At 40.4% G+C, this 576,500-nt stretch overlaps 15 protein-coding genes and 1 long non-coding RNA gene across 44 annotated transcripts; 7 read left to right on the top strand and 9 right to left on the bottom strand.

Moving 5' to 3' along the window:
* Window positions 1-3,307: 3,307 nt before the first annotated feature.
* CCR9 (C-C motif chemokine receptor 9) lies at window positions 3,308-6,456 on the top strand. The gene is made up of 2 exons (XM_038128562.1): window positions 3,308-3,416; window positions 3,912-6,456. Exons 1-2 carry the CDS (start codon window positions 3,399-3,401, stop codon window positions 5,070-5,072), a joined length of 1,179 nt encoding a protein of 392 aa, XP_037984490.1. The 5' UTR covers window positions 3,308-3,398; the 3' UTR covers window positions 5,073-6,456.
* Window positions 6,457-8,656: 2,200 nt separating this feature from the next.
* FYCO1 (FYVE and coiled-coil domain autophagy adaptor 1) lies at window positions 8,657-54,495 on the bottom strand. 8 transcript variants are annotated; one of them, XM_038126832.1, is made up of 20 exons: window positions 54,157-54,494; window positions 46,527-46,605; window positions 44,809-44,985; window positions 43,171-43,277; window positions 41,940-42,065; window positions 38,666-38,772; window positions 37,668-37,811; window positions 36,842-36,935; window positions 33,813-36,443; window positions 32,913-33,005; window positions 31,762-31,880; window positions 30,694-30,861; window positions 30,128-30,277; window positions 28,492-28,697; window positions 27,997-28,141; window positions 19,109-19,192; window positions 16,175-16,270; window positions 14,280-14,490; window positions 12,892-13,001; window positions 8,657-12,464 (listed from the first exon to the last, which is right to left on the bottom strand). In XM_038126832.1, the coding sequence occupies exons 3-20, from the start codon at window positions 44,861-44,863 to the stop codon at window positions 12,389-12,391; spliced, it is 4,722 nt and encodes a 1,573-aa protein (XP_037982760.1). In that variant the 5' UTR covers window positions 44,864-44,985; window positions 46,527-46,605; window positions 54,157-54,494; the 3' UTR covers window positions 8,657-12,388. The 8 variants fall into 8 exon arrangements, with proteins under 8 accessions (XP_037982760.1, XP_037982763.1, XP_037982757.1 ...); XM_038126835.1 differs by lacking the exon at window positions 46,527-46,605 and having other exon boundaries at window positions 44,809-44,913; window positions 54,157-54,495; XM_038126829.1 differs by lacking the exon at window positions 46,527-46,605.
* Window positions 54,496-58,577: 4,082 nt separating this feature from the next.
* Window positions 58,578-61,874, bottom strand: XCR1 (X-C motif chemokine receptor 1). The gene has a single exon (XM_038129951.1). The coding sequence runs from the start codon at window positions 61,797-61,799 to the stop codon at window positions 60,795-60,797; it is 1,005 nt and encodes a 334-aa protein (XP_037985879.1). The 5' UTR covers window positions 61,800-61,874; the 3' UTR covers window positions 58,578-60,794.
* Window positions 61,875-77,988: 16,114 nt separating this feature from the next.
* On the bottom strand, window positions 77,989-98,008 carry LOC119698019. 2 transcript variants are annotated; one of them, XR_005256034.1, is made up of 5 exons: window positions 97,937-98,008; window positions 93,472-93,565; window positions 91,480-91,657; window positions 83,546-83,609; window positions 77,989-82,926 (listed from the first exon to the last, which is right to left on the bottom strand). It is a non-coding gene; the product is annotated as an uncharacterized LOC119698019 (long non-coding RNA). The 2 variants fall into 2 exon arrangements; XR_005256035.1 differs by having other exon boundaries at window positions 91,549-91,657.
* On the top strand, window positions 78,543-95,760 carry LOC119698018 (C-C chemokine receptor type 8-like). Of its 2 annotated transcripts, none has more exons than XM_038129466.1 (2): window positions 78,543-78,584; window positions 92,885-95,760. In XM_038129466.1, exon 2 carries the CDS (start codon window positions 92,894-92,896, stop codon window positions 93,947-93,949), a length of 1,056 nt encoding a protein of 351 aa, XP_037985394.1. In that variant the 5' UTR covers window positions 78,543-78,584; window positions 92,885-92,893; the 3' UTR covers window positions 93,950-95,760. The 2 variants fall into 2 exon arrangements, with proteins under 2 accessions (XP_037985394.1, XP_037985393.1); XM_038129465.1 differs by lacking the exon at window positions 78,543-78,584 and adding an exon at window positions 89,356-90,695.
* A 7,596-nt stretch (window positions 98,009-105,604) lies between the features above and the next one.
* On the top strand, window positions 105,605-115,213 carry LOC119697801 (C-C chemokine receptor type 5-like). Its single transcript, XM_038129081.1, has 3 exons — window positions 105,605-105,717; window positions 111,540-111,692; window positions 112,329-115,213. Exon 3 carries the CDS (start codon window positions 112,340-112,342, stop codon window positions 113,408-113,410), a length of 1,071 nt encoding a protein of 356 aa, XP_037985009.1. The 5' UTR covers window positions 105,605-105,717; window positions 111,540-111,692; window positions 112,329-112,339; the 3' UTR covers window positions 113,411-115,213.
* A 1,541-nt stretch (window positions 115,214-116,754) lies between these two features.
* LOC119697802 (C-C chemokine receptor type 5-like) lies at window positions 116,755-130,634 on the top strand. Of its 4 annotated transcripts, none has more exons than XM_038129083.1 (3): window positions 116,755-116,889; window positions 122,035-122,133; window positions 127,228-130,634. In XM_038129083.1, the coding sequence occupies exon 3, from the start codon at window positions 127,239-127,241 to the stop codon at window positions 128,307-128,309; it is 1,071 nt and encodes a 356-aa protein (XP_037985011.1). In that variant the 5' UTR covers window positions 116,755-116,889; window positions 122,035-122,133; window positions 127,228-127,238; the 3' UTR covers window positions 128,310-130,634. The 4 variants fall into 4 exon arrangements, with proteins under 4 accessions (XP_037985011.1, XP_037985014.1, XP_037985013.1 ...); XM_038129085.1 differs by lacking the exon at window positions 116,755-116,889 and adding an exon at window positions 121,450-121,638; XM_038129082.1 differs by lacking the exon at window positions 116,755-116,889 and adding an exon at window positions 121,451-121,638 and having other exon boundaries at window positions 121,830-122,133.
* A 1,843-nt stretch (window positions 130,635-132,477) lies between these two features.
* On the top strand, window positions 132,478-157,156 carry TOPBP1 (DNA topoisomerase II binding protein 1). The gene is made up of 28 exons (XM_038125325.1): window positions 132,478-132,518; window positions 132,857-132,944; window positions 133,530-133,664; window positions 134,174-134,317; window positions 134,837-135,018; window positions 135,139-135,332; window positions 136,152-136,331; window positions 137,247-137,416; window positions 137,965-138,128; window positions 139,053-139,300; window positions 139,589-139,914; window positions 140,373-140,545; window positions 141,583-141,794; window positions 142,381-142,670; window positions 143,436-143,609; window positions 144,517-144,626; window positions 145,322-145,445; window positions 145,828-145,977; window positions 146,436-146,544; window positions 147,138-147,330; window positions 148,140-148,366; window positions 149,463-149,626; window positions 150,551-150,665; window positions 151,180-151,343; window positions 152,240-152,380; window positions 153,298-153,387; window positions 153,849-154,010; window positions 154,379-157,156. Exons 2-28 carry the CDS (start codon window positions 132,864-132,866, stop codon window positions 154,520-154,522), a joined length of 4,566 nt encoding a protein of 1,521 aa, XP_037981253.1. The 5' UTR covers window positions 132,478-132,518; window positions 132,857-132,863; the 3' UTR covers window positions 154,523-157,156.
* CDV3 (CDV3 homolog) lies at window positions 157,119-173,638 on the bottom strand. Of its 5 annotated transcripts, none has more exons than XM_038125363.1 (5): window positions 173,181-173,638; window positions 170,686-170,765; window positions 168,369-168,511; window positions 167,228-167,390; window positions 157,119-159,348 (listed from the first exon to the last, which is right to left on the bottom strand). In XM_038125363.1, the coding sequence occupies exons 1-5, from the start codon at window positions 173,415-173,417 to the stop codon at window positions 159,324-159,326; spliced, it is 648 nt and encodes a 215-aa protein (XP_037981291.1). In that variant the 5' UTR covers window positions 173,418-173,638; the 3' UTR covers window positions 157,119-159,323. The 5 variants fall into 5 exon arrangements, with proteins under 5 accessions (XP_037981291.1, XP_037981284.1, XP_037981311.1 ...); XM_038125356.1 differs by lacking the exon at window positions 157,119-159,348 and adding an exon at window positions 160,473-166,186; XM_038125383.1 differs by lacking the exon at window positions 157,119-159,348 and adding an exon at window positions 160,473-166,005 and having other exon boundaries at window positions 173,181-173,637.
* Window positions 173,639-180,574: 6,936 nt separating this feature from the next.
* Window positions 180,575-201,265, bottom strand: BFSP2 (beaded filament structural protein 2). Of its 2 annotated transcripts, none has more exons than XM_038125346.1 (7): window positions 200,627-201,218; window positions 193,295-193,377; window positions 191,267-191,423; window positions 187,617-187,778; window positions 182,382-182,513; window positions 181,624-181,844; window positions 180,575-180,819 (listed from the first exon to the last, which is right to left on the bottom strand). In XM_038125346.1, exons 1-7 carry the CDS (start codon window positions 201,080-201,082, stop codon window positions 180,816-180,818), a joined length of 1,215 nt encoding a protein of 404 aa, XP_037981274.1. In that variant the 5' UTR covers window positions 201,083-201,218; the 3' UTR covers window positions 180,575-180,815. The 2 variants fall into 2 exon arrangements, with proteins under 2 accessions (XP_037981274.1, XP_037981266.1); XM_038125338.1 differs by having other exon boundaries at window positions 180,582-180,819; window positions 187,617-187,784; window positions 200,627-201,265.
* Window positions 201,266-204,145: 2,880 nt separating this feature from the next.
* Window positions 204,146-365,683, bottom strand: TMEM108 (transmembrane protein 108). 8 transcript variants are annotated; one of them, XM_038162407.1, is made up of 7 exons: window positions 365,258-365,520; window positions 357,695-357,845; window positions 352,621-352,772; window positions 289,184-289,265; window positions 214,614-215,723; window positions 205,898-206,052; window positions 204,146-204,491 (listed from the first exon to the last, which is right to left on the bottom strand). In XM_038162407.1, exons 4-7 carry the CDS (start codon window positions 289,221-289,223, stop codon window positions 204,369-204,371), a joined length of 1,428 nt encoding a protein of 475 aa, XP_038018335.1. In that variant the 5' UTR covers window positions 289,224-289,265; window positions 352,621-352,772; window positions 357,695-357,845; window positions 365,258-365,520; the 3' UTR covers window positions 204,146-204,368. The 8 variants fall into 8 exon arrangements, with proteins under 8 accessions (XP_038018335.1, XP_038018317.1, XP_038018325.1 ...); XM_038162389.1 differs by lacking the exons at window positions 352,621-352,772; window positions 365,258-365,520 and adding an exon at window positions 365,556-365,683; XM_038162397.1 differs by lacking the exon at window positions 352,621-352,772 and having other exon boundaries at window positions 365,445-365,579.
* Window positions 365,684-448,137: 82,454 nt separating this feature from the next.
* On the top strand, window positions 448,138-473,027 carry NPHP3 (nephrocystin 3). The gene is made up of 27 exons (XM_038130189.1): window positions 448,138-448,759; window positions 449,367-449,492; window positions 450,714-450,864; window positions 451,626-451,778; window positions 453,120-453,253; window positions 453,505-453,665; window positions 455,086-455,233; window positions 455,778-455,852; window positions 456,464-456,643; window positions 458,020-458,123; window positions 458,803-458,917; window positions 459,996-460,139; window positions 460,675-460,772; window positions 461,255-461,357; window positions 461,968-462,050; window positions 463,062-463,200; window positions 464,000-464,164; window positions 464,633-464,730; window positions 465,584-465,706; window positions 466,050-466,239; window positions 466,382-466,623; window positions 467,048-467,123; window positions 468,307-468,434; window positions 470,043-470,283; window positions 471,306-471,431; window positions 471,753-471,868; window positions 472,054-473,027. Exons 1-27 carry the CDS (start codon window positions 448,406-448,408, stop codon window positions 472,232-472,234), a joined length of 3,954 nt encoding a protein of 1,317 aa, XP_037986117.1. The 5' UTR covers window positions 448,138-448,405; the 3' UTR covers window positions 472,235-473,027.
* Window positions 473,028-476,023: 2,996 nt separating this feature from the next.
* UBA5 (ubiquitin like modifier activating enzyme 5) lies at window positions 476,024-483,740 on the bottom strand. Its single transcript, XM_038130185.1, has 12 exons — window positions 483,559-483,740; window positions 482,492-482,537; window positions 482,309-482,398; window positions 481,479-481,588; window positions 480,983-481,069; window positions 480,346-480,430; window positions 479,420-479,524; window positions 479,125-479,252; window positions 478,590-478,725; window positions 478,050-478,125; window positions 477,169-477,275; window positions 476,024-476,605 (listed from the first exon to the last, which is right to left on the bottom strand). The coding sequence occupies exons 1-12, from the start codon at window positions 483,702-483,704 to the stop codon at window positions 476,522-476,524; spliced, it is 1,200 nt and encodes a 399-aa protein (XP_037986113.1). The 5' UTR covers window positions 483,705-483,740; the 3' UTR covers window positions 476,024-476,521.
* Window positions 483,679-513,136, top strand: ACAD11 (acyl-CoA dehydrogenase family member 11). Its single transcript, XM_038130183.1, has 20 exons — window positions 483,679-484,124; window positions 485,902-486,001; window positions 486,227-486,352; window positions 487,709-487,870; window positions 488,292-488,456; window positions 490,192-490,339; window positions 490,914-491,035; window positions 491,442-491,548; window positions 491,689-491,812; window positions 493,490-493,567; window positions 493,946-494,087; window positions 494,200-494,307; window positions 495,449-495,547; window positions 507,194-507,260; window positions 508,764-508,849; window positions 509,038-509,109; window positions 509,650-509,804; window positions 511,670-511,786; window positions 512,193-512,302; window positions 512,756-513,136. Exons 1-20 carry the CDS (start codon window positions 483,703-483,705, stop codon window positions 512,868-512,870), a joined length of 2,625 nt encoding a protein of 874 aa, XP_037986111.1. The 5' UTR covers window positions 483,679-483,702; the 3' UTR covers window positions 512,871-513,136.
* Window positions 495,561-507,176, bottom strand: ACKR4 (atypical chemokine receptor 4). Of its 3 annotated transcripts, none has more exons than XM_038130186.1 (3): window positions 505,051-507,176; window positions 502,447-503,883; window positions 495,561-499,536 (listed from the first exon to the last, which is right to left on the bottom strand). In XM_038130186.1, the coding sequence occupies exons 2-3, from the start codon at window positions 502,521-502,523 to the stop codon at window positions 498,456-498,458; spliced, it is 1,158 nt and encodes a 385-aa protein (XP_037986114.1). In that variant the 5' UTR covers window positions 502,524-503,883; window positions 505,051-507,176; the 3' UTR covers window positions 495,561-498,455. The 3 variants fall into 3 exon arrangements, with proteins under 3 accessions (XP_037986114.1, XP_037986115.1, XP_037986116.1); XM_038130187.1 differs by having other exon boundaries at window positions 502,447-502,745; XM_038130188.1 differs by lacking the exons at window positions 502,447-503,883; window positions 505,051-507,176 and adding an exon at window positions 501,766-502,432.
* Window positions 513,137-514,085: 949 nt separating the features above from the next.
* On the bottom strand, window positions 514,086-570,932 carry DNAJC13 (DnaJ heat shock protein family (Hsp40) member C13). Of its 3 annotated transcripts, XR_005256138.1 has the most exons (58): window positions 570,681-570,932; window positions 562,828-562,908; window positions 558,680-558,755; window positions 558,045-558,194; window positions 557,658-557,699; window positions 556,375-556,575; window positions 555,100-555,306; window positions 554,920-555,015; window positions 554,688-554,779; window positions 553,718-553,884; window positions 553,539-553,618; window positions 553,290-553,459; window positions 552,366-552,465; window positions 552,007-552,114; window positions 551,346-551,501; window positions 550,548-550,604; window positions 549,181-549,302; window positions 547,961-548,036; window positions 546,797-546,892; window positions 546,515-546,658; window positions 545,308-545,322; window positions 544,714-544,796; window positions 543,387-543,540; window positions 541,258-541,361; window positions 541,020-541,179; window positions 540,022-540,084; window positions 539,583-539,684; window positions 539,328-539,432; window positions 538,725-538,927; window positions 538,193-538,277; window positions 537,556-537,710; window positions 536,596-536,641; window positions 536,263-536,417; window positions 535,468-535,669; window positions 534,695-534,810; window positions 533,773-533,851; window positions 533,086-533,221; window positions 531,788-531,972; window positions 530,273-530,347; window positions 529,948-530,067; window positions 528,504-528,683; window positions 528,007-528,174; window positions 527,275-527,388; window positions 526,824-526,940; window positions 526,140-526,317; window positions 524,980-525,071; window positions 524,532-524,631; window positions 523,575-523,649; window positions 523,301-523,413; window positions 522,709-522,878; window positions 522,301-522,343; window positions 521,187-521,360; window positions 520,036-520,215; window positions 519,645-519,785; window positions 519,063-519,206; window positions 518,176-518,275; window positions 516,339-516,450; window positions 514,086-514,923 (listed from the first exon to the last, which is right to left on the bottom strand). XR_005256138.1 is itself a non-coding variant. In XM_038130181.1 (57 exons), the coding sequence occupies exons 2-57, from the start codon at window positions 562,893-562,895 to the stop codon at window positions 514,826-514,828; spliced, it is 6,738 nt and encodes a 2,245-aa protein (XP_037986109.1). In that variant the 5' UTR covers window positions 562,896-562,908; window positions 570,681-570,932; the 3' UTR covers window positions 514,086-514,825. The 3 variants fall into 3 exon arrangements, 2 of the variants coding, with proteins under 2 accessions (XP_037986109.1, XP_037986110.1); XM_038130181.1 differs by lacking the exon at window positions 516,339-516,450; XM_038130182.1 differs by lacking the exons at window positions 516,339-516,450; window positions 545,308-545,322.
* Between the last annotated feature and the right edge of the window lie 5,568 nt (window positions 570,933-576,500).

Genomic DNA, 576,500 nt, shown 5'->3' with positions numbered 1-576,500 from the left:
TGATGAACATGAAACCAATATATTTGTAAGGAAAACAGAGATGCTTAGTTTTGCATCAATATGAGCTGAAGGGAAATCACAAGTTATCTCACAATGCATGCTGATATTGCAAGAACTGACTACCTTGTCTCTGGTTTTGCTTGGAAGGATTTAACGATGGATGGCATTGAGTGAGCATACAAATCAGGAACCAGTTTGGCAGAAATTTGGTAAGAGGACTAACATTCACACTGTTCTGCTTCTGTTCGCATTCTTGGGGGCAAAAAAGCTCCTGATGTCAGCAACACTCACTTAACAAATGTTATGTGGCAGAAAAGTGATGAACAGGATGAGCAGCTGCCTGTGTTCTGGTCTGGAGGTTTATCTACCCTGGGGGCTTTTAGTACAGTGGGACTGGCTCTGTAAAGTGGTGAGTTAAATTATACTTATTGCTTTGCTGTGGGGTTTCTACCCCGGATTGGGGTGACCCCGAAGGATGGAAAAGTCTCTCCTCCAACCCGTGCCTTCAAAGAAAGACTCAGTAGTCCTTTGTTGTCCGTTCTCAAGGTTGTTTATTGTTGGTTATCTAAAAGATTCTTCTCCTGAACTGCTGTGGCCCGTTCAGCAGGTCAGACAAAGGCACACTGCCCTCCCAGGGGGCTGGTGCCATCTTTTATATCATATATTACGTACTACATGTTTATACTTTTTTCCCCAATGCCTATCATCTATATTGAATGGTGACTTTCTACTCTAGACCAATCTGTGAGTGCCAACATCACCAAAGACATGGAGGCTAGGAAGGAGAAAGAAAGAGGACAGGGCACACCCAAATCCCTCCATCTTAGAACTCCTGACCCCCATGTACAAAACTTGGACCCCTGCGTACAAGGCTTAAAACCCCCTTGTACAGCACTCAAAAATCCTTCCTTTCACTTCGTGACTACTTCTACTATGCTATCTAAACTTGTGTGTTTGGCTTGTAATTCTTCATACAGAGTTAGTAATTTGCTCCACGGGCTAAGATTGAAACCCCATGTGTGTCTTTGGCTGCATGTCAGGGTCTCAGAGCTCCCTGCCAGTGGCTCTGGCCATCCAGGGCACCCAGAGGGACGTCCTGGACTCCGACACTTTGCTTCCTGGAAGAATTAAACTGTCCGCTTAAAATCACTTCAATCCTGAATGTGTTTTCTCCATAATTGGAACTGACCCTGAACTGCGATTTGGACATTTCCTTGAAGTCTGAGTCAAATGAGCATTGGTTACAGCTGAACACCATCATTAAAGCAAAACCCCTTCGTGCTCAGACTTCCTGCAGAGAGGGGAACTTAAATCAGCATAATTTGCATGCCAGTTTACCAGAAAGAAGACATAAGATGTGTAAGTTCATACGTTTATTAACCACTTCTCACTGCCTTTTCAAAGTCTCCCCTGCCACACTCTTCTGGATGGTTGTCACATAAAGATGTGCTACCAGTAGGGACTTCATGGGGCTGCCTGCTGTCCTGCCCTGGGTCTCCCCACTTTCTGCAGCAGGAATAGCCTGGCCTTTCCTCTTGAAGGTGGTTTTGGTTTGCTCCCTTTTGCTCTTGTTTGCAAAGCGCCTGGTGTTGCAGGGCATGAGACAGACCCCACGATCTTCACTACCTGCTGGCAGCCTTGGCAGGCAGCAGTGGGAAGCTGTGACCTTGATGTGGGTCATCCTGGAGAGGGCAGGACTAGACCCGGCTCCTTATTCCTGTCCCAGCCTCCCAAAAAGACACTGGAAGCTGCCCAGAGGAATCCAGTTCTAGTTCAAGTGAAAGTGTTTTGCAGCAGGACACAGCCTAGGAGCAACATCTGATTTGCCCTGTGCTGGATGATGCACATGAACAGAAAATTAATGGTATGAGACATTGTCATTTTGGTATCAAAAGAGCTTGCCAGGAAAAAAACCCAAAATAAAAATAAAAGAAAGAGAAGATTACCACATGTGTTTGAGCCACCTAAAACATGAAAACGATGGAGTAAACAGTCTGCAACAGGTCTAATCAGGCTGAGGCCCCAAGAGCACACACTCAGCTCAGCCTACAAAAAGGTTAATTGTCAGTGTAAAGAGCAGAGTGTGATTCCTGGGTGCCACATCCAGGCTGCCCCCCTGCAGCAACTGTCCTGATGAGTCCCCTCACTCCTCCACTATTCATGTCTCTCTTTCCCATGAGAAGCCTCCATGGAAAAGGAACTAAATTACAAATCACCTATTTTTTTCCCCCCCACCAAACTGGACCAGTTACAATGATCTTTTTGTTTGCAATTTAAGGTAGGTCTGACAGCTAGAAGAAAATAACATTAAAAAGCTCCCTGGGGATACACAACTCTGCACCCTTCACCAGATGCTTCAATGACATATTAGAAGTAAGTTCTGGGGAGAAATCAGGAGCTTACTGACTGCTGCCAGCCACAGCCACAGGTACTTTTTGTCAGCCCACAAAGCAGTCATAGGGAAGTCAGAGCATGAACATGGGCCATTTCCCCATGGAGGAGGTTTGGCTCCATCCACTTCTGCTGTGGTTTCTGCAAGGTGACCTCTCGGTTACATGAGCTGCTTTTGAAGGGGTCTGGAGGAAAGGTCTGTGCTAGTTGAAGGTCCCCAGTAGCACTGACTCACCTTGTGTTGTCACCAGGCATTATTCTGGACAAGCTGGTGCAGAACATGTGGAATACTTAGGTGCATTTGTCTTGCATCGAGCCCACCAGGCTCAGCTACCTTTTGTGATGGTGGACTGACTAGAAAAGCAATCTACAGCAGAAAAAGCCCAGTATTTTTTGGCTTACTGGGGCTTAATGATCAGCTTTGCAGACCAACAGCAATGAGCAGTGTCTAAACTCACAGATAAGAAAGAGAAGTTGCAGGTAGAGATTAATCACTTGCTGCAGAGGATGCAAATATTTAAGACTGCAAAGTACTACTAAAGCCAGGTACTTTTCCTTCTTAGTTGCAAGATAATTTAAGAGGAAAATTTCAATTTTTCTCATGAATCTTTTGCAAGATACAACAGTACTTTTAGATTACTTTTTGCATGTGCACACTGGGGAGCCTACAGCTTGATAAAAATGAGATAGCAGTAACTGTAGTGCATCCAAGGACTTAATCAGCACAGTGCCATAGAGAAGCTGAAGATCTAATGTAGGCTAAATGTAAATTTGTAAAATGGAAATAAGTAAGTAATTCAAATCAGCGACATCAATTTCTGTGTGGTTTATTCATCTTCCGGCCAGAGTCGTTTCAGAGTTGAGGTTTTTATTAAAGGTAGAAGTAGAAGAAGTACAGGGAAGAGAGTCACAGTCCTGCTTCAGAGTTGTGTCAAATCAAGTTGTTTTCCTCCATCTTTCCTCTGCAGATTACAGAGCTTCAGGACCGAAGAGTGATCTGGCTGAAGATGGCAGCGGCAAGTGTTGTGAGTATACAGCTATGATACTGTTCATCTCCTTTTCCTTCCCTCCCTCTCTGTCTCCATCGGTCTTCTGCCTCTTTCGAGCCACTGGTACCATCCCAACATAGCAGTAACACAAACACAAACACAGTAACGCTTCTTCTCCACCTCTTTCCAAGCTGGGCATTTTGCCTTTTGTTATGTATTTGAAGCCAAGCAAACCATGGTTTGAATTATCCGACAGACATAATGCTTTCACCACCTGCCATTTTAATAACTGGAGTTGGCTGGATGTCATGAACTGCTCTTTTGTGAGTTTTTCACTCAATGGGTCATTTTTATAAATCTCTGCTGTGGAGCACACTCCAAGCAATCTGAAATGACCTGTTTCACTGGCATCCTTTGCACTTTTTCATTTAAATGGAACAAATTGAGCATCTTAATTGCATCTGGTGGAGAGGGGCAAATGTACATTTTACTGAGCCACTCAACACAAATTTACTAGATGTCCTATTGCAGGTCACACATCCTGGCAAGAATAGCCTGGATTACTACAGGAATGACAGCGTGGTGCTGTCCCTATGTGAGAGCCCAGTGAACAGCACAGACATCATGTGTGACAAGAGGCAGGTCAGGCAGTTTGCTCAAGCCTTCCTGCCAGTGTTTTTCTGGCTCATCTTTGCTGTGGGCACAGTGGGCAACACCTTGGTCGTGCTTGTCTATTGCAAATACCACTTCAGGAGGAGCATGATGGATCTGTACCTGCTGCACCTGGCCATCGCCGACCTCCTGCTCCTTTTCACCTTCCCCTTCTGGGCCAAGGCTGCTTCTGATGGATGGATCTTTAAGGACTTCATGTGCAAAGTTGTCAACAGCATGTATAAGATCAACTTCTATGGCTGCAGCTTGCTTCTAACCTGCATCAGCTTTGACAGGTACATCACTGTAGTCCAAGCGATGAAAGCTAAAACTTGTAAGCGAAGGTGGCTCCTGCGCAGCAGGCTCATGTGCCTGGCTGTCTGGCTGACATCTGTGAGCCTGTGCATCCCAGAACTCATTTACAGCCAGAGCACACAGGTGGGTGATGTAACAGTTTGCAAAATTATGTACCCACCAAATGTCAGTGTGATCTTTAGAGTTATGGTCCTGGCCTTGAAAGTCATCATAGGATTCTTCCTCCCGCTCATTGTCATGGTGATTTGTTATACCCTTATCATCAACACCCTCCTACAGGCCAAAAGATTTCAAAAGCAGAAGTCGCTGAAGATCATTACCATGATCCTCACGGCTTTCCTCCTCTCTCAATTCCCATACAATATTGTTTTGCTGGTCAAAGCCATCAACACCTACACTGGGGTGGAGCACAGTTGTCAGGCTGCCAACCAGCTGGACATCGGGCTGCAGGTCACCCAGATCATCGCCTTCCTCCACAGCTGCCTCAACCCCTTCCTCTATGTCTTTGCTGGCGAGCGGTTCAGGATGGCGCTGGGCAGAATGATGCAAAGCTGTGGCTGCTGCTGGAGCAGGGGCCAGGAGCCCTCCTCTGCCTGTGACAGCCAGGAGCACAGCTCAAACTGGTCCTTTGCCATGCTGGGGGGGCGGCGGGTCAGGAGCTCCCTGATCCTCAACACTCACTGGACCTCCTCTGTTATGTCCCCTCCTTGCAAAGTCATCCTGTAAGTTAGTTCTCACCTTCTCCGCTCCAGAGAAGTGCCAAGCTCTTTGAAAACCATCTGTATACCCCACAGATTATCCCAGAGGGGCAGAAAGGGTTGGGTGCCTGCCCTTGACATGTGGGACCCAACTGAGGGTTGCTGGCTGAGAGAACAGGAAACCTTAGGCAGATGGGAAAATGGAACATTTGGAATGGAACAAAATGGAACCATACTTGCTATAAACAGAACTGATAGATGTCAAAAACTATCTTTGTGACAGCTGACCCATCTGCAGCTCAGACCACAACCTGAAATAACAAGACTCACAGCAGGTGGTAAACCCAGCTATGGCAGCAGCACAGGCAGATGAAGCATTCTGTCCATAGGAAGCAGGAGGAGGGGGCTCAGCCTTCATTTGCTGTCACACCAGGTTCCCCTATGGATGTGGCCTGACTTGGGAGCCCTGCCAGATTCCTACACCAGATCCTGTCCCATGTGAAGGAGAATGGCCTTTAGCTCTGACCCTGGTTTGTAGCAGTGAGCAAATGCTGCTCTCTGTGCCTGGGCAAATGCAACTCTGTTTGGCTGCATAGGTGTTTTTTCTTGCAAAGAAAAGCCAGTTGTTCATGTACATAAAGTGGGCATTGCAGAATGTGGTCTTTCTCCTGTATTTTAGCTGTGTGATGTCAGGTATGATGGCTCCTGTTTTGATACTGGGAACAAATCACCCCTCATAATAAAAAATTAAGGGCTTCGAAGACATTGAGTTGTCTGTCCTGAGGATACTTGCTGTATGGTGCAAAGCTGTCATAAACCAGAACACAGAAACCAAACTCATGGTTCAGCTGACCACCAGTTATGCACCAATATCTTTGGAAAATATATTTAACCTAGGACCAGCAAGACAGGGAGTAATTAGGTGTCAAACGTAACGAAATTTGGAATGAGACAAATTGTGGAGGCTGCCATTCCCAGAAGTGGTGTGCTGTACTGCATCCCAAAACCTGAGCCCACAGGGCATCATTTATCTGTTCCCTTTGGCTCATCCCCTCACAGGGACATGGCCTCTCCTGTCCTACCTGACCGCAGCCTGCACCTCCCACTCTTCAATTGCAGGATGTAGTGCTGAGGAGCTTTGTTTTAAATGATCTCATGTAACCTGGTTTGCCTTCTGGTACTTAGCTCTTCCAGGGAAAAAGGGTTTTCATGGTGCATTTATCATTAAAGCATGTTGGTAAACAAGAACTTTCTGCACAGTTTGGTGCTGCTTTTCTAGCTAGTAGGGTATACCTAGGCAGATGGGGCTCAAATTTCATATACATTTATTAGAAATTTTTTTATTTTACCTTTTCCTTAGAAAGAAGAATGGTCAAAGATGTATATGATTTTCACTGTATTTATAAGAAGAGTGTGAGGGGTTTTTGTAATTTGCGCTCAGTAAACAAGCCAAAATTAAATAAAGGCACTGCCACATACACCAAGGGGATGAACTGGTTGTTTCTTGCCCACACACCCTTCCCAGTTCGGATCCATACACATAACCTGTTTGCAATCACAGCAACTACCCCTCTCAAAAGAGGCCAAAGGAAAACTTTGCTAAGAGGGTCTATTTCAAATATCTAACCCTTGTGGTGTGGAAGCTGCAGCTGAGAATGCCACAGGCACCAGAGCAGGTTTAGGCTCCTGAGGCGAGGGCTGGGGTGCAGTCTGGGGAGGCAGGGCAGTTTTCTGTGGGTAGGGGAGGAGGGAGCACATTGGGGGCAGACGCTTCCCCACGGCAACTCAGTCCCACTACCCCTTTCTGAGGGTTGGGCTGATAGGGCTCTTACTCGGAGGGTTCTCCTGGCCCCCAAAGAGCCCTTGAGTTATGCAAGCAAATAAGTGCACTAACCTCAGCAGCTGCAAGCTCCTCTTCCCTGCACTATATCTCACCAGCCCCAGGAACCTGAACTTTGTGGCCATCTTACAGAAATAAAGCTTCTTCAGTCCCCAAAACACAGTGGGAAACATTCATGCTCAATCAGCAGGTGAAACTGCTGCGGGTGGTGAAACAGCAATGAATTTGCAGCAGTTTGGGGGGATGGGGTTGTCCCTGGGTCATGCACATCCTGCTCTGAGTCAGGCTGCTCCCATCACTCTGCCAGGGGAAGCTGGGGACCAACCTCCCTGGGGGTGGTTTTCCCTCTTGGGGTTGGTTCCACCACAGCTGCCTGCAGTCCAGCAGCTGCTGGTGGCTCCCGAAGCTACTCTCACCACACAAACTCGGGGGGAAGCTGCCTCCCTGCACCCCTCTGGCTGCAGCCTCATCAGCAACCCATTCCTGTTGGTCAGCACACAGCAGGGACTCAGTCATGGAAGTGCTTTCTGCCATTACTCCCTCTTGCATCTGCTGGGGGCCTCTGTCTGCCAGCAGCACAGCTCCTTGTAGTCAAACCCTTCTTGGGCTCTTCTGTCCCTCCGCCCTGATATTTTACTCGGATTTATCCCACCACAATCCCTCTTGTGCCTGGCTAGGGTGTCCCCAACCTTCACCTGATGCTCTCTTCCAGGATGGGAGGTTTCCTCACAGGCAAAGGGTATTGCCTCCCTTGCTCCATGAGCAGTCCCAGGGGACTCTGCTCATGTTTTACGCCCATTTCTAGCAGGATGGGCACCCAGCAGTTGCTGGAAGTCCTGGGAGTGGCCTGAGATCTTCCACAGCTTGGGTCCCCTCCCTTCTCTTTGAGGCCAGTTTTTCCTAGATGTTCCCAGTTTTGGGCTGTAGTCTGCTATGCTGTTGCCCTTCCTCAAAGAGGCAGCTGGATGCGTCCCTGCCCCAAGTGCTGCGTTGTCACCGTGGTGCAGGCAGTCACGTAGCGCAGCACCAGCCTGCTTGTGGTACAAGGAGAGGAAGCTGGGAGAGCCATGGGAAACTTTCACTCTCTGCAGGCAAACCCGCCTACCTGGTGCCTGCTCTGCCCAAAACAGAGACATCTTTATGGAAGCACCTCTTCCAGAGAGCAGGGAAGCGACAGAAGGGTGAGAAAGAACAGGAATTATTACTATATTTGGACTTCAAAGCATCCCTGTGAGACTTCAAGGACTAATGCAGAGGATATGACAGCCTTGTGGCAGCTTCACATGGTCCCCACAGAAAAATGTTATCCTTTGTGTGCCAAGGCCTGTTCTTGGGGCACAGAAATAGAAGTAGGGTTGGGAGAGCCTTTCCTCTAGCACCAAGGGAGGGGATATTATCCAGAATGGATAAAAATGCATTACTGGAGCTGGACACAAAGACTTTCAATGGCTGCAGCAGTTCCCTGCAGAGCTGAGGTACAGCAAGGTATGGTCACTTACACATGTACTGGCTATATGCAAAACTCACTCTTTGCAGGTCCCTCATACTCCAGATTAGGCTTTGCTGGAGCCTTTCCTAAAGGGAAGCTTCTGAATATGGAGCCAGGACTCCAGATTTCTCTGGAAATGCTCTGAACCTTCTATTGGTAATTGTAGCTTTGAAATGAGGGGATTGAACAATATAAATTTCATAAAACCCCCAAGTAGGTGATATAATTATCAGATTTATCTTCCACACAATGCTACCTCTACAAAGCAAAAAAGGGACAAACATTTGCAATGATAAAGAATTTTATTCTTAAATTCCTGAGGTTAAAAAAGGAAAAAAAAAAGCATCAAGGAAAACATTCCAACACAACCATTAACATTTCTGTAACTGTACAGACACTGGTATACATGATTTTTCCCATATCTGGAGCAGGAAGTTTGATGTGAACAGGGCTTGCAATTATTTGGCAGTTAAGACCAAAATATGCTTCTGAACAAGTTACAACCTCAGTGATTGAGCATAATTAAATCTATAGTGCAATTTCAGTTTTAGGAAAGAAGTCAGGCTTTTGTAGCTTTGCTATTTTTTAATGTGGTACACTCTTGTGCAATACCTCTTTCATTTTTCATAAAGAAACATTGAGTAATGTTGAGTAAAGGAACACTGTCATTTTCTTGAAAAACTACATTCTTTCCTTCACATAAACCTCTCTGTAATAAAAAATCTTACCCTCCATATATCCTTACCCTTTCCAGCACCCAAAACAACATCTAATTACTTATGCTTACCACAATGTATAATTTCATTGTCCTATGAATGTGACATCTCCTTCAATTAATTTCATGATCAATTAAAAATATTTTTCTCTTTATTGCATTCCTGCAGATAATAAAAAGCCCAATTCAACAAATCACCTGAGCACCTATAAATAAACAGATTTTTCAGCATTGCTGGCATAGCTCACATGAACAAGAATTTTATGAATGGAAGAATGAAGTGCTTGAATGAAATAATCTCTTGCACAAGCCTGCCCTTGTGTAAACTTGGTTTCCATGATTCCAGTAATGAACTGTCTGGGACATTTAAACAAAAGGTCTCTACTAATGTCAGGTTCTTTACTGTCTCTGTACAGCCTCTTCCAGCAGTTATGATGGGATTACTGCTCCTGGGAAACTTCTTTCACCAGCTGCACTCCTGTCCACTTGCACCTTACCAGCCTGATATTTCATCATTTGAAATTTTTTCTCCTTAGGTACTGTCTTTGGTCAGAAGCAAACATTTTCTTTCCATACTTAAACTACAGGTTCTGACTCCCACTCTTAGTCCTCTTTCAGAGAGAGAAAAAAAAAACAGTCATAAAATTACTCTCAAAAGGCAGGAAAACCTGAAGAAAAGGGACCATAAAGACTCAAATGCTAAATGAGAACAATCCAGTGGATTTACTCCCCTTCTCCCAAACAAAGGCTTCAGCCAGTCTCAGGACTGTCTACATGACAGACCTCCAGAAAAACATCTGGCTTACTACATGGAGACAATTATTTTGAGAGCTACATGAACAGGAGCTTTAAAATATTTGCCACAGGATAAAAAGATGTCAAGAACTGGATGTAGAGAGAAATCAAGAGGCAAGGCTGTAAAATTATTTTTAGTAGAAAGACTTCAAATACTTTTTAACAGAGATGTCATATTATGGCTGAAGATACTTGACAGTGTCCCTTTACCTTACATTTGGCATGTTAGAAAGATATCTCAGTAAAATTAGTATTCTAAGTAAACAACAGCAAATTGTTTTTTAAAACCACACCTAAAAAGCTTAAAAGAAAACTGCAGCAGACTTCAGTAACAGCTCAGTGAAATTGCATAGCATATGGTACATAGTACTCCATTTTTAAGCAATAAATAATCTCTTCTTGCCTAATTAAATATAAAACATAGCTTCAAGACTGAAATATACTGTAATTCATGAACTGATCCATGCCATTTATTGCTGTTTATTGCCCACGTCAGTCTCTCGTCCATCTCATTTCCATGCACACAGCCAGGTCAGGGCTTAATTACACTGCAGCCTTCAGGAGCTTGCATCTTCCACAGACCACTCTGCCTGGTAGAGGGTTGGGAGCACACCACCACCATGGGGAAAAAGGCAGCTGAAGGCAAGGGAATGCTATTGATGAGCCAGAGACCTAAATCCTAGGTACTCCATGAAAAGTAGTCATTCTTTCACAATCTTTTTCAGGATCACTGTATTATAGATTGTTAACAATTGGAACAAATGATTTTAACTTTAACTTTAGCTTTAACTGCTATTATCTTCTTTTCCATGATCAGAAATTTCCCTCTGCCGCAGCTGCTCCTGTGTAAATTTCCAACACTTGGTTTGTGATCTCCACCTTTTAAACAACCAGTCCTTTGGGGTGGGAGATCCCTTATGGGTATTGGATTGGACCAGCAAAATATAAACACCAGCTGGTCCCTTCTGACCACCTTCCCTGAGCTCATTCCTCCAATTCCCTCTCCTTGCTTTTACAACTTTGCCCCTTCCCTCTCCCCGAACCATTTGCTGCAGTCTATCCTTGCCCTTTTTAGTTCTTCCCCCTCATGCTTTATTTTCTGTCTCCTACCATGACCCCCGTATGTCAGCTACAGCTGCCACCAAGTCTCTACAGGGTTCCTCACAGGTTTTGCTGGTCTTCTACCAACTGCTGCACTAAAACCCTCCAGGTCTGAGGTTTCCTTGGGAGAACAGTAACATGAGAAATCAGACACACTTAAATTATGAGGAGGGCTGGTTGGGAGAAAGAGCTTTTCTTCTTTCTCTTGTTAAATGTTTTGCCATTCTGTTGGAAGACAGGGTTTTTTTTGTACAGAAAAATCCACTTTCAGATATTTTGACAAAAGGCTGAAATTCTATATGGAAAGCAGATGGTTTGCATAGAAATTTTGTATAAGCGAGAACCCAGTCTTCCCTTAAAAGGCAGTATTAACAGCCCCCAAATGAGAGATGGAAAGTTAGCAGTTGGATAGGACAACTGCAAGGCTTAGGAAAGGGACAGAATGCACTAACACCACTGGGTGCAGAGCTCACTAGGCCTGGATATGCATTCCATTTTGGATGGACATTTTGAGACCCGTTCAAACATTATTGCTGCCTTCCACGTGGTCTAGAGAGAGACGCAGCTGATCTCCTCAGAAACTGTGCTTTTCTGTGAATGCTGATGACTAAGGTGCTAAGGCAGGAAAAAAGAATGCTCCTCTTCCCAATATCTCCCAGTGAGCAGAACTTTATTCCACAGGGGATGTTGTGAGTTCTGCCACTGGTGCTCACCCTAGGAACTGGGTGCCGTGGGCCAACGTACAGAGTACGGTGAGCCAAAGTGAAAGGAGTTGCTGCTTTGTGTTTATTATTTTGTAACTGGTATTCAGTGCCAAAGCACTGGAAAAAGCCAGTTAAGACTCACCAAATCTTAGCCCAAAATTTATAAAACTCCTATGGTTTGCTGCTTATAAAACTTGGAAAAGATAAAAAATTCTAGATGGATTACAATAATTGTGAAGACTGAATTATTGCATAATTGCTGCTCTGACTGTAAGAGCAGTACAGCAGAACAGAGATGGTTATGTTTACACCTCAGTGAAGAGGTCAAAAATAGGCATTTTTCTTTACATTTCCTTTTGAAGGATATTTTTGGAAGAAAAATCGCTCAATTTTCAGCGGTGAATTTCAGTTTGCATTTAGATACCCCCACACTTATTTTTCTCCCCACTGAAAAAGTATTGGTTATTATTGACCTGTTAAACCAAACAACATGGCTTTTCAGCAATCTGTACACAGTACAGAACCATTAGTGTTCCTGAAAAGGCTTCTGTTTTTAGTGTACACATCTCCTCTTAAGTGCATTAGAACTATTGCATAGTTTCAAAGTCTTCAAACACAGTGGTAATCAGAATGCTTACACATGTACATAAATAATAGCATATCTTAAAAATTTAATTAAAAATACACAGTATAGTAAAGGCTATGGAAAATCACTTCCATCATAGATGACTGGTCGCTCAACAGCCAAGTGATAAAACACTCTTTTTGAGATAAACCTGTTGAGGAAAGAAAGAGAGCAAAAAGATCACATTAGCTGAAGCCAACAAAGAGGGGAAGACTTAAAAGTGTACTCAGTCTTTCAATTCACTGCTGACAAAAAGTATGCCTGTGCAAGGGCCATAGGTTTGTTTTTGTTAAAAAGATGACAATCCTGACTGAATTGTCTTGGAATGAGTCACCAATGACTTTCTTACTTCTGTTAATCTTCCCAGGGGTTCAGAAAGAAGAGTGGAATTCTGCTGTGGGGGTAGAAAAAAAACCCAAACAAGAACAAGAACCAAAACTCAGTCTTGAAGACTTCTTGGCAAGCAAGGAAAATTTTCTTATACTTATTTCTGAATGGCAGAATAATGGTACATCTGATCAGTTCCACAGCCTGTAAAACCCAGCTTATTTCACCTTTTATGCCTTTCTAGGACCTACCTAGAGAATGTGTTGTCAAATATCAGGGTGTAGATTCCAGCGTTTCTGACTTTCACCTGTCCTCTGATAGTTTCCTTGTGAGAGTTGCAGCGAGTCATAGGGATAAGAACCTGGAATTAAATACGAATCAAAATGAAGTTTGCTATCTTCCCTATAAATTGGCATTTTCTTTCAGAAAGCCTTGATTTCAGCCACCTTGAAACTCCCGAAGTGCATGCCTGTAAAACTAATTACTCTGATTAGCATTAAAAATTCCCCCAAACTAAAATCTCACAGTGAGACATCTGTTTTCCTTGGATTATATCTTTACAGCACTAACCTATGGCTATTCATCTCTGCTTTAGAGATAGAATCAAATCCCGAACTTTTGAATGTTAATCTAAGAAACTTTAATAACTTAATCAAGTGGTATATTAAATCCATATATCCAAGAGTAGGATTTAGCTAAATGTATCTTTTAATATGTTTTTATACTCCCCGTGTTATAAAATAAGCTTTCTCAGCAAATCTTAATTTTTTATCTGAGCTTACAGCAAAAAATGTGTGTATCTGTGGTTCTATGTGAGTCTTGCTGTAAAACCCTAGCACAGCTGTCAGAAGAACAGCTGACATAGATCAAGGATGACCCTATACAACACAAAGTTTTACCAAAGAAATATATCGAGACAAAAGCAGCATTCACACTTCATTCAGCTTTCAGATTAAGAAAAAGAGATATTTTACATGGAGTTAATAACTGTGCATTGAATTAGTAAAAGCTATATAAATGTCTTATTCCCCCAGTAAATCACAGTCATAGAGTTCACCCTACCACAGTGGATTAAACTAACAGCTACCTTGTCTTCAGCAAAACTTTGCAATTAGTTGAGTAAAATAAATTCACTTAATCTGTAATCCTCATGAAATATGGACAGCACATATAAAACCAGGTACCTTGGGCACTGGCTAAGAGATTTTGCACACCATCCAGCACTTAAATATATGCTTCATTTTAAGAAATGTAGGTAAACCAAGAAATTAATCTCTTTCCCTGTGGCTTCTTCTCAAGAGCTGGCAAAACCAGCCTTAAAGAGTTTACAAACTAAGTAAAATTGAGAAAAAAAGAGAATTTTGGACACTTGGACAGTCAATTCTGCTTAATAATACTGGGTGAATTTCAGATGCAACCAGTAGAAGCTACAAGGCTTTTAAACTCAACTTTTGCAGGCAACATTAAAGATGTAGCTTTGCCTTTAGCAGAACTGCAGCTTAACTGGAGAAACAAATCCTTAATGCCTTAGCAAGTGGCATGCTGGTGAAGACCTCCTAGCAATACTTGTCAATTCCTGTAGGCTGGATGAGTGTAGAGCACTACAACCTCTAAGGTAATAAGGAGACAAAGGCCTTACTTTGCACTGATCCAGCGGTGTGTCTTCAGACTCTTGGTAGACAACGCTGAAGGATATGCTTTTGGGGTCTGATGAGAAGATCCAGCTGATTGTTAGTCCCATCTCTGTAACAGTGATGGGAATGATACTGTAGGTGCTGGATTTGATGAATAGCTCTCTGTTGCTTTCTCCAAAATTCATGATCTCTTCTACTGTAAGGGGCAATTTCATCCTATGAGGGAGAAATACATGATTAATTGAAGAGATCCAATCCTCTTACTCAGGCAAAACTACTAATCATTGATTTTTATTTTCCATCTATTTCAGGTAGACTCCTCAGTGTATTTGGGATACGTCCAGAAAATGCATGAAAATTCAGCCTCTGATGAAGGTAAAAGCTACAAAAAAGCTGACTGGTATTAAGAACCTTCACTGCTCTGGCACGAGTGGATTTTGTTCACTTATTTAACTCATTTCAACTGAAGAAAACCAGTGCTGGAATAAAGCTTTTTAGAGTTACTACAGGTAAGAAAGGAGGGCTGCCCTCTACTGTTCTTTTTAAACAAAAAGCAAGTGACCTGGTTTATTCACCTTCCTAGTTGAATATAAAAATTTGCACAGGAAACAGGAGGGATCAGGATTACAGAGGGGACAGATGGATGAAATGTGAGCAGCAGCTCTGTTCTGAAGCGCTTAACGCTACATCTGGGTCTGTTTTACCCAACCAAGCTGCAAAAAAACTGACTCAAAATACTTCCAGTTAAAAAGGAAACTCTTAGCATCTAGGTGATGCAGAGTTCTACAGCATTAGATGAGCCGACTTCATTCTGGTATCTGTTTAAGACTGTGATCAGTGAGGCCCTGAAGCATGAGAACACTGGTTACTTTCTTCAGGGGAAACCTGTAATTTCTAAGATCTGTGGGATCTCACCTACATTACCCTAACTAAAACTAATCTCATCTGTCACTCTTCAAGCCAAATAAACTGCAAATCAATGAGATCAAAGTAAACCACAGTCCTGTTGTGTCTCATGTAACCTTTGATTTTAATAAACTAAATATCATTCTCGGTTTTGCCTTACCTTACAGCCCAGATATGATTCTAGTTACTGCTTCATTTACCTGGATCTCTGAACCAGGCAACAACAAGGTTGAAACATGGACTGATTTATCTACTTGTAGTCACTAGTTTAAAACCTTTCCCACAACTAAGGCAAAATTTCAAAGCTAGGTTTAAGGGGACAGTGAGCAAAGGTGAATTTCTCTAAGTCATGTGCATTTCCACACATTGGATTCCACTCTTGGCTGTGCAAGTGACATGCTGTATTACTACTGCATGTAACTAGGAATTTCAGAGCAGGACACCTGCAGAGAATTGTGCACACACAGTACACACAGAGCTTGAGCTGAAGCTTAGACAAACATTTTATGCAATGGCATGTATCAACCAGAGCAGGCAAAACAAATTCTGGGAAGCCACCAATAAATAACAGATACATGCTCCTAAAGGCCCTGAATTCCCTCCCTTTAGCAAAGATCCAACTAGAGCTGCATTTCCTGATTTGCCCTTGCAGTTTCTTTCACAGACTGCTAGAACTGCACAGCCTTCTCTCTAAACCCCCTTCGTGTTGACAGCAATTCCTGTAATAAAAATAGGAAATGTTTTCTCATGTGATGTGGACCTACATCTTTCCTTCTAATTTCCCAGTTGCACTGGGACTGAAGAGAGAGGACCTGGCTCATTGCTGCTATTCTATGTGGTTGAGTTACACCCTCTCATCCTCCTCAGACCAAATTCCACCGTGGGACACAAGTGAGCAGCTCTTCCAGGAGCCTGCAAGGCTTGTGCTCACATAGCTGGTATCTGAGCTCAACCTTTATGCTTTCACCTACAGCAATGAAATTGTTCTGCTTACATAATTTCTCCTGACTTCAACAAGCATATCTCAGCATCTTGAGCAACTTGCCAGTCTTCGGATTCATCGAAAGTTGAAGAATTACACGTGCTGTTTCTAGAACAAGGAAAAGAAGGAAAATCATGATTCTCTGAGCAGTATGTGATCAAATACATGCATGATGATGCCTTCCTATAATAGAAATGTTTTGATAGTCCTGATACCAAATTCTAGGATTCTTAGTTGGCCCATTCTAGTGACAAAACTGGGCAAAACCGCAGCCCCCTTCTGCTCATCACTGTGCACAAACGTAAAACTGTTTTTATCCTGGTTTCATGAGCTAAGAGGAATACATAAATACATCCAGCAAATCTTTTCTGCAATCATAACATAAATTTCTAAATGAGATGATGACAGGTTTTGAAGATTCTCTGGCAGGTGGGAACTTCAAGGGCAGACACAAGCAAAAGAGTCTGCACTTGTCCCTTAAACAACGCTTGCAAAAGGATAAAACGTCTCCCTGGATTTAATCTGGGAGGTGTTTTACAGACATATTATCCAGTTTCTTACTCTGACAATTGTACACAAAACATATTCTATTGCTGTAGAATTGCTACCATGTGTCTTCTTTTCCTACAAAAAATACTGCATGATTCAAACACAATACACCAAAGATACTGTTACAAGATGACAAAGCAGGATGTTTCCTCCACACCACAATGTGTCCCAGCCAGCAGTGAAGCAGAGAGAAGAACCTGCTATCCACTCCTTCCCTCAAAAAAGGTGCATGCTCTGGGTGAACACTGGAGTGGCACCACGTATGAATTATGGGGCTGGACACAGAGAGAAGGATGAGTCTGAGAGTCAGAAAACAAACACTGATTGTTTCCAAGTAAGTTAGAGCTTCTCTGACTGATTCTTGTTTTGTTTCTCTGCATTCCAGCAGTTTTAGAAAATTAAGCTCTTGTTCCCAGAAAAAATGCCAAGGATTCTTATTTACAGGGAACCAGCTGGCTGGTTCCTTTCAAAAACCAGCAGAATCTAATAAAATGTTAATACCATATGTGCTTCTGAACCATCAAGTACAGTTATGCCCCATGAGAGCATAATTGCCATACTTCCTGTAGATCAATTCTCAAAACTAATGCACAGTTTAGCATTTTCTTTTAAATCCAATGGCACATTGCTCTACAAGCAGCATTGCTGAGCAGAAGAGCATGAGAAAATATCTCCTTCAGGTGGTCATGAGCAGCATCTGAATATACTGGGTCAACAACATGCAATCACATGCCAGTTTAGCGCAGTGACATTATGGTTTGGAAACAGGACGAATTTACTGTTATGACTGCAAATTAAACTGCACCCACTGTCTACACATTTCCTGAACTGTTATCTTGGTATTCCCTGTTCTTTTATTTTTGAAGTCTCTTGAATAACTCTTGACTTCTTCAGTCCCACCACTACTGTAAATACCCTAAAGTGACAGCTGGGATGTGCGAGGGAGACTCAAAGGTGTAATTAAGTGCCAAAACCTGAGCTGCAACCAGACACAAGGAATGTAGGCATGAAGTACTTACGGACGTGTTGGTCCATAAAGGTTAGTACAACATCTGTGCAAATACTTGCTGATACAAATAATTTCTTGTTAACTATCTTTATACAACCAGATAAGAAAACTGATTCTGAAAAAAATACCAACAAACTAGAAAACTAAACTATAGCTTGTAAACCTCCATGTACATTTTGCTTGCACAGTGGGAACAGCAACCACCTTCATGCTGTGATCCACATATGTCTCCCATCCCACCAGGTTAGCTACACAACTTTAATTTCACAGCCTTGAATTCATGCAGAGCAAGAGAACTACACAATTACAGGCTTTCCAGAAGTGTCAAACTCCATGCCATTAGAGTTCTTGATTTAGTCCATTAATTTCATCTTTCATTTGGAAACCTGAAATGTAAATTAAATCCCAGGACCAATATATGTTCGTGTTCTCCTCTAAAACATGATTTTCCTTATTCCTGCTGCTGCAACCCAGTACATAGTTAGGTGGTCATCTTGCCACTTGGTTGTTCCAACCAATACATTCACCACACATCTAAGCCTAAGGGAGTGCTAAGTTTCCTGATTTGTGTATTAAACCAAAGTGCCCACAATCACAATGAAAATCCTCCTTCTCTTTGTGATATCTCACTGAGTCTAACAGTCTAAACTAAGGTCTGGTAGGCCAGATATAAGAAACACTATCATGATTCAACTGGAGCATTTTTCCCCTGACAAGAGAATTCATTGTTGCATGACCCATTCACTCTTTGTGTTAGCACTAAGGATGTTCCTACAGTTTGCCAGGTCCCCAGATTATGAATATGCAGCCTCTGGTGTATCTATTTAAACAGTTTGTATTCTTTCACTTCTTCTTCTTTTTAAAAGTGAAATGAAGTAGGGCTAAAAGCAGAAAGAACTGAAACATGGAAAAGACACTACAGCAAGAAGAGAACAGCTCTGATTCAGCAAAGCCTCAAGACAAAGATTGTTGGAAGCTGATAGAGCATTTTGAAGAATTACTGCTTCATGCTGATCTTGTTCTTATGCACTTCCTCAGGCACCTTGGTCACTGTCCCTATGGTCCCTAAGCCTTGTCCACTGTGCCTGTTCTTATACATGGAAAGCACTTCTTACAAATTATACTAAAAATACTGTGGCCAATGTCATAAATGGCTTGGGGAGTTAAAAGTTAGAAGTCACTTTTAGAATTAAAACCTGAAAAAAGATGGTTCAAATCTAGACTCAGCAATTTTCTGTTTTCATAAACACCAGAGCTCTGACAGCTGTAGCTACATGTCAGAGGTGTCGGCTTCATGTGGCTGAGCAGTGAAATCCCAGAAGCCATCTGCCTGTCAGCAGTGCAGTGATTTCTGGAGAGAACTTCTGTCATCCAGGTGAGAGTCTTACCGAATTGTGTGAAAGGCAGAAACCTGAAACGGAGACTGGAGGCTGTACAGAGCCCCTAACAGCTGCTTAGCCCAGCAAACACATCTGAAAATGCAAAGAAACAATCAAAGGCATTATGCTGAAGTGTACCAATGATTCCCTGCTGTTATCTAGCAGGTCAAACCCACCCCAGGCACTTTAACTTAGTTATTAGCCTTCCTCTCCAACCCAACAGAGAACAGTAAAAATAGAAAGAGGACAGTAAAGGATCAGAAGAAAGGATACCAGATAGCCCTTGACATGGGCAAGAAAAATGGCATGATTTGGGATGGAGCAAGAGGGATACAGAGCTCACTGAGTTTTTAACAGGGTGCAAGACAGTGTCTTGCATGAAGGTGTATGGGTGGGAAAGGGATGGAAGTGTTAAGGGCAAACCCTGGCATATGCTGAGATGGGAAAGTGTCACACAGACAAGTGCAAAACTACACAGAAAAAGATGGATGGACATGAAGATCCATCACTGTGTGCTATGGGTGAGATGCTTACTGCTATAAATGAAATCCCAGCTATTTCTCAAAGAAGTATCTATGACTTAGCTATGCTACATCCTGTATGAAACAAAGAAAAACAATCAACAAACAATACAAAAGGACTCCCCAGCCTTAAAACTGATCACACTCTATCTTCAAGACAAGAGACAATACAGAGAAAGAAAGCTAGGGAAACAATCACGACAAAGGAATATTTCTGTGTTCCAAGGGACAACATGCAAATTTTTCTTTTTTCTTTGTTTTTTTTTTCTTTTTTGGTATTGTGATAGGGAAGATGTTTGGCAAAGGCTCTGAGATGAAGATAGCTTTCAAACATTGCATTTGGAAAATGTTCAGAACCAGCAACTGGGGATTACCAGGGTGCTTTCAAGTCCCCTTCCCAGCAGGAGGCAGCAAACAGATGACCGGAAATCAACACTAAAAATACTGACAAGCTGCTGCCAGTATAGCCCAAATACTGCAGCCTGTAGATCACCAAGGCTACAGCCACCTCTGTGGGCAACACTAATTCAGACACCCTTGAATTTTCTTTTCATACAGTTCTTTAGAAGCTGTTAAGGGCAACTGAGGCAGAATTATAGGAGAGATATAGCAGAAGCAGTTTCTGGCCTGAGTTTACACCAATATCCACCAGGAGCCCCATGTCCTTTCAGCAGAGCTCCTGCCCAGCCCTCCCTGCTCAGCCTGCAGCTCTGCAGAGGCTGCTCCATCCCAGAGCCTGCAGGTTCCCTGCAGCCAGGGTGTTTTCTGCACCCAAGGTCCTTCACAGCTTTACAAACAAATGTTCTTCCGACTGACCCATCCGGGAGTAACAGCTACTCTCTCAGCCCACTCCCTATAGGGGATAAATTCGCATAACCCAGATGTTTCTACATAGCTTAACCACTGCTGTGTCATCCTCATACCTTCTTCTGCATCTCAAAATAACTGATAGAAGCAGGTGGTTATGACAACGTATTGCTCCCCTGTTTGACAGGACAGCTTGTGAATATTTAGCACCTTGCTCCCAGTTTGTTTCTTAGAGGCAGAGAAATTTCTATTGCATGCAATGAAGCACAAGGGAGAACTCATTTTTAAAGAGCATTACACAGCCTTACATTTCTTGTGTAAGTAGTGTTCTTTCAATAAATGATGTTGCAGAAGTAAGACAAATTTGGTGCTGTTTTTATTTATACACACTTGCAGGTACCAAACTCAAGCAGTCAGACATACAAGCTCACTGCTCTACAAGTCAGAGTTCCAGAAGCACTCCAGCTATGGTAGCACAGGCTGCTGCAAAGATCTGCCTGCCTGGGCTCGTTTCTCTCAATGGAGTTTCCCTCTCTTGCAGAACCAAGGGACACTCGAACTGCTGTACATTAGAACTCACTGGGTGAGGCCTTTCAGGCAATCTTGAATCAGAGGTGAGTTCTGCTAATCTTATGCTGAGTAATATCTTGTAGTAGGATTAATCTCACAGAAACATGGTTTTTGTTGCTCAAAAGAGAGGACATTTAGCTTTTGGGCTAAATCTTTAAAAAGCCAATAAACCTATCTTACAAAAGACTTAATTTACCAGGTAAACAGCTTGCAAGGATCACTAGTCTTAGAGCTGTTACTTTTATGTGCTGGCAGCAACCCTGATTGCAGGGCTGTTAAGGAGAGGCTTAAGGAGTTAAGCCTCTCCTTAACTTGGAGAGCTGGCACTGCAAAACCCCATCAACTCTTGCGAGGGAGTGTGATGGAAGGGGCTGACAGAGGATTGGTCACTCCTCCCTCTGAGAGTAATACAAATGTAGTGCATTAACGAAAATCCTCCATGTTTCAGTAAGTTACTTGAAACGGGGAAAGGAAGCAGTGCTGCCATTCAATGATGTGACTGACATCTAAAGAACAAGACGGGGCTTAACTGAACCACAAGTTCTGAAGTACTCATTGAGACTCAAACCCTGCCTTTTGGGACAGGTCCAACCCAAACCAAACAACTCTGATGCTCAGAGTCTGCAACCTGAGCCTAAATGGCAAATTTGGCAAAACAAATTCTATTTCTCTCATGGGTTTCCCCATAAACCTTCAATCCAAGCACTAAATCACCGATGTATTAGAAAGCTTAATCCTTATGCTGTTTTCAGAAGCCTCTTTGCAATTGCCTTTTGAGTATGCTTTTGAGTCCTCATCAATATAAATCTGGTAACAGATGATGCATTCAAATCCACCAGCTGTTGTGTTTGGGTCCTGACTGTCAAGACAATCCTCTTCAGCAAATAAACAGATTTGCTTTTGTCTGTCATGGATGCTTTACTACAACTCTTATCTGTTAGCACTTAGGATTTTGTCTGTCTCCTGGATGCATTAGGATTTAATTATTTGCTGAGTAAAAAATCTCAATATGTCTCCTTCCAGGCTGCCATTAAAAAGAAGGCAACATGGCAACTACAGATACTACTAACTTTTATTATAATTTCTCCATCACTGACCACTATAAAAACAGAAATGAGAATTTTCATATTAATAAGAGTCTTCCTGCCATGTATGTATTCTGTTGTTTTCATCCTTGGCCTAGCAGGAAATGCACTGGTGTTTGTCATACTAAGTTTCTAGACAGAAACTGACAGTATTTTTGCTGAACCTGGCTATAGCTGACTGGGTTTTTCTGTGGATGCAGTGATTCTGAGCATACTCTGCTGCTCAAGAGTGGATTTCAGGCACTGTGGCATGTCATGGGGCTTGCATACACTTCAATGTTAACTCCAATGTCTATCACCTTCTACCAGCTTATTGCTGTTACTTTTGCCACCAAAGCACATGTGTCAAACCAAACAAATGGCATGGGGCAAATTAATCTCTGTCTTGATCTGGGTGATCTCACAAGCATTTGCTGCAGCACACTTTGTTTTTTGGGAGGTGTTAATTTTGATAAGCCAGTATATCAGGAAGAATACCCAAACTGTCGCACAGAACTGGTTCTTGAAATGATCCAAGTGACTCTTGCTTATTTTATTCCCATGCTAGCCATCTGCTAGATCATCTGCTACTCACTAATTATTAAAACCTTACTGTATGCTAAAAGTCTTCAAAAGAACAAATCTATAAAAATATTTTCTGCACTTGTCCTGTTTATCCTTACCCAGATACCCTATACTTTCTTCAGATTGATAAAAATCATAGACTGGAGCTTTTAATTGAACATCAGCTTTGAATATGCAATTACCATAACAAAAGCTCTTGCTTATTTTTATGCCTGTCTTAACCCTCTATTTTTTCATGGGAATGAAAATCAGGAAGTACTAACACAAAGTTATCAAAAAAATCAAGATGTGCCAAATAGCAAGTTACAGCTCAACAGTGGCAAACCACCAAAGAGGAAGATTCTAAATCTTTTACTGCTTTTTATAGTGCAGATGCCACAAACATGTACCTACTATAAAACTGCCTAGAAAATCTGGCAACTATTTTTCAGCTTCTTTTTTTCCTGTTTGTTTTGTTTGTAAATACTGATGTAGGGAGTCTGAGTGAAAGAGGAAATACCATTAGTAAAAACACTGTGATCAGCTTAGAACCAACCTATTTTCATCATGATACTTCATTGCTTCCTGCTTTTTCAGTCCAAGCTGGTAACTGAGTTAACAGTGCAGAAGATCTCAAAAGTATAAAAAACAATGAGATAAAACTCCACTTTTCATGACATAAAGGTAATTTGAATTTCCTGACTCCCAAACCTCTGCCCTGCTGGTTTTCTATGAATGGTGTTTGTTTTAATAAAAGATTTTATGAGTTGTTTCAAATATATTACATATTTTAGTTCAGCCCATTAATTTAATGAGAATTCCTGAATTTTAAACATATATATTTCAATCTTAATGCTGGGTTTCATGTGTGGTTGGGTTTTTTTGGATATTTTGTTTTGGTTTTTTTTTTTTTTCCATCTAGGACAAGGTCTGTAAACAAAATCCTCTAGCATTCATCTAAAATTTCTGTAATAAAGCAGCATTTTCATCTGCCTTTCACCTACTATCAGGTTCACAGTCTGAATGTCCCATACACATCTTTGTATCTTATATCTGATAACAGAGCTCATGTTGCCAGATTACCAGGCCCCTTGTGAACACCAGGAATATCAGATCACACACACATGGGCTCCAACACTGAGCAGCGTTTCTGTAGTTGCACACTCTCACACCCTGATTCCCCACACATTCTTTGCATCGTGACATCTTTCCAGTCTGTTTTTCCTGGCACCTTGGTTCCCTTATCATGAAACTGTGGATTCCTTGGTTGTTTTCCAACCTTGTTCAGCCAGTTCTCCCTTTCCACCTCTGGTCTTTTCCCTTCCCAGCTGGAGGGGAAAAGATGTGCAGGGGGGGCAGAAAAGTGTGCAAAAGCTTGCACAAAGTAGTAGAACAGGTGTGGAGACTGGAACAGGGAAAAGAATGAAGGGATGTTGCAGAGGAGCAAAGGGAAGACTTTATACAGCTGTGGGCTGCTTGCAATAAAGGCAGGGTTGGGTCAGGCCCAAAGGGTCAAAGTCCTTTGCATTACAGCTTTGAAATACAAATTTTAACTGCTTCAAACCATTCTTGCAAAAAACACACTCTCTGGATGTTCCTTTACTCCCCATTAATACTACTCAGGCCTTCCTATCAGAGCACTGCAGCTCAGAGGTACCTGACCCTTTTTGCCAGCAGTGTGCCCATCTCAACACTTTTCCCTTTAGGAAACAGCTCTTTAGGCAATCCTTTTCTTACTACACAATCGCTTGTTTCTCCCACAGTGAAATATCTTTAAAAACTACGAAGCTACGAAGCAATGTGTTGTGGCTGCATGTGTAAAGGTGCCATCTCAACACACAGCTACAATGCAGGATTTGCCAGCATAGGGTGGCAGGAGGTGCTCCAGTCCCTTCTCCTTCTCAGCTGGTTCTGCACTGGGCAGGGAACGCTTCAGACCACATTCAGTTCCCCCTTTCGGCTACACCGCACCCTGCCCGGCCACATGAGTTGTAATGAGGCCAGCAAAGAGTGTTATGAGTCATCAAGAAAAAAACAATCCAAACCAAAGCAACCACTGTGCAGACAGGCTGAGATGTTCTTCTACCATTACCAAGGTGTGAATAAACTCTTTGTTCCTGTACCAGACTAGTGGTAACTTTGGGGTTTTTTCACTCTTCTGCTGTCTATGATCTTGATTTTGCTGCTGCAACATTTATTGCAGGCATGTTATGCCTACAACACATAAAAATGGAAATACAGTGCACTGGTTTATCCTAGGGCCTTTTGTTTTAGAATACAATATGCAAATGTGAATGCTTTAGAAATAAGAGTTCAAAAATACAACACTTCAAAAGAAAACCCATGTGCCTTGAAGTAGCAGGATGTATCGCAATTGCACAATTAATCTCAGCTTCTCACATTCAAGATTTAGATCAGGTTGGTCCAAACGCACGTAACAAACCTGAAAGGTTGAAGTAATTGCTGCTTAAACCTAACCTTTAGGAAATAGCTACTTCAAGGTCAGCCAGAGTTATGTTGGTACAATCATCTCTCTTATTCTGCCATACACCTCTGCAGTTGATGACTAAGGTGAGTTTTAATTGATTCTGAACTGACCTGTACCAATAAAGGCAGACTCTCAAGATCTGCTGTTAAGAAATAATTTTGTTGTAATTGTGTCATGTCACTTCAAGGAACGAACAACAGTGGCAGGGCTAAGACACCAAGTGAAAAATAGAGTAAAAGTACAGTAGGCACCAAAAGGGGCACAAATAGGAACACGAATGTCCTTCAAGATAATTCACTGCTTTGAGGACCAACTTGCAATTTTAGTCCAGCAAGGACTCACACCTAATATTCTAGGTATGGTCAGTGTGAAAATCTCTGCTGTCCATATAGAGAGATCATAAGAAACTACGTCAACAGAGCATGTCAGTTGCAGATCTTCTACTTGGACAGCAAGCCTCCCTTCTCTTCCCTCTCCTGGCTACTCATCTCCTTCATTTTTAAAGCTCCACCAGCTGGTTCAAATCTCTGGCAAAACCAAAATAGCTTGGATTATTTTCAGCAGATCTCAATAAAGAAGTTTAGCCTGAAAACTGACTTATTTGTATGCCTTCCTCAGATTTGTATCTAGCAACCACAATCTTGGATCCTTTGTGTGTTCCCCAGACACTATATCTAAGCAAATTCTGATCCAATTATTCAATTTAATGCAAAGAGAACATTATTGGAATGTCAGTGGAGACTATGTGAAGTTTCCATCTAGAAATCAGGCCACATTTAGCTGGACACTTTAGAAAGAGAAAGAATAAAGATGGTAAGTCTACATGAAGTTCAAGGTGGTCAGCCCAGTACAGCCAAGAAATCTGCAGCAATCAAACCAGTAGCTCAGAAAGTCACTGAACTGTAGGTCCTTGAACTGTGGGAGGAAACACAGTGGAAAATTTTCAGCGCATCTCTCAAGGGCTGCTGTCAAAGATAGGACAGAGGGTCAGCAGACAATACCGTGGCTCTGGTACATTTACTCACAAACAACTGAAGTATCTCATGCTGCACTTCCTGCTCCTTCCTGTGCTAAGTGACACTCAAGCTTTTACACATGCATGCCTCACCACAGAAACAAGTGAGAAAACCTGTGTGCTGTCACAATCAGCACAAACACAATCAGCACTGGGCCCTGCTGTTTTTCTTTAATGTGCACCACAGGCACCGCACCATCATCTGACTCACGTATCAGTTTCTAGATCTCTCCCATAACACAAACCCACAATCAACAAGTCATCTGCAATGCAAGAAGGCCATTCTCCTCTCCACTGCTCAGGCTAGTGAGACCTTCCAAACATTACAGGTGCCATGGGAAAGGCCAGGCGTCATTTGTGTTCTTTGCAAAGAATGTCTCAAGTTCAAAGTACTGCCACAGTAGGACTCACCCACCTGCTCATGAAACTGTTAACAAAAAGCAACAGAGGACAAAGCATTATTTCCTGGCTCTCCTGCTTATAATCTGACAACAAGGGAAGCTGGACAACCTTTACAAGTTTACATGGTGCAAGTAAGTTGTTCCATGGGTGCTCTTCAAGAATAGTATTCTCTTGTTAGTGGCAATCCTTCCTTCCTGCTTGAATACTTTGTAATACAAGATGAATTTAGACCAATCTTCAATTAAAACAAATGGTGACCCACACTTATTTCTCATCTCCTGGTTGTTTTCTCCAGAGCTAACTCACCTGTAATATACCTCCCGCAGGTAGCATGAATTAAAAGAAGTAGTATACTTCACTTTTTTCTTCATAAAACAAACAAACAAACAAAAATTCCCCCCCACAAACTGTCCTTTTGCAAAACAAAGGCAATACTAAATTCACAAGGGCACTATGAAGCTCAGTTCCTTCATGTCTGCCCAGCACATGATAAGCAGGAATACACTGTCAGTGTTAACTGTCTACAAAGTAGGCAGAATATATTTACGGTATTTACCAAGAAACAAATATGTAGAATTTTGAGAAGTCTTTTTACCAAATAAACAAGTCTGTACTGTCTGTCTTCAACCCAAACTGCAAGTCATTGTGGTTTATACCGGAAATGTGTCTGTTGGGTGCAAAAGAGTCTAGGTCTGCTTTCTCAGCAGCAGACTATTTACTCCGTGACTATTTTCAGTTGAGCATTTATATTTATCCTGTCTATCTTTCTGCTTAGAAGCAAAGCAAGTACATAGTTTAGGTGAAATTTCTCTTTTTGTTTTTTCTTCTCAAAAGACAATATATTCTAAATAACAGAATTTTTGTAAAACACTTGAAAATATCTGAACAATGGTAAAACAATATTTTGCCTAAAAAATAGATACAATTTAAACTATAATACTACAATGTCATTTGCAAACCAAGTATTTGGACATTCAGATGGCCTTAAATCCTTTTCATTGGTAATTTAGGTAGAATTAAATATTAAAAAATTACTGAAATCTGCACTCACTCTCATTTTCTTCAAAAAGAAAAGAACAAACTTGTGCCAGATGTAGCTACACAATTGTTCTTTTCTGTAAGCTGTCATCTCTAAGGCAGTAAGGAAGTCTACAGACACAGAGAGCCTGAATGCTGACTTTAATGGTGACAGCTGGCTTGATGACAGCACAGAGCTGGGACTACTCCCCTGTGTTGTGGCAAAGTAGGTGGAGAGAGAGCATGGAGTGGTTTAGATTTACTAGATTGAATGCTGACTGTGCAAATAGACCAAAATGATTTTGTGTTGTTCTACTGAACACGTGGCCTGGGAACAAAGGTCTTCACTTTACACAGAGGTTGACTACTCTCACTGAATGGGAGAAAAAGAAGAACATTCTAAAGCAAATCCCAAAGAGTCCCCTCTTTGAGAAGTAGTGTTTACTCACAGATCCGTCACACTTTGATCCAGAGAGTCTCTTTCCATCTGACTTTCATTGTGGAGAGAGTCTGATTCCTGTACTTGGCACAGCTCCTCATCAGTGATTATATCAAAAGCTGCATCATCTGGTGGTTTAGAGGCTTCACTTGCAACTGTGCCGCAAAAAAAAACATGAGAAGAAACATAAATACTATTAGCTGGTTGTCTGGAAAACAAACTAGCAAAACCCTTAAGGGGCAAGCCTGGGCCATTCCTCTTCATTTACAGAAGCACTATGTAACTATTAGAATTAATGGAAAATCTTGGTCTGACTGACACCCATTTAATACATTAATGTTTCTCTCAATATCAAATAAATTCAAAGACAGGGTCAGTCCCACCCTGAAAACACTCCATGACCTCCTGCAAGTCATTGGAGCAGGAGGTGACCATGTGGTTTCTTGGAGACTGTTGAAGAACAGTACTTATTTCTCCACGGCATGCAAACAAACAATCAACTAACCAAAAGCCCTCTCAGATGGTGACACAGGCGATTCCAATGAAGCTGGTGATCCTTCCTGGTTGGCACTGGATCCAGAGTCATCTGTACTGTCCACAATGACTCTAGGCTTATTAAAGCAAGCTCTGCAGCAACGCTCCTTTTTTCCACCAGGCTTTGTCACCATGTAGTTGTTGCAGCAGTAGTAGCAGAAAATGCGGCCACACATTCTAGAAATGATTCAAAACCAAAGGTGTTAGAAAAGTACCACACACAGCCGGAACACATCTCTGTGGCAGAGGCTGGGGCTGTCTCATAATGGTCTTGTTTTCTGCAAAAGCATGAAAGCTTCACCCACTGGCATAACTCATAACAGACCATGCTCCTTTCTGAAGTGAAGCAAGTCTTCTTGACAAGCACAGGACAGAAATTCACATTCACACTTTGCTACCTTAATAAACAGGTAAAACAGAAAAAAACTAAAAATACAAAAAAAACCCCAACCAAACAAAAAAAAAAATAAAATGTCCACAAATATACAATGCAAATAAATAATATTTATATTAAGTATGTAAGAAGAAAATGAACTTAATACTACACAGGCCAAATCTCACAGACAGGTAGAACAAAACTTGATTTGATTATAAGGACTTTAAAAACATATCTGTGTGTCTCTGCTTCATAATAACCCCTCTTCCCTTCAGAAAGGAAAAAAATCCAATATTGGACACATATATGTACATTCATTCCTCCTGCCCTCTCCACTCTGAAGCCTCGCAGTATTAAACTTGTCAACTACTTTTTAATGAGCATGTTGACATTTTCATGAATTAAAGCATCCATCAGGGATGACTGCTACTCAGGAAATTTTAATGGTTTTGTTTTTCTTAACCATTTAAATCATTACTGGGTGAAGACAAAAGCACCTTCCAGAGACCTTAGCAGAAATGAGTAATTTGGAAGTTGTTACCCAAAATGATTTCACCATTCACTAATCCCTATAGAATGTTGTTTACATTCACATGAAATGGAAACAGTTCCAGTGCTTCCTTCTTTCCTTACATGAGATATCAGGTCATGAGGCTAAGGAACAGTAAAGAGCCAAACCAAACATATCACTAGGACCCCGAAATGTATCAATTTAAATACTTTTTAATAAATCTAGATTGCAAAACTAACTGTAGGGTAAATAATTTCATACCCACTTAAAAAAAATAAAAAAAAAAAAAAAAAGATTATGCTGCAATATTTGTCTCTGAACGCACCTAGTGTAAGTAAACAAATTTATAATTGCACAGTCATGTTCTGGAATACTTCCACCACAGCAGCAAAGCCATCCTAGTGAATATTGTGTAGAGGAAGAACAGAGTCCTTCAAAGAAACATACTGTACAGGGTATGATTATATTTGTTTCCAGAAATGAGAAGCTAACAGACTCCTCAAGTCAGAGTTGCATCCAGATCTTTGTCTTAATAAATGCCAAGGGATCTTTCCAATAATGTCTTATCCTCTTGTAAGCTCATGTGTTCTTTCAGCCTCCACAGTGTCATGTATCAACAATTTTGATCACTGAACTGTGAATTTCAAGAAATATTTCCTCCACATAGACAACCATACTGAGTTTTACTTCTGAACAGTGCAATACAGTTCAACAACTGACCTGCAGTGGTGTCGGCGCACCATCCATGAGAACTCTCTCTGGCAGTCCAGACAGTGATTAACTTCTGTGTCCCCCTGCCACCTCTGCTCTGCACTAAGCTTCTGCTGGAACTCCAGAGCATCAGACTTTTGCCACAAAGCATCCTTATCTCTGCAGTGACACAGTTAAAAGAAAGAAAAACACATAGAAGTTGTCACAGTGTTGGTTTATCGCTAACCAACCTCAGCTGGAATGCTGGTGAAAGATTCACAGTAAAAATTCCTTTGCTCTTAAAATTGTGAGGAGCTTTCAGACATAAAGGTAGATGAAAAAACCTACTGAAGCTTCTGCAAAGACATGCATGCAGAGAACTACATATTTTTTCAAAAAGACAGCAAATTAAGGAGATATTATTGAGTGTTACATTTTTGACTATATTATGGAAATGCAAAATTTCAACTGCTAATGAATTTGGCCTTTACTTTTATCTTCAATTTGGGAATATATGCCCAGATGTCCTATGCTGTATCCCTGAACATCCTAAGTAAGGATTTTAATTTCTGCTTGCTGTTTATTTTGATGCCAACCTGATAAGTTCTATCAAACGTTCTTCCAGGAACTGCTTTGTTCTTGTCAGGTCATCCAGCTCAGCAAATAACTTCTGGTCGCTGCTATCTTTATCTGCTGCCACCTTGCTGAGCTTCTCAGTGTAATCCAGGATCTTCTCTTTTGCTTCATCAGCTTCTTTTTGGATTCTGATCAAATAGAAAGGCAATTATGAATCATTTTTAGCTCATGTAAATTCAAGTCTTCCCTGTAGAAGGAAGGGCTCTTCCACCCTGATAAACAGGCAGTTTCAGTGAAACTTTTAAACTTTTCTCAGTGTGCATATTTTTTAGAATCTCCCCAGTTATCTGCATCACTGAAAAAATACACATAGATCCACTATCTAGTGAACACAGGCAGCAACCAGCAATTTCTTGGATGTCCCACTTATAGTAAAGCTTATGATGGCTACCAACTAGAAATAATACATATGATGTCAGCACAAATGTATAAAAATACATAGGCTTTGGTTAACCTATTAAGACTCTGTGTGAACCCACACCTCATGAAGGTCTATTTCTGACTGCCAGATTATCCACACCACACAGACCCACGTTACAGACTTTGAAAACACATCCTGAGTTAGATTATTAAAGCTGGTGAGAAACCTGGCAAAGACATGCAGGATGTGGTCCCATTCAGATAATTCTTACTGATTCCCTGAAACTTCACGAAGAGGAGTGAAAAAAGAAACTGTCCAAAAGTACAAATTTTCCATTTCTTACAAAGAACCCCAATATTATTTTAATTTTGTGCTTAACCTATAAGGTAAAAAGAGATTATAAAAATGTCTCACATTAATTTATATCAGCTAAATTAACAATACAGTAAAAACTAAGCCATGCATTCATGTGTGCTGCATAATTTCCATGTTTCTCATGTGAAGTGTCAATCTGATATTCCCTGCCAGTGCCCATGAGCTCTTTGTTGTATACAAACCCTGTGACATATGATACTTCATGAACCATGATGATTTTCAGTATGTTTTGATTATTGTCCCCTTGCTTGGCCTACAAATTAACAGCTCTGTAAAGAATCCAAACTCTCACCTTTCCAAGAGTTCTCTAAGAGAAGTCACTTCCTCTTCCTTCTGCAGCCGAGCAGATTCTGATTCTGACAGCTGCTCTCTGGCTTCATCCAGCTTTCTACATAAACTCGTGTTTGCAGCCTAGTAAAATGAATTACAGTATTTCCTTACATATAAAAACAAGACTTTACCATGCACAGGACAATGACCAAGACAGCTAACGATGTTTTAAAAGAATCAGTTACAGCCAAACGACCAATTAAGATATTACTGTATAAGCAGGCAGTAATTAGTTGTATACTAGTGACTGATTACTTCTGTCACACTGAATAAGGGATACATGCTAAAGTAACACAGTGTTAAGCCTGTAATTCTTGTTAGCCCATGTCAGTTGAAGTTTTGCCTCCTTATCAAGAAAAAACTCTCAAAAATAATGGCAAAAGAATACACCCTGAAAGCTTTTTCACCACCTAAAAGCTTCAAAAGAGAAAAATTAAATAGGAGGAAAATGTTGTTCATTAAAGCCCGTATGGAATATGAAGGACAATTGAAAACAATGCAACTTCTTTCACAGCTAGACTCTCCAGAGAAGTCTGCCAAACTTGGAGTCCTCAGGGCACAGAGCTAATTGCATCTAAAGTATGTATTTCTCCTAGCAGGTAAGGCCACATCCATTAATCTTAAATTTCTTCTTTCTGGATTCCTTACAACTCAGTATGACCCCTCTAACTCAACAGTTTGATAAACTTATTGCAAAAAATTCTGTTTTTTTTCTGGCTGGGTTATTTCTCAGCCACATTAATTCTCTAATTCAGTGGCCTTTGCAGCCTGTAAATAGATGGGTCTACACATGTGGCTATATGGGAATGTAGGGCCTAAGAAAAACACATCTTAAACCCACATCCCCATTTAAGAAGAGAACACACAGCCATGTCTTACATAAAACCTGACCAGTTTTCAAGGCAGGACAAATCCTAAGTGATATCAGGCTTTTCATAATGTCTGCTTCAGTGGCTGTCAGGTGCTCAGTACTTTGTCTGCAGCACCTATATTTATACAGGGGCATTCTCAGACTCACAGCCAGTCATCAGAAATGCTGCTCACCTTCCAAGTTGTAACACTAATGCCTGCTGACACAAACACCTCTGGTTTTAATTCAGATCAAGCACCTACTTGTAACTCTGTAATCTCTTCCTCTGCTGCATGCTGTTGTCGCTTCTGCTCCTCAAGTTGCTCTCTTACTTTCCCACACTCCTCACTGACAGCCTGGCAGAGAGATTGAGCCAGTAGTTAATAATCCTGCAGCAGCCACCCCTTCACCTACAAAATTCCCAGCTGTGAATTATGAGTGCTCTTACTGCCATGCATGGGATAAATGCAGCGCCACAGGCTCATGAAAAACAGCTAAAAGACACTCTCAAAATCAAGCAAACTCACTTTATGGCAGCACATTGACTGTGTTTTACTGTTACTTTGCATTGGCTGTTGCAATTCTCAACAAAAAGAAGGTCAAACCCATGCAGTGGCAAAAACCTCTGATCAACCACCAATATTAGATGATTTATCAGAATGGCAAAGCAAACACAATGAAATCTTCAGCCTTTAGGTGTGCTGTTTCATATACAGAGGGCTGACTCATGCTTTTCTGGAAGCAACATTTTGATCTTCCCAGCGGCTACCTTGAGCAGCTGATAGCAAAAATACGTGAGGGAATTAAACGCAAAAGGAACTGGTCTCAATCTAAGTTTCCTTTCACCAAAGTCTTCTTAGAAGAAGCAGTGTTATAGGTGTGAGGAACAGGTCTTGAAATGTTCCTACCAAAAAAGTAAACAACCACAGCTGGGACCAGAGGGACAGCAGATGCCACCTTCACCGCCAATGTAAGAAATCATCACCATTTTACCTCAGATAGGCCTAGCTCATGAGCACAGAGATATTTTCAGATTCCCAGGCTAAGGCAGGTTGCATGTTAGTGTCAGAGCCTGACCCACACAAACCTTAGGATTTCATGCAGTAATTGCTGTAGCAGATGGTAAAGCAGCTCCCTCAGCTATAATAATTACATTAATTTACCTTGAATTTTGTCTGATAATTTAGAATCTCTGTGCTCATTTGAAATTTTATTGCAGACAGCTCTTCTTGGCTGGTCTCTTGGAAACTCTGTGCCTGTTTCTTTATTGTCTCCAGCTGCAATTGCAGACTTGGGACAGCTGCGGCACACATTTGAGCCTCTTCTAATTTCTCTTGCAGGCTCTTGTTCTCCTCTGTGAGATTAGAGATGTCAAGCTTCAGCTTCTCCTGTTGCTCTGCTGCCTGTTCTTCCAGTTCTTTGAACCTTTCTGTGGCCTGGGCCAACTGCTCTTCTGCATCCACCTTTTCAGAGGTCAAGGCACAAATCTGAATACCAAGTTCAGCCATATCGGTGTTGGTCCTGTGGAGGAGATCTTTATTTTCTTCGTTTTCCACTCTAGCATTTTCCAAATACCGCTTAACCTTAGATAGCTCTTCCTTTAGGTTCATCAGATTATTTTCCAGCTCAGCTTTTTGATGGGCTGTTCTCTCCTGCTCTTTTTTCTGCTTTTCTTCCCTTTCTTTACATTGCACCAGTTCTTGCACATGATTTCTGTTGAGAGACTCACTCTGCTCTTTCAGCTGCTGGACAAGCATCTTTTGCTCACTCAAGACAGTCTCAGTGACTGCCAGCTCACCTCTCATCCTCTCTCTTTCATCAGTGGCCTGCTGAAGCTTGACTCGCAGATCGAGGACTTCTGCCTGCAGCCTGGACACTTCACCTCTGTTGACCTCCAGCTGCTCTTCACTCATGGTCAGTCTGAAGGCCAGCTCTTTTGCCTCCTTCTCCAGGGACGCTGCCTGCTGTAGTTGCTGTTTTTCCACTGATTCCTTTTCTGATGTGAGAGATTCTATAAGTTTTGTCTGATGAAGGCATGTCTTTTCAACACTGAGCTTTTCTATCTCAAGAGTCTCTGCTTTCTTCCTGTGTCTTTCAGCTTCTGCTCTTAGCTGCTGACATTGGCTCTCCATGCCCTGCAGTTCTACTTCCTTCTGTGTGAGCTGTGACTGGAGACACTCTTTGCTTTCCTTCAATGTGTCCAAGCTTTTTTCCATTTGTAAACTATGCTGTTTGGCATTCTTCAGCTGTGCTTCAAGTGAGGCGTAAGACCCCTTGGAGGTCTCTTCTCTTTGCTTTAGTTCTTCATATTCTGAGTGCAGAGCCTCCAGCTTCTCCTCTAGAATTTGGCTTTGTCTCCTGGCATTCTGCAAGTCTTCATCCAGCTGTTTGTTCTCACTCCGGAGCTTCTTCTCTTTTTCATCAACTGACACCAGAGCATCATCTATCTCACTCTGAAGTTGTTTCTCAGAGGCTCTCAACCTGGCTACATCAGCTTCTAGGGAAGCTTTAGAAGCTTCCAGATTTTTCAGCTTCTCTTCCATCTTCTTCTTAAACTGCTGCAAATTCTCATTCTCGGCTTTCAGTTTCCTGCTCTCCTCATCCAGTTCACTCACTGCAGAGTTTTGCTGCTCCATCTGCTCCTCCAGCTCCTTGACTTTCTGCCTGAGATGCTCCTTCTCAGACATGAGTTTCTGGTTTTGCTCCTGAAGGCTACACACAGTCTGACTCACCTTTGTTAAGCGACCCTCCTGTAGTTCAAGTTGCTCTGCTTGTGACTGGACTTCCTGCTTCAGTGCTCCTTCTCTCCTACCATACTCCTCCTCAAGTTTCTCTTTTTCCTTCCTGGCTTCCTCAAGATTTTTTTCCAGTGAACCCACCTGAGCCAGCGACCCCATTACCTGGGTCTGGAGCTCAGCCATCTCCTTTCCTTTCAGAGTCAGGGCCTCCTGAAGTGCATCCTTTTCCTTTGCCATGGTCTCCAGGCTCCCAGTCAGCTTTTCACTCTCTTCTTTGGAGTTAGCAGTGAGGCTACTGTATCTGGATTCCAGTTCCTTCTGCGCCTGTTCTTTCAGCAGCAGCTCCTCCCTTGCTGCTTTCAGCTGAGATGCATGTTCAGCATTGAGTCTTTGCATATCTGCCTTTTCCTTTTCCATCTCCTGAAGCTTCTCTAACAGTGCCCGTATTTGTAGGGCAGAGTCATACTGGGCTGTGGCTTGCTGTCCCTTTTCATCCAAGGCAGCATCAACTTTTGCAAGGAGGTTGATGTTCTTCTGTTCTGTGGAACTCAGCTTGGCTTTGAGCTCATCAATGCAAAGATCCTTCACAGCAATCAAAGCCTTAGAGGTCTCTAGCTCATGATTTGAAACCTGCAATTTTGACGCACAATCTTCCTTGCTGGTCAACAGCTGCTCCACCTTTGTTGAGTGTTCCTTCTGCTGCTCTGCTGCACTCAGTTCCAGTGACTGTAGGCACTTCTGCAGGTCATGGACAGTGCTCTGAGTGGAATGTGAGACCTCACACTGCTTCTGTAACTCTGTGATCATCTTTGTCAGCCGGGAGTTCTCCTCACTGTAGTTATTGCTCTTCTCCTTTTCCACCTGTACTTGTTGCTTTTGAAGGCTGACAGCTGCCTGGAGCTCCTGGTTTTCAATTTCTAGCTGGTGAATACGATCTTGAAGTTCCCTCTGCCTCAGCTCAGCCTGGTCAAGTTCTAAACGCATCTCTTCGTAGCCCTCAAGGTGTTCAACGTTTAGTGAATTATTTACATCAGGGCTGGAAGGAAACTCTTGTGCCTAAATGAACAAAAGGGGAAAATCAGGAAGTTTAAGCAGCATTAAACATTCATTTAAATGGTGTGTTCAAATGAGAGCAAGTTCAGGTTCATAATGTACAGTGACATTGTGTGTTGCCTTTATAGCACTACAAGATATCAACTTGTAGGAAATGAAGCTTGTTTTCCCAAAAGACAAATGAAAACATGTCTGTCTGCAGGCAGTCTTATGAAAATATTTCTTTCTTTTACAAGATTTGCATGTTAAATTGAAGAGCTGACAGACAATTCTTTTACTTTTAATTAAAAATTATTTTTGCAGTTTAGATTATAAGACTCATAACCATCATAAAAGTTCTCTGAAACTATGTCAACCAAGGATCTATCATGACATACAAACATTTATCTGAATTTGCTTACCTGCAAATAATTGCTCACTAAACTGCTCATGCTGGAACTGCGACTTGGGGGCTTCCATAAATATGCTGAAGATCCAAGTGAGGACAGAGTCCTCCTGTTTATCACACAGAGAAACAATATCTAAGGTAAGTCTGAGCATACATATACGTGTCTTTCTACTTGTATATGTAAGATTTATCTAGTGGTAACTACCACATAAAAAAGGATATAACTGCACCTGCTGTCTCGGCCAGCAACCACTGAAGCTGATGAAAAATAAGATAGGGATATCCAAGGCATCTATAAAAGGTGATGGGGCTGGCAGCACCTCTCTCACCCACAAGAACCAACGCAGCCTTGCTCTAAGGAATTGTATCGCTGTGTGGTGGCAGCTCAACCAGAGGATGGCAGCAAAGGGCACTAAGAAACCCCCATTGATACAAATGGCTCTAGACCAGACCTGGTAGCTTTTGTTATCCCCCACTGGTAGGTGGGATCACCGTGGCTGCAAGTGAAGCACACTGCTTGGCTGTGCAGTCACTACATGCCTCAGCTCTTGAAACAGAAGAAGGTAAGAAGATTTCTTCTTGTGCATGTATACATGAGAATAGCTTGGGATTTGGGCCTAAACTGCAGCTACTGAAGTGCCATATTACAGAGCACCATCTCTGCTGACTGGTGCTCAGTATACTGAAGGACAAACAGGACAATTTGGTCATGGAAAAAGCATATACCTGCTCAAACACAAGTATTCCTACCCTCAAAAGCAGAAGCTTTTACAGATTATTTAGTAAGCAAGTGTTTTATGGCCTTGTTAATATAAAATCACAATGTGGCTACATCTCACCTGGCAAATGCAGGCCAAGCAGCATCTAAATCATAGCCTCGTGATGCCAAGTCAAACTGAACATCAGTGAGCTCATAGAGTTGACCAACAATGTCAGAACTCATTTTGGAATTCAGAAATGGACTTCTTGCATAGTACCAGTCACTTGAAAATAAACAAAAGAGAAATAATACTCATTCACAGGCAAAAAGGAAGCAGCAGTTTCTCTTACATAAAAACCCCTACATCATTATTCACTCCACCACAGAAAAATTATGATACAGTATTTTAAACACAAATGAAAACAATCAGACCCACCAAACACTACTCCATCCCTTCAATGTCAATGAAATGAAACAAATTTAATTAATTTCACATAAATATTAAAGGAGTCCCTGCACAAAATATTTTTTCCTCTAGTGCTTGGGCAAATCACTGACAACACAAAATATTTGCAATACACTGGATAATCACACAGTAACTAAAGCATACATTTAATACATCAAAAATGAGGAACAGAAAGCAGCATCCAGAGTTAAATACATCGTGAAAATAGCAGGCTTTTTCTTAAGCCCTAGCAGTGTCCCTCCAAACAAATACAAACTATCTTTGGAATTTCCTGGCCAAAGGCAAGTTTGGTCCTCTGTGTGACCATCCACAGATACATGTAAATGCTTTTTGAGGCTTTGTGCAACACCTCCAAATGAATCCTCTCTCATGATGAATAGCCCATCACACCCAGGATCTTCAATACTTACAAATACATGACCTTTGAAACTGATGTACAGAAGCATCAGCACAACCCACTCCACATATATTAAGCTGTAATAACTTTCAGTCTTTACAAGCCCAAGATAGGTATGAACCAGTGACCCAGGCCAAAAGGTCTATGATCCTTCATATCCTATTACCAGCTCTCTAAGCCAAACAATTGGAAGTGTTTCAATTTCTTTCAATAACTATGAGGTGATGTTGCTTGAGCAAACACCGATTAGTTAAAGAAGCACTTTGCTATTCACCTGGTCACTTTGGTGTTCATAAAACATTGCTGCAAGGTGTCTGCTAGCCTTTGGTGAACCAGGGAATAACGAAGAAATGCTCTTCCTTTCCCAAGAGAGGTTCGTAGCTTGAAGGGAAAAACCACAAGAAAAGAAAGTTAAATATCATTTGTGATCATGTAGAGACATGTCCAGAACAGCCTACAAAGCAACACAAAAATACTCACAATAAGCCACTGTAAAGGAAAAAGTTGTAAAGGAAGCCTGTAAGAATTGCCACTGAGAAACACCTTTTCCTAAGTCTACTGTTGGGTGGAATGTTTTCAGAATGATTGATTTGTTTCTATAGCTGGCTGTTGTTCACTTTATAATAATATAAAAGGCACCACAGGACTGATGAATCATCTGATATATTGAGTACCTGAGCACAGACTATGCTAAGTACAATTTAAAATATAAGACAAATCTCAATGTGCCCAACAAATACAGAAGTGACAGCTTAAGTTACTGAAGATGTGTATGGCCACAGCTGGAGAGCTTTAGGAAAGATTAAGTCATAGAACAATATACAAATCTACATCCCCATGGACACAGTAACCCCACACAATGCAAAAAGCCTTTCTTAATACTTAGCCGTTACGTTGATTAAAATCTAATTCTTTTTTCAGACCAAGAACAGCTGCATGACCAAAATTATTGGATCTTTTAATGAAAACAGCTGTTAAATCAACATAAGGGGGATCACAAAGCTCAGTTCTGAATTTTTTTATAGCTATTGACTTGAAAAATCAATACTTTGTTTTTACATCTGAACCATTTTCTGTCCTGCAAAATAGTGAAACACTGAATAGTGGTGTTTCTTCTTTCCATCAAAGGCAGTAATCAATTTAGAAATGGAAAATGAGTGCAATGAAAGAATTTCTCACCTAACTGCTCATCTAACTAACAAAGCAAACACATTTATGATTTAAAATAGAAGCCAAGACAAATAATAGAGAGGCTGAGGCACAAGTTAGTAGGTTACTGTAAACTTTGCTTGAAATGTTAGTGTGAAAGGAGGCTCAAAGGCCACACAAGCTTTCTTTTCCAGCGGTCAGTATTCCACTGTGCTGAAGTGAGAGCAATACCCTCAGCTTCCCTGTTTTTGCTGTTACTGGGCTTCTGCTCTGAAGGAACACAGGTTCTTCATTTAGTTCAGTGACTCACTACATACAAAAATGTTCCTTATAAATAGAACCTGAATGAAATGCGAAGCAAAGAAAGCAACACTTTTTACTGATTTTTGGTTTGAATTCGATAGGACCGAAAGTACAAAACAGCAATTTCAATTTACTGCTTGGTTTTCACCCTCATTCACCCTGAAGATACCTGAACATTTCTTCAGGGAGATACTATCCCTATTCTGTGCACAGGAGCTTACATGTGTTTTTTCCTAACTAGGTATATTTAGTGAATATCTTAAGAACTGTCAAAAAAAAAACCCAAACCCTGGAAGCCACAGAATTAATCCTATCCTTATTCCCATTGGTTTATCAATTTAAATTCTGATACTTTCTGTAAGCAATATGGAGAGACCAGAAAAGAAGGTACATGATGAGAACCAGAGGAAAATATTTACATATATACAGCTACAAGTAGCCAAAGACTATTTGACTAGGAAACAAAACCATGCCACCTCCTGCTGGAGCCCTGCTAGAAACCAGGGAGGCAGAGTGTCTGGAATTGACAATATTTCCATGTTGCCAGCAAACATTGTAGCTAAGGTGCAGTATATGGCTGTAAACACTTGGAAAGATGTGTATTCAGTGTAACCACCTTTGGAAAGGGAAAGGGGAATGACCAAAACTCACTGCTCACCTACGGCTCTCAAGAATAAGGCCCTCTACCCAATTAACAGATAACAGCTTCCAGGGTATTCTTATTTGCTTCCTTGCTCCACCTCTCTAGCATATCGTGCACCCTCATATTAGAAGCACTACAAGCAGAGCAGAACAAGCATTTATGCTGTTGAATGTTTGACTGTTCTTTAAGTTAACTGATATTACTCTTTCCTTTTTGTTCATTTCCAGGTTTGAAAGTCAGCTAGTATTGTTCAGTAAGCCAATAAAGGACATTTGGAAACCTTTATGTTTTATCCAGCCAGGTTCAAAAATTTGCTGTTGATTTCTACCTGTAATGAAGGGGAATAACAAATATATATTTATGCCATGTGTCATCTAATTTCTGGGCCCAAGTCTGCCAGCTCAGTTACCCAAAACAGATCACTGATTCTTTTTTAAGAGTTTATATTTCTAAACCACAAGTTAATAAATATTAAAGAAGCCTTCTTCAAGCTAATTTCTATGGCTGCACATGAATTGAAGTAGAAAATATCCTGCTTCCAAACTATAATTTCTGACACTGTGCTAACAATTTAACAGCCAGAGGTACTGAAGAAGGAAAAAGCAGAGCAGCCTTTACAAGTGGCAATATGCAGGTGATACCACAGGCAACAGACTGCTGAAGACTACAGCACAGCCACCTTTGCAGAGAAATCTGCAACCACCACACCACTGCCTCTTCTACCCACTAGGAAAATCTTCTTCAAACAATTCTAAAGACTCAGACAGGATCAATACAGAAAGCTTCTCACAGCTTTTATTTTACTCACACATTGAGCTGAAGACATAATGTGGTTTTTACAAGATTAAACTTCTATTACTAGTCTAAATCTAACAGGAGTAAGGCATGTTGTGCTGTTCCTGACAGCTTACCCAAGGGAATAATGACAATCATCCCTAGTTATTTCATTGTGCTATTTCACACAGAGGAACAGAGTTCAGACAGAAAATGAAATTGCTGCTCTCAGTCAGTCCTCCTCAACTCCATGGACCAGTTAAAAAAGTCTTAACAAAAGTCAAATATGATGAACCTTTCATCTTACACTTAGAGCCAGATCCTGCTGTAAGCTTTGCTGAAGATGGCATGCTCTACCTTGACCTAATTTTTCATTTATTTTAGAGAAAATGGCATTAAGTTTATGAAAACGCAGGGCACAACCAGAGACAAGCAGGTCCATTCACTTGTGTAAATGGCATTTGAAACAGGAATCAGACTTTCGAATCCTACATAATTTAGTGCCCTAGTAAAAAAAGTCATCTTGCATTTTTATACCTCACATGAAAATTGAAAAAAAAAATCCCCAGTTTTTTTTGCTATATGTAACAGCATTTTCTTTTTGTTTGTTGCTACTGTTCTCTGAAAAAACATGGCTAAACATAAACCACATATTCTGATGCTTAACTGGTATACTTACTTCTGTAATAGACTTGACAAAGCGGATTCCATCATTAGCTCCTTTGATTTTTGCCAGACAGTCACAGAAATAATCCCAGTAGTCTTTTCTGTTCCCCAGCAATGTGCTTTTTTCTTTCTGGTCAAACTTAAACCAGGAAAACAAAATACAATGAGCAAAATTTAAATAGAAATATACTTATATAAAGCTATTTGGAATCCTGTTCCTCTCCCAGCAGCATGTGCTCTCATGACTCCTATTAGCTTTAGCCAATACACTCAAAAAGGAAAGAGACACTGCACTGTACCAATGCAATCCAGCAGTTACAAAAGCTACTTAACTGACAGTAAGAGATAATAATGTTCTTTAAAATACAGACATCCATTCAGAACTCCTGAGACAAAGACTGGCAGCAGATTCAGCAGCTGTTCAAGAGCAAGGCACTAACAACCAGCTGCTCAGAGACCTACAATTAAGCGTGGCAGTAGCACACATGTATGTACCAGAAAAACCTGCTCTAGCTAAATCATGTTCAGAGCAGCAATGCAGCAAGGTTATGGACTGCACCCTGGACCATTCAAATCCCAAAGGATTTTCCAGTTTCTGCTCTACAACCCCATTAAAACTTCCTGGCCTAGATTAAGGCTAGATTAGCATTTGCTGCAAATTAGCATTTGTTGCAATCAGCAGCATGATTACGGTATATGTGGACACCACACTATGCAAACTGAAGTTCAGTTTGCCCAGCAGCGTCCTCTTTTACTTAAACCTTAAGGGTGGACAAAAAGTATCACTTCAGATTAAAAATCAGCCTTTTGCCTTAAGCCTTCCATACAATAAAAAAAAGGGTTCCAAAGTGAAATAGTTGAAAATGCTATAAATTACTTATATCCAGTATTTATTTTTTATTAAAATGTCAAGATATCATTGCCACAGTATTTTCAGGATAATTTAGCAAGACAAATCTTTAAAATCAAGCTCAGATCTTTCAGATCAATAAAGAAATGCCTTACATTCCTCAAGTCAAACTTCCAGCACTGCTTTTTGATTACAATTATTTTCACTTGAAATAAGTATAATAGGCAGCACATATTTCAGTCCTCTTATTACACACACCAAAATACAATAGAAAGAGAGACTCAATTGGATATTTATGGTTGTTTGAGTTAAAATCCACATAGTGAAGAGTCAGCAAGAGAAAATAAGGCCAAACTTTGCTGGTGGATTACAAATGACACAAATCACTTTTTACCTGTAAGAGGTATTCAAGCTTGTAGGAGAATTTTTGCAAGTTGACACTGTCATCTGTGATCGGTTCGCCTCCTTCTTTAAATTCTTTACTTAGTTCAGTCACTGCATCTTTAAAACAAGACACCAAAATAGTTAACTAATGCAGAGGACATATAGGACTGGATCCATAAACAACTAAATAAATGCTTTCTTCACAGACACTCTGCATGTGGACTCATTTTCTTTTAGCTGAAATGTCTTAATGACAGTATGAAAAAATGAATGATAAGCTTGCAATTTGAGACCACCTATAAGAAAATAGGAGTTCAAACTGTCTCAATCTGTGGTATGGATTATTTCTTCTTAAAAACACACCTAGCACTTCTGACCTAGCACTTAGCAAAACCTGCTAACAGACAATTGCTAATTGCTGCCTCAGCAGAGGGAAGAGAAATAACTTTTTGCTGTCTCATGTGCACATTAAGGTATTGCCACAGGACAAACAGAATTCTGATTAGAAAGGACAAAGCATGTAATCTGCTAAAGGGGATCAGTAACACGAGAACAGTCGTTCAGTCAGCACATTTATCTTCTCCGTGCTTTATTCAGGAAGGTTCAGCTTGTACTGGTTACAAACACAAATGAAAAAATAATTTACATAAAAAATAAGCATACAGCAACTTCTCTTCCCTGAAATATACACCCATAGTGGGTGAGGAAATCTCAAGTCAAAACACACTTTATTGTCCCCCTGGACACTCTAGCCCCAAAAGGATGTACTTCTCAGCATCAGAAATTACTGATTTTGAGCTTGCTTTCCCCTTGGTCTTACATTTATTTTAGGTGACTGAGTGAGCTTTAGCTCCCAGTCCCACTCAATAACCCTTTGCAAATTAAAATTTCTTCTTGTTAGTAGTCATATAGATCTCCTTTTTTATTTTACAGGAAGATGTAGATTTTCAGCTTTGGTGCATATACCTTTTATTTAATTTAAAATTTAATTAAAATTTTTAATTTAAATTTCCTTTTAATTTAAAAATTAAAATAAAAAATATCAGAATCTTGGTGTAGGCAGCTGATTAGGACAGAAAGAGAGCAGAAAAACTATTAGGAATCTGATACCAATTCTGCCTGCAACAGAACTGTTGAAAATAAGGTTGGCTACTCCTAGCGGAAGACAGGTTCCACTGCAGCGAGAACAGCAGGTGTAATACTCCAGCACCCTTCCTCTGGGTTTCCTTTCCCAGCTAGGTTTGGCCTCCTGTTTTTTTCCCTTCCCACATTAGCATCAACTCCATTCCACCTTCCCATTAAGAAAGGCTGAGTTTTAGGCCTTTCTCCTTACTTCACATGAAGTCTTGCAGCAGCACAGCTCTATGAAGTACTAGTTCACAATGCACACCTCACTCACCGCTTACTTTTTTTTTTTCTCTTGTATGTTTAAATTTAGAGACTTTAAGAATTCAGGGTCCTGCAGGAAGTAAAGCACTTGTCTCACAAAAAAAAAATCAGTCACACTGCACACCTTGAATTATGTTGCTACAATGCTGCAGGAAAGAGTCACACAATAGGAAACACAACTCCTACTCTCAGTTATCTAAATCGTGGAGGATGCAGTCCAGCCTCCAGAACATATCTGTCGGCATGGCACTCAGTGTACCTTGCAAGTCTCTGATAATCCGCTGCAGCTGGCTTTCACCACTTGTTGCTGCCATCTTGGAAACAAAAGGAACTCCCCTCCTGGGCTGTTAACCTTTTCATCCATCTAGATAAAAACAGCAGAGTTCATATCCTTTAAGACCATTGGGTTGACGCTGATTATTTTTCTCTGTGACACCTGCAATTGTAAAAGTTAAAAATAAAATGAAAGTCGTTATTAAAATGAAAGTCAGCTCAAACAAGCAGAAAAGAGGTGCTTTGGCATTTTAGATCCTGTTGAGTAACGAATTCCAAGGCCAACCCTTTTCCAGGAATCTCCTTAATGTTTTCCTCTAGTTTTCACTTTCCATTTCAATTATTTCTTCAGTTATATATTTCAAAAAAACCAAGCAAACCTCAGAGAGCAATTTTCTCTGGCTGAAGTTACAACACAGTTGGTAGTACAGCTCAGCTCTGGCTGGCATTTCACTCAATCTATCTTGTGACTCTGAGGAAGGTTCCAATGACACGTGATTTTCCCTCCCCAAACCCTCTGCCAGATCTTCCCTACGGGCTGTAGAGTAAAAAGATAAGGCAACTTTTCCATTTCAGAAAGACTTCCAAGACACAGAGTAGGCACAAGCCAAGGAGTCAAAAATCATGCATGCTTGACTCTTTCACACTGGAGCATATTTTTAATGTGCAAGAATATTTAAATATACTTAGTAGTGGAGTGTGATTTTAGCACAAGGAGCACCTCTCAACCCCTTCTCAGAACCCACTGTTCCCTACACATGTAAGATGACACCACTTTATTTTGAGCTCTGTTACAGCATCCCTGGCTGGATCACCATACCTTGCACCAGCTTCTTTGCTTTGGATGAGTTATACTTGGCACTCACAGAAAATCTTTCTTAAGGTAAAATTAATTAAAAGCCTCAAACACTTTACTAAAACAACCATGCCTGGGGATGCAATCTTTCCAATGCTAATCTGGGAACAATCATTCAAAGAAAAAAGTCACATAGAAACTACATAGAGAACTCATACTAAGCATCCTGTTCAAAGGTTGTTCAGAATTCTGTCTGCAGAGGTACAGCCAAAGTTTCAAGCAAAGACAATACCCAAAGTACTAAATCTTTAGAAAAATTGTTGTTACACATCAGTGCTTTTGTTATGATTCAAACTGAACTACAATGAAACTAGGTTGTAATTAAAATCTTGCAAACTTTTGAATCTTATGTGATTGTGTCACATTATTGTATCTCCTTTCTCTTCCCATTATTTCACTCCCAAAAGAGCTGCATTGGCATGGCTGAAGTAGGTGTCTGAATTAATCAAACAGATCATCCTTCCTACCCTATGTTTTAAGGTGTTGCTAGGAAGTGATCCCAATGTGATTCTGTATTCTTTTCTGTTTGAAACAAAGCAAACATTAACAAAGTCATAGAGACAGAAGAACATTAAGTATAAAGAGAAGGCTGAAACTAGGCTTACTCCTGAGTTTCTCTGCATACCTGTGCTTTGTTAAAGGCTAGTTTCCATTTCCATGCTTTGATGTTAGTTGTTATGTTATGACACAAGTGTCACGTGGGCCATGTGCTGTCTGGGGAAAGGGTTTTGCCTGCAAAATCCCCACCACAACCGGTCGCTTCAGGGACAGAAGACCAGAACAGCATAGACCACCTGACCTGTGATGCCAAACACAATTTTCTACCTTAAATTAACAATGTAACATACCCAGGATTCCTATCTTCATGTCACCCAGAGACTGTACAAAGTGCCACACTTCTTGGCGACTTGCTGAGTTTGGGTACTACTGAAAAAAACCCAAGAGTAACAAACTCAGCGAGTCAATGTTTCCTTTTCTAAGCACTCACAGTAATATCAGCCTATCTGCTCAGTTTGGCAACTGTTACAGAAAGGAGCTGAAATGAGAAGATTGTGCTGTGCGGGCAATGGAAGCCAAAAAGTGCATCCAAACCAACTGCTTTTCCTCACACAAAGAGGAAAAAGAGCAAGGACCAACAAGGGGGTCCTGCCTGTGCTTCCCAAAGGCCAGAATAAGCTCCCATTCAAGGCTCCAGAGACACAAAGGCTTTGGAAGAGGCATGCCAGGAAAACAGCGACCAGACCAATTGCAGGCCTCTACAGACAGAATAGGAAGTTGGGAATTGAGCCTTTATTTTGCAATAACCAGCAGGGAGTGGGACAATGGGCATCCTACGGCAGTCAGGCACAGCATGGGACCTTGTCAAGTGTTAATTCCCAGCAGGGTGCATATGCAGACATTCACTGGAAGAGGACTAAGGCTGTTCAGAGTTTCCACAGCCCCATTAGCACTGCTTAATTAAGTGTGTATGCCCAGAAGCCACAAATAAATGGCTACTGGATGCACAACAGCCCAGTGGCACAGGGCAAGAGAAGGCTCTGTGCTCCCAGTGGGTTGATCTTGCTGTGCCAAAGCAGCCAAAGATACACATCTTTATTCCTGTTTGGATCTCCTATGTAGAATGTGAGAACCCTGAAAAGAAACCACAACTCAGCTGGAGGCATGAAGCTGCACAGCCCACTCCTCTGCCTACTCCCTGTCACCTCTTAGTACCTGGAGCAAGGTCGCACAGCTTCCCCCTTCCTTGCATCAGCTCCCACAGATGACGCATGCATTTATCCCCTTCTCTTGCCAGAGGTGAAGGGGATCTTTTGACCTGGACTATGACATAGGGCAAATGTGCTGAAACTACTACTTGCTTTCTCCTCTACAAAATGGGGAGAAGGGCTCTTCTCCCCTCCTTGGTCCTTCCAGAGGACCTTCTTAGAAAGCACAGTTCATCCCACAGAAAGGTGCATTGCTCTCAATTCCTATGGCAAAGAAAGTTGATAATGTATCTTAACTGGTTTCCCAAAGTTTCAAAATAGGAAGAGCATCTGTGAACACCTGATCTAGCCCTTCCTGATCACAGAACATTTTGTCCATAATTCTTTAGTTCCTCCAGAATTCCCTGTTCCTCCAGCATTTCCTATTCTACTATGCACACCTGTAAATATTTGCTTTGTGAAAACAACATGATACATTCCTCAGGCATGAGTGACTTGCTGTGGGTCGAGAGCTTTTTAGAAGATGCATTGTTACCTCTTATATAACAGCACTGGACTAAGGCTGATGGCATTAACTTGCCCAGAACTGCTGAGCTGCAATGACACCAGCACAGCTACACTAAGGACCCGGCACAGAGGAGGCAAGACAGGGCATGCCACCAGTCCCTCCTCGCACTCCTGAGCCATGCCTGCTGATCTCTGAAGGTGGTTCCTGCCTTCCCTGCTGGCATAAGTGCTAGTGTGGGGGTGGCAATCTTCTTTACAGAGGAGGATATCCTGGAGATTAAAGAAAGAAGCAGAAAGGAAATAGCCCACATACAGGAAAAGGAAAGATTTACGTGAAGGGGAGTGAGACACATATAAAACAGGCAACAAAGTATAATGACTGTAATTAAACTGGTTAATGAAGTAGCTACAATGACCTATAGTCAATCAGATTCTATAAAATTAATCTATCTTCATTTTTTACATCATGTCTGCATCTCCAACAGCTAGCTTCTTCTTTTTTTATCAATTGGTCAGTTTTAGCCAACTTTGACAGAAGGTAGCCATCTTCAAATTATTACACCTGCAAATTATTACTTCTCCACGTGCAATGAAAACAGGAAGCAGGGAGGATGTCCATGAGCAAAGTGTCTCTGCACTGTTAAAAACGCTACAGTGAGACCTCCGTTATAGCCTGACATCAGAGAGTCCCCTCCCCACCCAAATGTGTTTTCAGTGCGCAGTAAGAGCAGAGCTCACACTGCAGACTTGGTGTAATTCAGATAAACAGTAAACCAGATTTGCAAAAAAATATTCATTGGAAACCAATATCCACTACTTTCTACTGCTTATGGAAATATTTCTTGTTAATATGATTACTCTGATCTAGTCATTCCAAACAAGGGCACTTCATCACATGGCCCCAGATGGTATCACAAGACCTTTAATTATTTGGTGCCCACAATCCTATGCCTTTTCTAACATTCTATATGAAACAAAACAGGCAAGCGAGTATATTGAGAAAAATCCCATGTTTGTGAGTCACAACTTTAACTGCATTATTCCTTTGTGTAGGGTGACCATGATATGTTCTATAAAAGCAGATACTGACTGATAACTGCAAGGCACACTATGGAAAAAAAACTCCAAACAACCTACCTGGTCATCCAGCTGGCTACAAGACACACTGACAAAAGACACTGAATGCAAACCTCATAGCAAAGATGAAGGAAGAACTGGGGGGAAAATCCCTAACTCTCAGAACTATAACAGCATTGATTTAGTTAAATAATGTAATTCCAGTAATTGTCTGAAAAAAACTACTTTGCACTTTGTTGTTGCAGCAAACACAGAGCCCCAGTGAAATTCACAGCAGCTGTGATGCAGCTTTTCTCATTTTGTACCATGCAGGCACATAGAGCTGCATATCCATAAAGCTGAAGAACTATTTGCTGGAAATAAGGATCTGAGGTATAAAAAAAGACAGTATGATTCTTCTGTCATGCACACACGTGCTTTATATAGGGCAACTCAACCCTTTGTGCTTTAACACTGCATACAAAGATACATGGCTGATAAAAACACACACTGGGCTATATTAAATAGGAGGATTAAAAGCAAAAGGCAGGCATAGCCTGAAAGACAGCTAGGGTTTCCATTCCGAGAAGTGAGATTTTCTTTTCAAATTAATCATTTGCCTTCATTTTCTACACCAACAAAACTCCACATTTCAGTGCCAAAAACATGGTTCAGGAATACAAACAATTAGCAACAAAAGACATCTCGCAGAAAACACATGCCCAGAAAAACAAATTCTCAGAGGATCATAACATAGTGGAAGAGAGTAACTAGATGAAAAGCATAAAAGCATTCACATTTCACAAATGCTTGGCAGAAAAGGAGTACTTTTATAGTTAAGGACTCCTTACAGTAAAGCCTTTTTGTGGGAAGGCTCTTGTGCTCTAGGAATATTTGCATTTTATAGCATAAGAACACAAATTATTGACATTCATAAAATACTGCTTGTACTCCTAACCTGACAGAAGAGAATGACACAAAAGAACCAGGAAAGTTTTAGAAGTTTTTTTGTGCAATCTTCTCTATTCTATGGACAACTGACCCACATTCCATCCCTATTCCTTGTATTTGCAACCTCCTCTCAGAAAAAAATCAAAATTAGGCAACAGACAAGAGTATACGGTGGCACGATAAGAACTCCATGAGACTGAGTTAATTTTTAACCTTGAGTGGACAAAGCTGGCACCCTAACATTTTTTTTTTAATACTGCACCTATCAAACTGGATCTCCACTCTAACACCTGGCTAGAAACATTTTAAAACCTTACACTGTACTTTGCCAAACAGGACAGATGCATCAGACTAGGGACACAGATTCCTGACTTGGAGAATATTGTTTTGTCTCTGATATTCCTTCACATCAATAACTGTTGAACAACATGAACTCAAATGACCACTTTCTGCAAACAACACCACAGGGATGACCTACTACATATCTCACAAAGACAACCTTGTCTCAGCCCTATCTCATGATGACAGAACTTCCCTGTTTGAGGAAGCAGTCAGTTCACAAAGAGAAGAGCCCTCTTCTGATAACAGGAATTTTACAAGTATCGCTTTTAACAAACTTGTCTGCCCTTTTCCCTTAGGACACACCACACCTTGCCCCATGTCAGTAAAGCTTCACCTTGTTTACTAACATCTATCAATTAACCCAACCATAACTCTCCCAGAGACTTGCTTCTCCACGCTGCTCCCATCCTATTTCACTCCCCCTGGGAGAAGGTACCCCTGTTGTCTCAATGCCTGTATGGTGAGCTGAAAAGAAATAATTCATTCAAAAGTGAAAAGGTTTTTTTTCCCCTTCATGCTCTCATTCTCCTAAACAATTCTCCCTGTGTCCCTCCCTGCCACAAAATCTGCTCTTTCTCTCTACAGCTCAAACAACCATTTTAATTTCTTACACATTCTTCAAGCCAGGCACATGACACTCAGGTGCTACTCTGAGGAGCACCACGTAGACACCTGCAGAAACAGAAACACCAGAGGACTTTCAGCTGCAGAGGAGCATTTAGTGATTCATGAAACTCAACTTGCCCATCGTACAAGCTTGGAGATGTCAAAAAATCTCTTATTCTTCAGGTTGCCAAAACTGGTCTTTGAGCCTTGTTAACTTCCTCAGCAAGCTTGGCCTGACCAAAGTATCTCACCACGTCTGAGACTTCGGGATAGTTAAAACCAACAACCATTACATCCTAGCTTTTAATGGGACCTTTCCTCAGCAGCACTTTTTACCTCTGTATCTACCGTTGCACACTGTCCCTCCAAGCTGAGGTTTCAGAAGTACTTGAAAAGGCTTCCTCCAGCTAATGGTTTTGGGAAGTCTGGCAGATGGGTGTTGAGCCTTGCCCACTTGTAGCACCTCAGGTGTCCTCCCTCCAGCCAGCAGCTCCCCAGAACAACTCCTGGCCTATATGCAGCTCCCAGTGAAATACCAACTTGCAACACTGAAAATTACAGGTTTTGACCACACGGGGAGACCAAATAGAGGGCGAGGCAAGCAAAAACCAGGCTGAGACAACCCAAACTGACAGGCCACTGAGTGAGTCATGCTGCCCAGAGTCAACAGAAAGAATTCTTGTTTTCCTTCCTCTGTAGCAGGAAGAATGGAGTATTTCCTCTCTCCCTCTTTTCTTGTGAGTTTTCCAGTGAAGGTCACCATTTATGGGGGAAAGGAGAAATCTCAGAGTTAAAAATTCCAAAGATTTAGAAGCATTTGGAGGAGATGCCTGTATGAGACTGTCGTTCTGGGTGGCTGGGAGGAGACAGGCTCACAGATGACGCAGGCTTAGCATGAGCCCAGTTATTTAGGATATCCTGATCCAACCAGTTCACTTTAGAAACCCAAACTGGCTTGTAGCAGTAGCAAGACCATTCCTGTCTTTATCCTTCTTCCCAGCAGGACTCACGCAGGGGTTAACTGCTTGTAAATATCTGCTGAGGTCACTGTGCCACCAACCAACACAGAATAACAATATGGGCAAAAGTATTAAACCAAAGGAAGGGCATACAAGTCAAGGTCCTGTGCTTGCACTGAGATCCAGGCACTTTGCATAAAAGGTTCCACTCTTTCTACCAGTGTTACAAACTGGTAGAAACAAACCTTTTTCAGAATGCATTTGGGCAAAATATTTCAAATTATTACTACTAGAGAATTTTTGGACACAAACAGCCACCTCTCCACAAACAAAATGGAATTACTACATCACAATATGAAGTAGACTAGATACAAGCTGCTAAAGTGTCCCTGCATTGGCAAAACCAAACAAACACACTGTAATACAAATAAATAAATATACTGAAATGATAATGTGTAACAATAAAAACACTTAGGGCTCTTACAGTTCCCTTAAGCTTAATAATCTCAAAAATATATAAAGAGTAGTTGAAGAGTTTGATGTTTACCAGACAAATAAACAATTGTTAATTTTTAAATGTGATCAACTAAGAAAAATAACAATCTGGGTTTTTAAAAAATTCAGTATTACTTTTCCTTGAGTCTACTGCATAATTTCTGCAATTTCTCAGACTGCATCTTGACTTGTTTTCTCTCCCTAGTTGTTTCTTTAGGTCATTCACCAAACAAGAGGAACCTAGCCTCCAGGATGTTAGGACAAATTCCTATTCCTTTTATGTAACCATCTAGCAGTGGAGAGAGGGACTGCAAACATAATACACTCTTTCACTGTTATCAAATGGTGTACATAAGAGACTCCTTCATACATGAAAATCAGGCTCCATAACTAACAAGTTCTTGTGAAGTAGCAGTGAAACCAGGTTTATAACAAACCTGTCAAATATACATACTACAGATATTACATATGTATACTACAACAAGCAGAACAAAATTGACCTCCAGTTGTTTTGCACCACAGTATCTTAAGAAACAACTTTTCAACTGCGGTGCAATCTCCTAACTGTGAATGTTAGGAAACACTATTTGGAACGTCTAGAACATTTTTTAAATTCAAGCACTCCCACGAGGATCATTGGAAGACTCCAAGAAACTGCCTTGCACACCATAAAATCTGGAAAACATAAAACACACTACTGCATGGCAGTAAGAGAGAACACGTTGCCATGCTACTGACCAGAGAACGTGTTTTACTCTGAAAGTTTGCTTTCATGAGCATACAAAGTCAGAGCTGGATAAAATCATCCACTTTCACTCTTCAGCATTAAAGAAACAAAGGCCTGGTACTTCTCCCTCTGTTCAACTACAAATTTAAAACTTCAAGCTTGGTTTCAAGTGACAGGCAAAACCAGGAGAGTGAAGTCTACAGCTGACGATCCCTGTGTGCCAAACCAACCTTGCAAAAATCAGCAGCAGGCTGGAAGCAGTGACCCGGACAGAACACAGGGCCCTGCGCTCGGGCAGCTGCAGCACCAGGGCATTCACCAGCTTCCAGAACACGGCACAGCCCCTCCACAGCCCGACTCACCACCGCAGCACCTCTGCCCGAGCGGAATGCAGCGTCCAAAGGCAGCAGACAAACATTTCACTAAAACCTTGGCTTTTTTCCTTCTCCTTGCTCACTCTGGATTACCAGGATCAACATAAGCCGGAGGAGGAGGGCCGGCTGCAAACCCGGCATCTGCTCTGGAGACAGCCCCAGCCGCCCCGTGTGCCAGTAAAACCCTCTCCCTATCCATCCGCCGGAGATTTGCCGACACAAGGGCAAAGTGGGATTAGGGCCGCGGCAAATATTTGCCTGTCAGCACTTTACAGAGGGGTGAGGGCACGGACGCGGGCGGGTGTTTGGTTTCCAGCAGGGTGACTCCGCTCCCCCTGCAGCTGCAGGAGGGCAGAAAACAGAGGGCAGTGCTGATATCGGCCTAAAGTCAGCGCTCACCGCGGGACACGATGACACTTCAGGGGACTGGGTTTAGCTGGGACGGGGACACCCCGTTCTGGGGGGCTCCCAGGCGATGACAGCCAGCATCCAGCCCACCCCACCCCGGGCTGATGTGCCCCTGCCATGCCCGCGCTCACTCCGCCGCTGAGCCGACCCGGGCACCCCCCAGGGCGCCCGGCAACTATCGCCCCGCCGGGGCTCCTCCCCTCGAAGCCGAGCTCGACGAAGCAACAAGTGGAAGCCGCCGAAGTCACTTCCCCCTCTCCCCTCCAGCTCCCTCCGCCCGCCGCCTCCTCCCCGCCCCCGGCCCCGCCGCGCTCCCTCGGGGGTGTGCGGGAGGGGTCGCTCGGTACCTGCGCGGCCGCCGCCGCCATGTCGCGCAGAGGCGGCCCGGGGTGAGGCTCCGGCGCTCCTCGCCCGACTACAACTCCCGTGAGGCCGCGGAGGGGCCGCCCCACGCCCGGGGCGGTGTCTGCCTGCAGCGCCGGGGGTGCCCGGAGGTGGCGGGGACGGAGAGCCGCGGGGAAAGCTGAGGGGTTTGGAGCGGCTTTGGGGGAGAAATCGTCGCTTTCGGCTACAGCTGCAGCGTTGGGGTGGTTTCCTTTCGGGGAGGCTGGTGTTTCTGGTCACGCAAGGTCGCTCTTTACAGAATCACAGAGTCGTCAGGGTTGGGCTGGACTGCGGAGATGCCTTGTCCAACCCCCCTGCCAAGGCAGAGTCACCTGGAGCAGGTGACACGGGAACGCGTCCAGGTGGGTTTGGAATGTCTCCAGAGAGGGAGACTCCCTGGGCAGCCTGTTCAGTGCTCTGCCACCCTCAGTGTAAAATTCTTCCTCACGCTGAGGTGAAACTTTCCTGTGTTTTGATTTACTGACCATTGCTCCTTGGCCTGTTGCTGGGCACCGCTAAAAAGAAAAACCAAAAAAACAACAAAAAAACCCCACCCCAACTTAATCATTTTTTGTTGTTTGTTTTAATACTTTTTAATATAGTACTGGTTGTTGCTTTTACGACTATTCTATATGGGGGGATTTCCTTTTTTTTTTTTTCCCTCATTTGCACTGCAGTTCATCAAGTTCTTTGCACAAACAACTGAGGCAAATGTGAAAGTCAGGCATGATAAATCTGGTATGCAGCAGATTCCCCTCTCTGCTCTTGCCCGTTGATGAAAGGAAAATCTTCATCCCTGAACTGAAGGGATGAGAGGACGTAGTCTCAAGCTCTGCCAGAGGAGGTTTAGGTTGGACATTAAGGGGAATTTCTTCACAGAGGAGGTGACTACACATTAGAATGGATTGCCCAAAGAGGTGATGGAGTCACCATCCCTGGAGGCATTACAGGAAAGACTGAACATGGCACTCAGTGCCACGGTCTGGTTGACAGGTGTTTGGTCATGGGTTGGACTCGATCTCAGAGGTTTTACCCAACCCAGTTGATTCTGTGACTCTGTGAAAGATGTAGGGAGAGATTAGTATGCCCACGAAAAGTAAGAGACTGGCCGAAAGCGCGTGTGAAACTGGAACAAGAGGTTGCTTCCTGAGACAGGGTGTGGCGGGTACAGGGGCACAGGGTTCCTAACACTCCCAGCACCAGGTTCCTACAAGCAGGCTGTTTCCTCTTTTCAGATTTTATCCCTCCCACAATGCATAGGATTCTCTAAAAGGACATTTCTTTCCCAGTGCCTGAAATAGACTACTCTTGTTTTGCACTTGAAGTACAGCTTTGAAACACTTCCTTTGCTTTTTTTTTTTTTTCACATTGCTTTGGTAAATAAAAGATTTTAAATTAAACTTGTGAGCAAGCAGTTTGTCATCAGTTCTTGCCACAATGCTTGTGACTTTCTTAGCGTCATAAACATCAGCTTAAGCTGAAGATGAAAGCATCAAATTTTCAAGAGTCTTGAGGAAATATATGTAGTACGTGGTCACTGACATATCATCATCATCCTTCACACGTAAGAATGACTAAGTGACCTTAAGTTTTGGTGATTACTCTTCATCTAATGTATGTTTTTTGAATAGCTCAAAAGCATTTTAGTGCCCTCAGAAATGCAGGTTATATGCATTTGGGATGCATGGGATGCAGTGGGATGTCTTACGCTGTTTGGAAGCAACCTTCAGGCTTACTTTTCTTGGCAGGCTTTGCTGAATCATGCAGCAGTGCCAGGAGCGTCTGCTGAAAATGAGTATTTGTTTTCTAGGCAACTGGGTGTCTTCCAAAAGAAATCTCAGTGTCATCAGACACAAATAATGGTAAATCAAATCCCATATAATTTCACTGCGATGGATTTTTTTTTATAAATTTTCAAAAAGTCTGTGTGAAATTCTACTTTTCAATCAAAAATAATCAATTAGAATGGATTGTTCCTCTTTTAAATTATGTAGTAACAAGCTATTTTCAGAAATATTTAGTTATTGATAATAATTATTGAATTATTTTGTACACATCAATTCTGTTTATATACACATCAATTTCTTCAGACAAAAACATGCTGTTTCCAACTAGGTCCATAGCTGACCAACACTTCCTTAGAATTTTCCATATTTTCTCATTTCTTAGCAATAGAAAATGTTAGAGATCTTTCCTTTTGGAAGCTGCAGTAGAAAAAACCCACATTGTCTGCTCCACACGTGTTGCTTTCCTGTATGTTTACTCTGATAAAATTTATTGATTAACTTCTTCATAAACCATGATGGGCTAGATGGGAATTATTTTCAGTTTTACAGCCAGGAAAGGCAATGCTAGTCATGCCACCAAAAGGAAACCCTTTGCTGGGGAAAGTTTTTTCACTGGGTAATAGAGGTAGCCAACTCAATCAACTAAAACAACTAAATTGCTGTTTAGTGGTCTCCTGTGCACCTTATATATGTTTTATGATGGTCTCTGGGTATGTGTCCACAGAATGCATTCCCTCCATCTGATGTTATTGTTACATGTGCTACATGTTTTTTTTTTAATTTTTTGCAAGAGTTAATTGATGTTATATAACGACTGGAAGGGCTTTGCTTCCACTAGCACTTGAGGTATTTTATGAGGGTAGCTAACTCCCAGTTCCCCTGGTCACCCTCAATGGATTAACATACCATTGTAGCTAGACTGAACAACAGGCTGCTGTTCATCATCAGAAGCCTTCTGTGACTGTGGGGAGAAAGCTTTGGAAGCACTTTTTGCATTTGTTTGCATTCTGTTTTGAATAGGTGGACAAATAATTGTCAGTAGGTATAAAGCTGGGAGTAGGCAACATTAAAAGAACCAGCAAAGCTCTGGAAAACATCTAGAAGCAAATGTGGAGTTTTAGACAAAGTGGCTGAAGAGCTTGGAAGAATATTCTGCTAAATATCAGGTCAGCTTCTGAGACTGACTTCCACCAGAGAACATCAGATTTAGGAGCTATTACTAATCAGAACTGCCTGCATTTCACTCCTGTGTGGACAAAGTAGGTACCAAGAATTTTATCTGGTTTGGTGCTGGTTCAACTGCACCAGCAATGATGTGGGAGTGCCAAGACATAGACTCCAGACTGTGCAGTTGAAATGAAACAGGGTCTTTTATATACATCTATATGGGGGGCACAGGGATAAAGAGTTTTTTTTTTTCTTCTTCTTCTCTTTGTTGGAAGAAAGCAGCATTGTTTGGAGGAATGAAACAAACTCATATATGTTTTGGTTTTGTTACCTGAGCAGTTCCTGAATATGGAGAGGGTACTCCACTCCTCACAATTTTCTTTGTCCTTCTCAGTATTTTGCTTCTGTGGAACAAGGGCATTTTCAGCTGCAGAGTAACCATAAGGAGAAGATAAAATAGAATTTTATTTATGATTGCAATAAACTCAATATTTCAAAACATTGAGAATATGAAGATTTCTTGACTCTCAATGAAAACACTTCTGGCAGTAAAGAAGTACAGGCTGTGCTTTGCCAAAATTGCACACATTTATGTCTGATTCTTGCTCTGATTATGATCAGAAGCAAAATTATCATTGATTTTAGTGGAAACAGGGCGTTTCCTTAAACATGGGATTACAGGTCAGCTTTGCCAGAAAATATCTTGGATTTCAAGTGACAAAAAGTTGAACCCAACACAGGCATATGGCCTGGCAGCAGTGAGAACTAACTTTATGGGCCTGTGCTGCCATCAGGCTGAGGGAAACCTTTATTCCACTCTGCCTGACATTATCGTGGTCACTGAGAATGTCTCAGTACTGCAGGTCTCATGATCTGCAGTAGAGTACCTAGTTTTGGGGCTGCCAATGTAAGAAAGAGACATGGACTGACTGGAGTCAGCCCTATGTAGGATCACCAAGATGGACAGGGAGTGGGAGCACATGACGTATGAGGACACTAAATCGGCTGGGATATGTTTAGCCCCAGGAAAAAACAAGGTTTAGGGGAGATCTGATGGCTCTTCTCCATTCTCTAATGTGAAGACACAGAGGAAGCAAGGAAAAAGCAGCATCACCAGGTTGCAGCAAAAGAAATTTTTTTTGTGTGGAAGCAAAAATGTCCACCATAAGAGTTATTAAGCATTGCAACAAGGACTCAGAGGAATTATGGAGTCCTTGTTCTTGCAGATTATCAGTTTGACCAGATAAAGCCCTGAGTGACCTTGTCTGATCAGGCAGATAAAACTTCTGTGAGCAGCACAGAGCAGTGGATCACCTCCAGAAGTCTCTTCCATGCTAAATTAACCTATGACAATTTACAATTACTTCTTCAGTTGAAAATACCTTAATAGGTAGTTATCAGAGGCTGAGAACAATAGTCACAGGGTAGAATTCCACGGGATTTCTGAATGTTTATTAGTACTATTATATCAGGAGGCAGCATATCTACATTCTGAGTTACTTTGGTTATGGCAGCAATACAGTTGGGTAATATCAAGAATTCTTTTTAGGTACTCAGATACACTGTAACAAAATAACAAAATATGCTGAAGTTACAAACATATTTAAATAATTTGCTAAAAACTGGGCAGAGCAGGATCATTTCAGACTTTGTGCTTCTATTATAATTATCAACTTTGTTTTAGACCGATGTAAAAAACATTAACAGTAAATATTTCACAGTCATGTGGCTCCAGGACAATGAGTTGAATGGCAGTTTGTTGAAATTATGTAGGTGCATGAGACCTTCTTGGCACTCATGGTCACAGTATTTTCCTCTTGTGGAGATTTGCTGGTACCAATGAATTGCTCCTGGCTTACCAGAATAGAAGAAATTGGACTAATTTGTCCTTCAATAAGTTATCTCTTCAATAATTGACAGTATTCAGTCCCCAGCCCAAAGTCTCTTGAAACCACATTCATTTCAAATGTTCCTTGTCAGGAAGCAATAGCTAAACGCTGGTCTCCACCATAGCCAGAAAAAATGACAACTTCTATCTTTCCGTGGTTTGTCTGAACACAAGTGAATTGTAATCCTGTAGAATTAATGAGTCTCCTTTTTAATTTTATACATTATAGGCAGTTACTGTAGCAAGTGAGATACCAGGACTGATCTGTTCAGAAAGATGCATTTGGTGGTAAGGGACATGATATGAACACTTTGTTCTGGCAAGTAAACCAAAGCACAATCTAGAAACTATGGACAAGCCCTAGGAAGACTGTATGGGTCTATGTCATATATGTTCATCCCATTCTTATGCTTTTCCTTAGGTATTCTTGCTTCTGGGTATAATCAGAAATAGGATATTGTATTATGGGCCTCTCTGAGTTTCTCCTTTTTGTAAACTACACAGCAGCTATGAAGATTCTGTTGTCTGCTCTAGATAATCTTTAGAGGTCAAATGAAACAGTATAGAAACAGCATAGACATTTTAAGACAGATGCCCAAGAAGCCAAATTGTGGCTTAGAACCTTGCTAAACCATTGCTTGGTGCCACTGCAAAACTACTTTGGCTTTCTATATAAATGCTGGGAAATTAAATATTCTGCTTTGCAGGGACTTTGTCATTCAGCTACACTGGAGTAGGTACTTATGTTACACTGCCTGGGGTTAAAAATACCTATTGAGCTAGAATGAAGAAGGGTATCAGTTTATTAAAAAAAAAAAAAATAAAAAGAAAACCCCAAACATCAATTTTACAAGTAAAACAAGCCATTTTTATCCTGCTATTTAAAAAGCCATTTGTTCTTGCCCTATAACCTATTTATAAGTTTAGGTGTTCTCAGCACTATGGCAAAGGGAGAAAAGGAGGGAAAGTGCAATTAGGGGCAAATATGCTCCTGCTCTGCTCAGGAGATGAGCTGTTGATCTGCTGCAATCATCTGAAATGATATTCAAAGACTGGAAAAATCCTGTGGCAAAGAGCAGTAACAGAAGGAAAGCTGATATCCTAGTGAAGTATCTGTTTAGCGTCTGTGTTCCTTCTAGGGCTCTCCTAAAGTTATCAATTTCAGACCCAAAAGACTACTTTTACACAAAGCTAGTTTTATATATGTGTATCTATCAAAAGATAAAATAACATTTGCCCTGAAAACTTCAGAAACTCTAAGGTCTTGCAGCTGTTGTCAGAACAGTTAATCCAGAGACATCACTCCCCACAACAAAAAAGACCAATGGGTAAACTGATAAACATTGAAAGGCATTAAAATTTACAAAAATATCTATGTGTCTATTGCTATATGCAATCCAAGTATTTTAAGTCAGGTAAGAAAAAGATATGCAGCAAGTTTTATGTTAAAACCTATGTTTTAATACCCAAAGAAAAAAGCAATGTTTTTCTTTTTAAAAGAGAATATAAGTGAGAGAAAATCCATCCCACTGTTCAAAAAATAGTGAACTTAAGACTTTCAGGCCAGTAAAGTAATTTCTTGGCATTTTCATCTCTTCATCCCACTGCAAATACATTTTGTTATTTTCCATACACATCATGTTTGCAAAGAGTAAATTTGTGTCTTTCTCAGGAAAGTGCTTCTAAGAATCAGAGGCTATCCATAGCATGCAAAATCTGAAAGTTCATTCAGGATTAGTCCTTGTAGTTAGGTCTTGCTTCAGTAGAGAGATGTCCCTTCATGCTGGAATTTGCCTTCATAGCAGGTCCTGGGGCTGGAGGCTTGACCATTGCTGCAGTGTAAACACAGACTGCATAACTGTGCCAAATGCCTCTTGAACTTGACTCCAACAAATACATAGAGCACAGGGTTGAGGCAGCAGTGGGAGAAAGCAATTTTTCGGCTGATGTGAAAGGCAAGGTTGGAGTCTTTCACGTACTGGCAGGTAGGCAGTGGAAAAGTAGTCAGGAAGCTGAGGATGTTGTAGGGTGCCCAGCACAGGAAAAAAGCCACCACAATAATGAGGATGAGTCTCACAGTTCTATGCTTTCTGCGGGATCTTGCTCTAAGCAGGATTATGAGTATCTTGAAGTAACAGAATACAATGACTCCAAATGAAAACAGGAAGAGTACATTTCTCACGTAAATATCCACCTTTTTCCAATTCCCATTGGCATAATCACAGAAGCTGCGCTCTTCCAAGTCTTTTTGCACTGTGGTGTGAATCACTTCAGGAACCACAATTAAGATGCTAACAGTCCAAACAGCCAAGGACACCAGAACGCCACAGCACTGTGTCTGGGATCTCAGAGTTGAAAGGGGGTTCACCACAAACAAGTACCTCAGGATAGTCATGAGAGTCAAAAAGAAAACACCGCTGTAGTAGCCAATGGAGAAAATAGCATTTGATGCTTTGCAAAGGAACTCACCAAAAATCCATCCAAAGGACTGGTCCACTACCCAAAAAGGCAGCATGCAGGAGAAGACTAAATCAGAGATACATAGATTCATGATGAAGATGTTTGTTAAAGATGTAAGGTTTTCATATTTCAATAGGATCCATAACACCAAAGTGTTTCCCAGCAGACTGAGGAAAAATACCAGAACGTAGAGGACAGCAGTGAGATAGATGTTAAAGGTGAAATAGTCACCCATTTCACAGACATTGGTTTCATAAGGGTATTCAGATGAGGAGTTATCATAAAAATAATATTCTTCGTTCATTTTTCTGTGAAAATCTTGTGCTGTCCTCTAGCAGCTCCTTCAAAGGACTGCAACAAATCAAATGAAATGTTTTGTGAAAATCGACTCAATAACTAAACTCCCACTTGGAGGCTTCTGTTTTAAGACAGAAAAAGCAGCAGTGAAACTATTCATTTGGGGAGACAAAGGACTCATTTCTTCTTATGACTAGAACATGAACAGGTAGATACCAAAGACTTTGTGCAAAGCACTCAAATACATCAGAAATTCAGTTTCTGAACCAAAATATTGGTGGCAACTTTCAATTACCAAGTTTCTACTATATGAATGTGCATTGTTTTTTAATGTAAATGTCTCAGGTGCCAAGACTTTCAAATATGCTAGTGTTTTTTCTGTTTTCTGGAGTGGTACCCAACTCCTAAGCACTTCACTGGGTAGATGATTCTTGGTCACCGAAGTTCTGCACTGCGTAAACCTAAAAAGCTGAGCAGTACCAGTAGCAAAAACTGTGAGCACTAAGAGCAGAAAAAGTCAGGTTTCTTACAGATTCTCATGTTGAGGTTTGTTGATATCTAAACATCTTGAAGCTGTGGCAGAAGTATCATCATGCTGGGTGCTCTGTGCACCTCTGTGGCCTGATGATTCTCAGGGATGCAACAGGAGCAGAGATCACATCACAGTCCTTTTCTGGGAATGCTGCCTCTCTGTCTATATGCAGGCAGGAATTTAATCCCAGGTGGATGGTGAGTTGAAATTGGCCAACAGGATCAAAAGTTAGTGGGACTGGGAAGATGGCATACAATCAGGTGACAGTAGCCTAATTTCTTTATGAAATTTAGCTAAAAAATAGGCACAGAAAAATGAGTAATGCCTCTGACCAGTGGTACAAAGTCTAAATTCACTTTATCCTAGAAGAAGGCTTGTCTGCAACATCATGTTTGGATCTTGTTTTGACTGAAGCCAGTGAGAGACCTGCCACCAAGTTCTTCAAAGTACAAAGAAACCCCACAGCTCAGCCCAAAATTGCACTGGTGACATTTTCCTTTTTTAATTTGTGAAGGAAGAATCTGCCTGCTGCAGCCAGACAAAGACATGCTGCCTTTGGAGGACAGGAGAGCTATGTCTACACCAGGAAAGCATGTCAGGAGAGCAGTAGAGCCAGGAGAGCACTCCTGGCTGTCAGAATTTAATGCCATCCATGGGGGTAGGTGGTTCAGGTCAGCCAGAACATGACATAGGCAGCACAGGACAGGGATCATCTATCCAGTGGGTTGTGATCTGCAAGTTTTGGAGGCAAGGGATGTGTAGGACTCAGTTCTGTGACAGCAAGTGGCCCTGGAACATTTACCACCAGAGTCACAGTTCTAACTGGCAAGATTTGTGGCCCTCAGTTTGTACAATGCTGCAGTTTTCAGGCATGCAAAGGCAGTCATCCTCTCGGGTTTTACATGATAGTACAGACAACACTTAAGCAATGAATAGTTTAGATTGAGGTCCTGACCATCACTGTGTCCTGTTTCAGCTCAGGCTGGGTGTGCTGCTCCTTAGCAGCTGTCCTAAGGGAGCAGAGAAGCCTCTTTGTGAATAACCAAGGTTCTCCAGGGGTGAGAGGACAGTCCTCACCTGTGTCTTCACCGCTTTCTCTCTCCTTTCGTGCTGACCACTCAGTGACAGGAAGCCCCAGGGCAGGTCTGCCCACAGGCCAGGAGCTTCACAGCCAGCAGGGCTGTTCCTGGGCTGCTCCTGGGCTGCTCCTGGGATGCTCCTGGGCTGCTCCTGATCTTTGCCACAATTGCTGCTGGCCCCTGACACAGGAGCCTTCTCACCACTCTTGCTGCAGGGTAGGCAGTGGTTAGAGAGCAGGTATCTGCTCGGGAGCTTTGCTCACCCTCCTGTTTGCTGTCAGGAGCTAAGCAATACTTGCAAGGCAGAAAGCACCATTTTACAAAGGTGTTTTGAGATTATGTCAGATAACAGTTAACTGCCAAAATAAAGAAGTGTACCGCACATTTATTTTCTTCACAGTTCAGATGATAGGAGATGTTAAATAGTTTCTGCAGTCCAAAAAGCCTCTACTTCTCTCCATCTTCCTCAAGGACACTGATGCTGAGTGTGCAGGCACTTGATTCATGCTGGCAGAATGTGATTGGAAACCCTGTTAGTAACTCTTGCTATTTCCATCTCCAAATTTCCATATGCCATGGCATCTTACCCACCTGTCCCAAAAAGCTCTGTGTGGAAATTTCAGAGGAGCCAGAGGAATGCTTGGTTACATGTGGACAGGTGCCCTCTTTCTGATTTTGTGTCTCTGATTTCCAGAGAATGTAGGAAAATGCTTCTGTGAGGTAGCTTGTTCCTGGTTGATTTTTAATGCTTCAAAGTTAGCCCTTGGATAATACCACATTTCATGGAACAAGTTCATTCATCATATGACATCTTTCCTGGTGCAGGCTCCATGGAATTAGAGATGGAGGCTCCAGCCTACAAAGCATCAGTCCTTGTGGATGGTTGATTGGAATTATATGCTCTGATATTATGTTTCTACCAGCTGAGAAGCCCTCCATCAGGTCAGTTATGGTAAGGAGAACCTTGCAGGAACCTAAGGCACTTAGATACTTTTCTTTTGACCTCAAAACCCCTTAAATCAAAACCTGTATTTTTGTTCTACTGTATTTTATCTTCCCCATTTCAACTCTACAAGTGAGAAAAGCTGTGTATGGATTTTCACTTAAGATATATGCAAAGGAGATAAAAAATTATGTGATTGGATCAACAGGTAAAAAATATGTCAGTGTCACACAAGAAATACAAATCATGCAACTGTTTTCAATCTATATATAACAGTACAAGTGAGAGCAGAAGTTGGTTGAAAGAAGGAAATTACCCTAATTTCAGTTGTCAGGACAAATAGTAACAGAGAAACACATCATACAGTTTAAAGTCATTCCTGCCCTTCTGAAGAGCACATACAACATTCTTTTCACTTTTGTCCAGAAAAACTGCTTCTCCAGAAGCTTCATTTTCTAACAGGGCTGTGCTTTGTCTTGGAGCATCATATAAAAAAAATATTCTGGTACAGAAATGGGGAAACAATACTATGAGTGACATCCAGTTCAATTTTCTTTTCCTCTGAAAATTCAGTTCAACTTCTGTCAGCTGAAGGTACATATTATTCATCAGTTTATTTCATTTTCAAGCTGAGCATTTGAAAGAGCAACTGGGAGGAGTTGTCCACTCAATTTGCAGTCAGTGGAGGGAGAGAGAGGCACTGGCAGAAGCCACATCAGCCCCCACCACTCTGTGCTCTACCAGTCTCCTCGCCAGGCAGAGGCAGCTGAGACAGTCCCATTTAAGAAGATTCCTGGCATTTACACAGACAAGCTGAGCTTAATCTCATCTTAATTGGAAAAGACAAGGGGAGTGCAGTAGAGAGAAGCCCCCTACCATAAGGCATGCACTGATGGCATTTTTTCTTCACTTTATTCAAAAAGCCTCTGAACTTCACAGCTTGTTCTCCATGTTTCTCAGGAGAAAAAAAAATAGCTGTTTTTGCAGGCTGGTTTGCACAGGCAACAAACATTGACACATAAAATAAATTTCTGTTCCCCTAAACTAAATTTATCTGGTAGTTGCTTCCTTAGCCAATCTCTTGTTCCAAATGTGACCTTTTCTGGCAAGAAAAGGCTTTAGTTTTTCAAGCAGGTTTATGGAGTAGCCATTTAATTTAAGGAAATTAAAACACAATAAATAGCATTTCTCCTTCCCTAGCTATGACTGGTATCTGTCTTGAAGCACAGTCTCAGAGCCACAGGTAGGAGACGGACAGGAAGTCATGACTGGCAGGTAGACTTGGTCCAAAGCACAAGTGTACTCTGGACAGTGTGGTCTGTGCTGGTGGATGAACTTTTTTGTTTTCCTAACATGAAATTTGCACATGGTAACAAACTCTTCCAGGACATATAAAGCAAAAGATCAAGGTAAAGTGAAAAGTCAGTAGGAATTCCCTTGCCCAATTCAGTTTTGCAAAGCCTCAAGAAACACATCTCATCAAGGAATCTCTTATCCTATTTTTAAAGATAAACATTCTGTTGGGTTGGGATCATTTTCTGAGAGCAATGCTCCCACTTGTGCCCCATGGGTTTCACAAGGCAGGTACAACACTCACAGAGAGCCCAGAATTTTGGTGCCCTCCTGTTCCCCCTGAGCTCTGCCTCTCAGTCCTGGCCATCACCCCTGTGATAACCACAATCTATGGAAGCAGAAACATCCCAAATGAAGGGGATCTCATCCTGAAGCACACATTTGAGTTCAAATTTCCATACTCAGTTGGCAGCCCATGGCTTGGACAGGTGCAGCTTTGCTGGGTTAAGAACTGGCTGTACAGCTTGGCTCAAAGAATCATGGTGTGAGGGTGCCACATCCAGTCACTAATGGTGTCCCCCAGGGAGCTGTGTTGGACCCAGTCCTATTTAATATCTTTATTGATGATCTGGATGAGAGGATTCAGCAAATTAACAAATATGCAATTTTATTGTGCTAAGGCTGGTCAGAAAGGACGTGGTTCCAGCAGCTGGGCAGCAGCTGGGCAGCAGCTGTCCGACAGAGCACAGGCAGAAGCAACCTTGGCCAAAGAGGTATGTGTGGAAGTGGAGGTGGTTGGTATCCTGCCTGTGGTTTCCTGCAGCAGGCTTTGTGCCAGCAGGATTGCAGCTCTGGGTATTCTCTAGTGTCCCCTAGGGCAAGGACAAGGAGAAATCCAGCCCCTTATTTTTGTGGGATGGTGCAAAGGAGAGCATTGCTCCCTGCTTGCAGCCTGGCAGGGTTTGACCATGGTTTTCCTGGTAGTTCATGCAGGGATGGGAGGAATAAGCAGTTCTGCAGGATGATAACAAGTAGTCTTTTTGGTAATAGTTGGCTGTGAGGAAACAGAAAACAGGAGCTTTCTGGGGTTTTTTTGAGTGGAGAAATTGTCAATTTGTTTCTACAGTGTAGACAAGTGCAGGTTTAAATGCACTTCTTGCAAGCAAAGAGCTTGCATCGATCTTTGTGTCTGACATGTAATTCTGATTTTTCTTAATAGCAGCACTCCTGCCAGGCCCAGAACACCAGCCCATTTCTCTTCGCCAAACAGCAGTGACATGTCATATCACTTTCCCATCTGCTCCCTACAGAACATAAATGCTCCATTATTTGCCCATGAAAAAGAGCATCATTTTGTTTCTTAGTAACTGTGTTTCTCGGCCATCAAAACCAAGCAAAACTACTTATTATTTTTCTTGCTAAAGCAGAACATATCTGCAGGTTTCTGCTGCCAACAAAATGTTGACCCCTCCCCGTCTCTGTGTGCAGATGTACACATACCCTCCTGACAATATACTGGAAGAAGGGAGTGTCCTGGAGAGATCTCACCAGCCACTGCACTATATTTAAATAGCAATCTTAGACCTGAATAAGGAGTCTGTTAAGTAAAATGTTTGTAAATAAGCTGACTCTATTCCATCACAGGTTCTTATAGGCAAAAAACAAAGACGATTATTAAGACAAAGAAGCACATCACAGTTTTGGGAGAAATAACCTCATGTCTTTCTCTAAAGCTTAGCAAAATTCAAGCCTTCACATAAAGTTCATGAACTCATTTTTATGGCTCAGAGACCTAGGGTTATATTTTTCTACAAAATTCCATTCTACTGGTGTATTTAATCTATATTACCCTTTTTATTTTTTTTTCCCCCAAGAGGATTATAAGCCATATGTCTAAAGAATTTGTGTACAACGTTTTGGGTGGGATTTCCAGTGTTCCTGCTGGGCCCATTGCTGCAGGAATGATGCTGAAACAGATGGAACCTGTGCTGACAGCCATTGATGTGACCAGTATGCTCTGCTCCTGAGGCTCCCGACTGCAGACCTGGCATGTGGCCTGGGGAGAGATGATGGGGGGCAGCCTCAGCATCTGTGTGTGCAGGCAGAGGGAGGTGTATTTTCTGGGGAGATGGATGAGAAGTGTCGCTGCAAGAAGCCCAGCTTTGTCACAGAGTCTGTCCTTGTCCCTGGCAGTGCAGGCACAGTCTGTTTTTGTTGACTATTAAAATGGCCTCACTCGTATCAGACCATTCCCACTCATGAAGCCATTCTGATGCTGAAGTCCCAGAGACTTGCAAGGCTTTAGCCAAATGGAGGAAGAAGAGAAAGAGAGAAAATCCTACCCACTGAGCCATGCTTGCACAAAGTGAAAGGCTGGGTGTAGTGTAAGGAAGCAGGCATAGAATGATAGAATGTTAAGGGGTTTGAAGGGACCTTAAAGATCATTTAGTTCCAACCCTCCTGCCTCTGGCAGGGACATCTCCCACGAGACCAGGTTGCGCAATGCCCCATCCAACCTGTCTTTGAACACTGCCACAACTGGGGCACTCACAACCTCCCTGGGCAACCTGTGCCAGTGTCTCATCCCTCTCAGAGTAAAAAATTTCTTCCCAATATCTAACCTAAATTCCCCCTCTTTCAATTTGTCCTCATTACTCCTTGTCCTATCGCTGCAGTTCCCGATGAAAAGTCCCTCTCTGGCTTCCCTGTAGGCTACCTGCAGATACTGGAAGGTTGCTATGAGGTCTCCATGTAACCTTCTCTCCTCCAGGCTGAACAGCCCCAACTTTCTCAGCCTGTCTTCATAGAGCAGGTGATCTAGTCCCCTTATAATTTTTGTGGCCTCATCTGGACTTGTTCCAACATTTCCATGTCCTTTTTTTGTCAGGGACACCAGAACTGTACTCAGCACTCCAGGTGGGGGCCTCACAAGAGCAGAGTAGAGGGACAGAATCATCTTTCTTGACTTGCTGGCCATGCTCCTTTTGATGCAGCCCAGGATTCATTTGGCTTTCTGGGCTGTGAGAGTACACACTATTGGCTCATGTTGAATTTTTCATCAACCATCACAGAACTGTATATGTTACTGCTGTCTTCTCAGCACTTTCTAATCAGGTTTTTTTTTTTTTTGCTTTCCCTTATCACGTCTGTTATGCTTTGCAGAACATCAGAGAGTTTTAGTTTGCCTTATTCACCCCATTTGTACTCACTGGCATCAGCTACTCCCTATCCTGATCCTGGGTGGCTCCTTGGCACTCAGACCCAGCTGGGTAGCACTTTGTGTGCCTCCACTGGTCTCAATGGACTGCCCTGGCCAGGCTGGGAGCTCTTGCACACTCCCCCCAGAACTCGCCTGAGGGAGCCTTTTCATGTGGATGCAAAAGCAAGACTGAAGAACAAAGGGCTGCAGCCAGGTCAATGTATGAAGCATCTCTGTATCCTCTTCTCCTCTGCCTGTATGATGGTCCCTCCTCTGATGGTGTGAATTGCTACCTGCTCTCTTAAACGGACAAGCTGCAGCTCTCATGGAGACTAAAACCTGATTTACAAGCAACCTCTTGTTCCCAGAGGGGTAATGTGCCTCAAGTTCAGGCAAGTGACAGTATGGCACTTACCTATCACCAGGACAAATTTGTTGGCTGCTCTGTCATCCCTGCTTTTTCTCAGAGTGGCAGCTGCTCTGTGTTCTGACAGAGGTTTGGATGAGGCAATCTTTGGCACAGATCTCTTGACACTGCAGACCTGAAGTGCTGCCACTGCCATGGAGGTACAGGACATCTGGGCACACCTTGCTGCTGTTCTGCTGCCCCCTCTGCTGCCACCCATCTGAGTTACTTGGCTGCCAAAACTGCCACTCTGCATTGCAGCCTGTGAAGAGGGTGATGCTAGAAAACCAGATTAAACAATAAAGGAAGACAAAAGAAACCGCTCTGCTCACCACTGACCACTCATTTCCTGTGAGTTTTGGAGAAGATTATATACAGATTGCATATATATAATATACATGTTCTCTTTGCCCCTGGTGGCCCTCTACTTCTGGAGAGAACCAAAGGCTGGGGCTGTTCTTTGGGTTAAATTTGGCATCTGAGAAAAGAGGTGCAGAATATAGGGTAGTCAGGACCATAACAGCTTTAAAAAAAAAAAAAAATTGCAAGGGAGAAGGAAAAATTGCAAGGGAGAATGGCCTGAGGCTTTATTGGATTGATAACCTGATGGCATCTCAAATGGTGGTCAGGAAGTAGCTCAGTGAGGGGATGGCTCAGTCAGACTTTGGGAAAACATAACTGACTGGGGAAAACAAAGCTTTTAATAATTAAAATTACATTTTCTACAGAAGACAGAGTTGGAGGAATTTACTTGTGCAAGGACATTTCCAGAGCACGGCCAGTTTCCCAACACTCTTTGTCTGATGAGTCAAAGCAAAATAAATCACATTTGATAAAACAACCCCAAAACACAGTACATTCAGAGCACTGTTTACGTTAACAGTGAGGCAATTAACAGCTTGCACCAGAAACAATTGACCACAACCGAGAACATTCCTGCCCTGTTTTAGTCCCTACTTCCCCAAACCCCAGCACTTCCTCCTGATGTTCCATGCCTGCTCACAGGCTAGAGGCACAGCCCAGGCATGGTGCATCTCTTCAAATGTCTTCCCCCAGCTCCCCAGAACAACTGCAGCAGCAAGGACTGCTCAAGCTGATCCTGCAGTGACTGCAGTTCAGACAGCCCTGGACTGCATTCGGTCTGTGCCGCCAGGTGAAATCCATCTCCTGGCAGACAGAGTCAGTGCATGCTTTCCTCTCAATAGGCTTTTCAGAGAAATCCTTTCATTTGGCTACCCCTGTGAGCACAGCTGTTCTTTTCAAAGGTTTGGCTGAGATACCGCTGGCTGAAACATTCAGTCTGAGCTCAGAAATTCTTAAGATCCTGCTAGACCTGGCTTGGTCTCACACTCCCATATCTTTTTCTCTAGCATTTTGTGCATTTGTTTGTATTGAGGATTCACTGCTGTTGCAAGAGGCATCTCAAAGTGCTTAACCACTTTGCAGAAGACATCTGCACACTCCCATCTGCCACACCATGCTGCTTGTACACACGTATTTCAGCACCAGAGTATGAGCAAGCAGGTGGCCAGCAGCAGCAAGTCCACCCAGAAAAGGGACTCTTTAGCAGAAAGTCAGCTGTAGCCCACATTCCCCAGCAGGGGACAACATCAGGGGCTCTGTGTGTCAAGCATTGGTGAACCAAGACAAAATCTTAATATTCCAGTTCCTGAGCCATTTTATATTATCTCTGGCCATCTGTCCTTTGGCAAAAGCTTGTGGTAAGTACAGTGAGGGCAAAAAATACTTTATGCAACAAGGGCTGGCATTCTCTTCCCAAAACTGTTCCCCAGCTCCTAGATTGCACTACATTTAGCCGAAGATATCTCCAGTCACTCAGGCCACCTGTGGCATATTCTTCTTCTTTAGTGATATTATGCTCAGCCACTGTTGTGTCTTTCAAAAAAAAGCAAGTTTGTGAGCTGGGAATTGAGCAGCTCCTTCCCACAAATTAAAGGGGAAAACCAGAAAGCAAGAAGCTGAAGGCAGTAATGCAATTAGGAGCTGTTAGCAAGAGTCTCCAGGTCTGCATAAAGGTGAAAGAATCTAGAAAAATGGTCTCCTTGGACACTTTCCCTTTTCAAATTATTCCTTACTTAAAACAGACTTTAAATACATGTGTGGATGATAAGGAAATTCAGGATAGTTAATCATGGATGACGTGACGAATCCACACAGATCGTAGAATTAAAAAACACATTTCCTTCTTCAAATCTGGGATGTGATCCCACCTATTGTCTCCCGGTCCGAAGAAGCAGTTCCATGGTGTCTCAGCACAAGGGAAGCACAAGACTTTCAAGTTCCCCTGCAAAGGCTTTAAGACTCAGAGACTAAACTCTTGAATTTTGCTACATATTTTAGCCACCACCCCAAGTGACCAGAGCTACTTCTGTACATGTCAGTACCTCTTCTCCAGCAGCTGAGCTGACTGGAGAGCAAACCTGATCTTCCAGCAGGCACTTGCAGGGCTGTGCAGTGCAGTAGAACCAAGCACACATTTGTGAAACCACCTGGTGTGACTGCTGAGGCTGCTTCTTCACTGATGAAGAGGCAGCCAAGCACAAAGGATGTGGGTAATGCAAAGCACTTGGTCCTGGGGGTCTGCAGCAGCCTGTCTGTTTTGGAAGGTGTAACCAAAGCCCTGTGCAGTCATGGGTGTGTGAAATGCAGGAAGCAGACTTTGTGAACTGCTCCTGAGCTTTGTGTCAGTTCTTGTGTAACTCTGCCCTAACCAGGGTCGGGACCCTGCACCAACAAACTCCCTGTTCAGCTCTGAATGCCAGGGATCACTGGAAGTGTAAACCCCAGCTCTAAATGTGCATTCCCATCTCAACCAAAATTGAAACCTGCATTATTTCAGAGTAATGTCTGTGTTTTGTTCCTTTTTGTCACAAACTACCTCTTCTTTTCCTGAAACAAAATGCAATTCTCCCCTACTTTGGAATTTCCCACAGCACCAAAAAGGCCAACTTCTGCTGAGCCCTACGCAAGATGCTGCCACCAATGGTGTATAAATTTGGCAGTAGCACTCTGTGATTGATGACAGCAAAGTGGGGTTTGCAGAAGGAGGTTTTTAATGACCAAAAATGACACAGAAATTAAAAACAGGATGCTTGGAGAGCTTGTCTGCTGGTAGAGGAGCCTCAGTAAGTCCTTCCCTTTCATGTTTTCTTCTATGATTGAGATATCAAATATCTCAGCTTCATGCACCCATTGTCGCTTTCCCCACCAATATCTCTTGTTCCAAGCAAAAGATACAACCTGTTGCTGCAGGTGAAGTCTGGCTGACTCAGCTATTAGGAAGAAATTCTTCATTATGGGGATGTTGAGGCACTGAAACAGGTTGTCCAGAGAAGCTATAGGTGCCCCATCCCTGGCACTGTTCAAGGCCAGGCTGAATGAGGCTGTGAGCTTGGTCTTGTGGGGTGTCCCTATCCACGGCAGGGGGCTGGAACTAGACGGTCTTTTCACCCCAAACCATTCTATGATTCTATGACTCCAGGTATAACACAGTTCCCTTGAGCACATGCACATTGTGGGAGGCACCCTAAGATCCAGAATGGTCATTGGGATGTTAGCTTTGGTAGCCATCCTGCTGGGGAGCAGCCCACCCTGCTCATGCCCTTCAGCAGCAGAGAAGCTGCTGTGCTTCTCTATCCAGGTTAAGGGCGTGCATCTGTTTAAGTTCGACTGCATATTTATAGATATTATTATCGGGTTTTTTAGATCTATGAGTGAAGCCGTAGAGATTTGTCTGGTTTTTGCATGAGGACCGGCAGATTTGGCAGGAGCTCCAGGCGCGTTGCTCCTGCAGTGACTGCGGAGGGAAGCAGGCTGCGGGCTGCGTGCACTGGCCATGGTTAGCTATAGGTGGCACGCTTGAACAGGGTAACCCTGCCTGCCCTCGGCAGCCTGAGAGATCCCTGGTAAGGGACCTGACAAACCTAGCTCTCCTCCAGGGGATGGATTAGATTAACATCTGCTCTTCAGCAGGCAGATACACCCGCACCTACATCAGCTGCTGATAAGCAGAGCTGCTGGGAAGCCAGATTTGATGAGGTCTTGCATGTGGCTGCAGGTGACTCCAGGTCCCTTGTGCTATTTGCAGGGCACTGGAGTGCTGGTGGTGTGCTGTCCATCAATGCTGTTAGGACAAGATCTTTTGTCTCCCTCTCCACTCCCCTACACCCGTCAGTCACTCTCAGTGAGCCTCTGCAGGACTTCATCTCCCATCCAGTCTGGAACTCCATCACAGCAGCCTGGAGCTGGCTGTCTTATTGCCGTCTCACCTTCTCCCTCCCTGTTGCCTTCAAACCTGACTGGGATGTTTCTGGGACCTGTGGTTTTTCACCAGATGACCAAGTCTCTTCTGGAAAGCACATGAGTGGCTCTAAGCACTGCATGCATATGCATGGGTAATTTATAGTTCAGCTTGTGAAACCAGACTAAAGCCTTGGCAGCAATAGTGTATTTTCAGACACACTGAATGAAAATATTTGAGGTTTGTTCTTAGTGAAAAAGTAAGAAAAACACCCATGTGTTTGGTACCAAATATTTCATGAGGGGTAGCAGAAGGGCATTCTAATTACCCAGAGGTTTTCTTCTTTCTAAAAATGCAAGCAACATTTTCAAGAAAAACCACAAGAGCAGAACATGAAGAAGGGCAAGCTTTGCATTTAGAAGATGAAGTCTTGGATGTCAACTTTTCACAACATTTATATTTTCCAGCTGAAGCTGTTCACTAAATGCTCCCCAATTCCCAAAGGCTGCTGGAAATGACTCAGGCGTGCACAGGGCTGGCAGGGCACAGCTGTGGCTGGGCAGTGACAGATGCTGCTGACTCAGGCTGGGCACTACCCCATTGCCTCCACCTGCCCAGGCTGGACTGGCACCTCTCCAGGGCAGGGACCCCTTCTTAGAGCAGATTAGGATCACCCTGGCCCCATGGGAGGTGCAAGGGGTGCATCTTGCACCAGCATCCAGGCCATGCATTCTTGAGCCTCACTGTCCTGGTCCCCAGCTTGCTCTTGGGCAAGAAGAAAGATAAATTGTTTCTAGAAGCTTCACACAGTTTCCAAAGAGAAGGAGTCTCAGATGAGAGGCACCCTATACCCAAGTGTGATGGGCAAAAATGCTGTGGTTTTGCTTGAACTTTTAATTAGAATATGGAATGTTTTTCATCACAGCTCCCCCACCAACAGCCACTTTTACACATCATCTGATAAAAATCCCATAGTGTGATAACATGGTAAATAGGTTTCAATGTTCCCTTTCCGAAAGATACCCTCATACTTTGTCCTGTCTTGGCTTCAGCCTGGGTGTATCCACGTTGCTGATTAACCCTAAAGTTCTTAAAATACTCTTAAATTTTTCTTATATTAAAAACCTAAATTATTCTTAAGACACTCTTTGCAATTATTAAACATATTCTTTAAAATGGTCTTAAACAGCTCCAGAAGGCAGGTGATAGAAGCATGCAGAAAACAGCAGAAAGAGACAAAAATATTATATCAGAACTGCAGTCATTAAGGCTTTTTCTACCACGTAGGGACAGTCCACAGTCACTTGGCTTCAGTGGTACTTCCAAAATAACAAGTAAATGACCGTGCTACAGTCAAATGCAGTTCAGCTGGAGAAGAGATTAGACAAATTGATGAAATACTTGATGTGACCTTCTAGTTACCTCTAGTGGCAGATCTGAATTTGTAATGCAGAGAAAACACTATTTGAAATTAAGATATTTTTGTTTCTACCCTTCATCTAGGATTTTTTAAGTCTGTCCCTGGAGGTGTCTGAGCAACAGGGTATAACTGTGTTCTTTTATGCTGAAAGAGCAATGTCTATCCTTTTTTTAATGATGGAAGAGGAAAAGTGACAAAATTTGCACCCTGGCTTGTATATACTTATAAGATGTAAAGGAAATTCAGAAATTTAAATATGGGCAAAAAAGAGGGGGAAACACTGCCTGTGTCATGGCAAATGACAGATTTGACTGTTCTGGTTTTCCTGAAGCGCTCTACAGCTTAGCATGGAGATCTTCTGATACCTGGCAAATGAAACATGACTAATTGTGGAAGTGGTTTACCTGAGTGTAGATTGATTTATTTATTATCTCTCTACCTCAAATGGCAAAGGAACACGTCAAAGAAAACACGTTTGTTAAACTTCTGAGTTTATTTCCACTTCAGAGCTGAGGAAAGCATTGACCTCAGGGACCTCTCCTACTAAAACCAGAATTCTCAATCCCAGTAGAGCTGAGGCAGAGAGTGAGCAAGCTTGAAAAATTCCTTAAAATGGCAGCAGGTTTACATCTCCTGCCACTAAGAGCCAGTCAAAAATGAAGAAAAAACAAAGTTTCCTGAAGAAAACACCACCAAAACAGCTTCTGCAACACTCCAAAGACCGGCCTTGGCCAACCCTAGGACAGGTTTTGCATCCCCTGGTGAGATGAAATATATGCTCACACCTTTGATGCAGCTGTGCAAAAGTCAGGTGGCACAGCTTAAACAGGTTTAAAGGAAAGTGAGTTCAAAACTAGTGCCTACATTTGCCAGCAATGACTGAGCACCCCATTTTGTTGCTTTAGCATAGAGAGGGAGGCATTTGAGCTGCTGGGAAAAGAAGTTAGGAAGCTTTGTTTGACCATGCACAAAATTGATGTTCATGAGCTGATCTAGCTAAAGCACTACAAAACCACGCAAATGAAATCTCAGTTTAAGTCTAGTTATGTCTATTTGTCTATTTATGTATTTCTGCACCAGCTTCTCCCTTTCTGTCATCAAAGCAAGTGAAATTAACATAAGCCACATTTGCGTTAGCCTCAGTATAACCTTTTGTATGCAGGTTTCTCTAAAACCTGCTTTTAAACTGTCTTGAAGACAAACCACCGTACTCATCTTTTCTAGAAACTTAGTCAAAGCATCCCCACATGTTCCTGGAGCAGGGACTGGTACATTTTTGTTTACTTCCTGCACTTTTACTGAAGTCAATATGAAACACCTCTGGAGAACCTCAGCCAGTGCTTTGTGCAGTAGCCCTGTTGTGGTCAGTGGAACTGCACCTGTGGGTCACTGTCCTGCTAAACTGCACTTGGAAAAAGGAAAAATGAAAAGGGAGGAGAAATATGCAAGGGTGGACTAGCATTCTGCTGTTGGAATTGGAGCCATCATAATGATTAAAAATATTTATTCTTAGTTTTACTCTTGAAATATTAAAACCAGGCAGGGAAAATCTAGGCAGGGACAATCTGGACCTTCATGTGTCTTCCTCTTCGCAATACTCCTCTTGCAATTTTAGCTCTGGCCCTCTTTTTCCCGCAAGTTGTTTTGCAACCTCTGCTCCTTGTTGCACTCTGTGCCACAACACAACAGCCCCATGATGACAATCAGGGTCTAATGCAGGATGGTGAACAGTCAGGATATTTAAATAGGGTGGGTTTTGGAGTCAGGACCTCAGTCCAGTAGCTGGTTCCCAAACCAGTTGCATTACCTCAGAAAATTTGTTTTGTTGGCTCTCTGGAAAACTCTCCAAAACTACAGCAATGCTAGAGCACAAGCTTTGCTGTGGCTGACCCAGGTTGTCCCATCTCTTCCTTCTTTGCTTAATTTGGACCATCAGAATCAGCGCTGCAGCCCCCATATCCTGTTGTTTTTTGGGGCTGTGACTGAAACTGTTCCCAGATGGCAAAAATTCCTGTAAAGATTCCCCTATTCCTCTCTTCCTGAGACACCTCAGCTTTTGTTTTGCTTTTTTTTTCTTTTCTTTTTTTTTTCTTTTTTTTTCTTTTTTTTTTGAGAAAATAGCATGTTTTAAGGGTGTCAAAAAATAACACTGCAGAATGAGCAGTTGAGAGTGAGGTACAAGGTGGGAAGACAAAGAAAGGAGTTGGGCTAAGGTGGATGGGGGGAGTTTGGCTGCTCACAGGATCGTCTGCACCCTTGGTTACCGTGACCTGGCTCAGGTTCCCTGTCCTTTGATGAGCAGGTCTGATCTTCACAGTACTTGGCCCACACAGATTTGTGTTTTGGTGATTTTATCCTGTTTTCTGGAGGGCGTGTGAGGAGGAACTGACAAGAGCTGGTAGCAGAGCAGAAGGCTTGTGCGAGTCCTGCCCGCAGCTCTGCAGAGGCAGACAGCTGCACAGCTGCCATGCCAAAAGTGGAAGCCGGGGCACACAGCCAGACTGGCTTTGCACAAAGGGGAACCAATCACATGCTGGGGGCCCAGATCCTGCTCTCTGCTTGCAGTAGGTAAAGTTAAGGGTTAGCTAGTTGCAGAAGGACAGCTCCACACCCAGCTGGCAATGGAGGCAGCAGAGCTTGATTCCTTGGGTCAGTGTGGTGCATCAGAAGAGGAAGAGACACTGGGGTACCTGAGGGCACAAAAAAAGAAATTTGGCAAGATGTTCATCCTCATTGCCTGCATTCCATTTCCTTCTCAGTACTGCAGTTACCATTCTGCTCTCTCCCTGGCTGCCTGTGGCCTCCCTGGATCTCCTCTCAGCATGCCACAGGCTTGTGCTCCATTGCTGAATCCATGATAGGGAAGGCAGACAAGCAGCTGAATGCAGGAGTGAGGGGTTGGCACGGGAATGACTGCACTCAATGGATTGTCGTCCTGTGTTGTGGAGACGTCCCTTGCTGGAGGGCTGTGGGCAGCAGAGGCCCCACCAGGCTGCATTTTGCCATAGGCTGGTGAGCCCCAGAACACAGCTGTCTGTATTCCTCCTTTGGCTCTTCCCTGAGTGCCTGTACAGCCCTTGCCATCCTGTGCTCCAGGCTGCCCCTGATGTCCTGTGGTGGGGTCCAGCAGAGATGAAAGGACTACTCAGAATAGATGGGACACAGGGAAAGAGGCTGTGCAAGTGTAAAAACCCCCAACATGTAGCTGTCTGAACTGAGGAGCTCACACTGTGTTTCCTACTCCGGCATTGCTCCAACATGGAGCATTTTGCCCGTTTTAATCGTGCACCGTGAAATCTGCAGGCACTCTAGGACCACATTCACAATTAGAGACAGAGAAGCTGGGTAACAGCTGCAGCAGTCAGGGAGACAGCAGCTCACGTAGATTGAAACATACAGAAACACTCTTTCCAGAAAACTGGACTATGTCTGACTATTTGCTTAGGGGGGGAACCTCAATGCCCAAAGGCAGCCAGTGCTGTCCCCATGCCAGCTTCCAGCTCCATCTGGGCATCCCTACAGCCTCAGGAGCCAGCAACTGCTGAGCAGCAACACCACAGCACTGAAAGCTGCTCCCTCACGGGCTGCTGCACGGGTCCTGCAGGAGCACAGCCGAGGAGGAGGAGGAGGAGGAGGAAGGCACTGAAGCAAGCTGAGAGGTAGGTAATGATCAAAGGCATGGCAATTTGCTTCACCTACCTGCACTGAGGAAAACTTTCCCAAACCCTGGCACTTTGCTACGAGGCAGCTGACCAGGGGTGGCATTTTATCTTTAGGACAGCCTGTTGTTTTCTTTCTGATGCTCCTCTGTTGTTTTGTTTTGACTCTGGGATGCCTAATTGCTGCTCCTGCAGCTGCTTTTGCACTGCCTTGGAAGAGGCTATGTTCAAAGTTGGTCACTTCTTCTTCCCTGGCTGATCACTGTATTTTTGCACCCATGGCTCTGGATAACCTGATGCAGCTCTGCAGCACCTTCTCCCCTTTGGTAATCCAGTCCCTAGAGTGCCTGTGCCAGGATGTGAAACCACAAGCATGCTGGGGATGTTTTCAGCTCAGGTGCAGTGTGTTCACACTTTGGTGATGGCCAAAGTGTGTGATCCTTTCTCTCCTGTGTAGTTCTCTGAAAACATTTCAAGTGAAGTGTAACATCTGTGTGTCCCTCACTGCCTGCAGAGTTGGCTGCTTTTTATGGCGGGCAGGATTTTCTGTCTGCATGAAGCAATTCCCTGCCCTCTGTTGTGACAGCTCAGGTAAGCCTTCTCTTTGCAGTGCAATGTGCACTCAGTGGCCACGAAGGAGCCACAGTGGGATGTCAGGGCAGCAGTAGGAAGCAGCTGCCTGCCCAGCTGCTTCTTCCCCAGAGCCTGTGGCTCAGCCCTGCACCGCACAGGGAGCCAGTCACTTTGCTGATGCTGCTGAAAACTTTTTGTTTCCTGGAAGATTGGATGCCCTTGCTTTTTGAGTAAGATTGATTTTCAGACAGAGCAGGCAGAGCTCCCTGCTGTGCCCCTTGGAATGCTTCAGGACAGCACAGCCATGCTGAAGCTGGAGCTGTGCTAACTGGAGTTACACCTGTTTCGCTAGACCAACCTCTCTGAATCCCAAATCCTTTCGAGGTTCCTCCATTATTTTTGTATTGATTGTGTGAATGTTTTTCCCGAAAAGTTTCTTGGAGGATCACCAAACACCCTTGGGATCAGCAAGATGGAGGGTGCTGAATGCTATTTCTGATAGGGTTGTGTAAGACCTGAAAGCCATTTGTGTGATCTTGTTAGCCACCAGCACCTTAAGACAGACTTAGGATTCTAGACATAAGGTTAACTAAAAACCAACTTTGTGTTAAAAGCAAGACTGGATGTCAGACTTGCAGATACTCCCAGGGCTGAATTTTAACAATCCTGGTGATTTAATGATGCTCTTTTGTCACAGGCTTTTAGAGAGTCTGGAGATCAATGTTTAATTTTCCTGTGCAGTCACTTCTTTTGTGCAAAGAGGTGTGTTTTATACCAACTGAACAGCAAGAGCATAAATGAACTCATGATGGGAGCACACTCATACTCTTGAATAGCATGCCTTATTGGGATGTACATTGTGTTAACCTCCCTTGGTTTATGTGGTCAGCTGCTGATTGATGTCTTATCACAACACCAATTCACATCTCAAAGAGCAAAGAAAACCCCAAAATGTTGTGCATTTTTTTTTAATGTGATCTCACTTTGTAGCCTTGGACTGAGGATCTATTTTATTATGTTACAGAGAAGAACTTGAAAACTTCTGTTTTAAATTTGCTTTAAATTTTCCAAGCTGAAGTGAGCCACAGCGGGAACAAACAAGAGCTGGTTTGTTCCATCTTCAGACCCATTTTGCTGATAAAAGTCCTAAATAGTGAAAAAGACAAGCTTACTTTATCCCAGCTTATGGCAACTATGATTGACAAAGTGAGGTACAAAGGTTTCCCAGTTCTGACTGCCCCCACCTTCATGCTGGGCTCTTCTTTAAAGAAAGCTGACACTATGAAGAGTTTTCCAAGTTTGGAATCACTCACTTTGCACATATTTTATAGAATAAAGGTAAAGCAAGCAGACAGAATTTTGTGTTAAGGAAACTTAAACATCCAAGTCACTATTTCTTTTGTTTTGAGCATCATTTGAGATTAAACCAAGAGCCTTCTTTTTCTTCTAAGAGTGCCTAAAGCACTGTGACTCAGCTCTTGACTTTGAGATTTCTTTGCTCTGTCCAAGAAATATGGACACATTACCATTTTTCTTGTCTATGAATTAGGTCTGGTCATGAGTTAGGTCCTCCTCAGAAAGACCCTCAAAAGGTTAATGAAACTTTTGACCTTTTACTCTTCTGCCTACCAACTTACAACGTAGAACGTCTTGAATTATTGGTCCTTGGAATTATTTGAGCTTATCAGAAGAGTCAGCAAAAAAACCCCAAAATGTCTTTTGTAAAAGGAAAAATGAGATTTTTAACTATGCAGCGGAAAAGTTCTTTTGCTTTATCCCACTCATTTGAAACCCACACCAGAAAAAAAATAAAGCTGCAGTTTGATATCAAGAAGGAAACCTGACCCACACATCTGCATACCGGAAAGTGACTCGTTCTTCTCTTATTCAACCCAGCTTCTTGCTGGATTTGTTATTTTTTGAACATTTTAGGCTGTATCTATTATCTTCATTGGGCTATGCATGTCCCACCCCAACCCACAGGAAAGGAGGATGGTGTAGGTGGTGAGAATCTGTTTTACTCTGTCTAGCTTAAGGGATCTTTCTCACTGCTGTGGTGAGAAGAGGGTAAGAAGGTGAATGCAGAAAGCAAACTCCTCTCTGTCAGTGCATGGTCAGCCAAAGCCACATTTGCAGCCCCAGGCTGCTGCTGTCAAGCCTTGCATGGCTCCCTGTAAGCAGCAGGTACTTCATTATTTGCTTGGTCTCTCGAGCAGCACCCTGCAGGATCAGGAGAGAGTTTAAACATGGTGAGCACTGATCTCTGCAGGTTTTGTACCTGCACTGCTGCCTTCAGCTTAAGACAAAACAGGGGTAGCTGATGCACAGTTGAACAGTCTGCCCTGCTTGCTCGTGGTGTGTCTGGGCACTGAGAGCAAGGACCATCCCTCTCCCCCACCACGCTCTGGCTCACAAATCCAGCACAGTAGCTGTGCTTGTTTTGCCTGCTTGCAGTGGTGTGGATGGTGGACGTGCTTGGTGTGGACAGCAAGGTGGGTCTTTGGTGTGGAAAATGAGTTCCCAAGAGCCTGGTGCCACACCTTGCTAGAGACCCCTGCCCCTGGATGTCTTGACCAGAAAGGTTTGAAGTTCTCTGACAGTGGTGAAAAGCCCCCACAGGTTGAACACAGCACGAAAGTGTGTCAGTGTCTGCATTCTGCATTGTCAAACTCTTTTAGCCTTACTATGTTCATCGCTGTGAGCTTGACCCTTACACTTCCAGCTTTTGCCAAAGACATTCTGATGCCCTCATTGCCAGGCCCTTTGACTCATCACCTCTTGTAGAGAGGGCTGAACGAACCTTGAGGTTTCCAGTACTTGGTATCTTGCACATTTCCTGCGAGAGTTGGCAGAAAAAAATGTGTTTCCTGAGATGAAGCAAGTGAAAAAGAATAGCTATGAAAATCAGACCAAAAGAACCTAAAAAACTAAGAAAAATAGTAAAGCTGTTCATCAGCTTCCTGTTTACCAGTGACTCAGATAAAGATTTATCAGTGGCGTTGCCAAGCTCTCCTCACACCTCTGCTCATGCTGCAGCAGCTTACGTGTGTGTTACCCCAACAAAACCTCTTTTTGTGCCCCTGGCCAGGGCAGAGGCCTGAAGGAGACAAGACAATGCCACACAGATTTGAGATTTTAGCCACCGCGGTCAAGACGGGAAATGCCAGATGCCCAGATTTCAGTGCATGATGCTTTCATGCTGAGAGCAGCCTGCCAGTGGCAGTTTTGAATCCAGGGCTCCTGAGTCATCAACCCAGTTTTAAACCACACAGACTTCCCCGTTTTAGGAGCATGATTCCATGGGGTTTACCTTTTTCCTTTAAAAATCTGATCAGCATCAGGAGTTTCTTCCAGAGGAGGCTCCTGCAGCATAAATGGAGACAGACACGGGCCCTGGTACCCACATGGGGAGTTTTCCACCCTGAGGCCTCCTGGCTCCTCACAGCCACTGGGCTGGCATGGTCTGAGGCCACTTGAGAAGCAGAAGTGGCACAGCCTGGCTCAGTGCTGGAACCAGAGCTGTGCCCTGGCTGCGCTGGGCAGGGTGGGGCAGCTGCAGCTGGGTGCTACTGGCGCAGGGCCACCCAGCAGCGGTGGTGGTGGCTCGTGGCCACCTTTGCTCTGAGCCAGTGGCAAGGTGTGGTGGTGAGCTCTGGGCAGCCAGTCAGCACAGGGACCCCTGATAATCCATCAGCTTGTGGCAGAGAAGGAATTATGTGCCAGTCGGTGCAATTAGAGTTGCTGGAAAGCACTAGAAGGAATAAGCAGGCTGCAGGAAAATAAAAAGAATAGGGGTTGATAGATTTGCCAAGAGGTAGCTATGTCAAATCAGCCTCAGTTACAGGCTCATGCCACCTGGCAAAGCAGTGGTATCCCACGCCTCAGAGCTAGCAAGCTTTCTGAGCACCTCAAACAGCCTTTATGTGGGTGCACAAGTGCTCAGACAAACTCCTGAGTGGTTGCCACTGGACAGGAGAGCTGCCCAGAAGGATCCTGCACCCAGAACTGCACCCTGACCTTGCAAAAACCAGCATTTGCTGCATTTTGCTGCTCTGGATGAAGCTCTGGTGCACAATTTTGCTACTTTTACACATGCCATCATATTGGGAAGGAGTACAAATGTACTGGGGGACAGGATGACTGCTTAAATTGCCCTTGACAGATGGAAAAGCCTGGCCGCAATGGGCTGCAGTGCATTAAAGACAAATGACCACTTCTCCCCATGGGCAGGGTCAGCTGAGGCCGCAGACACAGCATGGGGAAGGCAGCACTTCTGGGGAAAGCAGCACTTCTGGGGAGGGCAGCATTTCTGGGGAAGGCAGCACTTCTGGGGAAAGCATCTGGGTGCTGAAATCCAGCAAGAAAGAACTGTGAATCATCTGTGCAACCTGACTGCAGAAGAAAACAGCTACTCCAGACGACTCTTCCAGTCTGCTTTGCCAGTTTGGGGCACTGCAATGCAAAAAAAAGACTAAGAAAAATTGGACGGTGACCAAAGAAGAACAGAAACTACAATTAACAATTTAGAAAACATGACTTCAGAGGTAAAAAACATGAATTGCGAGCTGTTTAGAGTGAAGGAAAAACATTGTCTTGTAATATTTTAAAATAGCTAGAAGTAATTGTTCCTCCATGGCTAAGGTAAATAACAGGCTCAAATCATACCAGGACAGTTCCGGATGAAGACAAATTTACCAGGAGTGAATCTGGAGAAGCACTAGGATGGTTCATCAGGAGAAGCTGGAGGAAAGCAGGGACTGTAGGAGCAGGCGGAACAACTGCATAGGAAGAGTAACAGTGGGACAGTGGGACACTGCCCCTGCCTTCAAGACAGGGGACAGACTCCATGATTGCCCAGTGTCCCGTGCAGCCCTGTCTTCTGTGATTTCTCTGTTGTAATTGATTCTTGCTTGCAGCCTTCTCTGCTCTGCACCCTCAGCCAAAGCACTGTCAGATGCAAATCTCAGAGGTGCCTGTGCACTGGTGAACCAAAGATTTGGGACAGCAAAGGTTTAAAAACCTAAAGTGCTCCAGGGTGAGAAAAAAAGCATCAAGTAAGGGACAGGTGGAGAAGATTTTTGTTCTCAAAGACTCCATATGCAAGAGATGTATTTGTTTACTCCTTTGTGTCCCACAATTACCCTGTCGTAACGCTCGGGTGAGAAAATTCCACTCACTGCTGACACTGCTATGAATGAGTTACTGTGCTGGGAGTTTTGCAATGCACTGATTTCTGCTTGGGTGAAACCAAACGATTGTGCAAGGCTGCAGCTGTCAGCCATAATCCTGTGGCTTCGGTGCTGGCAGCCAAAAGCAGAGTGTGGAGCAGAGTGGGCTGGTCCAGGTCTCACCAAACACCTCCAGCTGCTTCTCCTACACAAACTCAGCATTAGTTTTTGGAGGATTCTCTGGCTCGCAGCCTTTTTTATTGCACTGAGCATCTGCTGCAGGAGGGAGAGCCAGAACAATGTCCCCAGTAGGGTTTTCTGGTGCACATTTGTACATGTCTGCATACACAAGCACTTTGTTATGGTAATACAACTCCACATTTTAGTAGAGGGTGTCAATTTTTTTTGCTGATCAAGCTGAGAAGAAAAATAAAAATTTCTGCCTGCTATCAGCAGAACAGACACATCTTAGTTCAACTGGAAAGTTTTTTAAGCTTTGAAGTTTTTGAGAAAGAAGGGTTCGAAGAAGAGGTTATTGATAAAACAAAATGCTACATTTGAAAACGACACTTTTGAAAATGAAAAATGGCAGTGTTCTGTCTGGGTCTTCTCAGAATAAAGTATTGCAATTGTTCTTCCTTTTTCTCTTGATTTGGAGGGGAAAAGTCATTCCCCGAAACAACTTGGCACTTTCAGAGATATTTTAGTCAACAAACATACACTTTTTTCATGTCAAAAAAACCCTCACTCAGAATCTTACCTGGTCACAAAGTCTCACCTCCCTTTGTACATGGGCATACAAATATGTTATTCTCCTCAAGAAAAGGAAGTGAACCATTCTGCCATATGACAGATTTTTACCTCTACACTGGCAATGGTCTGACGAAATGAATTTTCATCAAGATAATGCAGTCCTGCTGAGATGGTGTGTTGATAGCTGATGCTGACAGACCCAAACATTCTGAAAATAACTAAAGCAGGCAAGGATTCCTCAAAAGATAGCTCCTGTGTGGCATTTCCTCTTGTACCTCACAGGTGAGTGCCAGCCCTGGACATCCCAAGCTCAATGTCCCCCTTGCCCACCCCTGCTGCCCTAAGGAAGAGGGGTGCAAGGTGCACTCACTGAGGGTGCTGCAGCTGGGGAAGGGCAGTTGCTGGCAGCAGAGACACTTAGGAGAAGTTTATTGGGACAGAGAGATGGCCAGGAAGAGGAATCCGGGGTGGGACAGTCATCAAAACACTACTTGCCAAGCTGCTCCCACGCTGCAGAGAGCACACTCACCCTGACCCACCTCTGCTGCCGTCTCCTGCAAAACTGAGCTGTCCTCATTGTTTTTCTCACTAACAGTGATGACTGCTGGTATTTTACAAGGCATTTCAGCTGAACAACCTAGCATCTCTGAACATCCCATAAACCCCTATTGCAGTTAATCCTGTTTGTTTTCCTCTGCTGAACTAAGTAATCTCTTCCCTCTTCCAATATGACACAGCAAGACTTCTGAGATGTAAGTTGAGAGTGGATCTGAAAGGGAAAGGCCTCCTTTTGACTAAGAAACTTCTTTATTTTGCTGTTGAGCAAAGGCAGAGGAAAGTGATCTTCTTGGATGACAGCACCTGACTTGGCTGCTCACCGCAGCTCTGAGACAGGTGGAAGCTGAGCATCACATTGAGGTAAACGTGTCCTCCACTTTCTAGATGGGTGCTATGACAGCATGTGGATCCAGGAAATACTTAGCCTTTTCTTGGAAAATACCCTACCAGGTAGGCTCTCCCACTCTGCTTTTTTTGCCATATTTTCCTAATGGCTGCTACCAGAAAGGTGCCTCCCATCCACCTTGGTGAACAACAAGAGTGATAGCAGGGCTTATAGCCCACGCTCCTGAGGCCAAAGCAAGCTCTTGCTGGCGGTGTCTTCTGTGGCAACTACAGTTTCCTTTCTGTGCTCAAACTCAATTCATCTAGACCGTCTGCAGGAAGAAGAAATTCTTACAAGAGCAGGCATAGGGGTTTTGCAGCAGCTCAGCTGACCATCACCCCCAGGCTGAGGAACTGCAGGGATGGCACAGGATAAGGAAACCCTCTGGGACTGATGCCAGAGGCTGAGCTGGTGTGCATGGGATGTCTCCACTGCCAGTGAACATTTCTGGCTGTAGGAGATGGAAATGTGGCCATGCTGTTTGTCTCACAGCAAGATTCCTTTTGTTGCAGCATTTGCCACAGTCTTTCCATGTAACAGAGGGCTGCAGTGAAGCGTCACTTCCCTGACCTTGGGGCTCTGAGTAGTTTGGAGGAGTGGAAGGCTGCATTACTTTGATGTGCTGATCACTTTTGGGCTGCCAGTGTCTTCAGCTATATGAAGGCTTGCACTGGAGTTTTTCCCACATTGAAGCAGCTTTTCTAACAGAAGATAAAACAGCAGAAACTGCACTTCGAGTGCAAATAAAGGAATGGCTGTGGTGGCAGCTGCAAGGGAAGAGTGAGCAGTGTGGTGCACAGACACTGGACACTCCCCAGCCCTGCCATCTCTCTGGGGCTGTGGTGGCTGCTGCAGGCTGACCCTGTCAGCCACTGCCAAAACATGAGCAGACAAAACAGAAAGCTCCTCACACAGCAATATTTTTGCTATGTTTTTAAACTTGAACGGGGACTGCCTGCACCAGCCTTTTCACAAAGTGGTGATGCCATATGGCTCTTCCCTCTGGTACTCACAGTACTGAGTGGGTGCATGGACCCAAAATGGCCCTAGGCTGAAGCACCCTAGGCTGGAACACCCACAAAAAGTTGTCTCTGTTTTGCTGTAAGGTATTTCTCTCCCACAGGAAATCCCATAGGAGTATAGAGAGTATTACTAGCCCTGGTATTAGGGACCGGCTAAAATTGAGCTGGAGGGACACTGCAGGACAGCAGTCAGGGCTCCTGGAGAAGGAAGCTCTAGGTGGATTTTGTCTAGGTTTTTAACAAGCAGATTTGAGAACTTGCTCCTCAGCTCCCATCCAGCACCTCGGGAACATCCTGAGGCCCTGGAGAGGATTGCCTGGTGCCTGCTGTCCTATCCCTGAATATGAGAGCTCCCGGGTCATGCATTCCCTTTAGACATTTAACCAAGGACCATATTTCTGTCAGACTAGCTGCCTGTCTCTCCTCCTACAGCAAGCCTGGTACACAGCCCCAGTGCCCCAGCAGCAAACTCATTTGAGCCCAGGGGGGTAAAAATTGCTGTCATATGGCTGTACTCTTTTTAGGTGAGAAAATCCTCTTTTCCCCTGGCCATGTCTTCACTAGGTTATCTGTATGTATCAACTACATCCTTTCCATGATCTTGCTTTACCACACTGAGCCCTTGCATTGCTTGTCCTGCCACCTTGCAGCCTCTCTGCACCTCTTTCCGCCAGATTTTAGCACTTTCAAGTGCAGATGGCCTTTAACGTCTGTGCTCCTATCTTACCACTCTTGCTGGTTTACCACATTTTCTTTGTTATCTTCCTCACGTGAACTGCAAGGGGCTGTGTGTTGGCTTGGTAGAAAATTCAAGTTTGACTGTAGCCCCTGTGTAACTCAGGGCTTGGTGTTTGCTACTTGCAGACTGAAAAAGTGTTGGGAAGGATACAAGTCATTACAGCCTGGCTCACAGGTGATATGAAGGAAATTGGAAATGTGTACCTCTCCTCCTCCCTCCACCAGCTATTTTCCTCTGAGCTTTCAAGGAAAGTTCAGCACACCTGCATCTTGCAGCACCCCATGTCTGTGAACACGCTGGTGGTTATTTATCTCTACTGCCCTTCCGCCCAGCAAGGCTCTGTGTGCCCATGTCCCTCTTGGATTGCCTGTAGGAGAGCCAGTAGGGCTCAGCATGGGAAGAAGAATAAAATCTATCTGTGGGTTTTTCCTGTCCCCCAACATAGGCATCTCCTATTAGTTTTCATCATTGTAATTATGTCCATTTCAGCCAACATCATAATTATCGTCTCTTCTGTTCTCAAGCTCACCTCTGTAGGTTTTACCTCACACCCACCCTCACACCTGCCGGTCAGAACCAGCACCTTTCCTAAACTCATCTCTACTCCATTCCTTTCACTGCTTTTGACTGATGACATCCTCTTCCTCCTTTCATGAATTCTCTGTCTTTGCTGAGAAGAGCTCAGGTTCTGGCTGTATTTCAGGAACACCAGCCACCACAGAAGCAGTTGCCGTCACATAAACCTTCCTGAAAGCCAGGCAGGGCCAGGGACTCACACCTGTATGTCACTTCCCAAAACACAGCAGAGCTACTCTTGGAAATGTTGCATCAGACTCCATAATTCTACCGTTTTCTCCAAAACACTGGCACCACCACAATTTTTTCCTCCCTCTCCTTATTACCAAACTGCTATCCATGTGCCTTGGTGTGCCCAAAGCACAGCAACCAGCCCAGCCATCCTCCAGCCATATCAGTCACCAGCCCTGCTCACTTCTCCTTTAGCTTTTGCTCTCTTGAATTCAAGCTCTTTTCCTCACCTTTTAGGTCATCTGCATCTTCTCACTTGCTCCAATTTTCTCCAACTCACGGAGCATTTCCCTACTGCCTCTCCCAGTTTCGTGCCTCCCTTTTCCTGACTGTGCAGAATTGTGGCTGGTAAAAGTACACAGCTAGGAGATTTCCCAATTAAAAATATGCATTTTGAATGAATTGAAATATTTTTGCAAGATCATAATTTATGATCAGCAGAAAATAACTCAAGAAAAAATACAAGATTTTTTTTTGATTTTAGAATATGTACTAATGTTTTAAAATGCAGAAATGTTTTATGCCTTTATTGGTTTCATGTCAAACTATTGTGGTTTTTTTATATGTGTTAACAACTTATCAATCAAACTAATGCAAAAAAGCATAGGATGGAAGAGGAGACCTCTTTAATTTATTAATGTTTTGTTCCTAAGAAATAATGAAAGCTGACCTTATTGATTTCTAAACAAATATAAATAAACCTAATTCAAATAAAGCTACATTATGTCATACCGTGTGTCTGTAACACCAGGACATACTACTGACATATTATTAATCATATGATTAATATCTAGAGAATACAATAAAGTAAAGCTCTCTTGCAACAATTTTCAAAAATTAATTCTGGAAAAAATATAAACAGAATAGGAGGAGCTTGTCTCTCTTGTGTAATAAGACCAGTTAGGTACTTGGAGGCAGGATGATGCCCTGGTCACTGTTAATATTTTGAATACCTCATTACAGGACAGGTTTTTTCTGACTGTGCTCCCAGCTAGTGCCAGGTCCTTCATGACATTACTCCTTTTTTCCTCCAGCCTGTTTTCTCACTTTTCTTTTTCTTTTCCCCTGCAGTATTTAGCTTTTCTTCTCTTTGAGACTCTTTCACTACTCACTTATGCAACAACAATCAGTGACCTGTAAAGGTACTTTGGGCTGGAACTGCAATCAAAGAACATCCAAATAACTTAGGTAAAAACCCTGTTTTGGATCTGCCACATACTCGTTTGGGACCTCTTGAGTGAACCTCTGCTATTCCCTGTGTTCTTAAAAGTCAGGAAAATTGTGCCTGTTGAGATGAATAGATAAAAAGTGTATCATTTGTCTGACTTATAAAGCACCACAATGTACAATTTTAGTGTTCCACTAAACATAAGCAATTTAAAGCAACTGAATAAAATACAAAATATCAAACCTGTCTTTGCTTCAATATTTTGTCCTTTTCTATCCTCAAGTTACTAAAATAAACTTGAAAAAACCCAAGCAAAGAAAATTAATTACTCCCACTAAATAAGGACTGATGAAAAAAATATGGCTAAGTGGTATCAGTAGTTTTGAGTTCTTCTTTTGCTCAAAATGCTGATGAGTTTTTAATGGGGAGGGATATAAACAGACTGCAGGATACAAGTTGTTACTAGCTGAAGAAAATGAAAAACTAAAATAATTCTAACTAAAACTGGAAATTATGTATCAGCTTCTGCAAAAAGCTGCAAATTTATTAGGTGATGGAGACATAGGAACTTTTAAATTTTTCACTTAAATGAGGTGAAGCTGTGAAGAAAGGCGTTTTAGAAAACACGTTCAAAGGAGTGTTACCCATTACTGTGTTAAAAAAGAGAGATATTTGATCTTTGTTTCGCAGAAGGTGCTTGATACCCCCCTCACTCTTTTCCTGTTTACCACAGATACAAAATTTTCTATTTGTCCCCAAGCCTATCCTGTGTCTGGCAGCTGCCCATTTGACAGCTGCGTATCACAAAATCTCAGCCCTCTGCACGAGTGAAGTGAAAGCGAATTAAACCTCCTGGACACCCCTGAGCCCAAGCAGAAGGGCACAAGGAGAAGGGGGCCAGGGCCATCTGAGAGAGTAGAGGCTTCCTACTGTCAGAGGTAAAGTTCATCTATATTCAATGCGCTGTTACTGGGCTGACCGTGGCAACCAGGGGACCTGCAGCAGCCACCTCTCCCTTGATACTTTCCATAAAACTGCTTTTTCAGTCGGACTGTTCTGCTGAGTGATGTGGAAAGGGGGGAAAATGGAAAATGCCGTGGCCTGGTTGGGAGCTGTTGAAGGCATTACTGGTGTAAGGGTAGTCTGAAGTAGAGTATCTCCGGTCTCTGTTCAGCCCAGGAAAAACACTTGAATTAGGCTGGAAGTAGATGGTTTTTAGCTACACATCTTGATTTATGTATCTCTACATATCTATCTACATGTTTATAGATCAATATATCTATAACAAAGTATTCATTATTTTTTGACTACTTTTTAGGTTTGGTAGTTGAATCTATGCACTGCTTTTAAGAGGTCCTTGACAGACAATTAAGAAGCGAGAGCCAGTGCTGCATCACTAAGTCATGATGCAGTTTCACACATCAAAAGCATTAGCAGGAAATATTTTCTACCTTTATCTGTTGCTGCAAGAAGAGTCACATTATCTAGTCACTCACCAACTAAATATTTGAAGATTTGAAGATTTATGCCTTATACAAAGTTAAAATTAGTAATGCAGATGTCTTAGCTACAGCTAAGAGCTCAATATAGTAGACAATTACACTGTCGATGTGTAATTGCAGTTGCAGCACGGCTTTTCTCTCATTATTTGTTATTTCTGAACAAGGAATTCTGTGGGGTTGAATGCTGCACTTGTAACAGTTTTCTCTGCATTGCACTTACCAATTGAAACCGTTCTGGTGCCCCAAGGAAAGCTGAGGCTGGTCAGTGAGGCATGAGCAGCATCCATACCTGGAGCAGAGGATGGACACTGGCACTCCTCTGGGCTGTATGTACAGATCGTTCTGTTCCCCTCACAGGTGGCACAGCCAGGCAAGAAGGGGTGAATTGTGATTCCTTCCTATCAGTACAAAAAGTTTTCATTGTTCTCTCTCATTTTGTATCTCCAGGCAGCAGTCTTTAATTCAGGAGAGCACATAATCTACTTCTATAGAATTATCCCCTCCATTCATGTTATTGATTCATTTTAACAGCAGTGATTATTACAAATTATTCTTCCTTCCAGGAAACTCTGTGTCTTTGAAGCTCTTTCAAGATGTGGTCAGCCTGTAAGCAGGTGCAGCAGAGGCGCAGCACAGCCTAAGCTTTCAAATGTCTTAGCAGTGAAAAACCAAACTCTTTTGAAAGAATCATCACTTCTTAAAACGTGAACACTCAAGTCTGGAAACCCGATCCGCTTTTATAGGGGTCATGAACTGACATCTGAAACAATAAAAAAGTTGGCTAAAGCACTGACTCACTCTTGGAGAGCATGTCAAATTATTTTACTATTTTGAGGCTGCCTTCATAGCAATTCTTCAGATATGAGAGAGAGGAGCCACTCCTGCTAATGTTTTGGTTTTCTCTATGCTAAAAAACTGAAGTTGGACAGAACAGGCAGGAGCACTGAGCTGCTGTTTTGTGGCAAAAGGTACAGCCAAGCCGCCCACCAGCTGCCCTGGAGGTTGGTGGCAGCTCAGAGCTTGGCACTGCAAGTGTTGCTGTGCAGCCCTGTGAACTCCTTGTTGCTGCGGAGCTGCATGCAATCCTGGACTCACCCATGGAAAAGTAGCTTGCGTGTGCCAGTACCTAGCCCTGATCAACTCTGCTAAAAATGAGGTTATGCTGCTTGGTGACAGCTTCATCAGGCAAAACACTTTTATGAGGGTCTTTATGCTACAAGAAAAAAGTTTCCCTGCCTCAGGAAGCACAAGAAAATTGAGATCCTTAGATCATATGCAGGATTTGGGGATTTTGTTATCATCATGACTACTCACGGACCTGAATTTTTTCCCTGTCATTGTAATGGTGAGGGGCTGGTCCACTGGCACTAAAGCAGTTTCAGGAAAAACAGAGAGCATCCCAGAGCTCACACATGTGTAGGAGAAATCAGCAGGCTGCAGGGTAGCCCTGTGGGTGGTACAGCTGTTCTCATCCAGCCAGTGAGACCAAAACTGCATTTTGTAGTCCCCCTCTGCCTGGAGGCTGACCCACAGGCTCAACACAGCCCACACAGAAGCAGAAACCATGGTGGGAGTGCTGTGCCAGGACAGCCAGATATTTCTAACCCTTTCTCTTTCCTGCACAGGTACCTGAGATGAATCCCACCAGCCAATTCGTTGGCACAACAGAATATGACTATGGATACGATGAAAACACTGATCCGTGTAACGAAGGAAACAACTTTCGCAGGTTTAAATCCCTCTTTCTGCCAATTCTTTACTGCCTTGTGTTTGTCTTCTGCCTCCTGGGAAACTCCTTGGTCCTCTGGGTTCTCTTGACCAGGAAAAGGCTGACAACAATGACTGACATCTGCCTGCTGAACCTCGCTGCCTCTGATCTCCTCTTTGTTTTGCCTCTCCCTTTCCAAGCCCACTACGCTTCAGACCAGTGGGTTTTCGGCAACGTCATGTGTAAGATAATGGCTGGCATTTACTACACAGGTTTTTATAGCAGTATTTTCTCTATAACCCTCATGAGTGTAGACAGGTACATAGCAATTGTCCATGCTGTCTATGCCATGAGGATACGGACAGCCACTTGTGGTGGAATTATCAGCTTGATCCTGTGGCTGGTGGCTGGCTTGGCTTCTGTACCCAACATCATGTTCAGCCAGGAGCTGGAGATCGAGCAGGCTTTGCAGTGTGTCCCCATGTACCCCTCAGGTGACAATACCTGGAAGGTTACTTCTCAGTTTGCAACCAATATCTTGGGCCTCTTGATTCCCTTTAGCATCCTCATTTGCTGCTACACTCAGATACTAAAAAACCTGCAAAAATGCAAAAACAGGAACAAGGTCAAGGCGATCAAGATGATCTTCATCATCGTCATCGTCTTCTTCCTTTTCTGGACTCCTTTCAACATTGCGCTGTTCCTGGACTCTCTGCAGAGCCTGCACATCATCAATGACTGCAAAGCGAGCTCCCAGATAGCACTGGCCCTGCAGCTGACAGAAACCATCTCCTTCATCCACTGCTGCCTGAACCCCATCATCTACGCCTTCGCTGGCGTGACATTCAAGGCCCATCTCAAAGGACTCCTTCAGTCCTGTGGTCATGTCCTCTCCAGCCCTGCCGGAGGTGCCGGGGCTGGACAGTCATTTTCAGCACCCACTCAGCACTCTGGCTGGTCTGACGGTGCAGGGGTCCTGTGAGCACACCTGAGCCACCTTCTGCTGGTGTGAGGGGCTGGCCGAAGGTCTGCTGCAGCCCTGGAGGTTGTACCATGTGTGCAGCATCCCCTGGGAGGTGCAGTATGCCTGTGCCTCCTGTTGGGATACGCTGTGACCTGCCACGTAAGAACTCGTGACATCGATTTCCCAAGAGAGCCACTGCATTTGTGAAATGGTGACCATACATTGCCACAGAATAATTTTAATTAAGTTTTAGAGCTCCTTTAGTACACTTCAGCAAGCAGACTGCTTCCTCTAGTATCTATTTTCTCCTCTGATCAAAGCGTCGCTTCTGCCTCACCCCCAAGTGTGCTGTGCCTCGTGGAAGCTGAATCCCTATATCCCTTGGACAAGTGTGTGACACACCTCTGGAAAGTGGGAAGTGGACAGGCATGGGATTGCCTCATATTGCAAAGAGGGAATCACCTCAGACACTGTCACAGTTTCCCCTTTGCCTCAGCTCCCAGACTATAAAGCTCCACAGCTCAACACCCTGCTTGTGTGGGATGGTCCCAGGGGCATAGCCCTGGAATCCTTGGAACTGCTGTCACCCAGAGCAGCCTTTGGTAGTGATGCCTCCAAAAATACCACAGCAATGGCTCCAGATGGCCCCTATACTGGTCACTCATGGAAGCTCCTACACTTGAAAACATTGTCCTCAGAGCAAGTGGGGGCTCTGCATCACCTCTGGAGCTGTGGGAGCTCCAACTCTGTGCCTCCAGCACTCGCTGCTAAATATAACCATCATAAAACCCCCTATAGCAAAGCAGGCTCCTTCTCTTTTTCCAAATGTCTTCATTTTCTGCCATTTAAAAAATGCTTTCTTTGAATAAACATTAGCTACACCTTTTTTTGTCTTGGTTCTTGATAGTCTGCCTGATGACTCACAAGCCTCGATTAGAATAAGGAAACTTTGAGTTTGAAAATTTTTGAGTGGGTATCACATAAATGCATATGATGGAATTGAGAGGCATCCTGAAGTTCTTCAGCAAAATAGTCTCATCTCCATTTTTTTTGCTGAGGAAGCTTTGTTCTCCAAATCCCAGTAAAAATTCACAGGGAAAAAAATAACATTTATATTGAGGTAGAATTACTGCAAACACATTTTTAAAAGTTACTCAAGAGAACACCTGAAATCAGGGAAAACACACCCTGGATATTGTCAAAGATTTTCTTTTTTAAGGTATTAAAATTTTAAATATTTTCCTAATTTTACCTTTCCTTCTGAAAATATAATTTCATCTTTTTATCCTTCCTAAAAATTAAAAAAGAAAAAAAATAAACTTGGTGCCAAAATATTCTTGCTATTTACTATATGGTAAAGAAAATACTTCTTTATTTTATTATAGATAGCATAAGTAACATTTCTAGGCTTTATTCCCCAATGGATAAGAAATGCCCGGCAACTCAATTATTATATTGTTTTACTTCTCAGAAAACTTCTATTTAGAAACAAAGCTCTCTCTGCATTTCTGTGGGTTTTTTGGACTGCATAGGGACTTTAATGATTGAAAAGAAACATGGGCCAGCATCTCAGGTCAGGTTATCTTCTCTCTGTGGCCAGATTTCGGAGTTTGGATGAAAGTATTTCTGTTTAAAATATTCAGTGACACTAACCATCATTTCTCCTGTTGATTTTTCAGATTAGGAAGGGACAGGAAACAGAGCTTATATTGCTTTAACTGATGTTTTGAAAAGAAGGGATAATGAAAATATTGTGTGACCAGCCCTCACCCACTGGCACTTCCCTAATGAGCAGTAAGATTCTCTCCAGGTTACAAGACAAGTGTCAAACTCTGGTTTCTTTTTTTTTTTTTTTTTTTTTGGTGCACCTTCTACTAAAATAATGCTCTGTGTGTGTAAATGCAGTAGCAGAATTTAGCCCAAATTATATGTGAAGCCTTAACCAAAGAGCAAAAAATGTTCTTTGCTGGGTTCACTGAAGAGTTCTCCCCGCAACATCTTTCACTGCTGTATTTTAGTGTGTTTAAGTGGTGTTTAAGAATTCAGGAGTGTAGATATCTGCCCAAGCACAGCCAATCTCTCACAGCCCAGACTGCAGATTCTGAGGACACTTGTCCCTACAGCAGGCTCCTCCTCTGTAAAATGTGTCCGTGAAAAGGAATAATACATGTAGGTATTTTGCCCCTTTTGTTGTAAAAACTACCAAAACAAAGACCAGAGACACAAGTACACCCAGCATCACCCCAAAGCACCTCTACATAGCAGAGCACCCAGAAGCATTGTGCCTCTTCTCTAAACATGAACTTTAATTTGTAATGGTTTGGACCACAAGACATTACGCTACTCTTCTTATATGTGATGGAAAGAATCTATGGAGACACTAAACAATGTTAAAAAATTTTTGCACTTATGTGCACTGAAAGAGTTCTAGAAAAGAGCATTACATTCACAGGATAATAATAATAATAATGAGCTGGTAGTGCCATTTCTTCAATTATATATATAAATTTTTAGGCAGAAACTTGTCAACAACAATCAACTTTTCTCTGCAGGCGTAATAATCTTGGAATAAAGCAGGCAGCAGTTGCACTATTTCCTCAGTTTCAAGGTTCTAACACACAGTAAAATTGGTAAAAGAAATTTTGCAACCAACTCATAACCCGATCAGTTAGTTTTCCTGTGCTGAGGTGTTGTCAGCTGCACATACCACTGCAAAAGCACCAAGTAACAGTCGGGTTTAATGTCACCTGGGTTTCCTGGGGCTTGGTGTGATACTGTGAATATATATGTCAAAATATATAGCTCAGTCTCATTCCACTAAATTAGTGGAAATGTGATCACTGTTCAGAAGAGGATGGAATAAGGAAATCATTGCTGTTTGTAGAGCAGATATTCTAACGAGATGTTGCACATCTAAAGCAATTATTGGTTCTCCAGAGACCAAGCTGTGCTGAAACCGTTGATACCAGATTGCCAGTTAAACTACTGAATACCACTTTTCACATTTAGTAACACTTCCCTACCTGGTTCTGAACTCTGTGTGTCCTGAAGGGCTTGAACTTTCTGGCTATTGATTTTCATCTAACATATTTCACTGACTTTTCTGTCTCATGTTTCTCTGTCCTTTTGTAGCATGATGCCTGTGGCACTGTAACCTTACCCAGGTCTGACCTTACTCTACTCCAAGGCCTCTTGGCCAAATGTGCACCTCCTCCAAAACACCTCCCAGACCTTTAAAGTAAGTGAAGCATACTTATACTGTGCAAAGCACTGCAAAGGAGCACTGACAGTTAGAAAAGCAAAATAATGATGTGTATTGTGGTGCTATTTGTGATTCCTTCTGGCTTTTCTCCAGCCTATGATTGCCAAGTTCAGAGCGTTCACAGTGTTCCTCAGTTCTCTTGACTTACCATGGGATAGCCCAAACTTAAGAAGGTGTGAGACTGAATTTCAGATGTCCTCCATTTTGCCCACCCCCCACACTAGGGTTATGAGAAACCTGCCACATGTTTTAGATCCACCACTGAATTCAGTGTGGCAGGATACAGCGCTCATTGGGAAATTCCCAATATTTCCGGGGCTTGACATCAGAGTTAAAAAGATCCAGGTAAGGATTATGTATTACCTCCTTCTCTTATTTAGTTTCCAGTTATAAAGTAGGATAGCTGGAATAGCCAAAATCAATGACATTGCTCATTTGTGGCCACAGACTGTAACTATTTGTAGTCTTTACACTAGAATCTTGGCTACAGAAATACACCTCACACCACCTTCTGCCTCATACCTTGTGTGGGTTTTGCTCTTCTTAATTAAAAATATGTTATAACCAAAATACATTATCCAGTGCAAACCCCAAATGCATTAATAAATTAAACCAGAAGTGAGATACAAAACTTTCTGTGGTTTGCAATTTCTGCTGAAATGACCTCATAATGCCGCTAAGTTCCGAAGCGTGCCTAACTATAACTTTCTTTAGGAACCCAAAACTCTCAGAGGTCTGCTCACCCCTCCGGTGGCCCTTAGATGACTCCTGTGCCCAGCTGCTTGCTCTCTCTCTTTCTCTGTCAGCAGTTCCTTTCCTTCTCTTGGCCTGAAGAAGATAATCAGGTGTCCTCTCTCATCCATCCCAGGGCACTGCAGTGTCAGCTGGCCAGTCTAGTCTCTCCCTCTAGTGACTCAACCTGCTCTCTTCCTTCACACTGATTCTCAAGCTAGCTGACAAACTGTTTTCACTTGTCACAGTGTTCTGACACAGATTCCCCAGGTTGTGGCTCATGTCCAGAACCTTTGGCCTTAATTTTTTTAAGCTTCTTTCTCAGGCAGAGAAAATGTTAGGTTATACCTCAGGAGAGACTCCCTGGTTTCAGATTAAAAAAACACAAGCTGGGGGGGCTTAGACTTCCCTGAGAGTCTTTTTAGTGAGATGTGTGGAGGGAGGGAAGTTGGGAGTGCCAGTGGTGAGCGCTTGTAAGCATTTGATGTTTAATGCATTTAACATTTGAACAACTAGGAGACAAGAAATGGTCCCTGAACAGTGTGAAAAACAGTAATAGACAGTGGATTTCTCCAATATCCAATGGTATTGAAAATACAGTGTCACTTGATGAAGTCTTATAAAATGGAGCACTAGTGTACAAGATTAACTCCCCAAACACGCCAGTGATAGTTATGTTTTGAGATTTCAGGTGAACCCAAGTGCACTTTAGGCAATGAAAATACTTTTTTTTCCCCTAGGATTCATGTAGGTCTTTATGTGGGCGTTTATCTCAGCATACTTCAGTACAACTGAGGCAGAAGTATCAGTTTTCCTTTAAATTATCTTACTTACACAGCTTTTTTGTTGAAGTTATTTTCATCACTTACTTGTGGTTTGCTTTCATCTTAACACTTACACAATCTTTCCAAGAAGAATGACAAACTAGTTAACATGTGCTAAATGTAAAACAACTCCTGCAATGTGATCTGAGAGCTTTACAAATACAGATGGACTTGGCTTCCCATCACTCTTGCTGAGACTGTTTTGCACAGTGGCACAAACAGCCTACCTAGAACCATTCAACCGACAGCAGGTATGAAATATCTCCCTTGGGACAAAGTTGTAAGTTAGTTTTCCCATTCCCACTATGAGACAGCAATTAGTACTGCCTTAAAAATATATATATATATATATATAAAAAAAGGAGATAAAGAGGATGCAATCTACCACAGTATAGAAAATACCACAGTCATCCTTTTTTGCTGAGGATGGAGAAGAATTTGAAGTCTATGGTACTACAGACCGTGTGTGGTTAGTTTGCTGTGGACTGTGGAAAAAAGATTTGATGACTTACCTGAAGCCCTGTGTATTCTTCTGTTTTCTCTATAGAAGTTACAAAGGAAGTGGTGTCTCCACCCATAAATAAAACATGTCAAAGATGACGGACATCAGATTCATTATGTGTATAAGTTGTTGTTGTTGTGTGGCTACCAAGCTGGCTTCAAGCTGCTGGCCTCTCCATGGGGAGTTTTCTCAGAAATACAACAGGGTCTCCTAGACAGGCACACAGGAGTGTGAGGCCAGTCTCTGAGAAGTCTGAAGAGCCATTTGTGTCTTTCAGGTTCTGTTTCACTGAGCAGTCCTGCAGATACCTGAGAAGCAAAATCAGGCAAGACTTGCATTTCAGAGATGCCAAGTCCTGTGCCACAAATAATACTGGAATCTGCTGGCTTATCACAGGACAGGCACAAGTTCCATCAAAACAGTGAGACACTTAGAGGTGATTTTATCCTACCCACCCCAGAGTAACTAATTCTAGCACACAAATTAAGCACCTTCCCTTTCTACTTACACTAAGATCTTCATAGATAGCCTCTGCTGTGGTGATCCTCATGTTCCAAGAATCAATGTGAAGATCAAGAACCAGCAGCCGCAACAGATGAGAACCCTGCTCCAGCACAGCATTTTGCTTTGGAGAAAAACAGCTTCCAAACCAGGTTCCACAAACTAATGTATGCTGGCAAAATGGACATAATTGTATTGCTTCACCGCATAAATGTGCTGAGAAGGCAAATACAGTAATATCTGTGAAGGACTCAGAGGTTAGCCTGATAAAATTAGAGACATGATCATGAGAGAAAAGCAGAATTCTATAGTTCAATAAGGGCCTGGATAATGTGCATTAAATAGGGCCTGCTCCTGCACTGTAGTGATGTGCAAAAAAGAGAACCCCAAATAACCAGTCCCTCAGCTGGGAGGGTGCCTTCTGCCAACTGAGCCAAGCATTGTGACAGGGGACTGAGCACCACAATGTTTGTGAGGAGAGGTTAACATGAAGGGCAGATTGCATTGATACATCCTTGTGTCATTGTTCTGTGAGTAATGCAGAATATCTTAAGAATATATAGATCTCTGACTTTACTTCCATCTCTGTGGCCAAGTCTTACTCCTCCAAGGCTCTTGAAGTGCCCTAAAGCTCTAAGGAAGTACTGTGACACCTGAGCAGCCAATGGCAACTTGTATAAGCCACCAACAGAAACTGTTCTGCTTTTATGTATGTTCCTACCCTCCCCAAAACACAGTTTTAGAACACCTGAATGGTTATGAGGATGTAGGGGAAGAGGAGGACAGGCTTTGCAGCCCTACTTCTGGCCATGATAGGTAACACATGGAGTTTTCATGGGCATGAGCAGAGTACAGTCTTCAGAGTGCCATAAATTTGTTCCAGCTTCTGGGTGCATCACCACCTGGACTGGTCTTTAGATCTACCTTTGCTCTATTCCTCTTCAGCGTTGGAAGTAGACAGCATTATCAGGCTTACCTGCTAAAACATCACCTTGGCCCCAAGGAACAGCAAAACAAAAATATTTGACTTGATGTTTTTCCAAAATAAATGGTTTCTCATCACCAAAAGCCCTGAAGTTTTCATTCAAGTTACCTGAAAGTTTTATCAATGCACAGGTCGGCTGTCTATCCCGAACTTGTCATCTAAGGCTGTTTATATCATTAAAGAGAGCTCCCTACATAAGGTGATTGATTCCAGCCTAAGGTGGAGTTACTGAAAACAGTTTGCCACCCTCTGCAAATACCTACCTCTGTCCCTTGACTAGAGAGGGATCCCTTAGATTAGCTGGCCAACTACAAACTAAGGGTGGGAGAGACGATTCCTGCAGCCTACACCTTCCAGTTTGAAGGAGCTGGGAAAGAATTCCCAACTAACAGACCTTGCAAAGGCGTGCTTTGTGCTCCTCCTTGTGCTCAGCCAAAGTCGAAACTTGAAGACAGTCAAGTAATCCCTGTAAACTTGAAGACAGTCAGCAAAATGTCTGATGCAAGCAGCTGTGGGTGAGGGTGCTCGAGAGGAGTCTGCAGCACAGGTCTCGTTAAGATGTTTATTGAATTCCTCTTTTAGCACAAAATATCACTTTGTTCAATTTCATCATAAGAAATGGCTGAAGCACACTGGAGCAACAGGAAACCAACTCCCTCAGTATGCACCTTCCCTCATGCTGTCCTGCTTGGCCTGAAATTCTTGAACAGGCACAGGGACTGAAGTCAGCATTTCTCCTTCCATGGAAAGCCTAGAAAATGAGATGAACTGCAAGGCCATCTCTTATCTTTGCTACAGGCTAACTGGCATATAGCTGAAGACCAGTCATTTCTGTTTAAGTAATTTGGTTGGTAATATTACCAATATTTTACCCATTAGCGACCTATCTCCAGTATCCCCTTCCCTCCACAGGAAAAGATACTTAAAGAAAAAAAGAAAATTATTTCAGTGCCCTTAAGTGTATCCCCACAGCCTGACTTCAGTATGCACATAACTGTGGTATTCACATTCTCTGAACAGAGAGAGACATAATCCTCTCTCCCAGGATTTTTCCTGGGGAAGGCAGTGAGAAAGCTCAGAGAAAGAAGAATGAAAACAGTGCTTATCACTCTTGCTGCTCCTGTAGTTTGGCACATGTGGAATGTGTTATGGAGATTATTTACCAAAAGGGATTTGTTAATTGGACTCTGCTGATGGTTGTTTGGACTGATTGACCAGCTGAGTCAAAGCTGTGTCGTGACTGGTAAGGGTCATGGGTTTTTCTTTAGTAGTGTAGTATTAGTATAGTAGTAATATAATATAATATAGCTTAATAAAGCATTTGTTCAGCCTTCTGAATCATGGAGTCAGAGCACATTATTCCCTGGCTGGGGGCACCCTGCATCAATACATAACATTGTATTATAGTCACAAAAAGCTAGTTTTCTCTTACACTCAGTAACTGATGGAGTAATATAAGCACATCATGGTTTGATTCCCCTGCTTTAGTTCTCTCAGTGGTGCTGTTGTGACAGCTTGTAGAAAGCTCCAGATGAAGTAAGACAATTTTGTTGCAGACATTCTTCATTCTTTTTTGCTTCTTCCCTTTGGTGAAGCAGTACTTCCCTATTTCTAGAATTTCAATGGATTAGCATGCCGAAGTTTCTGTACCCTTTTCTTACTGCTCATTATAATTTTTAATGGAGATGGAGAACCTAATTTTAAATGGCAATCTTTTCCTGGCAATGTCTCTGACTTTGGGAGACTTTTCCCCCACTGCTTCTATCTCCTAGGAAGTTATATGAATTAGTTAATGTTTATAAAGCCCATTAAACCCATACAGGAAAGATACTATGAGTATAATCATAGAAATCAAGTCTGATAGATCCTCTAGTCCTTTTGCAATCACTTCTCACAGGCCATGCTTTCTAGACCAATAAACACAATTTCTTTCCCCTGGATTTCTTCAGAGTTTCTGAAGAAGAGAAAAAGACACTTTCAGGGGGTTCTGTCTTTTGTAACAGGCTCTATCCTCTATAAGATGATAGTAATTTGGCTACAGGTCAAAATGTAGTCACAGGTGCTTAAAATTAGGTGCCTGATATAAAATGTTTCTTTTCCGTTGAATATGTTTTCTTTTTTTCTTCTGTATTTTAATCTTGCTTAAAACTTTTGAAGCTTCAGATTATTTGCATTACCATTTTGGAAAAAGACCATTCCTGATTTTCAAAGGTTGGAGCAACTGGGGCTCAGGCAGCCTGAAAACACTTGTCCACTTGTTTTCAGTCTAAGCACCCAGCTTGGAGGCACAAAGAATTAAAATTCTTTCCACACAATATGTGCAAAACCAGGCTTTTGTCCTCAAGTTAGGACACTGTTATTGACACTGGTCAGTCAGGAGTGATTCATTCACCACCACAAGCACCCACCAAACCCATTATGCCAAACTCAAAACTGCTGTTTACCTCCCAGGTAATGAAAATAGCACAGAGGTCTTCCAAGGAAGATTTCTCCTGTGATCTTTCCTAGAATTTTTTGGAGTTTGGTGACTCCAGAAAGACTCTGAGCAAGGCAGAAGGAAGCCCCAGTTTCACAAGGCAGGGAGAGAAGAAGTCAAGGACTACCTCTGCTATTCCCAGGAGATTGCACCCACATGAAGACTCTGGACCATGGATTCCAAAGGAGTTTCTCCCTTAAAGAGCTGAGATAAGCCCCTTCTCCAGGTGACACCCTTCCTTTGCATGAAGCAGTGAAAAGGAAGTTCTTTAGGCAGGATTTTGGATCCTGAAAGCCAATTAATTTCTTTACCAGGCATAGCAGTTCACAAAAGATGAAACATGCAAACGAGACTTCTGAACTAGCAGCCTGTACATTGAGTAGGAAGAGACATCCTGAGTGGTAAAAAAGAATTTCAAATTCAGACAGCAACTCAGAGGGAGATGGTATGGAATGGAAGTGTGTCTTGGGTCTCCCTGTTATCTACTGTGTCACTGTAGGGAAGGCACTTTGTGCTCAGGCTTGAGAATTTTCAATGGTTTGCTGTCTTTACTTACAGCAAAATCTACACAGCCCCTTCCCTTATGTGATTCCAGCCATCACATCCCTCTTCCTATGACCTTGCTTAGGCACTCTTTCTGAAACAGCTTTATGAGGCTCTTTCATACACCCTGTAACATGTGTGATCAGATTATATACCCCTGGGTTTATTGAAATAGATTTTATGGAAATGAAAAAATCCAGCTATAATTGTAGCACAAGCCAGTCTTATAGATTTTCAGAGAACACCCTGCAGTCTTAGAGAGAATGATCAAGAGCTGCTGCCAAAAGAGTGCAAATTTGAAATAAGTAGCCTTGCTATAAAATTGAAAAATACTCCATAAGGAGCAGAGAAGTGGTCATATTATTCATCAGTTCTGTTTTATAAAGACCTATGGGACCCAGTGAGATGCATGCCAGAGTCCTGAGGGAATTGGTTGACAGGAGTTGCCAAGCCCCTCTTCACGATACTTGAAAAGTCATGGGAGTCAGGTGGAGTCCCAGGTGACTGGAAAAAGGGAGACATTGTACCTGTATTTAAAAAGAGTAGAAAGGATGACCCTGGGAACTACTGACCTGCCAGCCTCACTTCTGTGCCTGGGAAGAACACGGAACAGATCATCCTGGGAGCTGTGCTAGGGCATGTGGAGGGCAGAGAGCTGATTCAGGACAGCCAGCACTGTTTCATCAGGGGCAAGTCCTGCCTGACTAACCCAGTGGCCTCCTGTGATGGAGTGACTCCAAGAGTGGGCAAGGGAAGAACTATGGATGTTGTTTATCTGGACTTCTGAACATCCTGCTTTCTAAGTTGGAGAGAGATGGATTCAATGGGTGAAATGTTAGATAGATCAGCAAGTGGTTGGACCGTCCTGTCTGGAGGGAAGTTGTCAATGGCTCAGAGTCCAAATGGACCTCAGTGACAAGTGGTGTCCCCCTGAGGTCTGTACTGGGACCATGCACTATTTAATATCTTTATTATCAAAGGGATTGAGTGGACCCTCAGCAAATTTGCAGATGACACCAAGCTGAGTGGGGCTGCTGACACACCTGAAAGATGGTATGCCGTCTGGGGGGCCTAGGCAAGCTTGAGAAGTGGGTACATGGGAACCCTGTGAGGTTTAGCGAGTTCAAGTCCAAGATGCTGCACCTGGTTTAGGGCAACTCCTAGTATCAACACAGGCTGGGGGATGAACTGCTAGAGAACAGCCCAGGGTAGAAGGACTTGGGGGAGCTCATGGATGAGAGGCTGGACATGACCCAGCAATGTGCATTTGCTGTCCAGAAAGACAAACACAGCCTGGGTTGCATCTAGAGCAGTGTGGCCAGCAGGGTGAGGGCAGGGATTCTGCCCCTCTGCTCTGCTCTGGTGAGACCTCACATGGAGTGCTGCATCCAGTTCTGGGATCCCTAGCACAGGAAGGGTATCAAACTGTTGGAGCAAGTCCAGAGGAGACCACTAAGACAACTAGAAGAATGGAGGACTTTTCCTGTGAGAAAAGTCTGAGGAAATTTGGTTTGTTCAGCCTGAAAAAGAGAAGACTTCAGGGTGATTTAATTGCGGCCTTCCAGTGTCTGAAGGGAGCCTCCAAGAAAGGAGAGGAACCTTTTACAAGGGCATGGGGTGACAGGACAAGGTGCAATGGATTCAAACTGGAAGAGAGTAAATTGAGATTAGAAGTTTCCAGAGCAGGTAGAAATATTTATTGACCTGCGAATGGGATTTTATTGAACCAGCCAGTCTTAACCCTGTAGAGATGGAGTAGTTTCAGCTGGAGTAAAACAAGTTGGTACCCATAAAGTCTTCATCCACCAGTTCTGACCTCATCCTGGAAACTGAGCTTTTTCAGAGGAGAAGAAACTTACCCCCCTTTTGCAACATGTCACAGGAAGTGCTGTTTCCTATTTTCAGATATATGTTCGTTCACAAAGAAGAAGCACCCACAGTTAGACCAGCTTGATGAAACAGTGAGTAACTGATTTTTTTTCCTTATCTTTCCATCTAAAGGTGTGTATATTTAGGAGAAATTCACTAAGTGGGGAGTTACTGTGCCTAATGACAGTAGCAGATATTATCTGCTGACATTACAGCAGAGATTATCTCTGACATTGCAGCAGAGATAATATCTTTGGGAACAATTGGGTCTTGTTACTAGCCTAGAGCTTGGGATAAGGCTAAATGCAAAAGTAGAGAATTCAACTGGACAATTGGTGTAGAAAATTATAATCTGTTTTTGTACCAGAAACTTAATGGGTCTTGGTTTTGAAGCAGTTCCAGGAGATTGATAGCTTTAAGTTGCATTCTGCTAAGGATAAAAATTGGTCAGACATGAAATCCTTCATGCTTAACTGAAATACTCCATATGTAAATCACATCTTGCTCTGTCAGATGCAGTTGGCAGGTGTTCTCCATCCCTATCCTATCACATGGTTTCTCTGTATTATTCAAACATTTAATCTGTTAAAAGTGTTATTTCATTATCATGTATTAAAGGGATATTGTGTTTGGGTCCTCTTTTTAATGTGATGTCTCTGAGTCACCACATTAGAAAGTCTTTACTCCATACCTCAGCTACATCTCAACGAGGTATTGGTTTTATACCCAGATTGCAATTTTTGTTAATGAGGTTTTACATGAATAAAAATCATCAGTATTATACTGGAATTTTTCTACTCACACACAAGAAAAGGTGAGCTCCTCTGCTTGGATAAATGAGATTTACCACTTGTATATTAGCAAAAAAAGCTACAATAGCCTACAAATTCTTTTTCTTTTTTTTTTTACATTCTTGGGAGAATTGCACTGCAATTTGCCTGGAACAGCTGACAGCGACAGAGCAGGGGGCTTGAACTTGTCAGTGTAGACACCCTTGGGGCAATAACAGAACATCACATGATCTTATGGCATATGCTGGCAACCTCCACTCCAAGCTATTAGCCTTCCATTTTGTTCTTGAGTTCATCCTCAGAATGATTGTGACTACAACTGCTGCTTGAACTACTCTGAATTCAATGTTTTATCCGATACTGAAAAAAACCCCAAACCAAATCACAGCAAGAAGACCCCTTACACACATACTAGCCCAGAAGTTAGCTTACACAAGAGAAGAGCCTATGTATACATATACTCATGATTTGGAGGAAGATACTTAACACATGTCACAAATTTCTCCTTCTCAGAATGCTAGTTTTCAGTGCTTATGATATTCCTTTACTGTACATTTGTTTAGGTAAGGAGACATCCTCTTCTTTTGTCTTGACGCCCATAGAATGACTCTATTTAACTGCAGAAAAGCTCAGAATATTTGCCAGACTGTCTTTCTGGTTTTGATAGGGAACGTAAACAATCAAATCCTGAGGGCTCAGAGAGAATTAAGCCTGCTCTTTTCCTCCCAGAATATATTTTATTTTCAAAGTTTTGCAGGGTTGAAAAAAACCCATCAGTTGGAGGCAAGTAATTCTGAATGCTTCTAGTGCTCAACTGTTAGAAAAGAGGAAGCAGTCTTCCAGGCAAGGTTTGATTTTGGAAGGGGCTCTTTGCCCAGTCAAATCCTAGAAAGAAAGCCTGTGGTCACTACCACATGAAAAGTTGTTTTTGAGGGAAACTATCAGTTTAGATTCTTACGCAGAGTATTTCGTTTACAGTTCCATCTTTTCCTTCATCTTTCCTGGTAACTCAGGAAAAGTTCTTACTTTTATGCTTGCTCTCCAGCAAGTGCAGGTGTTTGTGCGCAGATTTCTCTGCACTTTTGCTCCTCCTAGAAAGTCAAAGGCAAAGTTAAAGAGGTAGAGCTGTTAGCAGGAAACATTGGGTACCTCTCTTGCAGGGCCTGCTATCAGAATATGTGGTATAACTTTTTGTTATTTAAGTTTCAGTATTACTCAGTGCTGTTGCACTTCTCTGTCTTCAAAAAGTGCCCTAGATGCTGCTGACACATACTTTTAAGCTGACTACAAGTCATTAAGCAATTTCTTTTTCTGTGTGCCAAATGCTGGCATTTGTGAAAGAAGGAGAGTGAGGGTGAGGGCAGTAGCACTGTGTTACCCGCTCATACATTTCAAAAGAGAAATCTCGTCTTAAATTGAAAAAAGGTGAAGGGAACTTTGGGAAGGTCATTCAGTTTTGAGATAAGCAAGTCCATTCATGCACAGATGCTCTTGTAACTTGTAGTTACTACAAGTCCTTGTTTCTGAGGGGAAACTTTGTCCAAATCACCTCTAGAGCACAGCAGACTCATCAGGCTGTGACAAATGTCATCCCTAAATAAGTCACTGCAGCAACTCAGGAGCTGCTTTGCTTGAATGACATGGCAATATCATCTCTGATAGTCCTACCAGCACCTAGACATTTTCTAGCCTAAAGTGACACTGTAGATAGCAGCTAAGGCTCAAGAGCTAATGAGGCTTCTCTCAAAGCAGCCAAAATACAGAAATCTGGGAAGACATGTTTCAGGGCTACACCCTCATTACAAGAATCTCTGATGTTGCCATAAGTGCAGCTTTGTTAACATTTAGAGAAATGAAATTACGTTTATTTGGGCTCACAAAGTTACAAGTATTCAGTAAACCAAATTTGCTCCCATCTAAGATGTAAATCAATGTTCTTTGCAAGAATTTTTTTTCCAGGGTCCTGGTATTTGGGCTATTGCTTGGCCAAACCTCTCAGAATCCAGCTTCCTTGGCAACTCAGAACATAACCAGTTCTCCAAGGGGAAACAAGAGTAGCCTCTTATTGGACTGTTCATGTATTTAGATAGTCTTACATGATTAAACATATGATAAATTAGATAGTTCTTCTCTTACATGTCTACCTTAGCCTTGACATGTTGCCTACTTTTGCAAAAATCACTCAGAATTTCTGTTAGCAACCAAAACTACCCTGTGCATACAGAAACAGTGGGACTGTGGTCAGGACAGTGGGCACTGATGGCCACATGCAGTACAGAAAATGAAAATAATTAAGACTTTCTGAATATTCATGTGTAGTTTTGGACAGAAAAAAAAATTAAATAAAAATAAATTAAATACAAGTTCTCAAATCAGATTTGCTCCAATTATGTTTGAACAGCACAAGAGCAGAGATAAACCTGGAGATCTCTTTGCTGTAACACACTTATTTCTGAAGGTTTACACCTAGATAATTTAAGAGCCAAAACCAGACATCATGTCAAGGGCTACAACTTCTGCAGAAGATGCTTCTTTCTGCACAAAAATGAAAATGGGAAATATGGTTAGAGATAAATGAAAAAAAAATTAAAATCAAGTGCAACCAGTTATAGAGTTTTTTATCCAAGCCAGTTTTCTAGAGTGCTTTGTGATTAACACTGCCTGTGTGCAAAGGAGAAGCATTTTTTAAAAAAGCATCTCAGAAAATATTTTCATATTTTTTGCTTGTTTTGAAAAGGAGGAGCATACAAATACTGTGAGATTTCCTACCAGGTCAGAGCCAGTAAATAAAACAATCACAGCACAGGCTGTCTTTCTAGCCAGGGTCCGTGTCAATCGTACAGGGCATGAGTTAAATTGTGGTGATGGGAAGGTGAACTTGGTCCGACTGGGATGGACTTCCTTTTCTTCCCAGCAGCCCTTAGGGTGATGTCTTTTAGGTTTGTGAGCACAGCTGAGACAGATGACCCAAAGTGACCAAAAGGATATTCTGTGCCATATAACATCACACTCAGGAATAAAACTAGGGGCAGAGGGAAGTTTTTCCAGAGTAGGCATTGCTCAAGGACTGCATCTGTCTGCTTGTTGAACATGGCAAGCATTCGTCCTTGTATTACCTCTTGAGGGTTTTTTCAGTTTCATTCTCTTTTTCAGTTTTTTTTCACCCTGCAAGTTTCTTTTCTTCAGCATTTCTGATCTTGCTGTGTGGAAGTGAGAGGGATGACCAGATGGGACCTTAGCTGCTGGCTGGGGTCAAGCCTTCACAGGACACAAGGCTTGGACAGAGAAGGAGACAAATCTGTAGGGAGTCAGTTAACTTTAGTTTTGTCACTCCCACAATTATTTTCTGCTGGTGTTAAAACTCAAAATAAGTTCCAAACTTTGAAGAAAATAAAAGTGACTTTCTTTTTATACAGATATAAAGATTCTACAAGGCTAAGTGCACCAAGGCAGGTTTAGATCAAATATGAGGAAAAAATTCTTCACTGAAAGGGATATCAAGCTCTGGAACAGACTGCCTAGGGAAGTGGTTGAGTGACCATCCCTAGAGGTATTTAAAAGCTGTGTAGATGTGATGCTTAGGGACATGATTCAGTGTTAAGGTAATGGCTGGACTCAATGATCTTAGAGGCTTTTTCTGATCTAAATGATTCTACAATTCTACAGTACTATGATTCTATATATGTGTGTGTATGTGTATATTTACTTGTGCATATATACACACAAAAAATTGTTTTACTACCATGTCACAAACAAAATTTGTTCAAGAAGGTTATTTGTATTATACATATATCCACCAAGATAAAAATCCAAATCAAAACTATGTCCTCTGGATCCTGAATGCTCTGTAATTATATATCAGGAAAGCAGCCTTCTCTCCAACAGCTGAATAAGCTGACATGAGCTTAAGACACTTCAAAAATTTCACCTGCTGCAGCTCTGAGTGGCCCAACATGTAATTAAACTGACTGTCTACTAAAAAGCAGAGCAGGGGTCTGACTCACAGTCACTCCAGCCATGGGCTGAGTTTCTTCAGTGACATTTAGACTTGCAGAGCTCAAGTGCAGACAGAATGAAATGGTGGAGGTTTTGAGACTGTGGTCTCTGCAAAAGATGCCTGCAATCACACAGGGCAGACCACACCACTGAAAAAAAGTGCATTCAGGAAAGGAGAGAACACTGGGGCATGACATGAGCGTTCAGGGATCACACAGCAACCTGGGCCAGACACTCTGCCTGAACTCTTCTACATCAGGAGCACTCTGTTGCCTTTGTCTAAGAACAGGCATGACATTTCCAGGAACAGGCTGATTTCAAAACTAACACCTTGCCATGGGCAGCCACCTGTCTGTCATGAAGTGTCTGATAAAAGAAGTCATGATGGCACAGGAAGACAGAGCAGCCCTTTAATCAGACAGCAAGTAGCTCTCTCTGAGTGGCTACCAAAGGCATCGATTGCATTTCCTCACTAAGTGACCAGGGAGCACTTTTGGTTCCTCTGACACTTCACAAAACCCTCTGCCCAGTTTCTCATGGGACACACAGGAATTTGTCTGTATTCTCTGGGGGTCTGTGAGAAGACAGTTGTCCTGAGCTTTTCAGAGATCAAGTTAAACAAATCTATGCTTCTACTCACAGTCCTACCAGGGACTTGGGAAAAGGGGAGACACTGGCAGCCAGAGGGGCTGACACCCAGACCTGTTCTTGCAGGGGAAGTCCAGTCCCTCCAACCATTCCTAAACCAAATCAGCAGGGACAGAGTGTTTGCTCAACCCTTGCACTTCCTCATTGTTGCCTTACTGGAAACACTGACTGACAAAGGGCGAAGAACAACATCACATGAAGAACTGTAGTGCACACTCTTAGCTGCAGCCATATCGCTGCCTTTTGCCTTTATGCTCCCTCCAAGACACTCTACCAATCTGAACTTTGCAGCTCCTGGTTAAGGGCTGTAAACAACTACTGAAACAGGGAATCAAAAGTCCTTACATCCCCAAACAGCAGTGGAGAGGCCTTTCAGCTAACAGGAAGGTGCCACAACAGAAACAGGTATTAGAGTTCACTCTAACAGCAACTCTTTTGCAGCATTTGCTAAGGTCTTTGTCTGTCTGTTCTCTCCACAGGACCATGCAGCAATTTCATTCCAGTGCTATCTGAAACCAGCACATTTCCACTGCCTACACATGCCCTAGGCTCTGTAAAAGACCCAGGGTTTGCCATTTTAACCCAGACCAACACTGCCAACTTTCCACTCTTCAATACCCATAATAGCACAGGTAGGTATGTTTAGTACTGTCCTAATTCCCACAGGCATTAAGGCTCTCAGAACCTCACTTGAAGCAACCTGAAGAAGTGCTTGAAGTCAGCTGTTTTTCACCCACTTCACAGTGCCTTTGCAGGCACCATTTACACCTGACCAGTGCCTGGTCCTCCGTGCGTAAAGGCTACAGGATGGACCAGCATGATGAGCAGGTGGCCAGATCCCAAGGAGAAGCAAGACTATGCTCTGCATGCCAGGCACAGTGCTCTCCTCAGGCTGCCTTCCCGGCTTTCTACACTCCTCTGGAAAGCCACTGATGAGCACAGAGGCCCAAACTACCCACAATTCATCAAATTCATCCATACTCTCCCCCTGGGTCAGGCAACTAACAGGCTCAGCTGAGGAGGAAAAATGCACATGACAATATACACGTGGGAAATGACACACTTGTAACATGCACCAGTGTGACTCCCCAGACATATGGATGGTTTTCCTAGGAGCATTGCAATTTCACTCTTTCACACCTTGACACTGTAATGCTTGTGTGCTCATCAGCAAAACTCATTTCAAATGAGAACATCAGCACGTTGCATTCTCTTCACTGCAAAGCTTGGAGATTCCTCTAGTTTAATAGTCTTTTATTCCTTTCCAGACCAATACACCATGGGAAATGAAACCACAGACTACACTGACTGGCCCCTAACAACAGAATTTGACTATGGCGATTCAACACCATGCATGGGAACTGAGGAAAAGCACTTTGCAGCAAAATTTTTGCCACCTCTTTATTCTTTAGTGGTGATATTTGGCCTGACAGGCAACATGCTTGTTGTCCTTATCCTGGTAAAATACAAGAGGCTGAAGAGTATGACTGACATCTACCTGCTCAACTTGGCAATTTCTGATCTGCTCTTTGTATTTTCCCTACCTTTTTGGGCTTATTATGCAGTTCACGACTGGATTTTTGGGGAGGCGCTCTGTCGAATTCTGTCAGGTGTCTACCTCCTTGGCTTCTACAGTGGCATCTTCTTCATAATCCTGCTGACCCTGGACAGGTACCTGGCCATAGTGCACGCCGTGTTTGCTTTGAAAGCCAGGACAGTTACCTACGGCATCCTCACCAGCGTTGTCACTTGGGCTGTTGCTGTTTTGGCTTCTGTCCCTGGGGTAGTATTTCACAAAACTCAAAAGGAAAGTTCAGACTATACTTGCAGTTCTCATTATCCAAGTGATTCCACAATAAATTGGAAGTACTCTTTTATTTTAAAGATGAACATTCTGGGACTTATTGTTCCAATGCTCATCATGATTTTCAGTTACTCACAAATTCTAAAAACATTATTGAGATCTAAGAATGAGAAAAAACAGAAGGCAGTCAGACTTATTTTTGTAATCATGATTTTTTACTTCATCTTCTGGACACCATTCCATATTTCTTCTTTTCTGCATGCATTTCAAAATTCACTTTTCATCCCAAATTGTGAACTTAAAGGTCAACTGGAGAAATCAATTCAAGTGACAGAAACAATCTCAATGATCCACTGTTGCATCAATCCCGTGATTTATGTATTTGTTGGAGAAAAATTTAGGGCATATCTTTATACCTTTTTCCGAAAGCATGTTGCACCTCACTTTTGCAAAAAATGTCCAAGTCTTTATCGTGAAAAGTTGGAAAGAGTCAATTCCACATTCACACAATCCACCGCAGAGCATGACGTCTCTACTGGACTGTAAAAATACATCAGAACATAAGTTAGCAAATTTTGCATCACTTGCTTTGCCTCAAGGAGTGGCACATCCTTACGGCATCCTGGGTTACATCAAGATTTAAATAGGGTCCAGACAAATATGATCATGCTTTTTTACAAAAATCTATCCACTGAGGTTTATTGAGAGAGGAATACAATATTGAAAAGTCTGAGGGGTAATAAGATCACAAGATCTTACTGGGACCATTCAACCCAAGAATTTTTCTGTTTTGCTAAAAGTGCAGTCATTTTTAAACATAATCCTTTAACAGCTATAACAAAGTTATAGCATTTTGGTTTTTGCTTTTTAATTTTATGTCTGCCATATCACCATTCAGTTGCTGACTTTTTCCAAAGTGTGGTTTTAATTAGCAACACTGTGATTTTTGTGGGTGCAATTCTTCAAGCAACTGCACACACCAAGTTTATTGACTGTACGACAAGACAATGATGCACTCCTAAAAAGTGTGAGCTTGTTTCTTACAAGTCATATCCCTCCAACAAATAAAAAAGAACCAAAACAAAATGAAACCAATAAAGGCCCTTCCGCAAAGATCTGCAAGACCTGAATGAAAATTATCTTGGTATGTGCTATGCAAGTTTCTGTATGAGCAAAATATCAGGACCCTCTGAAGGATGTGAACACAGTACAGAGAGCAGGCCTCCCTAGTTCTGGACAGGTAAATCATGTGCAGAAGAAGAGTCTGCACAGCAACACGTGACACTGGTGTGTCAGGTTAGGCTCCTGCATGGGAAAAACATGCTCTTCACATACACAGCAACTCTGACTTTTGGGACACACTTCTAGGAAGACAGCGGCCTTGGTACTGCAAAATCAGCCAATTCCAGACAAGGCATACCTTCCTGCCTTCCCAGCAGAAGAGTGCCTCTTGCCAACTGGTGCCTCAATGAGAACTGCATGGTGATTGAAGACTCGAGACCATTGGCCTACTGGTGTACAATGGCCATATATTTATTCCACTATTGAGAGCTTCCCTGTAAAAGAAGGGAATTCTTGGGGCATGTGGTTAGCAAAGAAGAGGAAAAAGGAGCATAGCAGACAATTTCCTACTTCAAGCTATAAAGAAGTGCAGGTGAGCACTCCTATGCAAGTGAGCTGTCCTTCTGGTTTTTTCCCCATTTGCTTGGAAAGGCACAGCTCGTGAGCATAAGGACTTGCTCATGGAAATCTGGAGGGGCAGGTTCAACTAACCTCTAGCAAGGACACTAGAGGGAATTCCATGCTACTTAAGGTCAGGCATGTGATGTAGATGCCTGAATTAACAGCAAATCTCTTCAAGGTCCCTCAGTGGTCAGTAGAGAATAAGAAGTGCCTGAGCCAGAAGCAGTCATGGGATTTAGTCTCAGGGGAAGATTAACTGTCCAACTGTGGAAGGAACCTGAAAATGTCAGCCTCTTAATTTGGGTATCAGATGCCTTAATCTAGGTGGTGCAAATACTCTTCTTCCTCTTGCCTTAAAATGCCTGGGCACTGCTTCTGTTTGTTAGCTTTTATCCCATCAGCTATTGTAACCTTGTGAGGCTAATAGCCACAGATAGACTACACAAAAGACCAAAAACTATCCTCACAGTAAACTTTCTGGCTTAAAAATAATAGTTTTTCTTTCTTTTCTACTTTCTTTACTGAAACAATGTGAAAGCACCTTTGTAATTTTAAAGCACAAATTGGTTCCGTGCAATACAAATCTGACTGTAATGGTGATATTTCTACTGCTGTGTTGAACTATAAATCCTTCTCTTGTTGGAATAAAATTTCTTCCTATTTTCATGTTAATGCAATGAAATTAATAAAATCAGTGTCTGAAAATCTGAGTATACCCTGTGGCCCGTGTTCTCTTCTGTAAGCAAAAGGACATTGGCTCTGCTCTCAGAGTGGAGATGAGAAAAAGACAAATGGGCACTTGCAATACCACACTGCAAACCAAGCAAACACAGAACTGTCTGCCCAGTCCAGAAGCTTATGCAGCTGGCACAGCTTTATCCATCAGCAAACTTGAGAAGAGTGACCTACAATAGCTTTGGAAAAATCTGGGGCCACAGATTTTAAATTAGTGAGATTTGGAGAAATAGGGTTGTGTGTGTTATAAATAGGGAAAGAGTGGCAATAAAAGAGGGCAATAAAAGATGTCACTGTATTAATATTGGGATAAAACCAGGATTCTCCATACTCTCTGCAGCAAATTTTAGATCTCCTTGCACCATATAGAGTGATCACAGACAAGCAGTGTGCCTGTTGTCTGAAGTTTTATGTGTAAGGAAATTAAGCCCTCAAACCTCAATATGGAAATATTCTTCTGCTTCACCCTGCCATTCTCCCTGTTTTATTGTGCCCATTCCTTTTTTTTCAGCCTATGATCCACACCTCCTTCTCTCCCCTGTACACTTTTCTTATCTATCCACCACAGGATAAGCAATATTCTATAACTAATCCTCCCTCCTCTTTTTTTTTTTTTTTTAATCCGATTTCAATCTTCTATTTTGTGCTGTAGGAGCACAAATAAACTAAACTTAAATGTTATTATTGGGCTATTGTTATGCGCCCAAGCAAGATAATCCTTGATTCTTCATTGCAGCTTTGCACTGCGACATGCCCCTGCATGATAAGAGAGACTTACATTTATGAAGCTCCAAAATAAACATCTCATCTCTCCTTCCAGTGAAAATTACAGGAGGGATAAATACAAAGAATATAAGGACAAATTTACATGGCATCTTATTGCAGTTAATTAGAAACAAAGGAAGTGCCAGGAGAATAACATGACACTGACCATGTTAAATGGCACAACAGGCAGATACTGCTCATTTTGAAATTTAATTTTGCTGCTGTTTTTAACTGCTGATACTTACTGCCCTTCACTAGGAAGTGTTTAGTGTGGTCACTGGGGCCTCAGAAGCATTACTCCCTAATAAAGTAATAAAAAATTTAAGCTAAAAGAGGAAAAAAACCAAACTGGAAAATTCTGGTACATTTAGAATATCTATAGCAACCAGGCTATTGGGGTGCAATATGCTTTGTACACGTATTTTGGTGACACTTGCCTACTAGGAGCTGTACTTTATCAAAAAAATTGAACAGGGGGATTTAAAAAAAAAGGCTTTCAAAGTTTGTGTCACTGCCAATGTGTTTTGTACATTTGGTGACAGTGAGAGCAATGTTGGTTTGAATGTTTGAAGTCTGGAATGACTGATCCTGGGAAGGGGGGACCCCAGCACTGACTGAGAGTGAGGAGGGCAGCACTTTTAGAAACACAGGCCAATATGCAAAACTGCACAAACCTCCAAGTGACGCTCAGCTCTCCAGAACTGTATATAGGGTTGTGCCAGTAGGACGCTACCCATACAACACGACCTATCCTGATACCAGACTTTTTGAATGGAATGCAAACCAAATGGATGGAAATAAAAGAGCCATCTGGACATACCTTGCAGGGACACGAATTTAAGGTATGGACAATTACAGACTATATCTAACCTTTGACTCTCAAAAGTACTTTCTGGTTTCTAGGGGCTGATGCTGTGCTGAGCATGGATTCTTTCACCTGATGTGCAAGAAGCCGATTCACACATGCAGTTTAGATATTTTTTTTATTTTAAATCTGGGCAGAGATGGGTGCTAGATCATGAATTCACAAAGCTAGCACACCTCCAAAATGCCAGGTGATCATTTTTATTCACTTTGAAGAATAAAAGATTGACATTTCCCACATATATACCAACCTAAAGCTGAAGTCCTTGGCTATGTATTCTCTGATCTCCATTTAAGGGAGTGCACACTTCCTTCACCCTGCATGCCCTTTGAAGAAGGGGGTTTTGTAAGAGGCAATCATAGTCTGTAGGCAGGTATTTAACTCCATTAATGACTAAGCAAACCTCTTTGCCTTTATCAACAGTTTCATTTTCTTTGCAGCCTAAATTATAGCGTCCTCCTGTTCTTACTTCTCAGGTTATAGATTTTGGTTCTTGCATGTTTGGTTTTTCCTTAATTTTTCCTAAGTTCTGTTATTTATCCTGCACTATACTTCAGTGAATTTTTAACTCTCTCAAGCTACTTTATTGCCTTACTGGCATATACTTTGTCATCAGACTCTGTTCACCCTTTGTGTGACTTAGTTTTCGCTGGGAAGAAATTAGGTGCGGGATTTTCCCAGCCTGCTTGATAAAAGGCCCAGAAGTTACAGATATATCGGTGAAATTTCGTCCGATTGGCGGGAGGAATGATGAGCAAGACTCCATGATATCAGAAGGCTAATTAATTACTTTATTATACTATGTTATTTTATACTATAGTACACTGCATCTAAACTGAGACTGAACAAGCACTCAACTGAACAAAATATCCTGACTGTCTGCTGACCAACAGTCTGGACAAGCGCTTGGCCCTGACAGGCCAAGGAAACAAAACACCATCACTTTGGGTAAACAGTCTCCATATTGCATTCTACTTTGGCACAACACAGGAGCAGCAAAGGAGATAAGAATTGTTTTGATCATTCTCTTCTCTGCTTCTCTCAGATTCAGAGAATGTGAATACCACACAGGAGGAGCATATCCAATGCACAGATGAGATAGCTCCAAAACACCAAACTCTAGACCTAGAATTTATATACTATAAATTTACCTGAAAAAAAATTAAAGTGTGTGGATTAAAGGTGTATTTAAAAATTTGATTCTGAGAGATTAAATTTTGTGAATTGCATAACTGTGGCCTAAAAGTAAAATCTATTGTATAATGACAACCCTTTATCTACAAATTGGTAGAACATACATCACAAACATGGATAAAAATAGAAGAAGGAAGCAACGCTCTCCTCCTCACTGCATAAGTAAACATTGTTCAGTAAGAGCAGCTTGGAGAAAGCCAAAACAAAAATAATACCATGGCAATAAGAGATAGGATGTGCTGCAATGTATAATGACATATGTGCCAAATTTACAATGAAGAAACAAACAGCATAAAAATAATAGGTGAAAAAGCCCCCAGCCTTTGATGTCATTGACAATAAACAGCAATGTGAAGAAATGTTCATCAACTTTAGAAATGCTTGTGTCTTCCAGAATTTGGTTTTGTAACCCATCTTCTTTTACATGTATGTGTGAAGTGTTTTGGTTTTTTTTCACCAGTCTCTAAGATAGAAATCTTAGGGTGTGGTACCTCATGCTTTTCCCCTGTTCTCCTCAAAAGAATACATCTCACAGATGTTGAGAGTGGGTGTGATTGTGATGGTGGCTCAAATGATGAGTCACCAGAACTTGAGAGCCTGAAAGAAAAGGCTGATAAGGAAAAATAGTCTAAGCAATAAAGTAGTTTGAACGGGATGTTTTTATTCAGCCTCTTTAAGACATTTGAAGACATTTGTTACTGATGAAATAAAATACATGCTAATACTAACTTAGTTTGGACACAGATGTTGTGAATAGAACAAATAACAAGATTCATCTACTTCATGTTCACTTGTCTTCATTTGACCTCCTCTCCAGATGAAAAGAATTAATCTTTGCTGTAGCAATAGACTTTTAATAAGACTGTTGTTCTCTATCACACTGTGTATACCTAAGAAAAGCATTTGTCATTCTGCCCCAGCGTTCCTTCTTCCCCCCAGCCTTTCTTCTTCAGGTGGCGCAAGTTTGCAATAACTTGAATGGAAACCGTTAGTTGAATTTTCAAGTTTCTGTAACCATAATTATACCTGATGACACTTGTGTATCACAGGGGTATGTGAGGTTTTGGTATGTGTCCTAGCAGCCAGTTTGGTACCGGTGTAAATCTCACATAAATTACAGCATCTCCTCTGGGAGTGCCATGCCACTCAGATCCAGACACTTCAGTGTGATGGGCTGATTGCTGTAAAGATGAATCATATAATCAAACATTGGATAGGAAAGATTGACAAACACAGCTTGGCTTGACAGTGTACATGGCTGCACACTTGCTGAGTACATGAGCTTCAGCACCACAGATGGGGAATGTAGCTCACTTCCATTCCAGGGATATCTTTATGGAGGGAAGGAGCATCAACACCACTAAACATAACTCTGACTCATCTCTGAATGAAAACCATGATAGGTAAAATTCAAAGCAATATCAACCCACTGAATCATTGCTTTTGTTATTGAACAATAGCTTCAGTTTCTTGGTAAAATGATAAGGTTCAGCTTAGGTAAAGAGCCTTAAAATCCACTGGCATTCATGAAAAGCAGCAGTGCATTTATTCAAAGAAATGCTTGGCAAGGGATTGAGAAAAACTGAGAAAAAACTGACTTGCAACAAAGGATGTGTTGCTTGCATTGTCCATACCTGTGTTCACACACACACACAGGATGGAGGCAGCAGAGAAGAGAAGGTGAGACAGCATTAAGATGATCAGCCCCAGATTAGTGTGCTGAAATTTCAGACTGGATGGGAGACCAATTCCTGTAGGAAAGATCTTGTCCTAACAGCACTGATGAACAGCACATCACCCAATGCCCCACAGACAGCACAAGGGGATTGGGCTTACCTACAGCCTCCTGCAAGACCTGACCAAATCTGGCCTCCCAGCAGCTCTGCTTATCTGCAGCTGGGGCAGAGCTAATTGTAGATATCCTGCAGGTGCTGACAACAAAGTCACACAACCCAGTACTTGGGCTGCCAAGTGCCATCGTAATTCACACTCTCTGGAGATTTTCTCAGCCAGCTGTAAGATGCAGCTGGTGAGCAAAGCAAGTGCATTCCCCTTATTTAGCTGTTTCAACCGTGAGTGGCAGAGGCCCTCTGTTGGTGTGCAATATTCTTCATCAGTAAATAACATGTCACACTGTGCTTGCTGACCAGACTGAGCTATGGGAACTAAAAGCTATAATCAACAAAATCAAACATATTAATAAAGCAAATGAGTCTGAGGGAACACGGGACTATTTCTGAAGACCAGCCTACCACAGGTCTCAGTTTAAAGCAGTAGTGGTAGTTGTTCTTGTTAGTCAAAATGCTGCAGGCAAGTTTTGCAGGAGCATATTTCAGAATTAAAAGGCTTGATGAAAAACAGGCAAGTCCGGCAACAGATTTGAGACTGTTTCCCCTGTAGTGTGAAATCATGTAAGGGTTTAGAGTCTCCAGTGGGTTAAGTAACACACATCAATCAATGCAGTCTTCATGAAGAGATACTTAAAATATCTATTAATTTTAGTATGTAGATTGTTTAGAAATTATATATTGAAAAAGTCATTTGAGACAATACCTTGTTGCAGAATTATAAGCATTCAGTATGAAAACAGAATTTTTAATCCAGGAAAGTTAGGCAGTAATTGGGAACTTGTCTTAAGTGTAGTGGAAACAGTATTAGAAGCAGCTATTTCCACTGAATGTGCAGGGGGTCTAATATAGTCAGTCCATCAAGCATGGTGGGGTGAACGTACTTTAATTTTGATCCTGAGACTCCAGCCTTTAAAGAGCTCATTGGAACAGCTGATTAGAAAAGGAAGAGAAGAATTCATTTGTACTATGGAATAAAAGTTAGTCTCTCATGCAAAGAAGGGTTGACAAGGAAAAGAGAGTGAGCTTTTCACTCTTTACTGTCTCCCCACAGATCTGAGGGATAACTCAGAAGCCGTGATTCCCTTAGCTTCTGTTAAGAAATGGCAGCATCCAAAGAAAGACACCATTGTGCTTTTGTTTTAAAATCTTTTAAGGATACCAAGGAGTGAGTGCAGAAAAGGCATCCCTTTAGTGGCTTCACTGATGGGATGTGATCTCCAGAATGCTACCAAGAAATGTCAAGGAGAGGCAGGGGGTAGTACTTCACCAGGTATCTTCTCAGGGGCTCTCTCTAAGGGGTTCTCTGGCATGTGGTCAGGCACCATCCCCTTTCTTGCTTTCTGCATTTTTCCTACTTCTTTTGTCATTTTTTGATGTCCAGGAAGGATCTAGAAATCTGCTCACAGTGCAGCTTCAGTTTAAAAGTCAGAGGAATCAGATAGGAGGAAGGAAATTGATAAGAGATCAGATTTTTATCAGGCTTTTCTAAAGTTTAATTCCAAAACATAAGTAACAGTGTTGTTTTAAAAGATCAGACTCAGTACACAGACTAAGTCATAGTCTTACGAGAGGGATTAAAATAAAAAACATAGTCCAGAGGACAAGGTGAAAGAAAAATAGGATTGATCAACTATCCTGAAATATAAGGACTGCAACTCAGAGCAAGACAACAGAAAGTGCAGGTAATTCTGAATAGAAGCATAAACTTTATTCAAAGGCTCCACATTTTCTTAAAGGGCAGAAAAACATAAAAGAAATGTAATGACTTAAAAATGTAAAGGGATGAACCGCATGTAAACTGTTCTTGATTCAAACAGGTTAGCTAAAAGAAAAAGATAAAATAATTATATAAACCGTTTTTCTAAAACTATAGTGCTGGGTTGTGAAACTTCAACTCCTAGGAGGATCCTCTAGAATTTCAACATATCTGCACGTCTCAAGAGTTAGAAAAGTAACATCTGATGACCCATTTTTAGAAAAAAGAGAACCAGAGAACTGCTCCTTCATTTTTATTTTTTTTAATGAGAATAGTTTTTTTTGCTTGAAGTTTTCAAATTGGTACATCCTTCTTCACACAGGAAGACGTGTTTTTGACCTTCTTTTTGTGACGGACAAGTCATTTTAGCATTACTCATATTGTAATAATACAAGACATCACCTGCACCATAAGATACATGGTAAGTCATCTTTGCCTCTTTTATTTCTTTTTACATTTAGTAGCTGCATAGGTAGTACGATGTCTGAAGTGAAACATACTAGTGGAATCCTCCAGTGTACTCATCTTTAAAAATCATACCGGCAAAATGCATTACATATGTTAAATGGAATACACTAGCTTTAAAGGACAAAATCACTAGAAGAGTGATTTTGAGTGAGAAGAGTGATTTGAGTGAGAAGAGTGATTTGAGCAGAGCTTCCAGGTAGGAAAAGAAATAAATCTCTAGTGACTGATCTGAGTAAGAAACATAATGGAGTATGCCTCCCTAATTTTGTCTCTGGAAACGATGTGCAAAGATGGAAATATGGATTTTAAAACTGTTACTTCAAAACAAAACAGTTGTTTGAATGTTGAGTTATTTAAGGGTACTTATGCTTCTCATAGGACGACTACAGTAAAACTAGTGTTGTATTTTAGAAACTGACTCATTGGATCCTGTTTACGTGCAGGACTTTACACTTAGCACTTTACCTCCATTTGCCACAGCCTTAAAATTATTACTATTTTATGGAACTATGCAAATGAACTGAAACTCACTTTAATAAAATCTTTGCCTCTTAAAGCACAGAAAGCTGTGATCTGAAACTCAGCATGAATCAGGGATACCAGTTTACTCAGCTTTTCTGTGGTGAGCCTTTCTTTTAAAAAATGCAGGACTGCTACTCTTCTCAAGCAGAGAAACAGAATTCGTATAGCAGATTGCAGGTTTCTGTAAATATTGCATTTATCTAAACTGTACTCAAAATTATATAGAACTTTTTTTTAAAAATATCGTTTCTTCAGAGATCTTTGTTGACTACCTTTTGGGGTATTTTTAATGATCAGGAAACATAAGCCCAGTCAGATCTCTCTAATTAGGTGAACAACCTACTCTAGTTAGTGAACTGATTAACCCAGTGAAATATTCCAATCTGTAGCCAGTGTCTCCTAGAACATCAAGATTATAGGCTAAAGCACAAACCTGCTTATAGTTCTTTTCTCTGAATTCCAAATTAGTATTTTTAGTCTCCATTGTCAGCATGTGCTGGATACTATACTCAATTCAGAGTAGTAAATACTTTTGCAGAGAGACTTATGAAGCAAAGGCTAGGCTAGAGGAATGGGGCTTGGTTAGCAGAAGCAACTGCTCAACGGGGAAGCCATATATTAAGCATGCAAAAAGGGTTGTAAGGAAGAAGATAAGATGCAGGGAAGATGTGGTAGTCATTCCAGGAAGGCAGAGGAAAAAGAGAGAAGGCATTGAGATAACAGTTAACAGGAAGTAAGGTCTGTCACAAAAAGAATTATCACAGTAATATCAAGGCAGAATTTTGCTATGAATCCTATCAATCGCCTACTCATAAAATCCCACTCTGGGTTCATGACTTAGTTGTTTTTCATACCCATATTTATGCATGACCATCCCACAGGTGCAAAATGAACAAGACAGGGAGTGCTGGGTCTGTCACTCATCCCATAATCCCAGTATACAGCATGGCTGACTGACACATTCTAAATGAGGACACTCAGCTATGTGCAGGGATGTACTGTCAGGGCATACAACATGGATCTAGCAAGTCTAGCTGAAGGAAATCTTAGATATTTACTTGGGTAATGCCTGAGTCTCATAATGTTTTGAAGTAAATTTAATGTTTTAGACCAAACTCACTTTTTCAAAAAAAGTGTTGCTGAAAGTATTTAAGAAATATAAACCCTTAGCTACTTTGAAATCAAGATATTTACTGACAACAGATAGAGCCACAGCCACTTCCTTTACCAACAAAACCATAACTGCTGCAATGTAACAACTACATAGAATGACTATAGAAAAAAACTGTTTCACAGATTGCCAGAATTTCCTAAAAGAATGTCTTTGAAGAGGCTGACAGCACTTATTTGTCATCAAGAAATTGCATCTGGGCAAAGCTAAGACCCAAACAATTACAATTTGCTAATTGTTATGGTTTGACTCTGGCCTAATGCCAGTGCTCCTATGAAAACCTATCTTCTCCTGGTGTCTGCTGTGAGATGTGATTAGAGACAGAGCAAAGCAGGCCTCCACTTGCAAATAAAAGGAAAAAAAACTTTATTAGTACACAATTATAAAATGGACACACAGAGCAGAATGGAAAACCTGTCAAACATTTCTCCTCCCCCCACTCAATTTTCACAGAATGACACAAAACTTCAGTTCTTTATCCAGTCCATCACACTCTTCAAATAATCAACACAGTCTATCTCTACTTTTCCGACAATTACCTCTCATTTTATCAAGGAGAGAAGAGCCCCCCCTTGTGCCACAGGCCAATCCCCGTCACTCAACAACTGCACGTCGTGACTTCTTCCTTCCATGTTCAGTGCTCTCACCACTGCACATGGACCAGAGCTGCTTTTAGGGTTTCCCTTTCAAGAATGCCCAGTTCCAGAAGAGAACGACAGTCTCTCACTGTTTTGGGACACCAGTCCCCCCCAATATTTCACCCCCTGGGGCCGAGGGGTCTCACCATTACTCATCACCTGTCGTCTCCGCTCACGTCACTCCTTGGCGCCGCCTCCTCCTGTTCGGGACACCAGTCCCCCCCAATATTTCACCCCCTGGGGCCGAGGGGTCTCACCATCACTTCTTTGGCGCCGCCTCCCCCTAAAATGCAGTCTCTGTATTACAGGAAAGATTCTGCTCATGGCTATACAAGAAAGAGTCCAGCCAAAAGCCACTCTGTCATCTCCTCCACCTAGGATTTCCTCAGCTTCTCTCCGTCGGTCTTCACTTGCACCGCTCTCTCACCTTTTATATTTCCTCTCATCCGTCTCTCTCTCCTTCGACTCCCGGAGGATCAGCATTTGCCAGGTTTCCACCTTCCGCAGAAGGGTTAAAATCACAGTTTCTGCTCAGCTTGAACTCCCACACTCTCAGCACTCTTCATTGGGCACGGTTTCCATTGCCCCCCCCCCACTTCTCTTCCTCGGCCCGGCCGGTGCTATCAAGTTCAAGATAGTACTGGCACCTCTCTCTCACTCTCTCTCTCCCGAGGAGGGGGGGGGGGGGCTGCCCACTGCTTCTCTAAGTTCCTCCACCCCTCCGTCTCTATAGGGAACTCACTCTTATTCAAGCCATCGCCTCTCGTCTCCGGCCCATGGCTCCGGCCTACCTCCCCCGGCCGCATGGCCCTTCCCCTCCCCCACCCAGCCCGAGGCTGGGCAGGGGAGGTCTGAACTCTTCCATCCACCAGAACCAAAAGAGCTAAAATCTTATGAGCTCTCGCTTTTAACCCCTGTGTTCTCAGAGGCGAATCCATATCCTCAATGGTCAAACCAGGTGCCAATATCTACATCTGGGCACCTATTGGTTTGACTACTACCACCTCCCAAAAACTCATTTCCTCTCAAACCACGACACTAATATTCTCTTACCCCTCATTCTCCAAAAGAAAACTTTACACTGTACTCAACATACAAAAGTAATGTCTGACCATCGATGTTGTTGTTCTTATTATTCTTAGGAGCACAGCTGGTAGCCAGACTCAAAAACTGGGGGAAGGAGCATAAAAACATTTTGCAAAAGTAGCATTTCTTTTTGCACAAGGTGCAGATTTTGCTCCAACAAAACTTCCTCTTTTGGAGCAGATGCATATCTGCACTGTGCAGCATAAGAATCTCCATCAGGAGCTGGCAGCAGAACCTCATTTTTAAGCTCACAGACCTAGCAAATAGCCCCTTCCTCAAGACCTCATCTTAGGTTTAGCTAAGTCAACCACTTTGACACAGATTAAGGACACTGTCATTTTAAGCAATTTATATATACAGCAGTAAATAGTCTATTCTCATGAGGGGTTTTATCTACAAGCACAAAGAGATGCTTTGGAGATTTAACAAGCTCTAAGTCAGAATGGACCACTATGAGCTTGTACCAGAAAGCAGAGCCTGTCTCTCAGTCACTCCAGCCATGGGCTGAGTTTCTTCAGTGACATTTAGACTTGCAGAGCTCAAGTGCAGACAGAATGAAATGGTGGAGGTTTTGAGACTGTGGTCTCTGCAAAAGATGCCTGCAATCACACAGGGCAGACCACACCACTGAAAAAAGTGCATTCAGGAAAGGAGAGAACACTGGGGCATGAGCATTCAGGGATCACACAGCAACCTGGGCCAGACACACTGCCTGAACTCTTCTACATCAGGAGCACTCTGTTGCCTTTGTCTAAGAACAGGCATGACATTTCCAGGAACAGGCTGATTTCAAAACTAACACCATGCCACCTGTCTGTCATGAAGTGTCTGATAAAAGAAGTCATGATGGCACAGGAAGACAGAGCAGCCCTTTAATCAGACAGCAAGTAGCTCTCTCTGAGTGGCTACCAAAGGCATCGATTGCATTTCCTCACTAAGTGACCAGGGAGCACTTTTGGTCCCTCTGACACTTCACAAAACCCTCTGCCCAGATTCTCATGGGACACACAGGAATTCATCTGTATTCTCTGGGGGTCTGTGAGAAGACAGTTGTCCTAAGCTTTTCAGAGATCAAGTAAAACACACCTGTGCTTCTGCATCTGGCTCACAGTCCTACCAGGGACTTGGGAAAAGGGGAGGCTTTGGAGATTGGGGGGGCTGATATCACAGTCACAGCTTTTCTCTGCTCCCAGTGTGTAGCAGAATTTGCCTGATGGCTTTTACGGCTCTGCTGCACACTCACCTCCCAGGCCCTGTCTCCTAGCAAGGGAAGGCCAGTCCCTCACAGAGTGCCTAAATGAAAAGTAGCCATGGCTCAGATTCAATCCACCATTCCTCTGTTTCTGGTTTAGCCAGGCAGCTGACGACCTCTACTGAGAAGGAAAAATGCACATGACAATGTACACGTGGGAAATGATACACTGCACACTTCCAACATGAAGCAGTGTGACTTCCCAGATGTATATGTGGGTTTCGTGGGAGCTCTGCAATTTCATTCTCTTGACATTGTAATGCTTGTGTGCTCATCAGCAAAACTCATTTCAAATGAGAACATCAGCATGTTGCATTCTCTTCACTGCAAAGCTTGGAGATTCCTCTAGTTTAATGTCTTTTTTGTTGTCCTTTCCAGACAAATACACCATGGGAAATGAAACCACAGACTACACTGACTGGCCCCTAACAACAGAATTTGACTACAGTGATTCCACACCTTGCCCTGCAACTGAGGAAAAGCACTTTGCAGCAAAATTTTTGCCACCTCTTTATTCTTTAGTGGTGATATTTGGCCTGACAGGCAACATGCTTGTTGTCCTTATCCTGGTAAAATACAAGAGGCTGAAGAGTATGACTGACATCTACCTGCTCAACTTGGCAATTTCTGATCTGCTCTTTGTATTTTCCCTACCTTTTTGGGCTTATTATGCAGTTCACGACTGGATTTTTGGGGAGGCGCTCTGTCGAATTCTGTCAGGTGTCTACCTCCTTGGCTTCTACAGTGGCATCTTCTTCATAATCCTGCTGACCCTGGACAGGTACCTGGCCATAGTGCACGCCGTGTTTGCTTTGAAAGCCAGGACAGTTACCTACGGCATCCTCACCAGCGTTGTCACTTGGGCTGTCGCTATTCTTATTTCTGTCCCTGGGGTAGTATTTCACAAAACTCAGAAGGAAAGTTCAGGCTATACTTGCAGTGCTCATTATCCATCAGAGCAGAGAAATACATGGAAGCAATTCCTCACTTTAAAAATGAACATTCTGGGACTTCTTATTCCAATGTTAATCATGATCTGCAGCTACACACGAATTATAAAGACATTACTGCAATGTAGGAATGAGAAGAAACATAAAGCAGTCAGACTTATTTTCATCATCATGATTATCTACTTTTTTTTCTGGGCACCATACAACATTTGCATTCTCTTGCGTGATTTTCAAGGTGCATTTTCCATCTCTACTTGTGAAGCAAATGGTCAACTGCACAAAGCAATCCAAGTGACAGAAACAATCTCAATGATCCATTGTTGTATCAACCCTGTAATCTATGCCTTCGCTGGAGAAAAATTTAGGAAATATCTTTGCAGCTTTTTCCGAAAGCAGATTGCAGTCCACTTGTCTAAATACTGTCCTGTTTTCTATGCTGACACAGCGGAACGAGCAAGCTCCACCTACACACAATCTACTGGAGAACAAGAAGTTTCTGCTGCATTATAAGTTGCGCCTAAGCGAAAAAATGGAATTTACTCTTGTGAGATCAAATCTATGATGAAAGCCTGCTGAATCTCTCCTGGATACTGTCTCTAAGGCAGCTGAAAAAAAAAATCACAGAATACAGATTCACCAAAGTTTGCATTTGCTCACAGACTTGGGTATTTGTAAGTATATGAAAAGGATGTAGCAAATTACCTGACTGGGGGCCGGAGCTAGCAGGCTAACAGATTTTCTGAAGTGAACTAGAGGTTATAAAGTTACACTGGTTCTTTGGAAACATCTCTTGACTTTGTGCATCACACAAGATACCTCACTCATTTAAACTCAGTCATATTTTTTACTAGTCTGGTTGTCTGTCTCTGTAAATAATGCTAAATTACTAAGGTCTGTCGTATAGCATAGAATGGAAAATTTCACACACTTAGAATGGACTCTGATATTTCATGGTATATTTTCCTTTGTGTATGGTTGAGTCCCAACCACTTGGATCTTTCTCATAATAGTTCTAACTGCTAGGGGCTAATACCTGAGTGACTTCGAGTTTCATACTTCTGAAGGGTCTCTTTTACTTATCTGCTCTTATATGCTACTCATGCTAAAAATAATATAATTGAACTATCATTAAAAAACTAATGTCCTATAGCTGATCAGAAAATCAGTGTAGTGACAGTATTTTAAAAATAAAGTATTTTCATACGGAGCTTTAACCAGATTGGATCAAATGCGGAGGGTGAGTCAAGAGTGTTTTAGTTTTTTAGTGCAGTGATTTTGCTTGCCTTTTTTGTAGCCTACATAAGAGAAAAACTTTTAAAAAATGGATGCAGGCATAATGGCTATCACCACAACAGCGGTGAAACAGATGTGAAAATGATTTCTGAACTGGATTGACACAGATGTTTTTAGAGATAAGTGTATGTTATAAACATTTAAGTTAACAAAACATCTGAATAAGTAAAATATTCCCTGTTCTACAGAGTCAAGGGCATAGACCATTTCTCTTTTGTTTCAGAAGCTGGTATCATTTGGGGGGCTGTGACAATGGGTTTTTTTGCCATTTAGGAGTTTTACAAGGAGCAAAATTTCCACAATTAGTAAGAATGATGGTTAAATATGACTGATTCTCCATAAAGCTCAGAACCTGTAAAGCATGGGAACACTTAGAAAACATGAAATAAATATTGGGCTACTCAGGTTATTAAGAACATACCATAATCATAGTATTAATTAATTTGGGCCAATTTCTCCACTTAGCAGTTCTTATGTTTCCTCTAGGACATATGGCATTGGACAACTTTGGAGACAGGAAATAAAAAGTGAATATTTTGCTTGCTGTTCCTATCCAGAAGGGCATTTCTGTTTCCCAGCTTCACTACACAGCCTTTTAAATAATATTTTCAAAGAACCAAATGTTTCAAGAAGTTTCAAAGAAATTTTACAGTGGAAAGTGCTTGTGAAAGCAGGAAGTGAAACAGGGAAACCTTTACTTATCAAACCACTTGTTTTGTGTTATTTATTTTGTCATATTAAGTTCCACTTTGGAACTACATCCACATGGGAAGTGTAACAGAAGTATACCACACTTTCTCATCTCATTTACAAGATTTTCAGGTGCATATTCTTCTTTAAGGCCCTGTGCATCAATTTCTGGACTTTGTACATGCTTTTAAAATGGGTAAATATATCAGCATAATGACAAATACATGCCTTCTAGTCAGGCGTGTATTTTTTTTGTTTTTGTTTTTGGTTTTTTTGTTGGTTTTTTTTTTTTTTTTACTCATAGAATACGTTTATGAAAACTGTTTTATATTTTATTCTGCTCTTGAGAAGAACTTTCACTAGGTCTTAAAAACACCTTGCCTTTAGGAAACTGCTTTCTCTGGAGGGCTTTGATGCCAGACACAGTGATGCCTCTTTGTCAGCCCTTCAGGAGCAAAGCACAACAACCAAACGTGCGCGGGCACACTGACAAGCCTTCTGAGAGGCAGGTCTAAACTGCCCTGATCCTTCTACAGCATGGACCTCTACTCACGGGTCTTTCTAAGCAACAAGCAGCTTCCAGAGGAAAGAGGTGGAACTGAGGTTGGTGGCCCAGCGGTTCAACAGCTTATCAAGAGTTTCCATCACTTCACTGGAAAGGGATCACACTTCAGCTCCTGAAAACAAGTCATATTTCAGCGACAGCAATGAACTGTGATCCACATTCAAGGAGACAATTGAAAACACAGTATTTGGTTGTACTGCTGGTACATTCAGTTAAGGACTCTGCCAATAACTGTAATAATACTTTGTATTATACCATCATTAAAGTTGGTTGACTTTTTTGTTAGACTTCTTGATCCTTCCCCAACTCCATACCCTTATTTTACAGAATAGCCCAGAAGAATGAAAAAGGAAAATAAATTCCTCTTCATAACACTGAAAGAACAGGCAGGATAGAACTAGGGGTTTTACAAATGGACTAAAAACCAGCATAATCAAATAACCATCAAGATAACTCCAGTGCTCTTAACTGCTTATCATTAATAATCTAATAATAATTATGCTATTTTGGTTGTCATTACATTTGGTTTTGTTTACTTTTACCAATGGGAAAAGCAGTATCTCAGACAATTCACACTGATCCTAGATGATTTACATTAGTGGTTTTTAAAATAAATAAGCGTATAAAAGAATTCCAGTGTATTTAGTGACCTAAGTAATTAGGTCATCGAGCTAAAATCTAACAATTACAGTGGACGTGCGCACACACTTCCCTTCAGTTCTCAAGATTACAGTGCCATCATGTGGTCTCACTGTAAAATTTGATGCCAACAAACATGCACTACTCCAGGCAAGCTTTTGTGCTTTTCTCATTCAAAACATTTTCTAGGATGAATTTCTTCGCAAAAAGAGTGATTAGGTATCGGAATGGGCTTTCCAATAGGAGGTGTCACTGTCCTTGGAGGTGTTAAAGGACTGGATGTGGCTCTCGGTGTGGTGCCATGGTCTGGTTGACAGGGTGGTGTTGGTCATGGGAGAGACTCGATGATCTCAGAGGTCTTTTCCAACCTAATTGATGCTGTGATCTCTTTTCCTAAGAAAATCTCCTAATGGAATGACTCCCCCCACTACAGGCATTATCAGTAATATGCAAACAGCAGCAAGCCACTGTAGTCACTAAGAGAGGAAGCGAGGTCCATTGGGTGCGTAGGCAGGGTCACCCTGTCTCAATGCAGGCAGATGCCAAGAGTGCGGTTCAGCATTACAGACCCTGCTCTGGAAGGAGAGCATTTGCTGTTCTTGCCCACAGTTTGGAAGCTACAATCTACAAGAATGAAAGTGAAGTGCATGGTCCTACACCTGCGTCACGGCAATGCCAGACACAGCTCCAGGTTGGATGTAGAAGCGATTGAGAGCAGCCCAGTGGAGAAGGACTTGGGGGGTGATGGTTGATGAAAAACTCAACTCACTCCGCTCTTCTCTGGCCACAATTACCACTGCACAACTTTTTTGTTTTCTTTCTTCTTAAATGTATTACCACAGAGGCATTATCGCCATTTCTAATTGGTCCAATCCACCTTTGGATCTGCCAGGGGTTGGCTCTGCCGGACACGGAGGAAGCTTCTAGAGGCTGCTCAAAGAAGCCAACCCAACCACCAAAAACCAGGCCTCGCAAAGCCAATACGAAGTATCTGAAGAGGGCCTGCAGGGAAGCCAGAGAGGGACTCACAGTCAGGAACTGCAGTGATAGGACAGAGTAATATATATAGGGCACAAATTGCAAGAGGGGAAATTTAGGTTAGATATTAGGAAGAATTTTTTTCCTGTTACAGTGGTGAGGAGCAGCTTGCCCAAGGAGTTTATGGATACCCCACCCCTGGCAGTGCTCAATGCCAGGATAGAGTATAGGGTGTTCAGTAGGACGTGTCCCTGCCCATGGCAGGGGAGCCTGGGGCTAGATGATCTTCCAGGCTTTATCCCTCTGCGATTCCCCAAGCTGCACTCCAGCCTCTCCCTGCGGCCCCGCCCGCCCTCAGCGCGGCGCTCGCCCCGCCCTCTCCCCCACGCGCGCTCCCAGCGCCCCCTGCAGGCGGAGCGTGAGCACGCAGCCATGCTGCGCCCCCGCTCCCGCCCCGCCCACATCCGCCGAGGCCCCGCCCCCTCCGCCCTACCTCCCCGTGCCGACCCCGCCCCGCGCCTGCGCAGTGCCAGCACCGCAGCTTTCCCGCGCGGGTGAGGGGCTGGGCCGGCGCCGCTGCGGCGGGGCCGGGGCCGGGTCTGGGTCTGCCGGGGGCTGGGAGCGCCGGGCACCCCGTACCCAGCAGGGACCCTTCCGTGCGGGCATTGGGCCCCGGGGGGAGCGGGCCTCCCGGTGGGGAAGGGGCCATCCGGTGGGGAAGGGGTCTCTCGCTTGGCGGCCGGCCAGTCCCCGCCCCTCCGTGCCCGTTTGCAGTCGGTGCCGCCGAGGCCGGGTGGCGTGTGCTGCGCCTGTGGCCCGACAGGAACAGGGGCGAGAGGGCTTCCGGGCTGCGGCGGGAATGTCGGGGCGCTCACTGGGTTTTGCTTCTTAGTTGAAGGATGAGAAGTAGTAAGGAGCCGTTTTTTGTGAAGTTCATAAAGTCTCCCGGGAGCTCGGAGTATTTTTCTAAGGCTCTTGAGGTAAGTGGGTTCGGTCACCTGGGTGAACCTGGTTAACTGGCATGTGATTTCTTTGTCGTACTTAGCTGCATGTGCCATACAATAAGCTAACTTAGGTCTGTGTGCCTGGAAATAAAGCTGTTTCTATAGCAGGGTGTTTAGTGTGTAATAAAGCTTGTTGAATAAGAACAGTTTTGTTGGAGAACCTCATGAAATAGCTTCAATTTCAAAACCCGCTGACATGTAGGGAAGGGACATGTAGCCTGGAAGGCCTGGATGGTGCTCACTCATCTAAGCACAAACTTTGTAAGGACACTCTGCATTGTTTTACCTCTTGGGAGGTTAGTTGGGAACCAAAGGCACCATATGGCAGGATCAGGTCCTGAAAGGCTTCTGTGCCAAATAGTTAAATCAGAATATTCTGAAGACTCCAGGGAATGAGGGGGACACCCATGAGATGTTTTAGCCCTTTCTTCTGCCAGTGTTTGCATGGTAGCTTTGTTATGAGCTGTTTCAAGGGCGTGCACTTGTGTAGTTTGCACATGATTGCTTCTTTAAAAATTCTTTGCTAATTAAATGAATGTTTTATGCATCATTTACCTGCAGTCTATAAAAGAATTCCAGTCAGAAGAACATCTCCAGATCCTCGAAGAAGAAGCAGTACTCAATATAAAAGAAAATGATAAATCACTGTACATTTGTGATCCTTTCAGTGGCGTGGGTTTCAGTCATCTCAAGAAGGTATGTCACCCAGCAACTTACTTTGAGCTCTGTTCTTTTCTTTTTAGATCCACTTATGTCCATACTTACGTTCCTGCCCTGAGTGTAGCAGTGTGAACTTCATCCTATATTTAGGGAAGATGGTGACCAGCAAAGCATAATGATTATTTTCAAACATTTAGAAAAGTAAATGGTACGGTTGGTTCTGATTGTGCTGGAGTCCCTGAGCTGGGTCTTACAGTATCTATCTTCTGATAAACATGATTTGGTTTGATCTGCAAGAAATTGTCTAGTGGACAAAGGTAGGCTAGCTGGAATTCTTTGGCCATAGCCGTAGCATCAGCTGCTTTTACTGAGGCCAGAAAATGTACAAGATTTGTACAGAGAATTCAGAACTGAAAGTAAAAGCAAAACTGTCAGCTACCTGGAGGTGCTAGAGGGGAAGGCGGAGGACATACCAAGAGCCCTGCCTTCTTCAGAATTCAGGGACTTCTTATTTTCTTTGTGCTTTTCCTGCTCTTTTATTGCAGCTTGGCTGTAGGATTGTTGGACCACAGGTAGTTCTGTACTGCATGCAGTCGCAGCGGTGTGTCCCGAGAGCCGAGCATCCCGTGTACAACATGACCATGGCTGATGTCACAGTGTCCTGTACCAGCCTGGAGAAGGACGTGAGGGTAAGGCCTTCCCAAGGATGGGTTGTTCAGCCGGTTATTGTTGCTGTTTGCTTTGTATGGTTCATTAGTAAGGCAGCAGTCAGAGTGTATGTGTCTCATTGTCACATCACATTGCCTGAGTCTAGATCCATCAAGTCTTCTGTAGCTTGTAGACTTATGTGTAGTTTATCCACATATTAATACACCTCAAATATGATTATATACATTTACTTCGTTCTGATACCTTTTTTCTGATACTGCCTGAAACGTCAACCATCTGCAAAATTTTGCTCATACAGCATAATTGTCATGTTTTTATTTAGGGTATATATTATGTTCAGCTTATCATAAGTGCAGATAAAATGGAAATTACAGTTACCTTTTTATGGCTCCCATATATATCCAGTTAGTATTTTTGGAACAGTTTTTAGGGGAAATAATAGACAATTGAAATCCATGTTTTTCGTCTAAGGCAAACATGACTGTCACATAGGTTCTTTTCTCCCCTGATGATTTTCTCTATTTTTTTTCCCCATCCAGGAAGAAGTTCATAAATATGTGCAAATGATGGGTGGATGTGTATACAGAGATCTCAACGTGTCAGTAACTCATCTTATAGCTGGAGAAGTTGGCAGCAAGAAATACTTGGTAGCTGCTTCCCTGAAGAAACCTATTTTGCTTCCCTCTTGGGTTAAGACATTGTGGGATAAGTCTCAGCAACGGTATGAAAAAAACAAAGCTGATTTTGTTTTGGATAATGGTAATGCTTATGTACAGACTAATTTCTTTTCCTAGCTGATTTTACTTGCAAAATGACTCCTTTCTCTCTTTCATTCCTGTAGCATAATGAGGTACACTGATGTTAACATGGAAGACTACGCCTGTCCTGTGTTCCTTGGCTGCACGATTTGTGTCACTGGCTTAAGCAGCTCCGACAGGAAAGAGGTGCAGCGCCTCACTGCTGAGCACGGTGGGCAGTACACGGGGCAGCTCAAGATGAATGAATGCACTCACCTCATAGTGCAAGAGCCAAAAGGTAAAACTGACGGAATAAATGCTGTTTTCACTTCGGGAGTTGAAGTAGTGTGAAGGTGTGTAAGCACAGGAGCTTGAACTTCCTCTGTCTGCTTCAGAGTTGCTCTTACTTCTTCTGTCTAGGGAATCACTGTTGGTGAAAAGAGTTACACAGGGCACCTTTGCTTTGCTGTAAAGATGTGAGAAAGAGAACAAAAGAGGAAAAAAAGCCAGAGATATAGATAGCATTTAAAGAAAGGAAAAGGGAGAATCCCAGAGGGGATAAAGAAAAAGAAAAATGGTTTTTTTGGGAGAGCAGGATAGGACTTAATTTCTACCATGATTGAAATTGGATTGTGGCCTGATGTTTTTTTAGCTGATTATTTTTTGTGCCTTCCAAATTCCCTACTAAGGTAAAATGAAAGCTCATTTTCCTTTCTCTTGGGAAGGTGAAAAGATTTTAGTTTTATTATGAGAAGACATGAAGGGTTTTCTTTTTTGCTGTGATTTCCCTCTCTTTGCTTACAGTGAAATATGCTGGGACTTTTCCCCCTTTTCTTTTGTGTGCTTGAAAGCTTTAAAGCCTTTTCCCCCTTTTTGTTTCTTTAATGCCTTGTCATACTATGGGTTAGCCATCCATGAGATTTTTCTACTCTAACTTTAATTATAGCATAAGCAGCTTATCAACAGTCTAGTATAACATAATATGTCCATTAAAATCAGCTATTTGAATTTCTAAATTTTCTTAATGTCCAGCCATCTTTCAGCAATCACTATTTGATGCTTTAGTCTTTTAATGATTGTGACTTTGGTTTTTTTAAATTTTGTTTTCATCTGGAAGGTCAGAAGTATGAATGTGCCAAAAAGTGGAATGTGCACTGTGTGTCTGTGCAGTGGTTTTCTGACAGCATCAAGAAAGGCTTCTGTCAGGATGAGACAATGTATAAAATAGAGGCTGGATCAAAACTGAGTAATGCACCCAGTACATCAACACCTACAAATGACACAAGCAAGCCTCCCAGTAAGTAAGATACTTTAAAATGTGTTTCAATGATGTAGGAAACATTTGTATTAAGGAGGAAGAACTGTTTTGAGATGAGTAAGGTGCTTGCTTTTTTAAATAATGGTTTGGTAGTTTGGATTCTAGATTCAGTTTAAGCTTAAAACATGACAGATTGCTTTTATGCACACTGAATATTCCAACATGTGTAGACTTGAAATATGTGGATGATTAATAAAAAAGTAAACAAATTAGGTGTATGATTGTCTGCTTGAGAACCAGTGATGTATACCTGTAAGTCCTACAAAAGTACAATTGTTCATAGATTTAAGTTTAAAACAAGTGATGATAATGACTTTAATCTTACAGAAGTCTTAGGGGTGAGGGGGAACAAATAAGTTTTTATTCATATTTTTCTATTTAATTTTTCGTTATACACTTGCTTTTATTTATTCCATGCTAATAACAGAAGGACAGTTAAAAGTATTTTGTAAGCACACATGCTAGCCTAAAAGATACAGCCAGCTTTAATGTGCATCCACCTGATAATAACTCCTCTTAAATTAGAGTTGATTTCTCTACAGTTAAGAGTCCTGTTTAATTTAAAAAGTATTTCTATAAGGTGTCCACAAAACTGGAGTAACAGCTTCGAAAACAAGTCTCATTGGCTGCTGCGTCATGGATGCCATCCTTTAGGAAATAAACAGAAGATGTATCAGCACTCTTTCTAGTAAGATGATGCTCAATCTGTGTGTAAAGAAACCGCTTGGTTTAGCAAAGGTTTTACTTACCTAGTAATTTTCGTTCTTCCAACTTTACATTTCCTTATAGCATCACAAAATCATAAGTGGCAAGTCTGTATTTTCTTCAGTGAAGCAGCAGAGAGAGCTGAGCCAAATCTAATGCCTCCTTTTTTAATTTTATTTTTATTTAAAGGTCACGCCTTTTCGGATGTCAGCCACATTTCCAATATCAATTTGAGTGGTGTTAATGAAACTGCATGTACTTCAGCTATGAGCAGCAGACTGGATCCTGTTTCTGATGAGCTGGAAAATCTGGACATAAGTTCTTTTCAGGCCGCTGAAGATTTGTTAGATGGGTGTCGAGTATGTTTAACGGTGTATACTTTGAAGTGTTCAGTTTTAACAATGCAAAAGCAATTGTGTTGAAGCACTGGCACTTTCTGCTTGAGTAAATAGTTTCCATGGTCAGCGACAAATACCAGATTTATTTTGTGTCCATGTGCTTGTGTGTGTGTGTGTCTACCTGTCTGTGTGTGTGACTATAATTATATCAAAAATGTAGTGGAAGTATAAAAGTTTATATTCATAGGCATCTGTATTTAAACATTAGAGTGACTGGGTTCTAGAATTAGTGTGTGGGTTAATTAGTTTTTTTAATTTATTTATGCAATTTGAGGGGTTTGTTCCATTAGTAAACATTGACACTTTGCTAGATTAATTTGCAAAGCTAAATTAATCTTTATAAATGCTTAACTTTTTTGCTGCTTCTCAGAAGCTGCAGCACTACTTTCTGTGTTCTGCAGCAGTTGAAACAAATTATACCAAAACATTCTACTTTATTTTTTCTTTTTTTTTTTTTTTTACATTTTTACATTTTTAAGGCTTCATTTGTTGCTCTGTTCTCTTTGTAGATCTATCTCTGTGGCTTCAGTGGCAGGAAGTTGGACAAGATGAGAAGGCTTATTAATTGCGGTGGTGGCGTTCGATTTAATCAACTTAATGAAGATGTTACTCATGTCATTGTGGGGGAAAATAATGATGAGCTGAAACACTTTTTGGACAAGACTGCTCACAGGTTGTGATAACTGAATTGTTCAAGGTCTAGTTACACCTCGTTTTCTTTCTCCCACCACGTCTGGGGTCCCCAGCACAGAAAATGCATCAAACTGTCAGAGTGAGTTCAGGGGAGGGCCACCAAGATGGTCAGAGGGATGGAGCACCTCTCCTGCGAAGATAAGCTGAGAAGATTAGTTTGAGAAGGATTTGGGGTGACCTAATTATGGTGGTCTTCCAGTGCCTAAAGGGAGCCTACAGGGGAGGTGGAGAGGAACTTTTGGCAAGGACACATAGAGACAGGACAGAGTGGAATAGCCATAAACTGAAAGAGGGGAGGTTTAGTTTAGGTATTGGAAAGAAATTCTTTACTGTGAGGGTGGTGAGGCTTCTCTGGTTGCTCAGAGAAGCTGTGGTGCCCCATCCTTTTAAGTGTCCAAGGCCAGGTTGGAGCAACCTAGACAAGTCGAAGGTGTCCCCTCGGGTTGGAACTAGATGGTCTTTAAGTTTTCTTCCAAATCATTGTGTGATTCTTTGAAATCACCTACTGATTTGAAATACTAAGTAGTTCTTGATTTAAATGAGAAGCCTTATAGCTAGTGATAGTAAGTATGTCCACCTAGGCTTTTCAGTACTGTATCTTTGGGTAGCCATGGGTAGAGAAGCGAGTAAGTGTTCTTATTGGTGAAAAGAGGTGGTAATGTGTATTTATGAATGCATTGAGGAGGAAGAACTCGGCAGTGCAACAGTAGCAGATACCATTTATGTTATAGAAAATGATTTTGAAATGCTCTGTTCTCAGACTGAAAGAATTAAAGTCTTTTAAGGGTTGTAAATTATCCAAAGCATGCTTAGTATTAGAGTTACAGACTTTGTGTGTGTATATACTGGTTTTTTTTGGTCTGAAACCTGCTATAAAATGTTTCTATAACATTTTATTTTATAGGCCTCATATAGTGACTGCAAAGTGGTTGCTGGAGTCATTTGGGAAAGGCTGTCTGTGTCCAGTGGAGCATTATATCCCTCTAAACTACCAGCTCTTAGAGAATCCAATTTTAGAACAACCCGGATTGAAGTCAATTTTTCCCAAAAACAACAGTCTTTTGAAGAAAGATGCTGTCAACATTATAAAGCACCAGAAAACTGCTGAAGATGACTTCCTCTCTCAATATGTAGATAACTATTCTGCACTAGGTATGTTCTAGGCTTAGCGTACTGTAGAAAATTTAACTTCTCATAATTAGCATTTGAGCTTCCAGAATTTCCTTACTAAAAATTCATTCACATCTAGTATGTTAACTTCTACTTTTTGTTTCAAAATTCAAATTTAAATAGGCCTATATAGAACAGTTTTTAACTAAAACCTGTCTGAGAACAGCACAGTCCTGTAATTTCTTCATGAAACTGTTTTGGGTTGTCTTTGATGTTCTTGTCAAACAATTATTATGCTTGGTTCTTTTTTATTTTTCTTCAATCTTTCAGATGAAGTTGAAAAACTGACATCCAGAACCCTCAGTGACGTTACTAACTCGACTGCCCAAGGAGAGAATCAACCTTCTGTCTGTAATGGGAATGGGTCTTTGGCAGAGTCTTCTGCACTGGCTGAAGGAGGCTTATTTTTCAGGAAGAGATTTCTTCTTCTGGGTTTTGGTGAAGAGGACGAGTCCTGCATTGCAGATATTATCAAGGACAATGCTGGGGAAGTTCTGCCACTGCAAAGCAGAACCATTGCAGACTATGCTGTGGTACCTTTATTAGGGTGCACTGTGAAGGCAACTGTTGGTGACGTTGTCACAAATACATGGCTGGTAAGGGAGTTACACTTTTTCAATTTCCAAATAAACAGCTATCTCTATTAGAAATTTTTAAAATCAAAGAATACTAGCTATATTTGGCAAGAACAGGCCCATGATATAGACTACCTGCTGTTAGTAACTTTCAGTATTAGGTAACTTCCTGTGAAGTAAATCTCTACAGACTGTCAGATCATGTACTGAACTGGAAACTTCCAGTTTTATGAGAACCTGCAGGGTTGGAACTTCAATACTAAAAAGTTCTGAATAATGCTTCATTATGAAGCAAAATAGACATGGTCTAAAAAAGAGTTTGTCTGATCCAATGGGAAATAATTTGTCTCAGGTGTGATGATGGAAGCACAATTGCTCGTTGTTGAGTCCATAAATGCTGTTGTAGAGTTGCTGAAATCTTGTTGGCTTTGTTACTGTTTGACTTGATTGACATTTTTATGTTTTTCACCTCCTTGCAGATAACATGCGTGGAACAGCAGGCCCTTTTAGATCTCCGATCCAATCCACTTTTCACGCCAGTCCTGGTGATGGAGGGAGCTACCCCTCTGGAAGATTGTGTTCTTTCTTTTAGCCAGTTCACGGGTGCAGAGAGAGACTCCCTTGCTTATCTGGCAGAACTGCTGGGAGCCAGGTACTTCTCCTGTCACAGTTTCTCCTTGTTCTTCAAGACCCAGTGTGCTGCTGTTATGCTTTTCATTTCTTCTATACAAATATTGGAGTTAGAGCTCTTTTGAATTCCATCCATTTACAAAACCTGGTGCTGAAGCAATGAGACATCATTATATAGGTCTTTAATTTTGCTCTCTTTTAAGGAAATACGGTCAGTACTCACACAGTTTAATTTCTACCAAAATATGCTCAGTCTCTTATTTCTCAGTAACTGAGTCTCAGCAACTTTTTACTCTGCTCGTGAACTGATCAATGAAAGTCAGGTTTTTAGATGTGGCCCTCCATGTTTTTCTTGGTTGTCTAGGAAAGGACCACTTCAGTACTAACTGGCTCTGCCTCATAAGCATGGTGAACCCCATTCACTATCCCAGCTCCTAAGAAATGGTGCCCTATTTGCTTGGAGTTCACAAAAATCTTTGAAAAACTTTAGAAAAGCATGTTTAGTCATGACACGACAAAATTGTGTAGCTTACAGTAAATATCATTTGATCTGGTTTGTAGCCTGTTTGAGCTAAATTCTTTGCTGGTGAGTTCTCAATCCTGGCATCTTTTTGCAAGATTGTGTCCTTGATGATGAGAGAAAAACTGTAATATAAAGAAAACTGTTGTTCATTTGGAAGTGATGCTTGTTGTCTCTGGAAGGGAAGCAAGCCTGTTCCATTCATCTTGCTGAAGAATGTTAGGCCCAGTGTAGGGGCCTAATGGGATATTGCTGGAGGTTTGCTGGAGTGTGAAAAATATTGTTTTCAATGCTGGTAGAAGTGAGACATTACTGTGTAACTTTTTTTTTTGTTGTTGTTGTTTTGGGGGTTATTTGGGGGGTATTTGTGGTTTTTTTTCTCTTCTGCAGGTTAGGCTGTAAAGTGTGAAGTGGGTTGCCTTAAATATCTACTTCTATTGGTTCTCTTCTGTTGTGAGAATACAATTTATAATAGTATAAAGGTGCCCTAGATTAATGTTGTTTATGACTAAATGAATGTTTTATCAACCTAATTGTAGAGTCCAAGAATTCTTTGTGCGGAAAGCCAGTGTGAAAAAAGGAATGTTTGCCAGCACTCATCTTGTGGTGAGAGAACCGAATGGCTCCAAGTATGAAGCTGCAAAGAAGTGGAATTTGCCAGCAGTCACTGTAGCTTGGCTTTTGCAGTCTGCAAGGACAGGAAAGAGGGCAGATGAAAGCAAGTTCTTGGTTGAAAATGCAGAGGCTGAAGGTTGGTTCTTAGCAAGTTAGGGGATATGATTGTGTCATTGTACTGTTTGTTCACAATAAAGAAGGCAGGTGTGATGAAGTTTTCTTTCCTAACACCTTCAAAGTATTAGAGCTAAAGGATATTTTTCCAAATATAAAGATAGAATTGTGGATTGGTTTGAGTTTGAGGGGACCTTAAATCATGTATTTTCAATCCCTTGCCATGGACAGGGACACTTTCCATTAGACCAGGTTGTACATGCAACCATATTTTTTTCTGCTGTTGAGTTGGGATTACAGAAATTATATTGTGTGTTGGCTGCAAATCTGGTGAGGCCACTGGGCTCTTGTGGTTATCAGTCAGTTGGGATTCAAGCTTAGTGTCTCAACTTTTCAGGACACAAAGTATGCTGTTCCATAGCTTGAATAGGAATTGATTAGAGATCCATCTTAGGACTTCACACTTCTTAGTCTGCAATGATTTGATGCCCCTCTCTTCAGTTCTTCATGGTCACTGGTTAAATAAGCAACCATGATGAATTGTGTGGGGTCTGTTTTTCAAACAAAAAGCAGTTTACTTGCTTATGTTTTCTTTGTTTCTTTTAAAGATATGGAGAGTTTCATTACTCAGATTAGCAAGACACCAGCAACTGTTAAGTCTCCTGATTTGGAACAGCCTTTTCATCTTCTTGAAGCTGGAAAAAAAGGACCTGTGACCCCACTTGATATCAACAGGTTTCAGAGTAAAGCTTTTCAAGCTGTAATCTCTCATCATACCGGGAAGACAACTCCTGTTGCACAAGGGGGACCACTTCAGAAAGAACCATCTTTAAATCTTGACACACCATCAAAGTTTCTTTCTGAAGACAAGTTCTTCAAGCCTTCTTTTGATGTGAAGGTGATTTTTGCAAACTTTTTAGTCTGTGTGGCCGGTACTATTTAACATGTGCATAAACTTCAAACAGCACAGAAACCTGTGCTTTTACCCATTTTTATGCTGTTCACGTACAGACTTTCCCTTTTGAACAAAGCCAGGAAAACTGGCTCGTTTATTTATATAGTTTAGTTAATGGCTTGTGGACTGAATTTATTGAGTAGTAAGTGTTGTAATGTCCTTAGCAAAGCTCCTTTGTGCTTATTGCACCATATGCTTGTGTGTCCTACACCTCAGACAGTATCCAATCTGTGTTCTTTGTATCTAGAGACTGATAAATGTGACAAGGCACCTTGGAATTGCTCCATGGATTTGTGAACAAGTGTTTGCATTTTCTGATAAAATGCTACTTTGATGATATGTTTTAATGTAATAGCTTTAGAGCAAGGTGCAAGTACATGAAAGTAGTTGGCTGAGGGTTTGGTCACTGGCTTTTCCACTGAGGGCAGTTCTCAGTGATGGCAGTGAACAGAGAGATTAATAAACTTGTCTTCTTGTTCTGCTTCTGTAGGCTCTAAGATTGCGTTTGCCTTGTACAGCTTTTGTGCAGTGGTTCTACAGTTGCTCTTGGTAGCTGTAGTTTGATGTCCTGGTTTAGGAGTACAAAGTCCTACTGTATTTGTAAAACTTGCACTTGAGTGAGAATTTTTTAAGGTGTTCATTAAAGGCAGTCATTTTCTTCTTTTTTTTTTTTTTTTTTTTTTTTTTTTTTTTTTTTTTTTTTGGTAGGATGCTCTGGAAGCTCTGGAAACTCCTAGAGGTCCTGAACAAAGAACCAGGAGACTGAGCACACCTCTCTCCGAAGTTATCAGCAGAAACTTGAAACTGGCACTGGCAAGCAGTACAGCTCGTGCATCAGCTCTTACTGCCAGCCCTCAGTTGGCTGCTGCACAGCCAGAAGTGGTAGGAAATGTGGGAGTTTAATTGCTGGAGCATAGGTTTAATTAAGAAAAAGCTTTATCTTCTGTGATTTAAGTTACAAAGGAATTTGTGAATTGTTATTTGTTATAAATTCATATGATTATGTGTTCTTCAATGACAATTAAAGGAATGTAAGATAGAGGAGTTTTCTTATGGAAGGCAAAGAATTTTAAAATTTTTTTCTACTATCTGCATTAGTGTCTCAAATACTAAGCAGTGTCTAAGTAACAGCACATAAATATGTACCAATTTAGACTCTGTAGTATTGGAATGAGATACCGCACTTAAGAAATTCTCAGGTTCCAGCTAAACAGGGTTAGATATTTTGTCTTGGACTAAAGTTTGGAATTCTTTATTAATGCATATGTCTTCTTTTCCTGCCTTCCCCTGTCCTTAATAGGAGAAAAAAAGTAAAAGAAAACAAAAAGGTGTAGGAGGAAAGGGAGGATCTATGTATTGCTTGCCATGTTAGTGCACTGTTTACTCTTGGAGGGATGAGAAAGCTAATGACCTCTGGAAAGGGAAGGCTGCTACTTCTTGTTTTGTAGCTCCTTAGTCTTACTTCTCCCACTCCTCTACAGTGAAATACTTCAGTAGCATCAAGTTTCATAATTCCTTAATTTCAGCCTTCAGCCTGTGATGAAAGGAGTAGAGTATGTTCTAGGGAGATTGGTTGACTCTTTGTCTTGGCATTGCTAGTGCATGTGATAATGCTGAGTTTTGAGCATAGGTAGGGGAGCATGAAAAAATAGAGGAAGTGTGTTTATCTTACCTTTGTTGTCACTGTATATTTTACTCCATGCTTCACTAAGTATTAAAGTACTTTCATTATTGATACAGAAGCCTTCTAATCATGACTCTCCTGTTTTTATCCCTGCTGCTTGACCAGGAAGAAGAGCCCAAGCCTCTAGCTGATGCTGTTATATATGTTAGTAAAAAACTTAATAACAGGCAAAGGGAGCTGAATGCAATAGCAGCTTCTCTTGGAGCAGACTACAGGTATCAGCCAATACAGTCACTTCTGAGCTTTTGCACTGATGTGAATTGTAATAACTTTGAGTCTTTGCATCCTATTATGAAGAGAAACTACAAACTAACATTTTTGATTTAAGACAGAATTCTGCTTCCACTAAATCTGATTTATGTGTTTTGTTACTGACTTTTATATAAGTGTTATTATTCATGGCGTGAAGGAGGTTAGCCTTATATTTGGTAGTACCTTAAAAATGCTGAGGATACTTGGATTAGATCGTTTAAACTGATAGCTTTATGAGTTTAAAAATTAACAGTCCTCATTTTTGTTTATTTTGAGCTTCAAGGGTCAGTATTTCACTTGCAGTTCAATATGACAACAAAAGAAAGCTCTTGTCCTGGATCATTCCTTCTTTTCAGAAGCTGTTTTAAAATTTCACTTAAATAAAAACAAAACATGTAGCAAAACCCCTACTTTCCATATGTTTATCCTATTTAGTTTTATTTTCTTCAGGGATGCTTTCAAAACACGTTGAAGTTGTGCTGTCATGAAACTGAATGCTGTCTTTTCTGTCAAAGAAAGCGGGCTCGTTGTTTATTGAGGCATAACGAAACAGGCAAAGCTACTTTAACTTGAACAAGGGGACATGTTTTTGAGCTGGATTTATGATACTTTTTGATAGAAATTCCATCTTCAAGTTGTATTTTGTTCTCTTTTCCAGATGGTGCTTTGATGAAACAGTAACACACTTCATCTATAAGGGCGGACAGAATGATAACAATAAGGAGTACAAATCTGTTAAAGAACGGGGTATACATATTGTTTCAGAACATTGGCTTTTAGAGGTATGAAGCTTGTTTTGTTCCCTATTTAAAAGTAAAATGAAATAGAGGCTTAAAACCTCCAAAATATGGCAGTGGGTTTTCTGTATGCATTTATTCTGAACATGTATAAGGACTGATGTTTTGCATCCTGCTTTGAATTAATAAATTGAGTGATCTCTTTTCACTGATGTACATATACACTGTTCTCCATGAGGAGAAAATAAATTCTCTTCCACTGAACACTTCTACTACATTTTTCTTAGAATGGCAACCATGTTTTTCTCCTTGTGTGAAGTACTTCTTTTGACAGTGTTTTTATTGTACTTTTCTAATGTTTAGGTGTGAAGTTTCTTTTATCTCAGTCAGTTCCTCATCTTTCTCTTATTAACTGATGTTATTACAGAGTGCCCGAGAATATAAACGGCTTCCTGAATCTCTCTTTCCTCACACTTACAATCCCAAAATGAGCCTGGACATCAGTGCAGCACAAGACATCAGGCTCTCCTCCTCCAGTAAACCTCTTCCAACTGGAAAACCAGCAGAGGAAAATGAGGTATGATGTGATTTGAATTAAATTAAGTTATATTAACATAGTAATAAAAACATTGATACTAATTGAGCAATGTCCTGAATCAGGTTTAGCTAGTTAATAATAGCTATTGCAGATGTTCTGTAAGGTTTTTCTGCATTTGTAATATTCATCTTCTAGGGTGATGGAGAAAAACTCAGGCATTTCAGCATTTGCTTTGCAGATTTGAAAAGATAGATATCTTTTCTTTTAGGTAATGAGATCCAAGCTGTGAACTTGCTTTAATAGACATTAAGACTGCAGAATTGGAGTTGTCACCCGTGCTAGTGTTCACTGTTCTACTGTCATTGCAGTAGCAGAAAGGTTAGATTTACTCTAAGGCAAGATTAATGATCTTCAGAATTTATACAAGTGTCATGCATGGTTAAAAAGAAAAAAAAAAATTGGTGTTTGAGAAATCTACTTGTCTTCATTGGTTTTAGATTATTCCAGTGGATGAAGATGATGCTGAAGATGACATAACTACTGACCAAATAAAGGAAACAGTCACTGTAGGGGAAGAACAAAGTGTAGCAAGTGAATCCAAAGGAGGTAAATGTAAATTGCTGTTTTCAGAATATTTATGGGCTATAAAACTATCAATATGAGCCTTTGCAGTTCCAGGTGCTGAATGCTGAGATCTGGAAACTTCAGGTAGCATATTAATATACTGGTCAAGTACAGCTAGCTTTTATTGCTGCTGGATACCATTTTCCTCTCTTTTAAAGATCTTGACAGCCCACAAAAAAATCATGACCAGTCATTGGAAGATACTTAATTGCCATTTTGTTGCTTTCAAAACACTGAAGTTCGTCTTTAATGTAACAGATTTTTGGTTTGGAGTATATATTATGTAATTAAATGTGTTATTGTGGATCTAAGTTAAATTGTGCGAGGAGATTCAGAAGTGAGCCAAATGGAGATTTCTCCTTGTGTCTAAGAATAGGTGACTTAGGGCATATGTAGTTCTCCTTGATGTTCTTGCCCAAGTACTTTGCCTCTTTTTAATGTATAGTCTTTGTCCTAGTGGAAGGAGGGAGGTTGAGTGGAATTTCACTTTTCACTGAGACAGTGAGCAGTTGTTAATTTTTCACTTGTTTTTGTATAACACTTGTGATAGTATGAGTTTTGTTTCTTCTCTTAAGTTTTAACCCAAGCACTAGAAATGAGGGAGAACTTCCAAAGGCAGCTGCAGGAGCTCATGTCTGCCACATCACTAGTGAAACCACAAGGGCAAAGAGGATCCCTTTCAAGGAGCAGCTTTGATGGCTCTCCAGCCACTCCTGATAGCGCACGGTCTGTGCGAAATGGCCGCAGTAGGGTCTTGGAAGCTCTAAGGTATGGATTTGTATTTAAATATGTCTTGTATTGTCTTTGCATGTATTTAGACATTCATTGAAATTTGAGTAGGTCTCCAGCATTTTCAAATGTATTGTCTGTTTCTACTGATGTGCTTGAGTTCCTTCTCCTGCAATTCAGAATCTTTAACTGGATGTGCTAGGTAAAGTCAGAATATTGTCTTAATCCATAGTGGGTATCTTTTTTTTAAATAAAAACCAGAATAGTATGATTGATTTTAATGTTCAGGTTTTGAACTGGCTTATTTTCTTTCTTTTCAAATTCCTTAGTGTTCTTACAGATTTTGAAGAAAGTGTGTATGAATGCTTACATAGGTCATAAAGAAGTAGTAGGCATTACGGCAGAGAACCTCTGTGAATATTTCTTCTCTTTTATTTTTCTTTTCTCTCCAAATGGAGAATAGGATTTGAACTCCATCAGTACTGATGTGCAGTAAAACAGTAATGGAATCCTTGCAAAATAATTCATTTATCTTGTTGCCTATTTGCAAATAAATAGGCTTAATAAAGAGTAAGGTATGCTGATTTTATAATAACTTATTAATATGCACATAATAAAAAATATCTACTGGTATTTTGGGTGCCCGTTTTCAGCCATGCTGACACTTAGGTTCATAAAGCCAAGATGCTAGAATAGCTGCTATGCTAAAAATTTCCCCTTTCCCTGCCATAATTTCTAATAATGAGGTCACTCGGGTTCTGCAGTTGATGTGATCATTAACACATTGCCTCCCAGAATGGAAGTCTTCTGTAACATGAGTCTGTAAGGTGTCTGGGTTTTTCCCTTAGGCAGTCCCGCCAGGCACTGGCAGATATAAATACAGAGCCATCCCAGAGTGAGCAGATCATTTGGGATGATCCTACTGCAAGGGAAGAGAGAGCGAGACTTGTCAGCAACCTTCAGTGGCCTAACAGTCCCTCTCAGTACCTTGAGCAAGGTCAGAGTAACACCAATAAGAATGTGGATGAGTCTGCCCTCAAAGGATCTGTACCTGATGCAGAGATGGCTGGAATAGGTAAAATTACAAATGCAATGTCTTTTTTTCTGTGCAATAGCATCCATTTGGTCTTTGGGACTTCTAAAATATAGTAGCATTTGAACTGTGGTTACAAAAAAAGTGAGCATTGTTGGAATTTCTCAAAGGCCAAAAATACAATTTCACATCTTTGAGTTCTGTTATGTGTTACTGTTTTTAAAGAGAAGTTTTCTCAGTCATTTGTGGTAGAACACAAAATAGACTAAAAATATTTAGTCTATAATATTAGTTTTAATATTTACTAAATTTAGACTGCTGTGGCTCCAGAAAAACGCCAACAGCTTGAAAGACTTCATAAAATTTTCCAAGTTGTTTTGATTTCTTTGGTTTTTTAAACCACAGCTGGTTTCCAGGTAACCCCTCAGGTAAGTATAGTGGAATTCTAATGGGAATACCATGAGCAAAATATTTTCCATTGTAGTGGAAATGTTTATAGTTTAAAAATTTGGGTACAAGATTAACTCACAGACCAAATAAACCAAGATCTGTCAAGTTGCTGATGGACATGCTTGGGTCAGGATTCAGTAAAGATGCTTTATTTATGTTCCCTGTTTTTTAAGTCTGAAGTCTGTTGCTAGGATTAAGGAAGCAACATACCTTTTCTGCCAAAACCAGATGTTTTTGCATCTGTTTTGCTTTCTTTCTGTTCTGAGATAGCAGAATCCTTTATTTCTCTCTCCCTGCTGCCACCAACTCCTTCCCTCAGTCTACTTGCAGAGTTTCTGTGGCAGTAGTCTTCCTGAAAACTGACCTTGTCCTAGAGGAGGTTGAAGGAAATTAGATAATCCCATTCAACTGGTTTTTGTTTCAGCCAAATCAGTGCAGTTTAGCCAAAGAAATCAGATCATTTGAGGTTTTCAGGTGTTTTTTTTTTAAAGCAAGGCATTCAGGGACATGATTGCAATATTGCTGTTTGTGGTATAAGGAAGAGCATCTTTATGAAAGGCAAGTGAAATATAACTGTACATGTTGTAGCAGCAATTGTGGGGATTTTTTATTTTTATTAGATCTTCTACTTTATATATGATTATATTCTGCTAAAGGCAAGTCATGCAACACCACTTTATTTTCACAGCTGTTCCTGAGGCTGGGCGTGGAGATGTGATTGAAAGTCTGAAGAATCCCATATGTAGAGATCCCAAAGCGCCAGCTATGGATTACTCGATCCTTACTCCACAGGCACCCAGCATTGCTTTCCCCCTGGCTAACCCTCCTGTGGCACCAGAGCCGAAAGAAAAGGTTTGTCAAATGGAAAAATATTTATGATGATTTGTGTTCTGAGAGATGCAGTTACACTTAAAGAAGTTTCAAATTAAATGATAAATATAAAATGTACAGATCTGGATTTAAAATCTTGAGGTGGATTACTTTTGTACAGTTCTATTCTCTTTTTTCTGTTATTTTCAATACTCCCCCTTCCTTTGAGATTTTTAACAAATAATATTTGCTCAAAAAAATGAAGCTTGTTTGTTTAGACAAATGAAGCTTTTCATCCATTAGTTAGTGCTGGGATGCTAAGGCAGGCTTTGGAGTGAAGAATTACTGTGTGTGCTGCTTGGAACTCCTCCAGCCATGTTAAGATGACAGAAAAAAAAAAAGGCCTTTTTTTCTTTGGTGGTATCTGGAATTTTATGCTTGGGTACAAATGGGAAATTATTTTTCTGTCAAAACCTGGTTTAAAATTCTGTTTTATTTTGAACTTGGAAAGGAAAATGAGCTTATAGTCTCACCTGCAGTGTGTCACTTGATGCTCAGAGTTTCAGCAGCTGTGTGTCTTCAGAGGCATAATGTGTCATGTTAGTGGAAAGGCCCTCAAAAAATGCAGTATTCTGACCTGACAGTGGGTGAATGAATGAGGCAGTGTGATAGACCAGTGCTGATTTCGTCATGTGTTCAACCTGGCACTCCATGGATGTGAATGAAGGATGACTTGTTATGACAGATTAGTTCAGCTGTGCCCTGAAGAAAGGGGGAACCAAGAGGATGTTCAAGAAGGATAATAAGATCCAAGCTTTTTGTCAAGTGACTCACAGGTTTCGTTCTGCTTTTCCCAGCTAAAAGAAAACTTAATATATAAATAACCCAGAATATTAGGCAGAAAAATAGTCAGCTGTCAACCTAATAGTTCTGTCATATTTTCAAAATCTGTTGCTGTATTTCTAGGTTGTTACTGAAGATGAGAAGGCTGATGAAGAAACCGAAAAAGTCCGTAAATTTCAGCTGTCTTCTCTAAATCCTCAAGAAAGATTTGATTACTGCCATCTGATTGAGGAATTAGGTACCAGATATTCGTGAAATGCAAAAAAATAGTATGTGTCTGCTCAGCTGTGGCTTGTTGGGGAGAAGAAAGGGCTTCTGTTAGTGACTCATCAGATTTGAGGTCTCAGATTTATGGCTTTCTGGGCTTGTGAGCAATTCTTTGAATATAGTGTTATTATTATGTGAGTGATCAGCTTTACCATAAAACAGCAATGGTTTTGTCTTCTGATAGTTTTCTTTTAGCTGTCTTTACAACAGCCTCATTCTTTACTGTTGGGAGTGCCCAGGATGGGCTCTCTTCTGGTGTCTCTCATTCCTGTCTGTGTTGCTGTGGCATTTTACAGAGCCACTCTTTCCTGGCTGCTTTTCCCTCCCTAGCAGCTTCTGCCCACATCATTTCAATGACAATACTCTCCATGTAAATTTGACCTGAGTTTTTGTCTGAATTCAAATAATTCTTACTTAGAGTTGATCCTTTCTGTGTGCAGCATGATGCTTAGATAATCTGAATGCAATTCATTCCTTTATTCAAGGTGGAATAGTACTTGAGAAACAGTACTTTGATCCGAGCTGCACACACATTGTTGTGGGACATCCTCTTCGGAATGAGAAGTTCTTGGCTTCGATGGCAGCTGGAAAGTGGGTGCTTCATCGTTCCTACCTGGAGGCGTGTAGAGGAGCTGGCTCCTTTATTCAGGCACGTCACCCTAGCACTAGGACATGAGTGCATTTTACTCTTTTGCATTTATTTTTGTTTTGTGCTACTAGGGAAAGACAACTTCACAAAACCAATTGCTAGTTTAGGGTGCCCAAGCCATGGGAGTTTTAGAGAATCCAAAATCTGAGAGGTTTTAGGCCAGCTTTGTCTGAAAACTAGCCCTGCATCAAACTATTGATGTAAGATAAATGAAATAGCTATGCTTTTTATAATTGTTTCTTAAAGTTGAGTCTTTGAATCCCTTTGGTAAATTTTTACTGATATCAGCTAAATTTACATGGCTCTTGTTAAACGAGGAATAAAATCTTGATTCTTTCAATAAATGAACATACATTATTTTTAAATAATTTGATTTTATAACCATGTATGTAATATTTTTGAACTCTGCCTCTTCCAGTGCCTTCCTAAGTGTTAATTTTGCAGTTCTCCTGGGCCAGAGAGTTCTTTACATTGACCAGGCTAACTTTAAAGTAATGCCTGTAAACTGCTTCATATCCTTATGTATTAAAACTAACTTTAATGTTTTGGAAGATACTGCAGAAATATAATCAGTGGTATCCAGTGCAGTGAGATGCTTTGTCCTGCTGTTGAATCCTATTGTAGATATAACTGCAAGAGGAATCAGGTTGTGTGCAAGACTTAATGTCACAGAAAACATGATTTAACTTAGATAAACGTGTGCAGTTCAGAGCTGTATCTCTAATTTTACCTAGAAATATTTTGGCTAGATAAAATCCATGTATATATAGCTAGAGTGAGATGGGATTTGTTTCATGTTTTTTTATTTTCTGTTTGGTGTGGGTTTTTAAAATCTATTTTTCTGCTGGTTAAGTTGGCAGGACTGCTTTGTAATTCAAGCTTATGATTGTTTTCAGGAAGAAGACTATGAGTGGGGAAGTAACTCCATACTTAATGTTTTGTCTGGAATCAATGTAAACCAGAAGAAACTAGCACTGGCAGCCATGAGGTGGAGAAAAAAAATTCATAAAGGGAAGCAAGAAACGGGTGTTGTTGAGGTATATAGATACTCCTGTAATGTAAGCTGTACAGTGTGGATGGACAGGATAGGGATTGTCACCAAGAAACTAAAAACTTCACTGTCAGGGGAAGGTTCTGTCTTGTTATCAGGAACAAAATGTCTTGGCTTGATATATTCTAGTTAAGTAATTTTGTTTTTTAAAGAAGTTTCTGTGATGGTATATTAAATGTCTTAGTCTCCTCTGAACCACTGTTTGTGTTTTGTAAGGCTGGAATGTGGCTACTTATCTTACGTATATAAATCTCCCTCAGCCAGGAAGATGATGTTTACTCTTCAGAGCTCTGACTGGAGAGATAACCTAACTCAGCTCTGCTAGGAAACCAAAACTGGTTACTGGTTTCATAGTCTTTCAGTGAGATTTTTGGAAGTGAGACTTGAACTCCCCAAAGCCTTTCAACTGCTCTGAAATCAGGAACTGCAGTTGGGCATTCATTGAAAGATGATGTTTCAGTTATGTCAGGAAAAATCTGGTGTGTGTTTTACAGTAACCTTTTTAAAAGGAATGCTTGTAACAAATCCCCCACCCCCTTTGCCTATGTGGAAACCACGCTGAGTGTTCCTAGGAGGCAGTCCTCTGTGCTGTTACTGTAACCAAGTGCTTGCTGGGGCAGCAGGGGAAGGTGTTTCCAAGTTACTGGGGGTTTTTCCAGGTAAATTTTTCACAGTGTCTGGTGTTTTGGAAAGCATACTCCCTGCAAGGGTCTTCCTTAGAGGGGGCTGGTAGCTGTATGTGGTGTGGATTTTTTTTTTCTGGCATGCATACTTAAAGGCAAAACTGGGTAATTGCAAGTCTTCATCTGATGGATATTCTCAAAAGGGATAAATTATAGACCCATTAGATCTTTGTACTTGTTCAGCACCAGCATACTTTTGACTGAATTGTCATTTGTCTAGGGAGCTTTCAGTGGCTGGAAAGTGATCCTGAATGTTGATCAAACCAAGGAAGCAGGATTCAGGCGCCTTCTTCAGTCAGGAGGAGCAAAAGTATGTAGTTGTTTGAAAAAAACAGTGAAATGCATATATGTTGTTTAATTTTTTTTTCTTTCTGTTTAACTCTGTGCTGGGCATTTTTCATGTGAGTATAAGGTCTTAATGAACAAAATTGCTTACACAGGGTAGCTGAGACATGGTCAAAGGGTGGGAGGAAAAAGCTTTGTCATCTTCACTTTGCAAGTGGTCAGGCAGGGCAGCTTGCCTGAGGTTACACAAGTCAGTACTGCTGGTGGGAATGGAGGATAGAATTTCTGTGCCCTGCTCTGATGGGAAGGATCACCCTTTTGGACAGGTATGTGATGGTTGTGATGGTACAGAATGCAGCTGTAAATGGTATTTGATTTCCCACTGGTTTCTCTTAGTTTGATGAGAGAAATTAAAGGTCATGAACTGCATTTGTCTTGGGGAAGAAACTCAACTAAACTTTTGTGGGTCATGTTTTTTGTCTATAGGTGTTCTCTGGCCATTCTGCATCTCTCTTTAAAGAAGCAACTCACCTCTTTGCTGACTTCAGTAAGCTGAAGCCAGATGACTCCAGGGTGAACGTGGCAGAGGCAGCAGCCCAGGGAGTGAACTGCCTCAAACCCGAGTACATCGCTGACTACCTCATCCAGGTGGGCACACCCAGGGCTCCCCACCTGCCACACTGCCCCAGCCCCCTACAGGGGATGGCTGCTCTACCAGTCACGAGCCTCCTTTGCCAGGAATTGCTGCCACAAAGTGCCTGTGCTGAGGGCAAAGGACAGGGGCACAGGCACACGCCACATCTGTGGCCTCAAATTAATGCTCTAACATGACTTGTTCTGGTGCTGGCAGTAGGATCTCTTGCAGGGTAGAGAGCTGCTCACAAAACGTATTTAAAACGTAGGTGTATAATGTTTGTTTTGTTGTTTCAATTTTAGACAACTATTGAGCTGTTTCTGTTATCTCAGAAGCTGCTCTTCTTGAGCTGACCCATTCTTTTTTTCTTTCTTTACTGAAGGATCCACCTCCCCCTATGGAGTCTTACTGCTTGCCAGAAGCTGAGTCTTACCTTCAGAATAACTCAGATACTGGAATTGGATCATCCCAGAAAAGAAAAGCACTGGGAGAAATGAGCAGAGTCAAGCGATCCAGAATACACTAAGCATATTCTCTGTTCTTAATTTGTACATTTTTAAATTCATATTTATATTTTTTCATTCTTGCCCAAAAAATTAAAAGCTTTGAGTTTCATTTCTAACTTGTCCTGAGATTAAAATAAATTTGCAGTAATGCTTATAGGAAGGACTGCTTTGGTTACCAGTAGCATCTAAAAATATGGCAAGAATTCATCAAAAACATACTTACCGTGTCCAAACTATCCCATCACTAGACTAGTGATTTTGTCTGTGGACACAGTTGTATATAGTTCAGAAATCATTTGTAAAATGCTTATCACATCTTTTATCTGTGTGTTGTGGCAAAAATACCAATTGATGAGAATTCCATTGCATTTTCCATATAGTAATAGACTTAGATTTTTACATTATTTTTTCATCTTTTGGTATTTTCTATTGGAAGGGAAGAGAGAAACCAGACAAAAAGAACTGGCTTGTATATTTTTGTACTACTAGAAAGTGTAATAAATTATTTCTATAGATTACAGGTGCTGTTGCTGCCATCCTGACTGCTAATGAATCTCCTCAGCAACTGTAGAAATAATTCCGTTACCCAAGAGGTGAAGTTTGTCTTGACCATGTTCCCTGTTTGAGTCTGTGACAGGAACAGAGCCAGACAAAGACTTCATTTACTAGCAGCTGGGAATGTTCTTAGTCAGACAACCAGAATATTTGACAAAGTCTTTGATGTTTTCAGTTACAGTGGGTCTGGGTCTGTATTTACAGAACTTCATGTGTGAGTGCACTGAGTTAGTGTAGGCACAAGTGTTCTCATGGAACCTGAAGAGCTGTATTTAAGCAGCTGGAATTACTACAGCCTGTTTGAACTGAAAAGCACAGCATCCAGTTGCACAGGACCAGTGGAGTTATCTGGAAGAATACATGTAACTGAAGTCTATTTAATTTACTTCTTTTTTGTTTTGAAGGTCAGGGTGTATTTTATGTTTATTTTCTAGCTGCTGAATACTGTTTTCTAGAAAGGGTTTGCCATCAATATTTGTTGCAGATCCAAGACTGAGCCACAAGCATTAAAGCCCTGGGCAACCTGGAGAGTCACTCTGGGCAGGGCAGAACAAACGTTTTGCTGCTTGGGGAAGGGACAAGGCACCTGAGCCAAGGGGTCTCCAGGTGAGAGAGAACAGGAAAGCAGCTTGTCTTTATGTGCAAGGCTATATACTCTGTGCTTCTGATTTCTTGGTTTAGTGCAGCAGATCTTATGTCAGTGAGCTCTGCAACCTGCTGTCAGGATGACCTGAAGGAATTGTCAGAAAGATTGAGAATGAATATGAGGGATTTGATTCTTTTTAAGAAGTGGAATCTGTGCCCCTGTCACTGGGGTCTTGGCTGTGACAAGACTGCTATGTTGAGCTGCAGTGACTACAGCCTTACCACCTGCTTTTGGTTTGTTTTTGTTTTGGTTTTTTTTTTATAACAGCTTGATGCTTTTTGGTATTTGTGGACATCAAACATCTCCAACTTGTTCCAAGTCCACATACTGAAAATAATGCCACTGTTAGTGCCTTACATCACATTTTGAATTAACTGTGTATTTCACTGTTCACCTCTGAAGTGCTGCTTTGCATTGCAGGCATTTGAAATAGGTGTACTACCAGGCAAGACTAAGGTTTCTGTGACTTTTTCTTCCCAGTCCCCAGAAGCTGTTGTGGAAGAGTAGTGTTGGTATTCTCACTTTATAGATAAGTTAAGGGGGTCAGGGAATGGTTTTTTAAGCTTTAAAAGAAGTCTTGGAGCCACACAGTTCCTGCAACTGCTGTGAATCCTGGGGCAGGGCAGAAGGGGAAGCAGCTAAAATCAGGCATATACCAACCCACAGTGGTAACCTGGGATCTGAGTGCCACATATTCTCCAGTGTTCTCTGCCCTTGTGGACACTGGTTTAAAGCCAGGGCTGGGGCAGAACAGTGAGGGAGGGCTGGGAGGACAGAAACAGAAAGCAGCTGTTCCAGCCAGAGCCAGCTCCTCTTCTGCGCTGGGCCTCCAACATCCAGCTGTCTGTATGCCACACACAGGGGAACACAACACAAGCAAGACAAATTGGGAGATGGAAATTCAGTTGGTGCTGTTAAGATAAATTTATTTTCTTCAGCTTTCTTCACAGGAAACATCATGAAAGTGCTTTACAGAGTTTGAATACCATTACTCTACCATGGGACAAAAGGACAACAAGTGTGTGCACTGCACAGTTAGAAGTTGTCATATGCAGAAGCCATGATAGGTAAACCAGGGTAAAAACAAAAATCTACTGACAAAAATATATATTGTTCAGGTTTTGAACTTAAGTTATGACTATTAACACAATTTTATAAATATACAGGCACCATTAGGTTCCTGTGTTAACTGTGGGGGCCACACAGGGATTCTCAGAAACAGATCATATTGAACTCTGCTGAAACAGTTTCTGCTGTGCTCCATAGGCTCCCAGCCAAGCCATTTCCCCAGACAGTATAATTCTTTTTTTTTGCACTACACTGAGCCCACAGTTATCTTCGTTTCTTCACATTAAGTCTGGTGCTGAGGCATTCTGGTACACTGTTGAAAACAAATTCAAGGGCTTTTTTTTTTCCCTTTTGATTTACAGGGAGCTCTGCTTACAATTCTTCCCTCAGTAATCTCTTTATTAAAAAAATTAAAATGCTTTAGGCTAGATCCTGCTGTCCAGGTAAGACAGTTTTGTTTAAGCTAGAGCATTACCAGTCATGCAACCCTACTCCTTTCCATAGCTGAGCTGTGTTGTACTGTGAACAGTGCTACTGGCTCCTTTTTGCTGTACTCCATGTGAATTCGGCTCCTGCGTAGCCTTTGAGGCTCTCTAGGTTTCAGTTCTTCAAGGAGACTGCATTTACTTGCTAGGCAGTTTTGCAATGTTTGTGATATTACAGCCCTGACAAAAACAATGCAGCATGATCAAGACTCAGGAGTTCTTGCCTGCTGCTTTCTAAATAAGTGGTGAATAATTCAGGCACCTGACTAAGAAATCCTTGGCATGGTAATAATGTAGAGGAAGAGAAGAAGGAGGGAATACTCTAGGGCAAAGAGAGGTCAAATCAACTGATTTTTGCTGAGTTTTGAGTTCCAGGAAAACCAATGAGCAGATCCCATTACCTAGAAAACACTGTCATACCAGTTTCCAAAGCCACTTTGCCTTTTTCCCAATTCCCAAAGTAGAGACACAGTGAATGGTCAAAGCACTTGTCAGTCCTGAAGGTTACTGGGCAGTTAGTAAGTAACAGTACAGAGCTATAGTGGCAAGACAGGGCTTTGGTGAGTACCGGTGGAGGTGAGGCTTCCAGAGGCATAGGGGAGGCTAGGAAGTATTACAACTTACAACTCTCAGATTCATTGCCTCTGTTTACCTACCCATGTCCTCAAAAAGTAAAAAACTCCCAACTCCCCTTGGCCAACTTAACTCCCAGCAGCCACGACTGTTTTTTGACAGAGTACTGCTGTAATAGAACACTTAACAGATACAGATCTTTGGATGCAAAATCCAAGGTACATTGTTTTCAACTCAGTATCAGCATTAGTACTGGAAGGCAGCTGCTCTCTAGGATGTGGTACTCTGATAACTGAGGTAATGCAGCTCTCAAGGGCCAGGCTGTACATCCTACCAGGCTTGAGTCCGCCCTTATGGCACATCCTTTGTATTGGTAAACATAACATGACTGGGAAATGCAGTCAGTGCTTAAAGACAACATCATTTACAGCTCCATGCTCTTCAAAGCACAAGATGATAAGAACGAAGAGATGAAACAAACCACAAAGACTAAGCCTGCCCTCCAGTGTTGCTTCATCTCAAATACTGTAATGCAGTTTCAATATCCAGTTAAATACTACTCCAGGTATATTAGATTGAGCATGGCTGAGCTCATGTGGTTGCAGGTCAGAGACTAAGTAATAGTAATGCGTCTGCTTCCTCTCTGGCACAAAGAGGAGAATTACGCAGAAATTTAAAATAAATTTCTATGGGACTTGTTCACTGGCACTTGATTCTGACTGTCACACCTGAATGTCAAATGATCCCAAATCTTTGATCTCAAATCAGATGTTAATGAAACTGACCTTGTGTGACAGAAATAACTCCATTAAAACCAGTGAAGTTAAGCTCTGGGAGACCATACACATATTTTGCCTTTTTCTCAATAAATTTGTTCTATTTTATCAGCCATTTTTTATGGTTTGAATCCCTTTGCTATGTTGTACATACTCCAAAAGACATACAGAGTAAGTGGTTTGTTTTAATTAAAAAAGGAAGCTTATGACAATACTTCAACTAACAGCTTTCTGTAGGCAATTACTTGAAATAAAGCAGACAGATGTAATGTGATGACTTCATTGCTGCAACTGAGCGAGAATGGAAATTCAGTACAGAAGACAGGAGATGTGAAAAGGAATAGAAAACATCAGATTGAGCAAAAATTAGTAAGAGCTTGACATGCTGACCACTCACTGACCAGAAAAGTGGATTATATACATGAAACTGAAGACTTCAGTACATCAAATGGCAAAAGCCAATCCCCATGGAAGTTACTGGGCTGATGGTGATTGCTAGGATATTCTAAATGACTCCGTAAATTTGGCAAATCAGGGGCAGGTGAGTTGTCAACAGGAAAAACCAAGGCAATAAATACTGGAAAGGTTTTAAACCACTCATACATGCTCTGGTAGAAGTTGTGACATGAGTCTGAATTAGTTGTGATCTTTCAAGGGGACGATCTAGGCATCACCATGGGCAGCTTGATGAAGACATCTGCTCACTGTGTAGTTGCAGTCAAGAAAGCGAATAAGATGTTAGGCTGTATTAAAGACAGAACAATACAGAAAAATATTACAGCATCTATTTCTCTTAGAGGTGACAATCTCAGTGAATATTTGCTGTTTCTTCAGCACCTTAAAAAAAGTGACATATTAGAAAAATAAGGCAGGAAAGTGGTAAGAGAATGATAGAAGCAGCTCCTTGGAGCTGGAAGGACAGTAAAACTAAAGCAGTTTATTTGTTAATAGGGGGATAGATGACAAACATCTTAAAAGCAATTCTCCTTCCCATATAATATTCATGTAAGTCATTTTAAGCCACCTACCAATAAATGTATGGACCTTAATATCACTTGTTACCATCATCATCATAAGTATTCCAAAAAGCCCCATGTTATTCTTCAGTGCTTATTATTCAGCTAGTTAAACATTTTCTCTGAAGCAACTGCCACAGTTTGTAGAAGTTTAACAGTAATAATTTCTGACAGAGAGCTCTCACAGCTGATACACATTAACAACTGTCTTAGAGGTGCTGCAAAGATAAAATTGTCAATAAGAGAGGTAACTGCTTGGGCCTCTGTCCAGGACCCACCAGAGCTCTCATTTGTCTGCATGCATGCCACCGTAGTGTTGTTCTCTGGTTCTATTTGAATCTCCATTGTAAAAGCTGAGCACTGAACCTTGAAATCACCAGCAAAAGCAGACAAAGGCATATTTGTAAGTTACTAGTTCATGTTACTTCAGCTGCAGCTAACTGATAAATCAGGAGATAATAAGTAGGATAATCGCCTCTGCAGTATATGCATTCCTTCCTCTTACCTATTCTGCTTATCCCACTCGCACTTAAGTTTTTGATAATTTCTTCCTTTTGTTTATTTCATAAAACCCCCTCCATGGCCAACTATTTCCCTTTTGTTCATTCCCTTCCTCTACAGTTTGCCTTAATACCAGATTTTACAAGTTTTGAAGATTATTCTCTCTCCCTATTTCCCTTGTATCTCCATGCCACTCCAACTTAACTAAGGGAAAGAATAAAGAGCAGGAAAAAGTGTTTATACATGGAGAGGAGAAGAAAAACACATTCCTATGACAAAATATCCCTTAGTATCAGAAGTGAACATTTCTGGTTCACATGATTTGAACAAACTTTAAAACAGCCACATTATAAGAAATGCCTATCAGCTGTGAGCAGGATTTTATTTCAGTCATGGGGTTTACAAAATAAAGCAATATTGATTTTAATATGTTCCACATAAAAACAAAGAGCCTCATATAAATATGTCATTTGGGTTGCACAGATAATTGAATAGAGGAAATACCAGTTGAGTGCTCAGCCTGAACTTTTTCCTTACTCATACATACTAAAATAAGTCAAATTACATAATACTTAAATAGGATGTATATTACATTCCATAGAAATAAGCCTTTGCCAAAGTAGTATTAAAATACTATAATAAAAGCTAATTTTAATAAAGATTTTTAGTCCTCTGTAGAACCTTCCATCAGCCCCAGCCCTTGACAAAGAACAGCTTTGGCCTCACAACATCCCTGTGAGGTAGGTTGTTGGTTATTTTGGTACAGCTGGGGAAACTGAGGCAAAGTGAAACTAAATTACTTGAACATAGCAGCTCAGTAGAAAACCTAGGCCAAATCCCACTCTTGGTCCCATGCTTCCCATGCTCTCGCTAAGAAATGGGCTTGGCTTCTTTTCAGTGCACACAGTTGTTTTAGATTACACTTTCCAATCCAGTATTCCAGACACACTGCTGTTCCTGGTGACTCATTGATACCGTGGTATGTTTTTAGTATTTGTATTCTGGCTAACCAGAATTTTGCTGAAGTGAACACTGAACTTCATTAACCTTGCTGCATCAACACATACTCTTAAGCAACTGAAGATAAACCCATGATGAGTACCATTTAGAAGTTACTTCGTTCATAACAAAAGTCTTCATAGCTATTTGAAACAATGTCTCAGCCTTTAATCATGCAGAAGAGAAAAATTATTTTCTTAAATACAAAATTTATTTCCTAAGAGGATTGTTGAGCCATCTTTAATTTGTCCTCAGTTCTTGTTTTAGGCAACAGGTCAGCTTCATACCAATGCAGAATCCTACCCTCTCTCTGAATACATTCTCCCAATTCATTGAAAGGAAGAAATAAAATGGGCTGCCTTCCCCAAGTACTGAACTTTACATTTTTGCTGATTTAAAGTCAGATGAATCTGTCACATGTGCAAGCAGTGCCTACCCACACAGCACTTGTACTGTCCAACATCTGACACTCCACTCCCTGCCTCAGGCTATGCACTTAAAGCTGTCATTTAGAAAATGGCCCTCCTAATCCCTCTCTTCTTACAGCACCTATGTTTTATTTGCATCATTTCCACTCTCCTTAATTGATTTATTTATTAATCTTCCTTCCTGCTCTATTTCACTTCAAACAGAACGTGGCAGAACAACAGGTGATGTTTGAGAAGCCAAACTTTAGATATACAATTGTAATGACTTAGACTCAGTTCTGATTTCTGCTGTCACTTCTTCCTCCAACTGCTAGAGCTTGCAGGGTCTTGTATTAACCTCAATACAGACAAGCTGTCTTTTTAACTTCTTCTGGAGTTTATCTGCAAATATGTCAGATTCCATCCACTCTGTACATACCTAATTCCTATACCTGAAGTTTGAGTACTCTTACTGTTTTCTTATACTGCCTCATAGAAGACCCTATTTAACATTAAAAAGAAGTTGTAACATTAAAAGCTGAAAACAGGGAGAGAGAATTTGGGAGCTAAGTTACAGTCCAGCAACAAAACCTGGATTGTGGCTGTTCATAAAGATTATATAGTACTCAAGGTGGTTTTGGTATAATTTAGCTTCTTGGGCCAATGAGGTATAAATTTCTGACCATGTCAATATTGGAGAGAAAATTACTACCTTTTAAGTAAGCGACCTTATTTAAGCACATGAAACCCTATTAATCCCTGCTCCATTTTAGTTAGGGTATTTGAAAGAAAACCACAAGCAAGTTTAAAACTGCTCAAACAGGCAGAAATTAGAAAGGCAAAAAGCTACAACTATTGCAAAAGCTCAGATAAGCAAACTCCAAAGATGTGCAGCCCAATCGAATTTATATTGTGTTTACTTGACCTGAACAACACAGGGGTCTCAGCCATGGTGTGGTCAAAGTTTCCAAGAGCTGACAGATGCAGTCAAATACCAAAAGCCCTATTCCTTGTGGTGTCAGGCCTCTAGCTCAACTGCTACAATTAAATATTCACCTAAGTTACTGTGGACATGACTGGTAGAGCTAGCCACAAATACAAAACTGAAGTAACAGGAGACAGTCACTTTTAATTGTCAATTCCTCTTCATTTTTGAATAAGATTGAACACGACACAGCTAGACTGGGAGAGAAGGGCAGGGGCAAAACGTAATCCTCTCCTATATTTATCATCAGCTCAAGTAAATACAGATTCCAGATACCTACAGCAGGCATTTGGGAAGTCCAACTTTACTAAAATTACCTGGTTTTCAGCATTTTAACATCCTTAAATACAGACTATCACTGAGAAACACAAATCCAGACTGTTATTTTCCCAGTAAGCACTGGAGATGTCCATGTTCTACCAGCAAATTGGTAACTTTATGGCTGTGTTTTATTTTAAGCCAGAGAAAGTAAAACAGAACCTTTAAATTGGGAATTAACAAGCAACAACCCACCATAAAAGCATGTCACGTGCCAGGGAGCCCCTGAAGCACAACTCCATGATACACAACTCCATGATATGGACTCCTGAAACACAACTCCATGATATGGACTGGCATCAAGAATCTCATTTCTACAACTGACAACCCCTCATTTACGGAATAAGCCTTCAACAAGCATTTTGAAGGAATGAAAAGGACATTCTTAGCATGCCTTAAAATAAAAACGCAACAAACCAGGATAAAGTTGGACTTCAGAGTCTCCAAAGCATACTGAGCTTCTGCAGAGGACTGACTCAAAATTTCAGGCATGCAGAGCAATTACAAGGCAGATACTGACAACTGGCATTTTGATAGCTGCTGGCAGCGATACTTAACATAAGAAACACTTCTTTTAAAACAGTTTAACCTTCTGTACTATGGAAATCCGCTGCATTTCTGGTTTGTTTTCCTTATGCCTCCAGAAAGAAACTGGAATGATATGCCTGAGAGAAGCCCCCAAAGGAACACCTTTAGTTACCAGTACCTGATGGGCTCCAGTGATAGCAGCCATGCAGAGGTTACGGTTTTTTTCCCCATTCTTTAATTCAGCAGAGGTACTTTTAAGTGAAGAGCTAATCAAAGCTTCACTCATACTCAACTCACAATCTCAGACCAGTCCTCTATGGTGGGAGCAAGAAGACACTGTGCCAAGTGGCAAGCTAAACGTCTATGTATAAATAAAAGCTTTATTGATATGCACTGCTTGCTATAAGCTCTGAAACAAGAGCCCACCTGACCATAAGGACAATTGCCCGCTCCAAGGCCTATCCCTGAAGAGATCCAAATGTTCTGTTTCCTCTGCTATTGTACAGTCATGAGCTCAAACTAAAACGTAAAGACTCACTAGACTCCAGAATCCATGTATATTTCCATTTTATTTGATTTGAAACTTTTACAGGGTTTTCTTGAACTGCCAGGATTCATGCCCAAAAATCTCAAATAAAGGTGGTACAATGGACAGTCTCATCTACCCTTCACACAGGAGACTAAAACTCTATTCATGTGCATTAGTGATCGCAATCTCTTTAGAGCAGCAGGAAAAGCATAAGACTTCACATCTCTACCCCATCAAGTGACATGTCCATTTACCATGAATTCCACAGAAACTGTGACAACAACACTTTTGCTGGCAACAATGGATTTTCAAGGAAGATACATGGCTCAGAGTCCAAGGTATTGGTATCAGTCTTTCAGTGGGGTTTTGCTGCCAATTGAAGTCTCTGACTTTACAAATAGTCTCTTGAGCCCTCTCTTTACTAGCAGCTTCTAGCAGAATTTTTATGGACAGTTAACTCCGCAAGGGCAAGGCCAGTTGTAGTCTGTGCTCAAAAGAACCAGATGAAACCCCAGCCCCACTGAAGTCAACAGCAAAATCTGCATTGACCTCAGAGAAGTAAATTTAAAGCAAGTCAGCAGTTAGTCAAAGGGAACCCAGCTGGGCGATTCCTGAACTATCCTTACCTTCTGCACATACACGTACTCTGACACACGTAAGCAAGCTTTGTTTTGTTCCCTTGTTTTTCTTGCCATTGGCAACTCTTATGGATGTTGGGTCTATTTTTTGGCATTTACTCTGAGAAACCTCAACACTGGAGCACACCACTACTGTACTTCATTTTGCTTCTGGTGTAAAAATTCAAAGAAGAGAAAAACAGTTACAGCAGAACACTTCTGGTACTTGACAGGTTTGGTTCACTGAAACAGTTACAGGCAATGTCCTATATTCCTCGTGTACCAGTGCCATTTTGCCTACTTCCACTAAATTAAGTAACTTTAACAAGTCACTGCCTTCCATCATTACTAAACTTTCTGACTGTGAATAAACACCATTTATGAGTGATACTTGGAGGACTGCTGCCTCAGACAGCTGCACGCTTCACAGAAGTAGCCAAACAAATCAGGCTTACCAGCTTTAGTTAGCTCTCTGTATGTTAAGTTATTCTGTTTACCGAGTAAGGATCACTCCTCAATAAACAAGTAATTGTTTTTGACAGAAGACAGTTTTTATCTAGTATCGCTACTGCCACATGTCTCATTATTAAAGGACTAATTCTGAAGACTGTAGTTGGAGTCTGGATACCTCCATGTCCAAGTCTTAGTGCTTTTAGGGTGACAGAGACAAACTTCATGACAAAAACCAAAATAAAACCCTATTTCACTACAACATTTTACCATTATTTAAATATACTGCAAATCGATATCAGAAACAAGGCAGGCATTTCTTTTGTGGATAATAGAAAAAAAAATACTTAGACAACTTAGAAAATGGCTAATGCAAACAAACCATTCAAACCCATCATTCCTCAAATCTGATACTGAATGAGTTTTAATTTGTTTTGCAGTTACTTCCGTACAGCACTCTAGAAAGGTAAACAAACTACAGCTCTGTTGTACTTGGATAGTGTGAGTGGTATGGGACGCTCCAGAAGTCTCTAGTAGGCTATGGCTACACGTGACAGGATTCCTCAGAAGGGGAACGAACAGGTTTATCATTAAGGTCACTTAAATCTTTGTTATAGCAAATTGGAACCAAATGGCTGACTTCTGCAGGATTTCTGACAGGAATCCAGTAGAGCTGGTTTCAAGTTTCAGATGGCCACTAAAACAGCTGTAACCTTCTCTTCCAGAAGTTGTGATCCACATGGTGTCCACAATGAGTGCATCAAGTCTGAGGTAGTCAACCTTTACGAAGGCTCAGTATCTGAACATAAAAAGATTTTGAAATGACCACTGGCTGTAGGTATCTTTCTGAGCAATTAAAGCACACTGATGACTCTTGTTCAATCATTTACATTAATTTGCCCCATATCCAATGGAGAAGTTGCAACATATTATGCTTCCACAGTGCAGGAGAACCAATCACTTATGTCAAAGCAGTCTGCACTTGCTGCAGTAGATCCAGCAGAAATAAGGTGGCACGTTCATCATAGCTGTTAGCTGTAGTTTAGTTACCTTAGTAGAAGGGTTACCAAAAAAGCATTCCTTAATTGTAATGTGTGTGCAGCTCTACTGATCCCCAAGCACAGCATACTGGTTGTCTAGCTGAAGTTTAAGTGCCTGGTTTTTTGAGACCTCATCCCTACCTCTAGTTTTGTATTTTACTACTTCAAAGCTCTTCTCCAATTCTTTATCCCTATGGGAAAATAAATGTAATCAGTAAATATCTTGTCACTAACTTGTGAATTTCTAGTCCATTTCCACCCCATCCCAACAAAAACATTACCAACACAGAACAAACACTAAGATCTAGAGTTTAACAGAACACCTAAACATCCCCAATCCAATCTTTTAAAACCTTATCTCCAAAATAAGCTCATCACCCAGTACAGCTTACATTAACATTCCCAAAGTAAATTTAAGTGCATTTATGAAAAATAGGTTCTAGAAAGCAGAAGTAATTTTCTAGAACACTCATTCAGAATTTCATCTTGGCTCAATTTGCACCATTAAAATCACAAAGCGTGAATAACAGCATGTCTCCTTTGCTACACCAAAAAAAAAATACCCAGAGGAAACAAAGCTTCTTCTAAGCTGCATTAAACAGTAACATAGCAAGCAAGAAAAAAAACCCCAATAACAAAAAACCACCCCAAATCCCCCAAGTGAATTAGGTATTGGCCTAGCCATCTCTTCTACTGAGAATAATGTTATAGAAAGATCAGGACTGAAAGACAGGATGAGCCCAAAGTCTTCAGCACCACATAATACAAAACACTTCAGCAAAATTGGGGGAGCTCATCTCTGTAAATCACAGCTCAGACAGCAAGTGTATTGATTTGTAGTTATACTGCACTCCTCCAGTTAAACCACTTTCACATCTCTAACAAGAAGGCTGCAAGCTCAGGACTTCTACATCTCTCTGCTGAAGGACGTAACACAGAGCCTCACCATGGCTAGCCTAGTGTCTGAGGGAAGCAGATGCTGTCAGTACCAGAAATACTCAGTGAAATCCTTCAGCTGTCAAAGAACAGAACTGGCAGTCTTTTGGTTTGGCTATCTCACTGTGCTACATCCTATGAAAGTTATTTCACAGGAACAGAGTTGGACAATACATTTATCACCCCTTAGTTATTTCTTTCCTACATGGAAAGATTCAGGCTTAAGCACTAGGACAAAATAAGAACTTAGAGAAGGCAGTTTGAAATCTCTTGGGGAATCACTGGAAGGCACTTACTTTCGACTGTCTACGAGCTTGGCGGTGGACTGCAGTGAGGGGAACTGTGTGTCACTGTAGATCTCTGGTGGTCCTTGCTGTGCTCTCCGTGGCCGCCCGCCTTCCCTGGCGCCTGGCGGCCGGTACACGCCACCAGTCTGCACCGGTTCTGGAGTTTCTGTAACTAGGAAAAACAGCAAGATTCACACATGAGAACAAGTCTCATTCATAGCTGAAAAGAACCCAAAGCAACCAACACACAAACAAAACTCCAGGAAATCGGGTGTCACCTAACTTAACCTACACTCAGTCAAATTGAAACGTGGCTCCAGAGTATTGTCTCTCAAAGTTTAGGGAATCTGAACTACTAAGGACTTCATGTTTCTTGTTTGCAATTTATTAGCAACAATTTAAACACATTTAAAACAGATCTAAACACATAATTATATAGATGCCAAATCTAATTAAAAACACCCCTCCAGATGCAGAAGGGACTGCCCAAACAGTTTGCACTTAAGGTAAAAATCTAAGATGAAATAACACTAATTATGTTTACCTCCTTTACAAACAATAAAGAACATAGGCTATTTTTCAATTAATTTCTCAGTGGAAAAGAAAATTCTGAACTCAGAGGATGACTAAGTAGTTTATCTCTATTGATGTTAATAAACTGTACTTAATAAAAAATCTGAATCCTATCCTAGTTCAAAGAATCAATTTTGCAATTCACGTTCTCAACATTTTAAGAACTGGTTTGAAAAGTGTGCTACTAATGGCCACAATAGATCAGATGCTGGCTGAACATCCACTGCAGTGTTAAAGCAGCATTTTTAGATCAACAGAAATGCTTCCAACAGGTATTTTACAGACTGCAAAACAGAGGGATGTTCTGCAAAGACAGACTGCTTCCCATCGTTTTGAATTTGGAAATAAAAAACCCCTTCCACATGTGTTTTAAAGTATCTGACAGATACTTTAAATTCAATTCTGTTCCTCTGATCCCTTGACACAAAGCTTTCCTTGATGGCTGGCATGCCAAAATAGCCATTAGTTCACTAAAGGGTGTCTGAACAGGAGTTGCTCCTCTACCCACTAAGCAGCTTAATTCAACCTGATGCACTTCTGATTGGAGAAAAAAGCAAGAAATTTGAGTTTAATTTACCAATTGGTTCAACGACAGGGGCTGGTGCAGGAGCTGACTTGTTCCAAGGACCAGATGATCTGTCTACACTACCACCACTACCAGTCTCTTCCCAACTGTCACCAGGTTCTTCTCTTTTTTCACTCTCATCATCTTCTTTTTCACTGAAAGAAAAAAACAATCAGTAGCACCCTACAAACATAGGTTTAAGATTTGCAGAGATTACACAATCCCCATAAGACAAGATTTCATGGCTGCCATGCTGAAGAGACTAAATTAAACTAGACTATGTTAGTCCTGTAATCACTGTGCTAGCAATTCCATCTGAACAATTTCTGGCATGCTGCTACATAACTTGGCAACTGAAAAGGAAAAAAGCTCCTAAAGGAATAATAAAAAAAATCAACTTGAACAAAGTGATCAAAGAAATTGGCATCTTATTTTGAGCAGAAAGGCTTTTTTCTTACTAACACAGACATGCATTTGGAAGGGATGACAAGATAAAGCAGGAAAGGTCTACAAGTCCAGCTTCCATAAAATGCTTTGGTCAAGAGGAAGAAATGGTGGAATAGTGCTGAAAGTTAGCAAGTCCTGAGCTCAGTTTTCCTATAACCACAACCACCTGAGAAACAACCTTATATGTATGGGTAATATACAATCCACGAATAAACTCAGATCTCTTTTCTTAAAGCAGGCAAAAAAAAAAAAAAAAAAAAAAAAAAGAGCACAAGACAGAAAAGCGTAATTTTTTCAAAGACAGACCAAATGCAAAAGCTCGGCTGTATTTTATTTAGACTATTTTATTTTGTATCGATGTAGTCAGACACACAAATAATTTGCTGGCCAAAGCTACCACAGAAAGCTGTGTGGTAAAATAGGACAGATGTGGAGGGTGAGGCTGTTGAAAAGAATCAAGACACTCGTCTCAACAGCAGCGTGTGAATTCAGAAGTTTATAATTCACCAAATCCTGCTAAGCATGACCTGTGTAAACTTTCTGTGTAAGTAATGGTCAGAGAACAGAAAAAAAAAGCCTGTAAATGGCCTTTCACTGTTCATCCAAACAACCACAGTAAGGTGGCCCAAGGGCCTAAACACCTTATTTTAAATGACAGTCAGAAGCATTGTCTACAGACTTAACTACAACAGAGCAAGCACAGGGAGCATCCCCACCACCAGACTCTCTGTATCTTTGTTTCATCAAAGAGACCTCCAAAGATGGATAATTTATAACCTCTAGTGGGTTTTTCTTCCATTTACTTCTCCACTCTTCCCCTGAATCCACTAATTGAAGGGTTACAAAATCCTGTGGCAAAAACTTCCACATGCCTGAAAATCTGCCACAGTATGAAAAGTATTTGGAATGCTGGCCTTTGTCTGGAAAACCAAAGTAGAGGCTTTTCAGTCAAACAGCACCAGCAGTCAGTGAAGCTGCAGCTCACTGGCTGTCTAATCAGACATGTGATTATCCACTGTGACACTTCAGTGCCATGGACAGCTTGTGGGACAAATTCATGCAAATAGCCCAAAGGAGTAGTTAGCTGAAAGGAGTGGGGGAAATGCTATGATCCAAAAGAGTATATAATTCCAGAAATGTCAGACCTGCTCAAACAGCGAAGAAAGCATCTATTGCACTAGTTACAGGTAGGCTGATTTTAAGATGACATTATTTTGAACATCAATACCTGGACAATGAGGATTATCTGACATTCTCAGTCAACAACTGAGGTCATAAAAACCCTTCTTCTGACCTGACGAAAAGTTTTTTTTTTAACCAAGACAGACATAAGTAGACTACTTTCCACCAGACAACAGGAAAAGTCTCATGAAAAAACCAAACAAGGAATCATGGATTAGAGTCATAAATCCTGTGGGATTTTATCATGGGACAGTACTCTTACCAACTGTATTTTTGGTTTTTTGAAATTCAAGAGCAATGGTTCAGGAATTTGCTCCCCAACTGAAGATGCTGAGTAGATTGAGTCAGAATCCCTTACAGCGGTCAAATGATTCAGTGGGAATTACTATCCTGCACTACTCTGAGAAATTCCTACTTGACTATCTTTATGGGGCAAAATGTTAAGCGTTAAAAAAAAAAATCCTGAGTCCCAAACAAAACAGATAGATCTGTTGAGTATGAACAGAGATTTAGGAAATAAAGAGAACATTGGCAGAGACTAGTCAAAGTTAAATTACCCAGTAGCAAACTTGTGCACTATCAGAAACACATCAAACCTCTCTTTAACTGGACGCCATGAAAGCAGCTCTGTAGAAAAAAACCCACCCTTTTTAGACACTGGTAAGGATTATACTGAAGGAAAAAAAAGAAAAAGTAGTACCTTATTTGCATGGACTGAACTCTAAGACCACTATAATCAATTTCTTCCTTTTGTTCAAACTCCTTCCAATCATCCTCTTCCTGTAAGAAGAGAAAAATATAAGTTGTCACTTTGTCTGTAACCAAAGTAGAAAAGAAGAACATAACTAAGATAATACAAAATAAAAAAAAACACCTGAGGGTGAAGGTACAGTTCCAGGAGAAACCAAGCTGTGTGCCCCGCTGCCAAGAGGGGAAAGGACTGCACGCCCTCATCCCCTAAATTACTGTGTGTCACCTGGGATGCACCTGAGAGCTGACTTTAACTCACTAGAACAGCTAAGAAATGCCCCAGCAAGAAGTCATTCAAGCAAAGAAAACCACATCACCTCAGCAAAAACACATCAGGAAATCAAGCAACAACACAGTATGGAACACGACCCTGCAGTCATGACCAGGGCAATACAAGAGCAAGACCTCTCCCTTTCACTAACAGGAGGCTTTTCCAACAGCTTGAATGCACACAAAGCTTTAAATTCACTTTTCCATCACCTATTTCGTGAGCCAAACAAAAAAGAACATTTGTAATAGCTTTCACTGGATTTATGACAAAGATCAATAATGGTACATTTGACTTTTTCACATTCACAGCCACATTTACAGCCTTGTTTCCTAAACAGTGTTTTCGTAACAGTAGAGAGGTCAGCTTTAAAACCACAGCAGTCTTAGTACACAAAATATGTGTCTCTTTCAAGAGAACCACTTGAGGGTTTTAAAATGAGAGCTTCTTTGGGGAAAGAGGGACTCACCTAAGTGGAGGCAATTTGGTCCTACTGTGTCACCAGGAGATCCTGGGATTATTAAGGTAGACCAAAAATGAACCAGAACAGATAAGCAGTCCTCCCATGTTCCCAGTCCCAGCTTTAAGACACACACAGCCTAATTAGCAGTTTACCTAATTCTTACACTCTATGTGAAATGCAGTTACATTCCTCCAAATAGGAGGACCTTGTGAGCAAGGTCTGCCAAGGGTACAGCCCCCTTTTCCCTGAACAGCTGAGAATAAAGCTGCTTTTAGAGCCCTGTGATGGGATCTCCTAGACAGTCAATCTCCAACAGAAAAAACTTTGACCTGCTTTAGAGTAACAGCAGAAGTAGGAAGTGACCTCATGTTAACTGCACTGCCTGCTGCAGATTCAGTCTTCTGGAAGAGCAGCAGTCTACAGTTCTAAAATCTTTTACATTTCTTAAATCCCTATCTCCATGGAAACATTCGTTTCCAAGCTAACATACCTTTCATGTTTAATGACTTTTGCTTCTAATCCAAGTACTAGCTCCAGCCTAAGCCAGATATTTTGCAAGCAAGCGAGCAGAAGAGCAGCTGAAAGATTAGCACTGACCTTGATCTACTTAGAAAGTTACTGCACATGTCAAGCTCCCCAGGTGAAACAACAGCAGGAAACAGCAGAGTATTTAAAATTCATTTTGAAATACACAGCATTAGAGCTCTTGCATCAATCTAGCACAACAACATAATATCCTTTAATCACTGATACTCTACGCAAGCATGAAGGAAGCAAGGTATCTAACTTCCAAAAACCCTTTCACAAGCCATCTTTTTATACTCTGAGAGTATAAAGTTACAGGGATAAAGAACCAATTTGTAGCAGTAAGACAGGGAACACATCCTCGGATTACTACGTGCTGAAGCCTCCAAAGGAAAACAATACCAAGAGACAAAAAACCCAAACCAGAAATATAGATAAGTAATTTTTTAGGCCCCATCTGTCCAGTCTAGAGCAGACAAATATATAACAAAGGTACTGCATGTGTCAAGCTCCACAATTTAAAAACGATCAGGAAATAGTAGAGAATTTCTTAAAATTAATTTAAAAATATACAGCATGAGAGGTCTCATAATTAGTTTTGGTTTAAATTCAGTACTTCAGTGCTGATATTGCTGACAGCAAGAACAAGGGCGGAGGAAGAAACAGAGAGCTACTAACTCAACTACGGACGTTTAAGCTTCTCCTGCATTCTCATTGTTTCACCGTATTACGCTACCAAAAAAAAAAAAAAAAAAACCACCAAAAAAACAACCCAAAACAAACAAAAAAACCTATTGGCAGCAAAACCCTGCCTGGCAACGAGGCACAGAGCTCGGCGGACTCTGGGGGAATCTTATCGCCAAGGCCCACATGCCACGCTGCACAGCCCCATGTGGCACCTGACGCAAACCTCCGGTTCCGGCCGCTACGCCCAGAAACCTGGGAGTGCCGGGCTGAGCCGCAGCTGCAGAGCGGGAAGGGACCCAGCTTTCTCGCCTTCCCCAGGGCAAGGACTGCCGACGAAGGCTGCCCCCACCCCTCCAGCAGCAACAGAAGAGGCGGCGGCGCCCGCCCGGGGCCCCGGGGCGGGGCCGGGAGCGCCGCCAGCCCCGCACGGCCCCGGGCGCCGCATGGCCGGGCGGCGGCGGCGCCCCCTGCCGGCAGGAACCCGCGGCCTCCCCGCCCGCACCTTGCTCGCCGCCTTGGCCGAGGAGCCGCCGGCGGCGCTGGAGGCGGCGGCCGCCCCGGAGCCGCCGCCCTCAGTCGGTCGCGGGGTCCCCGCGGCCGCGCCCGCCGCGTTGGAGCCGGCGTTGGAAGCGCTAGAGGCGGCAGCGGCGGCGGCACTTCGGCTGCTCTTCTCCTTCCGCTTCTTCTTGTCCCGCTTGGCGAAGAAGTCGTCCAGGCTCCGCTCCTCGGTCTCCGCCATGGCGGTGGCCGGGTGGGGAAAGGAGGGCAGCGGCGGCCCGGGCTAAGAGGTGAGCGGCGCGGCCCTCCCGCTGCTCGGCGAGCGCGGCCGCCCGGCTGCGGCTGCTGCGGCGGCGGCGGCTGCTGCCCGGGCCCGCCCGGCGGCCCGCGCACCCCACGCCTGACGCGGCCCGCAGGGAGCGGAGGGGCTGAGGGGAGACGGGGCGGGGCCGCGCCCCTGACCGCGCACGCGCTGCCGCGCCGCGGCCAATGAGCGCCGCCGGCCGCTCGGGGGTGGAACCTGAAAGGGGCGAAAGGCGCTGACGTTGAGGCGCCTGAGGACGCGCGCGGCGGGCGCGGGGAGGGCGGCGGCGAAGCGGCCGCGGATTGGCCGAGCCGGGCGGGACGGCGCCTGCGCGCTCGGGGCCCGGGCTCGCGCCGGCCCTGTCCCGCCCCGCCCTTCCGCGTCCGGGCAGCGCTGGGGGCCGCGCGGGTGGGGGGGGGGACGCGGTGGCCGCGGGGCCCCTCGGGAGGAGTGTGGCCAGCAGGGCGAGGGAGGTGATCCTGCACCTCTGCTCAGCCCTAGTGAGGTCACATGTGGAGTCCTGTGTCCAGTTCTGGTTTCACCAGGACAAGAAGGACGAGCTACTGGAGAGGGTGCAGTGGAGGGCCGCAGAGATGATGAGGGGACTGGAGCATCTCTTTATGAGGGCAGGAGAGACTGCAGGAGCTGGGCCTGTTCAATCTAAAGACACAGAGTGGCGGGGGGAGTGGCAGTGTCTCATAAATTCACATAAATGTCTCCGAGGCAGGTGCCAAGAGAGTTCCGGGCCCTTTTTCATACTGTCCAGCAACAGAACAAGGAACAATGGTCGCAAGCTAAATCATGAGAGATTTCACTTTGGCATAAAGAAGAACTTCTTTATATTGAGGATAGCAGAGCACTGGAAGAGGCTGCTGGGTAGGGTATGGAGTCTCTGTCTCTGGAGACATTCAAACCTGGATCCTTCTGGATGCGTTCCTGTGTAACCTCCTCTAGGTCATCCTGCCTTGGCAGCAGGGACCCTTCCAACCCTAACAATTCTGTGAGACCAGTGTGGCTCCTCTGGAAGCCCTTGGCTGCCTCCCGTGTTGGGTGCAGGCCCTTTCTTTCTGTCAGGACCCCTCTCCCAGGAGGCTGCGAGAGCTGCTGGAGCAGCCCCAGTCCTCAGCTGGTCCCTCAGGCTCAGGGCCAGCCCAGCTCGCCCCAGCCTTTGAAGAAAGGTGACATTACCAGCATGGACTGCGGGGACCGAGGCACTGCCTCCCACACCCCAGCAAGGCCTGTGAACTTACACTGTCATTGCACAGGATGCAAGGAAGTCATTTAGCTTTCATCTTGGGTCTGTGTGGTTAGGTGAGTAAGTCTTGAAACACCACTCTGTCTAGGATGTCGGGATGTGTTGGCCTGAGCTTCCTAGCTGCTTTTCTGACTGACATGGAAGCCTAGGGAATATATGCTGGAAAACAAACTTCACAGCTGGTGTCTGCAGATTGTTACCTCTCACTTCGTGTACTGTAGTGACCTTTAACTCTGGAAAAAAACATGGGTGTTTAAAAAGTTCACTGTGGCTTCAAATCACGTCAAAAGCTTTGAGGCAGGACATTTGGAAAAACATCCTCAGCCTGTCATGACTCATAAATTACATGAAACACTGTTTCCAATTACTTACTTCTTTCATCAGCCACCTAAAGGAGATAGAAATTCCTACTGGTAAAGTGTGAGCCCAAATGAGAATTACCCATCAAGTATGTATTGGTTTGTATTACAATTCTATAAAAGTAGGCATGTTTGTATTCTGAAATTATTTAGTATAATTCTGTGCATGTCATATTTTCACTTGAAATAATTATGTATGTCTGTATTAGCATACAAATTAAAAAGTTTTCCACCCTTTGGAGGTTGACAGTCTCAACTTACGTCCATGATAATGCAGTTACTTAGTGTTTTCCATCCGTGTATCTCAGGTTGTTTGAAAAAACAGGCAAGGTGCCATTGACGTTGCAGAAAGAGGTTAAATACACGATGTCTTCATGAGGTGTTTTGTAGCTGTGAGTAACTGAGTCACTGTAGTCAAGCATTCTGCCTTTGGAAATGTGTTACAATCCTCTTTTTACGTGTCACCCACTGTCCTCGTATTTCTACTACCTGTGTGCTTAGAGGCTTTGAGCCTGCACAGAGCAGGCCCTAGAGAGCTAAAAGTTGCAAGCATAACAATTCATTTGGTAACACCAAGAATGTCACGTGATCAGTGAAACTTTGCATTTGTGATAGGAATCATTACTGAAGGGTGGAGCAAATTTGGTAGCAAAGTCTCATTTTTCTGTTTCTCCTGGATACTCCCTTCCTACTGTCCCCTTCAGCTGATGGAAGGTCATGTCCAAGGTGTGACAGGGAATGGCTGGGTGTGGAAGAGCGTTTGACATTCCTGTTGTCAAAGGCCGCATTCCCTTGTGTTTGTTCTCCTTTATTTCCTGGGAAGCCAACATACCTCCAGCACAGCCCCACGCTGGGACTTGCAGGCTCAGCACTGGTAATACCGTTTAACTGAGCAGATAGTTTGTGTCCCTCGGCTTTTGTGGTAGATAATGTACTAAGCACAGTGCTGTGCCTGATTCTAAGCCGATCATTTCTTGAATTTCAGCAAGTGGTAAAATATTTTCCTTGTATTATTATGGAGAGCCCCATTATCAGGCTGCAGAATGTGAACCCGGTGCCTTTTTGAAGCTTTTAGCATCTGCGTCACTTGCCTCTTGCAAACACAGTACTGTGAGGCTGGAATGCCCAGCTCTGGATTAGAAACTTAATACCTGTCAGGAGCAGCACACCAAGAAACATTTCAGCTGTTAAATCTGGAACAGACTCAGCAGAAATCATGGAAAATAACAGCAACATTTTATGCCTTAGAAGGCTTAGATCCTGATTTAAAGACATGTCTTGGCGCTTTAAAGGAAGCATTAGTTATGCAGTTATGCTTGGATTTACCTCCCACTTCTAGTTTTATTTTTATGTAAAGTTGTGAAAATGTGCTGATGCACGGCATTTGTATTTCTGTGCAAATGAATTGCTTCAGCTTTTACCATTAAGATTCTTATTGTGTAAAAAGTTAGATGCAGGAAAAAGGTCATTTTTTGTGTTTTCCTTTCTCAAATTCAACATCCCTCAATATTTGCACAGGGGACACTTGGCTGAAGAATGGCTCGCAGGCATGGACTGGCAGAAGTGATGTTTATAATGCAAGGAATATATCCAGAATGCCACATTGCTGTGCCGGGAGCATGAGCTCAGCACACCCTGCTGCTCTCTGCATCACTAACCTGCATGACCCGTCTTTGACAAGACACAGCACTCCGAGTGCCTCTGCTCAGGTACAGATTTACCCCCAGGACTCCACGGACTTTGTCTCTCTCTCCTCCCCATACAGGGGTGCTTGCCTGCCTCTTCTCCATTCTGTAGCTATGGCAAGTCCTGCCATGATGCTGCTCCCCGTGCATCTTGGTGCGTTTTATAAAGCTTGAGGTGTGAAACACTACTGCATGTAGGGAAAGCAGTGCAGCAGCCACTGTTCACTTGGAGAAACTGAAGGAAGGAAAGTTGCAGTGAGTTGTGGGTGATGCAAGAGTTGGGAGCAGACTTCCATTTCCAGTCTCCCGGTGTTTCATCTTCCTTTGTACCCAATTATCTCCATTCTGTGACATGAAGGTGACAGCACTGCGAACTGCATTGACATTTGCAGAGCACAAGCAGAACATTCAGTAACTCCTGGGCAGATGCCTGCTTAAGGAAATTGGAGGAGGTGCCCTTAGGTGCAGAGCAGCTTGTAGAAGGGTTCTAGTGGGGTCCTTCTCCCATCATGGGCCCACTTCTCTTTAGGAGCTTAGCCTTCGTCTTAGCTCTGAGTTTGCTGTAGTTTCAGACCTCTACAAGCAGAAGGGAGAAGTTTTATCATGCTCATTTCTCCACCACTGATTGCCATCTGAATGCAGGCACTGGTGCCAGCAATGCACGGTGGTTTGTTAAACTGTTAAATTTTAGACAACGCCAGAGTGAAAATTACTTTAAAAATAACCTTTCAACCACAGAATCAGTATAATAGTTCTTATACTAAAATAGAAACAGTAGAATGATAGGCTATAATACCAGTTTCTAGCTGGTGTGCTACATTGCTGCTCAGTGTGAAATCTTAAATGAGGCAGGGGCTCACATAGAGATGGCACCCTCTCCTTCCCCCAAGGATGCAGCAGTGTGGGTTCAGGCTGTGGTGCAGTAGAAGCTGTGCCTGGCTGGGAGGAGTATAAAATGCACATCTGGTTTGATAGCACAGCTCATCTGACCTCGTGACTAGCTGTCATCAAGGGAGTGCCTGTGCTTTACAGTCTGGACTAGTTCCTCTCTCCGTCCCATCCCTGTGCTGCCATGGATACATGCCTGTCCCTGCAGCGCTGGATTCACGAAACCAAGTGTCAGGAAAGTTTTCCAGCATTTTGCAGGGCGAATTTTCTGCTGATTTTGAATCTTGAGCTGTCTCCTGAGACATCAGACAGATGTTGGTGCTAACATGAGATGATGCAGTGGGAATACATAGCACATGAGGGGGAGCAGAGATGTCTTTTTGTGCAGCAGCTGGCTGTTAGATTGTATTATCTGTGCTCTCTGACTGCATCCTGAGTGTTCATAACAGCAAATGCCACAAATTCCTTCACAGGAATATAGGTGTGAGAGATACTGCAGTGGGAGATAATAAAATCTGTTTTCTGGTGCTGATTTTCTGTGGAAAACCAGTTGGAAATGTGTTCATGTGTATTTAATGAAGCAACTGCTAGACTAGAGGATAAATAGAAAGCTAAATCAGTTTATGAACCTTAGTGCTTACAGATAGTTGTGAAAGCCTTTAGTCTCCCGCATTTTCAATATCTCATCTCGCACAGTGAAGACTGTCAGTGCTTAGACAGCATTCAAGCAGCCTGGAGGGGCTGCATAGCCAGCTAGGCACCCACAGGAGTCTGTGTAAAAGTGCAGAGAGATTTCTTCACAAGAGCATTAGCACTTAATATGAAACCACTTTGATCTAGAAGGGCCAGATGTGCTACATTTGACTTTTGATGGACTATTCACAAAAATAATATTTTCTGTGGTTTTTGGTCTTTGCTAGAAATTAGAGAGAAAAGCTGCTGGAAATTAATTATTTATGCTTAGATGCTTCCTCCTTTTCCAGACACTTCTCCATGCTGAAATATCTTGATGATTTTGAAAGAAACTATTTCTATTCCAATGAATAAACACCTTAGTATTAACCTAATTTATTTTTTTATGGAGTATAATGGATCATGGCATATAAAAAACTTTAAAAAAATCTTTCTTTCACGTCTGAGTATAACTGTAGACTCAGAATTTCTTCAGGTTTATTTCCATGACTGACATTTATAAAGAATAGTTTCACAGTGGGATAGTCACTTGCTGTTCATATGTGGAGCATCATTAAAAGATAGTAAATGGATTTGAATCCAGATTGTATATTGTAATGTTTTTAAATTCCCTCTTCACTTTCAAATCATAGGGAGATTGTTCTCTTCTGTGTCAGGAATGAGTGGGAGGTTATGTTCTGTTAATGCCAAAAAGTGATCATTCCTAGACACTAACCAGTTAGCCCCAATTTAAGGACGTGTGCCATCTATATTCTTGTATCACTGTTTGTGTGTATTTTCTCTCATCATCACTGTTCTTGATGGAGACTCAGCTTGGTAAGTTCTGTCTGCCCAGATGTATAAGAAGGTATTCTTGCTGCTCTGAGGAGCCTACATTATATGAGGAAAAAAAAACCAAACCAACAACAAAATAACCAGAATCTGCAATCATCTGCTTTTATTTTTTTGGTTGTTGTTAGGTAATCTTTTAATCCAGTAATTTTTTATCAAAATCTTGCAGGTGGTATATGCCAGATGGACTTTTTGCAGAGATTAAATGAAGGATTATTTGTCAAGCAGCTGCATCAGGAAGGATTTTTTCCTGTGTGGGGGAATGTACAAGGAAAGGCATGACAACACTTTTGTCCCTACTCCTGTAATTGGATCACATTCAGTGGATCACATTCAGTGGATTCGGAGAGTATTTGATTTTATCAGTCATTAAAATCTAAGTAGCTTTCTTAGCTGATGTTTCAATTAAAAATCAAAATATCTAAAGTCTACCTCTCGTATGTGCTGTATGCCACTGTGTTCTCTAATATGTGCCATTTCTCAGTAGTCTTTGAGTCCATTTAATGAACTGTGTTGTCACCCGGTGTCCCAATCCAACGAACACGTGTATGGCTAACTTCATCGGAAACTTGTGAAGGAAAGCCAGCCATCTGCCTAAAATTTTGTGTAGTAGGAGCTAAGGTTCATTACGTCTCTCTGAAAATGCAAGATCATTTTATGTGACCATACTGCACATGCAATACCATGAGGTTGTCAATGCTTAAAATATAAAAGAAAGTCAAAAGTGAAAGATGGAGAAATCTTTTTCCTCATGATGCCATCAAAATACAGGAAATGACCTAAGGTCAGGTATCAGGATGATGCTGTGTGGATTCCTTTTCAAAAGAAGTGTGGCTAACCTCGCTTGGAGGGATGTTGATTTTAAGAAAGAGCAACCATATAAAAAGAAATATAAAATATATCAATATATCAAAAAATACAAATTTTCACAAACTGATACCCCTTGGACTTTCAGTATACAGTAAAAGGATGTAACCTGGATGCATGCAGAATGCTGTTGCTCTCCTGCACCTTCAGCTTTTCCAGAAGTTTAGTCTAGACTTTAAAATATGTTTATAAGGTACTGTTGGGATGCTTAGATTAATGATTCTGCTGGTTTACATGTTGCAAAATTAATCATATTGAGTTAACAGTGCACTTAAACTCCTTCGGCATTATTTGAATAAGATTTCACACTACTGAGCTGGTGGTCTTGTGACACAACAGAACACTCATCATTTCCATGTGGGTGCTGTGTGCACAGTGAAGGAGTAGCTCAGTCTTGATACATTTGTACTGTGAAAAAAAAAGAATTTACTTGGTGGGAAATGGAGAGCTGATATTCTTAATCAAACCCCCTCCAGCTATCATGAAAAATACTGGAAGGAAATAAAAAAATCAAACAAAAGCCTGATATTCTTTATTTTTATTATAATTTTAACAACATGAGTAAATTGAAATCTGTAAGCAAAGCAATTACATGAAGAGGGTCTAATAAAGTTGTTCAAGCTACAACCTACTTTGATTGTTGAATCAAACTGAATAAAGCAGGCTGCTTTGTTGAGTTTTTAGCTTCCACGAACATAATTGGCAGTGACATCTTTTGTTTTAATGGCAATGGTCTTCTGTGGGCTGGGAGTCATAATCAGCTGAAAGTGAAAAAAAAAATTTAAAAAAATTGGTCACTACTACAAAAAGGAAAATTGCTGAACAAATTCCTATCCTCAGTTCAGCTGGTGAAATCTCACTAGCTTCAGCAAGATTTGATTATTTTAAAATTCTCCCTGTCCTGAGCAGAAGAGCAAGTCAAAATCTGTGGATCAGATTTTCAGAGGTTCCCATGGCTAAGGGTGGTTAAGGATCTTAGAAATGCCCAACCAAGCAACTCCACCCAATCACTGTAAAGGTTTACAGGTTACTGTTTACAGGTTATTCCCAGAGGAAAAATCTTAAGAGTTGGAACCACATTTCTTCACAAAAGGTACAGTCAGTGGTCCAGATTCTGTCCTTGGACTTCAGGGGAAACTTATAGGCTTAGACAGGGAGTTTTCCAGAATCACAGCTATAATATTTGGACTGTATTGAGGGAGGACGAAGGATGGAATAATGTATTCAAATCAGGAATCAACAATGCATCTGCTTTGCAGCCACTAATGTGGCCCCTGCTAGCAGCTTTTTAATGTCACATCTCAAACCTGCAGAGAAGTGAAACTCATGGCATGTTCCCAAACCACATCCTTCTGTGGTAGTGCTGGAAACCACCCATCTCCAATACATTAGGAATCTCTGTTTGATGGGATTTGGTGTGTTCTCCCCCTTTGGCAGCTTCTCCAAACCTCACCATCTCCCAGCCAGCCTTATGAAACACGAGAAGCACCCCAGTCCCCCTGCTTCCAGCAACCTCACAACCCCTTCCCAGAGAGCATGTTCTCCATCCTTTTAAGGACAAGTACCTGCTTTGCTCTCCATCCAAGAGGCAGTGATATGCAGCAATGTCTTTCTCCAGCTGTTGTTTGCTAGTCAGCAGATTTTCACGATCCCTCTGCTGCTGCTCGGTTTCTACTTTGATTTCTCCCATCTCTGCCTCCAGCTTGGAAATGACAGAGCCTAAGTTCTGCAGTTCGATGTCGTGCCAGTGCTTGGCGTCATATAAAGAGTTCTCCAGACCCCTCTTCTGCAAGGGCAGGACAGCAGACAATAAATCAGTCAATTTCCATATTCTCATTATGATTTTTATTCAGGTTTGGCCAATATCTCTATTGACTCTCTCTCTCTCTCTCTCTCTCTCTCTCTCTCTATATATATATATATATATATATATATAGAGAGAGAGAGAGAGAGAGAGAGAGAGAGATTTCCTTTCTTTAGCTACCTTGGTATTAGGAATTATCATTACAAAAGTTGAATATCTGCACTTTTACAAGGTGCAGATATTCCTCACATTGTCTAGTACTACACTACCAAGCAATCTTGGTGAGATTCATTACAAATACACTGAGGATGGAAATTTGGAGCCTGGTTGTCAAATGTGGTACACTTAGAGCACCATTTCAATCAAGAGGAGCCTGGAAATGTCTGACACCTCTAGAAACAGTTCCTGCTGGAAAATGGGATTCATTCTTAACTCTGCATCCCAAGACAGGAATGTTCCCCTCAAAGGGTGCATTGAGTTCACAGAGAATACACCCACTGAAAACCCAGAATTCCTTACCAAGGTTCTCAAAGATTCAGTTTCTGCTTGCAAGCTCTGTATTTTGCAGGCAGTTTCGTGGAACTCAGTTCTGAGGCCCTCCACCAGCTCTTCCTCCTGGGTTCGCACGGCAGCCGTCGTCTCAGCCTGTTGCTGGTGAAAGAAGGCAACTGTCATCACAACCTACACAAGTTATGGTTTAGCTTCCTTACAGACCAAACTGACAGCAATATTTTCACAGTTTGTGGCAATTCTGACTCTTAAGTTTGATTCCTGTGCATTAAATCCCTCAGTTGAATAATTCTGGATACTTCTTAGTGTCAAAATTATCATATTTTCTGGGCATTTACCATAAAATGGCTTATGCATATAAGCATATTTATGTTATCCGTGGCAACAACAGCTGTTCAGAATTCATACTTGTATGTTTAAAATTATCTCTAAAGAGAAAACATGGCTGTAATTGTTCATTTTATAGCCATACTATAAGATTTCTTAAAAAGTTATGTGTCTTCAGAACTACTCACACCTTAATTTTGCACATAAGGTTCTATGAGTCAGACAGCAAGTCATATCACAGGGGTCAAAAAAAATTTCCTGTTAATTAAGTCCTAAGTTAATTATGCTATTTCCTGCTTTTATGGCTTGGGGGGTTTTATATGTGTTTGGTTCAGGTTCCTTGAAAATAGATGAAGGAAAAAGTAACTTAGTAAAAATAGAATTTCTATACTTTTTAATAAGGGCTGAGATCAAGGTTTTTCAGCCTGAAGCTCTGGGCTCTCTAGAAAATACAGTTCTTCAGTCAAAACCTACATTTCTTGTGGTTGATGCTAAAATTAAACTATGCAAAATACTTCCATCCCACTCTGAAATTTCATCTTGACCCTGCTCTGGTTTTCTTTTATTTTAAAAGTAATACTGAATTTTAAAAAATCTAGGACCATTCACCAAAAATAGGGATTTTTTTTTGGTATTACCATGTGAAGCCCACACCTTGCACATTGTGAATGAAATAGCCTCAATGGGAAAAGGTCATTTAAATACCAGTTAAGTCTCAAACAGAAATTTAGATTTAAGAACCTATGTTGCAGAGGGCTGAATTTCAATCCAAGCACCAAACCTGTCCTTTCCAGCAAATTGCACAGATCCTGTGTTTTCTGGAAATGCTTTTTTGGGGCTTGTGCTTCGTAGGGACATAATTCTACCTGACTATTCCTGGTGAACCAGTGATCAAGGACCTGCCACTCTTCAGCAAATTGTGTCTCCTAAATTGTGTTGAGAGACTAGTCTGCACCTTCTTGGGCGAAGAATTCCTCTTTTTAAAGAGATACACAGGGAAGGGAAGGTGCCTTTGCATCTATACTTATAGCATATACCCATTACCTGAAGCCTGGCTTTGACATTTACCCTGCTACATGCTACCTGTAAATCCAGCTTGCCCTCACCACAGGTGGCATTGAAACCCTTCCAGGAGCTACCTTAAGCTGTGAACCTGACCATAGTGGTGTGAACAAGAGAACAGGCAGATGGAGTAGATGGAGATGGCTGCATCAGGTCCTGAGCACTGAGGATGACACAGCAAGTGAGCACACACTGAGTGTGCTCTGAAGCTTTTGGGACACACAAGGTTTCCCCACCCTCCTTACAGGGTTACCAGCCCCAAGTGTCCATGTGTGGGGTGCTGCTGGGCATGACACTTGGCCTCAGCTTTGGGGCTCCTTCTGTGGAGAAGTGTAGAAGTAGTCTGTGTGTCCTCTTCACTAGGTAATTCATGTTTTCTGGGGACTTTCCTATTCCTTTCCTATTCCTGAGATGCTCTATAAGGGAAAGGCTATAAATGTGGTGACCACAAACAACTGGATTAACAGAGAGAGAGGGTGAAATCATATTTATAAGTCTTTATCATGTTGGTGCTTGAGTTTCCTAGGAATCTGTGGATTTCAAACATCTGTACAGTTCCCGAGCCAAGCATTGTGCATGAGCGCAGGATCCCTCATTAGTCTGTTTTTCATGGCTCCAGATAATGAAAGAATGATTAGAAATGGAACACCAACACTCAGAGTTGACCAGTGTGGTGTCTAAAGAAAGAAAGTTACTTTGAAAAGCTTTTGAGTGTTCTGGGAAAGTTTTAGCGAAGTAGCAAAAAAGGGAGAAACAACGGGCATAATTCACAAGATTTTTCAGAACCTTTTATGAGGGCAACAGAGAAAGCTGTTTATTTATGTGCTCAGGGCAGAACTTTTCTATGGATCAACAGCTGTTCAAGGGACAGAACATGAAGAGGAAAATGAATGTCTAGCTCCATTAAGACAGAAGCTTAACAGCTTGATGCCTCAAGGTCTACTGTGTTGGGAATAAAGCATGAATTAGAAAGATTTATGGATGACAGAAAACCATACAGATTAGCATCTATGGATGACAGAAAATCATACAGATTAGCAATGAGCAGGGGTGGATGTTTGGAATCGAACTACATGAATGAACAGCACATCAGTAAGTAAAGTATCTTTCCAGGGAAAAATATTAAATAGCATGCATGTCTTACAAGGGTTTGAATCACTTGTGTCAATTTGGGGAAAGATTTTGACCACTACAGACAAAAAAGTGCACAGGTGAAACCAATGGACTTGAGTTTTGAAGTTCCTCATCTAAAAAAGGCCCATGTGAAACCCCATTAGGTATGAATTTAAATTGGTGTGTTTTGGTGCCCAAATGTCCTTGAAAAATCGAGCCAACACTGCAAATCTAGACACAAGACAAAGCAAATGAGGCAAGGTAATTAGTCAGAAAATAACAAAAATATCAAAATACTGCCCTCATAGCTAACTCAGTGCTAGGACATCATTTGAAACACCTTGGTCTGAGCTGGTCGCAGGTACACCAGAGAGTAGGTGCAGAAAAAGGAAATTAAAATATTAGGGGCCAAGGAAAACCTCACAGAGAGACACTGAAAAAACTGGTAATGAAGAGCCAAGGATTGCAGGGAACTACTCTCCCTCCTGTGATGTCACAAAAGAGCAACAGCAAGTTTTTCATTGTGTGGATAACCAAATTATACAACTTAACCACAAAAGATGATTTAAAACCACAAACTTAGTTGATAAAACTTAAACTCTTGTCATATGCATACATAGTAGTAATCTGAATTGATCTGTGTCTGTAGGAGACAAGGGACACAAAACTAGATCATCTGTGTTTAATTTGTGGGGAAAAAAAGCCCCTGGAATACCTTACCAGAACCTGTGCGGATCCAGAACTGATCATTCCAGAAATCTGTGATATTCTGTGTCTTTGTTCCATTAAAAAACCAAACCAAAACAGGAACAACTGAAACTAGTAACAGCTTAGGCTCAGATGGCTGAGGAGGGGTGGGTTGGGTATCAAAGACGTGTTAGAGCAGTGTACTAGGAGCTGTAAATTTTCTCACCGAATGATATCTCTGAGCAGATAAAAGACCAGATATTGAAGGTATGAAAGAAATAGGAAGAAGTTGTAAGGGTGTTTTTGCACAGGAGGACGAGGAGGAGGAAGAAGCAGGACAGGCAAGTGGGAGCACTGAAGAATTTGGTGCCATCAGAGTGATGCTCATTTTGCAGAAACCTGGCAGTGGGTCAGGAACAGATTATTCTGGGGAAAGCTCAAGAGGCTACCGAGGATGCCCTGGATGTATGTGCTTTGTATGGAGGCACACTCCAGGCTCGTGTAATTTATTACTGTGTCACTCACTTGCTTTGGATTGTATGAGCTGAAAATCAGGCCCCACAGACTAACTTTACAAAAACTTTTCTTAATAAGTCTGGCATTCTCACAAACTTGATGGGACCTCTGGGATAAACCCCTCTGCTTGGCTTCTTGTATATTTCCTTGCAATTTTGGTATCACTGTTGTCACAGGATTTTTCTTCTTTATTTTGAAAATTAACTCAGAGCTTGCACATATGTTTACAAACATATTTCTTGGTTTTATTGTTTTTTCTCACTGTTTGCCTTCAATACCCCCTACATCTCTCATGGCAGCTCTTTACCTTGGAACAGGGGGCATATGTTTATATGGTTTTGCTAAGTATTTCAACAGCACTGCTGCAGTTATGATTTCACAGAATTGCAGAATATGCTGAGTTAGAAGGAACTCACAAGGATCATCAAGTCCAACTCCTGGCTCTGCACAGGATCATACCCCAGAGTCACACCATGTGCCTGAGAGCGTTGTCCAAATGCTTCTTGAGCCCTGTCAGGCTGGTGCTGTGACCACTTCCCTGGGGAGCCTGTTCCAGTGCCCAACCACCCTTTGGGTGAGGAACCTTTTTCTAACATCCAACCTAAACCTCCCCTGACACAACTTCAGGCTATTCCCTTGGGCCCTGTCACTGATAAACAGAGAGAAGAGATCGGTGCCTGCCCCTCCTTTTCCCCTCTCAAGGAAGTTGCAGACTGCATTGAGGTTTCTCAGTCTCCTCCTCTCCAGACTGAACAACCAAGTGACCTCAGCCACTCCTCACCAGGGTTCCCCTCAAGGCCCTTCACCATCTTCGTTGCTCTCCTGATTTACTCTGTCATGCTCTGCTTTGAGAGCCAGTTCAGAACAAGATGGCTTCTAACATATAGGATCATCCACTAAATTTAATGCTTCAGATGTGCAAAAATACTTACTTTGGAAAATAAAAGATGCTTCATGACTGAGAAAAAGCTGTATTAAAAGGCTGTCTCAGCCTCAGGAAAGGAGAACCCCTATTTAAAGGGAATGGCTATTATCATCACTTTTCATTTCTAAGTTAATATCTAGTTTTCCCACTGCTGCCAGAAGAAACAATATCAGGGAGAAACCAAGGAGTCTGTAGTATAGAGGGCAATGTGTTTTGCCCTTCTTATTTATAGACCCCTGTAAATTATTAAGTGGAGGAACAGCCCTAGTAAGAAGAGTAATAACAGTGGCTTATCCTATACAGAAGGTATCTACTGATTAAGTTTGTTTTCCTTAGCTGACATTTCAGAGCCTTTGAAAGGCTCCCACAGATACCTGCGATATGAGCAGGGCCATTTCCACCAGTGTTTAACTCTGTGCATCCCAAGAAAGCCTTTATATTTATAAACACATTCTCCTTTGGACTTGGACCAAAATACTTTAGATTTTTAACATCTTTTCTGTTTCAAAAAAACCCCAAAAAACACCCAACCCTTCAAGATATTGCAGAATATTAGAGAGATTTTGTGTTTGCTGGATATCCTGTGATGTTGGAGTGGGTTACAGAGTGCTGACCTTAGTACGGAGCAGGGCACCTGTCTCAGCACGATTCTTTTCAATGTCTCTCTCCCAGTGGATTCTGATTTTTTCCAGAATGTCATCCAGGCCACTTCCCAGGGGAACATCAAGTTCTTCCAGCTGAGATCCAGCAAGCTGCTTGTATAACACCTTCACATCCTTGAACAAAAATAACAAACATAAAGAAAGTGAACTGGACAATTGAATGGTATCTTCAGAGAAGCCCAAGGAAGAGCTCTTTTGGTGCCACATGCAGAAAGAGTAATTAAATTTGGTCCCAAAAGATATCTCTACATTAATGATTTAGTGCACCGAAGGGTTTCTTTTTCAGATGTGGATTTGCCTTGCTTCTGCATGGGGTCTCTTCCTGCAGATCTAGGGTGCTGGAAGAGTTTTCCCCTTGGTGGAAGGAGACTGAAGCCCTGCACCAAGGCAGTGCCTGGAGCAGCCTCTCAATGGTGACAAGTTTCTCCAGCAGCCAGTGCTTGAGACATGCACGCTACACAGCTGGGACCCGAAATCACTACAAACATTGCCAGTAAAGCTGCTGTGTGGACTTTGGGCCAAGGAACTAACAGCTCACAGGATATCAGAAACTCTTCTCTTGCTGCTGCACCATGCAGGAGCATGGGCCTTCCAGCATCTACTGGAAGATACAAGATGTGCAAAGCAGCAGGAGCTCTACAGCCTCACAGCTTGTGTGAGACAAGTGTGTGTTTTATGCGTGTGCATGTTAGATGAAGAGGATTCTCCTCTGTGGCAGCATTCTGTTCCTTCTTTAAATTTAAGTGCTCCAACAACACGTAACCAGCAGAAAATTAGCAGGTTTAGAATTGCACACTTAAAGGTAGCACATCAGTTGTACATCGTGTTCAGGAACTCAAGAATTAATGAGATTTTCACATGTATCTAAACTGTCTGGCACTGCAATCCTTTTATATCAGCCTGTTTATCTGTGTTACTGGCACAAAAAAAAAAAAAGAAAAAAAAAAGAAAAAAGAAGGTAGTGTAAAAGCATCTGGGAATCGTATTTGTAAGCAATGGCCCCTGACAGTGACAATACTGGAAAAAATGCATGGGAATTATGTGAATTATGAACCTGCAAGAATGCAAACTTCAAAATGTGCCCACTCCAAGTTCACAAACCCTTCAAAAGGACTCGGCATGGATTTGCTAGTGGGAGCACTAGTGGAAAGAAAGGTTTGAATTAGTTCAAGAGAGTCCTTGGGACTTTACTTTGCCAGAGCTCAGCAATAGTTGCGTCTAGCTTTTATTCTGTGACCTCTCTTAAGCAGCTTCCCCTGGTCCTGCTGCCATAGGAAAACCAGGCCTGTGCTGAAGTGGTTCTGCAAATGCTCAGGTACTCCCAAAAGATAAAGAAAAAAACATCTTTCGACTCTGCAAGGGCTCCTTGTTGGCTACATGAGGATCAAGATGGATCAATGTGGTGTTCTCATTGTGCCATAGTTACAGACAACAGCATCAGCACCAGCTTTTCTGGTTTCACAACAGTCATTGCATTACTTGGAGGTTAAAGAGGATCTTTTTTATTTCTGTAATTTTTCTCTTTACCCTCATATCTAAAACAACTTCAATCTTCTCCTGCCATGCGCTGGTAATGAAGCCACTGGTTATTTTCTGCAAAATGCCAGCCCTGGAATTAGACTGATGCAAGTAGGGAGCTGGTGATGCAACCTCATCTTGGCAAGCCAGTGTTGCTGAAATCTTGTGGTTGGAAGAACAACTGGTAAGAAATGTAAGGTAGGATAGTACCTCGCTTTCATGAGCCATCACAATTCAAACTCTATCTTTAGAGGCACCAGCACAGTTGCTTGCTCTCCCTTATGGGGGATTAGTAACAGCTCCATATTCAAGTCCCCATGAATAAAGATGCTGTGTTCAATCCTGAAATCCCTGCTGAAGGAAGTAAACCACCTTCATACAAATAGTGTTGGTGAATGCAGCGAGTAAGTGGGAAAGTATTGCAAAATTGGGTAGTATGGGCTTCTCTTCTGGCTGCCTGCCTGTGGTGGTGCCACCCCACCCACTGGGGCCTCTCTGTGGGTTCAGGAATTCTTTATAGACCTCACCCTTAATAAATCAATGGCTCCCGGGCAATTAAGTTTCCCTTGTGTTTATCAGAAACACTGTCTGTTCCTAGGAGCTTCTGGTGCCTAACAAAGGAAGGGGAAGTCAGCCATCCTAGCATAAACTTGGAATATTAGTTGCCTGAATCATAGCTCAAGTGGAACAATATTTTTGTCACCAAACTTCTGATGAAAACTCCAGTAATTACCATCTTGGATTACAGCCAGGATGGAGATTGACAAATGACTGGAGCCAATCTTCTCGGGACTCTATAAACAGTAGTCCTGGGAGAGGCCCTTTGAGATCTGCCCTGCAGTGGGCTCTGAGCAGCAATCTCCCTCTGACTGGGGCACCTCTTGGAGCTAACAAGCTCTCAAGTTTGCAATACTCAATACTTGTTGCCAAACGCTGATTGATGGTATGGCCTGGGATATCCTGACTACTCCTCAAGGCTCAGCCCTCACCTGTTGAGGTGCAGAAGCATCTGACTTGAGTATTGCACTGAACTTGAGGGAAATTTTTAACAGGCACTTCTGTACCAACTTCTTCGTGTCTGTTTGTGTGAGTGTGGGAATTGGTTTAAATACCCTATAGCGAGTATAGTATGAATACTGCCATCCCAGATCTACACTTAAGTTACTGCTGTGCTTACAGGAAACCCTATTGGATCATTTTGTAAATGTCAAATTACTCGGTGATCAGGTGCTGACAAATCCTATATTGACCAAGTCTGAGGTCAAGTTTGGGCTCAGCTGCACCTAATCTCCATCAGGAGTTTAGAAAGCAAGGGGGTCTACTCTGAACCTCATGACTCAATGGGAAGACCTCCCCTAACCCTTCTGAACCTTTATCCTTTAGCACCTTTACCCTCTGCATCGCTGATTTCATGTAAACTATTCTAGATTGATTCAAATCTAATTTTCCTTTGTGAGCTTCATTAAATAGTAAGTAGTAAAAGGAACCTTGCCATGAAAGTTAAATTGCACTTTCACGTCTCATATTAAACCTGCTTTTGCCAGCACCTTTGATGATGATTCTTTAGAGCCACTCCTTCATGCCACTGTCCCTGTGACTTGCTTCAGTGTTGTGCTTCTCAAGAGAGACTCAGTTTTGGGAACCGAGCGCCTTGCTAAGCCAAGCAGGGTATTTTCATAAGAACCTGGTTAATGCTCAACATTAGTGCAGCAGGACAAGAGCTGATGCCCTGCACATGCACTTTCTCCTTCCATCAGATCTCACTGCTGAGATGTCCACATGCATGACTGTGCAGCCCCTTGACCATCACGTGGTGTCTGACAGGAAATGAAGGGATGGTGTCTCTTCCATGTCACATTTATCAAACGAGAAAGGGTTAACATGTAAGTAATTTGATAATGCCTCAGGGGTTAGTCCTCTGAGTTAAAAGAGAAAGAAGAAATAGGAGTAGGTTTCAGGAAAGTCCCCCCCCCACCCAGACATGGCAGGTGGAGTTTTTAATGTTCGCTTTGCACTAGATGTATGATACCAACCAGATGAAACAGGCACACATTGCCTTTGCAGTATCCTGAGTCTGCACTTACTTCTTCATGATTCTTTGACAGCAAAGCTAGTTCTTTCTTCATGCTTTCTATCTGACTCTCCAGATCCATTTTAGTTAAATTAGCATCATCAATCACTTTATATAGGGAATTAATTTCATCTTCCACTGCCTTTCTGAATGGCTGCTCATTTTCATACCTACAGAGGAAAAAAAAATAAAAGCCAAACTTTAACACAGCAGAACTCAGCAAGTAAAACCTGTCTTTTTTTCCTGAATGATACTATTTCTGCTAGTTAGCAAATGTGTCCCAGACAGAGGCACAGAAACACAGACAGTATACTTTGCTCTCACCTTATCTCTTTGTACTTGAAGTGAACTGCCTGAAGTGCCCTGTCATTAATTCAGAGTGTAAGAAAACAGGCCAAGTTAGCATATGTGCTATGGTGGTTATCAACCTGATAGGATTCCAGAAAAAGCATGGAGAGGGTTATGGTTTCTTGCTAGATCTGATCTTTATCTATAGTATCACCATGGGTGGCTTTTTTCTCAGTTGTCTTGGCTGTAAAATGAGAATACCAGCTCACTTGTCTACATAAAAACCTTTTAGAGCAATGGTTTAAGAAAAAACATCAAGCATTACTTCACTAACAGACATGCTGATGGAAGTCTGGCCTATGTTCCAGGGTCCTGGCCCATCCCTAAGACCAAATCCCAGTAGTATCAAAATAAAGAGGAAATTTCTATGGTTGGTTTGTCAGCTAGAATTGCTGTTGGAACAAATAGCTCATTTCCAAACCATGGCCATAATGGTAGGGAAATTTTGGCAAGCACTTTCTGTTGCAGAGCACTGCTTGCTGCATTGCTCTTGTTTGTAACTTTTTGGTTTAGGCTTTGGAAAATCCATTGACAATGTGGATTGCATTGTGAATCTCCTTGGGTGGGAGACATTTGTGCCAAACCTGTCCAGCCTGGGGACCTGGAGGGGCTGGCACGTTAGTTGGGAACCTGCTTCGTAAACACCTTGCTCCTTGATAACCACCTTCATTGCTGGGAATTTAAAGCCTGGGAGAATGGCAGTTGATCTCAGGAGCTTTCACAATGCAGTAGATTGATTCAACATTGTTTTTGTTATGTAGACTGCTTGTCCAAGTCAGCTGACCCTTCTAAAAAGTACTTTTTTAAAACTACACAAAATATGAGTGTAGCTTGCTGGATGTAAAGCCAAATGAGTATCTCAGAGTTGTACCTTTCTGAAATAAAAGGCAAAATTAAGAATGATTAACACATTTTGGTTTTATGATTAAATAAAATAATGCCAGAGAGAGAAAAAAAGAAGTTTAAGGGATGATAAAAAAAATAGGAGATAAAAATCAATTATTTTGAAGTGTGGTTTTTGTGTTAGAACTTGTAAAAAGCTATTTGTAAATTAATGAGACCCTTATGAATATAAAAAGCCAGAAGGATCACAACTCCAGAGTAAAATCTAAAGAGTTTCATGCACTCATACACATGACTATCATGCTTTTCAAACAGAAAGACAATAAAAAAGTAGTTTGCCAGTGTTTAAAATCTTCTCTTTTTCTCAGTAAAGAAAAGTAAAATTAGCACAGGCCATTTCTGTTTTCTTGTCTAAGATTTCCACTCATGTCTGTAGTGGTGCAGTTTTCGCTTTGCGGTTATAGCAGACTGATTTTTACTTCCAAAACCACTTGCTTTGGCACTGAAGTACTAAAAATACAACTAAAAAGCACATGGAATTTCGCCTTTATAAAATGCCAACTAAATTTTGAATGAATACTGGCCTCTCAGTGAGAGACCAATGTCTGTTAAGACTAGCTTTGGTCATTTTGCTTGTGCTTGTGCACATTTTTGTTACTATGAATCTTCAAAATCTTCCAAAATAATGTTAGCACCATCATTATTTTTCTCCCAAATCAGGGTGTTGAATATGAATATGCAACTTAAAAAACAAGCCATTCTACTCCCTAGCATTACACCCAAACAAATTAAGCGTTCACGAAGGCAAAGGTTAAAGAAAGTGGCCATCTGGTTGCCACCACAGGACTACCTGTCTTTAAAATCTTCAGCACAGGCTTGAATATTCTCGGTGTGCAGCATAAGACGAGCATTTTCAAGGACTGCTTCACCCACCTAGAAGAAAGATACAACAGAGCTCAAGCAATGAACAGCTTCAACACATGTGTCTTAAGCAGATGTACAGCTTTGATTCTGAAAATAATTCTTCCTCCTAAGGCTGTTCAAGTGACTCATTCCAGATAACTTAATCAATTATTTTTGTACATAAGAGTTCACAAATTCTTGGCAAATAGGCTGTAATTTGTCATCAAACTGCTCATTCCTCCTAAGCCCTCATCTTCTTGTAGCAATACATTTATTCTGATCACCAGCTCTTTGCAAGGGGTAAAATTCATTGCTGTGCTCAAGGTATTTTCATCACTTAAGTCCCACTTATACTTTCTAGATACAATTTAAGCAGCACTTATGCAGTTCCTATTCTACTTCCCATATTAGCAGTCCTCTTCAGGGTCGTCCTCCTCAGGGAGTCACGGAATACTTGTTGCTCATGCCGCCTGCGAGCCCTCCTCAGCTCCCAGAGCGTCGTTTTCCTTCTCCTATGGGATCCTCTAGGCTCTTGCGATAGATATGAGACCTGAGAAGCCTTCAAAGATTATTACACTGATTGGAAAGATCGTGCAAATCAGACTGTGGCATCATTGCTATGGCTCTGGGGTGTATCTCTAACGTCCAAGAGGTACTTGAGGGGCAAGTAAACCTGAAAGGCTTGTGACTTAGCAGCTTGTTGTGATTCAGGAAGGTTATATAAAATGATAAAAAGGGAAAAAAGACCATTGCCTGCCCTGGAGTCACACGTGCACTGAGCTGTGACCATGCAGAATTCAGTACCAGGCTTAGAGTGATCACCTCTGCAAGAAAGTGTCTAGGAGCTCCAGTCACCCCATGATCCATGCTGTCACTCTGGAAGAGCTGAACTGAACATTTCTTTGGTCTTTCTCAGGAGACACCCATGAAGATTTGCAGTTAAAACTAAATCACCTCATGAATAAGATCAGACTTTTAAGCTGGCCAGGAGAGTTCTTGAAGTAGAAAAATCTTTTCCCTAGGCAATTAAGTCGGTAACTAAGATTGCGAATCACCCAAAGCATTCTGCTCCTCCAAGGTGAAACTCACCATGCTATGTGGAAACATCAAGGCTGCATCCAGACAAGTGGATCTCAAGTGGGATTGTTGCCCTATGTTCCCACCTGCCCTGAGGCTGCTTGGTGATGGGGTGAGGTGGGCATGCAAGGCTGAAACATTTCTAGGTGGTAATTAACATTTACCCTCATGGAGAGTGGCTCCAAATGTATTACAAATGTTTGGACCAGCAAATATGCAATACCTGAAGGCATTTGATAAGGAGAAATGTGGAGAAATAACCTGTTCTTCACTATCCATTCTGTCCATAATGTATCAGGAAGTTAAAAGCACTGTACATCTTTTCAATCTGATGAGGAACAGGAGTTTAAAAAGTGATTTTCTTAATTCTCATCTACTGTTAGGAAAAAACAGGGAAGGTGGTTGAGGCTGGAGCTTGTTTCCCACCATTGCATGTGGAACATATTTTTCTTCAATAACTTGGGATTTCTTGTCCAATTACAACAATATGATAGAGGGATAGGCCATCTCAGACACATTTCATGAAAAAAGCATTTGGACAGAGGAGAGAGATTCTGTAAATACTGCCACTTGAGGTGAAAAAAAGCACCCCAATTCGGAAAACTGGGGAGTGCAGCAAAAGCACAGGACTCAGAGATGTCACGAAAGCCACAGGTGTGGGCAAAGAGTTGGTCCCTCACCACACACCAGCCAGCCTTGTTGTGCAGCGCACAAGTACAGAAGAGTTCTCTGTGCTCATTTGCACACAGAACTGCCTGCTCTTCATGGTTCAACCTCTTATTTCCTTCTCCCTGAACTTTTTGCAGCCCTACTTTACCAGCACTATCCTAACTCTCCAAACCCTGGGTTGTCCATCTGTGGCATTTCGGAGCAGCTGAGCAGAGCTGGGGCTTTGGGGACATGCTGCTCTTCTGTCCTCAGGTTCCCTTGCAGCAGGACACCTGAGTTTCTCCTGAAGGATGGGAAATTGGCATTTAGTCAGCACAGAAGTAGAGGGACCTCTTTGACGCAAGCTCTGAAATTTTGGTTCCCTCTGATTTGCATGAGCTGTGAAAACTCTTTCCTAGGCTCCAGAAGAAGGGATCTAAGTCTTCCATCTAGGGGCTCTTTTGTTTGATTTAATTCTCCTATTAATCAACAGCTGGATGCAAACACACAGCATTACTGAGACAGATTTGTAGCCACTTTGCTGACACGTATACTAAAACACATGATGCAGCAGTTTCGGAAACACCCTTCTTTGTGTCCATTGGGAATGAGAGGCCTTGCAATGCTGCAAGCACTTAGACATTGCCTCCTCTGCTTGTAAAGCAGAAGGCAGTGCTGTCCTGCCTCACAGAGCTTCTGGGAGGCTTAAATCACTGATACACATTCAAACAGCCAAAATGGGAAGAGTTAAAAATATGCAAATATTATTACTAACAATAGCTCCTTTCAGTCACACATTGCCTTTCAACACTTAGTTCTGTGATACACATTCACCTTTTGATCACGATTTTTTTCTGGCTCTTGAATTAACAGTGAATATTCATGGTATTAAACATCTTAACTACAAAGCAGCAACCATTTTCTTTGATTTCATTGTGATTTTACGGACATGAAAATGCAATATTAATTTTTTGGAAGAAAAGTCGCATAAAAATCTGCATTGACACACTGGCCCATTTAGTGGGTTAAAACTGGCATCAAGCATTAAACAGCTGCTTCAAGGGAGTGGGCAGATGCCAGACTGAAGAGTACTGACAAAGGGAGAATTTACTCCTTATCCCTGGTGACTAGCAACTTCTGATTTTTAACAGAGATTTGGCCAAGCTTGGCATGGCAAGATTTACTATACCCTTCAAATTCTTAGCTGTGCTTTATCTATAGCTTTGTATACTTTTGCTGTTCTTACAAAAGTTGAAATCTTTTCTAACTGCTACTAAATTCATGACCTCAGGTGTGGCCTGTGATAATGAATCTCATGGTTTAATTATTCATGTAATGAAAACTTCTCTGGCTTTTAAGTTCACTTCAGTAAAGCAAACGCCTCCATGGGGAAAGATCTGAAGATGTCGATCTTGTCTTTCCTTCCACGCACACGAGGAAATAGTTGATACCAGACCATTGCCTCCAACGTGTTTTAATTCACAGCTAAAATCAGGTTAAAAGCCTGCAGCCCTCTGCCAAGCAATCAACTCCTAATGGTCTTGGTCATGCTTTCCATGTTGAACCCTTTCTCAGAGCCTGAAGGAGGAAACCTCAAAGGCAGCAAGGGCAGCATTTGTTGCATAGCCTCAGGAAAGGTAATACCTGGAGAGAGGCTGAGATTGATGCCTCCTTTCCTGATTCCTGCTGCATCCAGGGAAATTCTACTTCATGTACACATCAAATATTTTACAAGTACACAGGACTGCATCAAAGAATGCCTGGTCCTCAAAGCAGGAGATACCTCTTCAAGAAATGATCTGTAAAACTATAATGTTGCCTAAGCACAAGGAGAAAACCTCACACCCCCTCACAGCTGCCTGTGAAGGCACTCCAAATTTATGCTGTTGGAGGTGGCTGGGAGAACATGATTAAAACTAATTCACTGCCATCCTCTGTAGGGCAGTTGATCAAGCTTTGTGCCGTTTTGTGGGAGTTTATTGTACCCTTAGATGAGTAGCAGAGTGCTGTTTCACCCATTTACAGACACTGATCACGCACTGTGTTGTGCTAGAGCATGTCACAAGTAACACTCAGAGGCTCTTCTGACCCTGCAGCAAATAAATTAGTGGGTGTGAGTCCAAATGTGGCAATTCCTCAGGCTGTTGAACCTGCATATTCTCCGGGCTTAATATTCACTTAAAATGATAGAAAGGCCAAGTGCAAATAAAAGTAGCTCCATAGGAAAACTCTGGAGGGCTTTCAAATGCTCCCAACCATGCACAGGATGTTATGATCAGTCGCAGCAGTGATAAAATGGGTCCAGGATGTTGATTCCTTCTTTTGCTTATGCGTTTACTCCTGTGATCTGAACTGCACTATGTGTCATCTCATAGACAAAATAAATCTCTGTGTCTCCCATGCAGCTGTAATTGAGCAGTCATGGAGGCAGAGCTACCCTCTTCTCTCTGTAAACTCACTCAGATTGTTTCAAGCATCCACTTCTGCCAGGTGCTGCCCTGTTCCCTGGGAAGGAATTGCCATTGCAAACAGTCTCCTATTCTGCAGAAGAGACACATTTGATTAGAATTTTCCACAAGAAGACCAGGATGAAGCCTGGAGGAGAAGAGTATGCACAGGGTAAAATTTATATTTCTGTCATGAAATTGTAATTCTGTCAAATGAATTCCTCTTGGCAAGGATTTCTCATTTCCCTATTTTCCTGCAAAAATCCTCACGCTTTGTCCCAATTAGTCTGTGTCCACCTGCTCTGCTAAAAGCCAGCTGCCCAAGCGGGTAATTAACCCTGTGAGATGGATAGTGGCTTTCCATCATTCAGCTCCCACCAGTGATCCCCCGCTGCAGCCACAGCTCTGACGATTGCAAGGAAACACGAGTGGTTTTTCCCGAGGGACCCTGTGCTCACACACACCCTCTGAGTCACTCGCTGACTCCTTTTTTCCCTTAGCTCTGTGTTTGGGAGATATGCTGGCACCAAGATGTTTTTGCTGGCAATGCAACTACAAGAAATTTGGGATGCTGGAGCACATCCCAGGAAGGGCAGGAGGGAAATGGGACTTCAGGTCTGCTGGGGTCTCTCCTGTGTCACTGCAGAGATGGCCTGTCACATCTGTGATTTTGAGACCAGGAGAGTCCTTTGTGGCCCTGTCCTTGTCTTCTCATTAGCAGGGCAAGAGGAAAGGGCTCCTGCTTAGACTAACACCCCCCCCCCCCCACCACCAAATTGTGTATTTTCCTTTGCTGTTTCTTGTTCAAAAACTGTTCCTATTGTGAGTGCTTGGGCTAATCCAGGGGCCTGCTCAAGTGCATTTTCCCCCAAATCTTTCATAGCTGCTTTATGCAAATGGCACTGAGGGGTTTTACGGCTGCCGAGCATTTCTCCCTGCCTAACCCATGGGCCCGGCTGGGAATTAAAATGAGTGCTCAGATTTTACAAGAAGCTGAAAATGGGGTATACCACTTTTAAAGAAATCAAGGTGGATGTGGACATCTGCAGAAAATCTGAATATATTTCCAAAAATTACATTTAGGATTGTATCTGCCAGGTGTCTCTCATTTCTGCTACACCTTGCTCCTGAATGCCTTTTCCTTTTCTGTTTGGGATGTGTTGTGGCAGGAGGGTTCTGACTTCATGTGATTTCAGCTGTTTCTGCAGCAACTGATTTTGACATTATTTTAATAAACATGGTGGGTTTGATGTTGATGCTGGCATAATTTTACCACTTAGCTCCAGGACGAATGAGCTAATTGGTGTTTGGGCTGGATAGGGTCCTACTTTCATTTTTGGTTAAATGCTTAATAAAAAAAGCAAATAAATCTATTAATCAGAATTGAGCGTAACAGCTTGGATCACATCCGTGAAAGACAAAACCCACTAAGTGGTGCCTCTTTTATTGATTTAATTGAAGCAATTCAGAAGATTTTATGTGTTCTCTGATGTGTTTTGATAGTTAAATAGATACGGATGATGCTAATCTTTTTCTCTTCTTTTCTGTGATACTCACAAATGCTATTACTACATGGCTTTATTTTTCTGATTTTCATATAGGAAGAGCCTGATATTCAGGCTAGACTTCATTATGAGATGCTCTTATTCATTCATGAAAAAGAGGTAGAGGAAAGGATAACTACAAAGGAAGGTTGAAAGGAAAGCAATTTGGATGAAAAATTATTACATTTGCTGGTTCATCTGCACTGCAATGTTGGGGGTTTATATAATGAAAAATCAAGCAGTCTTTCCTAAATGGTGCCTTCCTATGATCCCGCATTTTTGGGCTTAACCATAAATCCTGGTAGGATTTACAGGTGAAGGAAATATGACACTGGTCTGGAGAACATCGGGTGGAGGCTGGAAAGGATTAACTCCCTGTCCCCTATCAAACCTGTTATTCCCAGTGAGATAACAGGTTCAAGGAAATGGCTTTTTGTACCCCTGATTCAGAGCGCTCCTTTACTTCAGCAGCTGCTCCCTTCAGGAAGCATCACGTCAATACTAAAAGGTAGCAACTTTAAAAGCTGGTGCTTGACTGGGTGTTTCTGCTGACACGATCTTTGCACAACAGCTGATGCCAACATGTTCGGGGTTCAAGCAACGTTTGTAGCCTTCTGGGAGAACACCTGCCCTACAGTGCAAAGTAAAACTGGCCAGCCCAAGTTAAAACACACAATTGTCCCAGGCGACTTAAAGTTGGCTTTCAGGCTTTCTGAAGACCCAGTGATGGCATTTTCTGTGCCTGCACAAGTGCTGCTGGGAAGAGGTGCTGCTGCGAGATGCCAGACTCCAGGTCTTTGGAATCCTGTCTGCTCCCACTGGCTGGGAGCCGGGAAGCCAGGCTTGTGTGGTGCACCAAGACCGCAGCAGACAGAGCCCTGTGTCTGCTGCAAGCAGGACATCTGCCTGCAAGGCTTTACTGGCCAGCAAAAGGAAATCTTTATTGCCAGCGAGTTCACTACAGACACTATTTCGCACCCCCACAATAAACATTTTCGCTGTATGGAGAAGGTGGGAGTAAGGGATGGTGGGGTGATGGCAAAGGAAAGGGAGGGAGTCACTCATTTGTAGCCATGTAATTATTTTTAAATAAATAGAGCTTTTGAAAATGTTATTAAGCCAACAAGGGAATAAAGTAAAAATCTGAATTGCTGATTAAAAAAAACGCAAACCCACAACGTGCTTGTAATACCATGTTGAGAGATAACCTAATTCAATCTTAGCAGGTTTCTTTCAATAATTTTGATACTCAGTGTAATAATTACAGACTTAAAATAAGGAAAAAAAAAGGGGGGAAACCCCCCACCCGTTCTAATCAGCGCAGACTTCGGCGCCTTGGGGTGCATTTCAATCGCTCCCACGCGCACGATGCCTGAGGCAATTCTCCCGCTTAATAGGCATAATAATGCTAATTATCATGAAGATAGATTTAAAACCCTCCGTCTAGGGCTCCTCGCCTTGAAATCAGACGGCATTCATGAGCAGGCTCGTCCCTGGCCGCCCGGAGCTGCTAATGACCCTCGCCGCTCCCTCCCGCTCTGCCGGCGGCGCTGCGGCGCTCACCTGGTGGTAGATCGCCTCCCAGTTCTCCCGCAGCGCTCCCCAGCTGCTCACGCTGGCCGCCTTCTTGTCCAGGTAGACTCTGATGTGCTCCTCCAGCTCCTGGTTGACCTGCTCGAGAGCTCGCACCTTCTCGATGTACTCCACCAAGCAGCCATTCAGGCTTTCGTAGGAGAGACCCCTGCCCTTATCCAGCCCCGGGGCCAGGGGCACGGCGGCGGCGGAGCTGCGGAGACCCTGCAGGAAGACGCTGCTGATGCCCAGGGCTCTACGGGACACTCGGGTGCCCAGGCTGCTCACGCCGCCGGTGGGAACGGTGCCCACGTAGACGCCGGGGGGTCTCGACAGGCTCCCTCCGCCTCCGACGCTCACCCGGCGGCCGGGCGGCCCCGAGCTCTCCGCCGTGGAGGTCGAGGGCTGCTGCCCCAGGAAGGACGACCGGCGCCTCGGCAAGGGCATGTTGTCGCTCCGGCCTGCCGAGCACCGCCGCTCAGCCCGGCCGCCTGGCCCCGCACTGGCGGGAGGGATGTGCCGAGCCCAGCAGGTTGGGGCTCGCCTGGGATTTCGGCTTTGTGCGACGGCTTTCTGGAAGGGGGGCTTTGTGCCGCCCGGGAGCACCCGTCACATTGTCCGGGCGGCTGCTGGGTCAGCAGTCCCATTTCAGGGGAAATCTCCCTGCTGCTGCTGCTGCAAATGTGGCAGATGAAAAGCACAATGGTGTTTACGGGGACAGCGGGACGGGGATTCAGTACAATGTACGTGTTAAAATACCAGCAGTGTTTTCTACGCTGACACCCGGATGATTTCCTACCCTTATAGCCACAGGTATCCAGTTATATACTACAAATGCATCTGCTTCTCACACCAGCGCTTGCTCCAGACATAGTCTAGGTCAGCAAGACATTTCCTAACTTAGCAAAACCCAAACCTCTGTAGAGTTATCTGGGCCACAGCTGAGCAGAGCCAAGCCAGCCTTTTGCCACTGCAGAGCATCAAATGCTCCCCTGTGTCTGCTGCAGCTTCTGGGTTTTTCTGCAATTTGGCTTCACCACCCACCCAAGGCATATTGACACAATCCCAGCAGATTTTATAGGGACATCCTCATGTCCACCCCTTCTCAGTCAGTTTAACTTCACATAATCAATTGCACTTTGTTGGTTCAGCAAGGGCCTGTTTCACTTCTTTGCTTGCGTAACATGGTGACAAATTGAGGCAACTGTGAATTAAAAGAAAAGGGCAAAACAATCCTATAATTTATTGCAGGGAAAAGGGGAGATTTCCCCTGCTCTTCTTTTTATGTCAGTATTCTTTGACTTCTAGTGATCAGGTGGGTAGTTTATAGGTAATAATAAGTAATAAGTAGGATGTGTTCCTGGTACAGTGCAATTCTTCACAACACAATGTTAGGTCTGGCTTTTTTTACCTACACACAAGGGTGCTTCACAGCCAGGATGCTGTTCCAGTGTAGGATCACCATGTGCACATCTTTGTAGGCACGAATATAATGTGCTGATGTTGGGCATTGCCCTAATGCAGTGTAGGTTTGTGCAGGGGCAGTGGTGAGTCTTTGGCGAGACAGGATACAATCAGAAATCCCTGTCTTCCACTGGTGCCTAATCCCGGCTCGCCGGGTTGATGGCTGGAGTTTGTTTCACTTGTTTTTTTAAGTTGGAGAATTGCAAGGCTGCTTAAAGTTGGGTCACCATTTCCAGGTTGTGCGAAGACTGGGAGCAGCGCAGCGTCTCTCAGCTTTGCAAATACTTTTGGGTAGTTTAGGTATTCTGCCTTTAGATTACCAAGCAAACTGTGCTAGTTAAATGGGAAGCATCTTCCAGTATTTCTTACACAGTATTTTCAGTGTAGTTGCTCTGTGTCAAATTAGAAAATCTCCCTTGCAAAAGTAATACCATGTACAGAAAACAAATGTAATAATATGGACTCTTTTTTCAAAGATCTGAATTTAGTTTTCTGTAACCTTGTTCCCTCTGTCCATCTCCCTCTTTAAATAAAAGCAAAGGTCTTTGTGGGATTGCTTTTGGTCTTGGCAATACCCTTAGGGAATTTTTACTCTCTATCAAACAGTGGTTTCCAGGAGGTTGTTTAGTAATCGATCATGAGGATCACAGGTATCATATTGCGCAGCATTTATCTCACGGTGAAAAAAATGTATTCCCAAAGTGCCCATCCATGTCCATATACGGCCTTGTCATCTTGCCTGCCCCATCACCTCATGAGAAAGCCCCGCATTGCTCTCTGATGCTGAGCAGAGAAACAAATATCCAGGAGAGTCCCTGAAACATTACAATCTTCCAGTTTCCTGAAGCCTGTCGTCCACATTCAGGTTTGTGCCTCGGCACAGCAGGAGTGCATGGGTGGGATGGGGAGAAAGGAGGAGCAATGAGGCCCCCTGAGCCAAGTCTGGGTCTGACTCCAGCCATCATTTAGTAAAGTTGTCATGTTGCTCTGACCAACAGCAACCACTGGGACACTGTCAGCAAGTGGGCACAGCTGGACCAGATGTGCCACTGCTGTAAGTCTCTTTTCTAGTACCAGCTGCGGCTCATCTTGAACAATGGTTAACGCTACACTAACCCTGTCCTGCTCAAACTTCCCTTTCATGCAGCCAAGCATTAAACCTGAGCAGCCAGTGGCAGGGAGCAGCCTGCCCCTCACAGCCTGCTCCTGATGAAGTGAGGAGCGAAAGCAGAACATTGTCCAGCAGAACTGGTGGCCAGAGGTGGGAAGAAGGAGGACAAGACTTCAAAGGACAGAAGCCATTTCACTTGCTGAATGATATAAAAAAGCAATTTGAGAAGCAAAACTGAGAACTGGTCCCACAATAACAGTTCTGGGTTACTCAAAGAGAGAGCATCGATCTGGGCCAATTCAGTCCATGTTCCATATTAATCTCGCCTTGCAGCAGCCTATTTTTAATCCATCATTTAAGCTTCGTTCACCCTTACTATTCCCCTAACACTGTTAGAGTCTGCAATCTAGCACTTGACAGGGTAGGAAAGAATTGCCATTTTTCTCCAACATGCTGTGTTTTCCTTCCTAAGTGGGAAAGGAATGTCCCAGAGAGGAGAAGAGGGTATAAGGAAAGTTGATTCAGTGGCACCAGCAGTCTAAACACACAAGATAAATAAAACAGTGGGGAAGTGGAAATGTGGTCAAAGCCACAGCATTCAATTGGTGGTAGTCCCTAGTCACCAGATTGCAAGATTTTTGATAAATTGAAAGGAATTTTCTGTTCCTCTAAAGGGAGCACTCTACATACCTTCTTTTGAGGTTGTTTGATCTTCAGGGAATAATTCTAGGCTGATTGGGCTGAAGTGTAGCAGCTGTAAGTCCAATGTGTAGTGTGGTTAAAGCACTTATGCAGGAAAAAAGAGCCATTCTTGTCCTTGCTGATGTAAAAGAGTTTTGGAGGTCAGACTGGAAGTGGGACAGTAAAGGGCTCACCCCAGTTACTGCTCAGGCAGTCCTGGAGTCACAGAAAGGATACAGTCCACTTGACAGATGTTTTGCTTAGAAATACCTTTATTTTATAAAGCCACAGTTTGTTCTGTAAAGTTTTACCACACTTATAAAAAAGGGGCTGACAATTCTGAGGGACAAAAGAAAAGCTGAAAACATTTCTTGTAGTTCAGGGTTACACAAAGGTTATATTTATAATATATATATATATTTATTTATAATTTGGAGACGGTAGAGATGAAACTGCAGAACGGGGGCAGCTGTGGGGTCATATTTCAGAGACTTGCTCGTGTCCCACAAAGAGCGTTTCCTGACAGAAGGGGTTCACCAGGACCATCCCGCTGTCGCGGTAGTCGCCGTTCGCTGGGGAGCGCGGCTCGGACAGGTGGTCCTAGGGGAAAAACAGAAGCAGATTGAGCACTTCACACCCTCCACCCTCCACGGGCACACAGGTATGCCTGAATGTTGTGGGCTGTGACTCTGGAGAGACCAGTTTGGTGAGCTGGTTTCTCCTTTTGTCAGGCAGGAGAAGCTGTGAGTGAAAAGTTCCTCTGAGGGTCTGCTGATTCTTTCTCAGCCTGGGGACCCAGAAGTCAAACTTCCAATCCCTTTGGAGCTTTTACATTTCTTGTTTTTGGTTTGTTTGTTTTGTTTTTTTTTTTTTCACTTTATTGACTCATTGCAAGTGTTTCCCATCTCTCAGCTGGACTTGACTCCTCAAAGATGTATTTGCAACTTCTTTTTATGGTTAGAAAGCCACACATATGGGTTCACCTGAGTATGCCCCAGTTCAGTCATATTCTGATCAGGTTTAAATGACTCAGCTTTTGAAGGCCATCCTGTATGGGAATAGCCCTGTATGGGCTGAGCGGCGGTGCTCGGCAGGCCGGAGCGACAACATTTGATTCTGATGTTTGATTCTGGGCAAGCTAGACCAGGTCCTGCCTTAGCTTGAGCAACACGATTGCCAGCAAAGTGGGGTTAATGAAGTGACTGTGACTGTTTGTCTAATCACATCTTAGAGGTTCCTTTATAAACTTTTTTTTTTTTAAATTTAGTCACATGAGCTAGTCAGCCAGCTGATCCGATGAACTCAGACTCTCCATTGTTTCTAGGTTTTAATTATCTTTGAACGGAACTGAATTTGTCTCTGAGGCCAGGGAATAGATTTCTGTCAGTAGGATCACCTGCTCATGTGTGAATAATCCCACCAAACCAGTCAGATCCCTTAAGTAAAGGCTGGTGAGTGTACACCACACCACCACACTCCCCCACATACTGATGTTCTGATTACTTTTGCAGTGGGAGCACTCATTCCCTGAACTGGTATTTGAGAAGTTACAGGCAGCTCCTGAGACATAAATGTACAAAATTTCTTTGTTTTATTAACTTCCACCAGCCTCCTTTTCTTATGCTTGTGGCACATGCACAGTAGACTGACTGTCAGTAACGAGCCAGCCCAAAGGGCTCTCCTTAAGCCATCATGGCATGCCTTGACATTGGCTGTAGGCTCACAAGGAAGAGAAACCCAGGAACAAATTCACCTAGAGGTGGTTAACACCCATCACCACGCAGCAATATGGAACACATCTGCAGTGGCTGGGAATAGGATGGCAATCCAGTTTTGCTGAGATGTTTATGCCACCCAGTACATGTGTAGGAATGAGTCCTTCCCTAAAAGCTGTTCCCCTGAACATGTGCAGGGATTTCAAGGCTTTATTAATATGACTTCCTCTCCCCTCCTCCCAGCACGGCTTCAGTTACAGTTTTCAGACACCAGTTCTGCAAGAGAGGTACCTCTGAAGTCTCCAGTGACTGGATCTCTCTTGGTAACTCTACAGCATGCCTGTTGAAGTAGTCCATGGTAATAGCATTATTCCAATAGCTCAGATTATTCTCTGGGTTAGATGTCTTCTTCTTCCTTCTCATGCAGCAGACTGTCAGCAGAACTGCTGTCAATAGAAACATGCCAAAAATCTGGTTATTTCCTTTCAATAAGGACTCATCAATACCATGGATTTGTACTTTTTGTTACTTAAGGAGAGGGCTGGTGACCTGTGTTCATATGCTTCAGTCTCAGTCAGTCCCAGCTCTCTGCTAGCAAACCCTACACAATTATGTCAGAATCTGGGCCAAGCAGATGAGGCTTTGGGCTTGGCAGAATATGCAGTTTCTACTTTCTTTTTGATGTGAGTGTATAATCTTCAGGATGTGGCTGCCTGATTAATGAAACGCTTTGTTGTTGTAACTGATGGCAATTTAATACCTAAGCAGGGATTTATAGACCCTCTAGGAGAGAGTGCATTCATCAGGGACTGAGATGCTTCTGTGGGGATCTATTCTGCATCTGGTGTGTTCAGAGGCTGCACATTAGCAAGTGGGCAGTGAGAGAAACCTGTCCTATTTCAAACAGCAAATTCATAAATGCCACAGTTGTGTGGCTTCAATACCAAAAGCTTCTGTCCTGAAGTGCCACCAATCCCTGCCTGTGTTGCCTGCCATTTGTAACTTGGATTTTGGTTTGTGACCACGTTCCAACACATCAGCAGCCAGCCAGAGGAACAGATGGGTTCCTGAGTAGGATGAGAGAGGGGTAAGGTGGTGTGGAGATCCTCTGTGGCACCAGTCTCACATACCTTACACTTCCAGGATAGTGTTAATGCCAGAGTTTTCCTGCCTGTCTCCATCCAGCTGTGGGATATGGAATCTACTGATAAGGGCAACCTGTTCCCCCACATTTGCCTGGCCATTGGGTAATGTCTGAGAGTGAGTTGTTTTGTTTTGTTTTTTTTTCTCACCTGCAGAGCACACTCAATCTTTTGCAGTCTGAAATATCTGAACTTAAAGTAGAGCAGTTAGGCAGGACAAAATGACCAGCAAGTGAAACTCCTCATGTTCAGGAGTCTGTCTGATCCCAGGGCCACAGGAATCCCCGGGCCCCAGAAATGCCCAGGTAATTCTCTCCCAGCAGGCAGCTGAACACAGAGCTGGCTGAGTGTTATTTTCTGGAATTGCTTTCAGTTGATTCATCTCTGTTGCCATTCAGATGGGTAATCTTGGCAACTTTACAAGAGACAGGCAAAGCCACAGCAGCAGACTTACTGCTCCCACCGGCCCTCGCTCAGGCAGAAGCTGGGGCGTGTGCAAGGGTTTGCTCAGAGCTGTAATGTGTGAGCTCTGTCTGCTCCCCTTGCACCTGCGGAATTCATTGACCAGTTGTGTTTGTAATCTTCCTGATTTATACAGACAGGTAGCTGTACATGTACTTGCTTCGATTTGTACCTGTGAAATAGGAAATGCCCTGCTGTAAATTCCCTCTATCATTTCTAAATCCCTCATGGTAGAAGAGAAGAGAGAAAATATTCATGAAGCAGGAAAATACATTATTTCCTCAGCTACAGGTAAAATTATGTATTAGAATGATAACTCAGGGGAAAGAAAAAACTGCAGAGAGATCACTGCTGCTATGTATGTTTTGACAAACATTGCAGCTACCCATGTGCCACGGATCTAGTTCCTTATCCCATCTACCACATAAAAATAGCAACACAAAAGTGCAAGGCTAGAGCTCTATTTTTTTAAAAAAAAGAGGATAAACTACTACTACTACTAATATTTAAAAAATCCATGTCTTTCAGTTCAGGCAGTTCTGTCACTAACAGCTTCATTTGCTGACAGGCCAATGATCTGAATCCTGCTGCTGCACCTCATGGCCCCCCAGAACTGCTGAACTGAGGTACAGAACCCCCTCAGAACTGCTCTCCCTGCCTGCGGAAATGCCTGTCCTCCTGAAGGGCTGCACCTTTTATCCCTACTTTGGCTGCTGCCCTCTCCATGTCCCAGCCCAGCCTGCAGACTCGGGAAGACTAGAAAGTGATGCAGGACTTGCATTTAGTCCTCACCACTGCTGGTGAGAGCCAACAGTCCTTGGAGCTTTTCAGTACTCCAGCCACAAGAGATCCATCCCTACGGCACAGAGCATTTCTGAAGGTGCCCGAGGATGTGAGAGCCCCAGTAAAGTCAACTCTGTGCAAATATTTTTTTGAAAGCTTGAGGTTTTACAGCTTACCAAATATTGTGGTTGCTGACAGAGAAGTATTGGATTTGGGGTTTAGGGGCTGAAAAGTCGCTGACACTGAGTTGAGAGAGATCCCAGCTCCTTCCAGCAGGAAATGGCCTGGCCATGTGCAGATACATACAGTAATAATTCTTCCTCTCTTAATTACACTCTTGGCCTCCAACCATGGTGCACATGCAAGAAAATGGATGGAAGAGCATGGAAAAGGTTCCTGAGCTTCCACAAATATGTATTTCAGCAGAAGGATGTTGACCTAAGCATCCTCAATTCAAAGCAGAGGAGACCTCATTTAAGAAGGTGAGTGAGGACAGCAGGACTGGAATGGGGCTAGTCCCTCTTCATCTTATATTAACTGCCCTTTTCACAGAATCATAGAATCATTTAGGTTGGAAAAGACTTTTAGGAATGTTGAGTCCAACCATTAACTTAACACTGCCAGATCCATCACTAAATGATGGCACTAAGTGCCACATCTACCACATAGCATGCCATATTTGGGGCATATTTTAGTGAAATTAATGTAGCCAACAGAGAACCTACGGCTTCCAGAACACTAGGACCGGGTCCAGCTTTGCCAATATTTCTAGATATCCTTTTGTTCCCATAATTAGAATTACATTACAGAATAAACTCTTCCAGACAGACAACTCTGATGGCCAGAGAGGCCGTATTAGGTGGATGAAATACACAGAGGGCAGAGATGGTTTGGAAGGCATAAAGGGCAGTACTGACAACAGCAGAGCTGAAGAGAGAACTAGTAGCTGCACCACTCTGCTTATCTATCCTGGTACATTATGTAGTTAACTCTTCCCTGGTTTTCAAGCAATCCTCTGGTTGCTTCTGTGAGTCAGAAAATCTCAACTAACTTCCCTGTGCCTGCTCAATGTTCAAGTCAAGAGTGAGTGCCATGAGAAGGACATGTCAGTGTTGTCCCTGTGTCAGCCTGAAGCCCCTTGTACAGAGACTGTGACACATGTTAGGAAATATCAGGGGTCTCTGGAGGTTCAGAGATTGTGGAAGCATTTCTAACCCATGTCTTTTCACATGTTAAGGGGCTGGGCTGCTGATGAGCTCCAGCTCTGACAGTGGACATTCTTTGGCCATAGGGCGAGTTACATCTGCATTATCTGTCCCCCCACCTATGACACAGGACATAAAACATCCCGCAAATGGGAGAAACAAGATTCTCACAGATTTACAAGTTTCTAGGCTGGTGGGAACACGCGCATCACCTACTGTCACCCATCTAGCACCTGCACACCAGGAGACTTTCACCTGTTACCTTTAACATAATCTGTATTTAAGATATAGCACATCTCATAGGAAAATTTAAAAAAAATTAAAATTAAAAAAAAGACTGGACATCTCACTTTGGTGCTATAGTCCAGTTGAGGTGTTAGGGCATAGGTTGGACTCGATGATCTTAGACGTCCTTTCCAACCTCATTATTCTGTGATTCTGCAAAATACTCAGCTTTATTTAAGGATACATAATGACCAGATATCCATCCCATTCCCACAAATTTTGTTTCAATGTTTAGTTTCCATTGTAGGGACATGCTTGCATTACTCTTGTGTAAATACCTTCACCTTCAACCATCACTTCCTCCATGTCCTTTTGTCTTTTTTGTTAAAAGCTTCCACTATGCTGTCAGAAATCTCTCTTATATATGTAGGCTTCAGCCTCTTTTTGTGCTACATCATGGCACAAATGGAACTATGTTGTACTTCTCCACTCCTGAGTAATTCCATGTCTTTTTTCTAATCTTCTAGTGGGTTTTTTAAAAAAATATAACCCACTATGATTATGTACCACATTCAATCCAGCTTCATTAATGCAGTGTAATGAGATCATAAATTCCCTACAGTTTTCTGAGTCTTTCCCTTGAACTCACTAAAATATTTTACCAATCTTACACAGCTGCATGCTCCCTTCCCCCGCTTTCCAGCCCCCACACAAAACACAGTGTTAACAGACCTGAAATTGTAAGCACTTAAAAGTCATGCAATATTCAGGGTGAAGGATCTTCATTTACTTCTCAGTATGCCTGCAGATCACAACATAATCTAAGTTTAAAAACCCTTCCCTCAATGACCAAAAGCGCTTTTTTCTGTATTTCTTTCTATTTCCCTGGTTTCCTATACGTAGCAGCACATACTTAGGTGTGATAAAGGTATCAGGATGGATTTGGTTATTGACTACAGCTGCTTACATCTGGAGACAGGAGTCACTCCAGCTCAGCCTGAGTTCACACCTGGGGATTAGGCTCAGGGCTTGGGAATCTCTCTTGCTTCAGACCAGAAAGCAAGCATAGGTTTTGTGATGGAGAAGGTGAGTGAGGCAGTTTTGGAAAGCGTTCCTGTGCTTGAAATGTGAGCTAAGTGAAGTTAGGCCCAAGGCAATTCTTCACATATTCTCTGAGTTCTGCTGATGCCTGTGTTGAGAGGCTCAGCCTTCCTCTCATGTTCTCCTTTGTCAGCAGAACTGACTGGATAAATTGACTCCTGTGCATCTGATTTGCGAGTTCCTGTTCTTCCACATTTTATTGTGTCATTCTCCAGTTACAGTGATGCAAGGACCAGGAGCCCAAGGACTGGAATGGTGGGTTTTAAAATTGCTCATATTGTTCTTGTTCTGCTTTGCAGAGAAAGGCACCTGCACATGTACAACAGCACATGCTCAAAAATGTTCAAGGCTGCCTGAAGGACACCGCAAACCCAACTCAAACTGTGACATGAAGAAAATAATGACATCACTGTTATATATGATTTTGCTATTCTGGGAAAGGGAATGATACAGAATCCTTCATTTTTGCAGCCCTCCCATGGCATTAGCAACATTACTCTCATTATTTATACCATGAAACTGAGCTGCCAAAAGGTGACATGATTTCCCAAGGTTCCTGCAGCAGACATGGTTTGTGCATTCCTACTCAAAGCATTACTCTTCTGGCTAGCAGTTTCAGGGATTTCAGTGGGACTCAGAAATCTGTGCGTCTGTAAAGAAGTATGAATTGTAAGGGTGGGAGGCTAAATCCCAGCTCTTATTTAAGCAGGGGAGTTCCTGAGGCACAGATCTTCAGGCTTGTGTTACAGCCCCTAAGCTGTGCCATCAGCATGGCTGGTGGGACCTGCCAGGTCTCAGTGGGGCTCAGGAATCAGGGCACAGTGAGGCTGAAGAAACACTCTGCTGCTTCCTGCTCTTTGGTGCAAATCCCCACAGCAGGCATGGACCAGCAAGGAAACCCCAGCAGGGTCTGGCCTCTGTGAAGAAAACTGCAGCATCCCAAGCACTTCTCCCACTGGGGATGACAAGCTAAAGGCTCTTGTGGTTGCTCTCTAGCAAGTCACTTTCCCTGCTATAGAAGCTCAAATGCCCAGAGGTTTTCATGTAGCAGGTGCCTGTCACTAGAAAGTGTGACAGCAAGCAGCATGTAGGGATCAGGGAGGAACAGGGACATCTTTGCAGTATCATGATATGTTTTCCCTTCCAAGGATTTTTGGGTAGCACAAGCTGTGCCCAGAAGCCCTCCAAAGAAAGCTTTTCCAGCCTCCTTGTAACTCCCCACACAGAGGAGAGATTATATGGAAAGACACAAGGACTTCTGGCAGAGGAGAGATGCTCCGGTCACTGCACAGCTCTTCAAAGGCTCTGGGAAAGCAGCCCGGAGGTCAGCGAGCTGGCTCGGCTCAGGGGCACCCTCATTAGCAGGACAAGGGAGCTGAGTTAATTGGATTCCTGCAGCTCTGCAGCCTCATGCACAGGCTCTGGGTTGCCTCTCCTCACCTCTTTCCAAGTTTTTCCAGGGTGTGTGGCTAACTTCCCTGCCTTGAGGCTGTCTCTCTGCCTGGTCCTGAAGGTGCCAGCCTGAGCACTGAGCCACCAGCCCACAGCTGCAAGGGGTCCTCAGTGACTTCCCCTGTGGCTTGATCCCTCCTAAGGCAGCTCAGATATTTAACAGCCCGGGATTGTGTCTCTACAGCCTTTCAGCATCCCAAGGCAGGAGCACGACAATATTTTTTTCTCAATCCGTGCCCGCAACAACCGAGAGAGTTTTCCTTGGAAAACTTCTTCGCTGCATGAAGATGAAACGAACCCCAAATATCTGCTCTTCATGCTTCTCCCCGCGTCAGCCCGCTGTAGGCCAGAGGAGAGGAGCATGTCCCCCGCTGCAGCGCTTGTGCCCGGGAGGTGGCGACAGCGCCCGTGGCACAGCGCGCAGCCCGTGCGCCCCGCACCGCGCACGCAACGCGTCCCGCCGATGTGCGGCTCGCTCCACACAGCCAAACGTCGGGATGGAACCGATTTCCTACATCTAAAGCCAGATCACCCCCCAAAAGATACCATTGAAATGCCTGCCTGCCGTTCATCTCGGCTCTGAAAGGCATCCGAGGATCTCCGGATTTTAAAAGGAGAGTCACAATGAACGCCGTCCTCAGGAATCTGGTCTTGAAAGCAGGACTTAAATCCTTGAATCGTTTGAACACTCAGTTGTATTACAGCTGATACAGAGAACTTTCAAAATAGCATTTGACTTTTTAAAAAATGTAGCTTATGGATACAAGAACCAGAGTCACATGAACACATAGCATTATGGCACAAATGAAAAGAAGGAAAGTGCTAACACTTCTGTTTAATGAACAGCGGGTTAGCACTCCTGCTATCAGACTTCTCATATTATCATTACTATTATTATTCTTATTGTTACTGTTATTATTATTCACCTCATATATGGCACTCTGCACACACAGACCAGTTCACCCACTGGCTACACTTCCCATGCTTGTGTTGTATGGTTTTACACTTCCTATTTTGTATCTAGATGCCTTCTATCCTGCTCAGCTTTCTTTCTGGATATTGGCCCAAAACATAATTCTTGGAAGAATTCATTTGATCCTCTAGTTCTGTTGATGGACAGACACAGTGCAAGTGCATCAAATCATCAAATATTGCTGCTTCTGACCACATACTTGCTAAATCCCACTTTCTCCTCTCCATCTTGCACAGAAATGCACATGCAAACTCTGCTTTGGTTTCTCTTTGATTGCCCACCTTTTAGCCTTAAGCTTCATTCTCACTTGTGGTTTTAACCATGTTGGCAATAGCAGAATTGATGGTCCCAGAAGTGTGAATCTAACAAATATGCTGACCCAATCCAATAATTTGCAGCTGCTGAAAGGATTAGTATGGTCCCCTCTCCAGGTCTGCATTGCAGCATCCTCATCCTTTCTGGGTCTTACGCTCATCTGACTCTGTGGGGAGCTGATTCAGCTCACTGGTGGGACAGAAAGTACCAATGAGTAAAGTGAATATTTTTTGGCCACTCTAACAAATCTGAAAGTGTCTCAGGGAGGTGAAAAGTCAGGCCCAGGCAGAAGGAGAGGGTCAGGATCAGGTGCCTCCCCATCAGAAAGAGCAGAAGAGAGCAGCACTGTCCTTTTTGGCTGGAGTAAGCTGTGTGTGAGACTGGCTCAAGCAGCTCATCTAGCCTTGTCCTCAGTGCAGCTCATAGCAATAAATAACAGCATTAATACTCAGTGTTGTTGGTTGCTACCTCTTTATGTTTCCTCAGGCAGCAAAGGCTGGGAATGTTTAGTTTTGTTTCACTCCAGACAGCTCAGAATAATCACACCCCATGACAGTGAGACTCCATAGAATATATTGTCCCACCAAGCTGATAAAACCCAGCTAGGCATGGGACATCCTGGCAAGCACTCACAAGCTTGCTCATAATTTCCCATGAGTTTTTTGTAATTGAGTCAAACAACAAGACCCTGAGCCAACTCTGGAAACCCAACCTGCCCTGGTCCTGCAGGTGGCTGACTCCAGGTGTCTGAAGGCCAAGGTTTCTTCCTCTTCCCTTGGCAACTGTAAATTGGAATTAAAATTGAGGAAACCAGCACTTTGGTTATCAGATTTTTAAATTGGATAGTTCATGCACTACCTGCAATGAAATATTTTATTGCACTGGAAAACTGGTGTTTCCTGAATTATTAGTCATCACAGATGTTATTAATCCTTTGGGTTAGCAGTGGGCTTTTTAACTCCAATTTCAGGGCAGCAAATACTAGTTCCTAGATAAAAGAATTGCTGTCTAAAAGAATCACTGTCTTTGATCAAGTTTTTGATCACTGTCTTAAACACTTTGGAGTAAAGCTGCTTCACACTCTAGAGTTGTTCAGGCTAGTGTTACACCCTCAAGTGGAGAGTTACTCCATAAGATTTTTAATAGCAATAGAGTGAGTATGCTTTGACTGTAATATTTTAGTCCTGCCTTTTGAAGTTAAGCACTTTGGGCAGTGAATGTGATGTCCATGCATCGCATCCATCCCAAGCTGACCTGCCTCTGTTAGGTCTCCAGCTAGTCCTTGAATCGTGGGCTGAAATCTGAATTTTAAGGAAAGAGAAAGCAAAAAGAAGTGGCAATTAACTTACAACATGAGGATATAGGGACGCTGATAGCCAGAATGATCCAGGCAATGTCCATCTTGCTGAGACAGATGGTTGCTCTGTGCTGGGGTTTGTCCCCCTCGGTGACATGGGAGATGTTTCCTTGCACACCTGGTTTCCAGGTCCCGGCAGGAACCAGTCTGTTCAGGAAGTTCCCGGTGGCGGTGGAGCCAGCTGTGGAGGTGGAGCTGGACAAGCTGGTGGCAGGCACTGAGGAGAGAGCACTGCCCGGCAACGTGGCATTGGTCACCGCGCCGTGCTGCGTCGGAGTGTGTCCCTCAGGGTCTCCCTCTGCCGGGGATGAGATGCTGACGTCAAAACTGGTCTGAACCGAGTGACCAGCTGCTGCTGTAGCAGATCCAGAGCCAGCAAACAGAGGGACATTTGTACTGAGATTCAAGGTTACCCAAGAGTTGTTTTTGCTCAGCATATCCCACATGCCGTAGCGGGTGGGTTTAAAAGGCACCGACACTGCTTCAGGATCAGTTGATGGTCCAGCAGTTGTGGTGGCAAAATCTGCCTCCTGCACTACTACCTCGGTCCCATCCCCTCGCTCTGCTTCCCTAAGGCTTCCCGAGGTGTTGCTGTGGGGAGAAGGGTCTGAGTGTGTAGTTCTTGCTAGCCCCATTCCATTTGGATCGCTGGATGCTGTGGTCTGGGACTGAAACGGGTGGTCTGTGAAAGGGCTCCTCAGGGTAGGGAAGGGAGAGTGCAGGGTTGTCTTTAGGTAAGGCTCTGTCGACTCTGAGAAGTTGCCTTTGAAAACCTGGAATATTTTCCCCTTGGGGCGAGACTGTCCTGAGTACAAAGCACTCTGGTTGTACAAATGGTAGGTTTCCTTCTCGCCGATGCGAGGGCCACTCTCTTGCTCTTGCCCGGTGGAAGGGGCTTTCTCCACCAGGCTGATGGGGTGGGACATGGCTTGAGCAGACGTGGGAAGGGGCTCTGCCGTGCGGTGGTCTTTGCGGTGAGGTGTTGTTCCCATGGCTGTGATAGTTGTAGTGTTCCTCGGGAAGCCCTGAGAGGAGATAGTGGGAGACAGTACCTGAACAGAAAACACCAGCTCTTCTGTCAGTGCCAAGATCAATAGAACACCTGAGGAAAAAACACAAAAAGAGGGTGAGATACTGGGGAGGAAGTGGTGGATGGGGACAGCATGGCTTGTGTATCTGGCAGGAAGGAATACCTTCCATGTTCTGCAGAAGGACAGAAGAGTTAACATCCAACTTTGTCTGTTTCTCTGCGAAAGTAGGAAGAGAAAGACAAATCTGCAGGAGCTGTGGTGACCCCATGGTCATGAGAGTAATGAGCAAGATTACAGGGAATTTCTGTCGCAGAGAAAGAGAGGACCTTGCAGTATTGACTCATGTGAAGCTTTAAAATGCCATAGGCAGGTGATTTCCCTGGAGAAGCTAAAAAGCATCCTACATTTCAGGGGCAGAAACAACAGACCTCCTCATTTTCATTGCTGCCAGGAGGTGTCCAGATGAATGTTCATATCATTATGGGAAACCTTAGTCTGCTCACTCCTTTGGCCGCAAAATCCTAAATTTGGCTGCTTCTAGTCTTGGCTGCCATTAAGCAATCTGTTTTTTGAAAGAGCAGCTGCTTAGGCCTTGCTGAAAATTAGGTCAAGAAGGGATGTCTGATGAGAGGGCTACCTGGGTTATGCATGCTGTGCTTTACTTAGCGACTTTGGAAAATCTAGTCACTCCAAATGTCAAAAATTAACAAGAAAACACAGCTATCCCAGCCATTTGAAAAAAAACATTGTGATCATTGTGATCTAACACAACTGCCCTTCGCACCCATAACCAAAGTTTGGTTGTAACCTGTTCTGTGCTCACATGTGCTGTGGGGTTGAATTGTGTGAATTTTGCCTCCCACCTCCCTCAGTGTTGCACATAATTTCATGAGGTGCCAGATCCACACCACTGGGAACATCAATTCTTTCATTTATTCTTAGTTCAGATAATGGAGGTGGGCAGCTGCAGTAGCATAAGTCTCCCCGGGATGCAGGGCTAATACGCCCTGAGTTAGTGTGACCTGCAGGGACCACATCAATCACATGTCACCATTTCCATATGTTGAAGCTGTCGAGTGTAATGTGGAACTCTGCCTACCAGGAAGCACATGGAATAAATCCATTTTGCACAGTCCACTGAGCATCATCAGATGGCACCATTAGCACTGTGCTAGTGTGGATTTCAACCAGCAGCGTCGAGGTGAAAAATGTTGTCATGGTCTTAACAAATCAGGGAGATGAGGTCGTCAAAACTGCAGGACTCCAAACTGGGTGATTATCAACTTCCAGCCAGGACTGTGGAGTGCCTTCCTCCCCCCTGCTCTACTCTTCCTAGTTGGCCAGCTTTCTCCATGAGTGTTGTTATGCCATTTAGTTCTACACTCTTTGGGAATGTCTGTTATGGGCCAAAGGAAGACAGGGACTTGGGAAAATGAAAGAAGATCTCTGATTAGGTGTCTGCTGGCCTTGATTCTGTTTCATTTTGGGCAAATGCAAATGTGATGAAATGAGTTTATTCAGAATCCTGAGTATCATTCACACCCATGCATGATCATTGCAATACATGTAGCAAAAACTCACCAAAGGAGCAGTACCTGTTCCTCTTACCCAGCTAAATGTTCTACTGTGGTCACTACCCATCATTTCTGAACCAGAGAAGCAGAGACAACTCTGCAACAAAAAAAATTCAACTCATCTTGCCCCCAGCAGCCTCCTTTTACTTGGAAGAAGTAACTTCTGTATCCAGAAGATGAAAACACTGACTAAATAACATGGTGAGAGCCAATTATAAGTAATACACTTTCCACTGCCTGATACTAAAATTAGCTCTCTTTTTTTTTTAATTTCTGGAATAAATATCTCTGCCAAATAAACCATCATCTGGGATACTGCTTCCCAGTTCCTAGCCAGCCACAGACAATATGTTCTTAGCAGAACACCTATTCAAATTAAAACCCATTAATTCTCTACACTGAGATGCAACCAGGAGAGCAGATCAGGCTGTACCCATGGAGCATCACTCTTGGAAATAAAAGGCAGGAGTTATCCTCACATATTTGGCAGTGCTTATTCCGAGGTCAAGGTCAAAGCAGATATTCTAGTGTCCATATGGCTAATATTTCATGCCAAGACAAGTTGCTGCCACAGAACAAATTCAAAAAGGAAAGGATGACGATTTATTTTGGATTTGGTGTGTGGAGATAATGGTCCAGGAAACTTTGGGCCTGCTGTTATGAGCACACAAGATAAAGTGCATTGGCAGATATTATGAGATACTAGATTATAACAACTGTAATGCCTATTAAAATTTTTGGATGTTCTTTGTGTAACTACCTTCTCTCACACCTCACACACACACAAAAAAACCCCCATCACTATTGGATCAATGTTTTTCTCCAGGATATTCCTGAAGGAATAAAGAAGTTGCCAGCTTTTCTGCATATCGTGCCCTGGGGTTGGAAACCTTGATCTTTTGCTGAAAACCTGCCTAATATCCCTCTCCACTTCTTGAAATACTGATAAATCTGAGGCTTGCCCCTATAAACATTTATACTCTCTCTGGGACAGTATGTTGTGGTAGCAGGTCACCGCACATCAGGCATGGGAAACCGGATGCATTTAGCTCATACCTTTAGGTGGCTTGTAAAGTATGAATAAATATTTATAGGAAATACTACATCACAGGTAATTTATCTGACAATAAACAGTAACTCCCATGACATTTGGCCATCTCAGGTTGTGGCAGTCAGGTTTTGCTCATCCATCACTCTTGCTTTAAAAGCCTCTGCAGAACCACTGTGGCACTATAAGCTACAGCTTTTTAGGACATTTTTTCTGCTGGTTGGATGACCCAAAGTAATTCCTTCAGTAACCACCAGAGCTAATCTGTGCCCCTAACTACTGGAAAAATATTCAGCTTAGCAGATAATTGTAAAAATAGCCAGTGCTGTATATTTAGAGAGGAACAGCTGATGATAAGGACTTCACAGTGGGTTTTGTTGGCCCTGCTAAGTAGAATTAATTTGCTGGAAAGCAAAAGTAAAGCTGGAATTGGTATTTTTAGATGCTCTGCATCATCACCCAAGCATGCTCTGTCTGGATTTGCAGTGACTTGATTGCCCAGAGCTCCCACTTATTTTCCTATCATTGAGGGTAGGCAAAGTCTTACGAAGTGGGGCTCTTACTGAATTCCCTGATACTGGACTGCCCTTATCGGCAACTTTGGCTTAAGCCTGGGAAAATGAAATTCTAAATGTCCGTACTCGAGCACAGGAGGCATTTGTCCCAGAAATGGACTCATCCAGCACCTGTGACATTCTTTCCTTTTCTTCCCTCTGTCTGTGCTTCACAAACACACCCATACTAAGTGGAGGACCATGGTGGGTACAATGCCAGCTGTTCCCTGGTGCCTCTGCTTACCTTCAATTCTACTACCACTGAAAGGAAGCCTTCTGCTTGCTATCAAGTTCTCCTTGCCAAACTTTGATATTGCAGGTGAGATAGCAAATGTTCTTGTTTAGTTCAAAGTGCAGTCCTGCAGCTTTTGCCTTCATTTTTGGCTGCCTAAGGCTCTTAGGCAGAGCTGATTTTACTTAGAGCATGAGCCCTTTGGGGTAAGGACTGGCAGTCCTTATGATCTGCAGGCACAACAGTAATATAGACTGATGCAAGCACATTATACCAAATAATAATAATATTTTCAAAGGTCAGCTCACACCATTAGGTTTTTTTCATAAGGGGCCATTTCTAAGGTACAGGAGCTCAGGGTCAGAACAGATCAAACTGGTTTGTGTTTTAAACGCTATGTGTCAAATTCATGCTTTTGGAACCTAATTTTATGGCTACATTAAATCTATTCAACACTAATAAGAAGGCTGATTGACCTGACATCTCTGTGGTGTGAACTGTGGTCTTGCATAGTGCACAGTGCACCAGGAAAGGCATAATAGGTACAAAATGAATTAACTCAAGGATGAAACACAGCAGAGTGACAGCAGAATGTACACAGAGGGTGTGGATGTGCATTTAGCCATAAAAACTTCTTCCTGACAACACGGTGCAATGTTTCAAATCTCAACAGGATCTTCCTGCAGTGCTTCTTCCCACTGTACACTCACATGAGGAGCCTGGAAATGGTGTGTATAGTTGTGTATGTGAAGGAAATGAAGTATTTCCTTTACAGCAATGTTTTAAAAGACTATAGTTTATGTCTTCAATGAGGCTCAGAAAAGTCTGAGGTTAGGAGGACTTCGCTTTCCTAGACTATGAAATCCTCAGGGTTCTACCACTTGGAAACTTCCTTGTGACCCTTTTATTTGCACACAAGTGACGAAACTGTGTCCCTCCTTAAGAGAAAAAATAAGCAATTCAGGCCTCAGCAGCTTATGTTCTTTGTGTTATCTCTGGACTTTGGGAGGCTCTACGAGGAGCCAGTGTCCTGGCACAGGAGAGCATTAGAAGGGTTTTTCACTCAGGAGTTAATACTGCCTGGTGCTGTACGGGACACTTCATGGGCACTTCGAGAACAGCCTTTTTGCATGACATGGCAAAGCAGGCATGTGGCCGTCGAGTCAGCATATGCGTTCAGCCTCCCTGGGGCACCCCCTTTAAACAACACAAACTTATGTAACTCCTGTTCTAAAGCCTGTGGAAAGGTTCCCAATGACTTTAGCGAGCTTTGGATCAAGTCCTAATTGCCAGAGATACAGTGGAAACTTTTGAGCTGCACATTTATATTTTCTACAGCAAATGAAAATGCACAACGAGCTCAGTCTGGTGTTTGACCCCTTCTGGCCTCCGCTACCTCGGACCTTGCAGCAAGATAAACAGAGCCAGCCTGAGCAGTACTTGGCAAACATTTTTGCTCTAGGAAGTCAGGAAGAGCTTTTTGTGCAGAGACCTACTGCTGGACTCATTATTTCAGACTGCCGTGGGCAAGGAAAGCAACGGGAGCTGTCCTACAAAGGACCCATTATCTACAGACCCAGGGCTTGGGTGCACATGGCCACAGTGTGGGATGCTGAAGCCTCTCCGTGCTCCTGTCTGCACTTAGTAATAGTGAGAGAAGATTGTGCAAAAACCTCTTCAAACAACAACAACAAAAGCTTTCTCGCAACAAAAGCTTTCTTCTCAACATTTATAACTTCTCACGTGTCTCTCAACAAACCTAAAATGTTACAGGGCGCAAAATGAATCGTTAATAGATGGAAACTGTGTACAAAGTATGTATTATTACTTCCGTTACGGTCATTTCTTTGTGGTCTGTCTAAGCAATACGATTTTCACTCACAATAAAGCAGCCGTTGTACAAACAAAGAGTTAAGCAAATTTAATCTCCGTGATTGGTTGCAGAACTGAGGGGAAAAAAAAGTAGGTTACTCTGCATAGAAAATTTCTCTTCTCTGAAAGTCTATCTGTCATGCCAGAAATCCCAGATATGAACTTACAAGTTATTGTCTGTTTTCCCTGGTATTAGATGAGTGATCAACCTGAATCAGCACACAAGCATTTGGTAAAACGCAGGGAATGAGACACACAGAGTAACAGCTCTATTTACAGTAATATTAAACAGCATCAGCAGAAGCTCTGGAAATCACATGTACAAACACAAATTAAGCAGCTCTTGCTGACACTCCCAGTGCAAGAACAGTAACAGCAGTTATGGTTTTCATGTGGCAAGAACTCAGGTCCCTTAAAGACACAAAAACATTGCAGACCACTATTAGCGCTTTAAAATGCACTTACACCACAGACTTTGAGAGAGTGAGCCTGTGAATCAAAATTAATTTCTGGCCCTCCAGAGAGTTAAACAATAGGTGATACAAAAAGAACAGTGTTGTGTAGTTACAGAGCAAGCAGTTCCCAATTCTTTCTAACACTGCACTAGAGACTCACAGATACCACAGAGATAGGTGCTTTAGAAATTATTTAGATCCCCTACTCAGCTAAATATATACAGATATTGGAGCTGTTCAAGCTTGTAAAAAGGCTTACTGACAATCAGGGCAACAGTAATTACTGAGACGAGGGTAATAAAAAGACAGAGCCTGACTCTAGCTGCTCGTTCAAGGTAAGCACTTACCTGAAAATATCATTTGGACTTGTCAGCAGACATCCTCACCTGCTCACATCACAAGGATTTGGAAGCTTCATCTCTCAGTGGAAAAAGGAAAAACAGATCTCTCTAATGAGGCAGTTGCATGCAGGAGTTGCTGTTATTGTTGGAACTGGTTTGAAGGAATGAGGACAGAGACAGCCCAGGCAGGCGTGTCTTGCAGGGCTGTGCAGCGAGAGGGCTCACTCCTTTATGGAGTACCTTTGCAACTGCAAGGCAAGATTACTTACTGAGCCAGTCCCCCTCTCTGCCAGCAGATCGAAGGGCTGCTTGGTATTCCAGCTTGGTTTCCCATCAAGTCCAGATACAGTTTGTCTGACACGAGTCTATTCAGATGCCAGAGGATTGCTGGCAGTTCTCGTTTTCTGGGAACAAAACAGCAACAAGCACCCCAGCTGCATGCCCTTGTGAGGCTGTTCAGTCCCTATTCCAAGGCAGAGTGCCCTCCCTCCAGAGCAGTGCTTAGCTTTTTGTGTGTGGATAGATTTTACAGATCTACCTCCTGCTTCTGCACCTCCACCAGACTTTCCACTTATTCAATTATTTCTAATGATATTAATATTCCTGTCAGAGGAAAATACAGAGAATGAAATAGTGATCACCCTCTCTCCTTCCCTTCCCTGGCATCAAAATGCTCACTCTGTATTTTACTTCTTCACTCCTCAGTGGTGAATGGGCAATTTCAACTCGTAACCATATAGAAGTTCACAGATCCTGTAATTACTGAAATCCTAATCCTGCCTCCCTTCTTCCATTTCTTCTATTTTTTTTTTTAAAGTTTCTCTCTGTCTCTTTGGCACAGCTGGCTGTCTGGAAGAACACCCTGCCTGGAGAGCACAAAAATGTGTCCTGGGCAGCAAAATACCAATCCCTCAAAAGGCACAGGAAAATGTTAAGAAAGCAACAACTTGGGGGATTCTTGAGGGTTTTTGACTCAGAGATCCTGTTGCACCCAAGGGTGCTGCAACAGCCCAAGCAGTTTGTTACACGGGCTCCTCACAAAATTAATTTCTAATACTTTTCTAGAGAGAAAAGCCAGTTCTTTCTTCTCTCTTGCCATACCAGGTGAGAACATCCACGTTTTTTTCCAGGCCTTGAAAATAAGCATGTTGCCACCAGACTTCTTTTTTGATGCTGTGGCCAAATCTGCAAGAAGTGATGCTGTGACAATGGGTTTGAGGTGTGGCAGCACTGGCAGCTATGGGGACTCTGACAGTGACGCCAATGCTGACTTTTGGGGACAAAAGTCCCTTTCAGGAGAAAAGGCAGATGCATCTATCACAAGCATATTCCACCCACAGCTACACAACCTCTGTCTTCACAGGTTTGATAATTTCATGAAGGATGTGGAAAAACAGAGTACAAATAATAATCTTAGGTCTGCTTTGCATTTCTGTACTTTTGTGATGATGCTTCTTTTGTCCCTGCCATTTGCAGTTCACTTTTTGCCCTGTTTCCAGTCTGAAGGTTTTTCTAAATAAAGATATTTAGTGCATTATAAAAAAAGAAAAGGTCCTTAAAAATATCAGCTTGTTTAGCAGTTTCTAGAACTCAGGGCTGATTAAGAGCTTGCTGCTCAAACAATGATTTAGCACGAAGCTGCAGCTGGCGTAACAAGAGAACCATGCCACGTATTTTAACCTTTACTGGGGGATTTGCCACATCTGTAAGTAGTAATTCACCACAGATTTCTTCCCTGTGTGCTGTCATGGATGGAAACATATGGTCCAAAACTGCAAAGACTGTTGTTTGGAATTTCAGATGAAAACTCTTCATAAGGACAGAGGCTCTGTGCATTCCCTTGTCCAAAAACACAAGAACAAACCAAAAATATTTTTAAAAGCCCATGAGCATTCCTTGGTCTGACAGCTCCCTCCTCACACAAAGCTTGTCCAGCCCCAGCTTTGCAAATGCACATCCCTTCCTCTCCAGCCTTGACTTGGCAGCAGTTTTTGTTGGCAGGATGCTGTTGCCAAGGGAGACAGAAAGGATGTGCAGCTGGCTTTTCTTTCACCTGCACTTAGTGCTGCTGATCCTATTTATGTTACTGCAGAACCTTTGGCTTCTAAGAGACCTACCATCAATGTCACTGGACCTTTTGAAGAGTTTTGACAATGACACAAATAGCTTGGCCTCTGATGAAAAGCTTAAAATAGGACCTTGCCAAAGAGAGGATGTAGTTGGTGTCACTGATGCTAACTCAAGCCAGGGTGTCCATTTCCCAAGCACTGATCAGAAAGAGGAAAGGAGGATTCAAAGCCATCCTAAAAAGATTTCTGAAAGCTCCCCAAACAGTGAGCAACTTCACATATGTAAAAGTTATGTGCTTGGTCAAAGGTACCTGTGGCTCTGGCAGGCAATTCATTCCATCCAGAGGCTGACCAGTACCTCAGAGAGGCACCTCTCCTGCATTAGCAAAAGAGATCACATTGAGGATGATGAGTTTTAACTTGATGTTCATCCTTCAGGTGATGAAAACTAGGTGAGAGGAATCCCACCTCATATCCCTCTACCTATTTGGATTGCATCATCATAAAGCAAACCATAAAGGGATAAATAGAAGTGATGCTTGAAAAGGTGAAGTCCCTGTAGGTACTTTGCAGGAGATTAAATCCCACTGCTTTGGAAATTCAGAACCAGTTTTTACAGAACACCAAGTGAACAACAAGCTCTACAGAGCAACACTACATTGGCATAAAGAGTGGACTAGAACAGGGCCTGACAGCTTTTCCATGGTGATGCATTAGGAAGCATTTTTCTTTCACATATTGGAGGGTAAGTGGGCAAACACTAATTCAGCTGAAACTGGAGCTGCTGCCTCTCAAAGAAACAGCCCACTGTGGATCAGCTGCTCCTGGCCCCTGCAAGGCAAGATGTCTGGTGCCTGCTGAACTGGAAAGTGGTGGGTAGCCACTTCTTCATGCATAAACCTTTTCCCAAAACCATGCAGCTCTTGAGCCTGCCTCACTCCTTTCAAAATCCTTGTTGAAGGCAACCAAGTCCAAAGCATTTGGTTCCAGCACCAGATGATATGTCTTTTCCAAACCTAATTTCTTCAGGACTAAACCTCCAGCTCTAAGTAATTTACACCGACATACCTATCAATCAAGGATGCTTTTTCTGGACTCAGGTTACTCTTTCATTACAGTGCAGTCATTTCAACTTGTCTTTTCTAAGGAAACATTTAAAGGAACAGATCCTGTCTATCTATCCTCTATCCACCCTATGTTTATTTTTCCCACTAACTCCTGACCCTGATTTCAAATATTGTAACTGTATGACAATTGGTGAGGCCGATCAGAACACCCCTCTGCTTCAACAGTGCAGACCCTCTTCTTCTCTACTTGCAAAGGCTGTGTTTCAATTCTCCAGCTGCAGGTACAGAAACCCTGATATTGCAGCCAGGAGGAATGCTGTAGTAATGCACAGGCTGACTAACTCCTATAAACCCTGAAGGTATTTCTGTCATTTCATCTGCTCACTGAAAGTAATTTGGATGATTTATTACTTATGCCCCCCTTCAAACACATTATTACTTCCAAGTGCCTGGTTATCCTTGTGCTTCATCTCCAATGAGAGCTGGTAATGAGGAGCTTGCACTGATTTGTTATATGAGCAGGTAAGACACAATTAGAAAGTAATTACTATATTCACCTGCAGGAAAGCTTTATTCTGATTTTTTGATCCGTTCCAGTTGAAGAAAAAGAGACACTGCCTCAGAGTGAGTAAATGGGCAGGGGACAAGGGAGGATTGTGCAAATTATTTATAGTCCCAGGTTATCACCTGAGCAAGTGAAAAGCAAACCAAGTCAGGATCAAGGGAGTCAGCATTTCTGGTATGGGGGACTGGGGACTGGTTTGGGGACACAAAGGGTCAGATGTAAATGGAAATTATTCCCAATATGGACTTGGGATATAATAGGGAGAGAAAGTTTCCATGTCCAGATTTTCTCCTGTGAGAACAGCACAAGGATGTAAGGTTGCACATAAATCAGGCAGAAAGGCTGTAATGTGCTGTTTTTATTATCTGATTTTATTATCTGCTGGATTATACAGGCTAGCAAGGCCTCTGGAGTGGATGTAAGGTTGCTAGGGAAAGAAGTGAGCTCTTACTTTTAATTTCTATTCGTCCTTCCCACAGACTAGAGACAGCTTTCCTTTGGCTTCTGGGACAAAATTTTGTATTGCCTCTTTGCAGTCTTGAATTGAACCTGGCTTCAGCTAAAGCTGATTTCAGAATAATCTGTATGTTCATCATGGTCCATCCACACGGATGCTCTGTGAGCCACTCTCCAAGGAGCTCTGCTTGTGGCCGGAGGGGGTTAGCAAAGCCCCTGCACAGCAAAAAACCAGAGATGCATGCCTGGAACTCCAGAATGTCAGAGGTGCATGTTGCATTAGGACATACAAAGATGAAAGGGGAAGATCAAATTCCCTTCTTGAAAATATCAGCTGCTGGCTGCAGAGATGAAGAATGGGGTTTTTGCTCCATTAGGTGAATTGCAAGATTGCACAGGTGTTGAGATATGGATTTTTTGCCATGCTTTGGAGCTGGGTATTGGTCTGGAAGGAATGATGGTTCAAGCTGGTGTAGTAAATCATATGTACTTATAAGTAAGGTCACAGCAGGAGCTGGATATAATTTCTGCTAATGAGAGCAGGACTCCACTGCTTGTATTTCACTCAGTGTTAATGCTTCTGAATTCGATTCAAGAGGTGGAGATATTCAATATCATACACAAGGAACAGAAGGGTGAGATGACACAATGACACAAAGTATTTGATTAGTCAGGGAATGAGTAATGTAAATGGAAATACATGTGAAGTTAGGAAGAGGATCTCACCTTATAAAAATCTGCTCTATCAACTCTGCAGTTCATTCACTTTGCAATTTGTATTTGCAATTCAGCATGAATGCAGTTACACAACAAAGTAAAATGTCTCACTTCTCTGTGTGGATGGCCTCTTTTTACACCCCCATTTGCATTAAAAAGAAATAAAATATCCACTACCAACACGTGTGTGCTGCTTAGGAATGCAATTTTGAACATGTGTTGGTCTTGTCTTTTCACAGGAATAGATTGCATGTCTGAAGCATCGTTTACCTTCAACGATTTAAACATTCATAATGGACTAAAGTCATCCTGCCTTACACATGACAGGCTGGCACTTGACACCATCAACATAGAATAACTGTTTGGAATTACAGCAATAATAATGTGCAGGCCCCCTACTGCAGCATTATTCACACAGTACTTTACAGGTAAGATATTTTATTTGGCTCTCCTTTCTGGTTAAACCTGCCTCTATTTATATTCAGGAAAGAATTTACTTTACCCATTTCTGAAATGTCATCACCTCCACACTTAATTTTATTTTGGAAGGAAATTGGACTGACAACCCTAACAACTTCTGATTATTCACAGAACAGCCCTTGTGAAGAGATTAAGTGTACCAGCTTTTCCATGTTGCCCAGTCAGCACACAGCCCTTCAGGGATCCTCTCTTGATGTGAAAGTTAGCTCAGCCCCAATGCTCATTCATCCTTGACTTCTGTTTCGTTAATACCAGTTATGTTGTTGGTGATATGACATGGACATCTTATCTCTCTCCTTCTCCCTCCAGAAACTACACTGGGAGCCTCATTTCATTTCAGCCAGGCTATAACATAGTTCCCAAAGCACAGTGCTTATTCTTCAGCTACTGCTGATATGAGCTGGCATCAGAAGGCAAAATAGAGGGCGGCTGCTCTCCTCTCTCTCCCCTGCACCATCTGCCCTCCAAGAGCATGGTGGCTGTGCAAGGCTGTGCAGCAACCTTGGGTGGCTACCGAGAGCACCCAGTGCTCAGAAACCTCTGCCTTTACACTACATGAGTGACCCACTATGGGATAGCACTGCAGGAGCCAAGTGCTGAGGTGCTTGTCCTAAGGTTTTGCAGGGAGATGTGCCTCTGCCCCGTGACTCAGTTGCTCTGCTCTTGAAGGCTATTGATCTTTTTTTTCTGGTGGGAATGCAAAAATGCCAGCCACAGAACAGGGACATTCGATTTCTGGTAGTGTCAGTGCCTACCTCAGTGGCAGCACCTGGCTTCACTGCACTGCCATTAATATGTGTGACTGCTTGGGCCTCAGAGAGGGCTTGAGATTTGCTGGTGCATTTGCAACAAACTTCCAACACAGCTGTGAGTTGTTTCCTTAGAAACAGTGCAAATGCAAACATACCCAGAGGTGCGTTTGGAAAGACAAATTCATCTCTGAAATAGATAATAACATGTTTTTACTGCCTACACTGCTCTTTTCCAGGCTTTCCTTGGTCTGGACTTAATTTATTAATATGCAAAACATAATCTTGAAACTAGGGCACAGTGGAGCTGTTGACAAACAAAGAACTTTCTGTTCAAGCACTTAGAATGAACTACAATTAAGCATCACCTGAGTCCTTACCAGACAGATGCTGGAAGAGCTGTGTGGCAGTCAGATGTTACATTCCCATGAAATGCAATCATAATACTGACAAAAGTGTCTTGTCACAATTTTGCCTTATTACATTTTCCCCCTCTCTCTCTTGTTAAGCATTCTCAGCTGTCATTGTGCCCAAACAGCAAAATCACTCCCACTGTAAAGTGCAGTATCAGGATGCAATTCTGTTTGGAGACAGAGCACTAAGTGTGGCACACAGGCCTTAAAGCTGCAGGAGAGCATTAGTCCTTGCATTAGCATTAATTACCGTGGCTAAGAGAATGCATTGGCAATAGCCTTAGCTAAGGTCAGGACACCAAGAGGAAGGAATATCCAGAAGCATTATACAAAGGACATAATTTTAAGTGCAGAGTTTCAGCCCGGTTCAGTATGGGTTCAAAGGACTGGATGGAAATAAATAACAGAAGGCTTGCTTGAGGTACCCAATTCCAGGACCATAGAGAGCAGTGTCAGGAAAAGTCCCCTGGGACTGATGGTGGCTTCTGCTGCAGCAGTGTAAATCCAGGACAACTCCTGTGCAATTAGGAAGATTATTCAACATACAAATGACTCTCAGAGGAGAACAGAGGAAACAGTAAGTGGACCTGAAGAAGTAAAATACAGCTGGGAGTTGAAGACCAGTGACCAAATTAGGAGAAAGAAATAATAGGAAATTAAGGGCGATTAAGAATTGCAATAAGTAGTCAAAGAAGTGGAAAAGCTCATATTTTGTTCTCTTCAAAACTGGGTGGACCATCTGAAGCCATTGTGATAGCTTAGCACAATCTTGGCTGGGTGCTTGGGTGCTTAACTGCCCCCTTTACCTTGTTTGCTGGAAATCAGTGCTTCAGCCAAATGAGAGATTTAAATAACACGTGTAAAACAGCTGCTCAGCCCAAGATTACTCACAAACAGTAACTTGCATATAGTGCCTAAAAACAAATGATCTGGCATGAACCAAGGCCAGTGGCTGAAATCCCTAAGACCAGAAACCTGCCTAAGGCTGTATCTTCATGCAATCAGAATCTGACTTCTGTTCTGAGCGCTGCCTCAGAAAGGCACCAGAGCGAGAGCTGCTTCCATCTGATGGGGGTGGCATCAGCCACGTGCCAGAAGCGTCACACATGGTCACACTTTACTGAACTGGGACTGGGGTCAGAACAGGCAGATAAAGCAGGGGGAGCAGCAAAATTGACACGTACCTCTGCTCTTACAGGCCTGAAGAAGAGGCTTTGGGGCTGATGTACAGAATACAGCTCTTTATGGGGATACATCACTCTCCCATTCCTCTGTGCTTCTTTATTGTATATTTATTCAAAAGTGTCCCTGCTGGTAGCTGCTCCTGCATGCTCATTCACTGTCAATTACATTGCCAGAAACACAGCAGCACCTACAGCAACGTTTCTATTGCATTACAACTATTGCTTGAAGATGACCTTGGGTCCAAGATATTTATCAGACGTGTAATAAAACAGAAAGAGGAAAAAATGACACAGCAACAGTTTGCAATGATTTGTTTGTGAAGGCGGTGTGATTTGAACTTGAAAAGCACTTTGTACTTGCTATGGTAATAGAAAGCATCTCTTACTCAGAGCTCCATGTCAACTTCTGCCTCTGTCTAAATTAATGCTTCCAATTAGTCCAGTTTTATTGTGCATCCATCACAGAACATTCACTGTTTGGGCTTTGAACAGTACAAATCCATATACTGGTAATTATGAAAAAATACATTTTGTAAGACACAAATGTTCCATATTTATCAGCAGCGCCTTGGGCGCTTTACAGGCTTTTTTTTTCTGACATATTTTTAATTTCTACAGTCAGATTCATCTTTGGGTTTAGTTACTAATTGAAGTTCAAAGGCTGTATAACTATTAGCACTGGGTTCAGGCTTGGCTAACTCCATTTTTTCATCATGTCCCTTGAAAAATCATCAAACTACCATGCACATGTCCAAGGCACTAACTCATCTGCCAAGCTACGTGGCACATACCATGCAGGAGGAAAAAATATCCAGACATATTCCCTGAAATTACATCATATTACCTAACTTATCCAGTGCTGTTTCCAAACTTTCCCTCTTTTCCTATGTGAAATCTTTGGCACATGTTAAAAATGTATGTGGAATAGTTTAGAAAGGACTGAAAGGAGGGTAAAAGGGAAGAATGTACCTAAGGCACTGACCAAAATTATGGTTCCCTAATAAGCCTGTGGTTTCAAGAGACATATAACTGTCACAATAATTATTTAACAGGGCTAAAACATTTCAGGTTTAGAGTTAGTCCAGAGGTATTTCCAGATATTTCCAGAAAAAGAGGAGGAGAGGGCGTGATGCAAGGCCCAAGCCTCAACTGAAACAGAGGCAGTGCTGTCTCTGCTCACTCACTGAGGTCTTGGGAGCAGCTGGACACAAACACCCTTGCACCTCTGGAGCAGCTGCTCTTGGCAGAGCATGATTAAAAGGAGAATATGATATCAATTCTTACAAGCTAGTTTAAAAATGATCCCTGAAAACAAAAGAGAGATTTATTTTATTTATATGGCGTTACTGGAAAGCAAAATATTTGACACCAAGCTTTTATCTGAGCAGGAGATTTCAGTTGATTCTTTACTGGCCAGTCACCTATACAGGATCTCTGGAGGCACAGGAGGAGCACAGCCTCACTCAACAAAACCCTTCTGATATAAGAGGACTGTCTGTGTAGCACTGAATTATCTGAACAGCTCTGTCTCTCTGTCCGTGATGGACCTTGATGTGAGTGTAGGACAGGGAAAGGGAGGATGGGGAGAGGATGCAGCTGGAGAGCTCTGCTGCTTCGTTTCTGGAATGGCAGCAAAAGAGATGTGCCCGAGGGCAGGCTGAGTCACTTTGCAGAGAGCTGCTGTGCTGCACTGCTGCTTGAAAGGGAAACATTTTAAATCTTGCTCCCTTTGTGGCTCCCAAAGAACTGTCTGGTGAGAAAGGGAGGGCATCACAAGCTCTGGTGCCAGCTGCACATTGCATCAGGGCTTTCTTGCTTGCTCCCATGCAGCCCATGTGGGACAAAGTCACAGGGAAAGATTAGCAGGGATGAAACCAGCAGGTTGCATCAGAAATGATTCTTTAAAATCCTTTAAGTTTTAATGAAGATCCAGATCTTTCTCTAAAGCAGGCTAAAACTTCTCCTGTTTGATTCCATGAAAGCTATTTAACTCTAGAGGATGTTAATTATTCACAAGAGGAGAGGTAAAGAGCTGGTGGAACACAGCTCTCCAGCCACATGGATGGATGGATGGATGGATGGATGGATGGATGGATGGATGGATGGATGGATGGATGGATGGAAATGGTTCATTTGGCTTTCCCATCAGCAGGCCTGTGGGATGAGCAGGTCCCACCTAACCCTTCATTTTCAGTTCCTGGCCCAGGCAACACACATATCAACTGTCTTGCAGGTCTGTAGAGCAGCAGACCTGATCCAGAGCTCATGTGAGTCATCTGGCCCTACTGAAACCCAAAGAGCACTGCCAAGCTGGAGCCATCCAGGGGTTGGCTCTGTAGCTGCACAGCTGCAAGGCCAAGAGCACGCTGTCAGTACCACCCCCTGAGAGCCAGCAGTGCAGACTGACCCCTCCCGAGCCCACTCTTATCTTGGTGGCACAGTCCATTAACAGGATCATGTCAGTGCATGCTTCTCCCTACACCTCCCTCCTGAGACAGTACTGCCACTAACCTCAAACAAATGAGCTGATTGCAAAGGGGAAGAAAGGAAATGGAAGATACAAGCGTATTGCAGAAAGCAAATAATATTTTTAGATGGTAGGACAAAATAACCAATTGCAATATCTGTTAAAAAAAAAAAGACCCACCCATTCATTTATTTATTCATTCATTCATTTGTTCATGGGCATGAATATGATCAAACTCATCCTGCAGAGACTAGGAGTTGCTGGTAGCAGCTATGCAAATCCATTCCTAGCAGGCACCTTGTGGGATGCATTTGCATGTCTTTTCATGACGTGTGTATGATCATGCTGAAAAGTCTTCTCTGCCCCTCCTGTGCACCCACAGACACAGGTATGTTCTAGCAGCAATTGTGAGGGAAGAAGTCTGGGCATACCAGTATTTGTTATAATTAACATACATTTATATTTCATTTTTATATTTTGTTCATGTTTTTATCAAAAATTAAAACAGGAAAAAATGCAATCAATTGTGCTTTAGGTCTTACCTCCTTTTCCAGTATACATATCAAGGTCTTTCATTCGTTGGAAGTTAGGAAAAGCTACTGATACAGGCTGCCCAAGGAAGGCAACACTGTGAACCAGATGGAGCATTCTGAGGTGGGTCTGAACTGTGTCCCCATAGCATTATCTCCAATAGGAGAGGAGATAAATATCTAGGCATTTGAGTCTCCTTGTCAGTCTCTATTACAGTCCCTGAGCAAAATTACTCATTTGGAGGCATTATCTCTACATATGGTAAAATCTTCAACCGTGTACACATGGCATGCAGCCTATGAATATAAAATCAATTTAAAAGGATGCCTCCTAAAGCAAAGACCCAACGTTTGCTTAACCCCAAATATATGTCATAACAACTGACACTCAGCTGAGGTGTAAGAATGCAGTGCTCTGCCTCCAAACCACAAGAGGCAGAATCCTTTTGAACTGGGTGGAACAGAGCCCGAGTTGACAAATGATCTAAGCTAGACTTGGAGTGCTTCGCTGAGGGACACCTCTGTCACACTAAGCAGAGATTTTTGTCATGAGATGTCAGAGGATGCCTGGATCATTTGTGGAGGTGTCTTTCGATGGTTTAGGAGTAGGAAGACTTGATTTCATAATAGCTGCTTATTTGCAGTTTGCCCAGTGCAGCAGGTGACAATTCAATAAAGGCAGGAGCTGGAAAAATCCACTTTCTGTAAATACATTATGGGTTTAAGGGGTTTTAATATGTCTGTTCCCTTTAACGATTTGCAGGCTATAGTGGTTTTTCTTAGGTCAAGAAGCTTATTTGAAGATGAAGGGGGCAGATCTGGTGGAATTTAATGTGGAATTTCACACAAGTGCTCAGCTTGACAGAAACAACAAAATTCACCCAATGAAAAGCCCAAGTCAAAGGCTGATTCAAACTTACTCAATGGATTTATGTGACCAATCCCTCAATATTTTGATGAGATGTTATCCGTACCTGTGTTCTGGGTTTGTAAAAATGGAAAGTTTGTCTCTACTGCCACCAACATGTGGAGTCAAAGCCCAAAAATGACGCTTGAATTCCAGCATTAACTCTTTACGGCTCCCTGGAATGGGTAAGATATTAGGGAAACCTCTACAGATAGCAGCCTTAGAGAATTGCTCTAAGGAAGGAAAAGAAGAAGGAAGAACAAAGGAGATACCCCAAGACAGAGAGTAAGGAGAAAGACAGAGGAAGGAAAAAGGGAACAGAATAAAGTAAGAATGGAAGATGGCATATTTTCTTACCAAGCAATACTGGATGTAAGAACTATGTTCAGAATAAATAATGTTATCTGAAAAAGCTAACTGCTTGTATATGGCAAAATCCTCTTTCTGATCATTACACAAACCTCCCATTGACATGGCTGAGATATTTACTTCTTGCTGAATGAACATTATTTATACTTTGGCCCAGAGTTTGGCACCAGAGCTGGAACTAGGTCTTTCATGCAGAATAAATCTGACATTCCTCCCTTCAACCACTGCTTAACATTCTAGGAAAAATTAAATACTTCATCAATATGTACAAACTGTGCCAGGATGAGCTCTGCCCTCGGACTGGCATTTCAGAAGGTCTCTGCCACAGTACTTCAAAGCAAAATTTGGCCTTCAATTCTAATTGCTCCCAACTCTAGAAATATTGAATTGATTTTCTTCAGACATGAACTGTTTTCTCCTTCATCACCGATGTCTATAAAACAAGCTGGGTTCAAATTTCCTAGCGTCAGCTCTTCTTGAGTTATGAGGTCAGAGAAGCTGCAACCGGAACAAATAGGAATAGCTGGTTTCTCTTCACACCCACATATCATAAAAACAGCCAGGCTGCTTTTGCTGGGAGTTCTCAAAATATTCACCTTTAGACTGAGCCAAGACTGAAAGGTACGTTGCTACCCCTCAAGGAACTTTCTTGAGGAAATTAGGAGCAAGTGAAAACTGGGGAAGAGCCTGGAAAAAGAAACCAATAGGAAGCAGTTACAGTGGTTTTGTTTCCACAGAAGTAATTTACAATTCCCCACCTCCATCATAAATTAGCTTTGAAGAGCTCACACGCTCCTGAGTGGGACTGTGGCTTTCTTATTTCCTAGAAGAGACATTTTTGCTCTTAGCATCAGATAATCATAGGCTGCTAAGGGAAATTTTAATCTGTTCCTTATGTCTCACAGACAGGAACCTTGCCACGATGACTATCGGGAACGTGTGTAAGACTTCCCCCAGATCCTTGCTCACTGCCTGCTTTGGCAACCTCATCTTTCAAGCTGAACCTTGAAGCCCAGACCACAGCCAGAACCATGCTCACAAAGCCTGCCTAGGGGTTTTAGCATAATCTGATATATTTATGCCTTTCACATCGAGACACGTTGGTTGGATGAGGAGATGCCTCGTTAGGAGATGACGTAAGGCATCCCAGGGACATTGTAATCATCCGGTCATTCTCTCATTCTCTGAGGAACACTTGTACCCATGTTTGCCTTCTGCAGCTTTGACAGGATCAAATGAGATTTTTAGAAGTCTGAGCCACTGGAAGTAAAACCCCACAGCTCCAAATGCTCATGCTGGAGGGTTCAAAGAGGAATTTGAATTGGGTGCTTACAAACCAACTTGTTTTCTTGCATGTGAGATACACAGACAAATACATTAAAAAAAAAAAAGGAAAAGAAGCTGGTTTACCTCTAGTCCCTTTTTAGCTAAAAATTATTTGCACTTGAAAACCTTCTGACTAGCCTAACTGCACATCCTTAGCCAAAGGCAGTGGTTATGAAACACCATGTAACTGCCCTGTTTCATATGTCATTCCCTGGGACAGGGAATCTCTAGTACAGCATGAAGACATTGAGGACATCACGCGGGGCCACCATGTGAAAACATCTTATTACTCAGTTGTCACGCTGTCAAAAGCTGCAACCACACACTGCTCTAGTGAGCCATGAATGACTTGTTTTGCTCCTTCTCAAGCTCTCCTGGCAAATACAAAAATACTGAGACACAAATGCCCATATCTTGATCACCAGAAGGAAGGGTCACTGAGATGCTGAAATAAGTTTTTTATGGTGATGAAGGGCAAGTGCTGTGGGCAAAAGACAGCTATTTCTTGAGGACCCAGGTACCTGCTCTGCCATTTTTGCTTCATGCTTCTAAGACAAAAAGCCTGCACAGTCCACCTGTGCCACCAGGCTTCCCGTCAGGTTCAATCTCACCCTGGTGCTCTGACAAGGATCAGGGCAAAACAAGACACAAAAATCTGCCCATCCATGAGACACCTGCAATGCACTGAAAACACAAAGGTTACAGAAACAGAGCTGAGGGCAAATCTGGACCCATTATCTTCTGGCTGTTTTGAGAAAACAAGTGTAATAGTGCAGCTGTTCCTCTTTAGAAATAAATGGGTTACAGTGTTTGCATGTTTATGGGGATTTGCTCCCCAAGGTGCATCACACAACTCCCATTTAGCTAAAGTGGGTGACATGGGAATGCTGAAAAGTGGAGAGACAAATTAACAGGAGGTTTGCCACTCAGCCTTTCAGTGAGTATACAGCATTCTTATTTAAAAATAATGGGATAGTGGTAGTTATAAACCATCTGCAACTCAGCATTGAGGAAAACAGTAAAAATTTGATTAGAAAAACATTTCAGACCCTGAAAATAATGGTACGCTGCAATTGTAGCAATGATTTTGTTGTACTGTATGTGAAACAAGTTACATTGGTGGTCAGGTGAGCAGATGTTTCTCCCTGCCTTTCCAAAGGGCAGGTGATTTAGCACAGGCTCAGCTGCCTGGGATGTGCATGTGGAGTAGCTGTGTTCTGGCCAGAACTAATCCTGGAGTGTGTTCTTGCTGTCCATACTGCAAAAATAAGAGTACAGGGCTGATGTCTGCACCATAGGGAGTACTGATGCATCATGCAGGGTTAATGAATTTTATGGATCCACTTCCTGAACATATAGTTAATGAGTCCAGAAACTATGAGCACCAAGCCTCAAGCACGCCCTGTTGCATCGATAGACAGGTGACTGTGAAGATCCAGGCTTGGACATGTGGATGTTTCTGCTTTACTTCAAAAGGAACTTCAAGGCTGCATGCAAAGAACATCAGGGAACACATGGAAAGTCACCCAAGTTTTGACATTAGTCATGCTGCCCTGCCCATCCCTGCCTTTCCAGGAGTTGCCAAAGGAACCCTCTCATGAAGCTGCAGAAGGGTTGTCTCCAGCTCCTGGGAGCGCAAGGACAGAGCCTGTTGTGTCCCCATGGTGTCCTGTCCTCTTCCCACTCAAAGATGGGCAGGACACAGCTGATCCAGCATGCTTATGCCTCACTCTGACCCTGCCATCAATAGAGCAGGGGCTTAAATACAGGGTCTTATTATGGGGTGATGCAACCAGGTGGCTTTGTAAGAATATAATAACAGATCTATTTGTCTATCTATCTATCTATCTATCTATCTATCTATCTATCTATCTATCTATCTCTATCTCTATCTATCTATCTACAACATATACTTTTTAATGTCTTTCTAGATATAAAAATAAGAAGTATAATATATATACACCACCATAAGGTATTATGTTGTTGCAGTAGTTCAAAACCTTTGATGCTAAATTTCACTGTTGCTTTGCACAGCCAGACATCCTCCAGCTGATCCAAAGCATTTTGACTGAACTATTTTGTGGAGAGAGAAGGTTGCAAGCAGCATCTTTCTGGGACTTCTTTTCATGCACAGGCCCAATGGCAGCCAAAGAGGAGGTCACAGTGGCATGGCAAACCAACCTCCCTGAGGCCTCTGCTCCGTTTTTGTCCTCTAAAGGGTTGGAGCCCCCACTGACAACCTTGCTACTGAATGATAGCTGTGATGGAAATTTAATAGCTGGAACATTTGCCTGCATGTACAGAGAGAGGCAAATAGGAAAGGAGGGGGAAGCTGTTGATATATAGCAATTGTGTAGAGCAGTAAATATTAGCATTAATTTTGCTCGTCACAACTGCCCATTCATTACAGGTTTCCACATACCAAATCCGTAAGTCTGTAGGTGCTGAGCCAGTGGCTTGCCATAGCAAGCAGCAGATAATGTATGATGTATTACCTCCGTTATAATGGATCGGTTATTTCAGCCTTGATGTGATGAAATAAATGACAGCAATTTTGCTAATACATGTGTTTTCAGCTCTCTCCCTGCTTTCAAATAGGGCAAAAAGGTGTCCTTTAACATTTAGAGCCATGGAAGAACACAATATGTATGATGGTAAGTGACTATAATGTAGTATGCCATAAACTCTAAGTACCATCTGGTTTGAAAGGAAGCTGATAAGAAGTATAAAGAAGGTATTTTGCATGTAACAGAGGTAATAAATTTGGAATTTGCTGGAGGATTTAGACCCAAGTGGAAATAAATCCATTGCAAATATTTTGAAGTATTGTATAGATACATTAGGAAAAGATTCTGCTGAATCTGAACTTAGCTGAAAGTTCTTCTGGTTCATCTGGTGATATTAGAGCTTTGCTGGTCAAATGCTGATCATATCAATCCGTATTCCATTTTAGACTGATGGTGGGAAATGTATGGCATGAGCAATGCATTGCATGAACAATGTTTCTACATACTCCATTAAAATACCAAATTCAGTAGCAAAGGATTGCTGGTTCTTGTCATCCTTGCCTTAAAGAAGAAATTGGATGGGTGCCTCATTGTCCTCTTTCTTCCCTGTGCTTTGCCTGCCCATGTTCTGCTTGTTTATGAGGCCAAGCAGTGCCCAAGAAATTGGAAAAAGCAGCCAGGAGCAAGTTTCCATGGGCCTAAGCCCATTACCAGCACACAGCAACTGAAATCCCTTGTTCCAAGGAGCTCAAAACAATTCCACCAAATTCAGCCTGCACAAACCCAGAAGAAGCAAGTGCAGCTGGAGACTCCAAAGTACAGTTCAGGGCTGGGAATGCTGGCAAAATCTTAGGATGAAATAAACTGACATTAAGAAAGATTCGTGTTTGTTCAAGGCAAGATGCAAAGATTCAAGGCCTGATCTAGGGACCACTGCCAGGGAGGATTTCCACCAATCTAAAATGATTTTGGCCAAAACCTTTAGCTTGGCTCTCATTTTATAACAGCTCCTGTGCCCTATCTAGAGAATGGCACAGGCCCTGCACTGCTCTAGTCCTTGGCATGAGCATAAAATCATACTGGGAATTCAAATAACTCCCACAATGTGAGGACAGCCCTGCCCTTTGGTGGGGCTGGATGTTAAACCAGCTGTTAAACACTGCCTGCAGCCAGCTGCACAATCTCCAGCTGTTGTAACTCTCATCCCTCAGAGAAGAGGCACCACCTCTTCTGAGATATGTCAGGTACCCCTTCTTTTTTCTGGACTGGACACAGAAATAAGTCCCTGCCACCCCCAGGCTTCTTGACCCTCACTGGGTTATTATTTTTCCAGCACTCCTGTTGCTTACTGGGGGCTCCCATTTCTCAAAGATTTATCAGACCAAACAGACAGTATCCAGCAGTGGTGGAAGTTATTCCTGATGTTTATAACCCCAAATATTAGTGTTTCACATCACAGATATCTTTTTTCCTTGATGAATGCTGACTGGCCTCTTTCCCTTCTGCCGCTTTGCTTAAGTCACATTTGCCCTTAGAGAAAAACGTGGCAGAGTCATGAACAGGAATGGAAAGCTCTGTCATACGGAGAGACTAGGATGCAGCATGATAATCATGTTAACCAGCTCAGTGCCCTTTGGATGCTTGGCCCACATCCAACACAGTGACATCAATACAGAGCTCTGGGCATGTGCTGCAAGGCGTCGGATTGTACCAAAATGTCAAGCAGTGCCCTGGAAGCTGCAGGGTTCTCAGGAGCTGATCAATGAAGTGCTGCACATCTGGCCCTACCCAGGCACCCTCAGCAACACGTGCAGCACTGCATGGGGGCAGCAGCACTGCTCACCCACCCTCTTGGAAACCCGCTGAAATCATCACACAAACCCATGGGGACAAACATACCCTTCATAACTTTCTACAGCAAAGCATAGGTGCAATATATCAACAGGCAAGACAAAACACTAAATGGATGCCTGGCCTTGCCTTGCTAATAGAGAGCTTCTTATTGGGGATTTCTCTATGGCCTTCCAGTGAAAAGCAAGTATTTCAGGGAGCCTTGGCTCTGGCTTGGTTAATCAAGGATTTGCAGCCATATAGACCACTGTAGCCCTAGTAGTCCTGGTTCCCAGCAGGGGCTGATGAAATGCTGATGAAACTCTGGCACCTGTCTGAAAGCTACAGAGATGTGACCAACCTGTAGTGGGCAAAGGCACAGAATGAACCCCCTCTTCCAGCACTGGACTGCCAGGTATACCACTTTCCTGGTACAGTCACAAATGAGCTGGTCAAGAGCCCAATCCCAGGCATTGTGTAGCAAATCCAGAGTCAGGACTTTGCTTTCAGCAGCTTCCTCAGACTTGGTAGCAGCACAGCCACAACTGGTCTTGCCCTTTTAACAAATGAAAGTTCCCTTTGTTGCCAGATGAAGAATTCTTTGCTGGTAGGGAAAAGATAATGATTATTCTGCCAAACCATTAGACAGTGAAACCACAGAGTGAGAAGGATCGTGTTAAACATTAATCAAGGACAGGGATGAGAGAATACATTCTGTTGATCAAGGGTTCCCAAAGTAATGAACTAGACCAGTTGTGTCGCCTCAGCTCCATATTTGGGAAATAATATCATGTTCATCAGGCAGTGAACTACAACTTCAGGGTCGGTTACCACCAAAATCCACCAGAGAGACCCCTGGGATGAGAGGATACATGCACTGATGAGGGAGGAAATACACTGATGACTTTGAGGAAATGATTATCATATGTATGTTTCTTCTGGGAAATCAATGAATATGTATGTAAACTATAGTAGATAAACAAGAGCCTTTTCCCTCCTCAGCACGGGCAACATTTTGGTGGAAATATCCCCTCGCACATCTGGCACCAAATAAAGAATGCCTTTTTCTTAATGTCATGTTGATGTTAAGAAGTTTTATTTTATGGATTTTTGGTAACAGCTTCCTATCCAGTCTATTTTTTGTCTTCTGCCTAATCCATCACTGAAGTTACCAAACTGAATTTCCATGGCAACAGACTATGAGGTCAGAGAGAAAGTACTAGGCTGGATCAAGTATCTGAAGTGGAACTGCGAAAGGGAAAGAACAAAATTACTTAGAAAAATCAACTGTCATAATAAAGGGAGTAATAAAAACAAAAGACAGATCAGATAATCTACTCCTAGTTTGAAGACTCCGTTTGGTTTCTGACAAAGCTGTCACCAGTGAATACACTCTCATACATTCAGAAACCCAATTTGTCTCTTTGCTTCCTTTGAAGTCAACAGCAACTCCAGCAGGTGCAAAATATGGACATCCAAGGAACTGCAGGGGAATTCCCAGTCATCAGGAAAATTTCTTGGTATCTGCATCTTCTTGCTTAGTGAGAGCCCATCACATATGGTCACAGGCCTCCACTGAAAGAACATCTCCACCTCCACATATGGTGGGACAGACATGGAGAGTTTCAACACTTTTTTCCTAACTGAGAACATGCCAATGCATTTTTCCTTTAATCCCCTTCTCAAAGGTGTAGCGACCACAGCCTAAAGCCATGTTTAATTAGCTGTCAGTTGTTTGCTCCCTGGCATAGCCCTAATGCAGGCTCCTACTTCCTGACCAGGAGCTCCCAAGGGACCACCTGCCAGTGCTCCCAGCTTCCATATCAGACACCCCATAGAGACAGTGGAGTCAGCCTAAAGATGGATGGCACAAATTCAGTGAGGGTGAGGGATGGGGGAGCGGGGTGGGAATGTAGATGTCCCCCAGGGATGCTGGCATCCCTCTGGGGTTGGGTAAATTGTCACAGAGGAGGTTATGCTGTTGTAGGAAGACTGGCAGTTTTCTCCTATTTTTAATAGGGTCTCCTGCTGTGCCTGAGATTCTGTCACTGATGTGGGCCCCATCATACCACAGCAGCCACATGAGGCTGGTGCTGACACTGTCTCCAACCCAGTAGCTTCCCTTTCTTTTAAGCAGCACCATACCCTGTCTGTCCACATTTGTTACCACCTTCCCCTTTCAGGTGATGGTCTAGTACCTGTCAGTTCTTCAGAGAAATCCAATTAGGGACGTTGTGCAAGCCCCTCTTCAGATGAAAGCTGCTGATTCATTAAGCTCCAGGCTTGCTGCCTTTACCCAAGGAGTACAGCACACGTTTCCCCTGGCAGTGCTCCCTCCCTTCCTTCCTGGCCATTGGCACGTGCTGCACATCAGAGGAGACAAGAGGCTTTAAGGTCTCTGTGTTCTCCACCCATAGGGGATTTTTCTCCCTTGTTCAGGAAAGATAAAGGAGGCAGGCAGTATCAGACCCTGAAAGCATTCTGGTGATGTTTGGAGGGGAGGGAGACAGATATGGAGAGAAACCTCTAGTGCCTATCTGGGGTTTATAATGTGACTTAAATTACCGGGTTTTTTCCGCTACTTGATCTGAGAGCATATTTGAGTAAATCTGAATATCAAAGAAATTCAGAAAGACAATGGGGCAAGGAGTAGGGCAGAGACTGATGGGAAAATAAAGAAACCAGGAAGGCAGTACAAAGATGATATTGCAGATAAACCGGATTAAAAGATGAAAAAAAGAGGTGATCTCCCTGGCCACCAGGAAAAAACACTCAACATAAATACAGGGGGCTTTTTCCCACCTAATTTTCTAATTTTCTCAGACATTTTATGGGTTGTTCATAGGCTACATGTACTCTCTCTCTCTCTCTTTTTTTTTTTTTTTTTTTTTTTGTTTGTTTGTTTGTTTTGTTTTCTGACAGTGAGAGATAGAAGGGGCATGATACAGTTTTACACCAAAGTACTATGGACAAAGCACTGCTTAAGACAGCTCCTGGATGCACATTAGAATAAATCCAGAGCTTGACCTGGATCCTGGGTCCTGGGGATGTGCATTTAATGCACTTGACCACAGAAAAGCATTAACAAAACCTACCAGATTGAATGGCCCTCTGCCACCCTGAAAACTGAAGGGGAATGTATGTGTGCATGGTGGGACAGAGCAGAGCTACTGAGACTCTCCAGCCTTCTTTGTGTGGCTGTAGGAGGTGGAACACATTCAGTTCCTTAAAAAAAAAAAAAAAAAAGATGCCGACAGCCTCACAGCCTTTCTGCAAAAGAACCACACAGAAGACCTAACCATGCCTGAAACACCAAACCACCACTGCTTTCATTATTTTGACCTTTTACCAGGAAAATACTTGTTGTGCATAATGCCAGGAAAAGCCTTGGAGGTATTAAAAGAGCCACAAAACCAAGTCTCACACATGAATAAGGCCCACAGCCCATGTTTAACACCTAGGGATTAATCAGCAATACAGGGCAGCACTGCCAAAAAAGGGATGGCTGTTTGGAAGCCTTATTACCATTGGCTTAAAGGGAGTAGGAGACACTTGCAGCTGTAAAATTTTATCCATGCATTTTACATGTCTGTGTGTGCACATATGTACATACACGTACACACAAACCTATAATTGGTATTTTCACACTCAGAAGTTCTTATACTGCCCCTACAATGTAATTATTATTCAAATAATTACAATGCTTTGTTGTCTTGAATTTTAGGGTGGCCTGTATTACTGGAGAATAAAATAATCAGTCTTTGTTTAAGTCAGAGCTAAGATTCGTCTCACTTTTCCCCACATGCTGTTTTTCAACTTTTCTGTGATTTCCTTCCCTCCCTTATTGATATTGAAATATTCTTACTTCTGATTCTTCTTTCATTGCTCCTATTGTTTTCACACATTTTCTTCACATGTTCACAGGTACTTACAGTTTTTATAATTTGCACATTTTCACCCATCCATAAATTGGCTGTCATGAAAGCAAGTCTGAACTGGATCTTGATTTAAAAAGACATAACAATGTCATTTTTTCCATCCAGTATTCAGACTGGTTTTGCAATGAGCCAGTTGACAAAATCTTGACTTGATTTTCTGCAGTTTACAGGTTGGACTATAGCTGCATTTGGGGGGCCATTTTCTGCCTCTCAGTTTTGTTAAGAATCTACTCCAAACTTGGCAGCTACTGAGAAGCTCTGCGCTCTTCTCACAACTTGTCATCCTCCATCCTTATTCAGGCATTCAACTTGGCTACTTCTTAAGGCTTAAAATTAACATGTTATTATTGTCTCTGAAGACCCTTCAGGCTTTGATTCCTACCTATTGGAGAAATTTTGACTTCTGTTTATGTACTTGCTCATAATTTGGGTTCTGTTTCCAATCTGTCACTTGCTAAACCATCTGTGCCATCTGGAACATGCCTGGCCCGAATTTGGTGGAATTCTCTTCCTTATGAAATTCATGAGATGCAGCCTGCAGATGCTTTCACTGCTTCCCTGACAAATTTACTTAATTTGGCAGCTTTGAGGTTTGCATTTTTGTCAGTTTCTAGGCCCGCATCTTGTTCTTATTATTGTGCCATAGATGGTGGAGGTATATCCAACAAGGATACATATGGCATGAGAGAATCCTTCCAGTTTCAACAGCTTTGACACACAAGTGAACACAAAAATTTGGATACCTAAGATCCTTAGATCCTAAGATCCATTTTTTTCCTCTAGTACACCATAAAGTCACAGGCACTTGAGAGTGCAGGGGTAAGGTAAGAAATTCTTAGCTGCACAGAAGGTCACCATCAGGTTTACATTTCAGTGGTACTGTAGACAGCAGCATCCAGGAAAAACAGGATCAGCCAATACACTGTTTCATATATTGCACTAAGAAGAAACCACATCTTTGCCACCAGTAGATAAACCCTTCTGTTTGTGAGAATTTTTAGCTTCTGAGAGACAAAAACATCCTAAGGATCTGATTTTGGGTGCTATCCAAAGAACTAGGTGGGTGCAGTAGGCTCACAAGACTGATGAAACTGGCCAGACTTTTAAAGGATTATCTAAATGATTGCTGGCTAATCAAAATATGCTGGCTCAACCATGATGAAATGGCAAATGAAGGCAAACAGGGCCCGTGTGCTTCTAAATTTGACATTATCAACGTGACTCACTTCTCAAAGTCCAGAATAAAATAACTTACAAAAAAACCCTACTTTTTTATTAGCTAACTCCATTTCTGAACCAAATTCAGCTCCTAGGAACTAATGATGAAAAAACTTGGTCCAAAGACCACAGGTCTAAAAAAATGGCCAAATCTATAAATGTATTAGATTTTATATGAGAGAAAAATGAACTTTTCTGTGAGTTTTCTCCCACATCCATTCAAACTGTGAGTTCCTAGACACAGATCACCAAATGTGAACACGTAAAATTAATTATGTTAATATGTATTCTAGTACTTAACAAAAGTGAGCTCATTTCCAGGAGGTAGGTAGCCTCTCCCTAGCAGAAGTAATTTGGAGAAAATGAGAAAACCCAGGTAATGAAGAACTCCTGAAGCCAGATGGTACCCAAGTCCATCCTGCTGTGCTTACCTGTTTTTCTCTGTCACTCCCCCATGGCTGCTGGGGCTCAATTAGCTTCATATTACAGCATTAAACTAAAGTTTTGATGGTTGGCATTTATCCTGCTAGACTGTCATCAGAAAATATTCAAAGCGAGCAGGTGGTCAGGGAGGAACCTCACCAAATCAAGCGGCGCTCTACACTGAGAATGAGAGGACACCATTCCCAACAACCTCCAGTGAATCATTTCCTTGCAGCTATCGACACTGCCACGCGCTTTGTGTGGCAATAGGAGATCTTTGGAAAAAACCCAATACAGTTGGATAACAGCAAATAGAGAAAAGGAAAATAAACAGCCTTTGCTGGCTATGCTCTCTTTTTCAGTGTAGGGAGTCATGAAGCTGCATTTTGCATTATTGAACAGCAACCCAACAGCCACGTCTTGAAGCTCCCACTAAGCTCAGATGACCAACCCAGGCTGTGGAGGTGTTACTGTATTTCCATGTCCTAAATTTACTTCAGATATGTTGTTATTGTGATTACTGTTGTGTTTAGCAATGATAAACCACACAGAGTAAGGCTAAAAGGTGCTATCTGAATTTATATTTGTTAATGTCATTAGTGTAAAATACTCCTTTGGAAGACCCAAAGCACGGTGGTCTGGATTGATGCTAATGGGCAGCAGCCCAGCAGGAAAACGATGCTTGCTTCTTCAAGATGCTGGAAGGAGTTTGTCTGCTAGCCAAAATCTCTCTCCTACTGTTTATAAAGCAGCATCTCACTGAACTACCCTGCTTTTTACAGCTCATTACTGAGCGATCGTTTAAAGGGATTGGCTGCTGTTCAATTTCATGGCTTCAGAGTTGCAGACAAACACCTTTCAGGGTGTCTAACCTTCCCTCCAATCTCATGGCTACTCAATGTGCTAGGTAATATTTCACTAAGTCTCTCGCTCAGGAACACCCAATTCGTTGCTGCTGTGACAATTCCAAGTGAACAGAAAACCCAACTATCCTGTGTACTGCAAGTAATTAGACCCGTGGCTGCACATCACCCCTGCAAGGTTGTTTGAGTCATGATTTTATACATGAAATGGTTTTTGGTGGATTCAGCACTTGGTCTCTGAATAATGCAGTTCAAAAATGAAAAGTGCCTTTAAAAGAAGATTTTTTTATTCTTTATTGTCCTCAATCAGTGTTGCTATAATTTCAAAACAAAGCTGATAACTCTGCTGTTCATTGCATGCTAGGATTGTGGTGACAGGAATCACATTGTTTGCTGTAACTTTTAAATTCTCCTAACAAGTTTTATGATTCCCTTCAAACAATGGATCTCCCTGGTGTACTCGTATTTTCTCTTCTGATTGTAGGCAATGCATTTTTATTACCATAAAAAAAGCCTTCTGAAACTCTTTTATGGTGAGGTTGTTTTATTTATCTAGTCATTAGCCTGTGATGAAAGCGACACCTCTAACGGCTCAGTCAAAAACCTTCCACTGGCAACACACACAGATCTGCTGTGATGCATTAATCTTTTATTAGATTACAGTTATTGTAAAAGCTGGCATTCAATTGTTTAATAGGTTTTCTCAATTCTAATCTTCTACACTCTAAAAAATAGCTAGAGGTAGATGCTAAGAAAGGTCTGAGGCTCTACTGCTGCTGAATGGTTTCCTAGGCATGAACTGGAAATTACTTACAGGCTTTTTAGAAATTAAAAATCCTTTTATTTCATTCCCAGTCAATGCCATCAACATTTTAATAAAACGTTTACACATTACTGAGAGTAACAAACTATTTCTCAAATGAATTGCAAAATTCGGTTAATAAAGCTGTAGATGTCTCTCAGAAGCTCGTACTGGCCGCCAGCAATTTCTTCCACACCTCTGGCAAGAAGGAATTTATTTGAATTCACAAGGTAGTTTTGAATGAAAAGAAAATGCACATCCTTTTGGGATACCTCTCAGCTGCAGACAAAGACTATTCTGACTTCTGTGAGAGCTGGTGGGAACCATTAATAATCTGCCTGACTCCCGTCAACACTGAAACACCTAATGCAATTAGCTCCATCCTTACAAGATGGAAATTTTGTTTGCGAGAGCACGTTTGACTTGACAGTGCGTGCTGTTCCTGGGTGGACTCCATCCTGGGCCTCGAGTTCTCAGCACCAGGTGGGACTTAAGAGTGGATGAATCAAAAATCTTTGCCGCAGCCTGCTGGGAGAGTAAATTCAGGAGTGTCTTTTTGTGGCCTTGGTAGCTGCTGCAACAATAAAATATTTTTGCTTATTCACAGTTTGCAAATTTTAGTTAACAGTCTTTTGTACTGCAGAAGGAACACAAAAGCACACTTGGAGATGTGGAAAACATAGTAAAAAACCCCAAGGAAAATAGATTATATTTCATAGAACAGAATATGTTAAGGACCAAAAAAGAATGCTGATTCCTGAGGAATTTTCCAATTTTCTTTTTAAGCTTTTTCTAATGCACTTACAAATGCATAAATTGTTCTAATGCTCTCTAGGTCATAAAAAGCAAATTGGTAGGGTAAGAACTGTTTTTCCTTGTCAAGTTGGGCACCCTACCTAGTTACAGAAATGAAGACAGTCTGCTTCCTTCTCACCATGCTATCATGATCAAAGGAACAGGATGCAAAAATTTCCCCCACTGAACATGCTGCTATTCAAAGCCCTTTGTAGGCACCTCAGAGCAAAACACGAGTGTCTGGTTTGAGATGAAAAGAGAGAGCTCATGTATTTATTTATTCAGGATGGCATTTTGCAGCCCCAAAAGAAATGTAAGTATGCATGTATGCATGCATGTACATCTGTAAATGGGGGTCAATAAGGAGGAGAGAGCTGTCAGTGGGGCTCTCTCTCTCCCCTGGGCAAAACCCCAGACTTGAAAAGGACTCACTGGCTCCTGGTGAGGCTTTGCCACCCCTTCCTCTGTTACCAGGCAACATTATCAGTGATGCTGCACGTGTGCACTGGACATTAATTACCACTTTCTGCTCACTTTTTGTATTTTCATTTATGCATTTTCCTTTAGAATCATGAGGCATTTATGAGTGAGTAAGATTTTCATTTAAGGGATGTCTGCACCCATAAGCCAACTGGCCCAGTGGGTAAAACACGCCCCAGTTCAGGGGAAGTGGAAAATGCCTGTGCTCCTGGCTCAGCTCCTGACACCCTGGATGCAGCCTCAGCCCCACTGTGGATGGGAACAGCTGTGCCACCATTGCCGGCAACCCAGGGCTTCCCAGCACTGGCTCTCCTGGCTGCCACCCACTGTGGCAGCTGTTTCTTATGTTAAGAAATTAAACCTTCAATCCCCCAAATAAGACTTGCACTGGGATCAGTGGCAATTTTACCTCAGCTGAGTATTTCAGCATGTGAATGCCTCACCATCCAGATAGATAAGGTGTGACTTTGTCTGGCTTTGTAAAAACAGATGTCAAGAATCAGACACGTGAAAAGGCAGGCAGCAGTTAAAGAGTTATTGAGTATATGCTGCAGAGAGTGCTTGGTGATCTATCCTCCTGTGCAGGAGAGACAGGCACTTGAAGAACAGGAATGACACCTCTACAGGAATACCTTGCACCTTAATTCTGACCCATGAAAAGGCTGGTATTCAAACCAGAGACATGGGCAGGAGACATCAGGGCTTGGCTGAAGTGCATGGTGCCCCTTCCATGCAAGGCAGAGCCAAGGCACTGCCAGTCCCTTGCATCCTGCCCAGAGACCTCATTTCTCAGCTCTTGTTTTGAGGTCTCTTTTCTGCCAGCTTTACTTACACACTGCTTTTTCAGGGAGAAGCAATGGTGATTAATGGCACTCACGCTGGGTGGGCAGCACCGAGCTCGGCACGTGGGGAATGGTGGCACTGAGCTAACTCTGCCTGTGGCAGGCACTGGCAGGAGGCTGAAGGCAGGAACACATGGCATTGCCACCACCTGGCCTCCTCCACTACCCTGCACAAGTCTACATGCTGAACAGAAACTCTGCACATAAAGAGGCTGCAGTGTGTGAAGAAAAAATGTGGGGAATAAAAGGAAATGAACTTGACAGGCACATCCACCAACCCCTTATCTGGATATGGATGCCTCAATTTCCAAGCATCAATGTCAGAAATATCAGAGCACTCTGATTTTGAACAGGCTGTCCTCTAAGAAATTACTCCCCAACCTTCATACTGCTTCAGATTGAAGTGCCCCAAATAATTATTCCCATTTAAACAGCAGGTAATATTTTACTGTAGGAGACTTTCACCACAGTAAACAGCATCCCTTTCTTGCTTCAGAAACACTTTTCCATCATTCTTCCATGCCAGTGCAGTCTCTGTGTCCGCGGGCAGCCTGTGCTCTCTCTCCAGTCACGCATACAACAGACGTAAAAATGTTCCAGAAGACAAAGGACATGATTTCAGAAAGGGAGAATCATCTATCTGTCATTACCTTGCCTCTGGTTTTACTACATTGACACAATACTTTCAGTCTCTTGCAAGAACCTCCAAGAACAAATTTAAGGTATATGGCTCTTTTAATCCTTATAAATCTGGAATTACCCTAATTACCAAGAAGAGACATAATTAAAAAGGAATGACTGTGCAACTACCTTCTCAATGTCACTGTCACCACATTGACAACTTAATTAGAAGCGCTGTGAGTTTAGTTTGTATCAATAAGAAAGATACAGAATTTTAAAAATTCTTAGCCTGCTCTCATCAAAATGAATCTTGGTGCTGCTACTAAGAGATTACATCCATTAAAAGATTTTATCTTTCTTGAAGATACATGAATATCTCAAAAGAAACCCCTGATTTTCATATGGGATCTTCATGCCAGCATACAAATGGATTGGCTAGAAATAACCACCTTTACTGTAAAACACATGACCTGAGTATGTGAAGGTCATGTTCATTATACAACAGTCCACATTTTTTGTCCTGTGCTTTGCTGCCTGACATAGAAAATCAAGATGTACGTGAGGTAATTAGAAGGCAACCAAAGAAAAGACTAATCATAAATTTTTTGTACCATTTTTTGTCAGCTGAAGTTTTGTCTCTGGTCTCATACACTCAGGTGTAAATCTGGAGCAGCTGCCTTGGCACCTATGGAGTTAGAGGAACCAAGTGCTTATCCATTGAAAGCTGATGCTGATCTCCTCCCCAGATCAAGAACTGAGGAAATTATTTCAGTGAGTTCTGCCACATTTTGTGAATTTCTTCAAACATGGAAGCAGCCTAAGTGAAAACTCCTGCTCCACTTTTTAATAAAAATATGTTTCTAATCCACATGAGCCCTTAATGCTGCAATATTGAAAAGCAACTACATGAACCCCAAAAAAACTTTCTAATCTCATATTATTTAAGCCAATTTCAGGATTTCTTGGAGCCTGACTAATGACTTTCAAGCACTTAGGACTGCAATAACTCCAGCTGGGCATGTGATATCCACTTATTTTATTTACTAAATTACTTTTTAACAACCACTCGCCTTTTCACATGTCTGATCCTTGACATCTGGTTTTACAAAAGCAGAGCCAAAGCCCGTTGCTAGTGGGAAAGCTGAGGCACTCACTTCAGCCTGACCCTCTGCAGCTATTTTTTCAATCTGGACACAGAGCACTGATAATTTCCTGCCTTCACAAAGCACAGCTTAAGAGGACACTTGGTCCAGGGCAGGAAGATACTGACAGAGTGGAGGAAAGGCAAGCAGTGATGAGAAAAGCCAGCTCTGAACTCAAAGATCTTGAAGCACACTGGTGCCTTTGACCGCCCGTTCTTTTCTGACACGCTGGTCTCTCTGGAAAGATGAAATCCATGTATGACCTCTGCCTACTTTTCTGGCATGCTCCTGATCTGCAGTCCTTAGCAGACAGAGCAAAGCAGGGGAGTGAAGCAGCTGGACTAGTTCGCATGCCATTACTTGCAGGACACAGGCAGTGCTTTCAGTGTCAGCAGGTTGTATCTGCTGGAGTAAGCCCCAGCTCTTGGGAGCTATTGTCATGACATCTAGGAAAGAGAAATGGATGTTGTGCAAAAAGCCACTGCTAGGTGGAAGAGCAGGGCATCCAGGAAAGAAAGCCAACCAGGAGGTTAAGCTGTCTTGCCAGCTTAACAGCCTAGAAGGATGTGGCTTACAGCAGCATACTTTGCCATTGCTGTCAAAAGCAGCAGCCTGTGTTCCTAAATCCATTGCTGTGTATGCAGAGCACGGCTGTGTGTCCTGGCCACAGCCCTGAGCTGATGGATGCTGCTGCCTTAGAGCTATTGGACTGCCAGAGCTGACTCTTAGTAACGGCGAAGCCAAGATAAGGTGCTCCTGGCACCCCTTTCCTACAGGATGGCAGCATCCAAAAAGGCCAGCTGCAGGCTAGACCCATGTCTGTAGCCTGCCAAAAACTTTTGTCAATGGTAAGGAATTACAGGAATTACAGTGGAAGATTGCTGAAGAGAAAGCTTCAGGGAAAAGGGAAGGTTTTCCACAAAAATAATAATTTGTGAGATTGATTCTCTATTGTGCTTTGTTTCCATATGGAATTCTCATAAAAAATGTGCTGCTGCATTTCAGAATTTTTTCCTTTTTTTTTTTTTGGTAACAGCATGTGTTGTCTCCCAACTGTGTTGTTTATGTTCTCCTCAGCTTGCACACCAGCTGCATGGCAACACGCTGCAGGCTGCCAGTAAACACAACTGGAAGCCAATGAGACAAGATCATCTTTGAAGATTCAGGCACAGTGCTCTCCTTGGGATGACATGCTATGCCATGCCAGATTAAAAGTTCCCCATATATCCAGGCACTGGCAACAACGTGGACACCCCATGCACCACAAATGCTGGATTAGTATGGTCACATCCTAATGCAGGAATCTCGAGGTGGCTCAGCTTGTGAAGCCAAATACACAGTACCATAATTTGACTTATATACTCTCTCAAAGTACCATTTCTTGTGAGAGTTTCCAAAATCATTCAGGTTTCTGTTAAAGTGCTGTCTGGTTTGTTCAACTGCACATGCCATCTATAAGGTCACCCAGTCATTTCATGCACATACGTGGATCTCCACCTCAGACTTTGCCTTTCCCAGTTCTTCTCTTCCCAAAGTAATCAAGCAAAGCCCTGTGATAGCTTATGACACCAATGCAAGCTGGAATTGATATTAGCTAGATATCTCACTGTGCTGGGTATCAACACTGGCCTGTTCCAGACTTGCAACTGAGCTTATTATATTCATCCATGTTCAGGAAATTGATTAATTGAATAAAAATACAGCTCATCTTAGAACATATCTCAGCACCCCAAATAATTATGGAGTAATCACAAACTGGCTTTGCATGTAGAAAATACAATTAAGTTTGAAAAGGTAACTGCTGTTCCTCAAGTCTCATAAATCTTCTTACTGCCACAAGCAGAAGGATCAAACATGGGGAAAAAACATTGATCTGACAAAACACTCCAGCCACTGAGGAATATATACCTGGCTGTGGAAAGCCTGTGCAAAGCCATGATGGCACTGGGATTGGCCCTGCTTCCTGATTTTAACATGAAGCTATGCTGTGATGATTGCAGTCAGCAGCATAAAGCCAACACACCCTCGCCAGGATGTGCCTGCTTTGCAGGGCAGGCTGCTGAAATCTCTGGTCTGCCAAAATGCAGTCAACTGCCCAGAACACAGCACTGGCATCCTCATCATCAGGACCTTGCTCTTTGCTGGATTTAATCCTGAGCTTCCTGATCACAGGAACTCCTGGTCAGAAGCTGGCAATAATTCCTGAAAGAAAGAAACTAATCATTCCTAAAAGAAAGGGGAGATTGACTTTGAATTGTCACTGCATGAATTGTGGGGTTTTTTGTGCTTTTGTTTGTTTGGTTGAATTTTAACAGTAAAAAAGCAACTAGATTGTGGGCATCTTCAAACATCACAACAAAAGTCAATTTAGTTTTGGTTTTCTTGAAGACAAACATCCCCCAGATTTCCCTATTTTTTCAAACACCAGGATGTTTCCAGTGTTTTCAGTTTTATAGATATTAGTACATGTTTACAAATTGAATCAATATTTTCTATTAAAAATATGTTCAAAACCCCCATTGTTATAGAAGAAAGCTATTTGAAATATAGACCTTTGCACCAAAATACTAGATTCTCTCCAGGCTGTGCCTTGAGGAGAATGAGAAACACTGCTGTGGTTTTTGTACCAGGAATCAAGATAGAACACAGAGTAACACAGGGATGTGTGCTCTCCAAGAGCACAAGATCAGTAGTGGAGCCTTATGCAGACAGATTTGTGTGACTCCCAGAAGAGGTCATGAATCATCCAACTGTTTTTCCTCTTAAAGGAGGGAATTCCAAAGACAGCCCAACTGCAGGTATTCAGATGAATCTGGGTCGCAGCACAACTGCATCTCTGAGCTGCAGAGTTCTACTTTTGCTTCATTTCCTCCAAATTTCACTAACATTTCTCAGCCTTAAGAGGCAAAGTTCTTCACTTTATTTTACCCTAAGAAATCCCAATCAGTCACTGGCATGGCATGTGAGGCAAAACCATGACCACGGTCACCATTGCAAGTTAAACCCAGTAATGGCAATGAATAGTTAAACTTTAGTATTTCCCCAAGCCCAGTGCAAGTTCCTTAGACATTACTCCTTCTCCTTCCACTAATGCCCCCACCTCCATTTTTACCCCCTTTCCAGTACCCCTTTCTTACAGACTGGTGGATCCAGGGATAATATAAGGCACACAGTGGATCTATTTCAGCTAAACCATGACTCTGAGAAATAAAAGATTTTTTCATGTAAAACATTTTTCCTCTTGCCTGCACTAATTCTTCAGGGTTGTGGAGGAGCAGTGTTCAGTGTCGTTGGTTAATTTTTACTAATGTGTTCTCTCCCTCTTCGTTCCTTGGTTACATATGGCATGAAGTTGATTAGCCAAGGGAAAAGTAAAGTTACCCATCATTTGTCTTCTCTTACATTTCCATTGATCAATCCATTCAACATTATCCATTTCCCATTAATTTTCTATTTGCAGCACACCTTATTTTTAGAACTATAGTTAGCAAATTGATTTGCTGCTCTTAATCAGCAGTTTCCATTTCCAGCCTGGGAAGTGGGATTAGCACAGCACACTTGCCATTTCATCTCTGTCAGTGATACCTCACACTAAATAATTGTTACAATTGGTACATTTTGCTGATTGAGTTTGCCTTCTGGAAGAAGAACAAGCTATATGAAAACTGAGCCTATTCACGGGACTCTAGGCCAAATCTCTAGCATTTATTACACAGATTATAGGTTGTTCCAGCAACATTGACAGGGTGCATAAAAGTCTAAGGAAGAAAAAATATTTCCAATTGAAGTCACAATGCAGCAGTGATAACAACATTGCCTCTTACATTCACACTGCTTTCACCCCTCAGACTTTAAATGCAATGAAATTAGATAAGAGACTCTGATTATCTGATGTTATTGTTCTGAAAGGGTGTCAGGAAGGTAGGATGGGATTTTTTTTAAAGCATCACAGAACTGTTTGACTGAATTAGGAGATAATCTCTTAATTCATCAGATTGTTCTGGCACAATGCACACAAATGATAGAGTAAGAAACATTGCTGTTTTTCTATTAGCAGTTTCACATAATGCTGCCTTCCCTCCTGAGACTTGATTAAAATGTAATTTAAATTGCTCCTGTCTTAGAGCTTCGTTGTCTATTATCTTGAACTGAGACAGAAGCTCCCTATTGAGAGGATGTTTAACACCAGAGCATTAATGATCTCCTCATTTTTATTTCATAGCAGAAAAATTCTCCACCTTTCTCAGCTGATCTTGTTTATTATGGAAAGATAAAGAACAGGTGACGTAAGTGACAACATCCAAAAGAGATGAGCCAGTCAGTAACTGATCAGATCAGCTTTCTTTTTCTTTATTCGGCAAAAACCACTACCAGCTCCTGTTACCATCTATTTCAGCGGACCAAAAATGCAACACAACAGAATATGATCTATTGCTGTTCTTGCAGTTCTTTTGCCCAGATTAAATAAATATCAGTTGACATATATTAACTTCAAACAGGAATGTGCTTTATTACAATACATAATGCAAAAATAAGAAAATAAAAGTAGTCAGAAATTTCTGGCTCGTGATGTACTCCTTCATCAGTGGAATCTATTTCTAAAAAATGCACTGTGTTAAAATAGTTGATAGGGAGAACTATTTGCCATATACCCTGATTTATGTTTAAAAACTTTTTTTCCTTTCTCTACTGAAAATAAGAATGATTTGGCAACTAAAACCATTACTCAAGGAGACTGAATGAATGCAATCTTTTTGTCAGTATCTCAGTGCAAACTCCCCATCCAAGAGACATAAATTGTTATGTGGAGCTCTCTTACCACACATGAATTCAATATCAAAGCTGATCATAACACTGCAATAGAAGACAGCAAACAGAGCTCCCTAACAGAAATCAGTGAGGTCTGTTATATGTTAATTTCTCTTCATTCCTCAATTCTGGAACAAAGACAGAAATTTTGGTGGGTCATAGCATAGCTCATTATCACAGAAATTGCGACTATAAATTAGCTAGAAGGAATAATTCCATACCCATTTTCTACAATGCAGCATTGATGCTGATCTCCAAGTCTAATGTTTCTGATTTTGCTCAGTACTAGAGTGCTCCTCAGAACAGCCATGCAAAACCTCATCTCACTTCAAACCCTTTTATACCACTAGCACTTTTTCACTTGCATGACAACCAGGCAGTATGTATAATTTTAAATGCTCCTTTTAGAAGTGCTATGAAATCTTCCCATCTCAGAAAAACTTGAATCTTAAACTGCAAACCTGACTTAGGGACTTGGGCTTCCTAACTTCCTTGGAAGACAGCACACAAGCCTTGAATAAAGCTATGCCTGTATTAGTTAATTAAGTAAGAATTGGGAACACCCTCTGGTCCTGGGTTGCAGTTGTCCATTGCATCCGAAAGCAAAAGGATTCTCTAAGACAGTACTGGCACTGCTCCAGTGAGGTGACCAAACTGCTGCCAAGTGCAGTGGGGACCCAGCCGCCCTCTTGTGCAGGCTGGGAGAGTTTCCCAGCCTAGGGATGTCAGTAAACTCCAGAAGCCCACTCATTCCCACCAGCTGGCATCAGCTCTAAGGACTGTTCCTGGGAACGCGTAATTTACTAGTGTAGACACCAGCATAAACAGTTTGAAGTGCCCATGAGAGATGTGGAATAAGATTAACACCAGCTGGAACTTCCAGAGGTGCAATGTTAACCACATGCTGAGTGGGAGCAAGGCTGGGGAACACAGGACCTGCCTGAGAAATCAATTTCACAACTGTTTGCACAACTTGAGAGTATGCAAAATACTACACTTGTTTATTTATAGTACAAAAAGATAACTGGACATGCCATTTTGTAAGGGACTTAAATACAATATCAGTGAAAAGTATGGCAGGGTAGCAGTTTTGCTGTATACTCCAAATGCATTTCCTGATTAAGAAGGGATGCTATATTCCCAACAGCATAACCACATGCATACAAAACATTCCTTTTTTTTTTTTTCTTTTGACAAGTCACAACTGAGCTGTAAGCCATTATGCATGAAAGAAAGCTTACAGAAGCAAAGACGGGAGAGGTAATCACACAGCCACAAGCACTGAAACAAATCTGTATAAGGGTAGAGTTGTGTTTATGGTTGACAGAGCTAGTAGAAATCTGTTAAGTAGATTAAGTAGAAATATGCAGTCAGATGAAGATAAATTATCTCATTTGGCACAGTATTAAATCTCAATTGTGGTTTAAAACATAGAATGATGAAAAAATCAGAATCGCTGCAAGGGAAGCTGAAAGAACTCAGAATTTCATCACAATGAAAGGAAAAATTTTTCCTTGCTCCTTCAACACTCATTATGTTGCATTTCTATTTTGATCTCTGGATTTGAAACCATCTGCCTTGAACCTCTGTATTCTGCACTCAAGAGAGGATTTTATTCAATTATTTCAGGCATTTACCGAGTCAGTTGTAGTGCATTTCCTGTCATGGGCAAAGGGATTTGAAGTACTGTATCAAGAGGAATATTGAAAATGTTGTGATTTGGTACTTCTGACCGAACCTTCTGAAGTAATGGCACCTGACAACAGGGAGCTCAAAATCTGACAGTATGTGAAAACTGAGAAAGAAGTAACTTAAAATAAAGGTAACATGGGCTAAATGGATGTTTTTCCCACTTGGTGGTAATTATGACTTTAACATGGGCAGGATGACTTTTGAGTTAGGCATCCAGTGTGTCAGTAAGAGCTGCACGTTCATTCATTCATTATCTTGTCAACCTGCTTTGAAAGGAAAAATGGTAATCTTCATTTCACCTTATGCACATATATGTAATAAATCTCACAGCAGCAGCGCTCTTGCTATGGAATGATAATGGGTTTGGTGTAGGGACTAGCTAGGGACTGACTTGTTTGGAGTCACCTGGCTCACCCAGAAATGCTGCTCAGAGCAGAGAGCATACTCAACCCAATGTGGCTCAGAGCAGGAGAGGACTGCAGAAACAAGCACCAACATCCATGATATCAAGCAGTGTAGAGCAACTGGTGGGAAGCTCTGGAATGGAGCTGGAGCTGTTGAAGAACCAACACTCACTGTGTGGATGTGTTTCAGGGGGCTCCTTCTGATGATCTCTAGCACACATCAGCAGCTGTGGCACAACACTGTGCTCCCAGGTGAGGACTTCAGCCTGGTTTCACCCACGGGGATGAAACTGCTGCCTGCTGTTAAAGCTCCCTGATGTGAACCAAAGTGCAGTAATCAGGACAGGCAGGAGACTCACTTCAGAAGTATCATTCTAATCTGAGCAAAAATGCTGACCTAGCCTACCCTGGCAGGCTAAATGAGATTCAGCTGCTGAAATCCATAGTTCTCTTGGGCAAAATAAGAGGACACAAATTAAATACGGTACTTTGAGGCCACATTAATGCAGTCACTTGTGCTTTAGGCACCTAAGAAATTGACAACACTACTTGCTTAGAGTTGGAAGACTTTATAGGTAGAAAGGAAAATAGAGAAAGGAAAAGATACTGAATAAGATGTGAGAATTTTCACAGAAACTACCAGCTTTGTGTATTGTCTGGGAAGGTGACAGCAGGAAAACTGTAATTTCCTCTTCCCACATAAAGATGTCAGCAGGATTGGTGCCTCTTCATGTACAAGATGTGGGATGAAAAGCTACCTGAAAGCAGACAGCATTCATCCTCAATGTTTATACACTGCTCTATGTACAAGTTTCAAACTGCTTTGCATAGTTTCAGGCATGCAGCACTCGCTGAGTTCAAATGAGTTGCATATGACTGAACCACCATGAGCTGCTTAAAAACCACTACCCGGGCTCTCAAGCAAAAAACCATTGTTTAAGTGTTGATTATTATTTTTTCTCCACTGAGATGAATTAAGGTCTTTAAGGAGCACAAGAGAAAAGAAGAAAGAGGACTTGTTCATCAGGTTAGTTTTTCCATGTATGTGCAGCTGATTTTCACTTGTGGCTGAGATAAACTGAGGAGTCATCATACACGTGTGCTGGTACCCATCTAACCAGTGAGCTTAAGGTATCTATCCACCTAACAATGCTGGTTACCTGGGAGAGAAATTAGAGCTGAGAAATCATCAAGGCATTAGTAACAAGGTTCACAGACGCTTCAATGAAAACCACTACATGTCTCGGTGTCAGGCAGCCGGACACTAAAACCATTTTGAAAGTAAGAACTTATGTTTTACCAGAAATATATTAATGGAACTGCAAACTATCCTTTGCTATCTGTAGATCTACTTTCTCTGCAGGATGAAGTCTTGCAAATAAAGCAAAATGAAAGAACAAAATAGTTCTTTACTGCAGCATAAACGGAGGCAGATCCGAATTTACAGCATTCCCCTAGCCATAGCAATCATGTTGTTTTAGTCCATCTGAGGTTCTGATTCTAGAATTATACTTCATGTCTGTAAATCTGTGCTGGAAAAACATAATTTAAGCAAAACTGCAGGTTAGAAATCAGTATCTAACCAACCCTTTTTCCTCCCATAGGGCTGATTTGCATGAGACTGATTTAAAATGCAGAATAATACATGATCTGTGAACAGTTTAAAGGTTTATAAAAGATCATAATTCTCTCTGTATCCAGACAGCTAATTTAGAATTTTGCTGTGGATTAACTCCCAAGCAGCCCAAACCCATCTTTCCATTAACCCATCTTGATTAGCCCAATCCTGACGGCCATACAGGGGGTGAGCTGCATCTCAGACATACTCATTTGGATTTAGAGGCTAAAGTTCCATGATTACCGTTCTCTTTTGTGACCAAGAGTCATGTTAAATGGTTTTGCTAATCCAATGGATGTGTTAGATTGGGAGACAAACCTTCAGTTGTATCAGCTTAAGAACTAACCATGGTGATCTACATTAATTCGTGTGGTGCACGCTCTCACAGAGGCAAAGTCATAGTCCCAGACAGACCTGGAAGGGCCAGATCTCCTCCCTCTTCCTTAGATGCAAATACTTGTGATATGGGGTAGTTAAGCAATGAAAAAGTCCTCTAAATACCCAATGGAGGAGAGACAAAACAATAAAATCCTATTGAAACAGCAGTAATGGCTGCTTACAGGGGCATTCAATTAATCAGTTCCTGTGCACCTGAAGTAGCATTAAATAATGACTCAGCAGGGTACCCAGTAATTTGTTGAGTAATAATTACAGCTCCCAAACAGGACACAGCAGGAACACTGTTTATTCATCAGTGTGCCACTGTTTATACATGACCATGGGATAAACTGCACTGGGCTGAGGAGGAAATACTCGGGGACAAAAGCTTCAAAGCTGGCTCCAGTGCTCTGATACCAACCCCAAGATTAACTGTAGAGCTACTTTCACCCATATAAAAAACTCACCATCTATCAGTAAGTTTCAAAATATTTTGATATGGGCCTGACCAGGACATAGTGCTAAGTGGATCTTTATTTAGAGGCAATATTGCCATTTTATCGAATGATACAGCATGGTCTACATGAAGAACATAGAGCTGGCAGCTGTGGACAACTGGTGAAGCAGAGACCAATATTCAGAACCACTCCAAGTTTCTGGCAATCCAAATTGATAACAGTCAGCACAAGTAACAAATAAAAACTTGTAGTCAGTTTTGCTATGAAGAGCTGCTTGGGTTGTTCGGTTTTTTTCTTCTTATTTTGAAAGAAGCCAAGGTGATACTGGGTGATGACTGGTCTACCTGTTCCCACAGCAGACCTTTTAGCTTGCTATTGAGACTAACAGTGTCAGGGGACTGAGCATCACTGCACAGTAATGGTTTTCACCGTAAAGGTCAGGAGAGGACCTCCTTCTGCAGAGATGACAAATGGGTATCCTCCACAAAATACTGATATGAGCAGGGTCTTGAGGAACCAAGAAGAGACTGGGATTCCAGACAGTTGGCCTCTGTTTAGTTTGATGTTTGAGCATATCAGCGTTGCTCAACAGCTCTGTCAAGGGATTTGGCTCCTCTGAGATGGTTATATTCTTGTAAGTCTGCCTTGGGTTTGCATGGCAAGGTTTTGGTAGCAGGAGGTCTACAGGAAGGGCTTCTGTGAAGAGCTGCTGGAGGTTTCCCCTGTGTCTGGCAGAGGCAATGCAAGCTGGCTCCAAGACAGACCCACTGCTGGCCAAGATTGAACACATCAGTGACAGTGGCAGTGCTTCTTGGAGAACACATTCCAGGTGGGAATAAAAGGCACAACAGAAACTGCAGTCAAAGAAGACAGGAGCGAAAGTGTGTGAGTGAAACAGCACTGCAGACAAAGGTCAGCAGAGAAGGAAGGGCTGGAGGTGCTTCAGGTGCCGGAAGAGAGATTCCCCTGTAGCCTGTGATGAAGACCATGGTGAGGCAGCTGTCCCCTGCAGCCTGTGGAGGTTCCACTGTACAGCAGAGATGCACCTGCAGCCCATGGAGGGACTCACACCAGAGCAGGTAAACGCTGAGGGATGCTGTGATGCCAGGGGATGCCTGCACTGTAGCAGGTTTGCTGGCAAGATTTGTGACCCTGTGCAGGACTACTGCTGGAGCAGTCTGTTCCTGTTCTTACTCTGATTAGATTGCCAGTAAATTAAACTCATTTCCCCAAGTCAGGTCTGTTTCGCCTGTGACAGTAACTGGTGAGTGATCTCTCTCTGTCCTTAGCTCAACCCACAAGTCTTATGCCATATTTTTTTCTCCCCTATCCAGCTGAGGAGTGGAGTGACAAAGCAGCTTTGGTGGCTACCTGGTTTCAAGCCAAGGTCAACCCACCACAAAGTCAAACTCTGATTTTCAAATACTCACATACACTCAGATTCCTCTCCATACACCTCACCATGGACATATGTATTACATATGACTGCAACAGTTCAGTGGTGGCATGGCTCAAGCCCTGTTGCAAAGTACCTAGATATTACCATATTTGTGGGACAGACGCACATGATTTTAAAATATATGACTGTTGGACAAAGTAGGAAAAATAATCATCATTATTGTTGGGTTTTTTTAAGAGACAATCTGCTTTTATTTATACTGTACTGCATTTTTTTTCAGTGCTTTATTTTGTGCCTTTTGTTTCTAAAGATCTCAGTAAGGCAGGCTATTTGCTCAAAACTCAAAAATTTCAGGCTATTTGCAAATTTGAGCAGAGATAAAGCCCGCTACACTGACCCTGGAGTCAGTTTTTGAGTTGTCTCAATTGTACATTTTAGCTGACATCTAAAAATGAGCCGTAGGGTGCTAGAGCAGAGCTACATCAGCACACATTATCTCAGGTGTTCCAGAACCACTTTTCTCACTGGCATCCAAAATGTAGATCACACTGGCTTGGGAGGACCTTGACAGCTGGTTCTTAATGTGTGATGAGCAGTGAATCATGGCTCAGTTCTCCTGGCTGAGGGCTCGGGCCCCCAGGAGAAGCTGGGCACCTTGGTGGCTGCTGGAAGCACTCAACTTCAAATCAGCAGAAGCCAAGAGCACCGAGCCACAGCACACCATGGTGACTGCCATGAGATCCTGATTCTGAGGGGGCTGGATTTTGTGAAAGGAACTGTCTCAGCCTCTGGTAGCTTGGGAATTCAAAGAGGGAGGGAACTGGAAATAGCTGCGACTCCCAGAGGTGAAATCTTGTGAAAGTGAAAAAGACAAATAGCATTTGGTGAGAGCAGTGAGCCAGGAAACCTCTCTGGTAAAGTCTAGTGAGCAAAATGCACACCTGTATGCGTCTGCTGGAAAGCATCTGCATGGGCTCTGAGGAGGCTGCAAGCAGGGTCAGCAAGAAAACTGGGAGTGCTTCAAAACATCCCAAAACGGTGCAAGAGATCAACTACCTAAAAGGCTTGTCCACAATGAGGTGTCTGTGACACTGAGATCACATTCTTGAGCTTTTCCCACAATTTTTAAGGCTAGAAAGTTTCTTGGAAAACTAAGCTGAGCCCCAGAAGGATAATTTTTTTTTTTTTTTTTGTTGGTGAGGGGAAATGCAGCTGGTGTTGAATTTGCTCACTGAAAAGCATGCTAAGGTCATAAAGAAACTGCTTGCTCAGACACGGATGTTTGGACAAAATCTCACTACCCTGTCCATTGTCAGGTATCACCTGTTCCTTTTGCACTTCCAACTAAAAATAAAGAAAGAAATCACCTGAGAGTAGAGAGTAAAATGAAATTAGTTTGCAGCTGGTTTAGAGAGGATAATCATTCCACAAGATGTATCTGTTTAATTGTTTGGGAACAAAGAATTGACTTGACATGGGATGCAGGGCATCTAGCTGTGCCTGATTCCTGTTCAGACAGAATTTTGATATAAATCTGTGCATCAGTTGCCAAAGACATGGGAATGTATGTTTCAATTTTATTGGTGTAGAACAGACTTCACTGAGGATTAAATAAAAAAAATGCCAAAATGCAGATTAAGCACCCCAAAAATAATTTGTTTTTTCAATTCAACCAGTAGCTGGCACTGTTTTCTTTTCCAGAGCTCTGAAGGATTATGGCCTATAATATGACAACAAGAGCAGAACTTTTTCAGCTGATATTGGTGACTTTGCAGCAGGCATCAGCAGTAGCATTTACTTTCACCAGAGATGAAAGTGGCTTAATAAACTGTGTTTGTGTCAGTGCTCCATGATGCATGTGTACAGCCCTGCCATCCAGAGAAAAGCAGGCAGCTTGGGAACTGGTGACTCAGAAAGCAGAATTATGGTTATGCTGAAGGAGCAGGACTACATTCTTCAAAGAGAGATCATACACACCCAGTTATTTATAAGTTTAAGTTCAATTAGCTGATGATTGTTAAAATGTCACTTCTTGGAGTTATGGTTTGTTTATATAATTATCAAGTAACATTACAGCATGCCTTGTTCTCCTTTTTAATTATGTAGCCAATATTCTGCCAAATAGGATGAAACAAAAGTATAGATGTATGGTTCAGGAACAGATACAATCAGACAAAAAATATTATGTTGAGCCCCAAAATTATCAATACCTTTCCTGGCAGGAGCAAAATGTGAATGATGTTAAAAATAATTAAAATTGTTCAGGATTATCTTTATGGATAAGTTGAAGAGATGAAGATTTAAGGCTTAGAGATGACATGCACAAAAGGGATACTGAGACAGTTCTGCACACTAATAATGATAAAAGGTAAATCTGATGTGTCTGTTTACTCTGTCTGGAAATCCAATAGTATCTAGACTTGTAGAATAGTGAGATGTGTGAAAACAGAAGCTGTAGAAATAGAACTAGTTTGGTATGTGGTTCTGAACAGAAGTACGTAAATTGGTCTGTGTTATTCTTGTAGAAAAAAAGGAATTTAATCAGAATCATCAAGAGCCAATTTATCTCTATCTAAGGAAAAAACAAAAAGAACAGCCCACTGCTAGTCTAGCTAGCTTAAAATGGAACAACAAGCTCTTTTGTCTCAGGACAAAAGTCAGTCATAAGCAAAGTTAAGCTAGCAGCTGTTCTCTAGGGAGCCTCCTGTACTCTGGTCCAACATATCTACCATTCTCAGTAAGATAGCATCAGATTAGATATACCCATATCTACGTGTTGGATATGCAAAACTGAATGAGCTGGTATGTTCCTACAACATAAGACCTCTTCTCTCATTAAAAAAAAAAAAAGAAAAGAAAAAAAAAGAAAATATTTAAGCACAATCAGCTCCTAATCATGCAGTTTTCAAAGTGTCCATTAAAATAATGAATAGAAGCAGTCAGGGAAAAAATGGAACCAGGACGGATGTGCTAAGCCTGAGGGTTTGAGGGCAGTATATCAAACATGACTTGACTCTTTTCATTCAATACAACATGACTGTTAATGAGGAACAATCAATAAATGTTCTTCAAATAAAACACCAGAGAGCTGCACATGAGATAAGCAAATAACAGGAATTTGCCAAGAGGGGATGCACCTTCCTTTGTTAGTACAATAACCATGGCTAATGCCTTGATTGAGACCCAAGGGATGCCTGTAAACATTGTTTCCCCATTTGTTGCATATATTAGTCGTAAATCCTGCTCTAGGCATTCCTATCTAAAGGACATTCAAATTATTTTAACACCAAATGTTGCAGTGAAAACAAGGATCAGGGTGGCTTTTCAGTGTAAGTAAAAAAAAAATCAAAATTCTAATCGATTATCTGTCTATCCCATAATTGCACAGAGATTATAGAAATTTCAAACTGAGAGATGTCTCCATTTTGTTAAACAGCTTCATTTCAAATCCATATGGAAAATATGAAGTTATGGTGCTCACATTGTTCTTCAATTTTTTTCTTTGTGGACTTTGTGTATCGAGCAATTTTTATTTTATTAGAACAACTTAAGCTTGAAAACTTACATCTTGACTCAGAAGTAAGCTCTCATTCTTTAAAATAAGTACGAACTGTATATATATACTTCTAGACAGACAGATATAATCCTTTTCTGTGCTTCTGTATTCAGGGATGTTTAAGTGAAAGTCTGCAGATAAATCTCTGGCTAAAAATTAAATGACTTTACCAGCTGTCCACAGCAGGAACAGTCTGTAACTCGTCTATTATCTCATCTGGTCTCACCAGCTAAGTATGATTTAGTCCAGTGAATTCTAAGATGACAGACCTCTAAAAAATCGTAGGTTTTGAGTACTGCTGCCAGTTTATTTGTTATTCATAGGGTGGTACACTTCCCTCTCTGTCACTACAGTGTGACTCCTAGATGCTACTAAGGAGGCTATTTTTTTCAGATGAAGTATAAAGCAGGAGAATAAATATGATTTGCAAGGGTGAGACAAGGATTTTCTTTCCGTTTCCATCAGTGGTAATAATAAACAATGTATCTTTGAAGTTTAGGATTTTTTCTCTTCATATTTACTTGTGTTATAAGTCCCTCCAGAGTGGGTATCTGTCACGACAGACAACTAAAATTTCTGAGCTTTTGGATTGTTCCAAAACCAAAGAAAACTCTGTTGGAAGAGCACACCAACCATTGGGTGAATACCAAATTTTTTGAGAGGTTCTGGATGGGAAGATCAAGGCAAAAAAACTACTTGTTCTTCCTTGTAATGCAGGCTGACAATCTAAAATGTTCACCATGAACATACTCCCAGGAAGTACATAGAAGATCAGTCTACAAACTCTTCTAGTGCCTCAGGCTGTACAGAATGTCAGGAAAAGCATTCAACATTCATAAACTGATGTAACTCACTTGGGTTTTTTTCCCTCCCTGATGTTATGTAAGTTGGACCACTCAGCAGTGCCCAAAAATATCAAACTGGTGCACACACAGTACCACAGCCCTTACCCATGTGATTAGTTTCTGGGCTTTTGGGACTCAGCATGCAGAGCTGGGCTGTGCTCAGCCGGGCTCCAAGTGCCCCAGCACTGCAGTTTCTTAGGACAGCACACCATGCTGCTTTTGTTTTAATGCTGACTAGCACCTTTCCATCATTTTTTAATGTACAGAGTTGCACCTGCATCATTTCAATGACGTATTGCCTGCATTTTTTCACAGGTAGGGTAAGCCAAGCAGGTCCTGTCAATGCAATGGTGATTGGTCCCACTGAGCTCTTGCTGTGTAGGGCACCATCCTCTTCCTGCCGCTGGTAGAAGGCACCAAGGGCTGAGCAGCAGTGGTGAGCTGTGCAGAATGTCTCTTGTTCAGCCTGTGACTAGCTCACAAGAGGAGCATTAGGTAGGCATGAGTGCCTGCATGCACACAAGTACACAAGGAGCCTTATGGTTTGTCCTGCTGCGTGGTAAGAACACAAATAATTTAATCCACAGTGACAGCAGATGTGGATGAGAATTTTCAAGATAGCCCTTGAAATCCAGGAGCAGCAGGAATCCATCCAAACAGCTCTCCACCATACCTTCTGGAGTGCTGGGGATTTGACTCCAGAGCTGCTATCTCACCTACCACCACATGCTGCTGCTTTGGAAACCTCAGCCTTGTCCTTCACATGAAAGAGAAGCTGGTCCTGGTCATTGGAAATACATTTCCCCATGCCCACCATAACCCAAAAAAAATCTTAACATTGTAAAATAGGATGATTTGCAGGCTGCATGGAAGGCAAAGTAATGGGATTCCTTGGGGTTAATGAGCCAGAGTTTATCCTACACACCCATGCTCAGTAGACAGCCAGTCAGCAGAGCACACAATTTAAAATGCCAGGACTCAAAGATCCCTTCGTGTTAGAAAAGAAGCAAAACCCACACGTTTAGGGGCTTTCAGGAAAAAGAAATTTACCAACTTGGTATTGACTGTCATTTAACCTACAGGCAAAGCTGTCAAGACCTTGTAATTACAACTACCTGAATTATACTGCAGGTATTGATCCTCCATGGTGTGGAACAAGGGTTATATTTTGACCCCACTATTCCTTTCCACGGAACAGCTGGGATTTGACAACAACAGAGAATCAATGTCTGGGTAAACCATTAAGGAGCTTTTTTCCCTTCCAGTGATAATTCAATTTAGCAGCTATAAAGAAGAAGTTAATTCCTGGCCTGATAGTGTTTGGGTTTTCAGAGACTTTCTGCCCCACTGTTTCAGAAAATATCCCTGTCTAAAATGGCCAGAGCACTGTATTCAAAATCACCAATTCTCTCCCATCAGTCTTAGGTGGGCCTCATTGTTATGAGCCTCTTTAGGATACTTCAACTGAAAAATCGTAATTCTATTCCAGTTGCCATGGAACAGACAGTCTCTCCTTGTGGAAAGAAGAGCTGGCACTACATTGTGGAAAAGAAATGTCCCATAAATGTATTCTTTATTACTCATAGGGAAAGCTTCATTCTGACACGTTTACAGAAATCACCCGGCTGATTTTTATGGAAGTGCTCTGCTTGATGGAGGAGGGGAGAACTGCTACAAAATAAACAAACAGTAAATAATAATTAAATATAAAAGAAAAGTTCTAAGAATATTGAGGTTTCAAATTTAGGCTCACATCCTGCAATCTGCTTTGGGTATACTTCAAGTTGGCTCCACACAGAACAGCTTGGATGACTGTAGTCTTAAATTGGGCATAATTGCTTTGCTATCTGTGCAGGGGAATCTGGCCATGTACGGTCTCCATTCCCTTGCCAAATTCCAAGATTATTTTCTTGAAACATCAAGGAAGATGGGAGGTGAGGGTATTTGGATGGGAATACAGACCACCTATTTCTCACTGTGGAGCCAGCACCTGGTGCCAGGGATTCTGCTCTTGTTTGGGCTGTAAAGGGGCATCATGGTCATTTTGGCAGGTACACACAGAACATTAGACAGCAGTGAATCCATTAGTGGGATTTCACAGTATGATCATAAAGAGTGCAAGGAGATAAAATAATCAAATTCCTCTGATTATAGGGCTATGAGAGAATGGAAAGAACCATAGAAAAGTGTCATTTTTAAAGTTCAAACTTTAGATTCATGCCCTTCTGAGATTTGATTTAAAAGTGTTTCAAGAACCCAAAATGTAAAAAACACATAAACAAACACCCCTCCTAATATCAACCAGTACAATGCTTAAGTAGCAGTTCCAGATCTGGAAGTGGTATCTTATGACTTATTATAAAGTTCTGTTCCCTCTGAATACTAATGCTGACAAATTAAATATCTTCACTCTACCATGTTCATGGTCTCATCAGCACGAAGAACTGCAACGTTCTTTTTCCCTGGCAGTAGGTAGCAGTAATTATGATTACATATTAAGCAATATAGTGATTTGTTATTGTGAAAGGTTCCTCAAGCATAATTTCCAAGCCACCTCCAGCTTTGAAAGAAAGAATAAAAGGGGAGATTCACTCCTAATCAGGTTTCTGATCAGTGTCGGGAGAGACTGCCTTACAGAGCCAAAGCTCCAAAACATGTAGTCTCTTTACTGGAGCCTTTAACTCTCCCTGGACAATTTCTGCAATGCACAGGAGTATTTGTCCATTGCATTTTACATCCAAACAAGAACAGTGCACCAGGAGTGGAACATGTGGATTAATGAGAAATAAATGAAGCTCAACCAAAACCAAAGGTAGACAGACAAGAAAAGGAGACAAGGAAAAATTTTGTGGCCTTTACCACATAATTCTAGCTCTGTGTCATACAAATTAGGTTTCATGTCCTGCATAGTCATGAGGTATTGGGAGACATAAAAATAGACCTTAATTGTTATTCCTTGCTAATTTCTATACGAAAGGTGTGACTTAAGAGAGGACTGTATGAGAGCTGGAAAGTATGAGGTGGGAACATCTGGAGATAATTGGAAGAGTGTAAAAATAAACTGTATAAATAAACTAATTTTGTTTCTGTTTCCAGTGTCTGTGATTTTGTGCTAAACAAGCAGTTTTATAAAATCAGCTTTAAATAGCAGAGTATCAAGAGAATGAGTGTGACTGGGCTTGGCACGTGGCACCAAAGGCTTTATAAGCACAAAGTTAGGAGCAGCATCCCTTCCCTCACAGGTACAGTATGTGCTCATCCCCAGACAAACATTTTACACTTACATATTCACCGTGCTAAGCATGTCTCCAGAGGCCACAGCCAGAGCAGGACACCCCTCCTGAGCTGATAAGCCAGCTCCTGTTTCTCTCAATCTCTCTCTGTATACATGCAAAGTCTTAATCATGCCACTAACTCTACGCACACATGGAAGAAAAAACAAAAAGTCTATGGTTTATAAGGTGATTTCAAAGGATCACTGTGAAAGCTTGTTTAACTGCATTTTGCAAACCAATATGAACAAGAGAAACTGGGCAGGGCTGAATCTGTTTTGCAGAGGATGTTCTGAGTGGACTTGAAATCAGCTCTTATTTTCTTCAAATGTTCTCTTTCAGAGAAGCCTCCAAGGCACACTCAGGCTCACACAGAATAAGTAGTTCCTTTCCTGCTAAAGCTCACCAGCACTTAAAGACCTTTTCATCTGCCACTGCTGCTGAAGGCAGTTGCCTTAAATTAAAAAAGAAAACCCATAAGATGACATAAAATCACCACATTACTTATGGCCACGAGTTCTGCTATGTTTGCTCATCCCAGTCTCTGCACAGGACATGGGCTAGGCAGGGTGCAGGGATGGGAAAACAAGGCAAAAGATGGAGCAAGTCTTTCAAGGTCAAATGGGAGATTTAAACATGGAAAGTGGCAGTGGAGCCAGTTATTCAGAACAAGATCTCATCCCTGCTTTGCCACGTTTGAGAAAAGACACGGCTCCTAGCTGGGCATTACTCAGCAGGGTAATGCCACTGGCCATGATCAGTAAGCTGAGTAAATGTGAGAGACCAAGAGAAGCTGAACAAAGGGTACAAAAATACATAACAAATAAGGAAATGGTCAGAAAAAAAAAAAAGTACATGAGACAGTAAGAAAGTCCAACACAGCTGAAACCACCCAACATAAACAAAGAGGATTTGAGTCTGTGATTCTTAATAGAATGTGCAATCTCACCTCTTCCAGGAAAAGTGAGTAAGGAATAGGTGCACACAAACATTTCAGTGTGTGCTCTGTCTACCCATTGAGTATGATGATATAATATGAGACACAATGTGATTATACCGCATTCTTGGTCAGCTTCTAACAAAGATGCCAAGTGAAGAGGCAAAGGTTTCAGTATACACTAAAAAGGGAAAGAAATACCCCAATTTCATTGTCCTGTGGCAGGAAATGTTGTCCGACCATGTGCTCCACAGGCACTACCATTTCACTGTTGTTTATTTTGGGGATAAAGACTCTCTTTGTACATATAACTTATGTGTTGCTTTTCTCCCTCACAAAACCATAGTGATTATAGGGAAATAGGGGACTTCTGCCTCCCCTAAAGATAAGCTCCCTATGTGAGCAGAGTGCTTATCAAACAGCAACTATCTGCAGGATTTACAATTACTATACAGTTCTGAGTGAAATAAAAATCAAGTTACTTACTCTTTGCTGCTTATTTTTAATTTCTGCAATACTGAAGACCAGAAAGAAGAGGTATTAACACAGGATCAATTTTCCCCTAATTCAGTAAGCTAGACTGGTTGACAAACTGAGTGAAGAACGTGTACTAAAGCACAGAGTGGGCCTTGAGGTTAGAGTTTAGAAGCATCAAATCTCCCTCCAATCTTGAAGAAGCTAGTTCCTACATTGTTTCAGTTTTCCAAAGCTAAAATAATGATTTTGCTCATCTTCTCTCAGTTAAGATTTAAAACGCATTAGGATCCCTGTGCACATATGCGCACAGGGTTTGAAAAATAAGCCCTTCTCCTGCTTGAACACAAAAAGACTATTATTATCATCAGAAATAGTAAGCTGCAGAAAGTTTTCCTCAACTTTTGTGCCTTTGTCCCTGACATTTGAGGAGCACAACCCGGACAATAGCTGTATTTGAGAGAAACTCTACTGGTAGCAGTAACTTCACGCCCCTCACCTTAAATAGCCTCATTTATCTCCACATACTGATTTCCAGTGGCTCCTGAAAGGTGAGAGAGAGAGATTGATGGATCTGTTCATAGGTGAGAGGAAGAAGCTTCCCAAAATTAGGGTTTCCTTGTATGATTCCATTACTGTGGGCAAGACTGCTGCTGTGGTGACTGCAGAGCTCCTCAGTGGTCAGTGGGCTCTGTCACATCAGAGATTAGCCTGGTCTCTGTACCCTGGCTGTGCAGTCACTTTGCTGTATCTCACCTTTAGCTGCTTGCTGCCTGGGGCCAAAAAAGGAAGAATTAGGACCCTTCCTATAAACCACTCAGCTCTTTCTACTACAGAAGAAGAAAGCCAAGTGCTGCATAAAAGCCTGGATTCATTTTTTTTTTCCATTTTCCCATTATATGAAATGTTCTCAGTAGAGATTAATGTCGGTTCACGATCAGGCATTACTTCATCCAAGAAAGAAGGAGAACTATTCAGCCATCACTCAGAGAAATAAAAGCAATCTCAGGTCAAATCATCATTCTCCTGCTTTGATCAAGTCACTCTCTGAACTAAGACCAGTCAAGGAAAAGCAAATGTTTTGAGGAAAACTTCAGAATCTGGGCCATGTTCACCAAAAATCTACCACAACCAGGAATTACACAGAAAAGGTAGCACTCCAGCTCTGTTCTACCACTGACCACTGAGGGTGTTCACATAATTTACATAGTAAATAATCTCAATTAGTAACCTGTATAGTACTCCTGTATAGATTTGACTTCTCCCCTGCAAAACAGGCAGAGAAACTAATTATGCACATGCTTACAGTATCTATTTCTACCTACAACACTTATTTATAGCACATGGAGCACAGAAATAGTTACAGGTAATTAATTTGTGGATCTCACTAATGAGTCATGAGTTCCTCAGTTTATCCTGGCAAAACGCCATGAGACCCTCAGAAGAAGAAATAATGGACAGCATCATTCTTGCATTCTGTTCATAACTGTGTCTGAAGTACCAGAGAAGCACATTGCACCACGGAAAATGACTCCAAGACTCCAGTGTTACTTGCTACTGTACACAGCTATGCTGAGGGTCAAAGGTACCTAAAATCGTATGTCTGGACATTACCCTGCCTGCCATCTGCTCCTCCTGCACCTACAGCGAGGTTAACCAGAGGCATCCATCTGTCACTCCACACAACTTTCCTCCTTGTGCTGTGCATAGCTGCAAAATTGGTACACTTCAGGGGATCATTTTCTTACAGAGCATCCTGCCCCAGCCAGATGTCCACTATTGGTCCCTCACGTGACAATCAACCAGCCTAGATAGATGTATACTATCTTGGGCTGTCATAAATAGGCAAAACTTATAGCAACTGAAGCAAAGAATGGATCTGAAGATATTAAAATAGTTCAATAGATTGGCTTTCTCATTGGAACAGATGCTGAGGGAAGCAGATCACATTTAACAACAGTATAAATCCGAAGATGATCTATTGAATTAAATTTTTCTCCTCAAAATTAAATTAGGGCAACCAAAATGAGAATCTGAAGCTGTGTTCTGATAATGCTTAAATGCTGTACTAGCAAAAGAAAGAAGTTATCAAGAACAAGAAAATAAATTAGGAGATGCTTGATGTATTTAATTTACAGCATTTGTGTGAATAGCTGTATGTAAAAAAGGGCTTGCACAGACCTAACATATCTATTTCTCTGAGACTACACTGATGTGGAAAACAGTAGGAACATCCTCAAAAAGATGCTTTAATGAATATCTACTAGCTTTAGGTTTTGCAAATAAATGTTCTACTAAATCTATGGGTTTGAAATACAGTATCAGTATTTTATTAATTACAGTAAAGCTGTGCCCAAAAGATGAGCATTATCTGACCAACTCCTGAAGAATAAACAGTGTGTTCAGTAAAGTGAACTCTAGCAGGACACAAGAAAGCCAGACAAAACTCTCATACTTGCCTTGTGATTTATTTCCATGGAACAATAATGACTTAAACCAAGCTAATCACAGCCTTCTTTCTGTCCACTAAGAATTTGATTCAGTGAATTAAAGACATTCCAAGTCTGACACTGCTGGAAATATAGAGTATGATCTTTAGACTCAATAGAAGCATTAATAATAAACCACTTTTGTTTTTTCCTTATGACAATGAAGCAATTTGGTATCAAGAAGCTCATATACTGAAAGATATGAATTACTGAAAATTTAGAAAGAAACCTGAAGGTGGTACTCAGAGCAGCAGAGATCCCTGTGCTTTCCTTTGGTGCTGTATTTCTTTTTGTTGTGGAGTAAAGGCAGCATGTTTCAGGCTCTTGCATTCTCATTCACTTTTATGAGGTATTTCTTAAACAATACTGAAAACTAATCCTCCAATGCATCCACAATCCTAATTTCCAACACATCCACACTCTCATTGTGCATCACACTGCTGCCTTGTTGACTGACCTGTACTTGCTGAGCCTCCTCTTTACCAAAGCAGGTTAACGATTTTCATCTTAATCTTAACAACAACCTTTGGAGAAGTTTGGGATTATTTTTTTCCTTCTTCAGATATTCTGGATCTTCTCTTCAGCTGGACCTTCCATTCTCTTGTTCAGGCTAAGTATTTGATGCAGTGACTGCCAGCATAGACAGGGTCACAGAGAAATGGATTCTTTTTTTTTTGGGGGGGGGAAGCAGCTTGGGCAGCCACAACGCTACCTAAACCTTGCAGCAGTCTCCTCACTGTCTGATTAATTCCTGTTCAAATGCTAGGAAATAAAATTAAAAGAATGAAAACTGCAGGTGCTCCATCACTGCCAGCAGTGTTTTAGAGTATTGCAATCCCAACATACATTAAAAACAGCCTAAGGGTGCTTTTAGCATACTGACTTAGAACTAAGCAAAGCTCCTTTAAAAAAGAGACCCATTAATCCCCTACATCACAAAAACTGGCTTTAGAGAGCAGCCATCACAAATATAATTCCATTCAAAGCTGAGTAAATAGCTAGAAGGCTGCTGACAAGAATACTATAGATGCATAGCAGTCAGACATACATTTACAAGGCCTCTCCTTTACATCATCTCCAAACTGTGACACTAAGCACTCTTTTGGGTTGAAGACTAGCCATCCACAACACAGTTTAGCTTCTGCCTCTTCTGTGAAGGCTGTAGGAGATATAGTTTGCTAACTTTAGTGTCTCCTCATTAAATACTTGAGAAGTTCTGCAACATTTTTGTGAAATGCATTACAGCAATGTCTTCTCAAGACTACAAAGCAGCAGGGTATACACTTTGCTCACACATATCTATCACATCTAGGGTTGTGGAGCACTTAAATATGTCCCCAGCTCTTTCTGGGGGTTGTAAAAGCTTTGGCCTTGAAACAGGAGTACTGAAATTCCACTGCCCTTACCAGAACATTATTGCAACTGCAAAGTCACAGGTGACGCTCCAAGCTGCGTCCCTTGCTGTTGCAGCTCCTGGAGGTAGCGGCCTGAATGCATTATGGGTGAAGCTTTGCATCTTCCCTTTTCCTGTTCAACAATCCTACCACATTCCTGTGACAACCAGCAGTGCCAAGGTCCTCTGCGAATGAAAATGGGGTAGGAGAAGGGGAAGAAAGTGCAAGATTGATGCAGTTCATATCCAAACTTGCCCTAGAGGCATTACCTTAACAATCTACAGAGCCTGATGAGTGAATCACAGGGTAGGAGATGGGCTTAATGCATGTATACAGGCTGAAATTCTCCTATGATGAACAATGGACAAATAGATTAGAAAATGGAATAAAAAGATATTAATATTTTAAAACATTGAAATATGTGGCAAATTCAGTAGACTATGAGGTACCTCTCTCCCTCAGACACATACAGTTCCGATCCATTATTCTCACAGTTTATTATAAATGACAAAGTCCCAGACCTGTCAGAAAAATACATCTTCAATAGTGACCAAAAGCACTATGAATATCAGTGAACCTTTAATACAGCTACTGATTTTACATATGAAAATAGCAAGAGGTGCTTATGACTGGTGATTTATGTTTTCATTAAAACTGTCCCTCAAACCAGACCCTGAAATTCATTGAAATTAACAGGGTCTTGAGATTGGAATGCATAATATAAATTAATGCATTTTTCATCTCATATAATGATAAAAATAACACTATTGGCATCCTATCTTACCTGCACGAAAAATAATGCCTCTGCACAAATATATATTGGCTTAGAAAAGCAAACATAAGGATGTAAATGTCTGAAGCTCATTTACCAGAGGCTACCACAGTGTCCTGCCATAACTCAGTGCAAAGCCAGCAGTTTTGAATTTTGCAGAACTGAGATGCTCTCAGTTCAGTGTCTCGTGTATTTCAGGGCTGTCAAATGAAACTATTGCAGCTAATAACTTTATAAAGGCAAAATTTTCTCACTGCCAAATTCATGACTGTTTCCTACTCTTGCACAGATGCACTGTAGAAAACATGTTTTGCTGTGGAAGATCAGCCACAGATGACTGGCCTCCTGGAACGACTTCATTTTCTTTCTCACTACAGCTTTGAGGTGCAGGGTGCCACACTGATCTAAGAGCAATCTTCCCCTTCCCAAAACTCTTGCTGGGGGAGCTACTCTTGCCCATACCACTCTTCTCCAGTGCTAGTTTCCAAAGGGTCCCAAAAGGGAGAGCTCTGCCAGACTCCTTTCTCTGCATTTCACAAGGACCATTCAGAAATGCTGCAGTAAAAAATTCTAGGAAGGGGTCGTTCTTTGGTGGCTGTAAAGGAGTTATGTCTTTTGGTAACTCATCCCTGGCTGTAGATGCTGAGCAACAAAATATATGGAACTGCTGAGCAACAAAATATATGGAACTGCAAGCATGGTCAGCTAGAGGATCTCGTGAGTGTTAGTGGAACAACTGAGGAGCTGCTTGACACCATAAAGCAGAGAGAACTCACCCTCTCTGACACTGTGACAGAGGAAACCACAAGAACCGAAGAGCCTTTTCTCACATGATTGTCTTATTGCTGACTGTAAAAAAAAAAAAGTTCTTGGTCTCCTCCTCTAACAAGTCTTTTTGGTTTTGTTTCCCTCGTAGCACAAGAACTTACGGATGCAGAGGAAAACAGAGTACTTAACATGAAATTGTGCTTCATCTGTTTCCTTTTTTTTAGTTTGCTTTTCTCCATCTGTCTATTCTACCAATCGCACCTACTGACGGAAGCTTCCAAAACAAGAAGACAGCCCCACAGGCAAAACCAGAATATTCAGTTTTCCTCCTTTGTTCCTTTCAGAAGTCTCTTTTATAGAAATTTCCATTTCTGGTTGTTAGGCGATCTTGGCAGCAGAAAGGCTGACTGAGTATTTGTATCAAATATAATTTTTAAAGTATTTTTTATGTTTTCCCAAAATGTATTTGTTTCAAGAGCAGAAGATTTACAGCGAATTTTAGAGTTTTGTTCAAAATCCATGAACATGAAGGATATTGAAACTATTCAAAAACATATTGCTTTCTAAAGTAACATTAATAATACATTTGTAAGTATTGAGAACCACTCTACACTAGTTCAGACAGAGTATGGATGCAATGTATTCAGAAGCACTGTGGACCACCACAAAACAACTTTACTTCGCAAAATAACATCTTAGCTGATTTTTAAAAAATACTATCACAAACCTGCATTCTTGTGCACATCTCTCCCCTGTGTTCCCCTCAGCATATCAGATCACACTTTAAAAATATACTTACCTCCGCTTTTGTTCTCAAAAAGACAGTCAAAAAGTCAAAGCTTTTCAATAATTTCTACTTAATATTTAAACACAAGAAATAGTTCTGAAATTATCAGTGAGATGGCCACACTATGTTAGTCCTTTCTTAACAGCAATAAGCATCATAGTCTACTCACAGCTGAATTTTAAAGAAATACACTTCTGTAAGCTCATTCATAACTTTAAAAATCTGCTACTTGATGATTTAGGTCCCATGGTGCCCCAAGTCCTTGGTCTGTGATTCCTGTTCTCTTGTGGATGCTGCTGCCCACAAGTACAAACACACATGGATGTGTCCTTTGCACCAGATCACGGGCTCAGCAACAACACTCTGCTGTCAAAATATCACTGAACAGGAACAGAGGCTTTTGTCACAGCCTGTGACAACAGGCCTCCAGTCCAAAAAGTGGGACACACAGAAGCAGTCTGGAGATACTCCAGGATCATGTGTGATCTCCGTTCCTCCATGGATACAAAGCTTGAATCCCTTCAATCCATAGGACTAAAAGGGTTTACACTTGTTTATGCCATGCTAAAAAGGATCATCTCTGCTAGACCTAAAAATTTCATCTTGAAACACTGAAGATTGAGATTTCCCAGTCTCTCATAATTGACAAGATAGGGAGTAAGAGGGACTCTATCATATTTTTCTGCATTGTATGAAAAGCAGAACACAACCCGGGAACTGAATTTTGAGGGTAATATGTCTCTAGTCCATAAATTTCACATTTGTGGTTAAAGATGGTAAAGCCATAATCAAACACCACCTGATTTCCAAACAAGGATTTGGATTCATTAATTAATTTGGATTCATCTCTCATCCTCTGGCATTTTGTCAGCAGGTACCTGAGGGTGCAGAGAATGCTCCCCTTGGGGAACACATTCCTTTGAGGATTAAATGTAGGATTATTCAACCAGAAAATTTAATTTTAGAAGACAAGTACTAGGAAACGGATTTCTTTTTTTCATTTGCTCTTCACACTTCTTGTAATAATCTGAATATTACTAAAAATAAAAGCAGAAGGATGGCATAACCAATGCCTGTTAATACAAAAATAATTGGCTTAAATGAGGCACACACTCATATGCACAAAAAATAAATGGCCCAAGAATTCTTTTGAGAGTTACAATATTTTTAGCCATATGGTATTTCTTATTAATTGTTATAATTACTAAATAAGAGCCAAAAGTATTCTCAGCAGTGTATAACACATCCAAATACTGTCAACCCCTAGCCTCAAATGCTTACAGTTCAATAGATAAGACGTGCAGGAACGGGAGATACTGAGAAATTCAGAGACTAAAACAACAGCTCAAGGTCTCCTGGATATTAGGAGGTGCTTTTGGCCCCAGCCTTCCAGCTGCATCAGCTACATCCCTCCTCTGAGAATGGCAAAAATGGGCTCTAAGCTTTTTCTCCTCCACAGAGTCAGCAGAGAAAAAAGGAGCGAGAAAAAAGGAGAGAGAAAAAGGGAACGTGTTTCGAGGCTTAACAATCCACACTGGCTCTGCAACATATTTTGGGCCCTTAGCAATTTATGCTAATTGACTGTAACCCTCAAGCTGTTCTTTCTGTGATGGGGCTGCTCTGGAGCACAGCCAGCCCATGGCCCACAAAAGCACAGGCTGCTGTGCTGAGCGGAGCTGTGCAGCTCTGGGTTGCCACAGAGCCTGTGAACCAGGGGAATGAAACTGAAAATTTTGATGCAGCAGTGAAAACCACTGTGAAAAAGGCACGTTGCTCAGGTAGAACTGAAGTGCCAGGAGCAGGGAACATGCTCCTGGTGGGGAGCATGTGGCTTCCTCAGGGCTGAGGAGAGCTGACAGAAGTCATTAAATGGTGTCACCACCTTCTGCAAGAAAGAGGGATTGTTTTCATGTTGAAAAATACTGGTGAAGACAGGTGCCCTGGAACTGAGAGAAGCTTATAGCTAGGAGCATTAGGAGATGTTCCCAAAAACAATTCAGACCAAGACTTTTCTTTAGAAGAGCCTTTCATTTCTGAAACAAATTTTCCTTGAAAGAAGCACTAGTAAAGTCTTTGTACACTGCACCCCACTTAACCCAGGTTTGGTGCAGCTCTGTAAACTACAAGGAAAGAGGACCTTCCTTTTTCCTGTAGGAGCCCTTCCTTTGACAATGCACACTAAGCATTCTCAGCCTTCTCCTGTCTCCAGTTCATTCACTTTCACCTCAGAGGCTAGAGGATTTGTATCTGATTCCCTGTCAGCCACATACATGCTCAGCAGTGACTTTGAAACTAATGGTCCCAGTCAGAAATGTCCCAAGGGCAAGAACAGATGCACTGCAGTGTGCATTGCTGAGGCCCAGGGCTCCATTACTCCTATCTTGTAGATGATCTCTTCCATAAGGGATTGCTCTGCATGAAAAAAAAGAAAAAAAAAGAAAAAAGAAAAAAAATAGCTGCTACTGTCCATTCCTAATAAGCTGTAAACACTACTCTGTTCCTGCACATCCTCCTTATTTGCTCCTGGGAATCAGCCTTGGAGGATCCTCCTTCCCTAAGCACCTATTGCCCTTTCTCCAGCACAAGCTTCATCCTTAATAACTTTCAGGGCACCTCTGTGCAGTACAGACTGTAATGTGATTAACTTTATGCTTCACAACTTCAGCATTAAGAAGTAGGTCCCGGGGCAGGGATTTAACTTGAGGCTTTTGGGCACGTACAGAACCTTGATCAGAAAAACAGCTCTTCCTTCCTGAAATGGCACAACAAAACAGCTTTGAACTAGGTGAAATGTCCAGGTACTCTAAGGAAAAAATAGTGTCAAACCCCAGCACTGCTGAAGTGAACAACAAAAAATGGGAAATAATTGATCCATTCTACCTCCAAGACAAGGCTGAAAGTTCACAGGATTTTAAGCCACTTTTTTTCTCTCCCTGTGCTTTAAGGCAAAACTAAATCTGTCTATACCAACACAAGTGTTTTGCCCTGCAAGCACGCTGTTATTAATTTATCAGGTTCTCTCCTTGCTTGTTATCTTTACTTTCCTCTCTTCGACGTCTTCATTGTGGTGTTTGTATGTTAATTGTTAATGCCCTCAGCAGTGAGAAGGTGCAATAGCCTAATGAATTTGTAGCCTCTACAGGAGCCAGTGAGATCCAATGCTTTAGAAGACAGTGCAAAATCATCATCCTTCCCATGCAATGCTAACTTAAGGAAGCAGTGCCTTTTCCAAATGCATAAAGAATGAGAAACTTTGGATTAGAAAACTGAGCATGCCTCACAGGCTGTCTGCATGGGAATTCCAGCAGCAACAAAGCCATGGGTTTTACAAAATGGATTTATAATGTGGCCAGAAATCATGCTGCTTATCACAGTTTTACATCAAAGTACTGTCCATAATACTCACTGGTTCACTCTGAAAGTCATAATAAAATGTGATGCGAAGTCACCTCAGAGTCCACAAAAATTTCAAACTCTTTCAGGGTCTCCTGCAATGACTCATAACAACTGATGGCATTGGTTATCAACTTATTTAAGTCCAATATTCCTCAGGGATGAGAGAGAATTACTGGTTCCTTTTCTAGAAATAAGGAAGGTCTATGGGTTAACCTCATGAGACAGAGTTTGTTGTGTGGTCTGAACATTTCGCTCTAAGCAATATTTTAGGTTTCCATGCAGAGCAAGCTTTATTCTGCCACAGCACACACATTTCTACTGATGATGGCAGTGGCTAGAAAGATATTTACATGTTGCTGCAGTAGAGAGTTAGGGAAAACAGTACAATGAATACAGAACAGTTACACAATAAATCCAATCAACACAAGTGTTTCAAATGGGTATGAGAAATACACCTAAAGATAGCAATTAAACCTGCAGTAAGAAATTTATATATTTACTTTATTATGAATATATTTACTTTATTATGAGGAATATACAGCCATCTGTCTCTCTACCCATCCACACTATTTTACTCCCTTCAATGTGCATTCTTTTTTGTTTTTCTCCCTTCCTTATAACTTGGTCTTAGCAAGCAGTGAATATTACTCATCAATTCTGAGGCAAAACATTTATGCTCTGCATAGTATTACACAGTTTTGAAACAAAGTCTGTTCCCTTAAATTCGAGGGAAAGGGATCAGGTTTTCCAAAATGTCTTGGCATTCTGTATTAGAGAGACATGCCTCATGCACCTCTCCAAGCCACCTGCAGAAGTTTCCTGCTCCAGCCATCAGAAGAAAGCAGGTTAATCTGCTTAGGTACTTAGGAAAATTCACTGAGCACCAAAATTAGTTTTTGAGCATTTGCTGACATGGAAAACCTGGCCCCAGAAATCCTGTCCTTGGCCCTGGACATGACCAGGAACCTGGTCTTGAGCAATAGGAATAGCTCAGTAATGGGAAAGCTGGCCAGGCTGCACTACACTATTCCTCCAAAACCTGAAGTGGTGGTTCCTCCTGGGCACTCGTGATGCACATTATGAGACACACACCAGCCAGAGTGGAGGCCTAGCACCTCAGCCCCAAGGAAATATGGCCTCAGTGTTGTGGTTCCCTTGCCTTCTCTAGCTGAAAGGCTGTGACCTACTACACACTTTTTCTCCTCATTTCCAGAACTTTTTGTGAACCCAGTAGAGGGACGGCTTTAAGTTACCAGAGCAGGGGTAGAGTATTTTTCCTGCTAAGATTACTTTTCAAACATCTTGTGTAGGACATATAACAAACATCTTCCTCTTATCCAAAAATAATATGGGGAATAACATCATGTGAATGGAGACTGTGGCTTTTCCCAGACCTTGGCCCTTGAGGTTTCAGACATTAGAGGATACACGCAATTTAAGCCAATAATGTACTACAAAACAATACATTCATACTAATTATGTACAGGGCCTTGATTTGTCAAGGAAGTTTTGTAGATGCCTGTCTTCAAATAAAGACCATATGGATGCACTGCTTCTAGAACCAAAGGCTTTGTTCCAAAGGCTAACTTGGATAATGATTCACACCAAGTTTTTTCACAGGTGGAGTTTTGAAGTCTTTCATTGAGTCAAATGTGTTTAAGTTTTGGTACATGCTCAAGTTCTTTGGAGAATTTTTGTAGATCCACAGAGGGCATCCATATATTTTCTATTCAGAGAATGGACAAGGATAATACCCATCACATGCTGCTGAATTAGATGACACTTTGGTGTATGTGTATTTCTTCCAAACTGTTTCCACTGCCTGCAACACCCCTGGTTTACTTGTAAATAATTTACAAGTAAATTATTTACACAGCCTGCAGTGAGCTACAATGGACACACAACTGAGCCATGAAAGCTGCCATAACATCCACAGTTAGGTCTTTTCTGCTCAAAAATAACAGAACGCAGCATGCCAAGGGGTGGCTGGAGGGAGAAAAGTTCAAAGGCGTTGCAAGTAGTCAAACACTTTTAACAAATAAAAGTTTCAGCACCTAAACATGGGGGTCTAAATATTGCTTTGGTACTGATACCAGTGGTACAAATCCTTGTGCAGGGCGATTCTCACATAGGGAATATCAGACAACAATCTAACAGAGCATCTAACAGCAATTTTTCCGTCTTTCCCACAGGAACACTGTCACAGCATTGGATAATTCACAGACATGAGACACCACTGTGCACACTGACATATAAATTTTTTTATTTCAAATTATTTGAACATAGTTCAATGGCAATTCAAACCCAAGGCTAGTGGCTGCTATAGGAGCAGTCTAGCTGGGGTAACAACTCAATTTACATATTTAACTGTCTTTGCTGAATTAGGCCTTGATTGCTATATTGTCAAAAACCGTAACAATGTTTCTTAGGTGCACCCAGGAAGAAAAGAAGGCTTTGAGGAAAGAAGTAAATGTTTGACAGGATATTTTCGTTTTATATTGCAACATATCAAAGCAAGGTGGGAACATGAAGGTTGGGAATAAAATCCCAATCCTATTAATGTCAATGGGAGTTTTGCCATTGAATTCAATAGGACAAATATTTCATGGTTGCTAGGCCTGCACAACAGCAACATTTCTTCCTCCACTTGACACTGGGTCTCAAAACACACACATGAATTTGCACAGGCTGCTAGGTCTTTGTTCCTGAAGCTTCATTTCTGTTAGAAATGGATGAATAGACTTTTGAAAGGGAAAACAGAGGAAAGTCACATTTGTACTCCTGCCTGTTCCCCCTCCCTCTAAAACATCTCTCTCAAGGCTTGAGGCAAACAGCACTGAATCTAAAACAGATTAAACAGATACGGTGTCATACAATGGGGATCACTTCAGGTCCAAAACACAAATGATTCAAAATGTAAGATGGAAGTAATATTGTGAGTTTCTATCAGATTATTGTTTCAACAAGCTGGTAAGGAATTTTAAAACCAAATCCTTGTAGCATTTTCAATTTTGGCTAAGCATACATATTTATATGTATTTACTTAATATCACTTGGTTTTCTAGCATACTAATCATGAACATTGTTACCAGAATATCACACAACTGGTGAGTGAATGCTTGATGAATATAAACACTGTGAAGAATCCATGCTCATTAATTTTGCAAAATCTACAGGGTTCTAGTGCAAATAGCACCAGTATAAGCATAAAGTTGAAGGTACTTAATAACAAGGACATACTCAGACTATCAAATGATATGTGCAAAGGCATGAATCCCTTGTTTGCAAATAGAAAGAGCAAATATAATAATGTAACTGCCTGTTGGCTTTTTATCCCAAATTCAGTGTCAAGGACCTAAATCATGACTTGAAATTCTACAGCCTCAGGCCTATTTCCACATCCTTCTGTGTCTTTCAGCAAATCTGCAAAAAAAAGTGGAGAACTTTACACAATATGTTAGTTGTTAGTGTTGCTATGTCCTGAATTTGTATCTGCTCTTGGCAAAACAAGGCAGAAGATCCCCACCCCACAGATGTACCTCAAACTTGTTAAAGAGTTCACACTCTCTGTGAAATCCTACCAAACTGTAATGCCTTTAAGGGCACAGTTTATGGAACCAGCAAATTTAAAATAAATACTGCAAGCTATTCATGGGAACAATCTCAGTCTTGGAATGGCAAGAGCAATTCGATTCACAGAGTTCTGCTTATTCAGGCAGCAAGCAGGAACCCTCCCTCTTTTGTGTGTGTGTGTGTGTGTGTGTGTGTGTGTGTGTGTGTGTGTGTGTGCAGCTGAAATCTCAGTAAAGGGCACATCAAGGACACTGGACCCTACACCTGGTAAGAAAATGTAAATTCTACTTAGTTTCTTTATAAGGTGCATTGGTTTGCTTTTAAAGTCCCCTTTTATAAGGTCTGTTTTTCAGGACAGGATTGCAAGATGGAAGGTTGCAGCTTTTTTCAAGAAGGCAGTTTTTGCTGAGAAACTGAAGCAACAACCTTTAATTGAATTCTGGGAAAAGAAAGTGTTGAGGGACTGCTTGCTGTGAGCTGCCCGATGGGCAGGCTGTTACCAAGCCACGTGACTCTCAAATACAAACGCCTCAGCCCAGTGAGTATCCCAAAAAGCTTTGTACATGATGCACTGCATAGCTAGAGGCTGTTTACCTTCCTAATTTTTAAGCAAACCAGATGGAATCTGTTGCTGGATAACTACTCCCTGCTGCTGTCTTTGCTCAAGCTAATACCTGCCAATCTAACAGAGCACAACAAAAATGCTGTTTTCTTTCCTCTCTGTGGGTCCTTGTGAATGACAGGAAGACACTCTCCGCTGATGTGTATCAAGTGATCCCCAGTACTTTTAAGCCCATGACAACTGTGCATCTCTAGCGAATGGATTAATTATACATGGCTAGTGCAAGCTGAGAGCTCTCTGTGGAAGCAAGCAGGCTCATTTGCACTAGGGACACAGTGCCTCGTGGTCACAGGAACAGAGGGTTTGATGGGAGCTTTTGAAATCATCTAGATGACCTCTGCCTCCCCTGAGAGATGGGGTTTTTTTTCCATTTGGTGCTTCAGTGGCAGACTTAAATCCTCCTGACTAGCCTGTTCTAGGGTTTCAATACCTTAACCTGATAAAGCATTTTTGCCTGACGCCTAATGTCAAGCTACCTGCTCTATACATCTATTTCTTCACATCTCATCTACTACTCTGGGCAGAGGACAGGTTATTCCCCTGCATCTGGCAGCAGTCTTTCTTGTACTGTTACCATGCCTCTTCACTTGACTAAATGAGCCATGTGTAATTGTATAAACGAGCCATCAGTGCATACCATCTTATTAATAACACGTAATTATTCCCAGACAGCACTAGGCAATAGAAAGAAAAGCTGGTGGGTGTGGGTTCCTATCAGAGGCAAGAGGCTGCTCAACACCTTTCAGAAGGTACTTAGGATTGAGTCTTCTCTAATACAGGAATTTTACAAACCCACATTGCTTATCAAATATTTATGAGAAGAGAGATGAGTGCCTGGACTTGTTTCAGACTGGAATGGAGTGCAGGCCTGTGTTAACCCTTTCTACAGGGTGAACTTTACTTCAAACACTTGATTGAGAGGCAGCCAGGCTGCCAGTTAACACTGGGGAAGGCGAGCTGCATCCACAGCAAGGAGATACGAGACTTGTGACAGCCTGTGTTACAAGGCACAGCCACTCAGCCATTTTTGCTCATTTTACTACAGAGAGTGGTACATACTTGCAAACAGGAAACTCTTTCTATTGATATTACTGGGCACTGTGCCCAGCTTCCAAGATGAAAGAGTGATATTTGGGAACACACTAAGTGATAATGGCATGAAGAAGCACTCAGATGGTTGTTTATTTTAGATGCTGGTGTGACAGGTCCTCACAGAGACCCTAGTGCTGTAAGTAAACGAGAAATAAAAGTCCTTGCATTTTTTCAGGAAATTAAATGCCTGAGGAAGAAAGTCCCATACAGAGGTTGCTCACCAAGAGCTTCACCAGTTACTTGTACACACATTTTTCTCTAGCTTATATGCAGCTTAGAAGCCCTGAGTGAACAGTGCACGCATGGCAAATTATGATGTGCATGTTTCACTAGAGAAAATGCAGACATATTGTGGCTCATGCTGTGGGGCTTAAATCATCACATTAGGTCTTTATAAAAAACAGAGATTGCTCAGCCTCATGGGAAAGACACATTTGCATCTTCATCATTACAGAGGCAACAAACTTCATCCATAAAGATGTGCCTAGAACAAATGGCAGCAAATTGTGGACACATGTTTTGCTTTAATTGGTCCTCATCAACTCAATCTAGCTAGTAACTTCAAAGAGCTCTTACTAAGAAACCTCTTCCAAATTTTTTGTTTCAATCTTTTTTGGTTTTTTTTTCTTTTAATGTCTTAAGAGATTTCAGATTAAATAGAATCTTTGAAGATACTTTATGAAAGCACTACTTCTTCATAGTTTTACATCACGTGTTTAATTACTTATTCATAAATCATGAATGACTGGAGGTAAAGTAGCATCGCCTGGAGCCCCTGTCCTGGGCCAAGTGTAGTGCTACAATTTTCACAGACTCTACCCCTTGACAGCTGGGATCAGATTCAAGCCAGCTACAACTCCATTCAAAAGAGCAGCTGTTGCTAGTGCCATTTTCACATGCTATTCTTGATCGGCATGAATGGATGGAATGTGCTCTTTTTGGAAAGCAAAAGAGTATGGATGGCAATAGAATGCTTACATAACTCATGTGAAATTCACCAAAAAACCCAGACATAAGCTACAATCAAACTCTTACTTATATATGGGTCTGATTTTAAAAATACAGCTAACAAATCCCACTGTTTGACAATCAAACCAATCTACATAAGCCTTTTCTTCCAGCCCCAGAGCCAAGAAGCCCTCTAGAGTACAGAGTCCTACTGTCTCAGACACAGCTGAACACAGCACAAATGAACAGAGGTGGAAAAGAATTCACAAATGAATGTAGCCACTACTGGCCCAGTGGCACAGCTGGGACTCAAGCAAAATAACATGCATAACAACATAACAACACACCAGTTTGGAGGTGAAACTGCTTCTTCCTACATTTCTTTGCCACAGGCACATCCACAAGCACACACAGAGTCTCGTCTCTCCAGCTGATCACTGTTTCTACAAAACCCACCAACACTTTGTTCCAGCTATCCTAGGTTTTCTGTTTATGCATGCCCTATGCTCCTATTTGCAAGAATGCATACACAGGGCCCTTCTCTCTATAGGCTTGGACCTCAATCATTCACTCATGCCACAGCAGACAAGATGAAAACACTGCCACATTATCGAGGCAGCACCACAGACCCACTTGTTGCAGTCGCAGATGAGGAAGGCAGGCAGGTGGAAGACATTGGTGAATCAGCCCAAAGCAGAATATCCTCTTTTGATACTTTCTCCAAAAGTTTGCTTTTTCTTCAGCTGTATAGTAGCAGCAATTTTCCTCTTTTGTCCAAATGAAACCAATAAGACCATGATGCAGGCCCTTCTTATACCATAAAAAACAGTCACAGGAAACACATTAAAGTAATTTCCTCTTCCTTGGACAGAATGCACTCTCTTTGAGTTTGTTTTTAGCACTGTGGGGAAACTGTAACTGGGGAAAAAGTGAGCTTAGGTAACACACCTCAGTGCATCTAAAAGCAAGCTGATATAATAGAAATAAGGTAACTTGCCTTTGGCTTTTTATAAACCAACCAGTGAAAACATTCATTCCAGATGCCCAAAAAACTTCTGATATAGCTATAGTTGCAACTGCATTTGTTAATTAAAATTACATCTATTACAAGTTTTTGCTGCACTCAGAGAAATAAAGCAGTTTTTTCTCCTGTCATTAGAATTAGTAAGTTCAGAATCCATCTTTTCAAATTACATCACAGAGTTGACAATATTGCTGCATAGTCAAAAATATAGATGTGTGTACATATACAGATATATTGTTTTCTTGGGTTTTCCCTCTTTATATTCAGTGCTCCTCTATTTGCCACCTATCTCTTCAACATATGACACTGAAAAATACAGCTTAAAGCAGCAGGGATAACAAAGAGGAATGCTGCCAAGCAGGGAAGCATGGCATTAAAAAAAAATAAAAATAGTTACAGAAAGACTCAATACTGTGACAGGTTGGATGAACACTAAACCTTTCTTCTTTTCCCTACATGTTTGTAGAAATGTATTTATACAGTTCTGCTTTGTATTTTCTTTCCAATGAACCTAATGTTGGTCCAGAAACCAACTTAGTTTTAGAGTTAAATCACATTTCAACATGGCAAAATGCAGCGACGTATTCTGGGTCCTTAGCTGTGGTAAAAATACCACAGCTCCCACTGCTCTCAGTAGGTTCATGGTTAAAATCCTCCTTGAGGAGCTCTTCCTACATTGCACTCCAGCCAGGCACCTAATCTGAGGGGGCCAAAATCATGCTGCTGATCAGGTGATGTAGGCACATCTGGCCCAAGCAAAATGACCTTGGGTTATTTTATTTAAATAACCTTATGCTCAAGCAAAATATCCTTGGGTGCACCTCTGGAGCCTCCCCTCTAATGTCATGAGAACACACCTGTTTCCCCTGTGCCACAGGAGAAGGGGTACATAGGAATAAGAACATCAACTAATATAGCAAAGCAAAACAAAATCTCTCACTCTATACCCTGATGATCATGAGTAAAGGAAAGATATGATAGCAACCAGATTTCTGTAACAGTCCACAAAATATTCCTTGGATTGAATTTTCACACATGCAATAAAATTACAGTCCTTCCATTGCTCATTCCAAGCATACTAAACATGATTTTCTGGTTTTTCTCTTACTTTGGCCAGAATAAGGGAAATTCATACAAAATTGTCTATGAACATATGTATATTGAAGGGAGACATTCTGCCAAATTGAAGAGACAACATTTAAAAAAACTGTTTCTCTTTTTTTTTCATTTTTACTGGAAATTAGCAATTTCCCTTGTAAAACATGACAGCAAGTGGTTATATTTACATTTTATCTAGTCCTACTTTATTTAAGCTTTACAATTTTGAAGAAAAGTTGTTGCTTATGATGCTTGCACTGAAGATTGTCAGTTTACAAAAATGCCCCAACAGTGTCGATACTGTTTTACACCTAAAACCTCCCCTTACTTCCATGAACAGGGGAAGTAACACAGTCTAAATTCCACCTGATATTTTTGATGGCTTTCATATTGGATGGACTCTTCTGAAAGCCAAAACTTACAAAAAGAAAGAAAGTTGTCATCTCAGGAAGTGACACAGAATTTAGGTCTGTGTGAGCCTAGACTTTTTCTCACTCACACATCTTTTATTGAGTGGCGACCACCAGAAATGCCAAGTGGGATGGATCCCTCTTCCAAAAAATGTTGCATTATGTCTTCCAGCCACAATCCTCTGTATCTTCATTTCATTTTTCTGAAGGTGATAGTTGCCTCAGTTGCAAGACATAGCAAATCAATTTTATTCTTGTACAAAACTCTGCAGAATCAGCTGATCCATCAATTCATTTTTTTAATACATCTCTAAATGTCTCAAACAGGGTAATTTAACTTTCCTATGGTTCCTCCAGGTACCTGAAGCAAGACACGTGGTTAAATGCTTCCCTGAATTGTGCCCTGCATAAATATTACTATCTTACAAAAGGATTTGAATAGTTTCTTTCTTACAGAATAAAAAATTAATATTCACTTACTAAACAGTTGGCAATAGAGGACCTGTAAGCTTCTCTTCATGGTATCATGTGGTCCTGCTGGTCTGCCAGTTTATTCATGATTCTGCCAAAAAAAAAAGTCAAGAGAAGGAGAAAATTATGTTTGAAAAACATAGGCTGCCTTGTTATACCTGTTCATTACAAAGTCAGATGAAGCTTCACAGGAAAATTGTATTGATAAGCATTGGGAAATTGCCTGACGGCCCTTTGCTTGCTTTAGCCATGCTCTCCGACAGCTTGGCAGGGAAGGATAGAGTCATGGCCAAACAGGGAAAAATTTCTCAAGAGTATGTGAAATGAACACACTGAAAATTACTTTCATGTCAAGCTTATGTCTTGATAAAATTAATTTAATCAGAGTCTTTTTAGTTTGGAGGAAGAGTCCTAAGTGGAGAAGCAAACACAAGACGCAGACACCCCCAGGCAGCTGTGCTGGGCACATGGGGCTGTAGTTTTCTCCCTGAGCCTCCCCTTTTCACATCCCTCAAGAAGTACAACACGGGGAAAGCCCACCCCCTCCTTTCCCAATGACAATTTCAGTGGTGCCAAAGCAGAGGAGATCTCAAACTCTGCTGAAATCTCTGCACAGAGGGCAGCTTTGTCCTGGCATTTTTAGCTTCATTTTAGTCAGCTGTTGTAGGTCATATTCCTTCCTGATATACCCCATCGGCTACCTGGGCTGGAGAACCTTCTCTATGTCTCTAGATATTTTCTGTAAATTCTAAATTGAACTGTCTTGGTGCAGAATGGGATCTCATAATTCTTGTGCCTGCTGTCTGAAAATGTGATGTGGCAAAAACATGTGACCACCCTACCTCCCTGCCTTTGTCCACTTGGGGAGCAACTAATAATATTTTATGAGTCCTCAGATGGTATTTTCAAATACTTGACATGGATATTTTTTCACCTTGGTTTAAAATATACTATGAAAAAATAAATCCCAATCATTCTGATATTAATTATTCACATTGTGAGGAAAATAAATGCATAAATCAGAAGTGAAAAGCAAATGTGGTCCCAAAGCACTGCTGTGAGTAATGTCTCACCAAGTACCCAAAGACAACTCAACATTCAAGCTCTTTCTTCCAGAAAAAATAATTTGCTAAACATTCAAAACCAACTGTGAAAAGCAGGACCCTGAGATCACCTCCTTGAAAGTCCCTTGGTCAGTATTAAAAAGCATGTAGTATCCTCTAGCTTTCAGTTCAACACATTTTCATTTTCTGAAGTCCCAGGGACGTTTCTGAGTCATTTTAACGTGCATATAAATCTTTCTGAGTTTATTTAAAATGTAGTCTTGAAGACAAAAGATAAACAAGTCAAACCAATGAATAACACCTTTGAACTCCATAAATGCTGCAGAGCTTGAGAAAACAGAGCTATATTTGTCTTTTATGTGGAAAACTCAAAAGGATCGTGACTTTTCTTGCCCATAACAAAAGATGCTTGGGTTTTGTTAAGTTATTCCACACAGAAATTTATGCACACAAATGCCATGTATTTGGATTCCTCCACACTTTCCATTTAACATTGGACCTAAAAAAACATCTCTGTAACTTGCAGAAATGTCAGTATTTGAAGGTGTTTTTGCCTAAATGGAAGCAATCACCTGTGAATTAGCCTATCATTAGCCTATTTTTTAAATCAGAATCAATGTTAGATTTGTGCTATAGTTTTACGATGGAAACTTGCTGAGGAAATTCTGTTTACCCCTTTTTCCCCATGGCTTACTAAATTATGAAACAGATGTAGTAAAAAACCTCATTCTTCATGCATAAACAGATATCATAGAATCTATTACAGCACTCTTCAAAGATGCATATACAAAAGGTCTGTGTTTAGCAGCCATGAAGATATTAATAAAAATATATGCAGGAAAAGACAAGAACCAGATAAGCCACTGACAATGTAGAAACCATATACCCAAGTACTCCTACAAAGTGCAAATAAATTAAGTTTGTATCAAAACAGGATTTACAAGCACTGACTCATGTGAAGTCATAAAAAACAATGAAAAAAAGGGAGAATCTGAAATGGCAACCCTAAATCCACATTATTGACTGTATAATTTTAACTACATTTGGCAATGTTGATGTGATGCAGTTTTTGGCTGTGAACCACAACGGGTTTTTTTGTATTTCTCTTCCACCTCCATATTGGTGCTACATATAATAAATAAAGGTATTTGCTCATAAATTCTGGTATTGTGATTGAAATAAATTGCATGCTTTTGAGTATATATTTATTTAGACCATATATATTTATTATATTTATTCTCTGCTAATAAATATGAACTAGTGTGCACATGGGCAAAGAAACTAAGGTTATCACTAGAAAACATTACTATGTTCTTCTGTTGGTCTCAGTTAGAAGATTTATCCTTTTGACCACATGGCCATAAAATTATACATGGAGAACTCAGTGAATATACATAAGAAAAATGTTGCCATGAATTTACAATGTCTCAATTTCTTTAAAGTCCTTAGTGTAACTTGGGCTTAACAGAAGAGAACACTTCAGTCAGAAGGGACCCACAATGCTCATCTAGTTCAACTAACTTAAATTTAAACATGTGTGGAAAATACTGCAATTAAACGTCCCATAGTTTTTAATTCTTTATCTCTTACATACAGGAAATGTGTGAATAACAAGGATTTGTTTTATTGTGAGGCAAGAGACATCTAATAAGATTTATTTGTATAGCTTTGGAATCCCAGGAACATCAGTGATGGTTTTCTAAAGGCAGAGACTGCTTGCAGTGACTATCCAGGCTGCTCAAAGTTGAGGCAGATGAACCAGCCCATCAAGTCCCTGAATCAAGACCTGACATGACAACACTGCTGCACACACCCAGGTGAAAGCTCCAGCAAGCCTGACTTAAACATGAGCTGCCAGCAGGAGAACAGGGAAATGATTTGTGAAACAACCTCAGTGCAAGATATTCTTTACACCCAGGCATGGACTACTCTATCTCCAGCAAGCCTGAGTGGAATAATGGAAAGAGTGGAAGATTAGTGGAATAACGGAATAGTGGAAATTACTTAAGGTGCCATATTTTTTTTAAGTTGAGAGTAGTTATTCCTTACTTACCTCCTCCACGTCATACAATTTTAGTTTTTCATTAGATCATTTAGAATATCTTTTTCAAGCTGAGGATACCTATCTTTTTTCTTTTGTCATAAAGAAGATACACCTAATGTCTGATAATTTACACCTAATGTCTGATAATTGTCGTGCCTTAAGCTGTACTTATCCATTCCAGTTCAGATCTGAGGAGAAGGGAACAAAATTGTATGCAGCCACCAAAATTTGGGTGTGTACTGGAGCTTCATACTGCACAGTGGTATTTCCTGTTTCTTCTCTAGTCTCTTCCCATTTGCGCCTATGATTCCCTTTGTCTTAATCACTGCTCCTGAGCTCTACTCCACTGTTTTATAGAGCTGCCTGCTAAGTAACAACAACTTCTCTGAAGCCCTTCCTCAGGTAGTTAGAGCTTGGACTAATTTTTGCCTGTGGTTGTGACTTTGCAATTATCACCACAGAATTTCATCTGCCATTTTGGCCACGCAATCATTTACTACTTGACTTTTCTGAGCGATGGCAATGAAGGGCTGAATTACTACTGTTATTATTATTAAACTACAAATATATACCTATCATATATAAGGATTCTGAAGCTGCCACAGTTTTTACAGTAGTATCTTCCAATCATGGAAATTCTTCTGTACCACTAAGAAGACAAAGCAAAATCTCATGGTCAGACATTTCAATAGCTGCAGAGGAAATCTCCTTTCTGAGTATCAAGCCATGTCCAGCCATCACGATACTCTTCTCGGGGCCCTGTAGGTACATGTATTTCTCACAATCAAGGAAGGTTACAGATTGAGTGGCTGGTAGCTGAGAGTGCTCTAGTTCACCAACCCATTTTCTCTTAGGTATTTGAGAATTTTAGGCACTAATAGATTAGCAAAGTTGTGCATGTGCAGATGGAAAATGCAGACACACAGCCAGTTCCTGACTTTGGACAGTTTAATTTAAAACCAGAGTATTCCCACCTGTTTTAAATACACAAACTGTCACTTACAAGAAAAAAAAATCATGAAGAATGAGCAGAAACAGAAGTGGTCTTGGAAAAAAAATAGCTGGAAAATGTGTGCAAAACTTCAATAATCGAAAATCTAATGTAAGTCTTTGAGTTTTTTATCCATTTTATACTCTTCACTCATTTCTTCAACACCTCCCTAAGGTTTTTTGGGAGTAGACTTCTCCAAAATATTAATTTTGAAACACACTGAGTTTTAATGTTTGAGAAGCCATTCTGAGTATTTGAGGAATTATCTGATACAACCATACCTGATCCCTGAGATTTTTTTTAAAGTATTGTAAAGTTAATTTCCTAGGTTTTGGTCTCCAAGTGAAAGGACATATTCCGAATTCCTCTGAACTCCCTCTGAAAACCAGGAAATATAGGTGTAATTATGACTTTCGTTTCAGTTCTGCATTGCAGTTCATATTGGTCTACCTACTGACATACTTTGAAACAAAGCAATAAAGTTAGTGCAAGTTTGTAGTCAAATCAATGTCAACTTTGAAATACTCATCTTCCATAGTTAAATTAGACAAAATTTGTATCCAAAAAAGGTGTCATATGCCTAGCCACAGACATCTGTGTTTAAAAATACTGGTTAAGCACTTGGTGTCTGAAATGGACTTACATTATTTTGCATTTTTTGGTACACAATATTTCACATATAGTTTATCTTACCAAGAAGATGAATAGATGTGTGAAATCCCTGTGGACAGCTAGCAATATTGTCTTTCACAGTAAGTGATCCCCTCAACATCTCAGTTAAATTAAAGAGGACAATGAAGACATAATGATGGATTGAAGACAAAAGAGTCCAAAAGAGCAGACAGCTCCCAGCCATTCATTATGTCTGATGGGAAAAAAATGCCAACCAGGCCTTAAATTAAAGAAGAAATAGAGGAGAAAGAACAGAAGATGCACATTGAGGCAAAGCTAACAGTCAGTGGAGAACTCTTTTTGTTGTCTGTCAGATGGAAACCAGGAGACTAAAATAAAGAAGCTGAAAAATGGTGATGAAAAGAGGAGACAGGCAAAAGACATGCCACTCCCATCCATGAAACACATAAACCTTATTATGTTACTTCTGACTGCCTTCTCTCCGCTATGGATCATTCTGGAAAGAAGAAAATGCTACATCACAGAGAGTTTTCAACAATAGTATTTCTCCAGAAAATGAAAGAGAAAAAGCAGACAGACTCAGAAGTACTTCCATCTCCGATCTTTTTTGACTCCCCTATCAAGAAAACCCAGCCTTGATCTTTTTGGTAAAATATTGCCCCAGGATGTTCAACAAATTTTTCATAAGACATCAACAGCAGAGGGTGTTCACTTAAAAGTCAAGAGACCCGAGACTACTCCCAGGAGTTACTCCCCCAGTGTGAATTCCACCACTATGGTCTTAATCCACTGCATCCCACGGGTAAGTCACAGTGGGTGTTCCGGTGCGCCTCAAAAGGAAGCAGGCGTCCTCTTCTTGACTACACACAGCTCAAGCACAACTCTGTGTTTTCTTTGTGTTTGTTTCTTAATTTTATGGCCTGCTTCCACAATCCAGATGTTATTTTGCAAAATTTATATCCAAAAAAGCTTTAGGGCATGCTAATAAAAATATGATTAACTTGCAGCAATAAGATTCCTGTGAGCAGGAATTCTCTGTTCTTGTTCAACATGTGCCACATTGTTTGCTGTGATTTATTTCCCACTGCTTGGAACGTGCAAGCCACTGTTACCATCTTTCTTCATAATGTTCTGAGTGCAGAATTTTTTATATTTATGTCCATTTTATACTTAGATCTTTCAGGACTTTTTGAAGTAGATTCCTCTTTGCAGATTTAAGAATGAGCAATTCACATCTACTTCCACTATTACCCAGAGAAGTGTACACATTTTGCTTTCCTAAGGTCTCCAAAGAGTAGGGTATACCGTCAGGATACCACAGCTGATCAAAACCAGTCTCGGTGGTGGAGTGCAGGCCTGTCATATGTCCATAAGGAATAGTCAGGTGGGATCTGACTACTGACTGACTACCATGCTTTTCATGCATCCTATGTGACATGACAAAGAATCTCAGAGCATCCAGAACAAAAACAAAACCAAACAACCTTCCCAAAGCCTCTCCCCTCTGACTTCAGATGTGCAGCATCTACAATCTCCATTGGGACTGAGGCTGGCTGTGTTTTTTCTTGTATTGGTGTTTGGATCCATACCTCTCCATTGGCACAAAGATAAACACCAGTCAAGGAAAACACACAGAGAAAGCAGTCAATATACAAGGGAAACCCTTACTGCAATTGTTCCCTCTTGCTCAGCTTCCCTACTTCATCATTAACTACTAAAGTCCCCATCCCTCATCTCTCTAACATAACAGTTCCAACTCCTATGTTCCCACAGCCCTCCTCCCAGCTGTGACAGTGTTTCCAAGAACAACTCTAGGCAAGATGATCACTTACAGACTACTGTCATTCCTGTGGCAAGTGGAGGCCATTGCCAGCTAGTTCACCCTTCACCATCTTCCTTCATTCACATGTCCAACCTGGGGCATACTGATGAAAGGGAGAGGGAAGAAAGGAACTCTTGGGATTCACTGTCATAAAAAAGATGGGCATGAAGAACCTCACATCTAAGTGACCATGGCCAGGGGAAGGACTTAATCGGAAAAGGCCGGGTAAAACTACTGTTGCCTTTGGCTATTTAATGCCTTGGCATCTATGCTCATCTCATGAACAACCACTGAACAGCAAAAGGCAATCATTCAAAGGGTAGGGAAAACTGAGAGGAAAAATACCAGGGTGGGAATGAAATGTCATTTCACAAGAGATACGACCATTCTGGAAAAGGTGTGATGGCCAGGGTTACTCTCTTGGCTGATTATAACTGAGAAATCCCAGAGATGGAGATCAGAAAAACTCTAAAGCACTAGGCTGCTAAATGTCCTTCACACTACATCAGTAGTGTAAGGGACTATTTCTTGACTGTTTCTTTGTTCCTAATCACCTACCATTAGCAAATACTTCTTATGGCAGCTCCAGTGGGAGAAAAGTCTTAACAGTTGTTCTGGTTGCTTCTTGTTCCCAATGGTGCAAAGACATGACTGTGTGTGTCTGTCTGTCCAGTTTTAATACAACAAAAGAAGAAGCCCTTCCTTTACATCATTCATGTCTGTGGAGCCCTGAGAAGTTAATCTCATAATCTTCATAAAGATCAAACTTACTTAGCAGCTGCAGGGATAATTAGTATTTGGTCATTAATACATATTAGGGGTGGGCAGGGGAAGACTTCTGTGCTTATTTTAAAACTTGTATATGGCTGAATATAAAATATCCAGTGATGAAATAGTGAAATCTTTTTGTGAAATCCCTGTAGACACCTGGCAATATTCTCTTTCCCAGTAAGCAATCCCCTTAATACATGAGAATATATGGGCATTTGAAACTTTGATAATGAAATTTTATTTCATTGAAATATGAAATTGAAACACCTTGAAACATGCTGTTTTGGATAACTGAAGGAAAAAAGTCCAACTTCTCTGAGTTTTTGGGAGAATAATCCTTCACAATGCAACATGAAAAAAGAAAGGAACAACTGAGTCAAGAAAGTTACACAGAAAAAGTCCATAGTGAAAAGGACTTTTCACTGTCCTCTTGATAAGACTTTTTTTAAAGTGAAATATGACAAATTTAAGGCTAAGTTATGTAATTTTTCAAAATTTTCTTTTTGGTCTTATGACAGCCAAACCAAAGAAAATCTTTTAATATTCATTTTAAGCTCATGATGAAAATTTCACAGGCTGCACTACACCAAGGATGCATTCAGCAGTATAAATTGCCTGTTCTTTGATAGAAAAACTTTATAACCACTGGAAGCTCTCCTGCTAAAAGACTTTCGTGGCACGACTATGTTAGTAAAGATGTCTCAATAACTTCTGGAAAAATAAAGAAAATACAGCCTGTTTATCCTTCTCACTCACAGCAGGGAATGGATTTAGAAACAAGCTCTACTTCCACACCTCTCTTGTGATGGTGGGTTTTCCCTGGAGGATCTCCTGTGGCATCTCATGGGCCTCAGGGTGTCCACACTGTGGATGTGACATTTGATTTACACACTGAAACTCCCTCTGCAATGAGCAGATGGATTGGCTCCTCTGAATCCTGATGCTTGTGCCCTGTTTATAATGCCTCTCTTGGGAGGAAGAGGCCCATTCCTTTTGTGGAGCTGTTTTTCTCCACTGAGTTTCAAAGGGCTGAAGGTCAAGCAATTGATTTCAGCCCATAACACTGAAAATGAGGATGCCAACATCTGTAAAAGGAATCTCACACAGAGCTTTCTCCAGCTACAGGGATTTCAAGGCTTATGGGGTTAACTTCTCTGCAGCTGTGTTAAACTATTCTCTTGTTCTCATTGTGTAGGATATACAATAAAAAAAAAAAGACTTAATGTAAAGGACAGGCAAGCAAATAGCTTTTCCTGCATTGTAATAAACACAGGAGAGTCAAAAAAGGGTTTACCTTTGTGAAGCAGCTGAAATCAGGCTTTTCACATTATTCAGCTTGATTAAATGCAAGTATTTCAAGCAGATAAAAAAAGCATGCAAAAGAGAAGGTACTATTTTCCCTCTTTTATAATATGGTACTATAATATGGTACTATATGGTACTCTTTTATAATATGGTATTATAATATGGTATTCCTAAGATGGATTGACTGCGTCAAATTTTCAAGAATGGAAAGCATCAGCTGTACACAAAGAGGAATATGCATGTTCTATGCCTCTGAAATTCAGGCCAAAATATCAGTTTCATAAAGATGTTTAAGTTCTCCAAAATGCATCAAGTCCTGTGCTGTCAAACATACCTATATTGGAGTCCTGAAAACACTGTTACACAGGCCCCAGATGGCTTCAAAGGAAATCTATAGTAGAGATGGAAACATCTCAATATAACATTTTAACTGCCTGATCATCTTCCCTTTAGTGAACGTCACAAGTACCCAGCTACACAAATAATCCTTAAGACACCACCACAAAGGAGGCTCAATATTGTGCATCAGCATTATCTGATTTACAGTGAACTAAAGATGCAAGCTAGGAGATGAAAGTGCCTCTAATTGTTTCAACAAAAATCTCACATACTGGGTATTGGCTTTGAAAACTTCATCGATAAAAAAGATCCCTTGTACTAACTTTCCTCAAGAGACTGTAAAGATTAATGAGATTTGGGGATATGAAAGAAGAAAAAGATCAAGATAGGATAATTAAGTTTTGGACCATCTCTAGGGGAATTTCAACCGACCTGCTGTAAGATAAGCACAGCAGACCTGAGTCCAAGACCCATCCACTCTGCCTTGCCTCTCAGCTCCCTGGGCTGGTTTACATCTACAAAGCACAGAGGAAATAAACACCAGTGAGGGATAGTAATGTAGTGCTCTTGTGGCTCCATCAGATGTTGAGCCCAGTCCACAGACCCAGCCTTTCTGAGACCTGAAGATGGGTGAAACACAAGAACTTTGAATCAGGTCAGACTGGCCTGCCCGCATATTTTGGTTGTGGCCCATCCTATTGTACCAAACAAGATCCCACAGTTAAGGAGAACACAATCACTTCAGTTGCCAAAAAATTAAATAAAAAGCAATGTATTCATTATTGTAATTTTGAATTGCATATATATATTTGTTTATGGCTAGATGTATAGATGATAGCTATGTTTTCTGTTTGTCTTTCCTTCCCTATTGATACCAGCATGCCTCTCTAAGTGACAAAAGGTAAAACAAAAAAGAAATAAAAAAGAAGAAAGGAAAAGAATTTAATAAACCTGTACAACATCTCTCCTTTTTCTTTTCAGTCGAAAGAAAATCATATTAAGTTTCCCATCAAAATACATGTTCAAGATTATTTCCATGTCAGTTTCAGATTGAATGTTTTGAACCAGCTCTAATCATAATGTGTAAGTACAGCATAAGGATCTAATTTCACAATGACAGGTTATAATAGACATACACAAGTACCTAAGATTGAAAGAAACATTTTATTATACTTGAAAAAAGCATGGTGGGAAAGCATAACCACCTTTTGAATTCTTAACCATTCAGTCTCAATGGTACATTAATGTATTTAATACTAACCTATAATGCTAGCTTTTTTAACAGACCATAAATCCCAAGACAACCAAACATGGTTTATATAAATATTTTTAGAAAAAATATCAGTATGATAAACAGATCTGAAAGTTTGGGCATTTCTAAGACATTCTTGTGTGCTCTGCCAGATCCTCTTGCCCCCATGACAGGGTGTTAGTTCAGGGGCAATCCCAACTGAAGTGTTTGCTGGTTTCCTTTGCTCAGCTATTTTAGAGCACACATTCATCTTGAAATGAAGTCTATCACTTCAAAGACAAAGTCTGTCTGAACCAGCTTCTTCTATGAAATTATAACAACTTCGGCTCTAAGAATAGGAACGTCTTTGGCAGATCTGGATGGATGGATGCATAAATGCATAATCATTTGACACAGAATGTAAGACAATGTCTTGACCTACGTCTCTGGTTAAACCCCCTTTTAACAGAGCCATTTACTACCTCCTCTACAATCAGACATTCAATATGGTAAGAAGAGAAGGGAGGTAAAGTGAGCTCTGAAATATGACTGCACTGCTTTGGCGGGCTGATCAACATACACTGGAAAGTAGAATAGTACACCTGCTTAGACTTGACATTTCATCAGAGTTTATCATAACCGTGTCTACTTCAAGGGACACCATTTATTTATCCTCAGCTTTCCCAGGGTTTGATGTCAAAGGAAGAAATGGCCACAGAAAAAATAGGAGACTACCAAGCAGTGCCCCAGACATTAATAGTAGCCCTTTTTATAGAAGACTATTTTGCACACCATTTTGAGACAGTGGGTGGAAATAAAAAAAAAAAAGAAAATAATTAACATAGGAAGATAATTAATGTCACACAGGAACATAAACACAAAAATTTAGGTTTGAAGGAAGGTGACAGGAAATAGCCTCTTGGTAATTTCCAAATTATTCATTCCTCAATCTACAAGGTTACTGTAGTGCAAACACTGAATTTCGTTTGAAAATGCATGTAGTGCTGTCTGATTCAATAGGAAGGATTTCCAAGAAAATTAAATGTCAGAGCAGCACAGCTTATTGGTTTTACTCAAAGTAAATTCACTTTTTATGCAACTCTGAATAATGATAATGCCCTAGTCTGTGTCAACGTGATGTCTACAACTTAAGGCTTTGGAGAGGGGGACCGAAGGCAAAAGAAGGAGAGGTAGGGTAAGATGATTGGGCAAGATGCTAACCTGGCACTGACAGAGATTTAGCTCTACATGACAGGTCTGAAGCTTTAGAGTGGATTTAGCATGCAGATCACTGTGTGTCTTATTTTCTTCCTTTTCAGTTTGTGCAGCCAGCAAGACTGCTACTGGCTAAACAGCTCATCTTCCCTCCTTCAAAAGGTTCACTGGCATGTACAGAGGTGCAAGTAAGCCAGAAGGAAATGCATATGGAAAAAAAAAAGGGAAATCTCAAATCACCAGCATCTAAAAACACATTATCCTGTCAAGTAAGATTATGCTCAGATGCACAGCTTATTCTAATAGGTTAGTGACAACTCTATTTACTGCCTGGGACTGTGAAGTTCTTCCTCAGGGGAAGTTCTTCCTCAGGTGAAGCCCACTGACCCTGACAGGAGATTTCAGTATAGACCCAGCACCTGGCTCAAGATTCATAAAGCAGTGCAAGCAAATGCCATCACTTGAAGAAGCTGCTTCTTTTTTTCCCTGACAGGGGTAAGGAAGAGCCTAGACAGAGAAAGAATAGGACTGCTTAGGTGAAGGACTGATGGGTAGATTTAATAAATAAACATGTGCCTGAATAGCTGACTGCAGCTTAAGTGTGATAAGGACCATTTCAGGTGTATCAGATACTTTTTGCTACACTGCAAGTGAGATGAACTAAGCCATGTTCTGAGCTGCTGACTGCAAATCCAGGATAATTCCAGTGACTCTGTCCCACCACAATGGGATTCAATATGAAAATGAACTGATGGAGGAAAAGGGGGAAGAATGGTCTTGAACAAAACAGGAGAGGATGTGGGGGACACTGGATTATTACAGGAGGATTTTTGTAGGTACGGACTTCAGTGAGACTCCCTTATTGTGAAAGCTAATAGAGACTATCTTCTATTTGTGCATCTGAAAAACATTCTCTGTACCTTTCTATCCTTCTCTTTTCCTACTAAAGAAATTTTTTTCAGCAAAACAGAGACTGCCTCTTCCATGTCCTGCTTGATTGCACCATGGCTTTGCTTCTCCAGGCTGTATAAAGTCGGGGAAAACATGTTATGTCTCTTGGGTGCAATGCACTTCTGAGCCATGAGTTCAGCCTTGCAAGAACAAAGACAGGAGATGTCCAGCCATAGGTGTATTGTGTGATACAGTTCCCACCTTATCCCCAAATCAGCTCACACAATTTGAGGCCACCCAGGGACACAAAGAAGGATCCTTTTCAAATAAAATTGTGGCTTCTCTCTACTTCAGGAGCCCCTGCTCCTGTGTGCTAAGATTGTCACAACAGAGTAACAGAAGATATGAATCAACATGAAGGAATGAGTGTTCTTTTGGTGCATCTATCCCGGCAGTGCAAGAAATCTACACTGGCTACGGTCTGTACACACTGCAGCAATGCAAATAGTAAACTCACATACCTTGGTTTTTAGTCTAATATCCAGCCTCACTCAGAGTAAGAGCAAGGACTGCCTGCACACATTCAGTAAGTCAAGGTCACAACAAGAAGGAGCTTGCTGTTTGCTGCATGTCTGCCTCACCACTGATGGCACTGGACAGTCCAAAAAGACTGAGGTAAGGGCTTGGAAAACCACCATGGCAGTGCCTAGGGCAGTGGAAAGCTGCCATGGGGAACTGGATTCTGTCTCTGCCTCAGTGCCTAATGCCAAGGGAGTCACAAAACCCAAACTTCATGCAGGCAGTCATTAATTGCATCTTCTTTATTTGCTTAGATCAGAGCACAGAACACCTGCGCTCTGAACTGTGGAAGCGTGGAGTAATTCCAACTGTGATGGACTCTGCAGAAGCCAACTCCAAAACAAAGAAAGGATGATCCAGTGCTGTTTCTCAAAAGTCAGGGCATGAACATCTCAAGTTGGGCATCTAAATTAAATGTCCTTTGTTGACTTTATGATTCTGTGCATGATTTTCCCCCGTGCACAATGTCATTTCACCTTATCGGCACATTGTGCAGATAAATTCATTAATGTTTTTAAAGTACTTGGATGCCGCAATAATGAGAGCCACAGAAGTGCTCCCCAGGAAATTAATAACTCTGGCTTCAAAGCTGGCTTTGAATGATGTACAGTTACGGGAAGAAGAGGTGACATAATGAACTACTATGATAAAATAAAATATTGATTCATCTGAGCAGTGTTGACTGAAATCTCTCCATATTTGAGAGAGCTTTGCTTTGTACCCTTAAAAGGGCTTTTAGGTATAACTTACACATTTAAAAACACAAAATGAAAATCGTTAATTAAAAAATTTAAAATAAAAAACAATCCTCCAGAGAACTGGAGCCTTTTCTGTTCTGAGCCCAGACTTTAACCCTTGAGCTGACTAACACCTGACCTTGCCTTACTGCAAGTCTGGTCCCTACTGCCAGAATCCTGCCCACCTCTCTTTCCTTCTCTTGTGTATTGGTTTCATCCTTTCTTAAACATCCCATTCTCTCCTCCTCAGCACCCCTCTGTGCCTTCTCTCTCTGTTGCACCACGTTATCTCCACATATTATTAATCTCTTTGTCCCTTTCCTAGTTTCCCTTCCATGGGGGCCATACCCAGCCCTGCCCTTTCTTAATAATTTCAATACCCAAAGCAACCACTTAGGCCATAGCCACAACCTCTGTATCTCCCTCATCTGAAGCATCCTCCCTGCTGACAAGATCCTAGGACAGCTAAACTCCAAAATTTGAAGAAACATACATGGATAAGGATTTTTCAGACCAGAAGGCAGTCTAATGTGGCAGTTTTCCACTAATATGAGAAAAGCTCTAACCTTGACTTCCACTACAGAAATCCCTCTTAGTTTTTTGTCCTGCATGGTCCTCTCTCCCCGATAGATTTCAACTTCCCGATCTGTGATATGGAAATCCCACATAATAATACAAGGTACTGTAATGACATCAAACATGATTGCCCATCCCCCTGTTTTGTTAATTTCTTTTTCTCTCAGAGACTAAATTATTCGTACTGAAATGAAAAAAATTACAGACTAAAATAGGCATCAGGCAACCTTCACCAGACTCAAGGTCAACAGAGTCCTTGTCTGTGTTCTTCTGCATTCAGGAAGACTCTGACCCACCAAATCAGCAGGCACTCAAGTCTTTGCAAGGAGACAATCAAACCATCAAGAAGGGGAAATCCTGCAGATAAATGTGTCTGATTCTTCATATGCTTCACTCCAAACTCTGTGAGCAAACTTTCTGCTGGACCATATACAGAGAGGTGTATTATGATTTACAGGATTTACCTGAAGCATTCTTTAATCTCCTTCATATTGAAAGACATGAATGCAAATCCTTAACTGAAATATATTTAAAGAAATTAAGTAAAATGACATATGGAATACTTTTGCAACAAATGCATTAATTGTATACAAACTGAATTAAGTCTTTTATTAGCATGTAATTGGGAGAAATATTAATACATTATTTTAATTTGAAAAAATAATAAGTTAGAAGCTTTGAAACAGAAAGCTGCATAATAGCAGCTTTAACATTAAGATGTCATTGTAAAAATGAATGTATATAATGAACTCAGAAAAATAGAAATATAACTGCCTGATCCTTTCCTTGTTTCCTGTACATCTGCATTGGAGTTTGTCTATTGTTATTCAACTAGCTAATCATCATCTTTTGTGTGGTGTGCCTGTGTTTTTACTCCAAGAGGCTAATCTGTGAAGACATCTGTTATTTGGTAGATAATAGGCCATTTCAAGTCTCAAAGCCCTGTGAGGCATTTCTGAAGAAGGAGAAGTAGATACATCTGTTCCCACCAGGTAGGAGTACAACTGAGCATGCTGTAACACAGCAGAACAAAACTTTCACTTGCTATTCACCAGAAGGCTAAATGCACATGGAACAATGCAAACAAAGAGCAATTCTGGAGTCGTTTGTTAGGGCTGGGAGTGAGATTGACTTTATATAAATCATTTAATGCTTTCTTGAGAAACAAGAACACCAAAGAACAGTGAGATTTGTCACAGCAATCCTGGATCTATAAACCAGGCACAGTCACAAAAGCAGTGGTCCACTGAATCTGATGTTCTTTTGTTGGAAAAAGTCAATACTAGACATTTTGAGGGCAATGTAGATGCTTGATTATTCACTTGGAAAGAAAATCTTGCGCCATTCCTCTCTAATAACTTATCTGTATGAACCAGTTCTCTCTGCATTCCAGTGAAAATATACTACATCTGCATTATCCATGAATCAATTGCAGCTTTGAATAATCCTTCTTATCACAGATTCGGGAAAAAACAGGACATATCTTTATGTTAGAATGCCTAAGTAACTTAGCACACAGCACCTGAATTGTGCAAGCTTCCATTTATTAAATCTTCATCAGTCTGTCAAGTCTTTCCCATTGTGCTATGAATGCACATGAGACCCATAAAGTCAGATTTATCTTACCTAGGGTTTGTGATGCTTTTACTGATATCTGCTCTGAAAGCAGGCTGGCCATGCAAACAGCACTACAGATGTCAGTAGGAGGACAATTCGTATTGTGAATTTAACATACGTGTGAGTTCCTTGTATTTACACTTTGCACTAGCTTTGTATTTTGCACTTTGCACTTTGAACTGCACTAGCCACAAACTGCAAGTTCAAGGAGTAATGTGACTTCTTACTCCAGTTTCACCTACTTGTGCATTTTGGAGAACCATTGCTTACACAGGAGTTAAAGTTTTGGCTTGTTTTTTTTACTGCCTCTGCTGACAGGCCTAGAATACTGCAGCAGTAGCAGAGTTGATGCAGTGTTGCCCCAACCTCTGATTTGTAAACTGTGGAAATAATAATCTGAGGAGTGACATATGATGTTGATACTTTCTGATGGTGTGTACAACTGAAAGTGTTGTTCAGTGAGATGAGTTAGATATTTTTCACACCCCAATTTCTTTTCTTTTATTGAGGTTTCAGATATTTGACCACTCTTCTTAGATGGAAAAATGGCCTTTCAACTATTTTCTCAGAAAAATAAGGCTCCTTCCAGTTGGGTGGTTAAGCTAGTTATCCACAGCCTAGATAAGTACTTTAACCATCATTCTGCTGAGTACGCTAACATAAGGCTTCCTTCCCTGCCCTCCTAGAGCTATTTTCCCATTTTGTATAAATAAGACACAAAACCTAAGTCTCCTTTCTGTAATGAGAATGCCCTAAAATCTCCACTAAACAGAATGATGAGTTTCTTTGTCTCTCTCTCTGGCCATGAACACTGAACTATTTATTTGACACAAAACAGCCATAGCAGGACTAAGATGCACAGACTGACTGTGGCCTGTTAATTTCAAATACAGGTGAAAAAGAATAAAATTACATACATAGATTTAAAGCTCAGATAGTTATTTCCTCTCTCTATTTCTTGACAGAGACGTCTTTGTATCAACAGTAACAGCCTGAGGTTTGTGATCAATATTAAATCCTGTTCCAAATGTATGCTCATTTTATCAGAGATATTAAGCACAGGGATGCAAAGCTGCTGAGCTTACTTATGCTGACGATATTTTGGCCACAGCGAGTGTCAAGAAAGACCACAGATGTTGTAAATGATTAGCAGGTGCCTTGAAAGCCTCCCTGTGTGATGGGATGATTTCAGTCAATGTCACAGTGTGCTTTCACCTTTAATATATTCCATAAAAGCATCCTGAATGCACATTCAGTCTGTTTCTCCACATGAAGGGCAGGGTTTCAGACATCCAAGGTTTGGGAATGGCAGCAACTGTTGCTCCTAGATACCATCTACATATAAAGAAGTACCTCCCTAAGGAGCCATGAGCTGGCAAGACACTTTCACTCTTCACATCAGTGTTACAGCTACACGGCCTTTTGCAGATAAGCACAGACATATTTTACTGACAATGTGAGCTGGCTGAAGGCAAAAGCCACACGGTGTGGCACTATGCTCTAGGGAATAAATCCAGCCTCCTGAGAGAGCTTATTGGATCAAGCACAGCTAAGGTAGCTGCAGGGCTTCCCATTCATTGGGGAAGTCAAGATCAAAGTGAACTCGGATTCCATCAAAGGAAAATGAATAGGCAGAAAACCCTACTCCTGGTAAGAGAGTTTTCTCTGTAAAACATGAAGTAATAGCTCTATGAGCAAAACAGATAGATCCTGGAAGAACTGCATCATACTTTGATGGCATAAAATGTTCTGCAGATGAAGAAGGAAAATTTGGAAATGTACTTATAACAAAAAAGATCATTATTAATGATCTAAAACACAGTATATCACACACAAGTTCCCCAGCCATGATGCCAATATGGTTTATAAAGTTGTGACCTCATCAGTGGCTATTCCTCTCTACAAATGCAGGACCCCTGCATTAATTCTTCATTAATCACATTAATTCTTGATTTGCAAGACTCCAGATATTTGCTCCAGTGTCTGGAAGAAATATTATTCTGTTTAATGTCAGATTTGAGGCAAGGCCCATCTTTGGGAATCTCCTGTAAGCCATTTACATAAGCTCCTTTTGAATCTTAACAAAGTTGGGATGAGGTCCTGTATTAAAATAGGACAGACCATTAATCACAGGTTTGTGCAAAAACAGATCTGGGAACTTGAGCAGGGTCAGAAATCAAACAAACCCCGAGTTTCTTTTCCAAGTGGGTACTGCGGTGGAACACATGGGTGAGATTCCTCCCCGTGACATCTCTAGAACAACTACACATAAAATAATGCCACTCCGTCCTTGACATTGCCACTGCCAAACAGATGGTAGCACTGAAGTACATTCAGGGATAAGGCTGATCAAAGAGCTGGTAAAATTATCTACAATGAACAGTTTTAATAGACAGTGGATAAACAATTTATGGACACATGAAATGCAGAGATGGTGGAATCAAGGAAGAATCAAGACAAATTAAAAAAAAAAATAAGAAAGCATAGAGAAAGCATCATACAGGATTTCACAGCACCCATGTTCACCCATCATGGAACAGTTTTATGAGACAAGTGGGGTGAGTAGAGCCAGCGCATTATAAAACAAATAGGCAAAACATTTGGAAACATATTGCCAGTCAGAATTACATCACAGGAATTTGGTGCCTGAACAGCCCATGCATCTCTGCAGCTCCCATTCTTCTATTTGATCACAATCAGTTCAGCTCTGCACTTGCTTTTCAGTCCACAAGAAATATTAAGATGAAATCTGGAGACACAGCTTGAAATTGCAAACAATGATCAATTAGCATCTCTTACCATACAATTTATTACCTTTCTTTTTCATGGCCTTTGCCATGCCCTTAAGTGCCACACTGATTTACTGCACTGTTCTGCTTAATTATCTCTAGTGCTTGATCTCAGAAGCAATACTATTCTTGGCGGTTTCTTTACTGGTAGTATTGCATTTGGAGGGCCCATTCCATCACCTGTTTCAAAGCTATAGCAGCAAGACCAGATCTGCAGTTTAGAAACAAGGGATACCTTTCAAATATTTGGGAAAGAAGATGCTGCTGCAAATTACAGAAAGCAAATTCCAAAGTTAGTTTACACCAACAGGCCTGAGAAAAGTAAAGCCAGAAAGCAGCCACCTCCTCTTTGGAAAATTATTCTTGAGGGTGAGACAAGACAACATTCAGACACCTGAGAAATGAATATTTTCTGAGAGTTCTTAACTCAATTACAGCATCCTGCAAGGAGGCTTTCGCCTATCCCACCTAGAAGCACAGGAACATGCAGACTGGCACATGTGAGGACATGGTGACAGGCAGCTGGGAACACAAAGTGGAAATCAGAAGACAGTCGATAAATAGAGGGGATTTTAAACCACAGTAGTGTAAAAAAACCAAGAACCCTTTATTTTTAAAATGAAGCTCAGTATGTCTGGCAAAGGGTAATTGATGCAGCAGTTCAGACAGAAGGGGACTGGATTCCAGGTCTGCATCTCTCTGTTCCTGGAAAGGCTGTTTTGGTAAGGCCAAGCCAAATGACAATGACTCTGTCATTTCACTATTTGTGTTCCTACTGAACAGTACTTCACAGCATGTGTCAAAACTATACGAATTAAAAGTGGAAGAGAAAGATACAAGTGCCTAACTTCTATCAATAAAAGCAGAGTGTATGTTCAATGAGACAGAGATTCCTGCAATTCAAACCCACCATTGACAACAGAATGTGGACTCTTGTAGTACTTACTCTTAAAAATCCAACTCAGAACTGAACTAAAAGTTGCAGAAATACCAGAAATAATGGTTGAAATATTTCAACCCTCCCTAGCACACATTCACGCTTAAAAGTCAAGATTTGCCAAAAGATAACAAAATATTTCTGCGAGACATAACGGGAAAGACCTGTTGTAACAGCAATGTGTGATACCACCGAACAAAAGTTGCTTTTTTACTACTGAACCTTGCATAAGGAAGAGGAACCAAGGTAAGAGGATACGTGTTTATGCAGAAGAAAAAACATATTAGGTAGCTAACAACGAAACAGCTTTGAGGGAAAATGTAATTTTCTCTACTGTCAGAAGTCATGGCAAATACAATGCCATTTCTTAAATTATTCCTCATTTCCACATTCTTTCTTTTTCGTGCCAGTTGCTGCCCCTATCTCTAACAGGAAAGTGTCAGTGTCAAAAATGAGAGACATAGTATAACTGAAAATAAAAGTTAATTACTGTGGAAATTCAACTCCAGAGCTTTAATTAAAGCCTGACAAATGTATCATGGACCCCAGGCACCAGCATGGAGCACACCCATTACAGAGATTACTCCTCTTTCTATGGCCTCCCATGCTAACACAAAGGAAATATCAATCATGCCAGAAAATGGCTTTTCCAAATCAAAGATGCTGGGAATTATTCTATTACCTTTCTCGTAGATAATTTTCAGAGCTGCTGAGAGGGATTTTTATGCAAGAAAGCAGCATGTTAGTGTAAATTTTTGCTTAATTGCTAGGTTAATATTAAATTGCAGCTTTTCTTTTAGGAAAAATGGCAGCTGATGAGCCCCTTTCTATAAACCTACATTTCGTCTGTAGCTTCTCAATATGTAAGTAGGTATGTGCCTCAAAATGACACACACACACATCAAAATGACACACACACATCAAAATGTGATGAAAAGAAGCAGAGGACACTGAGATGCTTGCAGCAATCCTCTCATGGTGAAAACTGCAGTGGACTCCATCTAGAATTCTTCAGCAAGCCCATGAATGTTTTTGCTGCCCTCCAACCAGCCTGCTCAGAAGAAATATTTCCACTGGAGTCCCCATGAAGAGCCGTTTGGGATGAGTTACCTGCCACAATGTGGACAGTATCATGCTCTTTTTTGGGGTCTAACCTTCCAGCCAGTTGCTGTGAGGGCACTGCTGAAAGAAGGAAAGGATTTCTTTTAGATATACTTTATAGCTCCACTGCAATCATTTTATCATCTGCTGAGCACTCAGAAGCAATGAGCAATGCTGACAAGATAATAGAGTAAGAGAGATGAACATTCTTGCTTTTATTTGCTTAATATTTAAGGCTTGGGTTTTTAGGTGATCAAGAAGTAAAAGCAAAGTATGCTCAAATCTCAAGAGTTGTTTTCTTACTCCTTCTTCTGCTAAGATATTTAAAGGAAGGGGTGTACTTTCTCTTCCACAGCCCAGGTTCTCCCCCCTTTGATCCTAAAGCAATAATCCCACATTTATGAGATTATTTTTGTTGCCATGGAAATTGACGATGTAAGAAATTCAGCATTATCATTCCTGTATAGGCAGGCAAGATGCAGTCCTTTCAAAAGACAGATATTTTCCAGACACCTCTCCCTACCCCCACACCCTCCTACACACAAGAGAGGTCACAGCACAAGAAGCAGAAGACACACACACCGTGCACAGCACACCACATATGGCAACATTCCTCACACAGGTCGGACTCACAGTACTTTTAGGACTATAAGGAAAGATCCATCCCATCCCAGTGCCACAGCAGACTTCATTTGTGGCGCCATGAACTCCTGATAATAACTAGAGACAGCAGTTTGTGATAGTTTGGCATTCCAGGACCTATTCCTAGCATGTAGTAGTCTAAAATCACCCACTCCTTTCCCCCTAAACCCCAATTTGAGATTATTAAAAGCACTTTGAGATACAGCCTCTTTGTTCTTTGCACAGGCACCAAACAGCAGCATAATCTGTGCAGTGGGACTTCAGTGTTTCAGCACTCTCCCCACCCATCCTGCAGTGAGACACTACTTACCAATGCTGACTGGCAGGCATCTCAGGCTTTAGTAAATCCACAAAGCCACTCAGGAACAAAGACATCCCCAAAGCATCCTGCTCTTAGGTCTTGCATATGCTGGTGGCTGATAAGCTATAGCACCCACAGCAAATCTGAAGTCATTCCTCAGTAAAGTATTGGTCTAAACATCTCATTTTGTCTGTAAATTTACTCTTGGGTCTTAAGAGTTGTTGTTGTGCAGAGAAAGGACAAAAAGCCAGGATTCAGAAAATTGCATTTTCATGCAATCTTTGAATCTGAAAAACAAACAGCCAGATCCCAGGCATATCCAATGAGTCTGACTTACACTCTTACAGGAGTCAGTAAAAGAATTTGCACAACGCTACCCAAAATTGCCTCACAGCAATCAGATCAGCTCCCTGTTCTGATAAGTTCCCTTCTTCACAGTGATCCAAGGGCTTGTGCCAGGACTGGGGATAAAGCTCAATTCCTTCTCCCACTCTTTTTGCATTAAATCCTTAATGCACCCCTTTCCCAGGCTCAGCATGGTGTGAATAAAGTAACAATCACACAACAACATTGTCTACATATTTTTGGTTATAAGTCTCTTTTAATAACAGGATATCCCTAGAGGACAGCAACAGGAATCACGGGATTTCAAAACCCCTACAACATAACATCCAAGTAACAAAGCAGATTTCTTTATTCTCCTTTGCTATTCTCTCAGGCCTGACCTAAAAAGACCAAGAGGTGTAAAACTCCTCGTCTCTTCTGTCCTTAGATGCATTTATGAGACAGGCAAGGTTTCAAGCCAACTGTGATGATGATTGTTATGATGTGGACATCTGTTTGCTGAGACTGGCACATTTGTTTCCTTACAAATGAAAGGGCTGAGAGAAAGACAGTTTTTAATCATCTTTATGGATTTGCTTGACTGTAATACTCAAGCAAATAAAACTTACACAATCTACATTCAGCTTTATAACTTTGGTGGTACAAAAAATATTTTACCTACAGAGAATTTATCTCTTGAAGCAGGAAACAGTTTCTTGACCAAGCTTCCTATTATTTTATTCTTTAGTGAAACAGACTTAATTTTGTAGCACATATCTGAAGGGTAAGCAGGGAGCTATGCTGAGTAACAATTCATATTTATGACTCTATATGTATTAATATCATACTTATCCCAGTTTTCTGACCATTAGCCATGAGCACACAATGGAAAAGTACCTGTCCCCTTCTATTACAGGAGTAAATTGTACCTGGCTCTTCTAGATGCTTTCAGCCAGATATCAGTGTAGAGATGATGCTTACAATTGATGGGATATATACACAAAACTACTTTTCTCCCCCACAATTTTCTCATTTACTTCCATGTTTATTTCTTGCTGCTCTTTCAAGAAAGATGCAATCTCCAATTCAATTTATTGAACAGCAGTTAAGAAACCTACAGTTAAGAGTTCATGTAGAATGACCACAGACCACCTACAGCAGGTACAGAAAATGGGCTTTAGCACCAAAATGCACCTGTTTCTGCAACTAAACAGATCTTACCATTCACTAGCAACAGCAGACAAACTCGTGTTCTCCTCTACAACCAGCACTGGGATCAATTCTACTGAATTAAGAGCACCACAGAATTTCTCTGCCCATATGGACAGACACAGATGTGAAGAACTCTAGACTGCTGCCATACTGCTTCGTTTCCTTCTCTGTGGACCATTTCCTTCTCTGTGGCACTGATCTGCTCATCACACATCAGAAAAAACAAATCTTTCTCCCTTTTCTAAGGAAGAGCTGTTTAGCAAAACAAAAGCCCCGTGAACCCTGAGGTTGTCAAGCCAGAGCTATTCCCAAGCGCTGAAATCACAAGATGTAAAGAATTTATTTAAAGAGGCCAAATTGCTTTCCTGAAATAAAAAGACCCCTAATACTCAGAGAAGACACATTTGTCTGTGTTTACAAACAAGGCCCCAGCCAAGCTATGATACCTGAACATGAATACACTGTAATTCTGACAAGAGATAGAAAGATTAATGTACTTTAAGTCCAGAGGGAAATCCCTCCAGACATTGTTTCTAAAAGCTTAGAAATCAGCTTGTTTTTTTTCCCCGTGGTTGCCGCTCTTCCTTAGCAACAAAGCTAGTCTGCTGAACATGGCTCTGCTCTGACACATTCCAGAAATAACTCGCAGGGCTGGCATTGTTTGGACTAACAGGGAAAAACCTAATCGGGTCATTTGCTATGTGCTAGTGCTCTCCACCTGCCGACCACCTGCACGTCCCCAGGACAATCCAAGGAATATGCCCTGACATGTTATGTGTGTGTCTACCTAAACACACAGACATGGTTCTGAAGAGTATTTTTAAGGGGAGATTTTCACAGCTCTTATGTGGGGGATGGAGAGAAAGATGGAGGAGGACAAAAGAAAGACTTTCTTCTGTCTGGAACAGAAGACAATAAGAGTTCTACCAAAGCCCCAGGCGCCTTCCCCACCCACCGAAGAGCTCCACAATGGCCAGGAAGAACCTCTGTCCTCATCCTCCAGACAGCAAAAGAACCACCCTCTGTCCCAAACTGCAAACTCCACTCCCCAGGAGACAATACCGAGAGCAGCTTCGGTTCCCACATTCCTTCATCTTTACAACAGTGTGGATATAGCAGCTCCCAAAACCTCTGTGCTAATGCCAAAGCTCCCTTGTGGCAACAGGGAGTGTTTGAAGACTTTGTTTCTCACTTTTCAGGGCTTGCCAGTGAGATGGGGTTCCAGACCAGCACATATTACAGAATCCAAACTAACCCATCATGTTTTCCTCCTGAATGACACATCACTTAAAGAGTTCCTTGAAATCTATCATAAAGGGCAGGATTTTTTTTTCTGTTAAGAATATTGCAAACATTTTGAATATTTTTCTCTTCCTTGCTGGGGTAAGGAATTTACACTTAAAATTGTAGTGGGCAAAAAAGAAGAAAAAAAACCCAAAAAAACCAAAAAACAAAACACAAAACCAAAAGGCCTAAACAAAACCTCACCTAGGATCTAGAAAAGTACAAGCTCAAATTGTTGCTTTGTATGATTCAACCAGGGACTTGAATCTATAGCTCCAGCTTCTCACATGAGTGTCTACATCAGGAGGGAATTACATACCCTGGAGAGGGACATTCTTTGTCTAACACTGGATTTGACAAACAGAGATTAGGTGAACTGACTGTTTATTTTAGTAAAACAATACTTTCCTTTGAATGCAAAAGTATTTTCTGACAAAATATATTGCATTTTGAACATCGAGGCTTGCTGTAACTCATATCTAAGAGGTCCAAGCTCGGTGCCAACAGGAGTACTGACTGCACAACACTTCACATGCACAGACAAAATGCTCTGCCATGAAGTGAATGTATGCAAACCATAATGCTACACTAACAAAGTATGGACAAAAACAAACAAAACATGTCCAAAATTCAAGAGAACATAGCCAGACCCTGTTAAGTAGTGCTTCATCTGTTCTAGCTACTGGCACAACCTGAGGATTTTCTCTCTGTTTTCAATGCTGTCTCTGCTGCTGCTAACATGCTACCATTACACTGAATTCAAGGTCAAAAAAAGAAGGAAGGAGAGAAGAAAATTTAGCAGATTTTAACTTACTTTGATTTGTTTTTTAAAGGCATGGGATAAATTGTTTTCTCTCACACTCAGTCCAACAAAAATGGCTGGAAAGCAGAGAGAAGCATAAATCACACCTATGAAAAGTTCAATACACCTGCCACTACGAGCCAGAAGATTTTCTTTCTGTTCTGACTCACAAAATGCCTCGAGGTGCAATCCAACCTACTACACATAAACCCCTTCATTTTGAATTTTACACATTTGCCTCTTCATAAAAGAGTTCAATACTTCAGTACCAATGAACTGAGCACATAAGTAAACTTGGATTTGTAAAAATGATTGAGCCTTTCCAAGGTGCTTCACACCATGCCTCAGGTGTGTTCAGCGGACTGTGATGCATACCAAAGGCCAAGCTGCTGTGGGCTGTTGTATATTTTACATACTCTGCAGTACTTCATCCCTGAGACAACAGTCCCCAGTGTGATGGTGCCTCCAGGAGAGAGGCAGACAGCTAAAACACAGAGCAGCATGGTGGGTGCCCACACACTCAGGTGCACCTGAAATTGTGACGGCCATGAACCACTTAACAAATAAATCACCTTATAAATTAAAAGATAGCTGTTAGAATTATACATAAAAATCGGACTTTCAACTTTTAATTAGCAGTAAAAGATAGAGTTATATTTGTTACAGTATGTTATACTTTCTGTAAATTTTTATTTACTCCCACCATTTTAAAACAGCCAGTTGATATCTAGCAATGTTAAATGCCTTTTTGTAAGACAAAAAAACTCCAAAACCAAACCAACCAAGAAATCAAGATTCAGGCATCTCTTTGGAAGAAAAGACACAGCAAAAGAAAATATCAGATGTTTGGTCAAAAGCAACATATGTCTACTGAGGTCAGTGGGGCCAAAGTGACTCCTAAACACCCTGGAAATCCTCCCCAGTACTACTTATACCATTAAAAAGAGGTCTGGAAAGGGGTGGAAAGGAGAGAAGAAGGAAGAAACAAAATGGTTTTTTAACTAAAGAGCTGAAAAAATTCCACCAAGAACTTAACCTTTTGGTGACCTTTTCTTAATTGAAGCTTCACCAGTTAGTACCAAAAGGGTAAAAACAGCAATGGTGAAAGATCCATTTATATACTTTCTTGTATCACATGGAAGGTTATTAACATAAGTAGCATTAATACCTCCTAAAGCCTGCTTTTGTGTTCTGATGATTTACTCCTTGGCTTGTCTATTAACTAAGCTAGTGCCCAGCACTCCCCTCCCAGTGACTCAAAGTCACAGCTCTGTAAACTGGACTGTTTGCTGTCTTAATCTGTGCTATTTTTCACACTTGCACTAATTACAGAAATAAACACAATTATATGTCAGGGAAATATAAAGAATGCAGCGTATCAGCTTTTTCCTTACTAATACAGGATTTTTAGGAGTCTTAATTTGCTTCAACTGGTTTGGATATTCCTGAGCTGAAATTCAGGTTCTTCAGCAACTTATATAAGGAGAAATGCAATTCCTTCTAATGAAATATGATGGGTTTTCAGTGAAATCAGTATTTTGCTTAACTGATTCTTTTCAGTAACACTAAACTGCAATATACACTAGCATAGAATCTCAGAAGGTTTGATACTATCAAATTACTGAGTACATTAAATGCTAAAAAGCTGGCAATAGATGAAAATGACCCTTCATGTTTTATTTTCTTTTTCATGTAATTGAACTGGAGTTGTGCTCCAAATCATTTCTCCGAAGCTCCCATATATATCCAGAGGAGCTGGAGGTCAAATTTTGGCACTTACAAGATATCTGGTATGATTGTTATTGACTTCAGGAGGGTCAGATTTTGGATTTACAGGATTTTTGGGTATAAAAAAATTATTTCTGTTTCCAATGAAATCTGTAGGGAACGTACTTATGGAGTCTTGGGCTTTAAATATGAATCAGATCAATAAATGCACATCACAACAAGAAAAAAAAGGATTATCCCTCCTTTTTGCATTCTGTGAGTAATAGCAACTGAGGTCATGAAAATCTGACCTGAAAATATGGGTTTTGGGGGTGGTTTCAATAAAGGAAGGATTATTACAACCCACCTCTTTCTTTCATAATCTAAGGAGACAATCAGAAATCAACAAGCATCTTAGCTTTCTTCTTGAAGGATGGCTACCAAAATTCCAAGCATATTTATTAGAAATGGAAAGATAGCACCTGTCAATTTGAGAAAATGGATCAAGTGCTTAACAGGTTACATTTAACCTGGAATTCAAAAGCCATGAAAATGTCTAAACTGAACACAAAGGAGATTTTAAAACTAATGGAAATGTAATCAGTTCTTTTTTTTATCCTCCAGGATTCTGTTATATTGCTCCAGACTGCTCCCACTATCTCCTGTCTCGGAAGCTCAATCTTCTCATGCAAAAGCTTTGATCTCCATGTTCTTTGCTAAGTAGTTTCAAGTATTAAAGAATTAATAACCATGCAGAGTATTTCCCCTTGCCTAATTCTGCATGCTGTATGGTTCTTCAGAAAATCAAACATTATCTGTCAGACAAATGGCACCACGGTTATTTGGAACATTTGATTTGGCAGTTTTCTAGCAATTCAGTAGTATTTTCAATTATGGTAATGTAATACTGAAAACATTGGCATTGTTTGACTACCACAGACAGTTTTCTGGTACAGCATGCAAGAAATAGGCCCACCCAGTTGTCCTGGCAAGAGTGAACTGGACTAGTTACTACCCAGCCCACATGGTGGGAATAGGCTGCAACTCCACTCTTTTGTTCAGCTGCTGTGGGGCATCTTCTGAACTTCCTTCCACAGCCTCCATACAAAGTGTGTTCTGTTGATCATTTAACAACTATATAAATACAATAATCTGTCCTGTTTCATCCAGACAGTAATAGTAATAAACATTGCTACACAGGAAGTATTTGTATCCCGTGCTGTATTCAGCAACTTTTAATTAACAGCTTGTAAAATGAAGCAGTCACAATTGTTCTTCTATTCCTCAACACATCTAGTGGTGGCATTTCATTACAGCACTGAGGAAGTTAAATGAAAGTGGAGCTCATACAGACCATGCATCTTCAAAGGACCAGAGTTATTGTAAGATAAAGGAGGTGTTCCTCCCTGGGCAGCTGGGAATCTGCTGGTGTCTGGAGTCATCTCACCCTGCCCTGGTCAGGGCCCCCTACTCAGGGGCTGATGAGAAAATCATCATCACCACCTCCATCAAAAGAGGTTTTGAATATGGAGTCTCCTACATGAGAGCAGAGATGCATGAAGGCTTGAGCTGAACTCCATGGAATGAGCTGCTCTACAGAGCTCAGTAGTTCCAGGCTACATCTGTTAAGCAAGTAGTGTAGCCCAACTGGAGTAGTTTTTTATAGCAGTTTTGCTAAAGATCCAGCAACCACATCCTGTATGTTTCAGGGCAGCTTACTTGGGACTACCTTTGCTTTAGTCTCCCATGGATTGAATAAGAGAAATTTGCATACTTTAGCAAGGGTATCAAGAGCTGCAGCTTCTGTTACAGTTTTATCCAAAACCAGTCCAAGCACCAGGACTGCTGTGAATGGAAGCAGACAACAGGAGGGATTCTCATCAAAACAAGATTCCTAAACCAAACTCGAACACTAGCGCAGATGTACCCTCCACTGTCTACCTTTCTTTTTCAATGGGGCTGATCACTGAAAACACAGATGTGAGGTCACAACAGAAGCAGACCCAAGAAAGATGTTTATAGCTGGGTTAGAATAGATGGGTTTCTAGCTTCTGCCTCAACGGAGGTAAGGTTGCTAAGTTCGTGCAATGACTGAGGCTTCCAGGTATACCATGAAAATGGAAATTTTCCCCAAATTTACTCTTTATGTCCCCCCATAACCATAAATAAACCGAGGTAATTGTACTAGCTACTGAGCAGAGAGCTGTAGAGCCTGCCAAGCAGGCGACCCAGCGTGTAGAGATTGCTGCCGCTGGCTACGGAATAGCTGCAGCTGTTTCTCTCCTTTATTTTTCAGTCATAGCTGAGGGACATATACAGTGTTCACAATGCACTCTACTACTGGGGAAAAGAAAATAAATTCCTGTCATGCTCGAAGGATGAAAAGCAGAATACATAAGAACAAATAAGGGAAAGAACCACTTTAATGTAGTCTTTGAATTTCTCACGCTAAAGCAATATGCCCTATCCTGCAGCTCTTGATACCCTCGCTAAAGCCACTAACACAAGAACAAGAAGTCTGGGCCTCAGGATATCTATGCAATTGAATGCAAACTTTAAAAAACATCGTTGCAGAGGACACTAAGAGGAATGGTTAATAGCACAGCAGAGCCACATGGATGATGCAAATAACCCTGCTATTTAACTGCCTGATCATAACTCGCTGTGGCACAAATTCACTGCTAAATGCCTGGATTTTCTCTGCCAGCCACTCTATCTAACAGTTATCCTTGACCTTTACGTATCAAAATGCTTGCTAGTTTACTGACTCCTCTCATGTTAACTTCAAAGCTCTCAAAGGTAGAACTCCTTTCCAAAGAAGCTAGCAGGGATATTTTCACTTTTGAAAATATTCTCTCCTCTTATTAAGTGACAATTAAGTTGCAGAAAAATCCCACTGATGTAACAGCAGTGTTGCCTGAACTGATATGCTGAAGAGTATGAACTCACTAGGCCGCTGCCCACATATGCTATATTTCAAGAGAGAAAGTGCACTTATCCCATGTAAAATTACAGCTTCTCCATAACACTTTTTGTCATCCAGAGGATTTCTGAGTAGCAACATCAAAAACTGCATGCTCACAGGACACCGTTTTCCACAGTAATCCCATTAAAGCTGAATTTTTTGTTCCCTTTTAGGTCTTTCCTGATGGTCACCATATTTCAGTTATTCAACTACAGCTGATGTGCCTGCAACCACTTAGTTCTTGCTGTCTCAGACTAACACACTGTAATGTCTAAAAAAACTGCACTGTTGCTTTCTCCTTAGAGACCTCTGTCAGGAATAGGCCACCTCATGCCAACCAGAGCCAGACACATTGTGAGGAAAGCAGACTCAGTGTGTGTTAAAAAGGGTCCAACTTGATGGCTGTTTTCAACTGCCCCTTTAACGCATCCTGCTCCCAGTGCTGGAGAACAGAAACGTCCACAGCACCAGAGCTTTATTACAGCTGGGTGCTGCTCCAGGCCTTAAGGAATCAGAGTAACAAAATCACCCACATCCTGCAACTTTGTGCAGCTGAGAGAGAATAACTGTTCTTCACAGCCAGGTACTGCCGGCAGTACCCGAGCATTATGTCAGGGAATGCTCCTGTCTGACAAACCATCTAACACTGGCACAATACAGCCTTCCATGCCATATCTTCAACCTATGTATATGAGCTAACACTATAAATTTTTTCACTCTGCTCTGGCTACTATTCCAGCATAATTTACTGAAAAGGTCTCAAATTTAATCACCTAAGTCTTGTGCATAAAGGCATAATTTTCAGGCTCTTTTCCTGCAATAAGTTGAGCCCTTCCAACTCCCATTACAGACAAATGGAGTTGAAGGAGCTCCCTAAAAACAAAAATATTCAAATGATAGATCATTATTCCTTATAAATGTTTTGGGTAAAAGAGAAATCAGCTCCTTCTTACAGGTTGGTTTAATGAAATATTGTCAAAAGACAGCCCTTCCTGGTACTTGAGATCTCTCCATTTGGCTTTTTACTGATTTTACAAGGGAAAAAATACCAAAAATCTTTTCTCTGCCACTTTTACATGAGCATTGCGTGCCATCTCCTAACTTGACAGTCTGATGGCAAGTAAAATCAGCAAAAATGTTAACCATTCACCACTTCTGACAGCGACCAGCCTTGCTAATGTGAAGGGAAAAGTCAAAAAGGATACAAGGCGTTTAAATATGATGTTTAAAGGTTCCATCCACACAGGGTAGCACGTTTTAAAAATTATGTTGCTGATATGAAAACACAGAGGAAAAGAACTGGCTGTCAGTTTGCTTCAGTGCCACATGGCTAGGAGACCAGATGCATGAGAATGTTTCCAATTCATGGAAAATATTAATCCTCTTATACATATATTTGTATAATTTCAATAAAATAAATATGTAAATAGGCAAGACGTTAAGTCTTTAGCAGGTACATACAGGTCACCTATTTGAGACCCTCTAGATTTTTCTAGGATTGACTGTGGCTTCAGTCATAAGCTGTAATGCTGGCTCAGGATGCTCCATCTTGTAATTAAAGGCTTAATCTCCTCTTAGTCATCTGGGCAGTTGTAATGAAATATGCCAGTTACTCCCTACTCTTGTTTTGGAAAAATGCCCAGCAGATTACAACAGCAACAAAATTAAATTACCCATTCTGTACGTCCACTTCACAGCACACTCATATTGCCCTTTACCAGCCTTGCATTAAAGCAAGATATTTAAACCAAAACAGCTTTCCCTCTTTTTCAGATTTCGTTACCCTTCAGCAAAAAAATAAAAGTCTTGTTCAGGACTCAGTATGTCACTTTGCTTTTCTGACATGTTGCTTCACACTTTAGTTGGGACACAGCTTTCTGCAGACTAGGAAGAACACATTTTAGCTGTTACACATTGGTGACAAAGCAATATTAACCACAGACTCTTATGTCATTTAAAAAAGAATTAAATAACAAGTGTAGAAAATATTCTCAGAAGCCAGATATCTTTCCCCAAACATACTCTTATACCATCTGGCCTTGACCACACTGCCAGATTCTTTCCTGTCCCTTTCTCCCTCCTGTTTTTCCTTTCCTGCTCCATGTACTGCAGGCACTATTGACAAGTCCTAGTCACATTTGGGTAAAAACAAGGCTGAAACAAAATTAAAGTAACAGGTCAAAAATTACATAGTGAGTGAGGAAAAGGTAAGCAGCAGCTGTTTGCTGGCTTCTGAAAATATTCAACAACTCAGCTGAACTGAGGGAAGTCACATCTTGCAATCACAAGCACTTTTACGGTCTAGGCTAAGAAATTTTCAGTCACATCCTGCTCCAATGGATCTGGCAAGGTAAAGGATCCCATCAATACCACATGCTACAACTGCCTCAACAAAGTATCCCCAGTATCTCTCTGGAGCATTGCAGGGAAGGTTTACCTCTTTTTACACTGACCAGAATGCAAGTTTTTTGGTACTACTGACAATCCCTGATAGATATGGGACACGAGTTTCAGTGTTCTCAGCGTAAAAGAGTGCAAGGGTCAGGCTGAAATTTAGGTGCATATTGAAAATCCATTCTGCACTAACAGAACACATTTGTAGCTGCCTTTCTGCTAGTGGCACCAAGAAGAGAATTAGTGAACGACAAGTAGCTGGTTTTATTAAGAAAAGTTGAAAGACAATCATAAATGCAACAAAAATCTAAAAATGAATGGAATTGATAAAGTCTATATTTGGAGCAAGGGCGTTTGCATTGTTTGTGATCCTGAGAAAGAAGGAGCAGCAGAATATCTTTCAGTAAGCCCTCCTGGACTGAGTGTAATGTCACTATTTTAAGGGACTCAATGACCATTTTATTTCTGATACTCTGCATTAAGGACTAAATTATGCTTTCAATTAGCTTAAGAAAAATATGAAATAAAACTGTCTGATTTGTTCTGGATTTACAAAATATCAGAAACCACACTGTTCTGAAAATTGTTCTGGTAGCACATGTATTTATGCAATAACAGGCTCATGCAAAGCCCTTGCTCCAAATCCTTCAACTCTTCAGAAGGGCAATGTGGGGAGACACTTGGCATGTGTACTCCAATCTAGAATAGCTGCTGTCTCACAGCCCATCCTCAATGCTATCACAAAGTGCCAGTGTGGAAGGAAGTCGATAAAACCAGATGGACCCGTATTTCTGCTGTGAGCCGTTCACACACAGAAGTGGGACAGGCTTTTCAGCAACGCTCAGCTCACACAAGCCCTGCTGTTAACAAGGAACCAGGCTGCAATGCTGTAGCAATCAGACATGTACAACACTACACCAAAAACTCCAGTAGCAAGTTAAAAAGTTGCTCCAGAGCTTCATCTGTTAACAAATATTCATACATATTTACATCCCAAGCCTGGTCTTTCCCCTTTTCATGAAGATATTACAAGCAACTTTAGCCAGCACAGTGTTTGCAGAGCATTTTAACTAGCAGAACAAAACCCTAGTGTTTACACTCAGATCTTTGTAGATGCTTTTATGTGACAGAGATGCCCAAACTCCATGACTCATTTCTTATAAAAGCAGACAAACATGAATACCCTCGGGAGGATCGGGGAGATGACAGTCATTAAGCAGACATACATCAAGATACAAAGACAAAAGGAATGCCTTAATGAGAATGGGAATTGCCCTTCCTTTTGTGGGTTTTTATTCCACTCCTGCTCAGCCTCCACCAAAATGACTTCAATGATGTTATTAAAAATCACAAGTTCTTACAGAAAATGGGCTCAGTATGTCTCAAGGCAGCTATTCTGACTCCTGTCATTTGGGCCAAATTACCTTGGTACAAAATGATTGCTTCTGCAACCAATCAAAGTGATTGTGGGACTGGTGCAACAAACAGCAGTTCTGGAGAAGCTTCCAAACAATTCATGTTTAATTTAGGAATTTGGACGGTAAGTTTGACATTTGATTAAATCTGAATTTCCAAATTAAACAATCTAAAGAGCATTAAATTAACAACAGCATTATATCTTGCCAGTGACACAACAACTCCCAGTGCCTCCCTGGGTGCTGTTAGGCACCAGCAGTTGATCAGAAGTCTTGATAAAGCTCAAAGACAACTCTCCCCAGGCTGATTAAATGCAGGTGCTTTTTACATCTGGTTTTCAGAGCCACAAAAGCCTACCATGCATCATAGCTGAGACTCACTTCACTTCTGTTCTGCAGCTCTTTTTAAATAAGCCCACTGATCACTCCAGAGGCAAAGGTGTTCAGCTTCAGTTTTTGCCCCCTGACACCCTGCCCCAGCTGAATTTGGCATGTATCTCATAGGCAAGTATGTGAAAACGTATGCAAGTGCTCACAAAGACGGGGTCTAGCAGCAGATGTCCAGTGTTTCAAATGATAGGATGCTCAGGCTGGAGCAAGGGAAGCCAACAGACAGGTGCTGCCACTCCTCCCTGCTGCCAAGTCTGCCCCATAAAGGAAACGAGGCTGAAGGCCATCAGTGCAACAGTCAAAACTTAATCACCAAATGCGTCTCTGTTCTAAACACCTCTCACCAGCTGGTTACTACTTATCCCCTGATGGTGTCTGGGCACATTCCCTCCAAAAAAAGCAATCAAGCCCTTCTGATGTGGTGTGAAAAGCCAAGTCTGTTCCTTCCTTGGTGTATGAACACATGATCCACCTACAAAAAGTTCACAGAGCACCAAACAGAAATGCTCAAAAACTCATTTTTCTGTGCTGGGCTGGGAAAACCCCACAATCAGGGCTGAGGTTTTGCTTTTGTCATCAGGAAATTTTTCTGGGGAAGCAGAGGCAACATTACTGCCCTCCTCATCTGCCCCTGACATGACATCACATCAAATTCCTCACTACTGGAAACTGGGTGCAGCTCCGCAGATTCAGTGGAAAATGTAGTCCAAACCAGGACTTTTCGTAGTCCTGCTACAGTTCCTGCATATGTGTTGTCTGACTCATAACCAAAGGATGGGTTAAGGATAACTAAACCATGTTTAATCAGCTTCTTCAAAACAAAAAAGGTTTGTGTTTGTTGTTTTTTTGGGGGTTTTTTTGGTTGGGCTTGAACATCTTAAAGGTCTTTTCCCATGTAAAAGATTCTATGATTCTGGTTTTTTAAGAGAACTTATGAGTTTAACAGTGCTTTTGTACCTCCCCTGCTGGAGTCCCTGCCTCTATGGAAAACTACCTAGGCTTGGACTCAATTTAAAAATAAGGATTTGAGTTTGCTGCATATTTCAGGGAGGGACTTTGCTTAAGACATTCAGTCCTGAGTTAGGGAACAGTCAGTGCCAGCACAGGAATGCAGAAAAGTGATCCAGGAGTGTTAACAGCAAACCTTGGTCACAACTTTTGTTACTAAGAACTTAAACACACACTTCACCTTTTTTTGTACCTTCTTATTCAAGCATCCAGATTAACCCTGAGTGCTAAAAGGAGATATTCCAACTATGAAGTAGTGCTCTGAGTCAAGTAGAAGCATTTTTTACATTTTTAGCACTGTCACTAAGGTGTCTGTAAATTATTTAGATGGGAAAAAAAGAAAAGCTAATTTATTTGTATGATCTCTGTTTACCTTTTGTGCCTTCCCCTCTTGCTGCAGTGCTTTTTCTCATCTACCAGGAGAATGTTACTTAGCTTCCAGCCTATGGGAGATATGCTTGAATTTTGCTTAAAAATCACAAAGCAGGAGGATTGTCTTTTTATCAGAGTAGTGTACTGGGACTCAAGAAACCTCAGTTCATTCCCTACTCTAACAGAAATTCTCTTTTTGACATTTGGCAAAATGCTTTATTTCTCCACACTTCTGAAAACAGTGTTACTGTTCTGTTATCCTGTTTGAATAGTGAAACCCCATCTGAAAAAGAGAGATAGCATTTCCTTTTTGTTACCCATCTTCTTGCTTGATTATACTGCAGTCTTTGCAGGACTGGGACTTTTCCCCACTTCGGGTTTACATACAGTCTGTGACACAATGGAACTCTGGTACAGCTCAAAAGCTCTAGACACTACTGGACTACTAATATTAATTCAACTTGCAACACTAAGAAGCCAAAATTACTGGGGGAAAGTAATCTTGGTGGGAAAGCTCCAAAATCAAGTCCTGGAGTCCTCGTCCTGACAAAACACTTCCTGCTACCAAGATGGCAGGCTTCAGCCATAAATAAGGGAGGCATTATTTTATCAACCAAGCTGGTGATGCCTTCTCAGTAATAAACGCAGAGATGGAATCCAGTCCGGAAACAAATCTGTGACAAAAAAGGGTTGCCTGACTGATAAATTCAGGTTTTCCATTATTCACACCAGAGGATTCCATATGAAGGGAACTGCAAAGGAGGGAGCTTAACTTATCCTACATTAAGATTCAAAATGTTCAGTGATAGACTATCACTGATTTAACTCCACTCTACAAGATATCATGGCCTATGATTTAATTGGCCAATTACTTATCCCTGATGAGAAACTGGTGAGAATGCTGTGCCTCATACATAAAGCAGTGGTTGTAGTAAAATGTGGATGAAATGTACAAGTCTGAATCAGAGCATTTTATCAATCATTTGCAAAGCTGACAGGTTTAATAGGTTTGGAATGGTGAATATATTGGCATTTTGTTATTTGTCACAAACTAATAGAAAGCCCTATTAAAGTTATGCAGATTTCCTGTCCAGCATAAACAAATGATGATCCATATTCATATTTGCCTCAGGAGGAATAAAACACATACATTAACTCATGAGTTGGTTTTTCTGGCTAATAATTCACACAAAGTGTGGGGAAATTTATTCTTGTAAGTGCACATCTACTTCCCAGGTTTTTACCCAATGTGTTCAGGGGAACCAAATCTCCCTTAGACTTTGAAGTCAAGAATTGGACAAGATGTTGCCATTTGGAGCACACAACAAGCTCCTGAGCCATCACCATTCTCTGGGTTCCCTGCAGTCAAGGAAGAATTTATTGATGTCTGAATGAAAAGCCCCAAGGAAGACTGAGAGAAAATGGAGATCTTTCAAGGAAGAAGAACCTTCAGTTCTGAGGTCATTTTCTGTCTGTCCTGCCCTTGCAAGATGCAGTTCAGATAGAGGTTGTTGCACAGGTACTTTTATAGTGCTGAAAGGCCTCGAACAGGATCACTGTGCAGGATTAGGCTGGGTGAAGCCAAATTTTTCCTGTGCATAAGTGAGAAAAGTGGGTGACAAGAACACCTACAGAAGAACACTGGAGCACACAAGCCCACGCATAAACAGTTATGAACTTTAACATACCCTCTTGAGCAATATGTTCACCCAGCATGACCTGATACTCTTTGTGGTAAAATGTATTATTTGCTGAATCCACTCCAAAAACCTTTTGTTCTCATTCCTGTGTCTATGCAATTTATCCCCCTAAGGGATGACAACATTTCTGTCTCTTATGCTGCACTTTACAATGGCCAAGCAATTCCAGCTCCATTAGTTCACTGCTCACACAGCCTTGGGAGAAGGGCCACAAGTGACTACTGCATGCAGAACAAGATGAGGCCTCTGCTCCTTGGGCTGTAGGAAGTGAGCAGGGGACACTCCACTGACACTGGATTTCCAATGTCCAGGCAATGCCAAACTAGAATAAGATGCATGCTAACCTTTGGTCCTTGTTTTTTCCATTGCCTTCTGATGGTGATGAGTTATCTCATTTATGGTGCCTGAATAGGAAAGCATTATCCTTCCTAAATCCAAAGGGAAGGATCTGTAGGTACATGCAGCTTTGCTTTATCACTGAAGGGGAATATACCACACTTTGGAATTGAGTGCTCACAGTAATTCACATCAGTTTCTGGGAGAGCAAAGAAAAACAACTGGACCTGTGATTTACTTTATTTTTCAGCTGCTATAGCTGCAAACATTTCCATTGCAGGCAACAAAAAATAGTAATCCTTAATATTCTGAGGATTCACAACTTAAACTCAGACATCTTTGATGCTTAGCTCCATCCTGCAGTGCATGATATTTAGGATTTTACTTGAAAGAGGTGACACCATTGGAAATGGTTGTACAGAGGAGATATTCCAAGGAAAACTGCTAAGAAAGGAAAGTCTTACAGAGGTCTTCTAGACAGATGTGCAGAATATGTCAAGTGAAATAAAGCTTTTTAGCCATGCACCACTGGCTTGTTCAGTGCCTGGAGAAGGAACGTCCAAAAACACAACAGGTGCTAGGTTGGTAGTGATCCTTGTGTGTTTAGAGACAGCCTCCTCACCATCCTCCTTAACAGACTCTTTGTTGACTGTGCAAGAGAAGTCCCTGGAGATTAATAAAGAATGTCCAAGGCCTGCCAACTTAGCTGAACTGTTAGAGTCCCACTGCACTGGTATCCAGAATAGACCACTGAGCCACATGGCTTCACACAACCCTGGGCTATGGTCAGTTCACTTCTTTAAATGAGGGAGTCTTATTTAAAAGAAGGCTCAGAATCCTTCAGAAGAGGCTCTTAAAAGATCTTGAAATGAAAAAAAAAAAAAAAAAAAAAAAAAAAATTCAAATGTTGTGCTTATGGGATTTCCACATTATCAAACTAATAAGGTGAAGTGGTTTCTAGGGAGAAAGCAGAATTTCAGAATTGCATCCTGCCAGCGCTTTTAAAAATTTCTGCTACTACTGTGCAGGGTATGAATCTTATTACACTTGAGAGTATTCCTGCATATAAATGAAAGCAGAGAGAAATCATTGAGAGGAATCAATGAGCTGAATGGAAGGGTTTTTTTCTTATAATCATGTTCCAATTTTGTGTTTTCTGAAAGTTATTCTTATCTCTTTCTTTCTGTTATCCTCAAGTGCCTGAAATTCCCTTTGATGGAAGACAGCTGCATCCTACTGCAATTGACAAGCCCTGGAAAAATGCATCTGACAACCATGTTTTGGAAAGATGCATCTCTAATGGCTTCTTTCAGTGCAAAAAGAATCCGTGCAGCAAGTTAAGAGCTCTTGCTCAGCTGCTGCTTTCTGACACTTTGATCTCTGCTTGCAAGGTGATCTAGCCTGAAGGCATGCCAGGGAGGCCTCCAATCTTGTCCGATCTCATAAACAAAGCAGGACTACAACTGGCCAGTATTTAGGTGGAAAGCTAAATTTTGCAGGAGATAATGTTGAGGATTCAATAGATGGCAGTCTTACCTCAGAGTCAAGACTGAGGAGAGGAACAAATGTAATATCAAGGGCTGGGGCTGCCATCTGCCAGAGGTGCAAAAATCAGGTACCAGGCTAAAAAAACTCCAAGGTATGTTTAGTAGATCATGACCAACTGGTAATGTTCCACTGAGAAATTCTATTTGCCAGCCTGTAGACATCCTCTCATAATTTCAAAGCCATACTCTTGTGGTCTCCCATCTCCTGCTCCAGAGATTGCTCAGCTTATGAAAAATTATCTGTGTATATGAGACCAGAATTTCTCTGTACATGGCACTGAAGACAGTGTCAGATGGGCAGTAGAGATCACAAGAGTTACACTGAAGTATGGATTTTTTAAGTTTCAGCGTTGAATCTTTCTCATATTGAACATATAAGAGATGAATAAGCTGTGACTGTATTCAGAAGGGAGAGAAGCAGAAGAATTTCACTTACAACCCTGTACAATTTATCATTTTCTTGAGTCGGTGAAAAAGCAGTCCTGAGCAGGTAGGAGATAAAATTTTTCTACTACTTTATGCATGCCTTGGCTACCTAGCAAAGATCAACCAGTGTCAGACATGAGTTGTCTGGACCAACAGCAACATTCCTTGCCCAATATTTAATGCAAAAACCAAATATGCATCAAGAATTAATGTATCTCTAACGGTCCTATCTTAACTGGCCAGACAAAAAGGCATTATTATATCAAGGGTTCAAGGCACCTATCCATGCCCACATGGGGGAAAATAGTACATATCCATGTACTGTTTTTAATCATCTGGTCCTAAACATGAACTGACTTTGAGCTACTGTCCAACTAAATCTACACAAATAATTGGATACTTTCCCCGTATGAAACTCCAAGCAATTTTAACACTTCTGGATCAGTAGGGCTTCTGATGTGTTTATCAAGGTCTGTGATGTCTGTCTCCCACTTTTTTTTTTTTTTTTTTTGGTCAGAATGCTGTAGGGACCTAATTACTGCAGTTCTAGCTCAGAGAGACTGGAAAAACTACAAGCTAGGAGAACCTTATGCCACCATTCAACCACAAAACAAGTACCCCTTCTTTTCTGCACCCATCATGCAATGTAAACTTCATCTCAAACCATTTTTTTCCCTGACACAGGAAAAATAAAGGGTTGATGTACATGAGTTGACAATTTCATAAATACAATTGTGAACAAGATGCATCTCGAGCAGCTGTAGTGACTTAGCAAAACCATGCATGGGTTTGTATCTTTACTTGGGTATGCAGGTATATTAATATGCTTACACATATGCACAGTATTTTTCTTTTTCAAAATTTGTACACTTAGTTGTTTGGCTTGTTTCCGTATTTTTCTGAACGCAGAGTGGTAATTTTCTATAGTGTTCTTTATGTACAAACTCTTTTGCCTTGTTTGCAGAAAAAAACAAAGTAACTTGTAACCATAAAAGAGAAAACAAGGCACTGAACAATGATCAATGGACAATCTAAAGAGGCGTCAACAAACATACTTAAAAGGAGCCCTACCAGGCACAAGTAACTATTTCAACCTTTTGAAGAATTTCATCCTATTCCATCACAGGTAAGATTTGCTGTACCAGGAAATCAACTATTCTTTGGTACATGCTGCAGAGGGATCTGTACCCAATGAAGAAAAGGCCTCAAGAAGTGGCTTAGTGAAGTTGACTCGTGCCCTTTTGCTAGCAACTCATTACATTCTCAGTGTATTGCTGACAGAGTACTCAGAAAACCTGAGTTAACAAAAATATTAGCAAATGGTGCTGGTTAAATGACTGGCATATGACTGGCGTGAGGAAAGAGTCAAATACAGAAAACAACATTCTTGTTCACTTGTGTGGCTACCTGCAAATTTTATGTGCATATTATTATGTCAGGACCCAGGAGCACTGGGGAAGGGAAAGGCTAGGATTCTTAACTATGTAACAGACCTGAAGTACTGTCATAAAAAATACCCCTTTAACTGAAAAAAACTGTGATGTGCATTTCCAGGGGTTCCAGTCATTTTTATTGTTTCATTTCTTACAGAGGCAGAAAATGTTTAATCTATTAGAGGGAGGAAAGAGAGATGGAAAAAACACAAACTTCTCAGTCATTACTTTTCAATGCAACAAGTGGATGCAACAGAGCTGGCATGGATTGCAAGGGAAGGCCATTGATAATGGTATCTGTACAGCTTTAAGACCTGGCATACCTGTGACTGTACGTACAATCAAGTTTGATACCTATTCACAAAGAGAACAAAAAATTCTCTACCTAGGTTTTCTCCTGAAACAGAAACAACTCGTGTTCTGTGACATTCTTCACTTCTCAATTTTAAATGAACTGCTGTTCCCTCTCTCCTGCTTTTGGCTAGCAATCAGGAGCCATCAATATTCTCCTCCTGTTTTCACTGTAAGTCAACCTCGGTGACCTAGCTGCCTCATAACAAAATCTTGACTGAACAAAGAAACCATTTCTCATCCATTTCACATAATGCAGCACAAATGAAAGCCCTGGAAATGTCTCATTCCTCCATATTGCTTGTCACATCTAGCTTTTCAGCAGCACTTCATTTGTCCCCTATCCATTTCCACACTGTAATTTTATTATCATCCAGCCCCAGAAGGGCAGGAACTGGCTGTTATAAAATGTGAGAACACATTTTGAACTACTTAATGCCCATGGCAACCTGCAAACTCAACTGCAGCAAGTCCACGTCAGAATAAGCAGACCTAAGCAGCAGGGCTCAGCAGGGAGGTGGCACCCAAAGCAAGACCTGCCCTCAGGCACTCATCTCTAAGTCAGGTGAATTCTGGACAAGTAGACATGAAATCTTGCTGGACTGTTGGAACAAATATTGCAAATTTTCAGGTGTATTCCATCATCCAGGAGTTGTAACTTAAACTGACTGCTTATTCTTGAAATTCAAGGACATGGGCAAATTTGCTTGCAAAATGCGCACAAAATTTCCAGTGGGAAGTAGTTTGAAAGAATCTTGAAGAGTTTCTACACACTGCAAAACCAAGGGTCAAAGGATCACTATCACTGTTATTCCCACATAGTCAGTCTTATTTCTAGCAGAAATCAAAAATTACTTCTGAAAGTGAGTACATTTCCTTGGCCCAATTCAGACTTCATGGGGTTCATCCCAACTTTCAAAAATACTTTCAAACCAACTACTTTGGTGTCTAGTTGTGTCCAGCTTGACCTTCTCAGTTCTTTCCCTTTTTTATTGAAATCTATAACTACATTATTTATCAAACTGTTCCCAGAGTCCCAATAAGAAAAAATGGTATCATATTAACCATGAGAGATGCTCATCTCAGAGTAACATCATACACAATCACCTCTGCAGTTTATACATTGTGAGAAAGCCTATCTTACGAGCTGGTGAAAAGGGTTTACAAGCAGATTAAAGGATAAAACAGCCAAGTGCACTAAAATACATGGTCGATATGCTGCTAACCACAAATCCATAATAACTGTTTTGCTGATAAAGCATTGTCTAAGCTGCAGTTAGTTCAGATTGCTGCTTCAGATTCCTCATGACATCATCAGCAAAATGAGGAGTAGCAATTCTGCTATTTTAAAAAGAGATGTGTTGGCATGCAGTCATGTCTGTGTAACTGATTTTCAAATTCCTCTGTGGAGCTTTGAAGTGATTAAAGGAAACCAGCATGGAATTTCCCCTTTATGCTTTCTTCAGCAAACCTACTTATGGAAAGTGTTTTGATTTGCAGTATAGGTCTTACAGTTTGAGAGATTAATTCCTTCTTCTTCCACCTAGAACTGTGTGCTCAAGAAACACCAGCTGATTACTAGCTGAACCTCATGCCCAAGAGCAAAATGACCATGCTGGAGTGCTGCTTTGCTCCTTTGGAGGTTTGCAAGACTCAGAAAGGCAAAGCCACACTTCAGCTGATCTACTGCTGGCAGTAGCTCCCTTTGAGCTGGAGGCTGGACCAGGTGACCTCCAGAGATGCCTGCTTATCACCAATTTATATGGTTCTGTGACTTGGTATTTGGTCAGTGGTTAAGATGTAGAAGGCACTGCTCCTGGAACAGCTATTCCTAGAGCATTCCCTTCTCAGTGGAGAGCCTTCAGTGATAATCAGAAATAGAAATGCTCTTCATTCAGACTCAAACATAAATATAAAATAATCCAATTTTAAAAATCACCCCAGAACATCAATATGCATTTGCTGAAAACTGACAAGAGGTACCTCAAATACATTGAAGCCAAGCTAAAAAAAGAGATTGTTCACCATATTTGTATCTTCTAAAATTCTAGGCCATTAAATTGTAGTCTATGCTATGGTTTAGAACTAAACATTCACTTAATCTACAAATATCTATACATGTACCACAATCTCTAGACAAAAGTAAGCATATAGTATGTAAATATGAGTTTATGCATGAAACTCACCTCAACTGCATAAAGTCTACTCAAGAGAGCATCCATACTGTAGTAACTAGTCCCAGCCATTAGAATTTGGTCTATGTTAACCATTCCACTCATCATGTAACCAAAGCTAAATAGAAATTACAAAAACAAAAACTTCACTTCTAGATAGAATTGAGTATGCAAGTATTATTCTTCAAGGTATTCACATTACTTGAAGCATAAATCACACTAACAGCACAGAGACACTTTCATTTCTCCCTGGAGAACAATCTACTTTAAAAGTCATTGCTTGAAGACAACAGTTGTGCCAAGGTAGCATTTGATATCTAAAGAATTGATTTGAAAGTCTTGTTAGTTAATGGCTGACCATAAAAACATTGTGTCTGTTGGCTGAAATACCTGCAAACAGACCAGAGACTTGTGAAAGTGTCTGGGTTTTTGGTCCCACCAGATGGGACAAGTGTGCTTTAACACTTAAACATTCTTCATCTGAAGAAATCAAAACAACAGCAATTTCTCTTCCAGCATATACACAATGTCAATTGTTAAAGCAACTCATATTCAGAGCTTTTACCTGAAGTTAGATTAGGTCCCTGTAATAATCATACATATGTAGTTGTGTAGTCCAGTGATTTTCAATCTTCCTCCATTTGCAGACCTCCCCTAGGTGTTCTTTGATGGAGGTGAGCCTGTGTTTCAATCAGTTTTAAACCTCCTGAAGTAAACTTACTTTACTTTGCTCTGTGCTGTAGAACATTTAGGAAGTAACTCAGTGTTACTAAGATCTGTAGACTGAGCTCCAGGACCACAGTGCTGCCTCCATGAGCCTACTCATACTGGCATGGGTATGCTCTTGAGCAGAGAAACTTCAGCTAGTACTTGGAACTCTGTTTTCCTAGAGGAAACAATTTCACAAGCCTTCCTTAGCACACCTCACAGCTATTGAGGATAGTACTAAGTCCCATATCTCTCAGTTTTGGGTTGTTTGGTTTTTTTTTTTTTCAAATAAAAGAAAACCAGCTTAAGATTAAATTTATCTGCCTTACTGTATATCTCATGTCTCAGCTTTTTAATATGTATGAGAATCAAAAAGAACATAATGTTCATTACAAATTTCACATAAAACATTTCATACTTGAAAAAAACATTCTCTATGATGTACAGTACTTAAAAGCTTTTGCCCCAGCTATTTCTACTTAGGTTTGTTTTTAATTCAAAATATGATCCTCTCACTATATCCTGGTCAGGTGTCTCACCTGGTCAAGGATCTGAAATCAAACCCAGTCAAAGACAAATCATTAGTTGTTTCCAAACTGAGGACTCTTTTTTCAATAGTCTCTCCCCAGAACACTGGGGGCACTGAATTATGTTTAAGGTAAGAAGAATTGCACTCCTTTCCCTGCCCCTGGCCAGTGGTACTAAAACAGACACCTTCTTTGCATTTCAAACTCGTGTTCACAGCATGAATGCTGCAGAGCAGACAGGGCACTTTGCTAAGTCAGCTCAAAAAAGGAAGTTTCCTTCTGAAGACATGTGAAGTTCATGCCAAGAAACACTCTAATTTTTATAATTTTGTTTTTTTAAAGTATGGCCTAGAAAAAGATAAGAAGGACAAGATTTAATAGGCTTCCACACAAGTTACATCCTTTCTTCAGTGAAATTCATGCAAAATCAATACAAGTTTATGTGTATTAATGAAAATGAAAATGAAAATATAGTATCAGTCCATTAGGCTATCAAATGAAAGATCAAGTTTTCATAACAATGTCCAATAACTACCTGCAAAAGTGCTCATGCACTGCTTTACAAGAACAAAAATGCATTGTACATAGACAAGCAAACATTTGGCTGTGCATCCTGAGAGCTGCTATCTGCTTGTAGGCACCATAATCCAATGTACTTGTTCAAATGTGAGTATGTGAGTTTGTCTTCTTGCAGCCATGAGCATAATTTTACTAGAAAATTTTTACTGTTTGCCAGCCAAATACTAGTGTTGCTTCCAGGGACTACAAGATAAGTGTTGTTTATCCCACCTTTTGACAGAGGGTGGTAATGACAAATGCCTATTTGAAGTTTGCCTTATTTTAGAAGTGCACTGGATACAATTAGATGTAATTAATTCTACTCATGTATCACGTTGCTATATAGTCCTATTAGAACCCCTGCCTTTCTGGCTTGCCATTTTCAAAAATTATTACATTCACTTACATATTTGTAAGGTGTTTCTCTAAAAGTTATGACAAGTGGCTTTAAGAAAAAATTGCCCCTGATTCTGTAAAACTTGATTTTTATCCCATTATTTATTTATGCAGATTTTCTAATCTCATCTAGTCTTTACTGTTTATTATTACTTATTCCATGTCTCAGGGAGGCAGAGGGAGCAGACATGAGAGCTCTGTTTATTTGGTGCCAGCCCAGCCCTTCAAACTCACAGCACCAAAAACGAGGCAGAGAACTGGAAGGAAACCCTTTAAAAACTTCATTATACAGGACAGAAACAGGCTCTTAATCATCAAAAACACCTTAACATTGCACAGAAATTACAGGGCTAGTTTTGGTGGCAGACTTAGATGCTACTGTGTTATCACTTAAAGTTAAGTGTTTTGAGCACTGAAATGTCTAGAACTATGCCACGAAAAAGAAAAGAAACCCTTCAGATTTTCATTTTCGTACAAATTACTAGAAGTATACAGAAGCAGAAAAACCACAGAATACAAGGCAAAGTTCTGAAGTACAATACCTACTTCTAAAGATTTTCTCAACAGAACGTGCTTTTCAACTACAGCCAATGTTTTACACAATTTATTCTAATATATTGATTTTTCAGGCCACAGGTATTGTCCTTTGGACCTCATTCACAGCTGTCTCTTCTTTTCCTTGCAATCAATGCAATGAAAGCTAGCGCTGTATTTACTTTTGCCAACTTAGAGACACAAGACACAAGTCTGGTTGCCTTTTCCTTTTTTCTTTTTTCATTTTGGCAAAAACATTTTATTTCTAGCCGGGCTTCAAAGTTGAATCAAAACTTTTGCCTGTATCTCTCATAACTACTTACTGTACATAAAATAAAAAGCAATCAGGTGTGAATGACAAAAGTAAGCATAATCAAAAGTCTGCACTTCTCAAGCATATAATGAGCCTGTTCCAAATAATAGGGATTTATTACTCTTGCAGAGCATTTTTTGATGCCAGCATGCCACAGCTTAAAAAAGGGATATGCATCTCTTCAAACAAAAACATGGCTAAAGTCAATGCATAAGAGTTACATTTTATTTCTTTTCCTCCACTCAGCAATAGGACAACTCTCTAAAAGGGGTGTTCACTGCCTCTACAGGTGTCTCTTCCCTTCTTCTTCCTTCTTTGAACCCCCCAAACATGGCATGAAATTCAAACTGTTGGAGCAGGCCCTACACAACTAGGACATAATTGTACATGTGCATGTGAAACAAAGCTGTTATAAATGTCACTGCAGGACTCCTGGACTCGACTATATTATTGTAATGAGTTCAGTATCAATCAAACATGCTCCTCTTGTCAGAAATAAAGCCTAGGTTCTGACTTTTAAAAATAGCTATTAACGTCAATCACGATTTGTAGCCAATTGCACCAGGAGAGCCGTGGTTGGATCCTGAAAATTGTAAACATGACATGACAGATGGTAATTGGAAGCTTTTGTTACTCCTGCAGCAGCAACACCAGCTACTCTGCTGCCAGGATATACAAAGAGAAACACAAGCGAGGCTTTAGGTCAGCATTTCATACTGAGATGAGACACACAGAGCAATGAAGGGCTTTTTGTTGAACAGGAACATGTGAACCTCTAATCCTCAAACCTCCACAAAAGTGAGACCTGCATTTCAGATACCTCGGTTAGTAAAGATGTCATGTAGAAGTTATTTTTTAAAAAAAATTTAATTTCCTATATGATATGAGGTGCATATAATAAATCCCCAAAACAGCCTAATATTCCCTGCTAAAAGGGGGTCTCCCCAACTGCATCCATGCAAAAATCACTGCATCCAAAGAAGTCAAGGAAACAACTCTTCCATTACATCTAGCCTTGTACTTTATATATCAAGTGTTTATCTTTACTGAAGTGCCTCTGTGAAGGACCAAGACTAAAAAGCTTTCCATCTTTAGACATAAACCAACAACACAACTGAAAAAGGGTTTCACAAAGATGGCCAAACAGCACCCTGAACGATGTGCTCTGTAAGGCATAAACATGACTGGCAAGCAAGTTAAAGAAAAGAAACACAGATCTAAAATCTCCCTAGCTGCATTATGAAAATATTGAACAGATTTTTTTCGCAAAAAATACAATAGTCTAAATTTACGTTTCATCACAGGCTACTGCACATCTACAAAAGAAAGGATGGGCAGGGACAGTGACTCCTTTCTAGGGAACACTCAAAAAACACAGGATCTTGTCACTGAACTAGTGTATACTAGAGAAACTACCCCAAGTGACCAAGATACAGCAAGCCTTTCTCTGCTGCAAATCAACATACTGCTCCTGAGAGCAGCCTGGCTGCCAGGCAGTCCTGCAAGGGAAAATGGCAAACATCACTGTACAACAACAACGCACCTTGTGAGATACAACTGCATTTCTTCTAGTCCCCCTTTTTCAGATGCTGCCATCTTAGGTGAATGACAAGGTAATTCTCAATCAGGCTACTGCCTCCTTTCTGTCTCTTCTCATGTGACAGTCATTGCCATCATGAATGTCCCACTAAAACTGATGCTTGGTTTCTACCCCAGCTGATTCCCTACCCACAGCCTTGCAAATCCAGAAAAGCTCCAAAGAGAAAAAGTTATCATTTGTCAAAGTTTTTCAGTCAGCTGCTTGCCTCAGCGGTGTTCCCTTTTTACACTTCCTGGTGAGATAATAGTTTTCACTGTCCGTGCTTCTGGGTTATACACTTTTCATTGTGCCTATTGTACAGTGGCTTGTAAAGCTTATAGATATCTAAAAAACCAATCTACAAAGCAGTCTTTGCAGAACTCTGCACATGAAAAATCAGCCTGTTCGGGTCTTGAGGCTCAGCCCTCTCTTAAATTAACAAAGATCTACAATTTATACAGAACTAACAAAACACAGCTTAGAATTGCCCAAGAGCACATCAGAATTTTTTTCTCTCCTTCAGGCCCATGCAGTTGAGATACATGTCTACCATTCACCCCTGAGTGAGACATTTCTAGGACTGCCAATGCCTTTTTTTTTTTGCAGTCTCTGAAACTGTGTTAGTTCTCAGTGAGACTTTCTGCCTTGATCTTACATATCTTGTGCAGAGCACAGCACAAGGTTATAATTCAAGGCAGATACTGCTCAGTTTTCAAAGTCTTCCAATTAGTGTCCATCATGTGCTCTTATCCTCAAAGGATGCACTCCAACACTGCAGCTGCTTAAGTGTAAATAAACAATTCTTTGTCATCCAGGTGTCCAAATTAATGCTTTCTAGTCATAGGTACAAGCAGATAAGCAAAGCTTCCTGGAATAAGAGATGGAACACAGAGATCATTAAAGCAAGAAAAGGTCAGTAAACAACTTGCTTTACCTCAGACAAAACAGGTGAGAACACATAATTCTATTTTCTACATCTGCTTTTTTATCTTCAGTTTTCCAAGCTTGCACAGAACTCAGCAAGGGAGAGCACAATCCTATTTATGAGCAGCACAGCCCATGCAGGAGGACAAGCAAAGGGACAGGGCTTGCAGCCAATGTGACTGAGCAATTTTTTTGCAGTAAAGCATGTCAGAAGCATCAAGATTATCAGCCTTTCTTTGAATTCCAAGCCTATTACAGTAGATAACTGTGATTAACACTACTCTGTTTGTTTTCCTCTTCACATCTTTTTTTTTTTTTTTTTTTTTTTTTTTTACTGCTTGAGGAATTTTATAGACAAGGAAAAGAAGAAAGTTGCAACCCTTTGTCTGGAATTTCTGGGACGCTAAACACCCCTGGTCAGAGGAGTACCTCATAATAGAAATGCATACTGTACAAGACCTGCCCTGTAGATTAAACTTTCCAAAGTGCAGGGTGTTCAACACAACAAGAAAGAAGCAGAATTGCTGCACACAGGCAGGCAACAAATGCCTGGCTGTGCAGTGAGGGCTCAGCACCATTTAGAGGTACAATGCTTCTTACTGGCTGATGTGAGACTGCTGCACTGAAGATTCATTCCTCGCTGTTTATGCTCTGCTTGTAAAGGTTGAGGAAGAGACCTTGGAGAACATGAACTACTTTGAAAAGGAAAAAGTCAGTCAGTTGTTTATTCCTAGAAAACGCGCTCCCCCATCTAGCTAGAAAGATTATCTAACCTGCTCTGTTTTGAATCCCACCTAAAACTAAATTCTGACTGTAAATTCAGTAGGTTACCAGACCAATATTCCACCCACAAAATGTACCTGGCATTTATAAGTAATTTTGCTATCCAAATCAGGTTTTTCTTTGTCTTTCCACAAAACATACAAATAATTTACCATCCCAATATAGAATGCACCTTCAGCTGACATCCCTCAAAAAATTCAATCCACTAGCTAAGACATAGTTTGAACAATGGGGGCATTTTTAACATGAAGTAACACACAGTTCAGTATTCAGAGCAAGTTTTCTTCAGGCAACAGCTCAATCCAAACAATTTTCTTTGGTTTTCATTTCAACCAGCTTTCAGATCTCTCCATTTCTGACAGGCTGCAAATAAAATACGACTTTGTCTCCCAGAGGGACGCTATTCACACAGTATTTCCAGCTTTGCAAGGATAAAGATGTAAAAGGTGCCAAAATAATCCAAAAACCCCTATTCCTACTGACTGTTTGAGAGAGCTGATTTGGCTTCCCTGAAATTCAGCAAACTTTCTTTAACACTGCCTTTGGCTGACCATAGTGGAAATGGCTATTTAACCATAAGTTTAGTGTAATTCCTCTCAAAGAACAAGACAAATGATTTTTCAAGTGATTTGTATTCAGTTCATTATCAAAGCTGAGATCATTCCCAAACCCCACAAATCAGCATTTTTAGCAAGAGATGGATTCATTTTTCTTGCTACGTAAGATTTGGATATGACATTTCCTTCCCATAAAGTTCTATGCCACATACTCTTTTGTGAGGGGAACTGTAAGAAATGTTATCATTTCATCTTGCAGTTTTAACCTATGAGTGATGTGTTTTGTTAAAGCAGCTAAACAGGTGAAATGCCTGAATCCATCTGCTGTGGAAAGTTGCTGTGGATGTGGAATAGGAAAGAAGAGGGGTGATGTCAGTTTGATAACACAGTTGCAAGAAGAAAACATTTTATATGGGTAGCAAGGGTCATCAATAAAAATCATGGCCATCATAAAGCACTGTTACAATATAAATGTGACATCCATGCTGAGATGGGGCTGTTGGGTGTTGAAGTGCACCATGAAATATGACATTTCCTAATGTTTTATGTCAGTCAACAGTGGCAGGGCCATGTTCATTGTGTGTCTGTTTGTTTGGTTACAATAAAAACATTTGAGAGCCACTTCATTATTTAAATTGTACAATTTTCTTTTTCAGAGCTGTAATAAGTTTTAAGATGTGCAGCTGGGCTGTGACTGTCATAGTGGGATTTTCCAATTCTCCTTGGAAAAATCTGCTGTGATGACACAGCTGAATTACAGTCAGCTCTTCATACAGATTCATCTTGCTGGATGCACAATAAATGAATAAATATATGCATAAAACAAGCATTCCGTAAATATGTAGGGGAAAAGGAGAAAGCTGTCTATTAGAAAGCGAATGTATAGCTTGGCAATAGCAGCTGGACAGAAGGACAGGTCAATGGACAGTTGGTACCTCAAAAAATGAACAGAAATCAGAATCTCAGATGACCCAGAGCCATGCTGATCCACTGGCACAGTTGCCATTAGATATTTATTAGCACACTTCAGAATTGTCTAACCTTGAATGGTACTGTACTGTTATTAAGAAGTGAGACAATAATGCAAAGTGTCTTTTTCCAGTGGTTAAGGTTGATGCCAATTTTACCAGATTCTACTGAAATCAATTCAGATAAGTTCTCAGTGGCAAAGAGATCAGAGTTTTCTCTTCCTTCACAGAAATTCCTTTGGCATCAAAGCAAAAATTCAATCAGGGGCAATTTCCTTTTGAAAACAGTTTTCAGGACTTTTGCCATACTTCTACAAACAAAGTTACAATTAAAAAATTCTCAGCCTAGGAAAAACAAAGTAAATCTATTAACTTCAAAGAAAGAAACAAAAAAGTGAAGCTTCCTATGCTTGGAAGACAGTGAAATAACCCGTATTGTACCGGAAATAAAAAAGTGCCATTATGGGGAAAAAAAAAAAGAAGTCTGTTGTAAAGACCTGAAAGAATAACCCAATACATAGTTAGTAACTACAGAATAAATCTGGGACTCTTAGCTCAAAAAGCAGTCATTCTACAAAATTGCTTAAAAAAGCACTCATTTCACTGGTAGCCTGTTTCCTAAACAGCAATTTTCTTTCCCCTCTACCTTAATAATCTCAGAAAAGCTCCCCACCCACGCATCCCAGTGTCTTTCCTCGGTACTGTGGCTCACTCACATCTATGAACCAGACACTCTCGGTAGCTGGCTTGAGCCAGACTGAGCCTAGAACAGGAAAGCTAGGAAAATTAATTCATTCTTTCCCTTCCAACCAGTCATGGAAGCTGTTCTGTTATTTTCATGGGAGTTTTTCTCCCCTTGGTGAATTTTTAGAGGGAAAAGTAAACTGGGAATAAGATGAATAGTTTGTTGTGCTTAAGCATGACAGAGTAATGAGCACAGACTGAAGACACTAGCTTCAGGACAGTGGCTTGGCTCATGTAAATTAATCCTTTGAATAGCCCTGAACATGCAGCATATGTCTAAAACACCTCAACCAGCCATCACACAGCCACTGAACACACAGCTCCAGCTGCTGCTCCTGTGACATTGAAGTTGTCAAGGGCGTGCCAAACAGGCACTTGGGGATTAGCCAGCACTTTTGGAGAGAGCATTAACTGCTCATCAGAGTGCATGGATTCCATGAGCCTAGTAAGTACAGAGGAATCTGAGAAATGGATGCAAACGATTCAGGTTATGTGAGTCCCAGAGCACTGCAAGATACTGACAGGTCAATCTTCTTAGCAGAAGTACTTCCTGTGTCAGGGAAGCACACTCTAGAAACAAAACCAACTTGTAATTATCATCCCTGAACTCTCTCCATCTGCTCTCCATCCCTAGACCATGGGAATCAGGGCCAGAATGAGCCCTTGGGACAAAAGAGCGAATGGTCTCCTTCCTGTGCTACAAATAATGGTCTCCTTCCTGTGCTACTATATCCAGCAACATCTTCCACACCAGGCTGTGTCACCGTCCTTTGATACTCAGACAATAAGGCTGGCATCTTTTGTGACATAGACTAAACTGGTCCTCATGAAGACTTGTACCAAAGGTAATATAAAGCTTTCTTTGTTCGCCTTTACCTAACAGCTCAAGTGGACCATGTGGCTCCTTCTGCTGCTTGGGCTTTGATTTAAGAGCCTGTACAAATTGTGTGCCAGTTTCGTGCTTGTCCACCAGAAAAATGCCTTCAGCTCCCTCCTCCACAGAGCATTAATACCTGCTTTAGCAGCACCTAAGCATTCCCAATGAATGCTGGAAGCCACCAGGCTTACGTAATGCCAGACAAGACACTTCTCCCTTTATAGTTTAATCTAAAATAAAGAACTAGATAACAGGACAAAAGTATTTGAAATAATGACTGCTTTGAGATGTTATTAACTGGTTTTCAAACTCCTCTGTGACAGAAGTGGCAAAAGATCCCAGGAAAGCAATGTCTATGATCCTAGACTTGAGAAGCTTCTAATCTTTTTCACTAACAAGAGCTTACTACCTTTTAGACAGTGTCTGCTCAAAGATAGGCAGTTAAGCATATGTGAAGGGGGCCTTCCTGACCACTGTGCATCGTACAGCATTATTTGTACAACTTCAACTCAGCAGCATTATCTTAGCATGAGACTGGCATAACACAGTGTCTAATCAGTCTTATTATCCTAAATTCTCAATTGTTTCCTGGTAAGCTGCATTTATGTCTTAGCTGATTATCCACTTAAACTATCAAGTACCAATTATAAAATGCGGTCACATTAACGTCACAGATGCTTGAATTCAGAGAGAAGCAACCCCTGATCATTTTTGGGATAATAAGTTGCACTACAGAGGCAGCAGACCTCAGTATGAAATGCCTGCCTCTGTGATTTTAAATAAGAAAATAAATTATTCTGGTGTACAGATTACTCATTCCTAAATAAGACTTTAATTAGTTAGAAATAAACCATGGTATAAGTTTGCTTACAGCATTGCTGCAAATGGGCATTAGGATGACATCCTCATAATGGCATTGGCAAGTGTAATTCCGTCTACAGTCAACAGAAAAGTGCCTCTTTTTAGCCTTGTTTCATAGCTGGTCCTCATGGAATAGAGTCCCAATAATCTTGTTCTCTTTGTGCAGAGTTCTGAAAAAAACTAAAGCAGTTCTGTGGAAGAAGACTTCTGTAGAATAAGACAATGTCCCTGTTCACTTTTCCAACTGAGCTTTTCAGGCTCAAACAAACTTCAGACATTCAAAAGCAAAACTTGTTCAAAATCTTTCAGCTCCTGAAGGTGGAGTAAAGTCAACTCAAAATACTTTGGGTTGTCAAGAATGTCAAGATCAATGTGACTCATTGTGCATCCTCACTGCCTATCTCCTACCTTCCACTATCATTATCATGTCAGCTTTCCACCTCCTTCTATACCCTTCAGAGAAAGCCAACCTGTGGCACCCTGGCTGCTGGAAATCAATCACCAATCCTGTTAGATCACTCAAAGTGTCACTGTCCTGGATTTTACAATTCACCAACACACTTTGGGAGTTAGCAATCTGCAGATACTACAGATACCAAGCAAGCAGTTTACATGCAGCTATCATCTAAAAACTAAAAAATGCTTGATTATATAGAGCAGAGCTGCATGTAGCTAGCTGTGCTCAGGGCCTGAGTGACCCTGAGCCTGCTGGCCACATTTATAACGTTGATGCAACCATACTGGTTAAGCAAAATAAACACTTCCCAGCTGCAGCCCTGTAGCTTCTTCCCTTACTGCATGGCTTAATCATAGAATCACTGAATGTTAAGGGATTGGAAGGGACCTTAAAGATATCTAGTCCCAAAAGAGGCAGGGACACCTCCCACATAGCTCACCGCCTTATCTAACCTGGCCTTGAACAATGCCAAGGTTGGGGCATCCACTATTTCCCTAGGCAACCTGTTCCAGAGTCTCACCACCCTCACAGTAAAGAATTTCTTCCGAATACTGAAGCTACATTTCCCCTCTTTCAGTCTGTACCCATGTACTAATGGCACAGGACACTTTCAAGAAGAAACATGAACCAAAGTACTAGAGAGGTCTGTTTGTTTTTTGATCTAAAAAACCAGGGTCTTTCAGCTCAGTGTAAAGAGGCCAAAGCTTTTTCCCCAGTAGTCGGCAGGTCACCATGGGCCACTCATCCCACAAAAGGCTCTGTCTGGAAAGAATGGCATTTGTCCACTTTCAAGCTCTGACCACCTTCGTCTTAGGTCCCCAACTGTCTCCTTTCCCTGCACATTACTTATGTTTCTTTGACAAGTGCTGTTCCCTTGTACCTTCATGGCTTCTTACATTTCCTTTCATGCCACGTGTTACCTCTTGCCTGTGTCCCTGCTGACACACACCAATAGGCTTCTCTCTCAGTGGTGTAGCAAAAATGCTTTCAGGGAGCTCTCCCTTCTTGCTTTCTACTCCATCTGAACACCACTGCCGTAAGGACAGCAGAAACTGAAGGAAGATGGTTCTATAGGAAAAATATATGGAAGATACAAAGCAAGGGGAATAAATCCTATAGTGCTGTAGAAGAACACGTTAGTGGTTTTTTTGGCAGATCACTACAGCTTTAAATAGTTTTTCAGACAGAGTCTTAAAATGTGTTAACCAGTTAAATGGTTTAAAAACTGAGTGACTAGCAAATGGAATTGATGAGCCGTAGGAGAAACAAGTGTTCAGAGAAGAACTGCTATAATCATGTAAAAGTTTCCATCCTGAAGCTGACCAGGGAACTATCTACCCAGTGCCCTGTCTTCAAGAAAAGCATATTTGAAAAAGCCTTTTTATTTCTCCTCAGGATACAATTCTCAAGTATTGAAATTCCTTAATTTTAAATGCCAGTGAATTAACACTCTAGGGCTCTAGAGGAGAGAAAGAATGAACTTTGGTTCTAATGACAAGTTACAAAGGAATTAAAAAACCTCAGCAAATGATCCTTTCTCCCCACAGTTCTGCCTCTATCCATGCACTAAGTTGCATATCACCCCACATTTGTTGCTAAACAAAAGCAACATCCAGTACATGTATAAAAAGATTCAAGGAATTACTTAACAGCTTCCAGAGGATTTCTTTCAGTCCTTTCCTCTGGTGGCAGTAAAGCTGTGCTCTGTAACTGCAGTAGGCTAAGATGCATATCTGTATTTATTTCTACATCTGTACCTATCTAGCTATAAATCTTCTCATTCAAATTTCCCAAAACATTTTACAAAATAATCTGTAGAACCCTTTATTAAATCAGGTAACATAACCTTCTTATGGATGGGTGTACTGAAGAGCCAAGGTACTCTGTGTCACAGAGTAAATCAGTTAAACTGAGAAAATCAGTCTATCAGCTGTGAAGTCAGGAACCCTGACCCCACTTCTTCCACTTGCTCAATTTGCCAAGCCACATGCACATCCCTCAGTCCAATTAATGTTGCCTTGCCCTCTCCTTCCACTCCTCTTATTTCATGAGCAAAGTGCTTTTGTCAGCACAATTCCTTAACAATGAGAACCAATGGGAATGAATATCTAACATCTCTTTTCAAAATAAAGCATAAACCATGCTTTTTGCATGCTTGCCTTTTTTGGTTTGTTTGCATTTAATCTTACAAAGATAATTAGCTGGACAGAATTGAGAAGGCCAGGCAAGCAGCTTCACTTCCTTAGTGTCAGGAAGAACAAAATTCAGAACAAAAAATATCTTGCTAATCAAGCAAGATAAATGCTGGACTGTACATCCTTCAGTTATCACTTATGGTAGCTGGTTTAAGTGACAACACAAGTTACAGAGGTTCAAGTTTTATAACTTCTTCAATGTTTTCCTCTATTAAATGAAAGAAGAGAGTGCAAAAACTTTCTGCTTGAAGAAAGTGCTCACTTGAAGCACTTTCACACTAAAAATTACTTCTGGGAGAGACAGAGTGTAATTTTGCAAAAAGTAAAGAAAACATTTTTAAAGCAATCTTTTAAATACAACTTCAGTTTAGTTGAGGAATTAAGAAATTAAGAAATTAATTAATTAAGAAATACAACCACTTGCCACTGAATTCTCCCAGGAGGTTGGAATACAAAGCCCAATGTTTAGTGCAGAATCAGTAAAACAATCACTGAATAAGCCACCTAAGGAGACCTTCAAGAAGCAACACTTCTACCTTTTCAGATCCTTAGAAATCAAGGGGGTCACACTTTCTCTTCCAGTTGTACCATCCAGTCATTAAGGTTTATAAACTGCTCCATTATTACACAAAACACATTGATTCATCTCAGCAAATATCATTCCGCATTGATGAACTTATGACTGCAACAAAGAATGAGCCTCTAAATAAAACTCATTTAAGAACCTCAACCTTACCTAGACAGGAAATTAGCGACAATCTGTCCTTCAAGTTACCAAAAAGTGCACTGGGCAATGCAACGGAAAATATGGCACCAGGAACAATCCTGCTTTGGCCCAGCAAGAAATTGAGTTATCTATGATCTTTTTCATCAGCTGCCATTGAATTATGTGAATTGAAAGACAGTATAAATACACTCTAATTATTAATTAAAAAATACATTAAACTACTGGTATTTCATTTCGCAGATCAGAAGAGATAAATTATTTTGAAACCTGAGTCTATACTCCTGCTAATACCGAACAGTGACCTTCTTTAATAACTGGGAGAGACTATCTGAGAGGACAATGGCTTAAGTACATAGCCTTGAAAGTACATGGTCCAGAATCAAGAATAAGTACAGAAAGTTGCCTGGTTTTTAAGGTAATTTGTTATCTTATTAGACTTCCATGGCACTCTGCAGTTATCTATTAATGCATTTTGAATTATATCTTCACTGAAAAAACAAGAATAAAAATATTAATAGTTGAATTTTTCCTTCCTATGAAGGAAAAGGAGTAAAGAGAAAAGCTGTGGCGATGACAAACTAATCATCATTCATCCCTGATATTCCTGGAGTGTTCGTTAATTTTTCTGATCTGAAGTAAACTATAAAGTGTCCACCTTTTAAATAAACAGAAATTATACTGGAATCAGGTGATGGTGTTTTTCAGAAGATTATAAAAATGTGGCAACATAACACTGTTTTACTGCAAAATGACAGAAGAAATTCTGAGTTTGAGCAAAATATAATTTTCAAATGTGCTAAGCAATACTGTAGTACATAAAGTAACAAAAATAAACTCTGAGAAGAGTCCAACTAAAAGCATTGCATAAAAACATTGCAGTTAAAACTATGATCATTAATAGCATAGGATCAAAATCCCTCACATTGACTCATGAGTCAATAGGAGAAAGAGAAACTGATTCATGTTTATTCAAATAGTTCCAAAACAAAAACAAACAAAAAATAAGCTTCTTTATCTCAATGAATGACACCTTCTGGAGAAGCACATTTTTACAACAGCTTTATCCACACTTTGGGGTGTAGCTGTTTTGGAGACAAGAAACCAGTCTCATGTTCAACAAAAGTCAGGCCTACGTCAGTGATCTCTAGGGTCATTGCAGCAACCCACAGTTCCTAATTACCCTATTTTCTTGCTATTAAATCTTCATCATTCTCCTGTGATTAGTCCTGTCCAAATAATTGAAAACAACTGCACAAAACCACCAAAACTAATTTCAACCATTAAGTCAATAGAAAGTTTACTTTTAATTTCAGTAAGAGATCTCCTGTGCGTTTCCAAACATATGCATGATGTAGTCTGTAATCTACAGCCAAGACAGAGGCATAAATTGCTAGAGATTGACTAATACTAAGTAGGGACTTGATTATCCTCACAGTAGAAAATGCTGCATAAATGAGAAAATGCCCCTATGGATTCCCTTGAAGTGGCATCTCCAACACCAAGTTAAAAAAGCAAACCAAACCAAAAAAGAAAACCAAAACCCTCCAAATCAAACAAAACCAAGACCAAATTACAACTTAAAAATAAATAAATTACAGCTGTAACAGCTGCTGCCCTTGCCATGCAGCATTGTGGTATCGGCTACTTCTACTGTTCCTGACCAGGATTTGTGGTCAGTGTTTTATTCTGGAGCAGTCAGTATGTTACTGGGGATGATGGTGATGTTAAAGCAAAGCAGTGGGCAGCCTGGTCCTTAGTAAAAGGAATTGGGCAAGCCCTCTCAAAACAAGAACTAAGCTTTCATTAGGTTCTCTTCTCATCACACTGTGTATGCCAGGAGGGAGATCTGAACAGAATCCACCTCGGCAGCTAGTTACTGTATTTAGAATGGGTCCACAGTGCCAGAATGCAAAGAGGTGGATTACTTCTGACCTTTACCTAGTTACACATATTCCCAGCTGTCAGCTATAACTTGTAAGCTCCAGTGATAAGAAATCAGCTTTAACAGTCCTTTGGGGGTCATGTTTTGCAAGTTTTGTTGCATTTAGAATGCAAAAATTATTATATGGTATAAAAAAAACCTGATTCCACCTCACATGATAATCCAAATCATAGCAGAGTGAAGTTGTGCAGGCTCTGTAAAGAATAAGAATCTTAGCTTCTAACATCTACAGAAAAAAATTGAGGCTTGTGACACGGGGATGAGGGAAACAAAAAATGGTGTTGTGTTTTGGTTGATTTTCAACAAACAAAACTAACAGAACTCAATTGCCTTGCAACATCAGTAAGGGCATTCCATTCCAAAAAGGTGCTTGAATGTTTTCAATTTTCATGCTGTATTGACTACACAGCAAGTTCAGTATAATTCCTAGTATATCTAACTTAAAAAGAAAGACAATGCAAACCCCCATGGAAGAGATGTATTATTGCAACTAACTTAATTTAAAATTTTATTTAGAGTCAGGCTATTTCTTTGCAACAAAGGTATAAAGAAGGTGGGTTAAACAAATATACAGAAGGTCCTAAGGGAAGAGACACTGTCCAATGACGAAATCACTGTCCCAGCAGTTGAGACTCATAGTTTCTATTTTTGTCATTCCTGTTATCATAGTGTTAAGACCTTGGGAGGAGGATATATGGGAGATGATGGGGCCAGCTTCCATGATTTCACCCAATACCTATTTCCACTCATAAACAAATAAAATAATTACAATATAACTACTCACCAAGCACTGCCTAACACAGGTCAGATGCTGCCTCAGAAGGGTATTGTAAAGTTAAATTATTGCACACAAAACACTGGGAAGCCTGAGGCTAGGTCATTGCATCACTGCGAGGTTGTGTGCCACAGCCACTGAACAATATTACTTGAAGTTTGAAGAAAAACAGTGAATGATCCCATTGTTGCAACGGGTCTGAGTATTTGTCATAACCCACTAAAGTATTCTATATCAGACAGGGATAATGAAGGCAATTCAGTGGGACAAAGGGTTAAACTGGAGATAAGAAACACTGAAAAAAAAGTGTGGAAAAATTTTCACAGCTACCCTTCCTGCAATGTTTCAGTGAGTTCTTCTCTCGACAAAGAAGAACTTACAATTAGTCTGTGAATATCCCCTGAGGATAGCTATCCATGTCAGATTTCAGGATATTAGATTAAACACAGAGCTTATGTTACTTGTGCAGAGTGTGAAAATTATCTTCCCGCCCCCTCAACGCCTTCCCCAACTGTCTCTCCCAAGCTCCCGCCTCGGCACCAAACTTCCACGGCTGTGCTATCAGACTGAGTGCTAGACTGGTTTTCTACTATTAGTTGCTGATATCTAAAATCACATTTCCTTTTAAGAAGAAGTCACTGCTGTCAGCCATCTATCCAACCCTAATTCTTAGGGAGCTCTGCTGGTACTCTGTACCCTATGGTGCTTAAAAACTAAACACATATTTGGGAAAGTAGCCAATTATTTCTTTTTTGCTCCACTGAACAGATGCACACCTTAGATGAGCTGGTGCCTCTAATATCTGAGGTAGTTAGAAATTTTCTGCAGTTTTGCAGGGAAAGATCTCCAGAATGGCTTCTTCTATGCCTGAACTGATCTACTGATCAGTCTAGACAGTCTTCATACTTGAAAGCAAACACTCTAGGGAAATTTTTAAGGAATATTTCCTTTACATCACTTTTCTGTGCCTTTTCTACCTGTGCAGGAGAAAATCATAGCACTTCTGTCCCAGCAGCTGCTAATGTGAAGAGAGAAAGGACTGCTATTTCATTAGGACTGCTTTGCTCTGATCTGCCATGTGTCCAGCATATGAATTTCGGTCTTTTATTTCTGAGCTTACTTTAAAATATATGGTACCAGTTACATCAGAGAGAAACCAGGCATTAAGGTTTCTCAACCTATTTCTGGCTGGGTTGTTGAAAATTACCACCTCCACTTCTTGCCAATTTTTTTTTTTAACAAGTTCCAGGTTTCCTTCACTCTTCCAAGCCTGGAAGTCAGGTGCTCTGCAACTTGAATAATGAGATCGGCAACATTAAATTAGAAAAGATTCTGTATGGAACAAGACTGGAAACTCAGCAGATACCCAGCTGAAAGTCACTGGGAAATTTTATACAAGTGTGTGAAGAGCACAAAACACAGGTTTCATATACATATACACATAAAATTGGTGCTGCAAGAGACAGACATGATTTTAGCCATGCCTAGTAAGTTTAGCACAGGACTATAGCAATGCTAGCATTAGATTAAGAGATGCCATGTAAATCTCTTTGATATGCATTTTGTGTCTTACCTAAGACCAAAAAAAAAGCTACCTACTAGCATGAAAATGAGTTTGATATTATTGTGATTGAGAAGCAGAATATTTCTACTTTTCCACAGAGCAAAAGTTCAAGGGATGAGACAGTCCCAGGAGGGAAACACAAAGAAGATTCCACTTAGTGTAAAGCTGGATAAAAACAGATTGATCACCCGGAAGCAGACAACTAAAATTAACCTGGAAAGGTACAGGAAGATCAAAGAAGAATTTCAACAGCCTGAGGGGAAGGAAGAAAGATGTCACATCCTCCAAAAGGGGAAAGTCAAGGCAAGACATAAATGATGCCTTGCCTTAATGAAAGATGAAGAAATATGCAGACTACTACTGAGAAACAGAAAACTGAAGAATACAGTATTATTGAATTGCCAAAGAAAGTAGAAAATTAAAGTGTGGTGGTTCCTGCCAATTGGTACCTGACAGCTTCCATTCTGAAAGCTGTTAGGTTGTGTGACAGAATGAGGAAATAAAATAAACATTGTCTGCCTAAGACATCATGTTAAGAGAGACTGCACTCAGGGGCATGAAGATGACATTTCAAAAGAGAAAGAAACAATTGAAAATTAGTATCTTTATAGTGATAGGCAAAACATCTTTCAATTTAAAGAAAAGCTCTGAGAGTAAGACTCCATTTTTGGAGTTGACTTCACCATAAGATAAGGCATGAGCAGCTAATAACACCAAATCAGAAAGAACAGAACAAGGTGACTCCCTGATGTCATTCTTAGCTTTGAAAGTCTCTTCCAGACAATGGTGTGGAAAATTAAAAGAGATTCAGCATAAAAGGCAGAGCAGCTGAACTACCTGAAGTTTATAGACAATATATCCTACCTCCAAAATCTGACTAAGCTGAGCAAGGAAAGTCAGCACTGGATGCAGCTAAATGAACAAGTACAATTCTTCAGAGTATTCCAAAAAAGGATTAGGACAAAGAACATAACTTTATAAAAAGGACCAACCTTTTCTTTGAATAGCTATAAAAGAGAACATGAGTTATGACATTGATGCATACAAAAGACAACCACAATAGAGGATTTAGGAAATTAAATACTTATTTGGAAGTTCACTAGGATGCCTAGACAATGCTGCCTGCTGATCATGTTGTTCAAATGAGACCAAAGTTGTATAATACCAGCAGTCTGCATTTTTAACAATCTGGAGCTTCAGCAACTGCACATATATTTCCACCCCCTCATTTCATTCCCAAAGTCAAGCCATTACTCCAAAGGAAGGTGGATATTTAAGGTGGATAACTAGGAAATTAGCTAAAGCCATGCAAAAAAACCCAAATCATATCCTGCAGGTAAGACCATGTTCAGATCATCTTTCATCTCACTTTCTAGCAAAAAACCACCACTCTGCCTCCTTTTGACATAGTGCATCATATCTATCAGTTCCCCATGTCTGTACACATTTAGAAAGAAGATAACAGTTTAACTTTGAATCCCACTCTGAAATGCATGAAAACAGGCTTTTACAGAACATTTAGAAAAATCTTTCCCAAAGTCTTTCCCAACTTTTTAAGCACTTTGATCAGACAACTCGGCAGTCAGCAAGCTTTTCACAGCCATAAACATCCCCAACTAGTTGCAAAAGAGGGTGCTGGCTTTCACATGTGAAATTTCACTTCAAGTGCTTCTCCCTTCCTACTCGCAGGCATTCCCTTGACTCTTAGCACTGCTGTTGGCACGCTAAGTGCCAAAAGACAGGTTTTTAAAAAGGAATGTTACTTTGCTTTTGCAAAGGTTTGTTTTTAAGCAGTTTAACATCTAGCTAAATCTAAGCAATCACCACATGCATGTAAGGAAGAATAAAAAACAAGAGGAAAACAGAAACAAAAAAAGAAAAGGTTAAATCACAAATAGAGTATTAAAAATTCACTTCTAGTAATCTAACATGCAATTAATAGAACAGATACAAAAACAAATACACAAGTCACCCTGTATAGATTTTCTATATCGACTTAATTTCTTGTATGAGGATCTTCATTTATAGGTACCTCTTTAGCACAAAGCGATGCTATCTCAGCTGCAATTTCACCTTTGCAGACAGATTAGAGTTTAAAAGTTCAGTGTGTTCTTCTTCTTGAAAACGGAGTCTCTTGAATTTCTGTAGCTCTCTGTACTTCATTTACTATTTTCAGTTCTGTTCCTGAAGAGCAAAGAGTTGAAGTGTGACCTTTTTACTCACTTTAAATCTGACCTAGAAATGCACAGCTGAAATTTAACAGACTGATCCTTAATCTGAGGACAGGTATGGTACGGCCCATCATTCTGCAGAAATATCAGCCCATGGATGTAAGAGTATAGCCAGGTCTGGTGCTTAGTTTTAGAAGTGGAATTTAGTTCTCTGCTTTGCATGATCCTGGGCTAATCTCAGTGGCCATCTGTATGGGGGGGTGGGATGAGGGCATTTCCCCACCCCACAAAGCTGAAACAAGGTTGTCCTCAAAACTATGGCTCATTATGGATTGTGAGGAACCTGAGGCTATTTAAGTAAATACCTAAAAGTCTCCCAGCTTTCATTTCTATGTTTGGTGAGAAACCAGAGGCAGCATTATGACATCCTGCATAGCCAGGCTCCTGCTTCTTTCTTTCTGCCAGTACTGATGGACCCTCTTAGATTAGTCTCATAGCAAGTTCATCTTTTTTATCAGATTTCACAGTCTGAGTATACCAGTTTATTTTCCATACCAGATAGCTGAGCAAGAGACCATAATCCCAAACTTGCTCCACTTAATGGTGAATTGCCCGCCACACTTGACAACATTTAACTGCACCCAAAAGACTTTCCATGCCCACTGTCTCTTACCACCCAAAAGATACACTATCACTTACTGTTAGAAATAGCAATCCAACTTGTCAGGGCCAGATCACAAAGTAGAGTGAATTATGTACATTCAGTGTTACCAACATGAACAAAAGGCTATCAAAACCACTTTATTTTCCACCTAATCATCAAGAAATAAATGCTGCATCTCACACATAGCTTGAACAGATGAATAAGTAGCAACAAGTGTCTCAGTAGTCTTTACTAAAGAATACTGAATACTTTTCTTTTAGAAACACATTCAAAACAAAGTTGAAACAATTCTCCATCAAAACAAAAAAAATGCTTTTTGCATGCTTAGACTGTGACCTTTGTTCATACCATTTTCCTTTTGATGGGTTTTGAATATAATACTCTGTGACTAGTGACCAGTGTTAGGAGTAATAGAGGCAAGAACAAACAGACCTGATTGTTAGGTGGCTCTGTTGCTACTTCTGTGTCTTAATGACTGCTTTGGGAGGGCTGACTTGTGAAGCTAACTCCTTCAGGATTTAGCTCATAAAGGATCAGTGACTTCTAGCAAGCTCTAGAGTAGCAACAAGGGAAAAACCTGGCGTTGCTAGCTGCTATCTCATCTTTTTACTTCAGGCAGCACTGGGAAACACTGCAAGGCAGAATTTATCACTGGGGATGAGGGATCAAGAGGGCTGAAATTAGAAAAGACAGTTTGGCTGCTTTCAGTTCAAGTGGAAGTATTATGAAAAAGTGTTCCGAATTATGTCACATGGGGCAAATGTCACTGCAGTAGTAAGAACTTACTGTGCCAGCAAATGTCAGGACAAATTACACAGCAGGACAGGCGAGCTGTATGTCACATTCACTTCCAAAAGGAAAAGACTTTCCCCCACTGCCAAGAACCTGCTCCCATTTCCAAAGTGATTTTAATCAAATTGCTCTTATTCAAATCAAAACAGCATAGACGGAGTACTACAGTGACACAGCGTGCAGTTCTTCTGATCCTTCCCCACTTGCATGGATGAAAGGCTTTGATTCTCCACCACCTTAAAACACCATCACCTCAAGGCTACTGAGTTGTGTATGTAAATGGCTGCCTGCAGGTTCCTGAAGGCATTGCTTACTATGCTGATGAAAAATGTCTCACTGTCCCTATGCTCCTGGGTCATACCCATCTAATCTTTCTTGCCTCTTTGATCATATATTCTTTGCAAAAAGATACATTTGCAATTAATGTGGGACCCAACACAGTATGCAGAACAACTGAGGCCTCATCAATGCCTGGGCATTACTAGAAAAGTGGAACATAAAATTCAGTGCACCAGAAAGGAGAAAGACAGGACTAAGTCATTAGCAAAATCTTTATTTTTTTAAATGTAAGTATAAGGATGTCTTTCGCTGGACTGCAAACTCCTAGCAAAGTGAACTCATTTTGATTCAGCTAACCCTAATTTAAAAATAAATATTTCAATTAAAAATTACCAGTGCTTCAATATGGAGAAAAAACATGTCCTTATGTTCTACAGAGGAAATAAACAAACAAACAAAAAACCCACAACAAAACTAGAGCTACAAAATATTTGGATGAGTTGAAGAAAATGTTTATTCCATTTTTAACTTTTCTAGTCTGGGATATTCAGAGGTTTCCAGGCCTTAATTTTCATGACATGAATATTAACTGAAACTCACATAGCTTCTTGTAATATTGGAGTACCTGTGTTGGGTATAAACCAGAAGGTCATTTGTTCCTTCAGTTCCTAAGCTTTGTCTGGTTTTTCAATCATTTCTCAGCCGAAACTGGATGAACATGGCCGAAAGGCCCACAAATAAATCACAATTTAAAAGCTGAGGAATTCAAAGTCTGTCTTCGATTTAAGCCACTATTACCTCCAGTTATTTTTTCTATCCAACAGCTGCAGGCTACCATCAAGAATCACTATACAACACATCCTATATAAACTATACTATATATACTATACCAATACCATGAGTCACTGTAGGAGATCATCTCAGGTGCTTTAAAGCAGGACATGCACAGCACTGAAAGAGCAAGTAAGTTTTAGGTGAAGACCAAGACAGTTCACAGAGGTAGCTGAGCTGCAAGCTCACATTTCCACACAACAGCACTGCAGGGACGACAGCCTTTGGCAAATGAAAAGTAACAAAGCAACTATGGGGCTCTAATGACATTTCTGCTGTGAAGCAGCACCAATAAATCCAGTTAACTAAGACACTGCAGAATACTCTGACCCTGTACATTTTTCTTAGCCACTAGTACAAGTTCTCTTCAGATACTCAGATACTCAATTTGTGTGCAACTCTGTCATTGACTGGTGTTCTGAATGGCTGGGCTTGAGCTATGTCTGTGTAAGCACAATTTGCCTCCATGCATTCAGCCTCTATCCCCAGAACGGCTGCTGCAAGAATGCAAATCCTATTTGGAAGGATTACTTGCCACGCAACAGCCAGAGGCCCTGTCCAAGGCTGGGCTCCCTGCTGTGCCAAGAAGCACAAACTCAGGAAGCTCTGATCCAGAGAAGGACATGATAAAAGCAGGCAAGGTGGCACAGGAAATGCCATTGTCCCTTCACATAGGCAGAACCGAAGCTGCCACTCCCTGCCCCCCTGCATACACTTTGTGTAAAGGTGTTCAAACAGGAAAGCACAGACCAGCAGGCATTTGTACTTGTGGGAGCTGGCAACAACTGGTGGCAATACAGATTCCACTGGGGCACTTGAGTGTGGATACCAGGGGTAACACTACCGTCTGGCAGATGAAATAAAACTCTCTAGAGAAATGTCTGCTATCTAGACCAGATCCTACAGTTTTTTAAGATCCTTGTGCATTCCTTCCTAACAAGAGTTGTGGAAAATTACTGGAATGTCCCAAGTGCTCAAGAGTTTGAATGTGTTTGTCCTTTTAAGTTGTATCTGCTATTGCTTATCTTTTATCTTTGCATTTTCTGAATACTTGATACATGTCATTCCTGTTGTTTCAGCATGCAAGCCCCCCCCCCCCCCCCCCCCCCCCATATATCTACAGGATGCAGTGCCAGAGTCTGTTACATTCCCCACCTAAGGATCTCTTCAATTTAGTTCTTCCACGAAAGAAGGAGACTGGTTATCTCACACTTGTGGAAATGGCAGGCTGATAACACTGGTGGTCATTTTTCCATACAGAATAGAAGCAATGGCAGAGCACTGCACAGGATTGTTCCCTTATCATTTAACACTGGCTGGGGAAAATGGAGAAATTAAGTATTGCACTGACTTGAGTTGAAAGTCCTCTCTTCAGCCTCTCTGGGTTAAAGCAGAGACCAGCTAAACCCAATTGCAGATGCCTCTTTTTCCAACTGCTCAGCTGCCTGATTTGAGCTCTTGAGCACAGAGCTGGTATGGTTTTGCATTTGCTTTGTAACAAACTTCTGTTGATCCAGATTGTTAAAATATGAAGTCCCACATAGCCACTCCCCAGACACGCAGAACTACATCATCTCGAAAATGAGAAATTTTACTTTAAAACAAGTTCAGTTAATGTCTTTCTCAAGTGTTTCTACCTGTTTCAAGTAGCTTTTTCAATATCTGTGTTTTGTACCATCCCTGAAAGCAACTCAGTAAAGGAAACATTCAGAGTTAGTAAGAATATCTCTTGGCATCAGGCAAAAGATGCCCAGCAAATCTATCAAGCTCTCCACCACCTTTAGCTTAGACCAGTAAGTAATTATTTTTACTGGTAGGGAAAAAAAGGAAAATCAAGCAGGTTATATACAAACCATATAACAATCCTGAAAGTGAAACACGAAAACTGTACAAAGAAAATGGCACAACTTGCATCTCCAGTCAGAGACATTTTATGGCATTTAGTTTAGAGACTTTGTCTCCTGATTAGCTGCTACACTATGTACAGGTTTCAAGTCTACTTCAATCTACAGCAATTAATAAGCACATAAAAAAGATGCCTTAGGTGAGCAGGAAGGTCTTCTATTAGCACACGCTAAAAATAGACAACCTGTAGAGCAATGTGAACAAATCCTTCATATAATAAAACTTTGAATTTTACAGACCCCAAGGATCCAAATTTATCATTGGCTTTTGAAACTTCAGGCTTTTTTGAGTCTGCATATCATCCATTTATGTTATTAATAACTGGCCACAGTTACTAGCAGTCAGCCAGTAGGTTGAACAAGCTTTGGAGAACACCTCCACTACCATCTTGGGCAGTGCTACAAAAGGGAGCTGCACCACGCTGAAGAGACACAAACCAGCAGAGAAATCCATTTGTGCCTTACCTTGTAACAGGAAGAGCAGATGCCTTCAAACATATCTATATCCACACAGTCCATTGGTTCAGATCTTCCTGGTGATCAAAACTCTTCCAGCTTCTTCCTTTCTTATTTTTTATTTTCTTATTTTCTTATTTAATCTGCCAGCTGGTGCAACCTGTAAATTTACAAAAGTGGGTGTGTTATTCTAAGATGTTTATTCATCTAATTTTATAAGGCATTCAATTTAAATACATATGGCTCTGTGCCATGTGGCTCCTATTGCTCTCCCGAGCTTTCAGTGTAATGGATTACAGACCACATTGTTTCTGTAGGTTATTGATTTTTGGGTGTACTTTAGGATTTCTTTGCAGACTCAGACTTTCCAGACTGTCACATTCCATATGTGTATATCCTACAGCTTTCCCTACATGCTCCTAATTTTATGAAATTCAAACACTTAGCAAAAAAAAAAAAAAAAAAAAAAAAAAAAAAAAGGCACAACTTGCATCTCTGAATTGTCAATTTCTTTGTTAATTTATCTGTTAAAGGTTGATTCTTGTGGAAAGAGACTAAATTCAATTTAAATACTAGTTTCAGAATAAGAATGCTACTAATCTGAGAAACTGGAGGGTGACAGAGTGGCTGAGATTTATATTCAGCAATCAACATAATAAAAAAGAAAAACCTTCCCAAAAAGTGACCTTGGACACTGTTCAATGGTTTTTAGGAATAAAATTAATTAGTGGGACAGTAGGAAAATTCAGTCAAAGATTTTTTTTAAACTACTCAGGGAGCCAAAGAGAGATTCCTCAAATGTATCCAGAGCTGCAGTGCCCTCCAGGTATCTAAATTTGGTCATCTGAATCAAAAGGACTTCTAAAACCAAGCAACAGGTTCTCTGCTTATACAGTTTACCTCTGTGAAAGCTATGAGGGAGCCACTTCTATATGCTTGACTCCCCACTGCACAGTGTTCAGCATATAGAGCATTACCTCTGTACCTGACAGCCCTCTCCAATATCTTGATCCCTATATGCAGGATCCACAAGCAGGACACATTTTCATGGTGGATTTTATTTTACAAAAAAACATATTGCAGTTTTCATGAAAGTTCAATTAAACAACGGAGTGTAATTATCTGTTTACTGGCAGACAGGCAGCCCATGTTAGTTCAAGAGCTGCTTTGCTGGGCTGTATTCAACTGCTCAAACAACTGTTTCATTATGAGATTTCACCAGACACCCCTGGCTCCAGCATCATGGCACAGAAAATGGGATGCATATTTGCTGCTTTCCACATTTTGGCTCCTGCTGCTTAAAAGCCGTCCCTGCTCTCCACAGAAATTGTTTATGAGTATTTCAAAGGCTAGTATAGCTTTGTGTATATGGGGTTTGCAGTATACACATCCTCTGTAGGCTGCTCTCTCCCTCCCTTTTTTGTTACGGAAAATTGAAAATTAATTCACTTCAGTCAGAATGTCTAAAACTCCTAAGTGGTGACACTTTATACTGTATGAACCACTTGTAGCCTTACATCCTGATGTAAATTCTCACCATGAAAGGTAGCACACAAAGCCACCCCATCCCTGCATGTCACACACTGATGACACATGTTACACCTGGTTTGATTGGTATTCAAACCTGAAACGCTTGACAGAGCCAGAAAAAGCCTTGATCCTGGGACATGTTTTAAGGAATCTGTGCCTCTGCCTTGATGCAGACAGAGCTCAGATTGGAAAGGTCACACACAATTACCCAAGAAGCCTTGATTTTCAATCTCCAAAAAATAACAAAATTACACAACATTTTATTCCCAACAAGTTTCAGGACTTGATTTCTTTCAAGTAAAAGGTTTGTCCTTCAGAAGTACTGGAGAAAATGAGAGTCATGACCTAACATGGGGAAAAAATACAACACACACTCTTGCAAATTATGCACCACAATACAAACTGCTAGGAAAAAAAAATGAAAATGCCACGCTATGCAGGTTATCTGAACATTTGCAGGCTATATTTGTATTCAACCCATGGTTTTGGACCTCTCTAATTAGAAGAAATCCACCTTCATCATGACAGTGGAGCATGCAGAGACTGGCATGAGGAAGCAGCTTGCATTGCAATTCCTCTGCATATTACAATTTCTGCAGCAGGCTTGTGCTGGGATTTTGGCATAATACTGAGTTACTCTTTCAGAATACAAATCCAACATAATGTCAAATACAACATAAGTAAATACTTGTACTTTATACTTACACTTTATACTTTACTTAAAATAAGTAAATCTGGTCTTAGCACATGAAACCCTCCTGCCATCTCAGACCTGATGGATGGACCAGGGCCATGGTCAGACAAGGCAGCCAGCAAATTTTTTTGTAATCAATCTCTATTTCCCTGTAACACCAAGGAGTCCTAAAGCAAGCAGGGTTCAGACAGAGATGAGTGGCTGCCGTCCTTGGAATGGTGGGTCAAAGAGAAACATGGACTAGGACCACTCGACTTGGCAGAAAGAGGCAGCAGGTTAAGAAAAGGGACATCTGAGACACAGGCCTTGGCATGCGCCTAGATGAAAGTAAAGAGAATTTTGATGGCATTGTTACCATGGATCCCACCTCTGGTGACTTTGAAAAGGAAAACCATATTTTTTGTTTCTTGGGTGACTTTCAATCTTCTGGAAGAAAAAAAAAAAAAAAAAACAAAGTACAGAGGGTGGACAGATGTTCCTTCATTGACTTTGAATGACCTATTTACAGTGGATGTGGGTATGGACTGAGGATAATTCCAAGCTGCAACTACTTCTGAGCTAGGAAAGACTCCCAGTGGTTGGAGTCTTTGTGATTTCCAAACACCAAGGAATTCTATGCTCCAGTGTACATGTGTTATGAAACACCAGAATCAACCTTATTGCACAGCCTCCATTTTACAACCACCATAAAGAACTCCTAAATGTAGTCCTGCACCATCTACTCTAGAAGACTACCACTGGATTAAAATATGAATGCCAGTGACCCTTTAAGTGACAACAGAAGGCTGCTCTCACCCCCGTCTTCCATAACTAACATATAGTACTGGTGGCTTGTCATAAAACTATTGTTGTTCCTTTAGGAAGCATGATGTTTTACTGAAAGGCTATTCCTGGAAAAGTCTGCCTTAATAAGCTTAATAAGGCAAAGTGAGCTGCCCAGCCAAACCTTTTATTAAATCACACCAAAACTGCCTGAATTTATGCCACTGCAAAGACTGTTGGAAATTCCTGGCTGCCCTGGAAGCGTATGCACCAACCTCAGAGAAAAAACTCACACATCCTTGTTGATTCATACTAATGTCATTGTTTACAACGACAGGATGCATTAAATCCTGCTTCAATTACCAGGCATAAAAGCACTTGTGGATTGACATGTGGTCTTCCCTCAATAGCACTATAATGGGGCTGAGGTAAACCAGCCTGCTGCAAACAGCATAATGTCTCCAGATGCCTGCATTCCTCTGCACACTCCCACCTCCCACCACATCTCCTTTGTCATTTTCTCTTCTTCCCATCTTTCTGTTTAGTCCTCCCTCTCCTTTTGGGCTAGCAGAGTTTGGAGGGCAACTGGCTAGCAAAATGAATTTACAGAGCAAGACCTGGGACTCTCAGTGGACAAGCTGACCACAGACAAGGAGCATGGCCATGTGATAAAGAAGGGACAGCAAAGAAGAGGAAGCCAAGCCCTCCTCAGGGGCTCAGTGAAAGAACAAGCTGCAACAGGCGCAACTGAAAACACAAGCAACTGCATTTAAACAGAAGGAAACTCTCACTGTGAGGCTGGTCCAACACACATACAGGTGACCCAGAGAGGCAGTGGAGTCTCCAGTCCCAGAGACTGGGTCTCTGGGTCACCTGTAGTCCCAGAGACTGGAGACATTCAAACCTCAGCTGCACACTGTCCTGTGCAACCTGCTCTAGAAGTTTTGAGCAAAGGGTTGGCTACACAACCTCCAGAGGTCCCTGCAACCTCAGCAGTTCTACGACCCTGTAAACAAAGCCCTGTTCCCAAATTTACTTAACTCTTTTTTTAAAACAGGTTCACCATAGTACATTACTGACCTGTCCAAATTACAAAGTCGATCCTGAACAGTGGTACAAGAATTTCAGTTGAGTTCTCCACATTTCACAGATGGAATGGACTGATGCAAAAATGACTTTGAAAATGTACCCATATGTTAGAGATGCTTCTTACTCTAAGAATCATGTGGCCTTTTTTATGCTTCTCTTAGGAGAAAAGCTCCAGTGGTCACTGCTGCCTGCAGCAAGATCAGTACTCCTACTTTCAGCATTTAATGCATTAGCCACTTGTAAAATTACATTTATGTCTCCCCTTTATATCATACTCCCAAATGGTGATTGCCAAGGCAATTTTTAGCAAATCTTTCCCTCAGCCTCCCAGCACACTGAATAAAACCTACTTTTCTGATGCAGAAGAATGAAGAGAAAGCATAGAGAATTCATTGCCATAATAAAGAACAAGTTGGACCCTTACCCAGCTCCAGAGAGCTTTTCAAAGGAAAACTGGCAAGCATGCAGGCTCATACACGTCTTTCAGGGAATGCTATCAGCAAACTAAAGGTCACAATGAGTGTTTTACCTATGGATTACATATATCATCATCAGTGGCAAGGATTACTCAGTACCAAGAAGAGATGTATCATGTTCTTGCCCAAAGAGATGGCTAAGTGTTCTGCATAATTCATTTCCTCCATCAGCCAAGAGCAATAGATAGATCATCCTTTCCTCCACCCATCACTCCTTATTCCAACAGTTACCACACTCCTGTTACTAATGTTCTATTAGTAACACCTCTAACCTCACCATTCTGAGTCCTATAATCTTAAACTCAAAGTCTGAAAAGCTTTATTTATAACAGACTACAAAGCAGATCCAAAGTTATAACCTGGGCTCACTCCTGTTTCTTTTGAAAAATAACTCAGTCAGACAAGAGAGCTCACAATGAAGCTTTCTCCATGTGGATGTTAAGTTAAAAACTTAACAGAGATTTTCATTCTTCTTATTTTGTGTATTTACTGTGGCCAGCACATGCCTCCAGATGAGTCACTTGTAGTTACCCTACAATAACTGTGCCTAATGGTTTTCTTGAAATACTTCAGGGAATAACAAGATTTTTAGTTCACTTTAATTTCTACTGATTTTAAGCTTTAAATATCTTCAGTATCATCATCATCAAATTCTCCCTATCACTCAAAGGAGATCTGTCATATGCACCATATTGTCTTTAGTTGTGCTCCACAAAACAGCTGAGCTTTGGATGCATAAACTTAGTACCTATTCATAAAAAATCACAGGTTGCTTATTAATCAATTTAGTAAGCACAGCCAAGAACACCAGTCCATATTTTGCTCAAGCAAGGATGTCATGGAATAAGTCAGGGAAAGTTTTCTACACATATCCACTAACTCTGACAAGAATAGATAATTTGCAAACGCATATGCTAGAATTTATTCAATTAATTGCCCCTATTTACCTGGCAATTGATTAATCCAATTTATAGCATGGTCAAAACTTCTGGTCTACCTAAAATCCAATGAGCTAGACTGGAGCATGAGTTGGTTGGTTTCCATTGATGGAACTGAGGTCTGTTGCATGGCCACCGAGAGGTTCAGCTTAGCTGAACTGTTGCTTTGGGGGAGCTGCAGGCTGTGAAGAAATGTAATCTGTGCTGATTCAGCTTATCTGCTAAGGCAAAATTCAGCCCTGGCAAGACCTCCAGTGGAAGGCAGCACCAGAGGAGATGCTACGGCATAAGCACTTAGGAATATTGCCTGCTGTTGCCAGGAGAGGAAAGATTGCCCAGTGTTTTCAAACTTTTAAAGGCAGTGACAATACATAAAATCTCTTTAATACATGCACAATATTGCAGATATGTCAGCAGTATATTGACACATCCATTTTATTAGCAGAAATAAAAGATTTTGTCAATAATAACCTTGTGCTTTGTTTTATTCTGCATTAGGCTGTTGTAACTGCAGATCTTGGGTGCAATCACATAATTGCATCTCTACCATTGTAACACCTGTAATTGGCTTCCCTCTTTCTTCAATCTCTCCAGTCGAAAGACAAAAGTTCAAACTATTCCATATCTTGCATTAGTCTAGAGAACATCAGTTTACAAGGGTAGAGCAAATTCCATCAGATCTAATAGGATTAAAGGTGTTTCTGCATTTTTCAAATCCTCAGAAGTAACACATTTTTTTTCACACAGTTAATTAGCATGGTCCACCACAATCGGAATAACTGGTAAGAAATTTAGCAGAATAATTTCACTGCATCTGTATGAAATATTACTTTATGATTCTGACTTACAGTAAGTCATGCATAAACAAGAGGGGAATAGGTCTCTCCGGGACAACAGCATAGTAGACAACAGCCAATTGCTTGCATGTGTAGTTTTAGGTCTAGTTAAGTTTTTAAGTCTCTAGAATATCTTCAGATACAGGTAGTGTAACTGTTACTATACTATTATCTATTCCTACAAATTATCTGGTTAAAATCACTCTGCAAACATCAGAGCTCACTCTGATGAACTTAACATAAATTTGAACAGTTGCATCTGCCTTCCAGGGATAGTGCTGCAAAGCATTAGTAGAAATTGTCTGCTTAAATTTTCTTTTTCTTTTGAATTGCATTCCTAAATCTATTGATTTACACACTTTCCCCTCTCCCCCCCATCCCCCCCCCCCCCCAAAATAATGGCCAGGTGTAAAATGACACCCTCATTCATGAAAAGCACGTTCTCATTGCTGATTTACCTTCCCAGGCAGTCAAAGGGTCATTTTTAAACATTAAATTGTCAATAGGATAAAGATGAACTGATCCTACTTGCTTTAATTAGCGGCTTTTTCCACAGCAGCCTCTCCAAATAAAGGACTCCCTCCACAGACCTTGAATGCCTGACTGCTTTCTGCAGTTAAGAGAGGTGAATTTTCTCTGATACAGTATATATTTTGTAGTACTGCTGCACAAGCATGGCCATTTATTCATAGCACAGTTCAATTTCCTTCCCTATTTTTCCCATGTAAGTCTGTTCAATCCTTAATTACTTATCCATAGTTGTTTTATCTCTGTTACAACCATCTCTGCAATCTGTGCTTTAAAATATTTTACTGAAACAGTCGTCTGGCCCCTCCTACAATATGAGATAAATATATGAAGGCTGTCTCTAGTAAACTGCCTATCACTATTACAACAGGCTTTTTCTGTGGTTACACTTCTAGACATCTTTAAGAACAGATGCCGTCTTACATGCAGTGCTCTACTTTAAATATAACATGCAAGCCACAGGCTCCCGGTTCATTTTGATATGGAGCAGTCTCGTGCCTTTGGCTGAATATTACCAATACACATCTCTGCACACTGGTCGTGACAAGCACCTGGTCGCTCCTGCTTGAAAAACAAAAAAATATTTAAAAATCCTACCTTCTACCCGAGATACGATGCTTTTCACGCAATGATAGATACTAATGTCACCTTCCCTCGCAGCTCCCACCCATTCGAAAAGAGAGGGAATAATCCACACGCTATTTTCACTATGTACCTACCCCTGAAACTGCTTATTCACATATAACCGAGCCCACTACGCCGCTGAAGGACAGTCACAACGCAATGCTCCGTAAACTATCAGCGCTAGCCACCAGGCTGCCGCCACTTCAGATCACCTCTCGTGAAACAAGAAGACAAACCGACGAGCGAACTCATCTCACACGCGGAGCCCCATCCCTCTCGCACCCCTCGCTCCGGAGCTGGTGCCGCCGAGCCGAGCCGAGCCGAAGCGAAGCGAGCCGCGCAGCCCCCGCCCCGGCGAGCAGGAGCTGGCCGCCGCTTCCCGCTGCCGCTCACCTCCCCTTGCGCTGCGGAGCGAGCGCCGCCGCCGCCGCTGCTGCTGCCGCTGCTGCTGCCGGGCACCCTCCGCCGCCCGCTGCTGCTGCCGCTGCTGCTGCTGGCCCGGCGGCGGGCGGGGCTCCGCCGGCCCGGCCTCCCCGGGAAGGGTCCCTGGCTGCGGCAGGGCGGGGGAGGCGGCGGCCCCGCCGCGGGGCGCGGAGCGGCGGCGGGCGAGGCGCGGGCGGCGAATGTAAATGAGGAGCCGCGGCTGCGGCAGCGGCTGTCAGGGATGAGGGGCAGGGTCTCACCGGGGCTGGGAGGGGGGGTTAGCCGTGATTGCGCCGAGAGGGAAGCCCGGGGTTTAGGAGGGCCGGGCTGGAGAGGTGAAATGTACGGCAGAAGCTGTTGGCAGGAATACGGTGTTACAGTGGAATTACAGGTGGCTGCCACAGCGGTTCGCTCCACACAGCCCCTTCCGCTGCGAGCAGTGGGTTGTTTGACATTCTGGCGGTGGTTTACCACTCATTTACATCGGAGCTCGTGTGCTGTCAGGGCAGCTCTTACAGGTTTGAGCCTGGCTGGAAGAGACCTCCAGAGGAAATTTGCTACTGATGAGTTAGGAATTATCCCGTAGGCAAGGGAACGTTTGTAGGGACGTTGTGTGGCTGCTCCAAGAGAATCTGAGCCTCGGAAGTGCAGATCTAGAAACAGTGGCAGCTCCCAGGTCCGTTCCAGTTCAATGCCTTACCCAAAGCACTGCTGCTTCCTGAAAATTTTAAGCCGTCCTTCCTCTCCCCTCATTAGCCACAATCATTATTGGTCGGTATTTTTCTATATTAACCAATAGAGGGGAAAACCCTACCTTTTTTGTTTAGCTCTTTTTGCCTTAGATTTGCTATTGCTAAATAATTATCAGCCAATACAAACCTGGTACATCTGTCTTCTGACAGTGTAGGCTATCTTACTTTTTATTTCTTATTACTTCAGTGGAAATGTTGAGTGTGTCAGGAATTAAGGACTTAAGAGTGCAAAGTGGTTGGTACACAGGGCTTCTGGTGTATAGAACAATCACACAATGGTTTGGGTTGGAAAGGACCTTTAGTCCAACCTCCCTGCAATGAGCAGGGACAACTTCAAATAGATCAGGTTGTTCCAAGCTCTGTCCAACCTGACCTTGAATGTGACCTGGAATGGGATGTCCAGCACCTCTCTGGGGAACCAGTGCCAGTGTTTAACCACCCTCTGAACCTACCCTCTTTTAGATTACAACCACTAGACCTCGTCCTATCCCAACTGGCCGGATTAAAAACTTTCTTCTTATCTTTCATATAAGCCCCTTTTTAGACACTGAAAGGCCAAAACAAGATCTCCCCATCTGCCTGGTTGCTCAGCACTTCATTCAACAGGCTTTACAATCTTTGCTGACTTCCTTCCAATTAAAGAAAGAGTTGCTGCTGGTGAAACATCACCAACATTGAAACTATGGATTATTCAGTGAGATTTTAGTTTGTCAGTGCAAAACCAACCACTGCCGTGTTTTTATGGCTTTCCTTTCTTATTTCTTCTTTTGCCCAATATTTCCTTCAAGTTGCTGCATGAATGGCTGAGCCCATGTCATGAGCTAACAACATCTGCAGTTAGTTGTTTTCCATCACAGTACAAATATTAAAAAATAGGCTATATATGCTAATGAAGCTGTAATAATAGAGTAACTTATTACTGACTAGGAAGTGTAAGATTTTCACCTTCCTGTATGATAAGCAAATAGATAGGAGGAGATTTTCCCAGGCTGGCAGCCTCAATTCTGTGTGCCAGTCTGTGGATACTCTGTTCATAGTCAAAGAGAGAAGGAGCATCAGTCTGCCCAATCTCCCTGCTGCCTTATACAGAATAAAGTAACAGCCTGAAGTTAAATAGACCCCTTTGCTCCACACAGAGGGGGTTTGTTTGGCAAAATGTCCATCAACTCTGCTAAACTTTAAAAATTTTTTTTTCTGCAAAAGCTTTTTCTTCCATAGTTGTTTAATAACATTGAGGAGGAAATTTCAGCTGCTAAGAAAACATTTTCCCAGCGTTCACGCAAACCACATATGGAAACCATGTTCCAGGGAAATCACTTGTCTGCCTATGTTTTATATACTGAGGTTAACCATTTTAGGGCAGTTTATTTAACTAGCCAGCAATAGATATTTACAGGTTGAAAGATGTTTTCTGAAGAAGACTAAAGTTCAGCCACTTCAGAGATCTAGTCTTTGAAGAGAGATTATGACTTGTCTCTGGTCAAAAGCCAGCAAGCTTGGCTCCTTTGAGGCACCGTAATTAATAAGTAATTATAAAGGACAAATGAAAAAGATTGGAGATTCTTTCTCACTGGAACAAAATTATTTTTGATGTCATAACTATAGTTACAAGAAATTTTCAAAATCCTCATGGGACTGGTAAAAACACATGACATTATTCATCTTCTACCTAATGAAAGTTTTTTGAAAAAAGGTGTGTCAAACCAAAACGAATGTAAGTCTTTAGGGCATAGAGAATCCAAATTGAACTGGTTTAGATATAAAGTAAAATTTACCTTTGCAAAATGGATGGGAGTTGTAAAAAGGGATGAACAAGGAAGGGTCTATACAAGAATTTTTGTCCTTGAAGGATTCCTTAGCACTCAAGAGAACTGAAGCCTGATAGATGCCCACCAACTTCAAAGGATCAGGATGCACAAGCAACAATGAACTGTCAGCTCTCAGAGCTACAGCCACAAGGAGCCCAAGATGAGTCCTCTGACCTTATCCATTTCTTCTCTCTGTAGGTCAGTCGCATGGTGGGTAACCAAACCCAGCAGGAGCTGAGAGATTTGCAGATTTTAAAAATGAACCCGTCTATAACTGAAAGGAAAAACTATACACAACTTATTACACAGTATTTTTCCACCCCCTTCTTATTCTAGAAGGACTATAATTATTCCCAGTTGTAGAAGCTGTACAGTAGTAATCCCTCTCCTCCTACATGCTTCATTTACAACTTGAGAGCTAACAGCATAATAAATTTTTAATAAATTATACTAAAATATTGTGGCACTGCTCTAAAAATAAAACCTGGAGATGAGTTGTTAAGAATATGTTCCTTAAATTCATAAAACTATCCCTTAAATATGCAGGATTTTTTACAAAAATGTCTTGGCTTATAAACATCTGTGATCATAAATACTTCTCAGAAAAGCACTGGCAGTGAATCTGTAGTACTTGAGTCACTTTTTTAGAGGAGAAAGCTTTTTCCTTTTTACTATTAATCTCTTTTCCTTTCATCTCAAATTTAATTCATCTCTAGGTCTTTACAAAGTCATGAAATTATGCATGTGCTAAGAACGATGAGTTAGAATAAAAGAAGAAAGGACCTCACAAAGTTTTGATAAAAGTAATGATAAAATTACTGGGAAGAACAAGGAAAATATTGGAGTTTCATTCATTCAGGACCACAACATTGGCCTGAGCCATTTTAGCAAGTTTTAAAAATAATGTTTCTAATTTTGCATCCACTGGATTAATTTTGATTGTGAATTCAGATAACAGCAGACAGTGGAGTGTTCTTTTACTATTGTAATTTTGTATTTATGCTTATGCTAACATTGGGTTCCTGAATGCATGATAAAATACTTAATTACATAGTCTGGTTTCCAGGCATCCTAATGTCTACCTGCCTATAGAAGCTATAAATACCTAGCAGCTCTAGGACTGAGCACTGTTTTATTAAATGTTTATATATGGTCCTGAAAATCCAAGGTTAAACCTACAGTCTTCAAAAAAATTTAAATTTCACATGTGGGGTTTTCTATCCTCTCTAGTTTCTCAGAAGCATCTCATAGCTCTCTAGAATTTGTAAAGAGAAAGGGAAGGACTGAAGAAGGAAAAGTTGATCAGCTATGAATGCCAAAGTCATTTACACATAAGGCATGCTGATGGATTGAATGGCTTCAGGAAAGCGCTCAGAGATTTCAGTTTGATGCATATTGATAAAGATGGGCTCTCCAAAATGCAGCTGTTACTGGGGGAAAGTTGTTCTTGTGCTGGTTGCATGAACATAACAGAAGTTTCCAAGCACTTAATTAAGCAAGATGGAAAAGAAGTAATATATTGAAAGTAAAAAATCTTCAACAAAACAAAAAAAAAACGACTAATGCTTCAGAAGTTCTCCTAGAGGGGATGAAAAGCCTTAGGGTTTATAGGAGAATTCAAAAGACTTTGAGAGTACTTTTCATTGAGCAGGTTTGCAGCTGTTTAGGGATTTTGCAGAAGAGCATTGAGTATACCACTGAAAAGAGTAAACTAAAATATAAGATTTTCAAAGCTTGCCGCAATTATTTTAGATCTGTATCTAAATATTACATATTAGACTTTGGAATGGGGATGCTTCTCTTATAAATGTGCTGAATAGGTCTTGAGAATGTGCGTATACCTCACCCATACCTAAATGAAACATGTTTTTGAGGAAGAGCACTGGTGGCTGAAAGTAAACTTAAGAGTTATTTGTTTTTGTGGTTCAGCACAAAGAGAGTAATTCACAAAGAGAAAAGAAAATTTTAAAAACACGTCAACAAAGAAAACTAGTTTAAAGTAGCCCTCACCCATAAAGAATTCCTAGTACTGCTTGAGCAATCAGTACTGGTGGGAGCTGTGCTCCTGATATGTCACCACACTGAGCCAGAACAGTGGAGGATTAAGTTCCATTTTGCCATGTGTCTATCAGAGTCAGTATTAACAACAGGAGCACAGCAGGGAAGAAGCTGAGGCAATCTGGACAGCAGGTGACCGATAAGACCTCCCCCCACAGCATACCTAAGTCTCTTCAACAAGCCACATATCTTCACATGTCCCATAAACTCCAGGGATTTGTTGTTGCTGATTTTCCCTTCATTTCACGTGTTTCCCTAGTTTATGTCTGTATGGTCAATAGAAACATTCCACCACCAACTTTAGGCTGGGGTTTGATATGTGCTGTCCAGCAAAGACCTCTGGTGATGTACATCCCATGGAAACTTAGTGTGGAAATTAAATTATTCTTCTTATGCCCAGCTCTTAGAAAAAGAAAAAAAATATACAATTTTAATGTTGCAAGTAAAAGGCTAAATAAAACTAAAAGCAAATGCAGGAAAAGGTGAAAGAATATGAAAATTTTTTTAAAAATTCTAAGATTATTTTCCTATCTGTTGCAAAATGCTCTTAACTAAGTACTTAATCCTGCTGCTGGGTTTTAATAAACTGGTATTAAGGACGTTGCTATTGTGTCAGCATTGTGATAAAAAATATTCAGGTGGCCTTTCCACACATCATCACCAAAACACCAAAAAGATTTGGCTTACTATTTTCTAAATGAACAACAGATAAGATACAAACTTGCCGTGTATCTAGAACCTCCCTCCTGTTCAGAAACTAAATTCATTGCTTCATTATAATTAGGACCTTTACAGATTTCTTTATGATTGCTAATTACTTTTTAATCTCCCTGGCAATAAATAGATTTTCTAACTTAATTGATTTCACTCACAAGGACTCACAGATTACCCAAGATCGTGCTCACCATCTGTCATGCAAACACAGGTAAAGTAAAATTTTCCTTGCTTTTTCTTCCTAAATTGCATCTTTTTTCCTATGGACTTGTGTCCAGATTTATAGTATCACCAGCAGTTTTTGATTGGATGCATTTATTTGTAAAATAACTTTCAAGAAGCAGAAATTACATATACAGTGAGGACTTAAATAAGTTGCAAAGGGTTATATTAAGCTAAAAGTTCCCCTGAAAAGACAGTGCAGTTCTTATACCTAAATGTAAAAATCTCTAAAACTACGATCACATTCCAATTAGCAAGGTGTTGGATTAATTCATTATTACAGTTCTCCAAATTGAGAAGACTAAAATAAGATGAGCTATTTGTCTTTTTCTGACACTCTTCTGTGCATTCAAGGAGAGAAGGACTAGATAAAGAATAGAAAATTCATGTTTCCAATGTCAAGGGTTGGGACACTTTATACTGAAAATTAATTGTCACATAACTTACAACTAAGGAAGTGAGACTTCAGAAACAGATGTCTGATTAAAATTGTTTGCACTGTCCCTGATCCAATTAGAAAACTATCCCTCTGCCACCATGGCACTGTTATTTCTGGGTTTTATGAAAATATAATCATGTAGAGCCTGCTGGATCTCTTCTTTATAGCTGGATGAAAAGTATTTGAACAACTGCATTACTAAAGCAGTTTTATAAGTCTTTTTCTGGGGCTATTAATTTAGCCATGTAAATATTAGCATTTTGTTGAGATTTTTAAGTGCATTTGGTCACAAAACATACTGCTGGAGTTTGATTCAGTGGTGCATTACCTGTCTGATGGCGTGACTCCTGGAAATGCCCCAGTCAGTGCAGCTTTCCAGATGGGTTCCACAACAGCTTCCATGTTCTAACAACTGTATGTTTTATCACTCTTTCGAGAAAAAGAAAAAAAGTTATTTTGTCTAAATATGACTTCCAGTGAGAGTGTGAAAGTATTTCAGCCAAATAGAAGATATGGCCAAGTTATCTGCCTTTTGCTTATTATCAAAATAAATGTGGAGCATTGACAAAACAAATAAAATATGGCTGTTTTCTGTGACGGAAAAAATAAAAGAGTAAAAATATGTATGACATGGAAAACTGGAAGGTGAATTCTATTCTAGTATGATGATTTCTTTTGCTTGTTTTTATTCAGAGTGTGATATTTTTGCTTACTCAACAGGCAGGAGAAATAAAATCATTTTCAGATAATGCTCTCCTTTCTTTTAGTGTACTCCAGGGCAAAAAACCCTCTTTGTTTTCCACCCACCTTGCCGTCCTCCTTTTGCAAACCATTTCTACAATTTGTTGCTTTCATCGCTGTTTGCAAAAGGTTCTCAGCCATTTTCACAGGGCCCACCTTCTAAACAATCTCTGCCCATCAGATTCCCGTGGGTTCAGGTGTTTGACTCTTCCAAAATTCTGCAAAGACCAGTCTGTAGCTTTGCAGTACAAATCTCCAAATTCTACATTTGCCACATCAGTTCTGATGATATTCTTTGGATATTTATCTCATAATGTGTATGAATTAGCTATATTAATCAACTTTGACATTAATTGTCAGACACAACACTACAATCTGAGAGATGAATCTCAAAGAGTGCCATTCCCTGATTTCCTGTTGGGGAGAGTGCTGGGCTCAGGAGATGCACTGTCAGGACATTCCTCAGGGACTCATAATAACCCTCCCACTGTCAACCAGATGCAGCCACAGACTGACAGGTCTGCAGATGTCTGTCTGTAAGCAGGTTTTTAGTCTGTTGGCAAGCTCAATCACCTCTGAACATCCAATAAAGCAAGCACACCATCCACTTTGTCTAGATTTTAAAGCAATTACAAGTTACTCAGTGCAGGTAGCACAATCGCTGATATTTGCATGGATCATGTAGGGATTTCCCTGGAAAGGATGGGTTCTCACATTTTGGCTTCTTACTTATGTTCAGTAAAACTGAGGGTCCCAAATGTGGATGAAGTTGTTCATAACGTGTCACACTTCGAGGTGTTTGTCTGAACATTGGTCACACTCTGAAATGAACAGTATCCAATGCATTGGTACGCCAACAGGCCAGTCCTTGGGAAGAAAATAGCTGCATTTCAGCTGTGAAATTTGTAGTAATTCACCCAGCCCTGTGGCAGCAGTGTAAGGAATCAGGCTGGCAGCTGCTGAGCTAGGACTGATAGTAACAGGGCTTCTTCCACCTGAAACAACCAGCCCAAGGGGATTTGGAGATCCCTCACTAGGGCTGTCATGCCATGCCTTGAATTCACAGAATAGACAGCAAACTATGTCTGAGTGTGAACCTGCATATGTATGCAGTAGTAAATAAATGTTGGGATTTGCAGCTCAATTCCAACACATCCATGTCCTCTTTCATCAGTGTTCCCAGATAAACTGTTTTATCAGCATTAGCATCAAGCTTTTCAGCTCAAAAACAAAGGAGTTTTCTTAAGCTATGAAGAATTTACATTTCTTCCATCTGTCCTGTAACTTCCTCACTGTAGAATGAAAATGGAGGTTTCCAATCTCTGTGTCTGGTTCTGTTTGCTTAATCCAACCTTGTTACTAACCCTCTAGCAACTCACGGTCCAAGGCACATCAACCAAGATGATCCTAATGGTTTTACAGGCCCGTGGCCATATTCTGAGACTTTGAAGTAAATAATTTTGCTTAAATAAGGAGTTCCGAAATGTTCAAGCTTTTGGTTAAGAACTGCAGACACAGGAACAAAAAATACAATGTTGCCTGCATACCCCTTTTTCTCTTGAAGACAAAGTGGAAATATTTGCCTCATTCTTTTCTCTTCCTATGCAAGTATCTGCAGTTTCACAACGTTTACATCATTAAAAATTCTCCTCTAAGGCAAAAGTTGTAGAGCCAACTGAACGGGGCTCATTTTCAAGTCAATGAGTTTCTATTTGAACAGTCAAGTCATACAAGTTAAGATAGTGGAATAAGAAAGCAATAATCTAGTAATAATGAAGTGGGAAGAAGTGTGAGTACTTATTAAGCCTTGCTCCCTCAGGACTCAAAATTACGTCTGAGTTTTCAAATGTGCTGAGCTTCAACTTGAGTCATGTGCATGTAATGGAGCAGAGAAAATTGTAACAGATTTACAATATTAACAGTTTACTGAATTTTGCACTTGTGTGAGTAGTACCTCAGTGTATAATTTATTTTTCCAAAGCTGCCCTTCAAAGATAAAATTAATTAGAGAAAGTGTAAAGGCAACTCTGTGTTCTGTCAAAAAGTATGAGTATGTTTTAGTGCTGTTCTTTTTTCAATTTGTTTTGTTTTAGAGGAGGACCATGCGTAGTTTTTTCCCACAACAGTTATTGTTGGAATGATGAAAGGAAAAAATGAAGAAATGAACAGAAAACAAAGGGCATTTGTAAAACTAATATAATTTGCCTGTGGAATGTTAGCACTCATGCAACATATGTTTGAATTCAAACAAACATTTAAATTTCTCTTTTTCTGTCTGATTTTTGGGTTTTTTTTGGGAGACACTGACCACATTTCAGCTTTGATGTAACCATTTTTATCCTAGACAACTTACAACTTTAATTATTTAGTACCTGTGTCAGACAGCTATATCTTCAGAGTTATCCTCCTTCAATTAGAAATCTCTGAACTCATTTTTCCTCAACCCCTCCAGCCTCATCACAGACTCAAGTCAAACTTCAGCCAATCCATAATCAACTTCTTCCAGCCAGTGGTTTTATTTATTTGGTGCCTTTTGATTTATAATGCCATTCAGTGTGGCATCAGCCTCATCTCAGCTCTATTCAACCTTCACCAGTCCTGCTAGGCACTTGCTTATTTATCTCCTCCAGGAAATGCTTTACCTAATGGTGAGTTGTAATTCTCCATTTCTCAAAGGAAGCAGTGAAGGAACTTGTTTTTCTTTGTCAGCTGCATGCACATACTTATATGCACATATATATATATATATATATATTTCCATTGCTCACTACAGGTTTTTCCAACCACAAAAGTTTCTCTGTCTGTCAGGAAAAGTTTGTGTTCTTACATTATCTATATTAATATCAGCTTTGACTCCATCAATATTAAAGCAAACTAGAACTGATTCTTCTCTTTCATCTTGATTTTTATTTCCTTTCTGTCCTAGCCATGGCAAGAAAAATCATATGGGGATCGCAATACACCCAGGCAAAAGAAAATACAGTCTAAAGAGACAAATTTGGTTAGAAGTCTGCCTGAACAACACCAGAAATTATTTTTAAAAAATTGAAAAATTAATTACACAGTCATGGTTTACATAATGCTGACCTACCAGTATTTTTGTACTCCAATTGCTGCTATTGGCTCTCTCATCCTTTTGTACATTTGCTGTGGCATCACAAGACCTCTGGCAGTGGTACTGTCCAGCTGACGTCAACATAAGCCCTGCTGTTGACTCCAAGGATAAAGAACTTTATTTTAGATGCAAGTCAGGATTTTGCTTTGGAAACAATGTAATTTTTGCTAGCTTCAAAAGTGGTTTTACCTTCTCTTTACCTGTTGCTTTCTTCCTATCTTGTTCAGTTGAATGACTAAAAAATAATTACCAGGTTATAAATAACTAATGCCCCTGAATACAAGAGGAAATGAAAAGAAAATGGAGACATATTTTGCATTAGTTTAAAACCTGTTCAGGATAATCTCCTCTGGAGTGTAATTGTAATTGGTCAACTTTGTGACTGAAGGTAAGGAAAGACATAAGAATTAAAAGCAAGAGAAATAACCTACATCTCACTTTGAAATGAAATCTGTTTGCCTGACACAAACAGTCTGGGTTAATAACTTTATAGCTGACATACAAATAGTAAAGGGATATTTTTGTCCATAATGTGAAAAAATCAAAGAGAACTGAGCAATGAAGGTCTAAGGAAATACTAAAAATAGCAGGAAACTGCGCCAGCCAGTCATGGGACCAACAAAAGTGCTAAATGTTGTATGGAAAGAGTAAGAAATAATTCCTTTAGAAGATGCAAATTCCCAAATGTTTTGTAAGGTATCGGACTTCTTTTGTCTGGAAGGACATTACGCCCTTGCAAAAACCACTGTGTGTTTGTGTAGTGGTTTTGGTACTGGCTTTGAAGCAGATAGTTTCCTCTTGCAGAATTAATTTTCCTTGCATTTTGTTTAAAATGAAATTTTACTTTCAAGATTGTTTTCTAAAGCAGCAAATGATTGTGAAATATTAAAGACATGAATCTTTGTGTGTAGTCAATTTTAATGAAAAAGAAATTGCTTAAGAAAAGACACCTAGAGTATGGTCTAGCAATGCTTATTCATTTTCATCAAACACCCTTGATTACAAAAGAAAATAGATAAGGCACAAGTCATACTAAGTTTCCTGGTCTTGTCGCCACTCTTTTTAGCAACTGGGATGATTCAAGGGGATGACCTGGGAGGGATTTCCTGTTCAGCAAGCTACAGTTTCTGCTAGAAGAAGGATTCTGCCTCTTCATACTGAATAAGCTGCCCAAGTTCTCTAAAATATAAATAAGTACACTTGTCATTTTCTGCACACTACTCTTGTTTGAATGGAAAATATGAGGGAAGGCACAATTGAAAAACAAACCTAAGTTTGTTCAAAATGTGAAAACAAGTTTACAAATTTGATATGAATGAAGGTAAATTTTGAAGGCTGTGTGTGGTACAGTAAGACAACACAGGGGAGTTTAGAAACTCAGAGTTTCTTTGTGACGTGCTGCCTAATTGAATGTACAGTAAATGCCACTGGAAATAGCAGCAACATGCTGATAAGGTGAGGCATTCTTCATGCATTTCTTTAACAGAGAAGTACATTTAAATTACCATTCACTTCACTGGCCAGAAGCAGTTCAATTCCATCTCTCTCATTTTAACTTTGTCAGCCTCTATATCCTGGTTGTTAAAATACAATTCTGCCCTTCCATTCTGCCTTGTTTACATTGTTTTAAAAGCTGTTCCTCAGAAATCATTTGCCATGATTTAAATGTTTCTGTGATTTGCTTCTGAGAATGCTGCCTATTTGTCATATCTTTAAAGGGTCTGGAGGAAAATGTTAGTAATAATATAGAGAAATGGGAATAAGGTATTCTACAAAAATAATGGATTTTTTGAAAGGGAAATTATTTTCAGTAATTTTTGTTAAGAAGGAAGATAGTTATATCAGTCATTGCTTGTGATAGTAATTCTGAATTAATTACTGCATACACAGTGCTATTATCAATTTGCTAGCTATCCAGCATGAAAACAATAGTAGTGGATTTCAATGCAGAGAATTATGTAATCCTAATTTTAATTTACATAAGCCTTTATAAAATTGCAGATCAACTATAATGACCTCCAACTGCACAAAATATTTAAGGGACAAAGAGGTTGCTATAGCTCAATTCCTAAATTTTTATCCACTTCACTAAAAATAAAAGATGACGATTCTGACACATTTATTCCCATTTCTAGTACCCATCTGCAGGTGCTGCTCTTCTGAAGAATAGAAAGGCATGGTCCTGACTGAAGGTTCATTGATGCTGCAATGAACATCTGATTGCAGGAAAAATTCCACTAAGTCTGCAGGAGCATGGTTATAAATAGGTTGTGCGCAGCATAAGTCAAGCATGCAGATTTTACCCCATCAGGCATAAAAAGAAGTATCGGTTCACTTTATGTTCTCCATCTTTGTTTGGATAACTCACTTCTTAATCCAATACAGGCATCAAGCAATTAATATTTTTCCCATGCTCTTATTCCTGTCAGTCCCAGTAACAGAGGGCTATGCCTTGTTGTTTCCTTGGATCATTACTGAAACACATTTATTCATTGCTGTCTTGGGTTGATGAACAGGTGCATTCTTACATCTTCATTTAGTTTTCAGTGAACCATTTGGATGTTCCAGTGTTTGATCCCTTATATCCATTCCTCCATGTCACTCAAATTTACCCTGTACTGACAGGATTGCAGTGCCAGATTAATTATTGTATTTGACTTTGCTTTGCTATCAAGTCATGAGTTGAGGAAGCTATGATGCATAAAAGAACTATTGTTACAGTTCTGATAAAGCAAGGTTTGTAGGATGGGCACATCCTCTTACTAGTTCAAATGATTCAGTCAGTAAAAATGGACATGTTTCCAGGCACAAGCATCTGAAGCCTAATTGTGTGTCCCAACTGTATCAGCTGGTTTAATGCCATTCTTCATAAGCTTTGTCTCTCTGTCGTGCACACACACACAAACATCACACACAGAGGCTACTTATTTGTGCTTTGCACATTAATTTCAAAGGAGGGTTTATTGATAAGGCCTGATTTCCAGGTTTTGTCAAGGAAAAGGAAGGGAGGAAAATAAACGAGATAAAGAGTTAAGAGAGAAGGCTGAACTCCCCTGAAACTGAACAATAGATTTTGTTGCTTATGAAGATCATTATAGAGTAGGTATTGGTTCACACAACTGGCTGCAAATTTCTTTGTGAGATAACTGTGATTGAGGTTCAACTCTGTAGACCTCTAGGCTTCATAAATTTGTATCATGCCAGATTTTGAGCTGCTCTGTGCTGATTTACATTCTCTCGGGTTATTCTGTTGTTGAGATGTTTACTGCATTAATTTATTGGTATGGTTCAACAGCTGGGGAGAAATAAATGGGAAGTGTTGGAAATGTTAAGAAACTAGTCTGGGAGAAGGAAACACCTGTGAGAGGAGGACAAAATCCAAGGTTCCTTCTGACAAAGAAAAGAGTTGTATTGGAGAACCCAGCCAAGAAACTATATATAACTATGCAAAGGCAAAATTCAATTCAGCGTAACGCATCTCAATGAAATTACACAAGTATTTGGGAACACAGAATGAAAATAAGTGCTACAGATGCCCTCTGCAGACATATTCCCACAGTTTTTTTCCCCTGACTAGGATCTTAATCGCCACAATTTGTCATTGACAGGTGAATCTTACTAGAAAAAAATTCAAGAAATTTGTATATTATGTCCTTACCTTGACAGTCATCACAGAAGTTGTCACCACTAAAGACCTATCGCTTTTGATAATGATTTTTCTTAGTGAAATCAAGAAATACTTGTCCAGGTAAGTGACAAGACAGTGAAGTGGGGTTTTTTTATGTGTCAATCTGAGGCAGAGTGTGTGCTATATCAATATTATGTCTACCATTCAGATTAAAGCAGAGGTTCTACCAAAAGAAGAAGAAAATAATTTGTATACAGCAGATTATGACTGACCATTAAGTTGAACTGATCTTAATGAATCACCTGTGAACTGGTGATTCCAAAGTAGGTCTCAGGCTGATGGTATTATAGAACAGAGGGAGATTCTCATGCTGCTAATGGTAAAAACAAAACAAAACAAAACAATGAAAAAACACCAAACAAGTTGGCTATTATGATCATAGGATCAGGCCAAATTATCAACTGGGAAACGTACTTCAAAGAAAAGTTACTCTGGGCCCTCGGGAGACCAGCCTGTCTCAACTGTTGCTGTTCCAAGAGGAAATAGCACATCTGAGAAACTCAATGCTTTTTGTAACCAAGGCTAACGATTAGCAGGACTTTTACCGTACCACAATAATGCTGTGGACAGAGCCAAGATTAAAAGGATATGTAAAGCATAATTTATTTGATGGGACAATAGAAAATGCTATTTACTGCTCACATTTCTGGCCCCATTATTCATTAGAGTAACACATGGTGGCTTGTTTGAAGTACTGAGGGGGAAGAAAGGCTTGGACAGATTTCATCAAAATGTAAACTTCCTGCCTATGTTTCCATACATGCCAGTGTTGCTTTCAAATCACTCCTACAGGTTCTGAGCACAGCCTGAGAGGTGTTTCTTCCATTGTTTCCAAAGCATACTCAGACTGCCTTCCTCCTTTTGCCTAAGATTCTGCTACATCATTAGAACCCTATGAGGAAGGGATGAGAGAGTTGGGGATTGGGGTTGATCAGCCTGGAAAAGAGAAGGCTCCAGGGTGACCATATTGCATCATTCAGTCCCTGAAGGATCTCAGAGGAGAGCTGATGAGAGACTTTTTACACAGGCATGTAGTGATAAGACAAAGGGTGATGACTTTAAACTGAAAGAGAGCAGGATTAGATTAGATATTAAGAAATTCTTTGCTGTCTTGGTGGTGGTGCACAGAGAAGATGTGAAACATCCCTGGGAGTGTTCAAGGCCAGGCTGAATGGGACACTAAGCAACCTGGTCTAGTGAAAGTGTTCCTGTCCATGATGGGGAGAGTTGAAACTAGATGATCTTTAAGGTCTCTTTCCAAGCCAACCCTGCATCTCAACTCAATTTATGACTCCATGATTTTCCATTACTAAATTTATTTGCTAGCTCTATGCATTGGCAACATTTGCAAAGTTCTCCATATATCATTCCCACACAGCTGCCTCCTTTCCACATGTTTCTAATACACAAAGAAAATTAAGAATATATGGCACAAAGTTTCCCTGTTCTGATTCTATTCTGTTTATCAGAGTGATCATACACTGTTGCATTCTGACCATGAGGAGCACAAATGCTGTTTTTTTCTGTCCCTTAGCCTGTGCTTCTCAGAGCATTCATACTGAGCTGTCTGATCCTCCTCTACTTTTGTTGACCCATGTAGTGCTTACTGCAGATAAGGAATGACAAAATTGTTCCTAAGTGCTAAGTGCTATGTCCTCTGCCACACAGCAACAAGGTCTAGGGAGGGCCTACTGCTCCTTCATTCTCTAGCTCACTCTCCTGTGGAAAACCTGAAAAACTCAAGCCTGAGGCTGTGACTTTCATCTCCACAAGTTCAGGAGGATCAGGCCAGGACCAGCCCGAAGCCCAAGGACCATCAACAGTTACTGCACCAAATCAGCACCTACACAGTTCCTCACCACCATGCCAATGGGCATGACAGTCGTCCAGATGACAAAACAAAACCAATCCTTTTGGCCTTTGCAAATCACTGAAATTCTCAATTGCTTTCATGAAATTGCTTTCATGTGGGTGAGAGTCCTTAGTGATGCAGAGTCCCCAGGCAGGTGCAAAGGAGAGCCCTTTTATTGCAAAACCAGGCCTTTTCAAGGAGTCAGGCCTTTATCAGTTATATAGTTTTAAATCATAACAAATGTAATCCAACCAACCACCATACACCACAATGCCATCACATAATAGTTATTTAACTTGTTTTTCTACCTCTAATTCAGCTGAGTCACCATAGTCCTCTTCTACTTAGCTGAGGTAGCAGGCCTGAGCCATGATTTCACAAGAGTAACAAGTTCCTTGTTTTATAAAATATTTAACTATATGCAACGCTTTCAGTATCATGGAGGTCATTGATTTGGGCTAAATTTGTGCAGTCATATTGTCACGAAGCTGGTGGCTCTGTGCAGTGATAAACCTGAAATGCTGGGTGCTACATGGCCTAAAAAGTTCAAGAATCCCTTTCCCAGAATCAGACCAAGCTGGATAATTCTGTTCTGGAGATTTAAATGCCAAAAAATTTTAAAATTATTATTTGGGGTATATTCCCACTCCATCTTCTAAGCCTCCATCTTCTTGGTATTTCCTATCAAATAGAAGGCCTCATATTTGTGTAAGACAGTACACACACATGCTACCATGTGTGTATACCTTTTTGATGTGCTTTGAGGTGAAAAACAGCATTTTAATGTGAGATTACTATCTTTTCTTCAATAAGAAATCAAAGGGAAAAAGGATCAAAAGGTACTAATTTCATATAAAACCACAATAAAAGGTCTCTGCCTTCATGTTTTGTCTACCAAGTTATTTATAACCTGTAATTATCCCTGCCCTTTCCATGACATAAAGAGTTTGCACATGGTAGATTATTAGAGTGATTATTCTGTATTGGTCAAGCTTTAAAGGCCTAATTAATTCCTAGTACAAGTGAAATGATTAAACTTGGTCAGATTTATCCTCAAATGGAGCAAAACCAGACTATTTTCTCAGCACCTGGCCTACTGCTTTATTTTACAGTTCTATTATCATATGTCTCTTCACTGCTTTATCCAACATACAGCATTTCCACTGGCTTTGCATAAGAATAATAGAGATGTGTCATCCTTTGGAGTAGCTTTGCCAGGACCAGCTAAGAGAAACCAGCATGGCCTTTTGGTACTACACATCACTCTTTTTTTTCCAGAAAAGGTTGCCTAGGTAAGGGTGAAAAATGAGAAGTGACTTGAGGTTCCAGCTTTTAGCAACCACCAGAGTTTAAGGAGTAAACTGAGAGATACCATCAACGGCAAAATGCACTGAAGGGAGACTACATGATTTCCCATGCTTTAAATTCAATATCTCAGTAGCAACAAGTTTATCCCTTCATTAAATATCAAGGTCAGTTTGCATAGCAGATTTATTGAAAATGATGATGGGAAGCACAGCATGAAAAAATGGAATGCAGCTGGCCGGAACTGCATAGTTTCTGGGAATCTAACAGCAGGGTACACAATGCCTACCTTTTTGTATTGAAGGCTGAAAGAGATAAAGGGAGCTTAATTTAAATCAAACTATCAGATCTGAGCTCTGAATCTCAATTTGACATCCATATCCATACTTGCCTTTTATTTACAGAGTTTGCTGTTCCAGAATTTGTGATTTCAGTGCTGTCACATGTCTTTGACTCATAAGGAGAGTTGAATGTGAAACCAAATTCAAATTTTTTGACTCAGCCCAAACCCCAGTGTATGGCTGGTAAAAATTTCATTCATTTTACCTGTTTTAGCTACCTATACAGAATAAGTCCCACATGCATTATAAGTAAAATAATAAAGATAAACAATCAAATAGAATCTCAGAATTTTATTACTCAGAAATACTTCAAAAAATAAATGTTTCATCTGCAGACTAGCAGTGAAAAAAAGAGATTGATTTTTACTTCTTGCTCAGTACATGACAAGTGTTTCATATACTGCCTATAGGTTGCCAGTTTTCCCTTAGTCTACATGGTGAGTAAAAGCTCATTAAAGATTACATTAAAGCTCAAAAAGATATCACAGGACAGAAATAATAGCTGTAAACCAGAACAGACATCCTTCTGATGAAATGATGCTAAATTACACATCTCTCATCTCATGGTCATGCAGACACCAGTGAAAAATGCAATGACCTCCACTACTGTACCCACTAAAAATTCTGAGATCTGAACAGTCAGCAGTTAATTTGAGTGATGCCAAGTGCTGGTTTTAGAAGACTATTATGCATCATGTTTTTAAATTTCTTGTTGTATCATTGTGCAGACATGACTGGCATTCTACAGAAGATACAAATTTATTCTCGATCTCCCTTAAGGATTAGTTTCAGTTATGGAGAAAGGAGGAGAGTCTGTGCTGAGCAATGTTAACCCAATGAGGAAATGGATTGAAAATGTGACTAACTGCCTTGAGTTTACATTCTCTTTGAAGGAGAATGATAGAAAAAGAAAGTCTTAGTGTACTGCCCTCACAGAAGAAAGAATATGTGTTTGGCAATGAGACAAGGAGCAGGAGGAACAGTGGAAGGATTAGTTACCCTGGGGTGCTGAAGTCAAGAGTATCATCCCACTTGAACATCTATGCCATGCTGCATATTGCATATGCCACATAATTTAAAGAAAATATTTCTATGTATTCTTTGCATTGTTTAGAAACCTTTTTTGGGAGTAAAGAATTTCTACCTAGATGGAACAATAACTATGAGGACAAGGCTTAGGTCTTACTCTCTAACAAACAGCAGTGTTTTCCACATTCTTAAAAGTAATGTGTAATTAAAACCTACTGCCCTTACAAAGGAACTGTAATTTAGGACCTTTGATGAATGCTTTTGTACAATTGGTTGGATAATGAGAATGCTTGAAAAATTCTGATATTTCAGTCATTGGCTGCTCTTTTTATAAAGAATTGCCAGTATTTTCTCAGGAATAATGAGAGATATGTTGAACAGAGATCATTTAAATCAAGGCAACAACTCCTTACACATGAGAGGCACAGGTCCACTGTCCTGCCTTTCTTTAATCTCCCATATTCTAGACAGGAGAGAGACCTAACCATCCATTACAAGGGTTAACTTCTCCGCTGCCAAGAGAGGTGGAGTTCTTACACAAAGCACAGGAACTGAATCCAAAGAGTCTGAGAGACTTCCATCCTGGAAAAGCTAATAATTTTAGTGTAAGACATTCATCAGATACAATGGCACTTGCTTGAGCCCTTGCTCCATATTCAACATACTGATTTGACCAGATCTATTTTTAACCCAAATTAATGTCTTGGTTAGTGGCTATTAGCTGCTCTGGAAATCTTTCTTTTCCTCATATGGCCCTTTTGCAGCAGTCTGTATCCTGTATCCAAAAAGCTTCTAATATTTTTCCATCAAATTTGGTACATTTCTATTTTACTGTTTCTTTTTCAAAAAGTCAGAATTTGAGGTCATACTTGTGCCATCTCTTCCTTAACAATCAGTTTGAAATAGTAGCAGAAATGTGAAGGAGATGCATTAGGGAGGAATAAGTAGTACATGTGGCACCCTAAGGCCAGCAGAAAATGTATTTCTCACCTAGTGCTCAGATTTGCTGGGCAGATTGGACGGGTAATCTTTGCAAACTTTCAGAGGTACTGGTGTACCATTAGTGAACACCACCCTCATTTTAAGAGGCTGCTTACATCTCTCTAATAGGTTCCAGAGGGTTCTTGTTTGTCAGAAACATAAATTTTTAAAAATGTGAATGACAGTATAACAGAAGTTAGAAATGGAAGAGATCTATGTGGTTCCACAACACATTCTCCTACTGGGAATTCATCTCTTTATTCTGATTTATCTGAAATGTTCAGCTGTGTGCTAATTTTAGCATTTTTAAAGAATATTTGAAGAAATTGATTTGCTTTTACAACAGTGAGATATATTGGAGTGTTTTTCCTTCGAGAGAGAGGAGTCTAAAACATCACCAATCTGTTCCTGTGTTTGGAAATCAGTTACCTACCACCTGGGAATACCACAGACTGACATATGGTACTGTCATTGTCTGCCTCCTGGAAGCTAGCAGAGAGTATCTACATGAGAGGAAAGTTTAGCCTAGTTAGCACCAAAGAACACTAGAAACAAGAGAACCATATTTTTTCCTAAGTGAAAATTGTGCTCCTAAATAATTCTTAAAATATTGAAGTAATAATTAGAGACCAGGAGAGATTGAGCTTGCCGCACTATTTTTAAATGCAGGGACATAAATAAGAAACAAAAGAGAAGAACAATTTAACAAAAGAAAATAATTCAGCAGCGGAACTGATGGCCACAGAAGAACAAATGTATTAGGAGATTCAAAAGATTGCTGGGCAAATTTATGCAAGAACAACCCTTGTATAGGAATAAAATAGTATTATAGATTGCAATTATGGATGCAAACTCCAATCTAAGAGATGCCTCTAATGTTTTAAATGGACAGAAGTTGGGAGGATATACTGATAGTAGTGTCACTGTTATGTTTGTCATTTTTCAATATTCTCTCTAAAGCATCTACTATTGGACATTGCCAATAATGCCAGGGAAGGTCACCTTCTTGTCCAATCTGCTGTAGCTCTTCTGTGTGAGAAATGTTATTTACAAAGCCACCAGTCATCACGTAAGCTGCGAGTCTAAAAGAAATAGCAAGCCAGGTACCTTTGTTATCAGTTTAGTCATGCACTTCTATTTATGTACCTGAATACAGTTATAAATGTCAGATTTTAGGCTTTTGCTTTCATAACCTTTATCTACACAACTTTACAAGCATGACACTCAAACTAGTTTAGTAAAAATGGATGCATGGCACCTTATTTGTGACAGTTGTGACATAATTTTATGTGCCCAAATTTATTTCAAGACCTTTTAACATCCTGCAGCCTGCCTTTCATGTTTATCTACCAACATCTGTTCTGGTTGCACTAAAAGGACATTTCCAATCTACAGCAAAATATGTTTGCTAAGCAGCAGATATAAGCAAGAGTTCAGCTAATATCCTCCGTGTCATCATCTGCAAATCTATGATGGCCACATAAAACCTGGTTTTTGTAATTAAATTGATGGAACTAGTTAAGCAAAGTAACTTGCATACATCTGGAGAAGGAATGACACTGACAACATAGGTCTGATGCCCAAGTGCATACCAAAGGTTCCTGTTGGTAACCTTGCAGCCAGTCTAAAATTATACAGATGAACAGAGAATTTACTAACATTTCAGATGCAAATCTTTTATTGATCATGAAACTGGATAGAAGATGAATATGGTGATTCTATTTCTGGAACAGTGAATCTATTGGTGAAGAGCCCCAAGCCATGGGGCAAAAAAATCCCACTAGAACGGAGTCAAACAAACATTCCTGCTGAGCAAGCAACTGAGCCTTACCTTTCCTTCTGTATGGCAGTCCTAGTTGTCTTTAGAGGGTAGAACACTGCGAAGGATGCAGAAAAAGCTTAGTCCTAAGAAATCTGCATTATTTACTTTTAATCTGTCCTTTGACCCTCATGTCTTTGAAGGACTAATGAAATCACCACTCTTTCATTCTTTTATATGAGAAACTTATACGCAGTTTGCCTAAAAAAAACTCTCTTAGCAGGTATTTTTTTCACTGCTACTTCAGAGCAGGAGTCAGATGACACCAGCAAAGACAACTCCCTCCTTGATATGCAATCCTCCACCACACTTCAGTGCTAGATAGCAGCAGAATAGATCTCAGCCATGTAAACTCCTATTTTGACTGTTTCCCACAACAGCTCCAACTGGGATGGCAGTTCCATATGCTCCAGGCTCATATGGAGATAGCAGCTGACTTCTGACAACACACAGCAGCACAACCTGACCCTGTGCTCTGTCTAAGCTGAGGCACATGGGCAGGGAGGCTGCTCAAGCCCATACCAATGGTCTTTGCAGCTCAGGTGTGCCCTGCTCTCTTTGGTGCTCCTCGCAGAGATGTCTCCCTTTTGAACAGTGATGGTAAACCATCTCTGCTGCTGGTGTATTCTAATTGGAAGCCTCTCCTTGAGAAAAAAGCATGGGAAAGCAACATTAGGGGGCTAAGTCCTTAATTGTTTTTGATCCAAATAGCTCCAGTAATGTCAGTGGATCAATGTTCATTTCTATTACCAGAAGATAAGTCCTACTGTGTGTGTGAGGAAGCTGTAAACTTCTTTTCTCAAGAGGACATAGTACTGCACATAAGGAATTTGTAGTTCCTGAACAAAGACACAATTTTCTGCTGCTTGATCTCACTGTCCTTCAGTACAGACACAGCCTTAGCTCGTTCTTTCATGACCACACAGCGTTGAGTTGGCCTGGGATTTAAACTGAATGCTCATAGATAACATTACCAGCCACTGTGGGGAAAGACATAGGAGTCAATCAGCTAATGAATTCTTCCATAATGCAAGGAGTGCATGGGGAAAAGCACTCAATGGAATAGAAAAATATCTGCATGATCGTAATATACTCTAACAGGCAACGTCTTGCAAAGAAGAACTAAATGACTCACGGCTACATTCTTGAGTGTAGCTTCCTCAAGGAAAGTTGGAAGGGAAAACACTGAGTTAAAAAGATAGTGGATCAAGAGTAAATATGGCAGGGCAGAATAAGGCAAAGGGGTGGGAGGGATGGCAGTAGGAAGGGGGTGGTGGAGGGAGAAGAAAAACTACATTACTTACAACAATTGAAGGCATAGCTGGGAGTTTGCTATATCCCTGACATTAAGAAAACGGCACTTTCTGTTTGAATTTACATCAGCATCAGAAAGCACTTTGAGATATGCAAGAAATGCTGTGATAGGCAAGAAACTCTTTTGCTCTACACTTGTGTATCCAGCCCTTTTGCCTGTTTTTTTAAGCTTGATTTTCTGTGTAGACAATGAATCACAACATGCAAGTGAGAAGCCTCCAGGTTAGAAGTTAAATGGAAATGCTAGCTTATTTTTCTAGGGTCAATGGCCTCCAAAAAATTCCAAAAGTTGTCTTTCTGGGTTGTAAATATCGACTGTTTCATACCGAGCAGCTGCAGAGTGACAGAAACAAAGAAAGCAGCCTGAAGCAGAGTTAAAAGAAGTTGTCTTTATTTCTTTGCAAAAGGATTTCTTTTTTCCACCATCACTCAAGAAACAATACCTTAAACGTGACACTGGGTGAAGGAGAGAAAAACAACCACCATGAAGGAACGGGGAAAAAATGTCTCTTCTTGTTACATAAGAACTCCTCAAAACTTGCCGATGGCAAACAACAACTTTATTGTACTACTTTGGTTTCTCCTTTATATCAAAGCACCAGATTTGCAATGACAGACTAACAAGCAGCAAAATTTCATTGTAGCCTGATGTTCAGGTGTGGTCAGTGGAAAAGCCGGTGCTGCCATTGCCCACAGTGAACAACAAACCCATCAACTATCTTTTACTTTACTAGATTCATAGTTGAGGGAATATTAACGTCAGCAGGTCTTGCACCAAGGAAATGCAATTTCAATAATTTTTTCCTTTACATTGGTGTAATTTAAAGGAGGCTTGGGGCCCATACTTTCCTTATTCCATCTCGATAGTATACCCAAGTTTTACTTTGGTCTCTTGCAAAACAACCGACTCTAAATGCAAAAGAGGGAATTAATCAAATGGGATGAAGCAAATAAAACCACTTTTATATCTTTAGAATCTGATGTGTTAAATTGGGAGAGCAGTAAGATTTATTTCTCTGTGTCATATCACCCAAAACCTGCATATCTCTTTCCAAATTTGCAATATAATGCTAAAAAAGATTATTTACTTTCCACCCCTCCTCATAAATAATGGACATGGTCTAATTTCCGTTTCAGATTGCTGATGTTGAGATTAACAGCAGTTTTACTCCCTTTGGTATGTGGATGGGAGAAAGCCAAAGGACTATTCATAAATAGAGATTATAGTCTTTCCCCTCTTCTTGCTGCTGTTTCTACAGCTTTGGATGCAGCCCTGAGAATGCCATTTTTTTAGTCAAAATGTCTTTAATTGGACAGAAGATCAAGTTTTTCCTCAACTGCTATGGAGGGGGCAGTGGAGCAGAAATATTGACGTATCTGCACATCTGCTCCAGAAATCCACTGTACACAAGTTGCTCTGTGCAACTAATACTTTTTTCTGATTCCAAAAAAATGCAAATAGTTGAAATCTTTTGCACAAAATGAACTGGTAGTCAGGTCAGAGCATGCTCACTTAACCTCATCTACCAAGCAATCAATTGCCAGAGGAATTATTATTTATTTTAGGAAAGAGTTGCTCAAAGTCTCCCGTCCTTCATGATACCAGAAAAGCACAGCTTAGAAAGTACAATATCAGCCTGTGACAGAAGAAGAGGTTTCCATGTAATTTTGCTATTTTAAACAAGGAGGAAAAGGAGAATAGAGTCAAAGTGGCAGGAGGCTTACCAAGGATCTAATTACAAAGCCAGAAAAATCAGTCTTGATACAAGGAATATGTTCAATTTCCTGAAATGTACAGCATTTTGAACAGAAAACTAGAGAAAAAAATGAAGAGCAGAATGGCATTTCCTTTGTTGACAAGACTGAAGGAAAGATCATCATGTTTGACTATATTTGACGACAACCTGATTGACAGTCAATATCAAATACTTTAAAAACTGAAAAATAAGTGTACCCTTTTCCCTCTTTTTTTTTTTTTTTAAAGAGACCTCTCCCTGACAGGGCCTTGTTCTTGGCTGCTCTTTAGCACTGCTGGCTGTTATAACCATGAAACAACAATACTGCAAAGTGAAAGAACTATTAAAATGATGAGACATTCATGAGAGGGCACTGATCTCTTGTGTCACTTGCTTAATGTGATTCAGGGTATAAAACAGATCCAAAAGTTTATGTTCTTACTGAAGAAGTTGCTCACATGACAAAAAAAATTCAAAGGAAGCATCATAAATGCTACACAATTAAACAAGCATACTCCAGGTGAATAGCATATGCCCGCAATAACCCAAAAATAAAGTGAGGAAAAGGATATACATCTAATACCCTGTATAATTTGCATTTATTTACTAGAGCTGTTGTTTAAACCATTCCTTGTGGACTTTGAAGAGGTAGCAAAAGGCTGAGGTGTTTGGCAATAGCTTTCTTCATGTGTATCTGAGTGTACCCTGTCCTTTACAAGCATTTTTTGAAGTCTGAGTTAAGTTTATATTTACAAATATTTTGATTTGTTGATATTTGGTCTGTAGCCATGTATTTTTATGACAAGCCTGCCCAGTGGCATTTGAATTTGCATCCTGCATCCCTTTCTTCAATCTAAAATCCTATTATAACGTTGTTATGGCTTTTTATGGCCATAGAGACGCCAGAAAGTTGTTCTTCAAAAGCTATTGAGTCAGAAAACCTTGGTGTCATTGCAGTTAATAGTAAATCACAGCTGGAATGGGAGCTGTCCTCATTTCAAGTTAAGCAGGTTCTCTAGTTCTCTCATAACAATGTTTTTTCCATGATAGCTCCCAGCCATGTAGTCTCGCCATAATTGCTGTGCCTAAGATGTCCAATAAGCAGGGGAGGGAGTACATAATGAAGGTGGATTGCTGTTTCTTGGTCCAAATTACTGGCTTTTTATGTCCTCTGAGGGTGCTACATTTAGAATAACAGAGTGGATGGACCCAGAATATCTCTTCTTAAGCAACCTTTTTCCCGTTTGAAAACTGGTATTATCTTGCCTCTGATTACTCTTCTCTAGGCTATTTTTCACACCCTCCTTGTGTAGACTTCAAGGGGATTTTTCTGCTGTGTGTATATTTTTGGCAGGGAGGGAAGTAATTTCTTCCATTACTCATGTGGTGTTATCGCAAATGTACATTTTAATATGGATATTCTCTGTACCATGATTCTGCGTGCTGCTCAGTGAAAAGGACACTGTTAGTTTGCTTGTTTTACAGAGGAAAGAAGTTGAATACTACAGAAAATGCATTTATTAAGGCTAGGAAATAATATTTTAAAATCCTAGAGTGGATGTTGCTCATGGAACCCTCCAGAATTCCAATACAATAGTTTTTTTCAAAATGCAACATTACTAGGTTTAAATCTTTTATATTTAAGTCCTGTAATTATAATGAGATGAATATTTTATCCTCTACCATATGATCACCCTAGGCTGTTTAATTTTAGACCATGAACCATATTTTAACTAATACATTAAAATGTAAGATATCATACAAAATTACTTGGGTTTTTAAATACATTGATATATGGGGTGTGAACCTTACAAGACACTTTCACTGTACCTCCATTTACTGTGAAATCCCTGTTCTCTTCAAGCTTATCACATTGTAAAACTGAATCAGAATTACATTACCACAGAGAAACCTGCAGAACTAAAAAGGTTTAATTGCTCAGAAAGTATCTGCCTGTGTGCAAATCCTTCCTATTCCTACTGTGTTTCTCCCAAAGCTGCTAGAATCCATGCCTCACTTTGGCAACCTCCATTACCCGAGGCAGGAAAGATAACATCACTGAGCTGGTGCTCTTGCACCCAGATGTTTAGATGCTCCAGAACACCTCCCACTGCTTTGTTTTCTTCCACTTATTGGCTTTTTCACTTCCCCCACTGTTACTTCTCTGTCTTCATTTCAGAGGGTGCCAAAGGATTTGAGCCTCTTTGCTTATGCAGGCTACAACTCAAAATATTTCCATCCCTAGGCACAGCACACAGGGTCAAGCTCGATGAGCAAGCTTTGCTTTGCTAGATTTTAGGATCCTAGGGAAGGAGACAACGTGTGCTGTGCTTCTGATTGGAATAATTGTTCCACACCTCTGCAGCCAATTGCAATTGACTGAGAAGACTCAACACTTTCTTACGACCTTAAGACCTAGAGTGCCTCTGCAGAGCATGGGGCTCTGGATTAGTGCTCAGGGTCGTCTCTGCGTAGAGCCAGATCCTGCAGAGACGAGATCTCACTCTCCAACATTACAGTTACTTGTATAATCTTCTCATTATATCGGTCCAGCCTCCTTCACCTCTGCACCTCCAGGTGAGACAGATGGCAAAGAACACTGCAACAACTGTATAGACTTAGAGATGCCCTTCTGTGTCTGTCTTGAATATTTCAGATGTTTTCCAACTCTGTTCAGCACAGCCACATCTGTGACCATTACAGGGAAAAAAAAAATCTGCATTCTTGTATGTATATTTCCATTGTTGAGGAACCTGTAATGCAGAGAGCCAGAGGACAAAGTGCTCTCACCAACACTAGCACTTGTGTGCTCCACTGTATTAAACTGTTTCATTGGATTATGGCATATAACCAACAGGAAAATCCTGCCTGGATGGTAATACAAAGAAAATGTTATAAAATGCTAATCATCACAATTTAATTTACTTCCCTCCTCAGAGTCCTGAGAAAATACTTTTTTGGACTCTTTTTGGAGCACCTCTCTACAACACAAATTATTCAAAAAGCCTAGACACGTTAGCATGCAAAGTAATTCCCCTCTAAGAGCTCTGCTGCAGTCTTCTGGTCAGATGATCTCGGAGCAATATTCTTTGTGAGATCTCCTAAAGGATTCTCAGATCTGCAAAGTGTTATGTAACACCTTTGTTGCTGCCAGCCCACAGTCCCTAGGAGGGGATTCATCTGATCTTGTACATTTGGGGTCACTTACTGGACAAGTGCAGCCCCCAGTCATGCCCTCTAGTCATTCCCTACTGAGCACACCAGGGTATGAAAATGTGTGCAGGGAGGGTATCCACAACTTTGGGTCATCTCCAAGGCTAATTCATATCCTATAAGAAATAAAAAGTCAGTACCAGTTCTTCCAAGAATGATATTTAGTCAGCTCTGAAAGCCTCCCAGAACACTGCAAGTATATAAGGATTTTAGGATAATATCCCTTAATTTCTGAAATACATCTTTCTGAAGTACACAGAGGTTATTTATCCTGGTTTTTTTCAAATCATTCACTTAAAGAGTTCCTTATACATTTGGTGACAGTGAGGAGCAGATGTCCTCAGAGGTAGAATGCATCCACATGCATGAAGAGTCTTCTCTCCACAGAGGTGTCCAATACTCCTGTGTACCTCAGAACTGAAGCACACAAGAATGTTGCTTTTTCTTTCATTTGTGTGAATCAGGAGCAGCTTGTACTAACCAGAGAGAAAGACATCATGTTCAGCCTTTGAAGTGTTCCTCCTGTCAATTAACTTCTTTTCTTTTGCATTGGGGTTTGATTGTTGTTTTGTTTTGTTTTGTTTTGTTTTGTTTTGTTTTGTTTTGTATATCATAATCTCTTAGATCAAAATAGGAAAATAGTGACTTACATGATCCCCCTCCTTTGAAGTTCTTTTTAGAATACAACTGTGGTGGGAAACAAAAGCATAATTCAAAATTTGACTGTGTTATGTTGTCATATACTTTAAAAATATTTTTTAAAATGCAATGACAATTTAATTAAAATGAGGCTGTAAAAATTACTAATATCTTGCCTGGTCAATGTATTTGAGGAAAAATCTCCTTGCAGAAAACCCAGGAAAAAGAAAGGAAAGCCAGACAATTATTTGGTTGAATTTACAGACTTATTTCAGCATATAAAGTGACTCAGCTCTTAGCTAGACTCCATATTTTCATCTGTTGTAATTTTGAATGACTTCTTCTCCATTCTTAGCTTGTTTTCCTAGAATGTCTCCTTTGTCTTTCCAGAGAGCATTTCATTGTATGTTCCCCAGTGTTACATCTGTGTTAGAAAATACAGGGTATTGGATGCAGCTATTCCCAAAAGATAAAAGTTTAATTTTTCTTATAAGTACACTGATTTAAAAAGAAAGGGTGGGAATTATTACTCTTCGTGACAACAAATGTTATCTCTTACAAATTCAACTCTATTGTAAACAAATATCAAGTGATACACAATGGATGTCTTGTGGTTGTGCTGCAGTTTCTACAGAGAATTTCGAGAAGTAAACCTCCAAAATAACCACTGAACTTATTCAATATCCATCCTCAGAAATATAAAAAAATTGCCTGCAAAATATTTAATAAATACTAATATAAGGAGAGTCTCAGAATAAGAAAGCAATATTTAAATAAGAGCCTTTAGATGTCTGTGGAAATGTAATAAATGGATAAGAGTATTATTGCATATTCCTTTAGTCTACCCTTACTCCAGAGTTATTTCATAAGTTTAGTAGCAGCAGTATGTACTTTGTCACTAGAATTTTCTTTTCCAGAAAAAAAAAAAAAGGGTTGGTACCAAACTTCTAATCTGGAAGTCTTTTGTAATCTACTAAATGTACAGTATGGATAAATACCATATAATTGCAATTTTATATCATTTTCAGGAAATCCAGAGAGAACATCCCTCAAAGTTATGTCCCAAAACTCACCTAATGATTTCCTCTCAGGTTCTGGGAAAAAACTAAGTTATTTTAGCACCATGTTTTATTGAAATTAATGAATCTCTTTGCAACAAATAGCACACTTTGCTGGGTTTGTGTTTGCTCAGATATTATTAACCATTGTCACCAATATACACTTGTAAAAAAAAAGCCAATAATCTGAAATAGAATTTGACAGTACATAATTGGAAATGCAGGTAACAATACAACTATTTTACAGAAAATGTCCCCTGCCCCTCCTTAAGAAATGGATAATATAAAATTTAGAGTCCAGTTGCACCAGTTAAATTGTTGACTTTATAATCTCTGTTCACAATGGAAAATTACATTCCTTTGAAAAAAGAGTAATTATCATTTCCGAGCATTTCCCCTAGCTCCTAAGACTTATATCAAACCCTAGCAAAGGATGGAATTGCCATAGCAACTGCCAATCTGCTTTCCTTTTATTGCTGTTTTTGTTTTCTCACTCAGAAACCCACATAATAAACCTGTTTCATCAAATGACCAGCCATGGGAGACTGAAGTCAATGTTTTTGAGAAGACAATGCTTTTCCAGCAGGGCAAGATGTTGAAAGATGAGAAAACAGCAAATGCAGATGGCAATCTGCACAATCCAACTGCATTTAGAAACTTTCAACAGGGTGAATCTTTGTCCAGAAAGATTGAATATTTGGTCATTGAAGTATCCAACTACACACTTGTGCTGCAGAAACATTTCTGTGTACTGCTTTATAAGCTGCACTGCATCAGGACATCTCCATTGGACTACTGGCCTCTGGTATATCCTGACATTGGGACTCAACAAAACCAGAGATGATCTTAACTTCCAACTCAAACCATTCTGGGATTCTATCATTAAAAAAAAAAAAAGGTTCTTGGCCTGGAAGGACCTTTCACTTAGGCAGGTTATGCCCACAGAACAGTGTAGGTTCTCATCCTCAAACACAATATAATGGTGAAACCATGTGTAATTTCTGAAAGAAATGAATAATGTAGAGAACAAAAAATTGTTAAAAGCAGGCTTTTAGGATTTCTGACATACTCTCTTCTACACTAAATAATAGCTCTGAGAAGGCTATTAAATGATTGAGCTGTATGGTATGTAAATCTTACTCTGCCTTGCCACTAAGAGTACTTTTGATTAAAATATATTCTTAAATTGTACATGTATTGATCAAAGAAACAGTAAATTTTGAAGGTTCTGGCATTTCCCTAGTGAAAAATCATATTATTGCTTTGCATCCATGAAAAAGATTTACTGGTCATTTATTCAAGGGCTGCCACTCAACACTCAGAAATGAATGAAACAATTAAGCACTAAGAATATTAATGTCTTCACCTGTCTAAAATTCTGTGTAATTTTTCCATGTAGGATACTTTGCACCCTTATTTGGTTTATTTTCAACTCCCCCTATAATCTCACTCTCTCCTTTTATTTATATCATGTCCAAGAGCATGGGAGTTATAAGTTTGTTCTTGAAAACAGGAAAAATGTGGGACTGCAGAGAAATATTTCAAAAATATCAGCTGCATATAACATGCTATGATTTAATTTGCCATATCAATCATTGCTGCAAGGCAGCACTGTGTCAGTTTAACTGACGACATACTAAAAATTTCTCTGAACTATTTCTGAGGTTTTGGGCTCATGATAGTAGAATAAGGAGTTAAAAGTGAAATCCTCCATGGCATATTCATTCTTTACCTGCAACCAAACTCATCCAGCACTGCCTTCACAACAGATTGGGTTTGGATCCTTCTCGAGCATGGCCACCCAACCAAGCTTTTGCTATTTCTGTTCTTAAAAACTATCAGGATGGTGATACAACATTCAATTAAATACAACAAAATTGCTTTAATGACTGTGAAATCCAGTTAAAAATAGAATAGACTTACAAACAACTCCTAGTTTTACAAGTAAAGCAGCAGGAAAAAGCATCAGAATATGCCTAACTCACCAAACATCAGTGGCTGACTCACTAATATCAGTAGAAGAGATGGCTCCTACAGATACTGAAAAGCTTTACAAAGTAGAAATTGTGTGATACTTGTGCTTTTAATCGCTAATTTTCATTTTTGTGTAGATGCTGGAATTTCCAGAGATGAGCTTATATAGTTGGGACAGTGCTATCTAATAGAGTTTTTTTTAAAAAATCTTGAACACATATCATAAGATGAAAAATTAAACAAGATCTTTTTGACTCCATAAAGGCCTTAGCTTCATGCTTCATCCATTTTGGTTCTAAAACCAAACATCAAAGTTTAGTTCCTTCTCTTTCAAAAACAGCTGCAAACAATCTTTCCCATCACCTAACCTTTCTGTGAGAAAAAGGAAAACCAGTCTCTCAATTCACCTTTTTTCAGAAAACACGTAAAATCTAGGAAACAAATCAGAGACCTGACTGCATCCTCAGTAGCACTGGTGATTACCAGGTGGATTATTTTGCATTCAGGATACTTCAATCTTTTGTTTGACTTGGAGTTCTATTTGCTGATTGTTGCCTTGTGAGTCTGGACTCCTACACAAGCTGCAAAAATCTCTTTATCTGCAAACATGAAAAAGCTGCATCAAAAACTGATACATCTGCATATGGATGTCTAATTGCCCCTTTTTATGTATATTGTGTATATTTTAAGGTATCTGTATGTTGATCAAAAGTAGCTTTGCAGTTTCTACTGTAACTACTTGGAACACCATTTTTATAAAATATATAATCTTCTATGACTTTTTGCCAATGAGAAGAAATTCTAGTCCTTAGGGGAAAATCCAGAAATTTAATAACATTTATGTTTAAAAATAAATATCCTAATTCCGTAGTTCCTTAAAGTCGCTTGGGAAATAGATGCAGAATTTGTTTCACCATGATCAAACAGTCTTTGCTGAATCACCTTATTGGGAAATCATGTCTACTTGGTACTTTTTTTTTTAAATTAAGTAGTATTTATGGTAACTTTGCAAATCACACTTAAAGCTGTATTTCAATTAAGAATGTAAATATTTTAGGTCAGAGATCAATAATTTGCATTGTACTTCATTCCTCATTTACATGTAAAAGTACTTGCTAGCTATCTACGAGGCATTTATTACTCTGGGTAGTACACACACTACTCAATACACCAAGTAACAAAGTGTTGGGTTTTTTTTAATTCAATCTGCCCTTTGCTTAAGTGGATGCCACAATTCAACATATCTCAGTAAATCTCAGAAACACGACCAAAGTCCATTTCTGCTACATACAAAAAAAAAAATACCCCAAAATATCTGGAATAAGCAAAGGGATGAAGGCTGCAGTGTATACTATATATAGTTCAAGAGTAGTCTGGTATTTGGTAATGGGGAAAGATACACAGTAACCTTTAAAATCCCTGTTTCTACAGAAGAGAGATGCAATTTCCCCTGACACACTGCGCTGTCTCCAGCAAATGCACCTGTCTCTGAAGACCTTGGTGATAGTTTATAATTCCCAAGATGCCAACTGTCTTGCACCTTGTTCTCACTGAACATGCATTGCTATTCTGGACTGGCAGTGCTCAATTAAGTTTGTCCCATGGGTTTTCCACAGAGTCTTTAATGAATGTGGGCTGCCTGGAAGAAAAGCCTTTGGGAGCACAAAGCAAACGAAGGAACAAACTTTTAATCAAAGAATCTAAGTAGGCTCAGAGCTTGGTTGTGTGGAATACAGAGAGAGCTGAGGGTTCTCAGCATCCCACAGGAATAAGCAAACACCATGGAAGGTGAAAAAATTGCAGACAAAGTCAAGATCACCCATTCTCAGAAATCAGGATTTATAATGCATACTATGTCGAGAATGATTCACTAATAATGGCTAATTTGCATGAAGGAATTATCTATGTTCTGAAAATTAAACCCTAATTAGAACCATATTAAATTTTGAGATGTATAGAGCTGTAGTCTGAACTATAGATTTTAAATGCTAGTTAATGATTTTCTGATATTCCCTTAAAATTGTATCAGGAGTCACTTTTCACTTTTCATGTAAAGACTTTGAAAGAAATTACACTTTGCAAATTCAGACAGAAAGATTATTAACGTAAGAGCAACTCTGAAATTTTCAAAAACCATTATCGATTTTTCTGTGAATCAATCATTTAGAGTTGCAGTCAAGCACGTTTTGAATCTCTACTGCTTAACCAATATTTTGCAGTAATTTTCTTAGACTTAAAATATTAATGTGAGAACATTTCCTACATCCAAAACCCATTTTATGACAGTTTTTACCAAGGAGAAAAGAAAGATCATTTCTTTCTTATCTGAATATGTAATTTAGACAGGCAGGATTGCACACAATGGTGAAAACCTCATAACCCACCTAGAATAAAATGCAATATCCCCAAGTGATCTTCAGATCTGCAAAACAGTACCAAAAGGTGAGATTTCAGTATCTTTACAGAAGACTTATTTCACAATAACACTCTGCTGGATAAGATCTATTCAGGGAAGAACACGTTCCTGGATACGGCTCTCAGAAAGGGATATAGATCCACAGCATCATTAATCAAAATGTGTAAGTACCCTCAAAATCAAAGGCACGGGTTCAACTCTGCCTACATAAAGCCAGTCCCCTCTGCAGTACAGAATGAGCCAAGTGTTGGGGCAAATAATTCCTGGGAAACCCTATGGCATGATTCTAGGTTATATCAAGGTTTCTGCACCATCTCATCAACCCATCAAAGTAAGCTCACTGCAAAACAGAAGGACATGTTTGCACTGCGATGACAGTGATGACAGCTTAGGTATGTAATTAAATTATAGTTTAATCAGTTTTTTTAACTTTAAGCTGTATAGGAAATTTCAAAATGCAAAGCTTTAATGACATGGAGCTCAGTTTGTGCCACAAAAAACACCCAGGACATGAAATAAAGACCTAAAGGGTCATTCTGTGTTGAGCTTGGAAGCAACAGCAAAACTATCTAATTCACAACTAATTTCATTGTGTTCTCAAGACCACCACTGCTGCAACAAAACCCACAAAACTGCTGCATGATAAATGTCCACCTGACCAGGCAAGCAGAATGGTGTGGACACTGCAAGTTCTGTGTGCATTTAGCAAAGGTTTATGCTGGTAAGAAATCTGTGTCTGAGCAAGCACTCCCTTCTAGGGGGCCAACTAGCTCTACAGCCAAGATTTTAACTTCAACTTAGATATTTAAGCTACCCCAAGATTCATGCTGTTGCAGAGAGAGGAGGGGAGGGAAAATAGTTTTATGTTTGGCTGCCTAATTTAAAACATAATCTGAGGATAAAATAGATCTTGTACAAGTTTTTCTTATAAACAGGTTTATGTTTTTTTTAAACAAGTCACTCTCTTCCAGTTCTAATGAAAATGTGAAGACCCTGAATTCCCATTCTGCTCATGTGATAATACCATGAATAGTCTTTGCATTCCATTTTTATGGATTTGTTGGTTTGGGGCCATTATCAAGTTTTCTGAAAGTCTAGAAATGGGAACAGGAATCAGGGTTTATTTGTATTCTATTTTAAAACTTTTAAAAAATGAACAGCATAAAGATTTAATGAACTAATAACAAAATACCGATATCTTGCTGAGAATTGCAGTGTTACACAGCAGCAATTTCTGCATCTTGGATAATTTTAATAAACATATCAAAGGAAGAAAAGGAAATAGCTAATATTTTTGATGCTGGATAATTGTTCTTGTTCATATTTATATTTTATTCAATTATTCTATTGCTCAGAAGTTTGCAGATACACCATTTTTTTAATGTATCATGACTGGTTAAAAAATTAGGTATCTCTTTCATGTATACTCACAAGATGTGCTTGACTTCCAGACTTTCTGGTTTATTTTTACAAAACTTATTTGAAATCCAGCATCATACATTGATAGAAAACAATGAAATTTTGAATGCAAGTGCAAAGTCACTTTCATTGGGATACTGTGAACACATGCACCTGAAATAAATTTCACTTTCTATAACAGTTCTAGATCCAAAGTTATAAAATGCTGAGCGCCGTTTTTTTCTTGAGGGCTGTTCCCAAAATGTTTGGTGTTTTTTTTCAAAAATTGTGTATATAAACTGTTTTTCACCCAAGGTCTTTTCTGTTAGCAAGTCACCCCCAGCTTTAAGAAAGCTGTTGGTGTGGGATGTGTTGGACCATATGCCCTCCCAGAGTCTTTTAACAGTAAATATTTTAGGATTTTATTTTAAGGCCAGCCACGTTCTGACAGAAAACAGCGTGCCACTAGGTACAGTGGCACATAAAAAAACTCCAGGATGTCAACAATTAATGCCTGGAAGTTAAGTTTCTAAGCACTCAGGCAACTGAGAGGTGATCAGGGTCTGCACTAGAAATGGGCTCAGCAGCAGAATTCAGATACAGAATTCCTAAGTCTCAGAAACTGAAAGTCTGTGTTTGGAACTCATTTGGACATACTTGGATTTCAGAATTATATGCTTAAAAGGAAGAAAACCTACATGTCTAATCACAAATAATCAATTTGAAACCTTTGGTCTACACTTATTTTCCATTGGGATTTTGGGCCCAATTTCACTTAGCTGTCAGTTTTCTGTAGTGTCTATTCTGCAAGAAAAACTTAAAACATCAGTTATCATCACAGTGTTTTGAGAACTGCATCACCCGTGATTACAAGGTACCATCCAAAAAGGAAGGAAAAAGTTCTTCATAGATTCTTGTATTCTGTAGATTAGTGATGACAGATCTGCTCTCTGGCTCCTGCTTGAAAATATAAATTCAGAAAAACAAAGTACCTGGCTTTAAGCCAATTATGATCAATAGGGCAAAGCCTATTAATTGATGTGTCTGGGAAGGCTCAGAGATGACAGTGGAAGATTACACCTGACTCTGACTAACCCTAGCAAAGAGCAGTAACTAATGATGGGATGTACATATTTTAAAAGCCAGGAGGCCTGAATGTAAATACTTTGTACATCCTCAGCTACTTCTCTGGTAACTTTCTGTGAATGCTCTAGGTTGGAGACTGCTTCTGTCTTGAATCCCTTATTCTGCTTTTGCTCTTGTGCCAATTGGGCACACAAAGACTTTTGGAAAGTCACTATGAATTTTCTGACTGGAACTGAATTCATAGCTCATAGTGCAGACCAGCTCTCCAGGAAGAGAGCCTTTTTTGAGTTTAGGGGATGAGGGCACTGAGCATATTTGCAAATTCTGCTCTTCCATGAGAAAACCCTAACTTAATTTCTGGTCTTTCTGTCCACCTACAGCATAAGGCATTTTAATTTAGCTCATTTAGGCTTTGCTGAAAGACCGCATGTTTAAATGTGGTATGTGCTATGGAGACAAATAACTCAACATGCTACTTTCCTGTTAGTCATCTGCAGTACTTTATCTTTTCCAACAATATAAAAGAAAATTCTAATAAAATTTATTAATTAGACAGTGAATTTTTATCCATTGAGAACAAAATGGGCCAGCTTCAGGTTATCTTTATTTTATTGTGACTTTATTCTCTGACCTCATTCTTAAATAAGAAATTAGTTATAACTAGAATATATAAGAATGCTTTTCCATAATTAAACTGCCACAGAGAAGTTGCTGATGTCTAGGAAACAACTTCACAACGAGTCATTTCTCTAAATGAAGCCTGCATTTTATAAACAGATTGTTCCCATTTCAGAAGGACTTAGGAAGCTAGAGACATTAAATGTGCAGTAGGAATGTTCCCAGTTTATGTAATTGTGTCATAACACACTATTCTACAAATGAAATATTCCAACCTTTTAAGCATTGCACCCTGAGCTATGAACTTTCCAGTTAGAAAACTCCTAGTGACTTTCCCAAACTCTTTGTGTGCCCCACTGGGAAGAGCAACATCAGAATTAGGGGTTCAAGATGAAAGCAGTCTGACCTAGAACATTCAGGCAAAGTTACTACAGAAGCAGCTAAGGAACTACAAAGGAATTGCAATCAGAGCTCCTGGCTTTTACACTCACTGTTGTCAGTGGGGGCAACACTAGTCAGAAGGGTGCTTGCTGACTTAATGTGGAATAAAATTACCTATTTAGAACTATTTGATCTCTTCCTTGAAGAAGAAGCTGCAGAATTTTAATTCTTAATTATGAAGAGCATAATTTATGTTGTTTTGAGCTTTCTATCATCTTTCCAGCTCATCTCAGCCTCTGAAAGGTTTCAGAATTAAGAGGGTTTGGAGGAAAACATTCTTTTTATGCCCTGGCTTTTATTTCCACGTATTTATAACCATGTTTTTTACAGTTTTATTACCAACCCTTGAAGAATATTCTGAACTATCAGGCACTGAGTAGCTGGACTCTGTCCTATGTCCAAAAGCTGTGATAGTAGGGAGCACTGTGAAACTCATTACACATTCTACAATTCACCTTGATTTTTATTTCTGCTTCTACAAACTCCTAGAATTTTACTGGGTTTAATGACCTTCTCTTTAGAATTTGTCTATATATGATCTCTACCTGGGCCCAGATATTAACAATTTCAAGATCTGTTTTAAAACATTCCTCCTTTACTCTTTTCATTATCTTTCCATTCTCTATTTTCCCTTTATTTTCTTGGGTTTTTTCTCTTCTTCATTGTCATGAATACCTAGTAACTCCATTCAGTTCAGTGAATTTAAATTTTTTGACATCCAAATCAAAATCATACTGGCACAAATCTTACTTTGATACAACTTTAAATTAATGACCATCCTGCTGTGTCCCCAGGTTTGTCTGCCCTGCAGTGAACATACCTGTACTTCATGGGCTCTCCCAGAGCATGGAACGGTCTATCCAGCAAAAAGATAAAAGTAGCAAGTAATGCAAATTCAAATACTGGTTGCAGCCATTATATATCATAAGAAATTGCTGTGTGTGGAGAGGAGTGAACTGACTGATCCAATAAGGTATTTCCACCCTGACTCATGTCAGAGAATACTCCAAGTAAATTATTCTCCTTTTCTGAAGTATAATTTGTATTATTTCAGAAAGGATAAAAAAACATGGTGAAATTAAAATAAACAATGCTATAAAATATAGTTCTAGGAAATACTGAAGTAAGCAGTATGATTTCTATGGCACAAAGAGATGCAGAGTGAAAGAATAGTTCTCTTTATTGTCTTTCAGACTGTCTTGCACTTTTTTGTCTTATGACGAAACAGATTGTCAATTTGTGTAATTACTGATCAATTCCAGGAACTTACCAGTTACTGTAGAAGGGGGACTCTGACTGCTAATGGCAGGTTCCTGACTGGATTAATTTTGCAGCAGTTTCTATTGACATTTTTATTGGCCTCATGCTAGAGATGTGTTCTCAGCAATGGCAATTAGCATAGCTCTTCTTTTTGGTAAACACAATTATAGAATTTCTAGTATTCTAGTGCAGATATCCCTGCACAGTGTTGCTTTACACTGGATAGCTGCAGCCTTTTGGCCTGGACAAATGCTGAATCTTTTTATCACACACTACAGTTTTCAGATGACTCTGAAATTTATTTCTTATGTGAGACTGTAATAAGGATAAAAGCATCCAGGGCAGGATGGATGTATACTGAAAGAAAAGAAGCTCCTGTCTGTAAAGCTTTGAAAAATGCCACAGAAGTGAAATTGTAAAGTATGGATTAATAATGATCCATCATATGCTCCCCTATATAAACGCACGCACAAAGACATATACACACTCACAGATGTAAAGCTTTTCAAAATAATTTCACAGAGATCTTTCTGATCACATGCTAAAAATAAAAGCAAATAAATATAGATTAGCAGCTCCAGGAGATAAAGCCAAATGTAATAGATTAAAGAAATGCTGGTGCTTTCTTATTGTGTCCTTGAAAATCTGAAGGAAACAGTAACTAGAAACAGTAACTGTTTTAAAGTAACATTGAAAGAAAATTAATTTTTTTTAAAAAATTGTCCAGTGGAGGGCTACAAAGATGGTGAAGTGCCTTGAGGGGAAGCCACATGAGGAGCTGCAGAGGTCACTTAGTCTGTTCAGCCTGGAGAAGAAGACACTGAGGCAAAATCTCACTGCAGTTACAACTTCCTCCTGAGGGGGGGAGGAGGGACAGGCACTGATCTCTTCTCTCTGGTGACCAGTGACAGGGCCCGAGGGAATGGCCTGAAGCTGATTCAGGGGAGGTTTATGTTGGATATCAGGAAAAAGCTCCTCACCTCAGAGGGTGGTTGGGCACTGGAACAGGCTCCCCAGGGAAGTGGTCACAGCACCAAACCTGGCAGAATCTAAGCAGCATTTGGACAATGCTGTCAGGTACATGTTGTGACTCTTGGGGTGTTCTGCACAGGGCCAGAGTTGGACAATATTTTAAAGTAATAGATTAAAATAGAACAACTAAAACCAATAAGGAAATGCAGCGCCTGCTTGGACAAGGCAGCTGTAGTAACACAACTAAGGAGGATGTATTCACCGTGTATTAAGGTTACATCAGTACCTCTTTTAGTACATTGAGCAGTTTCAGTGAATTTGTTGTCTTTCACTAGCTCTGCAAAGACAGAAAATCCCTTATGTCTGACAGGTTTTACAAGCATACTGAGACTTGAGCTAAATGCATTACAATTGTCAAAACAGCAGTCCTACCCTGCGTTAGTTCTGGACACAAAAGATTTCCAGTTCTTTTCTTCTCTAAGTTCTAAGGTTACAGTATAAGAAAAAAAAATCCCCAAAAAACCCAAGAAACTCCCAGATAAAAAGAAAAGGAAAAGCACAGCAATCTTTCTGGATTTTGGTATGTTAGCAATAGCAATAAAAAGAAAAATCCATCACTTTCCCCTGGAGAAAGAGGTGGGCTTTTCACCCAGTGGGTCACATTTGACCTTTTTACAGGGCAATCAAATACAAAATAAACCACACTTTTATCTCTTTTTCCCCTTGGATGTATTTACAATGTTCAGTTGCTGTATCTTCCAGCAAAATTACTGTTAAACAGATGACAGTTTTAAATATCTTTCCATAAAAAGCCAGTAAAGCCCATCATCACATCTCCATAGGTTTTAAATTATTTGGAGTTTATCATCAAACTACATTTTCCAGTTCAGTGAATCCTTTTGATGACTATTGCTCCAACATCCTTGTTTGCCATTACCGAATGGAAAGTCACCATATGACTCATAATAACTTGGATTTAATTGCAAAGATATGACTTTGGTCCAAATGGATAGTATGGGAAGGTGGGGCAGGGAGGTTATTCCATATCTCTAAAGCGATGATAAGATTTCTTCGAAATATTTTCAAATCATGTTCACCCCAGTTCTGAAAGTCCTTATTAGATTTCCTCCAATATAAAATATTCCTGGGGGTTCTCTCTTGTGATGCTATTGCCTAATAAATGGTGTGGAAACTTGGAATCTTTCATAAAAGCTCCAACAACATGAAAATATTTTCCATAATGAATAGATTTTAATCGCTAACTCCCTCTGTAGAAATGTTTTAATCATGAAAGACAGAATGGAGTTCTCGTGGGGTTGTTATTTAAAGTACTGAAGAAAAATATTTCCATCTCTTATGCAATTGTGAAATACGGCTTGGTGCTTTGTTTACAACAAGCAAGCAGATGTTTATTTTATTGAAAGAATTGACTGGCATCTTGCATGGTTTTTTGAGAGAGAGTATATTTGTGCCCTGTGAAATCCTCATATTTATGATAATCTGAAAAATTATATTGTTCTGAGTCTATATCTTGATATTATTTGTAAGGGAATATTGAGTATTTGGAGTAAGAAAGAACCTTTCCATATAATATTCCTCACACGTAATGGAAGCAAATGAATAGCTTATATAAACAGCAATATTCTGTCAAATAGAGTATTCTCTCATAGGTTTATGGTATTGCTATCTCCAGAGTGAGGATAAGGAGGATTGGGCACGAGTGTGAATTTCTCATTTTCCAAGTCTGCGTTTTGAAACACTGAAAATAGAAAGAATGTATAAAGGAGACCAAGTTTGCACATACTGCTAAACATCTAAATAACATTAATCTTGACTCTACCTGCAACAACAAAATTTCATTCCAGCTGTGCATCCTGCATTTATTAGCAATTAACACCATTTTGATTTAATTTCTAGCTTCTTCTATTCCTCCTTACATATGCAACATGTACCACACAAGCATTTGAACTGAATCTTCTCATGAAAGTGATAAATATGGATGTGATGGGAGGTTCATGACTCCATAGACAGAAAAATCCTCTGAGATTTGATTGTATGTATAATTAGGTAATGAAAATATGACTAAAATCAAGCATAAAATTTCATTACTAATCTAATCTTAGATGCACAAGAAGGGAAAGAGTAACAATAGCCTTATTGACACATGGAGGTCCCCGTGACCACAAAATCCCAGAAAGTTCATTAATACCAACCAGTTTACTAGGTGATAACTTTATCAAACTATAGATGGCTTTGCATTGAAAGAAGTAAATTTATTGGAATCTTAACTTAAAACCAGTATTTCAATATGACCTTTAGTTTGGGTGAATTTTGTTTTTCATGTCAGAATAATTTACCCTGAATATAGCAACATATTTTATTTTGAGGAATTGTTTAAAACGTTTTCAAGCACCTTCTGAATCAATTAACAAACGGATTGAAACATGGGATGAGGAAGAACAAAAAAAGGGGATCAGATTCAATTTACAATGAAAACCAATCTTCAATTTAGAATGAAAACCCAACACTTGCCTGGGGAAAAAAAATCTCAATACCTTGGAAATTTGTTTTGTTCAAAACTTCAAAATGGAATATTTTTTATCATTAATTAAAAGAGTAGTGAGAGAAAAAGCTCTGCCAAGTAAGTGCAAATAAGTAAAATTTTAAAAGGTCAGGTTTCCTAACTTTAGTTTTCCAATTTTAGTTAGAAAACTATCAAATGCCAAGAGCAATAAAGGATTTGGTACAGGACTAAAGATATCTTAAATGTAGGGTTACACATATACTGCAAATGCCTCAAGATTGAAATGGCATCCACTAAGCCAGAAATCATGCAATACTATCATATTTTAGGAATGTTTTGTATCTGTTTCTCTCTATTTATAGGGTCTATTTAAAGGGGCTCTCTAAAATTTATTAAGATTTTCTCATTTGTTTTCTCCTTGAAAGTACATTTTGTTATTCAAATACATAATTATATTTTAGTGCTTCCCCTTATGGAATGGATTTTTACAATGCTATTTAGAAAAACATCAATTTTCCATGGTGTCTTATCCCTTTGAATTGCCCACCAAAGTTCATCTAAAAATAAAGGGTTACATTAGGCATAATTTAAAAACCCACAGGGAAAAAAAAGGTCAATTTTTAATAAGAGAAACACGGTTTTAATAATAATGTATGTGGAGGTTTTATTTCTGTTAGCTTGCACAAGGCTTTCCCGTTGGGGTCTCCTAACTGCTGCCAAAGTGCTGCATGCTGCTGTACTGCCAAAGAAGGCAGCAGGATAAAATGCTCAGGAACCTTTGAGCGAGCCATTCTGAAGAGCTCCACCAGGACCTATTATACCAAAGCAATTGGATGTTATGACGATCATATTAAATTGAAGGTAGAAAAAGTGCACAGCAGTGCACCTTGGAAAGAACAATTTAAACTACTCATAAGCACTGATAACTTCTGCATTAGTCATAAGACACCAGTGGAAAAAAAAGAAAGAAAAAAGAAGGAGTCATCAAGGAGAACTGAATAAAGACATTTGCTCAGTATTCAGTCAGTACCTAAAAATCATGCTATTACATTAGGTTTCTTTAGGAAGGAAATACTGATTTAAAGATGTAATGTTAATATCAAAATCACTGGTGTATCCTCACTTCCAATATTCTCTGCATGCAGGTGTGGAATTTCATCCCCCAAAACCCCAATACAATAGAAAGATAACTTTTTTAAAAAATTACTGTGCCGCATAGACAGGTAAAGACTGTCACAGGACCTTTCTCAACAATAAGGACTTCAAAAGAAAATAAAAGTAGAGGTAGAGAAAAATAAGACACCAAAGTGTTTCCCACCATTTATAGGAATATTCAAATGGAAGTGTCTGATTTTGGATTAATTGACAGGTTTAATTTTTGCAGTAGCCAGGAGTGGGCCATGACTAGGACACTGAGACTATTCTATACCACCTCATGTCATTGCTGGGGGTGGAGGGAAGGAACTCTCTTCCAGGTAGAAGAGGTTCCTTCCAGTCAAGAAAGTCATGGATAGATGGAGGGATCGAGTTAGCAGGGTGCTGGTCCCAGCTGGAGAGAGCAGTGGAGTGGCTATGGATGCACCTGGGTCAGGTTGGGCTCAATGAGCATTTTGCATGTGAACCACTTTGTCTTCTATACACTTTTTAAATTATTATTGTGGCTCATACTGTTCATTTTCTTATCTCATTGTCATTTCCAGTAAATTCAACCTGTGATCTATGCCTTTTGTTCCTCCAATTCTCAACTGCATCCCACTGCGGTGGGAAGGGGGCAGGAAACACGGAACTGAGAGAAAGCAACAATGTGGTTTTGAAAAGTCTCGGTGGGGGCACTGAGCTGGGGAGTACCATTCCTAACACACAACAAAAAGCCAAAGATGTTTCCATTATGTGTAAAGAATCTGTGTAGGAAGGAGGAAAAAAAAAAAACCATAGAAGAGACTGTGCTAGAAAAACAGAAAAAAAAAGACATGAAGTAACACCATCAGACCTTCTCAGCTACCCCTTAGATCTTAGATGTCAAAAAAATACTGAATGCATTCCTCAGCCCCAAAGGGGCTACAGGAATAAGGTCTATATTTCATCCTTGCCTGAGACTTGTACTGTACTGCCATCCCAGGGGCATTAACATGATGCCAGTGATGGTTTAGGCCAGAGATGTTCAACCCTCCCACCAAAGCCAACAAAGAGAGAAGATTCCATTGCTCCTAGTTCTGCAGAATCCAGCACCTTTGGGTAAGGCCATGGTTTAGACATTCCAAACCCATGATATTCAGATAAAACTTGACCACAGGCAGTGTATTAAGTTACCAAATCTTAGAAAAAGGTCCAGTTAGTATACTGCACAATATCCAAATAAATAGCATACACTTCCCAATATTTTAAATACTTATATACACACAATGTTAACTAGCACTACAAAATATTGCAAAAGCAGAGTCCCTCAAAGCTTTAGAAAACAACCATGGTGAACCAATAAGTAATCAGGAACTGCAACTTCTGCACTACCTTGGATCAGCACATCCTGTCCCACAAGCCACTTCTCACACAACTGGCATCTTTTTCCTAGGCAAAGCAACACATTATGGGAAATAAAACAAAGCAGGTTTCAGTATGCACCGTAACATGCTTCTGAGCCAGTAAGAAACTTCTACCCGAGTGTGAAATTTCCTTAGTCACATTTTGAGGTACTCTTAAGAAACCACAGTGCCAGGTACACCATAAAAGCCTCAGAATTAGGTTAGTCTCAGATTAGGTTAACCAAAAATAGGTCCTTTTCTAAAATGAATTATTTTCACAATTACCTAAAGAAGCCTATAAAAATAATTTCTACTCAATCCCTTCCAAAGAAAACAACTGAATTATGACAGATCACATCCAGCACAGTCTTTAAATAAAACTAAGATTTGAAAATAAAGGTTGATACAGCTAGTTATTCTCATCTTGACTTCTTTACTATGGCTCTTCGTTTCTGTTACCAGTCATTTCTGGAGTAACATCTTGGAAGTAACAGTGTTCCATGTTATTTTGGGCTGAATGGGAGAACATGAGTATCTAGATTGTAACTCCCTTCTGGAATTTATTTGTGTTGACTGCTGACCAAGCTGTCTGAATCCTAACAATAGAAAGACAGGAATTACTTAGTCACTGTCTCTTTTCTTCTGTGTCTGTTTCAACTCCAGACATCTCTGCATACACTGAAGATGAAAGGATGTGATTATTTTCCTGTCTGGATACAGGCTCACATTTGGTACAATATTTCTTTCCTATGTAGACAGATGGGTAGTTGATCTGTTTTATAAGGAAAAATAAGCAGCAAATGTCAGACTTATGCAAATTTTATCAATATTGGATTTAAAAAACTACAAACACAACAACCACAATAAGAAACGTTTGCTGGGAAAATTATGCACAACCTCTCCTCTGTTGCAATTATGGTCTTGCATCAATGGATTTCTGAGAATTGCAGCTTGGGGTTCCAGTCTCTTCTATACTTCTACTACTACTACTACTTTATAATTCTTTTTCCAGGATTCTTCATTCTCTCCTTTCCTTTGTTTGCAGGTTTCATGTTCAAAAGGACCTACTTCACTGAGGTAAATATGAACAACTGAGAAAACATAAGAACCGAAGTTCATATGAGCAAAAGAGACCATAAACAAAAGAAATATTAACTGTGGTGGCACTGTCCTTATTCTATTGCCAGAGGAGAAACAGCATCTAGGGGAAACTGCCTCTGAAAGATATAGATACCACATAAATAACATCTGTTGATTTCTTTCTACTTTGCAAACATTTACTTTTGGGAACCTTTTGTCAAGTTACTTTATCTCAAGAATTTCTGAAATCGTAACTTGAAGAGGTAAAGAAAGTACTTTGTACTAAAAATAGTACTTTGTGGCGAAGTGACAACAACATCACTGAAGTTTGAATTTTGGTTTGTATATCCCATTTATTTTGACAAATCAGCCTTTTGGTATTTAATATTACAGCTTTCAATATTTCCCAAAAAAAGTGTCTTAATTCTTACTTACTTTGCTGGCAACCTGGCTAGCAAATTGTTTGTGCTTGCCTTTAGGCTAGTATAATGCTGCGACAGAATGCTCTCCTCAACTTCTATTATGTCAAAACTTACAGAGTATATTTGATCTGTGTGAAGCCAAAGAGAACTTTCAGTAGCTCTACTACTTGGCTGACCAGGGAAAGAAACATCAGGATTAGCTCAGAAAGCAGACAGTCATCTGTGTTGACAGGAAAGCTGACTTGAAAGGCTAAGCTGGATCATATTTTCAAAACCCCTTTCCCTTTGTTTCTGTGGGAAACTGATACTATTGCAACCATGTTTTTACTATCAATCAATGATTGCCTCAATCTTCCAGCATCGTTATTTTTCAAGGTATTAAAATTCTGAGTCTTGGCTAGCACAGGATAAAAGAAAAGGTCACTCAACTTTAACTAGTTTAACTGCAATAAGCTTTCCTCAAGCTGGTAAATTACCATCTTAACCATACAAATATTTTTATAGACAGATTCAGTTGCAGTTACAAGAATGAGGTGGCAAAAAGCTGGAAGAGATGCAAATAAAAGTGATTATGCACATGAACCTAATGGCAATATCATATTTCTAAATTGCATATCGAAACCTTAGGAGTATAATGGTACTTTCAGGCAAATTCAATGGCACTTTATTAATTTCAATTGAATTGTACCCACTTACAGAAATAGCAAATCTGATCCATCCATTTCTATTGTCAGCATTTTTCAGCTTGTAGGAGAAAACTATAACTTCTTTGGACAGCTGAAAAACAAGGCTAGAAAATTAAGACTGGGTTGATTTCTCCACCCCTTGCTTGCTGAAGAAATGCAGAGAAGCCTAAAGAGATGGAAAATTCCCTGCCATTATAAGTTTTAACTACAAAATATCTGGCTTCCTAAATGTATTTATTGAGCGAATTACTAATTGCAGATTTATTATCTGTGCTCTGCAGTAAGAACTCTTAGATCATCCAAATGCTCATTTTGATTCTACAGTCTAAGCAGCTAATCCTGGAAGCAAGCCAACAAGTAGTTGTATATATTTCCAATACACCCTTGCATGTAATTTTCAAATGTCTTTTAATGCTCTAGTATTCTTATTATTCTTATTATGCTTATGCTTTACTATTCTTGATGATCATATTAGCTGAGCTACTAATAGAAGACTGTCTTGGAATACCTACTTGGTCACCAGAATTTGGCAGCTTTCAAATCAATTCCTTGGGGAGGAATAACTAATAATGGAAGCACAGGTAGCTTTATTGCTATCCTTATTTGTATCCAAAAGAGTGTAAACTTCTGTTTCCCTGAAGCCAGGGGAGTAATTCCATGCCTTACTGCAGTCAGTACTCAGCCAAAGGCTGCATCTCCCCTGATTTTTTAAAGGTCATTGCGACTTCAGCTTCTTTGGTTTTAATTTGTCTACATTTCCTTTTCCTTCTCACCTTTCCCCAGTCAATCCTAGTTCCTGCATGTTTTATCATTTCCCAAGAAAAGGCATTATCCAAAATGGTTTTGGCTCATTCTTCCCCGGGCCTGTGTTCTGCTTTTCTTATTTTTGCTATGGCTGAACAAAAGCGAATTAACTGTTCCTTCATTTACAGTGAATTGAAAGGAAGCTGCTTTGTATAACACCTTCAACCCAAATTGTAATAAGAGTTATTTTTTTACACACATATGCATTTTCTTTAAAGTTTTCTTTTTAAAAATCTTTTACAACATCTATTCTGTACATACTATATTTTGGAACTGATTAATGACTGATGGAATTAAGCAGTCACCAGAATTTGTATAAACATATGCTCTTATTTATAATAATTCCATTAAAGCCTTCCTTCTAGCATAGGGATGCTGCACAACACTTTAGCTATGTAGGACACATGGCTTCTACTAATGATATTTTTCTGTATTAAGAAGCAAAGTTATGAAAAGTCAATGCATGTATAGAGAAACATGCAAGTGTGAATTTACACTGTGTGATCCATTCAGTACAATATGGATTTCACCAGAGACCAGCCCTACATGGTAGAAGAGACAGGGAGAATGAAAACTATCATCACCAATATGACTCTGAAAAGTGATTTATAGAAATGAACAAGAAAATTATCATCCTCATTAGTTAGCATGCATCCCTCTTTCTCCCCAAAACAACCATGGGCAAATGCTACTTCAAAAATAATTCTAATAGGACTATCCAATGAAGGCAGGATGGAAAAACTATTTTCTTGGTTGCTAATTTAATTCAGGTAAGTTCCACATCATTGTTAGATGGGGTTCAAACAAAAGCACTTTGAAGTTCTTCAAAGCTTGTCTATTTAAACATCTAAATACATCCACCACCAAACACATAGCATGACTGTACTTAAAAAGAATGTAAGAGGTTTATAATGTCTTCATTGTTAATGCAAATTAACACCACCACATAACAGCATGTAGCATTTCCATACACTGTGATGTTTCTCAACAGAATAGCTTCTGCTAAAATTATTACAATCTTCAAAGTGTCATCTTCTTACCCAACAGTCATGAGAGGCAAATCTGCTGTTATTTCAGGTACATAGATTGTACTTTTCACATTCCAAAAACGTTCACAGAGAAAGATTGTGTTCTGAATATAGTCATATAGTTACCATTTTTTAAACAGTGACATCAATAAAAGCTATAGGCCTAAATCTTCAGGCCCCTTACAGAAATTTTTATAAACTTAATACTTAGTGTGTCATACATTTGGCTGGTTCCTAAACGTTCATAAAGACATATTTCAATAGCTTATCTTTGATTTTGGAAAGAATATATAACCAGCTGGCCAAGTTACACTGAATTGGAAAAGCATACAAACATTGAATGTTTCACAATTAAAATACAGCTAATGTTTTCAGCATTCAAGGAGATAGAGTTTTCTTACTGAATACCAGTTCTGTGATGGCTAATATAAATCAATAAATTTAAGTATACTTCTACTACTTGATCACATCTCAGAATGACAATATATCTCAGCTACAACAGCTACTATAATTTTCAGTATTTTGGAAAACATCTCTGCGTTTGAAGGCAAGCAGGAACTGCAGAAATCAATTAAAGAACTGTTACAGCAACTCTAAGTATATAGCAATCATAAATCTACGTTCATAAATTTTATTTTTAGAAAACAGATACTGTGAGGATACAACAGAAACCATAAAAAGCAAAACACCTTCAGATTAGTCCAACATCAGAAAATGAAAATGACGGTCTCACACAGCAGACAGACACTGAAAATACCCTCAAGCCAATTGTACAAGAACTAAAAACAACTTGTCTGGCTCAAAGAAATCTGATTTCCCCAAAGGAAATTGCAATGCAGAAGCAAGGAGAGCTGGAAAAGAGAAAACCTCCAACAAGCTTCATGGTCAAACTTTTCAAGAAATCTCAACTACATCTTCAGCTGGCAGGGTCTTTAGTTTAACCAGTCAAAAGTGATCTCATCTAAATAAAGGCTAAATAAAAAGATACACAGGTTTTCCCCTGACAATGTTCTTCAGCAAAGCCTGCTAAATAAAATACTTGTGAACCACTGAAAAAGAATTACAGCCAAATTCATCTAGAAATAAAATTATACCTTCAGGCTGACGAAAATATGGATGGCAAGATGATGCACAAGATAATTTAAGGATCTGACTTTTCTGGAATGAAGAGTGGGGAAATTCAAAATTATCTTGGTTTTCCAGCCAAGGAACTACTTGGAGAAACAAAGCACAGAAATGAAAATGAACACCATGATGGCAGTATATTCATGTCTGGTTTCCTACAGAATCTTTGAGAGTTAATGAGTAACTGGCATTCTTTAGTCACTGTTCATCCCCCCATTGGCATTACTTCATTATGACTTGGGTATGTGTTGCACCTACTTATCAAATGTTTAGAAAGGAACATCTGTGGACCCTGAAAGACTTTTACATTTTTGTGTGATGTGAGTTGTGTCTATCATAAACAATCCCTGACTGGGGCAATTAGAAAGAGATTTGAAATAGATCTCCTGCACCTTAGAATGGAAAATTCTGAGTAGGATCATGGAATCATTTAGCCTGGAAAAGACCTTTTTGATCATCAAATCATTGGTTACAAAATCTTCCTTCCCCCCATCTCTCTCTAATATGCATAGGCTGAATTTTCAGCACAAAACATACAAAGAAGGAAAGTCTTTTAGCTTGAGAAACAAAAAAGGAAAATATTTTAGCTTTGGGAGCTGGAATCCAAGAAAGAGCAGGCTTTCTTGTTGCCTTGCATTTAAAATAGTCAGTTATGTCAGTGCAGAGACTTGAAGACTGCATAAAGAGAATAGTATCTTTTGTAAAGACATTACTAAACAGGACAATGGCACACAAAGAAAAAACTAGGCAAAAAGAAGGCTAGCCCAAAATAATCTTGAACTAAATGCATTGAACTAAAATAGATTATGTTTATTCTTTAAACAACCATGTCTATATGCTAAGAAAATGAATGAGAGAAAATGGACTTTAGATGATTTAAATGCAGCACTTAGGAAGAAAGTGAAATGTGTGTCCAAGAAATAAAGCTGTTTTGACATTTGCAAAATTTGTTTCTATTAAATCATACTATGACTGAAGTGTGAAAGCTGAAGGCTAAGTATTTGTATTCATAAAGATTTAAAGTATTTCTTCATGTTTCAAGTATCATGATTGAAAAGCAATAACAAAGGTTTCTCAGCTTAAAGATACACTTAAAACAGAGGTTTCCAGCTTTGTGTATCTCTGCAGAAGAATCTTCAGATTCTCCACTGGAGTAGGTAACTCAGTGTAGATTATGGAAAAAACTTAAACGTAATATTCTATCAGGCCTCAGAAGATCTTTCCAAAAAAGTCTTTCAGACAGTCTGAACAAATTATACCAAGCATCTTTTCACATTTTGTTATGCTATTTAAATTGTTCATAACAAGCCTCTTCCCTCAAACCGTACACAGGCTCTGACCTTCCCTCTATGAGTATTTCAGTTATAATGGCACTATTTCAACAGGATCATGGTAACTCTGAGGAGTTACCATCTTGGGTACTACTTCCTGGACACCAAATGGACTAATTTTCTCCCAGCCCCTATTTTTCTCCTTCTTTTCTATAGCGTTTGAGGAAGATTTCAGAAAATGAAGATACAGTTGTAACAAGTTTTGTCAAAGCTCATATTGCAATTCTTAATCCATCATACAGAGTGCCCAGAGCACTGAGTGGATGACTGCAGATAGATTTTAAAAAACCTAGAATGAGAACAAAATATCAGATATACTCTGTACTCATTCTACATACAGAATTTGGCTTTTACGTTCTTTTTTAACTGAACTGTTGTTAAACTGGGTTAAATATGGCTTTTGAAAAAATTTTCCACCTTGAGCATATATGTTGTATGCATCTGACCCCTCAAGGTCTTTCTGAAGTCGGACTTTATCATCATTTGCTAAATGCACTAGGAGCTTATGTGATTTACCATGGCAATATATTACAAGACATGTTACTTGAATTCCAATACCTATGCAATGAAATCATTACAGCAATTAACAAAAATACAATTGTATAAAATCCTGAAAACCTGAGTGGGATAGTGGCTAAGACAAAACAGGGACAGCACTTCCATCCAAGCAGAGACAGGCACAAAGGACACGTAGCAAACAAATGGTACCAGGCTTAAGGAACTTAGCACTGTCCCAGAGTGCTACAGAGCTTAATATATCACAAACCTAGTCTTACATAACTCATTTTAAATTGCCTTCTTGGGGAAAAAAACTTTCAGGCATTTAGCAATACATGTATTTTATATGCTGCACTATCCTCTGCATGTTCTGAATTCCTAAACTGTTCCAATCATGTGGAAGCAGCAAGACCAGGAAGAGAAAGAAATGCAGTCATTGACATAACTAAGCCATCCTTGGTCAGAGATTTGCTAATAAGCAAGGGAATGGCATATTGCTGTACGTGAAACACACAACTGCAAGGAGATTAACATGATTGAAGGGAAATGTCCTGACCTACCACAACACTTTTTTAGAGGCTTTTTTTCTCTAAGCATCTTGCACTTTCTGTCTAGTCATAAGTAAGCCACTGCTCTGAATGATCGTGACCACATCATCATTATGTAAAGTAACTGCATAAATTCTTTTAGGCACCACCTCTGTCCTTGCCTGCTTTGAGTCAGTTTATTCCAGATTTGTAAAGTAGTTGACTTTTTCACTCATGTCATCCACTCCCATTAAAATGCAGTCAGCTGTAGATTTGACCCAAGCAATGTCTTCTTCCTGTGTATTCAGCAAGCACTGAACACTCTTCTCAAAGAGATGTTGAAGCTTTTGATGATGCAGGTGCACAAGCCAATAAATCAAATAAAGATGCTTTAATATTTAACTCCGTTTGAGATGCAAGGGAGGCGATAATGAAAAAAAAAATTAAATCTCTGCTAAATCTGAAATAAGTGAATTTATTTTTTTCAGGCTCAGAAACCATTTCCATAAATTATCAATCAATACCTCATATCTCCTTAAAAAATGTCTCTAGCTGTACCCTTTTTGATGTTTCCAACACACTTTAAAAATATTCAGACAATGGACAAAAGCATAGTCAGGGCCTTGCAGATGTCATGGTTCCTGTAGAGTTTATGACCAGCTTCCTGCGGAGTAAACAGGTCTTGCATAAAAGTAACTGATTAAAGCCAGTAGCTCCTTAATAAATTAGATGTCTTTTTTTACTCTAAGCAATAACTAAGCAGCTGAAAACTAGAGGCAGTGAATGCACTGAACCTTGTCTGCCTTACTCTCAGGGTGTACCTAAAATGCTGTCACTGTACCTGCACATGTGGGAATTAGCTCAGACACCAACAGTGGCTGCATGTGCAGAGGTACATATTTGGACTTTTAGACAAAAATAGAAATTGTGCTATCAATACCAAAATGAGTAGGTACAAAGCTGGCTCATATATGTCTCTTTGTGCTGTAGCTGTGTAAATACTGTGGACACAGCATCAGACAACATTGTTTGGGACGGAAATGGAAATGGAAATGGACCTGGTAGGAGGAAATGGAAGATGAAGAGAGACCAGAGAAGAGACAGAAAAAAACTAAGGGGTATAAAGACAAAAAGGGAAGCAGGTAAGAGAGAGCAAAGAAAGCAAAGAGGGAACAACTGAGCAATTTTTGTCAGATTTCATATGCAAATGATTTGTGTGCAATGATGGAATGACCACAGAGTGATAGAGAAATTATTTACAAAGGCTCTGCTACCCTGACCCTGTAGCCTCAAAGGACAGAACAGAACCTACAGAAGGGAATTCCCAGTGGTAAAGAGCTGGCTCTACCACAACTTCATGTAATAGTGAGTGGCTAAGGAAGAGACATCAGCGTATGCATTTCTGGCAACTGAATCATTAGCATGGATATTTGGCACATAAAATATCCCTCACCACTGTATTTTTATTTTCTTTAGAGGCTGATAACTTTCTTTACTGTCAAAGGACCAGCAGAGCATCCTTTCTGACATACTGCCAGCAAAAGAAAGCAGAGGCAGATGAAATAAAGACAGAGCAGATCTAAAGAATGTTTTGGAAGTTGTAGTTTTGATTTCTGCACATGAAAACCACACACAACCTTTAGCCATATTAATAGTGTTACTATTTTTAGCAGCAAGGATACAACAGGACATTCTCAAATGCACAATTCTATTTTATTTGAGATAAGGGAATTAGCTCTGAAAAAGTAGCAGTTATAAAGCAGCCAGTTTCTAAGGGGATTAATATCAACCCATAATATTATCGATAAATACAGAAACTACATGGAACTATCCTGCCACAAGTTAGGGTATCTTGTTCCTGAAGATAACCATTGTTTAAATCAATGATTTACATGGCTGAAGAGGTGTAAAAAGCACCAGAACTCTTTAACCTCTACTGTCACGGTACACAAACCTCAATTTGGACAGTACACCAGGCTCCTGTGCTTCATTGTATGTGACAATCTTAAAATAATAAGATGGAAAAAATGAGAGATATACCAATGCTCTTATGTTTACTGCTTAATAAAAGTATCCTTTGATAGATAGTACTAAAGTTCTTGTTTATAAACCCAGTGAGAGATCTATTTCAGGGTTTGTGTGAAAAAAATGTCAAATTCTTCCTAATTAAAGTGCATATTCAAGCCTGAAATGCTCAAATAAACTCCAAATTGTTGTATAATGTCAAATAATTCAAGATTAATGAAATGCTTCAGATTTAATTTGTTTCTGTAAGGAACAATTTTCAATGTTGAAAGAAGGCAAAAAGAAGCCCAGTTCGGCTGGATAAAAAACATATTGAAGAATACCACTTTCTGAATTCATAAATTAAGAACTGAAAATAAATATGGGGTAGAAGTTTAAAATACCTTCGTCCATGCATAAGCACTTCTATGATTCAAGAATTAAATTGCACAAATAGCTAAGAGAAAAAGAACACCCAACTTCAGATGGGTGCAAATATTTTGCAATGCATCATAACACAAGCTTCTACCACAAACTTATAACTGCAAGAATCTACGAATGTGAAGAGCAGTAAATAGAAATATAAACAATGAGCTTTAATTCCTGAACTCAAAACCATTCCTTGGATGAGACAGAGAAATCCTAAGGTTTTTATAAAGCCATACAAGCAGAGCATACCTTTGTACAATGTGGATCTCACCTCCACCTTGTCCATCTGTGAAACACAGACCTAAGCAACACTTGAAGAGGAAACAACTAAGACTAGTCAAAAACCAGGATTTTTTTTCCCCTTGTTTTGTATTTTTCCCATTCTACTGCTCCAACAGAGATTTATTCAGCCAGTGCTTTCAGTGGAACTATAAATATCTACCCTGACCCTGTCCAAAAGGTCCCACTGAGTTCTAGAAGTGGAGATGTACATAAGAGATCTTTCCTGTACCTAAGACTTGGACACTATGAGTTACACTGTCAGTCACCTGTGTTAAATGGAGAAGACTAATAAGATAATGTCATTTATTCAAAAGCTATGAAAGGGTTTAAAGAAGCATTTCTGCATTCATTCTTAGATTGCATAAGAAGTATTTTCTAAAACTGCAACATTTTCCCTTACATACTGTCATATAATATTTATAAGGCACCTCCACCTCCACCCCTGGGGTGCTTCATGAGCAATTAAAATGCAATCATCATAATAAAGAAATAAATAACCTTAATTAAAACATTGCACAGGAACCTTCTTCAGATGCAGAGCCAGTGGGGAGCTGTCTGTCTTCATGAGATTTTACATATCTGTCAGTCAGACTGGAACCCAGATGCAACATCTGGTTTCATGGACAACATTTGGATTTATATCCCCTGAGAGTCATGGATTCATTTCCCCAGCAAACAGAGGATATTCAATGTAGATTACTTTTTTTTTTTAGATAAGATTTTTAAATTACTCAATTGTATTAATTTTTTAAGACTTCTGGATTTGTGGGCCACACACAATCCCTACTCACCTGCCACTGTTCTTATCCTGTCTGTTTTGAAAACAAACAAAACATCTTCAGCACCATCTCTTCCCCCTCCTAAGTTTTGTTTTTCCACCCAAGCATGTTAGATAATAACTTTTGGTACTTCCTTCTATCATTCCCTCTTCAATGCTGTGTTTACCATAATTCCAGGCTCACCAGTAGGCCTAGAGTGTTCTCCATGAAGTTGTTTTAATACTCAGTTTTTCAGTGTAATATTCCCCAAAGGGAGCAGAATACCACAGTAAAAAAATACTGCTCTGAAATTTGGTTACTTTCCAAAGCACTACACTGGCCTTTTCAGTGTAGTACAACTCCAACACCAAAGGAAATAAAGAGAAAAAAAGAATAGGTATACTTAAGTATTTGGGCACAGAACGATAGCTCTTCCTGGGTCAAAACTCCTATTTGATAATATAGTTTGGTCTCCAACTCCCAAAGCAATATTTTTATGCTTTACTTAGGATTTTGCTTACAATCTTGATGCAAAATTAGCCAATCCTTTTAAATACTTTGATACATACTAAGGAAATTCTTAACACTTTCTGATCCAAACTGTCAACTTTGCAATTCATGCTTTTATTACTCAAACCTAACTGCCACAGAACATGTGTCTAACTCTGTCCTTCCAGCCTAACACCAGAACATGTAGATCCTCTGACAATCTTTTGGAGCACTTGGCAACAACCGTGATCCTAGAATGGCCCTGCCTGAGATACTGACCATGGTGCCAGGGTCCAGGCCCTTTAAGGACAATGTGCTCTGTTACAGCTGTAGCTGTGACGATGTCTATTTTCAATATAAGCGCAGTTCTTCCATCCAGGTCCTTTTCCCATGCAGCAAAAAGTTCCATGCAAATAGGCAGCAAAGTTTTCATGAAGCCATGGGAGAAAGGGCATGAGGGATAGGAAGATATCCCTCAGTGAACACAGAGGCACAGGTATTAATACAAATGGTTCTTGCCTGAAGTGAGTACATTGTTTCCACAGATATGTGGAAAGAGACATATCTCACCCCCTTCACAACCTCACAAGCTTTTTTTTTTTTTGAATGAAGACAATTCAGCTCAGACCTAAAATCACATTGCTGGGTTCAGCTAATTCCATCTTTACAATTAAAGATTGTTGAGCTATATATTATACGTTGCACCTTTCATATGCTTTGAGTATTATATTTTCTAATTGTATCTCTACCTATTGGTATTCACCAAGGACCACATAGACTCATGGCTCTCAAGCTTAATGTTGAAGCATTTGGATTCTGACTGATGCATTTTAATTTCAGGAGATCTCTCAAGTTCTACAGAGGTTTCAGAAGAGTGAAGTACAACAGAATTAGATAATTTTCTTCTTTTCCTGGAGGAATTCAGGATATCTCCTTGCCTAAGGCATTTGCTAATTATTTTCTATTAATTACTAGGATTTTATTCACCAGGCTTCCTCCTGTTATAACTGTGTTTGGAGCATATTCTCCTTTTCTGAGCAGTCCTTTTATATTTACTATCTCCTCTGAAGTAAAGGGGAATGAATGAAAAATAGCTAAGAAGTAGCAACATCCATAAGGGCAACATGAAAACAGGAAGAGCTTTTATTGTATCACTTTGAAACAAAGCAGCTTTATATGCATGAACTGCCTAATTTGGTGTACAAACAACAGCTCCTTTTGCAGATCTTCCTACAAGATTACCATTGTGCTTCAGTAAATACAGCTAAAACTGCATTTCCTTTTCTGAATAGAGCTTTATTTGTTAACTCCTGACATTGCCTTTCAGTCAGTTTTATAAATTAAAGTAATGGGCTGGATGAATAGAAGGTGCTATAGACTCAAGAGGATGTCACATACTGCTGCATTTTACTTTGTGTGTTCATGAGTGCATATGGCAAACATTGTCTCATTGTGGGCTACTGCTTCCCCTCTGAATCAGCAATGCAAACCCCCACTAAACATCACGTCACCATCGCTATTCTCTGTGAGCCCTCCTGTCACCTCAACCTGAAGCAGCTGCCAGCGCTGCAAGACTGCAAGAAGTAGCAAATCCTCCATTCTTTCAAGAAGTAGCAAATCCTCCATTCTTTATCTTTGTTGCAAACAGATAAAAACATTCTCTTTCCTAAAAAAAAAAAAAAAAATATATATATATATATATATAAAACCACAAAATAAAAACCACAAAGAAAAAAGTTTTTGAAAGAGTACATGAATATCAAAATCAAAACAGTAAGAGTGATGGACTGCACTTGTTTTATACCATTCCATAGCACACTCACTCTTGATTGCTCTTCTAAAAGAAATAAACAAGATATTTGGGTGCAAGAGGAAAAACCAGAATTTCTGTATTGTGTAGAATCTACATAGCAGAGATTGTTGTTTTTATGCTCTAGATATTCAGTATGTCAGTAAAGACAAGACCTTAAAGCCCTCAGCTTTTTCTTCAAAAACCAAAATATTTCCAATAATAATTTCAGGGGAGTGCAAGAGATGCACACATTTATGAGAGACTTCCTGTTCTTGCAACTATTCTTGTGAGAGAATGAAGAAAAGTGAAGTTAGTTTTGAAATTAAAAATTCAATAACAGCTATGTATGCATGTAGAGCACAATGGATTTTGTAATAATGAGTAGGCAGAAGGTCTTTTTATATCTTGAGATTCAGGAGCAAGTATAAAGTTTTAAATTAGATCTTCTTGTTATAGATCATATCTTAGGATGAAGGCATATACAGATGCATATTTACATGTCCTATAGATATGGTGTTGGTGTATACAATATGTAATGTATGTGAAAATGGTCAGAACTTTTGATATAATAATAACACTTGCATGAACAGAGGTGATTTAATGGGAGTATCCACCCTTGCCTTTATTTATGTGAAAATACATGGAATTATGGGAAGGAGATGCAAGACTCTATTGACTAGCAAACTCTATTTTAAAATGAGCCTGAATATGGGTGCTTTGTTCCTCTACAGCCCTGTTTAGATGAGGAAGTTAACAGGTGAATTTGAAATTCAATAGCTAACACACACTAATTTCCTCTGCTAACACTATTTCTTGTATTAACACTAAGTACACAGAATAAGCAGAACAAGTATGCAGAACAATGTTTCACACAAAGTAAAGAGATGCCCATACTAGGAGACAGAGTGGAATTACAATTTAAAATTACAGTTACTGTGTACAAGTGAGTGGGATACAAAGAAAATTGCCCTCTATATATTTTAATGGCATTAAGTAAGTTCCAACAGAATCATTTCAAGATTTCCAACTTACAGGGATTTATTTCAAAGTAGACTGAAGAAGAGTTTATCTCAAACAGAGAGAAGCTAAAGGCTCTAATCTAATCTTGTAAGTGAGATCTAAATAATTTTAGAGACTGAGCTCTTAAATGTCTAAATATTTTGTGTCAGTTTATATTACAAAAATTTTAATGGAGTCTTTATTGCTAATCTAATTTAAAAGTAATTACATGGTGACTAGATTTATCTCATACTTTTAAGACTCTGAGTTCTTAACAGCCATTAATTAATAAAAATATTGCAAAAACATTTCTGAATGTGAATCTAATAATTTTTTCAGTTAAAAACAAGTGAAGTAATAATTTCTACATTCCCCATTATTTGCATTGTGGAAGCCCCCAGGTGTACCAATTTATTTGAAGATATGAAAACAAATGGTCCTTTATACCATCTAATTTTATTCATGGCAGTTTCTTCTTGCATTAGCTTTTCTTCAAGCAAAGAAGCATCTTACTATTAATATTAAATCACTTTAGGTTAAAAATAATTGCTACTTAAATCCATGCACAGTTAAGACTTTTAACTCACTTTTCAAAAATTATATGAGTCAAACTATTGCTAAAAATAAGGTCATTAGCTGTTTTCCTGCCTAACATCTACCTACAAATGAGAAGGGAAAAAGCATTTTGTATTTCATCCCATGGTCTGTCATAAGTAATTTATTTTCATAAACTGGGAGAATTGGAAAGATCATCTAAAGACCATCAGAAGAATTACAGGTTTAATTTATTCTGTAATTCAATTACTGCAGCCATAAAGTATACGAGTGAAATAGGAATTCAAAATTAAAGTTTTAGTTCATGTTAATGTCTCAAATTTTGCAATGCGATACTCGAGCCATAGCAATAGTCCATATCCAGACATCTATATTTCTAAGGTCGCTTTGAAATGTGCATGGTTATTTTTCTCATCTTACCTGCAGATGGTCAGAATTTGTTTTACTGAATTTGTCTCTATTGTCTTCAAAGTTGCCCTGCCTTCCAAAATATATTCTTGCTTAGAAGAATAGCTTGTTTATTCAGACTACAACCAGGCAATTTTGGTTTTAGTGCTCGGTAATGAAGTTTGTTTTAGAGCACTCATCAAAGGAAAGTAGAAAACAAATTTCCCTATTCTGTTTTCTTTCTGAGAGATTTGATTTTTAAATCTCAAAGTGTTAAAATTAGAAAGTCACAAGCTTCTGGAAAATTACTTTTGTGTCTGCTTCCTTTCAAGAAACAAAATGATGAACATAGTTGCAGAAACAAAGCAATAATGGGTTTGCGCACACAATATTTAAAGGGCCAAATAGCAGTCAGCCTAGAAATATAATATAAACCAAAGTGACATAGAGGATTCATTTTTCCATGCTTGTAAGAAGTCTCATATATGAGAAAGGATATTGACCTCTCCACTCCACAAGAGAAAACTAACAAAGTCGAGGGGGTTTTGCATTGTAATTAATAAACTACTTTAATTTAACAGTTGTCATTAAGATCTAATTTTTCTCCTTTACATTGTTGCTGCAGATTGGTAACCACGGAAGCAGCTGACATTGATGGCAGTACTCACCACAAATTTACAACCCAAGGAGGATTTGCCACACTCCCTGAAAAACATGGCCTTGCATCCACTGCCTTTGCAAAGCTGCAGACTGCCTGGACACAATTACTGTGTAAGTGAAAACTACCATTCCATGAGACAATTAAATCAAGTCTATAGTTGGACCAGGAACCAGAACACAGGATTCTGCCTGTAAACAGTGTCATTTTTTAAATTGCCTTTGAAAGGCCTGGAATTAAACTGAGGAATAAACTGACCTGACATAGAAAATTTTCTATAAATAATCGAGCATTCAGCAGTTATGGATCACTGTCAGAGACGGGATCAGTTTCAGTAGCCTTGCAACTTCCCAAGTCAATGCAGTTACAGTCTCTTACTTACATCCAATTATAGTAATCTATAAGAATATATACTATAAGGTTCTTATAGTAAACTATAAGAAGAGTGAAGCATCTTACATCAAATGATTCATTTTGTAGTAAAACTGAAATGGCCATACAAATTATTTCCTGACAGTTTACAGAAAAAGGGAAAACTTTCTTGTCTTCTACCAATATAACTCTGCAAGTGGGAACAAAGCAATTCATTCCCTTGCCCACAGGAAACATAAAGGGGTCACATATATTCAATATGAGTGTGAAAAATGGACATCTGTATGAGGAACTATATCCTTCCAAACTACTGCCTTACAGATATAATCTTTCAAGAAAACATACTGTCTTAGGCCACAAAGACCAAATATAGCCCCAAACTGGAAAGAAGAAGTGGAAAGAGGGAGAACAGAAGTGAAGCTGAAATATGAAACACTCCAAAAATCCAAGAAGTAATGCAAACCTGGTATTTCCTTTATTCCATTAGTTACTGTGTAAGAATATATTGGAATGACAAACAATAAATAAATAGTTTACCAAGGTCAATAAACTCCTTTTATGACACATTAAATCACATTAAATTTCTAACCCATTTGCTTTTTCCCTAAAACATTTGAATTACATCTCCATATTTACAAATACATGGGGGGAAAAAAGAATATATATAACGAATATCTAAAAGGAGACTTGTTGCACACAAATAAAGTAATGGAATACCAATTACAGAACAAGTATAGTACATTTATATATCTGTTAGAATTTACTGTCAGTTACAGTTAAATGAGCAATCAGGATGTCAGATCAAAAGAGATATGATATGTAAGATGCAACAAAAAGAACATTTGGTTGGTGTTGTAGGCATTGAAAGACATGGACAGTTTATTTATAGGAAATATTATAGTATTATATTAGGATCTGATTCTAGCATTCCACTGAATTCTTCAGGAAATAATTTGCTGCTGTTGCAGAATTCTCTTCATCTCTGAACTTGAGGAAAACCAACAGCAGAGAACCTGAAGGACTGATTGTAAGGGAGCAAAGCTCTCACAAGACATGCATTTGCCACAGATAGACAACAGCCCAGCCACAACTCTGACTTCACGTCTAAATTAGAAGACTCATAAATCTGTGATTAATGGGTATTGGCACCTGAAAGAAAGATGTGTGACTAATCTAGAACAGTTCAGAAAATATTTCTAGAAAGTCAAATAAGAAGTTAGAAGTAAAAAGACTACTTCTGCAGTTGAAGGAGAATAAATTGTATTTGTTAAACTATTAAAAGAAGAACGTGCTTTTCCATTGTGAAGCCTAATTAGGGGTGTGTGTGGATATATATATATGTGGATATATATATATATATATATGTGTATATATATATATATCTATATATATACACACACACACCTACGTAAGTTGCCCTGTACAGGAGTACAAGATAGTCAAACTCAGTAGAAGACCATCAGGAAAAGCATTAAGATGTGAAGGTCAAGGGGAGTGACAAGGATGGAGTTTTCCTTGACAGTCATTGGGCAGTTGCCTTGAGCCATTTAATTAGTATTATTAGTATACAACAAGGTTCCTGAATATACTCAATAACATTAGCTACAAGGGCATTATTTATCTATAATATTGTTATTATAGTTTTGAATTAAACCAAAATGAAGGTTAATCTGAAATTTCTTCTGAAGAGCATTTTCTTTGCAAAAGCAAAGGTGAGTCAGAAAGCAGACATCTTGTGCTGTAATGGCCTAAAAACACTCACTAAATACTTTGTCCAGAGTTTTTTAGTCATGATAAGAACAAAGTCTGAAGTAGATTAATCTAGACTATCCAATCTCCTTTTTTTGCTCCTACTGAACTTCAACGAGAGGAGAGACAGCTCAGCAGCCTGTACACTGCACCCACAGGGATTTGTTTCCTGACAAACTCCACATAACTTTGACAACTAGGAGTCAGATTATTTAATCAGCAATGAACCCAGATGTAATAAAAGGGTTAAATTTCTTAAAGCTGTTTAGGTTTCTCATGATCTAAAAGTACAGGAAGTGCTCTCTTAAATGGAAAATGTCCAGGAGTGATTAAAAATAGCCTTATAATAAACTCAGTGTAATTGTCTTTGGATAGCATGAAATTGAATACACTTAGGTCATTAACCTTCAATACTCAAATTCTATTTTTCTATAATTATGTTTTCTGATCACAGGAATCTTGTATATCAGAGACAACAAAGACCACATTACACTACAAAACAAAAGTTGAGGCCACACGGTCACTTGACCTTCAATTTAGCATTCATAGAAAAGAATACTTTGCAAAGTAAGCATTTTTTGGTTTAGACTACCTCCCTGCTTCTAGAAGTAGTTTTAACTTAGGAATTATGCTGTTTTCCTTCCTTTGGCATGTTTTTTGCCCTTAACTATGCAATAAAAATGTTAGTGCAATTCTTACTGCATAGCACATATTAACTGTTTTATTGCTTATATTATGTTTGGAAATAAATATATATAAACTCAATTTATCCATCCTATATGTTGCAATCTCACAGGATTATAGCCCTCCATTTAAAATTCTGGGTGTAGTTTATAGAGTAATAAGTTCTTGAAAGTGTTGTATTCTTTGTGATCATCCTTTCGGAACACGAGATATCAGTTCTCACCATGACTTCCCATTAACTTACACTTCTTTTGTAATCTTTCTTTACATTACAAAGTCAGCACTTGATGTACTTACAGGTCATTTCAGAAGAAAACCGACTCCGTGGAAAAAGTTTGTTTTCTACACATTACTGTGAGAAAAGTGTTGCTTTCTTTCAATTTTCAAAATTCGATTGCAATCCAGTTTTACTAATAGTAATCCAATATTATGGGCCAAGGAAATATTGTCTGAGCAAATGGCTGAAGATGAAATGAGAAGGACAAAAGAAAGAATTGTTGCAAATCACTGATCAACTTAAATGTCTGTATACTAAAGGAAAAACCATAAGGTGGTAGAAATCAGGTGGCAGATGACCAGGGGTGTGAAATAAGAGATGCAAATGTATAATTTGCCTCACATTTAACCCAGTTTGTTTCACGAAGATAGGAGAGAGCAAAGAGAGATGGTGACCTTAGCTTGCACATGAAGAATTTGCTCTGAAGCCTGGAATGTGGATGAAGTCATTGAAAGCATAAGAACAAACAGGAAAAAGGAAAAAAAGAAAAAAAAGGGGGGGATCTGTTTTGGAAAAGTAAGTCATGAAGCCAAATCATCAAAATCAGATAAATCAAGACTTCTGCAGGCCTTTTGCAAAATAATTCAAAACAAACCTGAGTGGTGGGAATGAGGGATGTTAACTTATTCAGATATTTCTTGGGGAAGGACATGTTTTGTTTAGTCAGCTCTTGAAATGCATTGGTCAAAAAGAACTGAGCACAATTATTCCTCAATATTTGTTTCTGATAATAGAAAGCAGCTACTGGAAAACACTGAAGTAGATGCATCTTAGTCTTCAATGACTTCATAGGAGCATATAGGGAAAAAAAATTGTTCCCATGAAGGCAGTCAACTACTAAAAGATGTCCAAATGCAACATCTCCATTCTTTGAGATATTAAAGACTGGACAAAGCTGCTAGAAACCTGATCTTGGTTGGCATTGTTTTGAGCTGGGGTTTGAACCAGGGAGGTCATCCAAAAGTTCCATACAAGTTTTATCATTTCCTTGATTCTATGATCCTACATGAAATGGTAGTGTTCTTGATCCTCAAAAAGGAAAGAAGAAATGTGAATATACACTGAAACTGAACCTCAGTAACTTAAGAATCCAATATATACCTAGCTCAAAATCCTACCTCCATCAGTGACTGAACAATTAAATGAAATGACTATGTTATTTTTGCATGAGCAGTATGAAAGATAGTTAATATGACAAAAAAGGGCTGAAGGAGACACACATCCTGTGGCAAAATCAATTCAGATTAGGCACTAGAAACAATATTTTAGTGATAAGGGTAGTGAGTCAATAAAAGAGATAAGTAGCAGAAGTAGATAATTTGCAGAAGCCACATCTTTGGAGCTTGTTTAAGAATATATTGGATAACCATGTACTCACCCAGTAAGATTCACTAATATGAGTTAAACTGAATGACTCAACTGTCTCCTGTCTCATAGATTCATCGACATGAGTAAAACAAAGACATTCTTACGTTTTCTTTTAATCTCTCCCTTCTGTTTCCTTCGCCAATCACCAAATCTCTCTCATCAGTATTCATTACAGTAGCTGATCACTACTTTGGAGTTCGACTTCCCTCTAAAATCCTCAACACCCACATTGCATCTGAATCTCAATAAAGTTAGAAACTTCCACTCCACCTCTAAGATTCTGCACATGCTATTAAACCATAGGATCTGCATCTCCTTACCTTGCAGTACTACAATCTCCTTTCTGTTGGTCCTGATCAGTGCAAGCTGGCTCTGCTCATACATATCCAGAAAGATGCTGAAAAAGTAATTTTCTTAGTTAGTATTTTAACTGCTGTGTCTTTGCATCTTTTCACTGTCTCTGTTATTACAAGAAATCAGAAAAGCCTGGTATGCATTTTCAGAGTGTGTACATGTAACTCTACCTATCAAACAAATTTACTAACATGGTGATCAGTCAATGCTGAATTCATTTTAGGCTTACCAAATGAACAGGAAAGAAAGCAAACAGCAACATAATTTAGGCTTTCCTTCCTCTTGTCTATGATACTTTGGGCATATTTTAACCTTAACATCTGCATAGTTGCCCTGCTATTCTCCTTTCGTCTGTCTTTGCTGTACTGGTGTGCTAACAAAAAGGACTATCAGATTGAGAAAAACCAGCCCACTGAAACCTTGTACTCCCTTTTTAGTCTTCATTTACACCCATTTTATAATATGTAGACGTATATTTAAGATTTAATTCATAGGCTAAAAGCAAAATTTTTCTTTTCTGTGTGCACAGTTCTCAACAAAATGAGACCCACAGCATAACAACACTCTTGCTATTAAAACCTGGTTTCTCAAACACACTTTTCTATCTGAGGATGTGGATCTGAAAAATCTATTGTTGCTCTTGCTAGCATTTAATGTCAAACAATAAACATAAGGTAAGTGATTTCTTAAATGCTCCTTTCTAAATGGGGAAGCTACGGACTCTCCATCTCCCCTTTGCAGATAATTACAATCTTCTGTACAAGCTAAGGTGTTAAACAAAGGTAATTCAATGTTTCTCTAAGCTTAGATATTGTAGCTTACTGATGAGCTACTTACACTATTTGAAGATCTTTTTTCATAAGGACATAAAAAGCAAGCATAGATAAACAAGACACCTGGCTGAACTACCAGAGCACAGTAAAGCCAAAAGAAACCATTTTTGTAGGCATACTGCAAATTGGTCAATGTCTTCCTTCAGAGAAGAGATGTGCAAATCTGGTCTTACCAGTTACAGCTGGTAGATTTCATCTGCCTGCAGGTGCAATTGCCTACTTATCATGATGAAGAGAGAGTATGATAAGAATGATTTCTTCCCCCTCTCTCTCTGCAAGGATAAAAAGCCATGTTATGAATGGTGAGCATGAAATCAAGAACAGGATTGTTTTCATTTCATTACTACCTGAAACGAGATTAAAAACTCCGTTTGACACTGACCTTATTTTGTTAAAAGGGCAATTTTTATGGTATCGACCTTTTCTTTAGCTTCCCTTATATTTGTGAATCATATAAAGCTAGTTTTATATAGTTAGATACTTGTGGTCTTGTAAAACAAATAGAACAGATGATAAACTGTGATAAAAAAAACCACTCAGGTGTACACCAATGACTCAAAAAGGATTCTTCATAGATAAGAAATCTGAGCTATTATATCCCAGTGGAGGGTCAAGGCCTCACTGCTGGAATTCCATAGGGATGCTGAGCAAACTTTGCATGAGCATCACTTAACTTACTGAAAAGGGTTTATTTTCTCTCTCTCCTGTGCTCTATGTGTATTGAGGCTCCCTCCTGAAGTCAAATTATTTTTAAGAAAACTGAAGGCACTACAATGAAATGCTTGCTACTCCATCTAATTTATACCACTATTGAAAAGAACTCAGAATTTTAAAATATTTTAAAGTTGATATTTCTCCTTTATTCAATAAAAAGGTACTTTATTAAAGCACTTCATATCTATATATCAAGAAGAAATCTATAACATGGTGGCCTTTTCCATATTTAGAAAATACTATTATAAGTATTAAATCACAATGTTAATTTAAGTATTAAATTACACTATATTAACTAAAACACTGTGTAGTGAAATATCACAGCTATCATATCTAAACACTCTGCTTCAGTACATGCAGCACAATAATTTAAAAATGTGCCAAAAGATTTAGCATGATGGAATGCATAAGAATTTTTATTTTAGTAAACATTATCCAGCATTCACATCTTTCTCACTAAACAGTGCCACAACTTTCACAGCACAGTACTCAAACTGAGGATGCCTCATTGTAAGAGTTGTGAACGTTCTCCGAAGTCTTTCAACATCTTCTGATAAACAACACTACAAATTTGATATTCTGTGAACCACTCAAATTCACTTTTCCATTTGAAGATCGCATCAGCAAGATCATTGCATCTTAGAACATACAGAGGGCTGTTGAACAGTTCATAGGGCACAGCTTTCTTTGATTTTGCCTTTAAACAAAACTGCTTTTAATTTTGCATTATCCACTGATGTATGCAATTTAAGGAGGTGACAGCTGTCTAAAACTTTAGGTTGGGTTCTTCTTCACTGGCATTAAAAACCAGTAAAATTAGACCTTTTTCCTTCAAAGACTTGCTGCATATGTTTCATTTTAGACACTATGAACAGTCTATGCTTCAACTGCTTCTGCCTGCTGGGGAGTTTTGAGTCTATATAAGCCCAAAGTATTACAGTGCCCTTGTACCTTCTGTTAAATGCTTACTATTGAACATGTTCAGTGAGTGACTTTGCTCTGGATAGCTTTATGTAGCTGGACTCTTTCTTTTCACACAGTTTAAAAATATGGAAACAAAGTACCATGACAATCAGCCCCAGCGATTGCTTTTGCTTCATACAGATGATGGAGGAAAACAGATTTCAAAAGGCATAAAATCAGCAGGGGAAAAATGAAACTGTCAAAACTCTGATATGGTTAAACATAAATATAAATTAGAACCTATGGAAATGTTTCAATATTCCTTTAGGTAAAATTAGAAAGGTTTGAAAATCACACTGAAATTGACTGTAGTCAAACACAATTAATCTTAAATTTGTAAAGAGGAAACCTCAAACATATGTGGGGTTTTGGGCTCGGGTTTGCTTTTTTTTAATTGCTAGCACTTGGCTCAGTAAGACTATGATTAATTTTAAGAGTCAATGCAAATCAGAAAAGTGCATTTTTATCTACTTCATCAGTAAAGAAAAGCTCTCACTATTCATGCAATTTTAAGACTTTATGCCATTCTTCTTAGCTAATGTTGTAAGCCAGGGACAATTGCAGGTCTGATTTACTTTGTAGCAGTTTAACTCATTTCAGTCTGTTAATTCTTTTATGATCAGTGATAGTTCATAGATCCTCTCCAAGGAGGATTTGATTCAAACCTCAGAAGTGTCTGCAGAAATTCATATCAAACTGCTGCACAAATAATCAAAAGCCTTTTGATACTATCTAGAAATCATACAAACACTGGATTCCAATTTACTAGAAACTTTGAGAAAAAACAAGTCCATATGGATCCAAAATAATAAGTTCTAATAATGTATTTCTATTAAATTAATACATCTGTTTTACTATAGGATGGGAAATGAAGTAATTGAACATTGCAAAATTATCAATACTACAAAACAAGCCAGCAGATTTTTGTTCTCATTCGCTGGACAATTAAATTCATTGCCATTCCTTGATGTAAAGCAAAGCAAATGAGTATGTGAAAGTTTTTTTCCCTTGGTAGAATTGAGGTATGCAGTCATGTGTTCTGTTTACAGGACTCCGTGATCAGCATACATAAAAGTAAATGAGCTGCTCAGTAAGAAGGGAGCTTGCACCTATAATTCATAACTTTTTCAGTCAGAAATCAGATAAGCTTTTTGTAAAATGAAGATCTCTCATCACTCACTTTTTTCTTTTTTTTTCTGCTGCATTACTGTTACCCTTCTTGGCATCAGCTATCAAATACTTTGGCCAAACACCCAACCTAAACTGAGACTTGGATGGATTTAAGTCAGTGGAATAATGATATTTTATATCAGCTAGAAATCCCTTTATAAAAATCAATCTGGCACTATGATGTAGCAGTGTTTGCCATGAGAAGAAGCAAAGTAAATCATATCAAATATACAGCTGTTGTGTTATCTAATGACAAGATCTATTTATAGCTAATTGGCATAGTAATTAAGCTGATAAATTTAATTTGGTATTGTAGAAGTAGCTGCATTATTCAAAATGCATTTCATAGCCTGCTGGGCCCTAGGAATTTCTTCATTTTCTCTTCTTTTGATTGGTATCAGGCAAAAGAAAAATGGGATCAATTCAGCTCCATTTGATGGAACCAGTGTACCTGAGAAGTTGAAGGCTTGGGCAACTAAGTGCAAAGCTTGGTTCTGATGAAAATGTGCAATGTAGCAAATTCTTTTTCAATCAACTCTGCCCCTTGCACTTGCTTTTGTGGTCTGTCAGGTACATTCTTCTGATTTTCTGAAACTGAATCCTCATCTATATCCTTCTTTTTCTCATTTATTTTATACTTTTCTTGCTTAATGCCGTTTTGTCCTCTGCCTTCATTTAGTGGTTTATAACTTCCATGCCCACTCTGCCTTCCCAATTCCCTCCCCCCTTTTCAAGATCCTGTATCCACAAAGAGAAAAGAATTTACAATCATGTCACCTGACACAGAGATTTAAAAAAAAAAAAAAGAAAAAAGAAAATGTTCATTCAGTCCTTAAATCTGGTTTAGCATTGTAGCTGAAGGAAATTAATTGACTAAAAGAAATCTAATGATGACTGAAAAATTTGGAGTGATACAGAATTGCCACCCTAGAAAACACAGTTCTGATGTATTTACATTTGTGTTTGTAAGAATTTTATTATTAGTCACTCTAAAAGAGATTTATAACCCTATATCCTCAAAGTGATGGAAAAAAGACATATTAAAAGAGTGAGCTTCTGCAAACACAAAAAATTAACCCACTTCTGCATGAAAATTGCAAAATCTCTTTTTGAAAGACTTAAAATAACTGGTGTAAAGTCCCCTTTGTAGAATGTCACTCTTCAAGAGTATTCAGAGAGATACTAAAACTCCTGAAGAGGTTATTGGGTTCAAACACAACCTTGTAGAGTCAAATTAAAGAAGCTGCATTAACACAGGATTACACTTTCTTTAGAAAAATTATTAACTGTGCAATTGAAATAATCCAACTTTTTCTTTCTGAAGGTTTTCTTAAGAGAAAAGTTTTCACTTCTGTTTTTAAGGAAAAGAAGTTCCTGTTTACATCTTTTATTATATTCAGTGATGCTGCTAGTGATTCTTTATGCTTTTGCAAAAGTTCTAGAGTTTTCCACAAGCACCTTTTTTATTTGTTTTGTACAGAAACACACATTTGCTTGCAAAGCGGGTTATGTATTTGGGTGAACACTTGGGACTCACTTCTTTAAGAGTCAACATCTTTTGGATATGGGGCTCCATGAATAGGTAGTTTAAAAATGGAATGCAGTACATATTTTTTCATAAAGTACAGGGGATTTGAGTCAAAATAGGAATAAGCAATATGGACATTGAGCTATCACAATTCAAGTATTTTAACACAGTTTTTCTTGAAAGAAGTGGACAAATAAAGTAGACGGTTTTCTACAAAATTATGAAACGTGATGAAAATGGTGCCATGTGTGATACTATACTACAATTTTCATCCAGCCCAGAGAATATGTAAAAGAGTTATTTACATCCAGGCTGAGCTTTTCCTCTGCAAAAGTAGAAACACAAACTGTAGAAAGTCCTTTTCTGCCACAGCCTCACCTCAAGATGATATGTCATTTATGGAACTGTTTGGGTTCTGTTCTGTCTTCACTGATTTTGGGCTAATTTGGGTCTGCAGGAATTACTTGTACAGGAAGAAGAAGGAAGATCTAAAAGAGTGAAGGCTGTGGATTGGCAGCCCTGTTAACTGCACCACCTTTGCAGAGAAGACATGGATGAGTGACTCTTACCTATGTCTGTACACAGATGCTTCAGTAATATTTGCACTACTTACAAATGAAGAAAAGCAAGAGCTGTTGAAACTACATCTGAAGTGGATGTATTTTATCTGACCAAAAGCCCAGAAGAACAACTCAAATCCAAATACTATGCAATCTTATCATTTTTTATAGCTTCGTTATACAGTATATTTTGTCACCCAGTAAAGATGCGACAGCGAATATCTCAACTACATTTAAGATTTTGCTACCTTCCTAAAATCTTCCAAATTTAGTCCATATTTCAGTTCTCTTTAATATGTATTATTTTAAAATACTTACCAAAAGGATTATAACAAAGTTAAGCAAGACAGACTGAAGAAAAAGATTACCTCTCCCAAAAAATAATTTCTTTCATCAATGCAAACATGGTATTTACAATAGACATTAGTGAAGGTTTAAAATGCAAGATTCCACAGTCTGAGGAAATTATAATGCAGACTTATAAGATAAAAAAATAAGAACAGAATAATCTGTTCAAAGGTGTTATGGGTCTAGGAAAGAATTGTGTAATAAGAAAAATAATTCTTCAAGGCACGCAATTTCTTTCACCTTTGGTTTCTCCTTTACAATTTTAGCAAAATTCTCACTTTGTTCTGCCAATATCACTGCTCACTCTTCATTTTCACAATCCAGCCTAAGTGATTAAAAGGAAAAGTGCCAACAATAATATTTCTCATTTTCTACATTTCCTAACAAACACTAAGATTCTTTAAAATAAATAATTATGGCTGCACATTAGACACTGGTATTTAGGCCCCATTTTTACACTGGTTCAAACAGAGTTTAAGGCCAATTCAACATTGTTCTAAGAAATCTGATGAAAAAGTAAGTTTGATTTCTAAGTCACCTAGAGATCTTTTTAATATTTTACCTGGTATTTAATTAAATATCATAACCCAGATAGAAAGCAAGGCTCTGCTTCATTATGCTATGGTCTGGAGTGTGTCTCTGAATGAATCAGCTCCAAGCTGTAATAGGAAAACATGTTTCTGAGAGCAGCAAGCACACAGCTGTTTAACCATATGGAAGTGTAGCTGCTTGTAGCTCTGTTAATATCCACTTCTCACCTCCCCACTTACATCCAAACGTGTTGCCCTGGGGCAGGCTCCTGCTTCCACCTTTGCTCCCCTGCAGCCTCCTACTCTTCCCATCCTTTTGTCCTACTGTAATACCTCAGCTGTTCCAAGAGCTCTTGCAGGTCACCCAGCCACATGACCTCGAACACTGCCAAGCACCCTACCAAATACTCCAAATTCTGCACAACTTGTTTTAGATGAACTTTAGATGTCTCAGGTAACCAAATATACATGCTTCACTTACTGGAAAAATCAATCAAACAGTTTCGTGTCCTTTCCATGTAGCTGGAGCCCTGCAAAGAGACAATATCAGTTTGCAGGGGATATATGCTGCTTCTTTCCGTCAATCTGAACAGGTATATAATTAATATGATATGATCCTCTGGTTTTTAAGTTTTTGACAGCAAAACTTTACGAGAAGATATACAGGAACCAATGTACAGAAAGCTATGCTTTGAAAAACTAGATCATAAATTATGCATGTGACACCTAATGAGGAGCAAACATATAAAAGGAGATAAACAGCTGAATTAACATCAGAAGCATGAACATGCACAGAACGATTGTCTTTACCTGATAAACTTACTGATAGGTTTCAAGTTGACAAATAATTTAGTTACCACGCAGAAAGACTGATTACTTCCTTAGTTGAATTTGTCACAGATTTAAGTCAATTCCTCATTAATTAGCACAGAATTGGGAAGAGAACTTTGTAGCACTGACCTGATTGCTTACTACACTTGTTTTTCTTCAATGTGTTTTAAATAACTGACAAAAGAAGACTCTTAATTCTTCTCCCCCAATGACAACTATGCTATAAGAGAGCATGATACTCATACATTCAGCAAAATTTCCCTACTGTGTAACTAACTGAGGTATCTTCTTGCACCTCATGAAAATTCATGACTGCACTGAAATACAAAATCAGAACCCACAATCAAACACAGTCTCTACCCAACCATCACGGAAGAAAACACATGCTCAACTCTGTTGCTCATTCCCTGTGGGCTTCAGGCACTGCAACCCATCTGTGCTCTCAGCATTTGTCTGTGAGCTGAATTCCTAGCCTGGTATTCTGCTTTCACACTCTTCTGAAAGTGCCTGGTGCCTAAGGAGACACTTCATATGGAACATATATTTGCCTATGCTCAGAAAAACAACCATAACCACTTAAACACCATTCTATGTTTCAGGCTAACCAAAGGCACACATTGGCCTTTGAAAAGATGTATCCAAACACTGCTGGATAGGTCCTGGTTGATGACAAGTCAGCAGTGCCCTGGCAGCCAGGAGGGCCAAGCGTGTCCTGGGGATCGAGGGACAGCATTGCCAGCCGGGCAAGGGAGGGGACTGTCCTGCTCTGCTCTGCACTGGGGCGGTCTCACCTCAAGTGCTGGGGGCAGTTTTGGGAGCCACAATGTAAAGACATTATTAGAGAGTGTCCAGAGGACAAAAAGTAATGTGAAGGGTCTGGAAGGGAAGCCTGGTGAAGAGTGGCTGAGGTCACTTGGTTTGTTCAGCCTGAAGTAGAGGAGACTGAGGGGCGACCTCACTGCAGTTACAACTTCTTCATGAGTGGCAGAGGAGGGGCAGGCACTGATCTCTTCTCTCAGTTGATCAGTGACAGGACCCGAGAGAATGGCCTAAAGCTGATTCAGGGGAGGTTTAGGTTAAACATTAGAAAAAGGTTCTTCACCCAGAGGGTGGTTGGGCACTGGAATAGGCTCCCCAGGAAAGTGGTCACAACACCAAGCTTGACAGACCTCAAGAAGCATTTGGACAATCCTCTCAGGCACAAGGTATGACTCTTGGGGATGGTCCTGTGCACAGTCAGGTCTTGGACTGAACGATCCTTGTGGTTTCCTTCCAATTCAGAGTGTTCTGTAATTCTGTGACATTACTCTGTGTTAATACCATGCACTAAACTGCAACAAGAAGGGAACAGACACATGGCCTTATTTTCATAGCACATTCTGCAGGGAATGGACTCTGGAATGCAATTCCAGAAAGGCATTGCAACATTGCCAGCAGAAGGAATTTGGAGACATCTGGTTCAGAAACCTAGCACACGAGTTTGCTATTTACTAGATATGAATACCCCACCCTGGTACTCCTGAGTATCTGAGAAAGCACTGCCACGATACCTCAAAGCAAAGGTACAAAGGTACTTCACTTGTGCCCAGTTAATTTCCAAGTTATTAAAGTGTTGGGGGGAAAAGAAAAGCTCATTGCTACCTGACTACCTGACACAAGATGGCCCATAACCCAAAAATTACAGTTATTTTCCATCACCTAAGTAGCAGGAAGAAAGTTGCCCTTGCTCTCAATTTCCTTTCCATGCAGCTTAATTTTCAAAGATATCTCTGAGTGTTTCAAGCAGCCTTGGGCATTTCTTTAGCAGGTACATGAGAATGAAGTGACAGGCTTTAGGGAGGATGGGGAAATAAAGTAGCATTTTGAATGTTTCCTTTACTGTTAGCTATCAGTACTGTTTATTCTAACGTAGCCTCTATTCTAAAGGCATGTCGATGGAAAGGCTTCACTAGAGACTGCAACAAATTGTTTACTCAATAAAGGTCATTCAATTTGTGCTGTTCATCATTTAGTTCCATTGTGAACATAAGCTCAGCTCTGACATTTAACAGTTTAAAGCTAGGTTGGGTTACTGTTTTGAAGACTAGTCTCATTGCCAGACAGAATTTTAAAATTATTTTAAAGATGTAGTAGGAAATACTTCTTCTGATTCAAAGGCCATGCGTTTTTTGACAGATCTGAGCTACGCATTTCATGGCTTTGTTTACTTTGCTTGAGAATAAAGTGGCATTTTACTGTTTATAAATACATTGAAAAATGTTTTATAGCCTGGTTTCCCTTTCAATTCATTAAGGTCTCTAAAGGTCTTTAAAATGACCTTAGGAGGTGTTTAAAACACATAGAAAAATTCAGCTTTGTTTGTTCTTAGAAACTGCCCTGGAGAGTTAGGTTTCTCTTCTCATTACTGCTTGCTTTCTTTGTGCAGAGCAGAAACTTTCAAAAAGAAGTTTAGCCCTCATGACTGCAAAGACTGTTTTCTAATGCACTTGAGATACCAGCAAGAATTAAAGACTGTGCCTCACACCAAGTACTTTGCCTTGTCTTTTCTCCATGATATTAAACACCTGCGCTCTGCTTCCTACCACAGAGATATTGATGAGAGGGACTGCAGTCTCCCGTGTGCCAGAACATACTTTCATCTATGTTGACCCCAAGTGGAAAAGATACCTCTTGTATTTTTCCCCTTCCTTTATCATATGTGATATCGCTTCAAACAACAGTTCTCTTTTTGTGTATTTTTTCTTTTTTATTTATTTTCTTTCTTTTAAGAGACAGAAGACTAAATTAGGATCTGAGGAGATGAAGTCAGGCTTGTGGTGCAGAGCTATACCAAAAAGAGTGAAGAGAAGTGTCTGGCCATTGCATCACTCATACTTGAGTATCAGAAGTGAAGATACCCCTGCTAGTGTCCATCTGGTTGTCTGACTATTCCTCTGGCATGCCTGGAAAGATGGTGAAAGGTGACATGGGAATGAAGACTGGAAGGGAGAAAAAATAAATTTGTAGGGGACAACTGGGCAAATAACTTTTCAGAAATGAAATAAGAGTTATGTGGTATTTCCTTTCTTTTGAAGTCTTCAAAACATAAGCTGTAAATTAATTTAATATATATCTGACCCCGAAATCCTCCTTCATGTCATATTTTTAAAATTCCATATGTTTAAAAGAGTATTTGCAGCTCCAGTGCTCTCCAGCCACTTCTATTATGCAATGGTTATCTAAGTTTTCTGCATGCCAGTCAGGTATAGCCTCAGGATATTCAGAATCTGCTGCAGTTATAAAAAGAGAAACTTAATTTGGTTTCAATACATGTCTCATATAGAGAATTTAAACACAACAGAAAATGAAGTACTAAAAAGTACTGCCACCCCAACAGCATGAGAAAATTTTTAGGAAACTACATAAAGCAACTCAAAAATATGCCCCATAATGGTTTAGAGAGAAAATTCCACATCATGCAGTTGCCAGTTTCAGCTCATAAATGCAGAACTAATGTAGCACACAAGTAACTACATTTGCTAGCTAATAACATGAACTCCATGGAAAATATCTAACATTCTTCATTCATTTCAGCAATTTCCACACTATCCAATTAATTTCTTGAAATTGTATCCTGTTTAGCAGTACACATAATAAAATATAGCAGCACCCCTGTAATATGCACTTCAAGCTACTTAATTAAAACTGGGGGGATCAATGAAAAACTAAAGGAACTTAGTATTTAATTTTCAGCTAGATGAAAAGGACCTGCTTCTGGAAATTCAGAGCATATAATCCTTTGATGGGCCTCATTCAAATCTGAAATCAAAGTTTCAAATGCACTAAGAACTTCTGGGAAGCTTTCTAGTATTTATTTTCTTAAAGATGGAATTCAGCATCCCACATGCCATGCCTCTGCTGGCACTTCTACCCTGGCCTAACAATGCAGGGATTGCTGAAGAAACTTCTCACAGGATTTCAACATAATTTCTTTTGCATTTGATCAAGTTGGAAAAAAATCTCTGTGGCTGTCCTTATGACTCCTAAAAACAAAATTGCTTGTGTTGAAGATAAGGATGACACCAACTGCAAGAAAAAATGTCAGGAAGGAATTAGCCCCTCAGATTTCAAAGTAAATACTGACATGATTACAGATTAGGCATGATTAAGGGCACTGCTAAATTGGTACCTCAGAAAGAGAGTTAAATATGACATCTTCTAGCACTGTAACACCAAATTTTAAGCCTCTTGCCCTGACAGTACACTCTGTGGCTTTAAATGTCTGACTTCTCTAGAGACTACAAGGGCAGAGTTACACTTGACCATAGCCAGAATACAGAATAATGAAGACAATAGCTACCTAAAGGAGTGATGAAGAATGAGTATGGTTTATACCCGATCACTCTTGAGATGTCTGGTCCTTCCCAGAATCAGGCATCTAAAATGAAGTAAGAGTTCATTTCCTCCTCATCTGGGTATAGCTGAGCACTTCTGGCGACAAAATATATTTTATTTTAGCTTGCTGGAAGAGAAGAGGAATCTAGAGAATCATGACTCCTATAGTTTGTTATGGTCCTATAAAACATGCACTCTCTGCTGTATGACATACTAGTTCACAGAATCACAGAATCGCAGAATTTCTAGGTTGGAAGAGACCTTTAAGATCATAGAGTCCAACCCATGTTCCAAGACCTCAACTAGATCATGGCACCAAGTGCCACATCCAGTCTTTTTTTAAACACATCCAGGGATGGTGACTCCACCACCTCCCTGGGCAGATGATTCCAGTATTTGACCACTCTTTCTGTGAAAAACTTCCTCCTTAATTCTAGCCTGGATCTCCCTTGGCGCAGCTTGAGACTGTGTCCTCTTGTTCTGTCTCTTGTTGCCCGGAGAAAGAGACCGACCCCCAGCTCACCACAGCCACCCTTCAGGAAGTTGAAGAGAGTGATAGTTCTCCCCAGACAGCTGCAGAGAGCCCAGTCCTGCCTATAGCCCCTTGGTCAAGGCAACCTTCTCGGAAACAAAAGATGCAGGATCTAATTGCTCCAGGCTAAACAAGCTAAAAAAACTCACTCAGGTTCCAAACTTTTCTACTGGCAATGCCATTTCCATGTGTTTTCAAAGAAAATTTTTGTTCAGATTTAGGATACCTAATTTGCAAATCCCAAACAGGATAAGTTATTGGGACACTCAGCTCTGCCAAGAAGGCAGATGTTCTGGGCATGAACAATGCAGCATGGAAGTACTTATGAAATTTCACTTGGGTCCTATTGAAATTCACATTCCCACTAACACAAGAAGATTTTTTAAAGAGCACTCGTAAGTGATCATCAAAATTATTAGGTGCAAATTTCAGCCTATTTCTCTACATTCATTCCTGCACCATTGTTGTTTTCTGGCTCTAGGCTGAAGCAATAAAGAGCACAGCAACAGCAACTGCTTGTCATTTGTGTGTCTCTGTTTTCCTGTTTGTTTGCATATTTCCTTCACTTTCACCCCACCTTTCTGGTGAACAAGATTAGTTGCTCTTCAGCCTTGCAATCATACACATTAATCCAAATGGCCTGGAACAACATGACCATGAGACTGCAAAATCTGATATGTCCTTCTCAGTTCAGTGATGATTCAGTGATGATAAAATAGATGTTCAAGAGCTCTTCTTTCTAGGATTATAATTCATTGTGCAATTTTCAGTTAAAACTCAATTCAGATTTATGACAAACGAAGGTCACTTCAAAGAGGCTTTTGAACCCTTAATGGAGAAATATCACCAAGTGACTTACCATAAAGATTAAAAAAGTTTTTCTTGTCTGACATTCTAAAGCCATGAAGGTGAAAAGTTTGATTTTGGTTATGAATTGCACTGTTCTGAATGCATTTACTATAAACTTTTAATGAGTCTTTGCATTAGAAGTTACAGACATAAATATGATTAATAGGTGTAGAGGCAGAAGATTCCTTTTCAGTGTGTTCAGTCTATTTTTTCCATTCTAAACAACAGACTGTAAAAACCTTTCTGCATAAGGGTATCCAATTTATTTATCAAAAATTAGAATACCTGTGAGTTATTTAAGATTTCAAAGCAAAGTTCTATTCTGGTTGAATTCAATACAAAACTATATATGAATTAAATGGAAACAAAATACAGCTCTCAAAGCTAATTAGTATTGTACTTTTCAAATAACATTACCTATAACTGAGAGACAAAGCACTACATTAAAACTTCAGCTTTTATCTGCCTCCCCCATATTTTGTCTTGAAATATCTTCCAAAATGGACTCAACCTTTAAGAAGATGGATTATACCAAGAAGTATGTAACTTCTGAACTAAGGCTTCCTTAACTCTTGTGTAAGCAATTTCTCTCCTTTTCTCTCACCACCTGTCACAGCCCCATTTTCCTGAGGTCTTGCTGTCCTCTAGTGGCAAAGGGCTATGACTTGTAAAGTTGTGGGAGCATTTGAAAGCAGATGTCCTCTCCTTTGTTATGATTTTCATCATCTCTGCTCAAGGTAACTTTTAGGCCTCCCAGCAAATGGATTCTTCAAAGAACCTGATGATTTCAACCTGCTACACTGTAACAAAGTTACTGAGTAAAACATAGCAAGTTCAGTAGCTATTCGAACTTAGAACTATGCCCCGAGGTTGAATTTGTTAAGCAGTCTTTAATCAGATCCTTAGATCTGTAGAACTTGTTTGTCAACAATTAACCACTGGTATTTTTAATTACTTTTAGCTTGAAAAGAAAAAGCAGATGTATTAAAGACTGTATTACAGACTGTATTAAATGTATTAGAGACTCTCATAAACATGCCTATTGAAATAAATTATCTTATGAGTTTAGATGGGATTTTCAGCACATTTCTTCAGACTTCAATTGTACAGTCCTACTTCTAAAAAAGTTTATGACAAAGTCTTTCTTACGAATGTTAATTTCTAACTTGTTGAGCTAATGATGAACTGCTCTCAGTTTCTTGGTTTTCCTGTCTCCTAAACTCACAACACCTCAAATGACTCAAATCCCAGTTACGCAATTTCACGCCGGGTCACAGAAAGACTGCAAGGTGTAAGCCAGTCATAACAATGGACGTAGCCACAGCCATGCTGCAACACATGGAAAAGGGAAGAAGACATCTACCTCTCCACCATCCAGCAGTCATCACCTCAGCTGCACAGGGCTCCCAGCCAGAGTGGCTGGTGAGTCATGGAACTGCAGATGCTTAGCAATGAATGTCTCTGAGGAGGACAGAGACAGATGTCTAGATGTCTTTCACGCAGATGAACAAAATGGAGATGTCACAACAGGGCAAAAACCAACAAAATAATTCTAAGTTTTGGCAGCTTCAGTCTTTTATGGAGCTATTAGTGTACCAGATTCAAAACAGATACATTAGATCTGGTTGCTCAGAGCCCCATCCATCCTGCCCTTGAACACTGCCAAAGATGGGCCATCCACAACCTCTCTGGGCAACCTGTTCCAGTGCCTCACCAACTTCACAGTAAAGTGAGATACTTTGTAGAATCTAATCTAGAAATACCCTCTTTCAGTTTAAAGTTATTATCCCTTGGGCTTTTACTCCATGCCCTTGTAAAAAGCCTGTATAATCCAGGGCAAAAGCAATCTTTTAAGAATTACATTCTGCATCTTTTATCTCTATGTCCTCTCTAGAATTCCCTTATCATATTCCATCAGACACAGAGATTTTAATAAAATATTTTGAACTCCTTTCAGTATAGGCAAAAACAATTTAATATTGATTTGTGAAAGATTTTTGACACACTTTGCTTATGCCTGTAGTATACATCCTTAAATCCACTCCAGCCCCTGAGTTAACAGAAAGGATGTTGAGCAGAAGTTGGGTCACTTGTCTTTCATTTAAAGCACCTTCTGTTTCCAGGTCAGTATCACCATTCATTCTAAACTAAGTAACTCTCATTTTTACTGGTTAATCAATCTGTGACAACTTATCATCTTCAGCCTTCCTAAGCCTCCCCTTATCTTGCTACATCTTGACCTTGTACACTAAATTTTACTGGAATGTTTAGGTACAAAACACATTATTTTATAAAATGAACATCTGCTAACTTGGAGCTGAAGTTAATAATACATATATAAAACCAAACCTTCTTGCAAAGGTCTAATTCCTGCAGTTGTACTTTTCTCTATGGGACAGATCCTTAGATCCATAGAACTTGTTTGTCAACAGCCACCAACAACTCCTAAAAGGAAATAAAGTCAGGAGTCAGAAACATCAACAATACATGATGTAGTAATGAGAGCTGGCCAAGGTTAACCCAGCACGTTTCACTCCTGGAATGTTTTAATAAACTGTGTAAATTATGTAAACAATGGAAATGGTAAATAGGAAGCTGCTCAACTACCCCAAATATCTTCACTTATCAGTGAAGAACTTTATGACACAATACACCCAGCATCAATATCCTCAAAGGACTAAGGATTGGACTGGACACTTTAAAAAGTAGCATAACATGAAGAGAAATTTTTAAAGAACTTGATAAGGTGTTTTCTGCAGCAAATGATTTTGTGGGGCAATTAATTAATTTCTGAAAGCTAAGACAGTTCATCTTCAGACACTGTTTCCAATATTTGTGCAATGAACAGTTGAATTGCTTTCTGAATAGTCCTAATCAGTGATTTAAAGCAAACTTTGTTTGTTTTAGATATTGAAGTAAGCTTTTCTAATCTCTAAACATTAGGAAAACCAATCCATGAAGCAATAGGGAAGCAGTGTAATTTTTCTGTTTAGAAAGGGTTGTGCTAATATGATCTTTATTATCCATGAAAATTCCATAATGCACCCAGGGGCAGCATTAGAGAAACAGAGTTTACAGTTCTTCCAATCTATTTGTTAATGTCAAGTGGATTATTAGAAGGAATCCAAGAGCTCTTACAATACCACACTTTTTATTTTGGGCTTAAAGCTTGCAGATTTTGATATTCAAAAACTCAGAATACGAAAATAATTCAGCTCAAGCACCAGCATGAATGTATTTTCAATTGCTCCCAGAGCTCAGACAGCAGTGAAGTGGAGGAACTGCCTGATACCAACACACAAATGAATCAAGAGCCTTGCTTTGTTACAGAACTGCAGACTTACTTGCTGAATCACCTAATGCTGGGCAAGCTATATTACTATCAATATTAGAGAAAACATAGCAGGATCCTTCCTCTTCCCTCAATTGTCACACATTCTGTATGTCTTTTTCAGTGAAGCAAGCTATAGTGGAATACATCACCAACGTGACTTAGCAATAAATTATATTCAGACAATGAGTTCATTTTTCCTCATGAAAATGATGGGGTACAATTGGGAGGGCAGGGGTGGGTAAGCACATATTCCCCAAACCCAAAGTTTTTACTCAGGGAAATAAAGCAACATCTTTTGTTCTATTTCTACTACTATACACAAGGGTAACTCCCCCCTCCAGTAGATTTTGAAACTTAGGAATGTCTCATTGGAATGACATTTCTAAGACTATTTTTTTCCTCATTGTTAAGAGGTAATGGCTCCCTTTGTCATGGCTAACAAACCTGGCACATACATGAGGCAAAATCTGTTTTGAAGTAATGATATTTTTGTCATTCACGTCAAAAGTAGGGCAGATTCTGTGATTTGGTAACAAATGGATGTTCTCCTCAGCTATAGGGATCTGTTACACTGAATTCCCTATGACAGGTGAAGGAATCAAACAGGGGGTTTTTGAGAGACAGAAAAGGAAATGTCATTAAGATATTTTACAGGGCTGATCATCCACGGCTTCCGTATTCTTGGCAGGGAAGATCTTCGAACAGGGAATTCACCAATTTCATAGGAGGCACACAAGGTGCAAGCACTGACCTCAGGCAGGACATGGCACCATTGCCCAGAGCTCACCTCTTGCTACTGCCACTACCAGCTCTTCTCAGTTCTTCTTGGAGAGTGCTAGCTGGCCTGAGAGGTCACAACTTCTGACCGGTGAGGGGCAAATCCCCCTCCAAGGTCTCCTCAACACCAAAGCTGGTAGCACAATCTGCATGTCCCTGTTTGGCCAAGGAGAACAGTGCGATATAATCGCACCAGCCAGGGATGCCGTGCAACCTGAGGGCTCCAGGGTGGGTGACAGAGAGATTAGAAATAGACACTTGAGGAGAAATAGATGCGGTGAAGAGAAAATGGGAACTTTCTTTTTCTTTTTGATAAAGCATCCCCGAAGAGGCTGAGATGGCGGCACCGGGAATGGGAAAGTTTGCCGCGACCTCACATTAACTCCTTTTTAGCAGCAAAACCCTAAAACGCCGTCACTTTTAGCTGAGAGCAGCAGACTCCCGCCGCCAGCCCTCCAGCTCTTCCTCTCCGCTTTTTCCCAGCCTGTAGCGGCGTCTGGCGCTCCCACCCCCCCCGCCCCGGGCTTCTCCAGCAGCGCTCCCGAGCCGGGAGCCGCCGCGGGACGGGACGGGGCGGGAGCGGCAGAGAGAGGGAGGGAGAGAGGCGGCCCGCAGGGCAGCTTCCTCCCGCTCTCCCTTCCTCGTCCGGCGGCCGCAGGGAGCGGACCATGGCCGGCAGCCGCCGCCGGGAAGGCTCCGCGCCGGGCAGGGCCCCGCCGCCAGGTCCCCCCGGGGGGACGCGGCCCTGGGCTCGGGGTTAGAGCCTCGCCCGGGCGGGCGCGGGGCCATGGGCACGGCGTCGTCCCTGGTGAGCCCGGCGGGCGCGGTCGGGGAGGTGATCGAGGACACGTACGGCGGCGGCGGCGGCGAGGCCTGCGAGATCCCGGTGGAGGTGAAGCCCAAGGCGCGGCTGCTGCGCGGGTCCCTGCGGCGCGTCGGCGGCTCCCGGCCCGGCGGCCTCATCGGGGCCAGCTTCAAGTCGACGGCCTCGGTGCAGGAGCTGGAGTGCGTGGCCGAGTACGAGCGGCTGAGGAAGGAGTACGAGATCTTCCGCGTCAGCAAGAACAACGAGGTGGCCTCCATGGTGAAGAAGGAGGCCAAGCTGGACAGGGAGAACAAGCGGCTGCGCGCCGAGCTGCAGGTAGTGCCCGCTGCCCCGCGGGTGAGGGCACTGGGCAGCGATGCTGAGGCTGCCAAGGACTTGTCCCGCTTCCTGGGGAAAGCTGTGGCAGGGAGGTGACGGCTGCGAGGGAAGGCAAGGTGCTGGGGAGGCGGTGTCCCGGTGCTCTCCTGCCGAGCCATCGGGATGCCGTCAAAGAGCCCGTCTGGGGATGGGGACCGCGCCCTGCGCGGCTGTGGCGACCAGAGACAGGGAACGGCATGAAGTTGTGCCAGGGGAGGCTTAGGCAGGATATTAAAAAAGGTTCCTCACCCAGAGGGTGTTGGACACTGGAACAGGCTCCCCAGGGACGTGGTCACAGCACAAGCCTGACAGAGTTTAAGAAATGTTTTGACGATGCTGTCGAGCACGTGGTGTGACTGTTGGAGTGTCCTGTGCAGGACCTGGAGTTGGACTCGATGGTCCTCGTGGTTCCCTTGCAACTCAGAATATTCTCTGATTCTGGCTGCCCTTCAGTAAAGAGAGATGTAGAGTGCTGAGATAATTCTGTAGTCAGACCTGAAAAATAATTTAAAACCTCTTATGGGCAATAAAACTCTGAAAAAAATGAAATGCTAAATGTTTTCAGGCACTTCAGAAAACATACCAGAAAATACTTAGAGAGAAAGAAAGTGCATTAGAAGCTAAATACCAAGCCATGGAGAGAGCTGCTACTTTTGAACATGATCGAGACAAGGTCAAAAGACAATTCAAGGTATGGTTTGATTTTTCTATTCCTGGGAAAATGACCAAAAAAGATGGATGTCACTTGTTCACATTCCCCAAATGAACCCTTCTCCAATAGCCTTCATGCGAGCCTCTCCTTCTTAAAGACACTTTAGAGTGTCATAGCTGTAGCTGCCAATTTCCATTAAAATAATCCTACTGAAAACTCTGTATGACTAAGAGGAAAAAAATATGAAATAACTTTATAAATATTAAAAGGAGAGTGTGAAGTGATACATCATAAACTAAATTCCTGCATTGCATTTGAACACGGGACTATATTCGTATTTGAGTGTGACAAGAAAACGAGCTGCAAATTGGCACATGCTGAAGTGTGTTCCATTAATAAATAATGGAACTCTGCAGAGTTCTGTTATAAATGTTATACCTTGCATTGTAAGGTGTAACACCTCTAGCTTCCATTTTTTAAGAAAGTGTGTATTGGTGCATCTCTTTTGACTGCAAAAATATGATAGTTAGGCACAGTTTGCACTCTCTGCAGGGGTGACTTGAAAGGCCAGTTTCTGCTTTTCCTTTGCTGCAGATGATACTTTTGCCACCCAAAATAGGTCCTAATTTTTCACTATTTTCAAGATTTTTCATGTCCTTAATTTTAGTTGTCTGTAGCTACATGTAGTTCATGTTTGTCAGATATATAAAAAGAGGATTGGTGTCTTATTTAAGAAGATGAGATTTGAAGGCTACTTCATTTCTTTGAATATAAAACTAGATTCATGTTTTATTTCCCACATGATGGTAATAAGTTATAAACAGGACAGCTGGAGATGCTCCATCAATTTCTGTCATAGGAAATTTATATTTCTGCAACAATACAATGTAAATACAAGACCATATGTAATTGTAAATAAATACATGGAAGCATAAAAGGGAACCTTTGAAAGAATTGTTACATGTAGCAATTTTAGAAGACAATAAAGTTTAAAAAGTAAAAAGAGTTGTTTTAATTTTTAATGAAAATGCTAATGTGGGCTTCTTTCAGAATGGCATGCTAAGGTTTATAATGGTAAAATTTTAAAAATAGATAATTTTAAACTATGGTTTCCTGCTCATTTCTGATTCATGATGGCTTCAGATTGACATTTTCATGCCTTTGCCTGGTAAATGAATGCCAAAAATTATTTTTCCAATTGAAAGTAGATAACATGAGCTCAGGAATAGATACTGATTTTTTTTTCATTCCTGCTGATAGATTTTTAGAGAAACTAAAGAAAATGAGATTCAGGACTTACTGAGGGCCAAACGAGAGCTAGAAGCAAAACTCCAGAGACTGCAGGCCCAGGGAATCCAAGTATTTGATCCTGAAGAGTCTGATTCTGACGATAATTGTACGGATGTTACAGGTGAGAATTTAATCCCCAACACTTTATATTGGAACATGACTGAAGTCTCCAAATAGTAAAACAGAAGACAGGTATTTATGTTGTTTTGAAAAAAAAGTTTTATTAATCCAGATGAAAAGCAACTTAAAGTAGTTTGAAGGGTAAAAGCAACAAGCCTTGCAAACTTGGTTTAGATTGTGGGAACCTCACATTTTTGGTGTTACAAATGAATAAATGAAGACAGTGTACTGTCTAGACATAGTTTCTTGAACACTTTTTGAAAGTTGTTCCATTAGCTGTTCTGAGTTTTCTAGTCTTTTCTGAGTTCTCTTATTCTGTATCTGAGAGATGATGCTCCAGCATATCCAAAAATCACACTGGAAACTAGAGGGAGTCTTAGACACTTTGGATGATGACATATGCCAATGTCAGCTGCTGTGTGTTCCAGAACAGCAGAGTTAGATCTTAAACAAAGAAAATGTAGGTACAAAACCTTGTAGATGCTATACGAGGAATTTACTAACATGGGAAGGGTTCAGATGGGTATGTGAGCAGTCTATGTAATAGCAAATATTCGGAAATACCCTCAGCCTTGGGTATCATGGATTCTTGTTAACCTTGGACAAGCAGCCATTTAGAACTACAGCACACAAAGGTGTGAGGAAATCTGCTGAAGGAAGAAAAATTATGGTCAGTGGTATGTGCTGGAGTATTTAGGGCTGACAGTTTACCTTGTGTAGTGACAATGAAGAGGGATTTTTTGTTTGTTTTGTAATTCCTAGCTGCTGGGGCGCCATCTGAATACTGGAATGGAGGAGCGTTGGGAAGTGAGCCATCCATGGGCAGTATGATGCAACTTCAGCAGTCTTTCAGAGGGCCTGAATTTGCTCATAGCTCTATAGATGTTGAGGGACCATTTGCAAATATAAACAGAGGTAAGTAATGGTAATTAATTTTGCCGGGATTGTAGATGTCTATGGAATTTTTTCGACTATGCTTAAATAATTGTGCTCCTTCTTAGGTCCTTTTCTGTCCACTCTTGGGTAATTTACCTAAAGGATTATTTGGAGTTCTTTCTAATAATAAAAGGAAATGTAGCTAAGTTGTGTTTAATATATGATGACTATGGTATATGCAGCAGTAATTTTACCAAACAGCAGTTACCAGTGCTTTGTTGTATGTTCCTTATGTTGACAATGGAAGATAGTGGCTCCTTCTTTCAATGTCTGCTGTGTTTTGTTTGAGTCTGATGTTCTGTTTTTCCATTTGTATTCAGGTTTTCTACTTCCTGAGTATGAACATCACATTTGTATTAGAATAAATTATACCCCTCTTTTGTTCATTGATTTTGCATGGATTTTGCCTCTGCCTAGGAGGCCACTTATGGAAATCTGATTGTAAGGCAAGGATGTACAGTTGTTATGTAAATCAGTGCTTGATATTTTCTTGTTGATAATTACTGCTTTTGAACTTTGTTTCCCAAGTGGCCTCTTGTAAATTGGCTTCTGATACTCTGGTTTCCTTCACTGTTGTCAAGGCTCTGGAACCTCTCCTGCCTATAGTTGACTTTGCTGGCAGTTTCTCCCTTTTTAGTTCAATCCTTCAGGCTCTGTCTGATTCAGAAGTCTGTGCCTGCAAAGTGGGAGGAGTGGGCCTTCCCTGTGATGGCTCTAGCTTCATACACTAAACCTTTCACCAACGTATGTGGTTCTGAGAAGAGAACTTATTCCTATCTTGAAAGAATGACCAGCCACAAAACGAAGAGTCTAAGAAAGTTTTAAAACTCATTGCTTCTGTAGGGAATAAACATAAAATGCTACAGAAAGCAATGGATTTTTTTTTTCTCCAGAAGAGGAAGTTCCCACAATGTTTTGCTGACATTTATTCACATGGTCTAATTGAAATACACATAGATCTGAAGGACAAAAAAGTCTTTGGTTATGAGAGAATTATTACTCCTGCATTTTGGTACTTACTTTACAAGTATCAGCTTGATTTTGTGGAAACAGTTCATCAATCCTTTTTAAAGGAAATATCATTGTGATGATAATATATTTAACACCTTTATTTTGCCACATTATCAAATTGTGTGACATTATCAAATGGTATGAGTTCTCAGAATTTGTAAAATATAAATAATTCAGTAAAAACAGTACTACTATTTTAAATAAAATGTAGTATTCATGATGCTAAGAGATGATGACTTATCTGTTATGCGGTGTGATGACATGTGAAGATGTCCAAGACTTCATTTTGGTTTTTCTTTCCATTGGCAGATGATTGGGACGCTGCTGTTGCCAGTTTATTGCAGGTTACTCCTTTGTTTTCCCACTCTCTGTGGAGTAACACAGTAAGATGTTATATTATCAGTACTGAAGAGACTCAGCCAGAAGTGACCATCTTCATTAGAGTGAGTACCCCCAAACCTGTGCTCACTTATGTGCTGTCTTGTTTCCAATGTGATGCTGGTTCAGAAATTTGTCTAATACTTCTTGAAAGCTTTACTAAGTGCGGTCTGATTTCAGTGAAATCAGTAAAAGTATTGTCAAGGGCTTCAGGGGAACAAACTGCTGAGAGAAAAGAAACTGAGATTTGTTTGGTAGGTCCTTAGTGCTATGCATGGTTAGTAATAAAAGCATTGTTGCTCACATTTGCTTTCAGAACTACTCTCCAAAACTTCAGAGAGTCTGTGAAACAATGGGGTACTTCTTTCAAGTCGTTAATTTTTCAACAGAGAATGAAAGGCCTCTTCAGGATGTAAGAAAATGGGAAATTGAAAAAAGTTCATTAGTAATTTTGCTCCTGCATTTAACTTTGCCAAGGTGAGTATTTTCCAGGCTGGTGAAACAAATGGCAACTGGTAATTTATGCAGAGTGCATAGTTTATTAAAATGTATGGGATGCTTTGCTCAGTATGTTTCCTAAGCTAGTAACTTCAAAGTGATACTCCTTTAAACTTTAAGTTTGCTAGTGCAGACACTTAAAAGGATGTATCAGCTTTTTACCATTTTCTTTTTTTTGTGCCTACAAATTTTCTTAAAATACAGCTTGAACAATGTCTTAATAATACAGAAATGTTTTGCTTTCCAAGAGCAGCTCTCTGTTGTGCATGTGGCTATGTCTTAGGAATTTAAGATGGATGATCTGAATGTCCTCAGTGTTTTTCATTTGCTTATCTAGCCTTACACCTGTCCATAGTATTTGGGGTTTATTCTATCACATATTAGTTCCTGGTTTTGGCTGTCTTTCAGACTAATTTCATGGCTCTCCTGTGTGTTAATGTATGCTGTCTTTTGACAGCTTTGATTTAGTGAAGTCATGATGTTTCATGACAAATAGTGATAGAATGTGGTCTGTTTGTTCAGTGAATCATTTCTTAACCTTCTAGAAGAAGAAGCATGATTCACTAAAGAAAATACACCAAAGGAGGGATACTTTTGAATTGTGTTAGGAATGTTAGGAATGTTACTGTTACGTGTTATATGCTGTTGCCAAATAACCCAGTTTTATGTATGTGGAGCAAAAATGTGTAAGAACAAAATATTCTGGGAAAAAAAAATCAAAAGTATTAATTTAGAGAATTTCTCTTAGAAAAACTCTGATGAAAATTGTAGTGCTGGTGTAAAGATGGTAATATTTGAGCAATCTTGTCTGCTATTATCAGCATCCCCAAGTGGTATGGTTCCTTCTGTGGAACAGCAATAGATATCTGTGGCTATCATTCACATATATAAATGCAAAGTGCTTTTGAATTTGGAGGTGTCAAATTCTCATTTTTAAATACTAAAAATTGAAAGACTGTCACCCAAGATATCTGAAAAATACTAAAGGACTCTTCCTAAAAAGATCAAAGATAGAACAGAACCTTCAGATAACTGATAGCAAAGCATATATATGATGCTTATTAATCATATGTGAAACCATGTTTTTTCCATGCAAGGCAACTACCTTTTACTCTGCATATTGCTATGACAGGAAAAATAGCTTTAAATTTACAAATCAATAATCATAAAAATTAATACATGGTTTTGCTGGTTTTGGTACATACATCTCTCTCTTAGCTTTTTCTTGCTTCAGAATTTTTCTCAAATTCTCCGTTGAAGTATTTGATTGCTTTTTGCTATAAATGGATATGACTTTTGAATTAGATTTTGCAGTGAAACCCGTCTTCGGAGCTTGTGTTGATTGAACTGTTTACTACAGCAGTGTAATATAGCACAGGAATGCTGATTTCCAATCTAGTTGTTTGTTGGAGGACTGTGAAGAAGCCTTCTTGAGAAATCCAGAAGAAAAACCCCGGTTAATTTACCACAGAAGGGAGGATGGCAAAGTCAGTTCAGTCTCAGTGCAACAGTTAATTGAGCAAATTTCTTGCATGAACAAAGCAAAGGTATGGTATTTAAAAATTGCTATAAACAACATTGCATGCTAATAGTCCCAGATTTTAGAAGAAATTGCATTGCACTCATTGCTCTGGCTGCTCATTCTGTGAGAAGATCGATGAAGCTGAAATTTATGAATGTTATGAAATTTTCATTAGCAGGGGAGAAAAAAAAGCCACCGCATTTTCACTGAAAAAAATGTCTATGCTATGAGGTTAGAATTTCTTACCTGTATTTAGACATTCAAATGGCAAAGTTGTTTATTTGAGGTCCCTCTGTTGCCACTGAAGGGAATGAAGTATATACCTCTAGAGAGATTCCTGCTGCCTAAGAATCGATCAGTTATGATTTATTTTCCTCTACAGAGACAATGGTTGAGAACAGCTGAAACTAGATGCTCAACTTTTAAAGTTCTTAGGCAAAATGAATCTTACCTAAGGAAGGCAGCAGAATGGAATTTAAATGTCTTCCAGAATGTTTTTGTTGGAAGTCCTAAATATTGTTGTCAGTTGGATTCAGAGTTGTGTCATGCTTTTCCATTTACTTTTTCAGATGATTGACCATGTTGGAGGTATGGAGGAAGGAGCATATGAAATCTATAATTGTGTGGAAAAAACAATTAAACAGGTAAAGTACATCATGCATTTTAGCTTTTTATGTCTATGTTGATTTATGATCTTAAATGATGTCAGTGTGATTACTAAGGGGTACTTAGGTGTGATTCAAAGTATCTCTCTGTTTTATCATTAATATCTGGCAAGCAAGGAAATGTGCAAGTGGAAAATAAAACCCCAAACTGAGTAGTGCTTTTATGGACAGAAGCACTGAACCATGGGAAAAGGTTCTATTTATGAGCCTTAATTAGCTTTTAATTTCTCTTTATCCATATCATAGATATGTCCTCTCCTTATTCTTGTGGTGAGTTGTTTCCACTATGAGATATTTAAAATCAATGTCTTGAGACCTGTGCATTCAGAGTTTCCACTATGAGATATTTAAAATCAATGTCTTGAGACCTGTGCATTCAGAGTTTCCACTATGAGATATTTAAAATCAATGTCTTGAGACCTGTGCATTCAGAGTTAACTTAGTTTCATTTAATTGCTTATTTATTTGTGTACTACCCTGCAAGGAAATGAGTATTTTGGTGTTAGCAGAGCCACACTCATACTGAGACTAACAGCATATGTGCTTGCACTATAGTTGCAGTTTTCTCCATGTAATTTCCTTTTACTTAGGATATATTGGGGTGTGAAATGACAGACCTAGAAGGCAAGGATCTGGGTAATAAGGAAGACTCTGCTGCTCCTGAAGAAGAAGTTTTTGGTGATGTATTGTGGGATGCACACGATGAACAAGAACAGATGGAAGCTTTTCAGCAGGCCTCTAACTCAACATGTGAGCTGGGATTTGAGAAAGTGAGTACATTATAAAGGTATATGGATGAAGACAAAGTCATCATTCACTTTCATACCTTGTTGGGCAAGATGCATTTCTACAGAAGAAGAAGCTGTGTCTGAGAGCATCCTTAAGGCTATCACTCCTTATGCTGGAAGAAGCCATATGTCTGATATAAATGACATATTTCTTTTCTGGGAGAGATGCCAGTTGGTGTGTTGTTGAAAGACATTGATTAAGAAGTAGTTGTTGTGCCTGCACTGGAGAAAAGCACTATAACAGTGTGCCAGAAGCAGAGCATCCTCTTAGACATTGGTCATCAATAGAAAACACTCTTGAGTATCTATTTTTTCTTCTTCTATTTTTTTATTTCTCTTTTATTTTTCTCTGCGGAAATCCAATCTCTTTCTTGATGCCTGGAGTTAGGTCTTTAGGAGATGGTTAATGAAAAGATTTCATCTCATCATGCAGCCATAAAAGAAGAACAAAGGAAACTTTATAGTGGAAAGCTGCTGAGTACCTCAGTACTTACTCATTACTGGAAATAATTTTTTAAAACTTTTGAAGTTGTGAGTATCAGGAATAGTTATATGTTGGGAAGATATAATGAATGTAGGAAGATAACCATTAAAGTCATCACAGAATGTGGTGCAGTAGTTTATTTTGGCAGTGTAACACAAGCATGCATTTTCTGTTACTGCATTTAAATTCTTAGTACCCCTATTTTACCAGCACAATATATTGTTTTATTTCACCACTCCTATATTGGTAATGGTTTGGAGGATTGTACCATCTTTACTACATTCTAGAGCAATAGAATAACAGAACATTAAAAAAAAAATACCACTGTATATCTAAATGCACCTCTTACTTTGGAAACAAAATATTTCGCTCAAGCAGGTGAAGGGTGTTTTGCTTTAGTTTATTTTGTCATCTGCTGCAATATTTTTGGACATTCGTATGCTGTAAGAAAGCCTTCCTTTGTATGCTTTTGTATGCTCAAAATAGTCATTCGTGGCAGATGCCAACTTTTTCCTGGCAACCATATCCAGTGCAGTGGAGTAGGGAGGGCAGGGAAGCCTGAACAAAACCAGAACACTTTGCTTTACTATAATACCACTAATTCCATTTATTAGCACTGAAGATTCCATTTTAAATAGAGTTTTGAAGAAAGTGTTAATTAATTTTACACTTTTTAAAAAAGAGATAATAAATTCTTTGGTTTAAGTGTTTCCTTACAACGTCTGTTTACACTTGAATAGTATTGCATTTCAGCAGTTTCTCCTTTACCTTAATAAATTGGTATGCATTTCGAATTGAAATGGTTTACAATACCAGGCACTATATTTCTTCCTTAAACACTGGACTATTTATAATGATTGCTTCTTTTTTATAGTATTTTGAACGTCTGAATGACCTAGTAGCAGCACCAGCACCGATTCCACCATTGCTTGTATCAGGAGGACCAGGCTCTGGGAAATCTCTCCTTCTGTCTAAATGGTAGTTTAAATTTGTTTTTTTTATATGAATGAAATTTAAGAAAAAAGTTTCCATTACATTTCAAACATTGTGTCAGTAATGAGATAAAATGGGGGCATTTACAAAATGCTGACATTATTGAAGCATCCTGGAAAGATTTCTATTATTTGAGAAGCTTGTTTCATCTGGACTGCCTTTGAAAGCTCCCTGATGCCAGCTGCAACACCTTATGATAAGACATCCTTTACATATCTGTCTTTGCACAGCATTAAGATGTGGTTTTGATAGCTCAGTAGTGTTGCCCTTCTCTCATACACAAGAAGGGTCTGAAATAAAGAAAGAATCCTCATCATTTATCATAGACCATAGAATTTTATGGTCACTCGTATGCTATGACAAAATTTGCTGTCATAAAAATAAATTGATGGTGTCATTGCTTTTTGAAAGCTTGGTGGCACATGACTATTCAGTGCCAGGAAGGGCACTTGCTAATTGCTATTAGTAATGGTGAGAGCAAAAATGGAATCTGACATTAAAAGTTCAATTGTAGCTCAGGAAATTTCTATCCTATTTTGCAAGATAAACATGGAACACGTGTAGCTAAGATACTCTTTGGCAAAACTGATGCATTTTGTCTGAGATCTATTTGCCAAATTACAGTCTGTTGAGTCTTCTTTTCTTCTTCTTCTTCTTTCATTAGGATTCAATTACAACAGAAGCATTCACCAAACACTTTAATTCTTTACCACTTTGTTGGGAGGCCCATGTCTACTAGTTCAGAGTCTGCATTGATAATTAAGCGCCTTACTCTGAAGGTAATGCTGTGTTACATGCCCTGCATTGCATCTTTCTCTCTCTCTCTCTGTGTGTGTGTGTGTGTGTGTGTGTGTGTTTTGTGGTGCAAAGATAACATTTTTGACAAAATTTTCAGGTTCAGTGAAAAGTAATAGAAATGTAGTAGAAAAATATGCAGGTTCAGATCAGTCAGGGCTCTGGGCAGCCTAGTCTGGTTGAAGATTCTTCTGCTCATTGCAGGGAGTTTGACTAGGTGGCCTTTTAAAGCTCCTTTCAATCCAACGTCTTCTGTGAGTCTATGAAAAGTAAAGCATTATAGGATGAGGGGAATCTGATCCTATACACTTAATGTAGCTCAACTAAATAGCATCTCTGGGATATTCATAATAGATCAGCATTAGCAGTTATGTTTCCAGTGACCTATATTGATGACTTATAAAACCACAGAAACTCCTTCCAAAATTCCCTGCCATCTGGGCAGTGAGAGAGGCAGGTGGTACGTCTTTTGTCTGTGTGCTTAGAAACCCGAGGCTGTGTTGGCCACTTAGCACCATCTTGTTCCTAGACTAGGCTCTTTCCTATATTAATTTATTTTTAATTGTGTGCTAAATACATGAGGAATAAGAAGGATCATTTTTGTGCCAGGGTCTGAACTTGCTTTTTCCATCACAAGATGTAGCACTAAGGGCCTTACAGTACTAAAATCTGTAGAAAAATGAATTCAGTTCTGCTATCCATGCAGTTTTCTCATCTATTTTAGATGTTCTCCTGTTTAATTTGTGCAACTTCAAGTCCTTCAAGTCTCCATATTTCTTGTCTGTTGTGTAAATGTTATCTCTCTAGAATTTACACACTGAGTTCAAGCAATATTCTTTGTTCTGCATATGCCAGCTTTCTGCATATACTAGAAGGAAAGAACTCTGTGTGAACTTGACTGGAAAAATTTCCCCCACATCCCATGGAGTTTTTTTGGGGGAGAGGGTGAAGTAGAGGGAAGGAACAGCTTTTTTTTTTCGCTTTTGCGTCTGTAGGACTTCTTTCAATTATTCTAGCTGATTTTTAAGGTAGAATTTCTTGTACATGTTTGTAATTCTGCAGCTTATGCAACACTCTTGGTTGGTATCACCTCTAACTTTCGATCCAGCTAAACTTCTGGAAGAGTTTCCCCGTTGGCTGGAAAAGCTTTCTGCACGCCATCAAGGCAGCATTATTATAATTATTGACTCTATTGACCAAATACAGGTATGTTTTCAAAATCTTTGCCATTTGTCAGTCTAACAGGAATCTTGACTATTGTAATAGGTTCAGTCATAGTTATGTAACAAAAATATTAGTGTTTGCTTTGCTCTGAAGAGAACATATAGAAAATAGTTATGTAAAAAGTTCAGTTGAGTTATTTTTGCAGATAAATTTTTTAGGGTTGTTTTGGTATTTTTCTTCTAAATTTTATGTTTACACCTTAATATTTGAGCAGTCTGGTTACATTACCTATCCAGAGACTCAAGGCTGTGACTTACTGGGCATGTAAATAGCCTGGTTTTTATGAGGTGAACATTTCAACAATAGTATTCTATCTGCTTTATTTAGTGCACAGTTGTGCTGATACATATAAGTGGGTCATTTAGTACTGTCTAGAGGACCAGATCATGAAAGATTTTAAAGGACACTGGAGAATTTAAGACTCCTTTCATTGGGTTGCACAGTTAATGAAACATAGCAACTTCTGGCATTGTTTTGAACAACCTCTGTATTAAAAAAATCAAAATTTATTTTTAAGCAAGCTGAGAAGCATATGAAGTGGTTGATAGATCCACTGCCAGTGAACGTGAGAGTGATTGTATCAGTGAATGTAGAAACGTGTCCGCAGGCGTGGAGGTATGTTATATTTCTGTGATGTGACAAAGTACCCTGGCTTAGAATTACTATTTCAAATTGCAGTTACTCATTGAAGAGCAGACAGATTTGTCAAGATGTGGAGATTTAATAGGATAAGATTTTGCAACCTATGAGGAAAATGAAAGCTTCTCTATTTTAGCTGCAATGACAGATTTTAGCTGTTGGAAAACTAGATTTTTGTTTTACTGTGATGGATCTATCCACATGACTGTATGAAAGATGATATTAAATTCAGTCAGATGCACATCAAGAACTGCAGTACCATGATGGAGATTCAGGATAAGGCTAAAAGTGGAAATGTTACTTCAGATTACTAGAATTTCATAGTAGCAGGGAACAGCTTCAATTACTGCTTTGATATAAATCTTTTAAAAGCTCTGGAACTCGGATGTCTTTGATTTTTTACTTTTTTTGTGCTATTTAATATGGTTCAAATATGACTTTGTTCTCTCTTACCAAAGGTTATGGCCCACTCTTCATCTTGATCCACTCAATTCCAAAGATGTTAAATCTCTCATTAGTGCAGAATGTAACTCTGCAAATGTCAAATTGACTAAAGAGCAGGTATGTCTATTGCAGTTTTTCTAAAATACCTTACTCCAGTATAACTTTTAATGAAAGCATGGAAAGATTAAATAAGCCCAGCTGCCAGAGTACTATATTTAGCTAACTAAATATGATTGCTCAAGATAGCATGAAGTTTGAGTATTTTTACCCCATGGCTCATAGCCCTGAAACACAGATGGAACAACATAAATTTTTAACAGAACAACTGTGCAGTTGCAGATACTGCTGTAAATGTGATATTTCATTTTAGAATACCAGAAGGTTTAATTATGTTTTAATTAATTATTTTTTCATAATACTGTAACAATCATTGACAGATTGGGAAAAAACAGTATTTTACCTTTGCCCTTGAGACTGATTCTGTAAGGTAACCTTCATGTTGAGATATAATGTTAGACCCTAACTCTTCATCTTAAATTCAAATGAGACTTTTCACTCATATGTTACTATGTGTGCAGTATTTTGTGTACTAATTACCACGTTATAGTCTTCAGATGTTGCAGATAAAAGAATATCTAGAACTTTTGTCTTCTTCTCAAACAGTGAACGTTTTATTTGTATGGTTAGTTTCATCTGGGTTCACAGATGATTATTTAAAATGTTGTAGGAAAAGAAGCTTGAGAGACATTGTCGTTCTGCCACAACTTGCAATGCTTTGTATGTCACTCTCCTGGGCAAAACCATTGCTTGGTAAGTTGAGGTGTTTTGGAAATTACTATGGTCATCACTGGATTACAAGACTTCAAGTAGGTTAGCCTTCTGAAAAACATTCATTTAACACAGAATGAATCTTGTTAGGAAAAAAGGATGGAGAAATTTTGCCCTCCACTGACTCAAAAGCAACAGGGACAGAAATCAGAGAGTGTACAGTCACCAGTTTGATACTAAGTGAATCCAAGCAGTTGTATCTATTTGTTTTCAGCTCTTCTATTTCTATTTTATTTCAATTTGTTCTTCTTTATGGGTGTATCAGTTGCTTCAGTGGTTTTTAAAGGTATTTGGAGAATGTTGGTATTGTGTTGTTAAACAGTTAAATTCAGGTGTGTTGTATTTACTGATGTACCAGAGACTTTGCCCCATAGATTTTTAAGGCTGCAAAGGAAGTTCAACAACTGTTTAGTTTAACTTCCTGCATATGGTCCTTCGCCTTGTAATTCCTGCTGTGGAGAAAATTAATCTTCCCTGTTGTGCAAGAGAATACCTAATAAGTGCACTGGCTTCTTATTAACCTAGACTTCATCTTGTTGAGAAAGATGCATTTTTAGTTTAGAGACTCCCAGAAGATGATACACTAATTGGTAATTTACTCCGGGTGACTGATTTCATTATTTTTGTTCACGTTTTATGTTCTAGAAGACTTAATTGCTCCTGAAAACATGCTTTGTAAATGCATTAAATGAAATAGCAGCATGTGGGTTTATCTTTATCCATCCTGATGTTCCTGCTAGTACTCCTGCTGAAGAAAAGAACACTGCAGCCTAGGTTTTCTAATAAAACTGTTGCAGCTATTTAGAAAAATCAGACCATGTGACAGAAATTGGCTTGAAAGAACTCACATCTTCTTTGTTTAAATCTCATCATGTGCTGTGCACCTTTTGAACCCAAAGAATATTTGAGATAGAACACTTCTGTAGTTTCAAATCAGTCTTACTCAGCCAGATTTAATATGCTAAACCTTACCCTTTTTGTTCTTCTGCTCAGTGTTGGAAATACAGGAAATATTGATGAGATTCTTCAGCAGTGTTGCCAGTGTCAAGACACAGTGTCACTGTACAGGCTTGTTCTGAGATCAATTCAGGAATCATTGCAGAGTGATAAAGAGAAAGATCTTTTGAGAGAGGTAAGCAGAGAATGCATCGCTGTTCCTACAGATAATGAATACTTTTCCCTGTAAAGAGTTTTTCTTAAAAGTAAATACAAATTTATATTAGTTCATATGTATGATTCAGAGATTATTGTGTGTTATTAGTATAGAAGGGACAATTTAATTAATGTAATTACATCTGTTGCATAACTGTAGAATGTATGACTGCTTTGTGTTAAATATCAACTGTTGTCTCACAGAATAAAACAGGGCTTTTTCACTATGATGTGCTACAGAATTAGCACTTCCTTGCTGATCACTACCATGATCTAGTGAATAATTACATTGAGCGTAGTAAATGCAGTCAAAGCATGGTGTCTTGTGAATACAGGCATTGCTTATTACATTTCTGATTCCTTTTCCTACCTTTGCAGAATTTCCCTCTTGTGCAAAACATTTTTTTCATTAGGACACAATACTCCTACTTGCTACTTCTTTGGTTCTGGCTGCATGAAGACCCTCAGCATATTTTACTTAGATGAAAGTTCCTCATGATAATGTAGTTACTCTCTCCCAGTGTTTTAGAGGAAAGTCTGAGGGGCCATTTGTTTGTCCCAGAGTGTCCCATTTGGTGCTTTATGTATTAGAATATTAAACCATTAACACTGAGGTCTCTTCTTTGCAAAAATGGAAAGAGCTTGTATAGGCAGGGTTTTTTCCTCTGGCTATAAAATTATAACAGTGATAAACAGTATTTTTCTTGATATTTCAGTGTAACTAAGCTCTCCAAGAAATATTGCTAACTGTCTGAAATCTTGTTTTCTGCTTCATGCAGATACTGTGTGTCATTGGTGTCAGCCACAATGGGGTGAGTGAGTCAGAGCTGATGGAGCTTTATCCTGAGCTGACTTCTGCAGTGCTGGCCTCACTCCTTCATAGCCTGCACAAAATGTGTCTGCTGACATATGGCTGTGGTTTGCTGAAGTTCCAGCACCTCCAGGTAAAGTTTGAAATTCTAAACATGTGCAAGTGAAGCTCCAACCCGTGACTCCAACCCCTGGTTTTTTATATAAGTTGTGTTGTTAGCTGCCTAGGCCTTGAAATGTATGTTTGCTCATCCATTCTCCTTAGATTTAGAAACATCTTGAAAACTACCAGAACTATGATAAACCAGTATTGCTGAAAATCTGGCCTTTCAAACCTTCATAAATTTCTAATCTGTTAATTGTTGACTCCATGTATCCTAGAAAACATTGGCTTCCCAAAACAAGAAGAAGAATTGAAAAAGAAAGAAATATTGCTTGAATAACCAGAGCTGTGGTCTAATGTAAGACAATTTGTTTGTAGTGCCTTTGTCATTGGAAGATTTTCAGTTCTACAACATGAGATGTGTTTCATCACCCTGTGTATCATCACCACTTAAACAAATTAAATGCATTCTCTTTCTTTTAATTATACTCTCTTTCAGGCTTGGGAGATGGTAAAACTAGAGTATATGGAAGCAGGTGAAAATGTTATTTCTTCCTATAGACAAAAACTAGTGGAATATTTCACCATGCAGTTAAGGTAGGTCAGAATTCTTCAGGAAGTGCTAAATTGCAGATTTCATGCCTCACAGATATTTTGGTTTCTTCATATACTTTCTTTGACTTTAGTAAATTATTATGGCAAAATAACTATGCAAAATTGTCAGCTTAAAAGTTTACTTATTGATATGTTGCTTTTTAGTCTTGGAAAAGAATGAGGTCTGTGAAGGGGAATGGGTATTTGATAAAGTGGTCATGGGGAAATGTAGGGCATGAATTTATACCATATCAGTTATTTTGTGGTCTCCAACCCCCCATGGATTTTGGTGGTCTCCAGCCCCCCATGGATTTCCCAGTAAATGCTAGGAAATTTGAGTTTGATTGGGACTTGAAGCAGAAAACCACTTGTGTTCAGCAAGCAATTAGCACATAGATAAGAGGAGATCTGATAGGACAGCTGAACATCTACAAGTTCATATCCAGCTTGAAAACTGATTTGCATTTACATCCTGAGATATTGTCCCAGCTGTGGGCTGCTGTTTATCACTCCTCCAAGCATCTGCTGTTGGGTAGGAGGAAGCCAAGAGGACCACAGTGTGCCAGACAAAGGAGGCACAAAGGGACAGTGGGCTGCTGCAGGGCTGCAGTCCTGCTGGCAGACATAGATTAGCCCATATGGGATGGAGAAGCAGCTTCCTGTAGAGTGCCTGGGGGTTCCAGTGCCTTCTGAGGTGAAATTAAAATGAACATAAGAAAATGGGGTACATAGGTCTTACAGTAATCTTTTCAGACATTCAGGTGTGGAAATTGTATGCTTGCCTGGTTTTCACAGCAAATTGACAAGATACTAGACCTGTCAGAGTTTTAATTTTCATTTGTTTTTCTTTCAATAGTCAAGACCGAGTGACTTGGAGAAGTGCAGATGAACTTCCCTGGCTCTTCCAACAGCAGGGAGATAAGCAAAAGCTACACAAGTGTCTTTTGAATCTCTTCGTGTCCCAAAACCTTTACAAAAGGTACAAAGGTGGAAACTGCTTTGGCCATTATAAACATTTAATTTTTTTTTTCAATACAAATCAGAAAGTGACAGATTCAAATACTTAAACAGTAGAGGCTGAAGTGCTAAATGCTGTTTCCATATAAATAATGTTTATAAAAATAATTTTTTTTTCTATCCTGTTACACCCAGGGGGGTGGTAAAGGAGTAAATATTGCTGTTGAATAGCATTAGTCTCCATGGATTGTCTCTGTAGATAATGTAGCATAACAACATTTGTGCATGCAGGCCTTTTTTCCTAAGCTAGCATCAGTCTGAATAGAGGAGTATCAGAGATAAGATTCTTCTCCTTGTTAAAACAGGGGACATTTTGCAGAATTGCTGAGTTACTGGCAGCTGGTTGGGAAAGATAAGAGCTCTATGGCAGCTGAGTATTTTGACTCTCTGAAAGAATATGAAAAAAGCAGTGAGGGAGAGGAAAGTATGATCTGCCTGGCTGATCTCTATGAGACCCTGGGACGGTTTCTTAAGGACCTAGGTCTTCTCAGTCAGGTAAGTACATTTAGAGATTGTTGTAACAGCAAAAAGGCAAATGAAGCAGAGCTCAGTGTGTGCTTTCTGTGGCAGTAGTTCAGTTATTGCAGCACAGAGCATGCTGCCTGCTGCCCTCACGCTCTGGACTTGGCTGTTACAGGCTGTAGCTCCTCTGCAGCGCTCTCTGGAGATTCGAGAGACTGCGCTGGATCCAGACCACCCCAGGGTGGCACAATCACTCCACCAGCTGGCAGGGGTGTATGTTCAGTGGAAGAAGTTTGGAAATGCTGAACAGCTGTATAAGCAGGCACTGGAAATCTCTGAAAACGCCTATGGAGCTGAACACCCTCGGGTGGCCCGTGAACTTGATGCACTTGCAACCTTGTACCAAAAGCAGAACAAGTAAGCTTAATTTCACTGCTGGTTTTGTTTTATGTGGAAGTAGTAAAAAAAAAAAACCAAAAAACCAAAAAAACAGCAAAAGTTTTTCTCCTGAAGCCAGAATTTTTCTTTCATTCTTTTTTTTAAGTTTCAAATGAGTTCAAATGAGTTCAAATGCAACCATGAGCATCCCCTCTCTATTCTTGTAGCAGGTCACATAGGAGGGGCCAACTTTCGTGCTTAGTTTAACAAAAAACTTGATAAAAGAGAAACATTGTTTGTCCCTAATAATTTTGTAAATTTTGTATTTGAAAAAAAAAGTGGGAATATTCTCAAGAATCTTAAATTTTCAAATCTGTACACTTAAAATACCTTAGAATCTTTCCTGCATGCTTGTTGATACTACATTTGACATTCTTCTCACACTACAAATAACTACTTTCAGATATGAACAAGCTGAGCAACTGAGGAAAAAGTCCTTCAAAATACGCCAGAAAGCAGCAAGGCAGAAAGGCAGTCTGGTAAGGAAGTGCTTGATATTTAAAAATAGGTACAGGGCATGTTGCAGCTGTGCTAAACATGATAAATTGTGTCTGCAGAGCTGATAATGCTCATGGGCTTTTGATAATTGTGGGCATAGGTAGTGAAATACCTTAGCAGCAGCTTTGGTAACTGTCTTTTCAACTCTGCTGGAAGTGGAGATGTATCAGTACTACTGGAATAGAATTGAAAGTGGAAAAGAAAGAAGTGGATAAATACATTTCAGAGGTGCAGAATTACAGCCAATATGTGCGTCAAAGTCACAGTGGAAAAAGGTGATCTCCACAATAGTTGAGGCATTTATCCTACTAGTGAATGCAGTGCTTACTGCAGTGGAAAGTCCCAGTAAAAGTATTAGATGATGTACAGAGTTTTGCCCTGTTTTCTTCTCCTGTGTTGTTTTTCAGCTACAGGGTTTCTCTTGTCATTTTTGAACTAAGAGTTTATCATGTAATGCCTGTACTGTAAGAGTCCAGCTAATAACTCCAGAGCTCAAGTTGTAGCTCTAATGAAATAATGAATAGTATGGTGTATATTTCACCATACTATTAATAGCAACAAAAACATGTTGCTATTTCCATAGTGATTAAATAAGAATGAATTTGGTTCATTAAGATTTGGTCTATTTCTGTAATGAGTTCTTCTGCAAAAGTATTTTTATCAAGACTGCAAAGATCAAAAATAAGCAGAGTGTGTTAAAATGGTTGCACTTATTACTTTATTTTGTTTGTAAACATTAACTTGTTTACCCATTTTAAACAAATTGATGTGAAGCCTTGAGTAATATTTTATATGTGTTTGTATGTGGTGTTTAGGATTGGAGGTTAAATTGATTTTAAGTTTTGAGGTTCTAAACCTAAGAATTCAATCTGAACTGGTTATTTGAACTGTGGAGTTTAAGCAAATTAGCATGTCTGATACAGGGAGAGAGGTAGTAACTTGCATAGTAACTTGTATTGTCTGGAAATTTTCACTAAAATTTCACACTTTTGGTGCAATTTGCTGATAGATTATAAGTAAGCATTTGCCATGTAGCTCAGAAATTAACTTAAGGAGGGTTATTGTGCTATTTTGGCACCAAAATAAGTCTTTTGGTTTTCTGTCTTTAGTGTTTAACTTTAAAAGTACTGGTGATTGGCTTGCATTTCCTTCTTTCTGCTGTAGTGTGGCTTTGCTCTCCTGCGTCAAAGAGCCCTGCAACTGGAAGAGCTCACGTTAGGCAAGGATACATCAGATAATGCTCGAACCCTTAATGAGCTTGGAGTCCTCTACTACCTGCAGAATAATCTTGAGTGAGTTGTACTGATTGTGCCACATCCACTGAGTGTTCTCAGGTGTCTGAATGGAGGCAGAGCATGGAGATCTAGCACTAAATGCAGACACCTGATCAAATACTTCTCCCTTATTCATTCTGCTGGGTTTTGTTCACTGTGAAATTCACTCCTATTTTCTGTTTTGAGCTGTTGGTATGTGGGTATTTACCAAGTCAGTGCACTTCCTGCATTCAGAATTGGTTCCACAGTTAATTAGCCTTTGTTGCAAATTCCAGTTCTCTCTCAAACTTCTGCCTTCTCTGCTCAGCTTCACTATTTTGTGACTCTCCTTTGCAGTGTTCATCTTTGAACAGCAGGATTGTTGTTTTTCTATGACAGTATTGCAAGAAGTCATGACCTAAATATTCATTGTGCTTGTAATCCTTCAGCTTTTACCCTGATGTCCTGCTAAAAGCCAGAAAGGGCCAGAACAGCACAAAGGTGTTCTAAAAGCAGACAGAGATAAACAGAGGTGTTCAAAGGTGCAAGATAGTTCTGATTGTGTGTTTAACCACTCTTCACATCAACTTCTTTAGCTGACAGAGGAATCTAGGCTATGTGTTATGAGGGAATTAATTGTAAAATCACCTAAATCCCACTCTGCTGAACTGAGTCTTTTCAGAGAACAAAAGTGCCCAGCAAAAAAGCACAGAGTGAGTTCTGGAAGTATTTTTACTTCCAGTTCTTCCTGTACCTGATGTTTAAGGCACCTGTAGCTTTTGGATAATTACAGAAGTATATAATTGTTTAGGATCTGCATACAGAATAACGATATCTACAGTGAAGGAATTGATTTTTAACAGTTGTTAGACATGTGGGGTTTTCATCAGTTTACCCTCTTGAAATGACTAATTATAGAGGAGCAATATTTTATCTAATCTCATAAAAGATTGTTTAGTATTCCATGTTATTCATATGCAGTTCCTGTTAAACGCAACCTGCTTCAAGAGTAGCTGTATTTCTGCTATTTCATAGGTGAGAAAAGGTAGAAACTTTGTTCTAGTGGAGGTTTAAGGAACTTTTTAAAATGGATATTCCTGCTCTGAACCAGCAAGTCCAAGACTTCATGTAGTTAAAATGAAATCAGGGGCAGAAGGGTATGTCACTTCATGAATAATTATTTGTTACACATGATCCTCCAGCCCTTGCATAGAGTGAACACCTTTTGACTTCTAAGAGCTCCAGAATTGAACCTACAGTTCTGTGTATAAATGGTCTTTTTTTTCCTCTGATGTAAAATGGATTTTTCTGATTTACTAAGCTGACCTCTTGAGAATAGCATGACAGAGTTTGGATGTCATGATGAGGAGCTGCCTTGTAATAATGGATGCTATCAGTCTTTTGGGGGGGAATCACCTGTAGTTTTGATAGAGGAGCTGCTGTAAAGCTGAAATGAAATAGTAGCACCCTACCCTACTGTAGTGAGACAAAACGTGCTCTTTGCTTCACAGAGTCTTTTCTACTTTGTCAGTTCTGAACAGATTCTACTATGAGTTTCCAAGGCTGAGTTTGTTGTTGCAAACAGGCACTTCAGCCTGTACAGATGTTACCAGCTTTAAAATATTGATGAGCAAATATGTTGTGTAGGACAGCAGAGCTTTTCCTGAAGCGTTCGTTGGAAATGCGGGAGCGAGTGCTGGGATCCGACCACCCAGACTGCGCGCAGTCTCTGAACAACCTGGCAGCCCTGTACAATGAGAAGAAGCACTATGACAAGGCTGAGGAGCTCTATGAGAAAGCTTTGGACATCAGGAGGAGAGCCTTAGCTCCGGATCATCCCTCCTTGGCTTACACTGTGAAACACCTGGCAGTGCTGTACAAAAAGATGGTGAGCGCACACCTCTTATCTCTTCTGATCACCTAAATTAACTGTAATGTTTTTGTCTTAATGGAAAAAATCATGTTTTTTGGGGTAGGAATAGTTCTTTTTACACAATGACCTTGAACTTTACAGTCAGTTAAGGGCAACTTCTAGAATTATGAGGGAGATAGCAGTTCACAAATAAACTGTCTGGCTGAGCCACCTTCAACTTCTGTTGATGCAGTGAAAGATGAGCATTACTCCCATGAAAAAAGCTTTTTACTCTTGTGGAGTAAAATTAACAGGAGTATAAACTTCTGCATTTCCTAATTTCAAAATGTGTTATGAATGTTTGTGTTGGTATATGGTTGTTGTAACCATTAGGTATTATTACTTTAATAGTGATACATTGTTTCCAGCAGTTGAACCAAGATCAAATTCCATGGGTTATAAGAATTTTATTTATTTTATATTTTCACATTTTACTGTTCTTCAAAGAGAAAAAAGACCTTGATAATCACTTAGATCAAATTTGCTCATGTTTTTGCTAAATAATTCTTACCTGCTATTGTCTGCATTAAATGGTTTTGGGTCACGTTATTTTCTGCTCACTTCAGCTGCTAATTATCATGCTGCTGGAAGCTGCAAAACCACTCAATATTTGCATCAAAAACTTCTTTGCAAGTTTGAAGGAGCACAAATTAAAAGTCAGTGGAGACAATTATTTCGATAAAAGTATAACTGAAAATTCTTTTTACAACCTTCTCAATGAGACACTTGTGGGCAAAAAATAAATTAAGAAAGGAAGAAATAGACCTAGCTGAGAAACACATTAAGTGGGAGGTTAATATGCCCAGTATTTTGGAAAATTAGGTTCTAATAAATACTGATAAATAATCTATGCAGAATATACATATTATTTAGCAAATTATTCCCTTATTCTAGAAATAATTAGATCTTCTCCAAGGCTTTTGTTTTAAGGCTTTAGGTTTTGCTGTTACCATCTTGGTATCAGAGAAATTAATAATTTTTTTCCATGTTATTTCTAGGGAAAGCTTGACAAGGCTGTTCCTCTGTATGAGCTAGCAGTAGAAATTCGACAGAAGTCATTTGGCCCAAAACACCCGAGTGTAGCAACTGCTCTGGTGAACCTGGCTGTCCTTTACTGTCAGATGGTAAGTTTTTCATGTCTAAAATTTATTTTTCCTGTCTTAGGCTTTTTTGTGACTTGTACCTAAATGAAACAAAAGAAATTTGATTGTATTGAAAAGGGAGATTCCTTACAGTATTTGCAAATTCTTGAGTTCCACTTTAAACATTGAAAGCGTATTTGGCAAGAAAAATGCATGCAGGCAAAAGATAATTGCTGTAAATGATAGGCATAATATTGCATCTAGGATGCACTGATACTATGCTGGCAAGTAAAAGCCTATGTAATACACATCTGTATAAAAGAAATACACATCTGTAACAAAGAAACTCTCTGCTACCCAAAGAAAAAACAGATTGAAGCTTTGCCTCTCTATGAACGTGCACTAAAGATTTACGAAGACAGCTTTGGCCAAATGCATCCTCGCGTGGGGGAAACACTGAAAAACTTGGCTGTGCTAAGGTAAGATTATATACTTCAACCCTATAAATGCAAATTACTGCATGAAACAAAACATCTGGGCTTGTGTACTTTCTCGTAGAGTTTTAAGTACACTTCGTTGATAGTATGGTGTACATTTCAATTTAAATGAATTGAGAGACTTGTTTTATTTGCTTGTTTCAAGTTTGTTTTGCTCTTTTCCAAAGCTATGAAAGGGGAGACTTTGAGAAGGCAGCTGAACTTTACAAGAGAGCTATGGAAATAAAAGAAGCAGAGACTTTGTTGATAGGTGGAAAAGCAACTTCTCGACACTCATCAAGTGGAGACACATTCAGCTTAAAAAGTGCATTATCACCAAACGCTTTGCTGGAACATGGACAAAGGTGATACAAACCTGCTCCAAGAAAAGGCAGTCTCTATTGATAATTTCAAGTAGACAGAAAATTACTAAGACAAATCCATTTTTCCAAGGATTATGTACTGTTTTGGGACTGACACCTGTCTTCATGAATTCTGCCTTAACTTTGCAGACCCTATGGTACAAAGTGAACTTCTTTCACTGTTCATAGGTACACACATTAGTTACTAGCTCCAGTTGTAGCTAATATCAAAACCATGGACTTGATGCCTCATAGCCTAGATGCCAAGACTATAACAAATTAAGCTGAACCACTTGTATAAACTCTAAGAGACATTTCTTACTTCTGTGTTGTAACAGCATGGCTTAGAGAATTTTTGTATTTTTGTATCATCAATCCTTCCTGCCTTTTTACAAGCCTTTAAAGTTGTTTCTGAAGAAATAGTAATTTTGAAAAAACTTTGAAAATACTGTTTAACCTCAAGTTTTACCTGCAGGGTTATTTCAGCTTTAGCAAAATTTCATTCAAGGGAGTTGTGCAAAATTAAGTGGTTTCCTTAGGAAACTAGGGTATCTAAATATATCATCATCATCTACAGTTAAAGCTGTTGAAGGATTCCACTCAGTTCAATAAAAATACTTCCAGTGAAGAATCAGAATGAAGATGATTATGGCCAGATTTCCTGTTCTTAAACCTTTAGCTATACATCTACTGTTTAGTCTTACTGAATCCCTTAAAATACAAGAATGTTTGTATTAGCTGGGCAAACCTAGTGATGCAAAGTAGATTGCCATCAGATAAAGAAATATTAATCAAATCTACCTGCCTGTTGTATTTCTTAATACTTGAGTCATTGGAAGAATCAGTCTGAGTTCTGTTCTCATTCAGTTCATAAATGTATGCATCAGTTTAAATATATACTAAAAAGACTTTTTTATAAAATAAGAAATGTAAGTGGAAAATTATTTGAAACTCTACTATAATATTTCAAAGGCAACTAATGTTAATTTGATCGAGTTTCAAAAATGCAAATGGTCTTCACTTCAAAGGACTACTTGCCTTCCAAGTGGTTTTTTTCTTTTAAAGTACAATTAAGTATTACTCATTTCAGCCCTTGTTCTGATTAGGAGGAATTTAGTATTTTGGTAATGCAGTAACTTGGCAAAAGAAAAGGTATATAAAACTGACAGCACAAATATAAACCCCAAATTTGATTTTTAAGATTAAGGTTTAGTTGAAAACAAAAATCAAAAATAGTTATTGGAGGTGTTACGACAGAGCACTAAGAGTTGACACTTTGGAATAGCTCTCTGCATATTTTCCTCTCATTCAGAAAATGGGTTTGTTAGCAAAGCAAGGGTTTACCACTCTATTTCAGCCACCTTAAAAAGTTTTGAAAACTGGGAAGTTCTTTGCAGGATTGTCACCAGCTAAGAAGAGGGGCAAAAGGGAAGACAGACAAATACGCATGCAAAAAATACCAACCAAAAATACCCAACCTCCCTTCCCGTCCAAAACCTCAACCTACTCAACTTGTGTGTGTTTGTGTTGCCTGATATTTTTAGACCCAGTAATTCTCTCCTCTAAAGAATTATCAGATGTCTGGTCTAGCTTGTCATGTCTATTCTGTTTATAACAGGTACAGTGGTACATCTTCCTCTCCGAAACAGTTTCCCTTATTGTGGCTAGTTTAAATAAGAAGTTACTTTCTAGATCCTCAGTGTTACTGTTGCTGAACTGTTACTCTTCTTCCATTGAGCAAGTTTTCTCCAACTTCCTCATAGGTTGAAGGGTTTGTTTTGTAATAAGAAAAATAATTAAAATTAAAAATTAGTCTCTCAAAAGCAGTAGATCCCAACCATTCATTGTCCTTTAGCAAAGAGGGTGAGGAATCCATGTGCTTTCCCTGTGAACCCAAAGAAAGCTTACGAGACAGCTTCCATGGAGCTGTACCTCATGGACAGCAAGGAAAAGTCATTTCTGTACATGGGATATGCCAGACAATACTTCTTTGTAGAACTCCACCTCAAAGCAGGGGGTCACTAGTTTCAATGAAGGTTTCATTACACTGTAACATCTTAATACCATTCATGAGACACTGTAAAAACTGAACACATTCAGAAGATTGCCAAGTAAACAAAGCTGGACTTAATCATGGCAATGCACTTTGGTTTCTAAGTTCATAACCAAGGAAGCAATAAATATTCTATTGCGTTTAACAGTTAGAGTACATTATACTTGTAAATATCTTTTTAATTAAAAAAATCCTTAGTGCTGCTTTTTTTGGATGCTGTTTATTTTTAAATAATTTTAACCATTGACACATACAATTATCTTAATACAATAATTCATTTTCTGATTATTTCAAAATTTTCTTGTATATACAAGTTGAAAGTCTAAAAGTAACACAGGAACCATTCTGTGTACTCTCTAACAGGGCATACAAAAATGTACTAATTCCCTCTTAAAAGTTCACTTGAAGTTGCCTCTCATAAAGCTGTCAATCCTGTGATAGCAGCCATGTCAGCCAAATAATTAAGAGTCAGGATGAACTGAGCTGTTGTAGAAATGAATCAGCCATTTGCCTCAGGATCTCCAGATCCACACAGCTGTGTGCCTGACTTCCATTGTTCCCAACAGAAAGGTGAAAGTCACACAGAAATGTAAGTAACATGTAAACTGACACTGGATCAAGCTAACGTAGACTTAGTGACGCAGATTCAAACATATACCTTTTTAATGGTCTCATTATTCTATTTCCTATCTTTCTTTGCAGTTCATTTCTAAAACCTGGTTTCTCCAAAACAGAACTCAATCCAAAAAAGCCACTTCAATTTTACAGTATAATGCCCCACACTCAAAACCCACCCAAAATCTCCCTCACTGGTTTCAGAAATGATTTTTCTATGTAAAATATAATTTGATGTCAGCTGTGGAGGAAACTGATTTTGAATTTTGTAACCATTGCTTAGAAATGAAACATTTTTTAAACTAATTATTAGTATAGCTAACAGGTATTCATTCAGCTGCCCTAAGAAACAGAACCATCACCATGGTATTGCTGTCTCTTATCATTTTAGTGGGATACTACTACTGCCAATACTAGCTGGCTCTGTGTTGGCTGCATCACGTTGTGGAAAAGTTTTTTGAAGAGCCCTATTTGGAAATATTTGTATTATACTGCCAAGGCTGAAATAATTACCAAGTTCTGGATCAGATGCCCGTAGTAGTTAAAACATTTGAAACTGATCCTTCCAGTTCTACAAGGTACTGGTGTTCCAGGATGGAAATATTTACAGGTCAGTTTAACATGTGGCCATTTAAAAGGTTATATGACTGTACTTATGTCACTTACAAGAAAAATACAACAGGTGAGCTACTCCAATGAAGATATTTGCAAAACTAAAAATTTATAGCATCTAATTTTAGAAGACTTTCTATGCAAACGCAGACTTCTATTCCTTAATGTAGCCCATGTAATGGGGAGTGATCAGAATTATAGCTGAACTTCCAGTAACCAACAAAAATATAATATTTAGACTTCTGAAAAGGTAGACAAAACCTCCAGTTCTTTCCAATGTTACTCATAATTCTGTCATGAAAAGCATCTGCCAGACAAGATAGTGGCATGCTGCTAATGTAATAATACGAGAAGACTTCACCTTCTTACAGTACACTCAAAACATCACATACAAAACATAGACAGCTGTTTAAGGACAAGCAGCAGTAAGACATTGATAAAGAAAATTCCATCCCAGGGATATTTAAGGCAGATGAAAAGGTTTATATGTTCTTATTACTTGGAAAAAAATACCCACAGCATGATCCATGCCAAGACTTTAGACCTGTGAATGACAACCAAGTACAAGTGCCTGGAAAATCAGGAGCAGCACCATGAGAGAGGCATTATCATCTGCCCTTCACCTACTCAGTCCACTCCAGCAGATTTCATCTTTCCCTTGCTCTGTTCTACGTGCTATTCTCATCACATGATAGGGTATATAATGTGCTGTGCCTGCTTTTTTAGTTTATTCAGGTCCTTTTATTTGCTACTGAATATCTGGACACTAGCAATGCTGAGAAACTAAAATTTACAGAAGCACAGCTCTATTGGTTAATAAAGACATGATGAGAGAACAGAATATAAACAATGTTAAGTCTGTGTCCTTCCTGCCCCTGTAACAGTTCTGTTTCATCAGAAAAGTAAAGGTAAGCTTCAATGGAAGGAAAAAAAAGGAAAAAAGTAAGAAATCCGGTCTTCTCAAAATCCAATGTCCGTCCAAACTCATGAAAGTTGTACTTAATATTTGTTTTTCTACATGTTTCTCATTTTGGCCATGAGTTCTTCTAGGCTTTCTTCAGACTCTGCTACTGTCTCCCCAGTTATTGAATTCTCTTCCTGTTAGGAACAGGAAGAAAAAGTAGTCAACAAAAAAAAGTAAACAAAAAAACCCCCACAGATCAGGTTTATTGCTGTTACACCACACCATTTTCCTAGAACCAGGCACGCACTTGTGGGATTAGGCCAAAGTGATTATAAGCTTCAATTGTAAACTATTTTGACTAGGAGTTAGAATGTTCTTACTGCAGTACATTCACATTCTATGTTCCTCGGGTATACTCATTACTCTTTGACTACATACAGCTTTTACAAGAGATGTATGGTAAAAATTAATAAGTCACCAAAATATTGACTGAGAAATTGACATTTGCTGTCCTTTCCCCAGCCCCCAAATGCATTAATTCCTATCATCTCAGCATCCACACTTAAAAGAAGTATCTTTCCCAGGAACACAAAACTACACCATAAAAAGGAATAATCAAATGAACTGAGGTCACATTTCACTGGAATTGTTCAAGATGGAATTCTGTTTTAGGTTTAAAGGGTAACCAGACTGGCTAGTATTATAAATTTAATCTACAATGTGTATTTCAAAAATTCATAAAGAATAAGTTCATTACCTTGTCTGGGATAGTATATGCTACACTAATTCCCTCAGGAAGCTCAGGTACAGGGCCAGATGCAGCCTTCAGTTCATCTTCTGAAATTTCTGATACTAATTCAATACCTTTGCATTAAAAGGAAACAAAAACTCCATTAGAAGTTAGAAGAAAAAGTTCTTTAATCACCAAGTTACCACAGGAAAGATGCAGCTGCTTTCCAAAAACAGAATTAAATTAAACTAGAAACACCTTTGATTTCAACAAATTCATTCCATTACCAATAGAAAATATTTTCCCTTTACAATATATTAAATAATTCTGTATAGGCAACTTATGAACCACAATGGCATCTCTCCCTTGTCCTTAGCATTTAAACTTTACCATAAGGACACTTCTCCCAGCTGTAAGATAAGATTATTTCCTATAGCATGTAATAAACAGAATATATATCTCCAGTCCTAAAATGGCTATATAAAACACATTTACCATTCCTTGAGATAATTCCTTCTAATTTAAAACCCTCAGAGGAATGTAAAAATCCATGGGATACTTCAGCACAGTGGTTATGGAAATGGCAACTGCTCTTCAGTATGTTTAAAAGGAATATACACTTAATACATCTTCTCATACCTCTCTCATCTTCAAACCGTCTTCTGAGAAAGTTTTTTATTCAAACAGCAGTTACATTTTGAGCCTAAAACCTGCACATTGCACTAAAAACATATCATCAAGTTGTGGTAAAATTACTTTCAAAATCTGCGAAAAGCCAAAAGTAATTACACAGCGTAAGCTATAAAGAATAGGAACTAAAAGAATTCTAAACACGTACCCTAAACTGTGTTCACCCAAAATGAATCTCAGTATTGGGAAAATCATTTAGTCTCCAGGTGATGACTTACCCCAGTCATTGTCTTCGTGTACTATTTCTTCTTCCTTTTCAATTACTTCTTCTTTTGGTCTTGCAGCTTCTTTTTTCTGGAGGGAAAACACAGAAAAACAATCCCCTCAATAACCAAAATGTAACAGTCCAATTTCCAAAAACAGCAAAGAAGTTCAAGCCTAATAGTCACATTTCTTCCAATATGTAAGATAAAAAGGTTCTAAATGGTGACTGCTTAGGAGCAAAACGGCAGAATACCTGCAAGTTCAAAAAAACCACCAAACCCATTAACACTCAGAAACATATGACTGCTAGAAAAGTTTGCATTCAGTTAAGTAATATTTTCTTCTACATAATTGCTCAACCTTTCTTCCTACCCTTTACTTTAAGGTAACTGTAAGTACTGTATATTTAGAAACACGTGCAACCATCTGAAGACAACTGCTGCAAACTGGAGTAGCAAGGAACATTTTCTTTTACTACAGATTTGCAACCTGCTTTGTTCTCTAAGAAAAGGGAAAGAAAAAAAAATCGACCCACAAACCCAAACTGTTTTTACCTTATAATTTTCTTGCTGTTTTCTGCAATTGTGGTCACTACATTGGGGGTTTGGCTTCATAGACATAGTTGGGAAGAAATCCTGCATCGCATTGTAACCAAGATAATAACTCACAGTACCAAAATTTAACAGGTATCTAGAAACACAGAGAAAGAAGCAGCTTGTAATACAGGTGCAAACCTAAAACTTCAGTTGATTAGGGAATAATTTTTCCTCAAAGAACTTTTAGAATACACTTTCAGACTCATGGAGCTGTGATGTGAGTTCTGTAATTGCCTTAAATCCAGTTATGCTGTAGTCAGCTGGCAACAGAATAACTGGATGAATACAGAATCCCATCTTCTCATGGTGTGTGAGAAAAACACAGCTACAGGCAAGAGAAGTAATTTATTAATTGTCCATGTACAAAATTCCAAAGACAAGTCAGCACTGTAGCACTTTTTAATGTATAATTTAATGATGCCAAATCAGAGCATGTTTAAATATTTAAATATTTTTGCTGTATACATCAAATAGCAACAACTCAGTCACTTACTTGAGAACATTTTGCACAAGCATTCCTGCCACAACACCCATGGTTGTAGGAAGACTGGCTGCACAAACTCCTTCACGTTTCAATGTCTTCTCATCAATATTTGCAGCTACTACCAGTGGAGGAGCACACTGAGGGGCAAGAGAAAGTAAGCTGTAAAAAAGCACTCAAGAAATCACACAGAAATTTAAGGTACTGCATCAGCTGTGCCAGGATCACACTCACAAGGCCAACTAATCTTCACATTCCCAATCCCACTCTAAAAGGCAAGCGAGCAATTCAGCAGAGCACCACGTACCGCAAAACAAGCAGATTCACCAGGGATGATCAGCTGGATGTGTCCTGACACTGCATTTTCACTCACTCCAGACTCCATCCAGATTTGTCCAAGTTCATTGCAGGCCTTATAAACACAGAAACACACATGTCAGCACTGCAGAAGTTTAATGAAAAGAATAGGAACCCAAACAATTGGGAGTGATGAAACACATTCATCTCCCCGCTTTCAGGCAAAAAGGCTATGGTCAGAAAAAGGTACATGAAGAGACAGAAGAGAAATTATTTATCAAAGGACAAATCAAACAGCAAATTAAAGTTGCCCTCATGAAGCCAGCCCTTTGTACTTTCCGGAGGACCTGTTCTAACAATACAGACATTAGTGATCCAGTTACAGCACACTACAGAATATAATTCCACAAATTATTTTTAGAGGCTTGGGTAGAGTGTATCTGTGTGCCTTCCCTGCCTGCAATTTGTCGATCAAGTCAGCCGAAGGGTAACAGAAAACATACATTTGGCATATACCCTACATTGGCTGCTACTATAAAGAAAAACAGTTTGAATAAATAAACAGCATTTTTAGTATATAAAAAGTCACGTGAAGTATACAATTAGCTATAGAAAATCTTTAGAAGTTTGTAAGATTTAACATACCAGCCTTTGAAAATACAGTTATATAAACAGAGTAATTAGAAAACACAGAGTTTATGATACTTCAATCTTTTACTAACCATTAGCTGATAGTAACTTCAAAGTCTTTAGTGATATTTATACACATAAAATGAGTTTATAAGAACTGAGTAAAAGCTCAGATTCCTCAAGCCAAGGAGACCATTTCTTAGGAGATTTTCTTTAAGTTCCTGTCTTTTCTATAGTTGCACAACTCCTAACATTATTTATAGGAGAAAACAGACTTCCACAAGCTCATGCCTTTGGTGGCTTTACCGTGTTAATTGCCATGCGAGCTTCAAAGTTGTCCACACAGCTTAGAACCAGATCCACAGGCTTCCCTTCCTCCAGTGCACCGTTACTGAAACAAGCATCAGAAATTTACATGAAATTGCTGGCAGAACAAAACACCAACTGGGCAACCAGCATGCTGCTTTAGAGTACAGAAGCCTAAGAAAAGTGAATTTCTAACAAAGCTTGAGCAAATGCAGTACAGGACACAACCAGCATCTTAGATCTGTGGTACAAACAGCACCATGCTGAGGCTGGGATTTAAATATATGGGCATTTTAGACTGTTTTATATAGTAGGCACCCACAGTACAAAGCACTGGAGCATTGTATCTTTGTACAACAGAACTGCAAATGGTGTAAGTTATTTCACATCTCTATGAGATCCACTAGTAACTACTTTCTTCTTCTTTTTATAAATCATACCTGGAATCTACTACAGAACACTCAAGATATGATCTGATCTGTTTTCCGTAACACATCTAGGCAGGAATGTCTTCATATACATACATTTCAATTGGAAATTATTAAATTGAAAAAGAGCCCCAACAAGAAAACCATGAGGCTGTGTAGAACCACACATCAGCAGAAGTTAGCAATATGCTAAAGTTGGGGGATTTTACCTTATTCTATCCATGAAGTGCTCAAAGTTGTCCAGTGTTGTGATGTTGTAGTTATGTACTTCAAACTGAACATCAGGATTAATATCCCTTATGGAGGAAATTACAGGAGTCAGTGGTAAAGAATACAATGATAATTTGCATTCTTCTCCCTAACTTCGCGAGTGTTGCTACAGTCTTAAGTTTCCACTCTGAACTCTAGAATTCACCCATATTTGTCAAAAATTCAGATTAGATAAGAAAAAACCCCAACATATGGAAGGAGCATTGTTTATATGAAACTTCTGAGCAAAACTGGCTATACATAAAAAGCAGGCTCACATTAAGGTTTTGGCCAGTACAAAAATGTCATTGAAATATCAGTCATCCCCACAAATATTTATGCTCAAATCCCCAAATTAGATCATGCTCCTTAGCAAATGACTAAGAGTGGAACACTGGTTTTCTGGAGCAGCATCCTGGCTAAATACATTTTGATACCCACTTCTCCAAGTTATACCTCAAAGTATGTTCTGCTGCTTGCACTTTACTTAATCCAGCTTGATGAGGTTGGAAGAAGAGTCTGTTCATGTTTGCCAGTTCCACTTTGTCATAGTCAAACAGAAGCAGCTGCAACAAAGATTGTTTTAACACGTGTGAATCTCCAGAGACTCTGCAAACAGAGCACTGTGGCAATTTTGAACAATAGAACTATTTCTAAAACCAAAGCCATAGGAAACTCCACAATCAAACTCCCTCCCTGAGAGGCCCATTCAGTTCACATAGAAGAGGTACTAACATCATAAGGACATGAAAAACGGAACCAATCTGTTAAATCATTAAAACTAAGAATATTCAAGAGATTAAGCTACATGAACAGCAGCACCTCTATTATCACCTTCCTACTTGCTGCCATGTGACAAACTAATGTTTGTGATAAAGATTTCTGTTTGTCATCTACTACATTTCAATTGCATGATATAAACTTGGTTCTTCTAAGAACTTTATCTTTAATGTGAAATACCCCCTCTTTTTTCTTTATTTTGTTTTCCTTTGGCAGTAATCCTTTTGCAGCATGAGGATTAGAGAGATGGGTTCATATAAGAATATGTAGACGATAAACATACAAACAAGAATCATCCACTTGATACAGGATCAAGCCCTAAATAAATGAATTTTACCAGCGTAATAAAATACAGACTCTTCGTGTGCAATGTTGACAAAAGTGCTGTTCTTGAGTGCTTTCTTCAAAACGTTTTTTTGTTTGACTAAAATCAAATCAAATTCTTTATGAAGAGGACTGGTCAATCTACTGTAAGGATAAAGAAGAATAAAAAAAACTCTCATTACCTTACCAATGCCACACCTTGTCAGCATTTCAGCAGTCACACTGCCAACACCCCCTACACCTACTACTGCAACTGTGAAGGTACGGATTTTCTGTAGAAAGGAATAATGTACACATCAGCATCTCAAAAGTGGTCCTCCCAGGGGAAGAATGCAAGCAGTGTTTCATTACAGATAGAATCCTACCTCATAGTCTTTGACAATCCCCATTCTTTTTAATGCCATCAAGCGACTACAAAGAAAAAAAGAAATGCAATGTTACACCGAAAATGTTCTTTATGTTTCTAACAACAATTCTGCTTTTCAGGTATTTAAAATCACTTTTGCTTTAGAAATAACCTCACCAAGCAATAAACGCAAGCCTGCTGTTTCCACTGCAGTTGTGAATGCCAGCTAGGCACAGTCTGAGTGACAGATACTTTCCTATTTGCCCCAGAGTGCTAACCCTGCAGAAACTCATGCACCTATTCCTCTGGTAATATTGATGAAATCTAGAGGACACAGATATTTTTGTAAATGAATCCCTGATTTATAGAATGAAAAGTGACACTTTTTGGTTTTTTGTAATGAACCATATGGCAGCAAACTAGTGAAGACTTGCACTGTTTTTTGATTGATTTGATTAGATTAACGTAACATTTAAAAAGAAATAAATAGAGACTATCAGGTTTCGAGGATAACTGAGAGGATTTTAAAGTAACATTTTATCCCTTTATGGCATTTTTCATGAAAGTATGAATATCAACGAGTATTAAGGAAAAATAAAACTAAACCCAAACCAACAAAACAAAAACCAAAATATCATCAGATTTCTAGAAGGGTAGGGGGTCTCTAAAGCTCAAGAATTCTATAAACTTCTAAAATAGGCAATTTGGAGGTATGAGAATAAGACCTCATATAATACCAACACCTGTCCCATTTACTAGCAACCTAGCTGAAAAACTCACAAGGCTCCCTCTCCCTCCCCGCCTGTATTGTAAAGCACGATAATACAAAGTAACCCTGACATCCAGCCCTGCCAGCCCAGCCAGGTGGGAAACCCGAGAGCATCCCTCCCGGAGCACCTGCCTCCTGCTCTGCCCGACACCCTCCTGAGCACACCCAGCCCCATCCCTGAGACTCCCGCCCGTCCGAGCCTCCTCCGCCACCTCCATGCGCCTGTCCCGCTCCACCCAGGCCCCCCGTTGCAGCCCACGGCCTCGCCGTTCCCCATCCTGCGGAGCCCCCGCAGCCCCCAGAGCCGCTCAGCGCACCTGTAGGGGTTGGAGTCGGTCACCTCGGCGCTCATGGTGTCGATGCGGGCCCGCGCCGCCGCCCGCCCGCGCTTCTCCCGGGCCAGCTCTTCCTCCAGCTCCCGCACACGCCGCTCCAGCCGCTCCAGCCGCCCGGGATCCGCCATGGCAGCGACACGTCTGTGCCCGGCCCCGGGAGCTTCCGGGAAGCGCCGGGGCGGGGCCGGTCCTTCCCGGGGCCGACCCTTCCCGGGGCCGCCTTCCTCACGGCCGGCTGCGGGAGGGGGTGAGGGGCGGTGTCCGCCGGGGCGGTACCTGCCTCCCGGGAAACGTCGTGTTCCGGGAGAAGCCACCGGGCCCGACAGCCAGGGGCTGCGAGGCGCTTTCCTTGGCGGACCGAGGCGCCTCCGGGTGACCCGGCCGGGGCGGGCTCCGGCGCGGCCTCCGAGGATGGCGGCGGAGCCGGGCACTAGCGAGGTGCGGCGGCAGCACCGCTTCGACCAGGGCAGCCTGGAGCGGTACCTGAGCAGCCGCTTGCCCGGCTTCCCTCGGCAGCCCGCGGGCGCGCTGGCTGTCAGGCAGTACAGGTAACGCAGGTGACACTGGTGACAGGGCACTGGGACTGGTGGCGGGGCCGCCGCCGCTCCCCTGCCCCGGAGCGCCCGGGAGGGGCCGGCAGAGGAGCCGCTCCTGCCGCCCGCCAGGGAGAGTCATCAGAGGTTGAGCCCTTTGCCGTCGGGATGGCGGGCAGCAGCCACCGATGGATTTTTAAGATGCATTGTCACTTAGTCCAATTAAAGGCACGTCCCGGCTCGTCCCTTGAGCGACTGGAGGAGGCAAAGTTCACGGTGGCGGCCAAAGTGACCTTTGTCACACTCAGTCTGTGGGCGGGCTGTGTGTTGGGTGGGCTTCCCGCTGTCCTCAGAGTACACACACGATTGTTTCTTCGCCTACACATAAATCTGATGGAGCAATTGATCTGCTCCATCTTTAATTGCGCAGCAAATAGTAATGTTCATAAGCGCTCACATGGTTTACGAAATCAATGGTAAAAGCGTTAGGGTGTCACCAGGTAAGCAGAGTAAGGATGTGCCGAGATTCCTGGTACTGACCGGCGAGCATCATGCAGTGTGGCAGGGAGGTGCTACAGCCGGGCTCCGAAGCCTCTGTTGAGTTTGTTTGCATTCAGCAAATCAGTGGTGTGGCTGCACGACTTCATGTCAGGAACTAACTATTAGAAGTAAAGTTTTTCTAAAAATAAGGATTAGTTCCTTTGCAGGCATGACCTTGACTAACTTACCTGCAGCTATCACTAAGAAACGGTGAACAATTTTTCATTGTCTTCTGATGTAAGTATAGAACATTAAATCATTCAATCCACCCTAATCTTCCTACATACCTCAGCTGCGAAGAGGGGCCGTAGGAGAGTAGCTAATAGTAAAGTCTGCTAAAATTTTGTTAGTATTTATGCTTTTACTTCTTTGTCTTGTAATTACAGTTCAAGGCTTCAGCTGGCCTAAATTTGTTTTGTTCCAGGCAGAGTATTTGTTACTTAAACTTTTTAAACTATTGCAAACTGTGGCCCAACTTCTTTAGGAAGAATGGAAACGTAATGGGAGGAATGATGGCAAAAGTTCATTTGATTTTTATTTTCCAAAAGTTGTCTAATTGTTTATTGGTCTGGGTCAGAATACATCTTAAAAATGAACAAGAATAAGGAGAGAAAAGCATGCAGATTAACGCAGAGCCTTGACGAAAATAAGGATGAATGAGTTTGATTAGGATGTGATAGACAAGGTCTTATGAAGGATTTAACTGGGTTGTCCTTTTCTTTTACATGTCATTGAAATGTCTAATTTTCTTTGTGACTTCAACATGCATTCTTTAAAATTTTATACTTCTTATAGGCTGTACCTTAAGCATAGTCTTTGGATGTGATAATCAGGCTGGCAAACAGTGGGGCTTGGTACTAGAATAATCAGTAATTTAATCATGGAGTAGGATCATAGAGTGGTTTGGGCTGGAACGGACCTTAAAGATCATTTAGTTCCAATCCCCTTGCTGTGGACAGGAAAACCTTTCTCTAGACCAGGTTGTTCAGAGCCCCATCCAGCCTGGGCTTGAACACTTTCAGAGATGGGGCATCCACAACTTCTCTGGGCAGCCTGTTACAGTCTAAATTTTAAAAAAACCCTCAACACAAAACACCTCTGGAGAAGGTGCTTTCCTCCATCCTGCCATTTTGTTCAGACTGCATTTTGTTCATAATGCATTTTGCAAGTATCATTTCTGTTAGAATTTTACACATTTGTATGTACTTGAATTTTTGAGTAATTATTATAATTATTATCTTTCTCTTTGCAGCTCAGGCCAGTCAAACCCAACCTTTTACCTTCAGAAGGGTGGGCAGGCTTTTGTGCTCAGGAAGAAGCCCCATGGTCCCCTTCTACCTGGAGCACACAAGGTAAGTAGCATTCTTCACTGAGCTCCAAACACTTTGTTTTGCAGGTGACCAGGGTCTATACATGATGGTCCAGCACACTGATGAATGTGTCCAGAAATGCAGTGCGTTGTTGGATTATTTCCCATGTTATGTGCTCTACATGTAATTAAACATTCAAGAGGCTTCATTGTGCTCATTTATATTTGGGAGGTTTTAATTGAACCTAAATTTCTGTGTCTTCCTCAGGTCGATAGAGAATATCGTGTGCAGAAAGCTTTATTTTCCGCTGGGTTTCCAGTGCCTGAGCCCCTTTTGTATTGCAGTGACGTTTCTATCATTGGAACAGAATTTTATGTAATGCAGCATGTGCAGGTTGGTCCTCCAGTGTGAGAGATTCTTTCCTTCTCCCTACTACAAGCTGCTTTTAAATTGTCTAAAACCTTTCTCTTAGAGCCTTGAGCATGATTTTGTGATATGAGAGTAAATAATCTTCTGATGTTTTGAAGAAATGCTATCTATCAGTGATCCTGGCAGATTTCAGCTTCTCCAGGGTTTATTTCACAGTTTGTTGAATTTTTTAGCTCAGTATTTAACCTGTTGTTCTTGTTTCAGCTCTTGGAAGGATATCTTGAAATGAGGCAGTATTGCTTCTGTGAAAAGCGTACACAAGTCAGAGGGAAAAAATCAGTCTGTAAAATGAATCTTTGGACATGCTGGAGGCTTTTTAGTATTGAAGACAGGAGCTGACATACAATCACCTATTCTTGAAAAGAAAGCAAGATTCTAGTTCAAACACTGGTTTCAGAAAGAGCACAGCATATCTCCATCTGTGGTCCAGCACTCTGGGGGTGCTGTAGCTGAATTGATACACTTTTTGTTAGATATTGGTGATTTTGAGCATAAGTCCGCTGTATTGTGTCTTTTTCTCTTTTTTTATCCTCTGGGAGGAGGAGATTAATTCAGGCCTTTTCCTTTTCATTGCATCTTGTTCTGTCATCAGGTTCACTGGGAAATTAGAAATGTCAGTTTGTGGGCCAGTTTCTGAAGATAAGTTAACCTTCCTAGAAAAACTGTAAATCAAGGGTAGTAGAATGTAAAGCTTGTGAAAAATTTGAAACAGATTTCTTACATCAAAAGATGGTGGATTTTACTTGTTTTGATTAGGACAAAGTGATACCTTAAAAAGAAACCCTGTTACATTTCTAAGTATGAAAATGTATGGTCTGTCTATGATGGTCAGCACTGCTCTATTTTTACAATTGTGAAAATAGAACAACAAACCCTTCTTCTAAATGTATTCTACTGCTCTTAAGGAGAAAAACAAGTGAATTTCTCTGGATTGTTTGAGTCTGTGTACCCATAACCCATCCATTACCCTGCCTGCCCCTCCTTTCCCCTGGGGTCTTCATTGGTATTTTTTCTGCAACTTAGCTTTTAGAGACAATACAGTAATACTGTTTTTCCTGGTACTTTCAAGCTTGAGGATACTCGGATGGAGTGCTCTAATTCAGAATTTCATCTACAGATACACCCTATACTAATGACCTGGGTTTACCATGAATCCCTTCATTGGCCCTGGGTGAGGAATAAAATAAATGAGGAAGGAATTTTTGATTGCATAGGGAGTGTTGCTTCACTACATTTGGTTTTGGTTGTGGAATGTATAGCTTTAGTTCTTTTCCTCTGATGTGTACATCCCACCAAATACCTTATTTATGGTATTTCTAGGGTCGCATTTTCCGAGACATCTCCCTGCCTGAGGTGGGCCCAGCAGAGCGTTCTGCTCTGTATCTTGCCATGATAGAAACTCTGGCCCTGTTGCACTCCTTTGATTTGCAGTCATTGGGTCTCCAAGGATATGGTAGAGGACCAGGATACTGCAAAAGACAGGTATAGCTCTTAATATTCTCTTGTTTTGTCTGATCTTTGAATGTTTATTTGATTTGCAAGCTAAATTGTTATTTATTAATGATTGTATTTTAGCTATTAAAACTTCATTTAGTTCAATGCATTGTGCACAATCTGAAGCCACTACTACATTCAGATTGATTCTGTAATGCTGTACTTAGGGAAAGATAACAGATTTGCTTTTGGACTAACACTATATTTAGGCTATGTAAGTAGGATTGAAGTAGATGTAGTGTTCATTTCATCTGTTGACATCTCAGTTCACATTTGCAAATGCAGAGGTACTGGGTTTTCAAGAAACATGGTGATAGCCAAAGCCCAGAAGCATGTGCTTCAAAATTTTGTAGTCTTGAAAAACTTGTGAATCAACTGAAAAATCTGTTGGAGCGTTTGTATTTTTAAGGTATCAACTTGGAAAAAACAGTATGATGCAGCTGCTCATACAGATATTCCTGCCATGAACAAGCTGGCTGAGTGGTTAGCAAACAACTTGCCACCTGATGATAATGAAGAAACCCTGATTCATGGGGACTTCAGAATAGACAACATCATCTTCCACCCAACAGAGGTATTTGAAATGTATTATTACGTTTAGTAGGTTTTGGCCCTCCATTTGTTTGTACTATCATGTAATAGAACACTTATATGTGGATTATTTTAGTGCATGAAACACCTTTGAAAGAAACAGTAGAAAACTGAACTCTTCTCTATACTCTGTGTAAGGTGTTTAGGTACCTAATACAGTTCTTTCATTGCAGGGGCTAGATAGAATCAATGGAATCACAGAATCACAGCATGGTTTGGAGTGGAATAGACCTTAAAGATCGTCTATTTCTAGCCCCTTGTAGGCAGGAACATCTTTTACTAGACCAGGTTGCTCAGGACCCCATCCAACCTGGCCTTGAGAGATGCTCTTTTTATTCATTCATTTGAGTTCCTGCTTCAGAGTACAGGAACAAAGTATTTTATATGCATAGATGCTATTGGATTCAGTGCAGCTGAAGGCTCACTTTATTGAGCTACATAAGCATCTGATCCAAAGCCCACTGACATCTGTTTTATGGCTTCAGTTAACAACAAGGGCTTCTGGAGCAGGAGCTGAATGTATCATACGTGACACTAGTGGAAGCAAAGGAAAATCTGCCAAAGCTGCTTAGTTATGAAGCACATGTAGATCACAGAGACCCTGAAAGTTCCCCATTCATCTTTAGGGGAAAAAAAAAGAAATTTTTTTGTTTGTTTCTAGTTTGTGGAAATAAATGTGTGCTACCTATATGAATACAGCTGCATTTTCATTACTTTTTTTCTCTGCTACCTGCTGAGTTGTGACCAGAAGACATGCCTGGAACTTGTGACCATGACTGCAATTCATGCTTCATGACAAAGAAACACATCCCAGAGATTCCTAGAGATTTTGTGCATGGATTAGTTGACAGACATGATTTATAGCCTTAAATGTGCTGATTGATTCCCTGAGCAGGGAATGTGACTGTCTTGGGGACTCTCACAGGTGTTCTTGAAGGAACTGAAAGAATTGACCAAGTTGTACATAGGTAATTTTAAGTCGTCTGTAGAAACTGTTCCTGAACATGCAGGACTGACCATGTCATTCATTCACATGAATATGTGGAAAGACTTTTCCACATATTTCAAGGAGCTATGGATCATGATTAGGCTGGAGGGGTCATTCAGGTTGACAGGACAGCTGGATTATAGGAATTTAGCAGAATGACACTGTGGGGAGTCTCAGACCACCCAGCTGATGACACCATTACAAGGATGCTTGCAGCAGAGACTCACTCTGAGCAGTGATTAACTTCCTGTTTAAGGAATTCAGTTCCCCACAGAACTGTTAATCTATGGACAATGTTGTGATAAATTAGGTTTTCTGGTGCACGGTCTGTGTGAATTTCTGTGCCAAAGGACTGTGGAACAGGACTGGGGAAGAAACACAACAACTCTCAGTACTGCTGTTCTTTAGGATATTGTAATTTAATCATCTTTTAGACTAGAAGAGTTTGGAAGTTTCTGACAGGAAGAACAGTACTCAAAAATGTAGATTTAAATGAGATTTTCTTTGGAAAAATGCCTGGCTTTCTGTCCCTATGTGAATGTTAATTTTCTGCAGATCTTTAGATAGTGCCAAAAGGAACTCTTTTTGCTGTTGACAGCTACAGTGTGTGTTTTTAATTTTAAACATATAGTAGCCAAATAAAACACTTGGATATTGAGTGAGTTGTGCATTTGTGGATGGTGAGAACATGTCTTCTAGCACTCACTTGAGGTTTTTATTTTTATTTAAGGCTCGTGTTTTGGCAGTGCTGGACTGGGAACTTTCAACTACTGGTCATCCTTTAGCAGATTTAGCATATGCCACTCAATTCTACTTTTGGCCTACATCTCTTAAGGACTTAGGTCAAGGCTCTGTCTTGGGTTTCAAAGACACCATAGGTATGAAACTAATCTTTTTCTTGAGACAAATCCTAGGCTTGATTTCTATTTGAAATGTTGTAGGAATTAAGGGGCAAATTCAAAAACGTATAGTTTTGTATTTGTAAAGAACTTTTCCATAATTTTTTTTTGTTGTAGCAAACATGCTGATAGTGAGGCTTTAGATACTTTTGTTCTATCAAGCTTTGTCTTAGCTACAACATGCTGCTTTTGTAAAACCTTATTTTGAACCTTTGTAAGAGATAATGGGAGAAAAAATGTAAATATAAATATATAATTTATTTTTTATAGAAAAGCCTTTTTTCCCCCAGGTCAAATTATTTGCCTGACTGGAGTGGAGACAAAGGGCAGCAGGAAATGTTATGGTTATCTGAAATTCTGGCAATTCCTAATTCCTTTGGTCTCTCCATATCAAAGTTATGTCATGAGAAATGATAAATCATGTTTACTATGTAAAAGAAATACCTCATAAAGTTTAAAAACTGCACAAATGTTTGAAGAATAAGGTGGGAAAAATCATAGAAATTGTTGAGTATTCTAAACAAATCTGTTGTTTTATTTATTTTTTTTGTAGAAACTCCTTCCTTTGAAGAACTGGTTTCCATTTACTGCCGCTGCCGACGTATTCCCACTACTTTACCCAACTTGAACTTTTTTCTTGCTTTGTCCTATTTCAAAATGGCAGGGATAGCCCAGGTAATACCCTCACATTTGCTGAAATTGTGTGTTTGTGGGTAGTTCATTTAGTCATGGGTAATAATCAGATGTCTATGCTGTTGTCAGTTGGCTTGAGGGACGGGCTGGGCTCGTTTGCCATATCATGTGCCGACATTTGTCTTTTTTATTTTTTACTTTTTCACTACTACTTTTTGTGATGTGCCTTTCATTTGGTTTAGCTGGGATATGTTTTTAACTCTTGTGCAGCAAGTATCTCCATTAATTCAGATATGTACCAAAACCAGTACTAGTATATCCCAGTATTTTTTCATTTTAAGACCATGTGCATTTAAGTGGTACTTTTATATTTGAAGAAATCACCAGTGTGTTAGAGACAATTTTAAGTTCATAATTATACCATATACAGCTTTTTTTTTTGTTTTAGGGTGTATATGCCAGGTATCTTATTGGAAATGCTTCTGCAGAGAACAGTCATGAATTTGCAAAGCTTGTGGAGCCTTTGGCAGAAAGAGGACTAGAGCTCTCAAGAAGGTAAGAGTGGTCTAGACTACTGGTCAAAGGCAAGCAGAGCTTTTCCAACATCTTAATTTATTTAAATGCCTGTCTAAGGCAGCTTATGTTATTATGAGGGAAAATCTGGTCTTGTTACTGCATTGAATGTTCTTCCCTAGGTCATCCTTCAGCAGCACACAGCACAGCATTTCTGGAGAGCTCTTCCATCAAAGTAGGAAAGGCCAAGAAATTTTGCTGAAGGTTAAGCAGTTCATGAAGCAGCACATTTATCCAGCTGAGAAGGTAAAAGCTTTTCATTAACCTGTTTATAAAGGAACAGTTTCTGCCTAGACTTTATAAAAATGTAAAAATATGTATGGAACTCATATCTTTCTGGTTTGTTTGTTTTTTTTCCAAAACAGCCTGATTTTCTTGCAGTAATGATTGTGACATTACAAAATATTATCAGAAATCATTATAGACTGCATTATTTCTTTTCAGGATTAAAATACAACAGTAAAATGTTGTATGCATTGTTAATGAAAGAATTATTTTTTAAACTTTTGAAGTGTAAAACCTTCTCTTTCTAAAAAGAGTTAATTTTTAAAGGAAGTCACCAAAATACTTGTTATACTAACAACAACCTAGAACTCTTAGATACTGAACCGAAAGACACCTATTTAAAAATAGAAACTGCTGATTTTAACCAAAAGAAGCTGCATTTTTCTGTTTCTTACTTTTTAGGCTGTGACAGAAAATGGGATTGCATAATGTGTCAAAATAGCCTCATTCCTGAATATATCTAATACCAATGAAGGTTTGAAATCAGATAATGAAATATACACAAAGTCCATAGTGGAAGGGAAAATTAGATGAAGTAGTTTACTTCATATCCTAGGAAGGTTAGGAATTTCCACTTAGAAAGTTGGTTCAGCTTTTAGCCTCGTGGAAGTACAGATGGCTTTTGATGCTTTTGTTGTTTTGGCTTTCTGAATTTTTTTTTTCCACGTCAGGCAGAAATGAAGAAAACATCTTAATCTAAAAGTTTGATGAATACATCTTCATATCACAAGGAGAGGTTGAGGGCAGTAACTCTTGATGTGCAAAGTTTCTTAAAAAGTATGTCTGTGTCTAAGTTGGGATTGTAGTTTTGGATTGTGCAAGAAAACCTTGCAATAGTTAAAGTATTTGCTTTAAAAAACAAATGAACCACAAATAACCATACAAGTTTTTCAGATGAGTTGTGTTGTGTTTGGATGCTATTTCTGGTAACAGGGATTGTGAATCAGGACTTATAACTTCTACTTGGCCATTTGTCTTTATTATTTCATTTTCAGAATTGGGCAGTACTTTTATTTATTTTATAACTAGGTTTGGGCCAGGTTTGAAGTTCTGTGCCTCACTAAAACGTTCTGTCACTAAAATGTTTGTGCAAATAGTAAGGTTACTGAATGTAGAGGTTCACTTAAAAACTAATGACTGGTGCTCGGAATGACTGCTTACATTATCTGGTAAGGAATTATTTTGACGGGAAGAGAAAATGTGCTTTTTTCCCCTCACAGTTAAGAAAAGATTATCTGGGTTATGTGTCTGAATCTTAACTGTCAGTACATCAGGCTTTTATTTGTTGTTTTACTTTTGGATTTGTGCCTCTTTTGTGTACTGTTGGTAATGGGTACTTTTATCTCCAGAAAATACTGACCTCCTAGTGCCAGCATCACATACTTTAAAACATCCCAAATAGTAGTTAATGTACTGATTGGGGTCATCTGATATTTAAAGTCTGGCAAAAATAATAGATTGCAGTTGAACTTTCAATTATATATTTAATTTTATAATGCAGGCAACTATATAATGTAAACCTGTGTTGCATATTTTTTACTTGGTTCCTTGGGTCATAGATCTGGAAGAGATGTACTATTATTTGTGTGTTACATGTGTTCCTAATTAAACCAGCATCTTCCTTATTGTTTCTCCAAGGAAATAATAAAATATTATACGGAACATAGAAATGCTGAGGACAAATGGAAGAAACCACCACTGCTGGAGAGACTGAAGGTATGGGATAACAAATATTTTTAGCACCCTTGCAGTAAAAGAGCACAGACGCAGAGGATAAGGGTGATTGGTGTATCCTGTCAGAGAAGTTACTTTACATGGAAAGAAACAATGTGAGGAAAAGTGAAAAAGGAAGAGGCAAGTATGGAAAAAGTGAGAAAACAAATGAGAGAGAAGAAAAACAAAATGAGGTCTGAGAGGAATATATCTGAACTTTAAATCAAAGACTGAACCTACAATTTCAGAATAGCTATTGAAAAAAAGCATCAGATATATTGGACAGTTGGGTAGGCAGGAGCTAAGAAAATGTGTTGCAAACCAGAATTAATTTTTTTTATGACTTATTGCTGATGTTTTTTCTGTTGATTCTTGTGACAGGAATTGGCCAAAGCAGAAGGCCTGTGGAACCTTTTCCTCCCAGATGTCAGTGGTCTCAGCCAGCTTGACTATGCCCTAATAGCTGAGGAGACAGGGAGATGCCTTATTATTGCTCCTGAGGTTTTCAACTGTCACGCACCCGGTTAGCTACTTTATCCCAAAACTACAGCACTGGGAACATTAAAAAGTTGGGTGCCTCACACCTTACAGGCTGTGTGTCTCAAGCAGTAAGCATGACTGCTGATTTCTTACAGACACGGGAAACATGGAGGTCCTCCACATGTATGGCACTGAAGAGCAAAAGAAGGAGTGGCTGGAGCCTCTCCTAGAAGGGAAGATTAGTTCTTGCTTCTGCATGACGGGTAAGTTTTTCTCCAGAAGAAAGTTAGAGCCAATTGGTTGAAACTTCACATGGTGTATGCAGGGAAAAGTAGAAAACTGCAAGTTGTGTGTTACGGTGGACATTTCTGTACTAATTCAGTATCAGTGAATGTGTTTGAATATAAAATCATCTATGAGGTATGAATGCAAACTGGAGCAGCCTTGCTGCCTTTCCTAAAAGTTGCTGATTTTCATGGTTACAATAATTATTATTTCTATATATTTTTAGTTTAATTTTTGTACTAGTAAAATACAATTTATAGTACCAAACAGGTTTACAATAGAGCTTACCCTTCCTTGTAGTGTACTGTGGAGTTCTCTAGACACGCACAATTGGGTCCAAGTATGATCATTGTGATTAAAGTTGTGTGATTTTGCAGTCTCATAGGTTTTTTTTAAGATATAATCCAGAAATAACTTGCTTTATGTCCATAGCTCAGCATTGTATTTAGTTTTGCCCCTGAAAGCTTGTGGCATTCAGCATCTCTGGAAGGCAGCTTTTGGAACACGTGATCTCAAAATCTTGATCCTCCTGTGTCAGATGGAATCGAGAGAACTCAGCCTTGCAGACACTTACTTTGCAAATTCTGTTTCACTGTGTTTCCCAAAAGGAGGGAGATACTTTAGTTTTAAAGTAGATGGCTTATAAAAAGAAGTAACAGTGAAAGGAGAGAGAAAGAACCTTTCCTGTTCCAAAAAATCATTGATGACATTTCATTGACAACTTCATGTAGTGTATTTCATATACAACCACAAAATTATTTTCAATCTCTACTTTTGCTTCGGAAGAACCCAGGAGGGGAAAACAGGCTGAGGAGAAATATGACTGTTATCTGTAAGTACAATGGAAGGATAAATGATTTAAAAAGAGAACGAAAGGAAGAAGGCTGATTGCAAAGGGTGGTCCGAGCCCAAGAACAAGTACATTTAAACTGGCTGTGAATAACAGATTGTTGGAAAACAGGAAGTCTTTTGACCACCAGCAGTGAGGGTCTTCAAAGAGTTTTTCTACTGGTAGCAAAACAGTATACTTTCAATGGAGTATATCTAGAGACCTATATTTGTGGAGGTTGAATTACCTTTATATTTAATCTGGTGGTTTGTTCTTTTCCTTTGACAAAGAACCTGATGTGGCTTCAAGTGATGCTACCAATATGCAATGCACCATTGAGAGAGATGGGAACAGCTACGTGATCAATGGCAAGAAGTGGTGGAGCAGTGGTAAGTGTAGAAACCTAAATAAGAATGGCTAAAGGTAGAATTTTTTCCAAGAACTATTAAAACAAAAGTTTTTGTGCTCCATTACTGAGATGAAAATTTGTCTTCTCTTGAGTAAAGGCAAAACAAAGGAATGTAAAACAGCAGAAGGAGCTGAATTGAGCTTTTGTTCTATGAACCCAAGTCCAAGATTCAAATCCAGTTTGGGGATTTGGGCCCTTTTTGGAACCTCTGAATTTTGTTCACAGAATGCTGCTATTTTCTTTAAACATTACCTCTTTCTATCAGTCAAATTACACATTTATGGCTTTGTTTTCGTGAAGCTGTCTTTGGCAGCGTGTGTGAGAGGCTTCAGAATACTGCGTAGCAACAGTAAAATGTGTCTGCTTTTAAAGTACTCTGTGATATTGTTGGACTGACTATTAAAGGAGATTTTCTTATAATTCCCAGTAAAATCAATGTATTGTACTGTAAGTGGCAACTGTCCCTGATATTGTAGTACTGTTACTTTTTTGCCAAAACATGTGACAGCAACTTGAAAGTCCATTCCCTGGGAGTTTGGAATCCGAACTGTTGTATATGAGTTATTAAACTTGAATGTTTCATTTGTTTACACAATTATGACAGCTAGCTGCTGATACATGCTTGTGCAATACTTGCAGTCACCAGAAGATAGATCTCTCTCTCTGTTCTACTCCTGTAAAGCTGGCAGCAAAAAGAGGCATGGAATCTTGGAACACTCTCCTGACGGAAGAGTGTTGCTTAACTGGTGGCTTTTTAGTCTTTGCTCTGGGTCAGTGTCTCCCAGCTGTGCATTGCAGTCCCTGAGGAAGTAATGAGAAAGTTTTAGGGGGTCACACACCCAAAATAATATTCATAAAATTAGTTATGTGAATTATAAAAAGGAGAGTAAACATAAGACAGCATGATTTGTCTTATTTCTAATAAATACAATGAGGGCAGTCAGATTTGCATAAAGACATATGCATAAAAGGCACTGCAATTCCAAGAAGCTTGAGAAATGTGTTCATTTGGCTCTGTATTAGTCTCTCTTTCTGCCTGGCTAGGAAGGTGGGGGGGTTTTTTTGGTGGTTTTTGGTGGGTTTTTTGTTGTTTGTTTGTTTGAGGGTTTTTTTTGGGGTTTTTTTGGGTTTTTTTGTTGTTGTTGTTGTTGGTTTTTTGTTTTTTGTTTTTTTTTTTTTTTTGGTTTTGGTTGGATTTTTTAACTTTTGGGACATTAGAACCTTGGATGTGTGGGAATTCCAGACGCTTGTCAGCCTGGTCACTCTGTATTTGTGAAGACAAGTCATAAGTCACACATGCAAGGAGTCAGTTACTTCATGGAAGAAGTGGGGTTTCTTATTATGCTCTGCATGTGTACAGTAAATCCAGTATGGCTTAAATAGGTCAGATTTATTGTGTACGTGTCAGAAAACCAGTCAGGCACTTCTCACTTATCTGTTCCTGCCCTAGGATTTCTCAAAACATTCTGGGCAGACATTCTGTAAGCATTTGTCATCCAAACAGGGAGAAGGTGCTCATGTCTTGTTATTGCTACTGTTGTTTCTTGTCTGTCATTTTAGAGCTTTTAGTTCCAGTCCATCATTTTAACTAGGAACAGTATCTAAAAATGAGAGATTCTTGTTGGCTTTCCTAATCTGTAGATGAGACATTTTGTCAGAGCCCACAGGATGTTTGAAGACAAGGACAGAATGCTGTAACACCACTTCTTCATTTTGAAAGCTAAGCTAGCATGTCAGTATATTTGAAATGCTTCCAGTGACTCATGGAAAACTGCAGTTTTCCTGGAATCCCTGCCAATACTGTGGCAGGGGATGGCCTTGGTACCTCTCTGTGTAAAAATTGTAATTCTATGAGCTCCATATGGAATGGGAACCTCTCTCTTTTGTCAAGCAAGGCCTCTCCCATTTGCTGGTTGGTAAATGCCTATGATGAGAGATGTCAGTACCTACTAAAACAAAGCAAAAACAAAGATAAGAAAAAACAAAAGCCAGTGCACTTTTTCTATTCTTTGATTTTATTGTATCTTCATATACTTTAGATACAGTTATTGCAGTGCTTGATTAATTTTAACAATTCTAAATAAAAAATCCAGGCCTTGTATCTGAAGATTACCTGAACTTTTTATTACATTTATAAAAATCTAGAATATGCCAGCCACCCTTTGAGCACTTGTTGAAGTTTAGGGTGAACAGAAAAGAAGAGATGAAAGGTCATTTTTCCTGTAGTTATAGAAAAGGAGTTGCTGGGGTGTTTTTGTGGAGGATGTTGTTGCTGCTATATATTTGTAGAAACACACAGAATGGCTTTTCCTCCCTCCCTCTCAATTCTCAGCCATAAGCTTATACTCCATTTCAATCTGCAAGGTTATCTATGGAATGATAGTTGAGTTGGGAAATGGAGCTGAACTGTTAGGTAAATGTTCTAAAGTTTTATAAAATAGTTGGAGAAACACAAAATTATTAACTTCTGGTACAAAGGTTCCTGTTGTTTGATTGGTGATTTTTTTTTTTCCTCTGTTTTAATCACATGCTTAGATGAGTACAGGTTGTTCATTAGGTAGTTGCTTAATTGCCTAGTACTGTGACACTAGGAAATTTAAATCTTGGGGGTGTTTTTAGGTGTTTGGGTTTTGTTGTGGTGCTTTTTTTTGTTTGAGTTTTTTGATGTTGTTGTTTAGTAAATATCTCGGAGTTTGTAGGGGTTTCAGTATTCAGTTCTTGCTTGATTCCAATCAACACGTTCCACTTTGGAGTGCTTTGTGGTGTCTTGGCAGGTTCAGAAAATCATCTGAAAGCTGACTTGCAGAGAAACAGCTGCAGAAGCAATACCCCCTGGAATGAGTTAACAATTCCCTGGGTTATGTAAGATGATGGAAGCAATAGAGGGCCTATATAGTGAAACTGATTGTTTCTTCAGTAGGCTCTTCATAATTCATAGAAATCTCTTCAGGTCTTCCATTCTGCCGCTGTCTTCTCCAGTACCCATAATTTTTTGCGATTTTCATGACATGCATTTTGAAAGAGGCGCCCAGGAAGGTGTAGAGGAGAGGGTTGAGGCAGGCGTGGAACAGCGCGATGCTCTTGGTGACCTGGAGCGCCACGTCCATGGTTTTACTGGTGTGGCAGTCTGTAACCAACATGTAGATGATGTCTATGGCTCGCCACAGCTTCACGATGTTGTAGGGTAGCTGGGTGACAATGAAAGTAGCCACTACTGCCAGCAGAACCTTGAAAGGCCTGGACTTCTTAACATTTGCAGACCTAAAGATTGCCCGAGCAGTAGCGGAGTAGCAGATCAGCATTACTAGGAAAGGAAGCAGAAATTCCAGGATAATTTCCAGGATTTGAATGGTTGATTTTAAGAGTGTTTCCATGTTCATTGGAAATATGGGAAGGCACTCATTCCTCTCATTGTGTTTCTTGACTTGATTAAAAATCAGGTCTGGGATACTGAGGAAAGTGGCAGCCAGCCAGACACAGATGCAGGTAACGCTGCAGTGTTTGCCAACTCTTCTATGGCCCTGGCATTCAGAAGTGGCCCTGTACCTATCCACACTGATACAGGCCAGGAACAGCATGCTGGAGCTGAAATTCATGGTGTACAGAGAAGAAGTCAGCTTGCACATCGGGTTTCCAAGTTCCCATCCCTGCACTGCATTTGCAGCCCAAAAAGGGAGGGTGAAGAGCAGGAGCAGGTCAGCGATGGCGAGGTGCATGATGTACACATCTGTCTTGGTCTTGGGTTTCTTGCAGAAGGCGTAAATTGCAACCACTAATGAGTTTCCAGCCACTCCAACTGTGAAAGCCAGTGCATAGAACACTGGGAGGAATAATTTTCTGAAATTTCTTACATCACTTTTTTCACAGAGAAGCTCATAGGTATTGTAATCTATAAGAGAGTTGAGGTCATCCTCCTCATCATCAATCCAGTAATCTGTTGAGTTATTCATATCTGAGACTGTGGCAAAGCTACAAGACACAAAAAAGTGGGGAGAAGGGAACACCAAAGAAATAATATTTGGTTTAAATTCTAAAATTTCTGTTGAAACCTAAAGCCCTTCTTCAGGGCTGCTTATACATCTCAGATTAAGGAACTTGAATATTCAGAATACATTTGTGAATAATCAAAGTGAAGCTAGACAGTAACAGAGGCAGAGCAGACCATCTCAAGTTCTCACATGAAATTGGGTAACTGAGGACATAACTGTGACATACTGAGGACATTACTGTGGGCAATACATGTAAAATGGATTCAATTGAAATGCTTATCTTACCCTTAGCATTTGAGATAGTAAAATGCTTGGGGTGCCCCTCACTGATTTCCACATTTGAGTCGAGGAGCCATCGTTGCTTTACATGCTCAGACTGTGTTATGTTTGACAATATTCCATTGCCCATGACTCTGTCTGTACCTCTATGGGGTTGGAATTACACCTTCCCCTCTCCAGCCTCTGCAAAGCGAAGGAATACCAGCTGAAGGCTGTAAATGCTGTTACAATCAGGTGTACAATGAATATGAGCAGATTAGAGCTGAGGCAAGCAGCTGTCTGCTGTCATAAATTCTGACAAATTTTGGATATGAGTATAGTACAGGGAGATGATGTTGTTTGTTTCTCAGGTACGCTGTACATGCCCATTACAAAAAGCACAGCAGGGGAGATCAGTTGCAGAACAGCAGCTTAGTTTAGTCTCCATCCCACACCGCAAGCCATGCCCACATGGAATTTCTTACAGGAGCAGATTGCTGTGGGTACACTGGATCTAACAGCTGGAGCTTCTCAGGATGTTATGATAGAAAGGAATTTTATCACACACAAACTGCCCACAAGTACCCAAACAGCTCAGAAACTGTTGGTTTTTCAAGTACAATCTCATGACAGATTTGCTCTGTAAACATTGAGGCTAGCTTCTCACTGCCAGCTTAGGGTTGAAGTTTAAACATTTGTATCTTCAGATTGTGTCTTAAGCAAGTTTGTGTCATGCATTATTTTCTTCTTTTCCTGTAACTCTGTTCATTGACTAATGTGCTGAAATTCTGTCTTTTGTAAAATACAGTCCTGCAGTACCCTGTTTCCTTGGAATAAATGGGATTAAGATTTCTTAGCAGCAGTAGCAAAAATCAGCTGAGAATGAAAAGTATTTCCCGCTTTTGTCATCATATGCAGTGTTTAGAATTTGAGGTCAATGTTGCTGAAAGCAGATCGTTATCTGATATTCTGTCCCAGAGCTACAATTTGGCCTTTTCAAGCCCGAAAGAAAAATGCAAATACCATTTCTGTTTCTTAAACAATTGTTTAAATGGAGTTTAAATGAGTGTTTAAACTCCTAAAGTTTTTTTTTTTAATATACCTGTCTACTAGAAAAAAATAAATTAAAAGTTATAAGTTAAAAAATAAGTTAAAAAATAAAATTGATCTCATAATAAGGGATGCAGACCAATTGAATAGAGAGAAATATTTTTTGTTTGATTTTTTTTTCAGTGATTCTTGTAGCCAAATGTTTTTTAGTGCATTGGTTTAACATTAGCTATCTGGTTTGGCTCCATCTTGAATGACTTTGCTGTCTTGTTCTGTTAACATTTCAAAACACTCCCCATCAAACTTGGAAAAAATTATTACTCCTTTTTAAGTCTTGCAATTTGTTCTTTATTGTTGCCTTAATGAGATGTGCAGAATGGAAAACTACAGTCACTCTACTTAATACTTTGGCAAAGGGATATCTGTTCCATGCCTAACAAGCTGTGTTAGCAGGATTCTCCAGCAGCAGTAATCTTTTGCAGCTTTATAGTACTTTGAGGAGAGATTTAGTTATCGGCAGCAAAAGAACCTTTTTTCATTAATTTTCTTAGTAGAAGAGAAACTGCAGCAAGCAGAGTTTAATCCACTTAGCTGAGATTTGAGGAAAATTAGAAGTTAAGTGAAAAGATTTGGTTGTGGTCTTAAAACACTTAATACAGAAGCCATCAAGGAACATTTAATCAAATTGGATCACTGGCAAATTTACTTGAAAGCAAACCAGTAAACATTTCAGGGCAAACTTTAAAAGTCTGCGTATGACAAAGCAGTTTGGCTGTGACTCTGTGCTCAGCTGCCTGATAAGCTTTTGCTTGCCCTGAGTTCACGACAGAAACAAAGTTATCTAAAATGCAACAGTTGCCATTTCTCCTTTAAAAGCACAGTTATGTTTTGGCTCCCATACCTGTTCGCATTTGTCTTTCCTGGTAGTGCTATTTCTCAGGCACACAAGCATGTGCCCATTGCAAACAGCCAAGCAGTCCCGTGGGAGTCGGGCACTGAAGAGTGGTGGAAAAGCTTAGTTTAGTCTCCATCCCGCACAGCAAGCCATGCCCACGTGGAATTTCTTACAGGAGCAGATTGCTGTGGGTACACTGCATCTCCCAGCTGGAGCTTCTCAGAATGTTATAACAGAAAGGAATTTTATCACGTACAAAGTGCCCACAAGTACCCGAACAGCTCAGAAGCTGCTTTTTTTTTTTTTTTTTTTTTTTTTTTTGCTAGGAGGTATACTAATAAATATATTAGATCTGCAACTGCATGTTTTCTTGCAGAATTGTTTCAGCCTTCCAGTCAGATAGAAATTCGGAAATTCTGTATTTCTGTGTATTTAAACTTGATGTAGGATTGTATGAATGATGGTGAATTAAGCTAATATCCCTAGTTTAAACAGACAGATTTTTTCCTCTCAAAAATTAGGCAGTATTCTGTCCTGCTACTGAGCAAATCTAATTTTGATACTGAAAAGGAGGACATGCCTTAGTGAAATGATATATCTCTGTAAAGCCAACTTAACTAAGAGTAAATGTATGCAAAGAAGATATCGTCCAATATACAGAGCAGTAAGGATTAAAACAAAACTAACCTTTTGTCAGCAGAAGAGTAGCGGGTACTGCAATTGAGATGTGCCTCAGGGAAGTGATCTGAATTGCTCTGACACATTGCATTTTGTCTTCAAACACCACACCCTCATGTGGAAGTCCGTTGCACTTTCATTTTGACTTGACAGTTCAAAAAAATCTTTTAAATTGTGCTTTCCTGGAGACTCTTCTTATGTTGAACATGTACACTTCCTACATTCCTTCCTGTTCCAACAGACTGTGACTGCTCTTTAGAAGGTCAGGACGCTCTTACTGCTTCTCTTTGTTGTTTGTGGTTTTATTCCTGGAAGTCCAAATGTTTTATACATCATCAGGAGGCTTTTATCAAACAACACATTAAAAAGGTGAAAAGGATAGAAAGGAGGTGCATCTGGGGCTGAGTTACTGGCCCAGACACCCCAGGGAGTCACTCCATTCTTTCCTCAGGGCTGTACTGTGCTTTTGATGGCTGACTGTATAAGGTTTAAAGGGATCCTTACATCCCCCTCCTTACATAACTTTTTAGGGGGTACAATAGAAAGATGAGTTGCTTTTTGTGAGGTGGGGAAAGGGGTTCTTTCAGCGTGTGAAACCAGAAAGATGCTAAGGAAAATATGTGAAGGCAAGTGGCAAATTGTCAACCAGAGTACAAGCAGATATTCCTGCATCCTGGGGGAGAGTTCTCAGGGGCTTGAATGTTGCCAGTCAATCTCATAATCAAATTAGTGACCTGTTTGAATTATCCTGGATCAGATAACAATCTAATGAGCTTCAGTAAATGCAATATGGAAGCCCAGCAACACAGAGAGATATTAAGGAGACCAGAGATCAGATTTTGGGGTTTTTTGACATGCCGGTGCACCTACCACGACTGGATTAACCTTCTGTCTGTGCTTCAATTATTTTGAAATGTGTGAAAGGAAAGATTCTTAAAAATGGGCAGCTAAGAATGTAATGGGCAGATATTTTCCATATGCTATATTTTGTTTCACAATGACAAAGTAAAATGGGCTGGGAGAGGAATTGCAGGCTAGAAGAAGAGTGCCACAATATTTGTGCATATTTCTGCAGTGCTTTCATCTTGAGTTATCACAGTACTTCAGTGGTGCTCTTCACAGTGGCAGATAAGATGCTTGGGCTCCTTCCCAGCCATCTCCTCACAGGTCATCTCATGGCTTCGAGGCCTGAGCTATATCTCTTTAAAACAAATGAAACTTTCAGCTCTGGATAGGCTTAGTCTCCATAGGGTCTCCAACAAGACTAACAGGAAATAATCAGGCTAGAGCTGAGAATGCTCCCAGAGAATTGTGTGTTGCCTGCAGAAGTGCCCAAGAGGTTCTGTGGGCAGGCTGTAGGAATGCAGTTCATATGGATCCTGCCTTTCTTATTGCAGTTCCTCAGCTCCTTGTAACTCTTCAGGGGTGCAGGGAGGACAGATCCTTCTAGACAGAGTAAAGAAATGATATTGTCATGTGTGAATTTCAGTAGGGTAAAAAATAAAAATTATTTAGTAAGTGTGAATTCAAAACAGATCTTAAGTAAAAACACTTGCGGCTGTGTGAAAATGGCATGAAGGCAAGGAAAAAAAAACATTGTTAAGCTGAGCAGCTGCTCTCACTGGCACCATTGGAGCCCATGAGCTCCAGCTGGGAATCACCAGCAGCCACATTCAGTGGCAGGACTGCAAAGCCCTTGCAGCTGCACAGCCCCAGCATTGCCTGTTGGCTTGCAGCTACAGCTGTAGTCTTTGCCCTCCATGAACCAGCTGCCTGCACTGTTATCTGGAGAAGATGAGATAAAACTGTGGAATACAACATGCTAGTGGATAGAAATGACTGCAGGTTCTTGGTGGGATATGCCTGTGTGTGGGTCCCTTTTCTCCATCAGGAGACCCCCACCTTCCAACTATCAGTACCATGCTGCCATCCACATCCTTGTAGGACCAACATCCTAAGGGTGTTGGTCCTACAAGACCACTTTCTTCTTGTAGGAGAGTCCAGAACTCTGGAAGAACAGGAAGCTGTCAGGTCTTTAAGCCACCACAGACCCCTGACCTTTAGCAGAGAGAAGTAACCTGCTGGGCTGTGGGATGCAGCAACCAATGTGGCAAAAATCATAGGTATTCAGCATTCAGGCAGTAGTTCATCTGGCCTTAGTCATCTTAGACAGGAAATTGAAGACTGAACACTGAAAAATAAATAGATTGTAAGAATTTAAGTGCTGCTGGCTTCTGAAAGCAGACTTTATGGCAGATTCCTCAAGTACAGGTGGTACTCAAAGGTTGCCACATTTAGTAGTCTCTCCACAGAAAGAACTTGTGTGAGTTGATTGTGTGAAGATCAGTAAACATAAGCATGTTATACCCCTGATAGCAAAGATTAGGCTTCTAATGGGATTGTGATCAACACTCTAAGCACATTTTAAAATACTATCGTTGCCTCACTATGTGAGTGAGTGCCATGAAGCGTTCAAAAGTATAAGAAGTTAGTTAAACCAAAGATGTTTGCCAGTGTAGCAGCATTGTGGTCTAAAAGTTTTGGTTTGTTCAGTCATATACATTGAAAACTTTATTGAAATCTCATCAGTATGGAAATACGGTTAAAACTGACCTTCTGAAACATCCAGTGTTTCTTCAATTGTGAATTTTCTTGCAAAATTACTTCTAAATCCTACCAAAGTAACAGGCTTCTCTGACTCTTCCCCTCCATCCTCCAGCAACATCTTTGAATTCTGTAAGTGATGTGAAAATGTCATTTACAAAAGAGATGTTTATTCTATCCAGGCTGTTTGCACTCTGTCCAAAGCACTGGAGTTTTTCAGAGTCTTGCATTAGACCAGAACTTTTTTCAGTCTTTTATGGGTCGAAGTGACATAAAATTTATTTTAGTTTTTCAGGACATTAGACTCTAAGGAGTGGAAGGGCCAGGAATCTGACATCCTTTGCTGTGCTTAGATAGGAACAAGCACATACGAGATTGGAGTATTCATTTGCCTTCCAGAAATGTGTACAAATGATTTAGAACATCCAACCAGATGTCCAGCTCTTAGTGAACTCTTCACTGACTTCAACATGAAAGCTTCTTCTGAGGTTTTGTGAGTTTTTTGGGTTTTTTTTTCCATGCAACATGGTTAAGTTTGCCCTTTGTTTTTTTGAAGCAGGGATGTGACTTGAGGATTATTTACAAAACAGTTTCTCAGGAGTTTCTAGAAGGTCAAAATATCTTTTGTTGTAAACCTCACTTGAACATAGGTTTGTTTCAGAAAATAGCACTTGTGCAATTCTTTACCTTACGTGGAAAAGGAGAAGAGTCAGATATCCCTTGTGCAGGGGTGACATTTCCCTGTGCAGGGTAGCACCCTGCAAAGCATATATTGGGTCATTTGGGGCTGATCAGCTGCTTGTTGCAGTTGCCCAAATGAGCCAAGTGTTTGGGATCCAGTTTGGTTATTTTTTTTACCAAGTTGATCTCTGCCCCTGGCCAAAGCTTTTCACTGAGATTTTTAGCTTGTTGGCATTGTCAGCTCGTGGGCCACTCTGTAAGCCCCCTCTGGAAACAGTGGCTGAATACCATATTGCAAAAGAGGAAAGTAAACATCTGGCAGTCTGGCCCTCCAAAGAGGCAGTATTTATCACAATTGAATAAATCTCTCTCCCACTTCCTGGCCATCACAGTGGCTGTTTGTAGGAGGAAGTGGCTCAGCTCAAAGCCAGGTGGTTGTATTGTCCAGACCAGAGTCTCCCAAGCCTTGTGAGAACAGCTGCCAGAGAAGTCATAAACTTGTATTTGCTTCTAACCTCAGAACAAAACCAAGCTGCTTCAGATCAAGCCTTGAATTGAATCTCTACAAAGCTTGTCATCTGCACTAAAAAATTACTGATTGCTACACCCATTGAGTATTTTCCCTAGCTTTATTGTTTGTGGGGGGCTTTGAAAGGAATGAGAGCATGCTTTGGTACTAAGAAACCTTTAAAGAAAAAGACAGGGAGGATAAAGGATCATAGAAATGTTATTTTAATCAATGATAGACTCTTCTTCAGGACTAGTACATTAAAGGGCTTTCTTTAGGCTACAAAGGCTTAATAATAAATATGTCCATAATAAGAAACATCACAAATGTTATCAATGGCTTGAAATGCTAGCAGGCTATTTTCAGGTAACAGTTTTCACTCAGATCTTTCTTCAAAGTGCAATTTAAAATAATTTGTGTAAAGGGGGAGAAATCCTGCATTCCAGAGAAGTTATGCTGAAGTAGTAGCAAAGTTGTCATAGTAACCCATTGATAGCCTTGTCTGCATAGTTTGGTGATAATGTGGCTGGTGTTTCATTCCCACATAGACCCTCCAGTCTTTGTAGGTTGAAGAAGTTTTTTTAAAAGTTTTACTTTTGAAATGGCAGCATGTCACCTTGATAGATGTGCTGTTGTATCACACCTATTTGCTCAGCTTTAATGGAGACTGAATCAGATTCCAGTAATCAGATTCCATTTCAAGTACCTTCTTGTTCCCTTTTCATAGGAATAGGTGATGGACCTGGAGGGTTTGGATGTTTGGCTTTTCATGTTCCCCTTCCCACAAGTCAGCTCCCTTTTACATGTTAAGTACCAATATGTGTTTTGTTTCAGTGTGATATTCAGAATATAAATACCTGCCTCACTAAAGGAAGGCAGTAGGGTTTCTTTTTATGAAACTTAATTTGATTTTACATTGAAATTTTATGCTAAAACAATTTTTGTGTTTGCCACTTTTTTAAGGTGCTGGGAACCCGAATTGCAAAGTTGCAATTGTAATGGGCAAAACCAAAAACTCATCAGCATCCAGGTAAGAATTCCTAGGACACTGAGAATTCCCTAAAACTTTTCCCTGGAGGAGTCAAAATTTTCTTAAGTGAAATACCATTATTTGCCTTGACCAGTTGGATGTGCTCTTAAATTAGAGGGATGTTTTAAACCTCAGCACCTGACTACTGTAGCCTGAGTTCCTGCTTTGCTGTCAGATGCTGTTGACTGAGTCCTCCCAACCTTTCCACTGTTACCATCTTTCACTGGCATTCTTCCCACCTCCCTCCATTGCACCAGCAATGCACCAGTGTTTGTGCAGCTGTGTAATGAATTGGATCAGGAAATTTTGGGGCTTCACTAGCTTTATCTTAGTCACATAAATTTTAGTCTGCATCAGTAGTTTAGTCTGCATCAACAACCAACAATTCTGGCTTACAATTTATTTTGTAAGTGTAGTGTATAAAACAATTAGCACCAGGAAGAATTAAATAATAATGCTTGTATAATAACAACAAAACTTTTCAGAGCTTCCCTGAACAGAATGGGTACAAGTGGCACATCAGAGACCTGAAGTTACTGATTAAGTTTTTCACTAAAGTTATCTGTAGATGCAGAAAGTTTAAGTCTGATACATGGGGTGTTGGTAAGGTGAAGCTGTGTAAGCAGAGAGCATTGCACATCTTAAATCAGACCTACTCATTTTATTCCTATATGTGTAAATATAATCCTTACCTCTTCTTCTTTGACACAAACACATTTAGTTTGTTACCAAACTAGAATTGCAAGCTTTTGCAAAAAATGATACAAGTAATGAATAAAATGCTCCATGTCTGGTGCTATTAATATCACACAGCTTGTAATGCAAAAGAATTGTGACATTTATATCCAAGATGGATTTTAGCCCAAATTCCATGCATAATCTGAAGTTTTTAGGTTTGGCTAGGTTCCACCAAGAAGCAATCAGTAACTTGCACACAGCACCCAGGAAGGTGTGCCTGGAAATTGTTCAGACAGTGGCATCTGTTGAGCTCTTAAAAGCCGAAGAGAAGTTAATGAAGAGGATTATGTGACACTCCACTTGCTGGAACTGGAGACGGAATTCAGAGACCTGGGGCATCACCTCCAGTTCTGTGTGACTAAAAACTGGCCTTAAATATTCTGAAGGAATGTAAACACTGGGTTGGATTTCTCTAAGCTGTAAGCAAGCCAAGATGATGATTCTGATAAATTGGTTTTGAGAACAAAACAGAAAGGTAGAGGGGGAGGAACTGATGGGGTGATACAGAACTGTGTGCACAGAAATGACAGCAGCAGGAGTTTCTCAGTCATGGTGCATTGGGTGCCACTAATACATTTTCACTTGTTGACTGGTGGGTCAAGAAGGGTTGAAGCCACACTGTGTGGGCAGGATGGTGCAGGTGGTACAGGTGCATCTCAGCACTGGCTTTTTGCGAGTCCTAAATTAAGGATGGAAAATAAAAAAAAGCAGAAGGGGCAGACAGAAGGGAGGCTCAGATGTAACTGTGCTTTTTGTCTTGATCAGGTACAAGCAGCACAGTATGATTATTGTTCCCATGGACACCCCAGGGCTGAAGCTGATAAGACCTCTTTCAGTGTTTGGCTACATGGGTAGGTGATCATATTTATCAGGTATATGTGTAATAATTTATTAGCAGGTTCAGAAGCTGCAGTTATACTAATAAATATTGTGGATGAAATAACTCTGTAAAATGGATATATAGAAGGGTTAGGAACTGGAGGCCTGTATTTTTATCCTCCTTCATTTTACCCTGCTGTTGTGTTTTCTAACTTTGTAGATGAGATCCATGGAGGACATTTTGAGATACACTTCAATGACGTGCGAGTACCTGTCTCCAATATAATACTGGGTGAGTTTCAGCACTGATTTATTTTTAATACATGCAATGAACCAAGCTTTATGAGACAGTGGTTTGTGTCGTGAATCACCATAAGTTATTTTAAACAGCTCTGGTCAGTTGAGGGAGCCCACTCTTCCTTTAGTAGCCTTCCTGCTGTTTGAATGTACCTTATTTAGAGCAGAAGGAAGCAGGGCAGCTCGGGCTGTCACACAAGTATCATTGCCTTGAATTGAGTAAAGCAAAGTCTGTAAGTGGTGCTTTTCCCCCAAAACTAGCTCTTGTAGACTTTACAGACTTTCAGAAAGAATGTTCTGCTGCACTCCATAGCCAATACTTGGCAGAACTGAAAAAGAAATAACAAGCAGGCCAGCACTGTGGTCCCCTGCAGGGAGAACTCTGCTCTACTTCTCTCAGTTAGTGTGGATCCTGATTTCTTCTATTTCCCTTCTGCTTCTTTTATTTTGCTATGGGGCCACTTCTGCTTGGAGCCTTGGACCCTTTCAAGAGGGCATCACGGAGTCTGCAGAGCCTGTTTTTCTTTCCAACCAGGTGAGGGCAGGGGGTTTGAGATAGCCCAGGGCCGGCTGGGGCCGGGCCGGATCCATCACTGCATGCGCTCCCTCGGTGCGGCCGAGGCCGCTCTGGAGATCCTGTGCCAGCGCGCGGCTCAGCGCGAGACCTTCGGCAAGAAACTCTATCAGCATGTAAGCACCTTCCCTCTTTGGCTCAGTTCACACGCTCCACACACTGACCTTTGTTTTGCCCACACACAGCCTTGTGGCTCTGATAAAGGACATGGCAGCAGCTGTGCCCTAACCTTGAATTCCTATTCATAAAGCTTTGGGTGGCAAAAGGAAAAAAAAAAACAAACCATATTGCAAGGCTCCCATTTTTCACCATAATCTACAGCATCTTTTTTTTTTTTTTTTTTTTTTTTTTTTCCCATGCAATGAATTGAACATCCTTTGCTGGATTTGAATATGGATTTTGTCACTGTGTGTTGTTCTCTGCTTTTCCTGATCAATTTGGACAGGTATTTTTTCAGGCACGCAGCTTACATTTCTGTAGTTACAATCTGAATTCACCATTTTTGTGTATCCATTCTGTCACTGGGCTGTCTCCATTCAGAACCACTGGAGACACTCAAGGGTCTAAATTTCAGTGAAAATGTTAATTCCTTGATCAAATATTTGTAGTTGCTTATGAAAGTACAGACTACATCAAGGGAAGATTGGAGATCCTTGCTCTTATCCGGCTCAGGATTGAAATACGGTTTCATGAGCAAGAGCTTGCTAAAATAATATAAATATGACCGTCTGCTTTGTATAAGAACCATCAGAGTTTGGTTGTTGGCCTGTCATATTTCAAGTGTTCCTTAATCTTTCCCAACAGCTAGGATAGTTTTATTGGAAAAAACAAGTAAAAGCAATGGAAAGAGGAACTTGAATTACCATCTGGCACAGATTGTAGCAAATTGTTTGTGCAGATCCAGAGAGAGCAACTTTACATATCTGTATTTCCAGTCATATCGTTTCCCAACTTCCCTTCACCACCATAACCTTGAATGAGTAAGAGGTGCATGAGGCACACTCTGGCTCTCAGAAGCTTGTTGAAGTAACAGTGATGTTTGATGAAGACATAGGCCTGACCTGGAGGCAGCTGCCGAGCCCATGCAGGTCCTTCACAGTGAGGATGGCTAAGGACAAGGTGAGGCTGGTGGCTTCCTTGAGCCACCAGTGTGCCTGCCCCCACCCAGGCCATCATTTATGACCCCAGGAGTTGCTGACTGAAGAGAACTGAACACCCCACCCAGGTTCAGATCACCTTTGCTGGCACCAGCCAAGCTGAGCTTCCAGACTGCACTGAAGCAAGTGCTGCACATTTGCTTTTACATCCTACAAAATCCACAGCCCTAGAAGTGGAGGCTGGGTCAGCCTCCAAGCAGTTTTTGCACTGACAAGCATCAAACATTTGTTTGTCCTGTGGTATGTTGGCTGCAGGGGGGAATTGGCCAAGAAGATCAGGGAAGGGCTGCCAAGAGCATAACTTCATTTTGGATCCAGAGAGTTACTAATTTATCATCAGGCAGGAGGCACCACCCTGCAGCTGTTTGCCTCTGTGTCATGCACCACACACCACCAGTTTAAGCAGAACAAGCAATTCCTCTACCCTTTCACCCCCATATTTCTGTATATTGGGGCTTACCATATGGAGAGAAGGCTGTGAGGGGTGGTAAGAGGTAAAGGAAAGCAGGGAGGAAAAAGCAGGCATGGAAGAGCTTCAGGAAAAGGGCCAGCACACAGTGGGGTCTGATCAAGTGCCAGAATCCACAGCTTTTCCCTTTTTCTTGTTTCCTGGCAGGAGAAGAATTGCTCTATCTTTAATATTTCTGTTAGTCAAGTGTTTTCTTTATTATGCCACATCTTAGATATGCTTTAATTTGCACACAAGTGGCTGTAGGTTGACTGAACGTGCACATGCTGAGGAAGAGAAGCAGTTCCCTGTGTGCTCAGAGGCATTAACTGATGTTAATGCCAACATTAACTGATATTGGCTTTGGGATCTGCAGGAAGTTGTTGCCCACTGGATTGCGGAATGCCGTCTTAGCATAGAACAAGCTCGTCTGCTCACACTACAAACAGCCCGCAAGATTGACATGTTGGGCAACAGAAGAGCAAGGAGAGAGGTAAATTTTATTTTTTGGTAGCTAGGACTTGGTAGATGCAATGCCTGTGCATTCAGCTGGTTAAAAGACAAGGTGAAACACATTGTTAAACATTATTAGTCCAAGTGTAGAGTATAAATCCATGTTGAAAAGAGCCTTAATATATGCTTTTAATTGTCAAAAGACTGGGGAGTGATCTCAGTCAGAAGAGAGATGAATCTGTTTAAGCATTGCTTGCTTGTCTCAACACGGTAAGATAATTTCAAATGACTGGAAACAGTCCCTGGGAACAGGAACAGCAGAGCTCTCATCCAACCCCAAGAGGAAGGAATGTTCTGAGAGATACCAGTATTCAGTAGAAGTGTTGGGTAAATATTTTCACTTGCTTGTGAAACTGTTACTGATAATGTGAGTCTTCTAACCGCAGGTAGCCATGACCAAAGTGGTTGTTCCACGAGCTGTGCTTAAAGTGATTGACTGTGCAGTTCAAGTGTGTGGTGGAGCTGGAGTTTCTCAGGATTTTCCTTTGGCATTCATGTGAGTAAAAGGAGATTTCCTGTAGATTCTAAGCATTTATTTTATGATAATTTATAACACCAGTAGATGGTGTTTCACCTCAGCATGAAATAATAGTATGTGTCCCTTTAAGCTTTAAAATTTAAAACAGTTGTTTTTATAGTGCAATTAGCCTTAAAAAAAAATAAAAGCTGGCACTGGACCTAAAATAGTTCTTAACAGCAGTAAAGAGGATGTGCTTCTAAAACTTTATGTGCTATCTCTTATGGCCTTGAAGTGAAACTTCTGAATTCCCAGCTCACCCATCTCAATCCTGCCAGGAAGATTTTGCTGCAGTATCTCCCATGTGATAGCACTTTTCAAAGCAAGGAGTGTCAAAAGGGCAGCAAAAGCAGTGCTGAGAGCTGCTGTGTGAGCCTGTGTGTCAGCTGTGGCAGTCAGGAACCCAGCCCTAACTCAGCTCTCCCCTCACAGGTTCGCATCCATACGCACCTTGCGCCTAGCGGATGGACCCGATGAAGTTCATCTCTCAACAATTGCAAGGTGGGAACTCCTTGATCAGTCCAAGAAGCTCACTGCAAAAATCTAATGTCAGCATAAAGCCTTCTCAAATGGAGGGAAAATTAAGGAAAAGTTTCAGTGTAATAATGGTATCTAAGGTAAAACTGAATGAATACAAAAACTTGATTCTAACTGGAAGCAATTTCTCTCACTATTTTCACTTATTACACTTAATAATTATGGGCGTGCTTTTAAGAATTTGCAGAACACCACGCAATAACTTATCTGGGTTTCTTTATAATACTAAATAAAATCTATTTTCTAACAGGCCTAAAGTGCTTGCTTTGTTCTGAATCAAAGCATTTTATCCTTTTATTGTAGACAAAGCAGTTTTGAGTCAGAAGTCCCACACCATTTTATTTTGTTGCAGGCTAGGCTAAACTTTTGAATTTGTTAAATTGACAAACATTGGAGGTAGTACCTTGCTTTTTCTTTTCCAAAGCTCATCTGCAGTCCAAGCCTCTGCTCCCCAGTTCCTGCTCTCAGCTGCCTTCCTTGTCACTGAGACTACACTCACTCCTGCCCCCAGCTCGCCTTAAGTGAGGCTCAGGGCAGCACAGAAGGCTGGAGCCTGGAGTTAGGATATGACTGGAGTAGTTTCTGCAGTTAGGATAATCACTTCTCAGCTTACACAGGGCTGGTTAAGGGCAATGAAGTTAAGGACACAAGGGTTTACTGTTTACATGAACAAACAAACTCCCCCCTCCAAGCTCCTTCCTGTTGGAGCCTGGGGGGAACACACTCTGCTTGGCTCAGTCTTCAGGATGAGGCTGTGCCAATTCTGTCCTTGAGCCCAGAGCTGAGTGCTCACCTAAGGGTGTCCAGCTACAGCTGCAGTGGTCACTCAGGTGGTACAGTGGCAGAGTACCTAGAACTAGAAGCATTCCATGAAGTTCCTTACCTCATTATACTTAAAACCGAGATTATAACCTCTTTTGAGAAAGCAGTAATTCTTGTTTACATTTCCATCCACCTTAGTTTCCTCCTGCTTCCTGCCAAGAATGTTCTCCAGGAAGTTGAGAGTGGCAGGAGGTCAGTGGCTGAAATGCACTTTAAATACAAAACCACCTGCACTGTACTACTACATGTTCAAGAGTTCTGCTCTAGGCTGTCAGAACCTGCACAAAGTGTTTCTTCAACCAAGAATGCCCAGGACCATATTTAGCCACATTCCAATTATGGTCTCTACCCACCCTCATTTCTCTCACTTTCAATGAACAGCTAGACAAGAATACCACCTTTATCTCATTAACAAGGCTCTTAATTCCCTTTATTTTAAAATTCTATGTACATATGAATGATCTGTATAATGTACACTCAATATAGAAAGTTTTTATATACTGGATAATGTATAGAACATTTCACAATTACACTAATTTCTTACATAACATGTCAACTTTTTAAGGTTTTTTTTGCTGAAGCTTCGTCAATTTGGTCAAGCCAGTTATACATACAAATGTCTAATGCTGTTTGATCCGAGGAAGAAGATAATGTTAATGATTAAGGACATGAGTGAACTGGTGCAGGAACAAACCCTTTTCAGGTCATGTTCAATGGAAGTGATCACATCAGACTGAGAAATGAAGGGATGCCCTTTTAGTGGGGTTGGTGAGGTCAAAGTTATTTTAGCCCAATTCCTCTAGACTGTAGCTCAACTCCAGTCATGCTAATTCATAAAATATAAAAACTAGGAAAGTTTGATTCACAGTCTTGTAAACAAATATAAAGGAACAAAATGTGCTTATGTACAACAAGAAAAAATTCTTGTGTACCCATTTCAGCTGATCCACAGAGTGCTTTCTTGTGTTACAGTGTGGTAGTTAGAATCACTGACTTTTCCTAAAAAAAAGTCATAGAAAAAAGGAATAACACTGTCATAAACACCTGGCAAGGCAGTAAGTTCACTTCAATGTATTGGAGGAAAGTGCTGTTCCTCATCACTGGCCAGTCTGCCTTTGTCTCTTCCACAAGGATTTCCAGTCCTTAGCTGACATCTCCCACTTCGTTGTCTACCGGGGGTGGTACGTTGGGCATTACGGATGACGTCGTCCCTGCAGTGAGGTAACCAGCAACTCCAGGGCCTTTCAGGAGGAAGAATAAATACTGGTGATTAGTTTTCCTTCCACTGGGTGACTGAACAGCTTTATTCTATCTGGTAACACTCAGATACATCATCTGAGTCAACCAGACACCTTACACAAGAACATTTAAGAGTTTTTTTCTTTAGATTCTTTAAAATCTAGGAACACTAGAAACTAAGACTTCTTAGTCTACCAAGTGGAATAGCTGGTGGAGACCATTTTTGGGTTTGCTCAGGTTTTTTTTTATTCTGATATGCCAAATAAGTGGAAAAGAACCCCAACCACCTGCATCACGCATCTCACCTTCCAGCATGGAAGCAGCAATAAAGTGGGGATGGCCTTCCTTTGCTAAAGAAAGGTTTTGCCATGGAATTAAAGTGAGTTCAGGCATGTGTTCCACTACTGGGCTCCTTGTGTATCTTTTCAGTGTTGTAAAGGTTTTTCCCAGCTACATAGTTCCAGGAAGCCCAATGGGCTGCCCCATGAAGAAATAGAACTGCCTACAGCTTGTCTAGCCAGCATTTTGTGCCTTCAGTTCGAATAAAGTGACAGCATTCTTGGTATACAGAAATTCTACACTGGAGATGCAGGACTCACACCATTACTAAGTTTCTATGTTGATTATGATAGGGGCAATCAGTTTTGCCCTCTAGGCACAGCCCCTCTCCCTGGAATTCAAGCCTAAAATTAAAAATTTACTCATATTGAAACTTTCAACCAATGCAGTAAAAACTTAGGTTGCAGCATGAGGTGTTTTAACTGTAATTTTTATCATATTAGTGACTAGAAAATGGATCACTCACAAAATGTTCCTGCACCAATACAATGATCGACTTGGTCTTAGAGCTCCGGCCTACACTGCCAATATTCAACATACTAAGTTCTGCTGTGTCCTGTACTCTTCCCCTTTAAGCTATCCTCACTGAGTTACCCCAAATTTACTATTCCTTCCTGCCCCACCCTCCTTTCTCACACTTCAGCCAGAGCATCAGGGGTCTCCCTGCAAACAGTCCCACACTACTACTGCGAGGCAGAGAGCAAAGCAAGCGGTGCCTCTGGCAATAAAAAGCTCTCTGGCTGCAGGAGGGGACCTCTCCTTGCCAGCCCATCAGTGGAATCTGCCAAGTGTCACACCCGCTGCTACCCATCCTAGTGCAAAAACTCCCCATAGTTATCTAGTGCCTCAAGCTTTTCCATTATGGAGGATTCCTAACATAGTTCCAAAGTTGAATTCCTGTGTAGTACCAGCAAGTACCAGCCAGTGCAGGTGTCAGTGTAGTGCTCCTGTATGCTCGAGGAAGGCAAGTGTGTCGGTGTTGGGCAGTTGGGAACCACGCATTTGTACAGCTCTAGGACATGCATCTGTTACTCGGAATGCAGCGAGCGCAGCGTGCGTTCTGTGAGGTGGTATCTACCTGCTTTAGAGAGCTACACAGAAGTTAGCAAGCTGCCTGACACAGCAGATCTAAAGCCCACTTCTCAGGTGAAGGGGACTGCTGCCAGTTAGAAGGGAAGGAGAAGAGACACCTGAGGGAAGAGAAATAAGCAAGGGAAGTTTCAAGGGAAGTGCAAATAGCAAAGCAATTTGAAGCAAGACATAAGGCAGAATACAAGATAAGAGAGGTTAAAAATAAAGCTTGGTTTCCATCTACACTTTGCATTTGTACAGCACCTTCATTCTACATTGGCAAGCACTTAAACATTAGGCAATTTAAAAGCAGCACAGGCCTTAAGGCAATTGGAAAACTGTATTGCCCCCAGTCTCAAGCCTGACCACATCTGGTATAGTTTCAGTTCTTGGCCAATAATCAGTCAGCATTTTCTTCCTATTCCTGAATTTATAGTATCTATGAAATACCAAGGAAATTCAGTACAAACTGAATCAGTTCCAGTGTTCTTTGTCGAACTGGCATTAAACAATACAAAACCAGAAAACTCCTGTTCAGAGCTAAAGCGCAGAGTGCTGTGTGAAAAAAATGCATCAAGTGTTGCAATACCTACTCTCAAAATACAGCTGCTGGAAGTAGTTGCTTGTAGTTCCTGACTTGAAAGGTTCTTGCTTCATTGTCTCAAAATACATGCTAGTATCTTGCAGGAAAAACTCTGGCCATCTGATTTACACCTCATTAGTTCAGTTACTGATTTACATCTCATTAGTTCAGTTATGCTCAAAAGCTTTACCAAGATTCCAAAATTGGGTTAGATGAGACAGTTCCATGTGGCACATGGCTGTGTCCACACTGGCTTGACACAAAGGACTTTAAAGCCTCACCTGTGAGCCAAAGCTTTTATGACCAAGTGTTTGTTCAGCTGCTGGCTACTGAGGAGTCAGAAGTTTGCAGAAAGTTTGCTGCAATGACATTATTTGCTACATCTGAAAATATTTTATATGATAGTGATGTTTTGGACTGTGATATTGTGTCTGTCAAGTGCTGCTCAAGTGAAGGAAGAACAGGAGTTGATTTTCAGTGACGTAACTGATCTGGGATTGTGTATGCACCATGCAAGGAAGTTCCCTCAGTTGCCAACCTTATTGTGCACACAGTGCACAGCACACACAGCTAAAATGCTCTTCTTCACCACCAGTGGGGCTGGGGTACATCTGAGGTGCCATTTCAATCTTGGTGGCACCAGCAGGGGACCCACCCAAGCTGCACCACTGTGGAAGTGAGGCAAATGCTGCAAGCTCCACATACAGGCATGAGGCCACCCTGGCAGGCCACCGATTCTGGCTGGAACACAGCCTCATACTCCAACTGATTAGTATTCCAACTTTTCCAACAGTACAACTACCTGCCTAACCCTAAAGTTGTAGGCAGTTCACACAGCCAACTGATACAGACAGTCTGAGTGATTCTGAAGACAGTTTACACATCCCTCCAACTGTAGACAAACTTGTGTTCTAGAACTGAAGTAGACTGATCCTGAGAAAGCAAGGAAAGCTACTGTCATTCATCAGTTTCAATTACATCTCTGCTCTATCACTACAGAGTACTTGCAAGTCTTACCAGTGCCCAGATCCTTTTGCTAAGTATGTACAGTAAAGACTATGCAGAGAAATACATTCTCAACCAGCAAAAAGTTTACCTTTTAGTAAGTGTTTTAAAAACTTACTGTATTTTTACAGCAGTGACTGTTCAGACCATGTGATGGCACTAGATCCTGGGGATAAACAGTAACTCCAGAGTCCAGTGTGACAATTAAGTAACAGTTCAATATAATTCAGGACATAAACAGAAAAGAGTTGCTAACCTGTGAGGTATCCTGATGTTTGTGTATCAGAAATGAACAAGTCGTGTTTCTGATCCTTGAAGGCACTCCACACAGAAGAACGGGACAGAATTTCGTTTACCTACAGTATTTGTAGAGATAACACAGTGAGCAAGTGCCATTTGTCGTGTTCTAGGCAAACAAATCCAAACCATTCTGAAGGGATTACACTGAAGAACATGGCAGTAGTTCAGGCTGAGATATGGAATTCATGCACATTTCCTAGGAGACTTGTTTTTCCATGTGAATTGTGCAGCTAAGCACAATGCTCAAAAGAAGTTATTCAGTAGCTTGACTTTATCCTTTGCCCCCTAGAAAGGTGACAAGGAAAAGCAACCCTAGAAGCAGCCCTTGCCACTCACTGACAGCTGAGGAAAAATAGGACTTTTCCTGTACTAGAGCAAGATAGGGACTACGTGGAAGAAAGACCTATTCCAAGTTTCCTCCCCTTGAGAAAGCTTTCAACAAAAGGGTAAGAGAAAGGCATTAAGAACTAGCACAGTTAGTGGATTTTCTTAGATATACATCCATAAAGCTGCTGCAGTTATGTATTTATTCAGAAAACAGAGGAGAAATTTCCATTTATAACACAAATTCTCAAGAGCTGTCAGTTAAAGATAACCAGCTCATAGAACATTTCTGCACTGGGGATTTGTCTTTTTTATTAGTGGTCTTCACATGCATTGAACCAACAACTTCTCCACAAGAAGTGAAGAAATTCCAAACCATAATCATTTTGCAATTGCAGTGTTTAAACACTTTAGGTGGAATGATGCACATGACAGTCAGAAGGTTAAACAAGGGATGTTCAGAGTTTGGTACACACCTACCAAGTGTTAAAGCCCAGATAAGGACTTGTGAGTACTCACCTGTTCCCCATACTGCAGGCTACGAGACATGGATTTCAGAGTCTTAACAATCTGAGCTTTTGTTGCAGATGGGCTTTCCAGGTTCTCAAGACCAACACCTTCAAGCAGCTTCAGAAGATACGGGACCAAGTCTGCTTTCAAAGCCTGCAAACATACCCAAATGAGTTGTCTTAACACGGACAGGAAGTTCCATACAGAATTTTTATATCACTAGCATTAGTGTGAACCAGAAGTGCCAACAGCTATTACTACAAATGCCAAGATGAGTCCATTTTTCCTGAGCTGTATGAATACAAACAAGAGAAAGCAAAGATACTGTCCAGCAATTCTGCCTTATCTAGGTGTAAACTCAGTTGAATTAAGTTGGCATTCCACTACACTTTCTCAGTGGACACAACACTACCCTGTGCATTAAGCTTCAATGCTCAGGTAACACCCCTGAACAGGTCTGCATTTCAGATAAAAAACTTTTCCAACAAGAAAAGCACATTAGTTGAGTGTCCAGGAAGCTTCCCAGATGCCATTTAAGTTGAACAGTTTAAATATACCACATTTTTTCAGTCTTGAAAATGTACTACTTACTTGGGCTACTAAGTCAGTTTGTTCCTTCTGAAACATTCGATTGAGTGTTTCACAGGCTATCCCAACTACATCCGATCTCTTCTTCATTCCATTCATGAGAGGGCCAATGGTCTCCAGCGATGCCATCGCTCTAACACAAAGCTGTAGAGAGATAAACATCCTGAGGACTTCGTTTTATGCCAAGATTAATGGTTATTGCAGATATGGTCAGCCAACACCATGAGTTTCTCAGTGTTTAATCTAGAAATTCTCCTTTAATTAGCTATAGGTCCCTGTTCACTGGCTACACGGTATTTACAGTTAGAATAATGCCCTTTTAGGAACACTACTAAACAATACAAATAACTCCAGCTATGCTTTTCTCCTCTCAAGCACTTAAATGATTCAGTACCTCATTGTCTGACAATATGTGCATGACACGAATGGCACTTTTAGGAATGGCATTGTTCTTGTGATTCATAGCCTGGATTATCTTGTGAAGATGACCAAGAGGAGGAACTTGATCAGCTAGCTGAGGCTGGGCACTGAACAGGCACACAGTTGCTGTGGTAATGGTTTCTAAAGTTTCCCCCTGCAGAAAATTGAAAATCAACAGAAAGTGTAACTCAGTAAAGCCTTATGTATCATCATAATAACAACATTTCTCACTTGCTTTGCATTATAGATTTTTTCCCTGATGATTTTATATCACTTTGCTCTCAAACTGTTAAAACAACAAGTTAAGAACATGATTACCAGCTCCAATAGTGGCAAACATCCAATAGTTCCACAAAGACAGATGACACAGGAATTCCTAAGCACTATTTCTAGCATATTGAGAATCCAATATCTGGCCAAGTTGCTTGGTGGAAGCACTGATAGCATGGATGTTCAGCTGACCACCTGAATTCCTGAAGGATTCTGCAGTCTGTGCAGAAGCACTTGTCACACCCTGTGTATTCTGCATGCCTCTACAAACTGCTATCACATCTGTGTAATAAAGGTGCCTGTTTCATTCAACATGCTAGTTAGTTTCCATCCTGCAAGTCTAACACAGAATCTGTCTGAACACTGTTTAAAAATTAATTTTTAAACTGTAACACATTTGCTGTACTCATTACACTAACTATGGTGGCAGCCTTAGTCACATAATTTATACCAGAGTGGGAACTTAGTGTTGCAGAAGGACAACAGAAGTCTCAAGAGCAGAAAATTTTTAGGTGGTGTAGAACAAATGCCTTTTTTAGGTTGGTCAGTCATGGAATAATTAAAAGACACTTACTTAATTTGTTAAGCCTCATCTCTAGCAAAAAAAGACAAAATAAGTCTCTTAAGACTTAACTGAAGCTAATTCTATGGCTTCAGGGACTTGAAAAACCTTGACTCATGTTCAAAAGTTGCCTAACATATCAACACACTTTTACAGAGTCAGAAAGCAGACAGAAAAGCCCATTTATGATGGGAATAAAATGTGAGAATCTAAGTTAATCAGAAACTAAAAGACTAAAAACTTAAGAATGCTAAAAAAATTCAAAGCATAGAATCAGAAAAAAATCATCTTACATGGGGGTTATTTTTCTCCAGTAGTTCAGTAAACTTTTCCAACAGTGCAATGAGAAATTCTCTTGGTTTCCGTAAAACCCAGGCCGGCTGGGCAATAAAAATCCTGAGGAAGACTCCCCCCACTGAAAGTTCACCTTCTGCCTCACCATACACCACAGCAAAGTCTTCAGGCAGCTGTTGAATTGTAAAGTGGAAGTTATTGACAAGGGTATTTGAGAGACCTAAAATTGTTTCTCTAAGTGGTCAGGATCACTAACTGTATTCTCCGAAACAGAGCTGTGCAAAGCCAATAAACCCTTCATCTTACATGAGGTAAGAAGTGACAGTAGAAAGAACAGTGCAGTGCAGGCAGTACCACTACAGTGAACTTTTCTTTCAAAGAACACAAATAACTGAACCTACAACTGCAACAGTGGCAAACCCTAGTTCAAGAGACGCACCAGCAACAAGGCTGATGATAGAACAGCCCTTTCCTTCCTTGCACGCTTCAGGGAAAGGTTTCTCACCATCAGTCCTGGGAAGTTTCCAGTTTTCATCTGGACCAAAATAGACATTAAACGAGTTTCTAAACTCATCATAATGTTGAAGTAGAGGACTGTTGGGAGGAAATAATGTCTAGCTTTTCACAGATACTGGGAATCACTACATGCTGAAACACCTCATTGATGGGCCTGATGTGAGGGAATGGCTTAAGAACTCAAATATTTTTTGAGACCCAGTGAATTGCTAAAATTACTTCACATTTACCAAGAGCAAGTTTACTATGGCTATGTAGTGACAGGACTTTTTCCAACAAGCCAGTGATGTCTCACTATTCTCCTTTGTTGCTGACTTTTGATGAGTTTTAGAATCATTTAAACTATCAAAATGTTCAGAGTATCCTGACAGTGGTTTTACCTGTATCTCATTTCAAGCTGCAAGTAGTAACAATAGCATCAATTCAACATTAAACCAGTTATGTTTCCAGTTATGAACAGTTATGTTCACAGCACAGCAATGAATTCCTGTTAGTACTTTAAGAGAAAAGCCTGTTAAGAGTCGAATACAGGCATCTATTATCATGTGGCTGACAGCCTCCCTGGACACACACAAAGCAGAAACAGTATATTTTTACCTTCCAGTTAGTATCAGGATTGTCCCTCTGAAGTTTAAAGTGCCTTTAAAAAGAAAGTAAGTTTTAATGAGCAGTAAAAGAGCAGTTGTCTTCTCTACTTGACACCTTAGTCTCCCTCCATCATTGTGAAGCAGCTCTAGTTTCTAAGCTCCATTCTACCCCTGCTGTATCCCTCCAAATCCTACAGCAGTGAGCAAATAACTGGACTGTGCACAAACTGCACCTGCATTGCTGACTTACTGGTACAGTACACGAACAGTGAACAAGTTTATTTCACTGAAGTCTGGCTTGCAAGAATTCTACTTTTTACAGGCAGAGCTCTGTCTCACAGTTCTTCTACAGCTACTCTGTTTTACTGCCAGAGTGTGTCTCAGTTAAAGATAACTGAGTCAGAAGGTTTCCACATACTCAAGCATCATTTCTCGAACTGTTGTTGATACTCTCTCTCTGGAGCTGTCATTCCAAATTAATTCTGGATTTTCATGGGTTCCCTCAAAGATATGAACAGCAGCTTCAGGGTTGTCTCTCATGGCATCCATGAAGACTCCAGGTAAAAATTTCATTAGTGTGATTCTAACCTAGAAGGGATGAACATAAATGACACTTAGTCTATCATATGACAAACCGACAGGACAAACTGACAGAAATAGAAAATTCCACAATGTCCACTGTCTTTAATGCTAGAATTGTCAAGTGCTAGACTACAACACCACAAAATAAAATTGTGCCATCATTTCAAATAGCAATAGCCAGTGGCACTGAAATCTAGGTCTCTACTGTAAAGTCATTACAAATGGAAACCAAACTGCTTATACAAGTTACCATACATACAACAGATTCTAGAAGTCTGCTCACAGATTAAAAGTTAAATTATTTTGAAAAAGCCTGATTGCTCCTTACATGAGTATTTCAGATACAGAAGAGGATTTTTCTGCTCACCTTTGGAGAGATGCAGGTAGTATCAAGAAAGAGTTCCAACATGAGCTGTTAAGATTCTTACCTTTGGACCCACCAGCTTATCTGCAGTCATTTTAGCAAAAAGCTCTGCCGTTTGGGCCCGGACCTGTGGATGAGTCGAGTTGCAAAACATATCTAGTAAGTAGATTAAAGCACCTGTAACAAAGAGATAGGGAGCATTCAATTAGTATATTTTTCTGCTCACAAGTAGTAGAAATTCTCCAATTCCACACTGATTATTTTAAAAGGAAGAGCGGCCACTCTGGGCACTTTAGCCCATTGTTGCAGAAACATTTGCTTTCAGTGTAGTACTGTACCTTTTGCCATGGCCTCTTTAATTATTTTTGTGCTAGATGTCAGAGCATACAAAGTTTCAAGGACAAGCTGCCGACCTGTCAAAATAAAGTGCATTAAGAACTTTGTGTCACAGAGAATAAAAAATAGAAGATAAATGCAACTCATCTTAAAAGAAAACTGTATCAAAACTATAATAAAGCTTCTGACAACTACAAGCTTAGGGATTTTTGCCTACACTACATTTGTTAAGGAATGTCAAATCAATCCCACATTCTAATGCAGCATAACTTCTTAATTAGATGCTAATTAGCTAAATTCCCAGGAATAATTTGTCAATGGAACACTACACAACTCAGAAGTAATTAGAGTGCCTGCATTTCCTAAGTTTCAGGTCACACATTTAAGACAAAAAACTGGTCACACACAACATTTTTGTAAACTGTCCTGATAGCTTTGGATATGATAGTCAATGTTTAAATCAGCTGACAGAAGTGACTTAGCAGCATACCATAGGGCCTGTGTGAGCACAGAGATGGTCTAAATTTTCCATTTGTTTAAAAAACTATTTCTATTCCTGCTTCCTGTCATCTTCTTTAAAAAATGGTGATTTCTGTTTGGTAGTTCTGCTTTTCTTATCTAGAAGAGAATAACTGATAGCTGAAGAATGCTATTAGGAGTGGGCATAGAAACACCATGCTTCACTGAGGATGTATTGCAGTACTGTCTTTACTGCTCTCATTAATAGCTGAGCAACTGGAATGGAGCACAGCAACAGCTAGGAAACCTGAGAAAAGCTTTGTTCCAATATATAGGTGTTCTTACTGTAGCTTCTCTTCATAACCCAGCTCTCTATCCTATAAAGGTAGTAAGACCATTGTAACCTAAAACTCAGAGCTAATTTCAGCCAGCTGCATTCTTATACATTCCTGAGTTGGAAACCCTTTGCCTTGCAAGATGGAGAATCCTACGGTACCTACTTGAAGGTAAGGAATGCAGGAGTGCCAGTAAGTTAGCAAGGACCATTGCCTCAGCAATGTTGTTAACACATTCTTGATTACTTGTTACTATGTTCACTACCTGCAAAAGATCAAAAACAGCACTTGATTATACTTCAGCTATTCAGACACTTTTCAGAAAACCCAGGGTATGAAGTCAGCCAATTCATTGGCTACCAGAACTGATATTTACAACATTTATTCCTGCCAACAAGTTGTTTTGTCTCTTCAGGCAAGAAGGATGCAAAGACACAGGCATGACACATGTTCTTCCAAGGAGGAACTGACACCTTGGAACCCCAATCTCAGCGTTTTTAAAAAGCTACTCTAACAGCTACACAATCAGTTTTGTTTATGGTGATCACGTAAAGCATCCAGACAGGGAGGTTGGGAGTTTGTGGGTTGTTTTTTGATTGGTTCAGTTTTTTACCTCCAGAGCCAACTGCTGCACCAGGCCAGCTCCATGAACACGCAGAAGGGAGAATATCAACTTAAAGTGCCCTATGCATTCACATTCAGAACCTGCAAGAGACCAAGTAAGTTATTCTTCATGCTAGACAAAGCACTCACTGAAGGCCAATTCCCATGCCCATATTTCACTCTACAGAGAGGTGTTACAGACTACACAGCTGTGTGTAGTTGGGCACAGAAGTTTTAATAGCTCATACAGGACAGCACCGGCTACAGAGTTAGAAAATTATGGACTCCTCTCTATTAATCTAGCTTCTACAGAATTTCAGGTCAACAATATTTCAAAAACAAGAAGGTAACTCCCCACTCCAAGGAAAGTAACTGATATAGTTCTTGGACTACCTAGTTACTTGCATTCTTACAAAACAACTAAACAAATTCTGTAATTTTATTTACCATTGACCATCAAAACCTATTGTCTTCAAATACACTTGTCCTTTCAGAATGTCCCAGCTCAGAGCAGGGTTGCTATCTCCAGCAGGAGCAGCTGCCTTCAGGTTTATAATTGCAAACACAAGAGAACATCCTAACCAGCTATTATTAGATGCCACAATAGTAACATGATTTACTTTTAGAAGTAGCATATAATACAGAAGGAAAACATCCTAATCATTTGTCTCAGGCTTTTCCAGTCTATACATTGATGTCTGCTTATTAAACTTTGCTGCCCACTCTCAAGAGCATCTTGTCCCCTTGCTTTACTACAGCCCTAACAGAGGTGGAATTTAGGTGTTTACTAGCACAAAGTACTCAGTTCAGCAAGACTTTTTGATGCAACGAAGTTTAAAACTCAGTTGAAGATTCTTTGAAGAATTACAGAAAGTTTCTTTCAAGAGGTTTAAGTCTTCCTAGCAACAGCAGGATTAAATTACATTTAAAACCTAATGATTCAGACATGAAAACAGATAAGGCTTGAATTTACCCCAAAATTTTGCTACATTTACTGACAGTGTTCTCCAGGTAAGGGAAAAAACTAGCTTATATGGATTACCAATAATGTTAAAGTCTGTCAGCAAGCAAAAAAATCTTTTTTCTCACTGGAAGTTACAGACTACAGAAGTTCAGTTTTTAAGGCTGTCAACAGAGGAGTATACTACAGAAATTCAGTTTTAAGCCTACCTGGGTTGTGTTTTATGACATTTCTCAGAGCCTCCAGGGCCATTTCAACTCTCCGTAAGCGATCTCCATGTTGATTTGACTCCACTTTCCCAGTCTGAGTTATTGCCATGAGCGTATGAAGGTACTGTGCTTGTGAGCCTACGTAATCCAAGAGGCTTGCAGCAAATGCTTTAGGGAGCTTTGAAGTAGAGATGACAGCATTTTTAGCTGTGTGATGCAACAGTACCCACAGTAGAAGGAAATGTATCCAAATAACTTCTATATTTCACATATTTATTTCTTTCAGACAGGCAGATCTTCTCTATGATCACATTAAACCCTACTTCTAGCTAAACATACACTTAAAAAGCTGCCACTACTCCGACAGGTGTGTGTTTGCCCATACATAGAGATTGACTGTAAAGCCAATAGGCACCTCCTGGAATTACTGAACCAACCCAATCAACTCACAAGCTTGTAGAGAGAAGTCATTAAGACATCTGAAGAGCACATCTTTATGACAGACTTGGTCTTTTAATTTATTCTGCTCCAGTAAAAAGCTTTCTCATAACATGCTGATCTTGAAGGAAATTTCCTTAACATTTTGTATTTCCTCCATTCTGCTTGCACTGACAGATAGACAAACAGGAAGAAGTAGCATTCCAAACACTAATTTTAACAGGAAAATTTTTAGCTACATCTCACCTCTAGTTGGAAGGTAGGGACCTCATTGTAGACTCTAACAAAAACCTCTCCCACAATAAGTTCCTTTGCATGGTCACTGAAGACAAAGTCAGATCCATAGCTCTTGTCACAATCACCCTTTAAGCAGAGATAAGCAGCACAAGCTCAGACAGAAAATAATCTTGTAGGAAGTGTAAAGCTATAATCCGATCATGAAACAGGCAATATTTGAACAGAAAACTTAATGCCTCAGCAAGTCAGAAGCTCAGACTGATACATAACACAAAATGAACAAGCAAATTTTAGGGTTTTTGTTTTCTTTAAAAAACTACAGAATGAAGAAGGTGACTTTGGGGTAGACAACCATGGATACTTGTATTAACCATACAATTGCATCCCAAGAGGATATAGGAAAACATGGAGCAGTTTTTTAAAAAAATAGTACTGGGATTTAAAGTAAAGAGTATCTTACTCTCTTGATCATGCTTTCCTGCTGAGATTCCAAAAACTCAAGTAATTCAGCTCGTGTCCCATTGTTCCAGATCAAGTAGGGGTTCTCTGTGTTACTGTTGAGCATCTTCAGAGTCTAAAAAAAGGAATTTACACAATTTAACACATTTACAACAGTTCTGGCTTGTTATGCACGGTAATCAGCATGTTTCATGGTAATCTCATTAACAGCTAGACTAATTACACAAGCAAGTTTAAAGTAGGAAACTTCCCATATTGGAAAAACATACAGGAAAAACAGTATGTGCAAGTTATGTGGTAAAGTACAATCTAAATTTTAGTTTTCTCTTTGTTCTGCTCTGAGACACTTATTTCAGATTCTCCATCCATTTTGACAGTGATCAACAACTACTTGCAGTATCTATCTCTTTACAGATGACTTCCTTGGCACCACTTTTAAAGAGTTAAGTTTAACCTTTGCTCTCCATCATCATTATGTCCTTAAGCCTTGAACAATTAACTCCACTTTTTTGTTCCTGTATTTGTTTTGCAAATATTAGTCTATAGAACACTGTTCCTGTCCATAGTGTTTGAGGCTGAAGCAGTTTCTTTACCCTGAGTCACCTCAACCGCAAATAAAAATCACACTGCTGTTCTCAGTATCAAGTTGGTCTAAGAGAGTTCGGTGTTTTAGAAGCAACCAGCCACTCCTTTTATAAATCACTAGACAAAGTTTTGGCCAACAGATGCTTACCTCAGTAGGACTGACCACAGCAAGTTTTCTTGCAATGTAGGGTGTCAACATTCCAGCCAAGCTTTTCCTGATTGCTGGGTTTTCAGGAGTAGCTTGTTCATCAGAAAGATACCCTCCAAGGCGACTCAGAGCCAGGAGACTGAGCTTAGCAAGGCTATTTGCTACCTCCTGAAAAATATGGAGACAGTTTGAGAAAACCTAGAGCTTTCTTCTCATAGTACAAATTTACTTTTATACTCTTTGATATAGATTAAAAGTGTCTTGCATGAAGTCCATTAGAAATCATGGGCTTTGGCAGCTTTAACAGTTGAATGCTTTAAAAAACAAAAAAAAAGCCCAACTCAAAGAGTATTCACCACTACACAAAAATTCCCTTCCAAAACTCTCTGGTAATGTTACTCTTTGTGCTGTTCAATGACTCTAACAAATATCTGAATACACTTGGTCTCTCAGTAACAGATGGCAACTGATTGTTGACAGCACCTCTGCAACATTACCTGGTGGTTTGAATCTTCACTTTTCTGAATCCCGCTCTCCTCCAGTGTATAGTCATAGTTGAAGAGGTAACCCAGTAAGTACCACAGAACTCCAGCTTGGAACAAATGTGTTTGCAGCCAGTAATCTAAGGCAAAGGAGCTAACACACTCTACTCCCAAAGCAGCCACTCGTGGTATGGTCTGGGGGGCAAAAAAAGAAGTTTGCCTTAATGCCTGTAACCAAAGAATGCCAACTGGTTTCCATACCAAAGATTTAAAAGCCAAAACTTGCTGATTCTGCAGTACTGTCTAAGCGGCCCAGAGACAAACTGAAGTAGACATAATTTCTGCAGGTGCAATATTGGTAACCATCAACATGGCTCATTGGTCAGCATCTTTCAAAGGCAAGAGTACTTGAATAGTTATTTCATATGATTAGAAAGAAGCATTGATGAACTGCTAGAAAACAAATTCAAAACTGTGGCAGAGATTGCCAGGTAAGTTTTTTACGGCAATACATGTGCCCTGCAGGGACTAAACAACACACAAGCATATACAGTCAATTACTAGAATCTGGTTTTAGTATCATGTTTGCACACACCCCACATAAAAAGTTAAAGACAAGCTTTCCTTTCTTAATTCAGACAAAATTAATCATTTTTATAACATAAGGCAAGTTAAAAAGAGCTAAATGGCAAGAAAACTTCTTAAATACTGTTCCCAGAGTTTATGCTGACTTTAGAGTCTATCTGCTTATGCAAGGCCTAGTTGTAGTACTTTTATCTGCTGATTTAGTACAGTAACCAAGCTGCCTGATATGTCAGTTAAAAGGCAAAAGTATCTGAATCTTTAGAGTGGCTGCAGTTTAAATCTACAGTTTAAATGGATTAAAATAAAAGCATTGAAACAAGGCAGTTGAGTTCTTTATCTCATGATTTGCTGGGATCTTACAGAAGGGTTTGACCAGGTACTGCATCTATGAGGAAAGGCTGAGAGAATTTGGTTTGTTCAGCCTAGAAACGAGAAGGCTTCAAGGTGACCTAATTGGGCCCTCAAGTACCTGAAGGAAGCCTGCACAAAAGAGGGAGAGGGACTACCTACAACTGTATGGAGTGACAGAATAAGGGGAAAAGCCTTCAAACAGAGAGAGTAGGTTTAGATCAGATATTAAAAAGTATTCTTTACTGTGAGGGTGGTGAGGCATTGAAACAGGTTGCCCAGAGAAACTGTGGATGCCCCATCCCTGGCAGTGTTAAAGGCCAGGTTGGATGCAGGTCTAAGCAACTTGGTTTAGTGAAAGGTGTCCCTGCTCATGGCAGGGGATTTGGAATAACATGAACAGAATGTCTCTTCCAACACAAACCATTCTATGATTCTATGACTGTCTTATCTGCCCAAAACCCAGAATATTCCCTAAACATTTAACAGTTAAACACCCATTTGGACAAAAGAAAGGAGCACTCACCTTGCCATAATACAGTAGTCTACAGAGGTCCTTAATTATGTTAGGCATTTCTGTAATCTTCTCTCTGCATTCCTCAAACTGAGCTGCTACACTATAACACTTACTAATGTGTCCACATACCTACAAAACACAGTATTTTATTGGTTCCAAGAAGAGGAAAAATGCATATTTACCATTGTATTTTTTTATATGTACAATACTAGATCAATGTTTTTATTACCTATATACACACATTTGTGTTTACTATCATATTATACATATACATACACAATGCAGTCTTCTGAGAAGACCATACCCTCAGTTAAAGCTGCTGCTTTAAACTCACCTGTACAGACATATCATCTGGCTTGCTAGAACGAGTCAAGACTGCTACACAACGATTAAATGCATCTTGCAATACCTGTGAGGATTGGATGATGCACAAATTCAGTCACAACAAAAAGAGGTACAAGCCAGCAAAACCAAAACATTAGCTGGAAAAGTCATTTTTAATGGCTGAAGGGAAACATTTGACAAAAATCCGCTGCTTGCATAAACAGTTTGTAGTGCAAAATTCCTTGCAAGTGCTAGTAATAACCTTTGATGATTTAAGTGCTGAGAGTCTTCCCACATGTGAGCTAATACCTCAGTGTGCAGATGACACTAAGTTGTAAGGAAGTGTGGATCTCCTGGAGGGCAGGAAGGCTCTACAGAGGGATTTGGATAGGCTGGACCAATGGACCAAAGCCAGCTGTGTGAATTTGAACAAGGTGAAGTGCTGGGTCTGCCACTTGGGTCACAATAACCCCATGCAGTACTACAGGCTGGGGGCAGAGTGGCTGGAAAGCTGTTTGGCAGAAGAGGACCTGGGGGAGCTGCTCAACAGCCACTGAACATGAGCCAGGGTGTGCCCAGGAGGCCAAGGCAGCCAATGGCATCCTGGCCTGGAGCAGCAACAGTGTGGCCAGCAGGAGCAGCACAGTGATTGTCTCCCTGTACTCAGCACCGGTGAGGCTGCACCTTGAATGCTGTGTTCGTTTCTGGGCACTTCTATACGAGATAGCTACTGAGGTGCTGAAGCATGTCCAGAGAAGGGCAACAGAGCTGGGGAAGGTTCTGGAGTACAAATCTGATAAGGAGCAGCTGAGGCAGTAGGGGTTGTTTAGCCTTGAGAAAAGAAGGCTAAGGAGAGACCTAATCACTCTCTACAAGCACCTGAAACGAGGCTGCAGCAAGGTGAGGACTGGTCTGTTTTCCCAAGAAACAAAAGACAGGACAAGGGGAAATGGCCTCATGTTGTGCCAGGGAAGGTTCAGATTGGGTATTAAAAGAAATTTCCCCACTGAAAGTATGGTCAAGCACTGGAACAGGCTGCCAAGGGAAGTGGCTGAGTTGCCATCCCTGAAGGTAATTAAAAAGGCATGAGGATATGATTTAGTGGGACTTGTTAGTGTTGGGATTAACAGTTGGATTTCATGATCTTCAGCATATTTTCCTACCTATATGGTTCTAATATTGTAATATGTGCAATGAAAAGGCCGCCTGCTCAAGTGACTTGTTCACATTTATCTATTCTTTCAAATAAAAAATGCAGCAGTTCTGTAAAGGAGTAGAGAAACTTCGTATGTAGCTTGTTTATCTACAGCTCAATAGATAAGCCTAGGTCCAGAAAAGGGTATGCTCTGCAAGATATTTCTCCTACTGTATCGAGAATATCTGAGATGTTAAGTGTAACAGGTGTCTCAGGATCAAAAGTGATTCTCAATTACATCTGATTTCCCAGGAACTGAGGATCTAAGATTTCTAGCTATGGAAAAGTTGGACTAAAAGCATGCATTTCAACACATTTCTTTACATTTACCTCAATTCCACTTTCTCTCCTCAGTTCTTCTGCATTTAATGCTGAACAACTGACAGTATGAAAAGCAAGCTCTGTAGCAGCAGGCAACAGTGGAGATTCTTTGGAAAACAGAAGGTCATCTGATGTTTCAATGGTAATGGTCTTTATCAGCATAGGATAGCCTGCATACTTGTAAGGTTTCAAATCTGAAAGAGGGAAAAAAGTCCAAGTTTATGTATACGGACAGTCTAAGCAATTTAAGTCACCACAAAATCATTGGTGGAAGATATATCAGATATACAAGGACTAGGAAAGGAAGTCAAACACCCAGAGAATCTGGAAAAAGACTGAGCAGTCCACACAATCTAGCTCCTCATCACATAGAACTGTTCATGCTAGAAGCTAACAGAACTTCACAGGAAGAACTCATTTAAGATAAAAAGGCTTATCTCCAGCTCAGTAAGTCCCCAAGCTCAAAGCCTTCCCAACGATGCTTGTCTCTCTCCAGAGAAACTCAAGTATAGCTTGGTCTCTGTCTTGGGCCAAGACTGACTAACAATATGCCTATAAGGACCTTGTCCAGTTTGACACAATAATTTTAAGTTTTAAATTGCATATTCCATTCCTGTAGAATTCAGCAGTGCTAAAGCATAATTTCATTTTTCATATGGAGCCAACTGCAAGCCAACACGTTTATTTCTAGCTCCACATAACTGAGAGGACTATGATTGCACTTGAGGTTATTAATTTACCATTATAACATGACACCTAAACAGCAAAACACTGTTGGCTCTCTAAGACGTGGACATGGCAGCAGCTACCAGCCTGGGACTGCAGCTGGAGCCAAGTGTTAGGGTGCTCTAGCTATCCCTCTTTCCCAATTGAGCAATGACATAGGTCGTGTTGCAGCACACTCACCCAAGGACTCTAACACTGGTCAGGATTCCTGCAAGAATGGCTCACTGTTAATAGCCAGATGATGTAATCTCATGTATAACCAGCATCTGGGTGACTGAGTGCTAGCGAGGATTTTTCTGCATAGACAGAATTCTCCGTACAGAGGAGGATTCAAATTGATTAGTATTGGAGCAGAGCACTTCAAAGAGCTATTCATGCTGTTTGGAATTAAGTTTTACTGCAGATTAGTTTATTTCATGAAAGAAAAAGTCCTAATTTGAAGCCCTATACCATAGCTACATAATGCTGTGGCAAGCCAGAAACCAGATCAACAGAGCACAGACTAAAGAAGAGAGGAGATTAAAACTGACTGAAATGACCACTGAATAAACAAACAAAAAACACTGAGGCAGCATGCTTACCTTCCTTATGCCTGTTGAAGAGGATGCTTTGAGTTTTCAAGATCAAAATTATGTTTTCTGGATCTGGCCCATCTATCACCTTGGCAGACTTTGTGCACAGAAACTCATATGCTTTATTAACTTTTTCAAACATATCCTGCCAATAAGGAGAAACAGCCGTAAGTGTTGTTAAGAACACTCTAAATTACTGGATCATCAGTTTAAGTGCAAGTAAAATAAAGCATTTCAGGTTACTAGCAACAGCACTAGCTTTGCTGCCTCACTGCACTTCAGGAAATACTGCAAACACTGGTTCATAGATTAGTTTTCTTTTGTCTCCTGAATTCTGTCCTAGGCAAGAGACTTTAAGTCAATCATAAGATAAAAGCAGTAAGTACAGTTGGATTGTGAAAATGGGCAAAGGATGCAGTCAGTCTCTGAAAGGGAACAAATAGCTTGTTTAGGTCATGTGTAACTCTCTGAACAAGATAATTTCTGAGATGTGAGTCTGATCTGACTACAACAGTTTACTGCAAAAATCCTAAATCCTTGAATGGTATTAGTTAAATTATTAATCTGTATTTTATCATTCACGTAGAGCATAGCTTTTAAAAGGAAGAAAGACAAAGTTTGCATTTCAAAATTAATATACATAAGAGCTGAATATGTTCCCATTTTATTAACACCATAAAATTGTGCTGTACATACCCTGCCTTCTGGATTCTTGTCTGGGTGGTATTTTTGAGCCAGCCTGAAATAAGCTTTCCTGATCTTACTTTCATCATTTCTGCAATAAAACAAGTTCCATCAATTACACTTAATAACAAAAAACCTAAAACAACCACAGCAAAACTGGCCTGGGGTTCTGACAACAGTACTAACAGTAACTGCAATTGAGTGAAAACTACAAAGCAATCCAATTTCCTTTTTAAAACCCTGCTTCATCATCTTACACTGAATGGGGGTAATCGTGTGGTCACAATAGGACGAAATTTTAAAGACTGAAAGTATTTTAATGCCTCTTGTACCTAATATATTAGCCAGAAGGTGCTCAAAGTCCCTCAATATTTTAAGTGAAGTATCCAAATGAGCTACAAGTGTTGAAAATTAGTATTTCACCATTTGCAGTAAGTGCACTGGTCTTGAAGGATAAACACAAACTGCTGTTGGTTCATTTCTAGAGACCTGAAGTCAGAAACCAGTGGCAAGACAGGACGCAAAAAATTCTAAGGGTATAATCACCAAGAAAAAAGGCAATATGGGGGAGGGAGAAGGATGATTACAGAGAAAAGCTCCTTTGAACATATTCAAGTTCTGCTATATTCTTTGCTCACTATGGTTAAAGCTTGTCCTTTAAAAGAGCAAAGCTCAGAGCATTCTTTTCCCTATTTTCAGCTTATCTAAACACTTATAACAATTGTTTTCTCAAACATTGAGATTGCACTTCCAAGCTTCGTTTCTTTTTAGCAAAGCAATCCTCCACTGTGAAAGAAGCAGGTGCTACTTGACTGTGTGACTGAGCTGGTACCACTAATTCATTCCAAATATCGAGATAAGAAACTTCACTTTATATAAACTCCATGCACTGAACAAAGTATTTCTACAACTTTAAATCCTGAAGACAACTTACTGGCCTTGTCCTCTGGGTAGGTTAAGAACTTCATAAGCATCATCTATTGACATGGTAGGTGGCTTCTTCTCCACCTCCTTCTTCCAAGCTTCTAGGGTATCTTTCAACAGTTTGACCTCAAGAATTACAATTTATTAGTGTTTCATTTATGCTGACACCAGTATACATAATTTTTAATAAAATGCTGTTTTACTAAAGAATCATGTATTTTATTCAAGATAAAAGCACCTCGAGATTAAAATGATTATGCAAGAGTCAAATCAGAAGATGGAGAATCACTTAAATAAGACACAGCTCAAATCATGATACTATTGAAACTGAAAAGCTACATGAATAAATAAAGCTGCTTAGACAGATCTAGTCCATAGACTTGTACCAAAAAGATCTCTTCAATTAATGTACTGATATGTTAGCTTGGTTTCTTTTACAGCATGGACAAATAAGAACCCCAAAGTCATGATTTCCATTCCCTCTTCCCACCCCCAAAATAAGATTCACTGAAACAGTCTCTGGAGTTTCTTGGATGCTTGATTTTGCTATTTAAGTAGTCACCACAAGAAGGATACACTTATGAGATTGCTATGTGGAAGGAACACTATGCTGCTTCAAGATAAGTAGGGTTTAATGTATTTATTTGTGGACCAAAATTCACGATAAAGGAGTTACTTGCAACAAACCTAGCACTTGATTTTGTTAATATTTTAGGGCTTTTCATTAACTTTTAGGACTGAAAGATCAAGAACTAAATGAATCCTAAAATACTTCTTACTTACTGGATCTTTAATTGGCCAGTCTGGAAATCTGAGTGTATCACAAAGATGCTTAAGGTAATAAATGTTACAGAACAGCTCATTTTCCAGTTGGGGATAGTTGATAACGGGGATAGGACAGTATTGGTAGAGGGCTCTTGTATTGCTTTGAAGACGAGGAGTGAAGTCAGCAAGATGAGCAGCAATCTTCTCGATCATTAGACGCCTAAAAGTCACAAAGGTTAGTTTAACACTTGCCCAGCAGTCCTTAATCCTCACTAACTGTACAAGCGTGTTCAGGGATTTCCTCTGAAAAGGTTTTCCTTACAAGTTTCCCACATTTCAGTAGGGATTTAGAATAGGACTCTATCCTATTCTATTAGAACACCATGAAAATCAGTGTATTAAAATCAATTAAAAGCAATATTTTCCTTTTCTCAACACCTCTTTACTTTTTGGAAGAACTTAATATGTATTGGACTACTAGAGGTATATCACACAGATAGGTGCTGGTAATAAAAAAGTACATATAAATTAGTAAGTATAAAGCACTTCATATACATAGTCAAGTCTCCATTTACAAAAGTAACTTACTCAAGACACTGAGGGAAATATTCCCCTTCCCCTGCTAATTCTACTCTCCCTTGCCCAGGTTATTTATAGTTCAAGCAAAGCACAATGCAGGACATTGCCCTTGCAGAAGGCAAACAAGAGAAAGCCATGGAACCCAGGTATTTTCAGCTTTTTAAGAATGTCAAATACCACCTCAAGACAACCTGTAGTTCAGATTTATTTGTCCCTCTGACAGAAAACAGTTACCTCATTTCATTGCTCCAAATTGCTTCCGGAGTGTCAAATTCTCCAAGGAATATCTCAGAAAATTTTTCTGGTTCATAGTTTTCTAAATAACACACCATTGCTTCAGGAAGAATATGTCCAAGTATACTTCTTTGAACTATATCTTGACTTTTTGTCTACAGAAGAGATCACATGGTCATCTCAAAGGTAATTGAATTCTGTCTTGCTAACTAATCTGAAACCTCAAAACTCTCCCCCATTTCCCTTATAATAGTTAAATTCTAGTTAAAACACCTACAGGTAGTCTGCAAAACTATTTGGAGACAGAGATAGTTACTGTTGCAATCTACTCACTTCTTCAGACTTGAAAGCTTGTTTTGTGTGTGTGTATTTCAAAAACCTAGAAGAGAAACAGCAGTTATTTTCTTTTTGTTTGATACTTAGGTACCGTTGAATAACAGCAGACCAGCATAGTCCAGCCAGCAGGTATTACACATTTACTTTGAAATAAAAGGGTAACTGCAACATTTGTATGAATTTATGTACTCAGTTCATTAAATTGTTGGGAACTCCACCAAGCTAGGCACTCCTGTGCTATAAATGTTGCCTTATGTTTTCAGTTAGAAAGCCTTACTCCTGAAAGCTGGTTTTCTACACACACAAAAAAAGATGCTGATAGAGACACAGACAACCTCTGCGCTGTTAGATCATCGCTGCAGGGATGAAACAGGATGATTTTAGACTAAGTGCTGACAGTTCTATTACACCAGGATCACCATGGAAGCATGCAATCATTGCCCAACGCATTTCACTGTGCAAGACACTTAACTGGAAGTGTAGGACAGCTTTTTATGAACTATTGCATTTAGAAGAAAAGTACTGAAATGAACGGCAATAGCCACCTGCATATGCAGTGCATTATCAGACAGTACAGACTCATTAAATTGTTTTAGGCTTCAATACTGAAAGAAGCTATTGGATTTTTTAAACCTTTTCAACAGCTGCCTAATATCAAAAGCTACATCAGCATATATGTAGCCTGTGTTCCTGCTTTCTAGTACCTGTAAATGCCTTATTATACAGTAAGGCATGCCTGTTAGAACTGTATCATCAGATACATTCTCATTCCCTCTCTGGAAGGATAAGAAATTCCCTTTTTAGTGACTGACTAGATCATGTGGAGGCAATTCTTCTAGAAGAAGAATTTCATGTTGGGTTCCAGCAAGCCACAGTCCCCAGAGCCTCTAGAGAGGTAGAGCAGCAGTCCTGAGCATGACTGGTCAAGAGGTACTTGTGGCTGTTCTTTTTCCTCACCTTGCAATAGGAAGTACATTGGAACCTGTGTACATCATGATGAAGAAGAATACTCCACTCAGATAAAAACGAGGTAACTGAGGGTTGTCTTGCATGACATGAGAGAGCAACACAGCAACTTTTTCCACCAGGATAGGATCAAAAGTCAGTAATAGCTGAAATCAAACACAAACATTTATATTAGCTGCAAGTAGGGCAAGTTATCTAACCAAAACTGAAGTTTTAACTAATTATTGGGACAACCCAGAAATTTACATGTATTACAGTTAAAGAATACTTCAGCTTAAAAACAACAAGTGTCAATCAAAAAACATTTAAATTTGAAAGGGACTTCTGGATATAATCTTGTCAAACCCCTCTGCTAAAAGTGTCATCTTCTAGACCTGGTTGATAAAGACCATGTCCAGGTGGCTTTTCAGTTTCTCCAAGGATGGATGGAAATATTTCTTTAAGAGATATTGGCTGAAAAGCATGAAATTTGCAACAACACCCTACGAAATGAACAACTGATTGGTCAGAAATCTGCACAATGTTACCATTGTTCTTTGATGCGTTTAACCCACTGAAAGTATTCACATGAGGAAGACAGAGTAAGTGAAACTTTCACTCTTTCAGGCACATTTTTGAAGTTACTTACCTGAGTGATATGAGGAAGGCAAGTACTATCTGACAACAGCCTTTTCACTCTAGGCAGAGGTCTTATAATAGCATTATCCTGATCCCTTCAAAAAATCAAGTAGTACAGCAGTAAGCACATGTGTGCCTTTTCTCTTTCAAGAACAAACAATTTTATTAAGCAAAAGTATTAGACTATTGAAGCCATATTCTTTGTCTTTTTTTGTTCACTTCAAAGTTTGTTGTCAGACCTGGTAAATGTGGTTTAGTGTCCTGCCTTAAAGCAGTTTTGTTTAAGTTTAACAAGAGCCTGTCTATAGCATTAGAAAGGCACATAGCTTGTGCACTCATTCTTGCAGTCCCTTTCACAATATTAGTATTGTCTCATTTACAAACTCTCTATTTGCCCACAGAATTAATTACTACCACGTATAAGGCTCTTTAATAGAGTTCCTTAATGTACTACTTTCTAAGAAAAGCTTTAAGACACAATTTATTAATTCATGCATTTGCCAGATTAAGTTAACCCCTTCTGCTGAAAAATCACTGTTTACCTGCTGGGAAAATATCCACACATGGTGATGAGCATGTTGAGAACAAGTGTGGCAAGGTCAGTCTCATTCAACACAGGCTGGCCGCTGGCGAGCAAGCACCACTTCAGCTGAGGGATGACCTGCAAGGGTCGCCAGCCATCCATACCTTGAGCCCAGCAACGAGTTTTTGAAGTCACCTTCCCATTGTTCCATAGTTCCTGCATCTATTGCAAGATTAGAGAGGAATTTAGTTTATTCAGCATTCAGAGCCACCTTTGCTCCTAAACACTCACACTCATGACAAGCTCTTAACTGCTATATGGCAGACTACTATAGTTGCATGAAATTTCAATGTGTTTATAACTCTGTCATAAAATCACGAAGAAGAAAGTGGTGATTATATTGAAACTAACTGAGGCATGGAGGGGTAGGCAGTCTTACCAAAAAGGCTGTAGCTCTTGGCACCACATCAAGTCTCTTATCTAGCTGTAATCCTTATTTAAAGAGTTACTTGGAGAACATTCTTTAGCATTGTTGTTTATGGTCCCTCTCACTGTTTGAAACACACCCAGTCACCAGGACAGAAATAATTTGTCAAGTTGTGAGTCTGAAGCTGACAGGTACCTCTTGAAAGCTGTAAGGACCACTCCTTTCTTTGTCAGCATTGCCAAAGTACCATTCTTTCTCGCTCTCCCTCTTCGCATCAGGTGCTGCCTCAATCACGTTGCTCTAAAAGTTCATGTTTACAAGAACAGCTTTAGCTTCACAGTGCAAATATCACATTTCTACAGGAAATGTGAAAAGTACATTGATTTTTTTTTTAAGAATTGTCCATTTCACAGAGCAACATATGAGTAGTAAGAAACAAAGGCCCCGTACCTGCAAAGGGACTGTAGCTCTGCTCGTGTGAAGATGTGCCAGAGTAAGAAGATCTACAAGGATTCTGATACCATTTGAATCCATAAGGTCCTTCACATTCCTCTGTTAACAAATGAGCTGAGTTACCAAAAGTATTTTCTAGATAAGCATTGCTGCAATTAAGCATTGCAGAGTTTTAGTCAAGTAAGAAGAGACCACAAAAAAAGTCACATCATTCTCTAAAGTGACTGGATTTGGTGCAATCACCACAAAACCTACACATTTCCTTCAGCCTTCTCACCAGTAAATAACAGCTATCACATTCCAGAAAGCTGTATCAAACATTGCTCAAAAACTTCCTCAATACCTAAATTTTGGTTCAAGGTAAGCCTGAAAGACTCCTTCAGACTGTTTTATACAGTCAAAATACTGATAAACTGCTGTTAAGTGTCCACCTTACCTTATTGAGGATCAGCTTGTTGAGGAACAGGATCAATCTGTCCCGCTCAAGCCTGTCAGTGCACTGTTTTAGCAGAAAAGAACAACTTAGTATTTCACAGTATGTACTGGAAGTTCCCTTAAAAAGTCAACATAGTTGCAGCTGCAAAGCCCCATATTGTTTTTTCATGCCCAGAAAAACTACTAACTATTAAGTGTTAAGCTTCATGCACAGCTAATAAAGATAGTTTTCTGCCATTGAGGAGCAAATGCCTTGCTACCCTCCAACACTGTTGTTGCCCTGGATCAAACCCACCCATTCTGCCAAGCCCACTCTTCCATCAGGACTAATATTTGGATTCCCAGTGAACCAGTTAAAACAAGCACAAGAGAAAAAGAGAATGCTTTTAGCCAGCAGACAGAGAGGGTCTTGGATATTTCATCCCTGCTGAGATTATCAAGGCTCAAGGCAAAATAACTGGTTCAGTTTCACTTGCAACAGCCAAAACTCATGCTGATGAAAGGAAAGAACTCCTTCAGACTGCACAGAAATTTATTTTTGCAAGGTGAATCAGTTATCAGGCATAACAGACACTTAATAGGCAAAGCAGCTACTACTACAAATCTAATCCTCCACATGTGCTCATCTAAAGCTATCATTCCATTAGGTCTGGGGCTACGACTCAAAGTCAGTACTTTGAAATAATGTGAAATGGAACAAGATTCTCCTCTTATAAAGCTTCTGCATTTTTCAAAAGCAAGCTGAGGTTATATCTGCATTTTTTTTTGGCCTTAAAGAGACTACTTTGAAATACCTCTATGATCAGCAGGTTTTTTAGTTAAATTTTAATGAAACTGAAACAAAGGGAGATTTTAAGAACAGCTGTTGACAGCATGGAAAAAACTATTCACAATCTGTAAACCCAAAACCTGAGTTTCACAGTAACTTGAAGGATCTGAACATATGTTGGATTAACAGTATGTTAACTACTATATCCAGTACTTTAACATAATTCTTACCCTTTCTAACATTCCAACAATGTACTTAGTATCAGAAAATGGTCCTATTTCTTCATGACACCTTCCATAAACAATGGCCAATGCTTGCAGACATAAGCATTTCATATTCACTTTTGGGGTAAGCAAGAAGCGATGGTAGAGCTCATTGAAGAACTCATATCTAAAAAAGAAATGAGATTTTAGAAAAAAAAACAAACACAGACCTAAGGAATGAGATAAGGTTTTAATAATGTCTCACGATCTTTTGATTGCTCCACTCTCTTCAGTTTCATCTTCTTCCAGCAGCAATCTTAGATAATAATCCCCTATTTTTATTTCCTCAGAAAGGCACTCATATTTTACCTGTAACACAGAACACCTTACTTAACAATATATATATTTTCTCCTTCTGTAAGTTTTTGCTCTCATAACAATACTGAGCTTGATTGCATCTAAAAACTCAACAAGGTTACGAACCTCTCCTAAGCTGTAGGAAAACTGAAATCTGCAAGTTTTCTGTTAAAGAAACACACCTCTACAGAATAAAAGTAACTGACTATTATTGCCCCCTTAATAAATGAAGCTTCTCATCATACTGAAATCTCCATTTCCAGCCTTTAACTAATTTGTTTCTAATACCAGCTGGTTTTATTAACTGAACTTGGATAACACATGATGCATTCAGTGACTCAAGTTAATAAGTACTTACTCCACTGCAAGGTATTTCACTTAATGTTACTGCAAGTATGAAATACAAGCATGACCTAATTACTAGTTATACTTGCCATTGTGCTGGATAATAAAAGCCTAGAGGCATCATTCACAAAACAAGAAACTGAAGCAAAATTGCACAATAAAAGCCATCATTAACTTCAGAGCAACTACATTAAATTTAACAAATGCCTCAATATTCAGTGGTAACAAGCATTTGGAAGCACTTCAATTAGAGGTACCACTAACATACAACAAAAGCCACTCTATAGTGGTTTTTCTTATCTATAGTTTGCGGATTAATGTCATGAGGCCACAAAGTTATCTACAGATTTGATCACAGCATTACATACAAAGATATCCCACTAACTGTGGGATAACGTTGACAGGTTTCACAGTTGATAGAAAACCCTTTGTCACCACTATCTAGTTCAAATACTTACAGCATAGTCCAAGAATATATTCATACTATTTAAAAGCAAATCTGTGAGACAGCAGCTGTTCAATCCAGTCCCAAAGTATCCTGGGGTGTAGCTGCAAGAATGCTATTCTACATTCCAGCAGCATAAAGCCACACAGGAGCATGGAGTACATGAGGGAAGTCTGTATTACTAAGTTTCAAATCTGTACTTCTGATTCTGTCCCAGTTTGCAGCGCTTAAAAGTTGGGGTAGCAGACACTGTGACACCCAAAAGTCCTGACCTATACCTGAAGGAAGCTTTGAAAGACAAGTGCCAGGGCAAGAAATATCAATCTCAACCCAGTCTTGGCCATTTCCTGCATCAATGTAAGAAGCAACCTGTAGTTGTGTGATAGAGATAAATTGCATAAATAAAATTGCTCTCTCATAAAACATTAGCCTGATGTCTTGCAGTTCTTCCTGATTTGCAGAGCTGAGAAATTCCCCAAACCAAGTTGATTCTCATTTCAGAGAACTGTTACTAACAGTTTTCAGCTCAAATGTCACTAGAAAGCCATACTCTAACAAGGGATGGCAACAGGAGTATCTAAGGAATATCTTGCAGTTGAATTCAAGGGTGGCCTTGCTTTGCTTAAGCATTACACATTAATTAAAACCTCATTGTTGTGCGGAACCACAACAATACTGGAGATAAGAGAACAGAATAATTAGCACATTACTTGAAAACATCTTGCAAGATGTTTTGAGAACGCCAATCAGGACCGTACCACTATAATTTACAATGCAGCGTGTTTTAGCCCCATAACCTATTCACAATTTGGCAAGCCAGTATTTAACAGACACAGGATTACTGAAACATGAAGGAAATAAAGACAAACTTGTTATCAGAAAGAAGAGACTTCTTAAAGTACCCAAAACAATTCTGATAGAACACACTCAAAAACAAGTTTGACTCATTTGGACAACAGTGCAAGGACCAACTCTTGTCTTAATGCAAGAATACACCATGGGTTCTGATAAAGGTTTCATCACTACTGCATCATTTGTTAGCTTAAAGAGGATGTGTTGCCCAGTGACACTGGACAGTAGTACCTGTTCACTGATTCAAGTCTTAGCAGTTGATTCCACAACCCCAAAAAAATTCTAGCTTGCAGTCAGAGATCATCAACACAAGATTCACTCATGGAATAAGGGACAGAAGTGATATTTCAAGTGATACTTTACAGATGCAGTTTGTCCTATGGCAGGTCATTTACCTCAAACTCCTGGTGGTTCCATGAGATAACATTAGCACTACCAAGTTCTCTGTCAATATTAAATGCTCTCATCTCAGACTCAAGAGTATCTCTCAGTTCTTCCCGTGTTTTGAAGTTCCAAATCAAGTTTGATCTAGCATGATCCTGAACAAATCTAAGAAAGAAGTTACATAGTTTAAACCCCTCAAAACAATATCTGAAAGGCAGACAAGATTCAGCCAGCAAGCTAGGGGAGATTGTTAGCATTAATGGACCTTAATTAGGAGGCAGAGAGCAATGGTCTCCAGGCTGCTACAGTAATTACAGTTGCTCACTTGTATACTGTTTTGATAGCCATGGAGGCCAGCCTAGACTAAAGCATGCCTGTGTCAGCCCTTAGGGCTCAGTTTGCCATCTGCATGTAGTTGATGACCAGGAGACGTGCAAGCAAATTCCTGTAAGCCAGTTAGGGCTACAGGTAAACAATCCAGAGCAGCAGACATGCACATACCAGCTGTGTTTTAAACTAACAACATAAAAAAGTAACTTAGGCAGTAAAAGTTGATGTCTTAAATGTCACAAAATGGTCAGTGGACATTCTTTAGTAGCAGTTACCAACACAGCCTTTGGATCCAAAGACTGAGAGTGGATTTTAATACCAAAGATTTAGGAGCACACAAATCTTCCTTTCATGAAACTGCATTTGACATTTAGAAACATCAAGCAGTTAGGTTTATGGAATTTCCCCGAGGTTGCTTACATAGTTTGTTAGCCAAGCCAAGCTTTATTAGTCTAACACAACAGCTTTAGCCAAAGTGATGTATTCTTTTCAGATGGAAACCCCTCCCTTGTAAACTTTGACAGCTATAAGAACTCACAGGTAAGCAAGTCGCATTTAGGACCTGTGGCACTATTTGAAATCCAGTATCCATGTGCTTTCTCTTGCCCTGCTTTAAGCTCATGTTTGTTTCAATTCAAGTTACAACATCTTGAGTAGCTAACAGGTACCATCAAACTACAATACTTTCCAGTGCTACTTCACTTGGCCTTCATACCATGCAGATTTGCACCTGCAGTTTGTTATTTATTCTTCCTTTTGGTTAAAGGGAAAAAATTATGTAGTTTGATGATATTTCAGAAGCTTTCTAAATTCCTCCTTTGCCTAAACACAAGTGAAATCCTTAAGTATATCTAAGGGGGTTTTAATAAGTAGCTGTTACAAAACACTTGCACTGTTTCAAGGAAGGCAGAAATTCAAAGTCACAGAAACTCAGAAGATATTAACAAAAATATACAGCCAGATAAAAATTTGTATCTGAGACCACCGTATTAACTTTAGTATTTTCACCTGTAATAGAAGAGATCCCAGTTTGCTTCTATTTTTATCCTTTGGCGCCGTTTCCTTAATATCACTGGTTTTTGAATAATGTTCTGCAAAATAATCAAATTTTATAAGTCAGTAGAGGCAAATACCTCCCATTTTTCCGTTTTAAAATAAAAGGCTATATTTTTTATACTCCTTCAAAAACCATACTAAGTTAAACCTCATTAATAATGTCTCCTTTTTTAGTGAGTAGCAGCAACAGACTTTCACAAGTGTTATATGCATTGAGTTAAATCATGCCAGACAAACTTTCAGCTGTTTGACACATCATTTGTTTAGAAGCAAGTTATCTCTGAGAAAAGCTTAATTCCCACCACCATAGGTATTCGTCAGCTCCAAAGCTGATGGAGGTGAAAACTCACATGAAAAATGTTTTGCCCTTGAAAGGAAAGAACTAGAGGAAGTCACAAAAATAAAACCAAGCCTGACTTGGTCACTGAAAGATTCCCTATTTTGATGAAGCATGAAATCACTGTTATCATCTACATGAGGTATCACATGCAAGCAGAAGTCTGAGCAACAGAGTCCACACAAGTGACAAGAGAGATACAGACTCACCATATTGTTTCTGTCCTGATTATGAAGAAAAATTGGAAGAAAAAGAAAAATACATTTAACACTCCAGGGTCACTGAAGTAATTAAAACTGGTAACACCAAACTTGCTACTATGTATTCCAAGCTACACTTGCACACATTTACTGTGAAATGATACAGTTCAGAACTCCACATAGAAAAATGACTCTTCAAACTCAGTATCTAGAAAAGTTGTTTAAAGTGCAATTTGACCTTCCACTGTTTTTCACATTTCTTCATTTCTCCTGTTTTGAATCTAATTCACCTTATTTCACAAATATTACTGCCAAACTTCTGCACCACATTCTACATCAAACTTGAGTTAGATTTTCCTAAATTAAAGCTTATTGCTATATGAGAACAAGTACAAAGACAGGCATTTTCAATACTCTGCATTGTACTTTTCATCCTTCCTTGCATGCACAACAGATTGTTTCACTTCCAGAATGCATAAAAACAAGCTTAGTCAATGTAGTAAAGAAAGTTAAGGGAAACACCTCATAATTGAAAGAGTTTGTCATTTCAAACATGGCAATGAAACTAAAAGAAAAAGGAGACGAACAGACTCAAGCAATGCTGAAGCTCTCCTCTTACAATATCAGACCAAAACAGTTATTTATGACTTAAGTCTCAATCACTACTTTAGGTACAGTCTTGTGTTGCCCTCCAAGCACTGAGATATCTATATTCAAGTGTATCCTAAGTTGGCATCCATGGCAGGGGGAATAGTACTAGATGATGTTTAAGATCCCTTCCAACCCAGGCTATTCTACGATTCTTCAAGAAGAAGTAAAGTGTGATGTAAACTATGTAATTTTTTCCACTGGTGTAAAGTATATAATTTTGAATGCAAAGAATATTCCATTCCTTTCAAATATACCTCAAAAACTGGTTTTGCCACATTTCAAGGAATTTTCTCCTGTATAATCATCTTACAAGAAATGCATATAAGCTACACTGCAGTTTGATACAGTTGGCTAAAGCCTAATACATATGCTGAAAGAATTCTTTTGCCTGATTTACATTCTCCTTGGATCCTATTTCTAACCCAAGAATAGTAAGCAGTAGAGAGTTTGCTAAAAGGAAGGAGAACTTTCAAATCACAACACTTCTTTACTATTTCAGTGTGTGTTCTGACACTCAACTGTGACTTAGTCAAGTTATCTAACAAAGACTTTCAAATACTTTCACCTCTTTTTGAGCTATGCCCATTCGATCTCTCCAGTGCATCAAGACTAGATCCACCTTCTCTTTGGCAAATTTTTCAACTTCTTTTGCAGCTTTTCCAGCCAGTCTCTGCCACTCTGGCACTTTATTGAACTTGCCATACTGATCCTGCAGAATAAAACCAATTACTTAGTTGTGGGTTATCTTTGCTGCAGGTCAATGCAGCAGTCAAGTGTCTGTATTAGAAAAGTTACTAAGACAATACTTCTATATAATGGAATAGGAAAGACAACTACGATTACTTACAGTTGCAATTTTTAAGTTATCTCTAACATGCATTCTATCAGCATCTTTTTCAGGAACAGGATCAGCACTGTCAAGGTATGCCAGCAAACCTGGTGGCTAAAACATTTAAAACCAGTGTGAACACACATGTGGCTAATTAACAGGAACCATCACATTAGGCAATAACATAATTTCTTTAAATCAGGGATTTCAAAACAGAATTTATATTCTACTCTAAAGTAAGTATGTAAAGCTCCAGATTTTTTTTTTAATTTTTTGCTGTGAGTAGTAAAATGCCACCATCCTCAACAGAATTGCTCAGCAGAGACATACTATTGGCTTCAGTGCAGCAGAACTCTTGGCTATATCCCATTTCTTAAAGCAGCACTTAATGCAACTAAAGAATGCAGGAAGAAAAGAGTTGATCACAGAGCAATATTGAGAGAGATGAATAATACTAGAATTCATCCATATACTCTGATATGGACTAAATGGTATATATGACATTAGAGATGAGACAGTCTCTTTTGACTAAGCCTTCCGTAAGATAGTGCTCAAGATCAGGACAGCTTGCTCTGCCAAAAATGAAGGAACTGCTATCTTAAAAAAAAAAGCTAATTAAAAGCTAGTAATTTAACAGATAGAATATTTTCTTACAGCACTATTTATTGAACTAACTTCACTGATGTAACTTAAGCAAGAAGCATTCAGGAGGCTGTAAGGGTGAAAGAACCTATGAACGATCAGCATTTGAACTAACAACATATAGATTTAACCAAGTTACAAGCAAATAAAGTTGGACAGGCAAGGCATGAAAGTATGGACAGAACTCTTAATACCTTAATTTCTTATTGGGCATGAAAAAACATTAGAGACATGCTTACAATTTCTCCCACATTTTTGTCCTTTGAATCAAAAAAATAAGTCGAGACATCTTATTTTTAAGTTTTGTGTCATAAAGTATCTTAAAAAGTGTCAGGAAAGTAACAAAATTTTTAGAGTATGAGATGCTTTGAACCTCATCAATATCCTATCATTAGCAGATGCCAGACTGCTGATCTCCCAGACAAGACCTTCCCCTTGAAGGTAGAAGGGAATATGTTTACTATACAGACTGTCCCAATTTTGATACTGTAAGCTTTCGTACTTTATTTTTTTACTACTCCATTTTTGGTTTTTACTTACCAAAATACGTTTCAACAAATTCATAGCGGTTTTGTTCTCAGCTGTCCAGAGGCCAACCAAATGTCTACTTAACTGCCTGAAAAAGCCATTGAAATTAACAAACTGCAAGTTAGTACTTTAAACAGATTCTTAAACCACTAAACTGTCACCCTTATCATGCTGATGAAATGAAGATGAGCAAGAGCTTCATGCTCTTGAGTGAGTAAGAGCAGAAAGCATTACATTGTTCAAGGATATGCTTAGCATGCTTGAAAGTGTTGCCTTTAAGAAGTTCCAGTGAAGTTAGTGGAACAGTAGCAGCACATGCTTTTTCATCTAGACCTCAAAGAACACTTGAGCAACAGAGCAGAAACATCTAATAACCAAGTGTACGTTTATTCAGCCAACCTTAAGTTACAGCTTAAGTTAAGAGGCTATAAGCCATCAAGAACTGCTACATGCTCTACTTTAAGTTTTTAATACCAGTTTTTGACTAGAAAATCCTTTCTGGGAGCCTGCCTTCTATGCCAACTGATGCTTTCTGCCAACATTTGTCACTAGGATTCTACTGCACTGAACTGAAGCATTGCTACAAGCACATTTTAAGTAGTAGCACCAAACAGAACTAACATGACAGATGGTTTCATACCTGCTCTCTCCTGGATGACACACAGTGTCACACTTGTCCCTACATTCCTTAGCAACTCTAAGCACCTCAGGAATTCATGGCTAAAGCTTCTATAATCTTGTATTTGGGGGGAATTAACTGAATCATCACTCATCCTCCATAGCATACTCTCAGAGATCACAAGTTCTACTGACTGTTAATTCAGGGAATAACTTCTATGAGGAAACTTCTCTCTCAGATAGGATGGGTGATCCTAACTGCATGCAAGATATCTGAGATGTGCATTTTTATACAGTTGTACAGTACAAGTTGAAACTTTTTACAAGTTCCAAACATTCTACTTGTCTTTTCTTTCCATGAATTAAAAGAAACAAAAATCAAAACTTGAGCCATTAATGAGAAACCAACCCAAGCCCACCTTAACAAAAAAATAATCAAGGGTTTATTAAGCTGCTGCAGTCTCAGCTGAAGCTTGTCCTACTAAAACATACCAGCTGCTAAAGAAAATATTCTCCTGGAGAACTGCAACTTTTCTTCCTTGACTTCCCAGTGTTCACTAGGCCATTACTTAGATTTTTTTTTAAACATGATATATCAAGTGAGATGGACATACCTATTTGTAAGCATCCTCTGATCTGTGCTTATTGTAAACATAGCAGTGTGCAAGTGACGAGGTAAGGCACCTTCACTGAGGGCAAGATCTTGCATTTTGGTAGCAATCTCTTTGTCTCCTTCCTTTGGAAATAGGGCAAGATGATTACTAAGGAAAGAATCTTAGTTAAGCTGTTTTTATCTCAGTCTAAAGTTCAAAGGCCTTCTTGACCATCAGTTATACCAACTAATATTCAAAAACCAGAAGCTAGAATATGATGGGTTTAAGTGAAAGTTCTCAACAGCAACTGCTCAATGCTGTAGCAAAGCCATGGACCAGATAACTGGTAGTTACATCTATGAGGACAGTAACTGAAGAGGGTAGGATGCCTGTCTCCCATCATACATCAGGAGGCTGTTGTAGCAGTACCATTTTCACACTGCAATTATAAATCAGGATTAAACAGAGAACGGCAGCCACACGTAATTGCTTGTTGCTTGATTTTTGCTGACAGTAACCACCAAAGATTAATGGCTGCTGTTCAGTTTAGACAGCCACATGGGTAAGACTGCCACTCACTCAAGACACATTAGTTGCAATGAATAAGAAAAAGCTTTTGCAACGCTTTTACTCATCTAAATTACAGGACTTTTAATAAACATCATAACTTTCAGCCAACATTATCAGGTACATAGATGGAAACATGAAGATTTGGAATACCTGTATTTCAAGTGTTCATTCACTTCCATTCTAAGAAAGTACTAGATGGATTTCAGATGCATAAACCATTGTGATACAATGAGGCACTAACTTAAGCCCTGAATTTCAACCCAGGAAATGTCAAGAGTCAGTTAGCAAGGTCACCCTGCAACAACCATGAGCAACCCTTGAAAAGTATGGACTTGGCCCATACATTATGTCGTATGAAAACCTAAAGCCAAAGCAAGAATAGAGGCTGACATCACTAGTCTGCTCTGGGACACTACTGCTTACTAATCCCAGTCCCATTCCATCTGGCCATGCATCCCAGGAAATATGACCTTTCCTTCTTGAGATACTCTCTAACATGCAGAAGTCTGGTGGCTCTGAGGTATGTGGTTGAGCTAGGTACAACATTTACAGCCAAATCTTGACTGCAGTATGAAGACATGCAAGGCACTACCTAATGTCCCAACTCACATGCTTTCCAAACCCCCAAGTGTAAGATAAAGCAAGTTGCTGTATTAAACCACTCACAATTAAGCAGGTGCTCTGTTCCTCACTTCCAACTTCCCCCTCCCCACTTTGAGAAGCTAATATAATAAACGTCTCTTGGTAAGCAATTGCACTTCCAAAATAGACAATACATATTTTGCATGCTATCCCAGCTAACACTGATAAAATCTCACCTCTATTATTGCCTTCATCACCAAACCTGCTCCTTTCACAATTGCCATGGAAGGGTGCTAGAACAGAATGTTAACAAAAAATTATCCAAGTGCAAAAAACTGAAGATTAGATCATCTGTGATTCAGATTCCTTAACTAATGTACATGGCTGTTCTACCTCCAATTCAGTTTTGTGAAAACTAGCCTTAAGAAGAATTCCTAACCTATGTCTTTGAACAAGCATCTCTCATGCAACTACCAGACAGAATTCCTGGCACTGAGCCGCAGTGTATATCAGAGAAGCTGAAATAATGCTGAGGAAACTGGCTGACACAAGCTGACACTAATAAAAAGCAGAAGAAAATGCTATTTTTACAGTAAGAAGGCACTGACATTTTAGCTAAAAATGCTACAATCCTTACAGGTTTAATGCTGAAGAGGATGTTACTCTTGTTTTCTAACTAGTTTTAACCCTCATTTACTGAGAAAGAAACAAAAAGGCAGAAAACCTGCCAATCGGGGGAATATCTGTGCATCTGTTGAATCTATCCTAAAGTCCAGGTGGTATTTTACTGTGTTTCTGGAAACAGGTCCTAGACAGTCTATTCTACAAAGATTTGGCATATCATTCACCATAGAATAATCACCTCAATCTGATATCTGAAGGCAAAATAAAAGGCTACTAAAACATTCACCAAGATAGAAAAGATTTGGGCACATTAACCAGCTGAAGACAAATCCATCTTTCAGTAAAACAAGAAAAATTTCATGTTCACTGATTACCTGAAGTCTCTAGTAATAGTAAAAAGTAAGTCTTACCTGAAAGAGCTTAAATAGTGTTCTTCCATTAGATGCCACCATTTCCAACAACATGTCAAACTGCTGCCCCTCAGTAGTCTCACTATATGGAGCACATAGGGCAAATGTCAGGAAGTCCAGAAGTGAACTAATTACTAGGGCACCTGTCCCATGATCCTGAAATTAGGAAGACAGGTATGTAACTCAGATACAGTGGTCCAAGAGTATTCATGATGCTGAATGTGCTCTTCCCTCTCATAGCATTAAAATAGTCTGTAAACAAAAACTACGAGTTTAGAATATTCCATTACTCTGAGTATGGCACTACCCTGATAAATAATTGGTTTCTAAAGCATATTAGAGACTCAAAATACTTTTATCTAGTTTAATCCCACAAATCCAAGTTTACACTATTCTTTTACTTAAAAGAAATGTGCAGTTTCCATATTAAACATGCAAACATTTGTTGCAGGACATTCAAAATCTGTGGTATTAACAGCTCTGTCCTAAGCTGTCAAGATCCAATCTTAACTAGAAGAAACTTCAGTGCTAGACAGAGCTGTATTTTCAACTGTAGGTGCAAATACACTCAAAGATACATCTAAGTATGACAAAAGCATTTTCATTGCAATTAGGAAAGGCACTTAAAGAAGCTTAAATCTGTTTCCAAAATTTGACTTACCACATGGGAATTGAATTTCTCTAGTAGATTTTCTAGAAACTTCTTTGAAGAGAGAAGGGAAGCTTTGTTCAACTGCTCCTGCCTCAAGTCATAGTCATCATGCATGGGCTGTAAAAAACAGAAGTATTCACTATGCAGCCACATTTTAAACCTCAGTTCCTAACAGCTGCAATCCAAAAGCCACTCTCTCTACACACAAAAAGCAGATCCTCCTTCCAGTTCAGCAAGAAATCACTGTATAACAAGTTATTCCATATCTGAACACACTGCAAGTTGAATGGCAGTCCCTATTTCTACATCATTCAGTAGCCTGAAGTTCACATATTCCAAAGTGAAAGAACCTGAAATTTAATACTTACACACATAAGAGCACACAGCATATCAATAGAGGCATGGGTTACTCCATCATTGTTCCTTTTGAGGGCTTTCACAACCTTCACTCCTAATCGTTCTCGAAATCTTTTGAAAGAGAAGCAAAACCACTAAGATCAGAGAAGAAACTAAAATCTTAAAATTAAGATGAAATCCTGTCAGTGGCCAAGAGGCATCTGCTCCCATTGCATTTAGCAAGCCAGTACTTTGATATTTTCAAAAATTTGAGATTTCTGGTAGAAAAATATTGACTTCACTGTCAACATGCCAAGCATATTCATCAAAATAAAGATGTATCTGTGTAGTTACAGGATACTATTTACAGAGAAACTGAAATTTTTAAAGGTCTCAGACTAAGTGCTTTTGTTACTCTTCTCATCATTCTCTACATTATAGTTGCTCTATATTTCCTAGTCAGAAATATTTTAAAGAATCTTTCATTTACAGAACAATTGACAGTTTATCTGCTTCCTTAAGTTATTTAAGGCAAACTCCAAGCACTCTGTACATACTACAGAAGTACAACCTCCTAACACCATTTTATCTTGTGTTGAACTGAAGACAGCAACGACATCAGCATACTTTGAGAATGAAGAACTGCCTAGGACAAGGACAGATGAAGGTACATGTTAAAAATTTTTCCACTAGGAAAATCATTAAACCGTATTTGCCTCAAGACAGAGTATTTAGCACAGGAAGAATCAGCTTTACTTGCAAATGATTACATGGGATTCTCAATTTGCACAAAAGCCTGGTGGCAGCCTCATACTACTGAAAACCATCATGTACAGAGTCTTACAGTCCTCTTCAGAAGGGAATTCCATTTCTCACTTTCAGACATAAGTTACTAACAAAAGTTCAAGATCTGTTTTCATCTACTACTTCCAAGCTAGAAGAGACTTTGCACTTACTTTGGAAGCTGTGTAAAGGCAAGGAAGCCTGCTTTTGAAGCCACTAGTCGTCTTACTGCTTGGAACTGGCTTTCAAGCTCTGCATTAGATGCTGCAATATCTCCCTCTTGGGAGAGCAATGCTGTTATGGCATTATTAATGAGCTTCTCCTTGTTTTCTGAGAAGAGACCCTGGTTAAAAAATAACAATCATTAATTTCTTTCTGCATTAGCAACATCTTAAAAGGATGGGTAAAGGCTCTATACTTACGTCTTGTGTAACTGCATGTAGGACTCCACTGTAGGAAATGTTAGCATTGAACCTGAACACAGCATCTGCAAAGTTACCATCTGGGAAAAGACATATCAAAAGTTAAGTGTACAGTACCTAACTCAATACCTGGATGCTCTAAAGAGCACTATAAACCCACATAAGAAGCATTAGCTTACTAGGAGGAGCAGCCAAAAACTTCAGATGAAGGCTCTCTACTTCTTCATCCACAGGCATACTGAGTAATCCCCAACGCTGGCCTTTGTGTGTTGAGGTCATTTTCACACAGACATCTCTATTACCAGAGGCTCTCACTCCATCCAACAAGCTAGCCAGGAGAGAATCTCTGGATTGGGACAATGACACACATATACAATTTGTATCAGAGAAGTGGTGCCAAAGAAACAAATTATAAGAGAAATGGGGGGGAAAAAAAAAGCACATCATGAAAGGCAGCAATACTTGGAATCTCTTACTAACGCTACTGCCAACAGCTACACCTCAGGAAGAAACCACTAACTTCCAATGTTCCTTTATGCACTGTAAGGAAAGAGCTGACTTACACCCAGTATAGCCAGCTGCAGCCTTTCACTAATGGGATCAATTCTAGATTATCTGTTAATGAGTGACACATGTTGTTAGCCAATTCATCCCTGTGCTTTCTGCAAAACCTCACTTAGCAGGATTAGACTGTATTACAACTGTAAGCGCACTCAGGGACTGCTCTGTTGGCTGTTTTAAATAGAATCAACTAAGACTGTCTCAAGCAGAGAGCTCAGAGGGTTCACAGCCTTCACATTTCCATGTTACTTAGATTGTGCTTTATTCCCTTGATTCAGATACACTACTTAACCAAGTACAGCATACACAGAACTACATTGCTTAGGAGAAACAGGTTGTATCTTAATTGTCCAACACCCGTTCATGTTCATCACAAAACTTCTGGGGAGATTGGCTCAAAGTTAGGATGAAGGTATATGGGAAAGATTTAGTTCCTGTAACAAATCTTGATTTTAAGTGGCAGACTGCTAGAATAGCAAGGCTTTGAATTTGCACCTCCAAGGGTCAGAGTTTATAGAAGCTGAGGAACTACAAGCACTACAGTAGCAACTTCCATTTGAATCTGTAAGGCACAGAAGCTCCAGTTACCTTTCTGTTGAAGAGTATTTTCGAATTTGTCCTTTGATGAATTCAATGGTGAAAAGCTGGGGGTTTTCACAGTCACACACTATTGCAAATACCTGAAAATAAGGGACAAGGATCATATTCATGAAGTAGTGTTATTTAGCTACTCTACAAATTAAGGCTTACATATATTATCAATTCCTCTCTTTTAGAGCCTTTATTTGAAGAAGTGGTAGTGAGAAAGAATGCCCCTTACCTCGCCTAAAGGTTTCAAAGTTGCAATGTTGTATGTAGCTGGATCCCTCTCAACTAAGCAAGCTTCTGTAAGAGCGAGTATTCTTTTCGCAGGTTCCTTGTAAAACAAGAGAGAGGCATGCTAGGAAAGAGAATACTCAGTACTTAATAGGAACCAGTATGTTCAGTCTGACAGCCTTACCAAGTGCCTAGGTGTTATTTTTTGAACAACAAACTCTGCTAAAGATGTTATAGATTCATCATTGCTGTACTTTCCAAAGCGAAGGTTCAAGTATTGCTCAAATTCTAGGGATTCTTTCCTTATCCGCAGAGAGATGCCTATGAAGTTGCCAGCATGCTCTATTGCACTCTTGATAATTTCCTCCCTCTGCTCAGAGGCAAACAGGTGCTGCAAATTTTGTCAGGAAAAACAATTAACAAGTGAAAAATATGGCACAGCCGAAGAAAATCACAGTTCTAGAAATAATCCTCCACTATATACCTAACAGTAGGGAATGTTCACAGCAGGTGGACTGGCCTTTGCTAAGTGCATGGTATAGATAGGTATTTATTACACAGGAGATCCACTATTAACTTTACATTTGCCTTTAAAAAGAAAATCTATAGCAGCTATTCATAAAGGATACCCGGCTACACATTAGTGTGCCATTACAGTTATGGTCTGCATGACCTGCCTGTCCACCCTTGGCAACAGACCCTTAAAGCTTGGCAGGAGTGAGCACCTAGAGAAAGCATTTGGGGCTACTACTGGTGATCTTCAAGGATAGGGCAGCTCTAGAGGATCAATTATACTTTGCTAATTTTATGCCAAAGAAAAACATCCTGCAATACAAAAGACATGAAAACGCTCATCTAGTCCTATTTTGTTAGTAGAGACTGAGGTAGTCACACCTAGGAATTAATTTATGGTTAATAATGTAAAGATCCCTTTCAGCTGTTTGAAGTACAGTACACAGAAACCCTGTCATGATTTTAGAACCAACATTACACTGCATTATTTCCCAAGCAAAGCTGACAAGTAATCATATCACAGGTCTAAAGAGGCAATGGCATCACTGATCAATCTATTTCTGAATTGAATCTCTACATCAGTTAGGTAGATGAGTAACAAACTACTGTAAATTTAAGAAATGACAGAAAATTCCACATCCACATTACATTCATATTCACTACCTAAAAAACTAGATATCCCATCCTTTCTAGTTCTTAAACATGCAGTACACACACACAAAACCCCCCAGACCAAAAACCGTAACTGAACCCATGTCAATACCCTCTCAAATGTTTTAACTAATTTCCTTTCCTTTTAGGATCTGCCCCTAAGCTTTGAGGCTCCACAACTGGGTGCCAAAGATGCATGTACTCGTATGCTCCAACTATGTTGAAGCTTCATTTTTAAATATGCAGCTATAAATATCCTAAGAACCATACCCAGATATTTTGATGTAATACTCACCAATCTACTAAACCCTCCATAGAGGATACAGAAGCCTCCCTGATAGCCAGTAATATCAACAAAGCCTTCAATATTTCTGTAGTCATAGGAGCACAGGACTTTATTTGTTGCAGGATCAATTTGGTCAATACCTCCAGGAGTCACTTCCAGAATCACAGGTTTCCTCGTATCACTCCAGTGATGCTTATAGCAATTATACCTCTGCAGGGAGAGCTACTTTTAGACATCTATGCACACTCCTTTACTACACAGCAGTAGTTCTCTACTTAGCTAGTAAGTTCAAAAATCATATAATTTCCCTTAATGCTGTTGTCTATATTAGGAATATTATGAAGCAAAGGAAAGTAGCTGTAGCTGTCAATTGACAAGGAGGTCACAGCTTAAACAATGCATGTCAAAGCAAGAACATAATCCCAAAACAGCCACTCCCAAAGGAAGTAAGTTCTCCTGTTGCAGAAGGTGGTCTACTCACTGTGGTTCTGAACACTGTGGTTAGATGAGGAAATAGCATTTACATCAAATGCTGTTATTCAACTAATTAAATCAAGTTAAGCTAAGTTTGTCGCTGTAGTGAAAATTTTTCACCTCCTGCAGTCACATTCCATTACAAATACAAGCTTACTTTAGCCAGCAAAAGTTAGAGGTCTGTTCTAAATTACAATAAGACAAAGGGGATCCCCATAATCCAGGAGTTACAATGCTCATGACTGAAGATTTATTCTATGCAATACTTTAAATTACTTAAAGTAACTTTAAGCACTTGAAGTGCTATCTTCTATGACCAAAAGACAAATATAAAGTCCAGCTCTGCAGACTGCACTGCTTATTGCTGGATTACCACAATTCAGTGAATGCCAATCTTGTCTGTAATCTTACCTATAGAAATCCTTCTAGGAAGCATCAAATGTTCAGGATGTTATGCAGAAAATATTTAATTAGAAAGTAAAGCAAACATTGACTAACATGAATCAATGTTATTCTCCTCTCCAGATAAGAACTCCACATAGCTCAGCCCTGTATTTCAACAGTAACATTCATAGTCCATGTACAAGTATAAGGCTCAGGCCAATCAAAGAGAGCTCAAATACTCTACTGGTAAAGAGGTTCCCACTGCTTTTGAACAAACTCCATTTTCTTTTCTCAAAGACTTCAGATCCAAATTTACAAAAGCTATTTTAGGTAGCTCATACAGCACAAGCATAAAATACACGAACAAAGTATAAATCTGAGTCTTTAGATCATGTCCTTAAACTGCACATTTTGCAGGTAAGACAGACACTCACCCGTCCTGTGATTTTTCCTTCTGAGAAGTCTGTCCTGAATCTCTGTTTTCAAAAAAGTTAACAGTGAATGAATGCAAATATTACAACCTATCTATCCAGAAAGTCTACATTTAAGCTGACTCTGTTTTATGAGACTCATATTAAGCTTCCCCAGAAGGCTCACCATTCCACTGCAGTTAATATATTCAATATTTGTAGCTTTACTCACTCTTTATAAATCATGCAGTACTTGCTCTAACTGACACTAGATCAAGTTCATTAACATAACAGCTCAAAAAAACCTTGCCTTCCTACTTTTTATGCAGGGAAAGAAAGCATAATACACTACCACAAATGGTAACCAAATACTTAGTGCTTGCTTGAAGAAAATAAAAATAAAAATCTTACCAGTGCCTCTGTAAGGAGTTCTGTTCTGTGCTCTGTGGAAAACTTAAGTGTCTCGGATTTTTTTCCGCTCCCTTTGCGAAAAGTGAGATTAAATTCTGTTCCTTGTCCTTTTCCAACAGGAGAAATACTACAGATATCTCCATAAGGCCACTAGACAATTGAAAGCAATTAGGTTATACTGTCAGTAATTTGAAAGCTACATCTCCCCCCTTCAAAACCTCTTAGATCCTATAATAACCTTGTAGCAAGGTGACAGCTAGCATGCTATGTGACAGCATAAGCTTGAGCTTCCTATTTGATACTGTGCAAAGTAACTAAGTGTCCCAACTCCCTTCAGGGACACAGCTCAGCAGTGATCAAACTTATCCTGGTTTCTTCAGAACAGCACAGCCAAAGCCAAAGGCAAACTTGTTAAAGAGCAGTTGCCTAAAAGTACAAAACCCTACTGGGTATTTGCAGAGTTAGCGAAGGCAACACAGACCTTCTGTTACGCATACTTTTGTACACAGCTGCCACACCTTCTGGCTTGCTTTTCTGAGATCTTGTCAGACTAGATGGTTTCTTAAGCCTGAATGCCACTGCTCACTCTGGATAATGAACATAAGTCAAAAACCAACTTCAAAAATGACAGTTACCTGATTTGTAACTTCCAGTGTGTTAGGGTTGTATGTGGTGATGGCATGGGTTCCAACTGAAAAGACTCGTTTATATCTAGAATACAAAATAATGTTAAGTTTCTCCAGAAGTCACAGGAAAACCTGTGCTGAACTGCAAAAATGATGTTAGGATGATATACACAGGTTTTTGTTAGGAAACGGATATGGAATTTCCATTGTTGTTACTTGCAGTTTACCCTTATAATATGTAAAGCTCTTCTGTTTTATTTTTCCATAAAGGGGACGTACAAGTTAAATACTACTAAACAGATTTACTTATGCATACCTTTTCCTAAGTTAGTGGCTAAGGCAGGATCAAAGACTCATGGACTTGCACTGAAAGGTACTACAAGACTAGAATAAATTTTTAAAAGGCTACACAGGTAGGGAAAAACCTCCCCAACCATTCCTGCAACAGTCTAAATTATCCGTCTGAAGGTGTCTCAGCCAACTACTTTAACACAAAATCCAACTTACACAACTGCTCACAATACTGTACCAAGTCAAAGTACTACTATGGCCAAGCCTAATTTTCTTCATCTTGAGGGAAACCAATGCTACCAAACTCTGGAAAGACTCACATCACCAAAGCTACAGTCATTGCACATTGATATCACAGATATGTTAACTGTCACAGGGCTTAAAGAATAGCAAGGTAGTTGCTTGTGTTTCAAGTATATCAGACACAAGCAGCAGTGAGCTAAAGCTACAGAACTCAGTTGCATCAAGTGCAAAATCAAAGCCTTACCACGGCTTCATTTCCTAGATAATCTCCAAAATGTACCCTGAACAAATAAAGACTCCTTACATATCTCTGAATCTGAAAGTTTTGAAGAGTAACTAAGCAGAGTTTGAAACAGTAGATTATTAATAATACCTTATTACTTGCACAAACATGTTATAGGGTGCTTCCATCTGGAAGTCATCCGGCCCAAAACATAAAGCCAAACCTGAACCAGAGCCAGTACTAGTAAGTATTCTCTGACTAAAGCACCAGCATCTGAACATGGATGCCTTTCTTGAACTTGAACCAAATAAAAATACTTTGGACAGTTGTCCACATTAAAACTGATTCAGTGTAGGAATTTAAGTTTCAGTTCTGGATAAATGGTGGGTTTACTTGAAAAAGATATTAGCAACCAGATGCTTAATTAATCTGAATCTGTGCCATGTTAGACTGCATCAAGAAAAAGCAGATTACTTCTTCCATCCTTCTCTGCATTCTTGTGCTGCAGTCCTTTCTCCTCTCTCACTTGACAGGTCTGCAGCACAAGCCATCACTTCTGTATAAAGTCAAACTTTGCAAGGGCTTCAAATATATTCAGAGCAGCTCTCACATATCCCTTATAACAGGAAGGTCAAGAGCATCTATCTAACAGTCAGGCAATCTCACAAACTTAATACCCTTCCAATTTTCATTATTATTGAAAAAAAACAGTGCGAGTTGAAGCCTTTACCAGCCCAGAGTTTACTTAGGAACTAAAACAAGTGCTTATTTTCTTCAATGATTAGGAACATCTGTATTGAACTAATCTGCCACCTTAAGGATGTTTAATATATTTGCAAAACCTATTTGTTTTTCTACATAGTTGAAATTTCCTTATTTAAGATGCAGGTCAAGGAAGTAATGAAGTAATGAAGCAGAATGTTTGAAGCTACTCTAGCTGCTAATAATTCCACTATATTCAGTCTGTCAAAGAATGCTCCAGCTCTTAGTTCACAAGAAGAAACCAACTGTTCCCTCTCCTCTTGTTGCACAATTTATATAGGTTTTCTGTCTTTTATACGACTTATTTATAAGGTTCATTTAAGTTCTTTAGAACAGCATATCACAAGTAATAAAGCTCTTTATTACCTGCTCAAGGTTTTGTTTACTTACTGAGCCTACTGTGAGCTGCACAGTGCTTTGTGGCAGAGTAAGGATTTGCAACCATTACACGTAACTGAAGATCAGCTTCCAAACACCATAGCCCCCTTTTAGTACCCTTATGCTCAAGCCTACATTTCAAGACCCAGGAAGCATTTATTATCCAGCATTCTTAATATGTGATGGGGCAAGGAACACAAGACAGAACAACAGTTTTGCTGAGTTGCCATTTCTCTTGCTTCCTCTCCCTAGGTAAATTCAGAAGAACCAAGTCTTGTTTCATGAACAAAGGAGATACAGAAGTCAGCTCTTATATGTGGCCTACTCTTGTTCATAACTTCACCTAGAAATATTTAAGAAAGGTATTCATACCTCCAGGACTTGAAGAGTTCACTATTAATTATCTCTCAAACTACTCCACAGTACTGTCTAATCCCAGGCTGTTTCAAAAAGGGTTGAAGCAAATGTCCTCTTCCCCATGAAAAGGCTATGGTCTATTCACTAGTTATTTCAAAGCACTGCAGAAATCTTTTTAATCACAATGAACATATTAAGAATGTATAACTATGAACTTAGTTGACTAAAGAATTCAAAAAGAAAATTACTAAAACCCAAATAAGCTTCTGTTGCAACAAACAAGAGTGAGGTACTTACTAAATACTTCTTTCCCCTTCACTATAAAAGAATTAAGACACCACTGAATTTTTAAACTAAATCTGTTCTAGACTTTAGACTTAGCCTGAAGTTCTATAAGAATTCTATAAATGTACCAGAATGTTACAATCAAGGTTCAAGATTATAACTTCAAGAGCTTGCCTCAGGCTCTTTAATGAGAGGAATTGGGCAAAAGAAGAACTTTGAGGTTTCTATATTTGATTTTCACTTACTGGCTCAAATCACATACACACTAAACTTGCACACATGCTGCAGAAAATTCTGAGGAAGAGACCAGACATTTTTGGTTGGGGAACAGAAAGATGAGAAGGGACAAACTGCTCTAATATTCTTCTGCAATATAGAATTGTATTGTTATTAAGGGAAGTAGTTTATTCACCCATGCCCACACAATTCCAAATGCATGGATCATAACTCACATAAGACTCAATTTACACAAGTACCGGATACAATTCCACTGAGAAAAACTTAGTATTACATAATTTCTGTCAAGTCAATTGAAACTCTGACTTGGTAGAGGAAAGATTTTGCACTCAGGGAGCTGCTTGGTCTAGTCTAGACTTAGAACTACCCAGAGTTTTAATTTTGCTAATTTCCTGCTAAAAAAGCAGGAAACTCTTTGATTAGACATTGAAGCAACCTCATGGTTCTTCAAAGCACATCTGTGAAAGATCCAAGACTGCTGCTCCTTGCAAGCCCATTCTCCTTTCCTTCTCAGTATTCCCAGTCTTTGATAGGATGAATGTCTCAGATTGACAAAAAAAAAAAAAATCAACCAGTTTCAATTTACTGATCAAACAGAAGATTTGGACAATACCTCTTCATAAAACCATTAGAATCAAGCAGTTCTCATGTTCCCAAGGTGCAGATAACCCACTCTTTGTTATGCTGATGTTTGGACAGCAAGGAAAAACCCCATTCTACAGAAACACTATGCATGTGAAAAGGGTCAGTGGGTAAGCATATCAAATAAAGTCCTGTAACAGCTGACTTCAGACACCGCATAACAGATAACAGTTATGATAATTTAGTGGGTTATTTTATTAGACATTTCAAAGCTTTTGCAGACAGAAGCATCACCAAAAATTCATTTTTAGATCTGAGACCCCCATTAAGATCAGGTTAATTTCTATTAGCAGAATTCTTCAAATTATCTCAGTTAGTAGTTTAACAGATAATCTGTTACACAACTTCTTAAGTGTATATGTGGACTAGTAATCCTCATCAATTAAAGTACATAAAACACTACTCCTCCATAAACTCGTCCTGAGAAACACTTCCATCTTAAATTTAGTGTTCTATATAGTAAGTTCAAGAGACTCAGAACCTGACGAGGGTCAGTAGTGCATTTCAGAGCTACACTGCAGTGTGGGAACATAAGCAGAGGAAAGCTAAACTACAACATTTCAAATCCAAACTGATTCTAGTGAAGATACATTTAGTTCAGACACTGAGCTGCAGGAGCCTTTAGTTCAATTTTCATTCATCAGCTGGATGAAGTTAAAACTATTCAGTTAAATCCAGTAACAGAGAGGAAAAATGTCACACAAAACTTTAAAAACAAAAAAAACTTCAAACTACTTACTTTCCCCTCCATGAATGTTTTGTTGTGTAGAAACAAGCAAGATCTCTGTTTTCTCTAATTATATTCATTCTGTGCCAAGACCTGAAAACAAAGGAGACATCCTGTTAGCACTCAGGATTCTTATTTAAAACCAAAGTTCACAAATCATTGATATGCTTCAAGACAAAAAGACTTTGTTTTTAAACTTGTGTTTATCAAACAATACATGAACCAAGTTGCACAAGAATTATTAGTTTCTTCACTGCATTTGTTACACTAGCTATTCCTTAATAGTACCAGGTTCCAGTAAGCTATGCCACATTTGCCATATTACAATCACTCTACTTCCACTGCACCTTTGCACATTCAAATTCAAATATATTTTATGTCATCTCCAAAATGCTTTACTCTCAAAAATCGTATTATATAAAATTATTTGAGTAGCCTCTACCTGCAACTCCAGCTAAACCAAAGTCCTACTGCAATTCTGAAATAAACAGTAAGGAAATACCCGGATACATAGAACAGTTTGTTTTCCAGTCTGAATCAGAACTTGAGGTTGAGAAACCTACTTACTAGCTAAGCATTATGACTGAAGAGCTGACTAAGTACCATTCCTATGCTGCAAAAGTTTAAGCAATCTCACCACTAACATCATGACATGCTTATTTCACACAGAGGGAATATCTATTCTCTAAACACACATACAGAGGAATTTAGTGAAACTTCCCAATAATTGCTTGAGTAGATCATTGCTTTAGGAGTTGCTAAGTTCTAAGGAATGCTTCTAAACACCACTATTTTCAATGCCTGAAACAAATGCATGTTGAGTTAGTTATGAAATTAATCTCCCCTTTACTTCACTATGCTGTTATTGCATATACAAGGAAGTTAAGCAGACATTCCCTGATTAAGCACATAAGTGAAGCTGTCACTCTCCATTTACTGCTATGGCATTAGCTTTATTTTCATATGTGTTAAATCAGGCTTCCCTATAACTGATTGAAGATTGGTACTACTCTCAGGTTCACACCAATAACACAGTGGTATCCCCAAAACTCCACACACTAACGCTGGTCTGCAAGAACACAGCTTGCCTGAAGCAACTCTCAAGCAACCCAATCCCAGTCAGTACCCCACTGAAAGTTAAATAACAACCCATTATCTTTTTACATTCAGCTAACTCTGCTTGACTTGGCAAAGGAAGATTTCTTATTTTGAGATGGATGACCTGCAACATTAGCTCATTGCTAATTTCTACCCTCTATGACTTCAGGTCATTTTCTTTTTGAGCAAAGGCTACAATAGTTATGGAGTCATAAGCATGAAGAATGGATAACCTGCTCAAAATGAACTCTAGAATTCCTTCCCTCAGGTGAAGAGCCAGTACAATCATCACAAGGAAACTTGAAGTACTGCCTCTGGGAAGAGAGAAGAGCAGTATTTACGTCTTTCAATGACTCAGTGTTCGAGTCAAATTTTCAGAGTTAATATTCCAATGACTCGTGCAAGTTAAATTCTCCAAAGCCAGTTTTTGGAAACAAAGTTTTATGAGGGGCAGGATATTCAACAGCATTACTGCTACTGATTGCTGACATCATCTACCTGGACCTGTGTATTTGACACTGTCCTGCCCGACATGCTTGCCCCTAAACTGAAATTACACAGATTTGACAGATGGACCACTCAGTGGACAGGGAATTGTCCAGAGGGTTGCACTCAAACAGTTGCAGTCAATGGCTCAATGTTAAAGTGATGATAGTGACAAGTGACATTCCTCAGGGGTCAAGACTGAGACTGGCACTGTGTTAACACCTTTGTCAGGGATATGGACAGTGGACTCTCTGCAAGTTCGTTGATGACACCAAGAAGTGTGGTGCAATCGACAGGCAGGAGGGAAGGGATAACATCTAAAGTGACTCTGGCAGGTGGAAGAGGTGGGTCTGTGCCAACCTGACAAAGGCCACATGAAAGACCCTGCGGCTGGGCCATCCCAAGCACAAACAGAACCTTGGTGGAGAATGGCTTGAAAGCAGTCCTGAGGAGGATTTGGGGGTGCTGGTTGATGAGAAATTTGACACAACCCAGCAACGTGTGCTCACAGCCCAGAAACACATTCTGAGATGCATCAAATGAAAACTGGCCAGCAGGCTAAGGGAGATGATTCTTCTGCTCTGATCCACTCTAGTGAGACCCCACCTGCAGTACTGCATCCAGCTCCGGGGCTCCCAACATAAGAAGGACCTGGTCCACACCTTTCGGAGTGAATCTAGAGGAGAGCCACAAAGATGGCCAGGGAGGGAGCTGAAGCCTCTCTTCTATGGAGACAGGCTGAGACCTGTGGTTGTGCAGCCTAGAGAAAAAGCAACTCCAGGGACAACTTAGAGCAGCCCTTCAGTATCTAATGGGACCTACAAGAAAGGCAGAGAGGGGCTTTGGGCATGTAGTGACAGGACACAGCAACAGCTTTAAAATGAAAGAGGGGAGGATTAGGTTAGATGTTAGGATTAAATTCTTTATTGTGAGGATGGTGAGGCACTGGAACAGGTTGCCCAGAGAAGTTCTGGACACTTCATTACACCAGCCCTGGAAGTGCTCCAGGCCAGGCTAGATGGGGCTTTGAGCAACTTGGTCAAGTAAAAAAGTGTTCCTGCCTGTGGCAGCGAGGTTGGGACTATATTATTTTTAAGGTCCTTTCCAACCCAAAGCATTCTATGATTACTCTTTAAGTTCTCCATTTTGCTTGGATTAAGAACTGCTATTATTATTACCATGGATAGGAATCAAAACAGTACAAGCTATCAAAATGACACAGATCTTGCTGTACAGTAGCACACTTTAGATCTGGTAATTTTGTTTTAAAGTTACCTTTCAGAACAACATGCCATGTACTCAATCTTCATGCCCCTCTCTCAAAGCCATTTTCTTGACATTGACTAAAGTATTAGTAAAAATAAAATAAGAGGCTTATAACAAGACTAGCTTTACTAAGTACAGGATTAAAAGATCTATTTATCTGTAATTCCAGTTTCACCAATACCAGGCTCCTCTGACCAGCTCCATTAGGTCTCCCAGACCTGAATACCACTTGCTCTAAAGTATTTAAAGTAAGATGTTCTCAAGGTTGCAAATATCTACTCCTAATAATACAGAACTACGAAATATTCATTTATGATCTACCAGCAGCTTCCAGAAATTTTAACACCAGCATCTAACTAGAATCAGGATACTGATGTATGAAGTATTGCACCTGAAGTGCAATTACAAATTCACCAGACTTCTTTTTTGTTTAGATTAAAACCACTAAAATGATTTAGCTGTCATGCTTCATTCACTGTGCTTCTGGACAGTGACTGCAACCATCCCTCCCACTGAGCGGACTACCACAGGGGCAATATATGCCCAAGTCTAGCAACAATTAATTCTTGTACACATTTTCCAGCAGTTTAACAGACAGAAAAGGCTAACAATAGCCTAGTGTTCTCAGCTGCTGTGGTAAAGCCCAGCAATTTACTGGTTGTCTTTGATTCCACAGTAAGAACAAGATATAAAAAAAAAAAAAAGTTCATACCAAAGACAACGGTATTTTAGAAGAAACCAAGAAATTCCTCTTCCTTCACTCATTCCAGCAGAACCACAGCAGCACCTCTCTTGTATTATCCACAATGTCATACACTGTAATTTTAGCACCTAAGACAGTATAACCATTGACTTTGCAGAACACATCAGGCTTTACCATTAATCAAGTTTAGCCATATTGTCAGTGTAAGCTATAGTGGCCTGCTTAGTTACATATTAATTTCCTAAAATAAGATAACATTCTTGTTACCTTTACCTCTTCTTCCTGCATTCAATAGACCTTTAAGAAATTGCCTGACTTAATACAAAAAATGAGTGAAATTTGTTATCTCACTCAGAGTATCCAGGACAATAAGGCACTAACTTGAGCAATCATCTTAATGTTCTGGGATACCTAGGAGTAGAGAAGTCACAACTTCAAAGGTTATTTTAATTACTTTGCAGCACAGCTATTGCATATTATAATATTGCATACTGATGGCTTTTAAAGTTTGATACTAGAGAAACACCCGGTTGTTCTATTTCCATTGGAGCAGAGGCAAAAACTACTTGGAAAGTAGCAGTTTGTAAACATGATTTTCTTGGTTGAGAGCGGGCATGCTGAATACAGACTGTAGTCAAATAATCCAAGGATTCTGCAGGCAAAGGATTGTCTACAACTTGCAGCTTCATTTGGGAGCCCAACAAAAGCACTCTCCAAAATCTCCCCTGGATATTTTAATCAGCTCTTTCACAGGACTGAAGTTCAACAATCCTTTCCTATTTGGTTCCTCCAGTACTGTAAATAGCAGTGAAACAGCTTTAGGGGAAGAGCTGAAACCACATTTTTGAGTGCCTCATGTACCAGAAATAGCAGCCCTTTAAACTAAAGGGCCTGAACTGCTTCCAGGACTCCCCCTACCTCAGAGTTTAAGCTACACAGAATCACTGAATAGTTTGAGTTGAAAGGGACCTTTTACACAATCTATATTCAACTTGCATGCACTTTCCACTTTTCCAGGATTTCACATTCTTTAGACAAAACTACCATCTGGGAAAACAATCTATTTCAGGAAACCAAGACAAGTCAGTCTCAAACCAGCACTTGTGGAGTCAGAAGAAAAGCTGTGACCTTGCAGACATCAAAGCAATAGGCACAACTGTAATTACACATAAGTTTCCTTCAATTTAATTAATAAAGTCAGAAGTTCGGACATAGGTTCAAAGTTTAGAGCAGAACTCAGATTGAGTTTTTCTCTGATTATATTATCTCTCCATTATTACAAAGCCTCAATATCTTTCTTAAACGAAGGTTTAACAAGGTAGGATTCAGAGCCCCACACAGGATTATTATTCTTTTCCACTGCAGGGAGGAGTAAAATAAATGCTGATAAGAAACTGCAGTTTCTTGGGCAAAAGAGGAAGAGAAATGCAGATAAGAAACTGTGATTTTGTTTTAAAAATTTATTCCAGCATTGCTAAATACTAGTAAGAGTTCCTGGAAAGTCTTTACTACACAGGCACAGATACTCTAGCAAGCTCAAGTGTGACTTTCCTGAGAGAGAGAAGACATACTATGAGCCTAAAAACAGGAACCAACTGGAAAGCAATGAGAGCAAAGCACTAAAAACACCCTAAAGGTTCTGTTATTCTCTGGCTCTACATACCTTCTTGCTAGCTTAAAGGTCTGGAGCCTGATTTCTAGTCACACATTTCAGCCTTCTCTTTCATTGCTGTGGTCACTAAGTGGCAGAGTTTTGCCTTCAGACAGATTCTTTCTAACAAGCAATAATTTTTCCTCTTCCTTGAACAGTACTCTTCTCCTAAAGTACTACAGCCTAATTAGCTGTGGAAACAGATTTCATCTGTAGTGTAGGAACTCCCAGTCTTTTTTGCAAGAGGGGAAAGGCATAAGATCCACCAGATCCTTAAAAAAAGCTCTGTGCAACCTGCCTCAGTGATAGCAGCAATCCCACCTTTGGTGCCCCAGGACAGAAATAGGCTGAGAATTCCAGCTTTACTACTGCCATAAATGATGGTGACAACATTAGTCCATCCTCCAAAGTGACACATTCCCTAACTGAGGATCAGTGTTCAGGATAAGGAAAAGTGTGGACGATTCTGGTTGTCTTTTAAATTTATATTAGCATTCTGCTTTACCAGTGAACCAATCTAGACTGACCAGCTAGACAGGCGAGTATCAGAACAAAATTATATACTCACTAAGGGAAGGAAGAAAAAAAATAGTGTTTCTTTCAGCCATAGTTTAGCAATCCTGTCACATTTCTTCAGAATAATGTTCTGTTTTATTAGTGAGGCAAGAGAGTTGCTAATTTTTTTGACACGAGAATAGTCTTTTGGAAGCAAATCAGGAAGCTAAGCAGTTGAAGGTTAACACTTCAAGATATGGTTGAATGCCAGCAGAAGAATTATTAAGTCAGTAAGTTTCACTTACTGAGCTTCAAACAAGTCAAAAGCAAAGTCACCTCCACAATATAAAAAACAGATCTGGCTTTAAAGACCAAGCCTCAGCATATCACTTAAAATCTGGAAATACAAAGTGATTCAGTCCCTCAGGACAAGTATGTGTTTGGAAACTATGAAAAATGCCACATGACACCCAGAGGAGCAAGCAATACATACAAAATAAATCTTTCAAAAAATGCATTCCAACAAGGCCAAAATACAAGGTTAAAGTTCCTGGAAAGTCTACACCACACAGGGACAGAAATGCAACTTCGTCTCCAAACACTCAGATATTTGCTGCAAGTGGAAAAAACTGTCAGTAATAACAGAAAGGCACCAGTAACTTGTAGTTAAGTGTTCTGGCACTTGGCTGCCTCTAGTAGGCAAGAATTAGACCAAGCTGCACATCTATGAATTGAAGCAGGCTAGAGCGAAGCATAATTTTTACATCTGTAATACTGGTCCTGTTATTTTGATTTTATTTATCAGACTGTTCGTAAACTACCTTCCCACCTCAATCCTAACATGAAACTCAAGTCACTAATAGTCCCTTCAACAGCCTCCTCATTTTCAACAGATCTCACTACATGCAAGTAGCCTCTGCAGACAAATAGAATAATCGAGTCTCCAGCTTCAAAGAACATAAATTCTAAAACAAGGAATATTTTCTGAACTGCAGTGTTATCTAACCAGCATTAAATAACATGAAACAAAGCAGATATCTACTCAATTTTATCTACTCCAACCATCACAAATCTTATTCGTGAAAGAGCACAAGAGAAAAAGGGAAAACAAATTTCAGATTACATTAACTTCAAAAGCAGCCACACAGCAGAGATTGAGTGCATGCACAGGAAGTCTCTGAATAAACTTCTAGGCCTATGTTTCCCCCCAAGCAGAATGCTCAAACACTCCCTCAGCCTGAGAGCGCCAAGCCAAAAAAAGACCTCTCCCTCCCAAACTGAAATGCTAAGACAACATTTTAATGGCCCAGAACTAGAACTCAGCCCTCAGTCGAGGCACACCTATGAAGGCACAAGCTTCACAGCACTCGACAGAAAAATCTATCCCAAAGACTGCTGCCAGCTCACCGAAGACAGAAAACCATCCAATATGACTGCTTGTTTTGATTTCCAGAAAACAAAAAGCAAGCTAAAAGCATGCATGGAAGGAGATCAAATGCTTGTGGAAAAATAAGAGCATTAAGGGTAGATTTTCTGAAAAGTGCATCTAGTTCTGCTCATGCTCTTCAGGCATACTGTCAGCGCTCAAAAATGAAATAAAATCTCATCTCTGTGAGAGCATATCTCCACCACGTCTCCCACCCTTCATAAATTATTTCCCAAAGCATCTCCTGACAGGTATATTTTGATCTGAGGGCAGGAGAAGGAAAATAACATGCCTTTTCTTAATGGACACGTCAATACTCTTCTAAGAAAAACTACACATTCTGCCCGGAGGCTACAGAAGCCGCATCAGGTGCGGGGCACGTCGAGCGAAGCACTGGGCGGGCTGAGGCGGGAGAACAACCCCAGCCCTCTCCTCTGCCCGGATACAGGAAGCGAAGGGCTGCGAGCGGCCGGGGACAGGTACCGCGCTGGGGACGAGGGACGCCGGCTCACAGCCCCAGGCCCCTCACGGCTGGGGCAGGAGCGGGGCTGTGTCGGCGGCAGCATCAGCCCCTGGGCGGCAGAGCGAGCGCTGCCCCAGCCCCGACCCCGCTCCCCGCACAGCCCCGCGGGCCGGGCGCGCCCCCTGCCCGTCCCACCCGGCCCCGAGCAGCGCCGGGGAGCGTGGAAGGAGGCGGGGGCTGCCGCCGCCCCCTCACCTCCCCCTCCGCTGGGATTTACCTGGCCGGGGAGCCCGCGCTGCCCGGACCTGCCCCCACCAGCAGTGCGCTTTCCCGGCGATAAGGGCGAAGGGGCACTGAGCGGAGCTCTCACCCCTCACCCTCCGGCCGGCCGGGCGGGCGGCAGCCGCTACACCGCTCCCGCTGCCGCTGCCTCAGAGCCTGGCGCTGGAGGCCGCCATCTTAGCTCGGGCAGCGAGACCGCCCCCTCGGCGCAGCCGCCGTGCGGCCCGGGGCCGTCACGGGACGCCGTCACCTGATGTGCTCCGCGCTGCCTCCCCCTTCCCGCCGCACTCCCTCCCTCCCTCGTTGCTTCCTTCCTACCCTCGCCCCTTGCCCTGCCCTGTCCTGCCTTGTTCTGCCGGGAACCGGCATGGCTCCGTGCGCAGGCGCCGCGCCCTAGGGGTGCAAAGTGCCCGTCGCGCTCCCCTTGCGCGTCGCCTCGGGAGTGTGGGTGACGGGTGCGCTCCTGCCCGAGCGTCTCCAGGCCGTGGAAGGCGCGTTGAACAGTTAAAAAGCTGGAGCACGCTGTTTAATTGTTCACATTACTTAGGTGACTGTAAAAGCGATGTAAAAATGCCACATGAAGGCTGCGGAGACTGAATCACTGAATTATGTGGTTGGCTAACCACCCTCCAGATTTGTTACGGGACTCTTAAGCTCCCCGTCAACTTCCCCATATTCTGCGCGAGATGCAAGGTTTCCCCAGGATGTTGTATACTACGGCAGCATTGTAAGACGAGCTCCTTAAAATGCCTACTGATTGGCATAAATATTTTGAATATTTTAAAAAATGACTTGCATTAGAATACTGGAGCCTTTCCCTTAAAACAGTGTCATTAAAGTCTGCAGATGAAGAGAGAAATGAGGAAAAAACTGTAAGTGGAGCTAACTACCTTGGTGAAAATTAGCAAAACCACAGGTGTTAATTTTTTAAAATATCCTTTAATATCCTTTTCACCATCACATCTGCTCTTAAGAAACAGCATGTAGCTGAGTCAGGGGAGGTTCAGGATGGATATCAGGAGAAAGATTTTCACCCAGAGGGTGGTTGGGCACTGAACAGGCTCCCCAGGGAAGTGGTCACAGCACCAGCCTGGCAGAGCTCAAGAAGCTTTTGGACAATGCTCCTGAGCACAGGGTGTGACTCTTGGGGTGTCCTGTGTAAGGCTGGGAGTTGGAGTCGATGATCCTTGTGGTTCCCTTCCAACTCAGGATATTCTGTGATAAACGATCTGTCTTATATTTTGCTTAAGATATTTAAATACTAGCCAGACATTCTTCTGTTAAATCTACTCCTCTGAATCTGGGGCACTGTGATAAAATAGCACTGATGGGAAAATAACGTATTACTTCGGGGAAGCTGATAAATTGCTTTTGGTTACAGAACATCAAGGGAGAAAAAAAAAGATTTAATGTTTTATTAACGTGCTAGGAATTGTAGGAATCTAATTTCAGGGGGAAGTCTTATGATTCAAAAGAGTTTCTTTTGAGTGCATGGAAGAGTTTTTGGACAGCTTTGGAGTGATTTCTGATTTTATTGATTAGTTGTCTCAGAGGGTTTTTTGGTTGGGGGTGTTGATTTTGTCTCAGTACTTATTTTGTGTTGTTAATATAGGTAGGTAAAATACAACAAGTAACAGCAAGTAAAGCAGCAGCTTGTTAGCTGTTTATTACTCAGAAACAAAGAATGACAATTGAAAAATGAAATTGATGTAACAACGTAGCAATCAATGTTTTCATGGATGGATTTTAATCAGAGAGCACAGATTATATTTCAGTATATTTATTCAGCTCAAGCTAGTATTTCATTAACTGTGTTTTCCTCTATTTTTGGACATGCTTTTGCGTAAGTAGTGGTATTAACTTTGGATCTAATGCAAACAACTGATAAAAGGAATGGAGGACTCAGATTAAGAAAATTTGAGAGATAGTGAAATAATAATTTTGAAATTATTCAGAGAAAAAGTGAACAAGGAAGATGTGTTTAACAGTTCTGACAGGAAGTTATGGAAATTATATTGTACAGCATGGCACAATATCTTTCAGAAATTAAAGTAGACCAGGTTTTCATTACTGTCTAACTGTAAAGTATGTGTGAAGTTACCTTGTGTGCAGAAAAAAAGCATTCTGGTTTGCTCAGTGATTTTCTCTTGTGGAATAATACTACTGGATATTTTTAGATATAGGATCTCACTTTTCTGTTTAACCAATGGTTTATGAAAATGCTGGAATACAAAAATTGTATTTTTAGCACCTCAAATTTAAAAGTTTGCTGTTTTAATTTAAAAAGAAAGTGAACAAAATTCTCACTCCATTAATGTCAATGGCAGTTTTGTTATTACCTGTGTGTGACACAGGTAGTGTTTTGCCTTTAGTTTTCCCAGTCACTTACAGAGTCAGAAATACCAGAGCCATTCTCATTATCAAAAAAAAGACTAGCAAAACACAGATTTTATGCCTTCTTGAAAGATAAAATGTTAAATTGCTTCAACCCACCTTGGAGAAGCAAACCCAAGTTGAGTTCTTCCAGATCTTTCACCTGAAGTACTGTAAATGTCAGTATGACCTTGTCCATTTAAATACTTCCATTTGCAAAAGAGTTCAGCCCATCTCCAGTCTAGAGAGCAAGGTCTCTCCTTACCATCCAATTATTGAAATCTGGAAGGAATGAAGAGTTCTAGTCCACCACTAAATAATTAATAGTCCACTGGCTATTTCTGTGATCGGCACCTATTCTGAAAGACGGTGGTTTAGGATGGCTGAATTCTTCAAGCAAGCTACAGTACAGGTACTGTAGAGCCAATGCTAAGATTCTCTACAGCAACGGCAAATATTATGATTGTAAATACAACCCACAATAGCAGAGATCCTATTACTTTTAAGACAGATATATTGTGGTTCATAGCAATAGAAAGAAGAGGTTTCTACCTAGCCTGCAAGCAGCAAACAATGGACAAATTAACTTTCCTTCCTAGTACTATCTCTAATGGTAGGGCAGAATTTTGGGTCATCTGTTTGGACAAATGAGAGATTTTTCCATCCTTCCTTGTCTTAGAAGAAAATAAGTTCCTCCTAGAACTGGAAATAGTCACTTTACTCTCTTACTTAACTTTCAGTGTTGGAGGGTGCAGGACCATCCACTCCAAAGTCAACTACTGTTTTTCTGCCAAGAAATAATGTGGATCTACACAGTCTTCTTAAAAACTGCATCTAAAAGGTACAACACAGCTTAGTATGAATTTAGGATAACTAACAGAAAACATGCTTAATAATTGTAATTTTAAAAGACCAAATAACAAGAACAGTAATCCCTTGATGACTAATTAAAGTACTTGACAGAGAAGGGGTAACAGAAGGATTTTGAAAGGGGGGAAGTAAATGTCAAAGTGCCACATAAATCTAATTAAGGAACATGCCTTTGGAAACCTTTGTCCTGGATCTTGCCTCTTTTACTGCAAAATTGTTGTAAATGGCAAAGTGCAGGTTACACAGAGGGCCTTCTGGAAATCAGACCCACATTCCTGCATCAGTCTTTGTTCTATTCCTTGTTATCCCAAAGATGCATTAAGTATATGCTGACAGTCTGCCAGCTGTTCAAAGCTCACATCAAATTTTTATGTATCTTGACATATTTTGTCTAAAAATAAATGCAGATAATAATGATAATTTATCTTTTCTGTGACATTAATTAACAGGTAACTTTCATATGCTCCCCATTCTATATTTCCTGATAGACTTGTTAAATGATGACTTGTTTGTTATCTTAGCTAATGACTTAATAATAACTGTAGCCCTAGCAAATTAACTTTGTGATAAATTTTGGTAATTTATTAATAAGTATCTTCAATACAGTGATGCTTGCCAATCTGTATTCATATTTGTAGCATTCCTCCAATAATTCCTCTTCTGTTTGGACAATCCTTTCATTTTGGCATCGGCCTATGTGCAATAAACACTCACATATTAACTTTTGAGCTCTTGATTCATCTATATCTTTGTATAACCTGGTCGTTTTGGTGTGTCTTTTGAAGATAATCTAAAAATTATCTTTTAACTCTTTTACCTTCCAATAGATAAGTTCCAATATTAGTTGCAATCCAGTCTTAGTAGTTTATGTGGGTACATCTGGTGTAAGAAAAATGAATATATCAGATTTGCTTAAAACCTCAGATGTCATTCAAAGTAGAAAGAATCTTTTAATGGCACTAAATAGCAATGCACAATGATGTAACAGTTCCTAATAAAATTACGCTGTTTAAAAAAAGGTGTGGTTGTATTTTTTCAAAGGAAAATGTAAAGGACAATTGTATTGTTTATTGCATGTAAAACGAAATAGCGACTGACTGCATTTAGGTTTTTGAAAAAAAACCTGTACACATATGTTCAGTGGAAACCTTAATAAAGGTTTATTAAATGTCAATGAAAATTCCCATATACTTATTTTATCTTGGGAATACTTCACCTTAGCAGTGCAAGGCTGCTTAAGGTAAACTGTTCTTTGAAATATCTGACTCCTAGGGACCATTTTGTGATAAAAGGTGCTGTGGATGTCCCAGGTGATACTTCTTCCCACTCTCGACACACAGCCCCTGTAGGGAAGTGCCCTGAAACACAAAGAGGCATTGCAGAAGGAGCAGACTGTGAGAAAAGTGAGGGCCTGTGCAAAGAAGAAATTGGAGTTCTGGAAGAACAGAACTGTCCAGCATGGTAGGAGTGGGTTTTGCACATGGGACTCATAGGATGGATAAGTATCTTGAACAACTGAGAAGGAGAGTAATCAGTCAGTTTCTGCAGGCTAGACCTGGCAGCTGGGAAGATAGGAAGAGCTGTGAGGCTATGATGTTTAAAAATTTTACTGGGAACAGGAGAAGTGCTTCTGTAGGGAGAAGAGGACTTTTTCTCAAGAAAACTGATACAGGCAACTCACCGAAGAGCGAAAGCAAAAGGAGAATATATACTTAGATCTGGCCTCGCAAAACACTGTTAAGGATACAAAAAGCTGAGAAAAAAGGCTGGGAATGTCTAGGAAGGAGACAGGAATTGATCTGAGGCATAGAATTGGATGATAGGAAGATTCAAATGTAGAAGCAAGGAGTGGGACAAAGTGCTTAGCAGAGCAACAGGCTGCAAAAGACAGGACAAAAGAGGCGATACCCACAACAGTCTACTAAACTAGAAACAACAGTTTTTCCAGGATAACTCAGGCTGAGAAACCATCAGTATCTGACATCCTCTTTAGTAGATCTCAGTTTAGTTCTGTTGTTAGTTATTCTTAATACCAATCAGAGATCTGTGTTGCAGATCTAGATGTGGTTTATGATATAATCCCACATCATAACTATGTGGATTTTTAAAATAAACCTAGAGAATTATGCATTTACATACATAAATAACTATGCAGTATAGACATTGTAAACCCAAAAGTCTTTTAGAGTTAAAAATTTCCAGAAGATTAGGATTGCCTTTGCAAATAATTGCATGCTCGTGCATAATTTTTATCCATGGGAACTTTGCCTTATTCACTCCACAAGATGAAAGGACTCTTTGAATCCACATGGATGCTATGCTGTGTTCTATTCACATTGCTCAGTTTGCTGGCCCAAGATTTATTTAGTGTACACTATACCAGCTCTATTATTCAAGCTTCAGAATATTCAAGCTTACTAATTTCCATATTGGCATTTCTGTGACATTGTTCAGTACACTGAGTGCTCCAGAAACATGAATTAATTTATTTTCTCAGCATCCTTCTGCTTCTAATATTTGACTAGTTGAAAGTACAATAATGTTTCTTTTTCTGTATATTCCTGTGTATAAT

The sequence above is a fragment of the Motacilla alba genome, chromosome 2 (assembly GCF_015832195.1).
Source record: "Motacilla alba alba isolate MOTALB_02 chromosome 2, Motacilla_alba_V1.0_pri, whole genome shotgun sequence".
NCBI classification, from domain to species: Eukaryota; Metazoa; Chordata; class Aves; order Passeriformes; family Motacillidae; genus Motacilla; species Motacilla alba.
Note: the sequence above shows the minus strand (reverse complement) of the source record. Positions and strands in the feature narration are given on the sequence as shown.

Excerpts from the sequence above, each read along its gene's own strand:
- FYCO1 (XM_038126835.1), bottom strand. The coding sequence starts at position 44,863 with ATGGCAGCAACAAGTGGTGAAAGCCAGCTGCAGCGGATTATCAGAGAC. Across the intron at positions 37,812-38,665 it reads ATGAACACCAAAGTGACCAG|TGACTGGTACTATGCAAGAA; the intron begins GTGAATAGCAAA and ends TTTATTTTCAAG. Across the intron at positions 14,491-16,174 it reads TTGAAGTCAGGAGAAATTAT|GATGAAATTGCCCCTTACAG; the intron begins GTAAGCAGAACA and ends TCTCCCTCATAG.
- XCR1 (XM_038129951.1), bottom strand. The coding sequence starts at position 61,799 with ATGAACGAAGAATATTATTTTTATGATAACTCCTCATCTGAATACCCT.
- LOC119698018 (XM_038129466.1), top strand. The coding sequence starts at position 92,894 with ATGAATCCCACCAGCCAATTCGTTGGCACAACAGAATATGACTATGGA.
- LOC119697801 (XM_038129081.1), top strand. The coding sequence starts at position 112,340 with ATGGGAAATGAAACCACAGACTACACTGACTGGCCCCTAACAACAGAA.
- LOC119697802 (XM_038129083.1), top strand. The coding sequence starts at position 127,239 with ATGGGAAATGAAACCACAGACTACACTGACTGGCCCCTAACAACAGAA.
- TOPBP1 (XM_038125325.1), top strand. The coding sequence starts at position 132,864 with ATGAGAAGTAGTAAGGAGCCGTTTTTTGTGAAGTTCATAAAGTCTCCC. Across the intron at positions 132,945-133,529 it reads ATTTTTCTAAGGCTCTTGAG|TCTATAAAAGAATTCCAGTC; the intron begins GTAAGTGGGTTC and ends ATTTACCTGCAG. Across the intron at positions 135,333-136,151 it reads CATAGTGCAAGAGCCAAAAG|GTCAGAAGTATGAATGTGCC; the intron begins GTAAAACTGACG and ends TTCATCTGGAAG.
- CDV3 (XM_038125356.1), bottom strand. The coding sequence starts at position 173,417 with ATGGCGGAGACCGAGGAGCGGAGCCTGGACGACTTCTTCGCCAAGCGG. Across the intron at positions 170,766-173,180 it reads CGGCCAAGGCGGCGAGCAAG|GAAGAGGATGATTGGAAGGA; the intron begins GTGCGGGCGGGG and ends CTCTTCTTACAG. Across the intron at positions 167,391-168,368 it reads CCCTGTCGTTGAACCAATTG|TTACAGAAACTCCAGAACCG; the intron begins GTAAATTAAACT and ends TGTTTTTCCTAG.
- BFSP2 (XM_038125338.1), bottom strand. The coding sequence starts at position 201,082 with ATGCCCTTGCCGAGGCGCCGGTCGTCCTTCCTGGGGCAGCAGCCCTCG. Across the intron at positions 191,424-193,294 it reads GCTGAAGATTTTAAAGACAG|GTATGAAAATGAGCAGCCAT; the intron begins GTAGTCCTGTGG and ends TTTCCTCTGTAG. Across the intron at positions 181,845-182,381 it reads CTGAATCTTTGAGAACCTTG|AAGAGGGGTCTGGAGAACTC; the intron begins GTAAGGAATTCT and ends CTGCCCTTGCAG.
- TMEM108 (XM_038162370.1), bottom strand. The coding sequence starts at position 286,847 with ATGTCTTCCACCTGCCTGCCTTCCTCATCTGCGACTGCAACAA. Across the intron at positions 206,053-214,613 it reads CGTCCCTATATCCTCATGTT|CAGTTCTGCTGACAGTCTGC; the intron begins GTAAGTTAATTG and ends TTCTATTGACAG. Across the intron at positions 204,492-205,897 it reads AGTCACTGGAGACTTCAGAG|GACCACCTGTCCGAGCCGCG; the intron begins GTACCTCTCTTG and ends TTTTTCCCCTAG.
- NPHP3 (XM_038130189.1), top strand. The coding sequence starts at position 448,406 with ATGGGCACGGCGTCGTCCCTGGTGAGCCCGGCGGGCGCGGTCGGGGAG. Across the intron at positions 460,140-460,674 it reads ACTCTATTGACCAAATACAG|CAAGCTGAGAAGCATATGAA; the intron begins GTATGTTTTCAA and ends TTTATTTTTAAG. Across the intron at positions 467,124-468,306 it reads CAAGGCAGAAAGGCAGTCTG|TGTGGCTTTGCTCTCCTGCG; the intron begins GTAAGGAAGTGC and ends TTTCTGCTGTAG.
- ACAD11 (XM_038130183.1), top strand. The coding sequence starts at position 483,703 with ATGGCAGCGACACGTCTGTGCCCGGCCCCGGGAGCTTCCGGGAAGCGC. Across the intron at positions 511,787-512,192 it reads ACAGAAGAGCAAGGAGAGAG|GTAGCCATGACCAAAGTGGT; the intron begins GTAAATTTTATT and ends TTCTAACCGCAG. Across the intron at positions 512,303-512,755 it reads GATTTTCCTTTGGCATTCAT|GTTCGCATCCATACGCACCT; the intron begins GTGAGTAAAAGG and ends CTCCCCTCACAG.
- UBA5 (XM_038130185.1), bottom strand. The coding sequence starts at position 483,704 with ATGGCGGATCCCGGGCGGCTGGAGCGGCTGGAGCGGCGTGTGCGGGAG. Across the intron at positions 481,070-481,478 it reads GCAGCAGAACATACTTTGAG|GGATATTAATCCTGATGTTC; the intron begins GTATAACTTGGA and ends TTCCTCCATAAG. Across the intron at positions 477,276-478,049 it reads ACACGAAGACAATGACTGGG|GTATTGAATTAGTATCAGAA; the intron begins GTAAGTCATCAC and ends TTTAATGCAAAG.
- ACKR4 (XM_038130186.1), bottom strand. The coding sequence starts at position 502,523 with ATGTGTCAGAGCAATTCAGATCACTTCCCTGAGGCACATCTCAATTGC. Across the intron at positions 499,537-502,446 it reads TACTCTTCTGCTGACAAAAG|CTTTGCCACAGTCTCAGATA; the intron begins GTTAGTTTTGTT and ends TGTGTCTTGTAG.
- DNAJC13 (XM_038130181.1), bottom strand. The coding sequence starts at position 562,895 with ATGAATATAATTAGAGAAAACAGAGATCTTGCTTGTTTCTACACAACA. Across the intron at positions 558,756-562,827 it reads AAACATTCATGGAGGGGAAA|ATATAAACGAGTCTTTTCAG; the intron begins GTAAGTAGTTTG and ends TTTGTATTCTAG. Across the intron at positions 556,576-557,657 it reads AAGGAAAAATCACAGGACGG|AGGTATAATTGCTATAAGCA; the intron begins GTGAGTGTCTGT and ends CTCTCCCTGCAG.